At 40.7% G+C, this 549,584-nt stretch overlaps 6 protein-coding genes, 2 long non-coding RNA genes, 1 other non-coding gene and 1 pseudogene across 50 annotated transcripts; 3 read left to right on the top strand and 7 right to left on the bottom strand.

Annotated features, from left to right (window-relative positions):
* Positions 1-17,890: 17,890 nt before the first annotated feature.
* On the bottom strand, positions 17,891-101,549 carry PCM1 (pericentriolar material 1). 29 transcript variants are annotated; one of them, XM_020896211.2, is made up of 44 exons: positions 101,167-101,526; positions 99,479-99,549; positions 93,080-93,139; positions 91,603-91,720; positions 88,977-89,222; positions 87,686-87,955; positions 86,603-86,773; positions 86,298-86,414; positions 84,628-84,816; positions 80,181-80,358; positions 79,923-80,012; positions 77,143-77,243; positions 75,256-75,472; positions 72,737-72,935; positions 71,452-71,625; positions 70,765-70,922; positions 70,409-70,647; positions 66,142-66,278; positions 65,884-66,013; positions 64,776-64,916; positions 63,873-64,063; positions 63,065-63,268; positions 60,850-61,069; positions 60,601-60,746; positions 59,481-59,671; positions 57,056-57,227; positions 54,118-54,476; positions 46,005-46,169; positions 43,714-43,770; positions 41,180-41,352; positions 40,700-40,831; positions 35,879-35,990; positions 34,016-34,177; positions 33,636-33,772; positions 29,846-29,980; positions 28,984-29,181; positions 27,240-27,302; positions 26,843-26,978; positions 26,388-26,548; positions 23,694-23,769; positions 23,098-23,372; positions 21,448-21,540; positions 21,242-21,356; positions 17,891-19,880 (listed from the first exon to the last, which is right to left on the bottom strand). In XM_020896211.2, exons 4-44 carry the CDS (start codon positions 91,696-91,698, stop codon positions 19,855-19,857), a joined length of 6,552 nt encoding a protein of 2,183 aa, XP_020751870.2. In that variant the 5' UTR covers positions 91,699-91,720; positions 93,080-93,139; positions 99,479-99,549; positions 101,167-101,526; the 3' UTR covers positions 17,891-19,854. The 29 variants fall into 29 exon arrangements, with proteins under 29 accessions (XP_020751870.2, XP_020751932.2, XP_020751861.2 ...); XM_020896273.2 differs by lacking the exon at positions 93,080-93,139 and having other exon boundaries at positions 87,686-87,856; positions 101,167-101,527; XM_020896202.2 differs by lacking the exon at positions 93,080-93,139.
* A 26,333-nt stretch (positions 101,550-127,882) lies between these two features.
* On the top strand, positions 127,883-154,588 carry FGL1 (fibrinogen like 1). The gene is made up of 8 exons (XM_020896320.2): positions 127,883-127,989; positions 134,168-134,247; positions 137,027-137,207; positions 142,767-142,926; positions 143,157-143,254; positions 148,984-149,072; positions 149,341-149,528; positions 154,234-154,588. Exons 2-8 carry the CDS (start codon positions 134,176-134,178, stop codon positions 154,391-154,393), a joined length of 948 nt encoding a protein of 315 aa, XP_020751979.2. The 5' UTR covers positions 127,883-127,989; positions 134,168-134,175; the 3' UTR covers positions 154,394-154,588.
* LOC110138887 (large ribosomal subunit protein eL21-like) lies at positions 151,052-151,605 on the bottom strand. Its single transcript, XM_070460004.1, has one exon. It carries the CDS (start codon positions 151,577-151,579, stop codon positions 151,097-151,099), a length of 483 nt encoding a protein of 160 aa, XP_070316105.1. The 5' UTR covers positions 151,580-151,605; the 3' UTR covers positions 151,052-151,096.
* Positions 154,589-171,505: 16,917 nt separating the features above from the next.
* Positions 171,506-375,077, top strand: MTUS1 (microtubule associated scaffold protein 1). 9 transcript variants are annotated; one of them, XM_070459996.1, is made up of 15 exons: positions 171,506-175,438; positions 253,923-256,132; positions 262,004-262,199; positions 287,454-287,615; positions 296,508-296,642; positions 300,142-300,180; positions 335,019-335,233; positions 346,455-346,521; positions 364,737-364,951; positions 366,502-366,607; positions 368,337-368,410; positions 368,555-368,650; positions 370,395-370,511; positions 373,854-373,951; positions 374,514-375,077. In XM_070459996.1, the coding sequence occupies exons 2-15, from the start codon at positions 254,039-254,041 to the stop codon at positions 374,812-374,814; spliced, it is 3,915 nt and encodes a 1,304-aa protein (XP_070316097.1). In that variant the 5' UTR covers positions 171,506-175,438; positions 253,923-254,038; the 3' UTR covers positions 374,815-375,077. The 9 variants fall into 9 exon arrangements, with proteins under 9 accessions (XP_070316097.1, XP_070316098.1, XP_070316096.1 ...); XM_070459997.1 differs by lacking the exon at positions 171,506-175,438 and adding an exon at positions 190,960-191,047; XM_070459995.1 differs by lacking the exon at positions 171,506-175,438 and adding an exon at positions 190,974-191,058.
* Positions 308,680-308,798, top strand: LOC139032656 (5S ribosomal RNA; annotated as a pseudogene).
* LOC139032687 (U6atac minor spliceosomal RNA) lies at positions 325,162-325,288 on the bottom strand. The gene has a single exon (XR_011485263.1). It is a non-coding gene; the product is annotated as a U6atac minor spliceosomal RNA (small nuclear RNA).
* Positions 356,835-364,782, bottom strand: LOC139032598 (uncharacterized). The gene is made up of 2 exons (XR_011485146.1): positions 361,864-364,782; positions 356,835-357,326 (listed from the first exon to the last, which is right to left on the bottom strand). It is a non-coding gene; the product is annotated as an uncharacterized lncRNA (long non-coding RNA).
* LOC139032599 (uncharacterized) lies at positions 370,406-374,573 on the bottom strand. Its single transcript, XR_011485147.1, has 2 exons — positions 374,485-374,573; positions 370,406-372,966 (listed from the first exon to the last, which is right to left on the bottom strand). It is a non-coding gene; the product is annotated as an uncharacterized lncRNA (long non-coding RNA).
* Positions 375,078-378,774: 3,697 nt separating the features above from the next.
* Positions 378,775-457,410, bottom strand: PDGFRL (platelet derived growth factor receptor like). Of its 3 annotated transcripts, none has more exons than XM_070460000.1 (6): positions 456,266-457,410; positions 435,334-435,631; positions 396,475-396,626; positions 386,406-386,699; positions 380,961-381,100; positions 378,775-379,507 (listed from the first exon to the last, which is right to left on the bottom strand). In XM_070460000.1, the coding sequence occupies exons 1-6, from the start codon at positions 456,318-456,320 to the stop codon at positions 379,319-379,321; spliced, it is 1,128 nt and encodes a 375-aa protein (XP_070316101.1). In that variant the 5' UTR covers positions 456,321-457,410; the 3' UTR covers positions 378,775-379,318. The 3 variants fall into 3 exon arrangements, with proteins under 3 accessions (XP_070316101.1, XP_070316102.1, XP_070316103.1); XM_070460001.1 differs by lacking the exon at positions 456,266-457,410 and adding an exon at positions 447,683-448,208; XM_070460002.1 differs by lacking the exon at positions 456,266-457,410 and adding an exon at positions 439,946-441,170.
* Positions 457,411-461,607: 4,197 nt separating this feature from the next.
* On the bottom strand, positions 461,608-533,278 carry SLC7A2 (solute carrier family 7 member 2). 4 transcript variants are annotated; one of them, XM_020916899.2, is made up of 14 exons: positions 533,154-533,278; positions 532,436-532,580; positions 530,041-530,084; positions 491,412-491,802; positions 490,813-490,968; positions 486,228-486,393; positions 484,934-485,067; positions 481,338-481,560; positions 479,440-479,579; positions 475,295-475,397; positions 473,048-473,253; positions 471,697-471,863; positions 470,639-470,747; positions 461,608-466,794 (listed from the first exon to the last, which is right to left on the bottom strand). In XM_020916899.2, the coding sequence occupies exons 4-14, from the start codon at positions 491,785-491,787 to the stop codon at positions 466,598-466,600; spliced, it is 1,977 nt and encodes a 658-aa protein (XP_020772558.2). In that variant the 5' UTR covers positions 491,788-491,802; positions 530,041-530,084; positions 532,436-532,580; positions 533,154-533,278; the 3' UTR covers positions 461,608-466,597. The 4 variants fall into 4 exon arrangements, with proteins under 4 accessions (XP_020772558.2, XP_020772567.2, XP_020772575.2 ...); XM_020916908.2 differs by lacking the exon at positions 530,041-530,084; XM_020916916.2 differs by lacking the exons at positions 530,041-530,084; positions 532,436-532,580.
* Between the last annotated feature and the right edge of the window lie 16,306 nt (positions 533,279-549,584).

The raw sequence follows: 549,584 nt of genomic DNA, 5'->3' as shown, positions 1-549,584 counted from the left end.
CTGGAGAATCCCATGGACAGAGGAGCCTGGCAGGTTATGGTCCATAGGGTCACAAAGAGAGACACAACTGAAAAGACTTACTTATTTAGCATGCACAAGTAGTACCTTTTGGGGTTCTTGAAGTAACCAGTATGCAAGGCAGGCTTTTATACTCAGAATTGAGGTGTTTCCTTTTTCATAATTAGCCTCCAGCTAACCCCAGGAAGTTATTAAATTTCAAAAACAGTCCTAGCTTCTGTAAATCAATAGTAAATAACAGGTCAAAGACAAATGGAAAATAGGAGATGAACCATTACTTAACTCTTCGTAAGTATCACTGAATACGTTTTTTTAGTTTGTCCTTGTGCTCAGTATGTATTTTTAAATGTAAATTACTAAAAATGTTTTACAGAAATCAGTCTATTTTTAAGTGCCAATAGAACTTGTTAACCTTTCATATTTTCACAGTCAAGTTTGAAATGTATGCCAGCGGGGCAAGACTGTAGCCACTTCATTTCTGCATAATGCAGCTGTCTTTGTGACATTCAGCAGTCACTGGAAGAAGTGTCCATCAGCAGTTATGTATGCTGATTGATGAGTGTATATGTATGTGTTGGTTTGAGGGTGGTGGCTATGGAGAAATGCAAGCTATATTTGAATTAATATTACAGGGTTATGTAAGTGGGTTATTGAACTTATGACTAAGTGATCACAGTCTTAACATGACTCATTGTAATTCACTGGTTATCAACCTAGCGTGTAGGTGTCCAAAGGCAGCTTCTCGCCCGACACAAGAGATGCTTCCACTAAACTGCAGTGATGCTAGTATTACCTTAGTGAAACAAGGATAATTACAAGAGGTTGTGTGTTAAAAATAGGATTTTTTAAAAATTTTCTGTAATTTACACATTTCATAATTTTTTAATAGAGAATGTCATGAATCTTTCATGAAGTCCCATGTCCCCTGCAGTTTACCTCAGCGTGTCTTAAGACCATGTCATTTTCTCTGTGTGCCACGACATGAGAAAAGGGGAGAGCAGCATCACAGAGCTCTGGATGAAACCCGGAGGCCGGGCTTTGACTCTTGATCACCCAGTGGCGCACCCTGGGACAAGCCACCCCGCCTTTCTGCCCCCTCGGGCCTGCCTTTGTCAGGTGAGGGTTTAAACCCAGTTTTCCCCCAAGGTTTCTTCTAGCTTTATGAATCCAGACTTAAAACTGCATCTCATGTTCGCAGGCAGTTAGGGATATCCAGGTGCTGCTGGGGATGTCAGAACTGTTGTAGTTTGCTTTATTCACAGACATTAAGTGGATGAATCTAATCAAACATTTTCTTAATATTTCAAAATAATGATGACAATTTGCAGGAAGCAAAATAACGTGCATTGTTAAAAGCAATTATGGCAGTAGCTCAAATGCCTCCAAACAGCCTGTCAGTTGCAAATAGTTGTTATACACAGATAACACCGGGATACACAGGCTATAAATATGTTTTGAAAACATGTAACTCCTAAGTTCAATACCAACACTATATCAATCTCAGGAAAACAGTTAATTCAAGTTACGCCCTACAGTAGCCTACTGGGCTAAATAATTTCAGCTCCCACATATAGACAAGATATGAAACAGGGTTGATAGCATTATTTCAAAGTATAATTATAAGAGATAGGAATTCTAACAAGTCAAGTGCAAGACCATGTATGCCCAGGTGTTTGTGGGTTAAGTGCAACCTCATTACTTGCAGGACCAATGACCAAGAGAAAACCTTGATGCTAATAACAGTTTTTTTCATGTACTCAAGCTACAACGGACTATATCACCAAATGGAATAAGTAAGACTTTTCATTTTAGTTACTAAGTATTTCATTGTGTAACTAACACTTAATCACTGGCTCGCCCTGATATTATCAGTAGAGAATTAAGTTTATTGTCTGAACTATAGAAAATAGATGATATATATTTTTTCCTGTTAATTTACAGTTGCTAGATGGAATGAGTAAAATTTTCACTACTGTTTGCCTTTAAGGATACTGAGTTATTATATATGTAATAGTTTCAATATTGAAACGATTGCCAATGAGAGTTGGCAATAACTCTCATTGCCAGTGAGCGATTATGTTACATAGGGGAAGGGGCATCCCTGGGCATTACGAGACTCGGGTTCTAGTCTTCGCTCCGCCACTTACTTTCCCTCTATTTAAAATAGGAAGAAATCAAGGCCCAATGGAAGATGTTTGATATTTGCCAAATTTTTAGGGCAACCACAGACCAAGGAATGAGGCTTGGCTGTTTTATAACCAAAAGAATAAGGGAATCTAACAAATCAATAAGTACTGAACAGGACTGTTGTCTTGGAAACCAGTAGAAATTTTTATTTTTCAAATCATTTCCATGTAGAAAATCTGCCATGGCCAAAGCAATCTGACATAGAATATATTTTTCTATCATCTCCTTAAAGCTTTCAATATGCCAGGATTTTTTTTAATCGTAGGTGATTATTTAAGAGATTACAGCTCCTATTTTCTTCTTTTAAATCATAGAATTGATAGACTATCCAGCTAGATCCTAGATTTCAAGGGTTGAATAGAAGTGCTTTTAATTTTTTTTAACTCAGCTACTTAGTGATAAATTTGCCATTAAAAACAGAAGAGCTAATAAAATTTTCAGGTCATTTATAAGAATTTTAACCAAAGCAATTATCCTTTGTTGTATTATTCTGTGTAAAATACCATGAAATAAAATTTTTTAAAAAACCAACTGCAGCTTTGCTAAGGTAGTTAGAAAACAGAAGTGTATGTTTTACTGAAGTATTTTTTATAATTTTACTTTTGACAGTTCCATTAGTTTATAGGTAGAGTTACTTTTTCCCTTCTAAAATTAAAAAACATTTAAAACTTGTAACACTGTGAACAACAGTATTTTACAGAGTTAATATTTTAAGAGTTCAGCTTAAAAAAATTAGGTGCCATTTTTTATCATGACATTAACAGCAAATTTATTTAGAAAGGATGTTTTCTCTTTTCATGTTCTGCTTTAGATATGGCCACAAGATTTAATAATAATTTAATATTTTTATTAGTAAGGTTATGTAACCCAGATGTAGTAAAATAAAAGATTTGTCTGTGTGCAGATACCACATCAAGTTTCTGTCAGACCTACTTTTTTCAGTTACACTGCTGAACTACTTGATGGCTCCTATAACCACTGGGTTATGTTATCTTACTATTTTTATAAATACAAACAATATAGTAATTTATTCCTTTTGGTAAAGTTTATTTTCTTTAGTGAAACAAAAGAAACAAAAATCTCTTTATTTCACTCTAATTCTGCTTCTCTCCCAGGAGGTAACCCCTCACACAACCTCTGCTGTGTCTATGTCCTATGCTCGTTTTAGTGTTTCTTTAGCAGTATGAAATTTCTTTCCATGTCACTATCAATTTTCATCATATTTTAAAATTCTTTGTAGGATTCTAAAATACAATTTGTGGACATTTATTTTCATGGCTTTGCAATTATTTTGTATGACACTACTGAAGTCCCTTCCAGAATGTCTGAATCTTTATGCACTTCCATCAGCAGTGGGGAGAATGGCTTTTCCTGAGACATGCAAACAGTAATTGTAGTTAAGTGACATCAGTGAACACATTTGTAAGGGTGAGGCTACAATTCCTCTATTTCTACTACCAGATTCATTTTCAGAGAATCCCTGGCACATTCTGCAAAGACATCCCTGGGGACATGGGGTCAAGTGGCCTACCACTCCCCAACTTGGCGAGGGGTCCACTATGAGTACTGGTAACAGGTGCCTGTGTTGGGGCAACTGAAAAGGAGAGGGAAGACCCAACAGAAGACCTCTAAACCTAAAAAATCTGAAACGGCGGGAAGAAATCAAGAATTATGACTCCTGGCTGTAGCCCAATGTGCCAGAACAGTATTTTCCACCTAGACAGAATAAACAGCTTGTGACCAACTAATTTCACATTATAAGTCAACAAGTTCAACACTGAGTGATGGATCCAGGGTGCTGTAATTATCATTTCATAAGTCATTTTGGAAATACCAACTACCTAATTCAACCATTTTGGGTATCGAGTCATTGAATTCCAGATCACTCAAGAAAGCTTGTTTGCTTAGCAACAAAACCATGCTACAGAAGCAGGGGACATACCCCCAAACAATAAAACAATTGTGGCATGAGTCCCACGTCCCTGCCCAGGGAGCTCAGTAAGTGCCCAGGGTAACTCCTCTGTGCACACTAAAAAATATAAGGAAAAGGCTACATTGTTTTAAAACCTGGTATGATTTAGCATTTTTAGCACGTTACTGCCCTTTTGCGCATTTCCACTGCTCCATGACAGTCGCAACTTGACCAGGCATGGCCAAGAAAAGTCCACTGGAGAACCAGCGCTCCTTGAAGCACCCCCAAACGCCACCTCGTGGTTTTAGTTTGTCCATACAATGTAACATTCAGCAGTTCAAAGGTATGAACTATTGATACATGCTACAGGAATCTCAGTATCAATAACCTCAGATACGCAGATGGCACCACCTTAATGGCAGAAAGTGAAGAGGAACTGAAGAGCCTTCTGATGAGGGGAAGAGGAGAGTGAAAAAGCTAGCTTAAAACTCAACATTCAAAAACCTTAAAGATTATGGCATATAGCCCCATCACTTCATGGGTAAATAGATGGTGAAAAAAATGAAAGTGACAAACTTTATTTTCTTGGGCTCCAAAATCACCACAGATGGTGACTGAAGCCAGGAAATTAAAAGATGCTTACTCCTTGGAAAAAAGCTGTGACAAACCTAGACAGTGTATTAAAAAACAGACATCACTTTGCTGACAAAGGTCCATATAATCAAAGCTATGGTTTTTCCAGTAATCATGTAGGGAGATCAAACCTGTCAATTCTAAAGGAAATCAGTCCTGAATGTTCATTGAAGGACTGATGCTGAAGCTGAAGCTCCGATACTTTGGCCACCTGATGCCAAGAGCCAACTCTTTGGAAAACACCCTGATGCTGGGAAAGATTGAGGGCAGGGGGAGAAGGGGCCAAAAGAGGATGAGATAGTTGGATGGCATCACCAACTCAATGGACAGGAGTTTGAGCAAGCAAAGAACAGGGAAACCTGGTGTGCTGCAGTCCATGGGGTCACAAAGAGTTGGACACAACTGAGCGACTGAACAACATGAATCTAATACCCTGAGTGAAGAAAGCCAGACAAACTTATATACTGTAGAGTTGAATTTATGTAAGTTTCTGGAAAATGCAAGTTAATCAACAGTGTCAGCAAATCAATGGTTGCCTGGAGGTGAGGCGAAGTGGGGCAGAGGCTAGACGGAAGGATTCCCAAGAGGCCTCAGGAAACTTTGGGGGACAATAGATATGTTTATTATCTTGAGTGTGTAAGGGTCTTACAGGTGTACACCTATGTAAAAACTTAGAAAGTTGCACAGAGTTCACAATAATCCCTCAAGATTAAAAATATACTTGGGAGCACATTCAACAACATGGGTGGTCTGCTAGGAATTGTGGATACCATGTTGAGCAAAAAAGAAAAGGCAAGGTCTTGTAGATCTGAAGACATGAAGAATCCTCTGTCCCGTTTTCTCCCTCAGCTCCTGCTCCCTGCTGCACACTCCCTCGGTGCCTACAGTGTCACAGGAGGAAGTTGGCATCAAAGAGGATTTACTGGGTCACTGCTTCAGGCAAGGGCTGCTACAGTTAGTCATCCTAGGGCCTGAAGCTAGACTTGGCTGCTACTTGGAACTGGATAGAATTCTCTGGCCTCTGTTTGTAGAGACAGTGACATCTATTCTTGTGCTATTAGGAAAGCTGTCTAGCTGTCCTTAGAAGAGCCAGCACTGGGTTAAAATCGTGGGCTCAGAAATAAACCCACACACCTATAATCAATTAATTTTCCTCAAAGGAGGCAAGAACATACAATGGAGAAAAGACAGTCTCTTCAGCAAGCAATGCTGGAAAAGTGGGACAGCTTCATGTATACCAATGAAATTATACTCCCTCACACTCCTTGAGTTATCTAAAAATAACTCAAGATGATTTAAAGACCTAAATATAAAACATAACACCATAAAACTCTTAAAACATAGGCAAAACATCCCCTGACGTGAATAGTAGTAGTATTTTCTTAAATCAGTCTCCCAAGCTAAAAAAGTAAACCCCAAAATAAACAAATGGGACCTAATCAAACATAAAAGTTTTTTACATAGCAAAGGAAACCATAAACAAAATGAAAAGATAAGATATGGACTGGGAGAAAATATGTGCAAATGATGTGAGCAACAAGGGCTTAACTTCCAAAATATACAACAGTCCATACAACTCAGTATCAAAAAAAATTTTTTTTAAATGACTAGAAAACCCTAAAAAGACATTTCTCCAAAAAAGACATACAGATAGCCAATAAGCACGTGAAAAGATGCTCCACAATGCTAATTATTAGAAATGCAAGTCAAAACTCCAATGAGGTACCATCTCACTCTGGTCAGAATGACCATTATCAAAAAGCCCACAAATAATAAATGCTGAAGAGGATGTGGAGAAAAATGAACCCTCCTGGTGTGTCAAGTGGTTATGTAACTTGGCGCAACCACTACAGAAAACAGTATGGAGTTTCCTTGAAAAACTAAAAATAGAGCTACCATATGATCCAGCAATGCCACTCTTAGGCATATATCCAGAAAAAATGAAAACTAATTTGAAAGCTACATGCACCCAATGTTCATCGCAGCACACTTTATAATAGCCAAGACATGGAAACAACCCAGATGCCCATCAACAGATGACTGGGTTAGCGTGTATGTGTACACACACACACACACACACACGGAGTACTGGCCATAAAAAATACTACCATTTGCAGCAACATGGATGGACCTAGAGAATACCACAGTAAGTGAAGTAAGTCAGACAAAGATAAATATTGTATCACTTACATGTAGAATCTAAAAAAATAATAGAAATGCATCTATATATTAAACAGCCTCACAGACAGAAAGCAACTTATGGTCACAAAAAGGAAAACAGCGGGAGGGATAAATTAGGAGTATAGGATTAACAAACTACTATATATAAAATAAATGAGTAACAAAGACTTACTGTATAGAACAGGGAGCTATAATACCTTGTAATAACTAGAGAAAATAATCTAAAATATATATGAAAGTGAAAGTTGCTCAGTTGCGTCCGACTCTTTGTGACATGGACTCTGCAGTGCATGGAATTCTCCAGGCCAGAACAGTGGAGTGGGTAATCTTTCCCTCTCCAGGGGATCTTCCCAACCCAGGGATCAAACCCAGGTCTCCTACATTGCAGGTGGATTCTTTACCAGCTGAGCCACAAGGGAAGCCCAAAATATATATATATGTGTATATATATATATATATTATATATATAAACTATAAAAATATACATATACAAATAAAAAAGTCACTTTGCTGTATACCTGAAACTAACACAATATTGTAAATGAATTATATTTCAGTTTTAAAAGTTTTTTTAACAATGAAGTATACACGTTTTGAACAATATCCACACATATGCTTTGTTTTCTTCATCCTTTCCTTTGAATTGCAGTTAAAGTGTGAGGAAAGGGTAATGATAAGGGCAGGGAAATAAACTTGACCTAACATTCTGCAGTGACAGATGTAGATTTTAAAACATATCAGTGAAAAACAACTTGTCAAATATGCTGGCATCCACTGTAATACTAAACACCATCAGTAATTGTATATAAGAACAGAAAGACTTCAAGTTAATCTCCTCTACCCAAAATTATCTATATAATTTTCCTTGATGGATCTGATGCTTTGCTGAATTCATGGTGTTTTTAATATAAAAAATATCCCTACTCAGCAGAAATGGCCTTCAGAGGGCCTGACCAATCACTGATGTCTCATTTAAACCTTGCTGTCAAGATCCTCTATGACCCACCTCCCAGAATATTGGAAATAAAAGCAAAAATAAACAAATGGGACCTAATGAAACCTAAAAGCTTTTGCACAACAAAGGAAACTATAAGCAAGGTGAAAAGACAGCCTTCAGAATGGGAGAAAATAACAGCAAATGAAGAAACAGACAAAGGATTAATCTCAAAAATATACAAGCAACTCCTGCAGCTCAATTCCAGAAAAATAAATGACCCAATCAAAAAATGGGCCAAAGAACTAAACAGACATTTCTCCAAAGAAGACATACAGATGGCTAACAAACACATGAAAAGATGCTCAACATCACTCATTACCAGAGAAATGCAAATCAAAACCACAATGAGGTACTATTACACACCAGTCAGAATGGCTGCTAAAGCAATAAATGCTGAAGAGGGTGTGGAGAAAAGGGAACCCTCTTACACTGTTGGTGGGAATGCAAACTAGTAGCCACTATGGAGAAGAGTGTGGAGATTTCTTAAAAAACTGGAAATAGAACTGCCATATGACCCAGCAATCCCACTCCTGGGCATACACAGAGGAAACCAGATCTGAAAGAGACACGTGTACCCCAGTGTTCATCGCAACACTGTTTATAATTGCCAGGACATGGAAGCAACCTAGATGCCCATCAGTAGATGAATGGATAAGGAAGATGTGGTACATATACACTATGGAATATTACTCAGCCATTAAAAAGAATTCATTTGAATCAGTTCTAATGAGATGGATGAAACTAGAGTCCATTATACAAAGGGAAGTAAGCCAGAAAGATAAAGACCAATACAATATACTAACGCATATATATGGAATTTAAAAGATGGTAATGATAACCCTATATGCAAAACAGAAAAAGAGACACAGATGTACAGAACACTTTTAGACTGTGGGAGAAGGCGAGAGTGGGATGTTCAGAGAGAACAGCATTGAAACAAGTATACTATCCAGGGTGAAACAGATCGCCAGCCCAGGTTGGATGCATGAGACAAGTGCTCAGGGCTGGTGCACTGGGAAGGCCCAGAGGGATGGGATGGAGAGGGAGGCGGGAGGGGGGATCGGGATGGGGAACACATGTAAATCCATGGCTGATTCATGTCAATGTATGGCAAAAACCACTACAATTAATAATAATAATAAAATTAAAAAAAAAAAAACCTTGCTGTCAACATACACAATGTCACAAGAGAGGTGGTGCAAAATTAATATATAACTATACACCCCATGGTATTCCACCCCACCACCCCCCTCCCCCAAAAAATGTGAAGAAATGAATTCTCTGCAAAATACCAAGTAGGAAATGGCCTTGTTTTTGCTGACAGACTGTACAGGATGTTTGTGGTTTAGTAGTGAGAACTTCCAGATGTTCAAGCTGGTTTTAGAAAAGGCAGAGGAACCAGAGATCAAATTGCCAATATCTGCTGGATCATCGAAAAAGCAAGAGTTCCAGAAAAAAAAAACATCTATTTCTGCTTTATTGACTATGCCAAAGCCTTCGACTATGTGGATCACAATAAACTGTGGAAAATTCTGAAAGAGATGGGAATACCAGACCACCTGACCTGCCTCTTGAGAAACCTGTATGCAGGTCAGGAAGCAACAGTTAGAAGTGGACATGGAACAACAGACTGGTTCCAAATAGGAAAAGGAGTACGTCAAGGCTGTAAACTGTCACCCTGCTTATTTAACTTATATACAGAGTATATCATGAGAAACACTGGGCTGGATGAAGCACAAGTTGGAATCAAGATTGAAGGGAGAAATATCACTAACCTCATATATGCAGATGACAACACCCTTATGGAAGGAAGTCAAGAAGAACTAAAAAGCTTCTTGATGAAAGTGAAAGAGGAGAGTGAAAATGTTGGCTTAAAGCTTAACATTCAGAAAACTAAGATCATGACATCTGGTCCCATCACTTCATGACAAATAGATGGGGAAACAGTGGACTCAGTGTCAGACTTTATTTTTTTGGGCTCCAAAATCACTGCAGATGGTGACTGCAGTCATGAAATTAAAAGACGCTTACTCCTTGGAAGGAAAGTTATGACCAACCTAGATAGCATATTAAAAAGCAGAGACATTAATTTGCCAACAAAGGTCCGTCTGGTCAAAGCTATGGTTTTTCCAGTGGTCATGTATGGATGTGAGAGTTGGACTGTGAAGAAAGCTGAGCACAGAAAAATTGATACTTTTGAACTGTGGTGTTGGAGAAGACTCTTGAGAGTCCCTTGGACTGCAAGGAGATCCAACCAGCCCATCCTAAAGGAGATCAGTCCTGGGTGTTCATTGGAACGACTGATGCTGAAGCTGAAATTCCAGTACCTTGGCCACCTCATGTGAAGAGCTGACTCGTTTGAAAAGACCCTGATGCTGGGAGGGATTGGGGACAGGAGGAGAAGGGGACGACACAGGATGAGATGGCTGGATGGCATCACTGACTCGATGGGCATGAGATTGAGTAAACTCCAGGAGTTGGTGATGGACAGGGAGGCCTGGTGTGCTGCGATTCATGAGGTTGCAAAGAGTCGGGCACAACTGAGCAACTGAACTGAACTGAAGTGAGTATGATTACACTGTCCTGCTCTCCGACCTCCTATATGACCAGCACATTACTGTAGGCGGGAGAGGCCCACACTTGTACTGCTCCTCCTCTTCTGCCTACTTGGCCACTCTCGGCAATAACAGGAAGATGACAAGGCAAGCAAGGTTCCATTTGCCTTTAAGGTTAGAAACGATTGATAAGGTTGGCCCTGCCCTTTTTTCTTCCCACATCTTGTATCCTCATAACCGTCTTTACTGAACACTTGGGATGTTTGGCCTTCTATTTATAGAGAGGTAGACAGAATGGAATCCATTTGCTTTGAAGAGTTAACATTAAGTTGTTCTTGTTTCCCACATGGGGGTTAACTTAGCCACCAAGCAGTAAACTGTCGTGGTGATTTAACAATAATTACCTCTGTTCGTGAAACAGTTTCTTTCAAAAGTCTACCTAACCACTGCCCTTTTCACAAACTGGTGACACTGAAATCAGCAATGCCACAATTCTGTAAGCAGCCAAAGTCCAGCAAATAATAGGTCAGTTAAGTTATTACCTAAGTAGTGCCTGTTACTCAAGTTGACAAATACAATCAAACTAAAATTCTGTATGGAGCCAAAAGAAAACCTAAACGACTGGAAAGCTACAGTGTTCATGGAATGGAAAACAGTATCATTTACATTCTTAACTTTCTCAAATTGGTCTATTTATTCAATGCAATTCCAATTAAAATCCCGGCCTGTTTTTTATGAAAACCAAGACAGTTCTACAGTTGGAAATGCAAGATTACGGACATAGAATAGCCACAAGTTCTTGAGAAAAAAAAGAACACACTTAGAAGACTTACATTGCCTACTCTTAAAGTTTTCTAAAAAACTACAATAGTGACATGGATATATCCAGTAAGACTAGATATATGAGTGGGACAGAGATTCCACACACAGATCCACACATGGCCAACCGATTTCCATAAAGGTGCTAAAGATAGTTCATGAGAGAGGGACAGTCTTGTCAACAAATGGTGTTTGCTCCCATATATCTTTATATGGGAGGAAAATAAATCTGATCATATAAAAAATTACTCAAAATGGACAATACACCTACATGTAAAAGCTAAAACTGTAGAACCTTTAGCAGTAGGAAAAAAAGATTCAATGACTTTGGCACAGGCAAATAAATATTCCTTAGGATACAAAGTACCAAACATTTAAAAAAAAAAAAAAAATCATAATTAACTACAAGCCGCCGACTGGGAGGAAATAATTTAAACAAATATATGAGACAAAGGACTATTATCTAGAATATAAAAAGAATTCTTACAAGTTATCTTCAGGATACACTTTTAGAAACTGAATTGCTCTGTCAAAGGATATAAATAAATATGTAAAAACCTTAGTGCATATTGCCAAACTTACAGGTGGTACCAAATGGGTAAGGCGGGGAGGGGGGGGAGCTGTCTCTCTCAGTCCCTTCCCAGAAACCCTTAGTAGATATTCTTAAATCTGAATAAAAACCTGGTTTTTTGAATGGCTTTCCAATGACTGGTTTAAAATCTACTGTCGTATCACTGAATTAACTTCATTTTATAAATGATTCCATATTCATTTTGATCATATCTGTCAAGGCATATGACCTACTAGCAAATTTGAAAAATAATAGCTAGGAATATATTTGTACTTTCCTCAGCTGGAACTGAGGAAATACACTATTTTATAGTGTATTTCAGTCTGAAATATACTATTACAGGACTATTACACTGTTCTTTTCAAATCTGCCATAATTAAATGAGATAGCCAATCCTACTTAGTAAAATGTAACAACTTGAACCTCTCTTTGAAACACTAACAGAATTTAATCATTTATTCACAGACAGTAAACACTTTCTATATGCCAAGATCTGCTCTAAAAATTAGTTATACTGCGACAGAAGCAGCAGAGAAAAAGTTCTGCCCTTTCTCCTTAATTACAGGGTAAAGAGAAAACAGAAAATAAGTAAAAAAGCATTAGTTGGTAAGTAATAGACAGTGGCAAGGGAGAGTCATCTGTTTGAGTTCTAAGTTTAAGTTGGATACACACATATCTCACTAAATGTGTGCCATTAAAATTGCTGAGAAAAGCATTCTAGGTTGAGAGAACAGCAAATGCAAAGGACCAGGAGTGGAAGGAGGTCCGCAGCACATGTTTGAGAAACAGCAAAAAGTCTGTGACTCAAGTTGAATGAATAATGGGGAAACTGAGAAGTCAGGTAGAGGTTGAGAACTGGTTCTGTAGGGCCTTGGAAAGACTGTTTTGCTCTTATTTGAAATGAAACAGAAAAAGCTACCAACATCTGAACAGAACCACTCTTGCTACTGTGATGAGACTAGGTTACAGAAAGCCAAGGAAGGAAGGGGGTAGGGCCCACTGAGAAACAACCATAATAATCCAGTCAAGAGATAAGGGTGTCTTAAATACAGATGGTAGTAGAAGAGGTACCGAGAACTGGTTAGATTCTAGTTGTATCTTAAAGATAGCACTGATTAGCTGGATCTGGGCATAGAGCTACAGATAATTTCAGGATATTTCAGGGATTTTTTCTTGAGAAAGTAAGATGAAATGCCATTTAATTACTGGGAAAACCACAGAAAAATCAGATTTGGAGAAATCAAAAGCTCAGTTTTGGACACATCAAGTTCAAAGAACTGACCAGAAAGTCAAAAGAAGAACCTAGAGTTTGAGACGTTGAGGGAGGTTGTACTGACATATAAACTTAGAAGCAGGCAGATTACGAATGAAAACTTCAAGTTATGAGGATAGATGCGATCACCCAGGTTACAAAATGTAACTGAGAAATCTAAATATTAGGTCTCAGGGAGTTCCAACAACATTTGTTGTATGAACTTCTACGTACTTTCTTTCATATGCATTTCATAAGTCTCACCATACAGAAATTCTAGAATGCCAAAGTCAGAAGACTAAAAATTTAAAACATCATTTGGTTGTTTGCATTTAAGGTGCAGGATAAGATTATATACCATCTGACTTTCCTTTTACAAAGCCTAAAGGGAGTAGTCAGAAAAATTGTTATTCTGTAGTAGCACCTTTCTCCCATACCCTGCAGTTTGTCTTGGAGAACATGCCCAGAAAGGCCTCTATTAAGTAACAACAAAAATGGATACTTTCTTTTCAGGTTGTCACCATGCCAATGGAAGGGGCAGAGTCTCACAGATGATGAAATGACTGAAAAAATTTAAGGTCACATGGATCCTTGTAACATAATCCCAATTTTGTTATACAACAAAAAGAGATTACAGGTTTTCAACACTTTCCTGTTCACTGTGACAAATGGTTATTAATTTACATTTTTAATTCTTCTCATAAATCTTCCTTTGAAAGGTGTAAACAGTTACCATTTGACCTAATGTAATTACTAAGAGCATCCTTGGATCCAGGATAATTCTTTCATTTTGCAGATAGGAAAAAGGAATAGAAGGGGCTATAACAGTATGTTTTTATGCATTGTATGTTTCCAAACGTCAGTCATACTATCTCTTTATTACTTGGTTAGAATAGTTGTCCAAATACTGTCTATAAAAAGAATATAAAGGCTCTAATATATTTAAATAGCTGCTAATACTGATAGAAGAAAAAAAGTTAAAGCACACAATGTTATATGAAGCTGAGCTTTTAAATCCCGACAATTCCTTGAAAGGTACAGAAATTTTCTAGATGAAGATTTAAGACTGACCACCAACACTATCAAATAATAAATTTCAGAATCACATGAAACAAGAAATAGAAGACATTTCTTTGGTTAGAAAACATTTACATCTTGAAATACACCTTATTTTTCCAGCTATTATCAGAAATTATACTGAAATACAATAGAATTAAATAATGGATAACAAAAAAGGGTTATTAAAAATTAATCTACTAGACACCTGTATAACAGTGGTAGAATATAAAGGCAGATAGGGAGACGAAAAAGAAAAGCGCAATCACATGTGACATAACCCAAATAAAACTGAAAATTTTATAATTCTGTAAATTTTCTAATTTTGTAATCCAAAAACCTAATCCTATTTGAAACAGCCAAAGCGATCTTAAGAGAAAGAACAGAGCTGGAGGAACCACACTCCCTGACTTCAGAGCACACAGTAAAGCCACAGGAACCAAAAGCACACGGTACTGCCACAAAGACAAGACACATCAGCTCAGTGCAAACAAAGAGTCCAGAAATAAACCCACACGCATAAGGTCAATCAATCTATGACAAAGGAGACAAGAATACATAATGGGGGAAAGGCAGGCTCTTCAATAACTGGTGCTGGGAAAACCAGAAAGCTACACATAAAAGAATGAAATTAGAACATTTTCTTACACAATATACAAAAATAAAATGGACCTAAATGTAAGACCACAAACCATAAAACTCCTAGAAGCAAGCAGGTAGTATACTCTTTGACATCAGTCCCCCCCAGACATTCTTTTAGATTTGTCTTCTCAAGTAAAGGAAACAAAAGCAGAAATAAACAAATGGAACCAGATCAAACTAAAAAGTTTCTGCACAGCAAAGGAAACTCCACACAAAGGGAAAAGGCCGCCTGCGGAATGGGAGATGATACTTGCAAATGATTTATCTGATAAAGGGTTAGTATTCAAAACATACAATGAACTCATACAACTCACCACAGAAAAACAAACTACCCAATTAAAAAACAGGCAGATAATCTGAATAAACATTTTTCCAAAGACATACAGATGGCCAGCAGGCACATGAAAAGATGCTCAACATCATTAACCATCAGGGAAATGCAAATCTAAACCACAACAAGTTGTCACCTCACACCTGTCAGAATGCCTACCATCAAAAAGAACAACAAATAACAGGTGTTGTTGATGATGTGGAGCAAACACCATGTATACTGTTGGTTGGAATGCACATTTGCAGCCACTATGGAAAACAGTATGGAAATTTTTCAAAAACACTAAAAACAACCTGCCATATGACCAACAATTTCACTTCTGGGTACATACCCAAAGAAAACAAAAACACTAATTTGAAAAGATACACGCACATCAATGTTCACTGCAGCATTATTTACAACTGCCAAGATACGGAAGCAACCCGAATGCTCATCAATAAATGAATGGGTAAAGAAAACGTGGTACACACATGCACACAATGGAATATTACACACAGCCATAAAAAAGAATGGAATTTCGCCATTTGCAACAACACAGATGACCTGGAGGGTATTATGCCTAGTAGAATAAGTCAGAGAAAGACAAATCCTATATCTTATCAGTTATATGTGAAATCTAAAATACATAAGAAATGAGTATAACAAAACAGAAAGAGACTCACAGAGAACAAACTAGTGGTTACCAGTACAGAGAAGAAAAGGGGGAGGTGCAAGCCAGGGGTAGGGAATAAAGAGGTACAAACTACTATGTATAAAATAAATAAGCTGCAAGAACATACTGTACAGCACAGGGCAGACAGCCAGTATTTTATAAAACCTTTAAATGGAGTATGATCTATAAAAATAATGAATCACCATGTTGCACACTTGAAACTAATACTATAAATTAACTACACTTCAGTAAAGAACAAACACAAAAACCAAAAAGCTATCTGAAATACTAATTTTGTAGTACAAACTCCATTACTCTTCCTGTGTCTTCAACATTTTGGGCGATTTGGGGATAGTAAGAGTCAGGGAATAGAAAGAAGAGTAAATAAAATGTAGTAGAAGGAAGATAACTTGGTGAAAGTGACACTGGGAAAACTCCACATCTAAAATCCATTATAATGAAGGCTCTTTAGACTTTGCCTCTTTACCTAAAGAGGGAAAAATTACTTAAGAGTATATAACCAGAACATGTCAGAAAAGGCTCTGGTAAGTACTTTTAAAAACTCTGTTTTGGAAAAAGATATTAAATTATGTCAGTTAGCACACCGAAAAGGAAGCAAAAACCTATTGGGCTGTATAAGCTTGAGGAAAATCTTAGCCCTTATTTTTCTGGATCTTTCTTTTCTCCAACATGAATACATACATGATACCTGACATTTATATGGCACTTGTCATCAAAGAATCTCCACAAGCACTACTTTATCTGTCAGAGTAAGCTATGCCTATACGTACTGTGAGGCAACAGGTGAAAGGGCAATGAAAATGGAAAAAAAACCTGAAATGTATATATATAGACACAGTCTAACAAAGAGTGAGGTTTAACAGCAATGTTGAATGCTACCACTATGGGCTGATATAGCACTTTATAATTTTCCATCTTTTCATGATATCATTTGATTAACAAAATGGCCTTAAACATGCAACTATACTCTGGGACATTCAGCTCACTAAAGGTGAAGATTTCTAATTAATATTTCTGGTTAATATTCTTAATATTTATAACTATACTATTTATATTAATTACATGTGATCTGCCAGACATGTACACTGGGGATAACTACACATAGGAAAAGTCATAATGCAAGAAATATATTAAGTATGTGAGAGAACAGAACTCTGTTATGCTGAACATGCTGTGATTAGTTTTCAAAATAAATCAATAGCTTTCTATAAACTGCTGGCCTGAAGGATATTCTGTTGTGGATATTTCTGAGTCTGGGCAGATGAAATGAACTCATAAGATAATTAAAACTCTGTTCATATATGAATCAGTCATTTGTAGGCAAAGGATTTCCCTGTGTTCCTTTCCACTAAAGGAAAAAGTGAGTCAGCCAGAGAGACTAGTTAATATGAGGAAAAAACTCGACATGTAAAGACAGTGAACATTAAAGGAAAAAGTAGAGTTGTGCAGAAAGAACAAGAAATGCTGGCTCCTCCAGGCAAGGCAACTGAGCAACTGTACTTCTACAATGAAATAAGTGAAACCCAGAGCCAATTATTTGACAGATTTTTAAAAATGAGTTTTTTATATTAAAAAAAGTTGAACAAGAAACATACCAATCTAATTTTGAGTACACATGAGAGTTTTCTGTACACAGTATGTAAGACAGATGTAACTAAAAAATAGAAGAGCACAGCTGTACTGTTAAGAAAAATGTTTCTACTTTAATAAAATCTCTCTGGCTGGTGGATATGTCATTATCTTTCATGTCTTTTTTTTTTTCTTTTAATTGAAGCATAGTTGATTTACAATGTAGTGTTAGAGCGTGGTATTCATACATCAAGGTGATTCGGTTATACGTATACACATATTCTTTTCACATTCTTTCCCATTACAGTTTATTAGGGGATACTGAATAGTTTCCTGTGCTACACAGTAGGACCTTATTGTTTTCTATTTTATATATAATAGTTTGTATTGAGTTTTTTTAAAAAACACACAAAATTGTCAAATAAGCCAAAATTCTGGAATAAATTCTAAAGCATAAATGAGTATGTCAATGTAAATGAAAATGCAATTCAGGGTTGTATGCAGGATACACATTTATTAACAGTGAAAAAGCATTTACCAAAGTGAATGTTAAAAATACAAGACTACCTGCTGCACAGTCTGGTGAGCTCAATCTTGTAGGCATTATTTCAACCTGCCTAGGTTTCTCTCTCATTTATTTTGACCTTTTCTTCCTCTTTTACCTTTAACCAAATTTTTAACTTAAAATTAAGACAAACAGTACATATTGAATGCCTAAGCCTTTAGCAACAGTTACCAGGGAAAAACATATTAAGCAAGTTATCTGCTCTCAAGCACTTAAAACTAAATTATCTACTGTAATAGAAAACAAAAGACCAGATTACAACAGCTGTAAGTCAAGTAAGCAAATTTGATAAGGTTCACAGATACTACAATAATAACTTAAGATGTAAGTACAACAATTCCACAAATTAATCCATCTTTAATTTGCATGCAGAGAGAGAGACAGTCTTAATATTTAATGTGTAAGGCTTGGCTTGAGTGTATCAAAATGAAGTTTCTGTAGAGTCTAGAAAACAAATATGGAACTTAAGTATACATCAATATATATGTATACATACTATGCTTCAATTTCCCTGAAGTCAAGCCAATTGAATAATTCCTGCTTCTGGAATGATAGTGTTCTGAGTAAGTTTAATAAAGTTGGAGATATATGCTTCACATAATTTAAATTACAGAACAATATAGTCAATGTCTTCAGAGGGAACTCCTCATTTAATATTCCCTAACTGGACATTATAGTTTTACACTGAGGTACCAGTCAAGAATTTCAAAGGAATATCAACCAAATTCTTTTTTTATGGGGTATTTCGGTAAACTGCTGACAAATTTGGAATATTTTATTCAAGGAACAGTCTGTAAAGTTGACTTGTTAACTGACTCTGTGAAGCCTTTAACTCGATATACGGCAAGATGGGATCTAAAAGTACACCACCTTTGAAAAGCTGATTTGCTTAGTGATGAAGAGGTCACGTAGATTCTCATTACTCCATACAGTACTTCATCTGCAAACCTGCTTCTCTCTCACTACACACAGACAGAACTGCTACGCTTTGGCCTAAATTATCATCTCAAAAAGCAAGGTTGTCCAAAGGCAAATAGAAACTTAGTGCTCTGGTACATAAATTTAGTTCTATTAATCCCTACTTTAAAGAGCTTGGTTTTCCTTTTAAAAGTAATCACAATGTTACTTTCCTTGTTTAAGCGGAAATATTCTCTAATTATAGAAAATGTTCTCTCTTTTAACATTTAAACTGAGGCAACACGGATATGAATTGCAATTCTAGAAAATATTTATCTAATAGATAATTATGTAAGTTCTAGGTACTAAGGACAAGTATTCTAAACTTATTATCCAATTTGAATATTTATATTCTATAATAACCTCTCTGAAATCCTGGATACCTTTATAACCTGCCCTATTCTTGCAAAGGAATAAGGCAAGCAGGTATCTAAAAGAATATTAGACTCAATAGCAGCAACACTGGCATTATCTGGAAGCCTGGCCTGAAGGCTGGGCTTTATAATAAATAGTATATTTCTCTAACTCTTGACCGTTGCTCTTCTCTGAACAGCCTAATTATATAGAACAGTGACTTGCTGTATAGAATTCAACATAATTTTCAAAAAAGATAGTTTACAGATAAGTCCAAACTTTATTTAAAACTACATTTTAAATTTTACGTTACTAAACATTACAATGGGGAAAAAAATCAGGCCCAAAAAAATGAAAGAAAGAAAAAGGAAAAAACCCCACAGTGTATCAAGGCTTGAATCTGTCCAGAATTCAGTTTTTGATGTTTTAAACTGCCATGGGCAGAAATTAGCACACCTACCAAAAATGCAGTGTCAAACTGATTTACATTTTATATAGTTTAAAACAGATGTTTATTTAGTGCCATTTTCATATACGTATTGATTATGTCAAGAAAGAGTTAGATCAGCCTCTGGAGACATCTCATGTACTTTGGGCTCCCACTGTTTCTGAAAAACAGAATCATGGTTAATGCCTTATAAATTATTTACTGAGTTAATATGACCTTATAGAATTTATTTAATATTGCTTTCCTCTTCCATTTAAAACTTTCATTTTTAATATAAAGTTATTAGAAAAGAAACTTACTTTGCTACAATAATTCCCTGATGATACCACCAACAGTTTAAAAGACATAGGTAAGGGTTTCCATCTTAAGATGGCAGGCTGAGCAGATACTTGCTCTCAAAAAAGAATAAACCAAAAAACCCATTGGGGGAAAAAAAAAGTATAAAAATGAATAAATTCAGACCAACAAAAGAAGGGTGGTTGTGAGAGAACCAGAGGACAGGAGATAAAAACAAATTCCCAGAATGCTGAGAGCAGATTGGAGGCACAGGGCGGGGTGGAGGAAGCTGCAGCCCAGACACGCGAGGACAGGCAGTAGGAGAGAGGGTGCCAATTGAAGCCCTAACGGCAGGAATGGGCTGAAAACTGGGAGATTAACTGATGCTTTGATATTTGGTTTCTCTTCTCGTCACCCTATTTCTTAAAAAAACAAAAAATCTTGAGTTTAATCAACTGATGAACAAACAGAAAATCCTTGACGTTGATGCAAGAAATGTTTTCCTCTGAGTGGCCCTTGGGCTGTGCTATTAAACCCAAAAAGAAGGAAATCTTCTCAGATTTCCTGGGACTATCACTTGGCTCTGCAATGAATCATAAAATCATCTTCAGGAAAGTATAAAAGATTTCATTCTTATAGTTACAAAAACAGAATATAAGTGTGTTTAATAAGGTCAATAAAGTATGAAATGAGTAAACCGAACAGAGACGGAAAAGCGGAGGAACAAGCAGTCAGGTAATGATCAAAACTGACAGAACTAGAAAATGCGTACATTTGTAAGAACAAAGGTAACAGAAAAACCAAAAACAACATAAACACTGAAAGAAGAGGTAGGTTTAAATAAGTTTCTATTGGGGAGATAAGAAACACTATCTAATTTTTAAAATTCAGGAAAATTATAAGAATAGTATATAGAGACATAAAAGGCCTCCTCCAAAAGAACTGAAAACCAGTGAATAAAAGAAATGGGCTCTTGCCAATCATCACTAACTCCTCTATACCTTTCTTTCTTAAGCCATCTGCATCTATTACACTGTTAAAACTAAAAACAGAAAAAATTATCTGACAGTACTATTTTATAAATTGGGCAGTGGAACTAAAATTTTTATAGAATTATGCTTCCTTTCTAATGTTTGGCTTCTATCTTCCAGGTACTAGTAGCACATTTTAAAAACTAAAACAAGATGATGGTATCAAGATTCAGTAACTTTTCAGTGTGATATGATTAAAACTGCTAACTCTTACCAGGTTCTTTTAGTGTCTGAGAATTCCCAGCTAATTCTTCAGTCTGCATTTCACATATTTCACCAGCTAAGTGGTTTTTCTGTTCTTCTTCTGCCATTTTCTTCCTTAGATCTGCCTGTAGAATGAAAATTAAAAATACAAAATCACTTTTCATCTTAACAATATCTGCTATATAATGACAACTGTAATTAAAGAGAGCAAAATACCTCTGAATATATTGTCAGTTTAAGGGGTAAATCTTCAACTTTCACAAAGTCTTCTTCATCAGATTTTTGACTTATGTTACCAGATTCTGCTTCCTGTAAGATTAACAAATTATATTTAATGAAGGCAATCCACTCTATCTCTGGATCTAAACATCTAAACCAAAGTCATCCATGCCAAGAGATAAAGTGGATTCTCACATGTGTATAGATGTCAGTAACTCTGCCATATTGGCTTTTCTTCCATATTTAGCTCAATGAATAGAACAGAAATCTAGAGTAAAGCATGAAGGGTTGCACACTTGTAACTGTGGGCACACAGTGAGGCTTCTGTGCGCCCGTTTTACAAAACAAAGAGCCCGTTCATACAGGCTAAAGGAAGAAACAGCAGTACTTATACTGAGGGCTAAAGTAATTAGAACAACCCTCATTTCTTGATATGTTAACAGAATGCATCAGAGCTCTATTCAGAAGAATATAAGTAAACATAGAGTTTCGATATCAACTGGAAGCTCAAACAGAAAGATGAGGTGTGAATTTAGTAATTCACAAAAGTTATTAAAAATCACCTCACACTGTTTTTCTGAAACCTGAAGCATTTTCTCCTAGTTCTTTGGTTTTTAATAGTATCATCATTCTACCAATTACCCAAGTGGAAACCTTAAGTTTTTCTTTTTTCTGAAACATTTCTCACCCATTCCTCTCTCACTCAGCTCAATTTGTATTTATATGATAATGGAGACTCTCAACTTTGATTCCTTGACAACATTTCTTATACAGTCATCGAATTCATCTTCAAAATCTGTGACTTTGACCATTTCACTTTCTTGCGCAAAGACCTTTAATAGTGTTCCCTGCCTGAAATACAACTGCAGGACCTTCTATGATCTAACGTCAAGTAAATTTTGAGCAAATGCCTTCTGTAGCAATTCTATGCGCTCATCAAATAATAACAATAAGAAACCTAATAAGTAACTTTTACAGTTTTCAATGGAAAATTTTACTATTAGTGAAGCAAATAAAACAATTAAGATAGTTACTCTTTCTACTGTTTCTGAAATACTATAAGTCCCCTTTTGCTGAAAAGCTTTGAAATTATAAACATATCTTTGGGAAGAAAACTGATGTTGATTAAATAATATGTGAAACATGTTCTTTAGACCTAAAGGTACATTATTACAAATCTCTTCATTTTTACCCAAAAGAGAAAGTATATAAATCATACACAACCCAAGGATCCAAAAAAAACAACCTATTGGCTATAAAATTAAATCAAAACAAATGTCCAGAGAAAAACTAAACTTACCTACTTACATTATAAATGCAAATTATAAGTATAAATGCTAGCTTACTTTTTCATCATTCACTACAGACAGGGACTCTACTGCTGTCAAATGAACTCTCTCAAGGTTACCACATACAGTTCATCTCTCTGGTTCTCAAAACTATGCAAAGTAGAATTGTAGGTTTTGAAATGGTCATCTTTGTTCACTATCACTCTTCTGTTTGAGTTTAAAGTAAGTCTGAATGAGAAATAAAAATACTCCAACAGTTTCTAAACCCAAACACAAAGTGGAGTTGTATTTATAAACTAGAAATGTTAACCTGCAAATGAAGAAAGGGGCACAGAAATGAAATGCAGATGATACCTACATAGTCATTCACTAACACTGGAGATTCAGTATCAGGACTTCCAGCCAAAGAGCTTTCAGGAGTCTCCTGAGCAGATTTCACTTCTTTGACTCTAGGCACCAAGGTTTCAATTTCAGTTAAAGGTAAAGGCAAAGGGTTAGGCTGACTGGACGAGTCGATGGTAGTGAGTGTGTCCTTCTGGACAGTGCTATTTAAAGGTTGCTCATTTTCCACGATACTGAGGTAACAGGGCTTCACAGGAGTGCTATTCTGGTCACCTGTCATCAAAAGAAAGTCTTAACATTAGTGTAATGCAACTGTCATTAAGTTTTACTATTGCGCCAAATAAAGACTAAAATGTATAAATGTATAATCAGACTACCTTCCTTACAAAATTTGTCTCTGTGTTTAGATATTTGTCAACTTTCTTTTAATAGCTGTTTGCAGAAACAAGGCCCTAGCATTTTCTACAAAGGATTTAGAGAGAGAAAAAAGACACGTATCAGATCCAAAATACCTCTGAACTTCCATTAGCTAAGAATTTAGATTTCTTTGTTTTTAAACACATAGAGGACACTGCAGATAATTTTAACATGGAAATTTTAAACTTTTCTTACCTTTACTAGTAGTGGGTTCTTGTTCTGATGGGACATTTTTGCTTTCTGATGATTTTTCAAAATCATGCTGTGGAACCTAGAAGGAAAAAATAATGTCTTAATAGTGGGACCTAAACATACAGGAGATGGATGGTATTTCCAACCTGAGACCTTCATACAAGGAAATTTTAAAATAATCTTCTAGAAGTGTTTCAAGAAGGCTGTGGTTGCAATTTCAAGATGGCTAAGTTTAAAAAGTTTACTTTTCTTAACTTCAGAATAACACAAAGAACTGGAGTATTATAGATTTTACTTTTTTTTTTTAGGCCTGACTCTATATTAAATGAAACTAAAAGATACTTGCTTATTTGTAGATTTAACTGAAGGAAAGGAGAGAAGGATGAACAAGCTAACTGCTTTCTGTAGGAGGAGAGAAAACTGAAGATTCACCTCATAATTGGATGCCCCAGATTCTAGGAAGGAAGGAATACAGTGGTGGGGTGAGAGTCTTCACCTGCTATAACAAAATTCAAAAGTAATGTCTAACACAGAAATGAATAAATAAACGCACACACATATTATTCAGATAGAGGGTAAACAACAGAAGAAATCATACAAAATTTTGCCTCTGGGGCAGGATGAGGTGAGGATAGGAAGGGGAATGATTATATTTTGTTACACTTAAGATTCCCTCCCCAGGCTCAACAGAAAATGTGAGATTCTATTTTGGAGGAAATGAGCTAGTCTCAGGCCTGGGGGCCACCGTGGAAGGGGCAGGCTGTGGAAAGCATGAATGACAGGATAAAGTGTCAAAATGAAACGGAAGATCTAGGGCAAGTCTGTATAATGGTGGTCCCCTCAGCCCTAACCTTACATCCAAGTTCAGAACACCAATAGACAAGGAAAGGGACCTCCTACCAGGTAGAAGGAGATGGGCGGACCCTCCCTACTTTGGAGAAATTAAACTATTCCAATAGGAATTGACATTTAGGATTTTCTATCAGAGTTATCTACTTGGCTGCCCCACAGTAATTTCAACTGGCTTTCTGGTGTATTATTCTTTAATGTAAGCACCAAAGGTAGAGTGGATATTTGGAGAAAGCCTCTATGTGTGGGTAAGAGAAAATACTGCTCCCATGAAGTAAGAGGGTGCTATAAAGAAGTAACCATCAGAAAAAAGTACTTAGAAATTAAAATTATGACAGTTGAACTAAAGATACTATCATATAGTTAAGGTCAAATAAATCTCCCAGAAAGTAATAAAACAGAAAGATCAATGGGTCAAAAAATGAAAAGAAGAAAATAGGGCTAATTAACACCTGGTAACATTTATTTCAGAAGAAAAGAAGAGAAAATAGTGAGGAAGAAATAAAGGAAATTAAAGAAAATTTACCAAACCTGAAAAACATGCTACAGATTAAAAAGACAACTGAGTCCACCTAGTGTAGTGAATAAAAAGACGTGCAACACTGTATATTATCACTGTGAAATTTGAGAACTCCAGGTGGAAAAACTTCTAGAGTTAGAAAGAAAAAAGGACATATATGAAAATCAGAACTAAGAAGCCTTTCAAAGACCTGAGCGGAAATGATTTTCAACACAGAAACACTGAGTTTTCTTAGACAATATAAAATGGCAACTAGAGAAGGGAAAGGCTACCTACTCTAGTATTCCTGCCTCGAGAATTCCATGGACAGAGGAGGCTGGTGGGCTATATAGTCCATGGGGTCTCAAAGAGTCAGACATGACTGAGCAGGGGGGGAAAAAATGTCAAGATATGTTTTGCACTCTTTCTTAGAGAGTGACTGCAAGATGTGTTCCACCAAATTAAGTGATAAACCAAGGAAGAGAAAGGCAAGATTTGATTCCAGAAACTGAGCCCTAAAAGTACAAAAGACTGGGTTCCCTAGCTGGTAGCTATCTATAGGGCTAAAGAAGAGCCAGACCCAGATGGAGCAGGAATGAAGCAAGCTCCGGAAAGGACAAAACCGACAGACTGGTTCATGAAGAAAATTCTACTGAGAGATTTACTGAGCTACTGCTGGGCAGAGCAAGCACTTGGGTATGTGATCAAAGAAAATAAATTAAAAATGAGACAATTATTAAATTCAGGTGAAAAAAATGTACAAGACTAAGCAATAAACACTATCTGCTTAGCTCAACAGCTAGTAATATTTGCATGGTTCATTTAAATCTAAATATTTGATTAAATAGGGATTTAATCAAAAGACGATTAAATGAGGAACATATGTGACCTGAGAGTCTTCACCCGCTCTAACAGAATTCAAAAGGTAATGTCTAACACATAAATGAATAAATAAATGCAGACACATATTATTCAGATAGAGGGTAAACAGCAGAAGAAATCATACAAAGTTTTGCCTCTGGGGCAGGATGAGGTGAGGATAGGAAGGGGAATGATTTTATTTTGTTACATACTACTTCCATGTATAACTAGAAAAATCAAAAGTTAAAAATCTAAAGTCATCACATAGTTTTCAGGACTTGTTATTAAAATATTTTAACTGCTTTAAATGTAAAAACATTGCTAAATAAAAAAATAATGTGTATTAGATTTCGATAAGGATATTAAAGAAGTCTGTACTCAGGAAAATGAGAATGGGGAAGCTGTTGATTTTAACATGTTTAAAAGGAACGTGCTTTTAGGTGTCATAGGAAGACTGGTGGAGAGTGAGTGAGTCTGCACTGGAATACCTGATCATCGTGTTCATTTTCTTCTGTAGTTTCAGTGTTAGCCTGAAGTGACGTCTGGACATCTACAGGTCCCTCTTCAAATTCTTCTATTTCTTCATCTTCATTCTCATCTTCTCCACTTCCATAATTAGTCAAAGCCTGAGTTTCAGCTTTGGACAAATCTAAGTTGATTAACACACAATTTTTGGTAAAAATTTTAACACTTACTTCACAACAGCTCCCATTTATTGCATGCCTGCATTGTGTAAGTGCTTCACATACAGTATCTGAAACCTTCAAAACCGTTAAGTACTAGAAAACTGGTGTTGAAAGGACTGGTAATTTAGTCAGGGTCACACTGAAATTCAGAGTTGTCTGACATCTAATTCTATATTCATTCCACTCCAACAAACTGTTTCATTAAGTGATCTGTAAAGAACTAACGCATAAACCTAGTCTAGAGCCTTCAGACTTACTAATAGACACTGGACATTCTTCACTTTCTTCATCTTCCTCTTGATCAGAAACATCAGATCTCACATTTTTGGGGCCGTCACCATCATAAACCTCAGACGTTTGAGTCTGCTTAACTGTTTCCGTCTCATCCTTGTCCTAGCCACAAATAAATTAGAGTAATTAATTCCTTAAAGTACATTTTTTAAAGGTATACAGTAAGTCTATCATAAAAATTAGTAAGTCATTATCTAATTTAAAAATATAAAGAATGATTTTAAATTTAGTTGTTTTTAAAAGAAAATAAAACTCTGTCAGAAGAAAGGACATTTTATGATCTACTTTGCTCTCTACCATTAAGGTAAAAGTTACTAAAATTATTTAATCTTTTGTTTCAAAAGCCACTAAATTAGCACATACTTTGTCTTCATCATCAATTTCTCCAGCAGGTGAACTGTGATCTCCTTCAAGAATCCTTTTGGCCTATAAGCAAATCGGTTAGGCAGAATTCAGGGGTGATCATTCATTATCACACTTAAGTACTCAGTAAAGTTTAACAAACCCTGCATTTTTTAAACCACCATCCAAAGAGATTAGTGTTTTCTTAGAAATATAAATTCAACTCTTATTAAATAAATCTTTTAAATGAAGAAAAACAAAAAGCAACACAGTCTACCTGACATCTCCTTGGATATCTAAGGGACATCACAAACTTACTAAATCCGAAACAAGAATCTTGATTTCTTTCCTTCTAAAACCCCCGTCTCTCTTCAGTCTTCCCAATCTCAGTAAATTGCCCTTCATTCACCCAAATGCACAAGTCAGAATCAGCCTGTACCTTATGTTTATTACCCACATCTGAACTACTAGACTGCATTTGACTCAATCATCCTAATGTATCTGCTGTTACACACTCAGAGCTAGACACTTCTTACCCATTTCTTACACACTCAGAGCTGAGACAGTTCTTACGTGGACAACTGCAACAATCTACCAAGCAGTCTCTCTGCTTCTCTCTCTACTCACCTACAATTCCTACTCAATAACGAAGCCTGACAAATCTTAAACTGAGATTATGATACTCCTCTCTCTCAAACTTTCCTATGAGTTTCCATTATGCTTAGAATAAAATAAAATATAAGGTCCCTACAACAGTTTTTAAGATTTCACAAATTTGTCCTATTTACCGTGACTTCATCTCCTACAGGCTCACCTCATTTTAAGTGTTCCTGCCTCGCTAGTTTCTGTTCCCCAAAACACTCAATCCTGCTTTAAAGTCTTTATACCTAATGGTTCTCTCTGTCTGGCACTGTCACACTTAACAGTTCTCTCCTCTCATCTTCATTATAAACTCCTCTTGTCTTTCCATAGCTTAGTTCACATTTCATCCCCTGAAGGGACCTCTTGACCCTGCCATCTAAAGCAGTCCTATCATTTTTATCATATCATCCTGTTCTATTTTCTTCAAGCTCTAAGTAATGGCTGAAATGATCTGAAACTTATGTCTAGAAGAAAAACATTATGAAAAGCTTGAAAAAGATGGCCTGATTTTATCTACTTTAGATTTCGGCAAGAAGGGTTATGTCTTTCTATTTTGGGTCTTGACCTGTTTTTCCTCTCATGATTAGAGAGTCAAGAAAAGAGTGCTGGTGTCTAGAGGAAAAGCCTCCTGATATGCCTCAGTTGAGGGGAAAAAACATCCAATTTCGTATGTGATCAAGACTAATTCAACAGGGCGTAAGGAGCTACAGGGATGTGCAACCAAGGTCTGACTAATAACAAGCACGTGTGCTGGCTGGGCTGCTAATGCTCCTGGGGCATCTACTGTGACTGACAACGGCCACGGCAGGCAGCTGGCCAACAGCCAGATCCCAGTCCTCCTCTCTTTTCTGGGTAAGCAGCCATAACGTGAAGTAGATACTTTCCAATCCCCTGCCACCTGTTCCTGTCTGCATCCCTGATGTTGAGCCACTGCTGCTACTCCTGAGATTCAGTTAAGTGGCTGGTGTATGTATTGACTTATAATCTGATTAACTCATATTATGAAAAAAAAAAAAAAAAAAACCTACTTTGGTGAGGTCAAGTATGATTTACTCATAAAGATCAAAACAGACATTTATACACCAATCACAACTATTTCTATATCAAAATGAATGTCATTTACCTCTTTTGCGTAAGACTGTATCACTCCAGTGGCTTCTATTTTCCTTTTGCATCTCTGTTTAACAGTTATACTATTATTATCCAAATCTTGCATGAGCTTAAAGAAAGCCAATTCATTAAATAACACTTCAGATATCTCTACAAGAAGATCTTCTCCACAATCCTTCAGTTTTCTGCCAGCAAATTTTGCCAGTGAATCCTATTCAAAGATAAACCAAATCACTTTAAGATTATAGCAAACTTTTACTGTGGGTAGAGAAATATAGATGATTAGCAAATTTGAATTATAATATTCATGAAGGGAAAAACAATTTTATTACTTTTTAGTACTGAAAAACTTCAAACTAATGTGTAAGATAGGCTAAAAAACAATAGGTTAATATTCTAAGAATATTACTAAGTAGGACTCTTGCTAGTCCTGCCACCAGTCACAAACCACTACCATTACATAATTTAGTTACTGTTACAGCCCAAGAAGTCTCTACTATCAATAGTTTCCAGCTTCCACAATTTCCCAGATTGGTAAAAAAAAAAGAAAAAAAAATTATTTTAGAAAATACCAAGGAATACTTTCTAAACATTTCAAACTTGAAATGTTGTTCTTAGGTAGGGGAAAAATCAAAACAAAATTTTGTGAGAGTTGGGACAAGACTTAGAGATGGTAAAGTTAAATGAAGACATAGGGCCTAATATAGTATTTTTAAATTAAGTAAGGAATAACCTAAAAAGTATTACAGCATCATCCCAAATGGATGCTAGAATGAACATCTACTTGAATAAATTGTGTAATGCCAGAAAATAGGGGGGGAAAAGTCCTAACCACATGGTACATACTGGTAAGTCATACAAGTACAAACTCTTACCTGTAATATACTTCCAAGCTGCTTATGAAAGAACTTTACAAACTCTTTGCTCTCATTGTTTTGCTGAGTAAGGACCAAAACCATGCGTCTTACTGAGGTCAGAAGTTGAGAAGAACATACTTCATCCATGTGCTCCTGAGAAAAATTCTAGTTGGTTAAGATATAACTTATCTATTGTGTAAAAAGTGTCAATCCACATGATATATGAGATTGTATTGCTCTTGCATAAGCTCCTCAGCTTTTAGATGCACATTTGGAGACTCTGTTCATAAGAACAGCCAACTCCCCAATACATACACGTTAAAAGGTTTGCAAATTTTGATTCACCGTACCAGATACTAGCCAATAAAAGAAACTGGCTGATTCAACATTTTCCACTACTTCCTGTCTGTACTTTAAGGAACTATTCCTGCCTTAGTTTCCGTACCACCTGTATGCCTGCCTATTTGCAGTTCAGTTCAACTACTTGCACAACTGTACTTCACCTTCCACCAAATTTCCTGTGTTATCTGCTAACTTTCCTCAGTCTTGGCACTGCCGACATCCTGTGGGTTGGAAGATGTTGAGCAGCCCTCTGAAGTCTACCCCAAAAAATCAAGATTTGAAGTGAAATGAGACATAATAAAATAGTTGAAATCAGATCATTAGTTCTCATTTTGTTGGCCTCAGAAATTGTCTTAAGTAATAAATTTAGCAAGGGAAGCCTCATGAAGAATAGAATCAGACACAAAATTGCAAATGCAACAAAAATCTCTGAGATGGTTTCATTCCCTACACATGAAGGTAAGTTATTTATATTTAACATTTAGAAAATAATTATATATATCAAATAAATATCACTACCAATATACCTACTTTAACAAAAAAGACACATTCAAAAGTATTTACTGCATTACATGAACACAAAAATGGAAAAGAAAAAAGGCAATACTGTTTATGGCTAAGATGGAAGTAAGCAATAACCTAAATAGAGTAAAACAGTACATATTCTTATAATTTATAGGAATATAAATATTTGAGCAGGTGAAAACATATTTTAATAAAGGCACAAAAATAATTGGTGAAATTGATGTATTTGTTTAATCTCCTCAAATTCTCTTTATCTAGTCTCTGAAGCCCTTCTTGAGTATTAAGTACTAAGAAATTGAGACAGATCTTGTTTTACTGGCAGGGTACAGGGCAGAAAATTGTGATACTTTGTCATAAGTGCTCTAATAAAGACAGGTACCAAGTTTCCCAAAAACAGGGAAAAGAAGGAGAAATTCTGCCAGCAAATACATACACAACTATTTCAGCTGAATCCTGAAGGATAAGACCAACAGAAGAAGGATACAGGGCGTCTGGGCAAAGGAAGTAACACACACAATGTGCACTTCTGCAGTATGTCAAGCAGGATACAGTGCATGTGGAAGGGACAGTTAAGAGGCTGGGATCAGGCTGCAGAAGTTTTATGAGCAATGCTCAATCTGATCTGGATCCTGTAGGCCAACAGTTTCAAGCTATATACTTGACTAGTTTAAAAACCACAGTCAAGGTTTGGTAGATCAATTCACTTACTAACATTCAGTAACTATTTACTGAGTACCTACTACGTGCATGTATTATTCCTGGCACTGGTAAGACAGTGACCGAAACAGATTAACATCTCTGATGTAAATCTTCATGACTTCACGGAATTTACATGTAACAAGGGAAACAGACAAAATCAATAAGCAAATATTAAATAGGTTATAAGGTGAAAAGCACTATGAAGATAAAGAAAAGCAGGTAAGGAAAGGGGAGATCTGTTCACCAAAAAAATAACATTTGACTAAAGCCTTCAGGGTTCAAAGGAAAAAGCCATGCAGGCATGTGAAGAAACAGCATTCTAGACAGAAGCATTAGCAAGTGTCAAAGCCTTCAAAGCACTAGTAATGCTAGCAGGAGAGTTGAAAGATTAGAAAAGGAAGCAGAGACAGAACCATCTGGAGCTGCTGCGGGTGCTCAGGAAGAGACTAAGGTTTTCAGTTTCTACATGCAATAATTTGGGCGTTAAGACAGATGGATCCTCTTTCCTCTCTTGGCTATCAAGTCTCTTTGGAGAAAACAGTTCTTAGAATTGCTTTGTCTCTCTTCTCTCAAAATATTCCAAAGAAAGCAATTACTTCCACCGAGGGAAGAAATATAAGTGTACGGACACAAAAATTTTTGCTGTCAGCATCTAACACATTGGCAAGTACAAGCAGGTTGTAAGAAATGAATCTGATGACAACATATCTTGTAGTTTCCCAACTCTGAATGAAAAGATTGTCTTTTCACCTCTTTTTTTTTTAATTTCCATTTTAAATGAGAAAAAAGAGTCCCATCTCAGAAAACAGTCCTGGCTTTGCATGTTTCCTTCTCTCCCCTCTTCCTTGTTATTAAACAAAAAATGTTACTGGCTTTACTTGTCTCATAGTCTCACTGTTGCTAGGAATATAAATTGTTAACCTTTCTGAGGGATAATGGAGCATAATGTCTCAAAAGCCTTAAATATATTCATACCCTTAAAGCTACCAATTCTATATCTAAGAATTATTTCAAAGGAAATAAAAATGGGATGCATATTTAAATTTAGCTAAATCATTTAAGCATTTTTCATAATAGTGAAAAAGAAACCAGAAGAGAATAAACACAAACATTTAACAACAGGAACTAATAAAATAATTAACAGGAAATCTGTTCTATGAATACTCAACCCCCAAAGTAGCAGTCATATAACTTACTACTGGCAGTCCTACTTAGGCAACTCTGGCTCGTCTGCTTTTGCACAACTTCTGTATATTTGATCACCTGATCCTGGGCCCTAGTTCTAGGCTCCCTTCTCTTATCTAGTGCTATGCTTTAGGTGACCTCATCTACTATTAGCAGGATCTGCTGATTTTCAAAATATATCCCAATTGCCTACTGTGCCCCATCTTTAGTACCACACCCTTGTCTAAGTCATGATTATTTCTCACCTGCCTCACTGTTATTCTGACCCCTATACTCAATTCTCCAGAAACATCAGATTTTGTTTCTCTTACTTAAAATCTCCTAAGAGCTCCCATTCGAACTTCCAAAAAAATTCAAGCTTTGACCCATGCCTATGACAGTCTGTGTAACTGGCCCTTCCTCCTATTCCAACATCATCTCACACAAATTTCTTACAGCCATACAGTCGTTCTTCCACATGGCAAGCAAGCTGCTACCTCAAGGCCTTTCTCTGTCTGGAATGATCTTGGCTTAAGCTAGCTTCTTATTCACACCTCTGCGTAAATGTTCCCTCTTCAAGACTCACCTGATCATCCAGTCAAAAACACACCATCACATCACCTTATTTTACTTCTCTGCATGGACTACCTGACATACATCTACTTATATATTTACTTACTTTTTAAAATTCAAATTCTCATCCTAGCAACTTCATGAGAGCAAAGGCCTTGACTTGTTCATTATTATGTCTCAACACCTGGCATAAAGTAGGTATTCCACAAAAATTTTTGAATGAATAATGAATCAACGTATAACCATTAAAAAATATGCAATAGAAAAATAGTGATCTAGAAATATGTTTATGGTATCATTAATATTTGAAAAAAGCAGAATGCACATATATGTGGGCAAAATATTACAGAAAGGTTGACAAAATATTGACAGGTGCTATCTCTGGGTAACAAAATTATGAGTGATTTTAGATTTTTATCTATTTTCTTAATTTACTATGAGCCTTTGGCATGAATTTTAAAATATAAAACAGAACATTTATTTATTTTTAAAAATTATTACTTACCTTCAAAAAAGGAATGACTTCTTTCATAATTGCTTTAATTTGCCGGTCCAGCTGCTGAGTATCAATTCTAGGACACGGGACGGTAGAAACTTCACTCACAGGTTGCTGTGAACTATGATTTTCAATAACAGGAGTTTCTATTTTAAAAAAGAAAATGCTACAGTAGCAAATGAAATCTATGATGTGAAATGTATACATTTATGCAAAATTCTAAATAATATTGAATTCTGATGATTTTATACTAAAGTAACACGAAAGAACATCCATGGAGTTCTAGTACCACTGATAATTAAAAGAAAAGTGGTCAAAAAATTCCTATTATACATAGGCGAGGTTCATAGGTCTTTATATATGGATTTTTAGTCAATTCAAGAACACACCTTCTAAATTATTGTTAACTGTGGTTGTGGCAGCAGCACCATCGTCATCCTCAATGATCCTGCAGGTACACCGGACATCTGCACTACTTTCAGCCTCCATCTTCATATGCGTATAGTCTCTCATCCTGGCTAATGCCTGATCTAAGTGAATCACAGTGTCACCTGTGTACAGAACAGAAATATTTCTAGAAGACATAAAAGTAAACTTTTTTCATGTATCCTATAAAATTTACTAATAAAAATATAATGTCTGAATATAGGGAAGAAAAACTAACTTAACAAGTTTCAGATACCGTACTATTTGGGTACTTGGCATGTATTACCAGATGCATTTAATCCTTAAAATAACCCTATATAGTAGATGATAGTACCCTCCATTTTCACAGAACTTAAGCAACTGCCCAAGGCTTCACAGCCAGTTAAATACAGAATCAAGAATTGGAACCCAGGTCTCTTAGACTCTCAAGTCCATATGTTATTCCACATAAACAGTACAACAAAAAATAATTTCAAAATATCATGCAAATTCTGATGTAAATAATCCAACCTAATACAAGCATTAAGGTAAAGACAAGACCTAAGAATGAGATTTCCCAATTCTTTTTTGCTCACTTCAGACAAAGCTAATGTTGAAGGACTGTGAATAAACAATCAGCTAATGAAACTAAACAGGTACAATTTAAAATCGCTTGAGAACTCAGAAATAGGTACAATTGAGGGAGAAGGTTGGCTACAGAGTGCCTTTTCTCTATAATGACATGAGCTCAGTACAGTCTTGATAGGTACTAATACTTAATAGATGGAGCTCCTAGAGAGAGCTAGGGTTGAGAGTCCTTGTATTAATACTTAGTAAGGCAAAAGGAAAACTTACTACTTACTAAAAGATAGGTACCTAACAATACAGCAAGGCTTGACCCTTTTCTTTTGTTGTGGAAAAGACTCTTTTAAAATCATCTAAATCTTGCTCTCATCATATAAACAAAAACTAGAATTACAGGACATTATTCTATCAACTAAGTGTCCTGGAAATCTGAATGAGTAAATACTTGTGGACATTTTGATATGCTACAGCCTGGAAAAAGAATCAGGTACATAGACACCTTTCTTTTCTCTAATTTTCTTTATAAATTTAGGACTAGGGGCTTTTTACTCTCTGATCTATGAGACCCTCTAAGCTTTTGTTTTACTACTGATGGAAAAAATGCAATGTGCCATGCCTTAGAGTTGCCTGGGTTTCTAACGATGATTATATATGCTAAGAAATTTCAGTTTTTACTGCAAATTACAAAGTTCACATTTTTATTAAAGATGTGACTGGATGAGGCAATGCTACCTCTAAATTTTTCTTACTGATTAACTAGAAGATCTTAGAAGATGACCTTTTTTTTTTAATTAGATGAATTTTATTTTGAAACTCAACATTTAGTAAAAAAAAATGATTTCATTCACTTATTAAGCATTAATTGCCTAATATATGTGGCATGTCGTTGTTCTGGCAACTGAGCATTCAGAGTCTCTTCTCACAGAACTGACAAGGGATGACTTTTTCTTTAAGGTAAATGAACCTTCTCTGAACTTCTACTATGCATGCTAGAAAACTGCATATTTTTCACAAGAACAGAGCATGGTAAATAAGACCCCATTTCCTAAGTGTATGCAGAAAGTCAGAAAGGTGAGATGACTGGCCCAAAGTCAAAGAGTTAACAGTCAAGAGATGGCTGAATTTAGACTGATGGATGGATAGTGTTTTAAGTTCACATTCTTTCTACCACACCTTCCCTTACTAAACTTTTGTTTCCTTATCAATGCAATTCAAAGACTTTATTAAAGCCATGTTCTAAGATTACAAAAAAATCTGCTTACCCAGAACATCTGTTGCAAAAGGTTCACAAGTTGAAGATATACTAGCATTATCAGCATCATTTTGCTCACTTATTTTATGTGTTTCTCTCTCAAAGTTCTTCTCAAAAGTTTCCTAAGTTGTAGTTTAAAAAAACAAATAAAAGTCACTAGTATTGCTTTAAAAATTTTGATTAATATTAAAAATTTAACATAGAAACTATTTGCATAAAACACTTAAAACTGTGATATAATGAAAGTTATATGGCTGAATACAGAGTCATAGAGAATATCAAAATATTAAGTAACTTTGCAGAACACTTCGTCATTATGGAGATGAAAATACATAGTACCAGCTACTAATGAAATTCTAATTTGGAAAAGGTAACATTACTTCTACACCCTCGGGGAAATTCTATCTTCAAACTCTAACAATATCTAATACTTTACTATGATATTTGGTTGTCTCATATCAGAAGAAAAACACTGACAGCATCATTTATATTTTTTAAAATTTTTATTGAAATATAATTTACATACAACAATGCACCCATTAAGTGTACAGTCTGATGAGTTTTGAAAAATATATGCACTGAGGCAACCATCTTTCCTAAAGATAAGACCACTTCCATCAGCCCAGAGAGTTCCTTTGTGTCCTCTACTCCCCACTCACATGATTTCTATCACCAGAGATTAGTTTTGCTGTTTCTAGAACCTTATATAAGTGGAATCACTCAGTATATACTCTTCGGTGTCTTGCTTCTTTCAGTCAGTATGTTTCTGAAATTAATCCATGTTGCTGTGTTTCAGAAGTTCATTATTTTTTTAATGGCTGAAATAGTATTCCATTGTATGGATATACCACTGTTTGTTTATCCATTTATCTGTTGATGTTTCCAGTTTGAGGCTACCATGACTAAAGATGCTATTAACATTAGTGTACAAGTATTTGTGGACATGTTTTCATTTCTCTTGGATGAACACCTAGAAGAGAAATTGCTGGGTCACATGCCAAGTTTATGTTTAACTTTACAAGAACTGCCCAACTGCCTTCCAAAGTGGTTGTTACAATTTTTACAATCCTACAAGCAGTATGAAAGTTCCAACTGTTTCTCAAGTTCACATCAACACTTCTTATTGTCCATCTTTTAGATTTCAGCTTTTCTAGCAGGTGTGAGGTAGAATCTTATGTGGTTTTAATTTGCACACTGGCCATTTATATATCTTCTTTTGTGAAGCACATGTTCAAATCTCTTGCCCATTTTTATGAGTTGATTTTTTTTTTTTTCTGGACGCACCCCATGGCATATGGAATCCTTGTTCCAATCAAACCAGGGATTGAACCCAGGCCTCCTGTACTGGAAGCATGAAGCCTTAACCACTGGACTGCCAGGGAGTCCCTTGAGTCGATTTCTTACAATTAAGTCTTAGAAGTCCTTTATATAGTCAGGCTTTTTATATAGTCATTCGCCAGATATATGTACTAAGGCTATTTTCTCCTAATGGTATCTTTTGAAAAGCAGAAGGATTTTATTTTGATGAAGTCCAATGTATTAATTTTTTTCCTTTCACATTTAGTGCTGTGTCCTACAAAATCTCTCATGTCAAAATCATAGTTTTCTTTTCTTTTGTAAGTTTTATAGTTTTAACTTTTCCAGTGCTGTTATTGTTGTTTAGTGACTAAGTTGTGTCTGACTCTTTTGAGACCCCATGGACTGTAGTCTGTCAGGCTCCTCTGTCCATGGAATTTCCCAAGCAAGAATACTGGAGTGGGTTGCTATTTCCTCCTCCAGGGAATCTTCCTGACCCAGCAATAGAACCTGTGTCTCTGGCATTGGAAGGTGGATTCTTTACCACTGAGCCACCAGAGAAGTTCCTTCTAGTACTATAAAGTAGTTTCAAATTTATTTTTGTGTACAGTGTGAGTAGGAGGTAGTCTCAATTATATTTTGACTGCAACTCATTTCACAACTATCTTCTTTCCTAGTTACTGATCTTTTAAAGTTTCTCTTTTAAATTATGAAATGAAAGGTCTGTCCCTGATGATAAAGGAAATTCTGGCATGAGGGAACATGTTTTAAGAAATGGAAACATTCTATTACACCTTCAAGCAAGACCCAAAGGTCGATGTGCCTTTGCCATTTTACAGCACCTGGAGTAGATGATGGAAACTGTTTCTTCCTCTTCCTAAACCTCAATTCCTCGTCCTCCTTAACTTATAATCTCCAGATGATCACTTCAGTTCTCTCTTTCATGGCATGGAAATGTTTACATGCCCTAAAAGGTATGTGAAAACCTCCATAAATGGAACTCCAAGGACCCTGGCTTAGTAACATGGAGAATGAGACTCTATAACCACCTAATATGGTAACCACTAGCCATGCAGCTAGTTAAACAACATTTAAAATTTAGTTCCTCAATCCCATTAGCCACATTAGTGCTTGAAAGCCACGTGTGCTAATAGATACTATACTAGACAATGCAGATTCTAAGACATTTCCATCACTGGAGAACGTTCTAGTGGCTAGCACTGCTCTGGATCTGTGGATACGAACACTGGACATTGTGCTAGCACTGCTGCTGACTTAATGACATTAATATAGGGAAGATGATGACATAAATGAAGAATTTAAGTTTTAGATGGAAAATTAAAGAACTGATTTAGTTATTTAAAAGTAATTCTAAGTATAGTTATTTGTGCCAAGTCTCTATGGTAATGGAATGAATTTTTGTGTCCCCCACAAAATTTATATACTGAAGTTTAACTCCCAATGTGGAGATATTAGGAGGTAGGGCGTCTGAGAGGTAATCAGATTTAAATGAAGTTACGAGGGTAGAGTCCCCTTGATGACCCTTTAAAGACAAGGAAGAAACATCAGAGCTTTCTCTCACTGCACAAGGATACAGGGAGAAGGTGGCCATCTGCAAGCCAGGAAGAGGGTCCTTACCAAGAACCGAGTCTGTTGGTACAACAGTCTTAGGACTTCCTAGCCTCCAGAATCATGAGAAATAAATCTCTGTCGTTTAAACCATCCAGTCTACAGTATTTTAGTGAACCAGCCTAAGCTAAGACACCTACTTACAAAGTATTACTGCATCTTTAAATCTTATTTAACTTTAAAAGCTTGTCAGGTTAATTATATCATAAGTTGTAGCTCAATTTTCCAAATTTACTGTTGATGGTGCAAAACAATGGGCTCAAATCCTTTAAAATAATTGAAAGTAATGCTGCTACATGAAATTTGGACAAAAAGAAAGGCACTAGAGTTAAGGATATAAAATTACTAAAAAAGATTTTTTAAAAAAGACATTCTTCATGCTCTCTCAGTCATTTCAAGGTTAATAAATTTAATATAAGCTAGTACCTCCTATGTTTTATGGAACACTTCATTTCCCACCAAAAAAGAGCCCACAGTTTTCAATTGGTTATAATAACAATTAATCCCAAGTACCAATCTGTTAGAGTAACTTATATTTGGTAATAAAGTCAACCAAAATCATGTACTTTTTGTACACAGGTTTATGTTCATAGTAGTTTAAGGGCTGGAGACTAGTGAAGAAAATTTTAAGCAGAAAAGATGACTTGTGGAAGTACCATTTTAAACACAAGAGCAAAAATAGAACAAAAATTTGGAAGTCCTCAATAACTGTAAGGAAATTACTATACATGAAGAAAAGAAGATGATCTCTGGAAAAAACACCATCTTTTCAGAAAAAAAGTTTATGTTATCATATTAACCATGAAAAGAAACACAATAATATGCTTCCAACTCCATAATCATAGCAGATATTTGCTAATCAATTATGGTATTCTGATCCATGACTATTCAGATGCTAAAGGTGGTATAAAAAAGAACATACTTGCTATCCCAGGACCACACACATATAATCTTTTAAAATAGAATCAGGGTCTGAACCTTTAAGCAGATGATTTCCAAATACTGAGCTCATCACCTCCTCAGTCTCCTAGCAGTTGGCATACATTCAATCCACTATGTGCAAAGTAGGTGCTATTTGAAGAACATAGTTTATTGAAAATATATACTTCCCTCATCACTATTCCATTTCCAGGCCCTTTTTACTTTACTCAAAATTTTCTTCAACAGTTTTAATACATTAAATTACATTTTCTTCTAGGCTTTCTTTTGTCTACCTTCTCTTCTAACCCCAAAACACAATTTATCTTGTATTTACTCAAGGGTTCTGTGATCTAATTGCTGTATGATTTACTCAAATGTCTGGAATGAACACAAAAATTTTTACTAAATGTGTGATTGAGTGAAAGTTGCTTAGTCGTGTCTGACTCTTTTTGTGACCCCATGGACTATAGTGCATGAAATTCTCTAGGCCAGAATACGGGAGTGGGCAGCCTTTCCCTTCTCCAGGGGATCTTCCCAACCCAGGGATTGAACCCAGGTCTCTCGCATCTCAGGCGGATTCTTTACCAGTTGAGCCACAAGGGAAGCCCAAGAATATTGGAGTGGGTAGTCTATCCCTTCTCCAGCAAATCTTCCTGACTCAGGAATCAAACCAGGGTCTCCTACATTGCAGGCAGATTCTTTACCAACTGAGCTATTATGACTCAACTCCTATGTTAGACAAAGGAGATATAAATATGGTTATTTTAGACCTTACAAGCTATCATTTCTATATAACTTTCGGTGTTTGCTATCCTATCTTGACTGAATTTTATACCTCACCTCAAAATTAAGCAATACATTACACTTAGCTTTCTAAAAAAGCTAAAAACTAAATATAGGGTATAATCACAATTTATTAACAAACTACTTAACTTGTTAGCTGCATACTGAAATTAGGTCTACATTTCATTAATCATTAGCTTACATCATCAGTAGTAGCAAGGCTTTCACTGGGAGTAAGTTCTGAGTTGGATGCTATCCAAGTACCAGAATTCACGGACTTCATATTTTCTCCTCCTTCTTCATGGTTCTCAGAAATATGCCTGGATACTATGTCCTAATATAAGGAGAGAAGACAGCTATTTATGAAAACCATCTGTGTTTAATCACAAAATTAAAAGTAGAAGCAGAGAGTAGAACAAAGGAAATCCTCCCAACCTCAAAAATTAACTATGAGGAAGATATAACAGGACAATACAATGAAAAACTGTCAGAAAAAGACTTTTATCTAAAGCCACTTAAGCTATATAAGATGATTATTAAAACAGCATGGAAATACATAAAGAAACAGACTGAAATACTTATGGAACAAGGACATACTTCAATCTAAGAAAGTAAACAGATAGAACTGGGAAAACTGGCAGTACCAGAAAGCAGAGGCAACAGAATGTTAGGTACAAGATACCTGCAATGCATATAAAGCCCTCTGTCTCAAATAGTCTGTATTAAGTAGCTGAAGCTCATGGAAGAGTTCAATAAGAAAATGTGGACGAGATTCATTTTGAGAAATCAACGTAGCTACTTCAGAATAAATGGTATCCCGCAAAGCTTCGAACATGGAAAAATCACTCCCGGTTTCTGGAAGATATTAAAGATCAGAAAGTTAATATTGGTGAAATACATTCCTGACTATTTCTATTAACTTGCATCATTACTCTTAACTTTAAATTACTTAAAAATCAGAACACAATTCTATCTCAGAGCTTTTAAAGTAAAAAGAGAATCTTAATAATTACCAGGATAAAAATAATTCTAAAAATCTCAAGATACATACTACTTTCTAGAGAAATAACAGTATCTAGCATTACTTAGACCAAAGTTATTTCTCAGTGAAAAATATCTGGAAAACTTTACATGTTTCATAGGAATAATCAGTGGAAGTCTTTCAGCAGTTGAATAAAATAAGTGAATAGCAAATTATTTTCTTTTTTTGCTACTAAGAACTTTTTTACAGAAAAGAAAATTTATTTTGCTAATGTTGAGAACAAACTAAATGCTGCCAAGGAGACCTACTACTGTAAGGTTTAACTAGTTAGGTCTGATTCTCAAATCTCCACTATCCTGCTGTACTGAGGAAAAACTGAATTTGTAAATGTAACAAAATAGGTACAATTTTTACTACAATGTCTGACACACTCAGTGTAAGCTGAAGCAAGCAGTGACCCAAATGAACTTTTGAATTTCACAGAATCTAGGTATCATTCTATTTAGCAACATTACTGTTGCATGTATTTATTTATAACAAAGAGTTATCACCTTTAAAGATACACAGTCATACCGTTACTTTTAAAAACATAAATTAGGAACTGTTCCCAATTTTTTTGGGACAGTTCCCAACTGTTTTGAGTTCTCTACGAAAAAAATTTCCAAGTGTTCTTCAAGCTATCAAACTCTATAAACTTTCCAGAGTAATAGTAGAACCACAAATAGACAAACACTTAAGTTTAAGTTCATTTTTAAGTTCACAAAAAGTACTGCTAAATTTTCAAGACAGGGAATTTGAAATGTTAAGTGTTTTTTTAATACATTGTGCTTTCAAATAAATATTGAAAGATCATTAAGATTTAATTCACTTTTTCCAAGAGAGAAATTTTTAAAACACAAAGCAAATGTGGTTTAATGAAAAAACTCCATTAACTTGCTAAACAAATTAACATCCTCAGGCCTCAATTTCCACAAGCATAAAATAATAAGGATAATAAATATACAATGTCCCTACTGTGCCTCAGACATTTATGAGTATAAAATGAAATGATATACTATGATGCACTGTTACTATAAAAATATTTATTATGAGCAGGTACTGGAACTATCTCTGTAGGAAATTTCTACTTATAGGAAAAATCCAGATAAGATGTGACATCATACAAACTTTCCCAATTCATACACTATATTGTAGTTTGATCAGTTGTTTTAAAAAATGATTTTTATCTTAAAGATATAAGAACAAAGCATATTTAATAACATCTTTCATACCTCTGTATGTGAAAAAATGATCACTCTAAATTATATATCACTAAAGACTAAATTATTTCCAAATAATGAATTATAGCAAACACATGCTTCATATCTACAGTAGAGAAGTGGAACGTTTTTACCATTCTCTTTCTGGACTGAGGTGCACTAGTTTAACCTAAAAGAATCTTTGCCCTCAGCCAAATGTCTATGTCTCCATCTTGTTTTTATCCTACTTTCTTCAGAGTTCTTTTCTTTAGGAAGTGACACTGATATATTTAACTTCATCTGTGATAGATCCTTGTGTTTGTTTTTCTTGAAATTCCCCTAAAGGTTCATAACAGGCTTTTCTTTTTCACTCATGTGTAGCAGAGGAGGCATTAAAGAATATTTACAATTCTAAATCATACATGTCTAATGAATATTCATAGTTTAAAGATAAAAATAACATTCTACAATTTTCCATGGCCTTTATTAATCATGGTCTTTGCATGTCACAGTTGTTCTGTTCAATGGTTTATTTTTTTTACACGTGTGGACTGGTAAGAAAAAAATAAGAACTACAACAAAAATCATACACAATACTTAACACTGTAAATCAGAGCTAAGAATAAAAACAACTATATTTTTGTTTCCAAAAACATTAATGCTCATAAGCATTTAAAGAAGACAAAATAAATGACTTCAAATAAAACATTAAATTATAAAAAAGTTCTCTATTACCCACATGAATGTGTTGGTTATGTTACACACACTAACAGAAAATGAACGTAGGAGAAGAGCAGGCCAATTTTACCAACCAAAAATTATAAATGAAAAGCTTCAGAATTTAATGAGTATGAATTCTCTTTCACTTTTACCAGCCAAATTACATATACACACCAAACTAAATCTAAAAAATTAATTAGAACAATAAAACTAAGGATTTTTAGGACCAATGGTAAAATTTAACAGAGCGGACACCAGAACTAAGCAGATTGTTACCTGGCGCTTCATTGCATGCATTTCTGTTAGACTGCTGTAGTATTCTCCTAGCATGTGCTGTAGGAAAGGGCAGACATAAGGATGAACATAAAATGTGTATGAATAGTAAAGACAGGGTCTATAATATGAATAAATGAATGAAAAAAAAAAGAAGTAAGCAAATTTCTTTAACATCATTTGCCTGAACTGAAATGCTATCACAAGGTATGGTTTATGCTCTATTTAAAAATAATCTCTTTGGGGAAAATATCAAATGATCTGCTATAAACTTGTGTTGATATGACCGATATGACCCTCATACAGTAAACTTTCACCATTCACTCTCAGAAGCATACACATCAAGGGGAACTTTCCACAATCCTCGAGGGACAAGAGGACTGTACTGAACTGTATACAGTTCAATACTAGCGGCCTTAGATGTTACAATCAAATGATCATGTAACGAAAACTACTATTACATGCTATAAAGAACTTTAGGGTAACGGTTAATACTAAAATTAAGTCTTCTGCAAAAAAGGAATATTTATATTATTCCAACATTTTTTAGTTCATCAAAATTTGATGGTTATGTTTCTAAGTGACAATAAATAAGATCTGAAGTACTATGATCAACTATCAACTATTTAGGTAATGATAACCAATTTATTAAGCCTATCAATTTAGTGCCCTTCCCCAACCTTCACCTAACTGTTTACTGTTTGACAACATCACTATTTGATAAAGATAGTGAAAGGAGATGGAAACTACAGAATTTCAATAAAATGCTGGGGTCAGAACAACAGAATTGATGTATTTGACAAAAGGATCCTGGACTTAAGAGGAGACTAGGATTGAAACTTCAGCTCTACCATTTGCTAGCAATATGACCGTGAAGAAGTCATTTCAAAATATGAAAAACAAATACTCATTATAAGTTTTAGAAAATATAGAGGAGTTTAAAGATAATAGAACCATTATTAATACTCTGATGTTCATACACTTTTTAATCCAGATTTTTGTTTAATATAGTTGGAATCAAAATGTTTAGTCAACACCTAAATCCCAGTTTCTTCTTTCACTTTTGTTTCCTTTACGATGCATGCCTACAAGTACAATTACTGAGTTAAAGGCATGACTTTCCCCCCCCAAGAACCAGTTAAACCAGACCAGTTTATATTACTGGTCTTTTATGAGCACTGAGAAAAAATAGGTACCCCCTGTGATTTTCCTCATCTACAAAATGAAAATAAATTCATAGGATTATGAAGTTCAAATGAGATGAGTAATTTATTTAATTTGTAAACAGTAAAGCATAATATAAATAGCAGTTACGATTATCATTTTCACGAAGGGTCTTATGGACAACTGAAAATTTAGAGTCCATATTTACTGACTCTTTCTCCACACTTCTTTGAGATGTACTTATTCTTTATAAATCAGGAAAGTACCAGTACATACTTAAACTAAAACGGTGGCAAATACATGACTCCATTCATACGATAAACACTGAGTGCCTACCATGAGTCAGGTACCACACTAACATTTAAGATACAAATATGAAAAAAGATTATCTATTGCCAAGGGACTCAAAACAGCAATACAGACACTAAACAGGTGAACGCTGTATAATGTGATACAGGCACCAGAAGAGGGTCGCACAGGCTCTGACAGGAAAGCAAAAGGAGAAGGGGACACATCCCTGCTTGGACTTGGGTATACCTGCGGAATTAAGGTTTTATTTAAGAGCCAGCAGAGAAAAGGCTTACAGAGAAAAGGACCTGAGGCAAAAAAGGCAACTGTCGAGGTGAGACAACTCTTGCGGTGGCTGTGAAAAATGTCATTTCAGTGCCACTGAGAGTCAAGTTCAAGGCAGAGGGTGTGAGAAAGGAGTCTGGAGAGGCAGGCAGGAAGGAATCAAATCTCTGCTGGCCAGATGTGTTGCATTAAGGCAACAGGACATTCTCCTGTAGGCATGGTGAAAGCCAAAGATCTTAAGCAGGGGAATGGTTAAGATTTTATATGGAATTCTTATTCAGATAATATCATCAGAATTTCAAATTAGGAGAACCAAATTAATGTCAACTAGTTTGCTATCAAAATGCATCAAAAGACAGTATCACAGTAATAATAAAATATATTAATATTTCCAGTTTACATTTTTGGTATCAAGAATTGTGTACTTAAATTCTACTATAAAACCTGACACGTGATAGGAAAAGTGTGATAGATCAATTTTCAGCTAGTTTTAATATAGCTTTTCAAATCTAGGATGAGTAAGTCCTTAAATTAAAACAAACTAAAACAGAACATACCTGAAGATATTTCTGTAGACCTACTATATCTTATTACTTTTTCCAGCTGCTCATGATTCTTTCTGCTGAGTACTTTTGCTTGAACAGGTTCTTCAGTCTGGGCTGAATGTCTGTTTCTACTTTTGCAAGGTTCACATGTACTAGACATACTGGCACTTTCATACCCTTGAGTAAAAAAATTGATAACTGTTATCAGTTGCAACTAACTCAAACTGAAAGGGAAATTAACTTCCATAGTGAAACAGTACGAGTAACTCAATTTATAACGTTGTGAGGGCCTTGTTTAAGAAGAAATAAAAAAAAAAGAGAAATCAAAACAGTAAAGAATATGTCTTAGAAATACCTTTGTAATAGTCTTTGGAGGCATGGGGTAACAGTAATAAATTCTAACACTTCACTGTCCTTTGATATTCACCTCAGTGATATATATACATCCCCAACTCAAACTACATGGTAGACTTCACATAACCCAAATTCTCTACTAGACTCCAAGTTAACAATTTTACAATATTAGTAAATATAAGAATATCTAGTCTATATATGTCCCTAATAGACAGAAGAATAAGGGGTATTAAATAATCAAATGTCTGCTTTTATATGCCTTTTGTAAATAACATGACTTGACCTAAAAATTCTTTCGCAACCATGATGGTGGTCCCATCGTTGCAGCTTGTGATCCCATGGACTGCAGCTTGACAGGCTCCTCTGTCCATGGGGTTCTCCAGGCGAGAATATTGGAGTGGGTTGCCATTTCCTTCTCCAGAGGATCTTCCCAACCCAGGGATTAAACCTGGGTCTCTCTCATTGCAGGCAGATTCTTTACCGACTGAGCTATGAGGGAAGTGCTACCCCAACCATAGGTTATATATATATATTCTATTAAAATTTCTATTAAAATTTCCAAGTTTTGTTGTTAATTTTTTTTACATTTGCTTTTTGGTATCTAGCACAACATAGAAATTCAACTTAATTTTGTTCCACATGAATAGCTGGTTATACCTACAATTTTTCCACTGAATTAAAATGCAAGTTTGGTTGATACATTAAGTCTCCTTATTTGTTGGGTTTTATTTCTGGACATTCCATCTGTTTAACTTATTTATTCCAGTGCCACAGAAGTTTTACAGTATGTTTAAACATCTGGTAAGGCAAGTCCTATCTAACTTCTTTTCTTAGCTAATTTTGGACATCTCTCCTTCCATGTAAGCTTTGAAATCTTTTGCCCCGTTTAAAAAACAATCCATGGAGATTGAAAATGGAATCTCACTTGAGGTATTTATTAATTTGCAGAGAACTGACATTAACTAATTTTATACATTCTAACTTAAGAACACAATTATGTTTTTATATTCGCTCAATCTTATTTCATGTTCTTCAAAGTTTTTCTATAGATCTAGTACATTTCTTGCTAAATTTATTCTTTAGGATTTTTTGTCCCAGTAGCTCTGGATACTACTATGAAGAAAATACTCTCCACCACTTCCATTTCTCCTGGGTATTATTAATATTATGATAAAGAAAAATATTACATACTTATTTCATAACCTTATTTCATAATTACTTAGTTAACTTAGGAAGCTATTTTCCAGTGTCCCTTGGGCTAGCTAAGAAAAAAATAAAAATATGCTTCCCACCTTTTCAAACATTTATTCCAATCATTTAATCTAGCCAAGATACTTTACAAACAATGCTTAATTATGATGGTGGCAGAGAGGGAATCCCAGTTAATTTCTATCTCTGGAGTATTTTCACTACAACAGTGCCTGTAACTGGCATCAGCTAACAGCTTTTATTATAGTTAAATAACTGCCTCCTTTTTTAGGTGCATTTTCATTAGGAATGACATAAAATTCTATCTAATCTACCTCTATGACTACATGATTTGTCCTGTAATGTATTTGATACAATAAACTATGCTGACAGACTTCCTGATAATAAATCATGATTACATTTCAACATTCTAATATTCTTTTGAGAGACTGGCAGATTAAATTTGCTCATATTTTACTTCTGAATTTATATTAATAATTGAGATTAAACTACTGCTTTCTTCACTGAACTGTTACCTCTCCTTTTCACCTTCCACTATATACAGGTCTCTATCTCATTCATACATTGTTTCTATAAAGATAGGACACGCCAACATTTTCTTTTCATCTTGACAGGTGAAGATGAGCACTTTGTCAGAGAAGAGAACTCTTGAGGGTGTGTACATTCTCTCTGTGTCTCCTGGCTAGACAACGGTCAACTATTTTGATCTGCAGTCTTGAGTTTTTCTTCATTAAAGATACTCTTTTATTATTTAGTAATTGCCTTCCCACCTATTTTTTTCCTTCTCTAGAACTCCTTGTGTTATCAGCTCCCAAGATTTGTCTTTATGCCTATAATCATTTCCCTCTTTCTTTTATTTCTTAGTACTTTCTGGCTTCTCTGGTGGCCCCAATGGTAATGAATCCACCTGCAATGCAGGAGACGTGGGTTCAATCCCTGGGTTGGGAAGGAAATCATGCAACCCACTTCAGTATTCTCGCCTGGATAAACCCCATGGACAGAGGAGCCTGACAGGCTACAGTCCATGAGATCGCAAAGAGTCAGACACGACTGAGCAACTAAACACGGCACAGCACTTTCTGCTCTGTGCAATGACACAGTTCTTCCCTTTAATTTTCTAGGCCAGTAATTTGGAACTTAATAGCATTCATCCTCTTTTTCAAATAATCTAGACATTAAATGTGAAAATAATTTTTTCTAGTTCTAAAGAATTTATAACTCAACCTGCTTTTTAAAAATAATTCTATCTGCTTAAGTATTCTTATTTCAATCAAGTGAGTATTTCCTTCAATGATTCTGTTTTTACTAGACTTTACCTGTTCCAGTGGTCAGCTTCTATGTCTTCTCTCTGAGTGGTGGTCCCTTCCACGTGCACTGTTACATTCACTGGGTAAGTCATGACTCTCGTCTACCCTTAAGGCTGGACCCAACTGCTGGGGAGCTTTAATGGCAGCACACTGATAGTACCTGGAAGTCTCATGACTACAGTGAAGCAATGTTCTGGCTAGTAAGTTGTCAGCCTCCCATCAAGACAATAAAAGGAAGCCTCTCGATTCCTCAGTCTCATCAGCTGCAAAGGTATATGCTCTACCATGTTCAGGGTAGGCAGGACGCCACCTCCTTTTCCAATGACACCCTTCCCCATGAGTACCTTGAAAGTGGGAAACGACTGCTACTCTCGGAAGGGAACGAGGTGCCCTTCTCACAGAAGAAGGGGTTGCATGGATTTCCTCCGACCAAGTTTTCTCGGAGAACCACAGAGCTCTGACTTTTGCTCCAGACACTCTCCGCAAGAGCCAGCAGATCCTAAAGCCTTGCTGCTTCTATCTCCAAATCACAATAGCTACTGTTAGTAATAAATATGTTCCCAAGATACTGTCAGTTTCTTTTCTGTGATATCCTATCTGGATTCAACTTCCCTTTCTTTCTCTAAAGCCATCATTCAAGTTAGGACTTGATCATCTCATACACAGGTTCCTGATTTATTTGTTGGTCTCCCAGATTCTCAAGCCACCCTAATTCATTTTGCATGAAGCTTATTAGAAAAAGAGCTCTCTTAGTTACTGTGGACTATCACACAAAACAGCAATAAAAGGTATGCTTGCCAAAAGTAACAGTAAAATGATATGAATGGTAGTACTATTGCTCATTTAATTAACAGCAAACATAGATCAAAGAAAATGAAGTATGTTGTTCTAGTAAGAAAAGCTTTCCTGGTGGTGCAATGGTAAAGAATCCACCTACCAATGCAGGAGACATGGGTTTGATCCCTGGGTCAGGAACATCACCTGGAGCAGGGCATGGCAACCCACTCCAGTATTCTTGCCTGGAGAATCCCATAGACAAGAGGAGCCTCGTGGGCTATGGTCCATAGGGTCACAAAGAGTCAGACATGACTGACCAAGCATGCGTTCTAATAAGAATATTTATATAAATGAAATTAAGTTTCTGACTGCTGTTACTGAATCATGTGAAAAGTGCTGAATGAATTCTAATCAAAATTAAAATATGTATTATGTAGCATACACAAAATTCTCTTCAGGGAGCAGTTAAAAAAAAAAATTCAGTCATCCTCCAAAAGAGCTGAAATTATTCAGAGAAACATGCTATAATTTTTAAGATGCTACCAAAGAAAGGGGGGGGGGGAACCATGGTTTTACATGAGTCTCAGATTTAAAATATCAAGGGCTAGATTTCCAAAATTAGGGTACTACTGTTGATTAGTTTCTCTTTGGAGCACTTTAATAGTAATTCTCCAGGAAAGCAGGAGATTTAATTAAAGTTAGTAATACTTCAGAGTAACACTCACCAGGCCAGCTGATATAACAGCAATAACTGTGATGTTCCTTATTCATATAAGGGGGTTATTTCCTGTCTCACTTCATCATTCCTTCCCTTACCTCCATTCTCTTTTCCTCAGCAAAAGTGGCTGACACAGCCAGCTGAATCACCATTATAGGGAAAGAGCTCAGCCACGACCTCCTGGAGACCTTCCATGTATCCACACAGAGAAGGACTGAATCATCAGTGAATCTAAATCTGGAGAAGGCCTTACCGTCTCCCTGTAACATGGAACACAGGAGCCTCCCTCTCTCTCCCCTGAAAGGTTTCATGAAAGAATTCCTCACGTCCTCCTGGGCTCTGATAAAATATGAGACCAAGTTTGCCTCACCCCATGGAGGGCACATGTCCATTCTGTGCTGCAGCTTGGCTATAGCCCAGCACTGGCCCCCAAGCCACAGGCTGTCCCACCACTCATGATGTGACTGTCGACTCGGGGTCACCCTTCTGGTGGAATAAGGGACACAGGGAGTGGGCACTTTTGGCTACCCTTCCTTTCTCTGACTTTGTGAGTAATAAACTCTCTGGATCTAAAGAGGGCCATATCCGTCACGACTCGTCTTGCCTGATGCTGGACATTTATTTAACCTCAGTCTTCATTAGCAAGCACAAAGAGCGGGGGAAGGAAAAAATGGAAAGATTCAGGGCTGGGTAGAACCCCAAAGTCATTACACAAACAGTCCCAACCAATTTCCCAAAAGAACAAGGACCATCTCAACTATGTGCTTCTACTACTCTAATAACATCAAGAGGAAACAGGCCTGGTAGAGTAGAGCCAAATTATGGGTCTGCAAACCAAGTTATATGTCTGATAACTCAAGTACCCATCTAGTAATGCCAAGAAATTATGCTAAACTCATAAAATCTGAATTTGAACTGAAGTTTGAAAAATGATTAGCACACAACTTGTAAAATCTTACTTTGCATGCAATAATACATATCTTCAAATATAAAGACCTTCTAAAGATGATCACCATTGGTACACTACCATCATGGGAAACAAAGTTAAACGAAGATTTAGCATACTAACTCTGAAAGACTGTCAACATGTGCAAAAAAACAGATTAACAGTTCATGCGAGACAGTATATATGTCTATGCTTTATCTCGCAAAATAGCAACTTAACTCCCACTGTACTGGTCTATTTGCCATATCCTATTTCTTTCCACAGTTCTCTCAAACTCTCTTCTTGCTTCATCCTGACTCTATACTACTTTTCTTAATGTTACTACAATTTGGAATGCTTTTCAATCTTCCCTCTATTGACCTCCATCCCAACTTCCTTTAAGACAAAGTAAACATGCTCTTTTCTAAGAAGTCATGGCTGCTCCTACACCACAGAGAAAAGAAGCATAAACGAGCGGTCTGGCTCAGCACCTCAGTCTCTAATATGCACATGCGCATATTAAAACACCTGGAATCTTGCTAACACGTGTACTAAAAAGCCATGCTGGTGTAAGGTGGGGCGGGCCCAAGAGTCTCCAATTCTAATAAGCCCCCAGATGATACAAATTATGCCTGTCCATGGTTCACATTTTAAACAGCAAGGATTTAGGTCATTTGATTTTGCTACATATTATTTTGACTCTGCATATATTAATTTGGTTCTCCTACTAGGTCTTTTATCTTTGTGTGCAAGCCTCAATTTTTTATACTTAAATGTGACAGCAAATAGATTAGAATGTCCACCTTTGCCTAAAGGTAAAAAAAAAAGTTGACTTGTATATCTGGAACCATAATTCTTCAAAATAAACAAATTTCAAAAATACAAATACACCAGGATTTCTAGGTTAAGGTAGCCATGGCCAAATGTTGGTTCAGAGTCTCTAAGACCCTGTTACTGAAACTGTAGTCCACAGACTACAACGTCAATGCTGTCAACAATCCTGGGGAGCTTGTTAGAAATGAAGACTGTCAGGTCCCTCCTGTGACTGACTGAATCAGACTCTTGACACTAAACAAGATTCCCAAGGAGATCTGTATGAAATGTTAACGTTTAAGAAGCACTGTCCTAGTACACACAAATTAATTAATTGAAAGAGAGAATGCTGGGATAACAAATGTTAAGTTTCCCTTCCTTTTATTCAAGACAAAAAAGCATTTTGTAGGGGCAGGTATTAGACTTTAATATGATGTTCAGAGTTACCCACTCTCTCACTAAGTGATCACTATCTACTCAAATGTTCTCTAGTGTCACCAAGAGTGACCATGGAGAAGGCACAAATGTATTTTCATTCATTTGAATGGTTTCAGATCACTAACTAATCTGCTAAGTAACCAGCTCCTCTCAAAACCTACACAACTGAAAAATTATTTCAAGGATGATAATGTCTAAGCTAAGAAAAATTTTGCCCCTGTTCAAATCCATTTGTTTAACCATCAAATCATACTCTCTACATGGGAGTAGCGGTAAGAGTCCAGGACTTTAGGATACATGAAGTATTGTAATGGGGGAAAAAAATGTACATGTATTCTTTTTCATGTTCATAGTTTTCATCAGATTTTTCAAGGGTTCCATTACCCAAAAATGCTTGAGATAAATGCTGCCAAAGTTCACAAGTGGATTTTTAACTGCAGAGTGCCCTAGGACCCTTCAGTTCAGTTTAGTTCAGTCACATAGTCGTGTCCGACTCTTTGTGACCCCATGAACCACAGCACGCCAGGCCTCCCTGTCTATCACCAACTCCCGGAGTTCACCCAAACCGATGTTCGTTGAGTCGGTGATGTCATCCAACTATCTCATCCTCTGTTGTCCCTTTCTCCTCCTGCCCTCAATCTTTCCCAGCATCAGGGTCTTTTCAAATGTGTCAGCTCTTCACATCAGGTTGCCAAAGTATTGGAATGCTTCAGCATCAGTCCTTCCAATGAATATTCAGGACTGATTTCCTTTAAGATGGACTGGTTGGATCTCCTACTACACTTATAAGTATCGTAGCTTCCAAGAGAGGGAGTCAGTGGGTGCAGTCAGTTTTCAAACTTTTCTGATTATAAGCCTAGAATATTTTGTTCTCAAGCACCAAATACTATATCCTTGAACACAGAACAGCCTTTCAAGGCCACAGTCAAAAAGTGTCCCTTGCAAACTGGAAGGAGCATCGTTTAGCTATAATATTTCAGATTTTGGCTAATAAATGTATTTTTAACCTAGCAGTGGACTTCAGTAAATTCTTCAAAAATCATAAGTAGTGGCATGCAGTGAACACTATAAAGAGAACCTCAATGTGATATTCAACGACAAGCTTCAATAAAATACAAGTTAACGCTTTATCGTAATAGCTAATGTTCAGTTCCTGAAGGATTAAGAGCAAACTTATTCCAAAAGTGATTTCATCTACATGATATTCAAAGACTGCAATGTAGTTAGAGGGCCACATTTCTTTAAATGAATCCACCACAGATCTAGCCAGAAATCATGAATAAAGTGTTACATGTAAAATTAAACTATAGAATATTAAAAGCTTCCAAGCTCACAGGAACCACCACAGGAAACATAAGAAGTTTTAAGAAGGCACTAAAAAGAATGTCATGTTTTAAAATATCTACAACATTAAATCGTACTTGATACATTTTGTTTAAAATGTTCAAAGGTAACTAAAAACTGACTTTGTTCAAGTGGGTCTAAACAGCACCTACACATCTAGCCACACTGCAATTATTTACAACAGAGAGTAAGGTTACCAATAGTTATGCTTATCAACAGTCAACAAATTTCAGTACTTACCAATATTTTTCACTCTGCTTTTCGGTTGAGTAGAATGCCTCTTCTTACTCTTTGATTTGGGAGTTTTATCTTTAGATGCCAGGCTGGCCTGTGCAGATGATTTTCTTGACTTGAATGTTTTAGTTACTGTTGTTGGATCTACTGGGTCAGGCATACTGTTAAAGCTTTCTAAGGACACTTCATCAAACTGGCGTCTTCTCCTACTGGTATCTAGTTGACTTTTGCAATTACTATTTGTTGTTTTCTCTACAGACACTGCAAATCCAGTCTTGAGAAGTGGCTTTTCTCCTTCACCTTCTTGGTCATAAAACCATGGTGTCCTACTGTTCTCCACCTCCTCTTCAGGCTGTTTTTGATTCCTTACCAATGAAAATAAGTTTTTATATATTACAATAATATATTTCTATGTCTATGGAAAACTCCAGATATACTTAATTTATAGTCTACTAGTAGAGTCAGATAAATAAAAATGGTCAACAGGCTATAAAAACATTCCCACCAAATACACAGTAAATATGAAAATAGTACACAGACTAATTTACTAAATTACTTTAAAACTTAATTTTGGACCTTTCTCACTAAACCATTTTCACTAGTGAAAGTTCCAAACTAAAGATCCAACATTCACGATGGAAAAGAGTGGGAAAGAAAAATCAAGGGAGGATGGGACATAAAAGGAAAAAACAAAACACAAAACAACTGAAAAAGAACCATAGCTGGAAACATACATGGATCTGTGTCACCTACAGCAGTCCAAATATAACCAGAATTTGGTGAAGACAATTGGCCATGTAACTAGTAACTTATTTCTCTGCACATTAAACCTTGTTTAGCTCTATTAGTCTAGTGTCACTTTCCAAATTTTATCTACTAAACATCCTGTAATATGTTAATAGGAATTCACTGGTTATCTAAGTGTGGGGGGGGAAATGGGCAAAACAAAGTTAAACAGGCACTTCTCAGAACTTTTAATATGCCAATGTCCTTTTATAAATGTCTTAGAAGGGAACACAGTGAACAGCATGTACAAAACTTTTTATTACAGAACCTGACATGGACAACTGTTCCTAAGAATATAATTTGGGAGACACTGATCTACAGGGAGTAACTCAAGATAAAGATTAGCAGACCTACAGTTTACATGCCAAATTCAGCTTGCTGTTTTTGTATGGCCTGAGAGCTAAGAATGATCTTTATATTCTTAAAAGGTTGGGGGAAAAAAAGAGAAAAATAGCTTGTGACACATGAAAATCATATAAAATTCAAATTTCACTGATCATAGATCAAATGTTATTGGAACACAGCAATTCATATGTTTATATAACTGTTTATGTTTATGAATGCTTCTGTGCAAAAATGGCATAGACAAATGGCTATCTCTATAGTCTGCAATATTTACTAGCCAGGCCTCTACAGGAAAAGTTTTCTGATCCCAGCTCAAGACCACAATGTTTCATTTGACCTTTGTTATCTCCAGCCATTTAATTCAGAGAACCTATAACAACTAAAATTTTAGAAAGAGATGAGGTCTAATCTGAAGTAGTCAAATATTTAAAACAGTAACATTCAGATCCATCCTTTATTTTTTAACTACCAATTACATATAAAATATAGTTAATACTGAAGTAGGGACCTTTCAACAGGAAGGCTAAAGCTTTGAATAAATGTCTACTGCTTGAATCATTTTTGAATGGCAACTGAGCACTAAACACTGTCTCAGGCTCTGACAATACGATACTTTCACAGAATAAAATGAGACTTAATAAGAAAAAGTGGTTAGTACAGCTAAGAAAAGGCATCAACAAGTTCAGGGCTGTTTATCACAGGATTCCTCAAGACAAACATGAAGTTGAATTCTAAGAATTTGTTGTTAATTATGTTAAAAAAAAAAGTTTATGATAAAAACTATCAAAATGCTAAGCGCTTGAGACATGCCCTAACACATAACCAAAAGGAAAGTAATGTGACATTTATTTATAAAGGAACAGGAAAGACAAAATCATATAGATACTTCTGACAGAACAAGTATTAGGCTCAACGAGTCTCTAATTTTTCATCCTTTTAAAGTTTTTCTGAAGGAAATAACAATTAAAAAATTATAATATTTTTACAAGCTGGCTATCAAAATCATTTTCTGGATTAAAACAATCACTAAAAATATTTTTTACTGAGCCATAAAAATGCTTAGAGAATGATTAACCTGGGCCAATAAGTCTTTCACACTACTTGAGTCAAAATTATAACTGGGAAGAATATCATACTGAAAAATAGTAAATGTGTGAGAAACAAAGAAAATCCTGACTATGACTGATAGCATGTATCACTAAAACTTTCTTGCAAAATTTGTTTTTACAATCTAATAGTACTCAACACTACATTTGGATGTGCTCTGGGCACATACTCTAATCAGGGGTTATGAATCAAACAACAAGTCATCACTTGATAAAAACCATCCCCTAGTAGTTAATGTTAGTTTCCAGTTCTAAACCAATGAACAGTGAACTGTTTATAATGTTAAAGAAAGATACAAAATCAAGGCCAAAGACACTCTATAGGTTAGGTCTTACACTTTCTTTTTTTTTTTTCTTCCCCAATTATTTTTATTAGTTGGAGGCTAATTACTTTACAATATTGTAGTGTTTTTTGCCATACACTGACATGAATCAACCATGGATTTACATGTGTTCCCCATCAGTCTTACACTTTCAAACTGAATCTCATAGGACACTGATCAAAACTCTGAACTGTTCCTGAACCAGCATTAGCAGCAGGTGTATGCCTGAGAGATCTCTGGTAAGAAGTCAAAGCTTCATTCTCAACACTCTCAAGCCAAACAATCACAAACATCCTCCCTAATTACATTTTCAAATGACATGTAATACATATAATCACCAAGTGACGCTTAAGCAAATAATGGATTATGTTTACAATAAAGTACCTTTGTTTTTCTGCTCCAATAGAAGAACTACTTTCAAAAGGTTTTGGAAAAGCCATGTATTCTGTTTTCCCTGAAGGATTCTGGGCTAATGTTTGCTGCTGTTCAGTGGGTGTAGAAATATTTTGAGAAAAGTCTCCAAAATTAGAAGGAAATAAAGGGCTGAAATTCATACCTAGTAAATAAAAACAATGGGTAAGATACAGAAGCACCTTTGGCCTTAAAACAAAACTGAAAGATAGTTTTAATTAAATGTGCCATTCCAATCCACCAAAACAAAAAACTAACTAAAATAAACTAACAGCATGGTTCAGTGGTAAAGAATCCACCTGCAATGCAGGAGATAAAGGTTTGATCCCTGGGTCAGGAAGATCCCCTAGAGAAGGACATGGCAGCCAACTGCAGTGTTCTTGCCTGGTAAATCCCATGGACAGAGGAGCATGGTGGGCTACAATCCATGGGGTTGCAAAAGAGTTGGACACGATTTAGCAACTAAACAACATCACTCATTTATTTAATAACTGTTTTACAGCTCAGTCCTACTATGTTTTCAGCATTGGTGATTCAAAGATAAATATCGATCCCCACCTCCTTAAGAGTTAAAAGTTAGAAAAAATAATACGTGATATTTATCCAAGTAAGCATGACTCTACTGCAGGTGCATTAGACTCTACCGTAGGTGCGTTCTGTGTTACTTCTTTCAATGCTCAACACAATGCTGTGAAATAGGTACTGTATTTATTGTACTAGTGAGAAAAAAGGCTTAGAGATCAAATGCCTAGTAAATGAAAGCGAAGGTTAGATCTCAGGTCTGCATGACTCCAAAGCTCAGGTTCTTTCCACTCTAACTGGGAAGTAAAATATAATCACATACTTTAATATACAGTGCTGCGTCAGAGGTATTTGCAAAAGGGCCACTAACAACTTGGGGGAGAAGGGAAACAAGGTTTCAGGAAACTGAACTAGCTGATGAAGAATGAACAGTGTCTAAACAGAGCTGCCATAGGTAGAAGGCATATTATGACAAAAAGAAACAGTATGTGTAATTGCCTATATTATTTGTTAAACAGCCTAGTCAAAAAATGTTTACTGCCCATATTAACCCACACTCAAGAACTAAAAACCTTGTTAAACTGTTTAACACCATTACTTTTACAATCCCATTAAGAAAATACACTGTGATATATGGATATTTATATTTACAAAACCCTCCCAACCCTTTTTCTTTTTGTATATTCTCTGGCAAACACCTTCAACTCCTCTCTCTTCATGACTCACCTAACTGATCACTCTCTCTCCAGAACATCTAAAATTACTCCTTTTTCTTTACCACTACTGTCAATGCCTTAGGTCAAGCGACTGTCCCCTTCCTGCTATTACTGCAATAGCCTTTTGTTCACCATCTATACTCTCACCTCTGTCCCTCCAATCTCAATCAACACAATGACTAGTGTCATCATTCTAAAATACAAATTTCATGCGTTCCTCTGCCCAAAGTCCGCCAGTGGCCCCTCTGGTGAGCAACGGAAAGTCCAAGCTTCTTTGCCCAGCACAAGGGCCTCTGCTGTGTTCCAGCACATGGACTACTCTGCCCCTGCCATGGCCTGAAACACTTAGCCACACTTTATGACCTCTAAATTCTCAACATGATACACTTGTTCCCCTGCTTTGCAACTCTTAAGTGGTTCCATTGATCAGAAAGCCCTTTCCCTTCTAATCTCCCTGGAAAAAAGTTCTATTGGTTCTTTAGCTTTACTATCCCTTTCTGTAGGAAAAAATAGATTTGCCGACAATCCTGTCCCCACAAAAAGCAGGCTATTCAATCTCACCTGCACCACTCCTACAGCACCCATGACAAAGCACCAAGCATATATTGACACTTTTAGCTTCTCCACTAGACTCTTAAAATCCTTAAAGCATCAGCTTTACTCATCTTTGAATCCCAGCCATTTATATACTGTATGGCACATGATAGGTGGAGAAAATCTGAATAAAAGTCTGAACTAAATAAAAGTAAATATGAGCTTGAACCAAATAGTCACCCTTAGTCTAGAGGTGTATCTCCCTACAAAGACATGAAACTCCTCTAGAAGGGTACTGTCTCATGCACCTCTCCTCTCCTAATATCTTACAGAGTGTCTGATGTACAGCAGTCAGTAGACAGGTTAATTTCTTTCTCCTTAATAAACAGTTGTGGAATAATTCAAAGGTGTAAGACTAAGCAAACATTTCATAACTTATTTGATTTCATTAGCAACCATATTCAGTTTAAACATTCACTATAAAGAATTAAAGTAGAATTTATATTTTTCTTTGCAAACATTTCCTACTATTCCAAAAGTGACTGATAAAAATCCATGTATTAGACAAATGTTAGTCTCAAGGACTCTGCATTTACTTATTTTTCTTTAAGTTTTTGGCCACTTACTTGGTGCAAATGACGAAAAATTAGTAAACCCCGGTAGGTTAAACAGATTTACAGGCTGAGCTGGAAAGTTGAAAGGACAAAATAAACTGGGAGAAGGAGGGTGTGATGCACCACTGCCTCCTTCCTTGCTTGCAGGTTTTTCTGGATGCTGATTTTGTTGGCGCATGAGTTCACTGAGCATTTGTTTCAACCTATAAAAATTGAAGGAGTCAGTAATTTAAAGATTAGTTATATTACCATCTATGTCAAGTACATCCAGAAAGTGTGTGTGTATATATATATGTATGTGTGTGTGTGTGTGTGTGTGTGTGTGTGTGTGTATATATATATAAAAATGGTTCAACAGTATGTGGAACACAGGGTTCTCTGGTGGCTCAGGGGTAAAGAATCCGCCTACCAATGCAGGAGACATGAGTTCAATCCCTAGTCTGCGAAGATCCCACATGCCACAGAGTTACTAAGCCCATGTGCCACAACTCCTGAGCCTGTGCTCGAGAGCCTGAGAACCGCAGCTACTGAAGCCTGCGTGCCCTAGAGCCCATGCTCCGCAACAGGAGAAGCCACTGCAGTAACAAGCCTGTGCCAGCTACAGAGTAGCCCACGTTCACTGCAACTAGAGAAAAAACCCACACAGCAATGAAGACCCAACCCAGCCAAAATAAAAAAATCAAATAAAACAAAGAGTTCACAATGTTAAATAACAGTTAATTAAAAACAAAGCAAACTCCAGTATGTGGAACACACTGGCTGCTCTGATGTTTACTGCCACAGATACTTGCCTGTGCTGCAGTTAGTAACTTAGCCTTTGGAACAAGAACTACACTTAGCACTTCTATCAGAGATAGGCATAATGACAACACATACTTTCACCTAAGGTAAGTGTAAAGTTGAAAACCATAGTTATTTTAAGTCAGATCCACAAAATTAAAAGGAAATATTAGGCAAAATCACTGCTTATAAAATTCTCAGGAATCAGAGAAGATTCAAAAAGGCAATTTGGTTCAGCCTTTCTCTCTCAGAAGGTAACCTAAAACCCTTGCTTTTACACTGTAAAACCAGTGCTACAACTGAGTTTTAGCACCTGAGTATACATCCTCACTACTTCTAAGCATCAAATTACCTCTGCACATTATTCTGTTGCCACGTTAGCTGGGTATAGCACTGGTTCAACTGGTGCATTATAAGGTGCACTTGAGGGGATGCAACACTGCTGGGCATAACACTGTAAGGACTCGTGAGAAGAGTTTGTAGCAGACAAGACAGAGTCTGTGGAAAGAAAAAATTTTCCATAACAGTTACCAATGACTTGAGAAAAATGTACTGCTTCAAAAATAAGATTAAAAAAATTTACTTGCAGAGTAAACTTTACCTGCTGGTCTTGCATTAAAGTCTGACAAATATTGACACTGAAATCAAGTTGTTTCTTTAGCTGATTAATTTGTTCTTGCCATTGTTCTTTCTCTTCTACGTAAGAGAGTTCGGACACCCAGCGAAGGTTTTCCTGACGCTGCATGCTGATATTCTGTTGTCTTGTCTTGGCTAAAGGACGATAATTTCCATCTGCTGAAAAAGGGCGACTGTTCTTCCACCTAACACAAGATTTAAAGCATCAGGTCATTTTATGTAAATATGTAATTTTAATTACATAATTTAAATTTAATTTATTTATGTATTTATTTAAATTAAATTTAAATTACATAATTTAAAATTATGTAATTTAAAATCTGGCCAAAAACCGTGATACCCTGCTTGTTCCATATGCCTGAAGTCCATCTTTAAGTTCACTGGACTTAAAATGTATGTAAAATAGAGTGAGAAAAATTCTGGATTTCTAGTCTTGTACAGTATCACTTTGCAATCCTTTTCAGTCTTTTTTCACTTATGTTTTACAGAGAAAAGTCCATATAATTCTGTGTTCTTCAAAATGAAAAGTTATTATGGATACTGTATCACAAGCATTTTTCCACTCTTCATGTCTTTAAAGCTTAGCCACATAACACCCCATCAAGTGCAACTACTTAACCATCTTTTTATACATGAAATGTTTTTCAGTTATAAATAACAATGCAGTAGATATCTTTGTTGACACATCTTTTTTACTATTTATGATTTTTATTTTTGCTTAATTCCCCAAAACAAGAGTGAAGATCAAAGATAATCAACACTCCTCCTATCGAGCTAGAATCGACCTTGACAACAGTACTCTTGTGATAAAGTAAATACTCTACGTGGGGGAGGTGGGAGGGGGGACTGGGATGGGGAATACATGTAAATCCATGGCTAATTCGTATCAATGTATAACAAAAACTACTGTAATGATGTAAAGTAATTAGCCTCCAACTAATAAAAATTAAAAAAAAAAAATACTCTACGTGGTCTTTGTCCCACGGTCCCAGCACACAGCTCCTAACTCCTGACCAGCTCCTGAGTGATGACTGCCTTCTGTTATTTACAATGCGCTCCTTTTGGCAAACCCTAGTTAGCTTCATGATGAGGAATGGTCACCAGAAAAACTAACCAGATGTTGGGCTGGAACTTTCAGCCTCATTCCCCAAACTTTTAGGGAGGGAGACTGAGCTTAATCGCCAATGACTCAATCAATTCTGCCTATGTAAAGAAATCACCATAAAAATTCCTAAACAGCATGGTGAAGACAGCTTCTGGGTTGAACACAGTGAAGTCCAAGGAGGCTGATGTGCCCAGATAAGGCATAAAAGCTCTTTGCTCCTCCCCAACCCACCCATGCTTTACACGTTTCTTTCTCTGAGTAATATCTTTCATAAGTCAGTAAATGGAAGTGTTTTCCAGACCTCTATGAGCTGTTGTATCAAATTATGGAACATGAAAGAGGCTATTGCTGCTGTTGTTCAGTTACTAAGTCATGTCCTAACTGCACACACCAGACTTCTCTGTCCATCACTATCTCCCTGAGTTTGCTCAAACTCATGTCCATTAAGTCAGTGAAGCCATCCAACCATCTCATCCTCTGTCACCCACTTCTCCTCCCACCTTCAATCTTTTCCAGCATCAGGGTCTTTTCCAAGGAGTCACGTCCTAGCATCAGATGGCCAAAGTATTGGAGCTTCAGCATCAGTCCTTCCAATGAATATTCAGGGTTGATTTCCTTTAGGATGGACTGATTTGATCTCCTTCCTGTGCAAGGGACTCTCAAGAGTCTTCCCAGCACCACAGTTCAAAAGCGTCAGTTCTTTGGCGCTCAGCCTTCTTTATGGTCCAACTCTCACATCCATACATGACTACTGGAAAAACCATAGCTTTGACTATACGGACCTTTGTCAGCAAAGCAAAAGGAGCTATGGAAACCCCCAAATCTGCAGCCAAGTAGACAGAAGTGTGGGTGCTCTGAAGACTCAAGACTTTAAAGTGGCATCTGAAGTGAGGGCACTCTTCTTGGGACTGAGCCTTCCAACCTGTGGAGTCTGGCCAACTCCAGGTAGTTAGTGTTGGAATTGAATTATATTGTGGAACATGCACTTGGTTCAGATAACTGAAGAACTGCTTGGTGTCAGAAAGACGGGAGACTCTTTAAAAATCAAGCAAAAAATTAAAACACTGAAACTAACCTATTTTTAGTTTCCTTTACATTGTAAGAGTTACGATTTGCACTGTTTGGAGGATACATATGAAAGTTATCATTGGAACTGGCATCTTGCTCCTCCTCTTCCTCCTCTTCATCTGTCCGAACAATTCCTTCAGAAAGGTAACCATCTTCATCTCCTTCTTCATCTAGGGCACACTGGGTAGAACCTCCCCAAGTTGCCATTGTTCTGGAGATTAAGAGACAAAATACAGATCATTCTGGAGATGAGCTACTTCACCTCCTACTATGAAACAAACTCTGTACCCCCTGCCAAAAAAAATTTTATATATATATATATATATATATATATCTCTACATGTATATGCATACATGGGTGTATATATAAAACTTTATTTAGGCATAATTAACTATGTGATGGCTGTTACTCTCCAACTGCTGTAATATAAAATGTTTACTCTGCCTTCCACAAAACAATTCTTCAAATAAATTAAACTCGTAATCATATCCCCTAGGACTCATTCCTAAAGTAAACCTCCCTCAACTTTTTAACTTTGAGTGACAGTTTTCTAGATCAAAACCCTCAAGAAAATCTCTATCAGTTTGGTCAAGTATCTTAGTAATTTTTTTTTTAATTTAAAAAGAGAGAAAGGTGATGCTATGAGAAGTTAACAACAGTGAGTAGCTGGATTGAGTCACAAAGGTTATGCTTAACACCCAAGCCTTACTGCAATAGCAGACTTGTACTATGATGCAAAGGGCAAATGAGGCTGCCTATCCTACAAGTGTTAAATATGTGGTATTTTTTAAACTGATTTAAACACCTCTCTTACTTTTCTGTTCTGCTTTGCTGAGGTGTACAAAGGTTCTCAGATCCATCACTTCTCAATGAAACAGCCACTGGAGATGCAGTTTCAGCCAGACCTTGCCTCCTCTGATGTTCAGCCATCAGAGCTTCCAGCTGCTTTCTTCTCTGTCGTAGCTCCTCCCTTAACATTTCATGTCTTCGCATATCTGACCATACCTGTTATTTCAAAACTTACAGTCAAGTTACTGTAAGTACTGGATTTGTTTCAGCCTTAAAGAAAAACAGGTTAATACTATTGCTAATACCAACAAAAATTTCTATCCTCACTCTATCCTTTTTACACTGAGACACCCATGAAGGTCAAAACGCTATTTTAGTAATAAATTAGAAAAAATTAGGCAACCATTAATTCTTAATGAATACAGTCAGGAGACATGAAAGACAAGGGTTCCATCTCTGGGTCAGGAATATCCCCTGGAGGAGGAAATGGCAACACACTCCAGCATTCATGTCTGGGAAAGCCCATGAACAGAGGAGCCTGGGTCACAGTCATGAGGCTGCAAGATTCAGACATGACTGAGCGACTGAACACGCACATATTAACTTCATCAACTACTGAGAGAAAACTGTTATGTTTTCCATAAATCACATATAAATAAAATGCCAAAGGAAAAGTTTTTCTAATTGAAATGAATACTACTTACTCTAACTATTCCTTATAGACAATTCTGCCAAATATTTGTTAATAAAGGGCAAGACTAAAGATACTCAGAAGTATCTCAACTTAATTACTTTTTGGAAAAAATAATTTCTTCCCACAACTTAAAGGCACATAATAGGCTACATTTAAAAACATGTTTCACAGATACTCAGTTTTCTTCCTTAAGACATGACTTAAGACCCAGGAACAAGGTGCAGTATACAATACCTCATTATCTACCACTGAAGAATCATGAGGCTCAAAACCAGATTTGCTTGTACTGGCTTCATTTTCATTAACGGTTGGGGATGAAGTAACAGCTGGCTTATGTGTTTTTGTGGGACAATTACCCACACTAGCAGCTGACAGCTAAAAAAGAATTAATAAAAACTATTATGAAGAATTAAACTAATTATGTTAATTTCATAAAAGCAATTATTTCACCACTTCTCTAGGGCTTTGGTACCACATTTAGTTTGTTATTGCCACACCTCAATTGCCATCATGATCCAAAGAAAACCTAACATAAGAAAACAAGATGAAAATGCAGGGTAAAGATTAGTATTACCAACCCTCCAGAACAACAGGACATGAGGGATAAAACATTACTGTGCAAAATGTCATATACTCAACCCAACTCTGGCATATATTCCTCTGGTATTTAGATTGGGAACAAGAAAAAAGAATTAGACAAAGAATGAAAGATAAACATCTAGAAAACAGTTATATTAGAAATATCACTTGATACATTTCCTTTTCTTTGAAAACAAAACCTGACTCATAAATAAAGCTATTAAAGAACAGATAGTTCCCTCCCATGTTAACCCTACTCCTGATTATGTGACATGGACAAAGACTGTACGCTCTCTGCTCAATCTCAAACACCCATGCGTGGGGTACTATTTAATAAGCATATATACATATAATATTCAAACTACAAATAAAATATTTTAATTTCCAAAAAAACTGATGGTAGCTTAACAGCTCTACCATGTAATTTTAGACCAGGAAGAAATGGAAATGCTTCTCCCTTAACTGCAAAGTTCAAACCAAAGTATCTTAATATAATAAATAGTTATGAACACACATGTTCTGAATCAATAGCCAGGCAGCCCAACAAGTGAAAGAATGTAGATAATCAGAGTTAATTCCTACATGCTATATTTCACAGTATAAAGGTACATCCCTAACCCATTTCATTTGTCCATCCATTTCTTTAATCATAAAAGACTTATAAATCTATCATATTAGTATTAGAAAAGACAGGGAGTACTTTCAACTGACATTAAGGTTTTAAACATCTTTCTTCAGACAAACAAAGAAATTTCCTAATTACCTGTAGGTTAGGACATGCCTTTTGCAATTCTTGAATTTTCTCTTGAATCTCAATCAGTTTCTTTCTTTCTTCCTGCAACTGTTTGAGTTCTCTCTGTTGCTGCTGTAGTTTAGCCTCATAAAATTTCTCTCTATAATTAAATTGACATTATATTTGTGGACTCCAGTAAATCTGATAACAGCATTAAACACGATGTAGTAGAGTACCTATGGAGACTTTCTAAAATTTTATGACATGAAAGTCAGAAGCTTAACATACCTTGCCTTTTCATTTACTCCAGCATCTTTCTGTGTTTTATTGGTATTTCCTCTAGTGTTATTTGCATTTTGTTTGGTGTCTTCTGCTGGGAAGAAATCCTCCACAGAGGTTACTCCTTGATTGGCTGCATCATCATCCTAAAATAGCATCATTATATTAAAATGATCTTGCTATGTAAAGACATTATCCAATTCATACCTTAGTAAATATGACTTGGTTGTAAAATTCACATAAAATTGAAAGCAGTAGGGAAAGCATATGATTTTTAGAGAATAATGAAGTTCATCTTCTACCAGTGACAGGAAATAAAGTACTAAAACTAAAACAGTACATTAATAATTTGAGCTGCCAATTACCCAGTAATGGCAAATACTAGTTTGCCTTTTCCTTCCTTGACCAGATTATGAACTATCAAAAAACAGCTTATATGAAAAAGATAAAAACTGTATCACTGAAGCTGGGACAAAATCTCTTGATATGAGATTTTTCTTCAAATGTAACTTTTATATCAACAATTTAATAATTTATGTCTAGTATCACTTGTTCAGTTAGTTTTCCATTTCCTCACGTTGGTATTTAGTTTGTGAAACAAGTACCAATGGCTCCCAATAGAAAAGCTAATGAGAATGTACCAACTCAAATGTGTCACTGGAAAGACAAAAACAACAACAAATTACTTATTTCCTAACAGTGGGTCCATATCGTCTGTTAAAATCAATGTACTTATTACACTGTTAAGACTGGAGGTCATCTGTCACATTTTCTTAAAAATATTTAATACTGTACACTTTATACACGCTTTCTCTGCAGATATCAACTGAAACTTTTAATTGCTGGATATAGAATTCTAGTAAAATCTTAAAGAGTTGAAGCTGACTAGATTGCAAACCTGTCTAATCCATTTTAAGTTTCTAGACATGGTGTTACTCTGGTCTTCTCATAGATCTAAAAGCTAAGCTAATATATTACTAAAATGGTAAGCTTAAAAAGAAACTGAGTTGCAACCCAAAGATACCAAAGATGGACCATGAGGCATTTTCACACAATAAGAAGTGGAAAAACCAAAGTATGACAAAAAAAATACCCTTAAGTTTCAGATTGTTATATGAAGGTGTCTGAACACTTGATATAAACTCCAACACTAAAAGTAACTGACTACAGAATTACTGATGTAACACATGTTGTATTACAAGAGACTGGTTCAAGATGGCAGTGCAGAAGGACGAGTGCTCATCTTCTCCTGAGAGAGCACCAGAATCGCAACTAGCTGTTGAACCACCATTGACAGGTGGCCACTGGAACCCACCAAAAAGATACTCCACATACAAGGACAAAGGAGAAGCAGCAATGAGATAGCAGGAGGGTTGCAATCATAATAAAATCCAATCCTATACCCAGCGGGTAGGTGACCCACAAATTGGAGAACAATAATAACAAAGAAGTTCTCGCACTATTGTCAAGGTTCTAGGCCGCCCATCAGTCTCCCCAGCCTGGGGATCTGGCAAAGGGACTGGGAATCCTCAGGGAATCTGACTTTGAAGGCCAGTAGGGTTTAATTATAGAACTTCCACAGGACAGGAAACAGAGACTCTACTCTTGCAGGGCACTAACACATTGTTTTACAGACTAAGATACATCAGATGGACATATGGAGACTTAAAAGACATTATAAGGTTTTACAGAGCATATAAGTTGTTTCACTTAATCTAATCAGGAATAATGATAGTTTTATACAATCATGATAACTATATAACTGTTTAGAACTTCTCCTGAGTCCCTTGGGAAAAAAGGATACAAGTAAAGGCACAAGCAAAAGAAAACTACCCATAATAAAATAAATAAAACTTATCAATCTTAAACACATAAAAACTTGGGGAGTTTTGGATCAATTTTTAAAAAGCTCTCGGGAGAAGGCCCCTTAATCCTCTGGGGTTGCAGTGTTCTTTTTTTCCATACATGTCAAAGGAGCTCCATTCAACATAAACCTGAAGTTAAGCTGACTCATCTATATAAGCCACCAAGTTATTCATCATTTCTCATCTATTATTCCCAAGCTGGAATCAGGACTGCTTGGAGAAATAACACGCTAAGATATGCAGATGATACCACTCTAATGGCAGAAAGTGAAGATACACTGAAGAGCCTCTTGATAAGAATGAAAGAGCAGAGTGAAAAATCAGGCTTGAAACTCAACATTAAAAAAACTAAGATCATGGCATCTGGTCTCATCACTTCATGGTGAATGGAAGGGGAAAAAGTGGAAACAGTGACAGATTTTGTCTTCTTGGGCTCCAAAATCACTGCAGATGGTGACTGCAGCCACAAAATTAAAAGATGCTTGCTCCTTGGAAGGAAAGATATGACAAACTTAGCATATTAAAAAGCAGAGACATCACTTTGCCAACAAAGGTCCATATAGTCAAAGCTATTGTTTTTCCATTAGTCATGTACGCATGTGAGAGTTGGACCATAAAGAAGGCTGAGCACTGAAGAATTGATGACTTCAAACTGCGGTGCTGGAGAAGACTCTTGACAGTCCTTTGGCCTGCAATAAGATCCAATCAGTCAATCCTAAAGGAAATCAACCTTGAATATTCACTGGAAGGACTGATGCTGAAGCTGAAACTCCAATGCTTTGGTCACCTGATGCAAAGACCTGGCTCACTGGAAATGATCCTTATGTTGAGAAAGACTGAAGGTTAAAAAAGAAGGCAGCTGCAGAGGATGAGATGGTTAGACAGAATCACCAACTCAATGGACAGGAACTTGAACAAACTTCAGGAGATAGTAAAGGATAGGGGAGTCTGGTGCGCTGCAGTACATGGGATTGCAAAGTCAGACACAACTTAGCAACAGAACAACAACGTATATGTATATATAAACATATAAGGTATTATTTATACTTCATTATTTATTTATGTAATCATATAGAGAGGTATATATACACTGATATGTAGTCGAAGAAACCTGGCATGCTACAGCTCATGGGGTCACAAAGATTTGGACATGATTAGCAACTGAAAAACAACACATTGATATGAAGAAATCTCTGACATGTGTAGTAGGAAAAAAAGCAAGCTGTAAAATAATACAATCAATATAAACACAAAGAAATAAAAAACAAAACTTTTATGTAATTTTTGTTACAACTGCAAACTGACTTAAATGTACAGCAATCTATGTGAAGAATGGGATTATCGAAGTTCAGAGGGAGTTTACAAGTAATGTTTCCTTTATTTTAAAATAAAGTACACAGTCACCTTTCACCTGAATAATTCAAAATAAGCATTTCAAAAGAGGTTGTAAATAATACTTGAATTTTTTTATTCGCCAAAAAAAATTTTTTTTATACATTTATTAGTGTGGTTATATACACTTCATTTTTTTGACGTAACATAAGCTAAGCAAACCTAAATGAAAACAAATCACTAATTTTACCAGAAGATTTCTGGATTTCAAAAATCATATAAATTTGAATACTTTAGAAACACTCTTAAGGATATTTCTATACAGTGATTACGTTGCTGAGAAAACAATAGAACTATATATGTAACAGATGAAAAGGATTGATTTTAAAAAGTTCAGTCATTTTCAAAAAGGTTTATAGCTAGTCATAACTTTGGACCACAACAGTCAATAAATACACTGTCTAGAAGTGTATTAATAATTATGTAATTTTATGTTCATATATACAAATGGCTTTTTTAAAATTTACAACTAAAAGGTCCAACTTTTACTTATTTGGCCTTACTGAATAAAATTCAGACAACATATGGTTTTTCTACATCAAGTGAGTTAAGATCTCAGCCAGAAGTCTCAACTCTGGCTCTGACAATAGTACAACTGTGGTCAATTAACATTTTTAATCTGTATGTATACCCACCTAACTGACATGTTACTGAGTTCTACATGATACAGAACTAGAATCTCTGGCAGGAAGACAAACTTATTTTTGTAATAAAGTTATACTGGTACACAGCCATGCTCATTTGTTTACTGTCTCTTGCTGCTTTTGTGCTGGGTATTGTGACAGAAACTGTTTGGCCCCCAAAGCCTAAAATATTTACTAATTCACCCTTAGGAAAAGTTTGCTGATCTCTGGTAATATGGCATGTAAAGTGCTAAGCATATAAACCACTATATAGTTAGAATTCAATAAACATATACTAGTAAACTTATACCCACATAATTATCAAACATATACACACATTTTACCTTACAAGACTACTTTTTTTAACAGATTTCTTTTAAAAAAGGCAGTATTTACCTGCACCATGGCAACAAGGTTCTGTAAGTGTCTGAGTTTCAGCTTTGCAGCCATAAGCTTCTGGATCTTATGTTCAAATTCAGCATCTTCAGGAGTCTCAATGACCAGGCTGCTGCTGCGACTAGACAGTGAAGCTCCACTGAGGGCCTCCTCTTCTGCTTCCTCCTCCTCCTCCTCCTCCTCTTGACCTTGTGCGACAGGCATCTCCTGTTCTCCTTCTCTATTGTATTGACAATCTGCTGAAAATATGCATCACTGAAATCAGTAACTTAATGAACTGAATTAAGAGCTCTAAAGAAAGAAAATCCACTTCCCAAGAATATGGTACAAGTGTCTATGAATAGAGTCAATCATACCTGCAGGAGGAGGCATGTTTAGAGCCCTTATGTTGGCAGCAGACCTGTTGTTAATTTCACAGTTAGAATTAACAGCTCGCCCATCTCTATTGTTAGAAACACACTGTGCATTAGAATTACTATTTACTTCATTCCAGGTGGCAGCTACTTGTGGATTTCTGAAAGGAAGGAAAACAACCTCAAGTTACTTAAGGGAAAAAAATACATGTAATATTAAAATATCAAAGTTTTAGAACTACTAATAAAATAATTCCAAACTATGAACGTCATTGGCTATTTCCCCATTTAATTTCATCTTTTAAATAAATGGCTCCTGCATTTCACTAGCTTTAGCTATCCAGAAATTTAAGAAGAAAAATATCTTAAAAAAATAAAAATTACAACAAAAAAATTAAAATCACACCAAAAAATAAAGACGCAGGAAAATGAGAAGTTATATACTTCTTATAATTAACTTATATTTGATATAACAAACAGCAAATTTACTAACCTTCTGTACTCAATACATCCCTACTCGCTTTTATTTACAGGACAAGCTAAGATTACCCTGACCAAACAGCAGACTTACAGGAGAAAAGCTGAAGTAAAACGCAAAGAGTAAGTACTCTACTGAAGGTTTTCTGTTCCATATTAAAAGTACTGTTAGAATGAATATGTTAGAAAAACAAACTTAAAAAAAGTTCTTACCGAATGTTAGTAACAGGTTCAGAGTTTTCATGCTCGGAATCATATTCTGACTCTTCAGTATCTTCTTCTTTTGTGTTTTCATTCACAGCATCTGTCATCATATCTGATGTTTGCTCATAATAATGAACTAATTCTCTTAGTTCATTCAACCTCTTTCGAACTTCATTTAACTTCCTGATAAACAAATATATACAAATTAACACCCATTTTAGTAAAATAAAGTATAAACTATTTCCATACAGTAGCAGCCAACACATACAAATGTTAAACTCAGTCAAATACCCAGGGTATACTACAATGAATTTAATTTCAAGTACAGGTTATTCAAAATCTCATCACCTTATATCTGAACAGACAAAAATGTACAGACAAAAATGAAAGAAATTCTCCTTAAAGTGCTCACTTTAAACAGGTACAAACGTTAACGGCTTAAATCTTAATGTCAAAGATATTCCTAGGTTTCTTAGTAAGTATCAATAATGTGAAGTACTAAATATTTCATTTAAATAGTACCTCTCAGGCAAATCCGATATACAGGGATTACTGAGCATTTACGGAAGATTCTCAATTTGTCTACAATATATAAAGATCTATAAAGTATGTCACATTTAATAATAATTAGGTTGTTGAGTTCTTACTGAATTCCAGGAATAATGCCAATAGTTTTTATACTTAAAACGCCTTTATGATCAAATATATTATGCCAGACAAAGAGAAAAAGGCTTAGTGAGGGTGCTATTTGTCCACAGTCACACAGCCTTGTGAAATACAACTTCAAGGCTATCTGACTCTATAGTCTGGGCTAAAATACACAGCTCTTTTAACTGCAGTCCCTTTACTTGTAAAATAGGAAATATATTATGTACTGCTGTGCTCGCTCACTCAGTCTTGTCTGACTCTTTGTGACACTACGGACTATAGCCCATCAGGCTCCTCTGCCCATGGAATTTTCCAAGCAAGAATACTGGAGGTTGCCATGCCCTCTTTCAGGAGATCTTCCCAACCCAGGGATCAAACCCACATCTCTTGTCTCTCCTGCACTGGCAGGTTGATCCTCTACCACTGAGAAGACCCCAGGAATACATTAGCTCACAGAAATTACATTTCTCTAGGATAACTCAAAAACGCATGTATAATATACACACACACTTACTCTTCCACTATATCACTTAAGAATGTTTATCACATTAAATTCAGTTTTTCCAGAATTTTCAACAAAATCCCCAAATTTGACCCTATGATTCAACTATAATCTATGTAAATAATGTGCGTAGAAATTATTTACTGGAGTTTTTCAGTTGGATTTAGGTGGCCTTCATTTTCATTCTGATTCTGAGAAACTAAAGAAGCAGCAGGATAAGGAACAGATGGCATGAGGTTATTGGATTCTCCATTGACCACTGGTGTTAAGACTACAGGAGCAGAGGGAGCTGTGGTTGTACTTCTCTGATCCACACTCCTTTGTGGAGAGGCTGAAGGCACAACTACCAAAAAAGAAAAAAAAAAAAAAAAGCCAGGTAACATACATAAATATAGCATCAAACAACACATTCACACTTTGCTTGGATAAAGAAAAATGAAAACTAAAAGTCATTAACATCTTAAATTCTGCAGCTTTAAAATGTGAAACTTAAGCATATAACATCCAGGCTACTTGTTTATTAACAAGTCCCTCAACCAACCAGAGTTAAAACAGAAAGGAAAGAAGAGCAGGAAGACAAGATGGAAATCAACAAGGACTATGATATTCTACCTTGAAAAGGTAACACGAGTGCTTCTCAGATCAGTCTGGTTCTAGGTTAAGCCAGCACAGCCACCGTGTACGATGCGCAGCCCACCAGCTACAAGTTTAGGGGGCAGCCCTGGCTGATCAGGTCCCTGAGAATGTTCCACTCCAGAGGGATTCTATCTGGTCTCCAAGATGGAACCCTTCTTGTTCCAAATCATAAACCAAAATTGCTAAAGTGACTGTGGTACATTACACCATGAAATGTAATAAGATTTTCTAATTGGTTGATGGCTAATCCTCTTCAGCTCTTGAACTATATTTTAATTACTCTTCTGTCCACACAGATCAGACAAAGATATCTTATACTTTCAAGTACAATGAATGAAGACTAAGAATCTTCATGCTTCTCTCTCTCCTACCACTCTAAGCTATTATCATTTATCTTTCTCACAATGACAACCATCATTTGTTGCTCACATTATCACCTGCTACAGCTGGTTTCCAATAGTCTTTTCTTTCTATTCCTTGACTGTTCTACCTTTTGCTGCTGCTTTCATGCTTTTTCCCAGAGAAAAATATCATTTTTTAGTCTCAGTAGATAGAGTGCTCCTTTCTTTATATATATAAAACTGACCACAAGACAAGAGTACAACTTCTGAAAAATTTAAAGACGTTTTTCTTGGTTATGATCATCAGTTTAGGAAGAGTAAGCATTGGGACTGGATTACACTCTGGAGGAGGGGGAGGAGTAGCTGAAGTCGGAGGAAAGAGAAGAGTGTGTTTCAGGGAGGAAATAGTACACTTCTTCGAGGGTGGCAGAGAATTAGGTTAAAGAACAAGGAACAGGGATCCAGAGATGGTTTCCTATCCCTTGTTTTTTCTTTAACACAGCGGCTGAAATGCTAGAGAATAATGACCAGTGGGGTTGACCCTGCCAATTCTGATTTCCAATGTACAGCTCCTACTATCAACTGAGGAAGAAGCAGTGACCAAACTTGGAGAAGGATGAGGTTAAATGAGGACAAGAAATTAGATCTCAATTAGACAAAGGCAAGTAAAACATCTGAGGTCGGAAAAGACAGTTTCTACAGTATAACTGAGATGACCATTGGTTTTCTTATATAACTAACTAGTTATAAATCAATATAAATAACTAGTATAATCAGCCCTCCGTATCCAAGAGATCTGCAGCAATTTAACAAAAAGCAGACAGGAAATATTCAGGAAAAAAAAAATGTGAATCTGCAGCATGCTGGTTGACTGTTTACACAGCACTGACATTGTATTACGTATTGTAAGTAACCCAGAGATGATTTCAAGTGTACTGGAGGAGGTGCTTAGATTATATGTAAATTCTATGCCATTTTAGATAAGGGACTTAAGCACCCTCACATTTTGTTATCTGTAGAGGGTGTGGGTGGGAGTACTGGCACCAATCCCCCATGGATACTAAGAGATGGTTGTGTAATTATTTAACCTAGTATATTAAGCTATATAATATAGCTTATAGCTGTATAAGCTATATAATATAGTTATACAGTAAGTATAACTAGGCTGACTGTATGCCTTTTCTATTCCCACCTAAGATGACTATTTCTATATTTCAAAAACTGTGGTGTTTGGAACTTTCTGCACTAAGTAAGTTTTTCATATCTCAGTTTTTTTCATATAAATACTTCCTAAATCTGTTTCACAATTTTAAAATAAATGTAGTAATCTGGCTTAGTTTTTCTTTAAGGAAAAATTTTGGATATGCTAAGAAGTGCAGCATTACTATGTCCAAGTATCTAAGAGCTTTGATATTTTTCCCTTTCTAAAATGCTACCAATTTTTCAAGCCCAAATTCATCTTTTATTCTGAATTTTATAGAACATATCTACCATCTATTTGGCTCTACATTACATTGCTTCATTATTCAAAAATGTTTCACATGCAAGTCCTATTTCACCACCAAAATTATAATTTTCTTGAGTAACTATGCATTCATTCTTCATCAAATATTTACAAAGTAATTACTACACGTTGACAGATATACTTATGTGTCCTCTACTCACTGCTGAGCCAGATTTACTTACATGATGAATTGTTCAAATGCTGATCTCGAAGTGTATGAAGTTCTCCAAGCAGTTTGTCCATTTTTTGTTTTTTTTCTTGTAACACTCTCATCTTGCTAAAAAGTTGGACTTTCTCATCAGGTAAATGCTCTGAAACTGATGGATTTCTGCTCTGAGAAATCTCCCTAGTTAATGAAAGACTTTCTGCTTGTCTTCTATTGTCTGGAACAGCTGGAGGCTTATTAAAAAAAAAAAAAGAAGAAGAAGAAAAATAAAGGCAATTCAAGGCTGCATTCCCATTTTAAAGATGCATAAATATTCTTTATAAAAAGAGATAAACATCTGTGCAGGTTGTGCTGCTGGGTAAGCATATGTCTTTCCTTTTCCCCAATTACATACAGTTTCCTGATGTGCCACTATATATACTGTGATATATACTGTTTTATAGACACAAATAACTACACGGTGGCTATTTACTAGATGTTATTACCTGGATCTAAATTAAGTGCTAGAAATGCCACATTTTATACAGAATAAACCTTCAGAAATCTCATCCTCTCTCTTGCCATCTTTTTAGAATCACCATCATGAACTCCTTTACCTATCAGTTTTTCCTAATACTTCTTTCCTATTAAAAAAAATTAATGAAATATTTATGAAACATAAATCCACAAAGGATTAGGGAATCATATAATGAATAACCATCACTGACTTTAGTCCAATTTCAATATTTAATATTAAGATATTACAGGAAAAACCCCAACAAACTTTTTGGCTCACTCAATACTTTGCCACATTCACATCAATTCTTTAAGAAAAATATTATGGATATAATATTAAAGCTAAAGCTTTATATGTACAAAATCTCAACTAATTACTTTCTCAAGAGATAACCACAATCTGGAATTTGACACCTACCATTCTCATACATGTTTTTATTTTGTAATACCTATGTATGTATCCATAAAAAATATACACTCATGACACATTTTAAAAGATAAGCTAAGTGATATCCTTCTTAAACTTTCATTTTCATTCATTAGCTTTGGTTCATTTACTGTAACTGGTCATGGGATTTCATTCTGTGTATATCATAATTTATTAACCCATTTTCCTGTTCATGGACATTTAGATTGTTTCTGCTTTGCTATTAATACAATGCTGCCATGAACATTCTTGTATGTATCTCCTTTTGAACATCTGAGTTTCTCCAAGGTGGGCCACTGCAGGGTCACCAGAGAAAATGTACTAGATACTGCTAAATAACTCTCCAAAGTAGTTGAAACTTCCCAAAGTAGCTGGGTCATTTTAAGCCGGTCAGCAGACAGGAGATAATGCACTGTCAACCATACTCATTTCCAGTGGAGAGAGATTAATTCACCCTTTAATATTCAAGGGCCACAGACTGAAAATTTTCATTTATATCATTATTTACAAAGGTCATCAAATTATAACTTATTAACTCTGAAATTAAACTTTAGAACTTCCTTGTTAGTAAAAACACTGCAAAAACACAGATTCACAATAACAGTTGTGACTACACAATCTTTAAGGTAAAATAAGAATGTGTCATCTAGAAGCATACAAAGGGGAAGTTTCACTCATCACTACATTTAAAGGAGGTATTTCCTCTAATTTAGTGTTTCCCAAAGTATAGTCCCAAGATGTCCAGCAGTGGAATAGCACAGCAGGATGCCCATCTCAAATGTGCGAATCAAAACAATTTTCAAAGTGGAGGTTCCCACTGACCAGAAATCTACAATTTCTAACAATCATGCTGAGTGACATCTATGCTTGGTAAAGTTTGAGAAGCACTGCTTTCATTAATGTGATTTTAAATCCAGTACACCAAAATAATGAAGTGCCGCCATGAGAATCACGGCATACAGAATCACGGCAATCAGATACCTGAGAATCACGAAGCTGATTATGAAAATGCTGAATTAAATCATTCAATTCTTCATTTAGTTCAGAGGTGATACTGACTCCAGATAGGCTACCTGTAGTTTCTGTTACAATTAGAAAGAAAATGAACAACTATTCATTAAAGCAAATAAGTGAAAACAACACTTTTACTTCTGAGAAGCTAAAAATAAATTGGAAGGGGGTGTGCTTAGTCACTCAGTCGTGTCTGACTCTTTGTGACTCCATGGAATGTACCACGCCAGGCTCCTCTGTTCATGGGATTTCCCAGGCAAGAATACTAGAGTGGGCTGCCATTTCCTTCTCCAGGGGGATCTTCCTGACCCAGGGATCAAACCCACATCTCCTGCACTGCAGGCACTCCTCACCATCTAAACAACCTGTGAAGCCCAAATTAAGGAGTAGGGGTGGGGGCTTAAAAATGTCACTTAATGTAAGTTGAAACTAGTTAACTTTTATCTGCCAACTAATCATTTTATGTTTCCATCTAACCTGAAATAAAGGAAAACTCACAAAACTCTAGTATTGTGGCTCAACTCTTTCTGTCCCAACAGTCAAGAAGGGAAACTGCTACATTTCAATTAAGAAAAAGGACTCAACACAGTTCTAATGAGGTGGATGAACCTATAGCCTATTATACAGAGTGAAGTAAGTCAGAAAGAGAAAAACAAATATCATATATTAACACATACATATGGAATCTAGAAAGATGGTACTGATCAATCTATTTGCAGGGCAGCAATGGAGACAGACATAGAGAAGACTTATGCACAAGGGCGGGAGGGGAGGGGAAGGAAGGAGAGGATGAGGTGAATGGAAGGAGTACCATGGAAACACATACACCACATGTCAAACAGACAGCCAACGGAAATTTGTTGTACGCCTCAGGGAACTCCAACTGGGGCTCTGTAACAACCTAGAGGGCTGGGAAAAGGTGGGAGGTGGAAAGGAGGTTCTTGAGGGAGGGGACATATGTACACCTATAGCTAATTCATGTTGATGTATGGCAGAAATCAAACCAATGCTGTAAAGCACTCTATCCTTCAATTAAAAATAATTTTTTTTTAAAGGGGAAAAATAATAGGGACTCTTAACAGAGTCGGGGTGCAAGCAGGTCTACCAAATTGGGCTGGAAAAGTGGCAGGGAAAGTGGTGAGTCTGAAAAAGCCCAGCTGATTCTCACCAGCCTCAATCCCTACCTCACCCCCAACAAAATCAATGCTCTATACAGTGGTTGGCAAACTTTTCTTAACGATTCAGATAGTAAATACGTTAGGCTCTGTGGAAATACATTACTTGTTTCAACTACCCAATTCTGCCTTTGCAGGGCAAAAGCAACTATATATAATACATAAACAGATGAACATGGCTGTTTTCCATGAAACTTTATTTCAGGCCAGTTTGCTGACTTCTACAATAGAACAGGTAATTTATTGAAGCACTTGCTTGTCATACAAGTTATACTAAAACACCACAGTTTTTATCTTTGTTAGGCAGTATTCCCAAGGCAGTATTCTGATGACAATTTTGAGAACAGTTACTGCTCTACTACTCATTCAACCATGGTTATTTTTCCAGCTCTAAAAGATACTATAAACTATTTCTGTTTTGAAGGAAACTATTAGCTTTTTCAATGAGAAATTAGAATTTCACGGCAGGATAATATCCCATGTATCTAGTCCAAACTATTTGAAAAAAATAAATTAGAGTCTAGGATAACATACAAGCTAGTTAACTGATGAAAGGGAAACTCCTTCCCATGAAAATCATGTTGCCTCTCTCCTAGACCAGAGGATTAATTATTGTAAGTTTGTTTTTCCATCAGTATTCTCCTGCAAAATCTCGTAAGTGCAAGAGTAAAACTGTCTTCAATCATTAACCTAAAATTCTTTTTGAACTAGTACAAAAAATAAATTCAAATTTAAATTCCTGTCCCTTCTCTTGGTCCCAGACTCATAATAGTACAGTAAAAAAAAAGAAAAAAAAAATTACCTGCTTACTACAAGGGAAAAATAGGGATGAAGAGTTGCATAATTATAATTGTATACTATACCATATATATATACAACTATATATATATGGTATATTCTATACTATATATAATAACTATGAAAGAGTAAGTTAACTTACAAGTCATAAAAATTTCCTATGAAAATGGAAAATTAAATTATGAACAACAGTGATCAGAAGGTTGAGCCAATGGGCTCGGTGTAGACAGCATGATAAACTGAATAACAACAGCATAACTACAGTAAGAACCTAAAATGGAGAGCTCACAGGAGATAAATTATTATTAGACTGGGACGACACACTACTACAAATTAGACCTAGTTTTCCTGAGTTCTAAAAAGTAACAATTTGTTTTTGACTTACTGAGAAATTAAACACTTAGGTTTGAAAGTAATGAGAAGAACTATAAGGTTAGATTCAACACCAAAGAACTCAATACTATTTCCATCTAAGTGATACAGGACTGAAGGAAGAAGGAAGAAAGGAAAGAACCTTTCTGAGTCTCAGGGAGACTGGATAGGATACAAATTTAGTTCAAAGGAACTAGTGCATACAATTGGGTACCTTACAGAAACAATAGTGAAGCTAAAGAAGCTTACATTTATCCACTGCCTCACTTAAAGTTTTAACCTTTCCTTGGCAGGCAAGCAAAGTATAGCAATCCTAGCCGAATTAAGTACAAAACACAAAAATAAAAGCAACAAGAACCCTATCAATCTGAGGTGCAAAAACAGAAGGACAGCCCGTCCCTTTACCTCTTATGGGTACTCTCTGATGCAGAGGTGAACGAGCCGGCTGTCTGCCTGGTACAGTATGATGGCCAGGAGCTGTCTCTGCAACCTTTTCTGCATAACCGGAGAAAAGCACAGGACAGAGTAAGCCTTACATGTAGGTTTCTAAACTAGGCAACAATCCTATATCTGATTATGTAACAACCAGCATCTAACCTTGCAATCCTATCATTCCTTACTGGGCCTTACTTATAAAAACAACACCCTAAGACAGTAGCATACCAGAATCATCCATCACAGCTATAGCTTGCTCGGCTTTATGCTGCAGGGCAAGGAGAGCAGCTTGTCGTCCCTGCAGAGCTCTCAGCTGCTCCTGCTGCTGTAACATCCTTTTTAATAAATCATGTTGTTTCTTCAAATTTTCTATCTCTTCCATAGGCTCCTGCTGAGGATCTCTGGCCTGGAAAATAAGACCGACAACACTTATATCTATTAAAATCTATGCTCATGAGTCAACTATCAACGGTAAAATACAAACATAGATAATAAACTTGTACTACATATACAAGCTTAGATACAGACTTGAAAGGAAAAAAAGAAAATGATGACACAGAGACAGCCTGCCATGTTAAGAATTAGGTAATTAAGTAATTTCAAGGTAAAAGACCATATGCATAGACTTAGCATGAAGAATTAACAAAAGGAAAATAAAGAGGCTTACAAAAAGAAAAAAAAGGAGCTACACACAGACACATGCACATGTGCGCGCGCGCACACACACACACACACACAGACACACAAGAATGAGATCCAAGTCTTATAGAAAAGAAGAAGCACATTATACCAGGTTAATGCCCCAAAAGTAGCCCTGAAAAAGTCCAGACCAAAAAAATGTTCTGCCCCATTCCTAAAAGGGATGTTTAAACCGCAAAAAAACCAATAGATGAAAATTTGTTAAATTTTTATTTGATTTTTAAAATGCATTTTTACTTGATTTTCTGATGTGAAAGGTCTTAATTCACTTCATATAAGCATACAATAAAGAAAAATGTTTTTTTCTTTTAAAAGATGCTCCTTTAGATGAGTCTCAGAACACAAATTACTTTGAAATTCCCCCTAAAAGACAGCATTTTGCCTAAGAGAGGAACAGACTGAATAAGTGTCAATTATAAAGAACTATAAAATTTTAAATATTAATCTTCAATCCATTCAAATGTAACTCAACCAGAAATATTATGGTCAATTAATCAGAGACAAATTTAAGTGCAACTTGGAAACAATAAAATTTTAAGTCAAATTATGCATGAAATTATACCATAATGGTATTTTTCATCATTGATTTGCCTTTTAAAATTTTTATATCTTAAAAGTGTAATGATTTTACCTAATATTTACACAAAGTAATTCTATCAGCTTAGAAACAGTCAATTTTAAATTTGTATTGCTATCAAATTTTTGTTGGGGTTATTTATAGACTTTAAATGAATGACCTCCCTTGGCCCTGACTGAAGTTACCAAGAAGTTCAATGATCTCTCTTGAAAATAAAAATGCACTGATCTGTTTTCCCTATGTACATTTAATTCCAGGAGAAATTAAGGAGAACACAAATGGCTCTAGAGAAGTTTCCTTCTGGGTGACATTCTTTACCAATACTTTGCAAAAACTTCTTCTCTTTACTTCCCCAAGGAGAACTCATCGGTAATCTGAGTTAGAATGAGTAACCATGTAACTTGGCAAGCAATAAAAGTACATGGCTCAGAATTAAGAACTCAAAGAAATGAAGATCAAATAATAAGTAGAAGACTGCAGTCAGAATTTTTGATGAATCTATCAGAGAAGCCAGGTCAGTGCTCTATCTATCATGAACATGGAAGAGAAATAACACATCTTGGTTAAGCTACTATTTCCTGGAGAATTCCCAGTAAACTGAACCCATTTTTAAATCAACAATTTACTCAGTTCTCTCCCCTCCAACACAAGTGGAGTTACTCTGTTAACATTACATTCATTCCTATAAAAAAGTCATCTTCTTAGTTGCTCAATTCAAGATTGAGATAGCAAGTCATCTCAGATTTGATCCAAATTAATTTCATCGAAAAGTCAAAGTGAAAGTCGTTCAGTCATGTCCGACGCTTTGCAACCCCATGGTCTATACAGTCCATGGAATTCTCCAGGCCAGAATACTGGAGTGGGTAGCCTTTGCCTTCTCCAGGGGATCTTCCCAACTCAGGGATCAAACCCAGATCTCAAACCCAGGTCTCCCGTATTGCAGGTGGATTCTTTACCAGCTGAGCCACAAGGGAAGCAATTTCATCAAAGTCACTGGTAAAATATAAACCAGATGCAATTAAGTACGGATTTAAATTGGAAAGACTCAGAGAAATATCTCCAGATTGACATTAATCAAATAGTCCAACAAAGCATCAATGGTAAATAACTAAGAAAAGAAACATTACATATATTAAGACAAAAATTCATCTAGGAAAAAAAAAAAATCAAGAATCCACTATCTCCATCTAATTCATAATTTTCTCATCTCTTAAAATTAGATTAATTTTAAAGAATTTACTGAACAATATTAAGGTTTCTTACCCAAATTACATCCTTGGCTTATGTCTTAAGTACTGAGAACTATCTCTGAACAAACATAATCTGGCTTGGGAGACAAATCTAGCCCACATGAAATAATCAGAAATGATAAAAAAAAATAATAGCAAAAAATGGGTAGATGGCATTTTGAAAAGCTTATGAATTCTCTAAGAAGTGAGATTTAAGTGTGGGGGGAAGATGAGTGTGGGAAAACAATGAAGGCATTCTGGGAAGGCTTTTTAAAAAATTATGCAATGATATCATGTCTATAAAATATTTCAAGAAATAGACTCTGCCCTTGTAGGCAACTCAAGAATATCAATTATTTCCTATTAAGCTGCAACTCACAAGGTTGCTTTAAGCTTGGAACCTCTGTTAAGACACCAACTTTTTCCCCTAATCTTGTAACAGAATACTACATTTTGAAAGATGTTAAAGAGGGAATGAAGGAAGGTGGGGGGTGAACAGGTTCTGCATAGCAGAGAAAGGATAAAGACAGTCAGTGGGAATTAGGATTTTTTTTTAAAGAAACTGAAATCACTTTAAGAACAGAGTACTGACAGAACTACCATAGGATGGCCCTAAGAATCAAAAGATTAAAAAGAAGTAAATTAAAATAAACTCCAAAAAAGAAGTTCAAGAGAAAATCATATTCATTTATAAGGTCATTATTCAAAGAAACTTAAAAACAGAACGATAGCTTTTAAAAGCAAACATAATGCCTTAAGGAAAAGAGCTAGCAGATACTATGCTATAATAATTGTCAACTCAAGTTCTGCTTGTTGCTATTCAAAGACTTCAGAAGAAAGGAACATTAAGTTCTAAATGATATCTATTTTCCCCCATTCACCTTTTCTTCTCCAATGCTACCAGTTTTAAAAATAATCAGCTACTTTACTCTTCTGTTGAACATTTTATAGTAAGATCACTATGTTGCTGCTGTTTAGTGGCTAAGTCGCGTCCAACTCTTTTGCGACTCCTTGGACTGTAGTCCGCCAGGCTCCTCTGTCTATGGGATTCTCCAAGCAAGAATACCAGAGTGGGTTGCCATTTCCTTCTCCAGAGGATCTTCCAGATTCAGGGATCAAACCTCTGTCGCCTGCACTGGCAGGCACATTCTCTACTTCTGAGCTACCAGGGAAGCTCAGCTGGTTTGAAACCATATCTTCAAAACCTTGGAGGAGGTGGGGTGGGACACCAAAATAACTAGAGGTTAAGTTCAGTCATTTTAATTTTTTTTTAGTCACTTTTAAACAGCCACAAAAAATATAAAATATGTACATAACAGATAAAGACTAATCCTAGGTAATAAGCTAGTAAGAAAACATATGAAATTGGTCTTATCTATACTCAATTATTAAAATAGTACTGTACTCTGTCAAATGGATAGGAGCACTTTTACAAATGCTATTTTTTATTCAAACTGTTTTAAGTGGAGCTACACAAATAGTTGTCTTTAAACCCTTCCTGAATGTCTTGATGCAAATCATGGAAAATTTCTAAAGAAAGAACATTTAGAGCAAACACTGGAGAAAAAAGGAGCAAAAACATTAGGAAACAAGCACTGACTAATAAAATATCTTCCTTAAAAAAAAAAGGGAAGGGATTTCCAACGGGAAGAAAAATATAAACCAAAAACCCCATAAAAATATTTCATTCTTAAAAAAAAACAAAGAAAACAGGAAAGTTAACAGCTTGGTCCATTTTTTCTCTCTTTAATAAATGACTAAGGAAATAAGAAAGGATTTTAAAGTACCATTTTAATCCACAGACACAAATATTAGAAACAAAAGGCAACTAATGATCAGTGTTTAAGAATGTGTTATATTTTGAGCTTTTTCTCAATAGCAAAAACAAAAAGGAAAATGGATTAAGTTTCAAGTCCTTTGTTAATGCAAATTAAAAACAGCTACCAAACATAGTCCACGGAGAGGAGACTAAGAAAGCAGAAAAGAAGAAAAACAGTAAGGGATTTTTACCAATGCATTTTACTAATGCAAATTACTATACAACTAACCATATTAATAACATACAAATTTAAAAGTTACGGCAACAACAGAAAAGCAAATAAGGAAGAGGAAATACGAACAAAAGAGGTGCTCATTTAGAGGGTTCCCAAGTTAATATTGTAAAGTATACCTTTGAGGGAAATCCACGTTTTCGGCTACATTTCCTATTAGGCCTCAGCTCCCTGTCATTCTGAGGAGGTCTGTCACCTTCCCTTTTTGGACTTGTAGTAACGTCAATGTCTGAAACCTGTTCTTGTGTAGCTGAATTCCCTAGTTTGTCCTCAATGCACGGCCGAATTCTCAGACTAAAAGATGCCTCCTTTATTAAATAGTGTAGCATATTAATTTCTTAATACAAACTCCTGTTTTAACATACAAGCCAGCCTTGTAAATAAATATAAAAATTTACCAGTCCATGATTTAGAAAATTAATCCACCCTCTCCCCAAGTGGCAATAAAACTTTACACTTTTAAATTCCCATAGACTAGACTATTGGCTTATTCTAAGTAAATATCATTTCTTAGGCAATTTCCAAGCTATACAACAATCACTGAAGTATATTTTAACATTTACTGTATGTTACTGATTTTCAAAATGTCCTGATTTTATGCTATGAAAGAAAGTCTCATCTTGGTGAACACTATATACACTAGCATATACAGATAAATTATAATCAATTATATCACTTCCCACTCTTCTCAAACACAATTCCTTTATGCACATGCCCCGACCCTTCCATTTCTGCTAGAATGAAATGTGAGAAAGAAATTATTCCCCACACCACTGTAAACAGAAAAACAATTTTCCCACAGTAGACTGCATTCTTCAACAACCGTTTGGATCAAGCCCTCTGAGCACCTCCTGGTGAAAATAATGGAGAGAAAAAAAAATTCAAGTTTCCTCTTCGAATCAGGAAGGCCAAGGATGAGAAAGGAGGCAGATAAGAAACTATGCAGGGCAATGCTGAAAGGAAACAAACCCTCAAATTCCTAATGCTGGCTAGAAATTGGGAACATACCTCAGAAACAAACGATACACATGGTCTATCCTTTCACAAGAAAAGCATTGCTGACTACAGGGTTTCAAGTTTACTAATGCATTGTTATAGGTGCAGTTGCTAAAATTAAAATGTTTACAAGTATACTAGTTTCATACTACCTTTCATGAAGTGCATTTTACAAATCTTGCCTCAAAGTTCTGAAAATTTCTGATTATTTTCCCAAAAGACAGTATTTTGATACATCTCATTTTGCAAAGTTAAAATTTATATACTTTCCTCACTAAATAAATCCCAAAGTAAATGCTAACCTGTCCCATTTTCAGCTCAGTTTATCAGCCGCCTGGTTTGGCTTCAGTGCTACACTAGCCTGACAAGTGTAAATCCTAACAGCCTTCAAACGGGTCCTCAGTGTCAGAGAAACTTGGGAGGCTTTGCCAAAAGACGACATGCCAAGCAATGACACTATCCTCATGACTAGTACATCTACAATGAATTTTAACTCTCCAATGCCTCTTAAAATGAGCAAAGCTGTGCTTAACGATACAAATGAGGAAACCCAGGTTTTTGCAAGCTGAAGACCAGAAACTATTAATCAACCATTAAAACTACTTTTATGTTAATAAAGAAAACTTTTAAATTTCCACGTTCAAAAAGAATATATACAGCATTAACAATCTGAGGGTTTCTTCCCCGAGACAAATTTTTCATTAAGGAATGCCTACAAAAGTATTATTGTGAAGAATAAGGGGAAAGTTTGTATCTTCATTTCCAGCACTTTAATTACTAAAAAGCTGCTTACCGTGGCATCTGAAGCCTCAGACCGCACATCTATGTTTAGCGATGTGCTCTCAGCTACAGAACCAGATCCCACAGCTGAATCTATAGTCCGAACATCCTCCTCCTCATTTTCTCTAGCCTGAAATATTTTAGTGGTATAAATCATACAACTATTAAAAAGGGCAATAAAATGTTACAAGGGATGGCACGATTTTTTTAAAATATATTAATTCCTCTGGGGTGGCAATCACAATGTCATTACCACAGGTACACACTGATGTACTACAAAAATCACTCAGTACATTATGTAAAAGGTTCAAAACTTACAAGAATTTTCTGGAGAAATTTCATATATGACTTTTCTTGTTCTTTAAGGTGATCTATTAGATGAGTGAGGCGCTCAACATTAGCAGATCTTTCATTTTTCTCTACAAGGTCTTCCCTCATGGAACTAGCTTTAGTAATATAATCACGAATCTGAACAAGCCTGCTTACAATCTGCAGGGGAGATATTGGGGGGGGGGGACATGAAAATAAACAATGTTAAAATGAGCATAATTTATTGAACAGCAACAACTTTATAGATTTTAATTTCAAATAACCAAAGATACTTCTAGGTTTATTGTATGAATTCATACATGCAAAAGATCTGAACCAAATTTACAATTTAATCAAAACTTAATAGGCAATACTAACAACTCCTATTTCTATTAATTTCAAAATTAGTTTTAATTTACATTACTTGAAAACTTCACTTTATAAAACTGCATATTAAACTATTATATAAATTCTTCTAGTGTTTCTTTATAAATTTTAAAAATTAAAATACTTTTAAAACAGAATATCTTTTCAAATGAATTATATAACCATTTAAAGAAATTTCTACAACAATCTATTAATCACATTACTCCAACTTCTCTTTACTAAAAATTAACAATACAGCATTTCACAGGTGAACAGAAAGTCTTAATTCACCTGACTATGCCACTTCTACAATCATTTTTGTAAAAAGAAATTTACACAGTTTTGAATAAACCTGACAGGATTAATGAGCAAAAGTTAAGGAAGTACTTTGCATGCAAGGTAAGTTGCTTCAGTTGTCCAACTCTTTGCAACCCTATGGCCTGCAGCCCGCCAGGCTCCTCTTGTCTAAGGCATTCTACAGGCGAGAACACTGGATGGGCTGCCATGCCCTCTTCCAGGCGACCTTTCCAACCCAACAGCAAACCCTTGTCTTGCATGACTCCTGCACTGGCAAGTGGATTCGCCACCACTAGTGCCACATGGGAAACCTGGGAAGTACCTTAATTCCACCTAACTGAAATTCCTAAGTGTGTAAGTATTTTTGAAAATCTTCACGCTTCTACTCTGAGGTTTATGAAAGCAAAGAGTAAAAGAAATTATTATCACCTGGCTGCTCTCCATTGCAGGCTCTCCTCTTCCATCTTCTTCAGAGACTCGACAGTTTTGCAAAAAGTCATTACTTAAAGCAGAAGCAAACAACTCTTTACACTGCGCTGATCCAATCATTTCTCTCTTTTGAGGACTTGCAGTGGCATCTTTGCTCTTGTTAGTATTAATCTGCATAGGCAAAAAGTTGAAGGGCTTTCGGTTCTCACTAAGCTGACGTTTGTTGTTAGCAGCTGTTGCTCTACCTTGAGAATCACTTCCAATGCTTCTCTATACATGAAAGAAAAACCAAATCCCACAAACATTAATCTTTCAAAATTAAAAAAAAAAAATCCAAAGTTCTTAGTCAGCTTCACCATCAGATAATGATTCAGGAGGTATATATAAAAGATCTGTCATAAGACTCACGAGCAGCTTCAGACCTACAAAATTCTTTTAGAAAACACCAAATTCAATTATCACGTCCTATTTCTCACTCTGTCAGAGACAACTGAAATGATGGCTATGAGCAAGACTATTCTAAATAAAGTAGTAGGATTATGAACCATATTTATAACTCAGATTGCTAATCATAGTTGATCACAGAATAAAACATAGGCTTTGTACCTAATGAATCAATGTTGATTAATACAGTATTAAACATCAACATAAAGATGTGTCAACGTGAAGCACTGTCTGTCTGATAAATCATTCAACTTAGTGCCTGGCATACAGTAACTGTTCAATAATTGATACAAAGGTGACTAAATGATATATGATCATCACCGTCATCATACCAGACCGGAATCTATCTTTATGCATATTTAGAGAAACTTTATCAAGTACAGATCAGACAAAATGTGAAGAGTTCATTTTCACTTCTACTTGCTTTTAGTTCTAAACTTGGCTTCGGTGATTATAAATACAAATAACGGTTTTATTCTAAACTTGAGATAACAGCACATTCCACACTTAGCCAATGATAAATTATTCTAAACTGGATCTTCTCTTTTGCTTAACAGCTATCTTAACCGGTTAGCAGCATGCAAATTTTAGTTTCAAAATGAAATCATTTAAGCTAGCCAAACACTGTAATAATAAAGTTCTGAAAAACCTGTCCTCAGCAAGTTTAGAAATAAGGACTTTGTTGCCTTCCAAAGAACACAGTACCATCACCACTGATTAACATTCTTTCCATATGCACAGAAATTAAGAAAAAGGAATAAACAGTTCGATTTCATTAAGACAAATGATTTATCTATAGCAAGTACTTTCCATAGTCATAACTTGATTTGTAAAATAATTTACAAACCTGATCTAAATCACTGAAGTTTATCCGCTGTTTGAGTTTTTCTAGTTCTGCCTGCTCGGGAACAGACATCTGAGTCACGTATCTACTATGTGGAAACGTCAGTGAAGTCTTTGTTCTTCGTCTTCCAACGCCTGGCGATGACTCCGGAGAAATATCATTAGTTACCCTTTTATCACTTTCTACACCAAATTTTCTCTTATTCTTTTCTGATGACCTATTTGCCTTCTTCTGTTGGCCGCCCCAATCCTTTAAAAAAGTAAAGGCAAATGTTAATCTGGCCTCTATCAAATCAGGAAAATATTTTGGTACGCATTAAAATTTTTGGTCTTAAAAGTTAGAAATGACAAAACATTTTTCACATAAATACATCGTCTTAGAGACAATTACTTACCTGCATTAGCCCATTTTCCCTCTACTACATGTAGTCTAAATTTTATTAAACTGTGCTGAAGTTATTTTAATTATTCAGAAAATAACTACTTCCCTATCATGAATCATTAACAAATACCCAACCTCTAACCCTAGCATCAGTCTAAATATTTTCAAAAGCATTTTTAAAAAATGGTTCCTTACTATTTATAAATTGATTAGTGAAATAAAATTATAGATGCCTTCACTGGTCTCCTTTAAAATCAACATGTATAGGTAGACAGATCAGGAATCAACCTGTGTTCTAAAGCAATTACTGTTACCTGAAGAAATGCTCCACTGTGTGATCCTAGGCAATTTATTTAACTTTCATAAATCTGTTTCCTAATCTCTAAAATAGTGTCACCTTTAAAACACAATTTAAAATAACATATATAAAACATCCAGCACAGTGCCTAGAATGTAGTAAGCAATAGATGTTAACTATCATTATTTTCTATAGGGAATAATAATGTACTGTATGATAAGGTCTGATATGAAATGATAAAAAATATGGCAGAAAGCAAAGAAGAACTAAAGAGCCTCTTAATTAAAGTGAAAGATGAGAGTGAAAAAAGTTGGGTTAAAGTTCAACATTCAGAAAACTAAGATCATGGCATCTGGTCCCATCACTTCATGGCAAATAGTGCAAACAGTGGGGAAGACTGGGGAAACAGTGCAAACAGTAACAAACTTTATTTTTTGGGGCTCCAAAATCACTGTAGATGGTGACTGCCAACCATGAAATTAAAAGATGCCTACTTCTTGGAAGAAAAAGTTATGACCAACCTAGACAGCATATTAAAAAGCAGAGACATTACTTTGCCAACAAACGTCCGTCTAGTCAAGGCTATGATTATCCAGTAATCATGTATGGATGTGAGAGTTGGACTATAAAGAAAGCCGAGCACCAAAGAATTGATGCTTTTGAACAGTGGTGTTGGAGAAGACTCTTGAGAGTCCCTTGGACTGCAAGAAGATCCAACCAGTCCATCCTAAATGAAATCAGTCCTGAATATTCATTGGAAGGACTGGTGCTAAAGCTGAAGCTCCAATACTTTGGCACCTGATGGGAAGAGCTGACTCATTTGAAAAGACCCTGATGCTGGGAAAGATTGAAGGCAGGAGGAGAAGGGGATGACAGAGGATGAGATGGTTGGATGGCATCACCAACTCAGTGGACATGAGTTTGAGTAAACTCCGGGAGTTGGTGATGGACAGGGAGGCCTGGCATGCTGCAGTCCATCGGGTCGCAAAAAGTCTGACACAACTAAGCGACTAAACTGAACGTTTTACCAGAAAATATGTTTATTTACTTAGCTATATTCACATAACACATTCAAAAGTTCTGTAAATTCCCACCTTATCCATACTGGAAGAATGTTTTAGTTTTACTTTACTAACACCTTTTGGGGTATTTTTCTCTTTTGTAACAAAACTCCCTTCTCTGCACACCGTCCCTCCAGCCCAATTCACGTGTGGGCGTTCCTGCCAAGCTCCCGCTGCTGCTGCTGCCAAGTCGCTTCAGGCGTGCCCGACTCTGTGCGGCCCCACAGACGGCTCCTCTCTCCATGGGATTCTCCAGGCAAGAGCACTGCAGTGGGTTGCCATATCCTTCTCCAATCCTGTCCTACTTACCCCACCCAATCTTGGCCACAGGTGACTGGAAAAGAGATGCATGCCTAATACAAGTTAGGATAATCATACTTTAAAATTTCAAATTGTAACTAACAGATAACTAGTCAGTCTACAACAGCAGCATAACTGAAAACTTCAGAAGGAAGGGGCAGCCACAGTATATCACGTGGACCAGATGAGAGAGAAAACTGGTCTGTGAAAATAAAGTTGGGTTAAGTAGAGACACTCAGAAGCAAAGAGTTAGCAAAGTGAAAAAATAATTCTTGACAACTTTCTGATTGCTTTTTCTAGTCCCTTCCTAAAACCCAGCTATATTCCTTTAACTTATTTTCCATAAAACATCTTTATATTCTTATAACAAATCTCCTTTTCAGTTTAAGCTAACTCAAGTTGATATGTTACGTGCAAACAAAAATGTCTTCAACTAATACACCAAATAGCCCAGGGTCATTTAATATACTGGCCAGCAAGAAAAACTGTGTCTACATAGTTTCAATGAGGATGACTTGGCTAAGTCAGAGGAAAGTTGCATTTTAACATCAGTAGCCAACAACACACCATCAATAATAAGATAACTTACCATATTGTTCAGTCGGTCATCAACACTCTCATTGCTCCAGTTTGGTAAATCCTGATCATTCACACCTTCTTCAAAAGGACCCCCTCCTGTGGCCATACTGGCTTTTACAATTAATCTTCTGCAAAACAAGTCAAGACTAACTTTTTAACACATAAAAACAAACTGTAATATTGAAATCATTCCATGAAGCTTAGCAATAGAAACAAGTATCAGAAAAGCTGATTTTATGAAATAAAAGAGGCACCATCAACCACACACAAAATGATTTAGCTGCCACAGGCATAGTTTGTTCAGCATGCATTAAGTAGCTGAAGTGATAGGGAGAGGAAGGAAAAAAAACCTTGGAATATCCACTCTTTCTGCAGGCTTGCATCCTTTAAGGTTACTCAATTTAATTTATTTGACACAATCCAAAAAGGTAAAGAGGTAGGAAAAAGTTATGGATGGAAATGACATCACTTATAATAGCAATAAAAAGTAAAATTATCTAGGAATAATATAATTTTGCCCTATGTAAAGACACATTATTTTTAAATTGAAGTACAGTTGACTTACAATGCTGTGCTTATTTCTGCTATACAGCAAAGTGATTCAGTTAAACACATACAAGAAGCACTATTAAACTCTACCAAAAAATTCGAGAGAAAATGTGAATAAGTGGAAAAACATACTATCTCCCTTGATGAGAAGACTAAACATTTTTTCTGAATTTTAGACTTAATTAAATACCCACTGGGATTCTTGGAATTTGACAGAACAATTCTAAAAACCATCTGGAAGAACAAACAAGTTAGAAAAAAATTTACCTGAAAAATAAAAGCAAGAGTTGCTATAGTGGTCAAGAGAGGAGAAAACTAAACCCAAGATATTCAACCACATTAAGTATCTATCTGGTTCAATCAGCACCACTCAAAAAGAAAATCCTCAAATACACCCAATTCAAAAAATTTAGTGACAAAAATTAACTATAGCTAACATCAATTTTGTTCACTATGTGCCAAGTGCTAATGCTAAACATTTTATGTGTTTATCATTTAACCTTTGCAATAACTGAGTGGTGAAAAATTATTCAATTGATGGGACACTTTGTTAACAATGTTGAAAAAAGTTTATTTAAAGCTTTAACAGACTTCCTAAACTAAGATTCATCATCTTAAACACAAAACACAGAAAAATGATTTCAGTGACTATTTTCTTAATTCTCCGAAGGATGGTACATACCCAGTACCATTCCAGACACACAGAAGAATTAATTTATAGTAAACAACAGATGCCTTAGAGCATTAGAACTTAATACCCCCTCAGATGAAAAAGACTGCCTTACACCATAAACCAAGATACTATCCAGTAGATTAAAAGTAGATGAATAAGAGTAAAGAGTCAAAAGACAATATAAAAGAATGAGCTTTAAAAATAGAGATTTTACTAATTTGGAATGTGGAAACAAAAAGGAATATGTTCAACCAGTTTTACTCACGCACAAGTGAATCCTATGTATACTGAGAATAAATAGTAAATGACAAGCTGGGAAAAAAATCTGAAAGAAATATGAAGTATATAATTAATATCTTTACTATATTAAAAAATGCTTGCATGAAAGCAGCTGTTGGTTACAGGGTAGGAATGTGATTTTTGCTCTTTACCTTATATATTTTCAGCAATATTTTACAACATTTTTTACACTAGAAATCTATTTAAGAACTTTGCAAACTAACTGATACTCATAAAGAGGTATGTCCAGTGAACTGACTCATTTAAATGAAACATATTACAACTACCTTTTTCTAAGATGCACTGATATAATTTGTAATATTAAAGAACAGGAACTCAAAAAAATACATAAGCAATAGAGATGAAAACAATACCTAACATTACAAAAAGTAATTTATCTTAAAGTGGCGATTAGACATTACTAAAATATTTAAGTAAAAACTCTTACCAATTTTTTGGTAAAATACAGTATGTTGCATTTTCTATCAGTAGAGTAATAATAAAGTAAGTTTACTTTAAGATAAATTAAAAATATATTCAAAGAAATGTTTTGCACTCATTTTTTTATTATGATGAATTCCTCCTAAAATGAGCTTTTCCTAAGGATCTAGTGATAAGCTAATGACTTTGAACACAAGTTTCTAAAACAATTTGAAACATACATTAAAATTAGTCTGGGGAAAATATATCAACTATTTCTTAAAAATCATTTTTAAAGACCATTTACTAAATAAAGTCTACGAAGTTTATACACAACTTTGTCTATTTGTGATTGACGTAAGATGATATTGAGTATTTATAACTCAGTAATAATGATACCAAATGGTTGAGAAGGCATACTCCTACAGAAGTAAAATTATCAGCGTGAAGCTAATGAAGTTACTGCCTGTGGATCCATTCTCAGTGTATTCAGCTGATTTCTCTACGGGAGCAGCTATCTCACCCTATAACAGGTAGAAAACAAAGGCAAGTCATTTCTTTCTTATGTTAACCTCTTTAACCTCTTCAAAGTCACCTTGAAAACTACTGGTATCTACCCTCTAAATTTTATTCTGTAAACACATTAATATATATAGTTTTTGATTATGTCATGATTATTATTATAAACTATTATTTGTATAGAAAGACTTTTAATAATCAAAACACTAGGTGTGTAAGAGAAGAGGACCAATGCAAGGAAGATTTTTATGGCGGAATCAATATGGCTTAGCAACTATAATGAAGTGGGAGATGATGCAGGGAGAAAGGAGTTGAAGGATGACCCCTGGGTTTCTAGCTTGAAAACAGGGTATATGATGATACATTCAAAGTAATTTGAAAAGAAACACTTTTCCGTTAATGAGAGAAAAAGATGAGCTCAGTTTTAGAGACACGGGAGATATCTATTGTATACCCAATTAAATTTGTCCAGTGGGCAAACAGCCATCTCTCAGAAGTGAAATCTAGGCTACAAATCATCAATTCATAAAAGAATGTAAAGTGGAACAGAAGGCTCATGGAGAAGATAAAGAGTAAGAGAAGACTAAACCTTGAAGGACATAGATATTTAAAAAAGGAAAAGAACACTTAGAAGGTACAGAAAGACAATAGGGAAACCAAAACCAGAAGAATGTGCCAACAAGGGGGAGAAGTGTGTAAAGAAGGAGGGTATGATAAGAATGCCAAGTATTACTTTATCATATAAACAAACTAGTGAGAAGTGTCCATCTGGATTTAGCAACAAGGCGGTTACTGACAACCTTGGTAAAAATCAATTCCATAACTGAAATGCATTTATTGATGGGGAAGAGAAAAAATTAAAGAAAGTCATTAGGTGATTTTTTTCAAAACACCATTCTGTGAAGGAAAGCAGGCAGAGAAGGTCAAGTAGAAAGATTCCTTAAAATGGAGGTATGGTAATGTACATGTTTCAATGCTACTCTCTCAAATCATTCAACCCTCTCCCTTCCCCCACTGTATCCAAAAGTCTGTTTCCTTTGGGGCCCTGCAAATAGGATCATCAGTATTATCTTTCTAGATTCCATATACTCTCATTAAGATATGTCTTTCTCTTTCTGTCTTACTTCACTCTGTATAATAGACTCTAGGTTTGTCCACCTCAGTAGAACTGACTAAAACGCGTTCAGTATGATGCAGGGAACCCAAAGATGACGCTCTGTGACAACCTAGAGGGGTGGGAGGAGACATATGTATACCAATGGCTGATTCATACTGATGTATGGCAGAAACCAACCCAATATTGTAATTATCCTTGCAATTAAAAATAAAATTAAAAAAAATACTAATAAAACTGATATATATATATATAACCGGGGGGAAAGAGAGAGGTATCTTGAGTACATTTAAAATTTGCCAGGATAGCACTCAGAGAAGGAGACAAAGATGCAAACTGTGTGTGGTCTCTGAAAAACTGGGAACGACTGGGATCTAGGGTTTAAGAAACATGATTAGCATTAGATAGGCAAAAGAACACCTCTTTCACTGAAATGAAAGAAAGAAAGGACAGAATTGGATACAGGCTAGTTAGCAGATTTGGGGGTAGGAAGTTGAAAGAGTCTGTTAATTGCCGTGAAGTAAAACGGACCGCTCGGTAAATATGTGAGGGTGAGAGGTCTGAGCGGCTGGGGAAGTGTGATGAGCGGCACTGAGGGCTCCGACGAGAGCAGACAACATTCACTGTGAGCACTAACACAACACTCATCTGCAGTTTCCATTTTTTTCCCCAGAAGTGCTCATGAGCCTTGATATAAAGCAGTGGATTCCACAGAATCCATCCAAGGTTGGGGTTTTGCCAGGCAGGTTTGATAGAAAAACAATGAGATGGAAAAGCTGAAGCCACTGGAAAATAATTAGCACAAGTGATGGATGATCGTGTGTGAAGCAGAATGGAGATAAAACTCTTTTACTTCAAACAAGCACTTTCATCCACCCTATGACCTACTAAAGTAAGTTGAAACTATTATTTCTAAGTTTCATTTTGCTATTTTTGACAGTCTTATATGGTTTCCTCATCTTACAAGGATATGAAATGCAAAAATACCATGGCAATTTACAAGCTACTTTCAGTGACTCATCTTTCTGAAGAAAATCCTGTTGTAAGTATTACAGATATCTAAGCAGAATATCACAGTATTAATTACCATGAAAATACCCATGACTGATTAAAGTTACCTTTGAAATAAAAATACAAATTAATCAAGAAAAGAAAAAATTATTTTTCCTAAAATCTTTAAAATTCAGATATTATTTCTCAAATGGTATTAAATGACTCCTAAGTGTCTTTGGAAATATCTTACATCTCAACTGACATTTGTAAACCAAGCTTTTAGAAATTCTCATCAAAATAAAGGATTTCCCTGGTGGCTCAGGGGGGTAAAGAATTCACCTGCCAATGCAAGAGATGCAGATTTGATCCCTGGGTTGGGAAGATACCCTGGAGGAGAAAATGGCAACCCACTCCAACATCCTTGCTTAGAGAATCCCATGGATGGAAGAGCCTGGCAGGCTACAATCCATGTGGTAGAAAAGAACCGTACGCAACTAAGCATATCCAAATAAAATATCGTAGAATGTATATATATATATATATATATATATATATATTTTAATATTTGCTTAGAGTCACAAAATAACCTGGGCTGGTATCTCATATTACCTGCACAAGTTTTCTAACGGTCGAATTAGCTGGGCTATTTCTTTTACTAATTATATAAAGGAAATATCCAGTATACTCTATTGAAAGCCTTAACATAGTACACAACCATCCTAGGCACTTTTAATGGAAACTGAGAAGAAAACGCAAGTTTCTGGCATTATGTGTTGTTTAGTTTCATTTGAGGAATTTCTCAATTTCTTCTCTGTACCTAAAAACCATACAGATCTTTTTCCATAGTTCTTTGAGTTTGACACTTACTAAAAATTTCAGTAATTCTTTTAGAACTTAAGGTATTTCTATATAATTACTCTCTTTTTAGTATATGTGCTGCCTAAGCGAGCACATAATGAAAAAAACAAAAGCTCTTTAGGTATTAGGGGGAAAACGATGAACAGACTGCAATACAACACTCACTCTACAGTTTATATTTGAAATCTGTCACTTCCTAGTCATTGATTACATATACCTCCCTAGGCAAAACTATACATCCTGCTATAACCAATCCTAAACTTCAATGCCATTCCATCCCATACTCTCTACTGGTAACAGCTCTTCATGTGATTCCTTTCCACTGGACCATTACAAACTCACTCCATATACATCCTCTATCTATTCCAAAACATTCCTCCTACTTCTTTGCTTCAATAAAATCCCAAACCACTCTGAAAGCACTATTTCCTTAGAAATCCTTTCTAAAAGACGTTACTCTTCCTAGTCTCTTAGATTCATGAGGAAAGAATATCACTTACAGACTATTCTTATTTAACAATGCTTGACCTTCCTCTTTTAAACACGTTAACCATCAAAAGCACCACTCTCTCTATCTTGGGTACCATTTCCTACTGCTCACCCCAAGACAGTCTTACACTTTTAACTGGCTTGTGGTTTTCACTCTCCATGTCACTCTCTGCTTCCATGACCTGAACATTTGTGATGATTTTTCTAAGACTCTGACCTCAGTTACAACATCCATTTCGTCTGCTCTATCCCAATACTATTTCTACTCTGGACAGATAATTCGTTCAACATCCTAAACTTATGAAATACCTCTTTCTGAACCTAAGTCCTTGCATTCTGTTTTGCCTCACCTGCACATTCCTGCTGAACTAACCCCTTGGCCCTGCTGAATACCTCCTGTCCCTTGATCATTTCTCTTCCCAAGAATCCATTCACCCCTCACTTTCTTACTTAACCCAAGCTACTTCCAAAAATGCCTTGTTAACATCCTTAGCCTCCTCATCAATTTGCCTATTTTATCAGCTCAATTTTGCATAAACCTCATTACTCATTCTGTTTGTTCTCTCAAATAGTTCTGTCAAATAGTTATAAAATGGCATTAACTGTGTCCACTATTAAGGCTTACTACACACTGACACTTTAAAATAGGTTTACTCCTTGAGGTAAGGCACTTTATCTGTTTTGCTCACTGTTCTATCTCTAGTACTTTGTAGCCATGAACTCACACATTGTACACACTCAGTTAAATTTGTAAGATGAGTGTACTGCTTTGTTACCGTGTTACCCTTTTCTGGCTTCTTAATAAATTCCCTAGTGTGATGCCAAACACTTTCTATTTTTTCCAAATCTCACATACATTTACCTCTTTTCCAACAAATGGCCAAATCTCCTATTGAGAAAACCAAGCTCTTTTAAAGCGAGTTTAACTCAACTGCTTTGTATTTTTATTCTATTTTATCCATCTTCGCTGAAGTGTTAAAAGGAGAATTATTTGTGACTGATTTTATAACTTTTTATTTTACCAAATACTCCACTGTTAAAAAGACTCTAAAATACAGACGTATATCTGACATTTCCTCTGAGTTCTATTCTTCTTGTCTTATTCTGTTATAGTCTTTCAACTAACAGAAAAAGATACCAAGAAGTACAATTAAGATAGCAATCAATGGCCAATCTATATTCTTATGACAACCTATTACATAAGTGTGTTGAAGATTTGTCTGTTTTCCTAGAAAGCAAGGATATAGTCATCATATTTTGAGAATTAAGCTGTCTTTAAAATTTTAACAGGAGAACTAAATTTTCTGAAATCTTTAAAAAAGAGAGCAATTATTGCTAAAATGGTTCTAACAAAAATTTCTTCTAATCCTCAAGGTGAGGATTAATTTCTAGATTGTCCGTAACAAACAATTTCTTAACTTTCCCTCAGTGAACTTACATTGACTTCTTCCTGCTGGTCAGAGAGTATCTTTACGTAACCAGCATTTGTGTATAGAAATGCCGTGTGTATAGAAACTAAAGTTTAAAGTAAGTTTAGACAACTGAAACTAACAAACTTCAATCAACAGTATACATAATAAGCTCAAAAAGTAGAGGAGTTTGGGAATAAAAAATAAAAACAGCCGATTATTAGAAAAGTTGTGCCAGATGACTTAAGAGTCAATGAATTTGGAACAAGAGGCTATCCAAATAGTTGCTACAGGAAACATTCAAACTCAAATGAGCAGATGAAGAAACTCTGTGAAGACAAAGACATTTTAAGAAGTATTACATAAACTATCATAGCATCTAATAATTACGAATGACATAGCTCTTTTCAAACAGAGTTATGAAGACAGACCAAAGTGGCACTCCAAAAAGCAGGGCAAACAGGGCAGCAAACCTAGACCATTCGTTTACTACAGGCACTAGTATTTTATAACAGTATTCAGCATCAAGTCATCTTCAAATATAATACAAAAGCCAATAACATACACAATGATGTCAAATTACCTGTTTAAAATCTAGCTTTCGTAGCTCAGAAACGGCTCCCTTCCTGCTTCACAGTTCAAAGCTGTTGTGTGCTTATGATTTAAAAAAAAGAAAAAAAATCATTTTAGCCCATTTCACTGTGATGTACAGAATACCAAGTAGTATTTATAACCTAAAGTGTGCTCAGAAAATCAACGGAAAAGGAAAAATTCAATTAATCAATATTTTAAATTCAACATACTTTCAACCTTTAGGAAAACAAGGCGATAAACAGGTTTAAATTCTCCAAACCTGGTAAGAGTCTACCAAACAGCACTGCGATACCTTAATATCCACTTGGGAATACAATGAAATGATAATGTAAAAACACTATAATGCAATCATCATATAGATTTCTCCATCAATGTTAAAATCCACGTCAAAGATTACTCTTCAGTTTGACCAAGTCATTAACTTCCTGTCACGCAAAACTATTCCAGAACTTTGCATCCCCGTTGATGAGAACATCTTTATTTAAAAGTTAGCTACTTCATTAAAAAATAACCCTGTCACTACAGAAACGCAAGCTTTACATTTCAGTTCAAAAACTCAGAATTCTAATGGTTTCCAGCGGCTCTATCTGGGAAGGTGTTAGGGAAAGAAAGGAGCAGGTGCTCCCGCAGCTTTACACCACCACCCACTCCAGTAACCAGAGAATAGCACAAGGCGGAGTCTGGAAGGCAGTTAAGGGACGGGGGTGGAAGGGGTGCCCAGAAACCCCGCTTCTTCCAGCGTCAAAACACGATCCGTCACCCGTAGAGCCCCCGCCACAGACCTCGAATTGGTCCAGAAAAAAAAAAAGAAATATTATTTTTCAGATAGGATGAGCTCTAGAGCAATGAGCCGCGGGGCTTAAAAGTTTGGAGGCCCCGCCTCCCCAGCGGGGCCTACGACCTAATCCCCAAACACTCGTTTCTGCAGAGCAAGCAACGTTCCTCGAATCCATTTGGCATTTAGTATTTCCCCCACCCGGGGCCCAACCAAACTGGACCTGCAGTAAGGGATGGCGAAGGGGCGCCGCGGGAGGGCGGAGGGAAGCGCGGTAAAATTAGCATTCGCCTCGCCAGTAGGAACCCCAAAGTCAGGAACGCCTCCCCCAGCCCTTCAGCTCTAAAAACCCCGGGACGGCGTAAGTCCTGCTGCTCACGGCCCAACCCCAAAGTAGCATCGGTCCTCACCCGCTCTTCTCCACTCCAAATTCTCGAGCTCGAAAGCCCCACTGAACGGAATTTGGCGAGTAGGGTAGAAGAGGCGCAGATTATGACCCACTAAGGCCCCTTGCTATGGAAAACGAGACACCCCCCCAAAAACAAACCGTAGCCCCCACTCCACTACCTCCACTCGCGAGGGACATTCCTGGAGCGCCCGAGTCCCCACGGCGGTCTCCTCCCCGGGGCCAGCAAAAGGGGCGGGGAGGCAAGCAGGGGGTCCTGCAGTCGACGACGCGTCCCTGGATGCTCACCCCGAGATCAGCATCGCTCGGCCAGGGGGAAGGGGCAATCGGCCCGCCCAGGGGACAGAAAGCAAGCAGCAAGGAGCCCCAGAAGCCCCACCAGAGGCGTGGGCCCGAGGCCAGGCTCTCCAGGGTCAAGTGTCCCAGGGCCGTTGCTCTCCCGCCCCGGCGCCGCGCTGCCCTCGGTTGCCAAGGGCTGGGAACGCGCAGGCATTACCTGTAAACGAAGCAGCCGCTCCTGCCAAGGGCGGAGTAGCGGTCAGCCCCACCACGACCCGCCACCGGCAGCGGGCGGCCCTTAGAGACCGCAGCAGGGAGAAGCCCCAAGTTCCCTGGCTGCTTAAGGGCCCAATGGCCGCCGCCTCTACCTCAGCTCCTCAGCGCCAACCGCCGCAACCACCGCCATCTTAGGATCTCATTGTGGTGGGAGAAGAGGGGCGGGGGGACTGCAGAGGGGGCAACGCGCCGGGAGACATGCGCCGTCTCCTCGGCAACGGCCGCGCGGGGGCGAAACTCGCCCTGGCGGGAGCCGCAGTGCGATCCGCGCGCTAGACCGGAGTCATGTGACCCGCTGGAGTCGGTGGTGTCACCTCTCTCTCCGGAGTCCCGTGTCGAGTCCACAAACGAACCACCAGAAACTACATATCCCAGAATGCCAGCTCGCTCTCGGGTTACACGAGCCCGCTTGTTCGCCCCGAGGGATGTGACTACGAATCCCAGTATGCTCTGCGCTTCCGGCTCCTCCACGAGGAGGCGAGGCCTCTGAGGAAGTGGTTGGAGACCCGCCTTGGCAGATGGGAAAAAAGCGGAGGGGCGTTCCGGTTTTCCTTGCGGGGAGAGTGCCAGCTCCTGGAAGTGCCGGAAGAAGGAGAGAGACCGGAAACTGGGTTCGCTCTCCACCCGTACGTGGGTCCGGAAGGGATGGAACCCAAAGGGTCTATACAGTCTGGGCCTAATTTTACACCTGAGGAGATAAACCCACCCAAGTTTATTAGCCGAAATCGTCCAGTTGGTCAGTGGGAGCATCATCAGTCAGTAATTAATGCCAGCTTGAATTCATGCCTTGCTGGACTTAAAAGAGCCAGATGATTTTCATCAAAATTGAATCTCAAGAAATGTTATCTGAAACTATAGTCTCTGAATTCCCTGTGTATATATACTCTCTTCTCTCATCAGCGACCCTGTTAAGGTTAGTAATATATTGACAGATTCTCTCGTAAACCCCCCAAATGCGGTAAAGTAATAATTAAGGTCTTTGATGTGGCTAACTGAAAGCTTTAAACACTGCTCAACTTTTCTTGCGTGCGAGAGCATTTTATTTTTCGACAGTTTGCAGTTGCGGGATAGTTTTGTTTTAAGCAAAATAAGCGTAGGAGGAATGAAGAATACGCATCTGAGTTCCAAGAGCAAATTGTTCTCAGTCACCAATAAAAATTGTCCGCAAAACCGCTGAGTAGAACTGCGTGTCAATACATAATTCAGATAAATAAAGCCCTTCCTGCTACTGTAATTTGCAACTGAATCTAGATTCAGTTTCAGTGCAGTGATCCTTGACACTTCGTCATACATTTTTAAGTACTTCTTTTACTATTTAGGTAACAAAAACTTAGTCGCGGCCCTTTGAGAGGTATTTTATTGAATGATGCAGAAATAAGGTATGATGTAAATAAATTCTTTTTTATAAGAAAACAAAGTGCTATGGGAACTCACACCACCGATGGGATAATGGATTAGGTATTTACTCTGGCCCACTAAGACCTTGGGCAAGTTAACCTTTCTGAGCTTCAGTTGCCCCATCCATGAAATGAGGGACAAGAGTTAGTGACGTTGCCTACCTTGGAAGGCTTTTTTTATTTTCTCACCTTAAGGTAATGTTAATTCTGTACTGGATTTCATCTGTTGTAATTTTAATTCTCACAACTGTCATGAAGATAACTGGTTCTGCATCAGCTCCATTTTACTAATGAGAGGTTAAATAAATCGTCAAAGTTCTGACGGCACCAAGTAGGAGAGCACAAGTTTAAACTGAGGTCTGCTGACCCCTTGAAATAATTTTTTAATTAAGAAAATGCATGCCTGGAGAAGGAAATGGCAACCCACTCCAGTACTCTTGCCTGGAAAACCCCATGGATGGAGGAGCCTGGTAAGCTATAGTCCGTGGGACCGCAAAGAGTCGGACATGACTGAGTGACTTCACTTTCATTCTATACAAAATAAAAACATTAAAAATTATTAAAAAAAAAAAAAGAAAATGCATGGGAAAAAGAAATAAGCCGTCATTATCACCATTTTGTTTTATGCCTATAACAACATACATGCATAAAACAAAATGGTGATAGAAGCTACTGGCATTGAAACAATTCAAATGGATTCAAAAGCACTACTGAAATCATTTTGGTCATTTTTTTTTTTTTAATTTATGAACCCTAAAAAAGTGCTAATGCTCATGTCTGGTGGTGGGAGGAGCCTGAGAAATGTTTATATTAAAATGGGGGCCTCAAAATAAGTATGGGCAGTGGACAGAGGAAAGAACCCCAAAATGATGAAATTATCCCCAGTGTCTAAAAATTTCACATCTGATTTAGAAAACAACAATGCAAATAAACCAGTTTAGCATCAGTAGTGTTAGTGTATGAATACAGCAAATAAATGATACAGTAAGTGCTTAAGGAATGCAGAGAAAGAGTATGTTCTATTGAATGTGCTCAGCCATTCAGTCGTGTCTGACTCTGCAACCCTCTGGGCTGGTGGTAGCCCGCCAGGCTTCTCTGTCCATGGGATTTTCCAAGTAAGAATACTGGAGTGGGTTGCCATTTCCTCATCCAGGGGATCTTCCGTACCCAGGCATTGAACTCGCGTCTTCTGCATCTCCTACCTTGTATAAAAGATGCTTTATCACTGGGAAGCTCTGTTGAATTAAGTGTTACATTGCCTCAAAGATGGTGATAGTTCTATGATATCTGTGTAGGGTGAAATTAGGGGCAACACCCTGGTGGAAATGTAAGTAAGGAATGAGTGGCCTCTAAGAGATACAGGTTGAGACTACATCTCAGTTTTCCACATTTAAGAAAAACTGAACATATATTAAAGATGGGTGAGAAGGCCTAAATGGAAGAATGATGTTCAAGGGAAAAGAGCTATAAGATAGTATGTCCAAAATAAGCAGTAGATAATGCAGAAGACAGACAGGGTCAAATAGAGAATTCATGTGGTGGGGAATGGGGAAACAGGAGAAGAAGGCAAGATGGATGAACAGGTCAGGGCCAAACTGTTAAAAAAAAAATCTTAAATGTTGATCTGAAAGGTTTGGGCTTTGTTCGATAGATAGTGTGGAACCAGATAAGAGTTTGGAAGAGGCAATGATATAATGAAGTAGTCATTTTAAGGCTTAAATCTAGTGGCAATGTTTAGATGGAGAAGGAAATGGCAACCCACTCCAGTGTTCTTGCCTGGAGAATCCCAGGGATGGCGGAGCCTGGTGGGCTGCCGTCTATGGGGTCGCACAGAGTTGGACACGACTGATGCGACTCAGCAGCAGCAGCAGCAGCGGCAGCAGTGAGAGGACGGGAGAAACAAAGAACAGGTGGTAACTGACATGAAGTAATTAAAGCCTGGCCTAAGGTGGTCGCAGAATGAATCAAGTCAAGGGGTTGGAATCTGATGGTTAACTAAATCAGTTGTCATGCTGTGTAAAATATCAAAGTGTATTATCGAGATTTACTGTGACACTGACCAGGGGGACACTTAAAATATAATGTTTTGTGCTGTATTGTTTATCTCTTTAATGTGTTCTGTAAGTTCTTTATCCATAGATAGATTTTAAGTGTGGCTTGAGAAGAAGCCCTGCCTTTATGCTTCTTTATATCCAAATGCCTTGTGAAGTTCATTTGTTTTCATGTTCATTAATTTTGATGTTCAGTTCAGTCGCTCAGTCATGTCCGACTCTGCGACCGACCCCATGAATCGCAGCACGCCAGGCCTCCCTGTCCATCACCAACTTCCGGAGTTTACTCAAACTCATACCCATTGAGTCGGTGATGCTATCCAGCCATCTCATCCTCTGTCGTCCCCTTCTCCTCCTGCCCCCAATCCCTCCCAGCATCGGGGTCTTTTCCAATGAGTCAGCTCTTCGCATGAGTATTGGAGTTTCAGCTTCAGCATCAGTCCTTCCAATGAACACCCAGGATTGATCTCCTTTAGGATGGACTGGTTGGATCTCCTTGCAGTCCAAGGGACTCTTGAGAGTCTTCTCTAACACCATAGTTCAAAAGCATCAATTTTTCAGCGCTGAGCTTTCCTTACAGTCCAACTCTCACATCCATGAATTTTGATGTTCATTGAAGACAATTTTCGCAGTACTTAGTTTTATCCTGCAGGTGGCAATAGAACTTAAAGGAAAACCCTTCAGTGACCACTGTTTAGTTCAGTCGCTCAGTTGTGTCCGAATCTTTGCAACTCCATGAACCGCAGCACACCAGGCCTCCCTGTCCATCACCAACTCCCAGAGTTTACCCAAACTCATGTCCATTGAGTCGGTGATGCCATCCAACCATCTCATCCTCTGTCATCCCCTTCTCCCGCCCTCAATCTTTCCCAGCATCAGGGTCTTTTCAAATGAGTCAGCTTTTCGCATCAGGTGGCCAGAGTATACTACTACTATAACTGAATTGAAGATTGTTTTTATGTGATTTTTGAAACACCCAAGGAAATTATTAAGTACAATAAGAAAAGAAACACTGAAGAACCCACTTACTAACATAAAACGTAGAATATAATCTGTGTGTTTAAGGATTCCTTTGCCTTCCACCAAGCTTGTTCCTCTTCTTTGCAGACATAAATACTATCTTGAATGATATTGGTGTTATAATTTCTTCATTTTCCTTGTGTAACTATTTTATATATCCATAAATAGTATATTTTTTAGTTCTGTTTGTTTTCAACCATATGCATGATATCATGCTGATTATTTTCTTGCTCGATTATTTCTTGCTCTTAACTCATTGTTAACATTTCTGAGATTCATCCATGTCGATGGTTAGAAACACAAGATCTATTAAGAGCAGAATGTAAAATTAATTTTTTAGTATTTCTTCAATTGAATATAACTGATTTTGTCTTTACTATTTATCTTAGCTTTGTGAGTAAGATAGCTTTTTGATGAAAAAAAGATTGATCATGTCACACAGGACACTAGTTGGAGACCTCTGGCCTAGTTTTTTCACCTTTTGGTTAAATCTGAGCATTTTACTGCTCTGCCTTAAGTAAGCCCAGAGTTTCTCAACCTTGACGTGATCGACATTCGGGGCTGGATGTTCTTTGCTGTGGGGGGGCTGTCCTGTGCATGGCAGGGTCCCTGGCCTCTTCCCATGAGATGCCTGTAGCACCCTGTCTCCCCAGCTGTGACAGTCAAAAATGTCTCCTGACGTAGCTAAATACCCTCCAGAGTCAGGGTGGGGTGGGGGAGTGAGGGCCAAATCACTCCCAGTTGAGAAACACTGTCTAGTGTTTTCAATGAGAAACCACTGTGTTAATTATAATTTTTATGTACCTCTTTTGCCCAAAAAGCCTGAACGAAATAATTACATTATCTATAATTAATATAAATAATTAAGTCAATTAATTACCATATAATTATATCACCTAATTATACCAAATCCACCTGCATAAGTAATGTTTCAAGGCTCTTCTTACCATCCTCTGTTTACCCCATATCTAATTGCCATGACATCTCTCATTACTGTTTAACTCAGACTTTTTATTACTAGATGCCAAAATACCTAATCACCCCTTTCAACATATAATAATAACATTTACATCAGTCCAAACTGTTCTTTTCCTTCCTAACCAATTTATGGTCTTTTTCTTTCAAAATTCACTCATTCAATATATGCAATCCTTGTGATTCCAGCAATCCCATACATATTTACAGGTGATCAGCCTTTACGTGTCTTTCCAACTGTACAGTTATAATTACCATACCCTTCTTCATCTATGTTGCTTGTATATATTCTTGGGAGTCTGTATGTTTGTACCCCTCCCTCTCTATTCACTGTAAACCTGATCAGAGCTGCAGTCATGCACTCCTGTGTACAATGCTTGCTTCCCAGGAAAAATCAAGTTAGAGGGGTTTAAAAAAGGCTTCTGGTGGTCCAGTGGTTAGGAGTCTACACTTCCACTGGAAGGATGTGGGTTCAATCCCTAATCCAGAAACTAAGATCCCACATGCCGAGTAGCATGGCCAAAAAAGGGGTGGGGGGAAGAGGGGGAAACTAAAGCCCAGAGAAGTTAAGTCATTTGCCCAAGGTCACACAGGATGCTTCTATGCATCCTCCATGCTCTTGACCAAAAAATGAAAAAAAAAAAAAAAAAAAAATTCTGAGTAGTAATAAAAAACTGGAAAGAAAATAATCTATATTTTTTATGAGCTTCCCACCAACCCTAAAACAGAAAAATAGTAAATATAATTAGATGTAGGTTGTTAATAATTAAATCATGTAATTAAGTGGTAATTATGGAAAATTGTGAAAAAGTGAAAAGTGAAAGTGTTAGTCACTCAGTTGTGTCTGACTCTTTGAGACCCCTTGGACTGTAGCCCACCAGCCTCCTCTGTCCATGGAATTTGCCAGGCAAGAATAGTGGAGTGGGGTGCCATTCCTTTCTCTAGGGAATCTTCCCAACCCAGGGATCAAACCCAGGTCTCCCACATCGCAGCAAATTCTTTATCATTTGAGCTACCCGGGAAAGCCCTTATGGAAAGAAATACAGGCTAATAGAGATTTTGTGCCCTAACTCATATGAAAAATATTAGAAAGTTATGGAAAGTAATCTTCAGCTTTTACTTTTCAAAACCTGTCATTAAAACTAAAATTATATGAAATAAGAACTCAACAATTGCCATGGGTATAGAGGAGTAATCTGGAGTAACTCGGTAAAAGATGAACTCTGGGTGCTTTTTTCCCCAATAAATAAGGAGATTGTAGGTGACAACTAGATTTGGTATATGTATGAAACTAAGGGTGGGATAATGTATCCAACATGATTGGGGTTACATTGAGTCATTTTCAATTCACTCCATTATTTAGGGAGACTCTATCTGTATTTGCTGTGATTTCTGCTCTTTTACCATAAAAATACTTCCCATACCACATTCCTCCTTCCATAAGAAGACTCTTAGGTCAGGGAGAATTGGCAAAACGTGTGAACTGAGATTAATCAGGTAAGAGAAGTCAGAATGTTTTTTCTTTAGCAGGAGAGTACCAAATTTCCAGAGTTAAAAAGTGGAAGATACTGAATGATGGACACTCCAATCTAGAGAAAGAAAAAATAAAACCCTGACAGTAGGGGCAACAGAATGATGTAGGGCAGGGATTGACAAGCTTTTTCTGTAAAAGGCTAGATGTTAAATATTTTTGGTACTGTGGACCATACAATCCCACTACTTAATAATTGTGCAGTGAAAGCAGTCAGACAATATGTAATAAATGAGCATGGCTGTGTTCCTACATAACTATTTTGGAAATACACTGTTTTTATATAAAATATAAAAAAACACTGAAATTTAAATTTTATATAATCTTCACAAGTCATGAAATATTAATCATCAGCTAATTTTTTCCAACCACTTAAAAATATTAAAATAGGCAGTGGGCCTGATTCAACCCAGGTGCCATAGTTTGCTGACCCCTGATATAGAGTACTGAACTTTTAAAGTTTTTAGATAATTAATGATAGATCAAAGGAGAAGTTAGCAATAGAAAAAAAGTACAGTTTCACTACTTTGCAGGGTGCTCATTTTGTGAGGAATCTTTTGAACTAATAAGGAAAGGGAGAATATCAAGCAAACGCAACAAAACAGTATTTGTAGGTGTTAGTTTGTTTCATTTTATATATTTTCTTTTCCCCCATTCGGGATAGTTATAGGTATGCATTGTCTCCATGAAGGGTGGTCACAGTCAGAGACAAAAGAAAAAATTTTCAGAAAAAAAAAATTAAGATCAGAGCAGTTTCTACCCCTTAGAATTTGTGGAAAGAAGAAGAACTGATGGGAAGTCAGAGTTTGATGCTGTCCCTTGCATCTCTGAAAAGGAAGGGGGGGAGATTAGCAGCAGTCTGTGTGGACTGGTGACTGAGGAGAAGTCAGGGGGCAGGATCTGCAACAGGAATAGATGGTTCTCATTGCCCAGTGCAGACCTCACCTACCATAAGCCCCAGAAATCAATGCGAGTGAGACTGGGTTTCTTCAAGTCCATAGAATATAGTCTTGAAATCCAATTGGAAAAATAAGAATTACAGTTATCTTTCTCATGTAAGTTTGTGGCATAAGAAATACACCCACTTTACTCACACAGTTCAGATGTCAGCTATCTGAATGATCCCAAGCACCTGAGGCTGCTGGGGTAATCACATCGCCATCACAGACAGCAGGAAACCTAGTCTCATTTGCTAACATCTTCTGGAATCCTTGGAGCTTATGTTTTTCTATTATTTTTTGCTTCTGCTGAATTCTCAAGTCTAACCTCTTTTGGCTATTCTTTTTCTTCATCCCACATCATTCCCAAGGCAAACACAGCCTCTTCCTCTTTATTTTCTGAAAATACCATGGACACAAGGCACCTCTGTCTGGTAGCTTTTCACTGAAGAAAAGCTAGCAGTACAAGAGGGTGAAGAGAAAGAAGACCTCGTGCTTCAGCAAACATCTTAAAAATGGATATCAACACCCCTTTCTATAAAGATCTTGGGCCATAGCTGGAATTTCTCACTGGCTGCTGCTCATGAACTTTGTCATCTTGACGAATTCTTTACATTCTACTCCCCATTCTTATCTCACTCACTCCTCATTTTTCACCCTCTTCCTCTTGGGTTCCCCATGGAAACTACAAATTCTTCAGTAATTCCTTGTTATCAGAACTGTGTTTTTCCCTTGGTCTTGCTTCTAGCCTGTCCCAGCTAGACCTACCATTAAAATAAACAATGTTCTTCTGCTACGAAAATTAATGTGACCCATTTCCTCAGCGTGGAGTTCTAAGAAAGTTGTGTCTTCTTTGAATGCTGAAATTAACTGCATAAGACTTAACTACCCTGATTAGCAGAGACTGTAAGAGGAAACATGTCCCTCCACTTCCATCTGGTCAAGGCCATGGTTTTTCCAGTGGTCATGTATGGATGTGAGAGTTGGACTATAAAGAAAGCTGAGCACCAAAGAACTGATGCTTTTGAACTGTGGTGTTGGAGAAGACTTTGGAGAGTCCCTTGGACTGCAAGGAGATCTAACCAGTCCATCCTAAAGGAGATCAATCCTGAATATTCATAGGAAGGACTGATGTTGAAGCTGAAACTCCAATACTTTGGCCACCTGATGTGAAGAACTGACTCACTGGAAAAGACCCTGATGCTGGGAAAGATTGAAGGCAGGAGGAGAAGGGGACGACAGAGGATGAGGTGGTTGGATGGCATCACCGACTCAGTGGACGTGAGTCTGAGTAGGCTCTGGGAGTTGGTGATGGACAGGGAGGCCTGGCATGCTGTAGTCCATGGGGTCGCAACACGACTGAGCGACTGAACAGAACTGAACCACTTCCTTGACATCTCCTCCCTTGATACTGAAGAATGGAGTGGGGGATGCTTAACTCGGTTCTTAGGAGTCAGTCTAGTCCAAACCCATAGTGGAGAGAGAAGGGCAGACTATGCCTGATTTTCAAGACGGGTCCCACATTTTGTTCTTTGTTCTACTGCTCTCATCTTGTCATCTTTAAAAACATCCCGGTATGATCTGTGGCCACCATTATCCCCTGCAGCAGTGATTCCACTTCTGGGCTCTCAGAAGCTTTTCATGGAGTGTTGGCCAGGGGAAGGTTGGGGGCACTGGGAAGATGTGGAGACAAGGATTCTCCTTAGAATGTTATGCTCCAGGTTTAGGTTGCCCTCAGCTGCCCTTGACTCAGGCTCCCACACTTTGCCTCTGATTAGCATAGATCCCTGGACAGGCTGTAATGATGTTCGAAGGCTGGGTGACCCCACTGCCTTTGTGCAGAGCTAGCAGGGCACCTCAGCAAGTGGATGAGAACATGCTTCTGGGGCCAGAATATTTCAGGTCAGACTCTAGTATTTGTGACCACCTTCAGCAAGTTTTTTGGCCTTTTTTTATGTCTCAGTTACCTCACTGGCAAAATGGGAGAAAAATAAGAAATACATATCTCAAGGAGCTGTTATAAGGATTAAATGAATTAATACACAGAAAATGTCACCCACCTCACAGATAAAAAATGTTTACCCTTATTAAGCTTGCGAAGAAGGCTCTGTGCCAATACTGACTTGGGCCTCAAGTTTTCAAGATCCATTCCTACAGCACATTTTAGCAGAGGTTTCAAAGCATTCATACTATACCAGTTTGGCTGAGTCACAGATGGCTTTAACTGTAGGGACTACTTGACTCCCAGTGGGTACTGACACCAAGACAAGATCACCACATAAAAGAAACTGGATTTTACCTTTTTGATTATGGAGGGCCACTTGAGTCTTATTAACAGAGGAGTGATGTGTTCACATTTGTTTTTATACAGATAAGTTTTTTTTTTTAACTGCATAGGAAATATTCACCATGGGAAGGAAACTAGAAGTAGATTGACCAAAGAGGAGGGACTAACAGATTATGGGCTTCTCTGGCAGCTCAGCTGGTGAAGAATCCACCTGCAATGCAGGAGACCCCGGTTTGATTCTTGAGTTGGGAAGATCCCCTGGAGAAAGGAACAGCTGCCAACAGATTATGCTAAGCTAAGGTGTTGAGGATATAATTTGAGATTGCGGTGGCGATGAGGTTGTAACCAAGGGGGCTGATGCTGAGAATTCAGATTTAGGAGGTAGATTCAGTAAGACTTGCTAAGGAAATGACAGATGAGGGAGAGGGGTGATGTCTGATAACGCCAAGATTTTTGAACTGAATAAGTGAATAAGTAGGAGTTTTACCAACTTACTGTGTTCTCCCAAAGGCAAGCCTTTTCTTCTAGGGGAACAGAAGAGAACGAGGCTATGAGTTGACTGTTGGTCAAACACTTCTAGAGTTACAGATAGAAGTGAAAGCTGGAGTTAGAAATTTGGGAGTTGGTAAACACTGACTTTTGGTGGACTAGCAGAGGAAGAGTAAGGGACCCGTAAGAGTCTTCTCCAACACCACAGTTCAAAAGCATCAATTCTTTGGCGCTCAGCTTTCTTTATAGTCCAACTCTCACATCCATACATGACCACTGGAAAAACCATAGCCTTAACTAGACAACCTTTGTTGGCAAAGTAATGTCTCTGCTTTATAATATGCTATCTAGGTTGGTCATAACTTCCCTTCCAAAGAGTAAGCATCTTTTAATTTCATACCTGCAGTCACCATCTGCAGTGATTTTGAAGCCAAAAAAATAGTCTTTTCACTGTTTCCTCTGTTTCCTCATCTATTTGCCATGAAGTGATGGGACCAGATGCCATGATCTTAGTTTTCTGAATGTTGAGCTTTAAGCCAACTTTTTCACTCTCCTCTTTCGCTTTCATCAAGAGGCTCTTTAGTTGCTCTTCGCTTTCTGCCATAAGGGTGATGTCATCTGCATATCTGAGGTTAGTGATATTTCTCCCGGCAATCTTGATTCCAGCTTGTGCTTCATCCAGCCCAACATTTCTCTTGATGTACTCTACATATAAGTTAAATAAGCAGGATGACAATATACAGCTTGGACGTACTCCTTTCCCAATTTGGAACCAGTCCATTGTTCCATATCCGGTTCTAAGTGTTGTTTCTTGACCTGCATACAGACTTCTCAGGAGGCACGTAAAGTGGTCTGATATTCCTGTCGCTTTAAGAATTTTCCACAGTTTGTTGTGATCCACACAGTCAAAGGCTTTGGCATAGTCAATATAAAGCAGAAGTAGATGTTTTTCTGGAACTCTTTTGCTTTTTCGATGATCCAATGGATGTTGGCAATCTGATCTCAGGTTCCTCTGCCTTTTCTAAATCCACCTTGAACATCTGGAGGTTCACGGTTCATGTACTGTTGAAGCCTGGCTTGGAGAATTTTGAGCATTAGTTTGCTAGCCTGTGAGATGAGTGAAATTGCACAGTAGTTCAAATGTTCTTTGGCATTGCCTTTCTTTGGGATTGGAAAGAAAGGTGAACTTTTCCAGTCCTGTGGCCCCTGCTGAGTTTTCCAAATTTGCTGCCATAGTGAGTGCAACACTTACACAGTATCATCTTTTAGGATTTGAAATAGCTCAGCTGGAATTCCATCACTTTTACTAGCTTTGTTCATAGTGATGCTTCCTAAGCCCCACTTAACTTTGCATTCCAGGATGTCTGGCTCTAGGTGAGTGATCACACCATCGGGGTTATCTGGGTCATGAAGATCTTTTTTGTATAGTTCTTCTGTGTATTCTTGCCACCTCTCCTTAATATCTGTTAGGTCCATACCATTTCTGTCCTTTATTGTGCCCATCTCTGCATGAAATATTCCCTTGGTATTGCCAATTTTCTTGAAGAGATCTCTAGTCTTTCCCATTCTATTGTTTTTCTCTACTTTGCATTGGTCACTGAGGAAGGCTTTCTTATCTCTCCTTGCTATTCTTTGGAACTCTGCATTCAAGTGGGTATATGTTTTCTTTTCTCCTTTGCCTTTAGCATCTCTTCTTAGCTATTTGTAAGGCCTCCTCAGACAGCCATTTTGCCTTTTTGCATTTCTTTTTCTTCATGATCTTGGTCACTGCCTCCTGTGCAGTGTCACAAACCTCCGTCCATAGTTCATCAGGCACTCTGTTTATCAGATCTAATCCCTTAAATCTATTTGTCACTTCCACTGTATAATCATAAGGGATTTTATTTAGGTCATATCTGAATGGTCTAGTGGTTTTCCCTACTTTCTTCAATTTAAGTCTGAATTTGGCAATAAGGAGTTCATGATCTGAGCCACAGTCAGCTCCCAGTCTTGTTTTTGCTGACTTTATAGAGCTTCTCCATCTTTTGCTGCAAAGGTTGTAATCAATCTGATATATATAATGCATGCATATATATATGCATATATATACAGGCCAGAGCAGAACAGAAATTCAAGAGATGAGTAGGAGTAAGAAAATAGTAATGTATCAGTTCCTATTTATGACTGGCTACTTTAAGCAATTTTATTGAAATTTACTGGAAACTGTGGGGCTCATATAATCAAAAGGCACCTGGGACCATCAGAATTCAGGATGAACAGGAATTAAGGGAGCTCTGGAAAGCCAAGAAGTGGGAAGCAGAGGCCAGAACACCTGTGTCATAGCCTAGACCATCTGGCCAGCATTTGCCTCCTCTGCTCTCCTGGGATGCACAACCTCCTCGTGTCTCTCCTTAAACAGGCAAATTCTGGAGAAAGCATTTAGCGCCCTCAGCCCATTGTCCTCTGGCTCCTGCAGTGGAAGCACAGAATTAGTGCCCCAAAAAGTTATGGAGAAGCCCCAGACAGAAATAGAGATGCTATTAGAGAGGAGGAATAGAAGCTGAGAGGCAAAAGGACTGCAGATAACCACACTGTTCAGTTAACCAGACAGGGCTGTTGTCTGGGGCTGCCTGTTGACTGTGGATGATGCAGTACTGGTCACTGATAAGTGAATAACCATATGGTGGTTCTAGTGGTAAAGAATCCACTTGCCAACGCAGGAGACTTAAAAGACTTTGGTTTGATCCCTGGGTCAGGAAGATTCCCTGGAGGAGGAAATGGCAATCCACTCCAGTATTTTTGCCTGGAAAATTCCATGGACAGAAGAGCCTGTGGGCTACGGTCCATGAGGTCACAAAGAGTCAAACATGACTAAGCATCTGATCACAGCACATAAGAACCTTATGATCTAGAATGTACGACATTCCTTGGCTGTAATATGTATAATGTAATATTTAAAGGACAGACAAAAAAAGGGGGGAGGGGAATAAATCGAAATAGGCATTAGCAATGTAATGAAAAGATGCTAAGTGAAATTGCCTCAGAATAGGAAAATAATTATTAGCATTTTGCTCTGTTCTGACCTGCAGGTCAGAGTTGACTATCAGAGGTCCTTGGGAAAAGTTTTCTGCAGGCTTAATGAACAGCATGGGCAAAGGTACAGAAACAGAAAGTACAACTTGCATTTGGGAAACGGCACATATCCAGTTTGGCTGGGGTGGAGGAAACATGAGTTTGTTCAGATCTTTCCTGGACTTTTTATTCTTTTGAAAGCTGAACAGTCCTTTTTAAGACACTTACCTGTTTTGCAAACCTACCTTAAGTTCTCATATAGTTTGAATGATCTAAAACTCAAAATCTGACACTGAATCTTACCAGTTGAAGTTCATAGTTCATATTTTGGCCTCTTGTTCTCTTTTATGCTTTATCAGTCATGGAGAGATTAAAAAGCAACTGCCATATTGTATACCAATGTTCATAGTAGCATTATTTCCAGTAGCCAAGAGGTAGAAAGGACCCAAATATCCATCAACAGATGGATAGATAAATAAGATGTGGTTATATACAATGGAATATTGTTGTTGTTCAGTCACAAGTCATGTCTGACTCTTTGAGACCCATGGACTGCAGTACATCAAACTTTTCTGTCCATCACCAACTCCTGGAGCTTGCTCAAACTCATATCCATTGAGACGGTGATGTAATCCAACCATTTCATCCTGTTGTCCCCTTCTCCTCCTGCATTCAATCTTCCCCAGCATCAGGGTCTTTTCCAGTGAGTCAGTTCTTCCCATCAGGTAGTCAAAGTATTGGGGTTTCAGCTTCAGCATCGGTACTTCCAATGAATATTCAGGACTGATTTCCTTTAGAATTGACTGGTTTGATCTCCTTGCAGTCCAAGGGACTCTCCAAAGTCTTCTCCAACACCACAGTTCAAAAGCATCAATTCTTCAGCACTCAGCTTTCTTTATAGTCCAACTCTCATATCCATGCATGACTACTGGAAAAACCGTAGCTTTGACTAGGTGTACCTTTGTCTGCAAAGTAATGTCTCTGCTTTTTAATATGCTGTCTAGGTTGGTCATAGCTTTTCTTCCAAGGAGCAAGCGTCTTTTAAGTTTCATGGCTGCAGTCACCATCTGCAGTGATTTTGGAGCCCCCCAAAATAAAGTTGCTGTTTCCATTGTTTCCCCATCTATTTGCTGTGAAGTGATGGGACCAGATGCCATGATCTAAGTTTTCTGAATATTGAGCTTTAAGCCAACTTTTTCACTCTCATCTTTCTCACTTTCATCAAGAGGCTCTTTAGTTCTTCTTCACTTTCTGCCATAAGGGTGGTGTCATCTGCATATCTGAGATTATTGATATTTCTCCCGGGAGTCTTGATTCCAGCTTGTGCTTCCTCCAGCCGGGAATTTTGCATAATGTACTCTGCATATAAGTTAAATAAGCAGGGTAACAAAATACAGCCTTGACGTTACTCCTTTCCTAATTTTGAACCAGTCTGTTGTTCCATGTCCAGTTCTAACTGTTGCTTCTTGTCCTGCATACAGGTTTCTCAGGAGGCAGGTAAGGTGGTCTGGTAGTCTCATCTCTTTAAGAATGTTCCACATTTTGTTGTGATCCACACAGTCAAAGACTTTAGCATATTTAATGAAGCAGCAGCTGCTGCTGCTAAGTCGCTTCAGTCTTGTCTGACTGTGCGACCCCATAGACGGCAGCCCACCAGGCTCCCCCGTCCCTGGGATTCTCCAGGCAAGAACACTGGAGTGGGTTGCCATTTCCTTCTCCAGTGCATGAAAGTGGAAGTAGATGTTTTTTTGGAATTCCCTTGTTTTTTCTATGATCCAGCCTATGTTGGCAGTTTAATCTCTGGTTCCTCCTCCTTTTCTAAATCCAGCTTGTACATCTGGAAGTTCTCAGTTCATGTACTGCTAAAGCCTCGCTTGAAGGATTTTGAGTATATTATTTCTGGCATGTGAAATGAGTGCAATTGTATGGTAATTTGAACATTATTTGGCATTGCCTTTCTTTGGGATTGAAATAAAAACTGACCTTTTCCAGTCTGCTGAGTTTCCCATATTTGCTGGCCTAGTGAGTACAGCACTTTAACATCATCATCTTTAGGATTTGAAATAACTAGAATTCCATCACCTCCACTAGCTTTGTTTGCAGTAATGCTTCCTATGGCCCACTGGACTTCACACTCCAAGATGTCTGGCTCTAGGTGAGTGACCACACCATCATGGTTATCTGGGTCATAAAGAACTTTTTTGTATAGTTCTTCTGTGTGTTGAGTACCTATTAGTAGACTCTGCTCTCTTCTACCAAGTGAATGAATAATTCCTGCGACCATATCCACAGGTGTATTCGAAATGGTGATGCATCACCTCCAGATGACCACTTCAAGGGAGAATTTGTTGCCCTGTTGCTAGGTGTGCTGTCAGCCCCTTAAAGGGTTCCCTCAGTATAGAGAGCCACCTCTGGCCAAAGTCTCTCGCCTCCCTGGGCAGCCCACATGTCATGTCCCATCAAGCAGGGAGTAAAGTCCAGCTGTTTTGGCCCAAAAGAGTATAACCTGATGTGCCATATTAATTCAAAACTCTGCATAACCTTGGATGAAGGTTCTCCGTTTATCCAAACCTGCTCCCTTCCACAGGGGTGGATCACAAGCCACTCCCTCATGAATATCCGAAGAACAAAACAATTAGCTTCCTGGAGAATATAATCTGAATAGACAGACTTAGTTCCTTTAAAACCAGCAGGAGGAGAAAAACAAATGTTACCTAGGGAGAAACAAGGATACTAGAGCATTTCTTGTTGAAATGATGCAAGTGAGAAGACAGTGGAATACTCGGAATGCTACATGCAGCAAAATACCTTTCAGAAACTAAGGCAAAAATATTTTCAGACATAAAATAGTGGAAAAATCAATCACCAGCATGTCTACACTACAGAAAAAGTAGTTTGAGAAAGTTCACTGAACTATATGCTAATGATTTGTACACTTTTCCTATGTGTATTTTTTGCTTTCGTCAACTGTTTACCCTTTTTAAAAAAACAAGAATAATTTACATTTATCGTATTACGACTGTGGGCAGCTTTCTTCTCTTTACAGTCTGGCCCCTTAAGCCCTGACTGCCTTAGTGGCTTGCTGATGCTTTCACACAGATAGTCTTTTTTATTTTCCTAAGTGTTCAAGTTTTTCTTGGTAACGATATTGTTCTGCTACAAGCACTTCCATTATAGATCAAAGCAGAAGCTTCTGTTACCTTTCTTTATTGGAATATAAAATTCTCATTCTGCTCGCTGTGTGAGTTTGGCATTGTTAGAAAATGATTTTAGGAGCAGGATTTTGTCTCCAGATTCACCTCTTCCCCATCTCGCAAATAATTCTAATTATTAAAAATCACTTTCTTCCTTCTCCATCTAAATTAGCAATATATATGAAACTATTAGGGCTTCCTCAGTTGCTCAGCAGTAAAAAATCCGAATGCAGGAGCTGTAGGAGATAGGAGTTTGATCTCTGGGTCAGGAAAATCTCTTGGAAGAGGGCATGGCAACCCACTCCAGTATTCTTGCCTGAAGAATCTCATGGTCAGAGGAGCCTGGCGGGCTACAGTCCATGAGGTCACAAAGAGTCAGACATGACTGAAGTGACTTAGCTCATGAAACTTTTAGTTATCTGTGTGTACATATTGCTTCCTCACTCTCTTTAAATTAAATTCAACAGGCTTGTTCTTGTTTCAAGACAATAAGAAACTAAAATTTATGTCATCTGTGTATTAGGTCCAGTTGTGAGTACTTCATTTAAGTTATCAAGTTTGAATCTTTTATTATATACAATTACACATGGGGGTTTTATTGTTCCATGAACAATAAATATTTTTGAGCCTCTATTGTATGATATGTATATACTAGATGCTATGGATAGAGAAGCAAGAAAAAAGTCCATGATCACTCTTTAATGACAAGAGAAATTCTAGTACACGATATAGTGACGTGTGATATAAGAGAGTAAATACATAGGAAGACATCTAACCTATGTGGAGGGTCTCAGTGGAAGGGCAGGTGGCCAGGGAAGTCTCATTTCACTCACAGAGGATACAGAGGGATTATTGGAATATTAGAATAGGCAAATCAAGGAAAAGAAACTGGGATATATTATTTATACATATATAGGTGATGCTAGTGGTAAAGAATCTGCCTGCCAATACAGGAGTTGCAAGAGACTTGGATTCGATCCCTGGGTAGGGAAGATCTCCTGGAGAAGGAAATGGCAACCCACTCCAGTATTCTTGCCTGGGAAATCCCAGGGACAGAGGAGGCTGGCAGGTTACGGTCCATGGGGTCCCAAAGAGTGGAACACAACTTAGCAACTAGACAACAACAGTGCAGGGTGCACACAATAGAATCAATCCCATCATACCTCCTGCTAAGAGCTTTGGTGCAGTACACATTCTGCCTTTCTCGGCACTTTTTGTGGCAGCATGCTGTGGATTCTGTTACTTACCTTAGTATCCCTCCAATAAATTCAATTGTTTTTTTTACTCACAATGACTAGATAAATTTATTTTTCTAGCTTACAAGCAAAACCAAAACAAAAACCAGTGTAAATGAATTACTCTGAGATTGGGCTTTAATATTTCATAATCTTTGATTACTAGAGGTAGGGACAAAAGTTCTAGTCTAAAAGTTCTAGAATTTTCCTTCAGTATCTCTAAGGAGGACACAAGAAAACACTTTAGTCTTAGAGAATCTCTTCAGTGTATACTCTTGGTTATGCACATGTGTGGGCACCTGTCCTTTATTTTTGAATTAGTCTTAATTGTTGGTAAAGTCATTCACATGCAAATGTAAAATATTAAAATGTGGAGTTTAATACACCAGGTTCTGATCTTAAATGCACATGCAGAAAAATTAATTCCTTGTAATGAGCCATTTGTGGGCTAACCAATGAATCAGAATATGTGTGTAATTGTGCACAATAAAACCTTTTCTAGATTATGTAGCTATTTTGAAGTGAAACTTAAGAATGGTATCTCAGAGCATTATATTTAGACTCAATTTTTTCTAAGAAATAAAAATCATTAAAAGCTGAATGAAAAATAAGGGCAACTTTTCAATTCAAATGTGCAAATACACTTTTGACAATTGCAAAAAAAAAATTTTTTTTTTTTAATTTTAAATTTTCTGCTCGTGTCCAGAAATTTTGTCAGGATAGCTAATAATTCTGGGAATTCTACTTTTAGACACGGTCATAAATGTATGAGTCATCATGTGTTTTCCAATTAGTTTGGTGATGTTTTAGGAGAGATAATATTTTGAGAATCTAAAAACTGGAGAAAAAAAGCACACATAGAAAACAGATTTAGATACCTGAATGAAAAAGATTTATAGCAAATTTATCAAAGAAAGCAGAGAAGTTGTACTGAGGAGTGGGTGAAAGCAGACACTTGTGTTACCGCCCATCTTCCTTTGGTATAAAATCATATTTTAAAATGTGGTTTTACTTAATATGAGCTCTTGTTTTCTTTTTTCTGCATGTATTTTTTACACAATATGGCTGAATTTCTTCTTCATGTATTAATGTAAAAAATATGTTTTAAAATATGTTATAATTTAATATTTATTTGGTTACAGTTTTTTTTGTAAATGACATGATCTTATGGGAAGCTTCCTCTTTGAGGAAAGATGTTCTTGTTCAGAAGCATAAAATATATGCAATTTTGAATTCCTTGCGTACACATCGAAAGAAAAACATTCCTTGGCCAGAGCTTTTTTTATTCTTTGCTGGGAAAATAAATTGAATTAAGAAAACATCTTTTGCACTTTGCCATGTTAAGCAACAAATTTTGAGTTGGTTTGATACCAGAGGGAAAAAATTTCAGATAGGTGAGCAACCTCTGGAAAGAAGAGTAGTGAATAAGCATTTCATTTTGTATCTTAACAGGGAAGCAGGAGAGGATAAAGGTTTTGTGGGACCTGAAGCTATACATTTGGGGACATCTGTCAAACGTCTATTAAGATAACTTTTCACATGCTTCATGTCGCAGACCAAGAGGGCCAGCAGTCCAGATTTGAGCAGAACTGAGGGCTCTGGCCGGGAGTCCTCCAGCAAACAACAATGGAAAATTCCTTCTCTGGCATTTGGTCTTTCTGTTTCAGATCCTGTACATAACAGAGTTCACTCAGAGAAGCAGAGCCTCTAGGATATATAAGAGATGAACGTAGGCTACTGTGGATCTCACAAAGGCCCTTTTCTTGACATAAGATGGTGGATGAGTTCGAAGGATGCAGGGTAAATTGAGAAGGGTAGATGGCTCTCCCGGAAGCAGGAGCGGGAACCCATGAGGACGGACTGAAAGCTGTGTCAGGTCTAGTTGCCTCTGACCTTGGTGTTGTGGGTGTCCTGGAGAAACTGATCCCTCTGTCACGTGCTGAAGGAAGATCCAGGGGAAGCCAGGGCAGCTGCAGCTCTGGCAGGGATCTTATGCCGATGAGATGAGCCAACAGACAGGCAACAGTAGGAGACAGCTACAAATCCTGCCATGCAAGCCTCTCAACAGGAATCTCAACTGTGGCGAAGGATAGGGATTTCTGGGAAATGGAGTTTAGTCTAGATAGTAGTGTTAGTTGAGTCCAACTCTTTGGGATCCCAGGGACTGTAGCCTGCCAGGATTCTGTCCATGGGATTCTCCAGGCAAGAGTACTGGAGTGGATTGCCATTCCCTTCTCCAGAGGATCTTCCCGACCCAGGTATGGAACCTGGGTCTCTGGCATTGCAGGCAGATTCTTTACCATTTGAGCTACAAGGAAGACCTTAGTCTAGATAAGTTGACACCAACCCACCCCCACCCCCTCCTCCTGCCCCAACCCTTTCTCTTGATTCCTTTTCCTTGTCTTTCTCTTTATCAATCTTCGTTCGCCCTTTTTTCTGGATCATATTTGTCAGACTTTCCCAGAAAGGCTATGTTAAGGCAGTTTATTTATTTGTTATTGCGTGTTTTTTTATTTGTTGCACATCTGAAATGGCTTTATTCATGTGTCACACGTGACTGCTAGCTTGGCAGTGGAGAGGCCCAATTTGGACAATATAAATTCCCTCAGAATTTTTAAGGCAGTCTTTCTGTGGAGAAGCAAGATGTCATTCTGAGTCTCCATACTTTTTTATGTACTTTCACTTCCTCTGAAAGCATTTTGCAATTTTTCACGAACACTGCTATTCAGAATTTTATCATGATTTTCCCAAGAGGTGGGTGTTTTTTGTCTTGTTTTTTAAATTTTTTGTTCTTGTTGTTTAGTCTCTAAGTCCTGTCTGACTCTTTGGGACCCCATGGACTATAGCCCCCCAGGCTCCTCTGTCCGTGGGATTTCCCAGGCAAGAATACTGTAGTGAGGACTTCCCTGGTGGCAGAGTGGATAAGAATCCACCTCCAATGCAGGGGACATATGTTTGATCCCTGGTCCAGGAAGGTTCCACATGCTTCAGAGGAACTAATCCTGTGTGCCTCAACTAGTGAAGCTCGAGAGCTTAGAGCCTGTGCTTCACAGGAGAAACCACTGATATTATGAGAAGCCCAAACACCACGACAAAGAGTGGCTGCTGCTAGCTGCAGCCAGAGAAAACCCATGCAAAAGCAGCGAAGACCCAGTGTAGCCAATGCTTTAAAAAAAAAAAAAGAATACTGGAGTGGTTTGCCACTTCCTTCTCCAGGGGATCTTACCAGACAGGGATCAAACCCACATCTCCTGCACTGGCAGGCAGGTTCTTACCACTGAGCCACCAGGAAGGCCTTGTGCTGGCAAGTAAATAGGCTCGTCTTCATCTCCTTCACTGAGCCTTCCCTGGTGGCTCAGTGGCAAACGATCGCCCTGTCGTGCGGGAGACTCCAGCTGGGTCTCTGGGTTGGGAAGATCACCTGGAGGAGGAAAGGGCAACCTACTCCTCTGCTCTTGCCTGGGAAATCCAATGCACAGAGGAGCCTGATGGGTTCCTCTCCTTCAGTCCTGGGAATTATTTTTGTATTGTTTCTTTGATAATTCACTCTCCACTGGGTCCTGTCACCTCTTTGAAAGTTCTATTAGGTACCTGATTGACTTCCTAAACTATACCTTTAATTTTCTTTTCTCTTCTATTTGACTTCCCTTGTATTTTTATTCTGCCTTTTGGGAGGATTCCTTGACTATATATTCTAATCCACTCAGTGAAGTTTGATTTTGACTATTTAATTTATTTAAGCTTTTTCTGCTTTGTGCTAATAGAGGTGCCTGGTTGTATTTTTTCTATACATACTTTAACTTCTCTGTTTGTAGCTCCTGCCTTTCAATGTTCTTGCTACTCCCAAATGAAAATAAGTTCCAAATCAAATTCTTTTAGGAGTAAAAAAATGGGCAAGTGGTAGGTAGTATATGAATAAAGAGGTTAGGAGTTACATGGGGTGGGGAAGAGGCAATCAGGTCCAACTACACTTTATATATTATTTCACCAATCTGCTTATTTTTAGCCTTAACAGCCATTCTCAAATTTTGTGTTTCATCTAAAATCTCTTCCAGTAAGTTGTTGTAATCTCTTATTCCTTCACATGTCATTCCTGTTTGCTTTGACATTGTTGTTGTTGTTTAGTCACTGGGTCATGTCCGACTCTGCGACCCTGTGGACTGTAGCCCACCAGACTTCTCTGTCCATGGGCTTTCCCAGGCAAGGATACTGGAGTGAGTTGTCATTTCCTTCTACAAAGGATCTTCCTGACCCAGGGAATGAACTGGTGTCTCCTACATTGGCAGGCGGATGCTTTACCACTGAGCCACCAGGGCAGCCCTCTTTGACATTGTAGGTTTATACCTTTTTATTTCATTGCCGTCATTTTAAAGAGATTTGAGGAGAAAGCACATATTAAAATATGTAATCAATCCACCATATTTAACAGGATTTTGGTAGCAATTTTTTGTTTAGCTAGAAACAGAGCTGTACTTATCTTTGGAGAAAGTTTTTCTTTTTCTTGGTAAGTGATACTTTAATAAGCTTTTATTATACAAAAATACAGTGCAGACTATATTCTGAAATGGAAACTTTGTGGGGAAAAAGCAAAATTTTTCTGTATCATCTGTAAATTTGTCTTAATAGTAGGTAAAGTATCCTTAGTGGTTAGTACTTTATTGGCTGGGGAGATAGAAGTTTCTTCCCCTCTTAATAAACCAAGAGAGGAATTAAGGGTAGGATATGATCAAGGACGTTCTCTGCATGGGGGGTTATGTAATTCCTTCAACATGTCAGTAGTGTGGGTCCATGGATAAAGGGGAGAGGTGGCCCAAGGGGCCCTCTATTTTCTATGGAGAAGAGAATAGTCATAGCTAATATTTCTGCTTAACATTTTCCTTCTCTGCATTGTAATTTCCTTCCATTATCCCCAGAGTTTCAGAAGTTTTGCAAAAATCACAGCCTATTAAATGCTTTTGATGGGGTTTCAGGGAAGAGGCTTGTGTCCGAGTCTAGATTAGGTTAGGGAAGGAGAAAGTGACTTTTTCCTACCACCATTACTTACATTTTGAAATCTGGTGGTAATATCAGCATTTCAAGACCACCATGGCTCTTTCAACACCACTCCAGGAGTTGGCCAGGAACAGAGCAAAACAACCAGACTTTTTAAAGATAACATGGGTTTCCCAACTGGATAATTCAGCAGTTTTTCGATTTTCTTCTTTGAATCCCAGAGGAGCTATGAAGGAGATTCCTAATTCCATGGGACTATGTACCCAAAGTCTCAGTTCCAACCTAGTTGACTCATCCATTGCACATACTTACTAGTGTTGCCTCACTACCCATAAACTTTCTTAACTTTCAATACTTTGGCCACCTCATGTGAAGAACTGACTCATTTGAAAAGACCCTGATGCTGGGAAAGATTGAGGCAGGAGGAAAAGAGGACGACAGAGGATGAGATGGTTGGATGGCATCACTGACTCAATGGACGTGGGTTTGAGTGAACTCTTGGAGTTGGTGATGGACAGAGAGGCCTGGTGTGCTGCGTTTCATGGGGTCGCAAAGAGTCAGACATGACTGAGCGACTGAACTAACTGAACTGAATATCTGTCCACATGAGGAAATCTTCTCTGTAAATTCCTAAACAGGTTATCTTACCAAGCAATTCTCTTTTCTAATTTAATATGGTTACTTTTCTGTTTTATTTATCCTTTGAGAAACTGTTATCCATGAGTCCATTTTCCAGAAAATAATTGTTCAGGGTAAATGTGTAAAATGCAACTTCTAGACAAGCTGATTGAAGGTGTAAGCCTAATGAACTCACTGTTATGCTCAGTAAAGTCCCTTTAAGAAGCTGTGCCCTGTATGCTAAGTGAAAAAAGACAGAGAAAGACAAATACTGTATGATATGGGGAATCTAAAAAATACACAGACTAGTGAATATAACAAGAGAGAAGCAGACCCGCAGATAACAGCGAATAAATTAAGTGGTTACCAGTGAGGAGAGAGAAGCGGGGCAGGGGACGAGAGGGGTTGGGGCGTAGGAGGTATAAACTATTACATGTAAAATAAACTAAAAGGACTTGTTGTACAACGTGGGGGAATATAGCCAATAGTTTATTTTTTTATTGGAGTCTCGTTGCTTTACCATGTTGTGCTAGTTTCTGCTGTATAGCAAAGTAAATGAGCTTTGCCTAAACATAAATCTCCTCTTTTTGGGATTTCCTTCCAGTTTGGGTCACCACAGCATTGAGGAGAGTTCCCTGTGCCGTACAGTAGGTTCTCATTAGTTATCTATACGTAGTGCCAATAGTATGTGTGTTATCAATCCCATCCTCCCAATTCATCCCACTCCTCCCTTCCCCCTTGGTGACTATAAGTTTGTTCTCTACTTATGTGACTGTGTGTAGCCAATATTTTATAATAACAATCACTGGAGCATAACCTTTAAAAATGGCAAATCACTGTATGTACACCTGTGTTATATAATACTGTACAGCAACTATACTTCAGTGTTTAACAAAGGAAGAAAGAAGCGGGGGAGGATGCAGCTGTGCTGTAGAGTACGCATCCCAACCACTCTGTTCCTGGCCCATCTCCTCAAAAACTGGATCCCACTGGCTACTCTTTATCATTGTTTTCTCACACTTCTGTCAGCCAGTGAGCTCAGGTCTCATTCTCAGCTCATCGCTTTGGTAGAGTTGTGCAAGGTCACAAATCTGACCTTTCCTGATGACCGTTCCTCCACTATGCTATGACAATGCATCCATGAACTACAGCGATAGTATTCCTCCCAGCAAGTTCAGGTTCTGGCATGCCTTCACAAGACATTCGCCCTAAATTCCACCCTTGGGGACTTCCCTGGTGGCTCAGATGGTAAATAATCTGCCTGCAGCGCAGGAGACCCAGGTTCAATCCCTGGGTCCGAAAGATCCACTGGAGGTGGGAATGGCAACCCACTCCAGTATTCTCGCCTGGAGAATTCCATGGACAGAGGAGCCTGGAGGACTAGAGTCCATAGGGTTGTAAGAGTCAGACACAACTGAGTGACTTTCACTTTTACTTTTTTTTTCTGTCCCTGTGTCTGATTTGCTTTTTCCAAGTTTCTCTTGAGGCATAGGGCTGGAGAGATCCTTGACAGACAGCACTGACCATCTTTAATGGTAAAGGGCACAGATTCTGAGCCAGTCTTCCTTTGAATCCTAGCTCTGCCTCTTGCTAATGTGTGACCTTGGGCTAGTTCTTTAAACCTCTGTGCCTCAGTTTCGTCATCTGTGAAATGAAGATAGCAATTCCTGATGACAGGGTTGTTGGATCTGAATGAGTTCATTTTTCACCATGTCTGGTACATAATTGTGCCACACATGATAGCTGTTGTTACCGCAATGATTGTCCCTCCTCTGAGGAAGTAGGCACAGGGCTCATTAAATGCTTGAACAGGGAAGAGACAAAAGGGATACAAGGATAAAAAAACACATTTTTACTTCAAAATGTTGCATTTTACCAGAGGTAATTATCAAATCAGCCAAATAATCCCATACCTTTGTTTTTTAAATTTAACTGCAGCAGCTTGAATTTGTTATTATGAATGTATAATCTCCACTTCTCCTGTGGGTGTAAATCATTCCAACCTAACTGACTTTTTCTTTCCAATAAATCAGCAGGATTACCTTTTCCTTAATAAGCTGGAAAACTTCTCAGGGAATAATGTGAAAATGCTTAACGGGAAGGCTGAACACCAGTAATACTTGAGTTCAGAAAACAACAAAGGACAGCAAGGAAACAACTTTTTACTGGAATCTGAGTTAATAAATAGTGATCAAAGAACAAATGTCAAAGGACTGTGTGAGTTACAACAGAATGAAAACAGAAATGAACCTGGGTTTCCAGTCTGAAACTATTATGCAATATGATCATTGAGGCTAACATCTTACACATTCAAAACTCCTCTACAATTTAAAACAAAGGGAACAGCTTGTTCGGAGGATAACTGATACTCACAGATAAATTTCACAATTTTGCCCCTCAGGGAATATTTTTGTGTATTTTAAAGATCAAATAAACTGTTTCATCTTGGCAAATATTGCCACTTTTTTCTATAACTAAGACAAATCTGGCTTCTCTCCATATAGTAATTGAAATGACAATCCATATCTTTATAGGTAAAATTTTATTATCATTAGTACAATAAAGCAAAGCTTCCACTGCACTTTGGTTTTACTTAATCTTAAGGTGAGCATTACTGAAATTAGTCAAAGTACAAAAATTTTCTGAATGAGCACAATAGTAAAAGGTTAAAAAATCAGAGATATATTTTTATAAAGATATATTATTGGATCTTTCATAAAAATTCATACAAATAGTAGGGGAAAAAAGAAAAATATCAGAGTATTAGAATTTGTCCTTGAATATCCTTTTTTAGTTTTCCTTCCAGTTAAACTGATTTCCTCATCTATTTATTTCTGGACTAAAGCCAGAATCAACATTGTCCGTTTTTCTAATCAAATAGCGGAGAAGCAATTACAAACTCTAAATGCAGATAGAGGAGCCTGGAAGGCAGAACGGCTGGACCTCGCCTGAGCGTGTCTCTGACTCATTTCTGACTTTAGGCAAGGTATTTAACTTCTCTGTACTTTGACATAATTGTAATAATGCTAGTTTGTTTCATAGGTAAGATATTAAAACACAACTCAAGAAACAACTGTTGGCTGTTGAGAAAGATGTTGATTAAATAGATGTCCACTTCTGAGGCTTGGAAAAGAAATTTAAAATTACATCTTTTTTCCATTCCTGACACATTTTGAATGAACTGGATGAGAATTTGATGTAAATAAAAAGATTTGCAACTTTAATATACAAAATAGAAAACGAAATGGACCATGTTATAATTTTTACCTCAGAAGTAAAAACTCCAGATATGTTGTTCTTTATTTCTGTCTTTTGGAAGTCAAACTTACTTGACTTTTTAAGGCTTTCATTGAGTATACATTCTTGAGATAAATAACAAAAATACTGTTATATTCCATTACCAGAAAAAAGAGGGGGAAAAAATTAGAGGAAAATAACCCAAAGGGAGTCTCTTAAGTCTATGCTAATGGGTAATTGTTTAACTGTTTTACATTAATATGAGACACATTAATATGTGTGAGCACTGCCATCTGAGAATGCTGACTGATTAGATATGCTTCCTTCAGTAACTTTTTATTCTTTTTAACTTCTATTTAGTATCCTTTCATAATAGCTCACTTAAAACATACCATTTTTGAGATTTTACATGCTAGTAATGTATTTTCGTTTGGTGATTGTGTTTTTAAAACTTACATGTTGGCTATAAAACTTTATAGCCCTAAAGTTAATATTTTGCCTTTAATTTTAAATTAATTAATTAACTTAAAAATTTTTATTGGGGAGAAATTAGACTTAACACTTTGAACAATTTATATCAAATAATACAGTGCATCAAAGGACCGCCATTTGAAACTATTTCAATTTTACAATAATTAAAACTTTTGAGACAGCCCAAAGCAAAAGCATTGTAAAATAAATACAACTAATTGTATAATGAGGAGTGAATAATCTGATAGCTTCACCACAAGCCAGATTTGCAAAACAATAATGGTTATTATAATGAATGATGGAGATGAGAATTTCAAAGCAAGTTTCTTATACCTAAATATTTCGTCAATATTGTAGAAGATGGGTGGGGTTACTCATGGATGCACTAGGGAATTTTAGAGGTCTTAAGATAGTCTCAGGAATTATTCTAAAGATGATCAAAGTAATGTAGTGACTGTTGAAATATATATAGCATTTTGAAATGCCTTATTGTTTAAAGATCTGCCAGGCTAGGGGCTGCCTCCTTTCTCTGGGAAAGATCAGATTTGATTATTTTAATGGCAATGAGTTGGAAATTTCAGGAGACCAAGAGAAATCTGCCAAAGCTTTTCACCAGCCCTTTATTTTCTACAAAATCTAATACATTGCAATCTGCATATATATTAAATAATTTCCCAGTATCTCCCAGAGCACTTTTAACACACACTTTCACTTGCACAACAGCCAGATTCAGATATAGATTTAAGATCATAATCTTTTTATTAAAGTATAGTTAATGGTACCTTCAAGTGTATAGCAAAGTGATATGGTTCCCAGTGACTTCCAAAAAGCGGTTCAGTGATAAAGAATTCACCTGCCAATGCAGGAGACACTTGAGGCATGGGTTCAATCCCTGAGTCTGAAAGATATCCTGGAGAAGGAAATGGCAACCCACTCCCAATATTCTTGCCTGGGAAATTCCATGGACAGAGGAGCCTGGAGGGCTAGAGTCCATGAGGTCGCAGAGTCAGACACAACTTGGTGATTAAACAGCAACAACATAGTTCCTTGTGCTATATATTAGGTACTTGTTGAGCTATTTTTTATATATTGCAGTGTGTATATGTTAATCCCTAGCTCCTAATGTCCCTGCCCCCTTCCCCTTTGGGAACCATAAGTGTTCTATGTCTGTGAGTCTGTTTCTGTTTGGTAAATAAATTCATTTGTGTCATTTTTTTTTAGATTCCACAAATAAGGGATATCATATGTTTCTCTCTGTCTGATTCATCTGTCCATGGACATTTAGGCTGCTTTCTAACTATACTTAAATTTTTTGGAAAAAAAAACAATTTTTAAAGCTCTCTTCTCAACCTGATTTATTCACTTCTGAAATAAAATACTTGGTCCCACAAATATATAAGGGAATTTGATGAACCAAACAAAAATATAATAATTTCAACAGATAATATTAAAGTGAGGATGCCAAAGTTTTCATAACTTAGTTCCTGACTCCTGAATATTGTATCTCATAACTGCTGGAAGTTAATTAAAGTAATGAAGATCTGGTTGCCATTATATAAGAAAAATGAGATTACTTTTCCTACTGGAAAGAAAAAGGAGAAACCCAATCAATGATCCATTCACTATATTATCTCTTTTCAGTCAGAAAAACAGTGTGACTCATATTCACAAATGGTAGTACATTTTTATACTAAACTTCTAAGTTAATGTGAATCTCCTTAGTAAAAGTCTGTTTTATTTCTTTAGGCAAATTATTTCCCCTCTCTGAGCCTTGTTTCCTCAAATGTTGATGACATTTGACCGGATGATCTCACTTCCTTTAATTATATTTTGACCGTGTGTTCTAGCCTCATGGGATAATACTTTTAACTTCTAAAATCTCTTTTATGTGTTCTAAAAGAACATTTTCTATTTTTTGTCTTTATTTTCTTTTGCTTGCTTATACTAAAGCAATTATTCTTGCTTTTTTTTTTTGTATGATTATGTGTAGAAGACTATTACACGTTAAGAAACCTCCATTATATGGAGGGTTTTTTTAGTTTGTTTTGGTTTTACTTTCTGCTACTTAAACTTCATGGTAAGTTTTAAAATTAAATAGTAAATGACCATGAGAGTACAAATGAGATTTTTAAAAAATAGCAGCATAATTGTTGTAATTTTACTCAAGAAATATGTTTATTACCAACTGAAAATAAGAGTCAAACTAATCATTTATCATGATAATGACTTTAGCCCCATTGGTGAAGTGCAAGTTACTCAGTCGTGTCTGACTCTTTGTGACCGCATTGACTATCCAGTCCATCAAATTCTCCAGGCCAGAATATAGGAGTGGGTAGCCTTTCCCTTCTCCAGGGAATCTTCCCAAACCAGAGATCGAACCCAGGCCTCCCACATTGCAGGTGAATTCTTTACCAGCTGAGCTGCCCATTAAGAGCCAAATTTTTAATATTTTAGGTATTAAGTTTTCCATTTTTTTTCCTTTGGTGATTTTATAAATCCAAATATCTCTTCTTAAAATAATTCTTTTTTAGCAGCTTTGTGAACTCTGCCATGTGCTTTTTGTCCTGTTGTTGACATTGCATGCAAAGTGTTTTCTCCTCTCTCTTTCTCCTCCACCTTGTCAATCCCTGTCTTTCCCATTTTTCTTTACTCCTTTCCTACTGGGGTTTTGTGAGAAAAAAAAAAACTTGTATGTTCAATCCAACCCAAAGTCCCTAACTCCTCCTTAACACATATTTTCAAAACTATAGTTAGCTCGTTGTTTCCCCCTGACAAAGGTAAGCACAGGGGAAGAAGTATGTCACCGTGGACAGACCAGTTTTATGCCGAGGAAATCACATTTTTCCCCTCTGAGGAAGATTTTCCCTCTTGGGAAACTCTAAACTTATATTGGAGTCACCACAATTTGAGTTAGATGCTAGGATACAACAGTTACCAAGATGTGGCCTTTGCCTTCAAAAACCCTATCCTAAGCAAAATATCATGGACAAAGGGAAGCAGTTGGAGAGATGTGAAAAGCCAGCCGGATGATAATTCCACCACCTGGCACAGTGCCTGGACCATAGCACGCAAGCGCACACTGTTCCCTAAGTGAATGAATGCTTTATTGGTCTGTAAACATGTGTGAGATCACAGTGGAGGAAGTAATTAATTTTGTCTTGAGAGTTCATCTGGAAAAATTTAGTTTTTATGTTTAACTACGTATGGTTTCATGTATACTAAATTTCTGTTGTCTTTCTTTCCATTTTAATATTTATTTTCATTTCTTCCCCCAAATATTGCCTTGATGAGGCAGCTATAGTTTATCTTCCCACAGTATGTGACCCAGTGCTGAGCAGGTAGCTGATGATCAGTTAGCGCTTGCTGGCCCCGCCATTCCCTAGGACTGCTTCTGTTTACTGCAGCTGTCTCCTCTCCTCCCAGGCTGACCTAATGTTCCTTCACAGGAGCTGAAGGCTTCCTACCTGAAGGGCCCATGACCCTGAACCTGTATTCTGCATGGTCTTCCTTTCTATATATGTGTATGCCTGTTACACAAAGGGATGCAAGATGCACAGAGGTATAGAGGCCCTGCTCCTTGACCTTCTCCAGTGAAGATCACCCTCACTTCTAAGCACGACTATGACTTATCCGTTCCTAGGTCCTGTGCTTCGTGAAGGAACATTAAGTATTCAGTGACTTGACATCTCTGATCTATCCATTTGTAGGATGAGGATAATAGTACTTGCCTTAGAGAATTATTTGAGGATGAAGTAAGATGCTTAGAAAATGCACAGCCCAATATTGAAAATGGATAACCAACAAAAACCTACTGTATAGCACATGGAACTCTGCTCAATGTTATGTGCCAGCCTGGATGGGAGGGGAGTTTATGGGAGAATGGATACATGTTTATGTGTGGCTGAGTCCCCTCACTGTTCACCTGAAACTGTCACAACACTGTTAACTGGTTTTACCCCAATGCAAAATGTTTTTGGTGTTAAAAAATAAATAAATAAAATTAGAAGAAAAAAAAGTCCTTGGGTCAAATATAAATAAAATAAAATGCATAACACAATTCTAGATATGTAATAAAAATATATATCAGCCAGAAGTAAAATTGTGTTAAGTAAAATTTAATGGTTTATCTAGGAGACTCTTTATTACTCTCTGTAATGTGAAAATTTCACATTTTCCAAAAATTTACATTATATATAGTAATGCTTCCCAAGATGCTTATGCATGCTATTTGCCCCTGAATTTAAGTAATTCCCCTCTCATATTGTAGCTGTTTTTTGTTGTTGTTTTGTATGGCCCCACAAGGATTGAGAACTACCTATTTTGTTAAAATAGACTGAAAAAAATGTGTATGTTAAATCCCTAAATCGTTGCTTCCCAAACTTTGCTGACCATTGGGAAAAGCTGGCAGTATTTTAGAAATTCTAAGGTCTGACTGCCACCTTTAGACATTTGATTCAATTCCTGGACATGGAAATGTTTTTAAAGCTCCTCAATTGATCCCAATGGGCAACAAAGTTTAGGACACACTTTTTAACTTACATAGAAACTCAGAAAGAGATACATGGAAGGGACCTGTGGTCATAGGTTTTTGTAAGAATAAAAATAGGCTGACAAATAAATAATTCAGTTGATTTCAGTTATTTTTTTAGCAGCAACCATAGGTATAAAATTTCTTTGAATATTATGCAGATATTTCTGTCCTCCTAGGCTTCTGAGCTTCTAAAATTTATGAGAATTCACAACTGGTGGCATAGAGAAGTTATTTTGAGGATGAGCAAAATTTTTCATCAAGACTCATGATTTCATGATTGATTTTAAGAATATCTCAAGAAGTGGTAAAATTAATTTTCCTCTACAACTTTAAAAAGAACTTCAGGTTTTATTTTATCTCAGTAGCTGCCTACACATTAAAACATTATGAAAAGCAATTCATATTACCTCCTATTTGTTGTAACTTTTTTCTTCCTTTTTCTCAAAATAAAAACAGGCTTTCATGTACAAAATGAGTAACTAATCATTTAGCACTTATCATATGCCAAGGTATATGGAAAAATTAATATCAAAATGGCCACAATCCTACAAAGTAAGAATTATGATGTCCATTTTACAGATCAGGAGCATTTTATAGTAAGCTGTGTGAGATCACACCACTAGGAACTGACCAGCTAAAATATGGAACCAGGTCTTTGTGCTTAAAGAATCTGTGCCTTTTCCACAATCCAGAGAACCATAGTCCTGCCTCTATATTTGCAAACTGCTTCAATTCTATACAAGGTAACAGTGAGCATCCTTCTGTGGGGAGAAGCCTGGGAAAATCCAAGAGAATTTCCTTGGCAACTCTCAGATTAGACTTGACCTGGAGCTGTGTCTGACCTCCTGAATCACATTGAGTCAAGCCAGCCAGCACTGGTCTCATAAAAAATTCACAATAAGTTAAATTCTTTTTGTTCTTGCAGTTCTTCCAATGGGAAAAATGGTGAAGATGTTTAGTTTCATCCTTGTCACCACTGCTCTGGTGATGGGCAGGGGAAGCTGGGTAAGTTTATTACAAAAACTATTATATTTTTAATTCCTGCTTTGATCTGAATTTTCTTTTGTAAAAAAGTCTATAGTAACTTATCACTGAAAAAACTAAGGAGGAAAAATGAAAAAGATTTGTGGAAGCACCCGCCACATAATAGGCACTTATTAAGTGCTTTAAAAATTTTTTTAGAGTAAAAATCAGTATTCACACTAAGTCTTTTTGATTTACTGAGGTTATTTGGGTGGTTACATGATAATAAGAATTTAAAAGTTCTTTCAGATTTACCTTGAGCTTTGTAATATTGGACACTGTCCATGTAAACTAAACAGATTATTTGAAAGTAATTGCAATGAACTTATGCCTCCCTCCATGAATAAAAATAAGAAAACACTCATTTACTCAAAGCTGTAAGAGAAAGAAAACCCCTAACTTTTTCTTCTTTGATGTGGGCCATTTTTAAAGTCTTCATTGAATTTGTTACAACATTACTTCTGTTTTATGTTTTGGCTTTTTTGGCCACCAGGCATGTAGGATCTTAGCTTCCTGACCAGGGATCAAACCTGCAATCCCTGCACTGGAAGGTGAGATCCCAGCCACTGTACTCAGGGAAGCACCCCCCCCCCACTAAGTTTTAAACAAGTTTACTAACACTGTATATATAGTCATATAAAAATTGAACATTCTTGCCCTGTAATCCTTTAATCACTTTAAATTTTTATAGTTCACTGTATTTAACAGTATCACAACCAATCTCCCACTGTTAGAAAGCAAGGCAGAATTCCAGATGCCATAAAATGACTTTGCTGTTCATTTTTTAGATAGGTGTGACTCAGGGGGCTAAGTAAATAATTGGTTCAGAGAGAATGAATCAAAGAGTGGTGAGGCAAAAGTTACAAAAATACGAAATAGTCCTAGAGATGAACTTTTTTGGTGGTCCAGTGGTCGGGAATCTGCCTGCCCAAACAGGAGACATGATTTCGATCCCTGATCCGGGAAGATACCACATGCTGGGGAGCAACCGAGCCCATGTGCCAGGTCCTGAGCCTGTGCTCTAGAGCCCCGGAATCGCCACAACTGAAAGCTGCATGCTCTAGGGCCGGTGCTCTGCAACAAGAGAAGCCGCCGGGAGAAGCCTCCACACCACAACTGGAGAGTAGCCCCTGCTTGCCACGACTGAAGAAAGCCCCCACTCACCAACCGGCAAAGACCTAGCACAGCCAGAAATAAATAAGGAAGTGAAAATTTTTAAGAGAGAGAAATAGTCCTAGAGACACAGCCAGGAGAGAGTGGGTGGTTTGGGCCTGGAGATGGGAGAGAGGGGGCCTCTCGTCATTCTCGCTCACTCGCTGTAAGACTTTCTGCTTTGAGGTTGAATTTCTGTTTTTACATTATAGTCCTTCATAGTGAAAAAAACATACCTCTTTCTTTTTTCCCAAATAGGATATCTACTGTTCAAACTGCCTAACAGAGTGCCCAGACACAATAGGTCCTCCTGTTTATGGAAGAAATATATATAAGGTGCTTCCCTGGTAGCTCAGCTGATAAAGAATCTGCCTGCAAAGCAGGAGATCTGGGTTGGGTTGATCCCTGGGTTGGGAAGATCCCCTGGAGGATTATGGAAGGAATATATATATAAGGTAGCAGATAAAGATAGGAACAGGAAGTTATGTGAATATAAATTGAGGAATATATCTGACTCTAACTAAATGCCTATAAAAGGAAATAATATAAAAGTAGTGTAAAGCACTTACATGTTAAAAATTGTAATTTCTCAGCAAACATTTGCATTTATCACAGGAGATCATGACATGAACTGCAAACAGATGTCAAAGTAAAAATGGGAAAGTGGCAAAAATTTGTGTTTTGTCCTTTTTTCTCGTGGTCCCCAAGTAACTCTTCCAGTGTTGAATACTTAAGAGCCCTTATTACAGCTTCTTGGTCTCAGTAGCTCTTCCCAGGAGATCCACCTCTGCAACTCCCCTTCCCAACTCACCACATTCACTTTATTTCTGGAGTAATCTGCTCAGATGCCACTTTAGAAAGGAACTGATAAACTCGTTCATGTGCAGCATTCTTGGGTTATTTGCCTTTGTTAGAGAAAGTAGCTGGTTCAACTGAAAAACTCAGGCTTCTCCATCCCTTTTTTGAAGTCATTGAGGGAAAAACACCATACATAAAGTTAAGGTGACTTCAGTCGTCTTTCCAGCAACAGGTAAATGGGTAAGATCCTCAGGGATAGGAGAAACTGAAGTAGCATCCTTTATAAAGATGGCCATGTGTCATCAGATTATACGCATTCAAATATATTTTTAAATATGTTAATACCAAAAGATCATTCAAAAGCCTCATTTATTTTAGGAAGTGCAACACTAGTCATGCATAAAGCACTTTCCTGTTAAGAAAGCACTCAGGAGAAGACACTGAGATTGTGAGCAGGGACCTTGAACTGGATATGAATCTGGACTCCTTGCCTGCTGAGAATTTTCGAGCAAGTTTACTCAAAGATGCGCTCATTCCTACCTCATGGAATTGTTATGAGGATCAAATGAAGCAGCGACTCTTAAAGCTCTTAGCATGGTCATTCAGATTATAGCATTTTTTAATTCAAAACTTTCTTATTCTGGTAAGCCATAATTTCTTTTTCTTCAAATACATGGTTTTAGAACCTCTAAACACTTCCTGGTTAGGATACTATTCTGAAATGGGAACTGGGGACAAAATTGAACCATACATTTAGCATCCCATTCCGGGGGGTTATTTTCTGTAAGACGAGATGCACATTACTTTGCAGGCTCTGGAGAACTGCCTCCAGGAGCAGTCGCGGCTCAGAGCCCAAGTGTACCTGCTGGAGACCCGGGTCAAGCAGCAACAAGTCAAGATCTCACAGCTTTTGCATGAGCAGGAAGTCCAACTCCTTGATAAAGGAGAGGAGAATAGTGTCATTGACCTTGGAGGCAAGAGGCAATACGCAGGTCAGAATTTATTTTTATTTCTTCTTCCTTAATTAATTTTTTATTGGGGTATAGTTCATTTACCTAATCTAATTTTCTTAAATGTTTCAATAACTTAACATTGGGACTTCCCTGGTGGTCCAGTGGTTAAGACTCCACCCTTCCAATGCAAGGGGCATGGGTCCCGTCCCTGGTCAGGGAAATAAAATTCCACATGCTGTGCAGCCTGGCCAAAAAAAAATTTTTAAGCCAAAGTTTATTAAAAATGATAATAATAAAGATTTTTAATAAAAATAAAATTATGACACATTTAATGATAATATAGAGAATAAAAAGTGAAAGTTGCTCAGTCGTGTCCAACTCTTCATGGAATTCTCCAGGCCAGAATACTGGAGTAGGTAGCCTTTCCCTTCTCCAGGGGATCTTCCCAACCCAGGGATCGAACCCAGGTCTCCCACATTGCAGGCAGATTCTTTACCAACTGAGCTATGAGGGAAGCTTCTAAGATAGATAATAGACATCCTATGCGACAATTTGGGGTATAACAGCTAAAAAAATTCCAGAAGTCAGTAGATCGGTATTTAATATTCTTCACAGATGTTGTAAGCATGAAGGAGGAGAAGTAGGAATAAACTATGAAATATAAATCCAGTTCAATTTTACTTTATTTTTCAGCATAGAGGAAAACTACTGGAGAATCTATCAAGAGCAAAAAAAAAAAACCCACTCAATAAACAGAATACATAATAACACATAAATTCTAAGAAAATACTTAATATATTTAGCATAATATATAATGTATAAAATGTAAAAATTTGCTTACACCAAAGGGTATGTTTTTGGTCTCCTTAAATTTAAAAAATGATTAAATATTTATGTATATGATCCATAGAAATAAATTTCTTTTTTCTTATTTATAAGTTACTGTATTATTACTAAATCAATTATTTTCTGAATCCGAATTCATCTCAGAGTAGAAAACACCTAATTACATACAACTTGGCAATTTTTAAAAACAATGCACAAATTACATGATTTTTATAAAACATATAGTTAAATGTATTTTTTAAGCTTTTGGGTGTGATTGGATTATGTGCCTTTATTAAAAGATTACTCTACCAAATTCACACTAATTGTTGACAGTCACAACCGCCTTTTAGCATCATCTGTTCGGCCAACACAACCACTAGTTTAACCATGTCCCCTTGTGCAGGAGCCCCCAGTATTTATGAGATACTATCTCAAAAGGCACTATGTGTAGTGTTTAAAGTAGAGACCAAAGCCTGGGTTCAAAGTCCAGTTGCCCATGTTGCTAGAAGTGGCCTTTGAGCAAATTACTTGACCTCTTTGTGCCTCTTATTCCTCACCTATAAAATGGGAGTGATACACCAAGGAAACCAGATCTGAAAGAGACACGTGCACCCCAATGTTCATCGCAGCACTGTTTATAATAGCCAGGACATGGAAGCAACCCAGATGCCCATCAGCAGACGAATGGATGAGGAAGCTGTGGTACATATACACCATGGAATATTACTCAGCCATTAAAAAGAATTCATTTGAATCACTTCTAATGAGATGGATGAAACTGGAGCTCATTATACAGAGCGAAGTAAGCCAGAAAGATAAAGACCATTACAGTATACTAACACATATATATGGACTTTAGAAAGATGGTAACGATAACCCTATATGCAAAACAGAAAAAGAGACTCAGATGTATAGAACAGACTTGTGGACTCTGGGAGAAGGCGAGGGTGGGATGTTTCAAGAGAACAGCATTGAAACATGTATATTATCTAGGGTGAAACAGATAACCAGCCCAGGTTGGGTACATGAGACAAGTGCTCAGGGCATGGTGCACTGGGAAGACCCAGAGGGATCGGGTGGAGAGGGAGGTGGGAGGGGGGACTGGGATGGGGAATGCATGTAAATCCATGGCTAATTCATTTCAATGTATAACAAAAACTACTGTAATGATGTAAAGTAATTAGCCTCCAACTAATTAAAAAAAAAAGATTAAAAAAAAAGAAAAAAAAATGGGAATGATAAGGATACCTGTTTCTTTGGTGTGAAGATCAAATAAGTTAATAGATCTAATGAAATGCTTACAAAAGCATTTCTCCTTTAGCTCAGTGAATGCCAGCTCTCTACCTACATTATTATATCTTCTCTCCTTTACTTTCAGAGCAAAGAGCCCACCAATCCTCCCCAGCAATATTGCAACTTCCTCTCTCTCCTCTAAGTGTCATCTTCTGTTGCCAGGGGCAGAAGATGGCATTCCTGGCATTTCCCAGCATGCTCTGTGGCATGTGGCTGAGCTCAGGCTGGCCTTCCTTGGAGTTTAGAATGGGGAGGTACTTTGCCTTTGGTTCTCAGTCACCATTCTGGGACAAGGAGGAAAAGTTCATTTGGCTGGCTGGCATGTCCCTTTGTGAAGCTTCAACATTTATCCTTCCAGCACAGTTTGCTTTCTGCCTGAGCAGAGAGTATTCACCTCACCCAGTTTAACACAGTGTTTGTCAAACAGGGCAGGAAGCCTTGGCCTCATTCTAACATTATGTAAGTATCCAAAAATTCTTTTTTAAACTCCCATGAACACCAAGCTCTCTAACCCTACCCCTCTTCTCCCTCTTCTCTGGGGTGGTTGAGTGAGTCAAAGCATTTTGAAAATCATAGTTTAAAATATCTATTTAATATTTTAAACCCTCCATTTCTTGAATTTTCTATCAGAGTAAAAGCCACATTTTCCCAAGGCAGGCTCCTTAACCTATTTGCTGTAAGAAATTGAGCTAGTGGTACTTTTCTTTGGGTTTTGTTTTGTTGTTGTTGTTGTTGTTTTCAGTGGAAATCTTTCCTCTGAATTTTAAGTTGTGTTTGGCATTTTCCTCTGGGAAGATCAAAAAATTTTTAAAAACTTAAACTCGAAGTTGGCATAAAATAAGAACAAATAGAAAATGTTGGCTGAAAACTCCATATTCACAGAGTTTTCCAGAGGCAAATGTTACAGCTAATTATTTCCATACTTGCTTGGGAAATAGTCTGAACCTTGTGAGTCTTTACTATTCAGCTCTTTGGAAGGGGGTTAAATGTAAGCAAAGAGCTCTTTTCCTAATGAGCTTACACAGACTGAAGTAAGAAAGAGAAAAATAAATATTGCATATTAACACATATATATGGAATCTAGAATAGTGATACTTATTAACCTATTTGCAGGGCAGGAATAGAGATGCAGACATGGCGGACAGACTTGCGGACACAGCAGGGGAAAGAGAGGGTGGGACTAATTGAGAAAGAAGCATTGATATATACACTGCTGCTGCTGCTAAGTCACTTCAGTCGTGTCCGACTCTGTGTGACCCCATAGATGGCAGCCCACCAGGCTCCCCCGTCCCGGGGATTCTCCAGGCAAGAGCACTGGAGTGGGTTGCCATTTCCTTCTCCAATGCATGAAAGCCAAAAGTGAAAGTGAAGTCGCTCAGTCCTGTCCGACTCTTAGCGACCCCATGGACTGCAGCCTACCAGGCTGCTCCGTCCATGGGATTTTCCAGGCGAGAGTACTGGGGTGGGGTGCCATTGCCTACTGCCATGTGTAAAATAGCCAGTGGGAGGCTACAGGGTACTCTGTGACAGCCTGGGGGTGTGGGGCGGGGTGGAAGGGACGCTCAGGAGCGAGGGAATATATATGTACTTATGGTTGATTCGCATTGTTGTACAGCAGAAACCAACACAACATTGTAAAGCAATTATCCTCCAATTTAAAAAAAAGTAAATGGAAAAAAAATCTGCTTACTTTAATGAAAAATGCTGTGCAATGTACTTGACCACAGATGTAAGCTTTTGAACAACCTTGAACTAATTTTAGATAATCATTTTCACATTGTTTAAAACAGGATTTTAAAAAAATAATCCAGGATGTGGAAAGAACACATGGGCTTCTGAATCTCAAAGATAAATACATGATTAAGGCATAACTCATTAGAAAAATGGACATCTCACCAAAGCAGTAGTATATATGATGGGTCTCAACCTGATGATGGTTTTAGAAAGAGACTAAGGTTTTTTATTTTTATTTCTCCTCTGATTCCTATTGCCTGTTCAATCTGTTTAATGTGGGATATATTTTATTTGTAACAAAATTATAGACAATTTGGCATCAGAACAATGAAAACAAAGAAAGAACTTAATATGCTAAAAGAATGGAATTGTCAATCAGGGCAAGAAATTTTTTATTAGGTACAACTGAACATAAAACATTATACTAGTTTCTGGTATATAATATAATGATATGATGTTTGTATATATTGTGAAATGATCACTACACTAAGTCCAGTTAACACCCGTCACCATTTATAGTTACAGAATTGTAGAAAATTTTTTTTTAAAAAGGAGGAAATGAACAAAATGATAAGGGTAAAATTTGAAAGTTAGTGATGTTAAATTATAGTATTTGTATTCAAAAGTCTGTTATTGGGTATCCTTGAAACTATCTCTTTACAGTGACCATTAATTCAACTACCCTAAAACATAGCTGCCTGGGCATCTAAACAATAGCGAGTTCATATCTGCTGAATGGGCTTCTGCAGTGGCTCAGTGGTAAAGAATCCACCTGCAGTGCAGGAGGGTTGTGGTAAACAATCCATCTGCAATGCACATTACAGTTCGATCCCTGGGTTGGGAAGATCCCCTGGAAGAGGGCATGGCAACCCACTCCAATATTCTTGCCTGAAGAATCCCATGGACAGGGGAGCCTGGTGGGCAACAGTCCATAGGATTCCACAGAGTTGGACATGACTGAAGTGACCTAGGACACACATATCAGCCATGTTCTCTAATTCAGCACAGATCAGCCTAGATGAGACCAATGGTTATTTATTTATCCCACCCTCATGTGATTTAAGAAACAGATATTACTTTTTGGTGACAAATTGGTAGCTTCAGTGGTCAAAGAAATACCAGCACAGAGAAGACTACAGGGACGAAATAATAGAAACTTGCAGTTTTTATCAAAACATCTAAGAATGCATGGACTCTTAGAAATTTCAGTGGGTGAGTAAAAACTCTGGTGAGACTGGGAGGTTATAAGAATCTAACAAGATTACTATTTTGAGTTCATTTCCAGATGTCCAGAATAATTTATAATGCTGTAAATCAAGATAATCCATTTTAAATTATTTGTTTGGTGTTAAATATTTCTACTTTCATTTTAGTGCCATGAGAGAAAAAGGTTCCTCTGTCCTGTCTGATAAAGATATAGCTTTCACTTAAATATACTGTAATTAACTAAAACATAATTTCAGACTCTTCTAAAAAATCAGAAATGTGAAACCATATACCTATTTCACCATTTTATTTTTTCCATGATCATATCAAGAAGTCAGATGATAATTGTATCATCTAGGAAAAAAAGAACATCCTAGTACCCACTGGAAGATGTACAAGATGCAGTTTTAAACAGCTGATTATCTACATCATGTAATTATCTGTCTCCATTAGTACTGAGTAATCTCATTCAGAGGCTCCCTTTAAAAAAAAAAAAAGACACATGACAAATATTACATTACTTTGTTTTCCAAACAGATTGTTCAGAGATTTTCAATGACGGGTACAAGCAGAGTGGATTTTACAAAATCAAACCTCTCCAGAGCCCAGCAGAATTCTCTGTTTATTGTGATATGTCTGATGGAGGAGGATGGACTGTAATTCAGAGACGATCTGATGGCAGTGAAAACTTTAACAGGTGTGCTAATTATGACATAAGGATTTATTTGGAGTAGGAAATATGAGGTTTACAAAAGTTAAGCCTCTTTATTATATCCCAAAGTGTTTTAGAACTTCATTCTTTCTAAATAAATAAAGTGCATTAGCTAATCAAGAAGATATTGTGGGTAGGGGTAGAAGTGTGCACCTTGGGTACTGCAAAGGTCCATTTGGATTTTGCTAAAATCAGCTTTCACTTTCATTTTTTAGAGGCTGGAGTGACTATGAAAATGGCTTTGGAAATTTTGTTCAAAAAAATGGTGAATATTGGTTGGGTAACAGAAATCTTCACTTATTGACCACACAAGGTAAGGTTTACCTGATACCAAATTCACTGGAAATACAACAAAGGGAACACAACTGTTTTTCACTAAATTCTAGACAATAGAACTAATTCGATAACTACTATGATTTGCAGATGGCCAATAATCCCTTTTGGGAAATAATCTCCTTTGTAAAAGGTGGCTGCTTAGACCTGGGTTGTGGGAGAAATATTTCTCACATATATTTTTTCTGTTTCTGGGAAGGAAATCTACTGTCATAATCATTCTTTTAAATGATTTGTATGACTCAAAACATCTATTTTGTATCACTTATCTATTGGCACGGTAATACTGTATAACAAGCCACTTACGAATTTAGTGACTTAAAACAACTCTTTATTATGTCTCACAAATATACAGGGCAGCTGGGTGGTTTTGCTCATTAGGACTGGGCTCTACTGATCTTGCTGGGCTTACTCATGAGCTGGTGATCAACTTCCTCATCAGTGGGAGGCTGGCTGTTCAGCTCACTCCACATGGTCCGTCATCTTCCAGCTGGCTAGCCTGTACTTGTTCTTGAAGCAGAAGCAGAGTTCCAAGAAAGAGAATGAAAGCACACAACTTCCTTGAGACCTAGATTCGGCAATGGCACACAGTCACTTACACTGCCTTCTGTTGGTGAAAGCAAGTCACAGGAACGGCTCAGATGTAAGGAGAAAGGAAATAGGCTTAATGGAAGGACTTAACAGAGTCCCATTGCAAAGGGAAAGCTGAAGAATTGAGGAATCATGGCTGGTTTTGGAATCACATACCACAGAATATAAATGTTCTTGTTCCCATCGCCCTCCAAATAAATCTTAATTTGAAAAGCTTCCAAGGTACAACAAAACTGGAAGACATTTCAACCTATCACCTAGATTTTACATTAACATTTTAATCCTGTAACTTTCCATCTATCCATCCATCAATCCACTTTTTTTGACATTTCCAAGTAAATTGCAGACGTCTGTGTCATTCCCTCTATCTGCTTTTGCATGGATGTCTTTAACTAGAGTTTGACATTTGTTTAAAGTATCACTAGTTTAATAATATATTTTCCAAGCTTCTCTTTTCCATGTTCTTTTGCTCCAATCCTTTATCTTCTTTACCTCACTTTCTACCTGAGATTGTAGTCAATTCCACTCAAATCTGATTCTTAAGGTTTCATAAAAGGCAATTGTATTGCCCAAGAAAACATGCTAAATCATACTGGCAATGCACTAAGCATAAGAGCAAGGTTTATTCATTCTAAACAAGTTAAGGAAAGTGATTTGTGTATCTACATTCATAATAGTATCATTGTAATTATAGAGATCTTAGAAACACCACAGAATAGTAACTTAGAGAAGATGGATAATCCTAGAAGTCTAAAGCTTTCTGTGTACAGTCTTCTTATGATCAGTGTTTTTTAAATTTCAAAGTATTTCTTATCCTACTTGTGTTTTATGATAGATACATAATATTCATCATACCAATTTCTGTTTCTTTCACATATTAATATGCATCTGATTTTTCACTGAAACTGTGAAAACCCCAAGAAGTAACCCTTGGATCCTTCTAAACATACTGAATTAAAACTTATTAATTAATAATAGTGAAGGACAGGGAAGCCTGGTGTGCTGCAGTCCATGGGGTGGCAAAGAGTAAGACATGACTGAGCAACTAAAAAACAACAGATATTATTAATTAAATATTTTAAAAATAAATTTTTTTTTCAAATTACTATTAGGTATTTATTTGTCCAGATGCACTTTGACAACATATCTGCTTCACATTTTCATTGGTGATTCAGGCTGGCTACTCTCATGGTAGCAAAAATGTATTTATCAGTTCCAGGTGTCACAACTGCATAGAACATCATCCCAAGGAAAAAGAGTGACTTTCTTCCTATGTTTCTTTTCTTCCCCCCCTTTTTTTTTTTTTTCTAAATAATCTGGCTGTGCATGCGACATGGAGGACCTTAGTTCCCAGACCAGGGATAGAACTCATGCCCTGTTCAGTGAAAGCTCAGAGTCTTAACCACTAGACTGCCAGAGAAGTCCCCCTGCATTTCTTAATTATGAGAGCATTTAAAGCTAAGGAAGTCAAGAAACACCTGGGATAACAGGCAAATTTGGCCTTGGAGTACAGAATGAAACAGGGCAAAAGCTAATAAAGTTTTGCCAAGAGAACACACTGGTTATAGCAAACACACTCTTCCAACAACACAAGAGACTACTCTACACATGGACATCACCAGATGGTCAATACTGAAAGCTAGTTCGTCAGAGTGCCTGATGAACTAAGGACGGAGGTTCGTGACATTATAAGGAGACAGGGATCAAAACCATCCCCAAGAAAAAGAAATGCAAAAAAGCAAAATGGCTGTCTGAGGAGGACTTACAAATAGCTGTGAAAAGAAGAGAAGCAAAAAGCAAAGGAGAAAAGGGAAGATATACGCATTTGAATGCAGAGTTCCAAAGAATAGCAAGGAGAGATAAGAAAGCTTTCCTCAGTGATCAATGCAAAGAAATAGAGGAAAACAATAGAATGGGAAAGACTAGAGATCTCTTCAAGAAAACTAGAGATACCAAGGGAACATTTCATGCAAAGATGGGCTCAATAAAAGACAGAAATGGTATGGCCCTAACAGAAGCAGAAGATGTTAAGAAGAGGTGGCAAGAATACACAGAAGAACTGTACAAAAAAGATCTTCATGACCCAGAAAATCATGGTGTGATCACTCACCTAGAGCCAGACATACGGGAATGTGACGTCGAGTGGGCCTTAGGAAGCATCATTACGAACAAAGCCAGTGAAGGTGATGGAATTCCACTTGAGCTATTTCAAATCCTAAAAGATGATGCTGTGAAAGTGCTGCACTGAGTATGCCAGCAAATTTGGCCACTCAGTAGTGGCCACAGGACTGGAAAAGGTCAGTTTTCATTCCAATCCCAAAGAAAGGCAATGCCAAAAAATGCTCAAACGACTGCACATTTGCACTCATCTCACACGCTAGTAAAGTAATGCTCAAAATTTTCCAAGCCAGGCTTTAACAATACGTGAACTGTGAACTTCCAGATGTTCAAGCTGGTTTTAGAAAAGGCAGAGGAACCAGAGATCAAATTGCCAACGTCCGCTGGATCATCGAAAAAGCAAGAGAGTTTCAGAAAAACATCTATTTCTGCTCTATTGACTATGCCAAAGCCTTTGTGTGGATCACAATAAATTGTGGAAAATTCTGAAAGAGATGGGAATACCAGACCACCTGACCTGCCTCTTGAGAAACCTGTATGCAGGTCAGGAAGCAACAGTTAGAACTGGACATTGAACAACAGACTGGTTCCAAATAGGAAAAGGAGTCCATCAAGGCTGTATATTGTCACCCTGCTTATTTAACTTATATGCAGAGTACATCATACAAAATTCTGGGCTGGATGAAGCACAAGCTGGAATCAAGATTGCTGGAAGAAATATCAGTAACCTCAGATATGCAGATGACACCACCCTTATGGCAGAAAGTGAAGAGGAACTAAAGAGCCTCTTGATGAAAGTGAAAGAGGAGAGTGAAAAAGATGACTTAAAACTCAACATTCAGAAAATTAAGATCATGACATCTGGTCCCATCACTTCATGGCAAATAGATAGGGAAACAGTGGAAACAGTGTCAGACTTTATTTTTGGGGTCCCCAAAATCCCTGTAGATGGTGACTGCAGCCATGAAATTAAAAGACGCTTACTCCTTGGAAGGAAAGTTATGGCCAACCTAGACAGCATATTAAAAAGCAGAGACATTACTTTGCCAACAAAGGTCTGTCTTGTTAAGGCTATGGTTTTTCCCAGTAGTCATGTATGGTTGTGAGAGTTAGACTATAAATAAAGCTAAGCACTGCAGAATTGATGCTTTTGAACTGTGGTGTTGGAGAAGACTCTTGAGAGTCCCTTGGACTGCAAGGAGATCCAACCAATCAATCCTAAAGGAGATCAGTCCTGGGTGTTCATTGGAAGGACTGATGCTGAAGCTGAAGCTCCTGTACTTTGGCCACCTGATGGGAAGAGCTGACTCCCTGATGCTTGGAAAGATTGAGGGCAGGAGGAGAAGGGGACAACAGAGGATGAGATGGTTGGATGGCATCACCAACTCAATGGGCATGAATTTGAATAAGCTCCGGGAGTTGGTGATGGGCAGGGAGACCTGGCATGCTGCAGTCCATGGGATCGCAAAGAGTTGGACACAACTGAGCAACTGAACTAAACTAAAAGCTAAGGAGTTGCCTCTTTAAAATAGCTTTATCCCCATTATATAAATTTTGGCTGGAAGTGTTTGTAATAAAGCTAATTTAGAAATGATCCAAAATTGAATTTTCATTTACTAATTGACCAAAAAGATATTTAGATGGTTACCTAAAAGCCTAAACCTCTTCTATAATGCAAAGTACTTTTTAGGAGCATTGATTTAGCCTGTATTTCTGCTCTTGTCCACTTCACAGTCTTAACTCACATAACATTTACTACCTATTGATCAGATTAAAGTGGCCTCTTCCTTGAAATCCCACTTGAGAGAGCTCCATGAGTCAAGGAATCTGTGGGGTCAGAGAGTCTCCTAGACTCACTCCGGCAATAGAGTCCAGCATTCTCTACTGAAGAAGCCTTGATTTTGCCTCCAGGACCTATTCATGCCTCTTCTTCATCTGTCCCCCTATAGGAAAATTGTACATCTGGTGTGTACACCCCTAAGGCTGAGGGGAAGTGAAGAAACAGCTTTTATTTTGGATGTCAACAGAGCTTGGTGTACAGTCTGGAATGTCCATAAGTGTGGGCGAGGCCCTTTGCTCTGTGTGATGGAGATTGGGGTAGGGCAAGAGAGCAGGCCGACCAGGGGCCAGATCTGCATGACCTGCTGCTATGTTCCAGCTTAGACCTGGGAGGAGGCTAAGACTCTAAATTCAAACCGGATCTTACTGGTCATTGTGAAATTTTATTTATCAAAGTAGAAGGATTGAATACAAATATATTTTCTGATTGTCAGTTTGATTTATAACTTTTTGTTCCTGACAATAGTTCTGTTTCTGAAAGAGTAGTCTTTGCTATTTGCAAATGATGGGACAATGAAGAAAAGCTGATTACTTGATGGTATTAACTATTTCAGTCATTATTTAATGTTGAAGATCAACATCCTTACCAAAAGTAAGAAAAACAGTCAACTTTTAAAATTCTTAAAACTTCTGTTTATTCAGTTAGATTTCTTTTTTTTAGTTAATTAATTAATTTTAATTGGAGGCTAATTACAATATTGTAGTGGTTTTTGGCTGTACATTAACCTGAATCATCCATGGGTGTACATGTGTTCCCCATCCTGAACCCCCCTCCCACCTCCCTCCCCACCCCATCCCTCCGGGTCATCCCAGTACATCAGCCTTGAGCATTTTTTAATCTATGTACTGAAAAATGACTTGCTTACTGTTGTTTTTGCCAAGTGAATTATACTGGCTCTTATCTATGATAGATCTAGTAGAAATGTTCTACTTTTAATATTACATTCCTAACTTTTTCCAAGTAAAATACAGAATAAAACATACATGTTGTAAATACAATGGAGTCACTGTTTATTCTTCAAAAACTGACTCATGGTAGAAGGAAATGGTCTAAGTAAAATAGAGCCACAAACTGTTTTTAAGCCTCAGTAAGTAAATGTCATCTCATACTTTAAAAAAAAAAAAAAAAAACCTACAATTTCTTTTTTTTCCCCTTCCTAGGAGACTACACGTTAAAAATCAACCTTGCAGATTTTGAGAAAAACAGCCGTTATGCTCAATATAAAAATTTCAAAGTTGGAGATGAAAAGGTACTAACATTTTCAAATAAATATCACCACAAATTAATGTGTAAAACATACAGTGTAAAACCCAAAGTCAGGGGAAACAAAAATCTGCAATAGAACCTGATCTTTTGTTTATTAAATAAGCCTGTTTTTTTAAATAGTAATAGAGAAACCCCAGGCGGGCTACAGTCCATGGGGTCACAAGGAGTCGGACACTACTGAGTGACTGAACACACACACATACATACACAACAGTAACAACTGATCATGGAAATCACCTCTTTTTCTTTAGAATTCCTATGATTTACATATTGGGGAATATTCTGGAACTGCTGGAGACTCCCTTACTGGAAATTTTCATCCTGAAGTGCAATGGTGGGCCAGTCACCAAAGAATGAAATTCAGCACGTGGGACAGAGATAACGACAACTACGAAGGGAATTGTGCGAAAGAGGATCAGTCTGGCTGGTGGTTTAACAGGTTTGATGTTTCATAAACACGGTTGCAATGGCATTGATGATATCTGACTGGTGGGCATTAATTATAACGTATGCAGGAGTGTTGGTCTGCTTTGTAATACTGGTATTATTAAGTAATCATCCTTATTAGAATCTTTCAGTAATAAAGTAGCTTTAAGGATGTGTTCACTGTGTACCTTAGTCAAGCTTGAAAGAGAGAAAAATAGAGAAAAATCAAATTACTGCTTTTATAAAGATGGTTTGCAAACGGAGTTATGAGTGAGTTATCAAATATAGAGCATTTTCGACATTCTAATAACCAGGTAGCTCTTCACCTTCTCCTTTCATGTTATTGTAAAATTTTCTGTGTAATACTATTTTACATTTACTGTGGCTTTTTTAAAATTATTCAACCCAAGTTCCTCTCAATGCATAAATTTCCTCTAACATTCCTGAAACCTAATTCTACCTTCTGGTTGAATACTCCAATGTTACTTTGTCGGCAGATTCATCCAATTTTTGATTGTACTAAATCAGTTTTTCTTTTTTTAATCTTTTTTTGTGTATTAAAAAAATATTGGGGGTGCTGCACTGTGGGGCCTGTAGGATCTTAGTTCCCTGACCAGGGATTGAACCCTGGCCCCCAGCATTGGAAGCACAGAGTTTTATAAAACCATTGGACCACCAGGGAAGTCTGCTATATCAACTTTTCTTCATTTTCTCTTATTAACCTGAAATCTCTCTTCTTATTACTGTGTCAGTTTTTTCCCTCAGTAGTTACAGAGTAACTGTATTCTTTTTCAACATAACTGTTTGGGTGCTGGGTAAGAAAATATTTACTGTGCTCCTCGACATTTTCTCTTCTTTAGGCTAGGTATTCCTCATTCCTTTCACTATTCTTCACCCAAGATGATTTCCAAACAGTACCCTTTTTTGTCATCACAAAGTTAAGGTGGGAATGGAAAAATTCAGTCTTCCTTAAAAATAACCTGATACTCAATGACTTAGCAGCAGCAGCAAGCCTACTGTGTCTGCACAGCAGTTGTGCTCAACTGTTAGGCTGTACATGGGCTGTTTTTTTTTCTTTAGTACATGGCCTATGAACATCTCCTTTTGTCTTTAGAAGACAGGGGTCACCTCAAAATATCTGGACACTTAAACATTCCATTACAGAATCCTTTGTGAGTATGTCTGGAGTGCTAAGTTTTCCATGTAACTAATCATTTAAATTCCACAATCCAAATTTTAATATTTTTTCATTACGTAAATACTTTTTAAGACATAAAGAATCCTCTGTCTTATTAAGTGGAGGTATACCAGACATAGGTCTATTTTCCATAAAATCATGAGAATTCTCCTTATGAACATCTTTATTTATTAAGATGTGCTGATTTTATTTTATTTTTTTTTACTTTATAAATAATGTCAATTTATTAAAAAACAGAGCATACTGAACAACAAACTATCTTACATCTTTAAGGAAGAAAAAACACTAAATTTGAAAAGACATCACCCACTGAATTTGGACACAACACCTCTACTCAATTAAGAGAAACATTTGTACAGTCCAGGTCTTTATTTTTACACCCTTCAGGCCATGAATTCATAGGGAATGGGTTCCAACAGTTCAGGTTCCTTTCCATTGGTCCTCACAAAGTGTGCTTCTCTGGGTGGAGCAGGCTGGCGCTTCAGCTGAACCCAAGTCTCTTTCTCTTTGGCTTCCTTCTTTTTCTGATCATTTTCCTTCACACGTTTTAGGAAGCTATCTCGGCTCTTAGAGTGCTTAATATGCTCGATACGCACATTAATTCTCTTGGCAAGTATCTTGCCCTTAACTTGTTTGTTTACAATGATGCCAACAGCATGCTGGGTAACATTGTAGACTCTCCCAGTTTTGCCATGGTAACATTTGTGGGGCATTCCTTTTTGAACAGTACCCATTCCCTTGATATCTACAATATCTCCCTTCTTGTAGATTCGCATGTATGTGGCCAAAGGAACAACTCCATGTTTTCTAAAAGGCCTAGAGAACATGTAGTGGGTGCCCCTTCTCTTTCCCTTTGTGTTGGTCATTTTGGCGAATTACTGGAAGATGGCGGTTCCGGCCGAAAAGCAAGATGTGCTGATTTTAGAGTCATAGATTCTATGGAGGTACAATTAGCTGTATATAGTGTGGAATATCAAGTTGAATCTAAGTAGTTGTATAAACACTATTTTATCTGGATTTTGCTTTTTTCAAAGTCTGAGTCCATTTAAATTTTGGTCATTTGTAAAGGAAGTGGAACATACACAGCAGTGAGAGGGGGAAGAAAACCAAATTTATCTTTCCTACTTAACAAATCGAAGGTGGTGATGATCTTTTTCCCTTGTGGTTTTCTTGTTCTCTTTAAAACCATATTTATCACCTTCTCTTTATCCTCCTTTTTCGTCCCCTTTCCCTCTAAGTTAGCATATGTAGGAATTATCAACATTATATAAAACTTGTCTATAATTCACAAAGTCTCAAGCACCCCTTAATATAGCAGAATTCCATACATGGAAATAACAACCACTTTGGTTAATATCAGCAGGAGATCAAAACCAAGTACCTACCCATTTAAATGATAAGTGGCACACAGTTCGATGTGGAATAATAAATGATTGACTTGACTTTAAAGATAGGAGTTCAGGGAAGACAAAGAAAGGCAATTCAGTTGCTGGAGCCACCCAAGGAAACTCCATTATCCTTGGAGTCAGAGGTGATTGTGCAGGTATAAAGTCAGAAAAGCTGAAGAGAAAGTCAATTGTTCCAGCAGTTCAGTGCTACTTCTTCCATGCCTGCTTCTGCTGTGGTTTAACTCCATCATCCTCTTCCTCCTTATTCTTGTTTTGTTCTTATTTTTTTTTATTGTCCCATAGTTCTTTCAATTTACATAAAATCTTGGCATTTCTAAGTTTTACCCACCTATTAGGCATTCCTTCTCATCATAGCAAAGCAATCATTGAGTGTCGATGTCTTCTCTTCTTTACCAGTGTAGCATCTCATGTGTGTGCACAAGGCTACTTCTTCACCAAGGGAGCCCCAACCATCTCCCAACCTAGCCTCAAGTTCAGGCTGTTCTGGAACCTGAAAGATGCTGGGGAAAGTGGTCTTAGCATTGCTAAGGTTTGCTATGTTGACCAGAGTCAGCTTTTAACAGGATTCAAATCACAGACTAAATAGAAAAATAATATATGTAGTGGATATCTCTAGGAAGGAAGATAGAATATGTCAAAATATGTATTTGGGAGGCTCAATCTAGAATATTTTCTCTTTTGCTGTTATTTCCATGCAGTTTTAAAAGTATAAAAGGCTCTTAACACTTGCAGATTTAGCATACATGGTTTTGATTAGGTACATCAATTTAAATTAGGAGGACTGTGGGGACAGTTCGCAGGAAAGAATTAGGAGGGCTGGTAAGTGAGGCAGGTCAACCACTCAACAATGATGGGTAAATTATATGCTTACTTTGATTCAGTAATTCAGGCACTTTCCATAGATTTTCAGAAGTATTCTTTTGAATGTTGCTCTATGTCCCAGTGTCTGAAATCTTTTCATTGGTTGTAGCAATAAAGAAATATGTAATAACTAATTTAATAATAGTACCCAGAAAATTATCACCTACTCTTCGTTTAGCCATATTAGGAGCAAAATTTACAGATCCCAAAGAGGAAGGGGGACATTTTAAAATTCATGATAACCTAACCAGTGTATCTCGGTTGGAACAATATAGGTAAAAATAATAAACTCAGCAATTAAGACAGATGATCATTAGTTGATGACTGGAAAACTTTAAATCATGGTTTTGGTTTTGTTTCTTTACCCCTTTGAGGTTAAAATAATTGATATACTGGTAACTCGAGAGGGAGGAAGGGAATTGGAATTATGAAAGCAAATTCTTGGCAGCAGATGGATGAACATTTTAAGTGTAAATTATACAGGGAAGCTGGCAAATGGAGCAGCACACCACACCCATACCACTCTTGCTAAGGCTCAGGCTTACCAGGTCATGCTTTTTTGTTTGCTTGTTTTTCTTTCTTCCTTCCTTCTTGCCTCTCTCCCCCTCTCTCCCCCTCTCTCATTTCCTTCCTTTCTTTCTCATTTAAAGTCTATTAAGAACAGAGCTACTTTTTTTTTTTTTAAACAACATAAGTGGGACTTCCCTGGTGGTCCAGAGGCTAAAACTTCGGGCTCCCAATGCAGGGGGCCCTGGGTTCGGTCTCTGGTCAGGGAACTAGATCCCACATGCTGCAACTAAGAGTTTGCATTGCTGCAATGAAAATTAAAGATTCTGCATGTTGCAACTAAGATTAGGTGCAGCCAAATATAAATGAATGAATACTCTATAAGTGGCCTGGGTTTTATCCTGAGAGTTGTTATGGTACTAAAACCCACCAGTTTAAAAAACTCATGTTGTAGAAATCTCTTGGCTTTTGGAAACTGCTAAATATTCTCTTATCCGAAAACGGCAGAGGGAACTCCCTGGCGGTCCAGTGGTTAGGACTGTGCAATCACTCCCAAGGGCGTGGGTTCAGTCCCTGGTTGGGGAATTAAAACCCCATAAGCCACAAGTGATAGCCAAAAAAAGAAAAAGAAAAAATGGCCAAATTCATAGTTAAAATGTTTTCAGCCATTTCCTCACAAAAGAAGGGTTTCAAAGGATATTTTTCTAGTCTGATTGCTTTGTGTTTATTTTTCCTCCCACTAGGTGTCACTCTGCAAACCTGAATGGTTTATACCACAAGGGTCCCTACACCGCTAAAACAGACAATGGGATTGTCTGGCACACCTGGCATGGATGGTGGTATTCCTTGAAATCTGTGGTTATGAAAATTAGGCCAAATGATTTCATTCCAAATATTGTTTAATTGTCCCTGCTGGGGTTTCATTTCTGAAGTTTATCTTGGTTTAAGTGATTTGAAAAATGTAGCAGATCTGAACATTCACATGTATGATGACAGTAATTATTATGTGCACTACTTTTCATTCTTACTTTTCTTACTTAAGGTACTTTCCGTACAACAAATATGTGATACTCACCAAATAAATGTAGATTATATTAATATCTGTTGAATTTCTATGTGCAAAGGGCTCTGATAAGAGATAATGAACAAAATATAATATCATACAGTATATACACGACTTAGATACATAATAAATTACATATGAATGCAGTTTAAAAAATACATGAAAAAAAATTTAGCAAATGATGGATGGCAAAATCAGCTGTCTGGATGGTAAATATTATGAGTTAGCAAATTAACTCAGGTGTCTGACTGCACATTAGAACTTTAAATACAACCCAGAATCTTAATCACTATGGAGCAAATACTCTCTCATATTTTTCGGATGTTTATGTAGACTATACACTTCTTTCAAAATCCTCATTTTAATTCTTTTATCAATCTTGTAAGGCATTATTGTTTTTGTTGTTTACTTGCTAAGTCATATCCAACTCTTTTGTGACCCTATGGGCTGTAGCCCACCAGGCTCCTCTGTCCATAGGGTTACCCAGGCAAGAATACTGGAGTGGGTTGCCATTCCCTTCTACAAGGGATCTTCCCAACCCAGGGCTCAAGCCCATATCTCTTGTACTGGCAGGCAGACCACTGAGCCACCAGGGAAGCCCAGGCGTTATTATCCCCACTTAACAGAGCTGAGAATTTATGGATCTAAGATGGTTTGACTGCTTAACATTTAGAAAACTAATAAGTAGAGGAACAAGAACTCAAATCCAAGTCTTCTGATATAAAATCAAATACTTTGCATCCAGGCTACAGCTTCTGCCGGCCTATGGCAGACACAGAGGACACACTTCAAGTCCACATGAAGCTCAGTTTTTTAGCTAAAGATACACACTAACCATAGATCTTCCCTGTACCTCAGATGGTAAAGAAGCTGCCTGCAATGCAGGAGACCTGAGTTCGATCCCTAGGTCAGGAAGATCCTCTGGAGAAGGGAATGGCGATCCACTCCAGTATTCTTGCCTGGAGAATCCCATGGACAGAGGAGTTTGGCGGGCTATAGTTCGTGGGGTCACAAAGAGTTGGACACGACTGAGCGACGAACACTGCTACTGCTATACACTAACCATACAATCACAGAAATGTAAATCATTCCAAAAGCTGATAAGTAAGAAGGAAAAACTTGTGCCTGGGAGATGTATAGTAGGGAACCTGACCTGGTTTGGAGGAGAGGGGCCCGAGAAGTTTCCTGGAGGAATGAACTTTTTAAACTGAGAGCTTTTTTGGTTTTTTTAATATGTACTCATTTCTTTGACTGTGTCAGGTCTTCGCTGCGGCATGAGGGATCCCCACTGTGGCATGGGCTCTAGAGCGCAGGCTCAGTAGTTGCAGTGCATGGGCCTTGTCGCCCCTTGCCATGCGGAGTCTTCGTTCCTCAATTAGGGATCAAATCTGAGTCTCCTGCATTAAAAGGCAGATTCTTAACCACTGGACCATCAGGGAAGTCCCTGAGATCTTTTCACTAGGTGTGTGTGTGGGAGATCACTGTAGGAAGAAAGAAATCCTTGTGTAAAGTACACAAGGCAAGAAAGTACATGGAAACATGGAGAGTATATTTGGTGATCCTTAATTCCTTAAACCAAGGATTCTGCCGCCTAATATCTGTGTGACCTTGGATAGGCTACTTAACTTCTCTGAGCCTCAATAATCTCATCTATAAAATGAAGATTATAACAGTGCCTGCCTCTTTGGATTGGGTTGAGGATTACATAAGTACTTAGAATAGTGCCTTGCACAAAGCAGTCAGAAAGAAATAGGTGTGATTATTAATGAAATAGGCATTCGGGGACAATAACAATAGATGTCTTGAAATAATGAGTCACATAAAGATGTTAAATTTAGTCATACTTTCACCTCTAAACGGTGTTCCCCAAAGCAGTGCTTCTCAAACTTTAATGTCATACCAGCCACCTGGGCATCTTGTTAAAGTGATTCTGGGGTGGGGCCTACGATGTGAATTTAACAAGTTTCCAGGTGATGAATATTGAGGAATCTGGTCTAGGGATCACACTTTTTGAACCATAAGGGTGTACAGAACCATGGGCTTCCCTGGTGGCTCAGTGGCAAAAAATCTGCCTGCCAATGCAGGAGATTCGGGTTCAATTCCTGAGTTGGAAAGATCCCCTGAAGTAGGAAATGGCAACCCACTCCAGTATTCTTGCCTTGGAAATCCCGTGGACAGAGGAGCCAAGAGGGCTACAGTCCATGGGGCCGCAAGAGAGTTGGACACGACTTAGCAGCTAAACAACAAAACAGGGAACTATAGTTCTGTGGGATAGTAATAGTTAATATAAGAAGAAAAGGGCTCTATCAGATGTATTTAGGAGATGATAGTAAACAAAATTCAATGGATTTCTTCTCTTGAGTATTTCTCGGGTCCTGTAACCCTCTTAGGTGCATGCTGAAGTTCCAACAGGAACATATAGTTGTCCTCCTCTTACCTGTGGTTTCCCTTTCCAAGGTTTCAGTTACCCACAGTCAATCATGGTATGAAAATTTTAAACATAAAATTTCAGAAGTAAGCTGTGTGTTATTGATAAATTATACAACTTCTGAGTAACGTGATGAAATCTCGCGCCAATCTGCTCTGTCCCTTGCAGGACGTAAATCTTCCCTTTGTCTGGAGTCTCTTACCTGTTACTTAGTAGCCACCTCAGTATCAGATCAACTGGTATCGCGATGTTTTTGTTCAAGCAACCCTTCCTTTACTTCATAATGACACCCTAAGTGCAAGGGTAGTGATGCTTGCAATTCGGATTTGCCAAAGAGGAGTTGTAAAGTGCTTCCTTTAACTGAAAGGTGAAAATTCTCAATGAGAAAAGAAAAGAAGTCCTAGGCTAGAGTTGCTAAAGTCTACGGTAAGACCCCATCTCCTGTCTGTGAAACTGTGAACAAGGAAAAAGAAATTTATGCTAGTTTTGCTATTGCACCTCAAACTACAAAAGTCACAGCCACAGAGTGTGGTAGGTGCTTAGTTAAAATGAAAAAGGCACTAAATTTATACAGTCAGATAGTTGCAGGGAGAGGGAGAAAAAAGAAACCATGCTCACATAGCATTTATTAGTGTATTATTATTTTATTGTTTGTTGTTGATGTTTAGTCACTCATATATGACACTTTGCGACACCCCATGGATTGAAGGACACCAGGCTTCCCTGTCTTTCACTATCTCCCAGAGTTTGCTTAAACTCATGTTCATTAAATCAGTGATCCTCTACAACCATCTCAACCTCTGTCATCCCTTTCTCCTCCTACCCTCAATCTTTCCCAACATCAGGGTCTTTTCCAATGAGTCGACTCTTTGCATCAAGTGGCCGAACTATTGGAGCTTCAGCTTCAGTGACAATCCTTCCAATAAATATTTAGGGTTGATTTCCTTTAGAATTGACTGGTTTGATCTCCTTGCAGTCCAAGGGACTCTTCAAGAGTCTTCTCCAGCACCACAACTTGAAGGTGTCAATTCTATGGTGCTCAGCCTTCTCTATGGTCCAACTCTCACATCTGTACATGACTACTGGAAAAACCATAGCTGTGATCTATACTGATCTTTGTCAGCAAAGTGATATCTGCTTTTTAATACTCTCTCTAGATTTGTCGTAGCTTTCCTGCCAAGGAGCAAATGTCTTAATTTCATGGTTGCAGTCACCATCTGCAGTGATTTTGGAGCCCAAGAAAGTAAAATCTGTCACTGTTTCCATTTTTTTCCCTTCTGTTTGCCATGAAGCGATGGGACTGGTTGCCATGATCTTAATTTTTGAATGTTGAACTTTAAGCCAGCTTTTTCACTCACCTCTTTGACCCTCATCAAGAGGCTCTTTAGTTCCTCTTTGTTTTCTGCCATTAGAGTGGTATCATCTGTATATCTGAGGTTGTTGATATTTCTCCTGACAATCTTGATTCCAGCCTGTGATTCATCCAGCCTGGCATTGTGCATGATGTATTCTCCTCAGAAGTTAAATAAGCAGGGTGACAATATACAGCTTTGATGTACCCCTTTCCCAATTTGGAACCAATTCGTGTTCCATGTCTGGTTTTAACTATTGCTTCTTGACCTGCATACAAGTTTCTCAGGAGACAGGTAAGGTGGTCTGGTATTCCCATCTCTTTAAGAATTTTCCACAGTTTGTTGTGATCCATACATAGGTTTTAGCATAGTCAACTTGGCAGAAGTAGATGTTTTTCTGGAATTCCCTTGCTTTCTCTATGATCTCTATGATCCAACGAATGTTGTTATTAATTTCCTATTATTCCTCATTTATAAATTAAACTTAGTCATTGATATGTATGTATGGGAAAAAACATACATAGAGTTCAGTATTATCCACAGTTTTAGGCATCTACAAGGGTCTTTGAATGTATTCCCTGCACATAAGCAGGAGAAACCACTTTTGCATTTTTAGATCTAGTTAGGAGTGTGTTCTGGAGAAGGCAATGGCACCCCACTCCAGTACTCTTGTCTGGGAAATCCCATGGATGGAGGAGCCTGGTAGGCTGCAGTCCATGGGGTCTCTAAGGGTCGGACATGACTGAGCAACTTCACTTTCCCTTTTCACTTTCATGCATTGGAGAAGGAAATGGCAACCCACTCCAGTGTTCTTGCCTGGAGAATCCCAGGGACGGTGGAGCCTGGTGGGCTGCCGTCTATGGGGTTGCACAGAGTCGGACACGACTGAAGCGACTTAGCAGCAGCAGCAGCAGGAGTGTGTTCAGCTACAAGATGTTAATCGCTTGATTATGGAAGTCCAGACAAACGGGACGTGTCCCTCTTATGTAACAAGAACTCAGGAGGTAGGAGGTTGCTGGCCTTGGTTCAGTGCTCTGCAGTATGGAAGCTGATATCTCTGTCTCTCACTTTGCCCTTCCTTCAGAACCTCAGGTTTTCTACTGCAGTTTCTGCTTTGAGTCCCTGTTAAAAGCAGGAAGAAGGGAGGATTTATTTATCTTCTTATTTGGCTTAACAAAGCATAAATAGACATCAATTTATGCCTTATTGGCCAGAACTGTGTCATGTAATTATTCTATCTGGAAGTAAGATCATGAGGGAGATTGTTTAATTTTAGAGTTGCTAGAATGTACAGGCAAGAGAAGTATCTGCAATGGTTCCTGAACTTTTAAAAACTTATTTTATTATAGTTGATTTACAATGTTGAGTTAATTTCTGCCTTGCAGCAAAGTGATTAAAAGTTATGCATATAGATACATTCTTTTTCATATTCTTTTCCATGATGGTTTATCAAAGAGTATTGAATATAGTTTCCTGTACTATATAGTAGGACCTTGTTGTTTATCCATTCTATGTATGAGTTTGCATCTTCTAATCCTGAACTCCCACATCCTTCCCCCATCCCACCCTTCCCTTTGGCAACCACAAGTCTGTTCTTTTTGTGAGTCTATTCAATCAATTACTGAACTTTTTTTTTTTTAATGCAGTCTTGAGGGAACAGTGTTCCATAGATCATACTTTGAGAAAGTATAAATAATGAGGCACCAGTGGCAATTTTAAATATGGATATTATTTGCTCAAGTAATAGCATGAAGACCACATGCAATTAGAAGATCAAAAGAAGAAAAGCTTTTAAAGAAGAGAAAAATGATTTTACAGACAAGTGGGAGGGGAGCTAAACAAGTATCATGTTACATAAATCTCAGTGTAATAATTTTTCAATGCAGAGGGAATGAAAAACAATTTTAATGCCATAAAAAGATGGAAGAGAAAGAGTTCTAATGAAAAACCTTTGGATTTAGTGATAATGTTATTTAAACTTAAGTGTCCTTAAGCCCATTTCAATGGACTAGTCTGGGAGACTAGCCAGAGGGTGGAAATAAAAGCAGTTAGAAAAGATAGGTCATTTGAGTTTAGATGTGAGAGAGGGAAATTGGACTAGTTTACCTGAAGTCAGACGGTAAAAATGCCTGCCTACAGTGTGGGAGACCTGGGTTTGAGCCCTGGGTTGGGAAGATCCCCTGGAGAAGGAAATGGCAACCCACTCCAGTATTCTTGCCTGGAAAATCCCATGAAGAGAGGAGCCTGTTAGGCTACAGTCCATGGGGTCGCAAAGAGTTGGACATGACTAAGCAACTTCACTACTGCTACTACCTGAAGTGAAAACCCAAGAAATACCCCAGTCTAAAACCAATTCCTCAAAAAATTTACCATTAGAGAGTTATTTGCTAGACTTTACCACTTTTTTAAAATTTTATTAATTTTTTTATTGAAGGATAATTGCTTTACAGAATTTTGTTGTTTTCTGTCAAACCTTAACATGAATCAGCCATAGGTATAGATATATCCCCTCCCTTTTGAATCTCCCTCCTATCTCCCTCTCCATCCTAAAATTGAAAATATCTTTTAATTTATATCAAGTGATTGCATTATGGCCAAGAGTTGTTTTGTTTTTTAAATAAAGCAAAGTATAAATAAAATGCAAGAATACTAAATACCTACATCATTGTAAATGAGTTTTCCACCAGAAGACGAATGGTACTTTTAAGAAAAAGAGGATAGGGAGGTGTTCCTGAAAGTACCAACTTTACAAGTTTGCCCAAGATCTATAGTTTCAACAAGGATGTAAATCATAAAATTAAGATCCCTCCATACAGCCCATAATCTATGGTTCAGCCAGCATGAAATTAATCGGGAAGAAAGACAAGTCAACACACAGGCAGTTAGTCTACTCCAAGTGATAATCAAGATGGTTTAATGTTAAGCTATGTCCCAAAAGATTGCAATGTGACTGTCTGGAGTTTAAATTTTGTCTTTGCTTTTTTCTATGACAAATTACATCTCTGTGCTGAGTGTTCTCGTCTCTAAAGTATTAATAACAGTATAGCTACCCTATAGTAGTGTTGTGAGGATTAAATGAGGTAATCTATGCTGGGCACATACTAAGTGCTCCATAAATATTTACTATGGTAACAGTGGTGATGCTAGTGAAGAAGAGGAAGATAAAAAAGGAATGTGGAAATTTCCCTGGCTGTCTAGTGGTTAATACTCTGCACTCCCAATGCAGAAGACACAGACCTGATCCCTGGTCAGGGAACTAAGATCCTACATGCTCCACTGCATGGCCAAAAATAAAAAAACAGATAATATATTTTTTAAAAGATAGTTGGCAAAATAATCAAAATTAAAAAAAAAAAAAAAAAGGAATGTGGTAATGGTGAACTAGAGTCTTGTGTGACCTTCACCTAGAGTTGAAGGTGTGAGTAGATAGAGGTTCTCCAGACAGGGTGTAGATAAAATGAGTTATGTCTCTGGGTAAGTTGTAGCTTCTTTAAAGGCTCCGCAGTCCAGGTTCTTAATATTAATAGAATTTAAAATACTAAAAAGTGAGAGAATGAAACCTGGTTTACAGATTATCTGATCCAGTGGGCTCTACAGAGGGCTGGGGTGGGGGAGGGTCTTTGATTTTTACAATGTCCCTTGGGGTCACTTCAGGGAACAGGAAGTTTTCGTCTTTCATTTTTCATTCAACACAGCTGGGTTTTTTTTGTTTTTTGTTTTTTTTAATCTAGTCTCTGTATTTGGGTTCCACATAACACTTGGCTGTATTTTATGTGGTTTTGTTTGTTTGGAAAAGAAAGAAAGCTTATCTTCTCTCAAACAAGGTTTAGATCTGTTCCTTTTTTCAGATTCAGATGAAGAAGTTTACTGCATTTTGTAGAGGACAGGTCTTTCTGGGGAAGGACTTTGTTACTCCCTGGATTCAGATGAATTAACAAATATTGTAATCCCAAGACTGTACCTTGTGTTCTAATGAATATCAGCGCTTCCTTTAGAACACTGCTTTCTAAAGCCTGTGCACTCAGTAAAAACTACACTCTGTGGTGGGCAAGTTCATGACAAGCTGCCACCTTTTCAAGAGGATAAAAGAGCAAATTAGGCATTCAGTCACGCCAACTTGGTCTCAGGGAGAAAATGACACCGGGTATTGTCTTTTTAGCTTCCCTCCTTGGGTGCTGGCACCGTTTGCAGTTTATAGGCCTTTCTAATTATAGATGTGCTTCATAACATTGTCCCCACCTGCACCTCTAACAACAATATTCAGCACTTTAACATTATCAAAGATCATTCCAGCTTGAACTAATTAATTCATATAATCCAACCATCTGGGACAGATAGTACTATTATCCAGGTTTTATAGACACAGAAAACTTCAAAAGAGGTTTCTGCAAGGTCGTATAGTAACTGGAATGAGGCCAGGAGTATATGTGAAAAGAACTAGTTTTCTAGTTCATTGGAAGACGACCTTACACAGTTTAGATTTAGGGGTAGTGTGATTTTTTTTTTTCTCTCTCTCTTCAGGGTGCTGAACAGATACTCCTTTGTTGGATACTAGCTCACTCTCTGGTTTCTGCTGTGGCTTCTCTCCCAGAAGGAATGATTAAGCCCTTAGGGATGGTCACGTACGTCATGATTCTTTGGAATGCCAGGTAGTCGGGGAGCTCTTAAAGGTGGCTAACACGTGCCAGCCGTTTCATCTCTCTTGCTCTCCTCCTTGAATTACACCCACTCTGTCTCTTCAGCTGAGGGACACTGAAACTTGCGGCTCTTGCAGTGTAAAATGAAACCTCAGAAAAGTCAGCTAGTTACGAAGGCTTCTCTCTCCTTTTCTGGTGACCAGCTAACTAACTGAGATCCTTAGGAATCTTACACTCTTCAAAGAAGGCCCTCAAGAGATAATACCATCTTTTTAATCACGAGTTTTTAAAAAAAAGATGAAAAATAACTTACATTTTCCTAGTTACAAGAAAGTTAACTCTGAAACAATACTAAGTAGCTCGCTGGTGGAAAATGATCATTCTCTTGCAACTTTTATCTGATTCTAGTAGCTATGGTTTGAAAGAGTATTATATCCTCATGTATTCACTCATGTTGAAGAGGCAGGAAAAATATACTTAAAAGAAAAAACAGAAAAAAGTCTGTTAGCTTTTGGCTGAAAAGTCAAAAGCTGATGGACTTCTATCTAGGCAATGATTATGCAAAATAATGTCAAATTAAAATAGAGTCCTACATGGAGTTCCATGTTGCCTCAGAGACCTGTAGGACCAGAAAAAGGATTATTCCACAAACTTTCAGAATATGTAAGGAATTTGGTGAATATGATGAAGAGCTTTTTCTCAATAAGGATCTTTGAAAGGTGGGTTCAGAGAACATCTGCATACTGTTTGTATGTGAGTCACCAAGTAGCAGGATGCGTAACTCAGAGGAACTAGGAGTTTGGAAGGACCATGTGTCTTATTTTCAAAGCTGTTTTTAAATATCAAACTGTCATCCAGGGCCACTTACTTTTGAACAAGTTGCTTAAACAAATCTGATTCACCCTTAAGGGTCAATTTAAAGATCCTTGGAGCCTCTCTACACTCTTCTCATTAAGAGAAGTTGAACTGTCTGACATCTTAGTCTTAGTTCAAGGATAGTCTTCCAGGATGAACCTGAATGCGATAAACTTCGCCTGGAGAAAAGGAAAGGAATAATAGTTTATGTGAAAACCAGGTCTGTCATCTAGAACGGTTTTATGTACAGTGCAAGAAGGAAACCCCTCGGTGATGGTTACAGCGTGCTGATGGCTCTCAGGTATACTCTCCCAATCCTCAGGGACCACTTAAGGATCGGATGCCCCAAAGGAGGATGCTTAGACGGCTGGAGAGCACTCGCATTCATTGCTTCAGTCAATAAGCCAAGGCCGGCCAAGGGGGCATGCATGCCAGCTGGCTCTCATCGTTTCATAATCTAATGAAAGACTGGTCCCCGAAGTCTGTTGGTCACTCTAGGTTTTGAATAAGACAGTATTCATCAAATCAAAGTTAGGGTGCCACAGTCTTCTCTTTATACCACCCTTCACCATCACCCACAACTTCCTAAGAGAGTCTATTTAGAGATGTTTTTAAAACTCTTCCACGCTGGATGCAAGCCCAGAGCAATTTCTTTTCTTTTTTTTTTTTTTTTGGTTAAGTGTGGGGGCAGTCTATTTGACCAGTTTCAGTGACTCGTTTTTTCCTATGTCCATAAATAAAACCTGCCAAAACACAGCCTTCCATTCTAAGATGCAACAAGTCCTCAGGACAGAATACTTTCTGAGCCAGAGAGTGCTTTAAAATGTAAAAATTTAAATGTTTTATAATAAATACTTGTGTATGTTACCTGAAAAGTATTTTGTTCAAATTTCCCGAAGCAACAGAAAGAAAATGTAGGAGGGAATTTTGTGCAATAGTTTATCAAAAGATAAAAAAGGTCCAGCAGTGGTGGGACATGAACACACTCTTGTTAGCTTTTTCTAGCTTTGCTGTTTATGAGTTTGACGGGAAACGTGTGAAACAGACAGACCCGAGGCCCTTCATTGGGTGTGACCTGAATTCTGTCCTTTGGTGAGACACCGTGGCCACTGTCTGAAGAATTGGCTGCACTGTAGGCCAGGCCTCCCTGCCCACACCATGTGGGCTCTGACAGAGTGACTGCCTCTGTCTGATTGCTCACAGGCCGCTTTGTGGGTCTGCTCCTGCTACTTCCCAGGTGGAATTGTACTGTGGATTCAGAACATGGCTTGCTCACCCTACAAAGTGACAGTGGCAAAGGATGCCACCCAGCGACAACTTTCTTTGCAGATCAATTCCTAGGTGAAGCCAGGCTTTCCCCTCTCCTGTCTTTAGGCCTCCCTCCCTAAGGAACTGGCCCAGTGGGCTCCCTAGACATCAGCCGAGGCCTTCACGCCTCACCACTGCTTGGCATTCTCTGCCTCGGGCTCCTCAGGGTCTTCAGAGAGGCTCTGTGCACGGGCCTGGGAACAAACAGTCACTGGGAATTGATTGTCCTTCGGGTGTGTTCTTGCTTGTATCTTCTCAGGTGTCGCTTCACCAATGCCTCCTAAGATGCTAATAAGGAAGGGCTAGAATATCTTCCCTTCTTCTCAAGTAATGGGAATACCTTCAGTCATCAAGCAACAGCTTTATTTATTTGGGTTTTAACTTTTCTGTTGGGAATTTCTAGACAGAAAGGAAAGGAAGAGTAACTGGATGCAGCCTGAGTCACATCAAAGACAGGGACATCCACTTTTTCAGTGCCCCACATCGCCCCAGTGCACACAGGACCTCACTGTCAGGAGAACTGACCTCATCATTTTCTACTAATTGTCACTTGGAAGCATTGCTATCAATGCTAATCAGGAAATTGTACATCAAGTTTGCAAAATCCAGTAGAATTTAAGGTCTCGAGGTAGCTGTTCCTCTGTGTGTAGTATAGCAGCTGTTACCAAAGAAACTACATTAACCAAAGGGCAGATGAGAAAGGGTATGAAGGACATATAAAAACCCAAACAGCAGAAATAGAACCATAGTCTTCCAGGCTCCCATGTTTAGTTTAAGGTCAGTCATTGCAATCTCCTGAAAGGCATGCTGTTCTCTAAGTTTTCTTGGTCCAGATCGTGGGATGTCACGTAACTGCCGACACCACAGAATTCACTGGAAGTTTCCAGCATCAGGATTCCTTGGAACAGGTTTGCTCATGGTGTTGGATTTCTAAAACTGGTAACTTTGCCATGGTGGGTGCTGACTCTGCATGGTAATCCATTCATATCTCACATGATGTTTCCAATGATTATACAATTGGAGGCATGCAAAGGGCATACACTTGGTTAAGCTACTAGGTTTAATAATCCCTTATCTTGATATTCAGTAGACTCAGGTTATACAACTCTTTATCTAGATGCTTTGGAATGCAAGCTTCTAGAAAAGGAGATGGGTTTTTCCATCTCTGTGGCCCTCTTCTATCAACATTTTCATGTGACTTTATGGTACAATGATCTTTGTTAACTACAATGACCTTTAAAAAGCACTATAATGATTAATACAACATTTATTGAACAGACATGTTTGTGTAGTAGATAAGTTGTTAGTCACTACAGCAAATGAAGAGAAATTCACCTAGGTAGAGTTCATAGTCAAATGCAAAAACACAATAAAATAATTAGAAATTAGAATAAAAACACAATAAAATAGTTAAAATACCTTTGCACTTTGATAATAGCAGCCTATATACAAAATGCCATGGAACCTCTAAAGAATGAGCTGCTAATTAGACCTGTGTGGGGACAGTCGCTTGGACAGAATTAATACAATATTATTCACAAAGATGGTGTAGCTACCCAAAATAAGTTAGTTTGATCTTGGGATCTATTGGTAGAAGTATAACATCTAGAATATAGAACAGTAAATATCAGTAGTAACTACTTTGGACTTTACCAGTTAGATATAGAATACGGGGTTCAATTTGGACCAAAATTAAAAGGATATTAAGAAACTGTAAGTTCTCTGAGGAAAGACTGTCTACAATGGACAAAATTAGCAATACTTAGCTCAACTGGGGTACCCAGAGAAACTCATGGAGAAATATGGACAGTCAGCGAATGTCTGAAGTGTTTCTGTGGAAAGATGTTTTATTTATTCCCCCAAACTCAAGAGTAAAATAAGTAAATTAAATGCATGATGGATGTAAACTTCAAGTATGCTAATGTTGATTAAGTTAGAAGGAATCTCCTAAGAATTAAAGCTACCTAAAGATAATATAAGCTACCTCTTGTGTTGATAAAATTATCATCACAGGATTTAACCAAAGCTGGAATTTTGGTAGAGAATATGGCTGTATATTGTCACCCTGCTTATTTAACTTATATGCAGAGTACATCATGAGAAACACTGGGCTAGGTGAAGCACAATCTGGTATCAAGATTGCCAGGAGAAATATCAGTAACCTCAGATATGCAGATGACACCACCCTTATGGCAGAAAGTGAAGAAGAACTAAAGAGCCTCTTGATAAAAGTGAAAGAGGAGAGTGAAAAAGTTGGCTTAAAGCTCAACATTCAGAAAACTAAGATCATGGCATCTGGTCCCATCACTTCATGGGAAATAGATGGGGAAATAGTGGAAACAGTGAAAGACTTTTTTTTGGGGGAGGGGGCTTCAAAATCACTGCAGATGGTGACTGCAGCCTTGAAATTAAAAGACACTTACTCCTTGGAAGGAAAATTATGACCAAACTAGGCAGCATATTAAAAAGCAGAGACATTACTTTGCCAACAAAGGTCCATCTAGTCAAGGCTATGGTTTTTCCAGTAGTCATTTATGGATGTGAGAGTTGGACTATAAAGAAAGCTGAGGGCTGAAGAATTGGTGCTTTTGAACTGTGGCGTTGGAGAAGACTCTTGAGGGTCCCTTGGACTGCAAGGAGATCCATCTTAAAGGAGATCAGTCCTGGGTGTTCGTTGGAAGGACTGATGTTGAAGATGAAGCTCCAATATTTTGGCCACCTGATGCAAAGAACTGACTCATTTGAAAAGACCCTGATGCTGGGAAAGATTGAAGGCAGGAGGAGAAGAGGACAACAGAGGATGAGATGGTTGGATGTTATCACTGACTCAATGGACGTGAGTTTGGGTAAACTCTGAGAGTTGGTGATAGACAGGGAGGCCTGGCGTGCTGCGGTTCATGGGGTCGCAAAGAGTCAGACACCACTGAGTGACTGAACTGAACTGAACTAAACTGTAAATACACACAAGCATCAGCTGAGTAGTAAGCGGAGTGATCTTTTTGGTTTCTCCCAAATGTTAGGTTTTATGATTTTGAGTTGTGGTTTTAATGTTACACATTATTTCCAAAAGATAACTTGATCCTCCTGACCTGGGGATCAAACCCTCAGCTCTTATGTCTCCTGCATTGGCAGGCAGGTTCTTTTTTTTTTTTTTTTTTTAAGTTTACACTGAGGGCCTCTTTATTTTTGACCATATCTTTAGAAACATCCAACCACGGGTAGCTTCATATGTGTCAAAAGCTCCAAGTCCACCTAATAGCAGGCAGGTTCTTTATCACAGTGCCACCTGGGATGCCCATGCCTAACCATAGTGGGTAATAAATGAATCACTTAGCAAGTGACAGTCTTTATATCAAAGTCTTGATGGTTAATAATAAAAGTCATTCTCTACCACCGGGGGAATCTTATGATTCAAAACCACTGGAAAAAATCTACACCAAGAAACAAACAAATGAAGTCAGCATGTTAATGTATTAATAGAGTGAATGTTCGAGGCAAGACTAGGAGAGAAGCAACATCAAGAAGAGACAAATCATGTGGCAAAAGGTACAAGAGAGCCTTTCAGCAAGAATAGGAATAAAGTTGACACTGTGGTGTTTAACTAAGTGCCAGACATTATTCTTGATGCTTCATCTCTGCTTATCGATCCTCCCAACAAACCTATAAGCTGCTGCTGCTGCTGCTAAGTCGCTTCAGTTGTGTCCGACTCTGTGCGACCCCGTAGACGGCAGCCCACCAGGGTCCCCCGCCCCTGGGATTCTCCAGGCAAAAAACTGGAGTGGATTGCCATTTCCTTCTCCAATGCATGAAAGTGAAAAGCGAAAGTGAAGTCTCTCAGTCGTGTCCGACTCTTAGCGACCCCATGGACCGCAGCCTACCAGGCTTCTCCATCCATGGGATTTTCTAGGCAAGAGTACTGGAGTGGGATGCCATTGCCTTCTCCCACCCTATAAGCTAGATTTTACAAAAGGCACTTCCTTTTGATGAGTGAAGGAACATAGGCACAGAAATCGCACAGCTAGTAGGCAGGGACTGGGATTTGAATGCAAGCATTGTGCTTCCCTGGTGGCTCAGTGGTAAATAATCCGCCTGCCAATGCAGGAGACCTGGGTTCAATCCCTGAGTCGGGAAGATCCCCTGGAGAAGGAAATGGCAACCCACTCCAGTATTCTTGCCTGGAGAATCCCTGTGGACAGAGGAGCCTGGCGGGCTACAGTCCATACAGTCACAAAGAGGAGGACACAACTTAATGACTAAACAACAACAACCCTGGCTCTAGAATTCACACTCTAAACACCTGTGTGAAACCTATGTCTCTAAGCTCAGAAGAAATGAGTTATAGAGGAGAGAAGTAAGGGTTTAAAGAAAACAGCTAAGGAAAAATGAACTAGCAATTTTGGTTCTACTTTTTAAAAACAGGGTAAGTAACCATTAGATGTGAATTTTTAATTTAAAATCAGGAAAAATGGAAATATTTTCTTAGTATAGTTCTAATTCTCCTTATTAGAAATCATTTTACCAAATTGACTTCTGAATGTCTTTTAACTATGTGGCATTTGTTGCCTATGGATCTGACCTAACCCCCAGTGATAAATGCCAGAAGGGATCATCTTTGCAATCATCTACAGGGACAAAGGGAAGAAAGCATCTTTTTTTAATCGTTATCTCTGTAACAAAGCCCAAACTCAGGCGCGATGACTGAGGACTCAGGCATCCTCAGACTCGGTAGTTAGAAAATACTGAGTTTTTCATCTGTCTTCCCTGGTGGCTGAGACGGGAAAGAATCCGCCTACAGTGCAGGAGACCCGGGTTCAATCTCTGGATTGGGAAGATCCCCTGATGGCAACCCACTCCAGTATTCTTGCCTGGAGAACCCCCACGAACAGAGCAGCCTGTTGCGTTGCAGGGGGCGGTGGGGGGGGGGGCTACAGTCCATGGGGTCACAAAGAGTCGGACACGACTGAGTGACTAAGCACACAGCACGCATGTTTTTCATCTGGTTGATGGAGGTAAGTAGTGGAAGAATATTTATATACAATCTCAAAATTATGTTCCACCACAGAAGCCTTCTTCTGCCCCTGATGCTAGAGGCCAAGATCTCTAATGTTCAGTCCTTTCTCTGGATTCTAGAAATTTCTCCCTAATTTGGTACAATCAGAGTTGAGTGGGGGAAGATCTTACTAATATTCATGTACATATATAATTTTATTTATTAAAATTTTTACTATGCTGTGTCTTCATTGCTTGTGCTGGCTTTCTCTAGTCGTGGCGGGCGGGAGTTACTCCTGAGTCCCAGTGCGCGGACTTCTCATCGTTCTGGCTGCTCTTATTTCAGAGTACAGGCTCTAGGGAGCGCAGGCTGCAACGGTTGAAGTTCCTGGGCTTTAGAGCACAGGCTCAGTAATTGTGGTGCACAGTATTAGTTTCTACACGCATGTGGAGTCTTCTCAGATCGGGGATTGAACCCGTGTCTCCAGTATTGACAGGTGGATTCTTTACCACTGAGCCACCAGGGAGGTCCAGTAACATTCTTTATTACGTTGTTGTTGTTCAGTTGCTAAGGCGTGTCTGACTCTTTGCGACCCCATGGACTGCAGCACGCCAGGCTTCCCTGTCGTTCACCATCTCCCAGAGTTTGCTCAAACTCATGTCCATCGAGTCGGTGATGCCATCCCACCATCTTGTCCTCTCTTGCCCCCTTCTTCTCCTGCCCTCAATCTTTCCCAGCATCAGGGCCTTTTCCAGCGAGTTGGCTATTAATACCTTATTCCCCGCTGCTCCATGGAAACTTCTGCTTCTCCTTTCTGCCTACTTGGTAGGATGTATCCTTGAACCGTAGGGTAGGAGCTGACTGAATGAACCCTACCTTTACCAGTTGTCTGTGCTACACTGCAGGTTAGTTTTACAGAATGAAGCACATGATACACCAGCATATTGTCAATATTCACAGAGACATCACAAAAATTTTCTCTTTGATAGATGGGAACTTTCCAAAAATTGTTAAAAGTGGGTTCATTAAAACCCTATGTGCCCTAATCAAACCCCAGCCAGGGCCACTGCAGCAATAGGCAAGTGAAAGTCCAGGGCTGAAACCCAATTATTGCTGGCTAATTTCAGTCCAAATACCCAATCTGTGTTACATTATGGAGGAAGGTGGAGAACTAGCCCACAGGGAATCTCAAAAACATCTAAAGGCATCTGTGGGCCTGAAGCATGTGTCATTTATTTATACAACTTGTATTTTAGAATGTGGAAAACCATAAAATCTGACAGAAAACCCCTAATAAGAGTCAAAGCCAGGAATCTATGGTCAGTAATGGGCACCATGTGGGAGAACAGGGGTTGAGGGGGTGGGAGGGGAAGGGGAGGATTCCACTCCCTCCTCCTCCAGATTCTGACGCACGAATTCAAAACAATCAGAGGCAAACCCTACTCAACAAAAGGCATATTCATTGCATATTAGTTTTTTCATTATTCTCCCCCAAAATGTTTCACTGTTGCACTGCACACAATTCGGTGGGTAAAGTGTAATATTACCATGTCAATTCCATATTTAGCCAAGGTATTCTTTTTTTTTTTCCATTTATTTTTATTAGTTGGAGGCTACTTACTTTACATCATTGCAGTGTTTTTTGTCATACATTGAAATGAATTAGCCATGGATTTATATGTATTCCCCATCCCGGTCCCCCCTCCCACCTCCCTCTCCACCCGATCCCTCTGGGTCTTCCCAGTGCACCAGGCCCAAGCGCTTGTCTCATGCATCCAACCTTAGCCAAGGTATTCTAATGGATGCTAAAGTTTGAGGGAAACATGCTTCAGAAGGGTTACTCTTATCTGTCTGACTATAGGATGTAAGATGTTCCACTTATTAATTCACTGAACATCAAATCTTCAGAAACCGTGTCAAAGATACCTGTCTTCTTTGCAGGCACTTGATTTGTCTGTTTTTTTATTGGACTACATAATGAACAGAAGTCAGATTTTAAAGATATAAATGGGTACCACAGGAGTAGAGATGCAGATGTAGAGAATGGACTTGTGGACCCAGGGAGAGGGTGGGACAAACTGAGAAAGTAGCTTTGATATATATACCACCATGTGTGAAATAGACAGCTAGTGGGAAGCTGCTGCGTAGGGAGCCGAGCTCAGCACTCTGTTAGGAACTAGACGGGTGGGGCTGGAGTTGGAGGAAGGCTCAGAGAGAGGAGATATATGTATACTTATGGCTGATTCATCCTGTTGTCAGGCAGAAACTCACACCACATTGTAAAACAATTATACTCCAATTAAAAAAATAAAAAATACAAAAGGGCACACAAAGAAAGTTCTCTCCTTTGTTCCTGTGTCCTGGAGGTGAAGCAAGATGAATAGCTTGTTTTGTATCCTTCCAGGCTTATTTTATGCATACACCAGCAAATAGGTGTATTCTTTTTTCTATACAAAATGTGGTGCACCCTATTCACTGTTCAAATGTGCTCAATGTATATGATGCCAACATTAAGTTCTATGGTGTTTTCTAATTTTGCAAAAGAAGCTGTGCTTTATAGAAACTACTTCAAATAGGGATTTGTTTTGCACTTACATGCTTCCATTAAACACAAATTCTATGCTGTGTTCTAACAATGCCTTTTCTTTTTATTTGATTTTCAGATATCCCATTTAAATGATCAGATAGAGTTATCATCACCACCAGGTACCATTTCCCCTAAAAACTTTCATGCCCCCAAAGCTCATCCTTCTACAGATGTCAAGGTTTCATCACATATAACTGATGGAGTTTTCAGATTAAGATTTGAACCATGTGTTAGGCATTCAACAGTGCTGAAATGTATTCCAAACTATTCTGGAGACCATTTGCTTCTAGCCTCCCATCAAGACTTATATTGAAACTCCTTTTTGAATTTACTTCTATTTTGTTCTCTCTCACTTGGCATAATGCCAACTCACTTTTGGCTAGAAAACACAACCATATTCTCCTTCTTTATTCTTTTAGCCATATTGCAATCCTGACACTTGATCTCTGCAAACAATTATCTGGTTTCTTCAATTCTCCTTTTATATTCTTTAAAGGAATTGAAACATTTTAAATAGTTCTTTGGTCTGTGTGAAAACATTCCCAGCTGTCTCAAAATATAGACCAAATTATTCCAAGGGGCTTATCTTTTCAAAATAAAGTTTACAGGAGTGATTCTAAACTCCCTCACTTAGAATTCACGGCCAGCAATATTCTGCTTGGTTCAGACATATCTTCCTTAATTGAGCTTTCAGCTCAATAAAGATTATGTTACTTTTAGTTTCCAGTGCCTTTGTGATGTATTTCTCCTTCCATGTCCTCATGAAGACCATTACCCATGCTCGCCTTTCCACTTGTCTGCAACCCGTACGTCAAGTTTCCACCATGCTACAGAACGCCCTGATCTCTTAATGATGTTATTTTTTTTACTTGTAAGTGGGCATATTTTACCTTCTCGAACTTTACAACCACCCTCTGAGATAAAAGGTGTGAGCATCATTATCCCGTGTTACAAATGAGGAAATGGTGGCTTAGAGGGCTTAATTCTTCTTCTGCACTGTTCTGTGCTAAGATTCTTCAGTCACTTGGCACTCAGTCTGCACTACCTTGTAATACTACCTTTTTTATGTATTTATGACTTGTCCTGACATCTCAACCTTCTTAAAAGCAGATGGTTTGTCTGTTTCTCGTATTCTCCCCCTGTGAGTTGAACAGGAAAGGAACTCGGTAAATATTAGTTGTTTGACTAGTTATAATTAAAGAATCATAAAACTCTGAGCGAAAAGGGACCCTTATAGATCACTTAATGAGTACTTGTGTTTCTCACAAGTTTTGAGGTTTGTATAGCCTAGCTGGTAGTAGGTACAATGTCATTCATTTTCATTAGAAGAATTGAGATTAAAAATTAGTTTTAAATAAATGCTGATATATAGTGGTGTAAAATTTAAGCACATTTTAAAGTGAAACATGAAACAGGTTTTGAAGATGAAACACGAGGGACTTCCCTGGTAGTCTGATGGTTAAGACTCCACACTTCCAATGCAGGGGGCATGGGTTCGATCCCTGTTTAGGGAACAAAGATCCTATATGCCATGTGGCCAAAAGAAGCTGAAATCTGAAACTGTTACCAAACAAGGGTTCGCTTGCCGGCCGCACAGCAAAACCAATCTACGGACACCAGATTGCGGTAAAGGAAAGTACAGCAGTTATTTGCAAGCCACCAAGCCTTTTCTTGGGGCGGGGGGCATGTAGGGGATGCACCACATGACATGTGGAGCCCTAATTCCTGGACCAGGGCTCAAATCTGTGCCACCTGCAGTGGAAGTTCAGAATCTCGATCATTGGATGGCCGGGGAAGCCACTCAATGAATTTTAGGGAAGGGTTTTAAAAGGCGAATGTTTGGGGTGAGTGTTGCCACACACGGACTTTCTTCTGTTTGGTTGCTGGTGAGATAAGGTGGGGTTTCAGGAACCTTCCTCAACCTTTTGGTTCCAACCTGTCTGGGGTCTACATGCTTGTTGTCCACGTGTAGTCATCATCCTCAGCCTGGGCAGGGGTCTTAGTTTTTTCCAGAAAACTCAAAGATATGTGTCAGATTGTTATGTATTATTTCTTGAGGAGGAACTATTAATAGAACTCTGTTTTAGCTGCTGATTGTTGTTTAAGCTATCATTACTTTTCTTGCTTAACTTCTTTTCCTCTATTTCTGCATCCACTCACTTTCCTAATTTGTAACTGTTGAGTCTATTCTTTGGACTCAACTAAGGCCTATTTCTACAACAAGAAATGGGGACATGGAAGGGCTTTTGTACTTGGGAGGGGCCCTCAGGGTCCTGCTTGATTTCAAAACTTGAAAGAAACTCCAGAGAAATATCAGAACTGTAATGGGATGCTTCAGGCAACTCTAGACTTCTAGGGGTAATTTTTTTTTTCTCTCTTCTGAAGCTGGTCTGTCTATTGAAAATTTGAGAAATATGAAGTTGCAATACTAGTTAAGGCCTGGAGAGGCTAAGCAAATTGCCTCAAATTACACATTAATTCAACCAATATTGATTCAGCATCTGCTACTAATTGTGCAAACACTAGAGCTAAAACAATGAGCAAAACACACAAGGCCACTGACCTTATAAAGTTTGTATGCAAGTAGGGGTGAGAGGTGGGGAGTCATTAAGTTAATATTCAATATGTGTAACCCATATAAACCAGCCACCCTCGGTTAGTCCAGCAGAACATATTAAATAAAAGCAACTTGAATCTTTATTGCAGGCTCTGCAGAAAATACCCGAGGGTGAGTCCATTCTTATTGCACAATAAAATATCTTTTATTTCCTTTATCTTAAATTCTCAATATGGCACCCAGCCAGTAGTAAGCTGATTAAACTGATTTTCCCGAAGTTCTTCCTGACTCTCAGCCTGAAGAACTCCTACCTCCTTGACCTCCCACCCTCTCTCTTTTTTCATCTAGTCTAGCCTCAATACAAATGAAGTTAGCTTCTGGCAAGAAATTTCTGTGCTAATAGTAGAAAAAAAATGTAGAATCTTATTAATAGGTTTTTGTACCTGTTTGTTTTTTTTTTCCGCAGTGTGGTAAATGTAAAAGTGCAGAGTACTTGATCTAGGCTGGGGATTAAGGAAGATTTCTCTGAGAAAGGGAAATATTAAGCTGAGATCCAACTGTTAAATAAGTGTTAACCAAGAAAAGAAGGTCTGACTGAAAAAAAAAGCACAACCTAAAAGTTCAGAATTATATTTTTATTCAAAGACATTGCTGAGGACTGTAGCCTGGGAAGGCAGCCTCTCATACAGATCTGAGGGTCTAATCAAAGGAATAAGGGAAGAGCTAGGGTATGTGGGAGCTTTCACTTAAAGAAAAAAAAACAACAGAGAGCAAACAAACAAAAAAACCCCAAACTCCACAGCACATGTAACTGAATATCAGAAGATTACTTCTAATCACAAAAATCCAGACATCTCAAGTTAATGAGTCGCGGCTTGTTGAAATTATTTCTTTAATATGTGTCTTAACTATCTAGGACCAATAATCTGTTTTTCTTCACCCTGGATTCCCCGCAGGGCATACTGTGCAAAGATTTGGTTTTTGGTTTTCTAGTGCATAGAAAAGTTACACCTACACTAAAGCTCAGCTGGTAAAGAAACTACCTGCAATGCAGGAGACCTGGGTTCGATTCTTGGGTTGGGGAGATACCCTGGAGAAGAAAATGGCAACCCACTCCAGGATTCTTGCCTGGAGAATCCCATGGACAGAGGAGCCTAGCAGGCTACAGTCCACGGGGTCACAAAGAGTTGGACAAGACTGAGTGACTAACTACATACATACACACACACACACAGATCTGAGAGATTTAGACAGAACTTCTTAGTAGACGTCTATTGAACTGAGATAGGGTCAGAGGAGACAGAGAGAAGAATGAAAATTCAGAAGCTATTTGGTAAGAAATGGTCAGAACTTAGTGTTTTCTTGGATGTGGGTGCTGAAGGAAAGTGAGGTCAAGGATAAGGCCCAAGTTTCTGGCTTAAGCAACTGAGTGGATGAGAATGATAGACTGTGAGACAGGAAATAGAAGAAGATGGCCAGATTTTGTGGAGGAATTTTGAAGGTTAAAATGGCTTAAAAATGAGACTGGGGGGCGGGGGGAAGAATAGTGATTTTGACCCATTTATTAGTGAGCATCTGGGTTATTTTCAGTTTTTGATGCCTGTGAATGTTCTCATTCATGCATTTTGGTGGATGTATGTTTTCTTTCCTCTTTGGTAAATGTTCATGAATAAAATTTCTGAGTCATAAGGTAGATGTATGTTTCTAAGGAATTGCAAAATAAATATGGTTGGTTGCTGTCGTTGCGTCGCTAAGTTGTGTCTAATTCTTTGCGACCCCATGAACTGCAGCATGCGAGGCTTCCCTGTCCTTCACCATCTCCTGGAGCTTGCTCAAACTCATGTGCATTAAGTCAGTGATGCCATCCTACCATTTCATCCTCTGTTGTCCCCTTCTCTTGCCCTCAATCTCTCCCAGCATCAGGGTCTTTTCCAATGAGTCTGCTTTTCAGATTAGGTGGCCAAAGCATTGGAGTTTCTTCAGCTTCAGTATCAGTCCTTCCAATGAATATTCAGGGTTGATTTCCTTTTGGATTGGATTAACTGGTTTGATCTCCTTGCTGTCCAAGGGATTCTCAAGAGGGCATGTGGTTGTACTCTTTTGCATCTCATCAGTAATGTGTGGGAGTTTCACTTCTTCCACCTCTTGGCCTATATTTGGTATTTTCAGTGTATTTAATTTTAGCCATTCTAGTTGAGGTGAGTATGGAGTAATATCTCATCATGTTTGTATTTTTTTTGCTAGTTTGTTTTTTAGCCCTACCTTGTGAGATATTAGTTCCCTGACCAGGGGTCAAACCTGAGCCCACAGCAGTGAAAATTCTGAGTCCTGAGTCCTAACCACTGGCCTGAAGGGAATTCTCCCAGTGTAGTTTTAATTTGTGTTTCCCTGATTATTAACAATACTGAGTTCTTTATTGTGTACTTATTAGATGTTCATAAAGCTTCTGTTGCCATGTGTCTCAAAGCTTTTTTTTAATTCTCCTTTTCTTTTGGGATTGGGCTCTTTTATTATTGAGATACAGCAATTATTTTTCTGTTCTGAACACAAGTTCATCTTCCAGTCTGTGGCTTCCTATTCACTCTCTTAAATGACTTTTAAAAAGAAGATTTTTTAATTTTGAGAAAGTTTAATTTGCTAATTTTTTTTCTTCTATGATTGACTTTTCCTAGGTTGTACCAATATACTGATGTTTTTCCTTTAAACTCTCTATAGCTGTATCCTTTACATTTAGGTCTATGATTTATCTTGAATTAAAGAGGTAGAGGTCATAGTTCTTTTGTTTCCATGTGAATATCCAGTTTTCCAGCATAATTTATTAAAGACTTTCTTTCCTCATTGAATTGCTTTGGTACCTTTGTTACCTTTTTTTGAAATCTGGAACTGAGATAACTCCAGCTTTGTTGTTTTATCTTAGGATTGCTTTTTTTTTCCCAGGTCTTTTCTGGTTCCACAGAAATTTTAAGATTGTTGCTTCTGTTTCTGTGAGTCGGCATCTTTACCCAAAATGAAATATACATATAGGTGCTGGCCTATTTCTGCTCTTCATTCTGTTCCTCTGATCTATGTGTCTTTTCTTTTGCCAATATTACACATCTTGATTACTATAACTTTATATTTTAGGTCAGGAATGACATTGTACACTTTTTTTATACTCTATACAGTGGATCTTTTAGAGTAGCTGCACATGGTAAAGCATATAGATAACATAGCATCAATTTAGTAAATATCTTTGGATTAGCTATAATAAACAGCAAATGACACACCTTGAACTTGTACAGTGTTTTATATCAATTATATCTCAATAAAGCTGGGGAAGAAAAAAAATGACTATTAATACATACATCCATGTATTTTTTTCCATTATAACTGACCTCTCAAATATTTACCACAGAAAATATGGAATAACATAAAATAAAACTATTTTATTTAAATCCACTTTGTGGAAAATAACACATCATACACTCAAACCAAAGAGGGGTCTCATAAGAACCTGGATAATATGTGATAAGTGTCTTATAAAAAAGCACTGATGCTTCATGAAAGGATTCTATAAACACGAGTTCAAGGTTAAGCCAGTTGTAAGTAAGCCTTGATAAAGGGCCTTCTTAATTAAATAAAACTATTGAGTTCTTCCCCATAGAAGTAAGAAATGTACCTGAAGCCCGTAACTTCAGCCTTCTAAAGGCTCTTTTCTTCACTGTACAACTTCCTTTGAAAACAGTTGAAATCATGTCTGGAAGCATGCAAAGTGACCCTGTTTCCTCTAATACTCTCATAAGCAGATAGAGTTCATGTACAGTTCAGTACCATTTAAGGTCTTCACTGATAATGAGAGTACAGACTAGATGGAAAAAATAAAGATCTAAGTTCTAAGATTCCGTTTTCGAAGTAAGAAGAAAGAAATATATTTGCCAATCATGGAGTAAACCTAAATATATTTCAAAACTATTGAATCTACTGAAACTGCTTCCTAAAGACAACCCAGGCAGGAATCAATATAAAGCAGTAAAGTGACTGCTTTGTCTGCCTTCCAAAAAGCATGGCAGAAAATGAATATTTAATGATAGACAAGCCAATATGCTGAATGGAAGGAATAATGGCTTGGACAGAAGGATATTGTTACACTGGAGGATCAAGTGAATTACAATTAGTCTAATGATGAAATTTTTAAGTCTTTGCTTTATGGCTTTTGTTTTCAAATACCAGTCATAGGTCTGTTTTAAATCCTACTTTCATGGGCCACAGAGCTTTCCCACATTCATGCAGATAATTCATCCTTATAATTACCCACAAAAGGTCCTTGAAACTAAAATTGAATTTACCTACTTCTTTTCCTTGGCTTAGCATTTCTACCTGGGGTACAAAACAGAAGACGTATCAACAGTCTAGTGTTTTTTAAAAACCTTTTCAAAGATCTCCCAGTTTCCAGTTCACCTTGGTCTCTGAAATATAAAGAATAATTCTATCAAGCAGTGACAAAGAAGTCTTAACAGGTCAGGCTTACCTGGGAAGAGTCAACCTACAAGAAAGTTTGAAATCAAACTAGATGCGATGATTTCCTCCTTTGAAAGTGATGAATTTGCCGTGGTTATTGACTTATATAGTAATTGATTTCCTCATATATTTTGGGGAGAAATCTATAATCAGATTATTGAGTTTTATATTTTGTTGCATGAAAATTAAAAGTTTTAAAAGCATATTCAATTACTCTATTTTATTCCTGATAACAACCTTCATTTCTCCAGGGATTAGAAGAACATGTTCTCTCCACATCTGGGATAAATAAGCTATTCTTCAGTTTTTAAAACATTCTTTTACTTTTTGATACAGCTGGAATTTATTGTAGTGTTTGGTTCTCCTGTGTTTATCTAAGTTGATTCTTTCCAAGTCATTAGCTAACTATTTGAAAGACAATGAATTAAGTGGTTGCCCCTTGCCGTATATTTGTTTTGTGTCTATTATAGGTCAGGCTCATATTTCAAACTCCAATAACTCAATACCGTATGATTTTGATCATTGTCACAGTGAGTTTAGTTTTCCAAATGTGCTAGGCTGAATCTACCCTTACTGCCTATGAAAATGTTTTGATGTTGTTCATTTATTTTTCACCACTAGTTCTTACAGGAATTTTACTTGTACTGCAATAAATCTATATATTAAAATTAAAAAATATTGATGTCTTTCGCTTCTCTGAATAAACATGCCCAATTCTTTAGTTATGTTATTTTTTCCCCCTTAGGATTTAATCATAAAAAACATGTTTTAATTAAATTTATTTCCAGATACTGAATGCATTTGTTGATATGAGGAATTCTACTTTCTAGTTGTCTATAACAACTAATTCTTATTTGACTCCATTGAAATTTTCAGCATGCAACCAGGTAATATGCAAATGTAAATTTGTTTACACTCTCTATATTTAGTGATGTGGTAACAAAATTACCTCATTATGTTTCTGTAAGTAAACTGACTACTGTGTGATCTGAATCTAGTGTTTCTCACTAAGAGGTCCTTAACAACAGATTATACACTTGTTCCTGATTCTTTTCATTTAAAACTTACCTTCAGTTTTAATGCAATGTATTATTTTTGAGCTATACATCTGGTGTTGGAACATAACAGTAAATCTAATGAAGAATTATGAAGAGTTTGGTGCTTGGAGGTCAAACTGACCTGGGTTTCCATCCTATGTCCTGTTAATTATTAGCTCTATGACACTAGGCAGTATTTCTAGCCAGACTGGGTTTCAATTTTTAATTTATAAAATGGATAAAATAATACCTACTTAATAGGGTTGCTATGAGTAATTAAACAATACATGTAAAATATAATATGCTTATACTAGTGCATGGCACACATCAAGGTTTGATATTATTATTTTTGTAATCATAATTAATTTTAATGACAGAATTTTAACCAAAAAACTCTTTAATCTATGCTCCCTATCAAGCTGCGTGCTGCTATTTAACTTTTCAAGGGTATGTTTCTGTATTTTCTTTTTACATTTTTTTATTGAAGTATATTTGATTTACAGTGTTGTGCCAATGTTTCTGTATTTTCTGAATTGCCTGCTTTGATAGGAGGATCTCTGTTATTAAATTCACTCCTTTTACATCTTAGAAAGATATTTTCCTGTGCTTTTTAGCTATGTCATCTTTTGCGTTTAAAAGATTTTCATAACCTTACTTTAAGATTCCAACCAAGTTTGACTAAAACAAAAGGACCTTACAAGGTTCTGTAATGCTGAGGCCAGCTATCTGTACTGTCTCATTTTAATCGATTTCTATTCCTTCAGAGAGATTAAATTTCTCATAATTACAAGTGAAGTGAGCATAGGGCTTATGCAGACCAGGGTTTAAATTCTATTTCAGAAAATTGTGGTGATGATTAGATTAATGCAAATGGAAATAACAGATATGGAAACTCCTAGCAAAATATTGAGCACATAGTCGACTTCAAGTAAAAGTTGAAGTTGCCTTCTGCTGTGTTCTTTTTTTTTCCCTCTATGGATCTCTTTAGGCATCCACAGGAGACTTCTATCAACCTGTGTGAACATTTCATTCTCTGTGCTGTCAAGAAGTGCCCACCAAATAGGTTTTGTGGTGACCAAAATTTTCCATCTGATAGTCACTGTGTCTGGAAGATGGAGGGTCACCAATGTCTCCATAAAAACAGAGGATCACAGCACTGTATTACACAAATCATGAAATGATTGTCACAATAAGTTAGTGAACATCTCACATAAATACAAAAGAAAAAAAATATTTTTTCTTGAAATGAGAACTCAGGATTTACCTTTCATATATAACATGTAGCAGTGTTAATTAAATCTATCATGTTGGCCGCCCTTGTTGTTATTCAGTAGTTAAATCGTGTCTGACTCTGTGCCACTCCATGGACTGCAGCACACCAAGCTTCCCTGTCCCTCATTATCTCCCGGAGTTTGTACTTTTGATCATCTTCATCCAGTTCCTACTCCCCTTCTACTTCTTAAGTGAAGCAGTGGCTTTAAAGGATGTTTATTTTATAAAATTTATTAGGTTACAAATTTGTTTCATGAAGTTTTGTGTCTGTTATGTTTTAAAATTAGACTGTGGTGTAACAAAAAATGTATTAGGTCTTTGCCCCAGTAAAAGGCACAAAGATCCTAAAACCCTTGGAATTTCTCCAATGATAGGTATATCTTTCCTCATTGGTGGCTCCCCTGGTGACTCAGACGGTAAAGCGTCTGTCTGCCATGCAGGAGACCCGGGTTCGATCCCTGGGTCGGGAAGATCCCCTGGAGAAGGAAATGGCAACCCACTCCAGCACTCTTGCCTGGAAAATCCCATGGATTGGTAGGCTACCTGGTAGGCTACTGGTAGACTACCGACCATGGGGTCACAAAGAGGTGGACACGACTGAGCGATTTCACTTCACTTTACTTCCTCATTCATGAGAAGCTGCTTCTGAGCACACTTGAGTTTATGCTTCCCTGAGTTGGGGCTTCTCTGGTGGCTCAGATGATAAAGAATCTGCCAACAATGCAGGAGACCTGGGTTTGATCCCTGGGTTGGGAAGATCCCCTGGAAAAGGGAATGGCAACCCTCTCCAGTATTCTTGCCTGGGGAATTCCATGGACAGAGGCGCCTGGTGGGCAGTCCATGGGGTCACAAAGAGTTGGACATGACTGAGCAACTAACACATCACTTGACTTAGGGTGAGATTCCTACATAGCCTCAGGATGGGGTTGGTCATCAGAAAGACCTGGTGTTTAGAGGGTTGGAACTTTCAGCCCCGCCCACTGACCTCTGGAAGGGAAAAGGATGCAAGGGTGCTTCAGATTGAGTTCTATAAAAATTCTTGAATAAGCTTTGATGAGCTTTGAGGTCGGTGAATGCATCCAGGCACTGGAAAGGCAGAGCACCCACTTCTATGGGGGCAGAAGCTCAGGTGCTCTGGGCCCTTCTACATCTCACTCCTTATACCTCTTTATCTGTCTGTCCTTTTAATAATGTCCTTTATAATAAACTGATAAATATGAATAAACATTTCTCTGAGTTCTGTGAACCTCTCTAGCAAATTAATTGAACCCAAGAAGAGAGTCATGGGAACCTCCAATTTATAGCCAGTTGGGCAGAAACACTGCTTCTCAAGTGGTACGTTGGTAAAGAATCCGCCTGTCAATGTAGGAGATGCAGGAGACCTGGTTTGATCCCTGGGTCTGGAAGGGAGGAGGAAATGGCAACCCACTCCAACATTCTTGTCTGGGAAATTCCATGGACAGAGGAGCCTGGTGGGCTACAGTCCATAGCATAGCAAAGAGTGGGACACAACTGAACATGAACACACATAGACACACACAGGGTCAGAAGCTCAGGTAACAACCTGGACTTGGGTGTGTCATCTGCAGTGGAGAGGTCTTGTGAGACTGAGTCCTTATCCTGTGGGATTTGATGCTATCAAAGAAGTGAGTTAAATTTGTAAGGCAACCTGTCGTGTTCTCTGAGAATTGATTTGTGTGTGTTGGAAAAAAACACATTGGAGAAGTTTAAAAAATTCACCCATCTCTTTCTGGATAGAAGATAATTAAATTTATAGATATAAGTTAAATTAATATTTAAAGGGTTGCATCCAGGTACATTCATTTTAATGGAAACCTGTTGGAGTTTACCTAGAATGCTGAATTGTTAAAAGAGGCAACTTTGGGTATTTACATTAAAAGTGGCACTTACTTTTGCCTTTTAACTTGTCACCAGTGGAAAAGTCTTCTTCATTAAAGACTGCTTAGGGAATTCCCTGGCAGTCAAGTGGTTAGGACTCTGTGGTTTCACTGCTGAGGGCCTGAGTTCAATCCCTGGTTGGGGAAGATCCCACAAGCTGTGCAGCATGATGAAAAAAAATTTTAATAAATAAATAAAGGCTCTTAAGAGGAATGAAATTGTTTCTTGTCACCAGAGGGTATATGGTGGGGTGTAGGAAGAGAATATGAGAACTTTAATCTAGTTATCTATTTTTAAATTTGATCCGTTTCTATTTTTGTGTGTAGTTTATTGTGTTCATATCAGCATTCTGATGCTATATACAGTGTATAAATAAACAAATGTTGGCATGCACACTTAATTTTTTTTTATAGATAGGGTGTATGGGAGAATGGTTTGGAGATCCCTGGTCTGCTCACTTGAACAGTTCAGGTGTGAAATGAAAGGCAAAGTGAGGAGGAGGAATGTGGCAGGCCTCGGTAGACTGAAGGGGATGGTGTTGGGGAAGGTAAGCCTTTCCTTAGCTCAAGTTCACAGACCAGTGGGAAGGGGAATGAGTGATATCAGTAATTCCAAACATACTTTGTCCTCACAAAACCCCCATGAGATCTGAAGAAGTAATTTTATAGAAGAGACCCTAAGATCTAAACTGGTCAAATCAGTTAAAACATATCTATTAATAGTTATCAAAACTAAGTCTTATTTGTGTCCTTGATTTTGGAGTGATAATGTTTTACGGGATTTTTTTTGGTCTTGTGTTCTTTGTTTGGTCGAACTGCACAGCCTGTGGGATCTTAGTTCCCTAACCAGGGATTGAACCCACGTCCCCTGCAGTGAAAGCAGAGCCTGAACCACTGGACCACCAGGGAAGTCCCAATCGTATCTTTTTGCTGGTTGTAGTGGATTTATTCTCCTATTTAAAATTTGCACATAATAAAATTTTTTTCCTGGATTAGATAACAAATATATATATATACATATGTACATATACACATATGTATGTAGGTATATGGTAATTGTGTTGTAAATTATGAAAAACTAACCATAATTTTGCAGATACTCAAAAAGAGATCAAAAGTAGCCTTATCCAAAGCAGATAAATCTTTGGTAGTGTTAAATTGCTATCCTGGATTATCATTCTGACTTAATGTTCTAGAAACCCAGAGTTAAGATGGCCCTGCTTTCTGGTAACTAACCAGGCACGCCGACTTGCTAGCATTGTCACAGAGCAGTGTGCAATTTAGGCCCTTAGTGCGGGTCCCATTCACTGTGTGAAGAGAATAATGAGGGAGCATTTCCAGTGGCTCTTTCCTGAATTGCCAGTCTATGTTTAGAAGAGCGGGTCTATTTTGAGGAACGCTTATGAAACAGCATGAGAGCCTGTTGTTGTTGATTTAGTCTAGGGCTCTTCCTACATCATTATAATTTTGAAGCATTTGTTAGAAGTTGGAACACTAGGCCTGCTAGACTGCATATCCTATGCAAGGCCAGAGGATCTCCAGGTCAAGTATGGATCAGGAACTCTGATCCCAAACCCAAAGCTGTAAAAGTTCAGTTCAGTTCAGTTGCTCAGTTGTGTCTGGCTCTTTGCAACCCCATGGACTGCAGCACATCAGGCCTCCCTGTCCATCACCATCTTCCGGACCCTACTCAAACTCATGTCCATCGTGTCGGTGATACCATCCAACATCTCATCCTCCATCGTCCCCTTCTTCTCCCACCTTCAATCTTTCCCAGCATCAGGATCTATTCCAATGAGTTGGTTCTTCGCATCAGGTGGCCAAAGTATTGAACCAAAAATCAATCAGTAGGTGAGGCCTGGACACAGGGTATGGGTCACCGTGCAGCAACACTGAACCCATTGAACTCCATGGTTTCACTCTTTTTTTAGGAGATCACTGATCAATTATCAAGGCCTGAGGGAAATGGAGGCTAGTTGGAAGGCATCACCCAGCCCTTTCAGGGCTTGCATTTGGCCAGGAGCATAAGGCCAGAGGCATAAATTAAAAGTGTATTCAAAAAGTCTAAGTGGAGACTATGATAGTTTCAAAGATATGGGATTTCAGAGTCACAAACTTGTTATTATATTATTCAGGAAGCAATGAATAGTTTGCAATTGAAAAGACATCCACTTTTTAAGGCAAGGCTGTCAGATCAGAGCAAAGGCTAACCAAGTCCAAGTGTGACACAGTTATGATTCACTGTCAAGAGTGGATTACACACAACAGTAGTTTCTTTAGTCATGACATTTAAAAGAGTCCAAGTAAACATTTTCAAAGTGATTTCATAACAAAGTGGTAGTGCTATATATTTTTTAATTTTTTCTTAATATGAAGTGGTCAAAAGCACAATTACAGAACAACTTGTTTGTGCGTGAGCTAAAATAATTTTGGCATCATGCTATAAGAATGATTCCTTCTACTGAGTCTATAAATGGCATAAAAGGACTGTTGAAGATGCCTTCCATTTTATGAGAGGATGGAGAAGTTTCTTAGATGTTCTCAAGTCATTTTGCTAAGAGAAAGCTATATTTCCTTATAACTTCTACGGCTCTGAACTCACAAGAAACTCTTTTCTTTCTTGAGATACTTTACTTACTAATCTGCAGACTTCTACACTAGAACATCCCTAATTTGATCTCACCTTTCTGGAACACAGAGAGGGGAGACCACTTGAGTCTCCAAGCCCACTGAGAAGAAGAATGGATAATTAGGAAACTAAGAATTATTTGTAAATAAATCAAGACCATTCACTGCTGCGATGATGTTTTCTTGCTCTGCAGTCATAGCTACAGTTGGTCAGTGTGAACATTTGACTTTGCAAGTCTCATGATCTTGGGATACAAGTAACAAAAGTCATATGGCAATTTGTAATGTACATCTTTCTATTAACAAAAATAGGGGAAAAGTCATCTACAGTATTACAAAATTCCAGCATTCTGGGTCTCTGTCACATCTAAGGGCTTCCCAGGTGGAGCTAGTGGTAAAGAATCCACCTGCAATGTAGGAGACTCAAGAGATGAAGGTTCAATCCTTGGGTCAGGAAGATCCCCTGGAGAAGGAAATGGCAACCTACTCCAGTATTACTGCCTGGAGAATTCCATGGACAGAGGAACCTGGCAGGCTACAGTCCACAGGGTCAGACATGACTAAAGCAACTGAGTATCACTTCTAATAATTATCAGATGACTGGCTGACTAGAAAATTTCTGGAATGTTGTATAAAGAAACATCTATCTCTAAGGTGAAGGATGTGTGGAGACATTAAAAATCTGACTGTGAGTATGTTTGATTTTCTGAAGAATATAGTAAGGAACTGCAGTCCAGTCACATCTGTTTCCAGTCAATCCTTGTTCATACTAGGTTTGATTGACACTGACCTGGTACCCAATTGGATGAATACCTTTGTTGAGTTTCATTATAATACTTTGAGTTTTATTTAAAGTGACTACAAAAACAACTACATAAAAGGTTCTTACAGTATAATCAACAATATATTATTGTTTTCCATTCAGTAGTCTTGACTGGAAATGTGAGTGAAAAAATATTTTTCTTTGAATTCAGTGCTAGGAAACTCAGTGCTTCCACTGAGGAACTATCAGCCCCTTTTGAAAAATGGCTGTTATGTAACTGGTTGGGACACTTGGCTACCAAGAAGCACACTGGTTTAATTTGTTACTCAGGGATATGTTTACTCTTAGCTGTTTGCTTTTCCTTGGATTCTATTTTATATTTGTAAATATTTATTTTAAAATTTTACTGTGCCTGCCTTTATGAGTTGTTTGAATCCCTTGTTCAGTGAAGTGATGGTATGGTGTGTATATTAGTTGCTCAGTCATATCCAACTCTTTGCGACCCCATGGACTATAGCCCACCAGGCTTCTTTGTCCATGGAATTCTCCAGGCAAGATACACTGGGATGGGTTGCATTTCCTCCTACAAAGTGATGGTATACGTTGTCACTAGTCGTGTCTGACTGTTTGCAACCCTATGGACTGTATAGCACACTAGGCTCCTCTGTCCTCCACTATCTTCTAGAGTTTGCTCAAATTCATGTCCACTGAATTGATAATGCTATCTAACCATCTCTTCCTCTGCCACCACCTTCTCCTTTCAATCTTTCCCAGCATCAGGATCTTTTCCAAATTAAAAAAAAAAAAAGATATAAAACTTGAGAGTAAAATAAATGACTCCATGGAATTCCCACAGAATTACTGCCTCTGCACTCAAATCAATGGTACTAGAGTATCTCTTGGGAACTAGCCTGAATGCCTTCTTTCATTTCTGATTGAATGTGACTTTGGGAAAATTAGCTGGAAGCTCTGCCCCAGGGAGATGTCACTGTTAATAAAATTCTGAGGAATTTTCTAGCTCATCATCTTCACCATAATCACAGCATGTTAGAATTTTATGTACTAAAGCCTTCCTCTTTAGATAAACTAGAGAACAAATAATTTGAAAGCATCTATGGAGAATTTTGCTGTTGCCCCATTAATGCATGAGAAATTTGATCATTTATTTTATATGTAAGCTAAATTAGTAAGGAGGGAATCTGAGCCATTCCTGATGGCAAAACTTCAAGTGGTGAAAAATTTTAAGTTTTGGAATGGGTACTATTATTTACATCATTCAAAATTCAAAAAGTACAAAATTATATCTAGTGCAGCTTATCTTCAAATTTCCTTCAAATCCTGCCCTCCAGCCACCCAGCTATTCTTCCCAAAAAACAACCAATTTTACCAGTTTCTGGTATATCTTTTCAGAGACATATTATGCTTCTAAAAACAAACAACTTTGTTACAATGTTCCCCTTTTTAATAGAAAATACACTATTACATAATTGTTTTGAATTTAAAAATTTGTGCACATAATGAATCTTGGAGATCAATTCATAGAAGTTTAAAGAGCTCTCTTATTCTTTTTTTTTTTAAGCTTTCATAGTGTGTTAGCCACTCAGTTGTGTCTGACTCTTTGCTATCCCATGGACTGTAGACCACCAAGCTCCTCTGTCCCTGAAATTCTCCAGGCAAGAATACTGGAGTGGGTTGCCATTTCTTTCTCCAGGGGATCTTCCCGACTCAGGGATCAAACTTGGGTCTCTCGCATTGCAGGCAGATTCTTTTTACCATGTGAACCACCAGGGAAGCCCCCAGATGTCATTTTATGGCTGTATCAGTAATTTACCAGTCTTATTAATCAATGTACTTTAAAAATCTTTTGTTATAAAAAATGCTGAAATGGACAAGCTTATATACACCTGCCATTTCTCACATGTGTTGTAAGATGAATTCTTATAAGTAGACTTACATGCTCAAAGGTTATGTGCTTTTATAATTTTGTTAGGTATTGTGAATGGCCCTTGATGGAGATCATTCTAATTTACATTGATAATCTGCACTGTGACTGTTTCTCCACATTTCTGCCAACACACAGAAGTTATCAAACTTTCCAATCTTTGTCAGTGTCAATCTGATAAGTGAAAAGTGATTTCTCAGTGTAGTTTTAATTTGCACCTTTCTAATGGAGAAAAATATGCTAATCTTTTTAAGGACAAAGGACTACAAAGTCATGTGGTATTATTATCACCCTTTGTATTGTTCCTGGAGTCTATAGCAGATTAACATTAGAGTTCAGAGATCAAGACCATGGCACCATGCCCAGAACCAAGAAGGAAAGAAAAGGCAGCAGGCCCCATTTCAAGCATGTTTGCCTTGACAGAGTCCCAGATGATGTCCCTAGAAGGTAACTTCTGTTTTTATGTGAATGCAATGAGAAGCTAAGTTTCAGATTCCCCAATGGCCATAAAAGTTGCTTCTAAATACTTAGGAGGTTTAGTTTTGTTTTTTCCCTTCAATCTATACCATGGAAAAATGAAGTAAAACAGGTTCTATATTTATAGATATAACTAACCCACACAATAGAACTGTAGGAGGTTGGACCAAGTCATCTGGGTCACATGAGGGTTATAAAGATTAAATAATATGTTTAACACTAGGAATAGTCTGCTTAGGCAGGAGGCATGTTGCTAATTAGCATATTTGCCTCATGACCTGCAGAAACAATGTTAGTGCTTTGTTTTAATTTGTGTTGTTTTTTTGGTGCTTTTGCATAAGGAAGAACTATTCAATGGTGTTTAATGCTGTATCTCTTTAAAAATAATCTCAAAGAACCGTCCTCCAGGTAATGGAATAAAAAGATTAGGAGTTAGGTCAGCTTAGTTTGTGCTAGCCCCTCACTAGCTGTGTGACCTTGAGCAAATCGCTTGACTTTTCTGAGCTTCCATTTCCTCACTTGAAAAATGGAGGTAATAATCTGACCTATTTATCACTGGATCTTGTTGAAGAACTAATGGAATACTGTACAATGAAAACGCTTTACAATAGTAAATGGCAATATATCTATTAGTTGATCTGATACTGACAGTATAGAAAATTTTGTCACAGTATCATCAGCTTAATTTTCAAGAAAAAAACCAAACCCAAACAAAAAACTCACTTCTCTTGAAAAGTTTTTGGAAAATCCAAACTAGGTAATTTAACATTTCAAAGAAATTTGGAGTCAAGTTGTCTGACATTTAATAATTCAATAACGTTATTAATACATCTCTCATAGGTGGACTAGCCTCTTTGGAAAAGCTTTATATTTAAAATACGCAGATAAAGAAAATATTCCACGGGTCTAATAGCTATGGATGACATTTGTTCAGTTTAGTAAAAGGGACTTAATTTGTGTTTTGAGAAAAGTGGGTTGGGCTTCGTCTCCGCCCCCCCCCCGCCCCCACCCGCGGGTCTTCAGCAACTCTTTTGGGTTTAACCTGTACTACGTGTTCGCTAGTTAACCGCTTAGAAGCGCAGAGATAATACCTATCTGGAGTCGGGACACTCTGAAAACAAAATCACTGCTGGTTGCTCGCACACCTCCGCTCAGACAATTCTGTCCCCTTGCCTCTCCCACCCGCAGCCCGTCCCGCCCCCGCGGCCCTGCCCCAGGGCTAGCGGGAAGCCCGCGAGCTCGCACGGAAAACTCAGGTGACTGGAGGTGAGTAGGAGGTAAGATCCCTTCGACAGCCGGCCAGGTTTGGGGGCGCGGCCGACCTCGGGCCGCCCGCCGCTGACGGCTGTGGTCCCGGACCCGCGGTTCCGCCAGGTGCGTGGGCAGCAGCCGCGGGGCCCGCGTCGCACGTGGCAACAGGTGCATCTCGGCTGGAGCGGTCGCCGCGGGCGCGGGGTGGATGGGTACTCAGCCCGGGAGCGAGAGCCGGAAGCCAGCCCGTCCGCTGAGCCGAGCGCCTGGAGCCTGCGGGGCCGGCGTCTTGAGGTTCGGCCTCGGGCGTCTTTCAGGTTTCTTGGGGAGGTGGGGGGCCTAGCCCCCTCGGCGGCCGCCCTGCCTTTGTCTCCTTCAGGGAGGCGCAGGCTGGGGGCCGCCGGGAGGGGGCGGCGGGCGGGCGAGGGGGGCACAGGCGGCCGCGCTCGCCTATTTACAAGTTTCCCCAACTCCCCGCCCTGGCTCCACCCCCGGCGGCCCGGGAGGAGGCGGGGAAGCTGGGGGCTCCCCGGACTCGGGGTTCCCGCCTGGCAGCTGCAGCGGCGGACGGCGTGCGGTCGGGGGCAGGGGTGGGGGACGAGCCCCGGGGTGCCCAGGTGCACGCCCGGCCCTGAGTGCACGCGAGCCTCGCGGGTGGGCCTGGCGCGCCTCCGCCGGGGGTCCGAGGGGCGCCTGGGCTCGGCGTCTGGGTTGCGCAGCGCGGGGTCGGCTCGGCGGCGCTGTGGGTGAGTTCGGGGTTGGTGCCGGTGCTCGGGGGGCGCGGAGGGGATCTGGGCCGGGCGGTGGGGGGCGTCCTGGGACCTCGGGTGCAGGAGTTGGGGGAGAGCTGCGGAGGCTGCGGACGGCTGGTCTCACGTGGGGGCAGCGCGGCACCGAGGGAAGAACGGATGCGGATCTCCTAGCTGTCACCTTGAAAGTGACCGAAGGAGCTCCCAGGGTTGTCAGTTTCGCAGACTGACAAGTCCTCCGCCGGAAGCCGCCCACCGGACACTTGACCCTACTGGGCCGCCGGTCTCAGCCGTCCCGCTCGGCGTTTCGCTGGGGCCCATTCTCAGTTCTGTCGACCCGGGCTGGAAATAGGGCATTCTTGGGGTTGCGGCAGTTCTCAAGGCCCTTCACCTGGGTCTGGTTACTTCCTGAGGTTCGCATGTGCTTTCCTAGCTATTTAGAAAAATCCAACTCTCAACTAAGGTCACCTGATTAACTCGAGTTATTGGTGGACTTAGGTGTTTACCTACCTTAAAGAAACCTTTCCCCTCTTCTTTTTCAGACTTGCTCCTTTATACTAAGTTATTTATTGATTTTTGGCTTGGACTCATTTATTTTGGAGTAGGAATGAAGAGATTAATTCTTCACTTAGCCTGCATAAAGTTTCACACATTCTATTAACTACTGTTTGTTTTAAGGACTCGGTGTACTAGGAAATCTGGTGTGTGTGGTTTTTTGTTTTTTTTTCCCTTTGTTTGAATCAAGTCTTAGGCAAAACGGGAGACGAAAGCATTTGTGTTTGGCCAGGTGATAGGAATTCAATCATTGTCACGTTAAACCTCGGGCCCTTGGGCTGAAGGGTGAGCGTGGCCGTGTTAGGCATGGAGGGAAGATGGGAGGGGAAGCTAAGAGGCAGGAAAATTTTAAAAATGAAGCTCTCCTTCCTGGGAACCTTTGACCTTCTTAAGGAGTGTAGATACTCTCAGATAAGAGTGTGTGGTTAACCCTGAAAGGAATTACATAGCTCAAATTGCTATTCTGTAGACAAACTTCTTCAGGGATAATTAGGGCAGGAAATGATAGGCAATTTAAATTGAAACAATGATGCCCTGTTTGTACAGTGCTTTACAATGTATAAAATGTTTTGGTTTTTTCCCTCAAGTACAGTATTCCATAAGTTATGCAAAGAAATGATTAGATAGATGTACTTTTAAAAAATACTTAAGAATGGTATTTTGTTTATATAATATTTAACATGCATCAACTTCTCTACCTATTTTTAGCATTATATACATGGACAAATAATGCTGTAGAAGATCTGCATCTTTTAATTATGTATCAGTAATTCAGTGGATTATACAGTGCTGGAGTTCTTTCAGTATTTCTTGGAAGTGAAGCTGCAGTTATTAGCCTTGAACATTTAAAAAGTATGTCACTTAATAGCCCTGTTCTGTTGGCCTGGTTTGCTATGATTTCCTAGTAATGCATGCTTGCAGTATAAAAGTGGTAGATTCAGGAAAAGGGTAAGGATTAAATAATTCCAGCATCCAAAGATAATTACAGTATTTTCTTTATACTTGTTAATGTGTAACAGATTTATTATATTTTTATAGTTTATACAAAACTGTGTAACTGTAGTTAATAATTGTTGCATGATTTTTTCTCTGCTTAACATGTGACAAGATTTCCATGTCAAACTGAAACTCCAGTACTTTGGCCACCTCATGCAAAGAGTTGACTCATTGGAAAAGACCCTGATGCTGGGAGGGATTGGGGGCAGGAGGAGAAGGGGACTATGGAAGATGAGATGGCTGGATGGCATCACCGACTCGATGGGCATGAGTTTGAGTGAACTCCGGGAGTTGGTGATGGACAGGGAGGCCTGGTGTGCTGCGATTTTGGGGCGCAAAGAGTCTGACAGGACTGAGCAACTGAACTGAACAGTTCTATATATTATTACTGGCTACATAATGTTACATTGTATAGATATAACAATTTGTGTAACCATTTCCTTATAGTTGAACTTTTCATTTATTTCTTTCCTATGATTAAATATATACTGATGCAACAAATTATGTGTACTCAGTCACGTCAGACTCTCTGCCACCCCATGGATTATAGCCAGTCAGTCTCCTCTGTCCATGGAATTTTCCAGGCAAGAATACTGGAGTGAGTTGCCGTTTCCTCCTCCTCCAGGGGATCTTTCTGACCCAGGGATGGATCTCTTGCACTGGCAGGCAGATTCTTTACCACTGTGCCACCTGGGAAGCCTAGTGCAACAAATAACTTTTGTAAAACTTTGTATGTATCTCCTGTGTTTCCTTAGAATAGAGTCATCTGGAAGATAGTTGATGGCCCAAAGATCTATCAATACAGAGTGACCATTACTTTCCAAAAAAAATGTTTTACCAAAGTTTGTTCCCACCAGTTCCCACTCTGTGAGAGTACCTCTGTTACTGTATTTTTGTTCATGCGGAAACTTATCCTGCAAAGGAAAAATAATTCTTGCTAGTCTTATAGGTGAACAGTGCTATCTCAGTAAATTTCATTTTTTTGTTTCCAAATGATGTTGAATATAAAAAAAATCTAATTGTTTTCCTTTTTTATTCCCTTTAAATTGAATGTAGTGCCAAATTTTTCTCCTGGAGATACTAGTATTTTTCTATGAATTCATAAGAGCCTTTTATAGATTGATAGTAAACTTTTGCCTTTCTTAGTGCAAATATCTCTCCCCCCGTTTTGTCTTTGTCTTATAAAGACAAACAGCACACGTGTATAGAGTTTCTGACTTATAGTTCTTTCTGTACTTTATTATAGGCAAGCCAGTTGACTTACTCAAAACAAAAAACGTTTAACACTTCTGAATCATAGGCTAAGCATTATGTATGACACTGGCACAAGACGACCCTTAAGAGAATTCTCCAGAATTTTCAAATGTATTAGAATCTCCATGTCTTGGAGTAGAGACTGTTGCAGAACCGAGTGGACTGTTGATGAGGGAGAGTTGTGCATGGTATGTAACATTCAGGACAGCATCCTTTGAAATCAGAGAGGAAAGTTTTAAATTGCAGGGAATGAGCCTTTCAGATCTGTTCTATGATTATGTAAACTAGGCTCACAACCATTTATCTTCAGTAATCCATTGATCAGTTCAGTTCAGTCGCTCAGTTGTGTCCGACTCTTTGTGACCCCATGAATTGCAGCACGCGGTAGTATTATTTTACCAGAATTCTGCTTTTCATATCCATTTTGTTTTTGCATACTGAGTTATTGATTTGTGTCATTTCTTGATGTCTGATAAGATGTATATGTAATTTGAAAAATTTTCCAAGTAAATTTTTTTTCCAAGTTAATTTTTAACACCACTCACAGATTAAACTATTTATTCGAAGGGGGGGGACCCTTCTGATTTCCAAAACTTGAGTTATCTTTCCCTATTATAGAAGCTTTAATATGCCCGGAGGGTGTTACAAGGCCTCACTCAGACTGCTGTCCCTAAAAGCCTGAGCTTCTGCCTTTCACTTCCCATCTTTTCCAACCTAATGATAAGCCATAGGGCCATATATGAGTATGAGGGTGAGATTGGTATATGGTGTGTGTGATTGGAGACACTTGGAAATGGGCCTGGACCTGGAGGTACGTGAGTCAGGAAGGAAGTGACCACTGCCCCTTAGCTGGCAGGTACTTGGGCAGCGGAGGCTTGTGGACTCCACAGGAGATAAAGAGGGACCGAGGATGAGTGATCTTGCCTTGAAGGCAGAGAAGGATTGAATGGTTTGGTGTGACATTAGCCAACCTGAAGTGTGGTTCAGAAAAGCCTGCTTTGATTGGGCTCCTCCAGAGTTGGCTTAGGATATCCAGTGTAACCAGGAACTCAGTTTGACTGGCAACCTCTAAAAATGTATTTCTAAGCAAGTTTTATGGAAGATTGCCCTCATGGTAGTTTCTTTTTTTAAATGACTTCAGTATTCTTTGAAATCAGCAGGTACTGCTCTTTTATGTGGGTAGTTATTCATGATCTTTTTTTTTTTTTTAATCTATTTTACATATGTGAAGTCAGTCAGTCCTGTCCGACTCTCTGACCCCATGGATGGTAGCCTGCACCAGGCTCCTCCGTCCATGGGATTTTCCAAGCAAGAGTATTGGAGTGGGTTGCCATTTCCTTCTCCAATATTCATGATCTTAATGCATAACTTTTTCATGTTCATTTGGCTCAAGATGAAAAAGACTTTTCCATTTTGGGGATGACAGATTTGGGAACTACTCTTGACTATGTACAATGAAGCTTCATTTTCATATACCATAAGTAATTTTGCAACTTGTGACTGCCCTGATGTCTAACTTTTATACAATCAAGGGGAAAAAAAGGGTTTGCTCCCCAACCTCACAGTGTAAACAAGGTTGAAACTAGTGGTATTTTGCTTAAGTAAATAGCATTCAAGCGTTGTAGAAGTACATATTTGCATATAAATCTTTGATTCCAAAGTAACTTTGTTCATTAAAACTAGTAGGTTTTCCTTAGCCTTCAGTTTAAGTCCCACATCGAAGAGAAGTAAAAGTGTATTTACTTAAAGATAAACTGCATTTGGGCCTTTCCAGTAGGCCCAGATCTAAATTAATAAATGTTCTTGTGTACACATGACTTACATGAGTAAAAGAAAAATCATACATCCTACCTTTAGTTTAACCTAAAAAAGTTTATTTCACTTTGAAGTTATTAAACTATGTACAGGTAGTTTTAAAGGCAGTTAAAGTTTCTTTTAAGGAGACGTTGACGTCTTCAGGATTAATTTGATTCTTTGTGAGCAGAGAAGGAAGATGGAGAGTGAGTCCTGAGTTTCTCAAGTGGGATAGGGTAGACGGTCACGAAAAATTTTGGAGTTGGCCAAAATGTTCGCTTGGCTTCTTCCATACTACCTTACAGAAAAACCTGAGTGAACATTTCAGCCGACCCAATGCTTCCAGATGGTGTCATTTTGTCTGAAACTGTACAGGTTTTGTGTTTCAGTGAGAACTGCTGAGCGGAAGGTCAGGCCTGGCCAGCTCTGTCACTTTGTACACACAGTGCAAGGGAGAGCCAGGACTGGGAACAAAACTGCGGGGAATGGGTCAGCCCTCGATTTAAGGAGTCCCGTTTTTTTGTTTTTAACAATCACTTATTTTTGACAGCATGGGTCTTTGTTGCGCTGAGCAGGGGCTTTCTCTAGTTGCAGAGTACAGGCGCTAGGTGTACAAGCTTTAGTAGTTGTGGTACATGGGCTCAGTTGCTCTAAGGCATGGGGAATCTTCCTGGACCAGGGATCGAACCCATGTCCCCTGCATTGGCAAGCGGACTCCTAACCACTGGAGTACCAGGCAAAGTCCCGGGGAGAGGATTTTTAAAGCCATTAAATTAACTTATCATTCTTTTAAATTGTGCCTTGTCAATTTATATTTAAATTAAATGCCAAGAAAAACATGAGTGTTGAGTTTGAGGGTCAGTCATTCATAATTACCTGAATCTTCTGCAAGGAACCAAAATACTTTAGGGCATTTTGTGTCCTCATTTGGCATTGAGAAAGGAACCCCTCTAGGAGAGAGTCATTTATCAAAAGAGGAAGGAGAGGTGAAAAAATATATATTCTTGTGTAAACTAACCTATAGCTTAACTAATGTTTATGGCAATGTTCATGGTTGGCTGTTGGTTGTTAGCTTGTCTTCCATGCTTTTTCTGCACTGCCAACTTGCTAATATTTAACTCAGACATTATTTATATACATCACAATTCTGAAGGAAAAACCAATATTTCTTCATCTTATTTCTGATAAGCACGTCATACGATGTGTTTCTCATTGTTCAGTGACAAATGAGAAATTCTCTTTTATGTTTGTCTCATAGATTTTCTTGATAGTTGGCAACAATTGATGATATCAAGTTGAAACTGCATCTTTTAAAAACATAGTTCTCTCAGCTAACTTCATGGAACAAAAATAGAAGCCGATACAGATACAAGCAATCTAAGAGGCAATGTTCACACGTGGACTCACCCTCCCTTTCCCAACCTGTCAAGTTGATTGAGTTATTTACCAGAATAACTACCAGTTAAACCTCCCTGTGCTATGAAAGGTCTGTTTTTTCTTGTACAGTAGACTGCTTCATTCCTAGGTAGACTACTGATTTGAACCATATTTGTACATTTCTCCTAACCTAACTAAATTGTCCATAATTCAGATGAGAACTTCAGACATCTTCCTTGGTGGTAAGAAATCAAGAAAAGATGGGAGAGGGACTTCTCTGGCAGTTTAGGACTCAGAACTCCCAATTCAGGGCTTGAGAGTTTGATCCCTAGTCAGAGAACTGAGATCCCACATGGGGCTAGGCATGGTTAAAATTTAAAAAAAAAAAAAAATGAGAGAGGGACTTCCCTGGTGGTATAGTGGGTGGGAGTCCACCTGCCAGGGCAGGAGATGCAGGTTCGATTTCTGGTCCAGGAGGATTCCATGTGCCAAGCAACTAAGTCCCTGTGTCACAGCTACTGATCCTGGGCTCTAGAGACTGCTCCGCAACAAGAGAAGTCACCGCAATCAGAAGCCCCCACACCACAACAGAGACCCAGCGCAACCCCAAATCAATAGTAAGTTTCAAAAAATGGGAGAAATGGGTTACAAAGGGTAAATTTTTCTGTTTACCAAGAAAAAAGCACCTGTTTTATTGGCTCCTCTGGTTAGACCCTATATAGAATCAGGCCATCTATATATAGTGTATCATTAGGATTATATTTCGATTTGTTAAGTGGTGGAAAAAGACATGAGTAACAATCCTTCCTGTTGGAATCTTACGTTTGATTTTCTTCTGCCTTAAACCATGTATTGAGAACTTTCTATGGGCCAAACATTGTACAGGGTAGATATGGAAAAAAACAAAACTGGCCACAGTTCTCATAGGAGTCAGTTCAAGAAAGCTTCCACCACTGTGAAAAGGGCTGTTTTGGAAATGTTAGTAAGTGTTCAGGTTCCCAGACGTGTTCTCTTGGGTCATTACCGTTGTGCCATATGTGGGAAATTCTGCTTACTACCTTGACCAAATTTTGGTACACATAAAGCTTCTTTGACATTTTTAGTTATCTAACGACTCCTGATCCTTACTCACTCTTATTCTTTTCCTTCTGACCAAAAGATGCTTAGCACTACAGTCTGTGGTTTCACTCGCTTCCTCTGGATAATCTTTTTAGTGACCTTTTCCTGTATCTTTTTTTACATCTTGTGAGCTTCTTGAGGATAGGGGCTAAAACCTTATGATGCTGGGTAGAATTGTATTTTTAATAATTATCTGTATCAGATGTAGCCTGGAATAAATCATCCAGAGCTCTGAACTCTGATGGCATGGGAGTTTGAAATTCTTTCTTCAGTTAGTCATAGCTCCGAGAGGATCTTTTAAGCCCAAGACATTAATGTCCTCACCGCTTTTCTTGACTTTCCTCCTTGTCTTCTCCTGGTGCTCCGTCCCCTCAATTCACTGTGATACACTCAGCCCAGCTCAACCTGTGGCTTCGTGTCCCTCTGGAAGACTGTACCGTTAGATTGTTGTCGTTCAGTCACTGTGTCTGTGACTCTTTGCAACCCCATAGACTGCAGCACGCCAGGTCCCCTGTCCTTCACTATCCTGTATCCCCTGTCTTCCGCTGTCTCCTGGAGTTTGCTCGGATTCATAGCCATTGGGTCAGTGATGCGATCTGACCATCTCATCTGCTGCTGCCGCCGCCGCCTCTCGCCCTCAGTCGTTTCCCGTCTTTTCGAATGAGTCGGCTCTTCGCATCAGGTTGCCAAAGTATTAGAGCTTCAGCATCAGTCCTTCCAATGAATATTCAGGGTTGATGGGTAAAATAGAGCAGAAGGTGTGTGGCTCCTGTTCCCTTGGAGTTATAATTCTGTCTTATTATGAGGTGCTTTTCTCAGAACATCTGGCATATGCCACGTGCAAATACTTGCACAGAGTTAATGCCTCCTGTGATCCTTTTTATTCCATTCTCCATTTGGGCAGACAGCCTCAAGTTGACAGTTTCTCATGAATAGAGACTTGGACTGTTTCTTGTCTGGGGAAATATGTATTTACATTATGAAGAGGGATTTAGATGAATTTTCAGTCTGGGATTGTTTCTCTTACTACATTTAATAAGATTTGTTGCAGAGTAGTTTTGCATTTCTGTGGAACTTTTTGATCATTTACTAGAATTGCTGCTTATTGAATTTAATCCTCTCAACTATTTAATTTTTTAATGCTTACTGTCTGATGTTACTTTATGGAGATACTAAATATGACAACTATGCAGAAGGATTCACTAATTTGTTTTGATTACAGTATGAGAAGAGTGGGTCTAGTCAATGAAAAGGGAATGGAGATAGGAAAAATCCTGCGTTTCTCTTTTTATGAAACACTTTAAGTGATGTTATATTGAAGATGTGATTACTGTGTTAGAAAATGTTGGTTATATCTTGTTACACTGACTATTTAAAGTTTATAACTTTATAGGTATATAATCAGGTGAAAATTATTTTCTATTTGTAGAAGCCTCCAGGCCAGAGTACTGCTTTTCTCTGCTTCCTCATGTTTTTTATTAAAATTGGGAAAATAAAACAAATAGAAGCATTTCAACCTTGAGCTACATTTTGTTCACCCTGATATCCTTTATGAAACCTTGGGGGCATACTTTGTTATAGAACTGGAAAAAATGTTACTGATACCCAGAACATTTGGTACAGGGATGTAGTAGAGAGGTGGCAGACTTGACCAAGTAGGGTTTGCGCCTGAGCTGCGAGGCTCCGGGTAAGTTATTCAGTCACCTTTCCACCCTGGCCACCTCCTCAGGATGGTGGGGATAATACTCACCACAGGGCCTGATACATGGAAGGTGTAAAGAAATGCTAACAATCTTCCTTTGCTTCTTATTTTAAACCTCTTCTAATTCATGACTAGGAAGTTTCATTCGTTTTTTTTCCACTCAGCTTTGGGGGTGTTGCTTGCATCCTCTGGGGCTCTCTGTAGAGAATTAAATTCCAGGAACAGGAGCCTGAGATGACTTTCCCTCTTCTTTAAGACAAATCAGTTTGTACCAGTACCAGCTGAGACAACTTTTCCTTCAACTCCACCTTTGTCACCTCTTGGTTTTCTTGGAAGTTTGCATTGAGTCGAGTTGCTAATTTTTTTTTAAAATTATTTGAGATGCATTTTAAAAAATTATATACTTTGATCTTTGCAAAATCTGTTCATAATGTTGCCAGTTTTTTGTCAGCACATTCTAAAAGCACTCAGAATTGAGTCATCACTTTGAACCAGAAAAAACTACTTGTGGATTTTAAAGTACTGCCACCCTCTGATCTAATTTTTAACCTGTTACTTAGTCCAAAAACAGTCATGTTTAAGGGTTTTGGTTTTAAAATGTTAGCAATCATATATAATTACTGAGGCAATGCTCAATTTTCATCTTTCAGAAAAGTGAAATAAAACACCATATGTTTTTGGAAAGTAACTTGTAGGCATGATATTAAAGATATTTTCATTCAGTTATCACATCCACCCTGTGAGGTGGACAAGGCATGTGATTGGAGCTCTGTTTTATACCTGAGGAAATCAAGAAGCGGAACTCTTCGCATAAATGTTTTGTATTATGATGAATAAGCTATGGAACCAGGACTGGGAACTGGTCTTCCCTCCTGGCGCATTCCCCGCTCCGCATATGATACTGCTACTTGACTCCTGCTAATACTGTAAGGAGTAACACATTACTGTTGCTAGCATTTTCTTCACACTGCTGCTGAAATGGGATCAAAGGCACATGGTAGTTTGCATATGTAAAATTTTAGATGACATAGCTTAGAATTACGATTTGTTCTTCCATTTTCTAGCTACAGAACATAAAACAGAATGTTAAGTCTTGTAAGCCATTCTGATTAGGAGCACAAATGGAAAATTTACAGTTGCAGATTATTACCACAATAGATCACATGTCTATAAGAATTTATAGTTTTCAGGCTGCTTTTTTAAAAAAGAACCTAATTAGATTCCTTTGAACGATCATCTGAATCATTTGACTGTATAACAATACATTGTAAAGTATACCCATTTTATAGATGGTAATGCAAGTTCATGCATGTTGAATAGGGACTAATTTTTTTTTAAGTCATTATTGAGTTTGTTACAGTATTTCTTCTGTTTTTATTTTATTTTTTGGTCTCAAGGCATGAGGGATCTTAGCTCCCCAGCCAGGAACCTGCAACCCCTGCATTGAAAGGCGAAATCTTCATCACTGGGCCACCAGGAATGTCCAATATTTGTTTTTCTGAAATGTTTTTTTTCCCCCATGGAAATTTTGAATCTTATTTCCTTATTTTAAGCTATTTGGAGGCAAGTAATTCTTGGGCAGGTGGAATTAATCCCAGATAGAAATTTAACTAGGAGGTAAGGCCTGTCGTCATTCAGAACCGGGAAGAGAATGTCCCATAAAACCACAGTTTCACCCTGGGTATCAGCCAGGGTTTCTAGCCCTAAAGGTCAACAGTTCTTATTACCAAAGTGACTTCTAAAGAATTCCTGGTGTTAGGACTTGGAGAGTAGGCTCCTTCAGGGAGGTTGGCTCATCCCTGGCCGCCCCTGTGAGTTAGTGGTGTACATACAGGACGTTCTGTTTAAACACTCTTATTTGCTAGTGGAAAGCTCACCACACATTATCATTCTCCAGTAAAGGCTACAGGAAGCTTATATTTAATGTAGGTTGGAAGATACCAACTTGTAAGGTGCCGAGTTGCGTAACTGCACACATAATGGCATTTTTCAATTGGTCTTGGCATGATTCATATGGAAAATTATTTCCTTTTTGCCAAGTGAACTTTGAAGAGATATGGCAAGTGTCTGAAAAATTCTAAACAAGTCCCTCTTCATGGTCATTTGATACTTAGTTTTTATTTTTTTGCCTCCTTGGCATGTGGGCTCTTAGTTCCCTGACCAGGGATTGAACCTGTGCCCACTGCAGTGGGAGCACGGCTTCCTAGCCACTGGACTGCCAGGGAAGTATCATTTTTAAAATTAGTTAATTTTTTTTTGCTGCACTGCATTGTACATGGGATCTTAGTTAAAAGAATCGAACCTGTGTCCCTTGCATTGAAAGTGTGGAGTCTTAACCACTGGACCATCAGGAAAGTCCCTCATCTAACACTTTCAGGAAAAGATAATTATTTTAGTTTTGAACTTTGCCCTGTGCACCTGGTCTATCCTTATTTTCCTGAAACAACCTGTGCTATTTTCTGGTGGTAATTTCTTTAATTAGCTATACATAATTTAAAAACAGAATGCAAAGTTTTTACATCAAATTATTTCTCTAGCCCAATTGTACAAACCTTGCCAGTGGCCCTTGATAGGTACTGTGGGAAAGTGGTGGTTTGGTTTTAGTTACTTGAGTAGGAACAGGCCTTTGTGTGCTGGCTCATTGCTCCTGTGAAATTGACTTATTGCTCTGACTCGTTTTACTGATTTTGATGAAAAGGCTAACTTTTTGATGGGATTCTGAAAGTTATCTCCACTATAATGAAATAGCCACAAACCAAGAATTTAATTTCATTTCCTTCCCTTATCAGGAATACTTAGAAGAGTGCCTTATGTTTAGTTGACCCTCCCAGAATGTTGAAGAAATGCTGACTTAGACTGAGAGTTGATATTTTAGATTCTTGGGGACCTGTTTATCTGGGTTGTAGGCACCTAGTACAGGGGCCTGACTTGCATTTTTAAGGTGACTGTTGAGGTCTAGACCTGTAAGGCCCTGCAGGGTCATTGCTAGAGACCTCTCCTCTAGGAAGTCTATGTAATATGGAGGGAAGTTAACAGTAAAATGTGAATGTCTGAATAAGTACAGAGCAGATTTGATGTCCATGAAATCAGACCAAAAGGGTAGGGGGTGTCATCAGCATTAATTTTTTCCCCACTTTTTCATTTTTTAAATTATGAAAGTATGTTAACATATTTATAGGAGACTTAGAAAATGCCAAGCAAAGCCACATGTAGTTCCACTGTATATTACAATTATTTTGTAAAGTAAATAAATTAAGATATTTAGTGGAGTTTCAATATCAAATTCAAAAATTAATAGAATGAATATGCAGAAAAATAGAAGGATATATTAGACCTGAAAAGCACTATACACCAATTCAGCATAATTAAGATTTATACAGTTTACATGCAACAGTAGGATACAAATTCTATTCAAGTAGCATTTAAGTTTTCAGTTGAATAGGAAGGATTAATTGGAGAGTGGATTATAGAACAAGGACCAGGAAAAGCATCATTTTTCCCCCCATGGAAAGGCATTTTATTTTAAATACAGCAGTGTATACATGTCGATCCAAACTCCCTGTCTATCCATCCCCCTATCCTTCCTCCTCTGCTAACCTTAAGTTTGTTTTCTGAGTTTGTGTCTGTTTTGTAAGTAAGTTTATTTGTATCTTTTTTTTTCTTTTTTAAGATTCTGCAAATATGTGATATTGTATGATATTTGCTTTTTACTGACTGACTTCACACAGTATGATAATTTCCAGAGCCATCCATATTGCTACAAATGGCATCATTCTATTCTTTTTAAGGGCCAAGTAATATTCCATTGCATATAGGTACCACATCTTTATTCATTCACCTGTTGATGAGCATTTAGGTTGCTTCTATGTCTTGGCTACTGTAAATAGTGCTGCAGTGAAAACTGGGGTGCGTGCATCCTTTTTAAACCATGTTTTTCTCTGGATATATGCTCAAGAGTGAGATTGCTCTATTTTCAGTTTTTTTAAGGAACCTCCATACTGTTCTCCATAGTGGCTGTACCTTATATTCCCACCAACAGTGAAGGAGGGTGGAGAAAAGGAATAAATAAACAGCATTTATTGTTTGCAGACTTTTTGATGATGGCCTTTCTAACTGGTGTGAGGTGATAATCTCATTGTAGTTTTGACTGCATTTCTCTAATAATTAGCAATGTTGAGCATCTTTTCATGTGCCTTTCGGCCATCTGTATGTCTTCTTTGGAGAAATGTCTATTTAGGTCTTCTGTCCATTTTTTTTTTTTAACTGGCTTTTTTTTTTTTTTAATGAGCTACATGAGATGTTTGTAAATTTTGGAGCCTAATCCCTTGTCGGTCATATTGTTTCTCTCTCTTTCTGTGAGTTGTCTTTTCATTTTGTTTATGGTTCCCTTTGTTGTGCAAAAGATTTTGAGTATAATTAGGTCTCATTTGTTTGTTTTGGGTTTTATTTGCATTACTCTAGGAGGTAGATCAGCAATACGGCTACAATTTATGTCAGTGTTCTGCCTGTTTTTCTCTAAGAGTTTTATTGTATTACATGTAGATCTTTAATCCATTTTGAGTTTATTTTTGTGTATGGTGTCAAAGAATGTTCTAATTCCTTTCTTTTTCATGTAGCTGCATAAGTAGAGCAGGTTTGATGTCCCGAGATCAGACGAAATGGCTGTGGGTATAGTCAGCATTCAGGTTTTCAACTGGGTAGGAAGGATTAGTCAGAAAGTGGATTATAGAATAAGAACCAGGAGAACATCTCTGTTCCAACCTGAACGAATGGATGTGTTCTGGAATACTTACTGCTGTTTGTTGGCCATGTGATCTGTGAAAAAATTTTTAATTGAAATAAAATTAAGTACCCTGAAATGCATTTAGCTTCAGTGTACAGTTATGAGTTTTGACAGGTACACGCTTGTGTAGCCAATAGTAATCAAGGTAGAAAACGTGTCCATCACTCCCAGAAAGTTCTTTCAACTATGTGAACAAGTTGCTAAACTTTGGTCACTAGTAAAGTGAGGATTATAATCATGCTTGTTTTACAGGGCTGTTGACATTATAACAATAGCAGCTAACAATTGTGTGTGAGTTAGAAAGTTTCTAAAACTTTCACAGAATTCTTTCAACAATCCTGTGGGATGGAATATTATTGTTGTATCAGTTTTTACAGATGAGGAAAATGTGGCCAAGATTATTTTTGGCTTGCTCAAGGTAGGTAACCCAGTTGCTGAGTAAATGTGGGAGCTCTCCATGAATAACGCCTGCCTTCTGTGTCTAGGCAGCTATGGGTCTGTAGCTGTATTTGTTCATTGTTGTTCAGTCACTCAGTTGTGTCTGACTCTTTGCGACCTCAAGGACTTCAGCACACCAGGCTTCCCTGTCCTTCACCATCTCCTGGAGTTTGCTCAAACTCATGTCCCTTGAGTCGATGCCATCCAGCCATCTCATCCTCTGCCACCCCTTCTTCTCCTGCCTTCAGTCTTTCCTAGCATCAGGGTCTCTTCCAGTGAGTCAGCTCTTCGTAACAGGTGACCAAAGTACAGGAGCTTCAGCATCAGTCCTTCCAATGAATATTGAGGATTGATTTCCTTTAGGGGTTGATTGGTTTGATCTCTCGTCCAAGGAACTCTCAAGGGCCTTCTCCAGCACCACAGTTCCAAAGTATCAGTTCTTCGGCGTTCAGCCTTCTTTATGGTCCAACTCGCACATCCATAAATGTTAGTTGATTTTATTACTGTGAAAAGGAGAGTTTGGAAAGAGATTGAGGACACATTTGGACTGGCTTTAATATCCACTGCTATTTATTAACTTTGTTTCTTGGGCCAGGTACTGGATGACTGGAAGCATCAGATTTAACATCTGAAAAGGCTCGGGGTGGGAAGGAGGTGACTCTCATGGACCTGTCTGACCCACGGGGCTATCAGCTGGGCAGATGACTGTGAGAACACGTTGAGGGCTTTCAAGTGCCGTGCACCGGTGTGTTATCTTGAACCACGGAAGAGGTAGCCGCCTCCCCCCAGCTTGGCCGCACACACTGGCTGACTGTGGGCGGACGAGAAGGACTTGACAGCGTGTCAGGGAGAAGCAGTCCCCGCTTGTCAGTTTCTCGGTGTGCTGAATACTGTGTTTACACAACCTTTTCTGTCTCACGTCTTCTGACATTCAAAAGCCTCCGTTTTTCAGCTGTTAGGTCAGCCTCACTCCACAATGCTTGTCATTTTCTTTGAAGAGAGTCTTTAAAACAGTTCTATTTTGATTTTCTTTCTGAGACCTGCACCCCTGATACAAAACAGTCTGCGCTGGCTTGAGGTGGGCAAGTCCCTGAGTAATCCTAACTGCGGGATGTGTACTGGCCTGAATGGGATTCTCTTGTGTGTGCTTCCCATGTTCCCTAAGATGAGCCATTCCCATCGTTAGCGTAGATGCCAGTGATGAAATGTAGCCCTAACTTCAGGATTTAAGTTTGGTCAGGGCAGGCATTTTCTCCAGGGCTGCTTTCTCTAGGGTCGTTTTCCTCCCTCCCCCATACACCCACTTCTGGGATGGTTCCTGGTCCTGGAGGAGCGGTACAGCATCATGTCGTCATAGCGACAGGGGAGGCTGTCTGGTCCAGGTCTTCCTGCCAAGCTCTTGGTCTCTGCAGAAGCAGCTCACCATGGACAGTCTTGAAGACGCCTCTGTCTTCGTGGAGCTCACGGGGCTTTTGTGTGTGTGCCGGCTTCTTGGTCTCTGTATGGGCTTCCAGTGGAGGGCTGGGGCATACACTGACCCTTCTTTGAGGGCTCCCAGGCCTTTCTGATCCACTGGCTGTCTCAGCAGTTTCTTTTGTGTGAGTCTGTCTCTTGTCCTCCTCTTCAGTTTTCTTGGAGAGTGGGCATCGGCTGACTGTGGCCCAGCAGACACCCTCCCTCTTCTTCCTCGCTGCCTTTTTTACTGGGCTCAGAGGTGCCAAGTGAGGATTTATGAACCAGGTGTGCCTGGGGACAAAATGTCTACTATGAAATGATGAAGTGGAAAAAAAATGGGACATACTAAGATTTTCTTAAAGCTAATTCATATAGTCTAAACTAAAAGAATGTTCTACAATTATGTATGCCCTTCATTTTGGTGTTAAAATGTCCTTTTATACAATCTCTTGATGAAAGTGAAAGAGGAGAGTGAGCTTTAAGAGTGTTGAGCTTAAAGCTCAACACTCAGAAGACTAAGATCATGGCATCCGGTCCCATCACTTCATGGCAAATAGATGGGGAAACAGTGGAGACGGTGCTGAGTTTATTTTTCTGGGCTCCAAAATCACTGAAGATGGTGATTGCAGCATTGAAATTAAAAGACACTTACTCCTTGGAAGGAAAGTTATGACCAACCTAGACAACATTAAAAAGCAGAGACATTACTTTGCCAACAAAGGTCCATCTAGTCAAGGCTATGGTTTTTCCAGTGGTCATGTATGGATGTGAGAGTTGGACTATGAAGAAAGCTGAGCACTGAAGAATTGATGCTTTTGAATTGTGGTGTTGGAGAAGACTCTTGAGAGTCCCTTGGACTGCAAGGAGATCCAACCAGTCCATCCTAAAGGAGATCAGTCCTTCCTCCATTGGAAGGACTGATGTTGAAGCTTCAACTCCAATACTTTGGCCACCTGATGCGAAGAGCTGACTCATTGGTAAAGACCCTGCTGCTGGGAGGGATTGAGGGCAGGAGAAGGGGACGACAGAGGATGAGATGGTTGTGTGGCATCACCGACTCGATGGACGTGGGTTTGGGTGGACTCCAGGAGTTGGTGATGGACAGGGAGGCCTGGCGTGCTGTGGTTCATGGGTTCGCAAAGAGTCGGACACGGCTGAGAGACTGAACTGAATGTGTTGGTAGTCGTAAAAAGTTACTTTGTCTGAAGTGTCTTTAGGGGCAAAATTTAAAGCTGGCTTCCCCACGTTGTCTCTCCAGATCTTCAGAGAGGAAATTTTCACTTGTCCATGAAATCTGAAAGGTCAACAACTCTTGCTGACCTGTTCCTTATCTTCAGCTCAAGCATCCTCTTCTCCACAGAGCTACACTTAACCATGCCCTCCAGGTCTGCAGCAGTGAAGCTCATCCTTCAGGTTCCCTCAGGCTGTGTCATTTTGCAGTTTTTAGAAAATGGTTTTACTGTTTGGCCAAGCCATTGAACCCATGCCCCTTGCAGTAGAAGCTCAGAGTCTTAACCACTGGACCATCAGGGAAAGGAAAAGTGAAGTTGCTCAGTCATGTCCGACTCTTTGTGACCCCTGGACTATAGCCTACCAGGCTCCTCCATCCAAGGAATTTTCCAAGCAAGAGTACTGGAGTGGGTTGCCATTTCCTTCTCCAGAGGATCTTCCCAACCCAGGGATCGACCCCAGGTCTCCTGCATAGCAGGCAGACACTTTACTGTCTGAGGCACCAGGGAAGCCCTAGACCATCAGGGAAGTCCCCTGCAATTTTTGTAATTATTTATTTGTCCTGCTTCTAGAACAGGGACTGTCTTCACCATCGTGTCCCTAGCAGAGCAGCTGGTGCACGGTAAGCGAGTAATGCGTTTTGTTGAATGAACGACAGCTCTTTTAGTAAAAGGTCACTTAATAGCTGGGACGAGGAAACTGGCAGGATGGTACGTGAAGTAACTGACCCTCACTTAGTACTTAGGACTGTTCTAGTACCCTTGTATGGGTTCTTTTATTTTTTTGGTAGCTAGTTGGAGGCTTTTTGAATATAATAAAAATCACATAAGAAATATTTCATGCTTGAAAGTCTCTAATAGTAAGAAAATAGTTGTAAGGAAATTGGTTAAGGTTTAGATTGGTAACTAAAATATGTTATGTTTATATAATTGTGGGGGACAGAATTACAGAATTAGTCTCAACTGTAAATGTGGATTAAGTTCAACTACACTGACCTCTAATAGCTAAAGTAGGAGGTTAGTATCCTAAAAGAGTGGTGTTATTTTATGTAATTCTGATTAAAATGTTTTATACAGAGGCTTACAGTCACTTGGAGAAAGGCATGAGTGGATACTGGAATTCTTCACTTAAATTGGAATGTTGAATTTCACAAATACTCTTTTGTGGAGCAGTCCTCTCCTATTTTTTTTTTTCTTCCTTAACCACGGACTTCATTGTTTGCACATTTGCACCTATTAGTCTATAAACAAATTTTAATTTCTTACAAAACTCTATATTCCATATTGCTAGGTCACTGTGCTCTCCATTTGATGCCACATTTCCATCAAGAACTATTTCCCCAAATCACAGTCTGCCTGATTGTGTGTTGTTGTTCAATTACTAAGTTGTGTCCCCAGCTCTTTGTGATGCCATGGACTGTAGCCTGCCAGGTTCCTCTGTCCGTGGGATTTTCCCAGGCAAGACTACTGAAGTGGGTTGCTATTTCCATCTCTAGGAATCCTCTCCTATCTTTAAGTGCAAATCTTCATTACCTCCATCTCTGCCTTTTCAACTCCAAGCCAGCCTGTTTTGCCATCATGGATCTGTGTAAAGGGAAGCAGTGGTTTTGGCCTCAGTCAGTTTATAGCATGTTGGCCACAACTGAGTTTCAGGTTGCCATTGACGCTGGAGTTATATTAGTGAGTTATATCTGCTGTGAATTGATTGCTGAGGATACTTACTGAGGGGTTTCTGTCTCAATTGACTCTCAGGTACTGATGATTTTAAAGGTTATCACGATCACTCAGGCTATCATTCAGTTGGGAGCTGAATTTGGACCATTTTCATGGAGCTGAAGACTTGGTATTAAACAGTTCGCTTTAGAAATATAAAGCTAAACAGCCAGTACTTCTATAGGACAACAGTTTGTTGTTGTTAAGTCGCTAAGTTGTGTCCGGTACTATTGTGAGCCTGTGAACTGTAACCTCCCAGGCTCCTCTGTCCATGGGATTCTCCAGGCAAGAATACTGGAGTGGGTTGCCATTTCCTACTCCAGAGGATCTTCCTGATCCAGGGATCAAACTCATCTCTCTCACATCTCCTGCATTGGCAGGTGGATTCTTTACCTCTGAGGCACTTGGGAAGCCTTTAGCACAACAATATGCATATTCAATGTCTTTTTTTTTTTTTCAATTACACTGTTTATTTTTCCAAGTTTCTGAAGGACAGAGTCTAAGAATAGGCTCCCTCTATACTCCTATCTGAGAAATGCCAAAAGTAGTCAATTGTGGTCCTCTTAAGAAACCTGTATGCAGGTCAGGAATCAACAGTTAGAACTGGACATGGAACAACAGACTGGTTCCAAATAGGGAAAAGGAGTATGTGAAGGCTGTATATTGTCACCCTGCTTGTTTAACTTATATGCAGAGTACATCATGAGAAATGCTGGGCTGGAAGAAACACAAGCTGGAATCAATATTGCTGGGAGAAATATCAATAACCTCAGATATACAGATGATACCACCCTTATGGCAGAAAGTGAAGAAGAACTAAAAAGCCTCTTAATGAAAGTGAAAGAGGAGAGTGAAAAAGTTGGCTTAAAGCTCAACATTCAGAAGACTAAGATCATGGCATCCGGTCCCATCACTTCATGGCAAATAGATGGGGAAACAGTGGAGACGGTGGCTGACTTTATTTTTCTGGGCTCCAAAATCCCTGCAGATGGTGATTGCAGTCATGAAATTAAAAGACGCTTACTCCTTGGAAGGAAAGTTATGACCAACCTAGACAGCATTAAAAAGCAGAGACATTACTTTGCCAACAAAGGTCCGTCTAGTTAAGGCTACGGTTTTTCCAAGGGTCATTTATGGATGTGAGAGTTGGACTGTGAAGAAAGCTGAGTGCCAAAAAATTGATGCTTTTGAATTGTGGTGTTGGAGAAGACTCTTGAGAGTCCCTTGGACTGCAAGGAGATCCAACCAGTCCGTCCTAAAGGAGATCACTCCTGGGTATTCATTGGAAGGACTGATGCTGAAGCTGCAACTCCAATACTTTGGCCACCTGATGCGAAGAGCTGACCCATTGGAAAAGACCCTGATGCTGGGAGGGATTGGGGGCAGTAGGAGAAGGGGACAACAGAGGATGAGATGGCTGGATGGCATCACCGACTCGATGGACTGAGTAAACTCCGGCAGTTGGTGATGGACAGGGAGGCCTGGCGTGCTGTGATTCATGGGGTCGCAAAGAGTCGGACACGACTGAGCAACTGAACTGAACTGAACTGAAGGTTTTGTTTTGCTTATGAGGGTAAAGGAGGGGACCTGGCTGGGTTTCTCACGTCCTGAGGTCCACGTTGTATTTCTTTGTTCTCCTGGTCAATTCCAGCATTCAGCTGTCCTGGGACTGCAGGAGGGGAGGATGCTCCCCTGCAGGGCTGGAGACCCCCAGTAAGTGATGCTAAGTGCCATGGCCAGGACCCCCGACTGACTCTTCTTTCTTCCCTGGATCTGCAGCACAGTGTCAGGCTGCCCTGTTGTCTTCTTAAATACTAGAGCCTAACATGTTATTCTTGACATATTCATGAGGTCTTCATTTAATATTAGCAGCAGAAATTTGAAGAGCAAATATTTAACACTGTGGGTTCAGAAAATATTCGCATTTCTTTAGAACATCCAAGTTGGGGGTGAATGAAAGAGATGAATTTTGATGAGGGCTGGTGTCCTTGCAGGAGAGGTAAAAGGTAAAACACAGAAATGTGTTTTCCCCTGTATTTTTTGTATGGGTTCTCCCTTGAAATTTCAGTTGTTAAAACCTTCAAGTCTAGTTTGAGGTTTTTAATGCTTTATTTTAGTAGTGAGGTGGAAAAACCAACCAACCACTTAGCTTGAAACTCATGTTACCGTAGCTATCTTTTATGGAGGTGTAGTAGTAAATGGTGCAGTCTTTTATCATCAGATATATTTAGTGTTTCTGGTAGCTGTGTTCCAATTACAGAAGTTATAGTATATAGTTATTTTTATAAATAGTGCAAAGGGATATTTAACTTACTCTGCTGTCTTGGTATAATATTCTTTTTTTGAAAGGTGACTAAAACTTTCTTAGAATATTTTTATCAATACCTTCCTGTTCCCAAGGCTGTTACACAAATCTAAAATCTCCAGCTTGCTGGATGTGATTATTTCAGGAAAAAAAAAAATAATTGTCACTGAGTTTAAAATTTCCTGGCACAGGGACTTGGCTGGTGGTCCAGTGGTTAAGACACCATGCTTCCACTGCAGAAGGTGAAGGTTCAATCCCTGGTCAGGAAACTAAGATCCCACTTACTTCATGGCATGGCCAAAAGATGTAAAAAAAAAAAAAAATTTTTTTTCCTGGCACATGTGTTAAAATTCTCATAAGAGTAGGAGATCTTTCAGCCTTTCCTCTTCTTTTTCTTTTTAACCTGATGAAATAGTGGGCATTATGGATAGCACACTTGGAAAAGGAGCCCAGCTTTGGTCAGGCCAACTGGAGGCAGTGCTGGGGAGGGTTGGACTGTAAAGGTCATGACCTCACTATGCGTGGAGGGCATTCTCCTTTGCAGGGCCCTCGGATTCTTGCTGCGTTAGCAGAGGAGTGTCGCTAATCCTCCTGAGACTTGCCTGGCTTCTGCAGGGTTTCTCTCTAAGGACTTGGCCTCCTGATGATCCAGGGCCAAGTCCAGAATCAGAGAGGGGCTGCTGCCCTAAAAATAGTCCCAATATAAAAAAGGAGAGAGTCAATGGCACAGAGCCACTGCCGCCTTCCTGCTGCCAGGAGAAGATCCCGAAAGGAGCAGTCCTGGGGGGCAGGGTGTGTGTCTGAAGACAGGTGTGAAAAGTGTAGGGAGGGCGAGTGTTCTGCTGACTCGCGTGGGGGGAGGTAACAGTGTTAGTGATTGACTGCTTAAAAATCCTAGAAAAAGGGAAATATTCGAGGCTATCTTTTTATGAGGCTGGGCTTAGTGAGATGTATTTCTTGATGTTTCTCATTTGCAAGAAAATACTTTGTTTTTAATGTTAGTCACAGTAGTTTAGAGGAATGGAAACAGTAACGTGCCTTGTTTCCTGCCCCGGGAACACAAAGCGGAGCATTGTCTGAAAACTTGCAGACAACAGATCACTGAGACAAAGACCTGTACATTTTAAATGGAAGTTTCTGGGAGGATTATTTAACACACTTACTCATAACTCTTTGGTGCGTGTTTTATGTTGAAATCACGTGAGCTTGAAGAAACTTCAGTCTCAAAGTGAGACACAGAAGAATCTTTTCAAAAAGGTAGCTAGTTTGTGTTTGGGTATGAAGTATAAAAAACTTGATAGTTATTTTAGAGACTTCTGTTTTTAATTTAAGGTGAAACCGTATCACTTGACAGTCAGTCAGTCATTAAAAGGCCAAGAACACCTTTATCCTCCCAGCCTTCAGGTAGTTGTCGAGAACGGAACGGTGAAGGGGCTTCCCTGGTGGTTCAGCAGTGAACCCCAGGAGATGAAACTTTGATTCCTGAGTCAGGAAGATCCCCTGGAGGAAGAAATGGCAACCCCCTCCAGTATTCTTTGCCTGGGAAATCCATGGGGTCATAAAGAGTTGGACATGACTTAGTGACTAAACAATAACAATGGGAAGAGATGGAGAATATTTTGTTTGAAGACATACTTATTGATTTAGGTTTTATTTAATTTCTTTTTAAATAATGCCACACGGCTTGGGGATCCTGGTTCTCTGACCAGGGATTGAACCTGGGCCCTTGGCAGTGAAAGGTGACAAGTTGTAGCCACGGCCTCACCAGGGAGTTCCCCATACTAAATTTAGGAATGGGTGGTCATTTATTTTCAAGGATTCTTCCACTCTGTCTCAGAGTTGACTTTTTATCACTCAGTTATGGCTGACACTTTGTGACCCTATTATTTATAACCCTCCAGGCTCCTCTGTCCATGGAATTCTCCAGGCAAGAACACTGGAGTGGGTTGCCATTTCCTTCTCCAGGGGATCTTCCCGACCCAGGGATGGAACTCACGTCTCCTGCGTCTTCCTGAATTGGCGGGCGGGTTCTTCATCGCCGAGCCACCAGAGAAGCCCAAGTTGACTGTTAAGTTTAGACCGTATCACCTTTTGGGGGGGCCACAGTGAGAGCTCCCTTGCCTTTTGAAGACACTTCTCACGTTTAGCACAAAGGCTAACCTGTTGCTAATTGTTGTTCTAGATCAGTGGGTCTGTGTTTCCTCCTAAGTGTGATGAGAGGCCATAGAGAACTTTGGGAGAGGATTTGCACGAGGTGACACATTCAGAAGGATCATTTTGGTCACTTTGTGGAGAATGTATTGAAAGGAGGCAAGAGGCTAATTTGATTTGCTCATTTGGTTCAGCAGAGAGACAGTAGTGACTTGGACCTGGGGTAATAGTGAAGGTGAGAAGTGGCTGCGTTTGGGATGTACTGAATATTTCGAAGGTAGCCTCTTTCCTCTTTAGGAGTGGCTATTGTGGTGGTAAGGGGGATGAAGAATAACAACTGGGTTTTGGTGTAATTAGTGGGGTTGCATTGTAGTGTCTTTACAGAGACTGGGGCAAGAAAGAAGCTGGGGGCGGGGGGGGGAGGTCTACAAGCCCAGAGTTGTCTTGTAGATGTAGGAAGTCTGAGATGCCTATTAGATAAGCAAATATAGGTGTTGACTTGACACCTGGATATTAAAATCTGAAGCTTTAGAGAAAGATCAGGGCTAGAGATATATGCTTGTGGGAGTTGTTATCCAACAGAAAGTATTTACTAAATAATAAGACCATGAGTTGGGAAGAGAAGGGGTTACGGGGCTGAGTCCTGCCTTACTCCCAGTATGGGGGTGGGGTGGGGAGTTGGTCAGAGAAGAATCCAGCAGAGGCATTTGCCAAGAAGCAGCCTGTGAGTTTCAGAGGATGCAGACAGCAATGCGTCTGAGGTCATGTGAAGGAGGTGTCTTGAATTTGAACCCTAGGGTGGGTGAAGAGTTGTGTTTACCGGAGAGAGAACACTTTTGTTCACTTTTTGGTAAGTTGTGTGTTTGTGTGTGTGTAGTTGTCGTTTAGAATCTTTGATAAGCTTTAGCAAACCATGGTCAAATTCAGCCAAAAGTAAGAATAAATACAACAAATTACTTTAAAGCACCAGAATACGTGGAATCTAGAAAAATGATACTGCTGAACCTATTTCCAGGGTAGGAATGTCAGAGAGGCAGACGTAGAGAGCAAACCTGTGGACACAGTGGGGGCGGGCGAGGGTGGGAGACTTGGGAGAGGAGCGTTGACATGCATATCCTCTCGTGTAGAATGGATCGCTAGTGGGAGGCTGCCTATAGCACAGGGGGCTCGGCGAGCTGATGTCTGACAACCTCGAGGGGTGGGATGGGGGGGTGCGTGTGAGGGAGGCTCAACAGAGAAGGGATATAGGTGTAAGCTGACTCAGGATGTTGTACAGCAGAAGCTAACCCAACGTTGTAAGAAATTATACTCCAAATAAAAATCAATTAAAAAAAAAAAACACTACCAGAATCTGAGATTTAGTTAGGCAGCCTCATTTCAGAGAAATGTATGCATTCTGTTAATCATTTTTGGAGTGTTGACAATGGGTGGAGGCACCGCAATTCTCTTTGAGGGCCCCTAAGTCCCCAAACACTTCTTTATATTGACCACTGCCCTTAGTGCTGTTTTAAGACCTTCCTTTGCCTGGCCTCTTAGTTCAGAGGCCCCATTCTGCATCACACTGAAATATAACCACACTCTATATTTAAACAGTTGAGTTGCTGTTGACTGCTGATAAGACACTACATTTAAGACTTTCCTGGGGACTTCCCTGGTGGTCCAGTGGCTAAGACTCGGCCGTCCCAGTGCAAGGGGCCCGGGTTTGATCCCTGGTCAGGGAACTAGATCCCACATGCCACAACTAAAGATCCCAAGTGCCACAGCTGAGCCCCTGTGCAACTAAATAAATCAATATTTAAATTATATATATACATATATAAATATAAAGATCCTTTTTGTCCTTTGCTTCCTTAGCTGCTACTAACTTTTCAGGTCTCACCTACACATGTGACTTGCTCGGAGACCCCCTACTCCTGTAATAGCAACCAGAATATCAGTGTCTTTCCTCATTGACCGCAATTTCTGAATAGTTGTGTAATTTTTTGTGTGTGTCTATTTTGTTCACCCTTTTGTCTATTTGGTTCACACACCTAGCAGCATGTTTGGCATATGATGGGCACTTGACAAATCGGATGAATGAATGTCTAGAAAAGAGCTCTCTTAGAGGTGCGCCCATAGCTTTGGTCTCCAAGCTCAGTACTGTATTTACTTTAAAGTTAGATTTACTGAGGTATGATTTATTTATAGCTTGCTCCTGTCTGACTCTTTGTGACCCTGTGGACTGTAGCCCACCAGGCTCCTCTGTCTATCGGGTTTCCCAGACAAGAATACTGGAGTGGGTTGCCATTTCCTTCTCCAGGGGACTCTTCCCAATCCAGGGATCAAACCCAGGTCTGCCTTGGCAGGCGGGTTCTTTACTATATGAGCCACCAGGAAGCCATACCTTTTATTGCTGAGTGTGGTTTCATTATATGGATGTACTGCAGATATTTTATTCATCTATCAACATTTGTGTTTACTTCTAATTTGGGGAAATTATTAAATTTTTCCTTCTGGTCTTAATAATAACACAGACAGGATATTAAAACAGCATCAGTAGCCCATAGCCCTGTACCCACCCCACCCCCACTCACATCTAACATATTCATCTTCTCATGTTCTTTTACTATATATTTTAAATGACTGTAATCATAAAATGCACATTTTCCCTAGTTGCTTGTACACTGCATAGGTAAAAATGGTTGCATTTCATTGAGTTACTCTACTGTAATTTTCTCATCAGTCCCTTGTTCACATTTAGGTTTCTTCTAAGTCAGTTGTAGAAAATACACTAAAAATCCTCTGGCCTCCCCTATGACAAATTCTTGGCAACAGTTTACTTAAGACTCTTAATTGGAAGTAATAGAAATCAATCCAGGTGAACCGAGACAAAAACCAGATAGGCTTCATAAGGGTGTGGGGAGTTGCTCACAACTCACGTGTCTAGGCAGCTGTTGGGAACTAAGTCAGGTCCGTTCCCTCATTGCTTTCATTTCTGCTTCTCTTGGGACAAAGCTGCTTTTTTCTGCAGACACTCGCTTCCTTTGCTTCTGGGTGCAGGGAGGAAGGGGGCTAACTCTGCAGAAGCTTGGCTTGATCGGCTTCTCAGTTCTAGGGAATTCCATGGACCCACTCTGCTGGACTCTTAAATCCGCGTGCAGGTTTGGAAGACAGAATCTGGCCCTGTTTGAGGGTTGGTGTCTTAACCAGGACCAGTTCGTAGAGTGGGGCCACTTTAGGGAGTCACGGGGGCTGTTGTCGGACAAAGGGGGTTGTTGTGACCTGATCCCACCCTCGAAGTTTTATATTTCAAGTAAGATTACATAAAAGCCATTTTTATCACTGTTGGAGTTGAATTCCAAAGGGAACTCTGCTCGGTGTGATGTGGCAGCCTGGATGGGAGGGGAGTTTCAGGGAGAATGGGTACATGAATATGTATGGCTGAGTCCCTTTGCAGTCCATCTGAAATTATCACAGCATTGTTAATCAGCTGTACTCCAATATAAAATAGAAAGTTTTAAAATAATCCAAAAAAGTTACTTGAAAAAAAATGAGGAGGCTGGCAGAGAGTTATTATATGTACCTGTTTTTTGTATTTGTGTTTGCGTGATTAGTTGCTCAGTGGTGTCCAACTCTTTGCAACTCTATGAACTGTAACCCGCCAGGCTCTTTTGTCCATGGGATTCTTCATGCAAGAATACTGAAGTGGGTTGCCATTTCCTCCTCCAGGGAATCTTCCCAACCCAGGGATCAAACTCGCGTCTCCTGCATTGGCAGGTGAATTCTTTACCACTGAGCCACCTGGGTTTAAATATTAAAAATAGTTGTTTACCATTTCTTAGCTTTGATCCGTCACCTCTGAGGGATATGTAATGGATAGCTGAGAAAGTCTCATTTACAGCCAACATTTATTGAATGCTTACTTTATATAAGCATTGTACCCGAGACATGTGTAAAATACAGGTGGTTTATTCAAAGCACTTATTCTCTCAGCCATGCAGTCAAGCTGAGATTTGTTTAACCCTGAAGGAGTTTCTTTTGAAGTGGACCTTGAGTGGGAGTGTTCCATGTAGAGATAGTTGCATCAGCTTTGATCTGGAAATAATTCAGGAGTGGTGCTGGGACTTCCCTGGTGGTCCAGTGGTTAAAAATTGCGCTTTCACCGCCATGCTCCTGGGTTCAATCCCTGGTTGGGGAATTAAGATCCCACAAGCTTTGTGATGTGGCAGAAACAAAACCAAAAAAGCCAGACAGTGATGCTGAAAGGTTTGGAGGCTCGGTAGGAAGCTAAGCACCTCCTTTTATGGATGCCTGCCTAGAAGCCTGTTCCTAAGCTCTGTGACCACTTGGGTTGTGTGTCTGGTGCTGTCTTTGAGCTTTAGGCCCTGGCTGGAGTCTTTTAGGCTGATCAGGCCGCTTGTCCGGAATCCCTGCCTGATTCCTCCGGGGACTTGCCCAGTTGACTGGCTGTGGGTCTAGATGCTCCTCTGGCTTCTTCCTCCTCAATCTCAGACAACCACATCTGAACGTCTTTGTCAGCAACACGCCCTGGTTACTGTCATGATTTTACTCTTCTCTGAAATCATGTTATCTCTTTGATGACTGACGTTGATAGAGTGAGGATTTAAAAGATTATGACAACAAAACTTGCACACTTAAGGGTATTTGTTCATATGTACAAATGGTTTCTTTCTATGTGACTGTCTAGCCCAGAAGAACTTCTGCCTCACAGGTATGGTGCCACAGTTGTCCGTGTGGGGCCATTGTGGATTGAACATTTGAGATCTCAAATAGTCTTTCGTTGTTCAGTCGCCAAGTTGTGTCCGACTCTTTGTGATCCCATGGACTGCAGCACGCCAGGCTCCTCTTTCCTCCACTGTCTCCTGGAGTTTGGTCAAATTCATGCTCATTGAGTTGCCGATGCCATCCTACTGTCTCGTCCTCTGTTACCCCCTCCTCCTCCTGCCCTCAATATTTCCCAGCATCAGGGTCTTTTCCAGTGAGTCTGCTCTTCGCATCAGGTGGCCAAAGTATTGGAGCTTCAGCATCAGTCCTTCTAATGCATGCTCAGGGTTCATTTCCTTTGAGATTGACTGGTTTGATCTCCTTGCAGCCCAAGGGACTCTCAAGAGTCTTCTCCAGTGCCACAGTTTGAAAGCATCAGTTCTTCAGTGTTCACCCTTTTTTATGGTCGATTTCCCACATCTGTACATGATTACTGGAAAAATCATAGCTTTGACTATATGGACCTTGGCATCCCAAAGTTCTAAGACACATGATATAGACTTTTTCACCTGTTTGTAGATTGGGAAAGTTGAGATAGCAGTGAAATTAAGCTGTCAGTTTGTGGTGTTATCGTTTGTTTTTAATTGTGGTAAAATACACATAACAATTCATCATTTTAACCATTCTTTTTTTCTTTTAACTTTTTATTTTATATTGGGGTATAGCTGATTAGCAATGGTGAACAGCAAAGGGACTCAGCCACACATATACATGTATCCATTCTCCCCCAAACTCCCCTTCCATCCAGGCTGCCATATAACATTGAGCAGAGTTCTGTGTGCTGTAGAGAAGGTCCTTGTTGGCTGTCCATTTTATTTATTTTGATTTTTTTAAAAAAATTTATTTGTTTTTAGTTGAAGAATAATTGTTTTACAGTATTGTGTTGGTTTCTGCCAAGCATCAGCATGCATCAGCCATAAGTATACCTATTTTCCCTCCGTCTTGAACCTCCCTCCCACCTCCCTCCCCATCCCACCCTATAGGTTGTTATAGAGCCCCAGTCTGAGTTTCCTGAGTCACACAGCGCATTCCCACTGGCTATCTATTTTACATGTGGTAATGTGTGTTTCCATGTTACTCTCTCTGTACATCCCACTTAACCGTTCTTGAGTAAACAGTTCAGCGGCGTTAAGCACCTTCACAGTATTGTATAAGCATCACCCTGTCTAGTTTCAGGATTCTTCATCATCCCAAACAGAAACTTTGAAATCACTAAGGAATAATTCCTCGTTCAGTTCTCTCACTAGCTCCTGGTAACCTCTCTTCTACCTTCTGCCTCTATGAATTTGGCTGTTCTAGGCACCTCATGCGGAGAAGGCAATGGCACCCCACTCCAGTCCTCTTGCCTGGAAAATCCCATGGACGGAGGAGCCTCATGGGTTTCAGTCCATGGGGTCGCTAAGAGTCGGACTCGACTGAGCGACTTCACTTTCCCTTTTCACTTTCATTCATTGGAGAAGGAAATGGCAACCACTCCATTGTTCTTGCCTGGAGAATCCCAGGGACGGCGGAGCCTGGTGGGCTGCTGTCTATGGGGTCACATAGAGTCGGACACGGCTGAAGTGACTTAGCAGCAGCAGGTACCTCATGTAAGAGGAATCATACCGTGTTTGTTGTTTTCTGTCCTTTTCATTTAGAATGTTTCCAAGGTCCATCTGTTTGTAGCATTATTAAAATTTCATTTCTTTCTATGGCCAGATAATATTCCATTGTATTTATCTACAACATTTAGTTTATTCTTTTACCTATGTATCCTTGGGTTGCTTCCACCTTTTGGTTATTATACATAATGCTGATGTTAACTTGGGTGTACAGAGATCTGTTCAAATCCCTGCACTGGGTCCTTTTCAGTGTACACCTTGGAGTGGAATGCAAGATTGTATGGTGATTCTATGTTTAACTTTTGAAGAACCACCAAACTGTTTCCCACAACCACTGCAGCATTTTACCTACCCACTATCAATGCAGGAGGGTTCCAGTTTCTTCACATCCTTGCTGACATTTTCATCATGGCCATGCCAGTGAGTATGATGTGTTAACAGCAAAGTAAATCAGCTGTACATATACACGCATGTGTGCGTCGATAAGTTGTGTCTGACTCTTTGCAGCCCTACGAGGGTAGCCTGCCAGGCTCCTCTGTCTGTGGGGTTCTTCAGGCAAGAATAACTGGAGTGGGTTGCCATTTCCTCCCCGAAGAAATCTTCCCAACCCAAGGGTGGAACCTGAGTCTGTGGTTCCACCAAACAGTTTGGTGGTTCTTCAAAAGTTAAACATAGAATCACCATACAATCTTGCATTCCACTCCCAAGTTTCCTGCATTTCAGGCAGGCTCTTTCCTACTAACAGCCATCAGGGAAGTTCATACATATACATATATTCCCTGATTTTTTGGATTTCCTTCCCATTTAGGTCACCACAGAGCCTTAAATAGAACTCCCTGTACTATGCAGCAGGTTCTCATTAGTTAATATATTTTATACATAGTAGTATGTATATGTCAATCCCAGTCTCCCAATTCATCCCATCTTCCTTCCCCCGCTTGGTGTCCATACATTGTTCTTTATGTCTGTGACTCTATTTCTGCTTTGCAAATTGGTGCCACTTTTCTAGATTCCACATATATGGTGATATACAATTTTCTTTTCTTTCTTACTTTACTCTGTATGACAGCCTCTAGGTCTATCCGCATCTCGGCAAATGGCACAACTTCATTCCTTTTTTATGATTGAGTAATATTCCATTGTCTATGTGTGCCACATCTTTATCCATTCCTCTGTTGATGGACATCTCATGGTTGTGATTTGTATCTCCCTAAAGACTAATAATGTTAAACATGTTTTCAAGGGTCATTTGCATATCATCCTTGGAGAAATGCCTCCTTTCTTTGAATGAAATTTCCCGATCCTTGGCTTCAGTGTTTCATAGTCCTATATTTTAGCTCTCTTGCACGTCTGTGTGTATATATGTATTCTTAAGATTGGATTGAAAGTGGGAAGGTTTTCTCTGTTTTAGTGGAAGATGTTGAAATATTACAGGTTTATCCTTTGAAGTAAAAATTTGCTCTTGGGGTCTTCAAGTGGGTTATGCACTCCCACACATGCAGAGCAGGTAGGCCACTCCACCTGTCTGATTGGAGCAAGAAAGGCTTGAGGATTTTAGTCCCATTTAGGGTTGTAAAAGGAGGAAGAGGAGGCAGGATGGAAAATGAGGTTGCCTCCCCTTTTGTTTCTTTGTGTTTTAGAAGGGAGAAAACTTTCTCCCATTTTTGTTTTCCCAGCCCCTACATCTTCAGACTCTTGAGATGAAGATGGTGATAGCCAGGGTCAAGTAACTTCTTTGATTATCTTTTTTGACCTGGAATGCATTTTTTCCCCATTGAAACAACACCCTAGCTTGTGCTCAGCTTCTTGGTCTTCGCACATGTGTTAAGGGCTAGATCTATCTGACCTAATGGGACTTATATTATAAATTAAATTTGTTTCATTTGGGGGCCAGGCTAGAATCCACTTCCTCATGAAGAGCATCACTCTAGGAAAATTAGTTTTGAGTTAAAATAAATTTTCAAATAAACTGTAGGAGGTGACCTGCTTATAAACTGGGGACTGCCTATACCAGCAGGGTATCTGAAGATTGTGTGATGAGCTGAGTGGTGTTGTGGAGGAAGTATGTGTACAGAGGCCTCAGAGAGGGGAATAGCACCGTCTTGGTGCATCTGCATCCCACCTACTTGGCTCGTGCTCTGGAGCCCAGTTTCTACCTCGGAAATGCCAGTTGTTGATACACATGTGCCTGGGGGTAACGTCTGTGTGCTGATTGGCAAATACAGAAATATCGAGAGAGACAGAAGAGTTTTTTTGGGAGAGGGGGAGGACAATGAGATCTGAAGTCCTTCTCCTGACTGGAGTTTCCCCGGCTTCACAGTCACTGCACCTGCTGGGTTTTGATGCTTCATCAAAGTGTAGCCTCTTACCTACCCCAAGTCTGCCTTTGTGTACTGAGGCAGCCCTAGACTTTTTTTGGGGGGGTCTTTGTTGCCTTTCATATGGACATTTAAAACTGTGTCTATTCCTTGAATTCTTTTTTTCTTTTGCTCTTTTTTTTTTTAATATTGACACCCTGGACTTTCCGAATGACTTCCAGCAACCCAGCTTCCCTGGTTCCTCAGCAATAAGGAACCTGACTGCCAATGCAGGAGATGAGTTCAATCAGTGGGTGGGGAAGATCCCCTGGAGTAGGAAATGGCTACCCACTCCAGTATTCCTTCATGGGGAATCCCATGGACAGAGAAGCCTGGTAGGCTACAGTCCATGGAGTTCCAGAGTCTCAGACATGGCTGAGTATGAAGGCTCCAGCAACTTCAGAGCATCTCTGTCTCTGCTGATCGTGGGCTAGCACGGCTCTTCCAGACTCTTTCCCCCATGGCCCCATTTGAGTTTGGTCTGAAGCATCAACAGTAACCCGTTTTAAAAGTTTGGCTCAGAGATACTGACTTCCAGTGATGTGTAATTGATTATTTTTTTTCCCTTGGGATCTGGTTTCTAATCTTTCTATATAATTTTACAAGGAGGAATAAATTTTCCTCTACCCTTCTAGGTTCTTCTGGCTGGTCTCAGAAGTAAACTGACATGAGACAGACTAGCAGGAGAAAATCACACAGAGGTTTAGTAACATGTATACATGGGAGGGACCCAGGAAAACGGAGCAGCTCATCAAAATAGCCGAAATCCTCACCTTAAACACCATTTCAGCTAACGAATAAAAAGGATGTTGGGGACAATGGTTTGGGACCTCAGAAGGGAGGAAGGCAGTTGACATGAAGGTGGAAAAGCAAATGTTAGGTAAATAAATGTTTGCTGGGTCAGCAGAGACAATGGGACACAGAGAATTTTAACAAACAGACTGCTAGATTCCCCGTGTGCATACCTGGTTCGTAGCAGATTGCCTGTGACAATGGCTCCCTTCCTGGAACAAGTCCTCTGTCTACATTCTTTAGATAGTCCACGTGCGTGTGTGCTCACTCATGTCTGACTCTTTATGACCCATGGACTGTAGCCTGCCAGGCTTCTTTGTCCATGGGATTTCCCATGGCAGGAATACTGGAGTGGGTTGCTGTTTCCTTCTCCAGGAGGTCTTCCTGACCAAGGGATTGAACCTGTGTCTCTTGCATTGGCAGGCAGATTCTTTACTACTTAGCCACCAGGAAAGCCCAGACGAGTCAATGGGGGAAGGTCAGCATTTCTTTCTGAGTCTTTTGGGCTTGTTTCCAGCTTGAAATAATCTTCATGCCAAAGAGAGATTTTAGGGTAGCAAATTTTGTTTCCCTACAGCTATATACCTTTATTCCTCTTGGAGCCTTACTGGTGTCTTAGAGAATGAAGAGAAATAGTTCTCAGCCCAAGTTAACTTTTCAAATCAAGTAGGGGAAAGGAGGGAATATTGTGACATGTTTGTTGCACCTGCTTGGAACCTGACAGGATGCTTTGGTTTCTAGGAGGTAGTTTCTGTTTCTTAGGAACATATCTTTGGAGGTTTAATCTCTTGTAGATTGATTCTTTTATATGGATTAAATAGCTTCCTTATATAATCTTCAACAAGTTCCTAAGCTGCTACTTTTAAAAAAATTTATTTATTTTAAATTGTAGGATAATTGCTTTACAATATTGTGTTGGTTTCTGCCATATATCAACATGAATCAGCCATACATATACACATCTCCCCTCCCTCTTGAACCCCCCACCCCCACCCCACCCCTTCCTCACCCCCACCCCATCCAACCCCTCTCGGTCATCACAGAGCACCAGGCTGACCTCCCTGCGTTACACAGCAGCTTCCCATTAGCTATCTATTTTACACATGATAGTGTAGAAGTTTCAATGCTACTCTCTCAATTTGTCCCACCCTTTCCTTCCCCCAGTGTGTCCACAAGTCTATTCTCTTTGTCTAAGTCTCCATTCCTACCCTGCAAATAGGTTAATTAGTACCATTTTTCTAGATTCCATATATGTGTGTGTGTGTGTGTGTTAATATATGATATTTGTTTTTCTCTTTCTGACTTACACTTCACTCTGCATAATAGGCTCTAGGTTCATTCATCTCATTAGAACTGACTCAAATTTGTTCCTTTTTATGCTAAGCTGCTACTTTTTTCATAGGCTTGTGTCCGTTTTATTTCCCCCACCTCTTCTCCCTCTGTTTCTTTGTGAAGTATCATGGGTGGTTGTGCAGTTTCAGAAACTGGAAGAACGACTTTGGTTATTCAGTGAACAATCTGAGCTTTTTCTACTTAGTGCCTGGATCTTCTTTATCATTGAGTGACACTGGGTTACAAAAAAGATTGAACATATGGTATTTAGTTTGGGGCCTAGCTTCCCTTTGTAGAAAAACATAATCTTGTTTCGAGACCAGTACTGAATGTACTGGTTTTCTTATCTTAATTGGCATTGGCGACTGTAGCCAAACTGCTTCCTTGGTATGACATCAAAAGATGAAGCTGGCCTCTTGTTCTAGGAAGCAGGTCCAGATAATTTTGTTTTAGCAGATGTGCCTGACAGTTGTAATAAGTAAGAGTCCCTTTATTTATCTCCTCTTTGGTGTAGTCACTGGGAGATTGAGAACAATAGGGACTCAGGTTTGGATAATGCAAGTGAAATATTTACCCTTGCTCATTTGTAGTTTTGAGACACAGACTGTTTATTTAATACGTTACATTGGTGTAGACAGTCTTTAATATTTTTTTTTTAATTGTTGTATTCTTTAAGCTTGTATCTAGTTTCTGCAGGCTTGGTTTCTTTTCTTTGAAGTTATGTTTGATCTTCTTAAGGCAGGGTTACTTGTGCTATTTCACCTAAGGTGGTTAAACGCATATTGTTAAAGAGGATAAAAATTTAGGATAGGGCTTCATTCTAAATGTACCATTAAATCATACTTTTATGAGGCAAGATGGTGGTGACTGGAAGGGGCTAGGGGCAAGAGTATTTAATCTTGGTTCTGTCTCCGCATAGTTGTATGAACTTGGAAGTCACCAGAGCTGCTAACTTGCATGATTCTTGGGGCACCATTACCAGCATCTTTAATGTAACTCTACTGTTAGTGGTTCTTTTCCACAGAATATGTGTGAATGGTGACTCCTAAAATTGTGTAATTGAAAGCAGCACTAAAAGCCATAACTTATTTTCTCTAGACCACAATTTTCTTACATACAGAATAAGCAGATTGTAAAGAATCTGCCTGCGTTGAGGGAGCCGTGGGTTCAATTGATGGGTCTAGAAGATTCCCTGGAGAAGGGAATGGCTACCCACTCCAGTGTTCTTGTCTGGAGATTCCCATGGACAGAGGATCCTGGTGGGCTACAGTCCATGGGGTCACATAGAATTGGACATGATTGAGCAACCAAAGCTTTTGTTTTCAGTTTGGATTCCATGAACCTGGACACTTGAGCCAATCATAAGTGTTCACCAACCTCTCTTCCATGAGTGGGCCCTGTTTACAGGAATATAGTAAAATTACCTTTGTTCATAAGAGTAGTCTTGTTTCAAGAGAAGTTCATTTGTTGTAGTCTTTGGATTCTTGAACAGACCCTGTGCTACAAGCCTTCTTGGAATGTACTTCAGGTGCCTGAATTGAATGGTTCTATTGTTGGAATTTGAAAGACATTTATTTAGGGACTACATGGACTGTTTTGTAAAGTCCGAATGTTCCTTGACTTACAGTGGTTCGATTTTATGGTGCAAAATAGTGTTAATGCTTTCAGTAGAAGCTATATTTTGAATCTGGAGCTTTTTCTGGGCTAGGATCCTCTCTCCTGATGCTGGGCAGTGTCAGGCACCATCAGCCACGTGATCATGTGGGTAAACAACTGATACACTCACCTTTCTTTACGCAGACAGCCATTCTATTTTTCACTTTCAGTGCAGTATTCAATCATCTACATGAGATAGTACATTATTACAAGTTTTGTGTTAGATGGTTTTGTCCAACTGTAGGCTCATGGAAGTGTTCTGAGCAGTTTAAGGTAAGCTAGGTAAACTGTGATGTTTGGTGGGTTAGGTGTACCAAATGCATTTTCAACTTACACTGTTTTCAACTTCCAGTGGGTCTATTAGCATGTAACTCCATCATAAGTTGAGGAAGATCTATAACAGCTTTGACATTAGTTAGTCATGTTTTGAAGAGCAGATATGTTGACCTAACATTCTGAATAAAGTGAAAGTGAAGTCGCTCAGTCATGTCTGACTCTTTGCGGCCCCATGGACTGTAGCCTACCAGTCTTCACCGTCCATGGGATTTTCCAGGCAAAAGTACTGGAGTGGGTTGCCATTTCCTTCTCCAAAAAAAACAAAAACCCAAAAGAACCTATATAAAGATGTACAAAAAAATTGAACAGACACTTTACCAAAGAGGATCTATAGACAGCAAACAGTACTTGGAAAGATATCCAGTATCACTAGCCATTAATATCAATATCAATATTAATATCAATATCACTACCCCATGGACTGTAGCCCACCAGACTCCTCTGTCGGTGGGATTTTCCAGACAACAATACTGGAGTGAGTTGCCATTTCCTTCTCCAAAGATTCTGAATAAATGACCTCCAAATCTTTTAATTTCCGTTTTTATGGAAAAAAAAATGGTGATCAAAGAAGTAAATTTGTAAAGAATGTATTTTATTCCATTGGGATATAGATGTATCTTTAATATCTTGGTATTTAAATAAGATTCCAAAAGTAATTATAAATAGTTAATGAAATGTGTAACACAGATGTATAATGTGGCAGTCTCTTTAACATTCCTGCTCCAACCTAAGGGGATGGTGGTAAACTCTTGAAATGATATGGTTCTTATCCTTCTAGAACTTTCTCTTACACAAATGTTAAGTTGAAAATTTCTGAGTATTCACCTTAAGTTTAAAGGATATGAAATACCTAAGAATTTATTAGTATAGGAAATGAGAAGTGAAATTGTAGGTAAATCAATGAAGATTTACCTTAAATCTGAGTTATCTATTTTGATATAGATGCTTACATACCATCTTTTCTTCAGATATTTTGTTTGTTTGTTTCCAAGTCACTGGAATATTCTGGTTTCTTTAATCCAGAAGCAGTCACCCAGCAATGGTGAGTGCTGATTTAATCTGACAAGTGAAAGTAACTCCTGTTTCAGACCTGGTCTGGATAGGCCAGGAAGTTGCTTACTTCACAGAACACTTTTTGCTTTGAGTTTTACTGTAAGTGATGTGTACAGTATAGCCAAGATACATACACGTTTTCTCTCTGTAAGGCTTAAAAAAATCTGTGATGTTTTGTTGGCAGAGAGTCCAAGGGAAATTCTTTACTTTGGAAAAAAAAGTAGTCATTATACCCAGCCGTATTAATGCTGCAAGGCCGAGCTGGTCTTGGAATAACCATGGTCCCTGGAGAGGATTCACTCTATGATCTGCCGTGCACGTCCTTCAGTGTGGTGGTCGTTTCTGCATTGCGGCGCAAACAAGGCAGTCCCTACGGTGCAGCCAAGTGTGTTTTTTTTTAAACTTGAATAAGACATCACTTGCTTATATTGATAGCTGTTGATTTTGATTTCTGAGAAATATAGGTAAGTTACCTTGACATGGTTGATTTGGGGCATTTAAATTAAGCAAAAATGCTAGAGTTAAAATGTTTTAGAAGTCGTACTTTTAAAAAAATGCTTTTTAAGTCAGATACCCTTTTTCATCTTCTTCTATTTGTGATATTTATGTTATTAAAGTACCACTATTTCAGGATAAAGTCTAGAATGTGTGAAAGCCAAAGATTATTGTGAACAAATGATCATATCAAAATGATTACTTTTTTAGACAGGAAGAGAGTTCAGCCCCTGTGATACTGTGTGCCTTTCAGAGTTCACATGTTATCTAGTCAGGTTTTTAATATATAATTTTATATATTGTAAATTTTCTATATTGTCACAACATGGTCATTTTTTGTTTTGTTTTGACACCTACAGTAGCAAAGACTATAGTAGGAGATATACTTGAGTTACTCTGTTATCTGCAGTGCCTAGATCCTTGGTTATTTGGTCAGCTTTGCATTGTGATTCTGGTTATAACTCTGAGTCCATGTGTGTGTGAGAGAGAGAACAGAAGAGGGTGGGAGGAAGGGAGGGAGGTGTGGAAGAAAGCTAGAACTACTGAAATATGATTTAAAATGCTCTGAGCATGTTTAACCTGACCATTTGACTTCCATGCTATCTTAGCAACAAGATAAGAGAATTATGGAAACACAGCTTGGTTGTTTATGCTGTTTGATATGTTTAAAGAATATAGAATGTCCCGAAACATAGATATTTGTAAAAGGAAAACATTAAAACATTCTATTTAGGAGAATTTCTGACTAAGCTTTCAGGAATGCGGTTTTAAGAGTCTTTGAGTGTGGGGGGTCTTCCACATGCTGGTTTGAGGTTTAAGGAAATTCTTCAGCCAGAAAGTCTTGGAATAAAAGTACATTTTTGGAATAAAGTCCAGAGATCCGAATTCTTAAAGCTCAGGAGGCTGTTAGCGGGCTTTGTGTTGACTCTTCTAGCAGATTCTCCTTCAGTGGCGGCGTCCTTATCCTGATCAGCCAGGGCTTCACTCTCTCTGCCCCTCTTGCAGGTGGTGGTGTTCAGTTGTTGCCTTGTGGCCAACTCTTTTCTACCCCATGGACTGTGGCCACCAGCTCCTCTGTCCATTGGATTTCCTGCAAGTGTGCATTTGTCTAAAAAAGACTAACTGTCCCATAGTCCCTCCATATCTGTGGAGGATTGGTTTCAGGGCCTGAAGACAGCAAAATCTGTGGATGCTCCAGTCCCTTGTATAAAATGGGGTAGTATTTGCATATAACCTATGCCCATGCTCTCATATATTTCATATCATCTCCAGATTATTTATAATATCTAAAGTAATGTAAATGCTGTGCAAATAGCTGTAAATAGAATATTAATGCATGTAAATATTATAGAAATAGAATATTAATGCTATGTAAGAAATTGCCAGTGGCTGCCAGTTTTGCTTTTTTGAAACTTTCTGGAATTTTTTCCAATATTTATCTGCTGTTGATTGAATCCATGCATTTAGATCCCACAGATATGGAGGGCCAGCTGTATTGTGTAGTAATAAGTATAGAATAGTCTGTTTTCAGATATCATTCTCATTAAGATGTAACCATAGATTTAAACTTATTTAACCACAGGCTCAAACAGACAATCAGTTAATTGTTTAATCTTTATTTATTAGTGTAAAAATGTCCCCCCCCGCCCCTTGGGATACTTTTATTTTTCTGGTGTGTTTTATGTCCATTTTGAGAGTCATCTGTTTACTCTGTTACCTGCTGAGAGTCTTATTACTGGGGCTATTTGAGGATCTTCTGTTAGGACACTTGGGAATACTATTAATAGATCCTTCCTATAAACATGTTCTAATCAATGAAATAGAAGGTCTCAAAGATATTTTAAATGCAAATGTCATATGCTTTTGGGCATGGATGGGGGATGAGGTGATATATTTTTGTTGAAGTAGTTTTGTTTTATCATGGCAATGAAGTAGTTTTATCACAGCATAAACAAAGTTTCACTGGTAACTTTTACTGTTGAGTAGTATTTTCACTTACAAATTCTAAAGTTGAGTTGTTTAGAAAGAAATGAATTAATTTTACTTGAGTGATTAAGCAATATGTCCCTGTGCCCAATACCTTATTCATTTTAACTGAGATCTTTTATTCATTCTGTGAATCTCTCCTTTATTTGTTGCTGGGAATGGTTAAAAAGCCTTATTGCAGTTAGTGCTGCCAGAATCAATATCCTAAACTCATGTCAGCTTGTTTAAAGAAAAATAGAAAGGATATTATAAAATACTTAGAAAACTTATACTGAAGGCTGAAATCTTTTTTTGCATCTACCCAGTTTTATTTGTGGAGTTTTTCAATATATTTGCTGTGGCTTCCATCTTGAAAATCTTAGCACAAATCAAGTAGTCTTTTAAACTCATGTATATGTCTGCAGTCACATAATCAGGTGCTTACTGTGAGCCAGGCTCTCTGCTGCAGAAAGCGCAGAGGTGAACCTTTTTAAGCTTCATCTGTTTTTTTGTCTCCTTTTCATCTCTACACTGCTGTGCTAGTTCAGGTCCCTCCCAATATATCCTGCTGTCGCTCTTTGCTCCCTGGGACATCTTCCTCTCTCCAGCCAAACCAAAGTGTTAGTGTCTTCTTAACAGCTTTGGCAGACTCGCACCATTCCCAGAATAGAATTCAAACTGTGGAACATTCCCAGCGGCTGTTCTTTGCCCTGTCCATCTGCAGCCACTTTGAGCTCTGTAGTCTCCCAGTCTTTCCAGCCCTTTCATACTTTAGAGCCAGTTGGATTCCTTCTGCTGCATTGCCTGTCTTTCCATTTATACTTGATAGTTTCCCCCAGCTTCACTAGGCAAACAGATCTCTCAGCTGTGGTCTGTTCATCCTTCTGTTGTATTGGTCTGTTGATCTTTTCTCTAGGAGGGCACTCATCTCCTAGTTGTTACATCTCATGTCCCAGACAAACACCCACAGTCAAGTCTACAGCAGCCCCGGAACCTGACTGCCCAGCACATGGGAGACAGGAAAGGCATATTTCAAATAATAACCCTAATTGTATTCATCTTGTGATTTTAGTGGTCTTCAACTTTGTATTGCATACAAATTTTAGTCCAGGATCCAAAAGTACAACTGCCATGAATCACACTTCAAGTGGACCATTCAAGGAGTTTGATTCACCGAAAAGCAAAACCAGACTGAAAGTAAGCTTGATAGACCATCTTTCAGAAAACAAATTAAAATTTTCAGTTACATCAGGGTAGTTCATAGTGGTCTGCAGACTTCAAGTCTACAAGCCCACCTCGATAGTTGTCAGAGCGATCACATCTATGTCGTAACACAGATGCTTCCCTGGTGGCTCAGACTGTAAAGCGTCTGCCTGAAGTGTGGGAGATCTGAGTTTGATCCCTGGGTCGGGAAGATCCCCTGGAGAAGGAAATGGCAACCCACTCCAGTACTCTTGCCTAGAAAATTCCATGGACTGCGGAGCCTGGTAGGTAGGCTACAGTCCCTGGGGTCGCAAAGAGTCAGACATGATTGAGCAATTTCACTTTCACCTTCATGTCGTAACAGTGAAGATCTCCCTACGAAATCTTCTCCCCAGAGTCTAGCAAGGTACTCAGAAAGGATCTGAGATTGAGACCTCCTGGCTTCTGGAAAACCTGATCGTCTAAATACAGATCTAGTCCCTTGGTAGTGAAAAGTAGTACTCTGTGGAGTAGAGCGTTGGGTCTGTGGTTAAACGTGACACAGGTGGCTGTTTGTCCGTCACTCTCCACTTCTCCCCATCTTTTGTTTAAAGGATTTTTAACCAGGTGTAGGTACCCTGTATTGGTGTCCATGCCTCAGCCTGCCTTATGGGCAGGTGTGGCCAGACGGTCAGGTTTTGGCCACTGGCTTCAGTGTGCTGTGTTATCTGGACTTTCAGGTTTATTGCCTCTGCCCTTTTGTCCTAGTCAAGAAAACACAGATAATGCCATTTGGGGCCGTACCTTGAGGTCATGCACAGAAGAGGAACGAGAAAGGTGGATCCCTGGTCCCTAACAGGTGGGTCTCTTGACCCCGGACAACCTATGTAGACTTTTGTCTGAGACAGAAATAAACTTGTCTTTTGCTACTTATTTGAGTTTTTCTGTCTGCTATGGCTGGACTTTGAATCCTAAATCCTATTGTATACTTTATGAGTCTGGGCAGGGAGTGTTTAGACAGGGGAAGTAGGAACTGCCAGGAACCATTGTACATTCTCTGGAGGGGCAGAGATTTGGTTGATTACAGCTTAAGAGGATTTAAATGTCAGATTAGTGTTAAGATTGCACAGGTCATTTTTAAGGTCTCTTCTAACCCTGAGAGTCAGTGACTTTGAAGTGTTGAGCTTTGCTTTAATAAATTATGGTATTCGTTCATTTCTAAGACATATGTTTTTGCATTTTAATGTTTCTGATGCAAGGATGTGTTTTATAAGAGGGACTCAGCCTTTTTTTAAAAAAAAAAACACTTTATTTATTTATTTGACTGCACTGGGTCTGCATTTCTGAGTGCAGCCTTTCTCTGGATGTGGTGAGCAGGGTCTCCTCTAGTTGTGGTGGCTTCTCTTGTTGCAGAGCGTGGGCTGTAGGCACTCGGGCCTCAGGACTCAGAGCACATGGGCTCAGGAGTTGTGGCGCACAGGCTTTAGCTGCCCTCGGTACGTGAAATCTTCCTAGACCAAGGATCGGACCCGTGTGCCCTGCCTTTGCAGGTGGGTTCTTCACCACTGTAGGGGGGCCTACAGCATGTCTGGGACTGTAGGGAAGTCTGAGGGACTCTTGACTTTGAAATATAGTTAGAACAGAATTTGACATTTGACCTTGATGGTCTATAGGCGTCCTTAAGAGTGGCTGAGTTAGCAGGACAATGTTGAAGCTTGACTGCCGGCTTAAGGTGAGCAGAGACACTATCGGGATAGTGCAGCAGCTGAAGAAGTCACTAGTTTTAGGTTCAGGAAGAGGGCCCTTGCAGCTCAAGGGCTTTCTTCTTGGAGTCCTGTCTGTAATCTCACTGGCTTCTCCCGAGGCTCACCTGCAGAAAAGCCAAGCTCTTGGGGGTTTTGACCTCCCTGGTGGCTCAGAGGTTAAAGCGTCTGCCTGCAATGCGGGAGACTTGGGTTCGATCCCTGGGTTGGGAAGATCCCCTGGAGAAGGAAATGGCAACCCATCCAGTATTCCTTCCTGGAGAACCCCATGGACGGAGGAGCCTGGTGGGCTACAGTCCATGGGGTCGCGAAGAGTAGGACACGACTGAGTGATTTCACTGCACTTCACTTCAAGACAGCAGCCTTGTTTGATAAGAGGCTTCTTACAAATCCTGAAAGATGACTCTGTGAAAGCGCTGCACTCAATATGCCAGCAAATTTGGAAAACTCAGCAGCGGCCAGTTTTCCAAACTGGAAAAGGGACTGGAAAAGGTCAGTTTTCATTCCAATCCCAAAGAAAGGCAATGCCAAAAATGCTCAAACTACAGCATAATTGCACTCATCTCACACGCTAGTAAAGTATTGCTCAAAATTCTCCAAGCCGGGCTTCAGCAATACGTGAACTGTGAACTTCCAGATGTTTTTCCCGAGGACATCCTTGTCAGACTGCTGACTTCCTGCTGCCCTCCAGGTGGAGGACACAGCCATCACTTGGGCTTTTCCAGGGAGTCCTTCCTTTTTTCTCCTATTGGACCGTCTGTTTCCTCCATGATACCTCTCTTTGGTTTAATTCCTCACACTGGCAGCATTCAGCCTCTTGTAGATTCCTGAGAAAACATGTAGGAGAGAGAAGTGTGAGGCTTTGTGTGCCTTTATTCACACTCAAGTTGGATACATGGCTTGGCAGGATTGGGATTCCTATTTGAACATTTCTCTCAGAGCTTTGAAGATATCACTTCATTTGTCTTCTAGCTTTCAGTATTAATGTGATAAAGTCTGCTATTCTGATACCTGGTCTTCTGTAAGTCCTTTTTTGTTTTTTCAATTATTTATTTTAATTGGAGAATAATTACTTTACAATATTGTGATAGTTTTTGCCATACATCAATATGAATCAGCATGGTTTTTGCCATACATCAGTATGCATCAGCCATAAGGATATATTTGTCCCCTCCATCCTATACCTTCCCACCTCCCTCCCCATCCCATCCCTCTAGGTTGTCACAGAGCACCAGCTTTGGTTGCCCTGGGTCATACATCAAACTCCCACTGGCTGTTTTGCATACGGTATTGTATAGGTGTCAATGCTATTCTCTCTCTTTTTTCTTTTTCCATTTATTTTTATTAGTTGGAGGCTAATTACTTTACAATATTGTAGTGGTTTTTGTCATACATTGACATGAATCAACCATGGATTTACATATATCCCCATCCCGATCCCCCCTCCCACCTCGCTCTCCACCCAGTTCCTCTGGGTCTTCCCAGTGCACCAGGTCTGAGCACTTGTCTCATGAATCCAGCCTGGGCTGGTGATCTGTTTCACCCTAGATAATATACATGTTTCAATGCTGTTCTCGTGAAACATCCCACCCTTGCCTTCTCCCACAGAGTCCAAAATTCTGTTCTGTACATCACACAGATGTGTCTCTTTTTCTGTTTTGCATATAGGGTTATTGTTACCGTCTTTCTAAATTCCATATACATGCGTTAGTATACTGTATTGGTCTTTATCTTTCTGGCTTACTTCACTCTGTATAATGGGCTCCAGTTTCATCCATCTCATTAGAACTGATTCCAATGAATTCTTTTTAATGGCTGAGTAATATTCCATACAAAAATAAACTCAAAATGGATTAAAGATCTAAATGTAAGACCAGAAACTATAAAACTCCTAGAGGAGAACATAGGCAAAACACCCTCCGACATAAATCACAGCAGGATCCTCTATGACCCACCTCCCAGAATATTGGAAATAAAAACAAAAATAAACAAATGGGACCTAATTAAACTTAAAAACTTTTTCACAACAAAGGAAACTATAAGCAAGGTGAAAAGACAGCCCTCAGATTGGGAGAAAATAATCGCAAATGAAGCAACAGACAAAGGATTAATCTCAAAAATGCTATTCTCTTGAATCATCCCACCTCTTCCTTCTCCCACAGAGTCCAAAAGTCTGTTCTGTGTGTTTGCGTCTCCTTTGCTGCCCTGCACTTAGAGTCATCGATAATCATCTTTTTAGACTCCATATATATGTGTTAATATACAATATTTGTCTTTCTCTTTCTGACTTACTTCACTCTGTATAATAGGCTCTAGGTTCATCCACCTCATTAGCACTGACTCAAATTGTTCTGTAAGTCCTTTTTATAGCATAGGAGTGAAACCACAGGCATGGCCCCAGACTGTCTCTAGGGTTGCCTCCTTCTAACTACACGACTACAGCAAGTTATGTAGCTCTCCGTGCCTCAGTTTCCTCATGTGTGAAGTGAGGATAATAGTACCTGATGCCTCTGAAAGCTTGTTTGTGGATTATACAAGAAGTATGTATGGTGCTTGGAACTGCTGTTTGTGTGTAAGAGTTGTATAGTGGCTGCTATTTGTCACTAAAATCTAACTTTTCTGAAACATCAGTGACATGCAGTGATCAAATCTTGTTCATTTATTGTGTAGAACAAACAATGCACCTCTTCAGTCTGGAGGCTCTCGTTCATCAGCTCTAGGAAGACTTTGTATCATTTCTTTGATTATATTTTGCTACAAAATTTTCCTTTTCCCTCTTATAATACTGAGTTGAATGCTGGATCACTTGGATGAATCTTTAATTTAAAAAAAAATCCTTTTTCATTTTTGTGAAAATTTCTGAGTTAGTTTACATTTGTGACCTAGTTTGTTAGATTATATCTTCTGAAATTTTTCATTATGACTTTCACATTGATTTCTGAGCATTCTTATATCCTTATGTTTTTAAAAATAATCACAGTTTTAGCATGGATATATATTTCAGGCTATTAATTACAGATTTTCTAATTTTTCTTCTCTTGCCAGCATGGCCTCTATTTCCTCTGAGAATTTTTATTGTTTGTTTTTCTTTTATATCAGAATGTCCTCAAATATTGACTTGATGCTTGGGTTCCTTTTTAAGGTTGATCATCTAAAAAAGCTCAGAAAACTGTCTTAGGGAAAGGGTTTACCCTGGGAGGCATGATAATGCGAAACCTTTGGTGTCAGTATCTGTAGGTCTTTTTCTCTGTTCTTTCCAAGCATTGTTCTCTTGCAAAGAACAATCTTATCCTTTGCCTGGGCTGTTTAAGCCTGACGATGATAAGCTTTTTATGGAGCTGTGGAGAGGAAGTGCGTTGGTACTCCTACCATTTTATAGGAAAAATTTCACTAAATTTCCCTGTTTGCACCTACCATGCTGTATCCTCACCCTCTTCTGGGTCTGGTGGCTCTAAATGGGGTTGTCTCACTTGTTTCTTCTAAGATCATATGGTTGTTGCCAGAGTCAGGACAGTTGTCTAAATGTACAGGGTAGAGGTGGGGTCCTGGCGGAGGAGGTGTTTAGTGTGGCTCAGTGGGTAAAGCATCTGCCTACAATGGGGGAGACCCGGGTTCAATCCCTGGGTCGGGAAGCTCTCCTGGAGAAGGAAATGGCAACCCACTCCAGTATTCTTGCCTGGAAAATCCCATGGATGGAGGAACATGGTAGGCTACAGTCCATGGGGTCGCAAAGAGTCGGACACAACTGAGTGACTTCACTTCACTTCACAGAGAATTATAATTCCTTATAGCTCACTCATTGGAAAAGATCCTGATGATGGGAAAGATTGAAGGCAAAAGGAGAAGGCGGCGGCAGAGGATAAGATGGTTAGATAGCACCACCGACTCAATGGACACGAATGTGAGCAAACTCTGGAAGAGTGAAGGACAGGGAAGCCTGGTGTACCGTGGTCCATGGGGTCACAAAGAGTCGGGCATGACTTAGTGATTGAACAACAGAGAATTGCAGATAGTCTCCCTATCATGAGCACCGCCTGACCACCTTCTGTTGTTTGCGTGTCTAATTCCTGGGTCCCTCTGGGTTTCTGTAGCCTATCTGCCTTGCACCCTGCGGTATGTTCTTTGCAAACTTGTTTGACTTCTGTGTACTCTGGTAAGTCGTTTCTGCCCTCAGATATTGAGGTTTGTGCTTAACGTGTCACATAATAGTGGATTTTTTGTTATTCTTATTTTTTCCTTTGCAAGTAAACAAATATTTTAAAAATTGATTATAATGATTTCAGACTAGGAAAAGAGTAAGCATGCTGTATCAAAGTCACATGTCTTCATGTGTGGAAGGGTGACTTTGTATTTTAGGGAGAACAGGGGAAGGTACTACTTGTGTTCATTTTTACTTACACAAGGAAACATTCTTGGCAGTGTTGCTTTGTTCATTGGCACTTTCACCATAACTTTCTGTGTCACTTTTGTGTGATGGTGTGTGTGCATTGCTTTTGTTACCATCATCCTCAAGGATGATCCTTAATTTTGGCATTTGACTGTTTTATATCTGCTTGTGAGTTTCAGATGAAAATACTTTGAAGCTTTGAGCTTAAATAGGAGTCTGTTCTTTTGATTTTTTATTGTTAAATTTATATGCATTGAAATTCTAAACTGAGGTATTAACCATCATATTTATAATAAAGGTAAAATCTCTTTCCACTGTTGCTGGAATTGTTAGTTGAATTGTTAGTTGCTACCTGGGTTAACTTTCCCAAAGGTAAAGATAGTTTTGGATTAAAACCAAGATCTTTACCTCAAATCATTTCTCTTCACTGCTACTCATCCTTGAAGTGAAGGACAGTTTAAACTTTTGCTGCCTTTACAAGCAGGGAGAGAAACATCTGGCGGAGCTATATAATCTTTCGTGTCACTGGCTGTGCACCTGGGGTGCAGGTGTGTGTGGAAGGGAGCAGCAAGGATAGAGACCTTGCCACCATCTGGGCAGCAGGGACACTTTGAGTGGATGGTGAAGAGTCGTCATTTTGCCCATTAGAGAGAAAAGGTGTACGTACCTGGAGGCTGTGGCTGTGGCAGAGGGTTTGTGTTGCTGGCATGGGCTTGAGACGGTGGCCCAGACGGCTCGATCTCTGTGTTGGGAAGATCCCCTGGAGAAGGGAATAGCAACCCTCTCTAGTATTCTTGCCTGGAGAATCCCATGAACAGCAGAGCCTGGTGGGCTACAGCCCCTGGGGTTGCAAAGAGTTGGACACGATTTAGGGCCCCATATGCAATGCTTGCTGAATTTCCCATAATTCTGGAAGAAATAGCAGTACTATTGGGCAATGCTTATGCTCTAGGAAGGGTTAAAATGTCATCCCTAGGCTGCCTGGGAACCCAATCATCATTCATGTGAGTGTGTGTTTAAAATAATGGAAACTGTGTTCTGAATTCCATACAACCCAACCTGTAAAAGGACTTCAGTGATGCACTGTTTTTCTAGAACAGAGTTGTACTAGTTTGTAACAAAGCAACACAAACTGGTTGGCTTAAATTAATAGAAACCTATTCCTAGAACTCTGAAGGCCAGAAATTAAATGTCAAGGTGTCAGCAGGACTGCCCACCTGAAGCTTTTGGGGGAGGGTGCTTCCTTGCCTCTTCTAGCTCTGGGTAGCCCCGCTTGCTCACAGGCTTGTCAATGTAAATCTGTAGTCTCTGCTTGCATCTTCATGCGGCCGTCTTCCACCCGTGTCTCTGTGCCTTTATATGGCATTTCTGTCTCTCTGCATGCTCCTTCTCTTATGCGGACACTAGTCTGATGTTGAATTAGGGCCCACACTAATGACTTTAATGTTAACTTGATTGGATTCGTAAAGACCCTATTTCCAAATAATGCCCATTCATAAGTCTCTTTTTGAGATGCGCAATGCAACCTGTAACAGCAGTTTAATAACAGGAGTTGATGTTGGGCCTGCTCCAACAGATTAAGTCAATCAAGCTTCCCAGAGAAAAGGAAAATATTTTCCTAAAACATGTGATCTTAAAGAGTGGGCTAAACAACCATAATATCAAAAAGACCAATTGAAAAATGGGCAAAGGACTTAAATAGACATTTCTCTAAAGAAAATAAACAAATGATCAGTGTGCATGTGAAAAGATGCTCCAAATCATGAGTCATTAGGCAGATACAGTTGAGAGTCACGATGATATATCACTTCATACCCAATAGGATGGCCGTTTTATCTTAAAAAATAAAAAGAACAAAGGAATACGTTTTGGTGAAAACGTAAGTAAAGTGGTACTGTGCATTGCTGGTGAGAATGAAAAATGGTACAGATGTTCTGGAAAACAGTTCTGATTCCTCAAAAAATTAAATGTAGGATTACCATGTGAGCCAGCAGTTCCACTTGGTATATATACCCAACAGAACTGCAGACAGGGTCTCAAAGGAAGAGATCATCTGTACGTCATGTTCATGGCAATATTGTCCACAGTGGTCAAAGGGTGGAGGCAACCCAAGTGTCCATCCGTGGATACCTGGATAAATAAAATGTGGCTTATCAGTACAGTGGTATATTATCCAGCCTTAAAAAAGAGAAGGAAAATTTGACACATTCTGCAACAGTGTTGAACCTTGAAGACAGTGTGCTAAGTGACTCAAGCTGGTCACAAAATGACAAGTATAGTGTGATTCCTCTTCTATAAGGTACCTAGAGTAGTCAGATTCATAGACAATAGAACGCTGGTCACCAGCGGTGGGTGGTGTGGGGAGAGGAGAACGGGTAGTGAGTGTTCAGTGGGCACAGAGTCTCAGTTGGGAAAGATGAAAACATCCTGGAGCGGGGTGGTGGTGACGGTTGCACAGTGTTGTGAGTACACTTAATGCTGTGTGTCCATGTAGGCTCCCAGGCTCCTCTGTCCATGGGATTCTCCAGGCAAGAATACAGGAGTGGGTTGCCATTTCCTTCTCCAGGGGATCTTCCCAACCCAGGGATTGAACTCACATCCCTCCCATCTCCTGCATTGGCTGGCAGGTTCTTTACCACTGAGCCACCAGTGAAGCCCACTTAATGCTATATAACTGTACAAGAATGAAAAATTTTGTGCATATTGTACCACTGTTTTAAAAAGTGGACCTTGTAGGAGTCACAGATTTAAGCTAGGAACTAAAAGAAAAATAAAACTAGGTAACAATTCACTGAATTGTCCAGTAAGGAGCACCTCTATTCTTGATCTGGGTTCTGAACCAATGAAGAAGTATGGCAGAGTAAGGTCAACTGGCCTTTAAACTATCAAATCACCCTTGTTAAAGGCTATCAGGGGGCCAAGTTCCCGCATGAGTTAAGTGAGTGAAGGTCGCTCAGTCGTGTCTGACTCTGTGACGCCATGGACTGTAGCCTGCCAGGCTCCTCTGTCCTTGGAATTCTCCAGGCGAGAATACTGGAATGGGTTGCCATTCCCTTCTCCAGGGTGTCTTCCCGACCCAGGGATCGAACCTGGGTCTCCCACGTGGCAGGCGGATTCTTGACCATCTGAGCCACCAGGGAAACCTGAACAGGATTTCTCACAGCCTGCCCCGGAATTCGGTTCTCCTGGTCCCCATTGGGCTGCCCTGGAGTGGGGGTCCTGTGCTCCCCACAGGCCAGCTCACTCCCAGAAGACAGTGAGCAAAGCTCAGCCAAGCCTGCCCCATCTACTTGTCCCCATTTCTCCAGGCAGATACAGTACTGTCCATCCTCAGGGCAGGATGAAGGTAGAGGTCAGATTGACATGAGGACAGACTGAGCTCCCATGTGAAGGGAACAGATTCTCCTCCAGCGTCCCTGCTTCTGGGTCTTTTCACACATTGTACTTAGAATCGAACCCATGGTTAGCCAGGGCCTTGCTCATACCTTCAAGGGGCTGCTCCGCAGTGAAACCTCTGTCCCTCTGGGTACTTTTCTATCTGGGCAGAGAGTTTGGAGGCTCTGATGGGTGCATTAATTACATCGACTATGGCCACTCTGTGGCTTAATTTTACTTTCCTCTTTCTAATCTCAGATGATATAAAGCCATTAGTCCCACAAAGTACAGTGAGTTCCCATGACAAAGTTAAATTACCAATAACATTGTGTGTGTGTGTGTGTGTGTGTGTGTGTGTGTGCGCGCATGCGCTTAGTCATGTCTGACTCTTTGTGACCCCATGGACTATAGCCCACTAGGCTCCCCTGTCCATGGGATCTCTCAGGCAGGAATATTAGAGTGGGTTGTCATGCCCTCCTCCAGGGGATCTTCCTGACCCAGAGATTGAACTCACATCTCTTGTGTCTCCTGCATGGCAGGCAGATTATTTACCACTGGGCCACCTGGGAAGGCTGCCAATAATATAGTGACGATGCCTAAATTTTATTATAAACCTCTACCACTGTCATGATTCTAGGGGAAAGTTAATTGTAGAATTGCTTAACTTTACAAGTTAAAGTCCAAATATGTTACAGAAGTGAAAGTTCAAAGTCAGATTTTCCTGGCCCTTTCTTATATTCATTAACTCAACAGTTTGTTTATTGAAAATCCACTGTGTACTCTTCCAGGTGTTGGGAATATTTTGGTGAATAAACCAGACCCAAGGGAGAAGAAATCCTGTCCTTCTGGACCTTACTTTCTGAAGACTTGGGGTTAAAAGACCAGAATTCAGTTTCCGTAACTATCCTTACCAGTATCTGGGGCTTCCTAGGTGGCGCTAGTGGTCAAGAACCTGCCTGCCAATGCAGGAGACACAGGTTCAGTCCCTGGGTCAGGAAGATCCCCTGGAGGAGGGCATGGCAACCCATTCCAGTGTTCTTTCCTGGAGAATCCCATGGACAGAGGAGCCTGGTGGGCTACAGTCCACGGGGTCACAAAGAGTCAGACACGACTGAAGCAACTTAGCACACCAGTATCTTACTCAGGTTCTTTCAGGCTGAAGTCGTCTCAGAATCTAGATGGACTTCATGTTCTTCCAGGACACAGTTCGGGTCCTTCATAGGAAGGGCTGTCATTACTGCCAAGTTATTAGCAGCCAGAGTGTGAAGGGCACACGAGTGACCCCAGTACCATCTTGTCTCCTTCCCCCCTTCCCAAACTACCACATTTTGAAAACAACCCAATCGCCTAACCCTGAAATAGTAATACGGGGAAAGTTTATCTGAGCTGTAGTTTCTAAAATGGTTTTCAGTGTTTCTGAAGATCACGGTTCTGCACTAGGAAAGCCCCCGCCTAGGACAAGCCTTACCCTCTCTTTTAAGCAGACATTTTCATGTTTGTGCTGCTAACAGCTTATTGCTTATGCCTCTTTTCTGGATTTACTTAAATATAAGAAACCTGAGTCTTAGGGAGGATTTATTCCTAATATTTAATTATCCAATCAAGGAGGAATTGGGAACACTTTGGGGTGTGTATGTGTGTTGGGGGGCTGGTGTTGTGATTCTTGAAGCTTCTGAAAACCCACATGCATTCCTGTTCACCAAAGCCCATCCACATTCCCACATTGTCTCTGGATGTGTTTGTTGTTCAGTGGCTAAATCATGTCCGACTCTATGTGACCCCAAGGACTGAAGCACTCCAGGCTCCCCTGTTCTTCACCATCTCCTTGTGATTGTTCAAACTCATGTCCATCGAGTCGGTGATGCCATCCAACCATCTTGCCCACTGTCGTTCCCTTCTCCTCCTGTCCTCCATGTTTCCCGGCGTCAGGGTCTTTCCCAGTGAGCCGGCTGTTTGAGTCAGGTGGTCAAAGTATCGGAGCTTCATCATCAGTCTTTCCAGTGAATATTCAGGGTTGATTTCCTTCAGAATTGACTGGTTAGAGTGAAACTGGGGGTGACTTGTCTAGTGCCACCTACCAGATCTGTTGCTAACAGTTGAAAGCTGGAAACATTCTCGTTTTCCATGGGGCACACAGGAATCTTCTGCTTTGCTGTCACAAGCGAGGCATGTATTCTGTAGACCACCGATGTCTGAAAGGGCCCGTCACAGTCTCTTCCCTGCAGGTGTAGTTGAGCCTCCCCCGAGCTCCCCACCAGCTCTCTACTGGGTCTGCTGGAGCCTCCGCTTTCGCCCATGTCTGCCAGGCCCGGGTCGAGGTCCAGCTGGGTGCCCCGCACGGGGGGTGGCCTCCACCCAAGTGGCCGGGGGTCCCTGGCCCCGTACTCTTCAAGTTGCAGACGTGTGCAGCCTCCTTCCCTGGAGACAGCCACTCTCCCACCGACCCAGCTGCCGGGAGCTGGAACTGCCCACTCAGGTCAGAAGAATGTACAGTTTTAGGCTTAAAGCCTCTCGCCCAGTCTGTGTTATTTGAAACCAACCTTCCAGCTGAAAAAGTGAGCTGGATTACAAGATCGCTGTTGTGCTAGTCGCTCAGTCCTGTCCAGCTCGTGAACTGTAGCCCACCAGGCTCCTTTGTCCATGGAGTTTTCCAGATAATAATGCTGGAGTGGGTTGCCGTTGGATTACAGGATAGAGGCTGCAACTGCCAGTGTGATGAAACCTCTGGCAGTGCCTTGAGCCTAAGCATCTTCCACTCTGGCCCGGGCAGGAACCCCAGTTTCCCCACATGGGTTTTGCTCCCGCACCCCCTTCTTAATTCCTGATGGTTTGCTGCCTAGTGTGACATAGTCACAGTTTTGAGAGGGCTCAGTAAATAATACCTTGTTTTTGAGACAGCTATTCAGGCTGGCTGAGCTGACGGTTACAGTACAGATGCTCTCCTGCAGTGGTCTGTGAAAACGCGCAGTCCAAAGCCCCACGGGCTTCCTTGGGTTGCTGCAGCCAGTGCAGCCCTTCCTGGGGGACTCTGTCATTGCCCCCTCACCCCAACCTCCCACCACCCCATCCAGCAACTGAGGGCTCGCGGGGGCCCGGCTTCCTGGGCTCCGCTCCACAGCATGGCCAGGACATGGTCAGGGTTAGCTGCTGCTTCTTGCATACTCTCCTCCTTCCTCTCTCTGGTTATGAACCATCTGAGAAATAGGAAACAGAGTAAGGTGGCTAGATGATTACAGGTGAATTGCAGTTTTAGGTGTCCCTTCACTGTAGGGACAGAGGAACAGAATAGAGCTCGTGTTCTCTATGGGCAATGGGGCTGAGACTAGGGTGAAGAGCGTGAGGCCGGAAAAACCTCAGTGATCACGATAAACATTTAATGTACTATTTTAAAAAAATCAGAACGTTAAGAAAAAAGCTTAAACAAAATCTCAAATTTAAAATGAAGATAAGGTCAGCATTACTGACTTTTTCCTTGCCTCAGGCTCCGGTGGGGGCTGTTACTGAGTCTGTCTTAAATTTAGTGCCCGAGGCAAGTGCCACCCTCATCATAACTAGTCCTCACCCAGCTGGTTCTTCTGAATTTGTGGAATCCAGTCACATTCCTGCTTCTGGATGGAATGAGTAAAAGCACAGAAGAGGGGCAGGAATGTTACATTAACTGAACTCCCTCCATGTGGAAGGAATAAACTCAAGTAGGAATTAGAAGCAACATAAACTCTGTGACTATAAAAAAATTTTCCAGTTATTTTCTATAGAGGGTGCATTAGCTGTCTGAGCTGCGAGTTCATTTCAGTAGTGTCTGGCTCTTTGCGACCCCATGGACTGTAGTCCCCCCCAGACTCCTCTGTCCATGTGATTTTCCAGGCAAGAATACTGGAGTGGGTTGCCATTCACTCCTCCAGTGGATCTTCCCAACCCAGGGATCGAACACGCGTCTCCTGCATCGGCAGGCAGGTTCTTTCCCACTGGTGCCATCTGGGAAGCTGAGAGGAAAGAGCAAAAGCATAAATCAAGGGTTCAAAAGTAGGAAACATCTGTTTTAGAAAACAAACTATAAAGTCGGATGTGAGGGTAAGTGCTTCTGACCGACGAGTTACTGTATTGATCTGATTGACTCGGTGGGCAGTCTTTGCTCAGAGCACTCTGCTACATCCCTGCTACTCCAAGGATGGTCCATGGCCCAGAAGTTTCAGCATCACTAGGGAGATGAATACAGAATGCAGGCTCTCAGGCCCCACCAGTGATCTACTGACTCAGTCTGCTTTTTTTCACAAGCAGCCCAGTTGATTTATATCTCTTTTCTAAGTTACTGAAAGTTCAGTTCTGTTGTGGATCATCTGTTGTTTTCATTTTTTAAAAACCTTTTTCTTTTTCACTGGAGTATAGCTGATTAGCAAACAATGTTGTGATAGCTGCAAGTGATCAGTCCCATGAAGGGACTCAGTCGCACATGTGCCTGTATCCATTCTCCCCCAAGAGCTTCCCAGGCAGTGGTGAAGAATTTGCCTGCGATGCAGGAGAAACCGGAGAAGCAGATTCGATCCTTGGGTGGGGAAGATCCCCTGGAGGAGGAAATGGCAACCTACTCCAGTATTCTTGCCTGGAGAATCCCATGGACAGAGGAGCCTGGTGGGCTATAGTCCACGGGGTCACTCAGTCAAACACGACTGAGTGCGTGTGCGCACACACTTTCTCCCACAAACTCCCCTCCCATCCAGGCTGCCACATAACATTGAGCAGAGTTCCCTGTGCTATACAGTAGGTCCTTGTTGGTTATCCATTTTAAATATAACAATGTGTATGTGTCTATCCCAAACTCCCTAACTAACCCTGGCAACCATAAGTTCATTAAGTCTGTAAGTCTCTGTTTTGTAAGTAAGGTCATTTGTATCTTTCACGTATAAGGGATGTCATCCGATCTTTCACCTTCTCTGTCTGATTGACTTCACTCAGTATGATACTCTCTAGGCCCATCCACATTGCTGCAAATGGCATTATTTCATTATTTTTAATCATAGCTTTCATTTTTAAATTTACTAAACCAACTCTAGATTCCTTCTGGAGAAGGAAGAAAAGCATTCCTTTAAATGGCTTCACTGAAAACTGTCATGCTCTTAGAAAACCGGCAAATAGGTATGCTGGTCCTTGGTTCCTAGATATAAAGATGTTCTTTACTAAACTCAGGGCTTGAGTGTCTTCTTTTTCTTTCTTTCTTTCTTTCTTTTTCTTTTTTTTTTTTTTTACCATAAGTTGAACATTAGATAATACTTTGGGTTTTAAAGCCCAGAGAATGAACTACAGTTGTAATTAGTTGAATTTTTTAAAAGTTGACTGACATAATTTTATGATTTAAAGCTGTAAATTATAGCCATATTTGTATTAAACAACTGGTATGCTGTGTCTTAACATAAATAAGTAAAGTTAAAGTTCTTTATGGCTACAAAGCACTGTGACTTGTGGAAACAAAGTATTTCATAGTTATATGGGATTCAAGTTTAGCTGTATTTAGTTCAAACTGTTGGGTTCGACATTGCAGGTCATTGGAAAATGTGGAAGATACCTACTGATGCATTAGTCACTTTTGGCTTTATAGTTCAGTTGACAAATAAAACACATAACTATTGTGTAATCTAATGGTAAACTGCCATTAGTAACTAATTTGGTCCAGCCATGTAGTTTATTTTTTAGAAGCGGTTTTGTCATTTGTAAAATGAGGAAATTTGAATTGAACCTCTAAAATATCCTCTGCAGTATTAATGATAATAAATTCAACTATATGGTAATGGATTTTTATCTTTGGGGAACTAGTAGCCTTTCTTCTTAAGCTAAGATTTAGAGAGCAACCTTATTTTTTCCTAAAGATGCTGAAATAGCTCACATTTTGTACCAGTAGTGCTTTTCATTGACCTTTTCTTTTACTATGTATCTATCAATATTTGACCTTACAGATAATTATAGAAATTAGTATTTTGCTAATCTTTTTTTTCAAGAGGAGCTCGTCTATCATATTCCCAGATCTTAATAAGTAGAGAAGTTGTTCTCATTCAGATTGTTCTTGGAAAAAGATCTTATTTTCCCAGATGGCTCTCTTAGAAAGGAGAGCAAAGTTAATCATTCTACTTTGTTCTGCTAGATAATGCTACTGAAAGACAGCTTGAGAAATCAACCCTTTGGGTAAGAATGATTTAGTCCAACCTTTTCTTTCTCTCTTTTTCAAGTGTCTTTAATTTTGCTTTAGTTAAAAAAAAAAAGTTCCCAAGGTAGTAACTTTAAAGCCTTTACAAATCACATTGTAATCATAGAAACATAAAGACATTTCTTCATGCATCAGGAGAGATTAAGGCAAAGAACATGAGATTAGGTCAGAGAATGGGTTCTATGTGATAGAAATTTAGGTACTATTTTTTTTTTTAAGATTTATTTTTGTTTATTTTATTTTTGGCTGTGCTGGGTCTTCATCGCTATGCATGGGCTTTCTCTAGTTGCAGCGAGTGGGGCTCCTCTCTTGCTGCGGAGCACAAGTTCTAGGCTGTGCCGGCTTCCTCAGCTGTGGCGCCTGGACTCTAGAGCCTGGGCTCTAGGGTTGCGATGCTGGGGCTTAGCTGCCTCGAGGCATGTGGAGTCTTCCCAGACCAGGGGTTGAACCTGTGTCCCCTACATTGACAGGTGATTCTTTAACCACTGGACCATGCAGTCCTATCCTTTTTGAAACTGGAGTATAATTGTTTTCCAATGTTGTGTTTCTGCTGCACAACAAACTGGATCAGATACAAGTTTAAGTATATCCCCGCCCTCTTTTTTTTTTTTTTAAGTCTCCCTCTGTACATGGCTTTTATTATTTACATAATACAATATAGCATCAATGCTGAATAGCATGATTATGTGCAATACATAAATATGGACTATCTGTACACATCTGCAGATCTAACTTTAGAACTAAGGTACATAAACTTGAAAGCGAAACTGAATGCTTTAAGAATAAAAGTAAAAACTAAGACTGAACACTGCAATAAATCAGAAGTAGTGCCTCGTGTACATACTTAACTATTTACAGATGAAAACAGGCATTACCACGACACTAATCTAACTGTACTCATTTATATATAAAAAACACAAATTTCATACATCACAGAAAACCTTCCATTATAACACAGAAGTGATATTACCAGACAAGCATCAGTGAAGTATACTGCCTCTTCTAGTTGTTATTGTACAATGCTGTAGATAATGCAGCCCGTGCAATACACCCAAGAACACTAGAGTCCTACACCCAAGTACAATTAATATAAAGCAGCCCTCTGCAAGTGGTGCTGGATACCACTAAGAAGTCTACTGCAGCCATGTTGGTTATGATTTTCCATGCAGAAGGGTACAGTTACATTAAGAACTGAAGTCTTTAAAAAAGCTTTAAACATTCTTTCTTGAACCAAAACATTCAACAAAATATGCACATGAAAAATTAACTATTCAGATACCTTTGCAACTTAAAATTCAGATGCATGTTACTCCATAGAGCTGCTGTATGTGAAAACCAAACGTAGAGTTTTAATTTCTTCTTGTAAATAAATTAATCCTAGTGCAGTTCTGTGCTACACAACATTTTTAGCAATGATAGAGTAATGCAGACGTTGTCTGGTGCAGGCCAGCATAATAAGCTTCAAAGATAGCTCAAGACCCTGTTGGCTTGATGCGTTTTACTCTTTAGCCAGTTAAACAATGTGTACCTTTCACAGGATGTCTTATTTGACAGTTTTTAGAACACCAATTAACCAGGCTTACATATGGCACCAATCCCCGCCCTCTTGACCCTCTCTCCTACCCACCCCCCTAACCCCATCCGACCCCTCTAGGTCATCACAGAGCTGAGCTCCATAGCAGCCTCCCGCCAGCTGTCCGTCTCACGCATGGTAGTGTGCATGTCGGTGCTGCTCTTCTTAAGGCAGGAAGGGGATGAAACTGGCCACAATACAACAAGGCGAACTTTTACGTTTTTTTTTTTTTTTTAACAAAATTCCTGAGGAAAAGCTGGTCAACTCTCTCCTGCCCAGGACTATAGCTCTGTAGTGATAATGCCTTGAAGCTGTTTTTTTCTTTAGTGAATGTTGAGGTTAATCTTCCAGCTAATCCTGAAGCTGATAAGATTACTGCAGAATTCACATCTCTGTACCTCTAATTCTTTACTCTTATCTACTCTTATCTAGGAAATTGATTTCATACCAAAATTTTCCTAAAGTATTTCTTCTGAATCCATTTCTTTGTGGCTTCTTTTTTAGGGAGGTGGGGTGGGTTTTTTTTTTTTTTTTGCCTCGAAGGATCTTAGTTCCTCCACCAGGAATTGAACCCAGAACCATAGCAGTCCTAACCACTGTATGGCCAGGGAACTCCCTGTGGTATTTATGTGTTTATTTTTTGATAGCTTTGTTCACTGAGTTTGAGATTTTTTTTTCTTGTATCTGTGAATTCAAGCAATCATCAACCAGGTGTGCTGAACAGTCATGTGAGAATTGATGGGTTCTTTATTTTCCTAATAGTCTTGGTAATCTACTGACTTAATCTAAAAAATTTAATCTTACCTTTAGTGGAATTTCACAACTGTTAGAAATATTTTCGTATCACAGTAACACGAGAAAATTTTTGGGAGACAATGCTGAGCAAAACGCACAAGCTTTAAAAGAAACCTCAGGTTATATATGCATATTAATATGTATGTTATTAATAATCTGCCTTTTTTTTTAAATTAATGATTTGACAGACTATATCAAGAGCCTTAAAAAGTTTTATCGTTTGACTCAGTGATGCTGTTGTTTTCAGGAAGTTTTTCCAAAGGAAGCCATAACAGGTAGTCAAAGATTACAAAAATAGTTCAGTTCAGTCTCTCAGTTGTGTCTGGCTCTTTGCAACCCCATGGACTGCAGCACACCCAGCCTCTCTGTCCATCACCTACTCCCGGAGTTTACTCAAATTCACGTCCATTGAGTCATGATGCCATCCAAACTCATGTTCATTGAGATGGTGATGCCTTCCAACCATCTCATCTTCTGTCATCCCCTTCTCCTGTCTTCAGTCTTTCCTAGCATCAGGGTCTTTTCAAGTGAGTCAGCTCTTCGCATCAGGTGGCCAAAGTATTGGAGTTTCAGCTTCAACATTCAGTCCTTCCAATGAACACCCAGGACTGATCTCCTTTAGGATGGACTGGTTAGATCTCCTTGCAGTCCAAGGGACTCTCAAGAGTCTTCTCCAACACTACAGTTCAAAAGCATCAATTCTTCGGTGCTCAGCTTTCTTCACAGTCCAACTCTCACATCCATACATGACCACTGGAAAAACCATAGCCTTGACTAGTCAGACCTTTGCTGACAGAGTAATGTCTCTGCTTTTTAATAAGCTATCTAGATTGGTCATAAAAACTTTTCTTCCAGGGATCATGCGTCTTTTAATTTCATGGCTGCAATCACCATCTGCAGTGATTTTGGAGCCCAGAAAAATAAAGTCAGCCACTGTTTCCACTGTTTCTCATCAATTCATGGCAAACAGATGGGGAAACAGTGACAAACAGTGGAAACAGCAAAAATATTTAGTCCAGTGCTATTTATAAGTAAATAATATTTAATAATAAAACTAGAAACAACCTAAACAGACAATGACATGTAACTCGTGTTGTCAATTAGGGCTTCCCTGGTGGCTCAGTGGTGAAGAATCTGCCTGCCAGTGCAGGAGATGCAGGTTCAGTCCCTGGATCTGGAAGATCCCCTGGAGAAGGAAGCGGCTACCCACGCCAGTATTCTCGCCTAGGAAATCCCATGGAAAGAGAAACCCGCCGGGGCTACAGTCCATGGGGTCGGACACGACTTAGTGACCAAACAACAACGACGTGGTGTAAATTATCCTTTGTACATTTATTTTAGAAATAATTTGAGATGTTTTGACATGCAAACTATTTTCTTTATTCTTTTGCAATTTTTAAATCATATTTTATATACTTTGGAAGAGGGAGCTCAGGAAGTAAAAGCTCCATCAGAACTTTACACAACCAATATTACTATTAAAACACTACTACTAACAATCTCTTTCCTATGAATCTAGTTGACTTTAATGAATTTGTTTATACAGACAAATAGCATCTATGATTTGTGTTCAATTCTTCTGTTAGTAGCACTCCCATCTGCTTATACCAGGGTTTCTTAAATGAGTATTTGCCTTCATGGAAGCATAAAAGTGTACCTTATTTAGTGCTTTGTGAAATCACTGCCCCCCCCTTCCCCCCCCACAGCTAAAATATGAATACACGGACTTCCCTTTTCATTTAGCTTGAACCTGTTTTATACTTGAGGATTAAAAATGTTAATTTGTGTTTCATAAAATCTTTTATTAGGGTGCTGCCCCCAAATCTATTATTTCAGTAATTTCTAACTAAGGAGCTACAGTGGGAAAAAAAAGACATTTATGTTTTTCATTAGTATATAAAATTCTATTTTCTATAGAATTCTATTTCTATTTCTGTTAGTATATGAGTTATATAGCACTTATTTTGAGATCAGAGTCTCTTGGTTGCATGTGTTGGTATGCATGCACATGCGTGCTATTGAGATAAACATTGAGGCCTTTCTTCGTGCCCCCAGTAAAGGCCGGTTTCAGCATTCATGGCTGGAAACACAGAGCACTGTTAGTGAAGATACTGTCGTTTCAGTTCTTCCCTTGTTCCTATTGTCCTGGTTGTATTTAGGTCACTGAAGTATGTTTGAATACAGAGGAAAGATTGAAAGTTAGAAAAATGAGATCTACTCTTAATTTATAATTTTCTAGGTTACAGAATGTCATTGTTTTCCCCTGATGGATATTTTATTTCTTCAGAACAGCACCATGATATCCAATTGACAGTACCTAGATGAGCAAGTCAGTTCAAACAAATGTATATCTGTGTGACTTATTTGTAGTCTTAGCTTAAATATTTGGGCCTTTCTTAAGCACTTCAGTTTAACCAAAAGCGTGATAAGGTTTTAGTTATTTACAAAATCCTTGAATTTGAAAGCTTTCCTGGGTCATTTTTAATAATTTTTTTAAGTGTACAATTGAATTGTTTTAGTGTATTTAGAGCCCTTTGTGGGCATCACCACAGTCTTAATGTTTGTAGCATTTTCATTACTTTCAAAAAGAAACAGGCCAGTTAGCAGCCACTCCTCATTCTCTTCCCTCCTGCCCCTTCTTAGCCCTAGAAAACCACTCATCTGCTTTCTATAGATTTGCCTATTCCGGACATGTCATGGAAATAGGGTCACATCATATGTAGTCTTTTATGACTGGCTTCTTATACTTTGTAATTTTTGCTTATACTATTATTTTTAATATTTTAAGTCAACGTTGATTCCATGTTGTAGCATGTACCAATCAATACTCCATTCCTTTCTCTTGCTGAAAAATATATTTCTTTGCCTGGATATATAACATTTTGTTATCTGTTTACCAGTTAGTAGACCTGTGGCTTGCTTTCACTTTAGGGCTATTGTGAATAATGTTTCTATTACAAATCATGTTCTTTTGTGTATAAATTTTTGGACATAAGTTTTTCTTTTTAATGGATATGCCAGAGTAGATTTGCTATGACATACAGTAAACTCAGTTTAACATTTTTTGGTACTTCCAATAGAGTACCACTTTAAGTATGAAGAGTAATGGCTTTTGTTTTCAATTTTGAAGTGCAGTATGTTTGAGATACACAGTGAAAACAGGGGGAAAGAAAATGCTGACGCCATCAGTCTTCATCTATATTCAGCTTTTTTTTTGCTGTGCCTGCCTAGTCTATCTGGTAATCACCCTCCAAGGAGACAGTAGGGGACCCTTCTGAAAGTGAAAAGGGCATTCTTTCTAATTATGTTGGGACAATAAGCATAAATTGGTACCATCCTAGGCAAATTAGAACCAGTGGGCAACTCTGTCAACCAAAAAGAAAGAATACCTGTTGTCAGATTTGGCATCCTTCTCTACTGCGATGAGTTAGGGAGGGCACAGTTTTAACAGCATCTTGCTGTTTTGCCCATTTCCTCAAATGAAAAAGTGTGTTTGAAAAGAGGTTGAGTCTGTAGCTAATATCTTAATTACCTATGTCCTTAGTTGTAGGTTCTAATTGTAAAAATAAGGCAGTTGAAATTAATCAAGTAATGACTTGTTGATTTTTCTAATGTTCACTTGAGTGTGAAACATTTTATTTCTTCCAGGAAACAACAAACCATTTCAACTGTGCTGAAAAACCGAAGACAAATTTTCCTTCCCTCTCATTTGAAAGGAGTTAAAAAAGAAAGAAAACGGCAGAGGTTTAAAGTTAATACTCAGGATGAATGATGATAATTCAGATGGCAAGACAGAAGATGAACTGCAATCCTTATTTATCTGTGATAAAAATGGAAACACATATGCATGCAACCAAAAATCACCATCTACCCAAAACGCTTCAACCAATAATGTGAGTTGGCATTTGGCCAGCCCAGATGGCATGGTGGTTGATTATGAAACTGGCTCTGATGTGGACATTGGCGAAAAAATTTCTTTAACCCCTCAGTGTGTTGAAGTACATGATCACCAAACATCTTCAAGTAATTTAATCAGGCAGGAGGCGTTAGAGGTGCACATGGATTCCACGTGTCCATCTTTTGCACATGTTGTAAATACAGCAGAACCTAAACATTTGCATAGTAGTTGTCATTCCCTAGGATCATTGAACCAGAGTGTTGAGACATCTCTAACTTTTGTATGGAAAACTAACAATGATGATTTGAACTGTACAGACAATCCTACTGCCTTGCTGCTCAACCAGACTTTTGACATAAAAGTGGATAATGTTAACTGTACCTTCTTAACACATGATACCACTGGAAAAAGTCAGTCTTTGCCTACCACTGCAAGCCTGCAGTCAACCAACACGAGAAGTATAAATACATCTTTATCCTGTTCCATTCTTCCACCTCCCCATTCTGATAAGATACATGTGAGAGAAACAAGTTGTGATCGAGAGAGCTTTGAAAATTCTCAAGCTGTGGCATCACAGGCCCAGGACACAGCTTACACAGTGTTTTCTGACATGGTGATGCAAATTGATGTTGTTGTTCCAGAGACTGAAAATCAGTGTCACCATTCTTCGGAAAAGGATGCCAGTGAGTACCCAGATGGAGCACAGCGGAGACGAGGCAGAGAAAAGGAGACACAAGCTCTAACACAAGTTTCTGATGGCATGGATGTTCCCAGTGGGTCTGTGTTACAAGAGTTCTTTTGTTCATCTAAAGATGAACCAAATAGGGAGACACATTCACAGAGCTCATATGGGCAAAAGGAAATGGGCCAAAACGTTAGAGAAACAGTGTCCAATTGTCCTATAGATGATGAATGCCTTTTACTGGTGCCAGCTGTTAGTAAAAGCAAAACCCAAGTGCTGGGCCCAAAACACCAAGTCACTGTGACTAAAGACACACCAACTGCCTCCAATGAAAAGCATTTGGGAACCCAAAATTGTACCATAGAACTGATACCAAATAGCCCGCCAGGACAAAAGGAAGCATCACTACTTGAGCTGACTTGGAATGCAGATGATATGGTCATCAGTACAAATAACAGAATTTGCATGTCCACGCCAATCCTTGAACCGATGAACACAACGTTTTCTGTCTCACCTGTTGAAGGCGTGGAGAAATGTAGCAAATTGCAGACAAGTAATCGAGAGCTCCAATGTTTACCAAATCTGAAGGCGGCACCAATGATTGTGTCAAAACTTAACCTAGGAAAATCAACAACCAAAGCAAATAACCCCCTAGGCAGCAAAGTTAGAAAAACCAAAATTATAAGTTACCCAAGACCAAACTTCAAGAACGTTAAAGCAAAAGTTGTATCCAGACCCGTGTTGCAGCCAAAGGACCCTGCTCTATCAAAGGCTGCACCCAGACCTCAGTTAACTGGTGCCTCATCTCCCTCGTCAGTGTCTTCCTCAAGACAGTCAACAGGTTTAAGCAAAACAGCAACATATGACTTGAATGCAGACCCCAAAGCAGAAATTCCAATTAACAAGACGCATAAGCAGCAATTTAATAAACTCATTACGAGCCAGGCTGTGCATGTTACAACTCATTCTAAAAATGCTTCACACAAGAAGCATCCAAGAACAACATCTGCCATGAAATCGAATCAGGAAGATGTTGACAAAGCAAGTTCTTCCAATCCAGCATGTGAGACTGGATCCGTGGCTGCGGTTTTTCAGATCAAAGATGAGCTCCCTGTGAAAATGGAAAGCACAGAACGCTTGGAAGTGCCCTATACTTCCAACATCGATAGGATTAGCCCTGAAAAGAAGGGTGAAGAAGAAAGTGGGACATCAGTGGCAAAACAGGAGCTAAAAAAGGAAATCCTGAACGAGACCTCTGACTTTGGTTCTCTGTTTTTGGTAAGTGAAATTTCTGCCTGCTTCAGGAAATGGTGGTTAAAACAGCGGGATGGATTAGCAATTATTTCCCCTTTAATAGTGAATAATATTGCTGAACTCTGCGTGCAGATTTGCTTTCAGGTATTGCAGTATTATTCATTAATTCTTAGTACATTTTAGGGTATTCATTGGTTATATGCATATTGGAAAAAAATCTCAATTTCAGTACTTTATATTGAGCATCAATATTCCTTTTAATAGTAAGCTGAAAGGACAAGTTACTTTAATGTTTTCGTGTAATTAGTTGTTTGAAGTTAGATATCTGATTGCATTTTACATTTATTAAAAAAAAAAACAAAACATTTTTTATGAACTTTGAGCTGTATCGGACCATAGTTGAGAAATGTCTCAGCAGTGCTGGTAAACAGTGTTAAGATGAAAATAGTTCCTAGGTTCCTCTGAGGAAGCCACTCCGGGCAGGGAGCCCCCTCTGGTGAACAGGAGGATTCCGGATGCTGCCTCTGATCAGCTAATGTGACTTGGGCCGAGCAGTATTTTGAGACACAGAGATGAAAGGATTGGGCTAGTAGCTGTCCGAGGTCTCCTGCTGTCCTAACATATTGGTCCCTGGTACTAAAATAAAACCCACTGTATTTCATATGGTGAAAAGGCAACATTTTTTTTACGGTACTTGGCAGATATTTGGGTGTTCCATTTAAACAGGAATTCACATGCAGTTCAAGGATTATTTTTCATTAAGCATGTGTATATATATTTATTTTAAACTTTTAATTTTTTATTGGAGTATAGCTGGTTAACAATGTTGTGATAGTTTCAGGTGGACAGCAAAGGGAATCAGCCATAGACATTAATCTTGTATGTAATTTTTGCCTAGGGCATGAAGAAACTTTCTGAGTTTTAGAAACATTTCACAGGCTAGTCTTGGGCTCTGTGTGTTTGTCCTCAGTCCTGTTTTTGGAAATGGGGACTGGCATGCGTTTTCAGCCCTTGTAGGGCTTTTCTCGGGCTTCTGTCCTATGGGTCAAGAGTGGACGTGGGTGCCAGGTGCCAGGGAAGGAAGGCAGCTGTGAGTCATCTGTGTGAAGGACTCCCGTCTGAAGGAATGAAACATGTATGGTTTGAAGTTTTGAAAGGCTGTTGTAAGTGTTTTCAGGGCTCCCCTACTGGCTCAGATGGAAAAGCATCCGCATGCCAACACAGGAGGCCACAGGTTTGATCCCTGGGTCGGGAGGATCCCCTGGAGGAGGGTACTGCAACCCACTCCAGTGTTCTTGCCTGGAGAATCCCATGGACAGAGAAGCCTGGTGTGCTGCAGTCCATGGGGTCACAAAGAATCAGACACAACTGACAATTTCACTTTTCAGGGTACATCAGGAATTCTTAGGTCCTGTTGGAGATAGTCTTGAGGTAGGTCAGCTTAGAGATGCTTTAACTTTTATAATAAATCTTTTCAGAAAGAATGGCACACCACAGTGATGCCTGAACTACTGAGATTGTCCATGATTTCAAAACTCAGGTGTTTATTTTTAACTTCTTTTGAAGTCAAACTTGGGAAACTCATTGTATACAATTTTTAATTTGATACTTTGTTAAATTAAATGATAAGCTGTGTTTATGCTAAGAAACATTCTTAGTTTGGTATTTCTAGATACATATACATGAAAACAATAGAATTATTCCTCCTTGATTTACGGGGGACTTTTTAATTGTGCATTGATCACCAACTGCCTCCCAAATCCTAGCATAAAGTTTCTTTAAATAACACTTGCTTTGACTATAAGTTGGTTGTGTAATTTTGAAATGAAAAGCCTTTCTGATCTGTGCATCATGTAAGTCAGCATTTTATTTCCCACGTGCAGAATGAAATCCTGTTTTTCAGGCTGATGATGTGATATAGAAATAAGGTGATTAAAAAAAAAAGGTGATAGAATCATCAGGTTCAAATGGATCCCAATGTATCTTGGAGAAGAAGCACTTTTCATCTTAGAAATCTTGCTGTAGGATTTCATTATTTTTAGCACTGACACTTTTACTGACAAATATTCCAAACTCATTTTCCCCCGCATGGTAATGTGTTATGAGCAGTTCTCTCCAATATCCCTACTCACTGCTTACACGTATCCGTGTGTCACAGGGCAAGGGCTTGCCAAACGGCCACTGACCACAGCTTTGTACTTACTATAGAGCTGACTGAACGAGCCTTTGCTTCTTGTTGTAGGCAAACCCCTGTGTTTCTTGGTCACTTCAGCAGTACTCAAAGATTTTGGATCTGCCCTGGGTTCCTGCTGAGACACTGCTGGAGGGATATGCGTTTTCTCTGAGCTCTGTTGGTCTTGAGTGGAGTTAGTCCTTGAGTTTACCGAATCCTTAGGTTGCCTACAACTTCACAGCTGTTTGAGTGAGTGTCAGTCACTCAGTCATGTCTGACTCTGTGACCCCACGGGCTGTAGCCCACCAGGCTTCTCTGTCCATGGGATTCTCCAGGCAAGAATACCAGAGTGGGTAGTCATTCCCTTCTCCAGGAGATCTTCCCGACCCAGGGATTGGACCTGGTACTCTTGCCTTGCAGGCGTATTCTTTACCATCTCAGCCACAAGGGAAGCTGGTCAGGGCTTATCTGAAACTTCAGAAAAGTTCTGTGTCAGTAGGAACTTGATTTTAATTTGATGCATTTGAGTGTAGTTATGCATTACAGAGGTTTTGTGTTGGTGATACTGTGTTTGATGAAAGGAATGAGGAATTACCTAAAAGCAAGGAAACAGATGTTTCTTCAGTGACTGCTCTGGGCGAAACCCTCTGCTGTAGGCTCTTACATAAATTATGTCTTTTAATTTTCCAGAATGTTCAGGTGCTTTATACATTATCATTTACTCTTTCCAGTAACAACAGGCAAGTTCATAGCTACAGTTGAAAGATTCATAGCTGCTGCTAAGTCGCGTCAGTCGTGTCCGACTCTGTGCTGTGCGACCCCATAGACGGCAGCCCACCAGGCTCCACCTTCCCTGGGATTCTCCAGGCAAGAACACTGGAGTGGGTTGCCATTTCCTTCTCCAATGCATGAAAGTCAAAAGTGAAAGTGAAGTCGCTGGGTCGTGTCCGACTCTTCGCGACCCCATGGACTGCAGCCTACCAGGCTCCTCCGTCCATGGGATTTTCCAGGCAAGAGTACTGGAGTGGGGTGCCAGTGCTTTCTCTGAAAGATTCATAGAGGTTACTTAAAACACACACACAGCTGGTAAGTTGTAAAACCTGAGATTCAAACTCAGGTCTCCTGACCTGAATCCTGGTCTTTTCTGCTCCACACACTGGGCTTTCAAAATTTCAAGGAATGTTGGCTCTAAAAGGCAGAGCAAATCTGATTTGTTAAAGATTTACTTACAAAGTAAGTAAATTAGATTAGATGTTTGATTTGTAAATTTGATTAGAAGTTTGGGTTACTTTTTTAACGTTTTTCTCTGGGGGTTGCCTTACCAGTTTCACAATGGTGGGAGAAGATTTTTTGTCCTTTGCTCGCTTTTCTTGGCTAATTTTACATTGCTTTCCAGTGTTCTCTTAGTGTATTGCCCTATTTAAGTTAGTTTTTAATTCACATAGTGGATGTTATCAGCATGGGCTTTATATCTCTCTGTGGGAAATTATCTACTTCTGACTTAGTAAGCAAAGAAAGAAGGGTCCTGCTGGGGAGAAGGCAGTGCAGAGGTTCAGAGCACCAATTTTGGACATAGACATGGTTTTGCATGGTAGTTCCATCCAGTCATTGGCAAAGTGGCATCAGGCATGTTACTTAGTCTCTGTGAGGCTCAATTTTTCTTTATGTAATGGGAGAATATAAACCATGGCTTACAATGTTGAAATTTGTTCTTGGAAACCTCAGGCTCTCACTTCCTACATGTAGAGTGAGAACATTTATTGGGTGCCCACTGTGTGCTTTAGGGGGCTTCCCAAGTGACTCAGTGGTAAAAGAATCTGCCTGCCAGTGCAGGAGACATGGGTTTGATCCCTGGGTTGGGAAGATCCCTGGAGAAGGGAATGGCAACCCACTCCAGCATTCTTGCTGGGAAAATCTTATGGACAGAGGAGCCTGGTGGGCTACAGTGGTTGCAACGAGTTGGACATAACTGAGTGGCCAACACACACTGTGTGCTGTTTATGGTGGTGATTGTTGGGATAGAGAGATGGGAAGACCCAGCCCCTGGCCAAGCCTAGAGTCTAGTGCAGCGGGTAGTAGAATGTAAACAAAAATGGGCTGTCAGGTCCTCAGTTGGGGGTGTGTATGGACTGCTGTGTTGGTGGCGGTGATGGGGAGAGAGATCCAGGAAGGAAGGCTTCTAGTGGGGAGAGCACATGGATCACCAGCTGAAACTTAAAGATTGAGGATGAGTTGGAAGGGTGGAAGGAGTAACATGTACAAAGATGAAGGCGCATTGTCACGCGGGGTTTGCAGGGTAATGAGGATGTCTGGAGCTGGGAATGCAGAACCATGGGCAGTAAGGGACCAGTGAAGAGGAGGGCAGGAACGCCACAACCCAGAGGCCGTTTTCAGAAGAGCTGACTTTATCTAGGAGACGGAGGGAAGCCTCCTGGCCCAGTTTTGACTTTAGAAGAGATGGCCTGAGCAGTGGAGTGGGAGACGATTTGGAGGCGGGGGAGACCAGAACTTGGTTCCAGGCATCCCAGAAATGGGGAGCCTATGCTTAGGCAGACTGACAGGGGCTACATCTGTCAGCATTATGGCATTTAACATCAAAACTAAGATGTTTCCAGAATATATATTCATTTGAAATAAAGATAAATCCGTTGCATGTTAATACAACATTTTAAAAACTAGCCACATTTTCCAAAACAAAAATACTGAATAAGGAGACTGTCACTGTTCTATATTTTTGTAAATTTAATGTCTGACTTAAATGAAGGTGGTTGGGTTATGCCTCTGTCTGCTGTGTTCTGTGTGTGTGGTTGGACCAGTGATACAGAAACATACAGAAGTTAAGAAAAGAGACTTCTAGAGATAGCTTTCACTGTGTAAGTCGGGTATCTGGGCACGTGGTGGTGAATATGAGAAGAGCTAAGTTTTGAGATGGGTGGGTAAAATTCACCTGATTTTTAGAAACTGCTTCATGTTCTTTGACTGTGAAATGGAGTATGGTGAAGGCATCCCTGAAGGGTTATTAGGATCATGAATTGATATGTACATTTTGAACTTACTTTTCATTTTAAAAGGGCTGTATGTTGATTAGTAAAAACAACAATAATATAATTATTGTCAACATTACTGGGTCAAGGCACCTGAAGTATGCTAAGTGAGGCAGATGAAGAAAGAAATTAAAAATGTGGGGAACTTGGGAGAGAGTGCTGACTTGGACATGAGGACTTGGTGGTGATTGAAAGAGTGGGCCAGGTCATCTGGGGAGAGTATATGGTGAGAAAGGTTCCAGGGCCAAGTTTAGGGCCCTTGTGATGACCAGCATTTAAAGGCAGAGAAGAACAGAACCCAGAGAAGGAATAACCAGACGGACAGAAGGGAAACCAGGAAAGAGCTCTGTGGGAGAAACCAATGAAAGTGGCATCATGGGTGTTGGAGACCGCAGAGAGGAAATCTAGGAAAAGGACTGAAAGCTGCAGCTTGAATTTAACCTGTGGCACCAGTCACCTTGGGCACAGTTTCCCTGAAGGGACCCAAGGCAGATCATGCTGAGTCAAAGAGTGAACTATCAAGAGTTGAAATGTCTTCACAGTAAAAATGAAAAATATCCATCAGGCATATCTGTTTAGACAGAAATTGTTTCTTTCCCATACCTACCGCCACAGGAAGTGGTGGTGTGGAAGTGGAAGTCATGACCTGGACTGACGTCTTCCCTCGTCTTCCCACAGGATTCCGCTTCCAAACCTGCAGGCGTCTCAGGTGGGAAGCCAGCTACACCCAGCTCCTCCATTCTGAGGAAAACTCCTGGTCTGAAAGCCAAAGTGGGGCCTTCTGTTTCCTGTTTGTGGCGGAATAGCGACAGCAGAAATCTTGCCTCTGATCGGGCCGTGTCTCCCCAGAGGATCAGGCGTGTGTCCAGTTCTGGTAAGAGTCAAATAATTCAGCTGTGCTTTAGAGCAGCTCATAAATTATTCAAATTTAAATTGGTCCCATCAGGAAGCAGAGACAGGTTTTGGTTCTAGAACTCTAGTGCATTGTGTCACTAAACCATTTAGTCTTTTGTGGTCCAGCATCTTGCACAGGGAAGGTAGAAAAAAGTAGTCCAAGACACAGCTCTGATCTTTGAGCAACACTGAAGGCTGGTTGGGGAGAGAGATATGTATAAACCGACATAAAAGCTGTCCAGAAGCAGGCATGTCTCCATAAACAAGCAGGCCCTGGTCATACAGGAATCATTTCACTTTCAGATGTTTTACAGATAGTTAAGTGCTTAATAATACTTGTGTGATATACTCCTTTCATCATGTGCCCTCATCAAAAGTGAAGAGACTAGTGTTTTTCTTGAATTTTACTGAAAGGTGTATTATAAAATTTTTAAGGAGGAATGTCCCTGGTGGTCCAGTGGCTGAGACTTCACGCTCCCAATGCAGGGGGCCGGGGTTTGATCCCTGGTCAGGGAACTAGATTCCACATGCCACAACTAAGACCCGATGCAGTCAAATAAATATGTTAAAAATCTTCAGGGATATGAAGGTGACTACAGAGTTACATTTTTCTAATACAAATGTTTGTGTTGGTTTGCATATTAGAAGTAGTGAAGGCAGATTTATAAAATTTGAGAGCTTCCAGAGTAGCTCTTAAATGTCTTCCTAGTTTGGCTGAGGTTAGCATTTCTCTGTGTTACAAAATCAGAACAGGAAGTGGGGAAGGCAGCCCCTTTCACAGGGACTAAGACAAGAAGCCTGCTGGCCATTCCAGTTGACTGAGAGCACTCTGCAGGAGCCACCGCTCATTTTAGCAGGTACAGCACTGAGCAAATGAAAGGCATGTCAGATAGATTTAGAAATGAGTTCCCTTATAAAAATAGTGACTGCTGTTGAATGGTCTAGGGGAGAAGGTGCCTCAAAGTTTCTGTGTCCTCAGACATGAGAACATTCTGCAGAAACTTAACAAAACCAGTGAAATCCCCAGGGATCGCTTTACCTGTCTACACCTTAATATTTTGAGGTTTTATTTTCCAATCCTATTATGAAGCTGTTATGTGAGAAGCTTATATAACATGCAGACAGGTTGTAAGGGTGATTTATTTCGGTCCAGGCCCAAATAAATCAGGGCTTGTGCATCCAGATCTTGAGGGTTGTTGTGAGGAGCAAACCCAGGAGGGGGAGGAAGGGGGTTTTGCATGCATTTCCATTTCTATCCCCAGGGGAACTCTGGGAGAACAACAGTAAGAGGTGCTGAAGATGTTGGGAGAAGCAATAAACCTTACTCTGGACGTTACCACAGTCTGGGGAGTCGGGCAGAAGTGAGATCAAAGCTTTGGTCCTTACTGCTGCTGCCGTCCAAGGCGCACGGATTTGAAGATGGGAAGCCCCTTTCCTGCTCAGGCATCAGGGGCCCCTGTGGCCTGGCGGCCGGGCCTGTTGCGGGGAGCGCTACCTTACGGCAAGGCCGTGGCTCCAGGGAGCTGCCTGAGCTAGTCTTGTACCTTCCCCCGGCTTCTGTGAAGTGAGAGGCTGCGAGACTGTCAGGCTTTTGCAGTCCTCATCTTTCTAGGGACAGTTTGGAGCTCACCTGATTTTCTGAGCAGTGGCTGTTCATAGTGTAATTCTAGCACATGGTGCTTAAATCCCAGAAAACCTGAAGCACACGCATTTCTACAAATTAGGCCAGTACCTAGAATATATTGTAAAAGATGAGATTCTTTTATATAGGTGATCCCACCACGGAGTGACATATTTTTGAAGTCCCTTTACTGTATGCTACAGAGTGCCATGCCTTAAAGAGAGAAAAGTAGGTCTGCCTAGTCTTCATGAAAAGACAGGAAATTTCTTGAGCTTTTATTAACCTGTGTACATAAGCTTAATAACTAAGTTATGCATTCAGAGTTTTCAATCCAAGTTAAAAACTCAATTAGGCAAAAACTGAATCTCTTACTTGGTAATTTTCCATATATAAATGCGAAAAAAAAAAAATGACTGTAGTCAGAAATTTTGTGGGTTTGCATTTGAGTTGAACAGTTGGAAGATTAACTTGGTGATGCTATGTTTAAAATGTGTTTATTTTTTAATAAAATTAATAGCAACTATAACTTGTTTGCACGCTCACAGTAAATTGAGAGTTGTTTGTCGTGGAGAACAGGAAACTTAATCATCACAGAGTTAGAACAGAAAATCAAGACGCAAAAACAATATGCCTTTGGATCATTGAGAGCATGTTGCCATTTACTGTACAATGAAGTGTTTGTGTCTTCGAAAATTGAAACCAAATGGACATCCTCTGTGCTCATACAAAGTTACTCTCCTGAAAGGTAACCAGCAAGAGTGTTCCAGCCCACTTGGGGTTTTCAATAAATCCTTTCAGAGAACTAAGTAGAAAACCAGACCTGGAGCTGTGAAATAGCTATTTTCTTGAAGCTATAAAATGAGTATGAGGAAGACTTGTGATTAAACCCAGTGGAACTTTTCCATTTCGCTTGTCAAAACTTGGGAATTGTAACATAGAGCATGAGAACTGCAGTTAACTCTGCTATGTATTAATATATAGAAAAGTTGTTAAGAGAATAAATCCTGAGAGTAAATCTCCTAACAAGGAAAAAAGTTTTTTAATTGTATCTATATGAGATGATGTTAACTAAACTTATTGCGGTAATCACAATCCATGTAAGTCAGACTATTATGCTGCATACCTTAGACTTATACGGTGGTGTGTGTCAATAATATCTCATTAAAACTAGAAATAAAAGAGTAACTTAAATCTGAAAGTTTATGTGAAACAAGATTAGTGATTATAACAAACCATATGCAAGTTATCTTTGCTTCTTTGGAGTATTTATGTGTTTTAACCACTCAAATAAGATGACATAAGCAAGGAAAAATATTTCTAATAATAATCATAATGCCAATAGTAGCAGCTCACACTTGTTAACATGCTTAGCAGGTTCCAGGTTTTGTCTTTATCGTCTCACCTATAAATTCCTTTACTCCTCACAATAGGTCTGCGAGGCTTATCTGTATTTTACAGAAGAAACCATCCCACTGAGGTTGAATCATTTGTCCAGGTTGTGCAGCTAGAAAGTCACACTGACCAGTAACAGGGCTCAGAGTCCTTGCTCTTCACCTTCACGTTATCAATCTAAAGAAGCACTTTCAAATTAACCGTGAGTTTTGGAAAAATTCTTAGGCTCAGCTGAATACATTAGAAACTGGCATGTCTCTTGTCTTCACAGTCTGTACCAATTTACTGTGATGTAAATGGTTTTATGTGGGCATTGCAGATTAATGCTGTTGAATAAAACAACTGCTTAGGAAATACCTCGAGATTCTGAGTGCCTTCAGAAACTGCCTGCTACCCTCTTTCAGAGGTAATACCAATTCTTGCCAGGTTTTAGATTATAAATGTGTGTGTTCCTTCATACCCACTTGTAATTGCCCTGCAGGGGTCAGCCTGAGGTAGGCAGGATGACAGAAATAAAGCAGGGTATGCCCCTGCCGTGGGGCGCCTTTAAAACTGCCCGGCGAGGGTGAGAGCGTGCTCCTACAGCAACCGCAGAACAACTCAAAGGGATCTGTAAGCGGTGGGCGGTGTGCAGAAGGCCCTGAAGTGCTTTAGGATCTGGAGGATAAGACGGATGTTCAGGGACCCGTCTGATCATACCAGAGTCTGCAGAAAGGCCTCGTGAAGGAAGTGGTTCTCTTTCTCCAGAAGAAAACTAAAGACCATTTCAAAAGGGGTAAACCCTTGTGTTCGTTCATCTAATGTGCGTTAGTAAAATAAATTCCTTTCAGACCCGGAGTACATCCCAAACCTGTCGTGACTTGCCTACCCTTCTCGGTTTCCTTTCTTTCCCACTCAGCTGTTTTTGTAAACTGGCTTCTTGTTGATTTAGTGCTAGAGTGATTTTTAAAATTGTTTCAGTTTACTTCTGTACTGTTGCGGCCTTTTCAAGGCAACAGTTTGAGAGAGATAGCAATCAAAATTACGAGGAAAGTAGTCACGCTTGCAGAAGTACTAAAAGCCAGAAAAGATCATCTCATAACCATTCTAAAAGCAAACTTGAATATGTTGCTTATAGAGATGTTGTTTATCTGTATGTAGTTAAACCACTCACTCGCTCACATTTTAAAGAATGTATCTCAAGGTTTTTCTCCATAAAAAAATAATAATAGTGGTTTTTCTCCATAAAGAAATAATAATAGTAGTTGTTCTCCATAAAAAAAAAAATAATAGTAGTAGTAAGGTGTTTTGAGTGCTAACTGTTCTAAGCTTTTAAATGTATAATTTAGATTATAATTTCTAAATGTGTAATTTAATTTTCACAACTCATGATGTATACATCCTATGATTATTCCCATCCTGCAAATAAGGATTTTGAGATTTGGAAAGTTTAAGCCGTTTGCCTGAATTGACATGGCTAATAATTGGTGGAGACAGGAAACAGGCCTGGGAGTCCCCAGGTCCGTGCTCCTGCCCCTGGTACACATAGGCATTCAATAAGCCTCTGAGTGCCTGCTTGTGCTGGAAACTCCTCTAAGCATCGGGCATGAAGAGGTGCACGGAAGAGGCAAATCTTTGCCTTTGTGGAGCTTAAATTCTAGTCAGAAAGCCAAGCAGTGGATAAAATGTTGTGTGTGTAAAATGATAACGGCTAAGGAGGGAATCAGAGCAGGTTAGGGAGTCAGGTCTTTAAATAAGGTGACATATTTGAGCAGACACCTGGGGGAGGAGGAGGGAAATATCTGGTTATCAGCTGGAGACAACACAAGTGAGAAGATCAAGGCAGTGGGGGTCGGGTCTGAGAACCAGGCGGCTGTCCTGGGGTGTGTGTGTGTGTGTGTGTGTGTGTGTGTGTGTGTGTGTGAGTGTGTGAGTGTGTGAGTGAGTGTGAGTATGAGGAACTGGAGATGAGGCCAGCCAAGGAGGGCCTTGCAGACACCTCAGAGACAGTGTCTTCTCTCTTCTTTAGTCACATCATCACTGTGAATTCTTGATCTTTCCACACCATTCTCACTTGGCAAGTAATTCTGGGGATGATTGCTTCACGCAGTGACTCACACACCATGCAGTCTGTCTTATTTGTCCATTCAAGAAATGTTTGGCATGCCTGCTCTGTGCTGGGCAGTCTGCTAGATTTGGAGCATATAAACATGACTTATGTGCCCTATTGATGAACTCCCTAGTTGGAGGGTGAGGTGGGAAGGGGTTATGGAAAATTGTTTGAATGCCACCTCTTCCTTCTTCACACCCCAGCTGAACTGCCCTGGTTTCTGTGATAACCTGCATTTATTGCACTGGGCTATAATTATTTTCTTCCATCTCTGTGTCACCCATAAGGATACAGTCCAGATTCTAGTTATTTTTATCCTTTCCAGCCCACAGCACAGTGCACCTATTGCACAACAGGTGTTCAAATGTTATCTGGCTTGACCTGCGTGGAAACTTGTATGAGGTACCATGTGTCCACCACTGATTTAGCCAGAGGGAAGACTGGAGAAGGGTGGTGACATTGAGCTGGCCTTGGAATGTGCCCCTGGGCTGGTTTCCAGGCATGGGAGGCTGCCGGCATTCCCAGGGGTGCAAATGTAGCTTTATGAGAGACTTGGGGTGTTTGGGGAACATAAAAGACAGGGGTTAGCCTGCTTTGAGCAGGCCGTGTGTTGGGGTAAGTGATGAGTGAGCCCCAAGAAAGGTCAAGGCAGATCAGTCCTAATAGTTCAGGCAGACTTGTAAGAATCACCCTGGTATTTGGGAGTAGAGAGCAGAGTGAAAATAATAAAAATGTTTTTGCAGGAAGAGGGTCTGGTAAGCCCCACTGGCGGTGAATGATCCAAGTGTCTGCCCAGCTTTCTTGTCTGTGGCCTTGGGGTGAAATAGGGACTAGAGCAGCCAGAAGAGGCTGTCAGAAAGGACATGACAGGAGACTTTCCTGGTGGTCTGGGGGTTGAGATTCCATGCTTCCACTGGAGGGCTGCAGGTTCGATCCCTGGCTGTGGTATGGCCAGAAAAAAGAGAGAGAATAATGGGTTAGTTTGGAGGCATGTTGAACTTGAAGAGGCTAAAGACTGAGAAGGCACCTGGAAGGGCTGTGTGTGTGTGTGTGTGTGTTTGAGGTTTAAGACATTAAAAAATGTAAGGAGGGTGGAGAAGCTGTAGGGAAAGAGCTGCTACAGAGATGAAGGACAGGATGAGTGGCAGCCGGGCAGGGGGAGCATCGTGTGTCCAGGGCACAGGCAGGTTCGTCTCTGAAACAGAGCCGGAGATGCAGGATGTGCAGATACAGATCCACTTAGAGAGTAAAAGGTCGAGGGGTTAAGAGTGGACATTCAGAGCCCTAGCTGTGGAGAATGGGTAGCTTCGTCTTTCAGATTTTCTGTCCCATTTTTGTGAGGGCAGGTGATTTCTTTCAGGGGAGCTTGTGCAGATTTTATTGATTGGTTTATTTTTGTAGGCTTAGAAAGGGTAGCAGATTGAGAGAGTGTTCCGTTCTGAGTCCCTGTGACCTCAGTGTTGAAAGTATAGCTCTGCTTGCGGACCTTGGTTTTCAATGAGCCAGGAGGCTCCCTACTGTGGCCTCGGCTCTAATTAGGAATTCTCTTGTGAGTAATGGTGAGATCACTCATGACCAGGGCAGTACATTTGCTGATGAACACGTGAAGACCCTTGTTCATCTTTGTGGTGCCTGGAAAGCCACACAACATTTCCATGCCTTTGACTTACTACACCCTTAGTTATGGGGCGTGTGTTCCAGGCCCGTGACTCAGGAAGTTATTTTGGTTTAATCTCCACCTGAAGCAGCAGGCATCTTGTGAACATACTTGCAGGAACAGGTACTGACAGTATCACCATAAACACTATGCTTCTGTGTAATTGGAGTCATCATGAGAACCTTGTTTGTGGGATGTTTTTTTTTCTCTGTCAAACCACTGCCCTCTTAAGACTTGCTGTTTTGGTTGTGACTTACGTGTACTTCCTTGACTTTATCTTTTGAGCTTACTCTTAGTTAAGTTGCTCAGTTGTGTCCGACTCTGCAACCCCATAGACTGCAGCATGCCAGGCTTCCCTGTTCATCACCAACTCCAGGAGCTTGCACAAACTCATGGCCATAGAGTAGGTGATGACATCCAACCATCTCATCCTTTGTTGTCCCCTCCTCCTCCTGCCTTCAATTTTTCCCAGCATCAGGGTCTTTTCCAATGAGTCAGTTTTTCCTATCAGGTGGCCAAAGTATTGGAGCTTCAGCTTCAGCATCAGTCCTTCCAATGAATATTCAGGACTGATTTCCTTTAGGATTGACTGGTTTGATCTCCTTGCAGCCCAAGGGACTCTCAAGAGTCTTCTCCAACACCACAGTTCAAAAGCATCAATTCTTCAGCCCTCAGCTTTCTTTATAGTCCAACGCTCACATCCATACATGACTACTGGAAAAACCATAGCTTTGACTAGACAGACCTTTGTAGGCAAAGTAATGTCTCTACTTTTTAATATGCTAAGTTTGTCATAGCTTTTCTTCCAAGGAGCAAGTGTCTTTTACTTTCATGGCTGCAGTCCCCATCTGCAGTGATTTTGCAGCCCAAGAAAATAGTCTGTCCCTCTTTCCATTGTTTCCTCATCTATTTGGCATGAAGTGATGGGACTGGATGCCATGATCTTTGTTTTTTGAAAGTTGAGTTTTAAGCCAACTTTTTCACTTTCATCAAGAGGTTTTTTAGTTCTTCTTCTCTTTCTACCATAAGGATGGTGTTTCCTGCATATATGAGGTTATTGATATTTCTTCTGGCTATCTTGATCCCAGCTTGTGCTTCATCCAGTCCAGCAGTTCACATGATATACTCTGCATTTAAGTTAAATAATAGGCTGACAATATACAGCCTTGACATACTCCTTTCCCAATTTGGAACCAGTCCATTGTTTCATGTCTGGTTCTAACTGTTGCTTCTTGACCTTGATACAGATTTCTCAGGAGGCAGGTCAGGTGGTCTGGTATTCCCATCTCTTTAAGAATTTTCTAGTTTGTTGTGATCCGCACAGTCAAAGGCTTTGGCATAGTCAATAAAGCAGAAATAGATGTTTTTCTGGAACTCTCTTGCTTTTTCGATGATCCAGCAGATGTTGGCAATTTGATCTCTGGTTCCACTGCCTTTTGTAACTCCAGCTTGAACTTCTGGAAGTTCTCAGTTCAGGTACTGTTGAAGCCTAGCTTGGAGAACTTTGAGCATTACTTTGCTAGCATGTAAGATGAGTGCAATTGTGTGGGTAGTTTGAGCATTCTTTGGCATTGCCTTTCTTTGGGATTGGAATGAAAACTGACCTTTTCCAGTCCTGTGGCCCCTGCTGAGTTTTCCAAATTTGTTGCAATATTGAGTGCAGCACTTATACAGTATCATCTTTCAGGATTTGAAATAGTTCAGATGGAATTCCATCACCTCCACTAGCTTTGTTTGTAGTGATGCTTCCCAAGGCCCACTTGACTTCGTATTCCAGGATGTCTGGCTCTAGATGAATGATCAAACCATCGTGGTTGTCTGGGTCATGATCTTTTTTGTACAGTTCTTCTGTGTATTCTTGCCACCTCTTCTTAATATCTTCTGCTTCTATTAGGTCCATACCATTTCTGTCTTTTATTGTGCCCATCTTTGCACAAAATGTTCCTTTGGTATCTCTTATTTTCTTGAAGAGATCTCTAGTCTCTCTCATTCTATTGTTTTCCTCTATCTCTTTGCATTGATCACTTAGAAAGGCTTTCTTATTATCTCTCCTTGCTATTCTTTGGATTGCTGCATTCAGATGGATATATCTTTCTTTTTCTCGTTTGCCTTTTGCTTCTCTTCTTTTCCCAGCTATTTGTAAGGCCTCCTCAGACAGCTATTTTGCCTTTTTGCATTTCTTTTTTGGGGGTATGGTTTTGATCACATCCTCCTGTACAGTGTCACGAAGCTCTGTCCATAGTCCTTCAGGCACTCTGTCTATCAGATCTAATCCCTTGAATCTATTTGTCACTTCCACTGTATAATCATAAGGGATTCAATTTAGGTCATACCTGAATGGTCTACTCTTGAATTAAAGTAAATAGGGGTGGTTGTACAGAGGACAGTTTCTTTTACCCTACTAGTATAATATTGCCTTAGCTAATTCAAGAATGTGGAATACTAAAGTCATATTTTACAATATATAAATGTAGAATGCTTCTGAAATTCTGGATTTTGGTAGGCAGTTTGTGGCTTAGATGGTAAAGAATCTGCCTGCAATACAGGAGACCCAGGTTCGATCCCTGGGTTCGGAAGATCCCCTGTAGAAGGAAATGGCTACCCACTCCAGTATGCTTGCCTGGAGAATTCCATGGACAGAGAAGCCTGACAGTCTACAGTCCATGGGGTCACAAATACTCAGACAGACTGAATGACTCACACTTGCACTTTACTTGTTCCCTTGGCAGAGAGTTTGAAAGTATACACTGTGCAATTCCTCCATGAGGAATCGTGGAATGGGTAAGACGTGATTCTTGGGCTCAAGGTATCAGGATGGGGCAATGGCGATTCACCCTTCATCACATCTATCCTTATAGTACTATTAAAAAAAGAGAGAGAGCTCTAGGGATTTCAGAAGGGTATAACTTTACAAATACCAAGTGTGTTGAAATTCTTTCTTGGAGTAATAATATAGGTAATTCTCTAATATAATGGAGGTATACTTTTACATACATAAGAGTCTTGGGTTAGTGTTGAGGCTCTCTGCTTTTTAGTTTTTGCCACTGAAATCCCAGAATTAAAAATAAGAAGGATGTATTTGAATTCAAGCATTTTTTTACTACTTGGCTGGTATACTAGGAAGTATAAATAAATGGGAAGCTAGGGTTCAGAGTATCGAATGTAAAGGTTGTGGGCAGTCAGTACAGAATGTGTGGACCAATTGAGAAGGGCAGGTAAGTAATTAGAGTGCAGTGCATTGGTGTTTAGTGAAAGTCGCTCAGTCTGACTTTTTGCGATCCCATGGACTATACAGTCCTTGGAATTCTCCAAGCCAGGATACTGGAGTGGGTAGCCTTTCCCTTCTGCCCCTTCTCCAGGAGATCTTCCCAACCCAAGAATCGAACCCAGGTCTCCCGCATTGCGGGTGGATTCTTTACCAGCTGAGCCACAGGGGAAGCCCAAGAATACTGGAGTGGGTAGCCTATCCCTTCTCCAGCGGATCTTCCTGACCCAGGAATCGAACCCGGGGCTCCTGCGTTACAGGAGGATTCTTTACCAACTGAGCTATCAGGGAAGCATTGGTGTTTAAGCAGTCAGCAAAGATAAGGGGTTTGGACAGAGCCCAGGTCTGTCAAGGTCAAGAAAGGAACGTGGCGGGCATTGTCCCAAGCAAGGTAAACCTTACTCTGCCCCAGTGTGTCATGAATTTGACCAGTTATTAATGCTTTGAATATCACATCGGGTTTCCAGTGCCCGCTTCCCAGCAGGCTATTTAAGAAGTACATAGCCCTTTAGAAGTGGGAAGGAAGTGTACGTGTTGGTTGCTTGGTCGTGTTCCATTCTTTGTGACCGTGTGGACTGTAGTCCACCAGTCACCTCTCTCCATGGAATTCTCCAGGCAAGAATACTGAAGTGGGTTGCCGTTTCCTTCTCCAGGGCATCTTCCCTACAGAGGAATTGAACCCGGGTCTCTTGCATGGCAGGCAGATTCTTTAATGTCCGAACCACCAGGGAAAGTGGGTAATAGCCCCCAAACCTAACAGTCAGTAGGCACTTACTTGATTGAAATTCTTTTTCATTTTAAAAGGTGTGGTGCCTATTTTGGTGGACTTTTGAAGTTTTTATATATTCTGTTTAAGAAATGACTTTAAATGACTGTGTTGTAGCCTAAATGTGTTGTGATTTGTTTCTTCAGACTTCTTTGAACCTCACATTGTTTCCAGTGTTTTTCAGTAGGTTAAACAACTCTACACTAAAGGCCTTTGTATATTAGTGCTTAAGCTGGTCAGATAAATTACTTAGATACATTCCTTTAGGTGGAATCAGAGGGTGTGGGCATTTGTAAGACTTTTGATACAGGTTGCAAGTTGCCTTTTAGAAACAACATGCATGTCTGTGCTCCTACTCTGACTATGTAAGGGTTTATCCCAGCACCCTAGCCAATATATGTTTTTAAATTTTCTTTAATTGAAGTATAGTTGCTATACAATATTATGTAAGTTACAGGTGTATAATGATTCATAATTCTTAAAGGTTATACTCCATTTATAGTTATTACAAAATATTGGCTATATTCCCCTCATTGACAATCTTGCCAGATGTTGACTCTTTAGGAAAGTAAAATATCTTATTTTAATTGGCATATGCTTGGCACTCAAATATTTGTCATATGAATGTAGATACAAGGGGCAAAGTGCTCAGAAATTGAAGTAAATACAAGGTCGAAATGCACCCTCTGTGAAGTTACATTCTGGTAGGAGAGACAGGGCCTTCATAAGTAAAATATAAAGGATGTTTGACAACGTCCAGTACTAAAGAGAGGACAAATACTAATGTGGAATAGGGGGAATGTGAAATGTTGGGGTTTGTGGGGCTGGGAGAGAGAGGGACAGAGAGCGTGGGTGGGGGATGGAGCCGTGGCTTTTATGTGACGGCCTGGGGACCCAGGTAGGTGAACATCTGGAAGAAAAGCATACCCTAAAATTTTAGATCCTTGATCCACCTCAGAACCAGTCAGTCTTGTCAGGCAATAGCACACTTTGAGTGCTTTAGATCCATCAGACCTTCCCAGACTGCACAGTTCAATTCAGTTCAGTTGCTCAGTCATGTCTGATACTTCGTGACACCATGGACTGCAGCAGGCCAGGCTACCCTGTCCATCACCAACTCCCAGGGCTTACCTGTGAGAGGAAACAGCCAGTGGGGAGGCCCTGAGGCGGTGTTTAACAGTTCCAGGAGTAGCAAGGAATGAGATAAGGAAGCGAGCTAGGAGATGAAGTTTGACAGGTGGTAGAGAGCCAGATCACATAGTCTTGAAAATCATGAGGACTTCGGCTTTTAACCTCAGTGACTGTGATTTTTTAAAATTTCATTTTATATTGGAGTGTAGCTGATTAACAATGTTGTGATAGCTTCAGGTGGACCACAAGGAGACACAGCCACACATACACGGGTATGCATTCTCCCCCAAACTCCCCCCGGTCCAGGCTGCCACACCACGCTGAGCAGCGTTCCCTGTGCTCTACGGCAGGTCCTTGTTTACCCATTTTAAATACCAGAGTGTGTGCATGTCCATCTCGAAGTCCCTAACTATCCCTTTTGCCCATCCTTCCAAAGTGACTTTAATTTTAACGGGATCACTGTGACAGCTGTGTAGAGAATGACTGAATGAGTGAGGGCCACATCAGAAAGCTCACTGTGGCGGTTTCCCTGTAATCATGGCAGGAGACTGTGGCTTACACAGGGTGTGAGGGGTTGGATAGGGTTTTAGAGGCATCCAGATTCTAGATATATGTGTTAAAAATAAAGCCAGTGGGATTTACTGATGGAACGAGGGGCAAGAGCAAAAGAGAGGAGTCAGAGATGACTCTCAGTATTCTGGTATGTGCAGTGGCAGGATGCTGAGATGGGAAAGCAGGAAGGAGACACAGATGCTGGGAGGTGAGTATCAGGATCTCAGTTGTACAGACATCACGTTGAGTTGAATATTAGATATGTAAGTGAAGGTGCAGGGTAGAAAGGCGGACTGATGTCTAGAGCATGAAGACGTCTGGCCAAGGGAGATTCGTTTTGAGATTCACCAACAGGTAGATGGTGTTTAAAGCCACCAAACTGGATAAGAGCACAAGAACAGGTCAAGGGCCCTCTCGGGAGCTCCGTGGAGTATGTGCAAAGTGCCTCTGGGGTCCTCCTGGCTTTAAAGGGCTGGAGAGAGGAGAAGGAATCACAATAACAAGCAGGAAGGAACAGCCAGGAGGGGAGGAGGGAGGTCAGTGCAAAGTGGTGTTCTGGAGGCCAGGTTAAAAAAAGCCTTTCAAGGAGAAAGGAATCAACTGCACCAAATGCTGTTGACAGGAAGGAGCATGTGGTAGTTAAGACAAAAATTGTTTTAAACCAGCAGTGTTGTGTGTTTATTTAACAGGAAGCCAGAGGCAGGCAGTTCCTGGATTGGTGATGGGGTATTGTCACCTCCTCTGTCCTTCCACTCGTCCCGCCTCCGCACGTTGCTTTTGTCAGGGACTTTTCAGTTAAAGTATGGTCGCTAAGGGTTCCAAGGGTGAGTCCTGCTGGGGCTGGGCAGAGGCTGGGAGCGGTGGGCTGAGCGGAGGCCGGCCTTTCTCCTGACATGCCTGCTTACCTGTATCAGGAAGGAAAAGTCCTACTGAGCACCTTGCCCCCTGGCACTCTTACCTTTAAGTCTTATTGGCACCAACCGGATCACATGGTTACCCGTAACGTGAAGAAAGGTCAGGAGCACAAGTATCTGGCTTTTCGAAGCTTTCCATAAGATGAGCAATGGAAATGGAGATTAGGAGTGCCAGTTGGGGAGACAGAGATGTTAAACGCGATAAGGTTAAGTTGAAAAAAAGAAAACAAGAGTTGTCCTATTTTAATTTATTCCTGTTTAGATCTTTTGCTATCTTGTACTGTTTTGGGGCATATGATGCTTTGTTACTGACTTAATATTGTCTTTCCTTTGGCTTGTGTTTCGCTGTATGACTTTATTTTGCATACAACAATTTAGAAAAATTTCCTTTTTTAATAGTCACATACATCTTGTAATTTTTCGTGTTTTTATGGTTCACAACTGAAAGATCTGTAATTATTATGGTTAATTTGTATGGTTTTAGTTTCCTTTTTAATCCAATTTTATAAATATTTGTGGTGTATGATGAGAGCTAGTAGCTGATATTTATATGCCACATTTATATGTCAGTTGCTTTTCTAAGCCCTTAAAATATAAACTCATCTAAATGTCCCAAGCACCCATGAAATGCGTCCACTATAATCACCCACATTCTTTTATGTGTGAGGACACGGCACGGAGAAGTTAAGGAGGCTGCCCTCAGCACATGTGTGGCAGAGCTGGGTTTAAACCTAGGCAGGGAAACATTGAGGGCAAAAGGAGAAGAGAGTGTCCAAGGATGAGATGTTTACATAGCTTCACCAACTCATGGACATAAATTTGAGCAGACTGTGGGAGATAATGGAGGACAACAGAGCCTGGCGTGCCACAGTCCATGGGCTCGCAAAATTGAACACAACATAACTACTGAACAAGTCTGACTGCAGACTGTTGACTTTTAACTGCTACACCATGCAGCTTCTCCCGTTTTAATTATTTTTTAATTCAGATATATTAATACCACAAATAGGTGTCTTCACTGATGTGAAATGTCTCCACTATCTTATTCTAAATTTTTGTATTTCTGAGATTGACGCACCAGTTTATTAATCTGTCAATATGTTTTTGTCATTACTAGACTGTTTTTACTATTTGATACTGTAATGAACTAGTAACAAATTCCTTCTAAGATTTTAAACTTGAAAACATGGTAGTAAAACAAATACTATGGAAAATTTACCATTTTAACAACTTCAGTGTACAGCTTGGTGGTAGGAAGTCCATTCCCAATGTTGTCCAGTCCCCACCACCATCCCGTCTCCAGAACTTTTCCTCTTCTGCACCTGAAACTCTGTCCAGTAAACACCAACTCCCCATCCTCCCCTTCCCTCAGCCCCAGCAACCCTCACTGTGTTTTCTCTCTGAATTTGACTGCTCTATGCACCTCGTATAAGACGAGTCATGCAATATTTGTCCTTTTAGAACTAGCTTATTTCACTTAGCGTAAGGTCTTTAGGTCCATCCATGTTGTAGCCTGTGTCATAATTTCCTCCCTGTTTAAAGGCTGAATAAATATTTCATGGTGATTATGTACATGCCATATTTTCTTTATCTGAGCATCCACTGATGGACACTTGAATTGCTTCCACCTTTTGGCTTTTGTGAATAATGTTACCATGAACCTGGTGTACTGGTATCTATTGAAGGTCCTGGTTTCAGTTCTTTTGGGTGAATACCCAGAAGCTGAATTGCTGAATCATGAAGTAGTTCTATTTTTGATTTTTTTGAGAAACCCCAAATCCCATTTTCAACAGCAGCTATACAATTTTACTGTCCTAGCACCAGTGCATAGAGTTCTAATTTCCTCACATTTTTACTGACAATTATTTTCAGTCTTGTTTTTATCATAGCCATACGAATAGATGTGAAGGGGTATCTTATTGTAGTTTTGATTTGCATTTCCCTAATGACTAATGATGGTGAGCAATTTCTCATGTGCTTCTTGGCCACTGTATATCTTCTTTGGAGCAAGTTCTATTCAAGTTCTTTGCCCATTTTTAAATCAGTTTTGTTGTTGTTGTTGCTGTTGAGTTACAATCCTCATTTTTATCTTCTAAAAATTTTTGATTATTCTTCCTTATTCTAGTTAAATTGTTCTTTAAAAAATTCTCCCAGTTTCCTCTTTAAAAATAATCACATATGATTTACCTAGGAATAACAGTCAATACATCAATTCAGAGAAGAATTAATGTGTATGTCCCACTTATTCAGATCTTTGATGCCGCTCATTTTTGTAATTTTTCATCATACTAACACTGTTTGACATGTTTCTTCATAGGAATAGTATGTGTGTACATGTCTGTGTGTGTAATTGCTTTTTATTGCTAAAGCAAAGAATCTTTTCCTTTTTTCCTCTGGTACATCAGAAAGCTGTTGATTGCTGTACATTATTTTGTAAGCAGCTTATCAGATCTATTTAAATAATTTTTAGACAATACCATCAAAGCAAAAGTTTTAAATATATGCATTAGTGTCAATGAGAGAATTTGGTCATTCTGGGTTGAGAGTGAGTCTGTGGCCACAGTTTGACATATGTATGATTTTTCCCCCATAACTGATGGTTAATTCTTTATTCCTTTGGGTAGCCTTACTTTAGTTTCATGATAATAATTCCTAGTAATAGAGAATTACTCCAAAGCTCACTTCCTCTTTATAGTAGTATTTAAAGAGCCCAAGTTACAATTATAGCCGTAAATACATTCTCTCTTTTTTTTGTATTTTAATTATCTACGTTGTATATTTGGCGTTTTCTCTTCCTGGCTCTAGTAGTTAATGGCCCTTGCATTCCTCAATAATAATTATACTTTCTATAGTAATTTATATTTTAAATTGCACTTATTAATATGTGGTATATATATCCAGACTGACCTCAGTGATCTTCTTTTCATTGTCTAGTTAAAATCCGCATTGCCTCTAGCCCTGGCAAGTGCACTAGCTTCCTAAGTGTTCCCCTGATTTTAAACTCTTCCCTTCCGTCAGCTCTTCACAGGGCTGCCCCGGGATCAAGTTCTGATGAAAGAGCTCAGAAAGCTGCAGAGTCCCCCCTCCCCCCGCTTCACGCCCCACCCCCCCATAATTAAGGTCTAAAGTTCTTAGCCTGTCATTAATGCCATCTTAAACTTTAAGCTACTTAATGCCAACTGTAAACTGCCCACCACTCCAACCTTGTTCTGTTTTTCTTCCCCATGAAGCCTGTGTTCTTGCTTAGCAAAGGAAATCACAGAACCAAACATTTTCATGAGATGGGATGAAATGAGATGGAAATGAGATGAATGAATGAGATGGAATGTATTCTCCAAAAGTTAATCATTTTTCCTGAGAACGCTTGGTAGTGATTTCTCTAGAAAGATGTCTCCAGCACCTTCTCCATCTGCAGTTACCTTCCCTTGTGTAAGCAAGTACTAAATAGCTGTGTAACACAACCCCTTGTGTGAATCAACTGTCTAAATTTTTGTTAAGATTATCTGTGTCTTCTAATATAGGGACTACAGTAGCCAAGTTTTTTTTTGTCATCTGATTTGGCTAACATCTTCAAAACCCGTAAATTTCACCAAATGTAAAGAACAGCAAGTCTTTTTTTCAGTGTGGAACAGTCTTGTGAGAAATATATTAAAGCTGAATTTATTCTTGTCTCGTTGACCATTCAGAGGTGAGAACATGCTTCAACTGGCAGATGTTTCTGTGGCTTTGGAAACTGCTCTCGTTACTTTGAAGGTGTTTTGTGAGCTGCGTGGGACCCAGATTTTCTCCCAGGCTTTTCCTGAAAGAAGGGAGGAGGTCGGGTTGGAGCTGAGAGATGACACTCCATTCTGTGAAGTCTCTGGGAGCTCCTATTGGAGGATGCGTCATTTAATATGAGTGTCAGAACAGAGCGGTGCCATTCAGGATTTCCTTCTTTGGCTTTACTTTCCAGTCCAAAGGAAACATAGCATTATGGTTTTGTGAAGATTTTTCAGGAGTAAAGTGGCTTTTCATCTTGACCACATAAAAGTATCAATTAAGGCATTGACTTTTTTGTACTAAAATTTTAAGAATTAAAGAGTACCTAATGCTTATAGATTTATAGGAAAAAAAGATTATTAGAACTTACTTACTTTAATTATTGGTCCAGTTTATCCATTTTTAGTTGTTAATCTGTTTTGTCTTGAGTATCTCTTTCTGTTTAAATGTTTGAGCCCATCGACTTTAATAATATTCTTTAGTTTATATTATAAAAATAGACTTATGGTAAGAAAAAATTCACATGGAGTGACATGTAAGTATATAAAGTATGAAGGGAAAATTCCCTGTTTCTGTTACTTTCCCTCTCTTTTCCCCTATGTCCCTACCCCTTAAGAAGTCCATAAAAATTTTCTACATCCTTCTGGAATTTTTCAACATTTAGATAAATACAAACTTAAGGAAACTGGGTAATATTAACACAGTCCTATTTTTCACTTAATAAATGTGTTTCAGATTTTCAGTTTTATAAGGTGTTTCTTAATGATTTTTTTGTTGTTGAAAGGCAGTACAATTAATCAGATTTTCCAAGGTAGTTTTCCAGGTAAATTGCTTATTTGATGAAGGTATGTTTCAAAACCAGCAGAATCTGTGTGACTCTCTAAGGCAAAGTGAAGGTGTTATTCTTTCCAGGTTTTCTTGGACAAAAGATGGTTATCATTATAGAATCAGAACGAATCTGTTGTCTCTATGTAGGCTGATGCTAACAGCATGAGCTTAAAATAAACCACTAAGATGCATATGATATCTCTGCAGGAAGGTCTTAAACCTTTATGGTTCATAGCTGGGATAGGTCACACAGCGTGACATAAACGGAGGAGCAGTCCTGTCTTGATTTCATCATTGAGGACTTTGGTGTTTAGCTTCGTCAGAGATGCTCAGCCCGACGTTGCCTTGTATTACTTGTAATATTGCTCATGATGTGTATGTTTTACTGCTTCTTTATCCAAGTCCAGTTACAGGTCTTGTCAGTCAACTTTGTATTAAGTTAAACGTTGGGACCGAGGGTGGAGCAGTTAGGTACCTTTGCTGGCCCTGCTGCTTTTAGCATTCTTGCAGGCTCGCTGCCTTCTGAGCAAGGGGAGGGGCTCTGGCTGGCCTCCGGGTCCAGAAGAGGCAGCAGCAGCGGGTGGTGGAATGGCCTGCGGTCGGTCCCTTTCTGTTGCTGGTCATAGGTGTGGGACCCCAGTAAGCCATTTAGCACGTAAGTAGGTTGCTGATCTAGAAACTGGAGGTGGCAATGGTAGCGCACTGTCAGGATGCATCTTGGTTTCTGTGGGGTAATCCTTTGGTGAAGTGGGCATCGTCCCACGTCCTCAGTGCCCGCTGGTCCATGGTGATGGTGGAAGGGGGAAGACTTAGGCCAGGACTGTAAATTGCCATTAGATGGAAAGGGTGGGGTTGGATGACAGAGAGACTTGTGAAAATGGGAAGGGCCAGTTCTCTGGAATAAGAATCGGGCTTTTGGGGGTAAGCTTGCTTCTGTGCCAGGCTGTGTTGAAATCAGAGGGGACAGGTGTGTAGTAATTCTGAGACACATGGAGAAGTGTGTATAAACCTTTGATGCTTTCAGAAACAATGATGTGGGACAAACTGTTCTAAAAAAAAAAAATAGAAAAGTTTAATTTTCTAAACCTTCTGAGCCTTGACTGTGTTGTGACGGTGGCCCAGAAATTTTTGCATTGTCAGGCAGATTCTTTACCACTGAGCCACCAGAGAAGCCACTACCCAGAAATTTTTATCTGTCACTTACCCAGCCTTGTTCATTGTTTCCCATAATAATGGCTCATTAGAATGAATTTGCTGAAGGAGCAGCAATTTGGTAAATTTATATTGTAAAATCTGTTTATCCCTCCTAAGAGCAAGTAAAACCAGTGGCCAAATATACATTAAAAAGTCAAATGGCTACTTGAATATTCATTTTCTGCTAATCATTATAAGGAATGTAAAAAAAAAATCCCCCTTTAATTGATAGAGTGACGAGTCTATTAACGAAGGACAACTAAGCTTATAAAAATTGGTTAACTGTTGGATGCTTCAGTGTAGATGGTGAGAGAAGAGATTATTAAAATTTGTCTGTCACTCTTGGCCTTCAAAACATTTTTATTTTTTTAATTTTTTGCCACACCATGTGGGTTGTGGGATCTTAGTTCCCTCAACAGGGATTGAACCCAGGCCTTTGGCAATGAGAGCATGGAGTCCAAACCACTGAACTGCCAGGGAATGCCCCCTTAAAATTTTTTTAAAACTACCTCTATTACTGTTATCATTAAAATTCTACATATATTTTATGGCCTCATTGAGATATAATGTCTAAGATATTTGATTTATATACATACACATTGTGAAAGGATTGCTACCATCTAGTTAAACCTCATTCCCTCATGTGTTTACCATGAGTGTATGAACAGGTTCATTCTATTCTCATAGCAATTTCACTACAGTGATACCACTATATATCAACTCTAGTCACCATGTCTAATGTTATTCTTCAGCCTTGTGCATCTAAGGGCTGACAGTTTGTGTTCTTCCCAACTTCTTCCTATCCCCCCCCACCCCGACTCCCTATTTCCCCATTATTGGCCTCAAAAGAAAAATTAATTCATTCAGCAAGCATTAAGACTCACTCCACGCTAGATGCTTAGCTATGTCCTCAGTGGAATTGAATTCAGTTCTCTTCCTGGTCTCAGGGGCCGTAGAGACTAGTCTGAGAGGCACATTGAAACAGATGTTGTAACAGAAGGAAGTGTGGATCTGAGTAGGAAGGTGTGGTCCTTTGCCCTCAGTCAGAAGTGCCCAGGAAGTTCAGTTCAGTCCCTCAGGCGTGTCCAACTCTTTGCAACCCCATGGACTGCAGCACACCAGGTTTCCCTGTCCATCACCAATTTCCGGACCTTGTTTAAACTCATGACCGTCAAATCGGTAATGCCATCCAATCGTCTCACCCTCTGTCATCCCTTCTCCTCCTGCCTTCAGTCTTGCCCAGCATCAGGGTCTTTTCCAATGAGTCAGTTCTTCCCATCACATGGTCAAAGTAATGGAGCTTCAGCGTCAGCATCAGTCCTTCCAGTGAATATTCAGGACTGATTTCCTTTAGGGTTGACTGGCTTGATCTCCTTGCAGCCCAAGGGACTCTCAAGAGTCTTCTCCAGCAGTACAAAGACATCAATTCTTCGGTGCTCAGCTTTCTTAATTTCCAATTCTCATATCCATACATTACTACTGGAAAAACCATAGCTTTGACTAGACAGACCTTTGTTGGCAAAGTAATGTTCTGCTTTTTAATATGCTGTCTAGGTTGGTCATAGCTTTTCTTCCAAGTAGCAAGTGTCTTTTAATTTTATGGCTGCAGTCCCCATCTGCAGTGATTTTGGAGCCCAAGAAAATAAAGTCTGTCCCTGTTTCCATTGTTTCCTCATCTATTTGCCATGAAGTGATGAGACTGGAGGTCATGATCTTCTTTTTTTGAATGTTGAGTTTTAAGCCAACTTTTTCACTCTCTTCTCTCACTTTCATTAAGAGGCTCTTTAGTTCCTCTTCACTTTCTGCCATAAGGGTGGTGTCATCTGCATATCTGAGGTTATTGATATTTCTCCCAGCAATCTTGATTCCAGCTTGTGCTTCATCCAGCCCAGCATTTCGCATGATATACTCTGCGTATAAGTTAATTAATAGGCTGACAGTATACAGCCTTGATGTACTCCTTTCCCAATTTGGAACCAGTTCATGTTCCATGTCCGATTCTAACTGTTGCTTCTTGATTTGCATACAGGTTTTTCAGGAGACAGGTAAGATGGTATGATATTCCCATCTCTTTAAGAATTTTCTACAGTTTGTTGTGATCCACACAGTCAAAGGCTATAGCGTAGTCAATGAAGCAGAAGTCGATGTCTTTCTGGAATTCTCTTGCTTTTTCTGTGATCCAACGGATGTTGGCAATTTGATCTCTGGTTCCGCTGCCTTTTCTAAATCCACCTTGAACTTCTGGAAATTCTCGGTTCAGGTACCGTTGAAGCCTAGCTTGGAGAATTTTGAGTATTACTTTGCTAGCATGTGAGATGAATGCAATTGTGTGGTAGTTTGAAGATTCTTTGGCATTGCCTTTCTTTGGAATTGGAATGAAAACTGACCTTTTCCAGTCCTGTGTCCCCTGCTGAGTTTTCCAAATTTGCTGCCATAGTGAGTACATTGATCACTTAGCAAGCAGAGATGAGAAAGCCTTTCTATTCTTTGGAACTCTGCATTCAGATGGACATATCTTTCTTTTTCTACTTTGCCTTTTGCTTCTCTTCTTTTTTCAGCTATTTGTAAGGCCTCCTCAGACAACCATTTTGCCTTTTTGTGTTTCTGTTTTTGGGGTATGGTTTTGATCACAGCTTCCTGTACAGTGTCATGAGCCTCCATCCATAATTCTTCAGGCACTCTATTAGATCTAGTCCCTTGAATCTCTTTGTCACTTCCACTGTATAATCATAAGGGATTTGATTTAGGTCATACCTGAATGATCTAGTGATTTTCCCCACTTTCTTCAATTTAAGTCTGAATTTTGCAATAAGGAGTTCATGATCTGAGCCACAGTCAGTTCCTAGTGTTGTTTTTGCTGGCTGTATAGAACTTCTCTTTCACTGCAAAGAATATAATCCATCTGATTTCAGCATTGACCATCTGGTGATGTCCATATATAGAGTCATCTCTTGTGTTGTTGGAAGATGGTATTTGCTATGACCAGGAAGGAAAGTCTTCACTAAGAGGTGGTGATTCTCAAACTTAATATAGGGAGAGGTGATTCTGTAGACCCCCAGGTGGGACAGCAAGGATTTATTTATTTTTTCCATTTATTTTTATTAGTTGGAGGTTAATTACTTTACAATATTGTAGTGGTTTTTGCCATACATTGACATGAATCAGCCATGGATTTACATGTGCTCCCCATCCCAATCCCCCCTCCTGCCTCCCTCTCCATCCCATCCCTCTGGGTCTTCCCAGTGCACCAGCCCTGAGCACTTGTCTCATGCATTACATGCCAGTCAGAATGGCTGCTATCCAAAAGTCTACAAGCAGTAAATGCTGGAGAGGGTGTGGAGAAAAGGGAACCCTCTTACACTGTTGGTGGGAATGCAAACTGGTACAGCCACTATGGAGAACAGTGTGGAGATTCCTTAAAAAACTGGCAGCAAGGATTTAAAAGAGAATCGTCAACTCACTTTGTAAGTCACTAGGCAAGAGTTTGGGAACTGACGGGAAAGAAGCCCATTGTATTCACAGAAATGGACAGAAGAGAAGAATAGACTAAAAAGTCCTGGAAAAATAAAAAGATGTGTCTGTGGGTGTGTGTGTGGAGAGGCAAACGCATGTGAAGTACTCAGGGAAGAGTTGGTTAGGAATCCAGCCTAGAACTGCCTGTTATGTCTTTAAATTTAAATATTAATTAAGGGGATTAAAAATAACGTTGGTCTTCAGATACTGGTGCTAACACGGGGTGGTGCCAAGTTGTGTGAGTCGTGTCCAACTCTTTGTGACTCCATGGACCATAGCCCGCCAGGTTCCTCTGTCCTTGGGATTCCCATCCTGGGATGGGTTGCCATTCCCTTCTCCAGGAGATCTTCCTGACCCAGGGACCAAACCCATTTCTCTCATGTCTCCTGTATTGGCAGGCAGGTTCTTTACCACTAGCGCCACTGCTATAGGTTGCGGATAATGGAGAATCACAGATTATAGGCTGGGTTCTGATCTTAGTTTTCACATTCAGAAGATCAACACAATGGAGCTGGAAAGGGTAGAAGGACAGAACTTTAAGGTCTAAAACAGTTATTTAGGCAACATTTAAGGGAGTAGGGAAGGATTTGTAGCATTTAGATTGAGAGGAGGAGACCTTTTTGAGAAGAAATTATGTGCCTTGTGGATTGGAATAGCACACCCTGGTGTCAGAGAAAGAACCAGGATGACTGGAGCAGGGCTCACACTGATATATGAGGTCAGCCCAGGGTTGAGGCTGTGAACAGGAGAACTTGAGATGCCAGGCCTCAAATACTTCAGCACTTTCTTCTCTGTTACGGTGAGATTTTTGTAAGTGAATTATTTGGGACAAAGCAGTGAGCATTACTTTTTGGAAAACCTACTTTCCTCCCTTATTACCACATTGGTAATATGTGACTGGATAATTTGCAGCTAAGGTCTTTTTCAGCTCTATAGACATTCTTCAGCTGTCATTGAGAGTCAGTGTTAGATGATATGAGAATCTGATGGAGAAAAAAAAAGGTGATTACAATGTTTGGGGGCTGGGGAAAAGGAAATTTTAGTTAAGATTAGCATTAGTAGGTAGGAGGTTGTCTCATTGCCTCAGTTGCAATGTTAAAGAAAAAGAAAATGTGAGTGGCATTGAGGTTCAGGAAGACAGAGCTGCAGGTGAGAATTTGGGGTTCATCAAGATAGGGCAGTGGTTAAAGTAGATAAATAGACTCTCCTGGAGAGGTGAATATGTAAAAAGTTGGAGCCAAGGCATGGATTTAGGAAATGCCCTAATGTTCAGGTGGAAGCATCAGGATGGTGTGGTTTCAGGGATGCCACAGAACGGGGTGTCCGTACATATCTTATAGAAAAGTGGATGTACTTGCTACAAACAATAGCTAGGAGTTTGAGTGAGAACCATTTAAGTTTGGCAAATAAAGAGTAAAGATGAAAGTGAAAGTCACTCAGTCATGTCTGACTCTCTGCAACCCCGTGGACTATCCATGGAATTCTCCAGGTCAGAATACTGTAGTGGGTAGCCTTTCCTTTCTCCAGGGGATCTTCCCAACCCAGAGATCGAACCCAGGTCTCCCGCATTGTGCGCAGAGCTTTACCAGCTGAGCCACAACGGAAGCCCAAGAATACTGGAGTGGGTAGCCCATCCCTTCTCCAGAGGGTCTGCTCGACCCAGGAATTGAACCAGGGTCTCCTGCATTGCAGGCAGATTCTTTACCAACTGAGCTATCAGGGAAGCCCAAGGATGAAAAGGGCAGATGAAAAAAGAGTGCTAATAATATAGCACCACCTGCTGTTAGGCATTAGGTATTTTTGAATTGTTTTTCTCAAATGGATTTCTTCCTTCCTATCTTGGTTGTTTTTTAGTTTTCACCAATTTTTTATCTCGTAGCCTAGTGTGTGAACACAATAATTTGCTTACTTTTAAATCAACAGTGTTGGGAGAAGTCATATCAATTTGTTTATCCCTTGATTTCAAGGTTGCCAAAAGTTTCTGTCTCAAATGACTCTGTGTCACAGAAACATGTATGTTAGTTGCTTAGTCATGTCTGACTCCTTGCAGCCCCATGGCCTACTGTAGCTCATCAGGCTCCTCTGTCTATGGAATTCTCCAGGCAAGAATACTGGAGTGGGTAGCCATTCCTTTCTTCAGGAGATCTTCCCAACCCAGGGATAGAACCCAGGTCTCCTGAGTCTCCTGCATTGCAGGTAGATTCTTTACTATCTGAGCCACAAGGGAATCCCATGTCTCAGAAGACCTGAGGTAATTCCTTCACAGTTACAGGGTTGCAGGAATCCTTCCTGTGTAAGTCTTAATATTTATTTTATATCTTGACTCACTTGTTCATCCCTGGAGAAGGAAATGGCAACCCACTCCAGTATTCTTGCCTGGAAAATTGCATGGATGGAGGAGCCTGGCAGGCTACTATCCACGGGGTCACAAAGAGTTGGACACGACCGAATGGCTTCACTTTCACTTGTTCATGTAGGAGCTCGGGTTTACAAGCTTAGAGCTTTTGGAATGAATAGCCGTGGAAACTTTTTGTCTTTTTTTCAACCCCCAAGGAAAACCTGCATCCTTGAAAACTGCGCAGCCGTCTCGAGTGCATCTGCCCAGATTGCTTCCTAGGCCCAAAGCGTCTGTGAAGAACCCTGCGCTTCGGAGGACAGAAAGCACCTCCTCTGTGGCCAGCATCCACAGTGAGCTGAGTGCTTACAGCAATAACTGTAAGTCAGTCTTGCGTCAGACTTTGGGGCATGTCGAAACTGTAGTTGTGAGTGAAATCTAATGAGCTGCCAATTATCAGGATTTCTGATTCTGTAATTTAGGGGAAAATACGCATCCCGCTTCTCCCTTGGAATTGCTCAAAGAAAGTTTGGCAGGAGAAGAAAGTTGTCTCAACAACATTCTCTTTTGATGAATGTGCTAGGAAACACTGACATACTTATCTTTTGAAGGCTTGTGGGTTTTTTTTTTTTTTTTTCACGAATTCTAAAGTGTACCATTTGAAGATGCTGGGTTATTGTTGTTTGGTTTTTGTTTGTTTGTTTGTTTGTTTAAGGAAAGAAAGTGATCTAGGAACTATTGGAACCCAGCTGGAAATCAGAAAAAAAGATAACTTCAGTTTCATTTGCTTTGTAAACAGCTACATTTTATAGAATCATTTGTTTTTTTGGTTTTTTTTTTCCTAATCTTAAACTTTGGATTTTAGATTCAGTGTATTACGAGTGAATATTATAACTTCAAGCTTAGTTTTAAATAATTTAACCTGAGAATATTTGGGAGATTTTCAATTAGTATGAATTTTGTTTTCTGTGTAGAAGCTATTTTCTTAAATGGTAAGTTGAGTTGTCCCTTTCATTCAAAAGATGTGTTTGGTCTTAGTGTTTATTTGCTCATTTCCTTTTTAATTTCTTTCAACAATAGCTCATGGATTAACGAATGTGAAGAATTTTGGAGTGCCTGCTGTGTACAGGCAGCGCTATAGACGCTGGGAAGGATATGAGATATCAAAGAAATGGTCCCTGTGTGAAAGATAGTTGAGGATAAAGAAGATGTTTATATGGATAACTAGAATATCAGATAAAACAAGGAATAAGGGAGTGGTGGCGGGGAGGGGAGTTCTCTCTGTCTTAGAGGGGATCAGTTTCTTCTTTCTGTGAGGGGACAAGGTCAGACAAGGTCAGATTGGAGTCGTTCTTGAACCTTCTGGGTGTGGAGCACCGTGGAGGGTTACCATACATTCTTTCTCTGTTTTTTTTCTCAAGTAACTTCCGTTACCCTGATTTTACATGCAAGGTAATTGCGGCTCAGAGAGGTTGTCGCTGGTCCAAGGGCACTCAGCCAGCATGTGACAGAACTGAGAAAGTTTGTGGCTAAGACTTGGAATTACTGACTGAATGAATAGCACATTTCCAAGAGGGTACTTAGCAGCAGCAGCTGGTGTCCTATGAGAGTAAGTAGCTGCATATGGGAACTTTAGGGACCCTGGAATGTGCTACTTGCAGTGACACGGGGCTGTTATCCACTTGCTACTTGAAGTTTGAAGTCGTGGCAGGAGATCAGAGGGTTTGCATGTATCTGTTGATTCTTGATTTGAAAAGGCCATTGACGCGTGTATTCCCTTAAGGTCACTGCACTTGCAGCATTCTCTGTTTTTAACAGGAAATTTTAAAAACAAAACTGCTAGGACAGAAGCACCCAGGTGCTCTCGGGGGCGGGGGGGCGCTGGAGGGTTGTGTAGTGTTGGCGCTTGTGCCCCTAGCAGGAGGCGCGTCCGTGGAGCCACTGCCCAGCGTCCCCGTGGACAGCCACGTTGCCATGGCCCCGCTCAGGACCGCGTCCGACACTCCCAACGAGGGCGTCAAAATGCTTCTGTCCGTTCCTTTTTGTCTTTTAACAAAGGGGCTTCCCGTAGACCCACAGAGCCTGTCTACTGGCTGTGTGTCCCTGTCTCAGATGAAGCGTTCAAATCAATGAGTCTCTTTCTTAGATGGAACCGCTAGCCTGTTCAGCCTGTTTAATCTGTTCTGTGTAGTGCCTCAGAGCTTAGATTTTTTTTTTTTCCCCCCTGCTCCATTCTAATTTACTAAGAGCAAGCATGAAGAATAGGAGCATGAACATGGCTGCAGTTTTCCTCGCTTGAGCTTGCTGAGATCCTTTTAAATGACTATACCAGGAGGATTTCGCAGCTGTACAGACACGGATGCGTCTTCGAAAATATTTATCAATTCTACACTCACCCCACCGGCCAGCTCAGAGAGGCACTACGATGCTACCTTATTGACACTGCTGGTTCTGGGATCCTACAGCCTTTGTATAGTTCCTTTGTTAGCCACGTTTACTGGCAAAAGAAGTAGGTCGACGATTTCTGGTTTGATTCTTTCTTTGTAAGCATGCTTAAATTTCCTTCAATAAATTGACTTAGTATCTCTCGATTGCTATCTTTATAACTCGTAATTTGTTAATTGTGGTATTTCTCAGGCATGTTTGTATTGAAGTTGTGAATAATTCTGCATGGAACCAATTTTTATTGTGTATTTTATGTGTTTGGGAACTCAGGTTAAACATAATTCAGCAATGTTGTCAATGTTCTTGGCACATGAAATTATTTTATAAAAGACTAGTTAATGGTCTCATTTGTGATGAAACAACTGGTAGTTTTTGTGTGTGTTTAGCCAATCGTTGTGCAAGTATAGGAAAAATACTTTCCTAGAATTAGAATGAAATCATCACATTTTAATGCTTTTACTCATATTCTATCTAAAAATATTTAAAATGTGTGCTTTTTCAGAATTACCTTCAAACATGAAAAAAATCATTTTGAGCTGCAGTGTTTCTGATTTCTGATAATGATGGGTCATGTTAGGAAATAACCTTTCGATCTGTGTTTTAAATTCTTCTGGGGTGAAGCCTTTGGATGCTTTTAAAGAATGTTTTCTTGCTTTGTTTGCTCCTCTCTTTGTGATGTGATGCTGTCAGTGCAGTCGCTTCTGAGGTGGCAAGATGCTCTTAGAAAATTCTGGTTTGCCGTGCTTAAGGATGCTATAGAAATAACATGACCAAATTCTAAAGCAACTGAATCAAAATGTATAAGACAATAAATCTTTCTTTTGTGGGGGTTCCAGCAGGTGCTTTGTGTGTGTTCTTTTCAGCATAGAAAATTTTTAAAGTTACAGTGTTGATTTTTTTAATATATGTATTAGTACAAAATTTAATCTGGTAGTTTCTGTATCAAATATGCTCATTTTTAGAGGTTAAATGTTGTAAACTCTTCCAGACTCAGAGAGCTAAGGTCCAGTTTTTAAGATCATTGGATAAAAATATGTTATATAGTGTAGGTCTTGTAAAGAGGGGAAGGTTTGAGGGACCTTTGTGTGAGTGTAGAAGGAGGTCTCAGGGGAGTCCAGAATTTTGCCATATTAACAGTCCAAGAGCTTCTTACACCTCCCAGTTTGGCTGGAAAAGCATGATAAGCACATTTATTTTTGAGAGACAGATGGCAAGGGGAAATGAAAGGTTGCACACCCGAGCTGTCTGCACTGCCTGGGAGACGGAATGGGCAGAGGTAAACTAAAAAAATGGAGCTTTCTCTTTCCTCACCTTCACAGCCAGCCCCAGTGCACTTGGATGATACAGTAGAAAACAGCATCCAAGGTGGACTCCTGCAAGCTTTCTTACTAACTCATGAGACTAACATAGTCTCACACTCTCTTAGCCTCAGTGTTCTCACCTGATGAATGGGCGGGGAGACCCAGATCGTCCTAAATCCTTGCAGCGGCAAAGGCTTCTGACTACCTTTAGTTTTCTTCATGATGATAAGATGGTACCTAACAGCTTGGAAGGAGGGTGTTTGGAGTAGGGGTCAAGATAATGGAGGGAAAGATCAGTCTCACTCGCCTTCAGTCCCGTCCTCATTGCTGAATGGCAAATGGGGTATTGTGTCACCTGCCAATACTGGTCAGTTGGTGAGAATCACCTGGACAGCAGTGAAAGTTTTCCCAGCCACTTCCAGGTTCAGAGCAAACCCAGCGTGGGTTTGACCATTGGCCTGCCTGAGGTGAGGAAGGGGGAAAGGCAGGTGGTACCTACGTTGGCCCCGTGTTATGGCACATGCCCAGTACTTAAGCACATCCGAATGGACGAATGAATAAGAAAATACTATCATCCAGACTGGTGTTTTGTCTTCATGCTTTTCTGGATTATGTCTGAGACCTTCCTGTTAGTTCAGGGTTGGGGACTTTGTGTTTGGAACTTCAGAGCTTGGACGTAAGTTGTGATTTGATTCAAAGCCAGGTGGGCAGAGGATCTGGCGCAGTGGGAAGTGTTAAGCTGATTCATCGAAAGTTCGGAAAACAAGCAGAAGTTTGGCTCCATGTGTATATACATGTTTTTTAAACAAAAACAAAAACTAATGTGGAGCAGGCGCTAGAGCGTGGTGTGAAGTGTTAGTTTGCAAATAACAGTTTGGAACAGTGGAAGCCTTTCTCTAGCAGGGAAATCTTTTTCCCTTGTGCTCGGACTTCTCTGAGAATCTCTTCATTTTCTCGGTAGACTCGGTCATCTCTGTCATTTCACTTGAACCACATTCTTCGTGTGGGGAAATGAAGGATTCACGAGCCTCTGTTACTTTGGCATAATCAGGGCAGCTAAGACCAGGGCAGACCACAGCATGGGGCAGTTCTAAAACGGCGTGTATTAGACCTGGCTGAGGCGTGGGTGACCACTTGGGGGACCTCACACATTGAGTCTACAAATCAGCCGTCATGGAGCAGCCATGCCTCCCGGAGCACCATGTTTGGGAGAATTCCCAGTGGGTGTTCGGCCTCAGACGGACCCTGCGCCCGTTAGTGGGGGTCCCGAGACACCGTTTGCACTGTCTGCACACTAGGGGTTCAGACCCTCTCTTGTGCAGACAGGTGACACGATTCAGCACAGCTGGGCAGTGGCCCGGTCAGGACCACAACTCCGATGGTCCCGGCTCCATTCTAGTCCTCGACACTAAGGTGCTTCCGTCATTCTTTTGGAACTTGTGCCGCTGAAGGGTTTATCATTGGGATATAATAATTCTAGACGAGAGGAAATGCAGACATTCTCAGCATACCCAGCTGGCTGCCCAGCTGAAATAGAAGGCGGGAGAAATATTCTCAAGGCATCGTGCCTTGTAATAAACGTCGTCCTTCCAGTTGGGGTTTACTGGAAAGCGACAGGCCAGCTTAGAGGAGAGCCTTAGAGAACTGAGGGATGTGTTAGTGTTGGTCACAAGGTCAGCACGTTAGTAAGAGGGCGTGTGTAGTAGGTGACCAGAGAGAGAGAGAGTGTGTGTTTGTGTGTTTATGTGAGTGGGTGCATATGTGTATGTGTATTTATCTATGTCACATAAAAATGGAAGTATGTGTTTATGTGTGTGCATGTGTGTGTGTGTTTATATATGTCACATCAAAATGGAAGTGTGTGTTTTATGTGTGTGTGCATGTGTGTGTATGTGTGTGTGTGTGTATATGTTACATATAAATGGAAGTGCGCGTGTGTGTGTTTGTACCCCAAGTCAAGCTCATTTTTATCCTTGTCATATGGAATGTTGACCCTTGCGTGTTAACACTGATGCGATCGCGTGCCAGCAGGACTGAGCCTCCAGGGCGGCGGTGAGACAGCTGGCCCCCAGTGCCTCCTGTTCTGCGCATGACCGAGACAGGAATATTGTCCCTTGTGAGAAGAGTCTTTTGCTTTTGTGACAAATCCTTTTACCAAGTCCTTTGGAAACCAAAAAGTCTTTATGTTCAAAGCTTAGAAATGTGTGGATTTACTATCATATGAATTTATAATAGGTCTGTAAATTAAATTCAGTTTTTCAAAATCTGAATAGGCAACTTATTTGCTGCTGAATATAGTTTCAAAAAGTGTCAAGAAAAGGCAGACTCGAATCCAGATTGTTGTAATACACGGTTGATACCAATAACATTATTCATTTCCCTTCATAGGTTTTGATTTAGCGTAGGTGGAAACGTTGATTGAAACCCAATATCCATTTTATATGAAATTCTAAAAGACATGCTCTATGACACTTTGGTTCTGTTTCTTTAAGAATATGAAGTCACTCCCCATCGGTTCTTTTTTTTTTTTTTTTTTATTAGTTGGAGGCTAATTACTTTACATCATTACAGTAGTTTTTGTTATACATTGAAATGAATTAGCCATGGATTTACATGTACTCCCCATCCCAGTCCCCCCTCCCACCTCCCTCTCCCCATCGGTTCTTTAAAAAGTTATGTTGAATTTTGTAGTAGTCATATTTTTAGTGTTTAACATTTACGTTAGCTCCATGTCAGCTTTGGAAAACTCAAATCTCCACGTTCTAGGGGAGAAGGGAGTTAGAAAGCACGACAGGAAATTGACAGACACTTGTCAGCAGGAGGGAAGACTGTAGATTTCGCCTGGTATTAAGCGTTACCTGGGCAAGGAAGAACAGATGGCTCCCTGTAGGGGGGACTTGACGTTAATCAGGGCAGCGTGATGGCAAGCCTTCACCAGGCTCAAGTGTGACATCCTTCAGTACTGTTGTAGGAGCTGGGACAGTTTAGCCTAGGGGAAAATTTCTGTCTTCAAATTTATAAATATTAGTAAATAGGGTTGACATCTCATCCCTTTGCAGAAGTGTGAAGTGAAGAAAGGGATCAAGATTGGTGATAAAGACCTTTGTGATCGTAAGCGTTAATAATTAGAATGGAATTGGATGGTTAGAATTGGGTGTTGAAAATTATTTTGAAACAAATGATTAAAAAGTCCAGTCTGGGTTGGCAGAGGGGGATATTAAGCCTGGAAACCAGGTTGGGAATGATCAAACCTCCAGCCCAGTAAGTATATGGTGACATGAACATGCAAACGGTTTGTATGGTTACCAAGGGGAGATAGATAAAATGGTTAACTTTTATGGGAATTGAAAAAAAACTATAAAACTTTCTAAGTATTTTTCTTTTGATTTTTCCCCCCTCCTGAGCTGTGGAGAGAAAAGGGCAAAGTGCTGTGTTTACGCTCTTGAGCATTATGTATAACATGGTAACCTCTCAGCAAGAGCCAAGCAGTGCTATTAAAATTCCTTGTAGGAGCCGAGCTCCTGGACAGTGAACTTTTTCAAAGATGATTCAGTTCTGGAGAACTAAAAGGAAAATTTCAGAATGATAAGGACATACTGATGCCCTCCCCCTCTTAATTAGGTCACCGCTGCTGCTCTTCTCTCTGTTTTTATTGCCACTTACTAAAATTGGAAACAGCCTTTTGGACATATGTAATTTTATGTGTTATTTTTGGCTGCATTGGGTCTTCGTCACCGCAGGGGATTTCTCTAGTCGGGGTGAGTGGGGTCCATGTTCAGTTTTGGCCTCGGAGGCGTCTCAGTGCAGTGGCGTCTCTGGCTAGGAGCACAGGCTTCGGGAGTCGTGGCTCCCAGGCTCTGGGGCACAGGCTCAGTAGGGGTGATGCTCGGACTTAGTTACTCTGCAGCGTGTGGGAGCTTCCTGGACCAGAGGTCGAACCTGTGACTCCTGCCTTGCCAGGTGGAATTTTACCACTGAGCCACCCAGGCAAGTCTCTGAAACAGCTTTTTGTGTTACCTTTACATGCCGGTACTATTGTTTCCAAACCTTTCCTTAAAGGTTTTTGACACTTAACGCAATTCTACAATGTAGATAACACTCAGCCAGAAACAGTGCAGTTAAGTGATGGGGGTGCTGGTTGTGTTCCTAAAGTTTCCATAGTCCTCTCAACTGTACCAGAGCCGGGAACACTGTTTCATAGGACCTCATTATGGGCCCAGCACACCTTTACCAAAATGCAGTGTGAAAATGCTTGCTTTCTTTGAATTCAGAGCACAGGAAACAGATCCTGCTCCTTTGTTTCACTTGCCTCTTCCCCTGCTCCTTACAAATCTTAAGGATACAATAGAAGATTTGGGTTATTTTTTTCAATCCAGTGGGAAAGTATAAGTGTGAAGAGAAATATCTCATTGAGGGAGAACCTACATAAACATACAGTCTACACAGTTGTCTTACGTAACTGAGAGATACTCAGGTTTTCACTGTCCAGGGCTCCCGTCATTACTGTGCAAAAGAAGAAATATAAGTAAACAAGGCATCTGTTGAAGGCTTTATCTACAGGTTTCTCCGTGGTTTCAGATTGTCATTCTGGTAGACAATCAATGAGTTACAAATTGTTTATTTTTTTAAAGCTGTGTTCTTTATTTCCTTGTATCACTGTCTTTTGATAATGCCAAGATTGCCTTTAGGGTCCCAGAGAGGACAGAGAAGCAAAATCAGAGACTAGCAAAATAGCAGATATCCTTTCTAGGACCCGTTGACATATTAGCCCTAGAACAGAGTATTTGGTTACCTTCACTCTGACCTCTTCCTGGGAAATAATGTAGGTCTGCTTCTGCGGGAGCCCCCTTTTGCTAGTTAACTGTCATGGACTCAGAATTACAGCACAGTCTAAGCACAGGTGGCTAGTCTCAGATTTGCTCCAAAAGTCCTTTATTCAGTTCCTTTAGTGCCTGGAAATGTCCCCATGCCCCCAACCCCAAGTTAATTCCTGTGTGAGTGAGAGAGGAAAGGTTTGCCTGGACTACAGGAGATGCTTTTATTATTTAGGTGGAATTACATTTTCTGTTTCAACTCTGAGGCTTAGGCACCTTTGTCTAGGGCAGATGTTGGAGTTTTAGCTTCTTGCTGCAGCAGAGAAGGGTCAGAACCTGATCTTACCTTCACAGCTACAGATGAGCTTGTGGATAATACTCATCCCTCGGTACAATGGGGGATTGGTTCCAGAACCCCCGAGGATCCCAAAACATCTCCCAGATTTGAGGGAGGAAAGCTGCCCTGGACCTGAGGCGTGAACCTGGGCCTGATCACACAAATCAGGATGTGTGATCACCCTGGTTACCCCCTTACCCTGTATCCCTGCGGGCAGGAACTACCTATTGTCGTCTTTGTATCCCCAGGCTCCAGTAACGACTGGCAAGTGGTGTGGGTGCTTAGTGAGCACTTGCTAATTCAAGGGGGACAGATAGGTCATGGAAGATTCGTACTGTGGTTGTCAGTAAACTAAAATGCACTTTTCTGTTCTAGCTGGCAATGCCGCTGTCATCAAATATGAGGAAAAACCTCCAAAACCAGCATTTCAAAATGGCTCCTCAGCACCCTTATATCTGAAGCCCTTGGTACCCAGAGGTCACACGCACTTCCTGAAAACTCCTCCAAAAGGTATGGGACCTCCCGCTGAAGAGAAGAGGAAGATGGGGCTTTTCAAATCCTTGGCTCATAGGAGGTTAAAAATGTTGACAGGTTCATGGTATTTTTATTTACAAAAAGTCTGAGAAATAAAGACATAACAGATTTTACACTGAGGGAGCTCTTCTTGTTCTGAGAGTCTGCTGGTTCTGTAGCTAAAACTTGATACACAGAAATCAGCAGATAGAGCAAAGGTATACGGAGATAAGAAATAAACCTTCCAGAGTTAAACTATGTGCAAGTGGCAATCTATAGTAATGGATTAGAAATGCATGGCTTACTTCATACTTTGGGTCCAACCATGTTATCCTGACCCCCACCCCTGACCCCTTTCTTTATCTCTTCTCTAAATTACTTACTTTGTAATTGCTGCAGCTATGAAGGTTAATCTTCAGGTTTACAACATAAGAGGTATATACTTCTGGGGTGTATACCTCTGGAATCTGGATGCCTGATGATCTGAGGTGGAACTGATGTAATAATAATAGAAATAAAGTGACAATAAATGTAACGTACTTGAATCATCCCCAAACTATCCCCTCCCCCCAACAACCCTCCACCCTGCCCCCAGGTCAATGGAAAAATTGTCGTCCTTGAAACCAGTCCCTGGTGCCAGAAATGATGGGGGACCGCTGCTTATATGGAATGTTCTCTTGCAGCTTTATCACAGTGGATCTGGAGCACATTAGCATTTATTGTTCAGTGAACCGAAAGATTGTTTAGCTGGAAGAATACTTGTGAATCCGAAGCCTGAGCTATCATATGTGAGGCATATTTATATTAGAGAGATTAAAAAACACAAAGTTACACAGTTCTCCTTTATCCCATCAACCACGGATAACTGTTTCATTTCCTCCTATTCGTTCCTTTTGCATGTGTCATCATTTTCCTTTTGTTTCAAGAAAACTCAGAGCATAGTATATACGCTGTCTTGTGCCGTGCTGCTTTTTATTAATTTAGTAGTATGTCATGAGAGCATCTTCATTTTAAATGACTATGAAATTGTCTCCTGTCTTCTAATTCTGTGGTTCCTGGACGCGATTTCTGACTTTCACTATGGCACCTTATACTGGGATGAACATCTTTGAAGGTGAACATTGTTCATTGCTTCAGATTCTAGTTACATCCATGGGGTTTTCCTACAAGAGGAATCACTGAGTTAAACTGTATGAATCTTTGGGAACTTGTTATTATGTCATTAAATAACTTTCCAGAAAGGTGTTAGTCTCTCAAAGCAGTGTGTCTGTTGCTTTGCTTCCTTCTCAATGTGTGTGTGTGTGTGTGTGTGTGTGAGTGATAGAGAGAGATGTATGTAGTGAAGTTTCCTGTGGTAACTTGAGGATGATTACCTATTAGTATTTACCAACACTTTCCTTTTCTACTGAATTCAAGAGAGAATAGGTACAGATACTGGCAGAAAGATTCTTCCAAGTGCCAGCAGGTCCTCATCTGTCCAAGGTCTTAAATAAACTTCTGAGGCATCAAATGACCCCTTGTTGGGATGACATCAGTTTATGAATCTGTGGTTTTCACTGGTGGATGATAAAGCCCCGTGATCTGCACACACACTAGTACCTGGAAAGAAAGTGTCTGGCTTTGAGACTAAGGTCACTTGCAGAGTTAGAGCAGCTTGATTCCTCGGATACCTTTACAGAACAGAGAACCTCAGTATTCTAAAATGCCCTTTCATTGAATTTATGAGCTTTTGTATCACAGAGGTTTTACTTGAGTGGAAATCAATGCTTTCCATTTACAACAGCCACATATTTTAAGAGATTATCGTCTCTGTAAAATTCCATGGATAGAATGTGGCAACTGTTCTGACTGATTTGCTGGTGCTTTGCCCTAGAAACGACTCTATCATGTCAGGAAGACGTGCTCATGATCTCCTCGTGACTGACTTTCGTAGCTCTGTGCCTGTCACCACTCCTGGTTGTATTTGTTTTTCAGCTTTATGGGTGTATAATTGACAATGAAAATTATAATAAATTTGATTTAATGCATATATACATTGTGAAAGAATTCCCCTGCTTACAATTTTATATCATATCTGTTTGAAAGGAAAGCATAAATATATTTTTTCCTTCTTAGCTGAATAGCTATACAACTGGATTTATTTATTTATTTATTTATTTTTGGTTGAAAAATTCTTTTTTTATTTTTTTTTATTTTTTTTATTTTTATTAGTTGGAGGCTAATTACTTTACATCATTACAGTAGTTTTTGTTATACATTGAAATGAATTAGCCATGGATTTACATGTATTCCCCATCCCAGTCCCCCCTCCCACCTCCCTCTCCACCCGATCCCTCTGGGTCTTCCCAGTGCACCAGGCCCGAGCACTTGTCTCATGTACCCAACCTGAGCTGGTGATCTGTTTCACCCTAGATAATATACATGTTTCAATGCTGTTCTTTTGAAACATCCCACCCTCGCCTTCTCCCAGAGTCCACAAGTCTGTTCTATACATCTGAGTCTCTTTTTCTGTTTTGCATATAGGGTTATTGTTATCATCTTTCTAAAGTCCATATATATGTGTTAGTATACTGTAATGGTCTTTATCTTTCTGGCTTACTTCGCTCTGTATAATGGGCTCCAGTTTCATCCATCTCATTAGAACTGATTCAAATGAATTCTTTTTAATGGCTGAGTAATATTCCATGGTGTATATGTACCACAGCTTCCTCATCCATTCGTCTGCTGATGGGCATCTGGGTTGCTTCCATGTCCTGGCTATTATAAACAGTGCTGCGATGAACATTGGGGTGCATGTGTCTCTTTCAGATCTGGTTTCCTTGGTGTGTATGCCCAGAAGTGGGATTGCTGGGTCATATGGCAGTTCTATTTCCAGCTTTTTAAGAAATCTCCACACTGTTTTCCATAGTGGCTGTACTAATTTGCATTCCCACCAACAGTGTAAGAGGGTTCCCTTTTCTCCACACCCTCTCCAGCATTTATTGCTTGTAGACTTTTGGATAGCAGCCATCCTGACTGGCGTGTAATGGTACCTCATTGTGGTTTTGATTTGCATTTCTCTGATAATGAGTGATGTTGAGCATCTTTTCATGTGTTTGTTAGCCATCTGTATGTCTTCCTTGGAGAAATGTCTGTTGATATACAACTGGATTTAATACTTGGCAGTTTTAGAAATCACACCCTTTCTTTCATAAAGCCTGGCCCTTTATCTGCTCTGTAAGTGGTGGAATAGCATAAAGTGTGTAAGACACGTGTAAATTCAGTACTGTTAAATTTTAATTTCAGCAGTTCTTGAATTGAAAAAAACTGTGGTTTGTCCTAACATATTTAATTGGTGACAATGAATAATATCATCATTAAACCATTAAACTACCAGTTTGATCTTATTTGGAATGTCTTTTTATGCTTGGGAGGGGGAACTTTATTTGTAAAATGGTTTATTGTGTGATATTTCCTGTAAAATGTGTATCTTACAAATATTTCTCTTATATTTTAGATCCTTCAAGAAAAAGTCTATTTACAGCCTTGAATACAGGTAAGTGACCACTTTAAATAGAGGAAAAGAATCATTTTGTAAAGTTACATTATCAAGTATTTAAGTGTATTCACAGTGATTTTTCACTAGTTGCTTATAAATATACTTTCAATTTTGTGGCATAAACATAACTGCTTGTGATGTTGGCTGTCATAGGGTTGAAACTTGGTGAACATGGTTGCTAAGCCATCTGATGCAGAAGGATGTTTTATTATTCACAGATAATTTGCTTTTTTAAGTAATGATTTTTTTTTCAGATGTGGAGCATATTTATTATCCAGCATGTAGAGATGTGGAGAATATACTTTTTCCAAGAAATATGCTATTATAAAATGGATAGTCTTTAATTGTTAAATAATCTTGTGATCAGGTTTAGTAGTTCAAGCACTTAACATTTTTCTTTTCCTTCTCACACTTCTATTGAACAAACTCACACTTATCTCTAAGACTGTCTCTGAACCTTTGAACATCAACTGGGAATTTAAAAACTTGGTTTCTTGAAGGCAGAGAAGATTTTATAAACTGTACTCACTACAGTTTCTATGTTTTATCTATTGCTGATTAGGTGCCTATCCACTACTTAAATTCTCCTCCTTAATATGTGGTTATAAGACAGTTTTATGACTTCTGAGTCCATTGAGGGTTACAACAGCAAATCACATGGCAGAGGCAGAAGGGTATTACTGTGATACACTGATTACAGATTTTCATGTTTCATGATAGCACTGGGAGCTAAGGCTATAAAGGTGAGCCCCAAATGAGTAAGGGCTTTGTCTTCAGGAAGGTTCCAGGAAAGTTGAAGGATTGCATAAATAAATATACAATCACAATTGCAATAAATTTTAGGAGGGAGCATTGCTGGTTCCTAGTTAAAGGCTATGATGTAGTGAAGAAAGCCTGGATAGGAGGTATAAATTTGTGGACACCCCTCACCCCAACCGCCTGTATACAGGTAGTATATTAAAGAAAATGGGATGGATAACCTTACATATGGAATAACCTGATGCTCCTGAGGCGTGCTAGGTTTCCTTAGCTTAGTCAGGCAGGCAAGTTACAGGCTTACCTGTTATAGGTTCTCACTTACTATAGAGCTAGAGAGGACCCAGCCATGCAGAGCAGTTTAAATTCTAAAGGCTTCCAAGAGCCCGAGTGTGAACATACATGTCTACCAAACTAATTTTTAAAGGCCAAAGGAAACTCTTCTGCACACAATGAGATTTTTATTTTCTTTCACTTTAAATTTCCAGCACATGCTAGTATTTAGGAGATAAAATATTGCAGGTGGATTCTTTACCACCTGAGCCACCAGGGAAGCCCAGCACGCTGCAGAATGACTACATGTTAAATCAGGTAGCTTTTATCTGAAAGCTAGGTGATAATCCTGGGTTTAACCGGGAAACTTCCCGAGTGTCTTCCAAAGTGGCTGCACTGTTTTGCATTTCCATGAGCTTCTCCACGTCTTTGTCCACACTTGCTTTTGTTTGTTTCTGACTCATTTTTATCGGACTGCAGTTACTCACAATGCTGTGTTTTCTGCTATATGGCAAAGTGACTCAGTTACACATATATCCACTGTTTTAGCTTCTGTTTTTTGTTATAGCTAGTGGGTCTAGTCTAGATCTAGTGTTAGTTGCTCAGTTGTATCCGACCATTTGCGACCCCATGGACTGTAGCCCCCCAGGATCCTGCCCATGGGATTCTCCAGATAAGAGTACTGAAGTGGGTTGCCATTTCCTTCTCCAGGGGATCTTCCCAACCCAGGGATTGAACCCAGGTCTCCTGCATTGCAGGCAGATTCTTTACCATCTGAGACACCAGGGAAGCCCTATTCTAGTGGGTGTGAACTGGTATCTCATTGTGGTTTCAATTTGCATCTCTGTGATGGCTACTCAGATGTTGAGCATCTTTCAGAAGCTTATGGGCCATTCATATATCTTCTTTGGGGAAACACTTATTCAAGTCCTTTGCCCACTTAAAATTATTTGTGTTATTATTATTGAGGTGTAGGAGTTCTTTGTATATTCTGAATATTAAGCTCTTATCAGATAGATGATTTGCAATAATTTTCTCCCATTCTGTAGGTTGTGTCTTCATTTTCTTTCTTTCTTTCTTTCTTTCTTAATATTTATTTGGCTGTGCCAGGACTTAGCTATGACGTGTGGGAACTAGTTTTCTGTCTAGGAATTAAACCTGGACCCCTTGTGTTGGGAGTATGGAGTCTTAACCACTGTACCACCAGCATATCCCTGTTGTTTCATTTTCTTGATAATACCCTTTGAGGCACATTTTTAGATTTCATGAGATCCAGTTTACCTATTTTTCTTCTTATGTTACTTATTCATTTGGCATTATGTCTAAGAAGCCATTGCTTGTACAAGGTCATGAAGACCTATGCCCATGTTTTCTTCTAAGAGTTTTACACTTTCAGCTCTTATATTTAGGTCTTTGATGCATTTTTGAGCTAATTTCTGTATATGATATGATATGAAGTAGGGGGATCCAAATTAATTATTTGGCATGTAGGTTTCCAGCTGTCCCAGCACCATTTGTGGAAAACACTCTTCTTTCCTCCACTGAACTATCGTTCACAGTTGGCTGTGAACACGAGAATTTGTTTCTGGGCCCTCTAAGCTATCCTGGAGGCTCCCCTGGTGGCCCAGATGGTAAAGAATCTGCCTGCAATGCTGGAGACCCAGGTTCGATCCCTGGGCTGGGAAGATCCCTTGGAGGAGGGCATGGCAACCCACTCCAGTATTCTTGCCTGGAGAATCCCCATGGACAGAGGAGCCTGACAGGCTACAGTCCATGGGGTTGCACATGGATCTACGTGTCGATCCTCATCAGTACCACGTTGTCTTGATTACTGTGGTGTGGTGAGTTCTGAAATCAGAAAGTGCACATCCTTTAACTTGTCCTTTTTTCAAGATCATATTGACTGTTCTGAGTCTCTTGAATTTCCATGTGAACATTAGTGTCAGCCTATCAATTTCAGTAAAGAAGTTGGTTAGGATTTCGACAGAGATTGCATTGAATCTGCAGATGCACTTCTGGAGCATTGGCCATCTTTATAATATTCAGCATTTTGATTCATGAATATGGGGTGCCCCCCCCCCTTTAGTTAGGTCTCCATTCGTTTCTTTCAACAACTTTTTGATAGTTTTCAAAATACAAGTTTTGCAATTCTTTTGGGAAGTATTTGTTGTGTGACATCTCTGTGCTTTGGGAGCTGCTATTGATACTGGTCACGGTGAACGAACTAGTTAAACAAGTCTAATATGCCTGCTCTGTGCAGCTTGGATGGGCAGTCTTAATTTCCGTCTCAAGTCAGAGATTACGTAAAGTATTGTAGGGCTTCCCTGGTGGCTCAGTGGTTACAGAATCTGCCTGTCAGTGCAGGAGACACGGGTTCGATCCTGTGGTCGGAAAGATCCCACATGCCACAGAGCAGCTAAGCCTGCGTGCCACAACCATTGAGCCTGTGCTCCGGGAGCTGCAACTACTGAGCTCGTGCACCACCAGTACTGAAGCCCGCACACCTAGTGCCCGCGCTCCACGGGAGAAGGCGCTGCAGTGAGGAGCCCGCACACCACAGCTAGAGAAAAGCCCTCACAGTAACGAAGACCCAGCACAGCCAAAAATAAATAAAGATATAAAGTATTGTAAAGAATATTTGTTTTCATAGGCATAGCAGTAAAAAAAAAAAGCAACAACAAAAAAACCCTCCAATATACATCTCCTTTCTATGTGCGGAAAAAAATTAGCGTTAGGCATTTTCCCTTGTCACATTGTGGGACTACTGTGATGTCTTGTTTCCAAAGCCTAACACTGACACTTAATGTAACAGTGACCCTTGATAGGAAAGGTTATCACAATGGCAAATTAACAAGTGACTGAGAGAAGAAATGGACAGTATAAATCACGCCGTGGTTTTGTCTGGCAAAGCCTCTAAACTGTGGATTAGAAATAGGGCATAGGACAGAGTTTGAGAATGCCTGCCTTCAGTTAACCCTGCTCTAATAATTGCAGTGGGAGAAGCTGTATTTTAAGGGGTCAACACTGTGATTTAATCTAGACTTCGAGTATGAACACGTATTTTCCAAAAGTCATAAACTTGGCTTTTCCAGGCTTCTCTGTTGATGGTTAGTGATTATCATTATTTAAAACTGACCGAGTATTATGGTGAGCCTGCTCAGGAAAAGGCACAGTGTGTTGGCTTTTGGAGGAGCAGCTTAGAAGCTGAGAAAGTGAAGTGTTAGTTGCTCAGTCACGTCCGACTCTTTGCAACCCCATGGACTGTAGCCTGCCAGGCTCCTCTGTCCATGGAATTCTCCAGGCAGGAATACTGGAGTGGGTAGCCTTTCCCTTTTCCAGAGGATCTTCCTGACCCAGGAATTGAACCCAGGTCTCCCACATTGCAGGCAGATTCTTTACCATCTAAGCCACCAGGGAAGCCCAGATGCTCAGAAGTAGTGTCCAAACAGCAGTGACTTTTTGGGTGGATCATGTAACCTCTTAATATTAGTTTTCTTTTCTGTGTAATTGAAATGACTGACCACTAAGGCATCTCCCTGCTCTCTAAGCCGGTGATGGCCGAGCACATTGTCTTTCTATTCTACTTGCAGTGTCATCTTTAGATTGTACAGAAGACATTGCCTCCGCATACAAACCTGTTCCTCTGAGCATTAAATCTTATGGCTCTCAGATAGTTTTCTTTTTTTAAAGCAACAAACTGTGGTGGAGATTAAAACTGAGCAACTTCATATCTTTTCATTTGTGTACAATAATCATTTGAATTATAGCAGTTTGCTAAGTTCTAAAATGTTTAGCCAGTAAAGGTTTAGAAATCACCCTTTAGTATCTTTAAATTTGTGATTTGAAATTAAAATGTAGATAACTTTATATCCTGCTGTCACCTAACACGAGAAACTACTTATAATGACTATTACATTTAACATATGCAGCAGCATTTCACTACTCCTCTTGTGTATTTACGGTACTTCTGTATCACATTCACAAATGATCCTGTGATGAATCTCTACAACGAATACCTTCAAAGTTTAGAGGAGTTTTTGTGATCGATTCTTGTCTTTAATTAATTAGTTATTGGCTGTGCTGGGTCTTCGTCGCTGCATGTGGGCTCTCTTTAGCGGCAGTGAGCGGGGCTGCTCTCTGGCTGTGGTGCACGGGTTTCTAGCTGCACTGGCTTCTCATTGCGGAGCACGAGCTCTAGAGAGTGCAGCCTCAGTGGTTGTGACATGTGAGATTGCCCCATGGCGTGTGGGATCTTAGTTCCTGGGCCAGGGATCGAACCCGTGTCCCCTGCATTGGTAGGCAGAGTCTCAACCACTGGGCCACCAGGGAAGTCCCCTGTGATAGATTCTTATAAGTAGCATAAACAAATCAAAACATATGCATATTTGTCACCACTTCACTCAGCAAATTGTTTTCCAAAAGCTTCATATCCCTTTATAGCATGACTGACAATATAAAAGAGTGCTGGCTTCACCATTTTTTTGTTTTAATTTGAATAGTTTAGTAGTTAAAAATTTTGTGTCACTGTTTTTAGTGTCAGCCTTTCATCAGTTACATCAAAGACAGTTCCGTTACCTCGTAGGAAAATGAAGAGGAGCAGAAAGAAAATGAACTTTGCCGGCATTGACTGTTGGTGGACACCTTGGGTTTGCTGCATTCCACTTGTGTCCTGATCTTGGGTTCATTGCTAAGCCTCTCCAAAGTCTCAGATTTCTCACTTGGGGCCACGAGAATATTTTGGGAGGACTAGTACAGAAGTAGTTTATGTAGAGTTGTTATATAAAAAGCTCTCAAATGATAGCTGCTAGAAGACAGTGACGAGGATAATCCTTTTCATTGTTCTTATGATTCTAGTGGCTTACTTTTAGAGTTCTTTTCCAGGAGAATGAATTATTTTAATTCCCTTAAGTAAGCAGGGAAAACCACTGAAAGTCAAGTACCACCCTCATGGGGTCTAGCTGTTGTCATTTATTTAAAGATGATGATGCTGTAAGATTCTCACCAACACTGACTCTAAATAAAACTTGGTTTGCTGTTTATAAGGATGATGCCACGCATACCAGGTACTATTATTATGTGGTTCTACCCCACATTAAAGCTGTTAGGGATACCAGAGCACCAGAGTTGTATTTATCCTGCTCTCTGATTATTTTACACAAGATCATCACTTTCAGGTGCCGTGGAGTCTGCCCTGGGAAGTAGAAAATGCATACTCCTTATACCTCCCCCCTCACTAAATCCAGCTCAGGAGGATCGGGTTGCTCTCTGTACCCCCTCTTCCAAGTGTAGAGAGATGGTTGAGAATCGCACACCTCCTCAGATGAGGTAACACCAGCGTGACCAATGTTTCTTTCAGTGAGAGTAGGGGTGAGGCTGTCCTTCTCTGTGGTGTTATGATTATAACTGTTCTCTCCCACTTAAAAGGCAGATGGTGTTTGAGCAACGTGTGAAGTTTGGTATTCAATTCAGGGAAAGCATAGGCTGTTGGAACAAGGACCATCTGTTTATCAGGGGCTAGATTCTTAATTCACACACCACATACAAATATATTCCAGTTTTAAACATCAGAATGGGAGCATGAAAAGTACAGACTTTACAGAAAAGAGCTTTCCAGGAATGTCACTATGAAAGAAAGGATTACTAATTATGACAGCAAAAGGTTTAGACCCTTTTGTCAAAAAAATTTTTCTAGGCATGGAGATGGATGTTAGCTGTAACTGGACTTGTGACTGTCTCACAATATTGACAAGTAACAGGCATACATCAGCAGTACTGCAGGTTCAGTTTCAGACCACCCCAGTGAAGTAATTCTTGTTAATTTTTGGTTTTCCAGTGCATAAATGTTTACACTAAAGCTCAGCTGGTAAAGAATCCACCTGCAATGCAGGAGACCCCAGTTCGATTCCTGGGTCAGGAAGGTCCCCTGAAGAAGGGATAGCTATCTACTCCAGTATTCATGGGGTTTCCTGGTGGTTCAGTTGGTAAAGAATCCACCTGCAGTGTGGGAGACCTGGGTTCGATCCCTGGGTTGGGAAGATCCCCTGGAGAAGGGCAAGGCAACACACTGCAGTATTCTTGCCTGGAGAATCCTGGATAGAGGAGCCTGGTGGGCTACAGTCCATGGGGCTGCAGAGAGTCGAACGCAACTGAGTGACTATGCACACATAGTCTATTAAATGTGATAATAGCATTATGTCTAAATAAAGGTACATATCTTAATTTAAAAATACAAAACAAAAAAAACAGTTACCATAGTAACACCAGAGATCACTGATCACAACTCACCATAATAAATATAATCATAATGAAAAAGTGTGAAATTTTGCAAAAAGTATCACACGGTGACACAGACACATAAAATGCGCAAATGCTGTGGGGAAAAACAATGTCGATAGCATTGCTCAACACGAAAGTGAAAGTGAAGTCGCTCAGTCGTGTCCGACTCTTGGTGACCCCGTGGACTGTAGCCTACCAGGCTCCTCTGTCCATGGAATTCTGCAAGCTAGAATACTGGAGTGGGTTGCCATTTCCTTCTCCAGGGGATCTTCCCGACCCAGGGATCGAACCTGGGTCTCCCTCATTGCAGGCAGATGTTTTAACCTCTGAACCACCAGGGAAGCACCAAAAAGAAACAAAAGTAAAGACTAATAAAACTAAAGCTTGTTCTTTGAGAGGATAAACAAAATTGACAAACTTCAGCCAGAAACTTGAGCCATGTTGCTCAGCGTGGGATTGCCACAAGCCTTCAGTTTGTTTTTTAAAGAAATACCCCCACAGTATTTATGAAGAGCAAAAAACAGGGTTATGCTGATACTGCATCATTCCATTGTGCACCTAAAACTAATGTCTGTTAAATCTCAGCCAAAAGCCATCGTCAACAGTAGTAGCCATCACACCACAAATTGGGACAACATCAGCAACCTGTTTACTCCATTTCAGGCCATTTCACATCAGGGTAAAGGCAACTGCACAGCAGGAAAGTTAACGGATCATCAGGGAAACGCAAGTCAAAACCTCAGTGAGATACCACCTCGCACCTGTCGGAACGGCCATCCTCAAAAAGACCACAAATAGTAAACGGTGGTGAAGATGTAAAGAAAAGGGAACCCTGGTGTGCTGTCAGTGGGGATGTAAATTGGTGTAGCCGCTATGAATATGGAGTATGTTTTAAAAATAGAACTATATGATTCAGCAGCCCCACTCCTAGATATTTAGCCAAAGATAATGACAACACCGATTTGAAAAGATATGTGTGCCCCAATGTTCATAGCAATACCATATACAATTGCCAAGATATAGAAGCAGCCAAAGTGTCCATCAGCGGATGAATGGATAAAGAAGATGTTTGTGTGTGTGTGTGTAATATTACTTAGCCATAAAAAATGAAAAAATTTCCAACAACATGGGTGGACCAGGAGAATGCTATGTTTAGTGACGTAAGTCAGATAAAAAAAGACATACTATGGTATCTATGGCCATACCATCCTGATCGCGTCCTGTCTTGTCTGATCTCGGAAGCTAAGTAGGGTCAGGCCTGGTTAGCACTTGGATGGGAGACCTCCTGGGAATACCAGGTGCTGTATTTTTGTCTTCCCTGGTGGCTCAGATGGTAAAGTGTCTGCCCGCAGTGTGGGAGACCCAGGTTCAATCCCTGGGTCGGGAAGATCCCCTGGAGGAGGAAATGGCAACCCACTCCAGTATGCTTGCCTGGAAAATACCATGAACGGAGGAGCCTGGCAGGCTACAATCCATGGGGTTGCAAAGAGTCAGACACAACTGAGCGACTTCACTGTCACTATGGTATCTAAAAAATAAAATTAATGAACATCACAAAACAAACAGACTCACAGATACAGAGAACAAACTAGTGGTTACCAGTGAGGAGAGGATATGGAAGAGGGGTAATATTGGGGAAGGGGCTTAAGAGGTGCAAACAGTATAAAGTAAGGTACCAGGATGTAATGTATAGCACAGGGAATATAGCCAATATTTTATAATAGTTTTAATTGGAGTTTATAAAAATGTGAAATCACTATGTTGTACACTTGAAACTAACATAACACTGCAAATCAACTATACTTCACTAAAAAATGGTAAAAGAATTAGACACAAAAGAGGAAATACAAAGGGCTAAGAAATACTGAAAAAGCTTACAAACATACTTTTTTAACTTTTTGTTTTATATTGGAGTATAGCCAATTAACAGTGTTGTGATAGTTTCAGGTGGAGAGCAAAGGGACTCAGCCACACATGCAGTGTATCCATTCTCCCCCAAACTGCCTGAACCCTACATCCAGGCTGCCACTTCACACTGAGCCGAGTTCCCTGTGCTATACAGTAGGTCCTTGTTGGCTGTGCATTGTAAATATAGCAGTGACAAGTATTATATTTCCAAGAGTGCTGGTGAAATGCGTGGGGACTAATTGTCTCATACGTATCACTGTGCGGGTGGGGGGGAGGTGATATATGTCACTGCAGCCTTTCCTGGATGGAGGCATTTTGGCGACATGTAACAAAAGCCTTCTACCTCAGCATTCCATTTATCAGAGCTGATTCTAAGAAAATGATTGACTTATTTATTGCTTTTCAGAATTGTTTAAAAGGGGGAAAAATTGGAAACAGTCTGAATGATTTAAACAGCAGGTATTGTTTATGTGCACTGGCATTTCAAAAACATTTAAAAAGCCATTAAAATAGTAATATAGAGGATTATTTAATTATCACTGACATTATCATTTTCACATGATAATTTTAAGTTTGATATTTTAAGGTTTAAAGCATTTTAAGTTTTAAGTGAAAATTTTAAGTTTAAAAATAACTGACTACAGAGCACTATGATGTACAGATAATTTGATTTTTTTTAAAATTCTGCATTGAGCACACTTTCCCTTCGCTTTTAAAACCACACATTGTACGTGGATAAAATATTGTTGCTCTTATTTTGGGCGACCAGAACTAAAAGGTAATGCCACTGATCTTGGAGAACTTATAATCTTATGGGTTGGGTGGAGATTGAGTTTTTTTCTAATTTTTTTTTTTTCTTTCACAGTTTCATTTACTTACCTATTTCTGGCTGTGCTGGGTCTTTGTTACTGAGCGAGCTTTTCTCTAGCTGCAGCAATCGGCTACTCTCTGGTTGTGGTGGCGGACTTCTCATCGTGGAAGCTCCTCTGGCTGCGGAGCAGCGGCTCTGGGGCGTGGGGGCCTCCGGAGCTCTGACGCGTGGGCTTAGGAGGTGCGACGTCTAGGCTGTAGAGCGCGTGCTCAGTAGCTGTGGCGCGGGCTTAGTTGTGGGATCTTCCTGATCAGAGGTCGACCCCATGTCTCCAGCATTGAGAGGCAGATTCCTTACCACCGAGGCACCAGGGAAGCCCTTCCTAATCGTTTCATGTGAATTTTCTGGCAGTTACTCACAGCATGCCCTATAGACCTTCTTCTTCCTACTAAGCAAGAAGACATTATGGAAAAATCGGACTCCGAGTTGAAACTTTCTACAATTGGAATAGAGGATTGAACTTAAAAAGTGAGATATATAAAAATAAAGAAAATCTGGCAATTAGGGCTGTGTTAGGGAAATGAAGGAAATATAATAAATGTTAAGATTGATGCTCGTACTGGAGTTCTTGGCAAGATTGGTTGAATAGAGATGCTTGAATCCCTGGTTAAGCATTAATCTCCAGATTCTTAATGATCATTCAGTTCAGTTCAGTCGCTTAGTCGTGTCCGACTCTTTGAGACCCCATGAATCGCAGCACACCAGGCCTCCCGGTCCATTACCAACTCCCGGAGTTTACTCAAACCCATGTCCATCGAGTTGGTGATGCCAGCCAACCATCTCATCCTCTGTCGTCCCCTTCTCCTCCTGCCCCCAATCCCTCCCAGCATCAGGGTCTTTTCCAGTGAGTCGACTCTTTGCATGAGGGGGCCTAAGTACTGGAGTTTCAGCTTCAGCATCAGTCCTTCCAATGAACACCCAGGACTGATCTCCTGTAGGATGGACTGGTTGGATCTCTTTGCAGTCCAAGGGACTCTCAAGAGTCTTCTCCAACACCACAGTTCAAAAGCATCAATTTTTTGGCGCTCAGCTTTCTTCACAGTCCAACTCTCACATCCATACATGACTACTGGAAAAATCATAGCCTTGACTAGACTGACCTTTGTTGGCAAAGTAATGGCTCTGGTTTTTAATATGCTATCTAGGTTGGTCATAACTTTCCTTCTAAGGAGTAAGCATCTTTTAATTTCATGGCTGCAGTCACCATCTGCAGTGAATTTGGAGCCCCCCAAAATAAAGTCTTTCACTGTTTCCCCATCTATTTGCCAGGAAGTGATGGGACCAGATGCCATGATCTTAGTCTTCTGAATGTTGAGCTTTAAGCCAACTTTTTCACTCTCCTTTTTCACTTTCATCAAGAGGCTTTTTAGTTCCTCTTCACTTCTGCCATAAGGGTGGCGTCATTTGCATATCTGAGGTTATTGATATTTCTCCCGGCAATCTTGATTCAGCTTGTGCTTCTTCCAGCCCAGCATTTCTCATGATGTACTCTGCATATAAGTTAAATAAGCAGGGTGACAATATACAGCCTTGACATACTCCTTTTCCTATTTGGAACAAGTCTTTTGTTCCATGTCCAGTTCTAACTGTTGCTTCCTAACCTGCATATAGGTTTCTCAAGAGGCAGGTCAGGTGGTCTGGTATTCCCATCTCTTTCAGAATTTTCCACAGTTTATTGTGATCCACACAGTCAAAGACTTCAGCATAGTCAATAAAGCAGAAATAGATATTTTTCTGGAACTCTCTTGCTTTTTCGATGATCCATCGGATGTTGGCAATTTGATCTCTGGTTCCTCTGCCTTTTCTAAAACCAGCTTGAATATCTGGAGGTTCACGGTTCATGTATTGCTGAAGCCTGGCTTGGAGAACTTTTAGCATTACTTTGCTAGTGTGTGAGATGAGTGCAATTGTGCAGTAGTTTGAGCATTCTTTGGCATTGCCTTTCTTTGGGATTGGAATGAAAACTGACCTTTTCCAGTCCTCTGGCCACTGCTGGTCATTAACAATAAATAAATCTGTCCAAGTTGGATGTATTTCATAGCATCTGAGCAACCCTGCACAGCCTATGCTGGAGTCATAGCATCATTGTTTTCTAATGTCAAGTCACTAATGAAACACACACACTTCTATTCAGACTACAGTGGGATCTGTGATTCTTACTGTTTGAATCTACTGTGACAGTATAACACATTGACTGCCAAACACTTTTATCATTCATAACATACCTTCTTTAGTTTTTAAAGCCTTACTCTGTACAATTATTTATTCATTATTTTCCTTTATTTGTGTCATTAATAGAAACTTAGTTCATATCATGGGCTTTTTATGAAGCTGTTCTACCACTTAAACTTTTTTTTTAAAAAAACTTCCTTTTAATGAGTCTGTGATCTTATTCTTAATTTTTATAACTAATTACATTTTTCTATTTTAAGTACTAAAAGTTCCTTAATTTTTTCCTTACTGTCCTTGGTGATCCTTACGTCCTCTTAAATCAAATTAAGACTTTGTATACTAAAGATGAACACTTTCTTATCTTTGTACTGTATTTGGTATAAATTCAGAAATGACAGTGTGTGCACAAGTAACTGATCAAATAAGTAATCAACTTATTTGAACTTTCTGAGCCAGTTTTAAAATCTGTGCTTCCCCAACCCCCCAGAAGTGTGTGTGTGTCTATCTACCTATCTATCTATCTATATAAAGTAAAAACTGTTGTAACCCTGCAATTATTGATGATTGATTATTTAAAAGCCACTTCTACATTAATGAGTTGAACTTAAAATGGTACTTTAATAAATTCTGGCTTAGGCTTCGCTTGAAATGGGCAATACTTAAGTTATCTTCCATTCATTGAAATGGATTAAAATGAAATCTTTCTGTTTAAGGGCATTAATCTCCAGGATTTTATGACCACAGTCAGTTCATCCTATCCGTTCGTCTTTGAGACTGATTGCAGCACCCAGGCTTGCCTTCCATCACACTCCGGATTATCAAACCCAGTGCCTCGAGTTGGATGAAACCACTATCCGTCGTGCCCGTGTCTCTTCGACCCTCAGATCTTGGTGTTTCCAGAGTGGGACTTTGCTGGGTAATATGGAGTTTAGTTCAGCATCTTTAATGAAATCCCAACTGATCTCCGAAATAGTGGCCTTTGCATCAAGGGACTCTCATTCCCAACCAACAGTTCAAAGGCTCAATTTCCTCTTTCTTCCACACCAACTCTCACATCCATATTTGCTTGTAAACTTTGGATAGACGACCTCTGATTGGCAAATAATGTCTCTGTGTTTTATTGCATTTCTATCTATGGTGGTATAATCTTTCCTTCTAAGGGTAAGCATCTATAATTTCCCATGTGAGAAATTGCTGTGAATTTTGGCCCCATTTTTTGTTGGATCATGTTTATTTTTGGAGTTGGCTAGATGCAGATTTGTTGTGAATGTTGAGTTAAGCCAACTGTTTGTCTCGTCTTCTTTTTTCCTTCAATCAAGGGCTTTTAGTTCCTTTCACCTGCATATAGGTTGCTCATTTGTATTGAAAAGTTTTGATATTATCCCTTGTTTATTTTGATTCATTTCTTACTTCTGGCCCAGGTGTCTCAGGATGTCTCTGCATGTGATTTATGTCGGGTGACAATATCGCCTATGATACTCCTCAAATTTGAAAAAGTCTTTTGGGTTCCTTACATTTAATGTTTTCCCATACCTGCATATGTTTTGAGCAGTGTTAGAAGTGTCTATTCATTCTTTACAGAGCGTTTAGGCGTGTGCCTGGCACATAGCATATTGTATGAGTTGGCTGTTTATCAGTTGTCAAGGCTGCCTTTTTGCTTTGGTGCACTTGTGCTCAACTGCCGCCAGGAGGCAGACTTGTGTTTGGGAAAGTTGGAAACCCAGCTTGAGCTGTTCTTAGTCTTTCCGTGTGTGTGTGTGTGTGTGTGTGTGTGTTTTTCCTTATATTAGTGTCTTTTTTGGGTTTCATTTTGGCTTTTGAGAAGCGTAACCCAAACTTTTTAAAAACCCAAGCGTATCCTATTCTAATTTTATACACATCACATTTTGAGTGTGTGTGTGTGTGTGTGTGTGTGTGTGTGTGTGTGTTGCTGTAGAAACGGGAACTACTCCTTCTGACTTTTGACTTTTCCTTTTGACTGGCATCACTTCTCTTTATTCTTATAGCTCCTAGCTGTGCTGTTTTTTGGTTTTGGGCTTTTTGCCTTTGGAGGAAGAGCTCCCCAGAGGATGGGAAACACCGCAAGCCTCCCAGGGCCACAGGGCATCACTCACAGGGAGGAGCAGAGAGCCGGGAACACTCTAGAGAATTTCTGAAAGAGTAACTGTGCCCTGCACATTCTCATAACATCTAGTAGTTATTTACGGTCAACAGCCACATTCGTTTCTGTTGCCAAGTCTTAAAAATCTAGGACACATGCATAGGTCATTTTTTTTTAACATATTTTTTTCTTATACTTTTTAAAATTAAAATCTACCAAGAGTTTGGGCTCTTCCTGGTTTAATAATATTAGCTTCAGCTAAGTAAGCATTTTGCAGGTGCAATTCTCTTTTATGTCCATGCCTTTCTCCTGCAACTTCTTTTAGTTTTTGTCATCATATTTTAATGTACCTTTTACAAAGGACTCTACTCAAGTAAACATTTGCTAGATCTCAATTCTTGCTGATACACAGTAATCACACCTTTCTGGTGTTCCTAATCTCAAAACACTACTATTCTTGAGAGGTCGCCTGATATTCTGTAAGTGCCATGAGTCAAGCAGTAAGTGGAGTCTTTAGATACTGCTTGTCAGTATTCTAATTTTTTATTCCTCTGGGACTATTACATTACATCTGATAGAGGTATTGCATTAACCTTTTATTGTTGGTTATTAGTGAGGTCTCCAGAATATGAGTGGTAAACTTGAACTTTAAACTTTTCTCAGTCTCTCATTAATACGGTAAAAAGATTTTTTTTAGAAATATAACTGACCTACAGTGCTACCTTAGTTTCAGATGTTATAGTAGGCATCTTATTTAAAACTGTAACTGGGAACACTTTTGTCTAAGGTATTAGGTTTCTATATAGGTTTGTGTAAAATATCTGAAAAGCCCATTGTTACTACTAGTGTGTGTGTATATAATTACAGTTTAAATTATAGATCTAATTACAATTTAAAAAATCAGAACACAGACTACTTTAATGAAGTCTTAATTCTTTATAATTGCTAAGTAAGTACTAGGCACGCCTCGAAGTAGTTGTTTCCCCTTAAGAATCCTCCAAGCCATCACCAAACCGGTGACATTACTGGCTGTTATGTAAAGCGCCTAAGACCACCCACTTTCTCCTCCCCTTCACCATCTCTGATGAAAACCGTAACAGCCCCACGGCCTGTTCAGCGTGACGTCATTCAGAGGCTGCTGACTGCTGGGGCCGCTCGGAGGAGTTGCTTCAGAGGAAAAGCATTGTTTCAGCAACATCTGGCAGTGGAAGCCGAAGCCAGAAGCACTTGGATAGCTCCGGGGCTTTTCTTTCTTGCGGGCACGGTGAGCAGCGTCTGGCATGTAGGCATGTTTTCTCTCGCTCTGCGTCTTGGCCTGGAAGAAGAGTGCAGGGTTGGAAAAGACAGCATGTGAGAGCGCGTGTGGGGAGCCGGTTCTCCTGTGAAATTTCCTTCCCACCTGCTCTGAAGACATGTTGTTGTCTCCCAAGTTCTCCTTGTCCACCATTCACGTCCGACTGACTGCCAAAGGGTTGCTGCGGAATCTGCGACTTCCCTCAGGGTTTCGGAAAAGCGCTGTCATTTTCCACACAGGTTTGTCTCGCACACCTCTCTGCGTATGTTACCCTGGGTGGGGGGGCCAGCTCGGTTACCTGGCAGGTGCTTATCAGAAATTTCCTCAGGGGGCAGATTATCGAGGAGAGAAGGCTCTAATGGGAGAACCAGGCATAATTTGTCAAAACAAGCAGCTTTCTCTTGTGCTTCAACACATGTGCCTAGTACTTCTCCTGTCTGTAAGCTGCTGTCTGCTTGGTTTGTTCGTTGAAAGCTGAACTGTTGCCTGGCTGCTCCCAGCTCTTTGCTCTGACACCAGCCAGATCCGGAAAACAATCAGCACCTGTTTGGTTACATTTTCCTTCACACGATTTCGGAAATGGGAGCCAGGTAAATCAAGACAACTAGTTCTCTTTGCTTTAAAGAAGGCGATGAAAAGAGAGGGTTCCAGAGTTTTTCGTTCTGTAGTTCCTCACTGAGGTCGTGACAGGCTGGTTTGGTATACTAAACAATCGCTATGTTCTCGACATTGCTGAAGTAAGGCATCATAATGGCTGTGGACAGGTAGGAAATAAACCACAAATTAAGTTTTCCAAGCTTCATGGCGAAAATGTTTGCAAATCACAAAAGACAGCCTCTGATCTTCATGCTTGTATCTGCTTTTTATTTTCTGTGCCTAGAGATGGAAATGAATGCAGGGTATATTTTAGGCACATGTCACCTGCCTGCCCACTTTTAGAGGATCCATTTGCCTCCTGTCGCTGCCTGTTGTTTGGATATAATTGCAACTATGGTCAATTAAGTTGATTTCATGCTATAAACACAGGAGTGCTGATCTTTTGAATCTGGGCTGGTTAGTGGTAACCGTGCTTTATCCTCTGAGTGTGTAAATACCGAGTAGATGTTCTGTTCCCCATGAATGCCGGCCCTTCTGGGCCTGGTTTTCCGTCTCTGTCCCCAGTGACTCTTCTCAGCGGACTGCTTTTAGTTTTCCCAGGGGCATCTCCCTGCTCCGTGGGATAATTCCCGTTTTTCTCCAGCACCTCTTCCTCGTGTTTCATAACTCCCCTTGACCTGTCACAGGAATTTGCCAGCATTTCCCTCTCGGTCTGAGCTGACAGCTGAGGGTGAATGGAATGAGTTCCAAGGGAAACAGTGGCTGTGTCTCTCCTAGCCTATATGCCACTCTCACTTTTTCTCAATGTTAAAGAGTAGAAAGGTGAAAAATAAAGATAAAAGGGTACCCTGTATTTGTAACAATCTGCAATCTAAAATAGCTCCCAAGGGGCTTGTAATTTTAACTTAAAATCAATCCACATTCCAAGTTAAAAAGAAAATCAGACAGTGCAGAAGGTTGTACAGTTCCAGGTGAGTATATTTCTTACCCAGGCCCCGTGCCCTCTCCACAGATGCAGCCACGCTCGTGGGGGCTTGTTTATCCTTCCAGAAATTTTTCTAGTCATGTGTAAGCCCATGTAAGCTTTTTTTACCCCTTTTTGTTTTACAGAAATGGAAGCATAATATATACTCTTTTATCGCTTATTTTTAAGCATGAACGTATCTTAGATTTGCATGTTAACGCATTTATCTACCACGTGCGTTTTAGCAGTCATGTAACATCCCGTTGCTGACTGAGCCATGATTTAAACCAATCTTTCATTAGCAAACATTTTAGGTTGTTTCTACTATTTTTATGAAGCAGATAGCTTTACAGGGCAGCTTAAAGCTTTTATTACCAGAGTTTGACTAACAGTGACCCTTGGGGCACGTTTTATTTTTTTAATTTACATAAAAATATTTTGAAACAGTCATTTGATGGCCATCGTAGTTTCTGGAGCTAGAGTGTACTTAGAGGTGGTCTAGTTTACCCGATTTTACACCAGGAAGTCAGAGGCCCAGAGAGGTGAGTTAACTTGCCCAAGGACATACAGCCACTGGCAGAGATAGGACTAAAACCTGGGACCTCTTGGTTTTGGTTTTTGTTTTTTTAGATTTTTCCAGCTGTGAATCTTGCTGTAATTCTATTAGGTCTAGTGAATAGCCACGATGGAAAAAAGTTTTGCATGTAGGAAGCATTTTATAATTATGTAAAGAATATAATTCTACTTACCCGAGTAAGAACCTTTTGTGAGCTTATCCATTTTACATAACTAGAGGGTCTGAGAAATCTTCCAATAAAAAATAGATCGAAGTAGTTGCAGTTCTTCTTATCCACATGGGTGGTAAGCGGTAGAAAAAGAGGTGGCGTTGCTGTTGGTTGCTGCACTGACTGTGGTATTGGCCTGGATTCCAAGAGCTCAGCATTGTAGCCTTGGTTCTGCTGCTAACCAAGTCAGTGACCTTGATCACTTAGCCAAACAGGGATACAGAATAAAGGAATCAGACGAGATGATTTCCATGTTCCCTTCAGCCTCAAATTCTGTGAATTTTCTGGGTCCAGATTTAAAAGTCCTTGATGTGTTGCTGACACCTGAAAATTATTCTTATCTCAACGAGTTCTCTGCTTATCTCCCAAACTCAGTGAATACTCCTGATTTCTTTCTCTTCACACCACCATTGCTTGCCCCTTAGTATGTCCTCAAAGCCCCCACTGTTCTTTCTCACTGAACCACAATTCATAGGTTGCAAGAATCTAAGACTCTCTCTTGTAAAATCGCTGTTGTTTCTACCCTCTCTCACTCTGCGGGCATGCTCAAGTCACTCCAGGTGTCTGACTCTTTGTGACCCCAGGGACTGTAGCCCGCCAGGCTCCTCTGTCCACGGGAATTCTCCAGGCAAGCATACTGGAGTGGGTAGCCATGCCCTCCTCCACTGGAACTTCCTGACCCATGAATCGAACCGGGGTCTCCTGCATTGCAGGCAGATTCTTTACCAACTGAGCTACCAAGGAAACCCAGTAATATTGGAGTGGGTTGCCATGCCCTCCTCCAGGGGAACTTCCCGACCCATGAATCGAACCGGGGTCTCCTGCATTGCAGGCAGATTCTTTACCAACTGAGCCACCAAGGAAGCCCAGTAATATTGGAGTGGGTAGCCATGCCCTCCTCCAGGGATCTTCCCTGAGTTTCTGGTGGCTCCTCCATTGGCAGGTGGGTTCTTTACCACTGTACCACCTGGGAAGCCTTCTGCCTACTCTAGTTCAGGCTTTATTATTAGGCTGAAGCATTTGAAATTGCGCTTCTTAGAGGTAAAACAACAGTCAAGTATCAACAGTTTTGTTATCACTCAGTCTAATATTTTGGAGCTCTTTGAAGGATCTTATAGGTTTGGTCTTTGCCACCAACCAGCCTTTCCCCTGCTTCCAAACTATCTTTTCACATTGCAGGGTCAAGTCATTCATTTCATAAACAAGTATTTGTTAGACATGTCCTCTGTGGCAGGTACAATGCCAGATGCTGATATTGTAGCCAGGACTAAATCACACATAGCCCCCTGCCTTCCCATAGCCCACGGTTTACCACGGAGTCAGACAAAGAACATCAGACAGTCATGGTACAATACGAACTAGGTGTCCAGGCAGCTCCCGGCAGGCGAGGCTGACTCCCCAGGTCTTCCATGAGAAGAGCCACGTCAGCTGGGACCCCAGGATAGGAGGAATTAGCCAAGAAACAGAGGGTGTTCCAGGGAGAGAAAATACCATGTGAAAGCCTGGAGGTGAGGGAAACCTTGAAGGTGAGCTCCTTCAAGAAAATGAAAGAATTTTAACACACTGGAGCATGGACTGTGGAGGGGGAACTGCCAGCAATAAGGTGGTGGTTATAGGGCTCCAGATGGAATGGGCCCTTTCAGCAACCCTTGTGCAGGGCGCTGTATGCTGTAGTATTAATAACTTGATTGGCAAAGTGTGTTGTCCAGTCCAGGATATAGTTTCCTCTGTTAAATAGATGCGAGGAATGAGTGTGAATGTGTCAGTTTTGGGTGATGTTGCAGGATGTCCAGAGTAGGTGAAGATGGTAGCATCCCAGGAGGGCCCACACCTGCTAAGAGGTCCAAAAGTGGTTTCACTGACTTCACCAAGCACCCAGTTCAGTGTAGCTCAGAATTTTGCCTCAACATATTCATTTCCATCTTATGAGTCAGCAGAGGGAAAGGAATTGTCTCTGTAGAAATGTTCCTTACCTCCAGTTCTGTTGGAATCTGGGTTTTCTGTGCAGCTGGAGATTGGATACTTGTACTCATCATTATGAAAAGTGCCAGTTTGAACCTCAGAGTCGATATTCTCATTGACCCAAGTGAAGGCAATTCACTGCACCAAGAAAATTCTTTCTGCTGAGCTATTAAGAGTAAAAGCCATTACTCTAAGCAAAGAGGGGAGGTGTGTATTTACACATACTCTGAGGAAAGGCGGGAGGAGTATTATTAATAACACAAGATATTTTCATTTACCTGAAGCCACACTAAAGAGAACCATTTTGCCTAGGCATTTGGTAAGAGTGAGGCGGAACAGGATTAAGTGTTTAATTAGAATGAAAGTCATTGTAATGTTCTTATGTTTGGTGTTCATTTTTCAGACTGTCCAACAAAAATGCTTTTAAAATAGTTTTCTTTCTTTCTTTCTTTTTGGCTGTGTGTGGTCTCTGTTGCTGCAAAGGCTTCTCATTGCTGAGGCTTCTCTTGTTGCAGATCACAAGCCCTTGGGCGCTCTGGCTTCAGGACTTGTGGACTCTGAAGATGAGCTCAATAGTTGTGGCGCACAGGGCTTAGTTGCCCTGCAGGATGTGGGATCTTCGTGGATCAGGGATCGAACCTGTGTTTACCACTGAGCCACCAGGGAAGCCCCAGAAATGCTTTTAGATGCAGTTTGTTAAGACAGCTTGACTTAGAAGGAGTTTATTTGTCTCACCTAGCAAGAAGCAGCTCTTACCTTGTTCAGAGGCTCAGCAATGTCAGGATTAACCACCTATGCTATTTTCTTAGCCTTTTTCTCATGAATGTTGCCTCGTGATCTCACAATGGCTGCTGCAGGCAGTAAAAACAAGACCCAGGGAAGGGGCGGTGCCGTATCACTCATGCTTACATCTCATTGGCTAAATCTCAGTCACATGGCTGTTTCTTCCTGCAAAGGAAGCTGGGAAATTGTGTTTGACTTCTCCAGTCTCTATGGTGCATGCAGGTAAAGAGAGATTAGAGCCCTATTATAGCAATTGCCACAGAAAAGGCAAAGCTAATTTCTCAAAAGCTAATACTCTTGGCTTGTAAATAAGGGCAGTATATCATCTAACAAGTTGAATCTTGCAACACACCTCATTGTTTCTTCTCTTTTAGGATATGAATTTTTTTTTGGTAATGATCACTTAGTTTGTAGCTATGTTAATTGGACATTTTCAAGTTATTTTGTTGTTTGGACATAGAGGTTAATATTTGATTTTTCTCTCTTAAATGAATTAATTTTCAGTTATAATACACTGAGAAAAAAAATGTTCTCAACCTTAAATGTGGTTTTATGTATTTAAAATGTGTTAATAAAAGATATATTTTACTAGGAACATAAATGGTGGGGCTCCTAGTCATGCATTAAGGTGATGCTAAATATTAATTTCTCTGTGTTTCCCTCACACATTACAAAATATAGAAGCCAGTGAAAGCATTTTGGACAGCTTCCATAAAATAACTATATATATTTACAATTTTTTGTAAGAAATTAAAATATTCAGTCATTTGTAGAATGCAAAAAGACATCAAAAGGACCAAATTCAAGAACAATAGAGGAGAGATACGGCCTTCTACCACCCCATTTTTATCGCTTCTGTGAATCCACAATTTTCTTTTCAGTTTCCTGGAAGGCAGCTTTGAAAGTTACCCTGGCCTCATGCCACATCGATAAGCATTTACTGAGAACTGGTTTTGTGAATGGCATTATGTTAAAAAATGTCTTGGCATATATTGATACTGAACTCTTACGTATGGCAGTCTTATAGCTTCAGCTTTGCTATGACATTAAAATGTGCCCTTTCATAGTTTTTGCAGTCTATTTAAGAGAGCAGTGATATGTTAAATGAATTTTTACTCATAATAGGTAATATTTTGATAAGTCTTTAAAAGTTAGATGTTGAAAGAAAAAGGTAGTTTTACCATGCCAAATTGTGCTTTAATGTGGTATCTGTTTTCACATAAACATAGAAAATAAACCATACAGTATAGTTTGAAGTTGGATTTAGAATGGGAAGTATAGCAGTGTTTTTCACCTGGAAAAAATGGAAGAATGTGGCAAGGGAAACATATATAGTAAATGCTTATTAGAAACATTGAAATATTTAGGTTGAGTTTTAGATAGTAGAGAATCAGCATATACATGAAATAATACAGATTATGGTACTTTTTATTAGCTCTAAAGCATGTTTCACAGCTAGTGATAGTATTTTATTAATAGCATGCACATTACTGTTTTCTTAGGTAAAAAGACAACAGGTGTGGTTTTAAATGTATCCAAAATTGGACATTATTTTTTTATTTAGCTTAGGTGATACTTTGGGCTATTTTGGTACCTGAGAAAGAAAGAAAGAGTTAGTTGTTCAGTCCTGTCTGACTGTCCTGAGATCCCATGGACTGTAGCCCACCAGGCTCCTCTGTCCATGGGATTCTCCAGGCAAGAATACTGGAGTGGGTAGCCCCTCCCTTCTCCAGGGGAATCTTCTCGACCCTAGACTCAGACCCAGGGCTCCTGCACCGTGGGTGATATTTTACCATCTGAACCACTGGGGAAGCCCTAGCACATGAGAGTCCTTTGTAAGAGGCATCAGTTATGTAGCTCCGGGTAACGTTAATACCAATAAAGCTTCTTTTTGCGTGGCAGACTGGGCTGTTTCCTATTGTTCCTTGTTACCTGAGTTTTAGACATCTCATGCTCAAATTGTTTTTCCATAACTGGTTAATATTTTGGGAACAACATTCTCTTTTTATTTATTATTTATAGTATCTGTGCAGTGCTGTGCTGAGTCGCTCAGTCGTGTCGGACTCTTTGCAACCCCATGGACTGTAGTCCACCAGGCTCCTCTGTCCATGGGATTCTCCAGGCTAGAATACTGGAGTGGGTTGCCATGCCCTCCTCCAGAGGATCTTCCCAACCCAGGGATCAAATGCAGGTCTCCCGCCTTGGCGTGTTGCTTACTCTCTGAGCCACCAGGAGGCCATCTGTATTGTAGAAGTTCCTAATGTGGAATGTTTTAATGGGCTATTCCAACTTTTGTTTCTACTGTCTGTTAAAGGTAGTCTATGGTCTTTCATTCACAGTAAGCAGATTTTTGGTCCACTTTGGAGATCTATTTTCCCCACGCAGATCTTTCGTCTGCAGGTGCCTTGCTTCAGCCCTGCTGCTCTGCTGGGGGCCCTGCTTGATGAAGAACACGTGATTGCTCATGGCCGCGATGTTAGGGCCACCGTCTGTGGTTGTGGAGCCCTGACCCACGGGGCCTGGCCTCACTGGCACAATGGTGACCTCACCTAAGCTGGCTAGCTCCAAGTGGAAAAGTCCAGAAAAGACAGTTTTTAAAGATCTAACAAGGTACATGTGCTTGCAGTGGATACAGCAAAAAGGGCCATGTAGAGTTTTGTTTGTTCTTGTTTTTGGAAATGGTTCCTTGTGACAAGAGTGTTATTCCTGGTACCGTGTTCATCCATGTGGTAAATTTAAAGGGACATCTTGGCGCACGCCGTCATCGCTGAAATCAACAGCACAGCTCGGCTTTGTGATGCCAGGCATCTTCTTAGGTTCCTATTACGATTCTTCAGACAAAATGATCCTTCAGACAAAAACAAAATGAAAGTTCATATGATGGCTTGCATTTAATATTTTGGGTCATTTGCTTAGTAACAAAGAGAAAGAGCCAGTCCCAGGGCTCCCATCCTGTGAAGTGACACCTCAGTCACATCTTTATCTTCCTCCTTGTGCTCTGAGGAAAGTGAAAGTGAAGGTTGCTCAGTTGTGTCCGACTTCTCTGCAGGCCCGTGTCCATGGAATTCTCCAGGCCAGGATACTGGCGTGGGTAGCCTTTCCCTTCTCCCGGGGGATCTTCCTAACCCAGGGATTAAACCCAGGTCTCCCACATTGCAGGTAGATTTTTTACCAGCTGAACCACCAGGGAAGCCCAAGAGTACTGGAGTGGGTAGCCTAGCCCTTCTCCAGTGGATCTGCCCGACCCAGGAATCAAACTGGGGTCTCCTGCATTGCAGGTGGATTCTTTACCAACTGAGCTACCAGGGAAAGACTTCTCCAGTTTGTTCATATACATTGTAAACAAGTATAACAAGAGACGCTTGTTCCTTATTTTAAGTTAAGATAAAAATTCAGATTTTCTTCCCCTACTATAAAATTCATGTTTCAGATGAAATTTATACTTGTTAGATGATTTAAAATATTTTCATTTGGCATCTTTGGAATTTTTAATGTTACAGGCATGAAATTTTATTACTTGCAGGTATTTTCAGTATGCTCTTCTAGTCCTGAAACAAATCCAGAAATTTAACATATTAAGGTGCACTTCTATTATTTAGAAACAAATTGATGGAAAATTAGTCAACAAATCGACAGAACTGATACTTTCTTAAAAGTATTTCTGAAAAAAAAAAACTTTCAAATGTAATAAATTTCTGTTAACTTGTATTTACAGTTAGTAGTCCATTTTAAGAACATGAGAAGTGTGCTTTTCTTTCCCTGCCAGCCACATGAAAAATGTTTAAGATCAAGTTTGGTTGGTTTTGCAGGAAAAGTTGTCTAAGCAATAATTATCCTGAAATAAGAGTATTTAATAGGAACATGCCTTCTATCCTGTAATATACTTTTGAAATTAAAAAGTAAAACCATTTTACATATGATACACGGCACTGCAGCCTGTCCAACAATCTAGTATTATAAAATTTTAATAGGTATCTTAAGGCACTTCTCCCTATCTGCCTCCAAAAGAACTACCTTGGGTAATTTTAAAAGTCTAAACACTGTGCTTTGTTGAGCTTGAAATGTTCCACAGTAAGCAAATGCCATACCTACCTAGAAATAGAAAAATGCTACGTGGGGCTTCTAAATTATGATTACTAAGAGCTCTTCTAGAGCAAACTCATAGTGAAAGGAATATTGAAAAGGTTTGTATATAAATTTAAGCTAATGACACTAATTTGTTTCTTAGCTTGCTTATTTAAATAGTGGTTAGATGCCACGAAGCAAGTGTCAGCGCCTTAACTATAACATGCATGTTGTTAGGCTTGAGGGCTTCTTCCACTCTCGTCAAGGCAGATGCTAACTTCCTCCTTTCGTACAACACTGAGTAATGATTTCTTATAAAATCTTGGTAAGACCGTCTAGATTTCTGTGGATATACAGTTCATCCAGCTGGGAAAGTGTGTGTTCATAGGCTTGTACTGTGTGTACTGGGTTTAGTCGTGTCCAGCTCTTTGTGACCCCATGGACTGTGGCCCACCAGGCTCCTCTGTCCATGGGGATTCTCCAGGCAAGAATATTGGAGTGGGGTTGGTGTGCCCTCTTCCAGGGGATCTTCCCAACCCAAGGATCGAACCCAGGTTTCCCGCATTGCAGGCAGATTCCATCTCAGCTACCAGGGAAGTCCTGGCTTATATTAGGGGCAGCATTTGGGACAAGGGGAAATAAAGAACTGATTTGTTCCTGGGGAAAACACCCCAGCTGACAAGTCCACTTGGAGAGTCTTATGGGGCTGGTGAGACGAGAATAGCATCTTTTTGGAGAATGAGGAGCAGAGTATTAGAGTGTCAGGATGCTGCCCACTGGGTCCCTCTGCCCTCCCTCTGATTCTCAGATGCTAATCTGCTCCTCTGTGTGTTACTTCCGAGCTGGAAACTGTGACTTACCCGGCATTCCTCTTGATCCAGCTGGTCGCTAAGGTGTCCTGCTCTGCCTCGTAAACACATTCGTCATTTCCTGCCGGTTCTCACTGCCCTGGCCACGAGTCCCACCTTTGCTCACCCCCCCAGATGCTGTGTCTCCAGACCCTTGCTCAGCACTGCTCTGGGTCTCCTACCAGAGTGAACGTTGCATGGCACTCCTGTCTTGCCCCTGTTTATGCTTCCAGCCACATCATCTTACTTTTTTTGCTTTGCTGTCAGCACTGAATGTCAGGACCTCCAGGGCTCCCATACTTCTCTGCCTTGGTGTTTTCTGCTCTCATATCTGTCTGCCAGACGTGCAAATGTCTATCCACACTGTGTCTCCAGCACCCTTTCTTGCTGGTCGCAGGTCTGGGTGTTTCTCCCCCTGTCCTCTCACTGCGCTGTGTACATAATTCTCTTTCCTGACTATCACATGGCCATCAGTAGTGGCCTGTTTCTGTCTTTGTGGCAGAAAAGTCCTTTAAGGACAAGGACCAACTTGCTAGAAGCACATCCAGCAGACATTTGCTGAATGCACAGGGGTCATGTGGGTCATCGTTTCAGAACTGGATGCTCCCTCTTATCAGAGCACATATTTCTAGGTAGTTCACATTTAAGACCTCGTTGTCATAGAATTTCCCCCTCAGCATAAACTGCCATCCTCAACTGCTGAGCAAACACTGACAGAATTAGATGAGGAGGTTCAGATTAAGGTAGAAAGACGGGAACCAGTTGTCTGTCCAAGCTGCTGGCCAAGCCTGTTAGCTCACTGCTTATGTTTTATTAACCCACAAGCCTTAGTTTTCAAGGCAGTAATGTTGTGGAAGGCACATCTCAGCCAGTGACTATCACCTTCAGAGATAGCTGTGTGTGTGAGTTAAATAGGAAGAGCTGAATATCAGAAACAAGGTGTCTTCATGTATCTTTGTAGGGCACCGCCCTCATACCTGCTTTCACCACCCCCAAGATACCAGGCAGGTCCACCTGCCCACAGCAAAGCCACACAGTAGATTTTGATAAATGTTTGGTGAGTAAATGAATAAGAAATCAATAGGTATATGAAACAAATGTTAGTTACTGAAGGCTACGTGTAGTTTTTCATTCGAGTCAAGGCAACCTCTCCTTGTACGTCTTGTCTCTTGCTTGATTTTAATATTCAGAAAGCCAGCAGATTCTGTAAGTGGCTTGTTTTTGCCTTAGGATGGTTGTATCCTCAGCAGCTTAGGTTAGTCCCTGTCTGAATCGTTAAGTCTTTCTCTCAGAAATAAGTGTTTTGCCTTGAGGGTGGGGGTCTGTATGCCTGAGTGACTGAGCCTAAAACATGGGCCTGTTCTTCTTCCTTCAACTATTTTCTTTAAGAGGCTGATAAATAAGTTCTTTAGGCTGGTTTGAAATTTTATTAAACTGAGATTTCTGAGTAGAAAGAACAAAGAGAGTAAACAGTGTTATCCAGCTATTTTTCAAATGAGCAAATGTTCTGGACTCAGGACTTTGGTTTTCCTGATGGAGGTTTCAGTTTCATTGGAATGAAGTCCAGGAAGGTCTGATCAGACACACAGTGGTAATTATCTTGCCAACATGCATCTGAATCTATGTGAAAGTTAACATTTAGTTTTAAGATTTCTGAGTAAATTGATTCTTTGCAATTAGATAGCCTGTTAATGGAGATAATAAATGAGATTTTTTTTTTTAGTTTTAAATAGTTGTATTATCAAAATGGTAACATGTTAATAAAGGGAACACAAGGGCAAAGTTTGGTTCATATTAAGCTGACTTGCTATAATAATGAATCCAGTAGGATTTAAGGGAAACTCTTGTTTTTTGGCATTATGAGGTACTCTGTTTGTGAGCACTGGGGCTTTGAGCATCATTGGAGATTTTTGCATCATCTCTGATATTCCAGTGGTCCAGGAGTGAGGAGAGAGGGAAGGATGCTCAAACTGGGTCATCAGCTATCATGTGGTACAGCTGTGTCCTCAGGGAGCACAGTATATGGAGCGGAAGATTGAGGTCACAGCTTGCTTTTCCAGCTCTAGGTAGAGGGCAGTCTGTATGCTTATTTGCTCTTAGGTTAAAACTTGAAGATATGTAAATCTCTTCTGAGAATTCACGTTCAATAGAAGCTGCATTATTTAGATTTCTGCCCAGATTCCCCATGGAAAAAACATGGATTGACTATGTTGGCTTGATGGTTAAGAGTTAAAGATTGAAGTTCAGAAGTCATTTTAACCACCTTTAAAAAATACTACATTTTAATTTTGAGTAGTAATATATTTGTTGTAGTTGTTTTAGTCACTAAGTCATGTTTGACTCTTTTTGTGACCCCATGGACTGTAGCCCAACCTCCTCTGTCCATGGGATTTTCCAGACAGGAACACTGGAGTGGGTTGCCATTTTCTCCTCCACAGGATCTTCCCAACCTAGGGATGGACCCTGAGTCTCCCACATTGTGGGCAGATTGGTTCAGTTCAGTTGCTCAGTCATTTCAGACTCTTTGCAGCCCTATGAACTGCAGCACGTCAGACTTCCTCTCCATCACCAACTACCGGAGCTTGCTCAAACTCATGTCCATCAAGTCAGTGATGCCATCCAATCATCCCATCCTCTGTCGTCCCCTTCTCTTCCCTCCTTCAATCTTTCCCAGTATCAGGGTCTTTTCCAATGAGTTAGTTCTTCACATCAGGTGGCCAAACTATTGGAGCTTCAGCTTCAACATCAGTCCTTCCAATGAATATTCAGGACTGTTTTCCCTTAGGATTGACTGGTTTGATCTCCTTGCAGTATAAAGGACTTTCAAGAGTCTTCTCCAGCACCACAGTTCAAAAGCATCAATTCTTTGGTGCTCAGCTTTCTTTATAGTCCAACTCTCATATCCATACATCTACTACTGGAAAAACCATAGTTTTGACTAGATAGACATTTGTAGGCAAAGTAATGTCTCTACTTTTTAATATGCTGTCCAGGTTGGTCATAGCTTTCCTACCAAGGAGAAAGAGTCTTTTGATTTCATGACTGCAGTCACCATCTGCAGTGATTTTGGAGCCCAGAAAAATAAAGTCTTTCACTGTTTCCATTGTTTCCCCATCTATTTGCCATGAAGTGATGGGACCAGCTGCCATGACCTTAGTTTTTGGAATGTTGAGTTTTAAGCCAACTTTTTCACTGTCTTCTTTCACTTTCATCAAGAGGCTTTTTAGTTCCTCTTCACTTTCTGCCATAAGGGTAGTGTCATCTGTGTATCTGAGGTTATTGATATTTCTCCTGGCAGTCTTGATTTCAGCTTGTGCTTCATCTAACCTGGCATTTCGCATGATGTAGTCTGCATATAAGTTCAGTAAGCACGGTGACAATATACAGTCTTGATGTACTCCTTTCCCGATTTGGAACCAGTCTGTTGTTCCATGTCCACTTCTAACAGATTTCTCAGAAGGCCGGTTGGGTGGTCTGGTATTCCCATCTCTTGAAGAATTTTACACAGTTTGTTGTGATCCACACAGTCAAGGCTTTGGCATAATCAATAAAGCAGAAATAGATGTTTTTCTGGAACTCTCTTGCTTTTTCTGTGATTCAACGGATGTTGGCAATTTGATCTTTGGTTCCTCTTCCTTATTTAAATCCAGTTTGAACATCTGGAAGTTCACGGTTCACGTATTATTGAAATCTGGGTTGGAGAATTTTGAGCATTACTTTCTGGCATGTGAGATGAGTGCAATCGTGTGGTAGTTTGAGCATTCTTTGGCAGATTCTTTACCACTGTGCTATTAGGGAAGCCTGCAATGTATTTACCTTGTGGTTTAAAAGTATTTAAAAATGCACTAGAACACCTTTATATCTATCTAGTTCCTATTGTCTTCTCTGAAAAGGTAAACATCGTTAGTCCTTTCATATATATTATATGAAAGCTTTGTTATGAATTTATAAGCAAAAAAGTACATACCTCTTGATACAATGAAACACATCATCTACATTGCACTTGACCATGTTTTTTTGGTTTAACAGAGAGCTTCCTATTTGTTACAGCTGTGATGTTCCATTGTATAAATGTACCATTCATTTATTTAAGCACACCTCTACTTATGGACAGTCTTCACTGGTGGCTCAGACGGTAAAGAGTCCACCTGCAATGTAGGAGACCTGGGCTCGATCCCTGGGCTGGGAAGATCCCCTGGAGGAGGGCATGGCTACCAACTCCAGAATTCTTGCCTGGAGAATTCCATGGACTATATAGTCCATGGGTTCGCGAAGAGTCGGACACGACTGAGCAGCCGAGCACAGCTCAGCATGGCAGGTTTCGCTTTATCGGGGCTTCCTTGGTAGCTCAGCGGGGAAAAAATCAGCCTGCATTGTGGGAGACCTGGGTTCAATCCCTGGGTAGGGAAGATCCCCTGGAGAAGGGAGCGGCCACCCACTCCAGTATTGTGGCCTGGAGAAGTCCATGGACTGTATAGTGCATGGAGTCACAAAGAGTCAGACACGACTGAGCGACTTTGACTTCACTTCAATCCTTATGGACATTGGGGCTGTTTTTTTTCATCTTTTCTCTGCAAGCAAGTTTGCATTAAGACCCCTTATTAGGTGTCATTTTAACCCCGTGTAGGATTCATAAGAGAATATATTCTTCCCTACTAGCTGTGAATCCAACAGTTTGTGCCAGGATGTGTTAGAGAACCCTTATCAGCAGGTTTTATGTTCTTAAACATCCCTCTGGGTAATGACACTATGCAGGCAGACATCATCAGAGTCATTTTAAATGTCTGAGTGAGATTTTCCATGGTAGCATTGAAAACTGCATCATGACGTCCATGATAATTTCCAATGATTTCTATTACTTTCTGGGGCAGAGTGGTGTTTGAATTTTACGTGTGGTGTTTGGGGTTTTCATGGCTGGACATTTAGGAACCGTTGTTGGTATGTGAGGTTTCCTACTTTGAAATTTCGGTTCTATGGCCACTAAGAAAGCCTGAGAGAAAAAGAAGCTGGTACCTGGAGAACTTGAGTTTTCCTGAAGCAGCGGCTTGCCTGCCACCCCCCGCCCACCCCGTCCCCGCCCCAGCTCTCTAGTGAGAAGGCGTTCACACCCTGAACCTGAACTGCGGCTGAAGGTGAAAGAGTAACCAGGCAAAGCACAAATGAGGAGCAGCTAAGAACCAGAGAGTGCATGATTGGGATGCAGACTTGGACAGTTGATGTTTTCCAGGGTTGTTCAGTCGCCAAGGCTTCCAGGCTTCCCTGCCTTTCGCTGTCTCTTGGAGTTTGCGCAGACTCATGTTCATTGAGTTGGTGATTCCATCCAGCCATCTCATCCTATGTCACCCCTGTCTCCTCCTGCCTTCAATTTTCCCCAGCATCAGGATCTTTTCCAGGGTGTACCTCAGTAAAAACTACATAAGTTCATTTAGAGTGATTTTAGCAGTGTTCCAAATATAGTGTCAGGTCCTAAATTTTCTAAAATTTCAAAAAACAGATATGCCTTGACACAACTAACAGTTACAAAATGCAACAAATAGGATTTTCATAAGCACAAATGTCATTATTGTGTGTGTGTTCATTTCTGCTGTGCAGCAAAGTGACTGAGTTATATATACATATATATGTATGTTCTTTTTCATAACAAATGCCATTTTTTACCAAAAGCTAAAGCAACTGAAATATAATAAAGGAAATATATAGATACCAACTCACTTGTGGATCTAAGCCATCTGAATTCAGCCACAAACTCAAGAGTGGCTTACACTGTTGCATGGCCAGATCTGGGAGAGAAAAAAAAAAAAAAAACTATTACTAAGTGTTGGTCAGGCCCGGGGAAAGGGGTTCAAAAGGTACAAACTTGGAGCTATAAAATAAGTATGTTGTGGAGATGTACAGAATGGAGACTAAAGTTGAAAACACTGTATTGCTTTTTTAAAAGTTGCTAAGAGAGTATATCTTAAAAGTTCTCATCACAAGAAATTTTATGTATGGTGACAGATGTTAACTAGATTTATTGTGGTGATAGTTTTGCAATATATAGAAATATATTGAGATATATATGGTGAACCATGAGACTAATATAATGTTATATGTCAGTTATATGGGAAAAAATGTCAAATTAGATTTCAGATGGTAAAAAAAAATATTTGTCTTGGTAATTTGAAGCCTTTAACAAAATTTAGCAAGGTAAAATACAAAAAACATTTTAATGGCTTCAGAAGCTTAATTCAACTCTTATTTTTAAACACTTTTTCAAAATATTGACAGATGCTTAACACAATGTAAATATATTATTCCAAAATCTATGTCCATTGAGAAACACTAAAGTTAATCTCTTTGGACCAAGAAAAGATAAGTTGATCTCCCTATGTTTGACAGTGTTAGAAATGGAATTAACCATTCAATGAGAAAAACAGATAAATATAAAAGAAAGTATATACATATAACAAGGAATTTAGCCAAACAATGATACTAAGAAAATAATTTCTGTAGATTTGTAAATTGAAAGTGTTGATAATCCAGTTAAAAATTTTTAGCTTCTCAATGAACCAAACATAAATATTAATACTTAGCTGCTGCCCAACTTTGGCATAAGAGATAATTTGAAGAACAAAAATTTTGATGCTATGAAAAGAGTACCTGTATTTTCATCCTGAGTATAAAAAACAGTGCTTGATAAATTAATTTACATTTCATATTTTTCCTTAGAAATAACTTATCAGCACAGGACTAGTTAATACTAAAATTCCCCCTAGAAACTAACTAGGCAAGCTAACTTAATGTTTTCTCCAAAAATGTTAATAAAAAAGCTCCATTTCTTGATTTTATAAATAACCATAACTTAATGGTTTAAGAACTGATATTATATTACATAATAAAATTGATTATCATAGAAATCCTAGAAAGAGAATGAAATGTTAAGGACTCAAGAAATGGTAACTTCAGAGCAGTAAATGATAAATGAATACATATTTCAGTAAGTACTGGGAAGACATATGCTATGATATCAGTCAGGAAAGTGAACCTATATCTACATACATTGCAGTGGAAGTTCTGGATGGTCAAGGATTAAAAGAAGTTTTTTGTTCTTCTGTTTGTTTGTATAAAAGTGTATCAAACAGGATATAAAAGGTAGGTATTTACCAGTATGTAGGTTTATTGAAATGAAGAGTTAGCAGATAATGGGCTTGGGTGAATTAAGTAACATTTTGTTAAGATTCCTGCATAAATGTTTATTTTTAGTTATGTAACAATATTACATCTCCACCCCATCTCCACTTTACAGAATGGGTGGGAACAGAAGCCTAGGTTCTTGTCTGCCCTATGGACGCTGCCTTCGTCCAGGTTAGGCCTTTCACATCCATGAACTTTGCCTTGCTATGGAGGGCCACTGAGAGGATTTATTAACTGTCTGGCTGCGCTGGGTCTTAGTTGCAGCCTGTGGGATCTTAAGTTCCCTGCCCAGGGATGGAACCTGGGTCCCTCTCATTGGGAACCTGGAGTCTTAGCTACTAGACCACCTGGGATTCTAAGTATTTTTATAACACAGTATTTTAGTCATTTTAGAAGTAGAATTATCAAGTATTAATACAAATATGAGTTGTTTAACCATGGAAAGCTACCATAGAAAAAGAGAGCCCTTTTCCTGTTTGTTTGGGGTTTTTTTAACTTAAAGAATATTGAACGTATTTTCCCACTGGTTTTTGGGACATGAATACTGAGGTTTCTTTATTTTCCTTCTAGAAATCACTGTTTTCTTCTAAAAAAATTAGAGAAAGTAGTCACCATCTATAAAATGGTCTCAGGTTTGTTACCACAGAATGTAGACACTGTAGGGAATGCCTGTGAGAATAAAGAAATATTTATTTTTTTTAGTTTCTTATGACTTTATTTTTTCAGATTTACATTTGATTATTTAGACTACTCATTTTAAGAAGTTAAGCAGCTTGCTTTCCTCTTTTTCCAATTCTGTTTGATATTTAAAGTGGCTGAGACATTTGGAATGGTTCCAAGATGGAACAGTTTTTCTGTATAAAATAGAGTGATTCCCAGGGCACTCTGACAGAAAGTGAGCAGTCACTTAGCCTCATAGATGGATTTGGAGTATTATCATGTGCTTCTTAAAAAACAATTTTTTAAAACCATATTATTGCTTGAAGGGGAAAAAGAAACAACAAAGCTTGTATTTGATAGAAAGCAGAATAGTATAGTCAAGAGTGTTATACTCGGGGCTCCCTGGTGGCTGAGTGGTAAAGAATCCGCCTGGCCAGTGAAGGAGACACAGGTTCAATCCCTGGTCCGGGAAGCTCCCACATGCCACGAAGCAGCTAAGCCCAGACACCACAACCCCAGAGCCAGGGCTCTGCAACAAAAGAAGCCACCAAAATGAGAAGCCTGCACAGCAACAAAGACCCAACATAGCCAAAAATAAAAATAAATAAAAGTTTTTTATGAAGAGTATAAAACTCTCGTTGAATCATTTTGCTATACACCTGAAACTAACACAACATTGTAAATCAACTATAGTTCAAAATAAAGTAGAAAAAATTTTTCTTTTTTTCAAGTATAGTACTCTTAGCAGTGCATTTAAAGATCAGGGGTTAAATGTGAGTAGATTTTCACTGTATATGTGGTGATTTATCAGGGATTAGGAAATGACTCATGTACAGTGTAAATCTTGGTAATGCACCAGGCCGTCAGCAGGGAGAGGAGAGGAAGCTGATAGGAAATACATAGGAAGAGGGAAAGGCATTAGCAGTTGGGTCATTTGTGTGTGTGTGTGTGTGTATGTTTTCAGCCAGCCTGAATCAGAGCCTCCAGTCAGGGTACTTTGTCACAGCAGGTTTCTGTACCACTTTACCTGGAAAATTAGAAACCATGAAGTCAGCATTATTTTTCACACAGTTTTCATGTTTCTGGATTGGTCAGTCCATCTGCTTTATACCCCTCATTCTCTGCCCCGTATACATCCTTTTAAGTCAGAACTAAAGCCATCATCTGTGGTTCTAGTTCCAGACATACAGATATCCGATGAATCCCCGTTCTCATCCATATGCTTTTCTTTATAAACATAGCCGAAACACTCTTCTGTGGCTTCCCTAGTGTTTAGGGAACCCAGATGGTGTTGGTTGGGAAAATGAAGGTCACGTGTTTTCCTACCTCTATCCATTCCTTTTGCAGTTGAAAAGGGCAGACAGAAGAGTCCCCGAAGTCTGTGCATCCAGACCCAGACGTCCCCAGATGTGCTGTCCTCGGAAAAAGCACTTGAGTTGGCTCAGTATAAAAGCAAATGTGCGAAGCAAAGTGGAATTATCCTGCAGCTCAAGCAGCTTCTTTCCCTGGGCAACACCAAGTTTGAGGCATTGACGGTTGTGGCTCAGCACGTGCTGTCTGAGGTAAGGACACAGACGCTCTAAACAGCCTTCTCACTAAGGTGGGGGCGGGGGAGGGGAGGGTGGACAGGATGTGCAATGCCCATGCTCCTATCTTGTGAGTATCTTTAAGTGAATGATCAGTAAGATTGGGGCTTCCCAGGTGGCGCTAGTGAAGAACCTGCCTATTTGCAGGAGACATAAAGAGACCGGGGTTCAATCCCAGGGTCAGGAAGACCCCCTGGAGAAGGGCATAGCAACCTACTCCAGTATTCTTGCCTGGAGAATCCCATGGACAGAGGAGCCTGGCAGGAAACAGTCCACGGGGTCACAAAGAGTTGGAGATGACTGAAGCAACTTAGTATGCACCCAATTATGCTTTTGTCAACTCACCTGATACTAGAGTCATTGTACAGTCTAGATTTCTAGAAATCTGGGCTTGAAACATTTCTGAGCTCTTCTCTTTCTCCTCTGGAGTCTCTTAGAGCCACAACAGTGAAAACATAATTGCCTGTTCAACTACTATACACCTCTAGGCTATATTAGCACTGCTGATAAAAAATTCATCATCTGATCTAAGAAAGAAACAAAATTTTATTTGAGCCAAACTGAGGATTTTAACCTGGGAAGAACATCTTGGAAAGCTCCGAGGACTGTTCCACCCCCTTGGAAGTCCTGTGCATGGTTTTTGAGACACGCTTGACAGTTTACACAATCCAGGTCTGCAAGAACAAAGTGGTAGGTCATGTGAGCCCTCACAGGCTCTCAGGGAATGTTATCTTTGAGGAGTTGTCTTGCTGAAGCTAGAATGTGCTCTTCATAAAGGCTGAGCAGGTATTTCTGCTGATGGGGGAGGTCTGGCCGATGCATAATGCAGATACGCAGCGCACAGTGGAGGGAGAAGGAAGGCCAAAGGACCAAGAACATTTTATGTTTAAACTTTTCTTGCCTTGCCATACAATAGGACTTTTATTTCCCAGCATTAACTTTTTCTTTTCACTTCATGTTTTATCGAACTATGTGTAGCTTTCTATATCACACAGTGAGCTTAATAGTTTGAAAATGAGAATGATTATAGGTCAACTTTTTGAGATAACTCTCAGTGTTGGTGAAAGGATTCTTCAGAATTTTCATCCATTCCTAAGATAGTGTGTGGTACAACAAACATGAAACAGATTTTCTTTGCTTACTGACTCTTCCCCTGATACAAGGATGTCAGTTCAGGAACTAGTTAAAATTCATTGAGAAAACCAAGTTTCTATGAACATATGTTACTGGCATAGCATCAGAAAGTTAATTATTTAAGGGGAAATACTGGGATGAGAATGTAACTTGAGTTCTCTGGGTATTTTTAAATCACTGTTTTAAAGACAAGGATACAGGACATTTCAGGAGGAAAACTGTTCAGTTTGCCTGTTCTGTAGTTCAGTTCAATCCAACAAACCTACACTCATTTCTTAGGCTACTCTGATGTGATCGTCTGTCTGGGGTAGGGGAGACAGAGGTGAATGAGACTTATTCTGTGCCTTTGACAAGCTTCCAGCCTAGTAGACAGTTTAGGTCAGTATTTGGTAAACATTTTACAGCTTTGTTCATATATATATATATATATATATATATATATATATATATATATATTTAAGGACTTCCGTGGTGGTCCAGTGGTTAAGACACTGCTTCCAATGCAGGGGGCATGGGTTCGATCCCTTGTTAGGGAACTAAGATCCCACAGTGCAGCCTATATATATGTGCTGCACTCTATCTATATATATACACACACACATACTCTCTCTATATATGTATATATACACACAAATATATATATATATACACACACATGCATACATTATATATTTATACATAATATATGTGTCTCTATATATACTCTATGTGTCTGCATATATATATATATACACACACATCTTTCACTGAAGAACACATCTTCAGTTCTAAGAATTAAATAAGCTGTTCAAAATTTGTATCCATTGTAACCAGCGATGGGAGAGCATGAATTCTGATTTCTGGTTCTATGCACTTTTTACTTACCACTCTTTTTTTGAGATGGAGATGTAGACATTTATCTAGTTTTAGATTACAGTGTGTGTGTGTGTATATATATATACATCTTTTTTTGAGATGGAGATGTAGACATTTATCTAGTTTTAGATTACAGTGTGTGTGTGTGTGTGTGTGTGTGTGTGTATACATCTTTTTTTGAGATGGAGATGTAGACATTTAGCTAGTTTTAAATCACAGTAGCATACAGTATTTTTATGGTTTTTGGTGTCTGTGTCTGAACATTTATTTGCACAACTCTTCCCCATCAGAGCTGTCCTTAGGAACGTTACGCCGCTGGTTTGAACAGTAAAGCGTTGCACAAGTAGAGTAAGGAGCATGGACCCGCTAAAATGTAGTGAGCAATAGGGAATTGCCTTTGTGGTAAATATGGGATGATTAGACACTCAGAACATATCTACATGTTTCATTTCTAAGTGTCCTGTAAAAAAATTTAAAACAGCACTTTCAGGTATTTCATAAATACTCTTTTTAAAAAAACAGCTTAGGCTTAGATTCTATATGTCTCTCTATCAGTTGTCTTCCTGTGAGCTCAAAAGGGTAGATATTTTAGTCATTATTATAAGATTTGGGAACAGCTAAATTCTTTCTCAAGGCAACTTAGCAAATCAGTAAGAGGCACACACTAGAAAAAAAAATCATATTGTTTCCCTTCTATGATACCCATGGCATTCAGCTACTATAGTACTTGACATATTTCTTATCATGCTGACAGAACCATTGTGGTATAATCAAGACATATGATAGTTTTCTCTTCTTAGCGGGTGAAGAAACAGTTCTAAGAATTAAATAAACTGTTCAAAATTTGTATTCACTGTAACCAGCGATGGGAGAGCATGAATTCTGATTTCTGGTTCCATGCACTTTTTACTTTACTACTCAATATTGTATGCTATTAGACAAAAATTTTAAAATGTATAGGTTAAATTCTGTTTCATCTAATGGAAATCTGTTATTGTTTTTAGAATCTTGACTTAACAGTACCCCATGGTTTTGAGTTAAAACTCCTTCATCTTCAGTATTTTTGTTTTTCTTTATTATGTAAGAAGGGAATTCGAGAGTTGGTTTATATAACCAAGTAAGCTAAATTGGAAAGTACATAATTATTAAATGTAGGGAACAATTTGTCTGTTTAGAGATAAGTCAGTTATTTACTATATCCAGCCTAACAACCCCACATTCAACTCTTCTGGCTCCTTTGTCTCCCACATGAAGGCAGTCAAGTCTGATGCCTTAGTTCTCATCCCACTGTTTCTCCCTTTCCTTCATCCTCTCTTTTCCATTTCTCCTGATGCCAACCTTGTTCAAGCCCTGGATAAACTATCTGCTAGATTGTGATAGTAACTTGTTAACCAGTCTTCAGGCTTGCACTCCTTCCCCTATAATGCATCTCAAACAATGCTGGTAGATTGATTTTTCCAAAGCACTCCTTCAGTGCTTCTCCACTGTCTATATGGTTGACCTGCCCAATATGGTAGCCACTAGCTTGAAGACACCATTGAGCATTTAAAGCATGTTATTGTTCAGTCGCTAAATCATGTCTGACTCTTTGCAACCCCAGGGACTGCACCACACCAGTCCTCTCTGTCCTCCACTATCTCCCAGAGTTTGCTCAAATTCATGTCCATTGAGTCAGTGATGCCATCCAACCATCTCATCCTCTGTCGCCCCCCTCTCCTCCTGCCCTCAATGTTTTCCCAGCATCAGGGTCTTTTCCAAGGAGTCAGCTCTTTGCATCAGGTGGCCAAAGTATTGGAGCTTCAGCATCAGCCCTTCCAGTGAATACTCAGGGGTGATTTCTTTTAGGATTGACTGGTTTGGTCTTGTTTGATTTGAAGTGTAGCCTGGCTGAATTGAGATATACAGTCAGTGTAAAATACACCTGGATTTTGAAGACCATATGAAATATCTCATTAATAATTTTTCTATAGACTGTATGTTGAATTGCTAATTTGGATATACTGGGTTAAATAAAATATATTGTCAAATTTTAGTTTAACTTTTAAACTTAAAAAATGTGGCTACTAGGAAACTAAAACTACCTCCATGGCTCACATACTGGTTTTGAATGACTCCAGTATGTAACAGGGAATATAAAATTCTCTCTATAATTTGGCAGAAGCTGCCCATCGCAATCCTCCCTCCCTGCCTGTGTGCTCCAGCTGTTTAATCAGGAAGGTAAAGGAGAAACAGGAAGGGATTAACATTTGTTGAGTATTTACTAAGAACCATTCTCACTTATTAATAAGATCCTCTCCAAAAACACAAGTTGGAGTTTATAAGTAAGAAAATTGAGCCATAGAGCTGTTAAGTAACTTGACTATCATCAGAGAGCTGATAAGAGAGGGACCAGGACTTGAACCAAAGACTAGGTCACTTTGAACTCAAAATCCCCTACAGGGATTTCCCTGGTGGTCCTGTGGCTAAGACTCTGAGCTACAATGCAGGGGGACTGGTATACTGAAGCTGAAGTTCCAATACTTTGGCCACCTGATGCAAATGGTCAGGGAACTAGATCCTGTGTGCCACAACTAAGACCCAGCACAGCCAAAAGAATAAGTAGTTGTTTGCTTTTTTTTTTTAAAGAAAAGAGAGAAAGCCATGTCCATCACCTTGTTCAAATCCTCTACAAACTTCCTACCCTTTTTCATCCTTTGTTTAACACCATTAGTCGGTTACCACCCTTCTCCCTAATACCTGTGTGTTCAGATCTTTCTTGCAGTAGCATCCCATTGCTACCTGGATTTACTTTACATGGATTCGTTATACAAATTGCCAAAATTAAAAATGCAAATTCAGTAACGAGGCAGTCCTGCTTTCTGCGCCCCTCAGTGAGCAAAGGCACAGGAGTCTCCCTCCACCTGTGTTCTCAGTCCCTCTGTACCCCACGTGGCATGCCCCTGCCGCGCTCCATGTGGTCCTGGCGTTTTAAGATACTTTCCTCCCACATGACTTGGCCCCTAAACACAAGCCAAACATTCTCTCAGTTGCTCAGCTGTAGAAGGATTAGATCCAGTAACAGAGAAAACATTTCACTGGGTCAAGCACCCTGAGAGATGCTTTCATCCACAGCAGCGCAGACCCAGTGAGCTTCATGGCTTCCTGTACTGTCCGTAAATTTCATCTGACATCCAATTTGTAAGGTCCTAATGCCCATATATTGTGACTCCATTGAATTTTTTAAAATTCAGCTCAAAGACACTCTTTTATGAAGACTTTCCTGGTCCTTCTAGTTCTGGGGTTTTTTTGTTATTTGTTTTTTAATTAAAAAATTTTTTAATTGAACTATGATTGCTTTACAATGTTGTGTTAGTTCTGCTCTACACTGTGAATCAGCTGTATGTATACATGTACGCCTTTCCTCTTGAGCCTGCCCCCACTCCAGCCCTCATCCCACCCCTCTAGGTCATCACAGAGCACCATAGCTCTGTTTTACCTACTCTCTGGATTCTAGGAGCGCGTACATTTCCCTGGCACACTCTACTTATTCTTGTTGTTCAGCTGCAAAGTCATGTCTTGACTCTTTTCGACCCCATGGACTGCATCACACCAGGCCTCCCTCTCCCTCACTATCTCCTGAAGTTCACCCAAGTTCATGTCCATTGACTCGGTGATACAATCCAACCATCTCAGCCTCTGCTGTCCTCTTCTTTTACCTTCAACCTTTCCCAGCAACAGAGTCTTTTCCAATGAGTCGGCTGTTTACATTCACCATTTTGCAGCTGTTTTTACAGTAAAGCATCTGCCTACAGTGCAGGAGAGCTGGGTTCGATCCCTGGGTTGGGAAGATCCTCTGGAGAAGGAAATGGTACCCCACTCCAGTACTCTTGCCTGGAAAATCCCATGGATGGAGGAGCGTGGTAGGCTACAGCCCATGGGGTTGCAAAGAGTCGGACACGACTGAGCGACTTCACTTTACTTTTTAAGATAGGCAGCTCACTGAGAGCAGAATTTGTGTCTGCTGCTTTCTTAGGGAACCACCCAGCTGCCATGGCAGTGCCTGATGCATAATAGACACGGTGGTGCTACTGATAAAGAACCCGCCTGCCAATGCAGGAGACACGGGTTTGATCCCTGGGTTGGGAAGATGCCCTGGAGGAGGAAATAGCAACCCAATTCACTATTTCTGCCTGAGGAATCCCATGGACAGAGGAACCTGGCAGGCTACAGTCCATAGGGTCACACAGAGTGGAACACAACTGAAGGGGCTTAGCAGACAGGCATGTGTATCTGAATGAACAAATAGGGCAATAAAGAGGGTGGAATCCCAGGTGTAAGGTGAACTTATAAAGTCTTTACACAAATGTTCTTTGCCCTTTTCTAGCTCTTTATAATCAATCAGCAAATATTTACTGATTGCCTAATGTGTGCAGGGCACTGTTAAAAATATAGTTGGGAAGGAAAGATACAACAAAGGGGGAAATTAAGCATTTTTCCCCCCAAATTCTTACTTAACCCTTTGGTTCTCTTATGCCCATTTTAGAAGTATTGCTAAGTTTTTCTAAATAGTTTCAGAGCATTGAATTATATGTAAAAGTGGTTGGAAGCCTAAAACTATCACTTATCCATTTGTTGCAAGTCTATTTAATGACTATGATTTTACCACTTTGGTAGTAGACATCATTCATTAGATATCATCATCATTTCCCCTGGAGGAGGGCATGGTAACCCACTCCAGTATTCTTGCCTAGAAAACCCCACGGACAAGGAGCCTGGCGGGCCCCAGTCCTTGCGGTCCCAGAGTCAGACACAACTTAGCAACTAAACAACTGCAGCAATCATTTGTTACAGAGTAGAAGTTCTAATGCTTGTCTCATGAATCTGGTAACCAATACCACACTTTCTGTTTCTCAGAGGACACACTGTTGTTAGTTTTAGTTTGGTCTGACTCTTGGTTTATCCTTGCATAGCTGTTAAGCGTTCTGTGCATGCAGGCCAAGTGAATGACAGTGTTGATGGCAGTAATCCCAATTTCTCCATAGAAGTTTCCAGGTACCCACCCCCCGCCCACCCCCAAACATCTGACCAGTTAGGCAGTGTGCCTCCAGTATTTTTGAAAGTGGAATCTAACGCAAAATGGCACCTAAACAAAGAGGAATTTTGAATGACACTAGCACTCTAAAAGTAAAAGTGTCTCAGACCCAGAAAAGGGGACACAATTCATTGCGTAGTAGTGGGGATGGAGGAGGTCAGAGAGTGCCTACATCTGAGCCATCAGACCTGACTCTTTGCTGCAAAGTCCCTTGTGCTGTTGACTGCTCCCAAGCTAGTAAATCAAAGCTCACCGATGGGACGACAGCCAGAGACTAAGTGCCTGTGTCCCGGGGACTCCTAATTAAATTATGGTGAGTTCATGTTTTTTCTCCCCCTTGGAGCACTTCATATCTTTAATGCATGAGCATAAAAGCATTTTTTTCCAACCAGATTCCCACTTCCCTCTCCACCCCCCCCCCCCCACCACATTGTGTGAAATTCTGCATGTTACAATACAAAGAGAATTAAATAATCTTGTTATCTGGACCATAAAGGTCTAAGACAGAAACACTGATATAGGAGCAGCTAAACAAAAAGAAACAGGCAATCAATATCTAAGTGACAAAATGCATTTTGTCATCTACAAAGGGTAAATGTCTTAAAGGGCAAGCTCCCAGGGGAGTCAGATAGAAACTAACACTGAACATATGCTTATCATGATACGGATGCTGGGGTCAGCGTTTCACATTGGATCAAAAGCCCTTGGTTTTTCCATTATCCAGTACTGCAGTCCCCTGTATGAGGTCATCTGCCTTGAATTACAGAGCCTGGATGTTTTAGTTCTACATAGGCCCCAATCTTCTTTCAGACATTGTTCCCATGTCTTCAATTTTTTCCCTTATTTTCCCCAGCATCTGGAATGGTACTTGGTTAATTGGCACTGAGTAATAACTTGTCAACCAATTCAGAAGGATGAATGTCCTGTCTAGGCATGTGGGGGAAGGGAGTGGTATCTGTGATTGACTGTTAGTCTTCTGTAAAGGCTTATAAAATGGGTCGATTACAGAAGACCAGGCATTCCAGCTTGTGGAGATGGGACGTGCATGGCAAACCTGACTTAGAGGAGGAGTGGGTCGTCTAAACAGGAGCTGGGTGACTGAGGTTCATGGAAGGTTTTTTTTCCTTTTTTTTTTTAGTGAAACAACTAAAGTGTTTACTAGGAAGAGTACCTTTGGATAGACACATGGGCGGACTCAGAAAGAGAGCGGCCTGTGGAAGTTTATTCTTTATGCACTCAATGGAGGACTCTCATTGAGCAAGGACACTCATACGCCCCAAGAATATGGGATGAAAATCTACTAATCCTCTGGAAAACAGTGTGGAGGAAGGCTTTCCGTAGTTCAGGATGGGATTGGCAAGGATCAGGATTAGAACGAAGGCAGTATTAATAGAAAAAGTGCAGTGGATTCAAGACACATTGGGAAGAAGGAACGGACTGACTTTGGTGCAGCCCGTTAAAGAAGAGTCCAAAATGACTTTATGAATTTTCCTGTTACTATCACTGGGATTGCCAGAGGTTGGAAGATACCGATGACTTCTGGGCATTGTTTTCTTAATGTGGACCATTTTTAAAGTCTTTATTGAATGTGTTACAATATTGTTTCTGTTTTATGTTTTGGTGTTTTGGCTGAGAGGCATCTGGGATCTTAGCTTCCCAACCAGGGATCAAACTTGTACCCCCTACAGTGGAAGGCAAAGTCTTAAACCACTGGACCACCAGGGAGATCCCAGCTTCTGGGCATTGAGCCAGGTTGAGTGCATTAGAGTTGGGGGAATATCCGTATGGGTACAGTCAGTCCTTGGTATCTGCGGGGTTGGTTCCCGGACAGTCCTCCCCCCCAAACACCCCCAACAATAGATGCCAGAATCCATGGACACCCAGGTCCCTCATATAAAATGATGCAGTACAACTGGTCGTCGGTACTCACAGGTTCCACATCAAGGATCCAACCAACCTCGAATTTCAACTGTACTGAAATTACTTGTCCCCAAGGCCCCTTTAATAAGCAAAAAGATTGCCTGGTAGATACTTGTGATAGGATGTGAAAATTTTCACAAAATTATTCCTTGAAATTTTATACCAACTTACTTTTGTAGTATAGATATTTTTATTCACGCTTCTCCCCACTTCATCCAGCTTGATTTCCCTCAAACTTTAATTTCTACATCAGGAAACTCATTACTTGTTCACGAAAAAACCTTGGACTCCCTAAATTGTGTTTTCAGAACAACCTAATACTGCATTTTAAAAATCAAGCATTTAGAATACCATTAAGGCCAAAATGTACTCATTTGTGCTTAAATTCCAGTCACCGTTAAATGTCCATAACAGTGCTAGTGTATCATTAACTTCCCAAGCTTTTTAGTGAGAAACTACTACACAGTAAAGGGAAAAAAAATCATAAAATAGATCTGATCGCCAACTCTCAAATCAGCAGGTCACACTTCTTAAAATGCCAGTGGACCATGCTGTAAGCATTCAAGCTAATTTTTTCTGGGAAAAAGCATTCATTTTACAATGTCATGTTAAATTCTAAGTCACAACACTCCATTCATCCCCTCTTTCATAACTCACTTAGCACAAAGGTTTTGAAGAACAAATTTCCTTTTTCTATTAGCAAGAATAATCATCTAATGACCTCAGTTAGAGAGGGGAATAAAAAAGGCATACACATCTAAAAATAACTCCATTATCCACTGCAGAGGAGCTTGGTATTTCTTTTCACTGATATTTAAGTAAGTGGCAATCGATGAGCCTAAGGTCTGGCTCTGGTTTCTCATAAATGAAGGGCTGTGGCTTTAAGTAATCGCGGGCTGCCGGTGCCAAAGGCAGAAGCTGCAGCATCAGCTCCTGGGAGGAGAGGCGTCCGGAGCCCACACGCCAACCTGCAGGACGTGAGTAAGGCCGGGCAGGACCAATGGCGCTCCTCCTGGCGGAGCTTTGAATGTAGACGGACCGGCCGGGTGGGTGGCGTGGCCACCTGTGCGCTTCGGCGGCGCTGGGGGGTGGGGGGAGTTGGAGACAGAAGCTGGAAAATGGGCTGCTCCGGCAGCAAAATGTGCCTGTATCCTCCATGTGCGGCAACAAGGGTAATTCGGATTTGTTTCTAGCGGTTTTCTGGAAGAATGTCAGGGAGTCAGGCAAAGGTTGTCTGATCTTAGCAGGGGGAAATGCTCTGAATGACAAGCAACTCTGCCCCTGCAAAGGCTGGTCCCGTGATCTCGGTCCGCAGCGAGGACATCTAGCCTGGCAAGGCGGCAGGGAGCTGGGTCCTGGGCGGCCCCAGCGGGGGCATTTCCAGAGAGCTGTGAATTCTGCCTTCTCCTTCCTTAAGGCGCTAGTGGGAGAAACTGTATCTCATTGCCGTATTCGTACAAGGATGTGTGTCTGTGTGCTTGCTATGAGTTGCTGGTAACTTGGAAATTGTTCTCTTTTGCAAGACTGATCATTGCTTTTTTTTTTTTTTTGGATTCTGAAAGAGCAGCCTGGTTTTCCTTGACACGTTTCTCTAACATGTTAGAGAGTGGATCGGATATAGCATCATCCTTAGAAAATAATGTGGAGCAGAGTAAAATTAATTTCATTGTGTGTTTAAAGGGTTATTGTTGTTATTATTTTGACCAGGGGTTTACAACAGATTTGTGTGTCTTACTTTTAGAAGTAAAGGAGTGTCCTCGTCCTAAGGAAAGTTTTGTGTTTGCAAACATAGGACAAAGTGCATGGAAGTACATATGTTTAGAACATTAAATATTTATCTTTCACTGATGAGGCCTTCATCGCCCTTGGAGGAGGAGAGTGCATTATGTCTGAAGTACAGTATGCATCAGCAGAAAGGTTCTGGGATTGCCAATGAAGCGTGGCTCAAAGTCAATATTTTTAAAATGGGCCATTCAGTGCCTCCAATGCAAGTTTCGCCAGGAACCTGAGAAAATAACAGACTTTTTGCAACGTGAATTTCCTTAACAACTAAGGGACATCTGTGTTTTTTTAACAACACAAACTGTTTAGCCTAAATGATTCATATCTTGGCTTCTCAATTCTGAGTCTTGTTTTCCTGGTGATAACGAGCGTGTGTGCTTTACTGAAAAGGGACCCTCTTAAAAACATTAGTAACTTGATGTGTGTTTTCCACAGAGAGAGGAAGCCCTGAAACAAAACAAAACCCTATCTCAAGAACTTGTCAACCTCCGGGGAGAGCTAGGTAAGAGCTTTTTTTTTTTCTTTGAAGTTCCAGGGTTGAGGGGGAAATTGGCCAAGCTGGTTTTCCTCTCTGCGGGGTGCCTAGCTGTGTTAGCCCCTCACTCTGGTGTCTGTGCAAACACTTCCTATCGACGTTTCTGTTGAATCTTGGCAGCTCGACCTCAAGTTCACCGAATTCCGGGCACTGATCTGACTATGCCGAGCAGAGTTTCTGATGACCAAACCATTTCTCTTCCTGAAAAGAGGGGCAGGCCGGCTTTTGCAATTGTGTGAATTCCTGTTAAATAATTCCATCAGGTTTTGTTTATTTATATTTTTTTTCCTGAACCATTTTTCATGTTAAAGAGTGGTGAGACAGTATCACACTTCCTTGAGGGTGGTCTGTGAGGAGAGAGCATGATCTTGTGAGAAGGTACATCCTGGGCTAATCTTCCCATCCGACTGGCGGTAAGGACCCAGTTCCACCAGGCGCCAGGTGCCTCTCAGGTCTGTGGCCCTCGCCATCCCCCTAGATTCCCCCAGTCCCCAGGCCGAACTGTCTTGTAGTTCTTTCCTGGAGGAGTCCTAGGTTCACGAGACAGAGGCAGTACTGCCTCTCCTTCCCGAGCCCGCGTGCTGGAGTGGGCTGACTGCCGTGCGAGCCCCGTCCCCTGCAGCTCTAGACAGTCTGCTGGCTGCAGCCACTTCAGACTTGGCTGGAATCGTTCACTGAAAGACTGCATTCCTGGCCCTTTGCGGTTTTCCGTGTGTGTGTGTGTGTAGGTACGTGTATAAATAATGCAAAGGTAACAGCCAGCGATGAAAACGGCATTCAGTCTAGTTCCGGGAGAGATGGCTCCTTTTTCTGTGGACAGCGTCAGAGTTTAAACAGTGTCAATATAATTTGCTGGCACTTGAACATGCTTAAGTTCGTCCCCACCCTGCCTTCCCACCACACCCGGTCAAAGATCAAGGAGCCGTGAACATGGGGTGAAGCCTTGCCTCTGTATTCCTCTTCTTTTTTCACCTCCCGATACAGAGTGGCGCCAGACCCCTGGCTCACCCTGATGCCCAGCCCGCAGCATCATTTTCTCCTGACCTTAAGAAGGGAGGACTGTTTATGGAAGAGTAATTGTAAGACAGATGGGACTTCAAGACCCTAAAGACTTGAGAGTTCTAGGAAAACAGTTCGAGGAAACCACAGATAAGAAACAACCCAGCTCCCAGAGACGCTTGAGGCTCTCTGCCAGGTCAATGAATGTGACTGCTGCCCTTTTGATTATCGAGGCGACCAACTTAACTTGCTTTTGTCTGTGCCTTAAATCATGTAATGGATATAGGGTCAGCAGATCAGGAAAGAGGCCTTTTGTGTACATTTCAGGGTTCGCTCTAACCCAGCAGAGGTGGAGAGGAGCCTCCTAGGGGGTTCACGTTTCAGCCTCCCCCTTCTAGACGAGGGACTCACGCCAAGGGAACACTGTTCTCATTCAGTCAGTTTGAATGGGGGAGTCCTCTTTTCACCTTTCAGTGGGTGGCACGATTCCGTGCTCCCAGTGGACCCAGGTACTCAGCACCTCCAGTCACTTGGCCCGGCAGGAAGTAGCTGTGGCCGTTGGCACCCATTGTCCGTCTGTGATAAGGACCCAGTGCCCTCGTGTGGCTTTCCTGCTGCTCTTGGAGTGTCGGGAGGCATGGTTGGCAGGTCTGTATTATCCGGTCACCCAAGGCTACCCTCTCAGGAAGTGTGGCAATACTGCTGGTGAATCAGATCGAACTGCTCAAGTACCAGCGCGGAGCATCTGGGGGAGGGTTTTGGTTCCATGAGGGGAGTGGAGAGAAGCCTGTAAATCTTTCTTCTGATGAAACAGTCCAGGAAGAATGCGCTTGAAGCTGCCAGTTTAACTGAGGGTAGCATGAGCTGCAAGAGAAAGAAGTTAACATAGCAAAGATTACCGCTCAGTTTTAACATGTCAGTTCGGTTCAATTCAGTGGCTCAGTCATGTCCGACTCTTTGCGACCCCATGAACCACAGCACGCCAGGCCTCCCTGTCCATCACCAACTGCTGGAGTCTACCCAAACCTATGTCCATTGAGTTGGTGATGCCATCCAACCATCTCATCCTCTGTCGTCCCCTTCTCCTCCTGCCCTCAATCTGTCCCAACATCAGGGTCTTTTCAAATGGGTCAGCTCTTTGCATGAGGTGGCCAAAGTATTGAAGTTTCAGCTTCAACATCAGTCCTTACAATGAACACCCAGGACTGATTTCCTGGTTAGATCTCTTTGCAGTGCAAGGGACTCTCAAGAGTCTTCTCCAAAACCGTAGTTCAAAAGCATCAATTCTTTGGCATTCAGCTTCCCTTATAGTCCAACTCTCACATCCATACATAACTACTGGGAAAACCATAGCCTTGACTAGATGGACCTTTGTTGACAAAGTAATGTCTCTGCTTTTTAATATGCTGTCTAGTTTGGTCATAACTTTCCTTCCAAGGAGTAAGTGTCTTTTAATTTTATGGCTGCAGTCACCATCTACAGTGATTTTGGAGCCCCCAAAATTAAAGTCAGCCACTGTTTCCCCATCTATTTGCCATGAAGTGATGGGACCAGATGCCATGATCTTAGTTTTCTGAATGTTGAGCTTTAAGCCAACTTTTTCACTCTCCTCTTTCACGTTCATCAGGACGCTCTTCAGTTCCTCTTCACTTTGTGCCATAAGCGCGGTGTCATCTGCATATCTGAGGTTATTGACATTTCTCCCAGCAATCTTGATTCCAGCTTGTGCTTCATCCAGCCCAGCATTTCTCATGATGTACTCTGCATATAAGTTAAATAAGCAGGGTGACAATATATAACCTTGACGTACTCCTTTTCCTATTTGGAACCAGTCTGTTGTTCCATGTCCAGTTCTAACTGTTGATTCCTGACCTGCATACAGGTTTCTCAAGAGCCAGATCAGGTGGTCTGGTATTCCCATCTCCTTCAGAATTTTTCACAGTTTATTCTGATCCACACAGTCAAAGGCTTTGGCATAGTCAGTAAAGCAGAAATAGATCTGGAACTCTCTTGCTTTTTCAGTGATCCATCGGATGTTGGCAATTTGACCTATGGTTCCTCTGCCTTTTCTAAAACCAGCTTGAACATCTGGAAGTTCATGGTTCACATATTGCTAAAGCCTGGCTTGGAGAATTTTGAGCATTAACATGTCAGGTAGTGGTATAAAGTGGCTAGACTGTGTGGTCATACTCTCCACGTTCAGATCTTTGGTAGTTGGATGACCTCAGGTGGGGGAGACATAGCACACGTCCTCTGTCCCAATTTCTTTCCCTGTAAAATGGCAGTAACCTTTGTCAGCCTTTTTAAGGGCAGCCACGAGGACTGCATGAGGTAACTTGTTGCAGAGTGACTACCATCAAGTGTTATGGAAAAATCTGAATGAACTTCTTGGCCAGCCCAATACATAGTAAGATGTGTGCAGTTGATAGCTGTGTAGTAACCGATTAGCTGTTTTATAAGAGACTATACTGCAGACTAACCCATATAACCCCATGGACTGCAGCCCGATAGGCTCCTCTGTCCATGGGGATTCTCCAGGCAAGAATACTGGAGTGAGTTTCCATGTCCTCCTCCAGGGGATCTTCCCAACCCTGGGATCGAACCTATATCTCCTGCTTTGCAGGCAGATTATTTACCCACTGAGCCACATGGGAAGCCCATACTGCAGAAGAGAGTAGTAATTCAGCTAAATATTATTAGAAATCCCTTAGGACAGGCTATTTTTTTCTCTTGACTTTCAAATGGAAAAACAAGATGTGATGGATCCCTTCCCAATACATTACAAGTGCTTGGTATACACTTTGCCATTTTGCCTCCTGGTCTTCATATGCTCATGTTTAATGACAATGGATCTTCTAAGTGAACAGAGCCTAATTTCATTCACCCCTTAAATAATACCTTTTAAGGCTGTTATGGTCAGCTGTTTTCCTATCCATTCCCATGGTTTCAACTACAACCTGTAGGGTGATGACTCGGATTTATTTTTCTAGTCTTCTCCTTCCCAAGCTGCAGATAACATTTTTCCCAGTGAAGAGCTGCCTCTAGAAAAAAAGTCAGTCTAGTGTAATCAGACTTCCTGACTCCCAGCCTCACTTTGTGAATATTCTGTAGTGTCTCCTTCTTCAAACCTCGGTCTGTTCATCACCTTCTTCAGTGGGCTGTTATTCACTTACCACCCAAGCTACCAACTAAGGTCATGATCCTCTTTCTCCATCCTCTACACAATACCCATCTGTGTTCTAAATGTTCAGACTGGCTGTTCCTGACTGTCCTGATTTAAGCCCCATAATTTCTCACCTGCAGTGTATCCCAGTGGTCACCCAGCAGATCACCTTGCCTCCAGGCCTGCTTCTCTCTTCTCCAAATGCTACCGGGACTAGACTTGTAATAAGTCTCGTATGTGTCGTCTAGCAGACACTTTTAGCAAACATAAGTAGACCCCCATTTTAGTTTGGGGATGAAGTCCAAACATACTAAAGCCAACATGTGTGATGTGACTGTACATTTCTGGTGCAGCTTCATGGTGTCTGACCCTCATTCCCCTCTGCACACCTCCTTTTCTCTCCCTGGGTCCCAGCCACAGGCTCATTCACACCTCTTTTGTGCTTTTTTGCATGCATGCCAAGTCACTTCAGTCGTGTCCGACTCTTTGCGACCCTATGGACTGTAGCCCACCAGGCTCCTCTGTACAAGGGATTCTCCAGGCAAGAATACCGGAGTGGGGTGTCTTGCCTTTCTCAAAGGGTTCTTCCCGACCCAGGGAAAGAACACATCTCTTCACATCTCCGGCATTGGCAGGCGGGTTCTTTACCACAGGTGCCACCTGGGAAGCCCTGGTGCTTCTTGGGCACAAACCATCCTCTCTGAAAGGCTCTCTTCTATCTTCCCACTATCCTTCTGTGTCCCCAGTCTCCTCCTTCTCATTACTTTTTAAGGTCCCAGCTAAAATATTTTGTCTTCAATTGAGTTTCACCCAACTCTTTCAAACACGTGAATTGCATCTCCTACTATACTCTTCAAGGTACCTCTTAAGGGTATTTATTTATAGACCGCATAGTCCAGAGCTGTGAGCACCTCAAGGGCAAGGTAAGTCTGTCCTTCATCTGTGTGGCTCTACCAGCTAGTATCTTGTGCCTGGCACTTAGTACTTCTGATGCTTAGTACATTGACTCAGAGAATGAATGAATGACTTCATTGCTGAGGATGAGAGCTAAGAAAAGTGGGTTTTATCCTTATCATATGCTAATACTTAATGGTTTCTGTACACAGATCTCTTCCTATAAACTGTTAAAAATAAGTAATAATGTAAGCTGTAATTCTCTTGGAAACATTTTACATTATGCCTGACAATCCCAGTTAATCAGGTCATTTTGAAAATGTCAGCCCTTGAAATAAATTACAGTTCAATTTAATGGTCTACATAATCCACAGCAAACATTTGGCCTCTGAGATAGGGAATAAATGTGTCATTCTGATTCTTTCCAGGGTCATGTTGGTGTAATGGGGAGCCATAATTATGATCCTCTGCGGTTCCTATTGTTTTATTAACCTTAATGAATGGAATCACATTTTTAATCTAAATCAGTAAAGGTTAGTTTGTATTTCACAATTATTCTTTAGCCATCAGAAATAATAGCTAACTCACATCTTGCCCTAATTGTTTTTATGTCATGATACAAATGAAATTTTAACCCTTTTATTCAGCAAAGATTCCTGGCTTCTTATAATAATGGCATAAAAGATAGTTGACTTTGCCTTCTGCATGTAAAAATGGTAGGTTTGGCAACAGCATTTATTGAGTGCCTGCTCTTTCCTAACATCAGTGTTCATCTCTAAGTCTACTGGTTTGCATTTTATAGAAAGAAAAAAAGGGAGATAGGAAGAAATTGAGGTTTAACAGTTATGTAACTTTCTTAAGGTCAGTATTAAAAAGCAAAGCCCCTGGATAAAAACCCAGGATGACTAGACCACCAAACACCTGTTGATCACAAAAAAGAAACCATGGTGCAACCAAATATTTGAAAGATTGAGAAATCATTGGCTATGAACCACCAGTTTGCATTGATCATTACTTTTGGAATTTTTTATTCAAGTCAAAAGTTCAAGAAGTATTATTAGATGAAAAAATCTTTTTATGTACTAGAGAAAAGTGACTTGGCTCTGCCTAAAGCACTGTACACGTTGTCTAATCAACACTTAACTGTGCCTGTGAACTTGAATATCCCTCACACCTTTATGGAATGTGTTAATTCTTTCACTGGTTTTGTCTACAGTTCAGTTCAGTCACTCAGTTGTATCTGACTCTTTGTGACCCTGTGGACTGCAGCACACCAGGCCTCCCTGTTCATCACCAGCTCCCAGAGTTTACCGAAATCCATGTCCATTGAGTCAGTGATGCCATCCAACCATCTCATCCTCTGTCGTCCCCTTCTCCTCCTGCCTTCAATCTTTCCCAGCGTCAGGGTTTTTTCCAATGAGTCAGCTCTTTGCTGACACGGTTTTGTGTACAGTCATGGTTTAACAAGGTTGTATATTTAGAATAATTTTAAAACTCTTCGACAGTTAAGTCACTTTAGAGTTGCAGAATTCCAGAAGTAATTTTTGAAGTGGGCTTTAATGAAAAATCTATTAATATATACAGTGAAAACCAACTGTATGCCAAAACAGAATTCTTTTTTAAAAATTTATTTAATTGAAGGATAATTACCATATTGTGCTGGTTTCTGTCATACATCAACATGGATCAGCCTTGAGTATACATATGTCTCCTCTCTCATGAGCCTCCCTCCCACCTTCCGCCCCATCCCACTCCTTTAGATGGTTACAGGGCCCCAGTTTGAGTTCCCTGGGTCATACTGCAAATTCCCACTGGCTCTCTATTTTACATATGTTAGTGTATGGTGCCATGCTACTCTCCATTCGTCCCATCCTCTCCTTCCTACACGCCTCCCTGTGTCCATAAATCTGTTCCCTGTGTCTGCATCTCCATTGCTGCCCTGCAAATAGTTTCATCAGTACCATCTTTCTAGATTCTGTATATATGCATTAATATATGATATTTGTTTTTCTCTTTCTGACTTACTTCATTCTGTATAATAGGCTCTAGGTTCCTCCACCTCATTAGCATTGACTCAAATGCATTCCTTTTTATGGCTGAGTATTACTCCACTGTGTATATGTACCACAGCTTCTTTATCCACGCATCTGTCAGTGGACATCTAAGTTGCTTCCATGTCCTAGCTATTGTATATAGTGCTGCAGTGAACATTGGGGTACATGTGTCTTTTTAAATTTTGGTTTCCTGAGGGTATATGCCCAGTAGTGGGATTGTTGCATCATATGGTGGTTTTATTCCTTGTTTTTTAAGGAATCTCCATACTGTCTTCCATAATGGCTATAGCAATTTTCATTCCTACCAACAGTGCACGAGGGTTCCCTTTTCTCCACATCCTCTCCAGAATTTATTGTTTGTGAATTTTTTTTGTGTGTGGATTTTTTTGATGGTGGCCATTCTGACAGATGGGAGGTGATACCTCATTGTAGTTTTGATTTGCATTTCTCTAAGAATAAGAGATCCAAAACAGAAATATTTATCTCACTGAGTTGGTTGAAGATGGAGTGGATTCTGTCTCATACTTGGCTTGCTTTTTTTCTATCCACATCTGTCTGTCCTAAACTTAGACTTGGCTGGCTGTCTCAGTAAATGAAACGTTATGTCCTTTCACCTGTAACAATGCACAATATTTACTAAGCATGTCTGTTCTGAAAGCCTCTTGAGTCTTCTTCTTTGTCCCGATCTTTTTCCTCACTTGTCCTTGTTTAATTCTGATATGTTTGGTTTTCCCTGATTTAAATCATTTGTCTGGAACAGTGGTTCTCACACTTCACTGTGTAATAAAATAGGCCAGGTTAAAAAGCAGAGTCCCAGTTCTGACTTGGGTGACTTAGGATGGAGGAGTCTGTGATGATCATCCCAGTGACTTGATGCAAGTGCTCCCTGGACCACACTCTGACAGTGCTCTAGCTTCCAGGATGTTGTTTATTTAGTGTAAAATATATGTAAGACTTAAGTGAGCACAGTAAGAGAGTAATACCAGAGAGCTCCAACTGAACTGAGTTCATTCTCATACTTAAGCTTCCAAATAATTTGTGGATCAGTAACTTTGACCTGCCTCTTTGAACTTTGACCCCTGAAAATGAATCATCAGGGAGGACAGGCAGAATAGTATCGGACTCACCTTTTTATTGACATTTATGTTAACTTGTTCTTTTATTAGAATAAAAGAACCTTTATTCTTTTGATTGAAGTGTGACTTCCTTAAAGTCTTAACTCACTTGCCTCGGGCCTGAAGCTTGGAACATTTATGCTGGTTATATTCAGCCAGACTTTTGACTCAGATCCACTTTTCAAGTCTAAAATGTTTTGATTGGTGCATGGAATGTTTGCTAGTTTGATGATGAGAGCATCTGTTTTGCAGCGTGTTGTTGGCCAGTGAGTCAGTTGAAAAACAGCAGAGCCTTTTCAAACGTTTATTGGCAGGGAGAGCCTCAGGCTCCATGGAGGCCCAGTTGGCACCTCTCTAAGATCTATGACTAGGCCAGACCTTCATCCTGCATGCAAATCAGATTTCGTCAGGACTAATCCGTGTGTGTGTGAGGGGGGGGGGAATATTGTTTTTTGTGTTTTTTTTTATCTACCCTACCTTGCAGACCCTCTTGCTTCCACTAGAGAATTAAGCCTTTTTCCTCTGCGACACCTCCTCTGAGGTGTCCATTGTGTGAATGAATGAACTTCTCTTTTAATGCATTTCAAGTTGAGAAAATTGCCACTGTAATCAGGTTCCGTGTTCTGTGCTGCAGGACCTGCACTGAAAAGGGCTGAGTGGATTGAGTTCTAGAGCCAGTCTTGCCACGTCCATTCCCTCTCTGGTCTAGCAGAGTGAGATTTCAGATAATGTCTGTATTATTAACTCAAGACATGATTATATTACCTGAAATAACTGAGTTTTAAGGGGAAGGTGGTATTATGTATGGGAGAATGGATTTGATGGTGCAGGCAGTTTGTGAAAGGACATTCGTAGTAAGTTGTGTGTGATTCATGGAAGCCTTTTGAAATCAGTTCTTGTCAATTCATATCATTCCAAGAGCAATCTGAAAGCTCTTTCTTAACTAATTTTGAAATTTAGAGACAGACCTTTGTCTCTCCCACATAGCTACCAGATTTCTTGGTCTTGTGAAAAAGCAGTGCCTTTGGAGAGCAAAACCTGGGGCTTTCATGAATAGATGATCTTTCTGCAGACAGTCTGTGAAGACTCACTCTACACAATAGAGCACCCTTTCACTCTGTCCTCACCTGACTCTAAGGTTAGCAGAGCAGGGGGTGTTGAGTACTGCCTGGCACATCAGGGAACCGATCTGCGGAAAACTGGACATGCTAGTTGTTGATGGGGTAGGCCCCTGGCCTTCTGCAGTTTTGTGGGCACCAGCCTCCCACTAAGTAGCATATTACTTTTTAAAAAGGGCTACTTGGTAATCTCCAATTTTAAGCAGATTAAACCCTAGTTTCAGAGAGTTACCATCATTGTCACTTGTCCTAGAAGGGTATCATGAGCAGATTTCCCTTCAAAGAATAATGCAATGAATTAATCGTGCTACTATGACAGAAGGCTGTGTCCCCATTGATGGTTCTGGGGCTGGGGTACAGGGAAGTAGGCTAACATAAATGTTTCCCTTCTTTTTATACTCACGTGGCAGTGTATTATACATTCTGTTCTACACCTTGTTTTCTGCTTTGCATTTCTTAAAGATCAGTACACAACAAACTTCTCAGTCCTTTTTTAAACAGCAGTGAAATTATTTTACTTTTTGAGAATAGTCCATTATATTATAATGGAATAATTAATTCAACCAATTTCTTCATGGTGGTCATTCGGTTATTTGTCATGTTTTGCTCTTATTAAAAAAATGCTCTAGTAAAGAGCCTCGTATGTCCCTCATTTTGTAGGTGTGGGAGTATGTCAATAAAATAAATTCTTATTACTGAAATTTCTGGGTCAGAGGGATATGTAGAAAAAAATGTCAGACAAGCCCAAACTGAGGGACATTCTGTAAAATGCCTGACTCTTCAAACTTGTCAAGGTGATGAAAGGCAGGGAAAGACACATTCACAGACTGGAGAAGATGAAGGAGATGTGATGGGTAAATGCAGTGTGGTGTCTGGGGTTGGAGCTGTTATAGCCATGCTTTCCGGGAAACAAACTCACTCAGAAGGACAATACAGATAGTGGAATGCAGTTTATTATACCGGCGGGCCCAAGGCAGAGTCTCCTCTTAGCCAAGGACCCCGACCAGCATTTGTGAAAATCTTTTTATACCCAGTGTGTACGTGTCCAAACCCACCACCCCAAATCCCTTGAGGCTTACAAAGGAAGGGTAAATACAATCACAATAACCCCATCATTCACGTGTTATGTGTTCAAATAAGCCTGCGGTTACATTCCAACCAGTTAATAACCGATAAGCCTGTGGTTACATTCCGATAGATACTGTCCGGAGGCAGGGGTGATTAGAGTATGTTTTCTCTTAGGCGATGAGTAACCTGGATACGATCTTCAAGGTTCCCCTGTCCGGAGGGGGTCTTATCCTTCCATTGTCGTTCCCACAGGCGCTAAGCAGAGAGTTCAGAGTCCACTGGAGAGGCGGCCAGCTCGATCAGGATCAGCACGGACAGGCCTGAGATGGAGTCCAGGCCCTGTGAATTCCTTCTTCAGAGCCTGGAACAGAAAAAAAGGACACAGCTTGGAGTTTAGTTAATAATCCTGTGCCAGTATTGGTTTCTTATGTTAGTCACTCAGTCCTGTCTGACTCTTGGGACCCCACGGACTGTAGTCTGCCAGGCTCCTCTGTCCCTGGAATTCTCCAGGCAAGAATACTGGAGTGGGTTGCCCTTTCCTTCTCCAGGGGATCTTCCCAATCCAGGGGTGGAACCTGGGTCCCTGCACTGCAGACAGATTTTTTACCATCTGAGCTACCAGGTTGGTTTTGACCAATGTCCTGTCATAATATGTGACATCAGCCTTAGGGGAAGTGAGGAGAGAGGTCTCTGGGAACTAGTCTATCTTTGCAGGTTCTCTGAACATCTGAAATTATTACACAAGTGGTCATTCTTAAAAATGGGGGTGTTAGTGGAAAAACCGGTAACATCAGAATAAAGTCTGTAGCAGAGTTAACAGTAATTGCTCCAGTGTTAAAACCTCACAGTTGAGGAATGTCCCATATTTAATGAGATGGTAACATCTGGGGAAGTGAGGTGAGGGGTATACAGGAACTCTTGGTACTGTTTGTACCTTTTGTATCAATCTAAAATTATTCCACAGTTATAAGTTGTTTTTTTAAAAAATCATGTCTGTCCTGAGAAGTGTGTGCTGTTCAAGAGAGAAGTAGAAGGTGCCAGAAATAAAAGCAGGTGAGGTGGCCAGAGAGAGATCTGGAGAAGGCAGGAAAGGCTGGACCAAGCATCTCCTGTCCCTGCTGGGTGGGGCAGAGAGGGGAACTTGGCTCAGGGAAGGGGCGGCTGCCACAGCAGGCCTGCTGGAAGCATGTACAGATGGTGCGGGCACACGGCCGGAGGGTGACATCATCTCGCTTTCCTGTTTGTTCTTTCTGTCATGGTATCTAGAGGGCATCGTGAAACTGTGCGATCTTCCAAGTGACCTTACCTCTGCCCCAGTTTTCTTTTCCCTTTTTCTCTTTCATATTTTATGCCCAATTTAGATAAAATTACCTAAAAGTTGGGGAAATTCTATGGCATATAATGTCAAGAACAATCATGTAAGAAAGTGAACTTCCAAAGTGGGTGTGCACCCTATCCGTGGGGGTGTGGGGAGATGTGTTTCAGTCTATCTTCTTTGAATACTAGACAAGCAACGCTACTTTGTAACAATCACATTCTGTCAAAGATCCCCCAAGAGTGTCTGTCTTTGAGGACTCTTCAAACCCATTTGAATTGGTGGACTTTTGCAACAGGCTAGTAATAGTAACATTTGTTGCATGCTTACTCTAGTTAGGCACCTGGCCAGGCACTCCCACATATGTTTTATTTAATTGTGCAGGGAACACATGAATATTATCTCCATCTTAAAAATAAGGAAACTCAGGCTTAGAAAGCTCAAGTGTTTTGCTCATATCACACAGCAGCTAAGTGCTGTGGCTGAGATAAGTATTTTATTGTCATCTGTTAACACATCTTATTTGTGTTCCTGAGAATTAAAATATTTCCAGTTGTCTCAAGATGAAGCCTGCTGCTCAGATACAGAAACTAAGAAAACCTCTGTACCATTTCGAAAGAATACAAACAATTTAGGGCCATGGTTGTGTAATGTTTTTCTTTGTAAACAGTACATTCATTAGTCACCAAAGGGCAATTGGCCTCCATGAGATGGAAATAATACAAGCCTGACCTCTTCCTCTTAGATAAGGCCTCCAGGACCAATTAGGTAACAGCTGGACTTCACCCCTCCGGGTAAACGGCTAAAGGGCCATGATGAAACCAGCTCTGTTGTCAAAGGTATTTCTGGCATTGTGCCTTCTCTAGATGGCATCCAGATAATTGAAAAGGAAAGATTTCAAGCTTTTCACCATTTCTGAAATATTTTTCCCTTGCCCAATTTTCCACGTTTTAAGCTGTCAGGGGAGTGTGTCTCTGTTTTTCCTGTCCTGTCATTGCCCTTGGGTTCTTCTCTGGCCTGGTTCATCTCAGGTTGAAAATGTCAACCTGTCAAATGTAATGTGGTGATATGTTCTAGGGCCCGTCTTGTAAATGAGTCCATTTCTGTGTTTCTTGATTCTGAAGAATTTGTTTCTTGTTTTAATGGGTAGATTGCTTCAGGGGCGCTCTCATTTTACCAGCATGTGCATGATTTCTGTACAGGCAGTGGTCTCGTTGGTGCCCCATCATAGACATGCTTTTAAAACTCACCTAATAGAATAATTACAACAGCAAGGACAAAGTGTTAGTCACTCACTTGTGTCCGACTCTTTGTGACCCCATGGACTATATAACCCACCAGGCTCCTGTGTCCATGGAATTCTCTAGACAGGAATACTGCAGTGGGTTGCTGTTCCCTTCTCCATTGGATCTTCCAGACCGAGGGATCAAACCCGGGTCTCCTGCATTGCAGGCAGATTCTTTACCATCTGAGCCACCAGGGAAGGAGAGAGGGACCACTTTGTACTGTGTAGATGTTCTGTCTGTGCAGTAACTTCATGAAGACAGTATTGCCTGAATCTGTGCAAAAACTCCTTGCTTAGTCCCGATTCTGAGATTTATGTTTGGTTTGGCTGTGTTGGTGATTAATTGACTTACCATGAAAGGAAACCTGGAGAATGAGCAGGGAAGGGACAGACGGAGAACAGGAGAAAGAGCCAGCGGGCCTAGGAATTGCTCCCAGCCTAAGTATGAGGATAATTACAGGCCGGAAGCTGGAGAACCCCACACCGCCCCCCCCCCCAAGTGTGGGGCGCCTAGAGGGGTCCCGAGAACCCTTGATGAAGTGTTGACATGCGTGTCCTTCAGAAAAGAAGTATCCCATGAGTCTTTATGCCAAATAAATGCTTCCCCAGGAGCCCCAGCCAGTTCGCTCAATGCAGAGCCCTTCATGTGAGAGATGGCTTTATGAACCAGCTGTTCCCCACAGCTGCAGGCTGACATCACCACCTGGGGCCCGGCCTGCCCTAACCCCGCTCCCCCAGCTGTTTTCTTCCACTTTCCCCTTCCTTCCCTCCTGTCCTCTTTCAGCTCACACACACAGGCCAACAAAGTCAAACACTATTTAAGTTTTTTTTTAAAAAAAAACAGGAAACACCCTGTTCAGCCACCAATGTGAGAAGATTTCCATCTATTTTATTTTCAAGTCAAACATGCAGACTGTCGTTTGATGACAAGCAGATGTGTTGAAATCCAGCAGGTGTTACTGTTAACTTCCCCACAGAAGCTCTTCTAGTTTTTGGTCCATATAGACATTTTATCTCAGATACAAGCATTCAGATGAGCTAGAATTTTTGTTTTTTGTTTTCTTTTGTATTTTGCTGACACGTGAAATCCCAAGGGAATTAAGTCAAAAGGTTGTGTGAAATCAAGAGCTCTCTGCCTAGAAAAGCTATTCTTGATGCCTTTGCTGACAGCTTGCAGTATAGTTTTCTATCTCCTACTTTCACGTGAAGAATGTGGAATTCACCCAAGGAGGCTTGTGGCCCTATAATTTCATTTGTATGATTTTGGAAAGGCAGCAGAAGTGAATATTGGGTTGGCCAGAAAGTTTGTGTTGGTTTTTCCCTAAGATCTTACCAAAAACCCAAATGAACTTTTTGGCCAACTCAGCTTTCACTTCTTTGGCTGACATTTGTCTCCCTGAATCACTTCTTTGTCCTTTGATGATTAGTGATCTGAGGAGGGTGTTTTGTAGCAATCAGCATGACTGTTATCTTTTAGTAAATTCTTTTAAAGACAAAGAACAACTCCCCAAATTTAGTCCTGAGGCTGGAGCTATCAGTGAAGCCAATGGTCTATATCATCTGATCGCCACCTGCCTTTCGGACTCTTCTCTCCAACTGTTCTGCCTCGAGACGTTCTAGTTCCCACGGGGCACTGTGCGGCCTCTCATCATTGCTTGTGGTGGAATACGTGTTCTCCCTTAATATCAGTTAGTAGTTCTCACCTTGTTTTTGTAGTCCTGTTAGTTCCTTTCCCCTTCAGTAAGTATTTGTGGGCTTACTTGAATTTTAAGGGTTCTCCTTAGCAGACAGTTTGCTTTTCATTGAAAGGTTCCCTAGTGGCCCATTGGTAAAGAACCCACCTGCCAATGCAGGAGATGCAAGAGACATGGGTTTGATCTCTGAGTCGGGAAGATTCCCAGGAGGAAATGACAACCCACTCCACTATTCTTGCCTGGAAAATTCCATGGACAGAGGAACCTGGTGAGCTACAGTCCATGGGGTTGCAAAGGGTCAGACGGGACTGAGAACACACACACGCATGTCATGATTTCAGTATGACTTATTTTACCTCTGGAGGAATACTGACGTGGGACAAGGGCTGGAATTCCTACTGCCATGTGGCATATTCCCTAGAAAACAAGTCTACATGATTGTCCAAAATTCATCCCAGGAGCCAGCCAATTTCCCTTTACTTAGGTAGCATAATCATTTATGTAAATCTCCTTTTCTCTGTGAAATAATCCTTTTCCTTCCACTACTCCAGAAATACATATTCCTTACCAAAATAGGGTAAGGATTACTTTATAACAGACTTACCTGTACGCATTTTGCATGAATCCATGGGCACTCTAGGGTGTGGAGAATGTACGTCCTCCTTACAGGTACGGCAGCACACCTTTCCCCTAGTAGGTGAAGGAAGGCTGGACAAGTGCAAAGTCACACTTCCCGCGAAATGATTCTTTTCACTTTTTATTGGAGTAGAGTTGACTTACAACGTCGCGTTCGTTTCCGCTGTACGGCAAAGTGTATCGGTGATACACATATCCGTGCTTTCTTAGATTCATGGCCCATACAAGTCATTGTGTTGAGTAGAGTTGACTTAGAACGTTGCGTTCGTTTCCGCTGTATGGAAAAGTGTTTCGGTGATACACATATCCGTGCTTTCTTAGATTCATGGCCCGTACAAGTCATTGTGTTGAGTAGAGTTGACTTACAACGTTGTGTTCGTTTCCGCTGTACGGCAAAGTGTTTCGGTGATACACATATCCGTGCTTTCTTAGATTCATGGCCCATACAAGTCATTGTGTTGAGTAGAGTTGACTTACAACGTTGCGTTTGTTTCCGCTGTACGGCCAAGTGTTTCGGTGATACACATATCCATGCTTTCTTAGATTCATGGCCCATACAAGTCATTGTGTTGAATAGAGTCCCTGTGCTATACAGTAGGTTCTCACTAGTTACCCGTTGACACAGTAGTGTATATGTGTTAATCCCAATCTCCAAATGTATCTCCTTTCCTCCAAGTAATCAAAAATTTGTTTTCTATATCTATGTCTCTACTTCTAGTTTGTAAATATTTGTACCCCTCCTTTTTTTTAGATTCCACATATAAGTGATATTACATGATATTTGTCTTTCTGTGTCTGACTTCACTCAGTATGACAATGTCTAGGTCCATCCATGTTGCTGCAAATGGTTTTGTTCGTTTTAACTGCTGAGTAATATTCCATTGTATATATGTACCACATCTTCTTTATCCACTCCTCTGTCAGAGGATACTTAGGCTGCTTCTACATGTTGGATACTGTAAATAGTGCTGCTATGAACGCTGGGGTGCATGTATCTTTTTGAATTATGGTTTTCCCTGGGTATATTTTGGGTCATATGGTAGTAATATTTTTAGGTTCTTTTGTTTATTTTCTTAAGAAATGTCCATGCTGTTCTCTATGGTGGTTGTACCATTTTATATTCTCACCAACAGCGTAAGAGGTTCCCTTTTCTCTACACCCTCTCTAGCATTTACTGTCTGCAGATTTTTTTGATGATGGCCATTCTGACTGGTGTGAGGTGATACCTCATGGAAAACTAAGATCATGGTATCTGGTCCCATCACTTCATGGCAAATAGATGGGGAAACAATGGAAACAGTGAGAGATTTTATTTTGGGGGGGGGCTCCAAAATCACTGCAGATGATGACTGCAGCCATAAAATTAAAAGACGATTGCTCCTTGGAGGAAAAGCTTTGACCAACCTAGACAGCATATTAAAAGCAGAGACGTTACTTTTCCAACAAAGGTCCATCTAGTCAAAGCTATGGTTTTTCCAGTAGTCATGAATGGATGTGAGAGTTGGACTATGAAGAAAGCTGAGTGCCGAAAAATTGATGCTTTTGAACTGTGGTGTTGGAGAAGAATCTTGAGAGTCTCTTGGACTGTAAGAAGATCCAACCAGTCCATCCTAAAGGAGATCAGTCCTGGGTGTTCATTGGAAGGACTGATGCTGAAAATGAAACTCCAATACTTTGGAGTTTCACCTGATGTGAAGTGGTGACTCATTTGAAAAGACCCTGATTCTGGGAGGGGTTGGGGGCAGGAGGAGAAGGGGACGACAGAGGATGAGATGGTTGGATGGCATCACTCACTCAATGGACATGAGTTTGAGTAAGTTCCAGGAGTTGGTGATGGACAGGGAAGCCTGGTGTGCTACAGTCGATGGGGTCTCAAAGAGTTGGACATGACTGAGCGACTGAACTGAACTGAATAGTGATGTTGAGCATCTTTTCATGTGTTTGTTGGCCATCTGTATGTTTTCTTTGGAGAAATGTCTATTTGACTCTTCTGCCTATGTTTTGATTGGGTTCATCTGATATTGAACTGCATGAGCTGTTTGTATATTTTTGAGATTAATCCCTTATTATTGCTTTGTTTGCAAGTGTTTTCTCCCCTTTCAGGATTTATTATAGCATGTGTGGGGGTATTTATTCATGTGCAAGTTCTGCAAGGTATTGTTAATAGTTCTGTTCTGGGTAGTGGTAGTGAAATGTTAGGCTGGTCTGATTTTAAATTACATTTATCAAATTTCTTTGCCTTTTTACAATGTTAACCTTTCAATTTATTCACATTGTAGTGTAGCTTTTCAGTGTGTTTTCCCTAAAGTTTTTATGTTCCGGTGGTTCGGGTTCCATATAATCTATTATTCTGTTTTTCTTACTGTATTTTTGAAGTCATGAGCCTACATTGACTCCAATCACATGCAAGCTTAAAGTCGGTTTCTCCTTTGTGGTCTTGCCTTCTCCATCCCTTCTCTCTCTCAGCTGCCCCCCCCCCCCCCAGGGGCTGGCCTGCCTCAGACACCTCAGCCAATCAGAGCCTCTCCTCCTGGAGGCCCCTGCACTGATTGGTCAGCACATGGGAGGTGCCCCACACTTGGAACCCGGCTCTGCCCCAGGACTTCTCCTACTGCTTGATGGACAGCTGGCCCTTTGCTGCCAGAGACCGCGTCCTCTCCTTCCCTTTTACCCTTCTAACCTTCTCCTGCACGTTATGGTTGAGAATCCGGTCCCGAGAGAATGAGCACTGGGAGCCCCGTGTTTATGCCCTGCGAGTCACAGCTGTGTGTGAGTGTTACGGATGTAGCCAGCTAGCAGGCTGAGTGTCATCTTCTCTTTCCTTTTTCCATCTCTTTTCAGTCACTGTCTCAACCACCTGTGAGAAGTTAGAAAAAGCCAGGAATGAGTTGCAAATAGCTTATGAAGGATTTGTCCAGAAGCTAAACCAGCAGCACCAGACTGATCTAACGGAGCTGGAGAATCGGCTTAAAGAATTTTACACCGGGGAATGTGAAAAGCTTCAGAATATCTACATCGAAGAAGCAGAGAAATACAAAACTCAATTGCAGGAGCAGGTCTGTACTTTTAGAACCTGAGCATGTGCTTGGCCATTGCTGTTAATTTCAATTCTAACTGTTGTCTGATGAGGGTCTTCCTACGATGACCTTCTCTTTGTTGGATGTCCCTTGATGAATTTCATTTTAATTTAAATAAATGAAACAATTTTTAAAGTAAATTTTTATGATCAAAGCAATGTATGTATGTTGAGTGAAAGATTGAAAGAAAAAAGATAAAATTTAAACAACCCTTTAAAAATTTTTTTAACTGAAATACAGCTGTATAAGATTATATAAGTTACAGGATTACAATATAGTGATTCACAATTTTTAAAGGTTGAAAGTAAAAGTTAGTCACTTAGTCATGTTTGACTCTTTGTGACCCCATGGACTGTAGCCCACCAGGCTCCTCTATCCATGGGGTTCTCCAGGCAAGAATACTGGAGTGGACAGCGATTCCCTTCTCCAGACGATTCTCCTGACCCAGGGCTTGAACCCAGATCTCCTGCATTGCAAGCGGATTCTTTACCACATGAGCTACAAGGAAGTCCATACTCCTGTTACAGTTATTATAAAATACTGGCTATACAGAAAGAGTCACGAAAGTAGACGACAAACTTCCTGTTACCAAGAGGGGTGGGAGAAGGAGGGTTGGATGAATTGGAAGATTGGGATTCACAATTTTTAAAGATTATAACTGTATTTATAGTTATTATAAAACAGTGACTGCATTCCCCATGTTGTATAATATATCCTTGTAGCTTATCTTATACCTAATAGTTTGTACCTCTTATTTCCCTGCTCCTATATTACCTTTCTCCCTCCCCTCTCCCCACTGGTTACCACTAGTTTGTTTTCCATATCTGTGAGTCTGTTTCTTTTTTGTTAAAGTCCCTAGTTTACTGTAATTTTTAGATTCCACATATAAGTGGTATATATAGTATTTGTCTTTATTTCACTTAGAATAACACCTTCCAAGGCCATCCATGTTGCTGCAAATGAAAAATTTCATTCTTTAATGCCTCCATGGTATTGCATTGTTTGTGGGTATATATACACACACACATGTACATATACATACATACATATATATATACACACCCCACGTCTTCTTGATCTATTCATCTGTTGATGGACATTTTGGTTGCTCTCATACCTTCGCATTTATAAATAATGCTGCTATGAACATTGGGGTGCATGTATCTTTTCAAATTAATGTTTTTGGGGCTTTTTTCAGATATATTTAAAAAAATAAAACATCCCTTTATCCTACTACACAGAAAGAATCCCTTTGTAAGCATTCTGGTACTGCTAAAACATTGGTTTGCATTTCTTCTTTTCTTGTTTAATAACTTGTGTTTTTCACTTCATAGTACATCCTAAACCTCTCTTTAATTTGCTTGCTTCCTTTTAAAATCAAGTTTTCATTTCAGCTTTACATGTGCCTGGTAGCCCTTTAGACTTGAATGCAAGTTAATGTATCACATCTCCTAATGCTGCCGCCTATTATTCATTCATCTTAGGACTTGATTTTATTGGTAAACTGTTGTTTTGGTTTTTTCTTACAGTTTGACAACTTAAATGCTACCCACGAAACCTCTAAGTTGAAAATCGAAGCAAGCCACTCCGAGAAAATAGAATTGCTAAAGAAGGCCTATGAAACCTCCCTTTCAGGCAAGAATACTTTTTCTCTATTGAAATTGAATAAGAGCTCATGGAACAGCGTGATGTGTTTCCACACAGAAATGATTCATAACTTCCCCTCCAGAGAATGCACCGTGCTGTTCAGTTTTGGAGGGTTTCTTGGTTTCCTTTTGCATTGTTTATTGGGAGTGGTACATGCCCTTTCCCCTAAGGAGGCAGATAAGAGTTTTTTGTTTTTGTTTTCGTTTTTTATAAATGCCACTCTTTTAGGAAAGAGAGTGAACTTTTAAGGAACTTTATGGCCTTTTTGGTAGTAGCTGTGCTTAAACACTTCAGATCCTAGGAAGGATCTGTGAGTTTGCATCCTGCCCGCAGTGAAGGGCCCACACCAGGCACTTCTGCATGCCAGGACTGTTGGGAAAGGTAGATGGCACTTGTTGGGATAAAAAAATCATTTATTTCATCATGATTAGAAGAGGCGAAGTAAAAGGAAAAATATACACACCGAGGAAACCAGAACTGAAAGAGACACGTGCACCCCAATGTTCATCGCAGCACTGTTTATAATAGCCAGGACATGGAAGCAACCTAGATGTCCATCAGCAGATGAATGGATAAGAAACCTGTGGTACATATACACAATGGAATATTACTCAGCCATTAAAAAGAATACATTTGAATCAGTTCTAATGAGGTGGATAAAACTGGGGCCTATTATACAGAGTGAAGTAAGCCAGAAAGAAAAACACCAATACAGTATACTAACGCATACATATGGAATTTAGAAAGATGGTAACGATGACCCTATATGCGAGACAGCAAAAGAGACACAGATGTATATAGGACAGTCTTTTAGACTCTGTGGGAGAAGGCGAGGGTGGGATGATCTGAGAGAATAGCATTGAAACATGTATATTATCATATGTGAAACAGATCGCCACTCCAGGTTCAATGCATGAGACAGGGTGCTCAGGGCCGCTGCACTGGGATGATGCAGAGGGACAGGATGGGGAGGGAGGTGGGTGGGAGAGTCAGGATGGGGGAAACACATGTACACCCATGGCTGATATTCATGTCAATGTATGGTAAAACCACTATAACATTATAAAGTAATTAGCCTCCAATTAAATGTATTAAAAAAGAAATTATCAAAACTAAAAAAAGAAAAGAATAAGAAGCCATTTTTTTTTATAGAACATTAAGTGCCCATGTAGCTGAAGCTCTTGCACTGAACCTGTTGCATCTACAGAGAAACATCTGGACATGTGGTGAGAACTGGCCCTATGAGCTTTGTCAGGGCTTTCTCACCAGAAAAACAGATGTGTTGTGTGAGGTCAGCGATGAGAACATGTGGAGTGACTGGCCCAGGGTAGATATTAGTGAACACTGGTTTTCTTCCTTTCTGTTGGAGATGGGTTTACTTTGAGGCTTCTGTTTGGTTCGTGAAGAGCAACTAGAACAGAGCACAGAGACTCAGCCCAGGAATCTGAGGGCATGCTCTATGTTCCCTGAGCTCTTCTGGCCTCTCTGAGCCTCTATGTTCTCATCCATAAAATGGGAATTAGCTGCCCTACTCACCTCATGGGCTAATTTGAGACCAAATAGCTTAATTTATTTAAAAAGTACCATACAAATGTAACATACAAATGTAAAGTAAATGTAAAGCCTCATAGTCAACTCTTATATCCATGTGCTTTAATGAATGTAGACTACAGTGATCTCATAGGGTGTTATTGACTCAAAACTCACTTCTTTCCAGAAATCAAGAAAAGCCATGAAATGGAAAAGAAATCCCTCGAGGACCTGCTTTACGAGAAGCAAGAGTCACTAGAGGTAGGTAAATCTCGATCTCTAGCACACACACCCGATCATCATCCTTGAGGCCTGTGTGGTTTTGGTATGTTTCTGTGTACATTTGCCGTGTTTCTGGTGCCAGCCTGTTAACTCATGTTCCACATTTCATTGCTTGTGTTTCAGAAACAAATCAGTGATCTAAAGAGTGAAAATGATGCTTTAAATGAAAAGCTGAAATCAGAAGAACAGAAAAGAATATCAAGAGAGAAAGCAAATTTAGTAAGTCGTGTATGCTCTCCCATCACTGTTGAATTTTCCTTCTGTTCAATTGTCTCTTAGAATCAAATAAGTATTCAGCAGCTAGAGAAACAGTATGGGTTTGGAGTCCTTTTCATAGCCTGCAGTATGCTTTTTCAACTGTATATAGTGGCTTCTTTGGTTACTAGTGGTTTTTTTTTTTTAATTGTAAAAACTGACATGACAGATGAAATACGATATATTGCTAATGATCTATGCTAATACCTACAGGAAGATAGGAAAAGCCTCAATTAGGGTCAGAGTTTTTTATGTGAAGACTTCACTTTTTAAAAAAATTAACTTGCTATATTGGGATATAATTTATATACCACAATAGTCATTCTTTAAAAAAAAAAAAAAAAGATCAGCAGTTTACAAGTTGTCCCATGGTCACAGGATCTAATTCCATTTTTATCAACCCCCCAAAAAAAAGAAACCCTGCAGCTATTAAGTCCTCCTCCTCCCCCAACCTGCCCCCCCAAAAAACAACAAACAAACAAACAAACCCAAACTCCCCAGCCCTCCAGTATCACCAGTCTCCTTTCCGTCTCTATGGATGAGCCTACTCTGGATATTTCACTGAAATGGAATCATGCTACATGTGGCTTTCTGTATCTGGCCTCTTTTCCTCGGCTTTTGTTTTCAAGGTCCGTGCACAGTGTAACAGAAATTTCATTCCTTTTGATGGCTGAACAATATTTCACTGTATGGATAATCCTCACTTTTGAAAAACATGAATTTCTCTGGTAAACTTAACTTTCTCTTCCAACTTGTATCCTTACTTCTTTGCATCCCCCAACTTTTTTGGGGTCCCTCAGTGAGCTCTGTGAAGTGGTCCCCACGGGCACCTTCCCTGATTCCCCAAAGGGTTGCCCCAGAGCGTTAACTACTGTCCAGAAGGAAAGTTTTGATGATCAACACACCATCACCATGGACTCTTGTCTGAGGAATTCCCTCACTGAACATCTGATCAAAGGCCTGTGCGCTGTTAACTTGTATCATAGGTTAACTTGTATTCAAGGTTCACTTAAATTTCCATAATTAAGGCCAAGGAGTCAGGGAATCCACCCTGGTGGTATGCTCTCACAGGCTGTTCTTCCTTATGTAGGGTTTATCTTGGATGGAATTTTCACAGTGCATGTATCCTTTGCCATGTAGGTGCTGGGGTGTCATTCACTGATGGGGCATTATTCTGCCCTAGAAGGACAGCCAGGTCAACACATGCCCATCGTGGCAAACATCTGAAAGACTCAGGACATGATTGCCATTTCTGTTGTTTGCCAGAGAGCCCTATGAACACACTGCCTACGTATTCCCCCTCAGTCACTGACTTAGGTTAGAGCCAACGATCGTTCCCTGTTCTCCCTCCAAACATACTCTGCAGTCAAGAGTTCTGTTTTATATTGTAAGCTGTGGGTTTCCTGTTACTTTCATAAAATATTTGATGCTACCAATTTTTTTAACATATTACGTTACTGATGAGTGAGTGAGAATGTTTTCAAATGTGGAATGCGTTATATCGTTTTTAAGACCGAAGACTTTGAGATGGAAGCCATCTTAACCCTTCTTTTCAGCTCTTTCTTTGAACCTGTAAGAGAAGGTCAATGTCTCTTGCCACTTGTTTAAATTTCTAAATCTAATCAAAGCCATCTTTGTATTAAGAACGTGAACCATGCGGTTGTGTTCAGTGATCAGTCAGAGCCATGTCCTGCTGCGTCTTTTCCAGAAAAACCCTCAGATCATGTATCTAGAGCAAGAGTTAGAAAGCCTGAAAGCCGTGCTGGAGATCAAGAATGAGAAACTGCACCAACAGGACGTCAAGTTAATGAAGATGGAGAAGCTGGTAAGTTTCATTCAGAGCCTCACGGAGCGGGGTAATACCTGAGGCCTCTGAACTAGATCTGTGGGGTTGCCTTCGTGGCTAGAGATGTTTGGAAACATAGGAAAGGAAAAAGAGGTTACGTTTTCTCTTCTATGTTAGCTTAAGGCTTATTCGTTGCTGCCTTCTGCAACAGTTTTTTGGGTTTCGCCCCCACTCCCCACCAAGGAACACACAGAGGAGCATTCAGTGTTTCGAAAAATAACAACAAAGGTCATTCATATCCATGGTCTGGGGATAGCCACCTGCATAAAAAGAATGTTTAAATAATGTAGAAGTGGTTATTTAATATACTACCAGCTCTAGGGCTTTCTTGATGCTCTAATCAGTTGGGTGCTTAATCCCCTCAGAGCAATTCAATCTTGCTAAATATCTCAATTCTTCATCTTGCTTCATGGGAATTAGACTGCGATAAAAGAATTGCATGTTTATAAAATTAACCTGGTTGGACAAGTAGACAGTGCTATGAAAAACAAGAATAAAGTTTAGTTTGTGGCCTCCAGGACAGACAACTGACGTCAGCATGTGGGGAGTCCATCCAGGGCTTTGTGGGAGGTTGTCCCTTCTCCCTGTAACTGTAGGTGACTCAGTGTTGAGGAGGTGCCTCCGTCAAACCCAAACCAGCCCTGGATGGTAGGAAGCATGGAAGTCACTCATCATTCATCGTTTTGTTTGTTTGTTTTTGCTGTTTGGTTTCATTACCTATCGAGGAGGTAAGAGCTAACCCCTCTGTGGACACATGGATGCTCTGAATGACCAGGAAAGTTTGCTTTTGTAGAGGAAGGAGAGAGCTCATGGTCTCTAATGGCCCCAACCTGGTATTCACCAGCTTCTGCCAGAGGGACAGACCTTCCCTGTTCTATCAGGCCTCGTGCCTGCCGCTGTGGCCATCAGTCCTGACTCAGATAATCCTGTCAATAACCGGTTGTTCCCTATGCTGCCACTCACACATCATAACTTTTCAAGCCATTATGTGCAGTAAGAACAGACTCTGCTGTAAAGTTACTCATCCATCTTAATTTCCGTTGATCCACAAGTATTTCTGTCCCTTGCCATGCCCAGGAAGTACTGGTTGGCTTGGCATGGTGTATATGCAGAAGGAGGGGTTGATATGATGACAGATAAGCCCACTGTTACCTTGTTTATTTGTAACCTCCATGCCTTTTGTCAAAAATAAGACACTTAGAAAGCAAAGAGGCCTTCTCCATTAAAAAAAAGAAAAAAACTATCCCTGCTGATCATTAGCTCTGAGAGCTGTTTTCCAGGGCCACTTTCCTCTCCAGTAAAATGAGGAATTGGAAGAGATACTATTTTAAGGCCAATCACTACCCAGTATTTAATTCCAGATTTTCCCACCTCATATTTTCATCGTGCATTCCTTTATACTTGATGGAAATTCCAAGGCTCCCTGTTTTACATGCTAGTCACATTTTGGGATATTTCACCTGGTTGGCTTGTCCTAAGTTTTTTCTGGATAATAAGATGTTGGTGGTGGGAATGTAAATTGGTACAGTCACTGTGGAGAACAGTATGGAGGTTCCTTAAAAAACTAAAACTACCATATGACCTAGCAATCCCACTCCTGGGCGTATACCCTGAGAAAACCACAATGCAAAAAGACATGTACCCAGGGCTCATGGCAGCATTATTTACAACAGCAACCTAAATGTCCATCACCAGATGAATGGATAAAGAAGATGTGGTACGTATATACAATGGAATAGTACCTCAACCATAGAAAGGAATGAAACTGGGTCATTTGTAGAGATGTGGATGGACCTAGATACTGTCATACAGAGTGAAGTAGGTCAGAAAGAGAAAAATAAAGATTGTGTATTAATGCATATATGTAGAATCTAGAAAAATGGTAATGAACTTACCTGCAGGGCAGGAATAGAGAGGCAGACGGAGAGAATGGACCTGTGGACCCGGGAGGGGAGGGTGGGACGAGTTGAGAGAGTAACACTGACATAGATACACTACCATGTGTAAAATAAATCGCTGATGGGAATGCTGAGCACAGGGAGCTCAGCATGGTCCCGGTGATGACCCAGAGAGCTGGAAACTGGAGGTGGGCTCAGAGGGAGGGGATGCACATATACATGGAGCTGACTGACACTGTTGTGCAGCAGAAACTAATGACACTGGAAAGCAATTATACTCCAGTTAAAATACACACACACCAGCACTGCAGAGTTGAAATGAGAGTAGCTTAGTCACAGGCAGCAGTGACAAGGGCTTAGCACGAAATTGGACAGAGCTGTGATGTCCCCTCCAAGAGGGTAATGAACTCTTACCTTCAGAAAGTGAGCAGGGGTGTAATCAACTCTTCATCATTAGCTGATTCAGTGTCTTCTGGGCTTTTCTCCTTTAATCTCGCAGATCAGTTTTGCTTGCCTCTTGTCCTTCCCAGGCTAAGCTTTCAAGGAAAACAAACATGTCTTTAGTTCAGCTAAGAAGGGGCGCCTTTTGTCATGCACTTCTTTGTTTGGAGGCTCTACGGAGCTCTGTGGATTGCACGGAGCGGCCACTCTGACAGACACGCTGACGAGTCACCGTGATTAAGGTCGTGTTAAACACTGCCACGAACTGAGTTTTCATCAAATGTGGGCTTTTTTTTTTTTCTTCCCAAATTGACCATAAGAAACTGCAGTGTCTCTGATACATGCTGGCTGCCTGGCTGCGGTTTTCTTTATCACCATGAAACTGAAAGAGGCAGAGCCTCCAAGGGCAGGGCGCCAATTCTTGGGAATTCTAAACCAGCGTGACCTTGGACACATCAGTAACCCGTGTGTGTGTGTGTGTGTGTGTGTGTTCACATGCCCTGGCATACGTTTGAAAAGTAATACTCGTGTGCTCTGTTTTGCTGCAGTAGATTCTTTTTTGCAGTGCATCAGTGTAGAGACATTCAACATACTATTCAGAGTAGCCGTTGACCTATATACGTTACCGTGTGTAAAACAGCCAGTGGGAAGCTGCTTTATATAGCACAGGGAGCTGAGGTCAGCACTCTGCGATGACCTAGAGGAGTGGGATGGGGGATGCAGGGGGAGCAGATATGTGTATACATACAGCCGATTGACTTCATTGTGCAGCAGACACCAATACAACATTGTAAGGCAATTACACTCCAATAGTAAGTCTTTTAAATAAAAATACTGTTAACCTTGAAAAGAATTTAAAAAAAAAAAACTTTTCTAAATTAAATCTCTGTAGTATGCACTGGTATCAGGAAGGTACCTCACGGAATAAGGGGCCTTATGTAATTTTTAATGTATGAATGTTGGCACTCTCGTTTATGCCAAGGTGGACAATAACACAGCACTGGTGGACAAACTGAAGCGATTCCAGCAGGAGAATGAAGAACTAAAAGCTCGGATGGACAAGCACATGGCAATTTCGAGGTAAAAATGCCACTGTCCTGTTTGCCCCAAGTTCCTCCCTGCCTCAGACATGAACACTGAGTGTTCCTTTCTTAGCACCACTCCTGTCCCTCCTGGACTGAAGTGAGTGGCTAAAGAGGTTCTGATTTCTGCCTGGGAAATGACTGCAGCCCGTGGCGCCTTCAGTCACCCAAGGGGCCTAGATCAAAGGCCGAGTCCTCAGCGGGCACGCCTTCCCTTCCCAGGGAAACCTGGCTGATGAAGTGGAGAATGCCCTCAGAGAAGGGTCATCACAGCAGCAAACAGCCCCCCGGCCCCCACCACCTCCGAGGATGCTAAGACACACAGCCTGCCTGTGGGTGCGTTACTAGGTCTACTATGAAACTGCCTCACAGTATAGCTTTTCCTTCGGCTCCAGCTCACACTTCCCGCGTTCCTCTGCCAGCCCAGCACCCGTATACAGCAGTTCCTTTCATTCCAGAGATCATCTGGGGGCTCTCAAATTTAAAACAGTAAGAATTCTTTTTCAGCCTCTTAAAAAGAAAAAGGCTCACATGGTTTCTGGCTCCCTTCTGTCTGCCAGGCAACTTTCCACGGAGCAGGCGGTCCTGCAGGAGTCGCTGGAGAAGGAGTCCAAGGTCAACAAGCGCCTCTCCATGGAGAACGAGGAGCTACTCTGGAAGCTCCACAACGGAAACCTGTGCAGCCCCAAGAGGTCCCCCACGGCCCCCGCCACGCCCTTCCAGTCGCCTCGCCACTCCGGCTCCTTCCCCAGCCCCAGCCCCAGCCCGTCCTACCCAGATGACCTTCCCGGGAGCCACAGACAGACTGACGGCCTCTCTGCAGGACTGACCCCGCCCGCAACTGCGCACCACCCGCCCTAGAAGCCGGAAGCCCCGGCCAGAACCGGCTCCTCCCACGTGAGACCGGCCTCCGGAGGAAGGCGTCCGACCCGGTCCAAAGATGCTATGGGAACGGATCTACACGGACACTGTCGCACAAAGCACTTACAGGACGGGAAAGCCTTGGTCATTGCCTTTTTCACCTATGGGTAAAGGGGAAAACTCTCAGGGGCCTGTTAAGATAAAGATTTATATAACCTTTGTAACCTTATATAACCTTTGTAATTTATATAACCTGCACCACAGACACCTTCTTGTGGTTCTTCTTTTGGTCTGACTGGGGCTGTGTGGATGGAGCGGATGGACCCGGGTGTCGTGTGTGTCGACGGCTGCCTCCCTTGCTGTGTGTTGAGCTGAGCATCTCTGGAGGCATGCTCATCGAGCAGTCCTCAGTGTAGACATCTCCGCAGAAGCCGTAGAAGGAAGAGCAACAGTTGCTGGAGTCAGGCTCCTTCCCTGCCGGCCTGCTCGGCCCTCTGCCCTGGGAGGAAGAGGGGCCACAGAAGCAGCTCTGACTTCCCCGGGGATGTACCTTCTCTGCATCCTTTTGGGGTAACTTGTTGGCAGCCTTTCAGTGTTCAGCTGTGTCAGTTGAAACGAGCTAGATTTTTTTTTTAACTTACCCATGTGAACGTGAAATACTACAATCCATTTTCTCAGGCTATGAGCAAATGCAGAACCCTAATTTTGCTTGAAAAGAAAAGAAAGAAATCTGTATAAAGAAAGGGCAGTACCCATGGATTGCTCTCTGCCTTATTTTTAGCTTGATCTGAGCTATTCTCAGTGATTTCAACCGGCTTCTCTCCCATTCCCATCCCCCTGCCCCTCTCTACCCCATCGAGAGCCACAAAAGCAAACCTTCCACCTCCTTCCTGCTTTTTTCTGGGACAAGGAATATGCTTTGCCAAAGCCAGCTCATCTTCAAGGTGCTGACCACTTTTCCAAACAAACCAGGGCCTGGTTCCATTTGATCTTAGCCAAAAGGCCAAGAAGCACAGGGCCTGGTTCCAAAAGTACAAATTTGGGGACATCCTAGAGATATTAAAGAACGAGAAAGAGTCAATACCTGACAGAACTGGGAAAGATAGGATTCAGTGCTTTTGGGTGACTAAGAGCACCTTACTAATAGAGCAGGCTGGGGCGATAATGCTAAATTTCCACGTACCTTTGAGGAATCGTCCTGTCCTGGGGAAGACAGCAGAATGGCCAGTCGGTGAGAGGAAAATGCGGCTTGTCCAGCTCTTCTCTAGGTTGCATTTCAGTCTCTCTTCGAAACATCACTTACTATCTCCCCCAGTTCTAATATGTTGGGGGAAGTAGAAGGAAAAACTGTGGCTTTTTTCTCCCTGCGCATGTCAAGCTTGTGCTGTCCGTATTTACTAATCAGCATAGCTGACATTCAGTGGCTTTACAAATAACCCCTATAATAAGAACAGGTTCAGGCCACTAGAGGTGGATCTTTGAGTTGTCACTTACACTACAAAGCAATGCTCAAATTTCACCAAGCTAGGCTTCAACAGTACGTGAACCAAGAATTTCCAGATGTTCAAGCTGGATTTAGAAAAGGCAGAGGAACCAGAGATCAAATTGCCAACATCTGTTGGATCATAGAAAAAGCAAGAGAATTCCAGAAAAACATCTGCTTCATTGACTACGCTAAAGCCTTCACCTGTGTGGATCACAACAAACTATGGAAAATTGTTAAAAAGATGGGAATACCTGACCACCTTACTTGCCTCCTGAGAAATCTGTATGCAGGTCAAGAAGCAACAGTTAGAACTGGACATCAAACACAGACTGGTTCCAAATCAGGAAAAGAGTATGTAAAGGCTGTATATTGTTACTCTGCTTATTTAACTTATATGCAGAGTACATCATGTGAAGTGCCAGGCTGGATGAAGCACAAGCTGGAATCAAGATTGCCAGGAGAAATATTAATAACCTCAGATATGCAGATGACACCACTCTTGTGGCAGAAAGCAAAGATGAACTAAAGAGCCTCTTGATGAAAGTGAAAGAGGAGAGTGAAAAAGTTGGCTTAAAACTCAACACTCAAAAAGATCATGGCATCTGGTCCCATCACTTCATGGCAAATAGATGAGGAAACAATGGAAACGATGACAGACTTTACTTTTGGGGGCTCCAAAATCACTTCAGATGGTGACTGCAATCGTGAAATTAAAAGATGCTTGCTCCTTGAAAGGAAAGCTATGACCAACCTAGACATATTAAAAAGCAGAGCCATTACTTTGCTTACAAAGGTCAGTCTAGTCAAAGCTATGGTTTTTCCAGTAGTCATGTATGGATGTGAGAGTTGTACCATAAAGAAAGCTGAGTGCCGAAGAATTGATGCTTTTGAACTGTAGTGTTGGAAAAGACTCTTGAGAGTCCCTTGGACTGCAAGGAGATCCAACTAGTCCATCCTAAAGGAAATCAGTCTGGAATATTCATTGGAAGGGCTGATGCTGAAGCTGAAACTCCAATACTTTGGCCTCCTGATGCGAAGAACTGACTCATTGGAAAAGACCCTGATGCTGGGAAACATTGAAGGCAGGAGGAGAAGGGGACGACAGAAGATAAGATGGTTGGATGGCATCACCGACTCGATGGGCATGAGTCTGAGCAAGCTCTGGGAGTTGGTGATGGACAGGGAAGCCTGGCATGCTGCAGTCCATGGGGTCACAAAGAGTCAGACATGACTGAGCAACTGAACTGACACAGTGCACTGATATTCATGATGCATTGTTTGTTTTACTAGTGATTGTTTCTAAAGTCTTTAACCTCTGACACTTGATTACGTATGTAACCTTTCATGTTCATTTCTGATAAACGGGAACGTAGGTTCACTGCCACCTCCTGGAATCTCTCTCTGCTCACTTTCCAATCTGTCCTCAACGTCATTAGCCAAAGTGGGGTTTGTCATTCCATTCCCTGCACATGGTAAATCTTGTGCTGTTCCCTGTGTCCTCCATGCCATTTAAGTGTCTGGGGTAATCATTCTGACACAGTTAATACAAAACATCTTCAGAGAATGGGAGATGATGATGAGAGGAAATAAAACAGAACTTTAAAATTATTTTGAAACCAACTGTTACCACTTAGGATGCAAAATGTTGGCACATCATAAAAACATGAGTGTGTAAACAACCATAGTTGTGCTCAGTTTGGAGTGATGGAAAGTATTTTAATCAAATAAATAATGCTGGAATATTCTATATAAGGGTTGCATCCTCTGACATAGTTCACTCTCCAAAGTGTTATCTAGTTTACACCATAGGAATTATCTCCTCTTAACCTATTTCCTAGGAATTTCCAATGCAACCACAAAATTGGACATGAGCTGAAATTTACCTCTCAGAGCTAAGACTTCAAGATTTTCTAAATTCAGAGCTACGGGTATTTGAGAAATAATAAACTTTTACTGGTTTTAATGATAGTTTCTGCTGTATAAGATAAGAAAATTGGAACAGCTACAGTCTACATATTTTGAAGATGGTAAAAATAAGCCTAAACAAAATGGAATCTTCCTTAACCTGTGCATCTATTTTATATTGAAAGTTAAACATTTAAAAACACATACTGGGCTTCCTTGGTGGTCCAGTAGTTAAGAAGCCACCTTGCAATGCCAGGGACACTGTTTCGATACCTGTTTGGGGCAGATCCCACATGCCGCAGAGCAGCTGGGCCAGTGCTCTAGAGCCTGCGAGCTGCGACTATTGAAGCCCACGCGCCTAGAGCCTGTGCTCCGCAACGAGAGGCGAGAAACCACTGCAACGAGAAGTCAGTGCCAGGCAGTGAACAACAGCCCCTGCTCCCCGCAGCTAGAGAAGGCCCACGTGCAGCAACGAAGACCCAGGACAACCTGATGATCTTTAAAAAAAAAAAAATGCTGCTGTTCTTACTAAATGTCTAATCTAGAACTAGTAATTCTGAGTGCAGCAGTTTAAAAAAAAAGTTTATATGGTATTTTTTGATTTTTCATATCATACAATAGTTCATGTATAGTTGAACTATACATACAAAATCACTACATTTTTAGATTCTCTCATAGTGTGGTTATGATACCCAAGGCAATATTAGGTATTGACTCAAGCATTTCTGCCAACGAGTGCTTCTGGATGTACTTCTGGATGCTTCTGGGTGTACTTCAAGCAGACTTAAACAACAAGCACTTAGCCCCTTTTTTTTTTTAACTTTTTACAAAAACTTGCTTCTTTAATAGAAATGATTATATAAGTTGTTTACATATATGCCTTCTGAGTAGAAGCACTAGAAATGCATATACGTAGGTCAGCAGTCAGAATACATGTTTTCTGCTAGGACAGTTAACACTTAATTAGACCGGATGACTTCCTTTTAGTTTGGAGGTCTGGGTCTGACTCAAGGCAGAGCCTGGGGTTTGGCCCTGGCAAAGACAAAGAACCCCGGAGCTGGCTGCGGACACCAGTGGGCTTTCCGTCAGTTCATTTATACTTCATCTTCCAAGTCAGGAAGACTCCACAGTGGTGGCTACTGTGGTCTGTCCCTGGAGATTCTGAGCAGTGCAAATGTAATAACCTGCGTCAATGGTCTCAAAGTCTTCAATGCTCAGGACACTCTGGGAGATCCGTGTGGTGTGCCCAAGTCCTCTGTGGATCAGCCGCCAGGAGTCCTGAATCGTCACGGGCCTTTCATCCTGTTGAACGACACCCACGGGGGCTGGAGCACAAACCACGCGCCGCTCTCAACAGCTCCCATTCATGTGCCACTGCTGAGTATCCCTTTCAAAGTGCAAAACACATGCTCCTACAGGACTATTTGGTATGCGCAGCTCATGGGAGCTCTGACACTGTCTAGTCAGTTTAGGCTGCATTTTTTCTTTTCCAAGCAGAATCTTGAATTTCATTATGCTGTTTGGCTCTCTCTTCCTGCCCTTTTCTTCAAGTTTCTACTTAATATAAATTTTACTCTTTTGGAACTTCAAGAATGTGGGGCTGGTATTAGGCATAAAGATACAGATAAATTTTTCCACTGCTCTGCTGTTGACACTGCTCATGTTCACCCCTTGGCGCAGTGGTTCTTACAGAACTTAGAAGCCCAAAGCTCTCACCTTGTAAATGAATATGAGCTCTCAATTACTCAGATTTGGGGGAGGGAGACACGATTAGTCAAATGTGCCCTAGGACTGCAGTGGGCGAAAAGCTGTGCCCGGGCTGGATAAAATTATACCCGAGGTGACTTCACTCCCTATTTCTAGAAAGTGAGATGGTCACTTCTGAGATGCTTCCTCCAACTTCGGTGATATGTAGTGTATTCTGAATTAGTTTAACACAATTGTAATATTTATAGTATTACTGAATTAATACCCTTTCTGCTAATAATTAGCAATGTAAAGAAACCAAAAAACCTCTCATGCAAGCCATTAATGTCTTCTAAATGGGACAACACTTCAGAAACAAGTACTTAGCACTGGGAAAGCACCATTCTCCAGGAGAGTTATTTTCCCCCAATCTCAGCCCTTCGACCAGAAGCGTATTGGCTGCCAAGCACATCTTAGGATGCCAGATCCAGATCTCTTCTGGCAACAAGGGGATTGTTCCATGTTGGTAGTGAGGCTGTCTATTTTAGTGAGCAGAACAGGCCCATGGCTGCATGTGCTGGAGCTGCGTTTTTGGCAAGTCTATTTTAAGATAATCTCAGCCTCACGGCACCTTTTCCAAGACCTGGGTTTACATGCCAACTTGGTGGGTGTCTGCTAAGAGCTCTTTGCCCCAGGACCCAGCTTTTACATGGAGAAGGCTAAAGGACTCCAGAAGGAAGACAGATTAGCCTCCAACTGACCCAAAATTAAGACTGCAAATTGAGATTGGGGTTGAAGAAAGGAGATCCTCTTTCCTGTTCTTGCCCATGTCCCCTTCCTTTGGGGTCATGAAGAAAGCTAATACAAAAGAGGGTACATTAACTAAATTACCTAATGCAACCCAGTCACTTTTTTTTTCCTATTCTAAAAAAAATAAAAAGCCATTTATTGGATTGGCCACAAAGTTCCTTTGGGTTTTTCTATAACAGGGAAAAACCTGAATGAACTTTTTGGACAACAGAATATAAACATACTGAAACATCTTAGGAGCACACCAGTGCATGCTTACCTTCTGCCCTGGGTAGGTCCACTTGAATTCCACCTCCACATCTGGCTCCCCCAGGACTGTGCAGAGGACACTCACATCATCTCCCCCCTGCACTTTGTTCGCAGAGGCCAAGATGGTCGTTGATGGAGGGCCACTGGGAACTGGAAGTGAGCAGGGGACAGCGGCGTGAGAGGACATCCATGGGCAAGGGTAGCAGACACAAACCAACAGGCGTGTTCTCTTCTCTGGGCAGATATGGGACATCCCTGCCTTTCTTCAGCTGCCCAACTAGCATCAGGCCTGCTCTGTCCACTACCTGGAGTTTTATGATGCCTCTTCTCTACCTTGGTGGTCTGGAATGGGGTGGACATCCAGAGGCCCCCAGACATTCCATTTGTAATGAGAAGAGCCCAGAAGATCTGCGAGGAGCTCGTGTGAGTCAAAAGGTGGAGAGAGAAGAAGGGGCTTGGGAGCAGAACAAGGGGAAGGAAGAGAAGGTGGTCTGGAGGGAGGACCACTGACAGAGGAAGAGGGACAGACAGGCAAATGGCTCGGCAGCCTCAGGAGGAAGAGGAGCGAGTCAGAATCCACCAACGGGACAGACGCTTGCAGGACGGGCGTGTGGGATCTCTCCTTCGCGGCACTGCAGAGACAACATTCTTCATCAGGCTCAGTCTACTAGAGTAGCTTCAAGCGTGGCATGGATCCAGGAATGTGCTGGGAGAGGAGGGTAAGGCAGGGAACCAACCAGACATGGCCTCTGAGCCCCGGGGCCTCCATTCCAGCGGAGGAGGTGCACCCTCAAAAGGTCACTGTGTGGCGGGTTTAGAACCTGAGCTGTGGGAAGAACCGAAGGAGAAGCCCAGGGTGCCGTGGAAGTTCAGGATGGTCTGAGAAGCATGAAAGGTTTCCTTAAGGGATGTTTGGACTAAAATCTGAAGGCTTGCAGGGAAAAAGGGAGGGACCAGCAGACAGGCTCCGAGGGGAGTAGAGGGGAACTCTGGGGAGGGCAGAGGCCAGCCCTGCAAGAACTTTCAAGCCATATGGAAGATTTTTACTTTGGTTCTAGGAAAAGTTCATTAGTTCAGAGGTTCATTGGTTCAGTGGTTTATTTAGCCCACAGAATGGTTTTAACTGGACTAATAATCAGTTACTGGGTGGAAGATGGAGAAAGCGTGGGCATGGAAGGGACCAATTGGAAAGGTACTCATGTTAGACTAAGGAAGAAGTGATGATAGTTGAACTCTTTTTGCAGTAGGATGGACAGCAGAATTCAGGGGCTTTGATGGAATGAGTCAGGACTGGGAGGAGCTGGGAGTGTTTTGGGTTCCTGCACCCCGGAACTGCAGCGCCATCACTGGGATGAGGGCAACTGAAGAACCAGGCCTGGAAGGAAGGCCCAGAGCTCAGGAAAGGGCCTGTGAAGCAGCTCAGTGCAGATGTTAGAGAGACAGTTGGGTACAGGAAGCTGTCGCATCCAGATCCAGGCCACATCCATTCCCCTGGGAGTGATTAGTAAACAAACATGCAGCAGAGTGTGCCTATGGTTGAGACCACCCAGGACAAAGAAAGTGCCTGGGGGAACTCCAAATTTAAAAGCTAGGAGAGGCAGCTCATTCTATGAGGCCTCCATCACCCTGATACCAAAACCAGATAAAGATGTCACAAAAAAGGAAAATGACAGGCTGATATTACTGATGAACATAGACATAAAAATCCTCAACAAAATACTTGCAAGCCAAATCCAACAACACATTAAAAGGATCATACACTATGATCAAGTGGGATTTATCCCAGGGATTCAAGGATTCTTCAATGTACACGAATTAATGTGACACATCATATTAACAAACTAAATAAAAACCATATGATCATCTCAATAGATGCAGAAAAAGCTTTTGACAAAATTCAATGCCCATTTATGATAAAAACTGTCCATTAAGTGGGCACAGGTAATTATTATATTACCTCAACATAATAAAGGCCACATATGACAAACCCACAACTGACATCTTTCTCAGTGGTGAAAAACTGAAAGCAGTTCCAATAAGGACAGGAACCAAGACAAGGGTATTTACTCTCACCACTATTCTTCAGCATAGATTTGGAAGTCCTAGCCACAGCAGAGAATAAAAAGAAATGAAATGAATCTAAACTGAAAGGAAGAAGTAAAACTATCACTGTTTGCAGATGACATGATACTAAACATCAAAATCCTAAAGATACTGCCAGAAAACTACTAGAGCTCATCAATGAATTTGGTAAATTTGCAGGATATAAAAAAATACACAGAAATCTATTGCTTTCCCATATACTAATAATAATGAGAGATCAGAAAGAGAAATTAAGGAAACAATCCCATTTACCATCACACCAAAAAGAATAAAATACCTAGGAATAAACTTACCTAAAGAGGCAAAAGACCTGTATTCAGAAAACTATAAGTTGCTGGAAAGTGTGAAAGTGATATCAGTCATGTCCAACTCTTTGCGATCCTATGAACTGTGGCCTGCCAGGCTCTTCTGAACTTGGGATTCTCCAGGCAAGAATACTGGAGTGGGTTGCCATCCCCCTTCTCCAGGGGATCTTCCCGACCCAGGGATCGAACCCAGGTCTCCTGCACTGCAGGCAGATTCTTTACCATCTGAGCTATCAGGGAAGCCCCATAAGATGCTAATGAAAGAAATAAAAAATGACACATATCAAAGGAGAGAGATACCATGTCATTGTCAAAATGACTGTACTACCCAAAGTAATCTACGGATATAAATGCAATTTCTATCAAATTACCAAAGGCATTTTTCACAGAATTAGAACAAAAACCTTTTAAATTTATATGGAAACACAAAAGACCCTGAATAGTCAAAGCAATTTTGAGGGAAAATGGAACTGGAGGAATCAGCCTCCCTGACTTCAGACTTTACTACAAAGCCACAGTAATCAAAATATGATTCTGGCACAAAAACAGAAATATAGATCAATGGAATAGGACAGAAACTCCAGAGATAAACCCAAGCACCTATGGTCACCTAATCCATGACAAAAGAGGCAAGACTATACAATGGAGACGAGACTATCTCTTCAATAAGTAGTGAGGGAAAATTGGATTGCTACATTTAAAGAATGAAATTAGAACACCTCCTAACACCATACACAAAAATAAACTCAAAATGCATTAAAGACCTAAATGTAAGTCTGGATACTATAAAACTCTTAGAGGAAAACACAGGCAGAACACTCTCTGACATAAATTACAGCAAGATCTTTTTTGATCCACCTCCTAGAGTCACAAAAATAAAAACAAATATAAATAAATAGGGCCTAATTAAACCTAAAAACTTTCACAGAGCAAAGGAAGCCATAAACACAATGAAAAAACCCACAAAATGGGACAAAATTTTGTAAACAAAGTGATTGACAAAGGATTAATCTCCAAAACATACAATCTGCTCATGTAACGCCTTATCAAAATAACAACCCAATCAAAAATGGGTAGAAGATCTAAATAAGCATGTCTCCAAGAAGACATATAGATGGCCAAAAATCACATGAAAAGATATTCAACGTCACTGTTTGCTAGAGAAATGCAAATAAAACTACAACGAGGTATCACTTCACACCAATCAGGATGGCCATCATCAAAAAATCTACAAACAAGAAATGCTGGATAGGGTGTGGAGAAGGAACCCTCCCATCCTGTTGACGGGACTGTAAATTGTTACAACAGTATGGAGAACAGTATGGCTGTTTCTTTAAAAAATTAAATAAAGAACTACCAAATGATACAGCAATCCTACTTCTGGGCACATATCCAGAGAAAACCATAATTCAAAAGGATAGATGTACCCAGTTATTCATTGCAGTACTATTTACAATAGTCAAGACATGAAAGCAACCTAAGTGTCATTGACAGAGGAATGGATAAAGAAGATGTGGAACATCTATACACAGTGGAATATTACTTAGCAGTAAAAAAGAATAATGCCATTTGCAGCAAAATGGATGGACCTAGAGATTGTCATACTGAGTAAAGTCAGACAGAGAAAGCCAAATATCATATGATATCACTTATATGTGGAATCTAGAAAAACGTTACAAATGAACTTATTTACAAAACAGAAATAGAGTCACAGACATAAAAAAAAAAATCTATGGTTACTAGGGGGAAAAAGCAGGGGAGGGATAAATTGGGAGATTGGAATTGACATATACACAGCACTAAATATAAAATAGATAACTAATAAGGACCTACTGTATAGCACAGGGAACTCTATTCAATACTCTGCAGTGTCCTATATGGGAAAAGAATCTATCTAAAAAGAGTGGATATATGTATATGCATAACTGATTCACTTTGCTATACACCTGAAACTAGCACAAGATTGTAAATCAACTATGAAAGTGAAAGTGAAGTTGCTCAGTTGTGTCCGACTCTTTGCGACCCCGTGGACTGTAGCCCACCAGGCTCCTCCGTCCATGGGATTCTCCAGGCAAGACTACTATAGTCCAATAAAAATTAACAAAAGAAAAAACCTGCAAGAGGCAAAGAGCTGGCAAAGATAATAATAATGCTGTGACTAAAGCAGCAGGAGCAATGGGACCAGGGAAGAGGGGCTTTTTTGTAGGCGAGGTAAAACCTAGAAGGACGAGGACAGGAAGCTGTCTGCTGAACTTAATGGCCTAGGAGGCCCTCTAGCCAAGGCTGCCTTGGTGGAGCTAGGGGAGAAGACCGAGGAGCCGGGTGGGAGGGAAGCACCCCGACGGGGGCCGGGGAGGGCTCTTTAAGGGAGCCTGGCTGTGACGGAGGAGAGAGATGGCTGCAGCCCAGGGTGGCGAAAGGAGGCTTGAGAGAGTTATTTGACAGCAGAGTGTTGGAAGCTGTGGCCTCATGAATAAGCCCCAGGGCTGAGACCCAGGGTCCTGAAGGAGCCCAAATTCCCTTCTCGGAGAGCAGTCAGCTCTGGGGCCACCCATCCGATCGCAGAAATGCCTGGGCAGGAACACGGCTGCAGATCACTCTGCCTCACACGATGACCATCAACCGGGCTCATGTCAGAGTGCTCCGAGTGAAAACAGGAAGAGAGACCCTCCTCTCCTCCCTCGCAGGGCTGGCCAGGGAGCCTTTGGTCCTGGAGGTCGGGGGAGGCGCCTCCCACCCCCCGCCCCTGGCGCCAGCAGCCAGGATGGAGAGCGCGGGAGGATGCCGCGGGGATGTGGCCTGCTGCTGATCACACACGGAGCCTGGACCAGAGAGCACGCTGGAAGGAGCTGAAGAAAAGGGAGTTGGGGTGGGGGGTGGGGGGGGGTCATAGGAAAGAATGTAGAACATTCTAGAAATGACAGCGCTGCAGAGGAGCCTTTAAGAACAGCCATCTGTGCCTCCTACTCTCCCGCCATCACTGGGGACAGCGGTACCCCACAATGACCAGCCGGAAGGGGCTCGCACCTCGCTCCGGAAGGGCTTACCCTGCGCGTAGAGCAGCTGGTACTTGACGGAGATCTGAGACTTGCCCCCCGCCTCCGCCTTGCAGTAGACCACCCCCTGGTGGCCGGAGTGAGGCTGCAGATACACAAAGCCTCTCTTCAGGTCGTAAACGATGTCCGTTCCGTTGGCCGGGATCTCCTTGGCCGGGAACTCCCTGTGGAGGGTGACCTTGGCCGACAGGACGGTCACTCGGCAAGGAACCACAGCCTGCCTGTCCGGGTTCAGGTAGACGACATCAAAGTGACTGGGCGAAGGTACGAAGAGTTCGCCTTTCTCTGCGAAGGGAAAGATACGGGCTCATTTAGCATGGAGAAACAGGGTGAGAACACTTAAAGGGATGCTTATATTCAGGGCAGGAGGATGAGAGGCGATTGGCAGTGTACTCCAAACATGGAGTCCTTAGGAATTGAAAAGGCTATTTTAACATATTAAGGGCTTTCCTGGTAGCTCAGAAGGTAAAGAATCTGCCTGCAATTCAGGAGAACTGGGTTCCATCCCTGGGTGGGGAATCTCCCCTGGAGAAGGGAATGGCAACCCACTCCAGTATTCTCGCCTGGAGAATCCCATGGACAGAGGAGCCTGGTGGGCTACCGTCCGTGGGGTAGCAAAGAGTCGGACAGGGCTGAGCAACTAACACTTTATTTCACTTTCATTTTAATACATTCCTGACCAGGGGATTTTTGCAGAAACTAATGCCTGTGGCCATCAGCGTGGGTAACAAAAGACTTATTAATATGTCTCTGGTCAGTAAGTTGTTAAAAAATGAGTTTCCTTTTTTGGATAAAGGATATTACTTCCTATCTTCTTGAAACAAAATCAGTATTACTTCAAGCCCAAATCAGGCCCACTGGTTTACCCCACTGAGGAAGCAGTGAAGGGGACCGGTTTCCCTGTGCTCAGAGCAGTTTTAACACCTAGGAACCCTCTGCCGTGTCTCTAGAGAGGTCAGCCCCACAGCCCTCGCTCAGTAACTGGGAGGGACTTCCCCGCCCAGCGAGCCTCTCTGAGCCAGGCCCGATGTGGTGCCGGTGTCCTCACAGCCCAGGGGACCTCATTTCTGCCCGAGGTGAATGGAAAGAGAATTAAGCAGGGACACACGAGGAGCCAGCTCTCAGGTTCTGAGCTCTATTTTGGCGGCCACTGGGCTGCGGACCTTCAGCCTGTTTCTTACACTTTACCTGTTCCCTGAGAATTCACCCTGCATGTTCTTTAAGCTCTTGATGGTGGCTTTTTTTTTTTCCAGTTAAGGCCTATGGGATCTAGTGCCCTGAGCAGGGATTGAACCCAGGCCTGCTGCACTGGGAGTGCAAAGTCTTAGCCACTGGACCACCAGAGAAGTTCTGGTGATGGCATTTTTATCACACAGAAATGAGAACTGGTTTCCCTGTACTTTGCTCAGCACGGTCAAGGGACTCTGGATTGTGGGGGGTGTTTTTTTGTTTGGGGCATGAAACATTAAATATTTTGTTTTCTGGATCATTCCATGAGAGATTATAGTGATTGCTAAATCATTGAACTGAATCACACCCCAACCTTTGTTCAATTGTCTTCTATGTTTTCCAACCATATTTCTGAAACAGTTATTCTTGGCTTGCTTCACTAGCCTTTGTGCCCTAGTTGTATGACTGTTTTTTACATTGAGTACAGAATTCCTGGACACAATAGCAAATGCCTTCACGGGCCAAGAGTTCTTTGCCTATAAGTATTATAATATTTTTAATAATACCAGCATCTCTAACATGGACTCATGGCTCAGGAAATCTCCACCTTTTGTAAGACCTTCCATCAGGCCAGGCAATTTGCGCCACTTTACAATATGTTACCTTTCAGGCTTAGGCAAGGCTACCTTGGTCAATATCTTACCTAACACCCCTGTGTTCAAATGGAGTAAGTCCATGTGGCCTTGAATCTGTCACTTCATCTCTCTGTGCTTCAGTATCCCTGTTTCTAAAGAGGAGAATCTGGAGCATTTGTATTAAAGATCTCTTTGTCAGTCAGTTCAGTTCAGTCGCTCAGTCATGTCCGACTCTTTGAGACCTCACTGCCTGCAGCATTCCAGGCTTCCCTGTCCATCACCAACTCCTGGAGCTTGCTCAGACTCACGTTCATTGAGTCCACTGATGCCATCCAACCATCTCATCCTCTGTCATCCCCCTCTCCTCCTGCCTTCAGTCTTTCCCAGCATCAGGGTCTTTTCCAATGTGTCAGTTCTTTGCATCAGGTGGCCAAAGTATTGGAGCTTCAGCCTCAGTATCAGTCCTTCCAATGAATATTAAGAGTTGATTTCCTTTAGGATTGACTGGTTTGATCTCCTTGCAATCCAAGGGGCTCTCAAGAGTCTTCTTCACCACCACAGTTCAAAAACATCAATTCTTCAGCACTCAGCTTTCTTTATAGTCCAACTCTCACATTCATACATGACTACTGGAAAAACCATAGCTTTGACTATACAGTCCTTTAAAGGCAAAGTAACATCTCTCCTTTTTTAATATGCTATCTAGGTTGCTCATAACTTTTCTTCCTAGGAGTAATTGTCTTTTAATTTCATGGCTGCAGTCACCATCGGCAGTGATTTTGGAGCCCAAGAAAGTAAAGATATCTTTTTAGAAAATATTTAAGGAAGGTGTGATTGTTAGATTCAGAAATAACTTTTGTTTTAAGGTTTTGCACAGGAATCTGACCCCTTCATGGATCGCAGCCTTGTCTTGCAAAGGGGATTGTGTAACTCAATGAAGCTATAAGCCATGCCATGTAGGGCCACCCAAAATGGACAGGTCATGGTGGAGAGTTCTGACAAAATGTGGTCCACTGGAGCAGGGAATGGTAAATCACTCCAGTACACTTGCAGTGAGAATCCCATGAACTGTATAAAAAGGCAAAAAGATATGACACTGAAAGGTGAGCCCTCCCAGGTCAGAAGGTGTCCAGTAGGCTACTGGGAAGAGTGAAGGGCAATTACTAATAGCTCCACGAAGAATGAAGCATCTGGGCCAAAGCAGAAACAACACTAAGTTGCGTGTGTGTCTGGTGATGAAAGTAAAATCTGATGCTGTAAGAACAGTATTACCTAGGAACCTGGAATGTTAGGACCATGAATCCAGGTAAATCGGACATGGTCAAGCTGGAGATGGCAAGAGTGAACATCGACATCTTAGAAATCAGGGAACTAAAATGGACAGGAATGGGTGAATTTAATTCAGATGACCATTATATCTACTACTGTGGACAAGAATCCCTCAGGAGAAATGGAGCAGCCCTCACAATCAATAAAAGAGTTCAAAATGTAGTAGTTAGGTTCATCCTCAAAAAACAACAGAATGATCTCAGTTCATTTCCAAGGCAAACCATTCAACATCACAGTAATCCAAGTCTATGCCCCAATCACTGATGCTGAAGAAGCTGAAGTTGATCAGTTCTGTGAAGACCTAGAAGACCTTCTAGAACTAACACCAAAAAAAGAGATGTCCTGTTCATCATAGGAGACTGGAATGCAAAAGTAGGAAGTCAAGAGATATCTGGAATAACAGGCAAGTTTGGCTTTGGAGTACAAAATGAAGCAGGGCAAAGGCTAACAGAATTCTGCCAAGAGAATGCACTTGTCATAGCAAACACCCTTTTTCAACAACACAGAAAACAACTTTACACATGGACATCACCAAATAGTCAATCCCAAAATCAGATTGATTACATTCTTTGCCGCCAAAGATGGAAAAGCTCTATACAGTCAGCAAAAACAAGACCGGGAGCTGACTGTGACTCAGATCATCAGCTCCTCATAGCAAAATTCAGGCTTAAACTAAAGAAAATGAGGAAAACCACTAGGCCAGTTGGGTATGACTTAAATCCCCTATGAATATACAGTGGTGGTGATGAATAGATTCAAGGGATTAGATCAGTAAACAGAGTGCCTGAAGAACTATGAATAGAGGTTTGGAATATTGTACAGGAGGCAGCGAACAAAACCATCCCAAAGAAAAAGAAATGCAAGAAGGCAAAGTGGTTGTCTGAGGAAGCTTTATAAATAGTTGAGGAAAGAAGAGAAGTAAAAAGCAAGGGAGGAAGGGAAAGGTATACCCAACTAAGTGCAGAGTTCCAGAGGGTAGCAAGAAGAGACAAGATGGCCTTCTTCAATAAACAGTGCAGAGAAATAGAGGAAAACAGCATAAGGGGAAAGGCTAGAGATCTCTTCAAGAAAACTGGTAATATCAAAGGAGTATTTCATCTAAAGATGGGCACAATAAAGGACAGAAACGGTAAAGACCTAATAGAAGCAGAAGAGATCAAGAAGAAATGTCAAGAATCCCCAGAAGAACTACACAAAAAAGATCTTAATGACCCAGTTAACCATGATGGTGTGGTCACTTACCCAGAGCCAGACATTGTGGAGTGTGAAGTTAAGCAGGCCTTAGGAAGCACTGCTGCCAATAAAGTTAGTGGAGGTGATGGAATTCCAGCAGAGCTATTTAAAATCCTACAAGACGGTGCTTTTAAAATGCTGCACTCAATCTGTCAGCAAATTTAGAAAACCAGCAGTGGCCACAGGACTGGAAAAGGTCAATCCTCATCCCAATTTCCAAGAAAGGGCAGTACTAAAGAATGTTCAAACCACAAGACAATTGCACTCATCTCCCATGCTAGTAAGGATATGCCCAAAATCCTTCAAGCTAGACTTCAGCATTATGTGAACAGAGAACTTCCAGATGTTCAAGCTGGTTTTGGAAAAGGCAGAGAAACCAGAGATCAAACTGCCAACATCAGTTGGCTCATAGAGAAAGCAAGGGAATTGCAGAAAAACATCTACCTCTGTTTCACTGACTACGTTAACATCTTTGACTGTGTGGATCACAACAAACTGTGGAAAATTCTTAAAGACATGGGAATATCAGAGCACCTTACCTGCCTCCTGAGAAACCTACATGCAAGTCAAAAAGCATCAGTTAGAACCAGACATGGAACAATGGACTGGTTCCAAATTGGGAAAGGAGTATGTCAAGGCTGTATATTGTCACCCTGCTTATTTAACTTATATGCAGAGTACATCATGTGAAATGCCAGACTAGATGAAGCACAAGCTGGAATCAAGATTATGGGGAGAAATATCAATAACCTCATATACACCGAAGACACCACCCTTAGGGCAGAAAGCGAAGAGGAACTAAAGGGCCTCTTGATGAGGGTGAAGGAAGAGAATGAAAAATCTGTCTTAAAACTCAATATTAAAATAACTAAGATCATGGCACCCGAAGGAGAAAAGGTGGAAGCAGTGACAGATTTCCTCTTCTTGGGCTCTAAAACCACTGAGGATGGTGACTGCAGCCATGAAATTAAAAGACAACTGCTTTCTGGCAAGAAAGCTATGACAAACCTAGACAGTGTGTTAAAAAGAAAAGACATCGCTTTCCTGACAAATGTCAACGCTATGGTTTTTCTAGTGGTCATGTATGGATGTGAGAGCTGGACCATAAAGAAAGCTGAGCACCAAAGAATTGATGCTTTTGAACTGTGGTGCTGGAAAAGACTCTTGAGAGTCCCTTGGACTGCAAGGAGATCCAGCCAGTCAATCCTAAAGGAAATCAGTCCTGAATATTCATTGGAAGGACTGATGCTGAAGCTTAAACTCCAATACTTTGGCCACCTGATACAAAGAACTGACTCATTGGAAAAGACCCTGATGCTGGGAAAGATTGAAGGCAGGAGGAGAAGGGGACGACACAGGATGAGATGGTTGGATGGCATCACCAAATCAATGGACATGAACTTGGTCAAACTGCAGGAGATGACGAGGGATAGGGAAGCCTGGAATGCTGCAGGCAGTGGGGTCTCAAGGAGTCTGGCAAGACTTGGCAACTGAACAACAACAGGAATCTGAACCAATGTGCGTGCAAAGCCAGTAGAATAAGTGAACAATTTGAATTTCAGAACACAAAAATGAGGCCTTATTTCCTATACTCTAATCCATGTTTTGAAAGAAGGGACCACACCAGTTGCCTTAACCAACAGAAAAATAAAATGTATTTGCCAAGTGAATGAAGTAAGCAAGGCTGCAGAAAGAATATTTGAATGAGTAAGCAAATTACTATCTATAAATTAAATCTGTCCAATTTTCATTTATTCATTCCTGGACATTTATTGAGCATATACATATTTTTATTAATTCAGTTGAATTGTTGTAACTTGATAAATTGTGAAAACTGAATTTCTTTTAAAGTAAAAAAATTCTGCCATCAGTAGAATCCATCTACCAAAAAAAAAAAATGTGTTCAAGTTTATATTTAAAATTATAGATCACAAATGCCTCTACAAATATGCTTGGTATCTACTCAAGTGGATGACAAACATTGCTTTAAAAAACAAAACACACAGAAATGTAAGATTTCAAAAACATTAGAGTTAATAGGCTATAAACTAAAATCCAAGTTATAACAAACTCCATACTTGGTAAAGTGCTGGTTCATATGGTTTACCACACGTGTAAACTGGAGCCCATGCCTCTTACTATGAGGAAGCCCTGCTGCTGGTAACGTTTCCCCGCACCCCACCCCCTGGTCTTGATCTGGGAGGTGGTTACATGATCTGGGAGGTGGTTAACTTGAGGATCATTCACTAAGCTGCAGAGTTGTGATTTATGTATTTCCCTTAGTATAAGTCATACTTCAATACAAAGTTAGAGCAGAGGAGGGAAAAAACCCTCTGAGAACCTCCTGGATGAAGATTGAATATAAATATAACTTGTAGCAGTTGCTTAATCAAAAATTGAACAAATTAACAGTCAAAAGAAGCTTCACAGTGTTTACAATCAAACTCTAGGAAACACACACACATAATGGATGCCAGACGTTTTTCTGTGTGGGTGGTGGGGAAGCACATGTTCTGAGAGACTCCAGAGCCAACAGCCTCCATAACAGCCCATCTTGGTTCTCTAATGCCTGAAAAGACAAAGCGCTAAACCCTATCCTGAAAATTCAACTGGACTCTCAGTGTTGAGGAATAAGAAAACAATACAATCCATTAAGTCACATCTCTCATGCAGGTTTTTTTGAAAGTTGAAATGTTTATTTTTCAGCCTTCCTGTGATACACAAAAGGGCTTCCATAAATTAAGAAAGAGGATCTGCCTCCAGAACTCAGAGAACCTATTACCCAAGGAGACTTTCTGCTCAAAGTTAGGTCTTCAATAATCTCAGTTTTAATAACCATTATTTGGGGAAGACACAACAGTGCTAATCACAGCAAAGAATTTTCATTCTGCAACTTGAAACATGGCATCAGTCCTTGTCCAGAATAACAGATCCTGTGAGTCTTAATTAATCTTTCCACTGCTGCTTCCTAGTGTGGTACCATTCTATGGGCACATGGGAACTTGTGGGTGGCACAATCCAGAATGAGGCTCAGAAGCAATGGCCCATGAACACCTGTTAGCAATCCTGACGATGCCAGTATGCTAGCTTATGTGTGTCTGTCAATCTTTCCAGACACACATAACCTAATTTCTAACCTATTTAAAAAATAGGTTAAGGGACTTCCCTGGTGGTCCAGTGGCTAGGACTCCATGGTCCTAATGCAGGGGGCCCAGGTTCGATCCCTGGTCAGGGAACTAGATCCCACATGTTGCAACTAACAATTTACTTCCTGCAAGTAAGACCCAGCACAGTAGTCAATCAGTCAACAAGTCAGTTGATCAATCAATCAATCAATCAGTGGGTTAAGGCAGGAAGAACACTGGATCCTGGACCAGAAAAAAAGGGATCTGACTCTTCACTCCGCTGCTTGAAGTGAAGGAATGTGGAACAAGTCACCTTGCCCTGTTTTATCTTAGCATCAGCATTATTATTTCTAGTGTGCAGAGTCGCTCAGTTATGTCCAACTCTTTGCAACCCCATGGACTGTAGCCCACCAGGCGCCTCTGTCCATGGGATTTCCAGGCAAGAACACTAGGGTGGGTTGCCATTCCCTGCTCCAGAGGATCTTCCCAACCCAGGGATCGAACCTACATCTCCTGTGTCTCCTGTATCGCAGGCAGATTCTTAACCCACTAAGCTATCAGGGAAGCTTCCCTGATTATTTCTAAAAAAGAGATAATTAGGTAGCTTCTTCTAATTTCCTCCAAGCATTGTGGAAATTAAATGAGATGCATGTGTCTCCGGAATCACAGAGCACTCTGCTGATGTATCTGCTTGCCAGAGAGGAGCTCTTTGGGCAGGATGGGAGAACGTATGAGATTTTGCTGAAGTGTTCATTAAAGGTTAGAGCCTACAGTCATCTGAGCTGTAGATCTGAGTCACGGGAAATCTACAGGTACAACAGATAGATTCAGGATGTAGACAAACCTCATGACAGAGCCTGCCCAGACACTAAGGCGGCCTCCTGGACCCACCTGAAACGCCTCAGACACCAGCAGCACTGGGGCATTTGAAAGATTCTGGAAAGCTGTCCCTGACCTCTGAGCCTTGCTGGAGAACACCTTCCCCAAACCTTAGAACATAGAGAGCTCAGCAGTGGAAAAGGCTGGCAAGCCACCCTGCAGCGCCTGCTTCTCCAAGCAAGTTCCAACTGGCAAACCTGGCCCTGGCCCTGCAGGGGAGGAGAGGCCCCTGGCCTGCAGTGTCAAGGCCTCGGTGTGCCAGGATTGACCAAGGACCGACACTTGGGCGCAGGTGTCAGGGTTGGAGCCGCTCCAGCCTGTGGAACGCTGTCCCAAACCTCAGCTCGTGGTACTCACAAGGACAAACTCAAGGAGACCGTCAGCCAGGCATTCTCTGACAACGGCAGCTCCAGAAAGGAGGTCACCAGAGATTGTGAGAGCGCAGTGACTGGATGTCTACAGCCAGGCCATGCTCGAGCCCTCTGTGCTGATGGCTGTTCTGAATCCACTGTCCAGGAGGGTAGAGACTGGCCACAGGTGCCAATGAAGCACTTGAAACATGGCAAGGGTCACTGGGATACTGAATTTTTAGCTTTGTTTAATTTAAAAGAATTTAAAAAAATATTTGTATAGCCTTGGCATGGTAGAGAACATTTTTTTTTCTTTTGGCTGTGCCTCATGGCATGTGAGATCTTAGTTCCCTGACCAGGGGTTGAACCTGCATTGGAAGCACAGAGTCTTAACTACTGGGCTGCCAGAGAAGTCTTGACCTTATTTAATTTTAACTAATCCCCAATGACATTTGAATAGTCACACACACCTCAACTTCAAATCCATAGTCTCAAATCCACGCCCATACCATCTTCTTTCCCTTGACATCAGTCAGTCAGTTCAGTCACTCAGTCATGCCCGACTCTTTGCAACCCCATGGACTGCAGCATGCCAGGCTTCCATGTCCATCACCAACTCCTGCAGCCTGCTCAAACTCATGTCCATTGAGGTGGTGATGCCACCCAACCATCTCATCCTCTGGCGTCCCCTTCTCCTCCTGCCTTCAGTCCTTCCCCTGACACAGCAGATCGGTTATTAAGTCTTATGTGTGTGCTTAGTCACTCAGTCCGTCTGACTGTCTGTGACGCCACGGACTGTTACCTGCCAAGCTCCTCTGTCCATAGGGATTCTCCAGGCAAGTATCCTGGAGTGAGTTGCAATTTCCTTCTCCAGGGGATCTTCCCAATCCAGGGGTAGAGCCTGCATCTCTTAAACCTCCTGAATTGGCAGGCAGAGTCTTTACCGCTAGTGCCACCACACGTCTGCTGGCTGCCATATTGGACAATGCAAGTACAGACTCTGGGACCAGACAGTTCTGGGTGCAAATGCTGGTCCAGCCACTTCCTGCCATCTGACTGAAGGACTTACTTATCTCCCTCAACCTCAACTTTCTCATTGAAAAAAAAAGTACATATATATATATATATATATATATACACACACATACACACACACTTACCCTGAAGAGTTATTGCAAGACTTACATGAAATAATAGATGTAAAGCCTGAGCTTTTCAGAGTCTGGGAAACAGGGAGTGTTCTCATTGTCCTTATCTGATAACCGGCAGACAGAGGGAACCTTTAATATGGGCAAGTCCAGAAGTCTGGAGAGTTCTGCCAATGCAGCCAGCCTCTTACCTGTGAAGAAGATGTAGGTGGAGCCTGTCTTGGCCTCGTCCCTCCTGCAGACGTAGCCGGTGCAGAGCTGTCCCCAGCAGCTGAACTCGCCCGTGTCGGCTGCGGTGGAGTTGACCAGGGTCAGCTGGCCGTAGCGTTCATGCTGCTTCACACTGTCAACAAGAGCAAAGCTGGTCACCGGGGCCGGGACCCAGCACCCATGTCTCTCTGCTCCATCACCCTCACACGTGAAGCCCCAAGGCTCCGGGCAGAGGGCCCTTCTCAGATGGCACTGATGAATAAAAGGGTGTACTGGGGGAAAAGTGTGTTGGGGGTAGGTGAGGAGGCAGAAGGGAAAGCCTCTCTTAGCAGTAGGCTGAGACAGTGACATTTGACATCAATGACAATGACATTTTCTCAAGAGAAGACATTCTCTTCGACCTCAGAACTGGGGTTTCCTTAAGTAAAATCACTGGTGTGTTGCAATGCAGTCACACACATTCAGCCACAAAGCCTTGGGTGGGCATTTTGCCTTCAGTTTTGGTTTCTAATGAGTTTACTTAACAGCAGTCAAAGTGAATGAAAGCATACAGCCATATCCAGGATGCAAAACCTCTTTAATCAGTAAGAATAAGTCTCTGAACACAAGCTTGGAATCTTTGAGATGCTGAATTACTATATTTCAGATAAGAACTTCCCCTTAAGGAGATCAAACCAGTCAATCCTGAAGGAAATCAACCCTGAATATTCATTGGAAGGACTGATGCTGAAGCTCCAATACTTTGGCCACCTGATGTGAAGAACCAACTCACTAGAAAAGCCCCTGATGCTGGGAAAGATTGAGAGCAGGAGGAGAAGCGGGGACAACAGAGGGTGAGATGGTTGGATGGCATCACTGACTCAATGGACATGAGTTTGGGCAAACTCTGGGAGATAGTGAAGACAAGGAAGCCTAGCATGTTGCAGTCCATGGTGTCACAAAGAGTTGGACACAACTTAGCAACTGAACAACGAGGAAAAAATGCATGATTGCTAAGATGTGGAGCTCCAATCATGTGCCCACCTTTGGTCAAGTATTTAGAGCTTTGGACTGCTTCTCATCTGGCCTCAAACTATTATTTCTACCTTTATTTCCTCATTTTTTATCTCTTATATTTTTATCATGTTGCATGTGAATATACTTGCCAACCCCTTCAGGTCCTCATTGAAATGAGGACAGAAAGAAACATGTGTTATTATCATCTCTGGGATTAGCCAATTGTCATGGTAATTCCCTGTATTATATTATGTTAAGAACCCAAATGTATCATCCTTGGTTTGACCCCCACCCCCCACCCCCCGCCCACCCTCTATGGCCTCAGCCTGTGAGGATGCCAAAATAAATGATCCTAACCGAGGGTGCATCTCCAATATGCACATGCCTCACCCCTCTGGGATCCACATACTTTTCTGACACAGTCGAGATTCTTCCATTGTAGGTGGCTATAACACAGGTTCAGTCACCACTTTAAATTTAGCACACAGGACCACGTCGGGCTGGTTGGTCTTCAACACAGCCTGTCCTGGCCTCTGTGGAATCGCTGCTCAGCCCACCAGTTCTGCCAGGAGGTGCCTCTGTACTCCCACTGCACCAGTCAACTGCACGGAAATCTCTCCTCCTTCAGGAAGCTTCTAATTAGAACCAACTCAGGAATCGCCCTATTTCTCCCAGTGATGTAACCGGCTCCCTCCCCCTCACCCATCCAATACCTCTGGCTTCCTGTTACTACAATGCACGGGGACAACTTTGAGGGCAGGGATACCGCCCTATTTGCCTTATATTCTCTGAGCAACAAATCTGCGCACAGCACAAAGCAAAAGTTCTCTAGAAACGAGGGGACTGACATGAAGTTGCATAGCAGTTTTGGAACTGGAAAGAACCTTAAAAAGCAGGAATCCAGCTCCCAATTTTGTGAATGAGGAGACCGGGTCTCAGAGAGCAAACAGGACTTTCCTGAGACCCACAACTGGAGAACAACTGAACAAGACTGTCTTCCTTAAATCAATTACGTGTGTGCCCACTACCCACTCATTAGATGACAAATGCATCTACAGCACTTGCTGCCACGCCTGGTTCATTGTGCTATCCTAACTGTATCTTAATTACATACACGGGTAGATTAGTAGTAGTCACTATGAATAATACAACAGATAGGCACATCCAACATTGTGGATGGCCCTCGGCCCAAATAAAAGTGGCCATCGAGGATATTACAACCCAGCTGAGGAGCTAAAACTAATAGTCATGAGGACATCAGAGAGTAGCTAAAGTGATGCCCACAGCAAGAGCAATAGGAATCCAGAGAAGGGATTCCTCACTGTGGGTGGGAAGGTTGAGGGCAGCTTTGAGGAGGAGGTGGGACAGGCTGGACAGGCTGGGAAGGTGGGGTGGGGGGCCGGCAGGGGGCTGAAGGCTGAACTTGCTGGGGCTGGGAGGGACCTGCTCTGTTCAGATCACTGCCGTCTCCCTGGTGCGTAGTGGGTAGCAGGCACTTGATGACTTGGGGATTTAATCCACTAATCACAGAAGGAGATGGAAGGAGGGGGTGGCAGTCACGGGGCTCGTGGTTGAGAACACTGGGAGGGATATACATTGTGCTCAGCAGGGAGCAGGGACCACCCTCAGGTTTGGAGGTGGGGAGTGAGGGCCCCCCTTAGCCACTCCTAGAAAGTGGGGAGAACGGGCCAGGGAGAGGAGGAGAGGAGGGGGGGGAGGGAGGAGGAGGGAGGAGGAGGGAGGAGGAGGGGGAGGAGGGAGGAGGAGGGGGAGGAGGGAGGAGGAGGGAGGGGGAGGGAGAGGCTCTTACTGGGATGAACAGCCAGTGCTGGGGCCAGGCTGGGTGTCAGCAGTGGAACAGACTCGAAAACAAGACTTGTTTTCTTGAGGAAGATTCGTGACAGACTGGGTATACAAGATGGAAGAAAGACACATGGATAATAACCTCTCAGTTTGTATTTCCACATGATGGAAAGAGTGGGGTTTTAACTAAAATGGCATAGCTAAGAAGAGAAAGGAGATGGGGGTGAGCAAGTAATACATTCACGGTTGGATATTCTGAATTTACAGTCAGGTAAGTGTGGATGTTTTGTGAATCACTGGAAATCCAGGCCAGGCACAGAGGAGTAAAAACAGCTCTAGATTTATATTTAGGGGTACCATCTACAGGGGCTATGAGCAGGAACTAAAGAATGAGTGAACTCAGTGAGGAAGAGTGTGGACAGAAAAGGGAAGGCTGAGGACAAACTCTAGAGACAAACCAGGAGACCAGCAGGAAAAAAAGAGGTGGAGGGAGGGAAGAAGTAGAATCAGGAAAAGGGATCATCAAGGAGAAACAGTCAAGAAATTGATGGTTAAACCCATCAGATGCTTTTCATTCTGATCCATGTCCTCCCCACCTCCACACACACGCACACACACACACTTCATCTGGCAGAATGAAAATCTTTGGCAACCAGAAGAGTAATTTCAGTTGTGAGGATGGAGTTTGATTTCAGCAGATAAAAGATGAAAAGGTGGAGACAAAACGGAAGTGAAAGTTCCCAGGTAAACCATAATATCAGGCCACGGAGCCAATACTTTGGCCACCTGATGTGAAGAGCCGACTCACTGGAAAGGTCCCTCATGCTGGGAAAGATTGAAGGCAGGAGGAGAAGGGGACAACAGAAGGTGAGATGGTTGGATGGCATCACCGACTCAATGGACAAGAGTTTGAGCAAACTCCAGGAGCTGGTGAAGGACAAGGAAGCCTGGTGTGCTGCAGTCCATGGGGTCACAAAGAGTCAGGCAGGACTTAGTGACTGAACAACAACATTCCTCACCATAGAGCTGTGCCCTGGGGTACAAAGTCAGTAAGAGATCAATAAGTGTACTGAGCACTTTCTGTGCACCCAGCAGGTACTGGTACAGTAGTTATAGAAATTATAAGATGCCATTTCTACCAGGAGAGAACCTGGCCACATAAAAATGCAGTTCTTGGGACTAACCCCAGCACCATGCTGTATCTTTAGCAGGACTGGGGGTGGAAGGAAGGAAATGCACTGGAAAACATTTCTGGATTTTTCCACCCCCTCTTCTGTATCAACAATATAAAACAGGAAACAAATTATTTAGCAGGATTACAGTTTAAATGCCTGGGTTTAGAATGTCCATTTTTACTAGTGGGATCACATAGTCCATGTGGCAGGACATCTAAGAGGTTAGGATGTGACCTCAGGCCTCTGGGGACAGAGTCTGCACTGAGTCCCAAAAAGCCCACTCCAAAGAGGCTTCAATCGCAGACCCTTGCCCCTCCTCCTATAACCACTTCACAACGCCCCCCCCCCCCCAAATGGAAGAGGTACAAGATGTGAAGTTTGAGTGGAGCTTTTTCTTTTTTTTTAAAAAGGGTGCTGCAACAAAACAGACTCACAGACATAGAGAATAGATGTGGTTGCCAAGGGCATGGGGCTGGGGTAAGGGAGGGAAGCACTGGGAGTTGGAGGTTGGTAGATACAAACTATTACACACAGGATGGATAAACAACAAGGTCCTACTGTAGAACATGGGGAACTATATTCAATATCCTGTAATAAACCATAATGGACAAGAATATGAAAAAGAATATACAGGTATAACTGAGTCACTTTGCTGTACAGAAGAAATGAACACAAGATCATAAATCAGTTATACTTCAATAAAATTTTTCTTAATTAAAAAATAATCACTCTGAAAAATAAAAGAAGTGCTACCCTATGGTCACCTAATCTATGACAAAGGAGGCAAGAATACCCAATAGAGAAAAGACAGCCTCTTCAATAAATGGTGCTGGGAAAATTGGACAGCTACATGTAAAAGAATGCAATTAGAACACCCTCCTATGGAGAAGGAAATGGCATCCCACTCCAGTATTCTTGCCTGGAAAAGTCCATGGACAGAAGAGCCTGGCAGGCTCATGAACCCCAGTTTATGGGGTTACATGACTGAGTATGCACGCATGAGGAGGGTGGAGGGAAATGGGTTGGTAGCAATAAACTGGTAGAACTGAAAAAAAAAAAAAAAAGGCCTAATACCATACACAAAAATAACTAAAATGGATTAAAGACCTAAATGTAAAGCCAGACACTATAAAACTCTTCGAGAAAAACATAGGCAAAACATTCTTTGACATAAATCACAGCAAGATGTTTTCTTGACCTACTTTCTAGAGTGTTGAAAGTAAAAATAAATAAATGGGACCTAATTAAATGTAAAAGATTTTGCACAGCAAAGGAAACCATAAAAAGACAAAAAGACAAACTTCAGAATGGGAGGAAATATTTGCAAATGAAGCAACAAGGGATTAGTCTCCAAAATATACAAACAGCTCATGCCGCTCAATATAAAAAAATAAATAACCCACTCAAAAAAATGGGTAGAAGAACTAAACAGACATTTCTTCAGAGAGCTCATAGAGATAGCCAAGAAACACACAAAAAGATACTCAACATCACTAATTATTAGAGAAATGCAAATCAAAACTACAATGAGGGTCACCCCACACAAGTCAGAATTGTCATCATCAAAAAATCCACAAAGAGATGAAAGGGAAGAATCTACAACCAAGAATACCCAGCAAGACTCTCATTCAGATCTGATGGAGAAATCAAAAGGTTTCCAGACAAGCAAAAGTTGAGAGAATTCAACACCACCAAATCAGCTTTACAACAAATGCTAAAGGAACTTCTCTAGGGAGGAAGCACAAGAAGGAAAAAGACCTACACAAAACAAACCCAAAACCTCTAAGAAAATGGTAATAGTGAAATGAAAGTAAAAGTGAAAGTCGTTCAGTCATGTCCAAATCTTTGTGACCCTGTGGACTGTAGCCCACCAGGCTCCTCCATCCAGGGGGATTCTCCAAGCAAGAATACTGGAGTGAGTCTCCATTTCCTTCTTCAGGGGATCCTCCCCATCCAGGGGTCAAACCCAGGTCTCCCACATTGTAGGCAGACCCTTTACCGACTGAGCCACCAGGGAAGCCACTAATAGGATCATACATATCGATAATTACTTTAACTGTAAATGAGTTAAATGCGCCAGCTGAACAAAGGACAGACTGGCTGAGCAGATGAGACTACGTGCATGTATGCACTTCCACTTACCCTGTCATTCTACTTAACCCCAGAACTGTATGTAATTATTTTACATTGTTAGTTTAATCCTCTTTCCATTATTGCTTGCAAATGTAATTATCTTTTATTTTTTGTCTGGCTATTGATTGTGAAAACTGATAAACATCTTTTACTATTGTGATCATGTAACTATTATTCACTTAATCCCATCATATCATGATTGGTCAACAGAAAATAATAGAATTCTGTATCATTAATACTACCATAATAGAAAAAAGAGCATACTTATGGTAAAATATAGTAAAATAATTAGAAAAAAATCGGTCAGGATATAAAGGCCCAGCTGCTTAATGAATGGGCCTGGAAGGAAGATGGACAGATGTACTGAGTAGAATGAACACCCACTGAAGTCAAGGCAGAGGAGAAGAAGACGTTGGATGTAGTTTCAGGACAACTCCAACCTCTCAGGCATGATCTAATGGTGATGGATGTCTCCCCTTGCACCTTTAGAGAAAGCAAGAGTCACCCAGTAGGATTTCTCTGACAGATGACAAGCTGACAGAGATAAGAAGGGGGCTGGACAGCAGAGTGGGAACAGGGTAGCAAAACTTTGCAGGAGTCAGCCTTGTTGTTTCTTTTCTGCAGGACTTGAGAACTTTCCTGGGCCATTTGCTGGATCACAAAATTCTCCCCCTATGCCATGCCCAGAGCATAAAAAAATAATCGAATACAAAGAAGGATGCACACCATAAAAAAAAAAAAAATCCACAAACAATAAATGCTGGAAAGGATGTGGAGATAAAGGAAGCCTCCTATACTGTTGGTGGGAATGTAAATGGTTACAGCCACTATGGAGAACAGTAGAGAGTTTCCTTAAAAAACTAAAAATAGAGCTACCATATGACCCAATAACTACACTCCTGGGCATATGCCTGGAAAAAAACATAGTTTGAAAAGATACATGCACTCAATGTTTATTGCAGCACTATTTCTAATAACCAGGGTGTGGAAGCAACCTAAATGTCCATTGACATATGAATGGATAAATAAAATGTGGTACATGTACACAATGGAAGATTACTCAGGCATCAAAAGGAACAAAAATGTGCCATTTGCAGAGATGTGGATGGAGTTATAGACTACCATACAATGTGACGTAAGTCAGAAAAAGAGAACCTAATATCATGTATTAACACATATATGTGGAACCTAGAAAAATGAAGCAAAGCAGAAATTATTTGCAAATAATTACTATTTGCATGTTCTATTATTTATTTATTCATTATTATATGAATGTTCTATTATTTGCAAAGCAGAAATAGACATAGAGACAAAACTATAGAGACAGAGGGGTAGGGTAACACTGTGATGACCTAAATGGTAAGGAAATCCAAAAAAGAGGGGATATCTGTATGTGGAGAGCTGATTCACTTTGATGTACAGAAGAAAATAACAACATTGTAAAGCAGCTACTTTGTAAAGTCACAGGACAGGAAAAGGTCAGTTTTCATTCCAATCCCAAAGAAAGGCAATGCCAAAGAATATTCAAACTACCTACAATTGTGCTCATTTCACAGGCTCATTTCACATTTAGCAAGGTACTGCTCAAAATCCTTCAAGCTAGACTTCAACAGTATGTGAACCAAGAATTTCAAGACATACAAACTGGATTTAGAAAAGGCAGAGGAACCAGAGATCAAATTGCCAACATCCATTAGATCATAGAAAAAGCAAGGTAATTCCAGAGAAACATCTCCTGCTTCATTGACTATGCTAAAGCCTTTGACTGTGTAGATCACAACAAACTGTGGAAAATTCTTAAAGAGATGGGAATACCAGACCACTTTACCTGACCCCTGAGAAACCTGTATGCAGTCAGTAAGCAACAGTTAGAACCAGACATGGAACAATGGACTGGTTCGGAATTTGGAAAGGAGTACATCAAGGCTGTATATTTTCACCTTATTTAATTTCTATGCAGAGTACATATGCGAAATGCTGGGCTGGATGAATCAAGGGGGGAATCAAGACTGCAGGGAGAAATATCAACAGCCTCAGATATGCAGGTGATATCACTCTAATGGCAGAAAGCAAAGAGGAACTGAAGAACCTCTTGATGAGGATGTAAGAGGAGAGTGAAAAAGCTGGCTTAAAACTCAATATTTAAAAACCTAAGATTATGGCATGTGATCCCATAACTTCATGGCAAATAAATGGGGAAAAAGTGGAAGCAATGGCAGATTTTATTTTCTTGGGCTCCAAAATCACTGCAGACAGTGACTGCAGCCACAAAATTAAAAGATGTTTGCTCCTTGGAAGAAAAGCTATGATGAACCTAGACATTGTATTAAAAAGCAGAGATATCACTTTGCCGACAAAGGTCCTATAGTCAAAGCTATGGTTTTTTCAGTAGTCATGTATAGACATGAGAGTTGGATCATAAGGCTGAATGCCGAAGAACTGATGCTTTCAAACTGTGGTGCTGCAGAAGACTCTTGAGAGCCCCTTGGACAGCAAGGAAATCAAATCAGTCATCCTAAAGGAATCATCTCTTAATTTTCACTGGAAAAATGGATACTGAATCTGAAGCGCTAATACTTTGGCCACCTGATGTGAAGAGCTGACTCATTTGAAAAGACTGATGCTGGGAAAGATTGAGGGCAGGAGAAGAAGGGGATGACAGAGAATGAGATGGTTGGATGGCATCACCAACTCAATGGATGTAAGTGAGTAAGCTCTGGGAGTCGGTGATGGACAGGGAGGCCTGGCATGCTGCAGTCCAGGGGGTCGCAAAAAGTCAGATACAACTGAGTGACTGAACTGAACTGAACTGAACTGAACTGAATAATTAGTGATGTTGAGCATTTTTTCATGCGTTTGTTGGCCATCTGTATGTTTTCTTTGGAGAAATGTCTATTTGACTTTTCTGCCTATGTTTTGATTGGGTTCATCTGATATTGAACTGCATGAACTGTTTGTGTATTTTGGAGATTAATCCCTTATTATAAGTTGCTTCGTTTGCAAGTGTTTTCTCCCCTTTCTTTCTGGATTTATTATAGCGTGTGTGGGTATTTATTCATGTGCAAGTTCTGCAAGGTATTGTTAATAGTTCTGTTCTGGGTAGTGGTAGTGAAAGGTTAGGATGGTCTGATTTTAAATTACGTTTATCAAATTTCTTTGCCTTTTTACAATGTTAACCTTTCAATTTATTCACATTGTAGTGTAGCTTTTCAGTGTGTTTTCCCTAAAGTTTTTATGTTCCGGTGGTTCATGTTCCATATAATCTAATATTCTGTTTTTCTTACTGTACTTTTGAAGTCATGAGCCTACATTGGCTCCAATCACGTGCAAGCTTAAAGTCGGTTTCTCCTTTGTGGTCTTGCCTTCTCCATCCCTTCTCTCTCTCAGCTGCCCCCCCCCCCCCCCAGGGGCTGGCCTGCCTCAGACACCTCAGCCAATCAGAGCCTCTCCTCCTGGAGGCCCCTGCACTGATTGGTCAGCACATGGGCGGTGCCCCGCACTTGGAACCCGGCTCTGCCCCAGGACTTCTCCTACTGCTTGATGGACAGCTGGCCCTTTGCTGCCAGAGACCGCGTCCTCTCCTTCCCTTTCACCCTTCTCTCCTGCACGTTATGGTTGAGAATCCGGTCCCGAGAGAATGAGCACTGGGAGCCCCGTGTTTATGCCCTGCGAGTCACAGCTGTGTGTGAGTGTTACGGATGTAGCCAGTTAGCAGGCTGAGTGTCATCTTCTCTTTCCTTTTTCCATCTCTTTCCAGTCACTGTCTCAACCACCTGTGAGAAGTTAGAAAAAGCCAGGAATGAGTTGCAAATAGCTTATGAAGGATTTGTCCAGAAGCTAAACCAGCAGCACCAGACTGATCTAACGGAGCTGGAGAATCGGCTTAAAGAATTTTACACCGGGGAATGTGAAAAGCTTCAGAACATCTACATCGAAGAAGCAGAGAAATACAAAACTCAATTGCAGGAGCAGGTCTGTACTTTTAGAACCTGAGCATGTGCTTGGCCATTGCTGTTAATTTCAATTCTAACTGTTGTCTGATGAGGGTCTTCCTACGATGACCTTCTCTTTGTTGGCTGTCCCTTGATGAATTTCATTTTAATTTAAATAAATGAAACAATTTTTAAAGTAAATTTTTATGGTCAAAGCAATGTATGTATGTCGAGTGAAAGACCAAAATAAAAAAGATAAAATTTAAACAATCTTTAAAAAATTTTTAATTGAAGTATAGCTGTATAAGATTATATAAATTACAGGATTACAATATAGTGATTCACAATTTGTAACATTTATACTCCAGTTATAGTTATTATTAAATACTGGCTATACAGAAATAGTCACATAAGTAGAAAACAAACTTAACAGTTATGAAAAGGGGGAAGGAACATTGGATGAATTGGAAGATTGGAATTCACAATTTTTAAATATCATAACTGTATAAAATACATAAATATTGACTATTACAAAATATTGACTGTATTACCCATGTTGTATAATATATCCTTATAGCTTCTTTTATATCTAATAGTTTGTATCTCTTATTCCCCTGCTCCTATATTACTTCTCCCCCTTCCGTCTGCCCACTGGTAACCACTGGTTTGTTCTCCAAATCTGTGAGTCTGCTTTTTTGTTAAAGCCACTAGTTTACTATAATTTTTGGATTCCACAGATAAGTGATATTATAGTCTTTTTCTTTGATTTATTTCACTTAGCATAATACCTTCCAAGGCCATCCATGTTGCTGCAAATGAAAAATTTCATTCTTTTTTTAATGCTTCAGTGGTATTCTGTTGTGTCTGTGCATATATATACTTCATTAGAGGCCTAATGACAATGTCTGTGGGTTTAAAGTGTGACATGGATGAACACAGGGCAAAGCACACATGGTAAACTCCTTCATAGCAGGTTTGCTTTTTAACTCAGTCCAGACCATCTTAAGTTGGCTTAAAACTCAGCATTCAAAAATCAAAGATCATGGCATCTGGTCCCATCGCTTCATGGAAAACAGAAGGGGAAAAAGTGGAAGCAATGACAGATTTTATTTTCTTGGACTCCAAAATCACTGAAGACAGTGACTGCAGCCAAGAAATTAAAAGACACTTGCTCCTAGGAGGAAAAGCTCTGATGAACCTAGACAGCATATTTAAAAGCAGAGACATCACTTTGCTGACAAAGATCTGTATAGTCACAGCTATGGTTTTTCCAGTAGTCATGTACAGATGTAAGAGTTGGACCATAAAGAAGGCTGAGCACCAAAGAATCGATGCTTTTGAATTATGGTGCTGGAGAAGACTCTTGAGAGTTCCTTGGACAGCAAAGAGATCAAACCAGTCAATCCTAAAGGAATCAATCCTGAACATTCTTTGGAAAGATTGATTTTGAAGCTCCAATACTTTGGCCACCTGATACAAAGAGCCGACTCATAGGAAAAGACTCTGATCCTGGGAAAGATTGAGGGCAAAAGGAGAAGGAAGGTACAGAGCATGAGATGGTTGGATGGCATCACTGACTCAATGGACATGAGGTTAAGAAAACTTTGGGAGATGGTGAAGGACAGGGAAGCTTGACATGCTGCAGTCCATAGGGTAACAAAGAGTTGGACATGACTTAGTGACTGAACAACAACAGAAGCAACTATACTCCTAATAAAGCTTAATTTAAAAAATAATTGGGTAGAAAAAAAAAGGTGCTGCAACAAATCACATGCTGCCCAAAAAGTATATAGTTAAGCAAAATTTACATTAATTGGAGCAGCTCTGAATATCCCAGCACATTGGCACACCCCAGATCTTTTTATTCTGAACCAGGACTTTCAGGGGCTTCCCTGGTAGCTCTTATGGTAAAGAATCTGCCTGCAACACGGAGACCTGGGTTCGATCCTTGGGTTGGGAAGATCCCCTGGAGGAGGGCATGACAACCCACTCCAGTATTTTTACCTGGAAAATTCCATGGACAGAGGAACCTGGCAGGCTGCAGTCCATGGGGTCACAAAGAGCCTGATACAGACTGAGTGACTAGGCACAGGACTTTCAGACCTGACACAAGGTGAACTCTGATGGACCAGTCCAGGTTTCAAAGAGTGTCCAAAATTAGGACTGTATGTGTGTATCTGTGTGTATGTGTGTCTTCCAATGGGTCCCCTGGCTTTACATATACAGACCCTGTGTGTTTGGGTGGAGGCTGGAAGCTTCGTGTATGGTCACCTCCTACTCCCTTCTGGAGGGGACCATGTCACGGGATGGCACAGAGGAGGAGGCTGACAGGGCCAGAGTCAGGGCCCATGTGCATCTCGGTGACAAAGGTGGGGTCCTCCATGCTCCTGTCCTTCCTCCAGATTCTAGAAGACAGGCGTGAGAGGTGAGCCCTGGGTTCCAAGATTATCAATTCATTGGTCATAAATACTCAAGTAGTGTATATCAAGCGGGAGACTTGGGAGTGGAGAGGCAGGGACACAGTGAGGTCTGAAGAGTCCCCTGCTCTCAAGCTCCCCTGTGCAGGGTGCCCTGGGGATTCCCAGGAAGGTGAGCAGGACAGGCTTCAAGACTGACAGAGTCTTGTGCGTGTGTACTAAATCACTTCAGCAGTGTCCAGCTCTTTGTGACCCCATGGACTGTAGCCCACCAGGCTCCTCTGTCCATGGGATTCTCCAGGCAAGAATACTGGAGTGGGTTGCCATGCCTCCACCAGGGGATCTTCCCAACCCAGGATAGAACCCACGTCTCTTATGTCTCCTGCATTGGCAGGCAGGTTCTTAAATAAAGGGTGTGTATTCCCCAGGGAGGTGATCCCTGAAAGGTGCCGAAGGGCAAGTTGGGTGCATAACAGAGAGCTGGACTGGAACGCAGCTGGCCAGAGGGCTGCAGTGAGAGGTGGCAGTCACTCAAGGCGTGCAATCACGGACTTTGGAGCCACACTGATAGGATTCGAATCCCACCTCCACCATGACCTTCAGATGCCTTAGCTCAAGCTTACGCCTTCCAATCTGGCTACATCCACCTCTTCAGACTCCAAGTAACAAGAACAGCCATACCTCATGCTTACAGAGGGCTGGGCATCATACTAAGCTCTTCAAGTAAGTTCAAGACTTGCAGCGGAATATTTAAAATGGATAACCAACAAGGACCTACTGTATAGCAATATGGAACCCAGCTCAAAATTATGTGGCAGCTGGGATGGGAGGGGAGTCTGGGGAAGAATGGATACATGTATATGTATGACTAAGTCCCTTCACAGTTCATCGCAAACTATCACAACATTGTTAATTGGCTATACCCCAATACAAAATGTTTTTGGTGTTTAATAATAATAATAATCTCTTTTAAAAGTAAAATGCAGGAAACGTATATAATTTTCTCTCATTTTTATAAAACAATTATACATATTTTAAAAAAAGAACAGAACCTGGCACAGAGTCAGCGCTCCTTTGACACTGTCACTATGATGGGTTTCACAAGCACATTGGAAGGAGGCCGTTTTCCCCCTTTACCAGAGGAAGACACTGAAATTTACAAGAGTACTTGATTCAGTCTCCCAACTTTGATCGATAGAGTTTCTAATCTAGTATCATTATACACTTAGGTCGCTGATTTTTTTTTTTATGTGTACCTTTTTTTTTTAATGTCTTTATTGACATTAAAGTCTTTATTGAATTTCTTACAGTACTGCTTCTGTTTTATGTCTCTTTTTTTGGCCCCAGACATGTGGGAACTTAGCTCTCTGACCAGGGATGGAACCCCCACCCCTTGTATTAGAAGGTGAAGTCTTAATCACAGGGCCACCAGGGAAGCCCCAGGTCATGAACATTTATAATTGAAACGGGCACAGATTTCCATCCTACCAAAGTGAATGAATGGAAGGAATTTTGACTGAGAAATGGTGCCCCTGGTGAGCCTGTAAATCTTGTTAAATATGGTCAGACACCCACACTACACTCCCCCTGCCCCCCCAAAAAAAACCCAAACTTGGAAGATCTGATTAAATTATCTCATTATTACTCATAATTCTTCAGTTTTGATTCAAATGGACAACTAGCCATTCAGCAAGTGACTGAAGGAATCAAAGGCAACAAAACAACCAATCATTACAATTATAACTGAAAGCACCAGAGGTACACATTACTCTTTCTCAGTCCCATAAGATGGTGATGATGAAACTACTACTCATAATTAAAATTAAGTGGTACTTAACATATGGCAAGTACTGTTTTAAGCCCTTTGCACATTTGGACTGATTTCATCCTCATAACAATCCTGAGAGGTAGGCACTACTATTATTATTATTTTGATTAAGATATTTATTTATTTGGCTGCATCAGGGTAGCACATGGGATCTTTAGTTGCAGCATGTGGGGTCTAGTTCCCTGACCAAGGATCAAACCCAGGCCCCCTGGATTGGGAACACGGAGTTCCAGCCACTGAACCCCCAGGGAAGTCTCAAGGTGCTATTATTATACCCATGTTGTAGCTGAGCAAACTGAGGTTAGGCAACTTTTCCAAGTCAGTGTTGGAGCTGCAGAAGTAGTTGAAGGTCAGTTTAAATAATTTTCCCAGGGCCACCTAGCTATAGGATCCCAGACAGTCTGCCTTGCAGACTCTGTAATGATTTCATTGCATAAAACAGAAAGGCAAGGGAAGAAGGTGACAACATGTCATCTAATATCCTTGCTATGCAACATGCATTTCACATTCATGAATTATTTAGCTTTACCACATACAAAGAATAGTGCAAGGCATCAAGGGAGATAAAGATTAGTGAGTATTTGCTTCAAGTACTTCAAGTGTGTGCACAGGCCTGTGTTTACTCTAAGCTTCCTTTTAAGAAGGTGTCAGAAAAGAATTGCTCCAGCATATGCTGGGAATGGAGCCATATCGACAGAGTACAAATCCTGGGTAAGACATATCAAAGCTCAACAGTTTGTGACTTTAAAAAGATGAAAAGAAATATGGATGAGGATCTAGTACAGAGCCAAATATGCAAACTGAGGAACTTCAAAGTGAATCTTGTTCCAATATCAGAAATTAAGCAATCTTCTGTCTGTCTGTCTCTCTCTCTCTCTCTGTTTGAATACTATCCAAGGATCTATCCAAGCCATGAAATTAAAAGACTCTTGCTCCTTGGAAGAAAAGTTATGACCAACCTATTTAATATGACAGCATATTAAAAAGCAGAGACATTACTTTTCCAACAAAAGTCCATCTATGGTTTTTATAGTAGTCACGCATGGATGTGAGGGTTGGACTATAAAGAAAGCTGAGCACTGAAGAATTGATGCTTTTGAACTGTAGTGTTGGAAAAGACTCTTGAGAGTCCCTTGGACTGCAAGGAGATCCAACCAGTCAATCCTAAAGGAAATCAGTCCTGAATATTCATTTGGAGGACTGATGCTGAAGCTGAAACTCCAATACTTTGGCCACCTGATGTGAAGAGCTGACTCATTGGGACCCTGATCCTGATGCTGGGAAAGACTGAAGGCAGGAGGAGAAGGAGACGACAGAGGGTAAGATGGTTGGATGGTATCACTGACTCAATGGACATGGGTTTGGGTGGACTCCGGGAGTTGGTGATGGACAGGGAGGCCTGGCGTGCTGTGGTTCATGGGGTCCCAAAGAGTCGGACACGACTGAGCAACTGAACTGAACTGAACTGAACTGAACAAGGATCTATGCAAAACCCTTGCAATATAACTACAATATTTCAATCCCAAGAGTGGTTTATGTGAAGGGATGTACCATGTGACTTGGGTCTTTTCTACTACATTGACTTATGTCAGATTTTTCTGTATTATTTATAAGGAAGTCAGGGACTTCTCTAAACATCTGCAGTGGGGTGGGGTGGGGAGGTGCAGATTCAGTCCCTGCTCAGGAAACTATGATCCGGAGAGCTGCATGGTGTGGCCAAAGAATAAATAAAATTTTTAAATAGACTTTTAAAATAAATAACTACGAAGAAGTCATGGTTGGCATTTCGCAGCTCGTTCACAGGAGTGCACACGTGACGCCCCCCAAGCCCTGCCAGCCTCTCTCTTTCCCCAGTGTCCTGTGCTGGACACTGACTCCACTCTGATCGCTGTGCTGGAATGTTCCCTCTCTCTTCTCATCCCCTTCTCTCCTAGTCTGCTAGTGGCGTCTCTTCTTTTTGTCTTGCTTGCCAAGCCATCTAGCTTCTTTACAAAGGAAAGCTCCCCTCCTGCCCTCAGAAAACAAGGCACAGATATCCCTTTTACCAGAAGCCCAAATGAGGCCTAACATGCCTGAGATGGACCATACAGAAAACCTCGTCAGGCCACCTAGAATAACGTGCGTGCAGAGCCACATGCTTAAAAGATAATGCAGGGCTTCCCTGGTGGCTCAGTGTTGAAGAATCCATCTGCCAATGCAGGAGACACAGGTTCAATCCCTGGCCTGGGAAGATCTCACATGCCACAGAGCAGCCAAGCCTGTGTGCCACAATTGTCGAGCCTGTGCTTTAGAGTCCAGGGGCCACAACTAGTGAGCCCAAGTGCCTAAGAGCCCATACCCAACAACAAGAGAAGCCACTGCAATGAGAAACCAGTGCACTGCACAGCCAAAAACAAATAAAATTATATATATATATATATATATATATGGCAACACAATATAAAACTCACCTCCAGACTTTTAAAGTACAAACCCTAACCCATGCCTGAGTACACTTTTACAGAACATCCATTCTGCAGTTTTTTAAAGTAGTTTAACTCATTTTCTTTTTCTTACAGTTTTTCTCATGACAAAATAATACATGCTCATTTAATTTAGAAAGTTAGGAGCCCTATGGATCAATGAAAAAAAAAGGAAGAGGTCATTGAAAATCCCAAGATACACAGTCAACTCTGTACTGGGGAGTCTTCCAGTTCTATAAATCAATCCATCTAGAAGAGTGTTTCAGATGCTCTACTAAAAACCATCAAAAGTACTTTCCTGGGACTTCCCTGGTGGTCCAGTGGCTAAGACTCTAAACACCCAATTCAGGGGACCTAGGGTTCAATCCCTGGTCAGGGAACTAGATCCCACATGCCACAACTAAGATTCCGAGTAGAAAATAAACAAATTTTAAAAGTACTTTGCCAAGGACCGCCCAGCTTTATAGCATGAGCAGCTCCCAGCATGCACAGAAGTGAACGCTGCCATCTTGGAACCCATAGCGCCTACGTTCTCCCAACCCCTCCATCAGGGACCATCCTCTCCACCCACCTCAAGTCTTCACCAGCCCAGACACATCAGCTTGTTTCCACCCCAGCCCTCCAGCCACCTCTTTGCCTGTGAAAGTTTCTCTTCTTTTTCTGACTGACCTAAACCGGGTTATTCTTTCATGCTCTATTCTTGGGAAGACCTTTCATGGTTGGTGGTATTTGTAAAACGGCGGTTAAGAGCATGCATGCAGTCAGATTTCCTTGGTTCAATTCTGCCTCTGCCACTTACTGACTCTGTGACCATGAATAAGTGACTTAATTTTGCTGTGCTCAGTTTCCTCATCTGAGACAGGGAGATAACAGTTCTTACCTCCTAGGTGAGAACTTAATTTATGAGAATTAGTTAATAAATGTACACGATCCTGGAAGGATGCTGGCACAGAATAAGTGCTCAACACATGTTAGGGGTTATTGGGGTGCCCTAGTACACCCTGATCTAAACTTCTCATGCTCAGTACCTAATACCTTTATCACTATACGCGTGCATATGTAGACACATGGTGGGCTTCCCCTGTGGCTCAGGGGTAAGGAATCCACCTGTAATGCAGGAGACGTAGGTTCGATCCCTGGGTCAGGAAGATCCCCTGGAGAAGGAAATGGCAACTTACTGCAGTATTCTTCCCTGAACCTGGCAGGCTATACAGTCCATGGGGTTTTCATAAAAGAGTCAGACACACACACACACAAAAAAAATAAATAAATAAATAAATAAATAAATAAATAAATAAATAAAAGAGTCAGACACAACTGAGCAACTGAGCATGCATGCATGTAGACACACACACACACACACACACATGCTACTTTGTAGTATGTAACCTTTTCAACCTCCTATTATATTTCTCTAGTGAAATGATCCCTTCCTAGGCAGGAGGCAGGAACATGTCTCGCACTTGTCTGCGTCACCCACAACCTTCTACATGGCATAATGTGAGGCAGAGTGCAGTTACAGGTGACTGTGTGCAGAATAGAATTCAGCGAGTGAAACTGAGGTGAGTCCCTTGCCCAGGGTTCTAACTCCTTGGCCTCCATGTCATATACCGTGGATTAGGCACAGGTTCCCAGGGTCATTTTGGAGCCAGCAGGGACCTTATGGATTATCGGTTGGATGGAATGGAATCCCCGGGCAGTCCTGGAAAAGCATCTGCCACGCTTTCCACTGCACACCGAAAGGAAGCATGTGTCTATTGCTTCGAATACACACCCAAATTCTGACCAAGGGAACGACGCAAAGCAAGGGTGTTGGTGATGGCAAGAGAGAATGCAGCCGATGTGCACTCACCATGTAGAAAAAACTCATAGAAATTAACAAGTGAATTGCTGCTGTCGTGTAATTTTGACAAGGTCATCTTTTAAATGTGGCCACCATATGCTTCTGATGTGTGAAGTGAAGTGAAGTCGCTCAGTCGTGTCCGCCTCTTTGCGACCCCATGGACTGTAGCTTACCAGGCTCCTCAGTCCATGGGATTTTCCAGGCAAGAATACTGGAGTGGGTTGCCATTTCCTTCTCCAGGGGATCTTCCCAACCCAGGGATCGAACCCGGGTCTCCCACATTGTAGGCAGATGCTTTACCGTCTGAGCTACCAGGGAAGCCTGTGTAGGGCTTCTGATGTGTAGGGGTTATTTATGTTAACAACTCCCATGATTCCATCTCTGGCCATTCTAACTTCAGTGAAGAATAAGCTCATCGGCACTTCTTTGGGGTACAGGTGGTGGGCCCAGGGTAAAACCATCTCCCAGCCCCACTGAGCTGAATGCTCATGGCCACGTCTTCAGGGAAGAATAGGCGGGGGGAGGAGGAGTGACAGGAGACGATGGAGCAAGCCTCCACCAGCCTGCTCAGGAAAACAAGCTGTGGCTTACTAATGGGCTGGCACTCAGCCACAATGAGTGTGTTGTGGCCAAGTCATAATAGTGAATGCAGAGGCCCCGTTCGTACCTGGCACCATGAACTCACAGCTCAGAGAGTCCAGTCTCCCACGCTGTCAGCATATTCAGGGTGCCCACTCATGCTAGGGCCACTTGGGTGGCTTATCTTCTGAGCAAACATCAGAAACTTAATAAGAGACAGCTTTCGGGGGTGCAGAGATTAGAGGGGTATTGGGAACTAATCTATTTTCACTAAAAGCTTTGCAAATTTGAGAAAGCCCCTTAGCCTCTGGGGCGGGGGGTAGTCTAACCTAATCCCTCATAAAATGTAGGGTCCACGTCAAATCAGTGGTCCCCAAGTTAGCCGTATGGCACAGCCCCTCCGGGGGGCCTCTACTCTGCTCCTGGCTCTTCTTTCAGCATCTCCCCACCTGATGGCCAAGGCCTGGCCCGTAGTCAGGTAACCAATCATGCAGTGACCCAACCTGCCCCTCCAGCCAGTGCTGCCAGCTGCCTTCTCCCTACCGTGGGCAACCACCCTCCCCAACACTCACACCTGACCACAAGCTGTAACTGTATGTGGTGTGTATGGCATTCATTCTGCTAGCTCATAAGCCCTGGTGGGCAGGGCCACATCTAGTTTTCTTTCACACCCACCTTTTGACACAGTGAACAGTTTTCCTGTATAAATTAGGCCGACAATAATTTCACCTGTCAATCCCAAGCTTCCTGCAGTTGCCCCTTCTGCTTTCCTATGCTCAGTTCCTGTTCTCTGCCTCTCCCTCCACGATTAGCCCTCCAGCTGATGCCGCATCACAAGTCAGCCTGTGAGCCACCTCCCTAAACAGAATGCACGAGAGCATGTTCTCTTGTGTCATCTTCGGTTGGCAGCCAGGATTCAACATCCTTGCCTCGTCCTGGTGACTAAGGCAAGTTCCTAACGAAGAACAGGGTTGTTACAGGGAAGAGGGAGCTTGCCCAGGGTGATCTCCCTTCGTGGCAGGTGCGGTCCCGAGTGGAACCGGAGCACTAGGTGGGTGGGGTTGTGAGCAGGGCTTCAGGCTGTAAACAGCACGTGCTCTGAAAGGCAGAATCAGGGGCAAAGTCTGGACAGAGGATCTGATTGGTAACCAAACAAAGGGACCTATCAGGATCCTGAGGCCCCAGGGCAGAGTGAACAGGCTGGAAATGTCAGGTAGGAGTCCACACCCCATGTCAGGGCGGATTCCCGAGGGCAGTGACCTCGCACCTGCCCAGATGGGTGGTTATCACTGTCAAGGGAGCCAAGCCCAGAAACTGGAGGCAAAACTCTGACATCATAGTTTTGCTTCCCTCCCCACCCCCCTCCACCAGAATGTGCCATTCTCTACAGCTACATGTTAGGGGACATCAAGTTTCCCATTTTGTATCTTATACATTAATCCTCTTTTCCTGCTCCCTCCTCTGACACACCTTCCAAAATGATTTTATTTACATTTCGCCTATTTAAATACTTGGTGGGAAATTAGCATGCTACAGCAACACCTATTTTCATTTTTGCACATTAAATCTCAGACCTTACTCCCATCCATATGCATTTTTTTAAGGCAGAGTTTCACTCATAAAATACATGCAATCCCTTCATGTTATACTGTAAACAATGTTCCTTTTTGCAAGTTTCCAGAATTATCATATATGGAAGTGAGAGTTGGACTATAAGGAAAGCTAAGCACCAAAGAATTGATGCTTTTGAACTGTGATGTTGGAGAAGACTCTTGAGAGTCCCTTGGACTCCAAGGAGATCCAACCAGTCCATCCTAAAGGAGATCAGTCCTGAATATTCATTGGAAGGCCTGATGTTGAAGCTGAAACTCCAATACTTTGTCTACTTGAGGCGAAGAACTGACTCATTTGAAAAGACCCTGATGCTGGGAAAGATTGAAGGCAGGATGGGAAGGGGAAGACAGAGGATGAGGTGGTTGGATGACATCACCAACTCAATGGACATGAATTTGAGTAAACGCCAGGAGTTGGTGATGGACAGGGAGGCTGGTGTGCTGCAGCCCATAGGGTCACAAAGACTTGGACACGACTGAGTGACTGAACTGAACTGAAGAATTACCATCAAATATAGTTTAATGACATTCCTGCAGTGTTTTTGGTTTGATGCATTGATGTTGTTATCATCATCTTACTCTATTTTAATGTTGTGAAGCACATCTGGGAAAATCAAACCTGGACGTAACCAGAATGTTCAAGAAAATGGAATGTTTCAGTTCTCTTAAAATGAGATCAGAGACTTCGCTGGCAGTCTACTCGAGTAGCTAAGACTCCACACTGCCAAAGCAGGGGCACAGGTTCAATCTCTGGTCAGGGAACTTAGATCTTGCATGCCACAAGCCCCGGTCAAAAAAAAAAAAAAGATTAGGGTAAGATCAGAAAACATTTCCCACCTCCTCAAACTGAATAATGTACTTCAACCCATTTCTCCACCGTGATGACCAAGAGACTGAGGACAGCTGCAGTACCACGAGAATCCAGGCCTGAGTACCAACTCCACATCATCATGGATGTCGAGAGTGTGTATGAGACAGAAGCACATGCCTGAAACAATTTTTAAAAACAAGCTTCCTGAAAACCTGGCTGTTTTCTTCTGATCTACCTCCTTCGGGTACAGTCTTGGGAATAAAATAGCTCCTCCTTACTGAGATATGCCCCTGCTTCACTTGTGTGACCTCATTCTATCCTGACAACATCGAGGCTGGTTCTATCAGTGCTCACTTCTTCCCCCGCCCCTACTCACACCCTGAATGGAACAGGCCATGTTTTCCTGCAGCCTGAACGCTGTTGGAACAAGGAGTATACCCGGGGAAGTCTTGCATCCCGTCCCACCCCACTGATACGTCTCTGGGGAGATGCTGGCAGGCCTGGGGCTGGAGCCATCAAGTCTGAGAACAGAGGGCTCTACCTCTAGGACAGGATAAGTCATTTGTTCTGAACCCAGCGGTTTCCTGGAGGTAGAAATTCATCTGACGGTAAATATCAGAGCTTGGCTGAAACACAGACTTTGGATCCCTCCACAGCAGACTGGACCCAAAGGGTGCTTCCAGACAAGCACAAAAGCAAAGTGGGGGGATGGGCACCAAGATTTTCACGAAGCCTCATAATATGAGAGAAAATGAGCACTGAAGGAATGTGAGTTTGAACTGAAAAGACTCGTGTAAGCGTGTCAAACAGATAACTGATGGGGATCCGCTGTGCAGACTACTCAGTGCTGGGTGGTGCCCTGGATGGGACGGAAGTCCAGCAAGGAAGGGATGTATGTAAACACACCGCTGATTCGCTTTGCTGCACGGTGGGAACTAACACAGCATTGTAAAGCAACTACCTTCCAATCAAAACATTTTTAAGAGCGACACCTGCATGACAATATGCATGCGTTCACTCCCATGGGACTGCATATGCAAAAATGGTTCAAGGGGTAGATTTTGTGTTTACCAAATATAAATGTCAAATTGTTTGGCAAACATAGAATAATAAAATAAAATAAATTGAAGGGAAAAAAAATCAAACCAAAATAAACTGAAGGGGAAAAACCAAAGACCTCCTCCTCAGCGCAGGCCCAGAGTCAAAAGACAACATTTTGTCTTTTTGTCTGTTTGTGCAGATTCTTTCTTGACAGGGGGCTGCTTCGGTTTCTGAACACGTTTTAACATCTTTCTCTTTTGAAATGCCCCCAGACCACTCCTCCAGGCTGCTGGGAGCAGGATTAGACTGGCCGGGAGCCCACAGTCTGCTTCCCCGGTCCACCCTCCCTTTGTGTCTGTGGGTGGATAAACCACTGCTGGCTCGGGCCAAGCCAACACCCAAATGCCTGCCCTTCTCTCCAGAAGCTATTTATTGTTTTCAGAGGAACCAGCCATCAAAGAGATCTCCTGTGCTCCACCCACTCCTCCGAACTTACAGTCCTTGACTGAAAAATGCTAACATCCGACCAGACACCAGAGACATCCTGAAAGATGATGCCGGGACCTGATTTTCCAGACAGCAGCCTCAGCTTTCTTTATGAGCACCCCAGTCAGCCTGTCTTCACTGCTGTGACCTTGCTCACTGTCTAGCCTAAATCTCCAGTGTCTCCCCGCTCCTACCTGGCATGGACTGGTATTCCAGCCATCCTCCAGGTCACTTATCCTAAGCTGCTTCTTATTTTCTTCCTTGGCTCAGTATTGTGCCAAGAATTCCCCAGCTCTAAATTCAGGGAGTGTGTTTTGACAAGACTGAAGAAATGTTTCCAGAGAAGATGGAAATGGATGGGCTTGATCGCTCAACCAGAGGTTTCATCACATAGTCCAGGACATTCTTCTGTTAATGTTCTTTATATTATCAACAAAATGGAAGCAGAAATCAAATATATATTATATAGTTAATACATATGTGCTGCACTGTGCTTAGTCATTCAGTCGAGTCTGACTCTCTGCGACCCCGTGGACTGCGGCCCGCCCGCTCCTCTGTCCATGGGATTCTCCAGGCAGGAGTACTGGAGTGGGTGGCCATGCCCTCCTCCAGGGGATCTTCCCAACCCAGGGATCAAGCCCAGGTCTCCTGCATCGCAGGCAGATTCTTTACTGTCTGAGCCACCGGGGAAGCCCATATATATAACAAATACACGTGAGTTCCAAGGGCCTGTCTCTAGACCCCAGTTGTCAGAAGACAGGTACAGGGTGCCTGCACGGAGGATGGGTCTGCCTGAGCCTGGCAAGTGATGCTGTCTTCTCCTAGGAGGCCATGAGAAGGAAGTGCCCACACCCGTGCTGCATGCCCTTCTGTGCTTTCTAAGTGTGTCTGTTTTACAAAGGCTTTAAGTTAATGGCTCACAACTGCCCTTCGACATCACACTAAATTCCTCAGCGCATCTGACCAAGCACTCCCTGGTCTGACCTCGGCTCACCTGGCAGCATCCTCTCTCCTTGCTCACCTCCTTTCTCCTCCCCTGGCCAGGGTCCCCCCACCTGCACACCCCCGTTCAGTGCTCCCGGGGCCGCACGCTTTCTCAGCTAGAGGAAGCACCTCGTGCTGCTCCCTCGTTCTGGAACTTTCTGATATTCCTCTTCTATCCCCGTCGTTACCTGATGAACTCTCAGCCTTCACATGTGAGCGCCAGTTTTCTCCTCCTGGATCCTGTTCTTCTTCAGGCCAGGCATTCACACAGCTGTATGTTAAACTTGCTTTTTAAGTTTGAGATTAGCAGATACAAACTATTATGTATAGAACAGATAAACAGCAAGGTCCTATTGAATAGTACAAAGGACTATATTCAATATCCTGTGATAAACCATCATGGAAAATATAAGAAAAGGATGTGTGTATGTATACATATCTGAATCACTTTGCTTTATAGCAGAAATAGAACATTGTAAATCAACTATACTTCAATTAAAAAAAGACTGAATGCAAAAAAAGTAAAATTGCTTTTTTAACAGTCTGTCTGCTTAGAAGGCTAAAGGCTGTGTGGGTATAGAGGTTGTCTATCTTGCTCACCATCATACCTCCAGTGTCTGCCCAGCACGGGACCTTAAACACCATAGATGCAAAAAAAAAAAAAAAAAAAAATCCTTGTTGGAAGGGAGGAACAGAATTAATTAAGAAAGGGAGAGGTGGGAGGATGGCTGGAAAGAGGAGAGCTGGAAAGGGGTAGGGACGAGGAATCAGGAAACAGAGCAAAATGGTAGCAACTATTGTCAAAAAATATCTTTGCTGCTTCTGATCGCAAAAGAAGAGCGGAGATCTGAGCGATTGGGATGGACTGAGTCAGAAACTCAAGTCTGAATCGGCTTCAGCACCTGGACATACAGACCCTTCAGCACATTCCTCAAACTCAGAAGGACTCAGAACCATCAATGAACTTATCCTGCTGTGAATTACATACTTACAAATGCCCACCCCTTTTTGTTTGTTGGAAAATTGAATTCTTTACTGGTTAACATAGAACTTGAAACTGTGACTGCTGAATCACCTGAAAGGATGACAGAACTCGTGTGAAGGCAGAAAGAGTACAATTATTTCACCGAATCCCTCATTAGATCATGGCATTCGGTTCCATCACTTCATGGCATATGGATGGGGAAACGATGGAAACAGTGAAAGACTTTATTTTCTTAGACTCCAAAATCACTGCAGTGACTGCAGCCGTAAAATCAAAAGACACTTGCTCCTTGCAATAGAAGCTATGACAAACCTAGACAGCGTTTAAAAAGCAGAAACACTACTTTGACGACAAAAGTCCATTGAGTCAAAGCTACGGTTTTTCCAGTAGTCATGTATGGATATGAGTTGGACCGTTAAAGAAGGCTGAGCGCTGAAGAACTGCTTTTAAACTGTGATGTTGGAGAAGACTCTTGAGAGTCCCTTGGACTGCAGGGAGATCCAACCAGTCTATCCTAAAGGAAGTCAGTCCTAAATATTCATTGGAAGGACTGATGCTGAAGCTCCAATCCTTTGGCCCCCTGATGCGAAGAGCTGACTCATTGGGAAAGACCCTGATGCTGGGAAAGATTGAAGGCGGGAGAAGGGGATGACAGAGGATTAAATGGTTGGACGGCATCACCAACTCAATAGACATGAGTCTGAGCAAGCTCTGGGAGTCGGTGGCGGACAGGGAGGCCCGGCGTGCCGCAGTCGCAAAGAGGACTGAGTGAGTGAACGACAAATCCCTCATTAGAAAGGTCTCTTTTACTGGGAAAGGAAGATAGTTGCCGCACAGCTCAATGCTTCCATCTAGTGGCCATTCCTATGACTTGCGTTTGCCCATCTGAAGGAAGCCTCTCAGGAGAGATGCTTGACTCCATCCTCTGGGATGGTCAAAGGCCACCTTTTAGGAGGAGACATCATTTATGGTCCCCTGAGTTCTCCTCCTAAACAGCCCAGGGTAATGCTTTAACTTTCTGATATCCAAGGAGTTATCCTAAATCAGTGTGACATTTCAACTACACTCAATTTGAAGCTATCCCGGCAACACTCTGGAAAAGTATATCCTTTTCACTTCTGTTTTGAATCTTAACTTTATTTATCCAAATAGATTTTTCTTTTTTAAAAAGAGACAGGTGGGGGAGAGAGGGAGGAAAAGAAAAGTAGACAACAAATGTATGTTCTCTGAAGCTACAACTTCATTAAGTCAAGAGTGACCCTTGGTCCAGATGCCTCCCACCCGGCGCCCTTGAGCGCAGCGGCAACTCTATGCTGAGAACCAAGATGCCAGGGTTTAGACTCAGGCTGCCACCCACCATCTTGTCCCTGGACCAGCTGTTATCAACTCAGATGGACAGTTTCCTCGTGTGTAACAAATAGAGGTTCAAGCATGATCACCACTGAGGTCGCTTCTGGCTCTACAGTTCAGTGGACTTGTTCCCAGAGTCACAAGTCTCATGACCATGGGGACCTGACTTTACACCCACCCTGGGCTCAGCACCCCTGATCCATTCTCTCACTGAAATGCTCTTGGATGAACTACAGGGCACCAGGCCCTGAAGTGGGTGCAGGGGAAGCACCAGCGAGTGATCAGTGGTCAGACACCATCTCCGCGGAGCTTACAGCCTCGCGAGGGATGCACACAGCACATGATCGTGCAAGCAGTAATAGCGTCGCCGGTGGAAAGGGCTCCGGGGAGGATGTGTACCTGGGGCCTCGTTGACGGTGGGGGCTGAGAGCAAGGAGGGCTCCCTGGGGAAGCGGCCCGCCTGGATCTGTAGGACAGTGAGCAGCTGCTTCTGTGTGTGCCGTACATGCAGGAGGACCCAAGTGGACCAAGGCCTCGGGCACATCTGGGGATCAGAAACGGCCCATGGAGCCTGGTGTGTGGGTAACAAGAGAGTGAAGAGAAAGGGGAGGGACGCAGAACGGATTGCAGGGGCCAGAGGAGGCTTGTGCGCGTGTTAGCAGCTTCAACGTGATTCCAAGAGCAACGTAACTGCCCTCCTGAAGGGCTTGAAGCAGGAAGGCAACGTGGCCAGATGTGCTTCTGTGGAAGACCTGCTCGGGGTCAATACTGGGGCCACAGAGGTCAGTTGTGTGATGACCGCTCTAAGTGAGAGACTTCGGGGCCCTGCCGCTGGGGTGGGAGGATGCGGGGAGATTCCGAAGATAAGGAGACAGGAGCATCATTAGGACACGGGAGTTGACTGGATGTGAAAGTACAAGGGAGGAGCTCAGGGTCATTCCCAGGCCCCTGGTCAAGGGCAGCCCGGGTGGAATTAATGCCATTCACTGAACCGAAGGGGCACAGGAGGATGACCTGGGATGGAGCAAGATCATGAGCTCAGTGTTTAGATGGTTATGTTTCAGAAAGGCTCAGGGAAGATGTAGGCAGGTGAGCAGGCAGCTGGGGACCCAGAACTGAGAAGAACCATTTAATCTAATATATGATAAAGGGGGGGGGGGAGGCAACTGGCCGCAGGTGGTGAAGAGAGGTGCAGGACCAACATCAGATGTCTGGGTGTATAGAGGATGCAGAGATGGAGAAGGAAACCGCAGAAGGGGGTCCTCAAGGTGAAACCAAATGGGCAGAATATGATGCTGAGAAAGCCAAGAGGAGTGTGTTCAGATGATAACGATAACCCTATATGCAAAACAGAAAAAGAGACTCAGATGTATAGAACAGACTTGTGGACTCTGGGAGAAGGCGAGGGTGGGATGTTTCAAGAGAACAGCATTGAAACATGTATATTATCTAGGGTGAAACAGATAACCTGCCCAGGTTGGGTACATGAGACAAGTGCTCGGGCCTGGTGCACTGGGAAGACCCAGAGGGATCGGGTGGAGAGGGAGGTGGGAGGGGGGACTGGGATGGGGAATACATGTAAATCCATGGCTAATTCATTTCAATGTATAACAAAAACTATTGTAATGATGTAAAGTAATTAGCCTCCAACTAATAAAAATAAAAAAATAAAATTAAAAAAAAAAAAAAAAAAAAAAGAGGAGTGTGTTCTCCTCTGCTGACTGGGGGTGGGAAGCCAGATACATGGAGACTGAACAAGAGAGAGGATGCAATTCAGTAACAAAAAAAGCAAACAACCTAATCAAAAAACGGGGGAAGACCTAAATAGACAGTTCTCCAAAGGAGACATACCAATGATCAAAAAGCACATGAAAAGATGCTCAAAATCATCAGTTATTAGAGAAATGCAAGTCCAAACTACAATGAGGTATCAACTCAAAGCAGTCAGAATGGCCATCATAAAAAAAAATCTACAAACAAATGCTGGAGAGGAGGTGGAGAAAAGGGAGCCCTCCTAAACTGCTGGTGGGAATGTAAATTGGTACAGCTGCTATGGAAAACAGTATGGAGGGAAGTTCCTTAAAAAACTAAAAAAAAAAAAAAAAAAAAAATAGAGCTACCATATAATCCAACAGTCCCATTCCTGGGCATATGCTCAGAGAAAACCATAATTCAAAAAGATACATATACTCCAATGTCCATAGCAGCACTATTTACAATATCCAAGACATTAAATATTAAGTGCCCATCAACAGAGAAATGGATAAAGATGTAGAATTATTAAATATATATACACACACACATATATACACAGTAATGGAATATTAGCAAAAAAAAGGACAAAAAAATTACCATTTGTAGCAACATGAATGGATCTAGAGAATGTCATACTGAGTGAAGTAAGTCAGACACAGGCAGCTATCATATTTTATCACTTATACATGGAATCTAAAAAAGGGAGTACAAATGAACTTATTAACAAAATAGAAAAAGAGTCACAAATGTAGAAAATGATCTTGTGGTTACCTAGGCGGTGGGGGGAAGGGAAGAAATGATAAGTTGGGAGATTGGGATTGAAATATATACACTACCATATTTAAAATAGATAACTAACAAAAGCCTACGGCATAGCACAGAGACCTCAGTTCAATACTCTGTAATGAACTATATGGGAAAAGAATCTAAAAAAGAGTAGATATATGAAATAGTATAATTGACTCACTTTGCTGTACATCAGAAACTAATACAACACTGTAAATCAATTATACTTCAATAAAAAAATTTTTATAAAAGAAAGAAAAAGAACAAGATAGAAAACCCAGAGATAAACTCACACACCTATGGGTACTTTATTTTTGACAAAGGAAGCAAGAATATACAATGGGGCAAAGATAGCTTCTTTAATAAGCAGTGCTGGGGAAACTGGACAGCTACATGTAAAAGAATGAAATTAGAACACTTCCTAACACCATATACAAGGATCAACTCAAAATGGGTTAAAAACCTAAATGTAAAACTGTAAAACTCTTAGAGGAAAACGTAGGCAGAACACTCTATGACATACATCACAGCAAGATCCTCTATCACCCACCTCCTAGAGTAAGGGAAATAAAAACAAAAATAAACAAGTGGGGCCTAATTAAACTTAAAAGTTTTTGCACAGCAAAGGAAACTATAAGCAACGTGAAAAGACAACCCTCAGAGTGAGAGAAAATAATAGCAAATGAAAAAACTGACAAAGGATTAATTTCCAAAATATAGAAGTAGCTCATACAAGTCAATACCAACAACAAACAACCCAATCACAAAATGGGAAAAAGACCTAAACAGACATTTCTCCAAAGAAGACATACAGATGGCTAATAAACACATGAAAAGATGCTCAACATCACTCGTTATTAGAGAAATGCAAATGAAAAGTACAATGAGATATCACCTCACACAGGTCAGAGTGCCCATCATCAAAGAGTTTACAAACGATAAATACTAGAGAGGGTATGGAGAAAAGGGAATCCTTTGCACTGTTGGTGGAAATGTAAATTGATACAGCCACTATGGAAGATGATATAGAGATTCCTTAAAAAACTAGGACTAAAACCACCATCTGACCCAGCAATCCCAGTCCTAGGCATATACCCTGAGGAAATCAAAATCGAAAAAGACACATACTGCAGCACTATTTACAACAGCTAGAACATGGAAGCAACCTAGAAGTCCGTCAAAGGATGGATAGATTAAGAAGCTGTGGTACATATATAATGGACTACTTCTCAGCCATAAAACGGAATGCATTTGAGTCAGTTCTAATGAGGTGGATGAACCCAGAGCCTTTTATACAGAGTGAACTCAGAAAGAGAAAAACAGATATCATATACTAACACATATATATGGAATCTACAAAGATGCTACTGAAGAAATTATTTGCAGGGCAGAAATGGAGAAACAAACATAGAGAACAGATTTATGGACGAGGTGGTTGGTGGGTAGGAGAGGGTGTGATATGTGCAGACAGTAACATGGAAACACATTACCATATGTAAAAAAGACAGCCAATGGGAATTTACTGTATGGCTCAGGGAGCCCAACCCCGCTAGACTCCGCACCAACCTTGAGGGGCGGGATGGGGAGGGAGGTGGGAGGAGGCGACATCTGCCTACCTGGGACTGATTCATGCTGATGTTTGGCAGAAACCAACACAATGCTACAAAGCAATTATCCTTCAACTAAAAATTTAAAAAGAAAGAAAAAGATAGAGGGGGTTGGCCAGAGGGTATGTAAGGGCCAAAGGAGGGCTACTTCATATGGAAACTTACAGAAAGGACCTCTTCTAGGAGTGCAGGGCAGGGTGGGGGGGTGTTGAAGACTCAGAACAGAAGGCAGTAACTGTCCTAATGCTCCTGAGAAGGTCCGTAAGGGTGAGATCCAGGTCTCAGGGGGAGCTTCAGCCTTTGTCAAGAGGAGAGATCCTCCCTCCACTATAGTGGTGGGAGCAGGGAAGGGGGACGTGTGATGAGCAGAGGAAGGCAAGCCTAGGGCTCCAGTTTCTCAGGGACTTGGGTGAGAGCTGCACTAGCGGACAGTGAGAGAGATGGAGAAGATCAGAGGTTTAAGAAGAGAGAAATCGTGAGCTCTCTAGAGAAGCAGGCACAGCCTTGTCGGGAGTGGGGACGTGACCGCACCCGTGGGGCCAGCTGGGCGGTTTCCCCCAGCTGTGCTCAGGGTTCATGGGCTGACAAGGGGAGGGAGGTGAACAAGTTCATCTGGGGTCAGAAATTTCTGAGTGGGGATGAAAGAAAAACAGAGGGCGGAATAACTTACTAGGGATGCGCTCAAGCATTTAGTAGAAATGACAGGCTCTGGCGCTTAAGATGAAGAGAGAAGCGAAGACAGAGGGGCAGGGTGGATAAAGAGCAGGCAGTTAGGCCAGGTCACCTGACTCATGGCTCCTGGGGTCACGGTGCTGGATCCCAGTGGCTCAGCCTCCTTGACATAAAATAATGTTTACACCTTGTCGTTCCCTCCCCAGGAAGGTAGAGAGCACACATTGGCACCAAATGTAACGATCTTAAAATGTTCAGTGAATGCATGATTGAAAACTAACTTCTGACATGACCACTAAACCCCCAGGGAGCCCAAACACTGTTTCCTGACTTCTGGTTTATGTCAGGCACTCTTCAAGGTGCTGGGAATCTGAGGATGAACCTATCAGATGTAGGATTTACCCTCAGCGGGCTTAGGATTTCACAGGGGAAGAGGGACACAAGCTCAGATTTCAAAGAGTTGCTCAATTAAATCAAAGTGGGAAAGGCATGTGGAACCGTACCTGGATCCTCTGTATCAGAAGCCACATCAGCGGTGCACAGTTCCCTGACTTGTGCTAGTCCTGGTCAGAACGAACTGTTCCAAAAGATCACTTGCATTATTGTACGTGAGAAATATGCATTGCCTAGTAACAATTAGGTACAACTTATTGAACATTTACCACTGGGCTAGGCAGTATTTGGATTTTGCAGGTGATGCTAGTAGTAAAGAACACACCTGCCAAGGAAGGAGACACAAGAGACACAGGTTCGATCCGTGGGTTGGGAAGATCCCCTGGAGGATGGCACGGCAACCCACTCCAGTATTCTGGCCTGGAGAATCCCATGGACAGAGTGCCGGGTGGGCTATGGTCACAGGGTTGCAAAGAGTTGGACACTACTGAGTGCACACACACACACACACAATATTATTTCCACATTCCAAATGAGGAAACTGAGTTCTAGGGAAATTGTTGATCAAAGATCATTTTGCAAGTTAGTGGGGAAGGTGGGATTCCAATTCAGCTGTGCCTCAGCCTGATCTGTTTTCATAACAAGCTCCCTCTTCCAGTTAGAAGATTAAATGAGGGCAAACGTGGTAGCCTGCAAGCCACCCAAATTGGTTAAAATGACCAGGCTTTCACAAAGCCATAAAGAGCTCACTCCACAGCGAAAGAAAACACAGGTTGAATACCCCTCTATCTGAAGGCACCGTGTCCCGGGAAAGATGTCAAGAGCTGATTAGATGAATCTCTGGTGTCAAATAAATCGTGATTTTGTTGTTGTTTGATACAGAGTTCTGACTCAATGTTTTTCACATTTTTCACATTTTTCCATAAAGTCCTTGGGGGCCCACATCTGTCTTTACTTTCTCATAAAGCCCTAACTGTGCTTTGAATAAATCCTATTTAATGAGAAGTCAAACTTAGTTTTTTCAGTTCCAGCTTCTCTTTGATTCAGATTCATATTTACTTCACTTTGAGTCCTTAAAATATTTTCAAACACATTTTGGCTAATATGACTTTGAAAATACTCTTAGAAAACATGAAATATTCAAGGGCTAAATCATTGAGGTTTAGGATAGTTTGTGTAAGTCAAAGGCTAACTGTTCAGAAAATTTAAAATCAGCTCAATTCTGGTTTTTTAAAAAAGTGTGTTAAGTTTGACTTTGGTAAATTAAGTCATTTAAAAGGTATATGGTAGTAAATCTTGGCTTCCCAGGTGGTGCAGTGGTAAAGAATCCACCTGTCGATTCCTGGGTTGGGAAAATCCCCTGAAGAAAGAAATGGCAACCCACTCCAGTATTCTTACCCGGAAAATCCCATGTACAGAGGAGCCTGGCAGGCTACAGTCCATGGGGTTGCAAAGACTCAGACACAACTGAGTGATTGAACACATACATACACACAGTAAATCTTGCTAAATCTGTTCCAAGCCACACGCACACACACACACACACACACATGTCAATTGTGGAAATGAAAATGAGAAAAACTGTCTCATTCTCTCACCCTCACCCTTGTCTAAACCAATAATCTTTCAGAAAAACACTCTACATGGTCACACCACATGAAGCCAGAAGAGTATCTTCAGAATAAAATGTGAAAGATGACTTAGTCCAAGCAGTTAGACAGATGGAGAGATATTTCTTATACATATACATTATTTATTCTCCAAGGAATGTGTGTGGAAAAAAGGGAAAGATTGTCATTCAGTTATTCAATAGATAAAGCTAAACGCCAAGCATGCAGCTAAGTCCCAGTGAAAAGCACAGATTAAAAAAAAAAAAAAAACAGATAAAAGTGTGAAGAGTATTCAAAAAAAAGGACGCATCAGGGGCCATGAGGATGCAAACCCAGGGAGGCCTGACATGAACTTCCCGTAGGAAATCAGCCAGGTGAAGAGGGGCCATGAGTGGTCCAGATCATGAAAGCAGCAAGTTTTAAGCCTCTAAGAGATTGGTGCATCTGACTATGTCACAGGAACTTGGACCAATGAAAACAAAGAGACTAATCTAGACACAGGGGTGGGGTGGGGTGGATCAGGGAGGGTCTCAGAGTCCTGTGAGGATGTTGAACTTCCTCCCCAATGGAGGCCCACTGAGTGTTAAGCAGGGGACTGTCACAATTAGACATGCATTTTTTTTAAGCATCACTATAGGTGCAGTGAGGAGGATGGCAGAGGACCAGCCTGGGTGTGGATAATGCAGGACTGGTGATGATGAAGACTAACGTGCTTGGGACTGGGGTAGTGACACCAGAGATGGCAAGGGGACAAATTTATGACTTCTAAGAAAGTGGAAGCATTCCAAGCATCTCCTCTGACCACAACAGCATGGAAGGAGAAATCAACCACAGGAAAGGAAATTAGAAAAAATGATCACATGGAGACTAACCAACCTGCTACTACAAAACCAATAAGGAAATTAAAAAGGAAATTAAAAAAATACCCTGAGACAAACAACAATGAAGACACACCACACAAAATCTACGGATGCAATAAAAGGAGTTCTTAGAGGGAAGTTCATAGTGACATAGGTCTTCACAAGAGAACTCTCCAACAACCAAACCTGCCACTGAAAAGGGCTAGAAAAAGAAAAACAAGCAAAACCTAAAGTCAACAGAAGGAAAGAAATAATAGAGATCAGGGAGGAAATAAATAAAACAGAGATTAAAAAACAGTAGAAAAAAAATCAATTAAACCAAGAGCTGGTTCTTTGAGAGGGTAAACACAACTGACAGACCTGTGATCCGACTCACCAAGGAGAAAAGAGAGAGACCCAAATAAGCAAAATGAAAATGAAGAAATCTCAACTAATAGTGCAGAAATAGAAAAAACCATAAGAACATACTGTGAACAAATTTGACAACCTAGAAGAAGTTGAAAAAACTTTCTAGAAACATATAGTCCATCAAAATTAAATCAAGAAGAAATAAATCATTTGAACAGGTCAATCACTAGAAGTAAAATGGTATTTGTAATTTTTTTTTTAACTCCATATAAAAAAAGTCCAGGAACAGATGGCTTCACAGGTGAATTCTACCAGGGATACAAAGAAGAACTTACACTGATTCTTCTCAAACTCTTCTAAAAGACTGAAGAGGAAGGAACACTCCCAAAAACATTCTATGAAGCCACTATCACCCTGATTAAGATACCACCAAAAAAGAAAATTATGGTCAATACTTTTGATGAATATAGTTGCAGAAATTCTCAACAAAATATCAGCAAACCAAGTTCCGCAAGATATAAAAATATCATACATAAAAATATCATAAGGTGAGTGCAGAGACAAAGAGAACGAGCTGGGCGGTCAGGCAAGAAAAGAAAACTTCTTAGAGGGAAAACAAGAGGGTGACTGGCCCTTGAGAAGAGCCAGTGTCCTCCCTTTCTGACGGGTCTTTCTTAAACCCCGCCAGTGAAAAATTCTCTGAAGGGATGGTTAATTTTTAGCCTGTAGTTGAGTCCTGCGGTCACGTAGCTGGAGGTCTAGAATCTGGTGGTCACATAGCCTTGAGAAGGTAGGCATCAGCGGGAAAATAGAATGTCATTTCGGCAGTTTGGTCAGTTGCAAGGGTCGCTGTGACTTTATTCAACATAATGAGCCATTTCAACTATGAGCCCCCATGTAGGTCCTATCAATGAGCAGGTGGGATTCATCCCAAGTTCACAAGCATGGTTCAACACATGCAAATTAATCAATGTAACATACCACATTAACAAAAGAAAAGTAAAAAAACCCCACATGATCATCTCGATAGATGCAGAAAAAACCTGACAAATTTCAACATCCATTCATGACAAAAATCCCTACCAAAGTGGGTATAGAAGGGACATATCTCAACATAGTAACAGCCATTTAGGACACACTCACAACCAATATAATACTCTTTGGTGCAAAGCTGAAAGCCTTCTGGCTAAAATCTGGACCAAGACAAGGATGCCCATTCTCACCAGTTCTATTCAACACAGCATTGGAAGTCACAGCCACAGCAATCAGACCAAAAAAAGAAAAGAAATAAAAGGTATCCAAATTGGAAGGGAAAGAGGTAACGTTGTCAGTATATTCAGATGACGTGATACTAAGTAGAGAAAACCCTAAGGACTCCACACAAAAACTGCCAGATCTAATAAATGAATTCAGCAAAGCAGCAGGATACAAGATTACCATTCAGAATCCACTGCGTTTCTTTATACTAACAATGAAATATCAGAAAGGGAATGTAAAAAAAAAAACCCTTTAAAAATCATACCAGGGCTTCCCTGATGTCCAGTGGTTAAAAAGCTGCCTGCCAGTGCAGTAGACTTGGGTTTGATCCCTCGTCTGGGAAGAGTTCCCATGCTGCAGGGCGATGAAGACTGTGCACCACCACTAGAGTCTGCATGCTGCAAGTGCTGAAACCCACGTGCCTGGAGCCCGAGCTCCGCAACAAGAGAAGCGACTGCAACGAGAATCCCGCACATCGAAACTAGACAGTAGCCCCACCAGCCAAAGCCAGAGAAAGCCTGCATGCAGCAACGAAGACCCAGCACAGCCCCAAATAAATAATTTTCAAATAATCATACCAAAAACTAAAATAAAATATCCAAGAATAAATCCGACCAAGGAGGTGAATGACTTGTACACAGAGAACTCTAAAACACTAGTGAAGGAAGTTAAAGAGGATTCAAAGAGATGGAAAGATATCCCACGGTCTTGGCTTGGAAGAATAGTGTTAAAATGGCAATACTACCCAAATCAATCCATAGATTTAATGCAATCCCTACCAAATTACCCAAGAAATTTTTCACAGAACTAGAATAAATAATCCCCAAATTTATATGGAACCATAAAAGACCCAGAATTGCCAAAGCAATCCTAAAAAAAAAGCAGGAGGCATACCTCTCCCAGACTTCAGACAATACTACAAAGTTAGAGTAATCAAAACAGTGCGCTAACTCAAAAAGACACATGTACCCCAGTGTTCATTCCAGCACTATTTACAATAGCCAGGACATGGAAATAACCTAGATGTCCCTCAACAGATGAATGAATGAATAAAGACGATGTGGTTCATACACACAATAGAATGTTATTCAGCTATAAAAAGGAAAGAAATTGAGTCAGTTGGAGTGATAGAGATAAATCTAGAGCCTATCACACAGAGTGAAGTCAGCAGGAAAAAAACAAATATCATATGCTAATGCATATTTGTGGAATCTAGAAAATGGTACTGAGGAAGCCATGTTCAGGGCAGTAACAGGTGCAGACAAGAGAACAGACCTGTGGACATGAGCGGAGGGGGAGGAGAGGGTGGGAAGATGTGAAGGAGTAGCAGTGACAGATGCGTGTAGAAGAAGTAGCCAGCGGGAAGCTGCTGCTTGGTGCAGGGGCCTCAGCCCAGGGCCGTGTGATGACCTAGACGGCGGGATGGGGGTGGGGGTGGGAGGCTCGAGAGGGAGGGCATGTATGTATACATATGGCTCATTCACATTTTACAGCAGGAACTAACACATTAATGTAATTACATTCCAATTTAAAAAAATTTTAAATAAAAACCACCATATGATATTGATACAAAAACAGACATATGCATAAAAGAAACAACAGGGAGCCCAGAAATAAATCCACACACCAAGCTGAATTAATTTTGACAAAGGAGGCAAGAATATAAAATTGGAGGGAAAAAAACCCCAGTCTCTTCAGGTGGTACTGGGAATGTTGAACAGCTGCATGTACATCAATGAAGTTACAACACACACTCATACCATGCACAAAAATAAACTCAAAATGCCTTAAAGACTTAAACATAAGACATGACACCATAAAACTTCTGGATGAGAGCATAGATAAAACATTCTCTGACATAAATCATACCAATGTTTACTTAGGCCAGTCTCCCAAAGCAATAGATATAAAAACAAAAATAAATAAATAAGACTTAATCAAACTTGCAAACTCTTTCACAGCAAAGAAAATCATTAAAAAAGGAAAACACAACCTAAGGAATGGAAGAAAATATTTGCAAATTATATACCCAACAAAGGCTTTTTCTCCAAAATATACAAACAACTCATACAACTCAACAACAAAAAGCAAACAACCCAATCGAAAACTGGACAGAAGATCTTAATAGACATTTCTCCAAGAAGACATACAGATGGCCAATAGGCACATGAAAAGATGCCCAACATCACTAATTATTAGAGAATACCAATCAAAACTACAATGAGGTACCACCTCACACTGGTCAGAATGGCCATCATTAAAATGTCTACAAATAACATGTGATGTATGACAGCAAATCACAAAATTCTGTAAGGCAATTACCCTTCAGTTAAAAAAATAAAGTGGCAAAAAAAGTCTACAAATAAACGCTGGGTGTGGAGAAAAGGGAACCCTCCTACATCGTTGGTGGAAATGTTAAGTTCAAAAGCAGTTCATCTCTGGTCAAATTGCTCATAGCAATCTCCCATTAATCAGGTTTCATCATAATTACTTTAACAATAACATGAAGCATTGAGTCCATTATTTTTTACAATATAAATTCTTAAATGTCTACCTCTATACATCACAGTTTCAGTTATCTGTCACATGGCTTCCTATAACAGTTCACTGTTAACCAGTGTTGGTAGGATTTGCAATAATTTTAATGGGGTAAAGAAATAAAATCAGTGGTTTTTGCTCACTGAGCTTCTGTTTTTATAATCTACCAACATGAAATGGTAGATGTCAGACACAATGTGATATTAAACAAGAGTAGTAAGCCAAATCCCTGACCCAACACAAGTTGAAAAAATAAAAAGGCCAGCTTCCCTGGTGGTCCAGTAGTTAAGAATTCACCTGCCAATGCAGGAGACACAGGTTCGATCCCTGGTCCGGGAGGATCCCACAGGCTGTGGGGCAACTGACCCCAAGAAACACAACTACTGAAGACCAAGCACCCCAGAACACGTGCTCTGCAACAAGAGAAGCCACTGCAAGAATCCTGAACACAACTAGAGAGTAACCGCTACTTGAGGCAGCTAGAGACGGCCCGCACACAGCAGCGAAGACCCAACGCAGCCAAAGATAAACAAACACATGTATGTTTTAACTACTGCTAAAAAAACTAAAGCTTACCTGAGGCGGGTGTCCTTAAAGGTGTCGAGGTATGCAGGATAGCTCCATACGATTTTATTCCCTTTACATCGAAGCTCCAGAGTTTGCCCTGCCGTCAGGCTCAGGGTAGCAGCGGGTTTCTGGAAGCGACCTTTATCCATCATTTGCGTCATTATAGACTGTGTCTTTGGCGTTGGATCAGCAGAGTCCCTGTCCTTTATCTTAGGAATTTTGGGCTTCACCTTTTTGTTGGTAGGCTTGATTCGGTTCTCTCCGGGCTCCTTTGGACGCTTGTTCTTGGCAGGATGTTGGCCAGTAACTGGTACAAACATGAGGAAAGAACAAATGGGCATTGGTGGCCAACATACCGAGAGTCTTCAACCCTGCAGACAGATCACTTTTAATACCTCTCTCCTGTTATGTTAAAGTTACTTGGGGGGAATAATCATTATTTTCTTGGTTCATCCTTTAGATTTAAATCAAATAGTAAAAATAGACTTCAGCCTCAAAGATTTCGTTCAAATTCAGCAAAATATTTCCTATATGAATGAAGACTCATACTTCCCAACAAAACAGCTTTCCCCTGTAGTTCACACTCAATCTTGCCACCTCCAAGGTGCTGTCCAGAAGGGCAGACCCAAAGCCTCTCAAGGTCTGTTTCTGGTCCTTGCCATCCCAGTGCTGTCACTGTTCATTTTGAACCCACTGTTTAAACTCAGGAATATATCATCTCCAGGGAGCAGAGACACAGACTGCACTCCAAGTGGACTCAGAAAATTTCGAACCATCACGAACTTTCTTCCAAATGAATTCACACAGGGGCATCTGTAGGATGGTATCCATGTAGGATACAAGGCTTAGTAAGAAATACATACTAACCCTATGCTCTTTTAAAGCATACATATACATTATTAAAACTCAAAGGGAATTGCAGCCATGGTTTAGAACTTAGCCAACAAAACATATTAGGGGGAAGAGTATTTTATCACCCACATTGTTGAGAATTGCTGGCAAACAGTGGTAAATAAGAACTGACCGCCTTTGAGTCATTTTCTTTTTTAACTTATTTGTATTGGTGTATGTGATTAACAATGTTGTGATAGTTTCTGGTGGACAGCAAAGGGACTCAGCCGCAGATATCCATATCCACACACCTCCCCCAAACTCCTCTCCCATCCAGGCTGCCACATAACATTAGGCAAAGTTCCCTGTGCTATACAGTAAGTCCTTGTTGGTTATCCACTTTAAATATAACAGTGTGTCTTGAGTCCATCTTCTTACTGCTGCTTTCCTCTACTCTACAAACAATCCTGCCTGCCCTTAGAATGACGCTGGGTTTCAGAAATCTCATCTGTCCACCCAGCCCACCTGGCCATGGGCTGTGTCCACCCAGCAAGGACGATGGGACTAGGCAATTCGTTTGCCCCACTGTCTGCATCAGCTCCAAGGTAACCTCGCTGTAAGTCCACAGAATTATAAAATGTCCAAACTTATAGGATCCTGAGAGATCATTTAAGGTTCTTATGTTACAGATTTTTTAAAAATAATAAAGGAGACCTTAAAAGTTACACACATCACACAAGGCTGGTTAGTGGCAGAACATGAGCATAAAACCCAGGTCTCCTGACTCCCATTTCACTACCTATAGATAAAGTCTGTAGATATTTTGAACAGACAACTACAGAAATCTTGGGCAACTGAGGGTATTACAGGGCATTTTTATAAAATGGGGAAATGTGATAAATCAGGAGAAAAAATGTTTGCCTTCTTTGATGTACGTATTTATTTATCTACTACTACCTTGGTGTACAAAGGGCTTGGGTGGTCAAGAGTACAGAGAGTCAAACTGGGATCAAGAGGTGGAAAAAGGCGAGGGTTACAAGCTCTTACACCAGAGGGCCAGGTGTAAAAAAACAGGTGAGGGGTGGGACCTGCTGAGACCACGTCCTCCTGAAGGGGTAGCTGCCAGGGAGCAAGTCAGGGTCACAGGCCATGGTTTCTCAAAGGATGGAAGAAATGCAGGTGGCCTGACTTATAAATATCAGAAACTAGGTTCTTTAGACACTTCATGTCTCTATCTCTGAGGTGGGCAGTCAGCTGGTGGTCTTCCTTGGAGGGATGGGGGTGACCAGGAGGGGCCAGGAGAAGGACTGCTGGGACCGCTCTGTCTGGATCCGGGCTGCTCACGTGGGTGTGTGCAGTCAGTGAGTGTTGCATGGAGCCATGCACTTATGAAAGGGTTCAAAGTGCTAGTCGCTCAGTTGGATCTAACTCTGCAACCCCATGGAATGTAGCCCTCCAGGCTCCTCTGCCCATGGAATTCTCCAGGCAAGAATACTGGAGTGGGTTGCCATGCCCTCCTCCAGGGGAAATTCCTGACCCAGGGATCAAACCTAGGTCTCCTGCATTGCAGGTGGATTCTTTACCGTCTGAGACTACGGGGATGATTTGCACCAAAAACTCAGCTGACGTGGACTCAACTGTGCGATGATGAACGTGGCTTCTTGGGTGTGCTGCCCTTTGTAACAGGAGCCCTTTGACCTCCACTCCTGGTTCAGCTCAGCCCAGACTCTGGAACCAACCCCACTGAGAGTCTGGGATCAACATCAGCTCCTCGGCTGCCTTCCTTGGGGCTCAGCTGCCTCACTCCTGAATTCCACTATCTCGTCCATGACTCCAGGTTCACTTGCGACCTCTCCTTACCCCAGATCCGAGTTTCTTCTTATTCCCCATCCTTCCTCTACTCTCGTTCCTCTGGATCATGGACCCTGCTGCTCTTTCTCCGTCTTTCAGGGAGCAGAGCTGTGCCCTTAAGCCTTCGTCTCCAAGGCACACCCCAATACCAGCTGTTGAACCTGCTGTTTGTTAAGACTTCTCCAGACCCTTCACATTTGTTTAACCTGGGATTCTCATGACAGATAGGGGTGGGCAGGGATGCCCATGTACACATCTCCACAACCTCCCAGAAGGAAAAGTGTAATCGTTGGAAACATATTAGACCCACAGAAATACACTAATGAAGCAACATCAGTTGTGAAGCATAAGCCTCAGTGTTGCAATAGGTGAAAGTCACTGTCTTTTGCTTAAGGCAGAAAATAAAAGCTTATCATTATGCCGCCCAAGCCATCTGTGCCTGGCAGGTGTTGCCACACTATGCCTCTGAGAGTCAGGGACCTCTGTATTGATGTCTGATTTGGGGTGTTTTCTTTATCACGTACCAGGAAGGCAAGGTATTAGAAATAACAACTGTGTGTAAATTCTAGAGAATTTAGGCAGCCCATGGAATCTGTCTGATTCTAAGCCTCTCAGATCCTGTGTGGTGATGCTATTCAGGAACATCTGATCAGTGTATTATTAGTACACCTTCAAATATGTGCTATCATCCCTGAAAAATCATTTGACCTCTTGACCAAAGAGCCCCATCCACCTGTCCAGCTGTCTATGGAATCAGTCCATGGTTGGACAGCAACGATTCTAAGGTCAAGGAGACTAGTGGCCCACGGAGAAGCCCTAGGACTGTGACTACCAGACTCCATGTCGAGCTTCTTTAAAGACTGTGACTCTTCAGGATGACTACGTAAATATTTTCTAAAGGCCGAAAAAAATAAGAATTTACACTGTAGACATGAGACAGGCTGTAACGTTTGCCCCTACACACCTCCCCTCAAGCAACCCAACACGGAGACTGTGTGCCTGGGCAGCCGGGACAGGCTCTGGACGAAAGACACATAGAGCAAAAGAGGGCCTTTGAGGAGCCTGGAGCCAAAGCAGGTAGTGCGCATGCCCCCTGCGCACACCGCCACCTAACGGGGGCAAGACACCTAAGCTGCCCCTCCAGCCCCACCCCTGGGTGCACCCCTACCTCACGCCGTACAAGGAACACGCTCACCCATCCAGCTCCACCGGGAGCGAGGGGGCCTGCTGCTGTTCTCGCCGCCGTCTGCTGCAGCAGGGCCCACTGAAGCCTTGCCTGAATTTCTTGTCTGGTCTCTAGTCCATTTCTATCAACTGGGGAAGACCAAGAACCCTGGCTGGTAACAGACTTCGTGGCACTCCACACAGGGCACTTGCGCCCTTCTGGGAGGGGCTCTGGGCACCTCCGGGACCACCGAACACAGCTTCTCTGTCTTCTTCCCTAAGTCCTCACCCCTGCACTCCCGTCCCCTTCATCCTACAAACTTCTAGTTTGTGTCTTTAAGTTTTGTGATTGGCATCTTTGTTTGTGATGTCAATTCCAACTTCTCCTGGAATTCTCTGCCAACATTGTATTTCGAGGCTGAAGTTCTCCACTGTGCCCACAAACAGCCCACACTGCTGGAGACTCCAGCCTTAGGTGACTTGGTGGGATTTTTAAAGAACAAAAAGAAAAGACAGGAGCTTGCAATTTCTCCTCCTCTGCCAATTTCCCCTCCTCTGCTTTTGCCACTACTCCTGCCTGAGCTCTCAGGAACTACCTGAGTAGTAGTTCCCCCTCGCCCAGACTGAGGGGGAAAAAAGGCGCGGGTTGTAGGGGGTGGTGCATTTTCAATTCAAGCAAGAAAACAATGAGATCTCTGGTTCTGTCTTTATATAAAAATTAACTTGCAAATGAGCTGCATTTAATTGGCGTCAAGGAAACTGAGCACTTAAATACCTTCTCAGAAACATAGAAGAGGCTCACCAGAAGAATTTTGGGTTCAGGTGGTCTGGAAAATAGTCAATATTTAATTAATATCTGGTATTAAAGCTAGCTTAAGCTTGTGGATTTCATTAATACACTCTCATGACTTTAGAGTGATCAACATTAACTATAATACTTTTATTGTACCTAGGACTAGCGGAAGTCAATAAGTACATATTGCTTTTGTTATGAAATCTGTCAACAGGGAAGTCAACCTGATATGATTAAATTTTTAAGTAAATGTAACTGGGATAAGAACTCTTTAGCAAACTCTATAGCAATAATTATATTTTGGAAACATCTCTCCAAATTTTGGTAAGTTGAAACTAACAAGTTAAATGATAGCAATTCATTGAATATCCAGGCCATTTGAACTAAGATAAAATATTAGGAACATTATTGCTGAACAGGTCTAAATTTCCCCCCCTCTGTCTTCTTGTGAGAGAGAAACTAAAGATGTTTGGTGTCACCTTGAAGTGTCCTTCACCAACCTATAGAATGCTAATGTAGAAGACAGTTCATGGCTGCTTAAGGAAAATAGGATGTGTGTTTTCTGAAAAGAAGGTATGAGGAATGGAATATTTTGTTGAAAGAAAAGAGGATGATTTGCTGGCTATTTCTGAACGGGGAGGGCTTCCCCAATAGCTTAGTTGTTAAAGAATCTGCCTGCAGTCGGATAAAACCGAGCAACTTTCACTTTTCATTTTTCTGAATGGGGAAAGAATAAGGAACAAAGTATGACTACAGAAGTGGCAGGAGGTTTGCAGAAGAGGGACGCTGAGAAAAGAATTTTGTATGTAGTCAGTCTTCTAAGGCTGGATTAAATTTAATTAGGTAAACGGATTTTTCTAAGAGTAGGCTTATGCAGGACTGGATGTGGCTTCTCTTTCTCATGAGAGAACGTTTTCCCGGCATACTCCTTTTGATATCAGACAGTGAGTTTCTGTGCCATTAAGTGATCTGTATTTACTTTTTAAAATCTTTTTTCCCCCACCTTAGCTCATGGAATAAGCATTGTTTCACAGATACCTATGATCCTATCTGATTGGGTGCTTTAAAACTTTTAAAAATTTCTGACAGACTATCCCAAGGTCAAATACAAAGTTCTTCTGACCTCCAACTAACTGTGGGGTGCTTCGAAGGGCTCCTGGAACTTCCCAAATAGATCCTAAACTAACCGGGTTATTCTGTAAGGAGAGGTTCGCCAGGTTCCCAGAGAGCCCGGACAAGCTTAGGACGGAGCTGCCAGGCCGCGGTGGGCACCCGCCCTCGCCTGGCAGGCTGCTGCTGCTCAGACACTGACTCGTGTCCGACCCTATGCGACCCCACGGCCCTGCCAGGCCCCTCTGTCCACGGGATTCTCCAGCAAGGATCCTGGAGTGGGTTGCCATGCCCTCCTCCAGGCGATCTTCCTGACCCAGGGATTGAACGCACATCTCCTGCTTGGCAGGCGGGTTCTTTACCACTGCACCCCACCTGGGAAGCTCCCACCTGGCAGGACATCACGGTTATTCTGGCCCACTGCTGTACCTTGGATAAAAAGGAGCATTTACTGAGAAAGGCCAGGGAACACGCAGCTGGCCTCCTGGCCCCCAATCCACACTGGTCACCAAATCCATCAGGCGGGTGGCGATGCCATCCCAGAGCACGGTCCACACCGGGACTGTGCAGATCGTGCAGGCCGCAACTAGGATGAGACACGATACTACCTGTCTATCAGAAGGAATGAAAAGGTGTATGGTAAAACCTGCAGATTATGATAAGGTCCAAGAGGCTGCACAGGAAAAAGGCGAAACCCAGCAGTCTTCCTGAGCCAGGAGACAAAGGCATTCAGGAAGGACACCCACACAGACCCTCAGTCCACAGAGGGGAGGACACCACTGGCCATGCGTTTTATCACCCAAGCTCTATGCCTGACACCTGGAGGGAATTACAGAGCTTGAGGCTGGGCCCCAAGCCCCGCTGTCGACCTTGGCAGAGGAGGCCTTCGAGGTCTGCACCAAGGGAGACTTAAGGAAGGAGGCCAGGAAGGGCAGGAGGCTAAGAAAGGAAACTTGGCTTCTGGCCGCTCTGATTCACCAACCACCTCCAGGAGACCCTGGAGGGCCGAGAAGGCTGGAGAGACCACCAAGAAGCCACCTGGGCCCAAACCAGGGCGCCTTTTGTCAGCGCCCTGGAGCGGGGAAGGTCCTGAGAGCCCCCAGGGGGTGCCGGAGGGCCACCCCGACTGGCCCAGCTCCAATCTCTTGGACGAGAACTCCCTGCACACCGGCCAATGGGGCTGGAGCGCCTGGCGCGCTCCAGACCCTACTTGATCCATCCTCATCACTCTAGCAGAGCCTCGGGTGTTGGCAGGCAGGAGAACTGAATTTCCTGCAGACGCTGCTCTCTTCTGACTTGGCCAGCTGGCTTCCTCTCCAGCCATGACAGGGGCTGACGGATGGCCTAAGGGAAGGTGTTTTATATCACCCCTTGCCTGTGGGATCAGGTCTATCATTACTAGTTGCAGTTCAGTACACACAAAATTGTGTCCGACTCTGCGATCCCATGGACTGTAGCCCACCAGGTTCCTCTGTCCATGGAATTCTCCAGGCAAGGATACTGGAGTGGGTTGCCATTCCCTTCTCCAAGGGATCTTCCCGATTTGGGGACTGGACCCAGGTCTCCTACTTTGGAGGTGGGCTTCTTTACCATCCGAGCCACCAGGGGAGCCCTTTCACACACAGGCAAAAGAGCCACAGTGGGCTGCTAAAATCTTTAAAATCATTTTTCCATCTCTTTTAATGCAAGATATAAACAAATTTCCTATCTTACATCTCTTTTCTGTTGAAAGAAATCTGATAGATTTTTCCATCAAAAACCATTATTCGGTCTTAAGATGATTGTTCAAGCTGATGGCCTCCCCATTTAGTATAAAAGTGATTTGTTTAGACAAAAAATAAAGTTAAAGTGGCTATGAGCTCAGATGTCAGATATACAGTTGTTTACCTAGCTCTCTTAAAGCATATTTTAAACTGTTATACATAGTATGACAGGTTATAGACTGCTCTGGTTATCATTTCTTGAGTAAATTTCTAAGTCCTTTTTATGAGGCACTATTACAGTAACTTGGAAGGACTGATGCTGAAGCTGAAACTCCAATACTTTGGCCACCTCATGCAAGGAGTTGACTCACTGGAAAAGACCCTGATGCTGGGAGGGATTGGGGGCAGGAGGAGAAGGGGACGACAGAGGATGAGATGGCTGGATGGCATCACCGACTCTATGGGCATGTGTTTGAGTTAACTCCCAGAGTTGGTGATGGACAGGGAGGCCTGGCATTCTGCGACTCATGGGGTCGCAAAGAGTCAGACACCACTGAGCGACTGAACTGAACTGAACTGATTACAGTAACTGGTGGATTATACAAAGGGAATAACAATCATACAGAACAAAGGAGCAGAACGGAAGTGTTTTAAAACCCCACATAAGAATTATAGCCCTTACTTTACCAGTCAGTAGCTGAGAAAGGTTTAGGTCCTATGTAACCATCTGTGAGCTTATCTGAATAAGTCTGTAATCTAGACATATGGGCAATAGAAGAAAGGAGGGCTAGTCCTGTTACAGTATAGTGTTCAACCTAAACTCCAGGACAACACGATTATTAGTACTCCTTATATATGCCAGAATGCCCTGTCCCCCTCCTTGGGAGAGATCTGCTGAATAAGTTAGGAGCTAGTATGTTTTTTAGGACAGGGTGAAGTCCAAGGAGGTAAAGAATCCAAGCAGAGAATGCATCTATCAGTTGCCCTAGAAGACCCACCCGTTGGGCAAGACGGCAAGACATGAGAGAACAGATGGATCCTGCAGTCTGGGATACCTCAGTGCCAGGAAGGGCAAAATGTGACCCCCCCCCCCAACAATAATATAAGGTTAAGGCCTTGGGAAAATACCTCTGGAAGCGACACTATCCCTTAAAGTTCAAGGGGCCCCGAGGGGAAGCCAACTGCTGCTCAGCAAATTCCTAAAACACGGGCTCATCAGCCCCTGCCAACCCCCTGCAACACCTTGATCCTCCCTGTTCACAAGCCTAAGGGGAGTGTCGGTTTGTGCAAGACGTACAAGCAGTGAGTGAAGCCATCATCCCTACTCACCCACTGGTGCCAGATTGCACACCTTCCTCCCCAGGGGCCAGGGAGCGCCCAGTATTTCTGGTCTGGACCTCAAAGCTGCATTTTTAAAAATATTCTCTTCATCCAGACTCTCAATACTGTTGTGCCTTTGAATGGAGAGACCCTGACTCCCTGCAGGCTACCCAATCTATCTGGACGGTGCTTCTACAGGGTTTTCAGGACAGCCCCCATCTTTCTGGAAGTGCTTTAGCAAGGGAAGTGAGGGAACTGAGCTTTGAGAAGGGAACTCTGCTCCAATAGGTTGATGATTTATTGATAAGCATTGAGACCAAACAAGATTCAGATCACAGTATTGTTAAGGTCCTAAATATTCTGGAAAAAATAGGATATAAAGTCTCTCCAACCAAGGCTCAGATCTCTCAGCAAAGGGGAAAGATATCTCTCAGTATTTAGGATTTGTTTTTACCCCAGAGGCAGAGTCCTGGCCAAAGACCAAAAACCAGCAATTAGTGCATTACCATCTCCAACCACAAGGAGGCAACTCTGGCTTTCTGGGCATGGCTGGGTTCTACAGTATCTGGATTCCACATTGTGGCCTTATAGCAAAACCCCTCTCTGAGGCTCTAGAGGGAGGAGAAAGGGAACACTTCTATGGAATACGGACCACCAGCGGGCCTTTAAGACTCTGAAGACTGAGTTCAGAAGAGCAAACACAGCGGCTTCTCAATTTGGACGAGCCCTTTATCATGTTCATGAGCGGTCAGGAATAGCACCGTGGGACCACACTTAGATGTGTTAACCCCTCATCAGGCACAATCTATGCTGGAGGTCAAAGGACACAGTGGTTAACTGGAGGAGGGTTAACAAGATACCAGGCCCTGCCAATGGACACCTCCCATATTACCTTAAAGACGTGAAAGTGAAAGTCGCTCAGTCGTGTCTGACTCTTTGCAACCCCATGGACTATACAGTCCATGGAATTCTGCAGGCCAGAATACTGGAGTGGGTAGTCTTTCCCTTCTCCAGGGGATCTTCCCAACCCAGGAATCGAACCCAGGTCTCCCACACTGCAGGTGGATTCTTTACCAGCTGAGCCACCAGGGAAGTCCAAGAATATTGGAGTGGGAAGCCTGTCCCTTCTCCAGGGGATCTGCCTGCCCCAGGAATCCAACTGGGGTCTCCAGCATTGCAGGCAGATTCTTGACCAACTGCGCTATCAGGGAAGCCCACCTTAAAGATATGTGAGACCTTAAACCCAGAAACTCCCAGTGGAGAGTAGAGACTTAGCACATCAGTGTATAGAGACCGTAGGACAAACTTACTCCAGTAGGTCTGATCTAGATGAAACTCCTCACAGCCCTGAGGTCAGATGGCTTACTGATGGCAGCAGTTTTGTAGAAATAGGAACCCAAAAGGCCACATACGCCACAGTTAGTCTAGATGAATAGAAGCCAAAGTCCTGCCACCCCACACATCAGCTCAGAAGGCTGAACTAATTGCATTAATGAGAGCTTTGCAATTAGGGAAGGATAAAGAATTAAATATGTTTACTGACTCCAAATATGGGTTCCACGTGCTACATGCTCATGCTGCCATTTGGAAAGAAAAAGAAATGTTAATTGCTAAAAATTTCACCATAAAAGGCTTCCGTGGTGGCTCAGATGGTAAAGAATCTACCTGCAATGTGACAGACTTCGGTTTGATCCCTAAGTTTGGAAGGTCCCCTGGAGAAGGGAATGGCTACCACTCCAGTATTCTTGCCTGGAGAATCCCAAGGACAGAGGAGCCTGGCAGGCTGCAGTCCATCGGATCACAAAGAGTTGGACATGACTTTGACTAACACACACATACACGCGTGTTTGCCATCCCCCCCCCCCCCCCACCACACAGAACTTCCGACCCAGGGAATAGTAACCTACTGTGGGGGCCATCAGAGGGAGGGATCTTTGGGGGGCAACGGTAAGGCAGAGCTGTTCAATTGCAAAATAGGCCACTCACCTACAGGAACTTGAACAAGTTTTGGCTGTAATGATTGGCCCCCTGAACTCCCTAGCCTCCCCCAGTATCCCCCACAGGAAAAGGAACATGCTGAGAAATGGGCCTATGAGAAGGGAAGTGCAGGCTGTATAAAAAGGAGGATAAGGTTCTAATCCCCGAGGCCCAACTAGGGAAACTCACCAAGAACTTACCTGGCGCCACCCCCACGGGAGGGATGCACTACAGGCCTTGATGGAAAAGACTTTTTCAGGGAAAGAGCTTAAAAGAACAGTATAACAAGTAACACTTGCCTGTGATTTATGTGCCGCCAAGAACCCACACACCCATCCAATCCCTGCTTCGTTACTCAGGCCAACTCAACACCAAGAGACATTTCCAGGGAGAAGAATGGCAATTAGATTTCACCCAAATGCCCCATGATCAGGATGTAAGTATCTTCAGGGTGTTTGCTGATAATTTCACAGGATGGGCTGAAGCCTTCCCCATTGGATCTGAATAGGCTATGGTAGTCTGTAAGTTTCTTCTGAAAGAAATAATTACTCAGTTTGGACTTCCAAGGTCCCTCCAGAGTGATAACGGACCCTCTTTTATAGCCCAAATCAGAAGGGCTCACAATAGCTTTAGGGACAGACTACAAGCTACATACCTCTTGGCACCCCCAGTCTTCAGGGAAGGTAGAGAGAAGGAACCCTACTTTAAAGAAATCCTTAGCAAAGCTCTGCCAAGAAGCTCATGAACCCTGGACCAACTTGCTTCCGCTTGCACTCCTCATGGTCCGCATAGCACCCAGGAATGGTCTGAGATTTAGCCCATGTGAAATCACCTCTGGGAGGCCCTTTCTTACTGCAGACATTCTACTGGGTGAGGGCCTGAATCAGGCCCTGAGATAGACTATTAATCGAGGACGAGTTCAGGAGGCGATCCAGGGCTACATCCACAAGTCACTGCCAGCTCCCACTAAGACTAGAGAGGAAACAGCAGCCCTCAGAAATTAACCTCGGGGGCTAAGTTGTTCTCAAAACCTGGAAAGACAGGTCCCCTGAAGATCAACTATTGTCAGAATGGAAGGGTCCTTATAAAGTAATTATAGCCACCCCACTGTTGTCGAACTGCAAGGGATATCAAGTTGGGTACACTTGTCCAGACTAAAGGTTTTACCTCCAGAAACCCCGCAGGTCACAACAGAAGAGCAATACATCTGTGAAACAGTGGGAGATCTGAGACACCTACTCAGAAGAGAGGCACCATCAACAGATGAGTAAATGAGGCCAAGGGTGGGCTCCTAAGAGAAGCCTCAGCGGGGCTTGGGACCTCTTGTTTCCTTAGCTGATATAGTTCTTGACAATCAGCTGGGCCTCAAGTAACTTCTGGCAGAAGAAGGTAGAGTTAACGTGATAACTAGTACTTCCTGCTGCACTTGGATCAGCGCAACAGGACAGGTAAAAGTTAACATTAAGGAAAGAGATGCCCAGGCAGATTGGCTCCATAATTTTGGCAGGGGTGATCCTGCCTTCCTTGTCTGGTCAACGGTTAAGGCAGCCCAAAGTTAACTTGGTTCCTTCCCTTTTTAGGCCTTTCAACAGCTATTGTTGTTGTTCACCTTTTAGCCCGTTTGTTCAACATTCTGGTTAAACTTGTTTCTTCCAGGCTGTAACGGTTTGAAATTCAGCTCACGATGGCTCCAGGAATTCAGCCCATTCCAGCGGAGGGTGGCCCGTGGACCTAGGGGTCACTGAACTGGCAGTGAGGAACTTCTACACCTTAGGGCAGGCTAGGGTCTGTGGCCCCATCCAGCAGGAAGCAGTTTCAAACAAGCCCCTCAGCCCCTTACTCCTTAAGAATAAGGGTGTAAAGTCCCTTGTGGAGGCAGCGGGGATGAGATAGACTGGAACCTGGGACCCTTTGTGCAGTGATACGCTGCTTGTACCTGAACACACCTCTTGTCTCCTTGAGAAACAAAATACAAAGAAACTATATGGGACTTAAAATAATGCACGCATGCCCAGATGGGACAAATTCTGGACAGAAGATACGAAGAGACCAAAGAGACCCAAATGCCACTTTTGAAGAGCAAAAGCGGAGTGCTGTGCATGCCCCCTGCACAAACACCACCAAGGGGTGGGCAAAACACCGCAGTCACCTCTCTGGGCCAGCCCCCGGACACAGCCCTGCCCTCAGCCCATGTGATAAGCGAGCTTAACGCCCTCCCCCACCACCCCCACCCCTTCTCAGGGAGCCAGAAGACCAAGAACCCTGTTTGGTAACAGATACATAAAAGTGAAAGTTCATTACCACTGTATTTTTGAGATCACGGTATAATCTGTAGAGAAATGAATGATAAAAATTTTTAAAAACCATTAAATATCATTATAGACTTCATGTCCTAAAGTCATTATTGACTTACTGTGTGACATTAGGAAGTGATACTCCTGATTTCCTCACCTGCAAATTGAGAATTCTGTGGTAATAACGACTATCTCAGGGATTGTTTGGGGGCATTAAATGTTTAAACTTAATTTTTTTTTTATATTTTCCCAGTTTTATTGAGATTTAATTAACATATGCTGCTGCTAAGTCACTTCAGTTGTGTCCGACTCTGTGCGACCCCATAGACGGCAGCCCACCAGGCTCCCCCGTCCCTGGGATTCTCCAGGCAAGAACACTGGAGTGGGTTGCCATTTCTTTCTCCAATGCATGAAAGTGAAGTCTCTCAGTCGTGTCCAACTGAGCGACCCCATAGACAGCAGCCCACCAGGCTTCTCCATCCATGGGATTTTCCAGGCAAGAGTACTGGAGTGGATTGCCATTGCCTTCTCCATAAACTTAATTTTAAATGTTTAAAATGCTGAGAGACTTAGTGTCTGACCCAGAGTAACGAAGGGCCAGTGAGCTGCTGCCTGTTGTTCGGTAGTTGTCCTGTAATGTCTCAGGGTGAACTCCATGATAAGCTTGTGATAGAGGCAGAGCAGCTCACTATTTCCCCTAATTTACAGGTGAAAAAAATGGAGATCACCGATGCCAAGTGGCTCACCACAGATTACTATGAAGGCGGTGAAAAACCAGGTCTCCCGTCTTCTCTGGTTCCTGTTGTTGCTTCAGTTCACTGGAGATTTGCTTTTCGCTTTATTTGCATGAAGCGCACGCACAGCACCACTAAGCGGCTTCTTTGTTTGTTAGGCCCTGGGCTTTGACAAGCAGTTCCAAGTCAAACAGAACCTGATGCCCGGGATAAGGGCACAACCCTTCTGGAAGGGCTGGAGATGCTTTTGCAAGGCATACATTTCAATCCCCGAGTGAGGAGACGCTGGTCAACACAGTCTCCAAAATGAATAAGTGTTGCGCAGCCAGAGGTGTGCAGGACAAAGGACCATAGCTCATCAGTATCCGCTGAGGACTGATTGCCATCAAGTCTTATTCAGTAAAGGTGACCTGACTATTAACCTCTCTAACTCGATCAGATTGCGTGAGAGGAGAAAATAAATTCTTTAGAAGAATCCGTGAGGCGGACTCCTGTAAACACAGCCATTCATATCTAAGTCCTGTCGCTGTTTGCTCCTCCCTCCCCACGGCCAGGAAGATCTGACCCAAGAGCAGTACCCAAACCTCCACACAATAAATCTGCTGGGAAGCTCAGGGGCTCCCCCAACCAGCTGCATCAACTGAGCACCCCACTCTCATTCTGCCATTCCCCGTGAAACACCCTATAGGCACACATATACTTTTCCAAGATCAAATCTGAGCAGCTGAGAAGGCAATGACAGTAGGGAGATGAAAATGCAGAACCATGAGAGCCTCTTTTCCTTCCCCTGTCTGGAATCTCACTCCAAAATACCCTCCGGATCATCGCTTAAAGTACCGCTTTCTTAAAAGAGCAACTTCTAAGAATTAGATACTTCTATTTCAGGATAAAAAACCTTAGATCAAAACATTTTTTTCTTCAGAGCATCCATTAGGACACAGTTTATCACACTTTTAAAAAGTGAGATGTAATTGACAGCTCAGTTGAGATATTAGTTTGAGGTGGTGGTTTAGTCACTAAGGCGTGTCTGACTCTTGTGACCCAGTGGACTGTAGCCCACCAGGCTCCTCTGTCCATGGATTTCCCAGGCAAGAATACTGGAGTGGGTTGCCATTTCCTTCTCCAGGGGATCTTCCTGGCCCAGGGATTGAACCCGGGTCTCCTGCACTGCAGGTGAATTCTTTACCAACTGGGCCACCACAGAAACCCCGTTAGTTTTCGGTATACAACATAATGATCCTATATTTGTATGTAATGCAAAATGACCATTCTCTCTTGAAACACTTTATTTGCTGGGCTCCCAGGACATGGCACTGTCTTGGTTCTCTGTCTGGTAACAGACATTAGATGGTGGAAACGTGGACAAGTAGAAGAATGTCCTGGCTTCTAGGAGACACATGCTGAAATATTTAGGAGAGAAGTGCCAAGTTGCCTGTAACTTAACTGCAAACGTTTCAGGAACAGCAGGTACGTGAGAGAGGTGAACACACATTCTTAAACAAAGAACATCTTCCTTTTCTGCCTGATCTGAGTCTAAAGGGCTGAACCCTCACAACTCCTCCCCGTCTCCAATGACACTCCATCTCTAAGCAGCCTCACCCGGTCCCCTTGGCACTGAAAGCATTCCTATGCTGAGAGCTCCCTTGTTCCTGTCCTCACTTCACCTCTAGACCCAGATCTGAATATTCCACCACTTACTCCGCACTACCACCAGGAAGGCTAGCAGGTGTCTCAAACTGGACGTGTCCATGCTGACCTCCAGATGCCATTTCAAATTGGCTCCTCCCCCAGCGTCCCCTTATCAGTAAGTGGCAACTCTATTCACCCAGTGGCTCAGGGTGGAAACCTCTGAGTCAAACATGATTCTCTTCTTTCTGTCCGAAGCCACCCCCAGTCCAGCAGTGAATCCCCTGGGCTTTGCCCTCAGGATAGACCCTGAATCCAGTCTCCTCCCTGCATCCATGGCAACCGCCCAGGTTCAAGTCACTTTCACCTAGACTATTAAAACAGCCCCCTATGGAGGCTCCTGATTTCTACCTAAACACACCAACCAAATCAGACCATAAATCCTCCACTGGAGACCCTCCAGTGACTTTCATCTAATTTAGAATAAAGCCCTACAAGGCGGCTCACACCTCACATCCTTCAGCCACACTGGCCACCGGGACACCCACTCCCCCTGCCCGTGGCTTCAGGGCTCTCCTTTCAGACGTGCAGCCCCTGCTCCCGCCCTCTCAGCCGGCCTCTGACCCTCCTACCCGCACTGCCCTCCGCAGCCCTCCCCATCCTCTTCCCGCATCTTACAGGTGAACTGTGTCCCCAGAAAGATAAAACTAAGTCCTAACCCCCGGGATCAGTGAATGTGACCTTATTAGGCTGCAGGATCTTTGCAGACATCATCAATTAGGATGAGACCATTAGAACCAAAAATCTAATCCAAAATGTCAGTGTCCTTAGAAGAAGAGGCCCACACACAGAGGAAGATGCCAGACGAAGACACAGAGCGACAGGATGGCCATGTGCAGCGATTAGGTGATTAGCAGAGATTGGGGTGACGTGGCTGCAAGCCAAGGAACGCTACGGATCACCGGCCACACCCAAAGCTCAGCAGGGGCGAGGAAGGCTTTGACCCAGGGTCTCGGGGGCGGCGTGGCCCTGCTGGCGCCCTGATTTCAGACATCCATCAGAAATGGAAATGAAATCATCATCCATCAGAAATGAAATCAGACATCTCTGATTTCAGAGAATCGGGTGAGGATGAACTTGGAGTATCTTGGTTCATGCTCTGATACAGCAATTCTAGGAAACTAAAACACCCCGATCGCAGATTCTTCGCATCCACCGTTGGCTCCTGAAATGTCACCTTTTCTTGATGGCCCGTCCTCTCCATTAGACAATGAGCCCCTCTAGGTGAAGCTTTCACAGCCTTGCCCAGGGACAGCCAGCCGTCCCCGAGCGCCCCCTGCGGCTCCGGCCAGCACACCGCGCGGTCTCTCTGTTGCCTCCAAACTTCGCTCTTTGTCCCCCCTGACCTCAACGAGTTTATTCCATCAGAGAAACAGATCCATAAATAAACACCCAAAAGAATGATTTTAATAGAAAGGTGTACATCACACTGCCATATTTACAATGGATAACCAACGAGGTCCTACCGCGCAGCACAGGGAACGCTGCTCAACGTTATGTGGCAGCCTGGCTGGGAGGGGCGTTCGGGGGCGAATGGATACGTGGATGTGTATGGCTGAGTTCCTTTGCTGTCCGCCTGAAACTATCACAACATTGCTAATCGACTATACCCTAATACAAAATAAAAAGTTTTTTTTTTTTAAAGAAAGGTGTACAAAGTGTGAGGAATGTCTATTCACTTAAGAGTCATGATGAAGAAAATTAAACTTATCTCTTTTTTATCTCTAAGTATCAGAGATGATTTTGGATGTTGAACTTGTAGGCTAAGATCCTAAATGCTTCGAAACATTCATTATTTGCACTCATAAACAATGAGAGCTTTTATGATTCTTTTTTCATTACAAGGCTTTTTGAACTAGATTTTACTCTTTTCCCAAGGAATAAACTGAGTCACAAAAGTGATAGAGTCCTGGTTAGATAATCATTGTCCATGTTGGTCCCCTAACTTTCTTAGAGATCTGGCTGTACTGCCCTCACATTATAAAGAATCTCTTTAGTTTTCCCAGAAAGAGGATCTTCACAGGACCAAAAATAAACCCACATTAGACTGAAGATCTAATTAGAATTGATCAAGGGTCTGGCATGAGATTGACAAAACTGCATATTTTTTTATAATATTTATACTTCATTATTTTCTCCCAACATTGGATAAGATATGCAGATACCAAAAGTTGCTAAGTACCTGTGATTCTGTACTCTTTAATGTAAAAATAACAGCACCATATCAATAAACACCATGGCACATACTCCATACAAATACTGAAAATTGGGTGCCATGAACCACATCTAGCTCTCAGTAAAATCCCAGGGCTGTCATCTAACTGTTTCATGCTTCACGCTCGATGTTACAAAAGGCACATGCCCTTCCAGCTCCTAGTCTTCATGAGAAGAAATAACATTACTTCTAAAAACTTGAAGTGTTTAAAAAGTTCATAATTATTTTTTAAGGTCTATTGGGTTAGTTACAATATTGCTGCTGTTTTATGCTCTGGCTATTCTTTTGGCCCTGAGGCATGTGGGATCTCGGCTCCCTGACCAGGGATAGAACCCTCACCCCCTGCATTGGAAGGGGAGTCGCAAGCACTGGACCACCAGGGAAGTCCCTAAAGCATTTTAGAATTAGGCCAGGCCAGCCTAGCTGGGTTAGAGCAGATGTACACCCACTAAACGCTTACAGGGAATCCTTTTACTACTGGAAAGCCTCTCCTAGAAGCGATCAGCCAGACTGAAAGGCAGTGGGAGAAGCTGGGTCAAGGGCCTGTGCCTGCAGCTTGTGCTTTGGGGTGACCCAGTAATGCACCATACCCCGAGTCAATCAGAGGCTGGCACCAGAAGGACTGCCCACCCAGGCCACTCTCACTGACCTTTCCCTGGTCCCAGCCAGCCTCACGATAACTCAAACTTGCGAAAACGTAAAGGTTTAGAGAAACTTATATACTTTACAGAAGCAGACTTACTTTTCTAATTATGTGTTCAAAATTAAAGGACCAACGCAGGAGACCTGGGTTCAATCCCTGGGTCAGGAAGATCCCCTGGAGGAGGAAATGGCAACCCACTCTCGTATTCTTGCCTGGGAAATCCCATGGACAGAGGAGGCTGGTGCGCTACACTCCATGGGATCACAAAAGTCAGACACGACTTAGTGACTAAACAACAACAAGGTAAATATGCATTAAAATAGGGAAAAAAAGCCAAAAAAAGAGAAATGATGCATTTTTCTCTTTTGTGTACCTCTATGCTTTCCAGATTTTTATGATTAGCAAAAATTACTCATTAACATAGAAATCATTACATTGAAATATTTACTGACTTGTATTTAATTTTCAAGAAATGAAACAACACATTAAGATTTTTCACAGTCCTATTTTCAGGAATTTGGTCAGTTTTTCCCTTGAGCCAAAACTAATGACATATCTATGGCATGACAAATACTAGTACTTTAAAACAGGGATAGCTAGACACTCCAGTCTAGAAACAGGTGAAATTCATTCAGTTCTCATGACCAAAAAGATGGAAAACAAAGACACCAAACAGAAGTGAAATCCTAAGATTAAAAACTACTGTACATTTCCTCTTTGTATACATATATGCCTTCGTATTAGATATGTGAAAATAAATCTTTCCCTGGACTCCCTAAAAATAATGTGTTCAACATTTTATTCATAAATAGTTTATACTAAATTTACTTTTAAAAACAAAGCCACCGTGCTATCATCACACCTAAAACCTATCAGTTATTTCTTATAAAATATTCAGTCTGTGTTCCATTTTTTTCTGATTGTCTCATAAATCTATATTGTTTGTATGACTTACATTTGATTTAAATGGATGCTAACAGATTCAAGCAGCTATTTGTAATCATGGTCTGGGCACATACTGGCCAGGGCAGATTCAGGAACCAGTGGCTGACCCAGCCTCCCGAGCCTCATCTTGGGTGAACTTGTACCCCAGTGAATGGGCCATTTGAAATTATTTTGTCTGACCAACTCCTGCCCTATTCAAAAAGTGATACCAAATACTGCATTCCCATCGCTTCAGTGATCACAGGCAAGGACCTGGCAGGGGCAATTTAATATTACATTTTACTCAAGCCAACTGATTTGTAGGCAAAGAGGACTTGTTCCCGCACCGCTGCCCCACCCCAGCAGAGAATCTCTGCCTACTCTTTATCTAGTCAGGCTTTAGGCTTAAGGAGCTTCACATTCAACTTCAAGTCCACACCCATTTTAGACTTTGCAAACCAAAGTGTGGTATTTTCTGGCAAAGGTTTCTACAGTCACAGGGAAAGAAAGGAATTGGTCTGGACTGAGTAGTGCATAAAATGTGAGCTAGGGTGAGCTGGCTCCAGCCGAAGGTTGCATAACGGAAAAGCTGCTTTTCAACCCAAACTAGCAAAAACAGTGACTGCAGAGCAGAATTCCAAGGGCAATTTCAGGACACCAGGATGTACCGATGCAAAATATACTGTATAACTCCAATCAAAAAACAATGGTGCTTCCAAAACAATTAAATGCCAGTAGAACCATAGACAACAGATGGAGAAACATAACGATCAGTTCAGTAGTCCAGTCCCTCAGTGGTGTGTCTGACTCTGTGACCCCAGGGACTGCAGCATGCCAGGCTTCCCTGTTCATCACCAACTCCTGGAACTTGCTCAAACTCATGTCCATCTAGTCGGTGATGCCATCCAACCATCTCATCCTCTGTCCTCTGCTCTCCTCCTGCCTTCAATCTTTCCCAGCAATGCACACACACGAAGTCTGGCCCTGTAGTTGTGGGTCTACACAACAGCGTGGGCTCAGAACAGGCACACATTCAAAAAAGCGCAGCAGCACAAGGACCCCCATGTGCTGTCCAAAAACCCATTTGCTTCATCTCCTCCCCTCCAATCAGATCAAAAGCATAACAGTTGCGGGTTTTTGAGACGTTTGGAAAACGTTTGATACCCAGAAATATCCGTTGTAAAACTTAGGCACGTCTTGCAGGATTTAAGCTCACGTTGGTATAGGAAACGCATCTAGGACTGCAGATGGGCGAGGAGGACCCTTCGATTTTTGCAAAAGGCTCAGCTTGGGTGGCACCCCGCCTCTCCAGCAGAAAATCCCGGGCGAACGCTGCGCGCGCGCGCGTTGAAAGCAATCAGCCGCCCTGCGCCACCTCCCAGACCGACACGTTGACATGGGGGCTGGACCAGGCGCTGCCCGGGGATGTTCGGTTTGCCCGCTGCCCGGGGCTTTTCAGCAGCGCTGGAGCCGTTCTGGTGGGGATTCTAAGGGGTCGGGCCAGCTGCCACTGTTCCAGGGGCTCCGAGGTGGGTGGAGAGAGGAAGATAAGGGGACCCTCCTAGGAGGGGGGCAGGTGCACGGGGCAGGGAGTGACTCCAGAGCCGGAAGGAAGACCTGCAGGATGACGGGGGCTGGGGGACCCGGGGTAAAGTCGGGACACAAATCGGGATGCCGCCCACCCAGAGCCACTCACCATCCTCTAGGGCTTCATGCATCAGCAGAAGAACCAGCAGCAACCAAATCTTCATCTTCTGGGCGAGGGGTCGGGGCCAAGGCGCTGGAGACCGCGGGTCGGAGGCGCGCGGACAGCGCAGGACGAGGGCAGGGGCGCCAGGGGAGGCGGCGGGCGAGGGGCGGGCGCCTGGGACGCCGCAGCTGGAGGATTCGGTTTCAGGAGGAAGAACACAGATTTTAGGGAAAAGTTTGGGGATTTTTTTTTTTTTTTAATTCTCTATCTGTGTAATGTGACCTCTCCTGCCCCCTGGTGGAGCCGTGAAGCGCTGCGCTTTTTCCTCGAGGCTGAGAGCGAAATGTCAATTACAACAGTCTTTCAGAGATTTCGCGCTCCCAGCGCGTTTTACCAAGTTTACCAGCTTCGAGAAGGCTCGGCGTAATTCTGCGGGGTCTCATCTAACCAGAATTGTCCAGATGTCACCAGAGCTCTCCCACCAGCTCGTACGGCCGTGAGGCTCTGTAAAAAGTGCCCCCTGCATTTATTTCTTCATTCCCAGCAGGTCTCTCACCTGCGCTCACCAAGACCATCGCCCTTGTTAGTCCCAACTCCGCACCCAGCCCTGTACCTGCTGGACACGAGCCTCCCTTTGCAGCTGAGACCTTGCAGCCCCCTGGGGCTCCCAGGGGGGGAGGCTGCTCTGCCTTCAGAGGGTCCCACGGCAGGCCAGCTGCTTCCCTGGGGTTCTGTTGGAGGGTTTGGAGAAACTTCTTCTTCCTCTCTTAGGCAGCAGAAGCCCCACTGCCCTACAGAAGACTCAACTAGGTGTTCAGGAGGAACTGTGCCAGAAAAGAGATCCAAGTAACAGCACCAGGGCCTCCGTCGGGACTCGGAGAAGTCAACCACTGGGTTATCACTCTGGGCTGAAGCCTGGGGTTCCGGGTACACCTCCCTCCCTCACTCCAAATGCCCTGCCAGGCCCTGCTTCATCACCCTACTGACTGCATCAAGGCTGCCCCTCTTGGCCATCATCCCTCCTTCTCTGCTCCGGCTCAGAGAGTTACCATCTGTCACCAGCAAGTGGCCACAGCCTCCTAGCTGGTCTCCCTGCCTCTCTGTCTTGCCCCTCAGTCCATACTTTCTCTAGCTATTAGACTGATCTCCAAACACAATTCTAAAAAAAAAAACACTAACCTAACTAAACCCCTCCGAAGGCTCTCCAGACCTCTCATGCCCGGTCAGGCCTCTCCAGTTTCCTCTCTTGGCACCCACAGTTCCCTGGCCTGCTTGCCACGCAAACAGCGCGCTCCCAGCGCCCTCGGGCCAGCCGGCACGGTGGGGTGGGAGGGGGGCACCAAGGCTTCTGCTGCCCCCTCGGCCCCCCAAAGCCGCCTTCCTTGTTCCACCACCTGCCAGCCTCTCACCACTCATCCTACAAGGCTCAGCTCAGACCCTACCTGCTCCTGGCTGGGCCAAGCACGTCCCCAGTGTGAATCCTTTGTGATATCATAGCAGCCAAGACAAAAAGCACAACTGAGCTGTGAATCCGGCTTCACCTCTTTCATCTGCTTTTGCCTGAGTTCAAGGGCAGGAAATATGTCTTACTGAATTTTGTACTCCACCATCAGTTTATGGAAAATCATATTTATTAGGAGCGTACCACACTCCACACAGAGCATAAAACCCTCACCACACATTTCTTGTTGCTCGTATCAACAACAACCCAACCAGGGAGGCTGCATGGTTAGTATCAGCCCCATTTTACAGACAAGGCAGCCCAAAGTCAAACTTGAACCTGCACTCTACCAGTTAGTTACAATGTACAGTTGAAATCACTACCTGTGAAAGCTTTCCAGCAGGGCTGGCCCGCCCCCAAGGTCTCCCCTCTCAAGCTCGGAAAATTGGAGGCAAGAACTCTGTGACTTCCCTGATAGGCTTGTTAACAGACAGCTAAGGTGATGGGGAGGCAACAGATAAGACAGAATTGCAACCCATTCCATGAAGAGAGGGAAAACCCGGTCTGTTGGTCTGTTGTGATCCACACAGTCAAGGGCTTTGGTGTAGTTGATGAAGCAGAAGTAGATGCTTTTTCTGGAATTCTCTTGCTTTTTCTATGATCCAATGGATGTTGACAATTTGATCTCTGGGTCCTCTGCCTTTTCTAAATCCAGCTTGAACATCTGTAAGTTCTTGGTTCGGTTCATGTACTGTTGAAGACTAGCTTGGAGAATTTTCAGCACTACTTTGCTAGCATGTGAAATGAGTGCAACTCTGCGGTAGTTTGAACATTCTTTGACATTGCCTTTCCTTGGGATTGGAATGAAAACTGACCATTTCTAATCCTGTGGCCACTGCTGAGTTTTCCAAACTTCCTGGCAACATATCTTCTGCTTATCTTAGGTCCATACCGTTTCTGTCCTTTATTGTACCCGTCTTTGCATGAAATGTTCCCTTGGTATCTCTAATTTTCTTGAAGAGATCTCTAGTCTTTCCCATTCTATCGTTTTCCTCTATTTCTTTGCATTGATCACTGAGGAAGGCTTTCTTATCTCTCCTTGCTAGTCTTTGGAACTCTGCATTCAGATGGGTATATCTTTCCTCTTCTTCTCTGCCTTTCACTTCTCTCCCTTCTCAGCTATTTGTAAGGCCTCCTCAGACAACCATTTTGCCTTGTTGCATTTCTTTTTCTTGGGGATAGTTTTGATCACTGCCTCCTGTACAATGTCATGAACCTCTGTCCATAGTTCTTCAGGCACTCTAACAGATCTAATCCCTTGAATCTATTTCTCACTTCCACTGTATAATCATAAGGGGTTTGATTTAGGTCATACCTGAATGGTCTAGTGGTTTTCCATACTTTCTTCAGTTTAAGTCTAAACCTGGCAATAAGGAGATCATGATCTGAGCTGCAGTCAGCTCCCGGTCTTGTTTTTGCTGACTGTATAGAGCTTCTCCATCTTTGGCTGCAAAGAATATAATCAATCTGATTTCTGAATTGACCATCTGGTGATGTCCACGTGTAGAGTTTTCTCTTGTGTCGTTGGAAAAGGGTGTTTGCTATGACCAGTGCGTTCTCTTGGCAAAACTCTGTTAGCCTTTGCCCTGCTTCATTCTGTACTCCAAGGCCAAACTTGCTTGTTATTCCAGATATCTCTTGACTTCCTACTTTTGTATTCCAACCCCCTATGATGAAAAGGACATCTTTTTTTGGTGTTAGTTCTAGGTCTTATAGGTCCTCATAGAACCATTCAAGTTGAGCTTCTTCGGCATTAGCAGTTGGGGCATAGACCTGGATTCCTGTGATATTGAATGGTTTGCCTTGGAAATGAACAGAGATCATTCTGTCATTTTTGAGATTGCACGCAAATACTGCATTTTGGACTCTTTTGTTGACTATGAGGGCTACCCCATTTCTTCTAAGGGATTCTTGTCCACAGTAGTAGATATAATGGCCATCTGAGTTAAATTCACCATTCCAGTTCATTTTAAAATGTCAGTGTTCACTCTTGCCATCTCCTTTTTGACCAGGTCCAATTTACCTTGATTCACAGACCTAACATTTCAGGTTCCAATGCAGTATTGTTCTTTACAGCATTGGACTTATCTTCCATCAACAGTCACATCCACAACTGGGCATTGTTTTTGGTTTGGCTCCATCTCTTTATTCTTTCTGGAGTTATTTCTCCACTCTTCTCCAGTAGCATATTGGGCACCTACCAACCTGGGGAGTTCATCTCTGTGTCCTATCTTTTTGGCTTTTCATACTGTTCATGGGGTTCTCAAGGCAAGAATATTCAAGTGGTTTGCCATTCCCTTCTCCAGTGGACCACATTTTGTCAGACCTCTCCACCATGACCCATCTTGGATGGCCCTACACGGCAGGGCTAACAGTTTCATTGAGTTAGACAAGGCTGTGATCCATGTGATCAGTTTGGCTAGTTTTCTGTGATTGTGGTTTTCATTCTGTCTGTCCTCTGATGGATGAGGATAAGAGGCTTGTGGAAGCTTCCTGATTGATTTATAGTATATTTTGTTATTTGTCTGGGCAAGGGATGCCCCCATCATTGATTTCATGTTAACTATGATTGTATATTTTCTCTTCCAGATGAAGTTTCAAATCACCTTGTCAACTTCCATAAAAACTTTGTGTTGTGAGCATGACTATATAGAGTTTTTATTTGGAAGAAGAATGCTCATATTTACAATATTAAATCATCCTATCCCAGAATGTGTCATAATGTTAACTATCATTCCATTTGCTCAAGTCTATTTTTATGTTCCCATTATATAATTGTTTAATGGTGGTATTAGGACAACAATTTTGGAACTCTGTAATCCCAAGCCTAAACCAACATCACTGGTATTCTTTTTTGTAAGAAGTGGAAACTTGGACATAGACACAGTGGCATTCTAATTTATAAGCAGCAGAAACTTGGACATAGACACAGACACATATACACACAGAGGGATGATCACGTGAAGAATCAGCGAGAAGACGGCCATCTACAAGCTGAGGGTCTGGACCTCAGAAGACGCCAACCCTGCTGACCTTCCCTTCACACAATTCCACTGTGCCAGCACAGAAGTGGGGGGCCTCAAAACCTACTTACCAATGCTAATCAAGACAACAATAAATAACAGATAAATTAGGTTTTAGGCTTCTATTTGGAAAATACTTTGCTGTTTTAGCTCGGTTTTTAATGCAGGCTAAATTCATACTCAAGTTTAATTTAACATGGGGGTGTTCCCTTCCATTTATGAAAAAAAGAAAAAAAAAACCCAACAGGAATTAAGTCTATACACAATGGCATCTCAAAATTAAAGAAGATAATTTAGGAGATTTTCAATTTTAACTAACTTGGAACCATGTCAGAAAACTGACTCCTCCCTCCCCATCAAAGGGTAAAGAGGGCTGCAGTTGATAAATGTTTATTCACTATACAGTACAAAATTTCCGTTAGTTATAGATCACTGATCACCAGTTCCTGAAAGCTATGATTTGGTCAGGAACATAACAAGGAGCTTCTTGCCAACAAAAGCAATGGCAAAGACACTGGTCCATTAAATAAATGGCAGTTGGATTGGCAGGACCTCAGATGTGTGGTCCTGGGGTGGCATGCTTCAGGAGCAACTGGTATGGGGGCTGTGTCACGGAGACTGAGTATGGTGAAGGACATCTCTCACAGGACTTGGACGTCGTACAGTACTAGGCTGCCAGGTGAGTATTAACAATATAATGGTTTCCATTTAGATTGTACTACACTTCTGAGCTCTAAAGTGGCCTAAATAAAAAAAGTTTAAATTTGATAAGTGTGAAATGTAAGCTTTTGGTAGGTATGATACATATGCATACAACACTATGATAAGTCATATTGAAATTTATTTTAAAAATACATGGTTAGAAAGCACATATTACAGTGGCGAAGCAGCAGTAGTTTTTATTTATTACAAATTCTAAAAAATAATCCAATGTTGTAAGCAAAAAGGAACGCTGATTATCATCAAAAACGTGTAAATTTAAAATTATCTACAATCCTACACACAGAAAAAAAATCTCTGTATTTGAGTAAGACCAAAGTATCTGTTGGTTTTTACAGACACAGAATTTCAGTAGAGTTTTAGGCCCTATCAACGGTTTCTATTAAGTACAATGGTAACAAAAGAAAGCAATGAAACACATGGATACCAAAGATGAAGAGCCTGATAACCAGGCATGGGCCAGAGAAACCAGCCATGCTGGCAATACAAGGTTCTTTACCAACGGAGCCGCGGCCCGTGCGCTTCCGCTGCCAAGGCTGTTCGCGCTGGTGCAGAAAACGCAGGGGCCAGGACCTATGGTGCAGTTCCAGGGAGCAGCCATCCCTCCCATGAGTCGGAGGGGGTCCTTGGTCCTCATCATTTACCTTGTACTCACGGGATATTTGGAGCTGAAACGAAGGACCCCAACTACCTTGGTTTTTCACTTCATATCCTGTCCCGACATCCCAAGACTCCCCAACAAAGGTAGCTACAGGCTACCTCACACTTTGCAGCCTGCCTGCCCCATGGTCCTGGTTGTGACCCCCACGGAGCTGCTGTCAGGGGTCACTGAAGGCCCTTGAAAGCCAGAGACAGTGGCGGTGGCCTCAGCTGAGGTGCATAAAAGCTAAAATAGTACTCCCAGGGCTGCTGATTGGGTTGAGTCATAACAAAATGCATTTGAAATGAACAAGACTAAACTGTGTACATAAAAACAATAACGAACCACTAAACCAACAACCACAACAACAGTAGATCAGGCCTCTCAAAATTCAGAAACCAGAAAGCCATTGAAAATGTTTAAATATAATTATACAAGGAGATAAAAAAGAAACTCGGCTAACAACGAAGTCAGACAATGTTATTTTCACACATCTATGTGTCTGAAAATCAATGACCTGTGCTGGCATTAGTTCCTACGTGAACTTTGGTACTTCTTCCCTTGATATTTTAGAACAAGCTAGAAAATGTTAGGTAGAAAATGTACAGAGAAGGCACTATTTTGGCACTAGTCCAAAATCAAAAACAAGCCAAAAAACCAAGCTAATAACACCCCCACGAGACATTCACACGAAGCGCGTGTATATTAATATTCCATGATGCACACTCTAAACCCAATCCTTTAAAATTAGGTGGGACATTGTATTCGTATTTTTGGTTTGAGTTCTACTGTCGCTTGAAGCATATCAGCAGATACCTAGGCAGAGAACATCATGGGCAACATCACAGGGAAGGAAGAGTTGGCATCTTGGCACAATTGTGTCATGTGGTTTATAGTCTCAGAATATGCTGATCTAAGAGGAAAAAGAGCTCAGACTAATCTAGTCCCTCCAGCATTATCAGCATTGGCAGGCGATTACTATTCCTTTTTTCCCCTTGCTAAACAGTTAAATACATTTAGAAAATCACTTGGTAAATATAATTTCTAATTCAAAAGATTGTAACATGCCCAGGACTTAGAAAATATTTTAAATTTATTATTTAAAATTTTAAAGTTTAAAAAATCCTTTATTCAGAAAAATTAAAAGAAGACAGGGTCTTGTCTTTTAAAGGAAACAGATAATTCTGAAACAGATATTTTCTATCAAGTGTGGCAATAGAAGGTTTTATAGATACAACATTAGTTTTTCATTAATATATATATTCCAAATGATGTTTTGGTCTTACTTTTCTAGATATCCGTCTCTGGGGAAAATGGCATTAATTAAGCAATAATCTGTATTTCAGTATATATCAAAAGTTCTAATATAAGTAGTTTAAATAGTTTTTAAATTTGGACTTGCATAGCTACCTTGTTAAATGTAGGGTCAGTATGGCCTTTGTATTGTTATTCACAAATCATAAGAGTATAAAATAAAAGTGCTATTATAAGAAGTTTCTCACTGAAAATGTTCAGAGAGCAGATTTTCTAGTGCAAAAAAAGAAAAGTAATTTAAGCTGTTTTTACTCAATCACAATTAAGAGAATGCATATGTATTTTTTTTAATTTCTGGAAAGAAGTTTATATGTGTGTCTCATTACTAGTAAAATCCACAAAGAACATTTTGGCAATCCTAAGAAAGCAAAACCAACATTTTGTTCAACAGGTTGTGAATTCAAATGTAGGAACAGAGAGAGAGAGTAAAAGACCTGGTAGCACTGACTTTTCCTAAAAAAGCACAAACCAAGACAGAAACGTCAGAAAAGGTACAGCAGAAAAAGTAAATGGAAATTTCCTAATGCCCCCACCCCACTGCATTTCAGATCATGAAGCACTTAATGTACTAGACTTCAGTGATTTCATATTAGACACATTATAAATATATCTTTCTGAAAGAATCTATCTATAGAAAATATTATACATATAAAATTGCCATATATTTCAAAATAGTTTAAAACCTAAACATTTTGCATAAGCATAGCTACCTATCAATACAAAACATTTTGTCAGTTGGGTTTTTAAAACCTAGACAACAGGATTATTTCCAAAGCCCATCATAAACCCAGCTGACTTAAACACCAACATTTGAAACACACAAACACACATATATATACATGTGTATATATTAACATATACACTCATACATACATATAAAGATATTTGAGTTTTCACAGAAAAAAAGGATAGTCATGAACAAAGCATCTTTCATAGACATTTGTGTTTGTAGTGTTTCAAGGTGGAAAAATTATTTTTAAGTCAATTCTGCTCCTAATTGAACACAGTGGGCATAATAGTTTTAGCTGCCTGTCACGTTCTAGATAAATTTCTTGATTGTGCTATAGTAAAAGGTTTAATATCCACACGTGAAATTTTCATATTCCCATGTGCAGGGCCTGATTACCGAATCAAAGTGCTTCTCAGAATGCTGAGTAACAGCAAGGATCTAGGATTAGGCCCACAGTAATGGTTACAGAAATGCTTTGCCTCTTGCACAGCCAACTCTTCCTCTCCAGTAAAACATGCAATACTGGGCCTCAGATTTTACCATGTGCACCCTGGAAATTGTGGAATGTTAGTTCTGAGTTCTAGATCCGAGATGCTACAACACTAGCACCCAGACTTTCCTGTTCACTGGATTTTTCATCACAATAAACTCCTAAACAATCAAAACTTGCTTTTTAATGACAAAAATAAAATGGCTGATCTCTTGGAAGAGCTGTCAGAAAATAAGTGTTTTCCTTGCCTTTGTCTTAAGCTGGTCACCTGGGCTTGATAATGTGCTAGTCTCATTTCGTGAACCATGTAATTATTTGTAAGAAAAGTAATTCATGAGAAGCGAAACACACGGAAGATAAGCAGTCCACTTATTAAATAACCCTATAAAATGGAATACAGTAATTTGAGAATCATACATTTAAAAACAAATTACTCGTATAAAGGTTAGTGTGTTTCTATGGCTTTAATTCAATTAGGTTAAGTTTTTGGCTTGATGTTTTAAATAATCATGTATTTAACTAAAATATTCTATTCCTCAACCACTGATGGGTTTTTCTAGAATACTGGAACTTGCATCAGTAGTTTTAGTGTGGTCATTTAAAAATAAATGAAATAAAAAGTGCTGAACAATTTATGGGATGGGGAAGAAAAATATCCCTAAATGTTTCCAAAAGAAACATCAGAAGCAAATTAGATCCAAACCCCTCATATTGGGCCAAATGCCCTTTAATAACTGAACGGGGACTTTAAAATCAGAACAGGGGAATTTGCTTGTATTCCTTCATTTTTTCCCCCCTTTTTTGCATGTAGTAAAGATAGAATTTACTACTGGCTTAGGAAAAAAAAAAACCCTAAATAAATTGTGAACTATGATTATTTATTAACTAAGGGAAAAAGGTATAAATCATTCCACCAATTATGTGATCTGGGAGGTTCTACTGGCTTATTTTAAGTGACTTTTAAAACAGGGGTGTTTGGGGTCTTATCCAAGCACCTAACTACTCTGATCTTCAAATGCATCCTCCTCTCTGCCACTTACACGCGCTTCCTGCCCACGGGGACCACCTTCACTTTCTAGCACAAAGGATCCCTAGGAGCTCGCACTACCACTCTCCAGCCCCTGACTGGACTGGGGCGGGGCCGGGGGGTGGGGAAGATATCATCCACACAAGGTGAAGGCCTCACATTCAAGGACCACTGTCTCAAAGAAGACCGCCATTCGAAGGGGTGCCTGCCACCTGCTGACACAGAAGGCCGCTCCTGCCCTGCGGGCTACTACAGACACCAGCAATCCGACTGGCTGAACTTTCAGCAAACTGTCATACCTCCCAGAAGAAAACTCTGTACTAAACCCACTGCCGACATCTATAAGCTACAGAAAAGGCTCATTTCCTATCCCCTCCCCTTACTCCAGACCAATGACAGGTACAATGATGGGTAAATGCAATTTTAGGATGTTCTAACTTGACATAAAGTCCAACAAGGAAAAGCAACAGTTATTTCCCCAACCACACCCAGCACATTCAAGATAATTTTCTATTCAGTGATCACCTCCATTTTAGTGTGGGCAATAGAGGCTACCGATGAATGACAACACTGGAAAAAGGCAATGCGATAAGAGTAAGACACCAACAACTTTTAACATTGATATTCCCCAACATATACAAACATATGCACACACACGCCCACATTCCCACTCTCTGGGGGATATTTATCATGGAGGAGCGAGCTCAGAGTGGTTTCCCTAGATGTGTGAGTCACCATCAGAGGAGGTGCTGTTCAGGTGAGTGAGTATAAATTAGGGTGAACTATGTCTGCAGCAAATCCATGACAACCTGGTGTGGTGATGACATCGTCATGGTTCCCTCCATGCAGACTATGTACGTGAAGACTCTGGACCAGTTCTGTCCCAGCAGGCACTAGCATTCGCTCGTCTTTTCGTGGAAAATGAAAGGTAAGCTCAGGTTTCTTTGGTGATGGTCACCATCTTGCATGGCAGATTTTTCTTCTGTTGCTGCGTTAATGTTGTCTGAATACATATCTTCATCATCATCTTCATCCCTCGGATTACCCTCCAGGCTGTGTCTAATGCCATAAGCGAAGTAAATCAGGAAACCTTTCAGGGGAAAAAGAAATCAGCTTTTGGTGTGACATAAAATGACTGTACAAGTAAAATTTTCTTTTCTTTTTTTTTTTTTTACTGGTGGACAATTGCTCTGCAATGTTGTGCTGGCCTCTGCCACACACTGACATCAATCAGCCACTGGTATGTGTGTGTGTGTGTATATGCCCCCTCCTATATGTGGAAAATTTAATATAGAACATAATAGGATATTTTGTGCCTTCTCTTTCTGTGCTATTTTAGAAGGGCAGAATGCAAGTACAGCATATTCCATGCAAGGTCGCTGACAGACGTCTTCCCAGTACAAAGTGCTTCTTCACTTTTAACGTGCAATCTGTATATGCAATATTGCAATCCTGGAATAAGAAGTCAAGTGGGCCTTAGGAACCATCACTATGAACAAAGCTAGTGGAGGTGACGGAATTCCAGTTGAGCTATTTCAAATCCTAAAAGATGATGCTATGAAAGTGCTGCACTCAATATGCCAGCAAATTTGGAAAACTCAGCAGTGGCCACAGGACTGGAAAAGGTCAGTTTTCATTCTAATTCCAAAGAAAGGCAATGCCAAAGAATGTTCAAACTACTGCACAATTGCACTCATCTCACACGCTAGTAAAGTAATGCTCAAAATTCTCCAAGCCAGGCTTCAGCAATACGTGAACCGTGAACTTCCAGATGCTCAAGCTGGTTTTAGAAAAGGCAGAGGAACCAGAGATCAAATTGCTAACATCCGCCGGATCATCAAAAAAGCAAGAGAGTTCCAGAAAAACATCTATTTGTGCTTTATTGACTCTGCCAAAGCCTCTGACTGTGTGGATCACAATAAACTGTGGAAAATTCTGAAAGAGATGGGAATACCAGACCACCTGACCTGCCTCTTGAGAAACCTATATGCAGGTCAGGAAGCAACAGTTAGAACTGGACATGGAACAACAGATTGGTTCCAAATAGGAAAAGGAGTACATCAAGGCTATACATTGCTATATGCTTATTTAATTTATATGCAGAGTACATCATGAGAAACACTGGGCTGGATGAAGCACAGGTTGGAATCAAGATTGCTGGGAGAAATATCAATAACCTCAGACAGGCAGATGACACCACCCTTATGGCAGAAAGTGAAGAACTAGAGAGCCTCTTGATGAAAGTGAAAAAGGAAGTGAAAAAGTTGGCTTAAAGGTCAACATTCAGAAAACTAAGATCATGGCATCTGGTCCCATCACTTCATGGCAAATAGATGGGGAAACAATGGCTGACTTTATTTTTGGGGGCTTCAAACTCACTACAGATGGTGATTGCAGCCATGAAATTAAAAGATGCTTACTCCTTGGAAGGAAAGCTATGACCAAACTAGATAGGATATTAAAAAGCAGAGACATCACTTTGTCAACAAAGGTCCATCTAGTCAAGGCTATGGTTTTTCCAAGTGGTAATGTATGGATGTGAGAGTTGGACTATAAAGCTGAGTGCTGAAGAATTGATGCTTTTGAACTATGGTGTTGGAGAAGACTCTTGAGAGGTCCTTGGACTGCAAGGAGTCCAACCAGTCCATCCTAAAGGAGATCAGTCCTGGGTGTTCATTGGTAGGACTGATTTTCAAGCTGAAACTCCAATACTTTGGCCACCTGATGTGAAGAGCTAACTCATTTGAAAAGACCCTGATACTGGGAAATATTGAGGGCAGGAGGAGAAGGGGACGACAGAGGATGAGATGGTTGGACGGCATGACCAACTCAATGGACATGAGTCTGAGTAAACTCCAGGAGTTGGTGATGGGACAGGGAGGCCTGGCGTGCTGCAGTTCATGGGATCGTAAAGAGTTGGACACAACTGAGCAACTGAACTGAACTGTACATGCATGTTTTTCTCAATAAACATTTTTGAAATATTTATGTAAAAAACTATTTACCTCCTCAAAAGTTAACACTATACTTTAAACAAAAGGATATATGGGGAAAAGTCTCAAATACTTCCCAAATACAAGTGCTGGATTATTGGAGACAGAGCCAGATAGTTTGGAAAACATGTCCTGTGTGAATGGGCTTCCCAGGTGTCTTAGTGGGTTAAGAATCTGGCTGCGATGCCAGAGACCTGGGTTTGAATCCTGGGTTGGGAAGATCCCCTGGAGGAGCGCATGGCAACCCACTCCAGTATTCTCGCCTAGAGAAGCCTATGGGCAGAGGTGCTATAGGCCACAGGGTTGCAAAGAGTCAGACATAACCAACATGACAACACATACACCCCGTGTGAGCAAGGAACAGGGGTGTGCCTTACAAACGTTACTGTCACCAGGAGAGGATGAATAACTACGTGCAAAGCAACCGTTTATTAACAACCACACTGACTGAGGATCAGAGGGGAAAGGTTTTAAGTATTCTCACAGGATATGTAGGCATTTTTGCTGTGTTTTAGCTGTAATTTTAAAAATTGACTGAGAGTTTTGGGTTGATATGAAATGCCTTATAATTTTCCTAGGTAAACTAATGGGAAGCAGGCCACCAATGCGTATTTTGGCATGTGCAGTTGTGAGAACTGATTCTGTTTCCTCTCATGTCCTTAGAGGTTTGGTGCTCTAGCCTTCCTGTCCTCAAATAAAGGTAGCAATGCCACCATTTTACAAAGAAACAGAGGCACGTGAACCAGGCGACACGGCTAAAAAGCAGCAGGGGAGGACTGAAACACGGGGCGTCTGGTCCTGCAGTTCCCGCCCTTCTGCAAGGTCAGGCACATGGCTGAGCTTCACGGAGCTACCACCAGAGGAGAGAGGCAGTGGTCCGCGGAGAGGCAGGAGCGTGGGGAAGCTCTCCGCCAGAGTTCAGTGTCTTCTGGGCTCCGAGAAAGGGAGGGAGTTCCGCTTCCTGTGCCCCGGGGGAGGTGGGGAGACCCGGAAGGAATGACTGGTTCATCCCGGAGGGCACAGCTGAGTCACAGGGGGCTCCCATCAGGATCCTGGCCCTGATGCGACAGAGCTGCCGACCGGGAGCGGCCGCAGTGACAGAATGCCCCAGTGCAACCTGTGTGGACGGTAACTTTTGATCCACCCAAATTCCCTGGCACTGTGTCAGATCCCCCCAAATGGGCAAACCTAGGGTAGCTGTTGGGGGAGGGGAAAAACAACTAGGTTAAACCTCCCATTGGCTCAAGCAGGTTGGTGGCCTGAGACCGAAATGAAGTTAATTTATAGCCAAAGCAAATACACACACACACACAAAAGTGAATGAGACTCATTATGCCAAAACCGTCAAAGAGCACAAACTCTCAAACTCCTCAGGCCACCAGTTATGATAAAGTTAAAGTCTGAATTTCCAAGTCAGCTTTCACACAGGACACTGAAGAAATCATGATGAAAACCGATGCAGTATAGATGTAAATAAGCTCATTCACAGTATGTAAGGTCAAACTCCACCCCATGGGTCTAACAGAAAGACATTTGGGTATCAGAAAAGAAATTTCTTGCAATTAGCTCATTCAAAATGTTGCCAGAAATTCAATGGTGCTCTGGAAGGAAATGGCTCTGCAATCAGACTCCAGGGGTGCTATTTGCAAACTAGATCCCTTGACTTTTGATGGTGGAAGCTTAATTTTTCTCACTCAAGAAGTTAGAAAAAATAGGATCTACAGAGTTTTACAGGGTTACTGCAGCAACTGAATTATAAAAAGGTATTTGGAAAACATCTGGAAAAGTAGGCACTCAGGTATTCTAAAACTTGGGAAAGGAGGAAACCAAAAAAAAAGCTCTTGTTTCTAGGAAGGGGGTGGGGTGCATTTCTCTGAAATGGCACATGACATGGGAAAGAGAGAGCCCACATTCAGAAAGTGAAAACAGGAGAAGACCTACCAAGCGCCATCCAGATGCTAAATCTGATCCAGGTGTCTGTACTCAACTGGACCATCAGGTAAATGTTCACCAGGATGCTGAAGGCTGGCAGGAACGGTAAGAATGGAACCTAAGGAGGGAAAACATCTCAGATATACTCAAATTTTAAAACACATTCCTCAACTTGTTTTGACATGGTGGCAACTAATTTGACATACACAGATACTGTCACAGTGTGTAAGATTATATTCTCACAAAAAGGACTACTTGAACAAAAACCACTCATCTAGAGAATGGGCTTCGCAGATGGCTCAATGGTAAAGAATCCACCTGTAATGCGGGAGACCTGGGTTCGATCCTGGGTTGGGAAGATCCCCTGGAAAAGGGAATGGCAACCCACTCCAGGATTTTTGCCTGGAGAATTCCATGGACAGAGGAGCCCAGCGGGCTACAGTCCATGGGGCTGCAAAAGAGTCAGACACGACTTAGTGACTAAAAAACAACATCCAGAGGATACTAAAAGGAGCCCCGTATTTCCCACCGTTGACTGCAGCAAAGCTACAGAGGGTTATCCAGCCGCTAACACCGGCATTATCACCAAGATGCAGCAGGTCTCAGGGTCTAGCTCAGGGTTTACTGGCTTCATTCCGATATTAAGAGGGCATGCCACTGGAACTCTGACTACTCTTGAGATCTCAGGGGGCTTCTTCCAAGAAACCCTCTTCAAGCTAAATTCTGCTCTTAGTTCAAATGGGACAGACTATAACTTCACTTCACAGTGGAAGGGCTTTGGGTGTGGACTTCCTTGAATTTGTAAAATATTCTAGTTATTTTTCTGATGCTTTAGAGTATTGAACAAGAAATTTGTTTACTATTATATAGAATAATGTACTAGGAGCACACTCAAGTTTTTGAAAAGAATACTTAAGACAAAAAGGAGCATCCCAAACGACCGTGTCGCCCTTGTTCACTGGTTAACATCATCAGAGTGCTTTTTTTTCTTTCTTAAAGTCACAAAAACTAACGTACAAGAGAAAACATGCATGATATTTAAGATCACGAATCCTCATGACACATACCATAAAGGCGACTTTCTGCTGATTCTGGGGCTGCCTCCAGATGATGAGCACGACGGCAGCACAGAGAACGAGAAACAGCACCAGGAGAGCCAGACTCCACGCTTCCCGTCTGGCGATGGCGTGGACGCTGTGCGTGGTCAGAACACTCAGGCCCAGGATGAGGAATGCTGCGGAGATGACATGTTCGTGAAACAAAACCAGCACGTGACCTTCACTCAGACCCCTGCATTCAAAGTCTATTCTGATATCAAGTTCTTTATGTATCTACTCTGCCAAACACTAAGATTCTTCATTTCTATTTTGGAAAGACATGCCTGATCTCCGTGACTTAAGAATCCCGCTTCGCTCCCTCATGACTGTCGCCTCCTTAGAAGGCAGCCTCCCCTCTAGCCTCTACCATCCCGCCTTTCTGCCAGTCTCCGATGGCATCACTTGGATTGATGGAACACTGTCCAGGGTGGCTAGTTCCCTTTTTTCCAATGGGGAAAGCAAGTCTGTTCGTGTTCAGCTGTTGTAGACACTGTTCATATAAACAGATAATACATGATCTGCACCTTTTCTTCCTGTTTCAGAGCGGCATCACTGCCTACCCAGATGATCTCTGATCATCGAGTCTGAATTAGGGGTCCCTCTCATGCGCTCTCAGATAAAGTTGTACTGCCCTTAGCTCACCACCAATGCGGCTGCTCTGTAAAGTCCAATGAGAGCAAGAACCATCTTTCCTGACATCCCAAGTGCCCAGGGGGGTTCCTGGCACATCAATAAATGTTGCTGAAAATACGCTTGATTACGTAACTGTGGGTGAGCAAGCAGGATCTGCAGCACAGCCTCCCACGCTCCCCGGGTCCCAGTTCAGCTACGGGCAGGGGTGCTTCGCTTCCCACAGGAAGAACCCCCATGGCTCACGAAATGGACCAATTCTGTACTTCTGCCACCCTCACCTCAGGGCAGCAGTTCCCAACCTTTCTGGCATCAGAGACCAGTTTCATGGAAGACAATTTTTCCATGGACGCTAGGGGATGGTTTGCAGATGATTCAAGTGTGTTACGGTTACTGTGCACTTTATCTCTATTATTATTACATCAGCCCCCACCTCGGATCATCAGGCATTAGATCCCAGGGGCGGGGACCCCTGCCTTAGGGAATTTCTTCCTTTCTTCTTCAATTACCAATATACCATCAACTTAACCTGCTAACATAAGGAAGGTCTCAATGACCAGTGACCCCTTAGGTGAACATTTCAGGACTGAGAGCAGTGCTAACATATTCTTTCATCCTGTATCACATCATACCTGTTCCACCCACACACACACACTGGGTCTTTATAATGTATACAGTGAAGGGAACTTACCCAGGAACCCTACCAGAAAGCTGACGAGAGAAGCAGACTGTTTCGTGGGCAGAAGCGAGGGGTTGAAGAGGGTTCGCAGGCTGAAGCCCTGTCCTGGCAGCATGGTGACCTGAGACTCACTTTTGGGGGTTCTGTTGGCACACGATCCCAGAGCTTCTTTCTCAGAATAATGCTTGGGTTGCTCGTAAGATAAGCCGGGCTGGTACCTATTCCAAGTAAAAGTGTGTGTCTTTATTCTCAAACAGACACTTGGTCCAAATGAAACAAGTACCTAAAACTCTAACGGAGATATTTCCATTCACAGCTGGTGCAGTAAATGCACAAGTCTTGTGGCTGCAGCCTCAGGGTTACTGAGGCAGGTCATACACGTGCTCAGCAAAATACCTGCAGCAACTCCGAATTTCCTGATAGCCACTTGATTAGAATGTTATATATATTAGATGCTGAAGAGAGTTACATTTTAACGTGAGGCACCTGTGACGGTAAGTGATTACTCTGGTTACCTATGTTGAAGGGAGATGCCGTTCATGAACACAGCAACCCTGTCAACAGAAACCCCAATTAAATATCAGCTACAGGGTAACAGGGGCCTCCCCCGTGGCTCAGCAGTAAAGAGTGCCTGCAATGTAGGAGTCGCAGAAGCCGCAGGTTCAGTCCCTGGGTCAGGAAGATCCCCTGGAGGAGGGCATGGCAATCCACTCCAGTATGCTTGCCTGCAGAATCCCATGGACAGAGGAGCCTGGCGGGCTACAGTCCACGGGGTCGCACAGAGTCAGACACGACTGAAGCGACTTGGCACACACGCATGCACAGGGGAATATAATATGCAGCCTTCAGTTTGGGAGTGGAAGGTCTCACTGCAGCTTGCCTCCAGTCTTATCTCCCTCATCAGCCACCTCCCGCCCATTCTCCTTTGTTACTGATCCCCTTCCTCTTTGGCTGGTGTCAAGATATCAGCCTGCTTTAGCTCCCAACATCTGCCCTGGTCTCCCCAGTGCGATCTTCTGAGAAGCTTTTGCTTAAATTTAAAAGTATTATTTGTTTCCCATCTGAAGAAATATGCTCACTGTGGAAAAAATACATAAAAGCATGCAGAAGAAAATTAAACCATCCATAACATTCAGTGTGAATCACTGTTAGCATTTTATTACAATTTCAGCCAGTTAAAAATGCAAATATGTATATATATTTGCAAAAATCATTTTTTGTGTGTAAACGTATGTTAGTTAAATAAATTCAGATACTACATATAGCTTTGCATCCAGAAACTGATATATCTCTCCATATAATTAAATATCATTTTATTTGCTGTAGAACAGTATACTGAATAAATGTACTCTTCTGTAACTATTCTATTTTTTTAACTGAAGTATAGTTGATTTATAATGCTGTGTTAGTTTCTGGTATACAGCAAAGTGTTTCAGTTCATATATGTCCTTTTTCATATGCTTTTCCATTATGGTTTATTATGGGATACTGTTTATTATGTTTATTATTATGTTTATTATGTTTATTATTGTCTATTATGTTTATTATGGGATATTGTTTATTACGTTTATTATTATGTTTATTATGTTTATTATGGGATACTGTGCTACAGTCAGTTCAGTTCAGTCGCTCAGTCGTGTCCGACACTTTGTGACCCCATGAATACAGCAGGAACTTACTGTTTGTTTATTGATTATTATACTATGACAGGGAAGCCTGGCGTGCTGCAGTCCACGGGGTTGCACAGAGTCGGTCACGACTGAGAGGCTGAGCGCCAGCCCAGCCAGTCAACCCCGTTCCGAGAGTTTCAGGCCAACAGCAAACGGACGCAGCCATACATACAAAGATTAAAGCTTTAGCCTGAGAGCTTAGCAGCTGCATCACCAGGACTAAAAATACAGTGTTCTAAAGTGTTTTTATGCATTATGAGAATCTGTTGTTCACATAGATTAGGCCAACCTATTGATAATTAACAACGGTATTTATTTGCTTAAGGACCAAGTATGCTAAATAGGCTTCGCATTCACGTTTGTATGCCCATGGCCTCTCACTTCTGTGAGACAGCTGCCGCTGCTGCTAAGTCGCTTCAGTCGTGTCCGACTCTGTGCGATCCCATAGACGGCAGCCCACCAGGCACCTCTCTCTCTGGGATTCTCCTAACTCCATGCAAACAAGGCCAGTGAGCCCTAACTGTCTTTATTTCCTGGGTGCCAACTGACACACACGCTTCAGAACCATCTGGCAAGCAGGACAGCCCACCTGAGGATGAGGACACAGGCTGCGACCAGAGAGTAGGCCAGAAGTGTCCCAATGGACATCATGTCCACGAGGGCCTTCAGGTCGAACAGGAACGCCATCACAGCTGTTGGGGAAAAGAAAGAAGGGGAAAGAAGAGTGCCTGTGAGAAAATTCCACACAGCTGATGCCAAGTCAGAGACAAGGGATGGGAAATTTTTTGTTTTAGTGCCGATGATAAGTCAAGTAAAGCATAGAAAGTATATTTCTCACAGTTAATAAGATGTTCCTTAGGTCATAAACACTGCTAATAAAACTTCAAAACCCCTCAGCGATCTATCAAGTACAAAATACATCTACTTTGATTACTTAAAAAATATTGCCCTGACAAAGAGTGAAAATACTGTACAAGAGAATATTCGCTTTTGATGTTTCAGAAGAAAAAACACTGCCAGGAAATACTGGCAGGCTCCTTTTAAATAAGTAAATAAATAAATAAAAGAATTCAAATGGAAGAGCTTTCATTATAGATGTTATATAACCATTTTAATTTCCATCTGCATTCTGAGTTATATCTTGGACAGGATAAGGTCCAATTAAATTATGCTTCAGATAGAATATAAATCCTATCCTGATTAAAACCACACACTCTGATTAAATTTAAACCATTTGGGTCTACCTCCAAGCCCTAATAATGTTAAGAGGCAAAGTATACTTCACATAGTTGAATAGTTAACTTGCAGCCTACAATTTTTTTCTCCAATGAAGCATCAAACTAGTGACAATATTAACTGGAATTTACCAAATAGTTGTCCTTATCATAATAAGTAGACAACATCACACCCCACTCATGTGGCACTCCAGACATCTCAGCAGTGCTTTCTATCTTTATGATCTCAATTTATCTTCAATTCAATAGTCCTATGAGATGGGGGCAATCATTTAGGTTCAGCTTTATAGATCAGCATTTGACTGTTTTTGAATAAACCCCAGCAATTTCACATGGTTTAACCTAATAGGATCATTACTCTTAATAGACGGGTTAACTTAGCAAGGTTACAACTACTGGGTAGAAGTGGTGTGTGTGCGTGTAAGTCACTCAGTCATGTCTGACTCTTTGGACCCCATGGACTGTAGCCCAACAGGCTCCTCTGTCCATGGGATTCTCCAGTCAAGAATACTGGAGTGGGTTGCCATGCCCTTCTCCAGGGATCTGCAACCCAGAGATTGAACCCAGGTCTCCTGCACTGCAGGTAGAAGAAGGCTTCAGCTAAACCAATATGCCTGCCGGTGGCCCTTCTAAAATAGCACATAATTTTTTCCTTTTTTTTTAGATTTTATGTAGACCATTTAAAAAGTCTTTATTGAATGTGTTACAATATTGCTTCCACTTTATATTTTGGTGTTTCAGCCCTGAGGTATGTGGGATCTCAGCTCTCTGACCGGGGATCAAGCCCATACCCCCTGGATTGGAAGATGAAGTCTGAACCACTGGGAAGTCCCACATTGTTTCCTTAAATACATCCCATGCCTTATTTTGAAAAATTTCCATTGCTAGTATAGCTATACATTAGATTACAATTTTAATATGTCTTGTAAGAATCACAGATAACCTGTTTTAGGAAGCCAAAACAGAAGAAAGCAATAAATTACCCATACAAGCTCTCTGATCTAAGTTAAAAACAAGCAAGAGGTGAGACTACAAAATAGCAAAAATGTAATATTCAGAAAACTAAGATCATAGCATCTGGTACCATCACTTCATGGCAAATAGATGGGGAAACAGTGGAGACAGTGTCAGACTTTTTTCTCCAAAATCACTGCAGATGGTGACTGCAGCCACGAAATTAAAAGATGCTTACTCCTTGGAAGGAAAATTATGACCAACCTAGATAGCATATTAAAAAGCAGATGCGTTACTTTTCCAACAAAGGTCCGTCTAGTCAAGGCTATGGTTTTTCCAGTAGTCATGTATGGATGTGAGAGTTGGACTGTAAAGAAAGCTGAGCGCCGATGAATTGATGCTTTTGAACTGTGGTGTTGGAGAAGACTCTTGAGAGTCCCTTGGACTGCAAGGAGATCCAACCAGTCCATCCTAAAGGAGATCAGTCCTGGGTGTTTACTGGAAGGACTGATGCTGAAGCTGAAACTCCAATACTCTGGCCACCTCATGCAAAGGGCTGACTTATTGGAAAAAACCCTGATGCTGGGAGGGATTGGGGGCAGGAGGAGAAGGGGACGACAGAAGATGAGATGACTGGATGCTATCACTGACTCGATGGACATGAGTTTGGGTAATCTCCGGGATTTGGGGATGGACAGGGAGGCCTGGCGTGCTCAATTCATGGGGTCGCAAAGAGTCAGACAGGACTGAGCGACTGAAGTGAATTGAATGTTTCAGTGCACTAAAAATGTTAAAATTATCTTCTTTTAATTATTAATTTCTATATCTTATTACGCTGTCAAATTAAATTCTTTCTAGAGGAAGAAGGGTAAATTTTTTAAAATTCTGAATACATAATAGAGAATTAATGGGCACGATTTTACAGGAAAAAACAAAAGCTTTTATGGAGTAAATAAAATATGTTGTCTTTTGTCAAGATTTATGAACTTTCATTAATATCGTAATGTACTGTTTAATCATAAAGCGGGCCTTACATCGTCTAGTGAAAACTTCATTTTATGGGGGCAGACATCTTAAGCAGTAAGAAAATAAGTAATTTGACCTCCCAACATACATCTTAATAAAGGGCCAAGTTTATTAGAAGACATTTTATAAAGGGCAGTTGTTTAGGAAAATACTTAAGATTCTAAAAGAATCTTATTTCATACATAATTAAATATTAGTATTCTGTAATATAATTTTCCAACAATTCAGAGCCTCGATAAAATTATCATCTTTGGTCTGAATTTATACTACTAAGAGTGTTTACCGTTTTTTCTCTAAAGTTTGCTAAAGTCCTCTCTTGCTCCATAACAGCACCACTAAGGTCATTCACTCAATCTGCAAAATCTGAAAATTTTCATGTGGAATAAGAATCTGGACAAAAGCATTTTGATGGATATTATGACATGCCAAAAGGGAAGCATCCGGAGTTTTTTTTTTTTTTTTAAACATGACAATATCAAAGCTCTTGAAAGGAAAAATAGATTCCTAATGGGGTTTATGATAATATAGGTATTAGTAACTCTTAAAGAACTATGATGGGCCCAGGAAATGGGGTTAGCCACCATACTGAGGGCAGTGATAACAATGGCCAAGTATAAATTATCTTTGATATTTCTTATATTTAATTAAGAATGGGTAAACTTTAGCTTTTCAAAAATCCTATGACCATTTAGCAATATTCAACTTATATCCTGGATAATAAACAAAATATTGAATCATTATTTTTAATTAACAATTCAAGGATTAAGTAATCATTCTTTAATTAACATTTTGTGTGTGATAATACAATTTTACAGGCTCGTTTCATTGATCTGAAAAGCAGTGAATACTTGATACACGATAAGGAACCACTGGAACCCTTTGCACATTTGTTAGAAGCAGAAAGGTTAAGGTAACAAAATGGTAACAAATCTCAAAGGGTCAGTTACAAATTTCAGTAGACCACCGCCACCACCATTTGCAGATGTGATCCCAATGTTCATACCCTGATTTATCAGTGATTTTGTTTTCAACTTACATGCACAGCAAGCAGACCCGCTTTATAAGTCCATGCATGCACATAAAATGCTCGAGTCTAATGCTGAAGAATCCTATGTTTGTAAAGCTTACCAGAAATGACCCCTGCGGTCAGTGTGGCAGCTACTGGTGACTGCCTCTTACTCACTCTGGCAAGAAATCTAAACAGTAAACCATCCCGGGCCATGGCAAACAGAATTCGGGGTAAAGGAAACATGGAACCCAGAAGACTAGAACAAAAAAATCCATAATCCACAAGTGAGTTATTACAAGTATTAGTCTAGACGAGTCTATACAGGTAAAGACTGGACACACTAGAGTACAGAACCTATACCAAAAAAATGTTCAAAACAGGAAACATTCAGAGAAGTTATTGATATTTATATATGTCAAAACAGAAAACCACCTAATTTTCCATTGTCTTCCCAGAATCCTTGGTGAAAAAAGATCCCCCTTTACTTAATAAAAGTCAACTCTCTCTCACCTGCCACTGCACCCGACGATAAAGTAGCAATTATTGGTGTCTTCGTTTTGGAATTGATTTGAGCTAGACATTTGAAAAGCAACCCATCCTCCGCCATAGCATAGATTACACGAGGCATTGGGAAAATGGATCCAAGAAGACTGAATAAAAAGCAAACACATGCAGTATGGCAAACACATTCATGCAAGATTACATCACAGAGCTGCAATTAAGTCATTGTATAAAACTCAGCATCACAGCTATTTGTTATTTTTTAAATGTAATATGATTGGGTATTTAAAAATATTAACCATGGTGCAATTTATTATACTCTCAGAGATAATCTGCTCAGCACAATTATCAGGCTAAAAACAATGCTGCAAAGAATTTGTGCAGGCCCATGATTACTACTGAATTAAAACTAAGTAATTAGATTTAAAAAAATTTTTAACTTAGAAAATTTATAAATTAATATGTAATTATAGAAAAGACAGTAATTTAATTTTATAGTATCTAGTCACTTCATTTATTCAATAATTACACATTTTTACATATATTTTACCATGATTTTTTGATCAAATTTGAAATAATTCTCAGCATAAGATAATCAAGATAGAAAAAGGAAAAAAGATGAACTCGCTGTAAATTCAGTATATAGAAGCAGCCTGAATTAAATATTAGCAAGAGTGAAATTTAAGAAAATGATTTTTGCTTTAGCTGTTTTTAATTACTTGTGTGTTTACTGACTACATCATTCCATACACGATTAAGTTGTAAAAAAACTTACAATTTAAGAGAAAATAAGTAAGATACACTTTTTAAACTCCATCTCCTTTATCTTTTAATAAAACGTGGTTGAGCTTAGCCACAGATAAATCTTTGTCTGTCTCTCTTCTAAAATTATGGTACAAAGTATCTTTACAGTTCAGATTTTTGAAACTATTCAGAACAAACCTTAGTATTATCAGATGGCTAAGGATCCAAGAGAGGTTAATTTGTGATTGCTGCTTAATACTATCCTGAATACAAAAAAACAAAAAGGATTTTGAGGGGGAGATAAAAGATCTAGGCTGATGAATTACACAAAAAGATTTATTTTTTAAATTTCAGACTTTTAGAAAAATTTCACTTCAAAAAATTAGTAATCAAGCAGAGATTAATTTTCCCTTTGTAACAGTGTTCTACAGTACGGCACTCAAGTGGAACATGATCACATGTTAAGTTAAAATATGAGCAGCTCAGGAAACTTGAGAAATGAATTATAAAATATTAAAATAAGCAGCTACTGAAAATCTGAATGCCTGAGATTCAGCTATCCTTATCACACAGATGTATACAAATCTCCACCATTAACTTGAGAACAGTAATTTCTATTTCTAGACCAAGTTCACTCTGATCAGTGCTAAGACAAAAAGTTTCAATGTTTCATGATAAAAAGTACTTTACACTTAAAAATGCCACAGCATATAGTTGTCACTCACACAGACTTGATATTATTTTAAAAAAAACAGCAGAAAATGTCAAGTCTGCACATGAGGTCTCAGTTGTCTGTAGCACTATAAGTAACACCAAAGACAGTAGGGTAACATACTAGTATACGTACTGTCAAGTTTTACAATAAGTTTTACAATACATACATATACAAATATATATGAAATATATAAATGTGCATAAATGCCATACATATCCTTGGAAGCCTGGACTATCACTATCTTCTAACTTTTAACAGCTCAGGGGGAAAAGATTTTATCACTTAAGATTTCGATACAGCAATTCTGGGTGAACAATTCAGAGAATATAGTTGTACGATATGTTTCTCCTATTAGGATTGTTTTTAAAACATACAAAAGCAATTCCGTGGATACCAACTACCTCTGCAGTTACCCACGCAGTCCTGCCCCAGAGACAATGCGATGTACCTTGTTGACAAAGCGCAGAGGGAGCCTGCTGCAACGACGTATTTGGCTGGCCCCCATCCAACGTACTCGAAGGCCACAGGAAGCGGGCTTTTCTCATCCAGCAGGTAGTACGGCATCATCAGCGTTAAAGCTGCCGAGACCCCAAAATAGGCCATAAAGCAAACGAGCAGAGAAGTCACAATTCCAATAGGAATAGCTTTCTGAGGATTCCGGACTTCCTCACCTAAGGAGACATAAATAGAAGACTGCATATTTAATAAAACACAACTAGTTTATTGCAGCGCTGTTTACAATAGCCAAGACACGGAAGCAACCTAAATGTCCACCAACAGAGGAATGGGTAAAATGCTGTGATATACATATACAATGGAATATTACTTAGTATTAAAAACAACGACATAATGCCACTTGTAGTAACATGGATGGACCTAGAGATTTAATTCATACTGAGTGAAGTAAATCAGACAGAGGAGGAGAAATAGCATATGACATCCCTTATATACAGACTCTATAAAGAAATGTTACAAATGATCTGTTTCACCCTTGATAATATACATGCTTCGATGCTGTTCTCTCAAAATATCCCACCCTCGCCTTCTCCCACAGAGTCCAAAAGTCTGTTCTGTACATCTGTGTCTCTTTTTCTGTTTTGCATATAGGGTTATCGTTACCATGTTTCTAAATTCCATATATATGAGTTAGTATACTGTATTGGTCTTTATCTTTCTGGCTTACTTCACTCTGTATAATGGGCTCCAGTTTCACCCATCTCATTAGAACTGATTCAAATGAATTCTTTTTAATGGCTGAGTAATACTCCATGGTGCATATGTACCACAGCTTCCTTATCCACTCGTCTGCTGATGGGCATCTAGGTTGCTTCCATGTCTTGGCTATTATAAACAGTGCTGTGATTAACATTGGGGTGCACATGTCTCTTTCAGATCTGGTTTCCTCGGTGTGTATGCCCAGAAGTGGGATTGCTGGGTCATATGGCAGTTCTATTTCCAGTTTTTTAAGAAATCTCCACATTGTTCTCCATAGCAATTGTACTAGTTTGCATTCCCACCAACAATGTAAGAGGGTTCCCTTTTCTCCACACCCTCTCTAGCATTTATTGCTTGTAGACTTTTGGATAGCAGCCATCCTGACTGGCATGTAATGGTATCTCATTGTGGTTTTGATTTGCATTTCTCTGATAATGAGTGATGTTGAGCATCTTTTCATGTGTTTGTTAGCAATCTGGATGTCTTCTTTGGAGAAATGTCTGTTTAGTTCTTTGGCCCATTTTTTGATTGGGTCATTTACTTTTCTGGAATTGAGCTTCAGGAGTTGCTTGTATATTTTTGAGATGAATCCTTTGTCTGTTGCTTCATTTGCTATTATTTTCTCCCATTCTGAAGGCTGTCTTTTCACCGTGCTTATAGTTTCCTTTGTTGTGCAAAAGCTTTTAAGTTTCATTAGGTCCCATTTGTTTATTTTTGCTTTTATTTCCAATATTCTGGGAGGTGGGTCATAGAGGATCCTGCTGTGATTTATGTTGGAGACTGTTTTGCCTATGTTGGATGCATGAGACAAGTGCTCGGGGCTGCTGCACTGGGAAGACCCAGAGGGATGGGGTGGGGAGGGAGGCGGGAGCGGAGATCGGGATGGGGAGCACATGTAAATCCATGGCTGATTCATGTCAGTGTACGGCAAAAACCACTACAATATTGTAAAGTAATTAGCCTCCAACTAATAAAAATAAATGGAAAAAAGAAAAAAGAAATGTTACAAATGAACTTATTTATTTACAAAACTGAAAACAGACTTAGAGAAAAAACATGGTTGCCGTGGGGGAAGGGTCGAGGGAAGGGATAGTTAGGGAGTTTGGGATGGACATGTACACACTGCTATATATAAAACAGATAACTAACAGGGACACAGTGCATAGCACAGAGAACTCTGCTCGATGTTATATGGCAGCCTGAATGGGAGGAGGGTGTGGGGAGAATGAATATGTGGATATGTATGGCTAAGTCCCTTTGCTGGGCACCTGAAATTATCACAATGTTGTTTTTTTATCACAACTTTATTAATCAGCTATACTTCAATACAAAATAAAGATTTTTTTAAAAACAAAACATGAATAGGTAAAACATGAATTCTTCTTCTGCTTCATAGTAATTCTCCTCAGCTTCTGTCTTTTCTGTTTTCTCAGCTTGCTCCATCTATGCTACATGAAGTTCTCTCTCTTCTTGAGGGCCCTATGCTGTCATAAAAAGATCAAAGCCCAGAGGCAAGAAGAGAAAGCAAGATATCCTGCAAGTCAGTTTCTTGCTTCCAGAAAGAAAAAACATGCTATTCCAGCACCACAAAATGTTTAAAGATAGAAAAGCAGTCTTAATCCATTTGGAAAATGATTCATCCATGGAGATTAAACATGGCATTCTACAGGCCCTTAATTATGAAGGCTCCCAAATATATGGAGACAAACTTCTACTCAGTGCATTGATTTATATTAAATTTTAGTTTCAAAAAAAAATAGTACTTTGGAGATCTTTCTAACAAGAGTTGGCATTTGAAATACCCAAAATACGGCCAATTATAAGGCCCTGCAATACTGTGAACCCAGAGGAAGCACTAGGGAGTGACTATAACATGATTACTTTTTGTACTGGATAAAGAGAAAAGAAGGATCACAATATATTTTGTCCTATTAAAGAAGAAACAATTTAAGAGCATGATCATCATTTGTTACTCACTGTGATAGCACTCGGAGAAGGCAATGGCACCCCACTCCAGTACTCTTGCCTGGAGAATCCCATGGATGGAGGAGCCTGGCAGGGTACAGTCCATGGGGTCGCTAAGAGTCGGACATGACTAAGCAACTTCACTTTCACTTTTCACTTTCATGCATTGGAGAAGGAAATGGCAACCCACTCCAGTATTTTTGCCTGGAGAATCCCAGGGATGGGGGAGCCTGGTGGGCTGCCGTCTTTGGGGTCGCACAGAGTTGGACACGACCGACGTGACTTGGCAGCAGCAGCAGTGATAGCACTTCCAGACCAAAGATTAAAGGCAGTGATTACAACCAACATTTATAAAGTAGCTGACAGCTCGCACAGTATTTTTTATAATGTATTTTGTTGTTGTTGTTTAGTCAGTCAGGTGTGTCTGAATCTTGGGGACCCTATGGACTATAGTCCACCAGGCTCTTCTGTCCATGAGATTTCCCAGGCAAGAATATTGGAGTGGGTTGCCAGTTCCTTCTCCAAGGGATCTTACTGATCCAGGGATCAAACCCATGTCTCCTGCTTGGCAGGTGGATTCTTTACCACTGAGCCACTTGGGACACCCGTACTGTATCTTAGATAACCTTCATAACATCTGAGGGGCAGATTCTGCTCTCTTGATTTTACTAACATGGGAACCAAAGCTCGGAGAGTTTCATTAAGTTTCTTTTCATACAGCAGGGGCCACTTTTGGGTCTGGAACAAGCCCTTATTACCCCAAGTTCCACTCTCTTCCCTTGACCTTCTGTTGTCACCCATGGGTACTCATGTGGTTCAAGGAACACTCTTGCCTTCTACACAGAGCCAAGACTCTGCTCTTACCAGTTGTTGCAATGCAGTCAAATCCCACAAAGGCATAAAAGCAGGTTGCAGCCCCAGCCAAAGTTCCTGCAAAGCCATAAGGCATAAAGCCACCAGCCCCATAGACGCTTGTTCCATTTTCAGAAGGTGGGTCCCTGAGGAGGAGAAGAAGCACATCGGAATGTCATTTTCCCAGAAAACTGCTTATTCAAGAGATTTGTCTCAAACTCCATTCTTGGAAGGTTACTCTGTTCATCATCTCTTGGAAACTAATACGTACAAAACTAAAAGTAAACCCTGATTTTTTTTCACCCAGTCCGAGAGGATGTGATGGTTTTCCCAACAATGGCTCCCTCACCAGTTGCCAGCTCTCAACTGGAGGCTGATCAATAGCATGAGCAGGAGGCTCAGATCCACTTTGGCTGGAACTTACAGCCAGGCAGGATTTTGAGAACAGAGATCCCACCTATGTATGGGCCATGATCTGAAATAAAGACCAGAGACTTTCTCATCACAGACAGCAGAGCAGACTGAGCATTTGAAAAGTTTACTATAAGACATGTGACAAAGTGAAATAAAATCCTCTAATCTTGATAAATAATACTGAAGTTTTATTACATGTTAAAAATTGTATAAAACCAGAATATACTAAATTTTTGCTTCATTAGAATGGCTACAAACAACATAGGTAAATAAAAACATATATATCACTTCATGTAATAGATACTTCTGTAATCTTATTTACACATAGGAATATTATACTTAAATCTCAGGATAAAAACTTTCATTTGAAAATTCATTTTTGAGATCAAGTTTAAAGTATAATGTATAGACAATTCTGCTTATGCAATCAATAACATCCTCAAGAAAAAAAAATCAGGCATGAAAATTACTACAAGGTTGAAAGGATGCAGTGGAATCAAATGGTGTCTCTAAAGGGAAAAACAAAAGGATGCATGATCCAAAAATGTTCATTGTTATTTAGAAGTGGCAAACATTTGGGGGAAAAAACATTCTTCCAATGGTTGAGATCTCTCATTTCTTCCCTTAAACCCACAGCCAAACCTGAAGTTAAGAATCAGCAGCTTCACAAGCTTGAAACAGCTGCTCAGTGGTGAACATACCTACACGCTTGTGCTTTGGGGAAAACCTGGGAAAAACAGTCTTGAAATAGAATAGACCTTCACAAAGTTCTCTGAACTAAAAAATTTGAGAACTGTTGTTCTAGAGGAAAATGTAACATAAGACAAAAGCAGGCAAATTAAAAAAAAAAAAAACCACTCAAAATAGGAGGGAAAAAACCCAAATATTTTACCTGGCACTTGCAGATATATTTTTGAGAAAGTCTTCACTAATCTTCCAGTTTGCCACATTTCCTTTCACAAACCCAGCAACCATAACAAAGAGAAGCACTAGGATATTGACAGCTGTGAAGATTTTATTCACCCAAGCAGACTCTTTCACTCCAAAAGATAAAAGACCTATGGAAAAATAAAGGGTGCTTCAATTTTTACCTCACCTTTAGGAAAAGGCTACAGCAGTTTGAGACAGTTACAGGTTTTAGGATATTATTTCACAGGATTCATATATTTAACTGACACTATCCCTGTCTATGGAGAGTTTTCACTCAGTCACCTAAGTGTATACAGAACTAAAGACTTCAGAATGCAGACTGTGCTCATAGCCGGGAGATTTCACACTCTCCAATTAATGAATACATTTAGGAACTGGGTATTATTATCAATGGGTGGGTAGAGGAGCATGCTAAGTCACCTCACTCATATTTGATTCTTTGTGACCCTCGGACTGTAGCCCGCGGCCTCCTTTGTCCATGGGATTCCCCAGGCAAGACTACTGGAGCGGGTTGCCATGCCCTTCTCCAGGACAGCTTCCTGACCCAGGGACCAAACCCACCCCTCCTGTCTCCTGTACTGACAGGTGGGTTCTTTACCACTAGTGCCACCAGGGAAGCCCTAGCATTTCAGGCAGGCGGATGTGCTAGTAACATCAGGAATCATTCACAGGTGGGCAGGGCCAGGTAGAGGCAAAGTAACTTAATTTTAATGAAATGCTATTCTTAAAAAGCAATTTCAAGGTTAATGGCTACAAAATTTTGAAAGAAAATTTTCTTTCTCTTTTCTTTCAATCATATTTTCTGCTTCCTACTTACTAAATACATTAAACAAAGTAATTCTTCAACTGTCACTCCAAAGATTTTATTGAATCAATTCTCACTTTAATAGCTTTATTTTTATATTTTGATTGTAAAGGCGATCAATTTCCTACTCAAATAACTTGAAAATACAAAAAAAAAGAAAGAAAATAAAAGATCAAGAGTAATCTCTTCAGAATTTTGCGTGCACACACACACACACATATTTCCATGTCAACAAATATATAATTTTATTTTTAACAGCCACATACTCTTCTACTCTATGGATACACTATACTTTACTCCTATATCTACAAACAGGTCATTGTTAGTTCCTTACGACTATAAATAATACTGACCTAATCATCCTTTTACAAATATCTTTTAACACCTTCTAATCATTTCTTTACAATAATTTTCTACAAGGTAGCATCATATCAGTGATATACACTTCATATAAGACTTTTGGTTCATACTGTCAGAACAGTTTCTAGAAAGTTTTGCCAGTTGAAATTGTCCATTTTTTCCTGTTAGGTTATTCTTATTCGTACTAATTTATAAAGCTTATTTATACAATAAAGCTATAAGCTCTCTGATTGTACATGTATACAGCATGTTTTTCCCAATTTATCATGTACTTTTTTGAGGAAAGAAGACCATTATAATATTGCCATTTATTATCTAGATTCAAGCATGCTAGGGGCAAACACATGGGCAGTTCCTGCATTGAAGAGGAAATCAACAGGCCGGGCTGGCTCCGCAATTACAAAGCCAAGTGATGTGGAGTAGATTATAACCTGATGGACTCCACTTACCACATTAATTAAGTGAATTATGCACTTAAATAATTTTTAAGTTCCCTTCTAGTTCTAAATTTCTACAATTTTGTATCTCCCAAATTACAAATATTAAAACAATGTGGTTAATTTGAAATATGGGCTAGCCTATTTCTCCAATAAAAGAATGACAAAGGTTTTGCTGAGTTTTATTTTACTCTGTTAACAAGAAGATTCAGTTTTTATGGCAGACACTGCTTGTGGTCTACCTAATTATCATGTACTAATTTTAATTTTAACCTTAGTGTTGATAACACATGTAAGAAAGTTTTATAGTATAATTTTTTCCTCTAGTTTCTACCTCTAGGAAGATTAATGTTAACCTCAAAACATTCACCGTTATTTCCTTCCAGTCCTTTCATGATTGTATCTATCTTATTAATACTTTAATCCATCCTGTATAAGGTATGAATTATGGATCAAACAAAGTTTACTTTCTACTGTTGGGGGAATAAGTGTGATAAAAGGCTTATAATCACATATTTACTTATATGTATACCACCCATGTCAAATCAGCAAAATTATACAAGTTGGGAGGAGAATGCTGAATTTCATCCCCAGAATTATACAAGGACACAACTGTAGTAGCAACATAAAGGCAGACTGTATGGTCAGTTTAATTATTGACTCTCAGCACAGTGACTGACTCTGCAACTGTCTGTCAGATCAGGAAACACTATACAACTTACACCTTGGAAATACACACAGTATTGCTATAAGACTTCAGAAAATAACAAAGCCACCTCCACGGTTTGTTTCCCAATACCCCAAGTGTGCTCTCATTCTGAAAGCCCCAGCTCCCGCCAGTAGACTAGTTACCTCTTGAAATTCTGCCTATGCTTCCCTTGTATCATTAATAAAAACAACAGCCTCAGTTGATAAGACAATTGACATTGCAATATGAATAAAGATTATAGCAGGAGGTTTTGGTCTTCAAAGTTTCTAAGAACAAAGTTAGCCTGTAATCTTGGCCTGTCCTGAAAGAAAGGCATGATGCTCGATGAACTCGGGACGTAAGACAAGCCAAGGCCTGAGTCTTGCCACGGAATTTAATGACGGGAACTGTGTCACAGCTACATGCTTCTCATCATTTAGAGATTAAAGCTGAATATTTAAGGTCACTGAAACCATCCCTAAATAAAGTGTGGTGTAAGTAATTTAATGTTACTAGGCTGTTGAGAAACCAAAACAAACAAACAAAGCCTAACACCTGTGGAAAAACCACTGATGCAATTTTTTCTGACATTAGGAAGAAAATATCAAATAATTAGGACCTATAAATTTTGTTCATGTCACTAACCCTGTCCCTACATAAAACATCAAATTAACGGCTAACACTCTAAGGGGCAAAGCTATTTTTAATTATATAATTTTTAAAATATGTTTTGATACAAACCATTTAAAAAAAAATCTTCATTGAATTTGCTACAATGTTGCTTCTGTTTTATGTTTTGTTTTTTTGGCCATGAGGCATGTCAGATCTTAGCTTCCCTGACCAGAGATCGACCCTCAACCCCTGCACTGGAAGGCTAAGTCTTAACCACTGGACTTCCAGGGAAGTTCCTTAATTATATAATTTTTTAAGGAAAAATTATAGAAAGAGAGGGAGAAAGTAGCTCGAGATAAGGTTGGACAGGAATGCAAGAGTATATCAAGCAGAAAGTACAAACAGACATGAACTTTATTCTTAGTGCAATGCTTGATGGGTTTAGCAGGAGTACAAGGTAGAATGACAATCAAAATTGAAAATGTTCAAATAATTAAAATAAATATCAGGCAGGGATGAGCTGTGTCTACAAAATGAAACTGCCTGCCATCTAAGTGCTTACTATGCATCGAGCAAGAAGCTTGCACAAGATAAACACTGACATCCTTACTTTATGGATGAACAAACTAAGTCATGGAAAGATTAAGTCATCCAATGTTCCACAGATAGGAAGCGGCAGAGTAGAACTGAAAACCTGGTCACTCTTGATCCTAAATTCTCTGCTTTTCTAAACCACTATGCTACACAACTGATGAAAATGGGAAAATTCTAGCAACAAGTATGTTTGTTTACATAATGTCTGCATCAGAAAAATGACAGGTGGTCTGAATATGCTCCCTTTTCAACCAGATGTCTACATTCTATAGGCATAAATAGAAAGACTGAATTTCTTCTAGAAACAGTATGCTTGCAAACATCTTTAGTTGTAACTGACAAGATGAAATAATGCCCCGAATTTTACATTCTTCCTTATTTTGAAACTTTGTAGCCATTTCCACAAATCTCCAATTCGTATTATAAAATTGATGTACCTTATCTGATTATTTAGTGCCTTCCGGATATCATTTATTTCGGAAGTACCAATACTATTTCTATAGTTCTGTATAATTTAGATTTCTTTATACATACACAACATTTTATTTATTTATTGGCTGTGCTGGGTCTCTGTCACTGAGTTGTGATGAGTGATGAGTGTTGTGATGCATGTGGGCTACTTTCCAGTTGCAGCGTGCCAGCTTCTCACTGCGGTGGCGTCTCTTGTTGCTCAAGAGCATGAGGGCTCGGGAGCTCTGGCTCCCAGGCTCTAGAGCACAAGTTTAGAAGTTGCGGCAAACGGGCTTAGTTGTTCTATGGCATATGGGATCTTCCCAGACCAGGGATCAAACCCACGTCTCCTTCATTGGTAGGTGGATTCTTTACCACTGAGACACCTGGGAGGCCCTAGATTTATTTTTGAAACACGCCTATCACATAAGACAAAATGTGATTATAGGTAGTGACGAGGCCCACAGATCTCCAACAGTAACTTCCGTGTGTAAATATCTAGCCTAGCCCTGGCACTTCGGTCCAAAATTCAGCGGTAACCTATTTTCCTGGGACAACAAATCTGGCTCACCTTAGGGAGAAGTATAACTGGTTTTCTTACCTGCAAGAAGTAATATAAGGCACACAGCAAAAAAGTCTGGATACTCTGCAAGGCCAGTATAATTCATTTTGAAGTATGTCCGGAAAAACTGACCAATCTTCTTGCTAAGAAGTTCATCAAAAGTGCCACTCCATGCCCTTGCAACACTTGATGTTCCTTCCAAACCACAGAATATACAAGGTCAGTGGGAGAAAATTAATACCATCTTGTACGCCTCTATTCTAGGACAAACATGAGTTAGTTCAGACAGAATTGAACATTTTCAACACATATAACATTATCTCACAATAGCAAGCAAATGCTCAAGTCCGTAACTGTGGAATCCGGTAACTTTACTTGCATTAAAGAACTGTTGTTTTTTAAGAAACAGATTTTCAAGCTCACTAAGGGACATATTCAGGGAAAAAAGCAGAATCACTGAATTTTGTGATTAGGAGTCACTGAGAGACCAGAAAAATGAGACACACAGGGAGTAAGTGATATATTCAGATTGCCGAGGCGCTAGTTAAAGCAGACCCTACACAGAACCCTAAGGCCGCTGACTCAGGAGTGCTATTTCTACCATCCTAACCAATTAGGTTGAGTTTTTGGAAACATACCTATCACATAAGATAAAATGAGATTCCAGCCAGTGATGAAGGCCCACAGCTCTCCAACAGTAACGTAAGTGTACAAGTAGGCAGACCCCGTCTTGGGAACTCGGGCCCCAAATTCCGCGTAGCAAAGACCTGCCATCACGGACGCCAGGGCAGCAATGAGAAAGGAGACCACGATGCTGGGGCCAGAGTCCGCTTTGGCCACCTCCCCGGCCAGCACGTAGACCCCAGCGCCCAGCGTGCTGCCAACCCCCAGGGCGATGAGGTCCACGGTGGACAGGCAGCGACACAGTTTGGTATCTTCTAAACTGTCCAGAGTGACGACTTTCCTCCGGACCAGACATCGGGCAAAAGACAGCGCTGCCCTGCAGGGAATCATTTTGAAGACGGCAACCTGAGGAAGAGAAGGGACGGCGTTAAAAGCTGGTCTGGAACCCTCTCTGCAGTTCCCTGCCCAGCTTTCCGGCAGCTGTGGCACCTGACTGCTTTTAACCTGATGCTGGAGGTGTGGCCCCGGAGCAGTCAGGAGGGTTAAATACGCTGCGTTAAGTCACTTCAGTCATGTCTGACTCTCTGCGACCTCATGCCAGGCTCCTCTGTCCATGGGATTATCCAGGCAAGAATTCTGGAGGGGGCTGACATTTCTTTCTCCAGGGCATCTTTCCAACCCAGGGAATCCTGAATCTCTGAGGAGATTCTCCAGGGAATCCCCATCTCTGAAGGGATAGAATCCGAATCTCCAGCATTGGCAGGCTGGTGGTTCTTTACCACTAGTTCCCCCTGGGAAGCAATAAGCCCAAGCTGTGATTTTCTGAGTGCACTTTCACGTGGCCTTTTAGAAGGGACTGCCACAAGCGGCTTATTTGGGGAGCAAAGGAATTGGAACCATGGGCAATTAAAAGGATTTGCCATTTTTGTTTGCTATTGCAATTTTTTAATAGATAATTTTATTTGAAAATTTAGTTAAAGCATGTTGGGACAGAAACTTTGACACAGCTTTTTGTTTGTTTTTGTGTCTTTTCTTTGTTTTGCTTTCTGGCTGTTTGACATGTGGGATGCTAGTTCCCCAACTAGGATTTGAACCCACGTTTCCTGCATTAGAAGCATGGATTCCTAACCACTGGAGGGCCAGGGAAGCCCCTGTTGTTGTAATTTTTAAAGCTATGTCAATAGAAATAAATTCCGAGAGATATCTCATTTACCCCTGAAACAAGCAAAGGGGTAAATCACCTCATCTTTTTGTTTCTCTCTGTCTTGTCTTCAATCATTTCTTGAACTCACATTTTTTAGGCCTTATTACACCCCAGGGATTGTAGTCTAGACTACACTCCTAAGATTGTCTCTAGAATGGTGTGGAACACAGGAACAGCCCCTAGCTTTATAGGACTTAGAGTCTAGTTAAAGCCTAAAAGCAGGTAAAAACATCATCATTATGTGGTCTACAGCTTTGGCAATTACTTGTGAGCTCTGCTTTCATTTCATTCTGTTCATTTAAATGTAGAGCCACTTGAACCTTTTAGAATTAAAAAATTTCCCCCCAAACATCTTGTGTGCTATGCTGTGCTTAGTCGCTCAGTCATGTCGGACTCTTTGCAACCCACAGACTGTAGCCAACCAGGCTCCTCTGGCCATGGGATTCTCCAGGCAAGAATTCTGTAGCGGGTTGCCATGCCCTCCTCCAGGGGACCTTCCCAACCCAGGGATCGAACCCAGGTCTCCCGCATCGTGGGCAGATTCTTTACCAACTGAGCCACAAGGGAAGCCCAAAACATGCTCAGAGATTTTTAAATGAAACTACTATTCAGTTATGCCTAAAGTGTGAATTTGTAATAAAACACACATTTATTTATATTTACTTACAATTTCTAAGTAAATAAATAAAGCCAAAGTCCATGTCTAGTATGATATGTTCTTTTTTAAATGGAATGAATGAGGTAGATAGAAAGTCTTACTCCCCATACCTTACAGGCCCCAATAATCTAACATTGAAGAACAAAGTATGGATTGAGTAAGGGGAAAAATACACATATTACATAAAAAGTCTGAAGCACAATATACCAAAATATTAACAGTAATGATCTTTGGGTGGAAGGCTAATTTTTACTTCTATGTATTTCATATAATATATATTATATTGCTATCATGTGTTTCTAAATTTATCTCCAATGAATATGTGCAACTTATGTGAAAAAGAAACATAAAAATTAAAAGGCCATACATGGCCTTGTCTATGAAGACATAACTCAGCCGACTAGGAAATAACTGAAGAATAGGGAATATAATAGTATATGTAGCTTCTCAGTCAATAAAATTAAATGTACTTAACTTTTAGAAGTTCAGAGTCATGTTTACCAGTTCTACTGCACAATGATCTACAGAGATTATTAACTTTCAATCTCATTATAACCATTGTCGATAACCTAAACTCACAAGCTCACAGCTTGATAACTCCTCTGAGGAACTTGGGAGTTTTCTATCCTAAGAAATAAACTCTGGAAGTCTCCTCAACTTAATCTCCATAAAAGAAAACGATTATCAAAATGTATTTCATTAAAAAATACTAAAAATAATAAAATACATTTCCTATTCATGCTTGCTAAATCACTTCAGTCGTGTCCAACTCATTGTGACCCCATGGACCGTAGCCCGCCAGGCTCCTCTGTCCATGGGATTTTCCAGGCAAGAATACTGGAGTGGGTTGCCAGGCCATCCTCCAGGGGGTCTTCCTGATCCAAGGATCACACCCACACCTCTCACGTTTCTTGCACTGGCAGGAGGGTTCTTTACCATTTGTGCCACCTGGGAGGCCCCATGTTTTCTATACTGAATCTCAACGACTTGTGCTCGTAAGAGAACAAATTTCTGGGATGTGAATAGTCCGGTTTCATGCTAACTCTAGTATAAAAAGCTAACTCACCCAACATTATTCATTCATGAATATAAATGCAAGTCCTTGATGTTGATAGTGACTGATTCAAAGGATATAGAGAAAAAAATCAAAGAGAAAAACAAAAATGAGTGAAAAGTTCCTTGATGGTACAAATAAAGTTTCACACATCAGCATCTCCCAAACCACCTGAAGGAGCGCCAAGAAGGGCACTTCACAAATAGTTGCTGAAAAATTCACAAATAGAGATGATATCTCCAATTTGCCAATATTTGTGCTTCCGAAGTCAAAATCTATCAAACTTCCGTAAGTCAAATGTGTATCAGTTTCTACCCGTAGGTAGTCCTTAAATAGTTATTTCTATTATAACACATCTAGAAGATAAGGGAGAGAAATGTCTTGCTTAAAGAAAAACCAAGTAAAAAGCTGAAGTTGTACAAAGGCCAACTGAGGTACGAGGAGAACTGAAGCTATTTACTAAATGCTGACCTTCAATGCCATTTAAATGCTTTTACACAAGAGATGTGCAAAGATCAAGAATTTGGAATAACTGCCAACTAAAAGGTACTCAGAAACGAAGACCCACTGGTGAATTTTAGTAATGATTTAAGATAATGTGAAAATTGGACAATTCATACACAACTTTAGGAAACAGCTGATACACAGAATGAGGCATAACTATTAGTCATTAACTAAATAAAACACAGGGCTTCCCAAGTAGCTCAAACAGTATCCTTACTGCAATGTGGGAGGCCTGGGTTCAATCCCTGGGTTGGGAAGATCCCCTGGAGAAGGGAATGGCAACCCACTGCAGTATTCTTGCCTGGAGAATCCCATGGACAAAGGAGCCTGGTGGGCTACAGTCCATGGGGTCGCAAAGAGTTGGACATCACTGAGAGACTCATACACACACAAATAAAACAGTCTCTTAATAAAGTGATTAATTAATATCCAATATTATGAATAAAAGACAAATTTTAAATCTACTGCAATGGAATCTGGAAGGAAGCAAAGAAAACTAAAAACAAAAGGATAGGATTGTAGGTGAGCTTTTATTTATTTTTAATCCCTTCTTTGGTAGTATGGTCACCATGTTGTTTTTGAAACTTCTATTAAACACAAAATAACATAAAAATAAAAAAGAATAAGCAAGTCAACCAATAAACAAACCTTCTTTGAAATGCTAAAAACAGGGAAAACTTTTTTTCTGTAAGTTGCCCAAAATGAATAAGTGAATAATCCTCGTCTTGTCAGTATAAAACTGAACTTAATTCAATCCAGATTACACAGGAAGCAGAACTGTTTACAAAGACATAAAGCTTTAATCAGTGAAGATCTGACTGCTACTGCCTCTCTCCTATTTCATGTTCAGTTTTCCTATGCTGCCCTGAGGGAATAAAACAGAGCTGCCACATGTCAAGTATTCATTTGCTTTTCAGTAACAGAAATGCAGACGTCAGAAACTCTTCTCTGAGTTGACAGATTATGCAATGGTCTTTGCAAACAGTCTTAACTACGCACGACTGATAAAATACTGATTGCAAAAGCTAACTCAAAACCAACTTTGCATAAATATAACAAGGTGGAAAGAAACCAATGTAAGACCATACTGGGTCAATTTAATGAATCATTATTAAACAAACATTTATTAACTCCTAGCAGGTGTATAATATACTGCTTAGTCAATAAAGAAAAAAAGAATGCCATTATTTTGTAAAATCTGTTTTTGTGGAGACAGGCTGATATAGAAAGTGGAGTGGCAACAGAAGAATGAGAAAAAATAAGATACTTGCATCTAACGTAATATAATTTGATGCTTACTTTTGAAAATTTAATACCTTCCCCTTAAAACATTTTAAAAGATACGTCCCTGTTTTTAAATGGTTATGATAACCTTACTCTCATTTCTAGAAGGTTTTTTCACTGATGAAAAAATCCACTCATATTTGTTCTTTGACACATGTCTGCACTTACCATCCTCGCCTGGGCTCCGGTATGTTGTCTCATCAGCAAACAGATATGCAGGGAAAATATGCAGGGATTTTGAAGGTGATCCTATTTGGTCTGGAGGACACACACTTTTTCCAAGAGCAGACAATGATCCAAACCAACATATCCACTGTCAGCTATTGCTATTAATACCAGGCTTGGTACTGAGTATGAAACCTACATAAAATATAGTAGAGGACAAGGATCCTAGACTTTGGGAAGAGGGCCATATGACACTCATAGCCATGACCTGAACCTTAGAACACAGAAGTCCTAATCAACATTTCTATGAGATCACAAATGATTCTGGTGACACTAGAAACAGATATGTATTTTTCTACAACAATTGCTTATTTTACTAACTTCTAAGACAGTGGCCTCTCTGTTGTTGTTCAGTTGCCAAGTCCAACTCTTTGTGGCCCCACAGACTGCAGCACGCCAAGCTTCCCTGTCTTTTATTATCGCCTGGAGTTTGCTCAAACTCATGTCCACTGAGTCAGTAATACCATCCATCTATCTCATCCTCTGCTGCCCCTTCTCCTCCTGCCCTCAATCTTTTCCAGCATTGGGGTCTTTTCTAAAGAGTCAGTTCTTCGCATCAGGTGGCCAAAGTATTACAGCTTCAGCAACAGTCCTTCCAAATTCAGAGTTGATTTCCTTTCGTACTGACTGGTTTGATCTCCTTGCAGTCCAAGGGACCCTCAAGAGTCTTCTCCAACATCACAGTTCAAAAGCATCAATTCTTTGGTGCTCAGCTTTCTTTCTTTCTTTTTTTTTTTTTTTTTTGTGCTCAGCCTTCTTTATGGTCCAACTCTCACATCCATACATGATGTGAGGCCTCAGAAGTGGCCTCTCTACTGAGGAATAAAATATGCACATACTAGCTGAGATCTGAAAACTTAACTAGCCAGTGGAAAGGCTTGGAGGGCTCTGCAACAGCTTAGGCAGCAGTAATGTCTCTGGATTTAATGAGCCTGAGGATACAAGTCAGACCTTCCTGAGTCCCTACCCCCATCTCCAACCCTAAGCTTAACGATTTTGAGGCATCTAACTCCCTGGTGGAGTCCCTATGAATTCTTGCCATAAAGCTAAATTCCTTCCTCAGTAACTTGGAATTATTTATGTGCTTCTCAAACTTCTTCCATCCAGGTTGTAAACTTGACCATGTAGAATTTTAGGTCAAGTAAATTCCCTACCCTGATAATACCACAATGCCATAGAGCAGACCTCATTTCAACTAACGACAGAAATCCTTCAAAAAAGTGCTAATTACAGTCAAAAGTCGATCTTGGATTTTCACTTTGGTCCAAAAGTTTGATGTAGCACTGAGCTGCACAGAAGTGAACCTTTGCTTTCCTCCTCTACATAAAGGCTAAAAATTCAAAGTTAATCCTTGGTATCAGTATTACACGCCCCGACAATAAATCTTACAGGAGAAAGTAGCTGTGGCAAGCTGGCAGGGCAGGCATTCCAGCAAATCCTCAACAAATTAGCTCATCCGAATTAGAACCAAATTCCCCTTCCTCATTTGAGTTGCTAGTTTTTTGGTGAGATATCAGTACTTTCTATTTTTGGCCTGATAGTGAAAAAGCAATTAAACCATGTAAGCCCGGGAACTTCGCCCCACTGTGTGTGCGAGTGCTGTCTCTGAACTAGAGCTTTCAGGTTTGCCATCCCCAAATGCAACATCAATTACATTTTTATAACTTTAAAGTGCAAAGAATATTTTCAAATTTTACTGTAGGTTAAATAATTTAGTTAAAGAGAGGAAAAAAGATATGGACATAATACCATGGAATTACTGATTTTTCTCTCATTTCTCTTACTTTTAAGAGATTAATTTCTCATAAAGATAAGCCAAAAGTACAAAGCAGGATAAAAGATAATCAGACTTCCCTGGGCATCCAGTGAGTGGTTAAGAATCCACCTTTCATACATATACACAATGGAATATTACTCAGTCATTAAAAAGAATACATTTGAATCAGTTCTGATGAGATGGATAAAACTGGAGCCCATTATACAGAGTGAAGTAAGCCAGAAAGAAAAACCCCAATACAGTATACTAACACATATATATGGAATTTAGAAAGATGGTAATGATAACCCTATAAGACAGACAGAAAAAGAGACACAGAGGTACAGAACAGATGTTTGAACTCTATGGGAGAAGGCGAGGGTGGGATGATCTGAGAGAACAGCATCGAAACATGTATATTATCAAGGGTGAAACAGATCACCAGCCCAGGTTGGATGCATGAGACAAGTGCTCAGGGCTGGTGCACTGGGAAGACCCAGAGGGATGGGGTGGGGAGGGAGGTGGGAGGGGGTTCAGGATGGGGAATACATGTAAATCCATGGCTGATTCATGTCAATGTATGGCAAAAACCACTACAATATTGTAAAGTGATTAGCCTCTAACTAATAAAAATAAATGGAAAAAAAAAAAAAAAAGAATCCAACTTTCAATGCAGGAGTATTGAGTTTGATTCCTGGTTGGAGAATTAAGATCCCACATCCCACAGGGTAACTAAGCCTGAGTGCTACAACTAGACAGAAGCTGCAACAAAAGATTCCCCATGCCACAACTAAGATCTAATTCAGTCAAATAAACAAACATTAAAAAATAAAGATAATCAGAAATGGTAACTGTTCACTCTAGTAGGTAAAAAACAAACAACAACAAACTTTTGCATTCAAATCGAAAACCTTTATTTTTCTGGAAAATGAAAACACGCTTTCACTTATATTAGGTGCAGAACTTAGCTTTTCTCCAAATAAAAATTTCTAAACAGTATCTTCCTCCAAGTTTTCTCCAGATAGGTTGTTGCTGTCCTGTTGCTCAGTCGTGTCAGATTCTTTGCGACCCCAAAGACTACAGCACACCAGGCTCCCTGTCCTTCACCATCTCCCAGAGCTTGCTCAAACTCATGTCCATTGAACTGGTGATGCCATCCAAACATCTTGTCCTCTGTCATTCCCTTCTCCTCCTGCCTTCAATCTTTCCCAGCATCAGGGTCTTTTCTAATGAGTTGGCTCTTCACATCTGGTGGCCTACATATTGGAGTTTCAGCATCAGTCCTTCCAATGAATATTCAGAACTGATTTCTTTGAGGATGGACTGGTTGGATCTCCTTGCAGTCTAAGGGACTCTCAAGAGTCTTTTTCAACACCACAGTTCAAAACATCCATTTTTCACTGCTCAGCCTTCTTTATGGTCCAACTCTCACATCCTCACGTGACTATTGGAAAAACCATAGATTTGACTATACGGACCTTTGTCAGCAAAGTAATGTCTCTGCTTTTTAATATACTGTCAGGTTTGTCATAGCTTTTCTTCCAAGGAGCAAGTGTCTTTTAATTTCATGGCTGCAGTCACCATCCACAGTGATTTTGGAGTCCAAGAAAATAAAATCTGTCACTGTTTCCATTGTTTCTCCATCTATTTGCCATGAAGTGATGGGAATGGATGCCAGGATCTTAGTTTTTTTGAACGTTGACCTTTAAGCCAGATATTCACTTTCCTCTTTCACCCTGATCAAGAGGCTCTTTAGTTCCTCTTTGCTTTCTGTCATAAGGGTGGTGTCATCTGTTATCTGAGGTTATTGATATTTTTCCAGAAATCTTGATTCAGCTTGTGATTCATCCAGCCTGGCTTTTCGCATGATGTATTCTGCACAGAAGTTAAATAAGCAGGGTGACAATACACAGCCTTAATGTACTCCTTTCCCAACTGTGAACCAGCCCATTGTTCCACGTCTGGTTCTAACTGTTGCTTCTTGACCTACATACAGATTTCTAAGGAGGCGGGGTAAGGTGGTCTGGTATTCCCAACTCTTTAAAAATTTTCCACAGTTTGCTGTGATCCACACAGTCAAGTGCTTCAGTGTCATCAATGAAGCAGAAGTAGATGTTTCTCTGGAATTAAAATTACTGTGCTTTTTCTATGTTCCAATGGATGTTGGCAATTTGACCTCTAGTTCCTCTGCCTTTTTTAAATCCAGCTTGTACATCTGGAAGTTCTCAGTTCACATACTGTTAAAGTCTAGCTTGAAAGATTTTGAGCATTACCTGCTAGCATGTGAAATGAGTACAACTGTGTGGTAGTTTGAACATTCTTTGGAATTGCCTTCTTTGGGATTGGAATGAAAACTGACCTTTTTCAGTCCTGTGGCCACTGCTGAGTTTTCCAAATTTGCTGACATATTGAGTGCAGCTGTTTAACAGCATTATCTTTTGGATATTAAATAGCTCACCTAGAATTCCATCACTTCTACTAGCTTTGTTAGATATAGGTGCACACAAGTAAATGGAGAAGGCAATGGCACCCCACTCCAGTACTCTTGCCTGGAAAATCCCATGGACAGAGGAGCCTGGTGGGCTGCAGTCCATGAGGTCGCTAAGAGTCGGACACAACCAAGTGACTTCACTTTCACTTTTGACTTTCATGCATTGGAGAAAGAAATGGCAACCCACTCCAGTGTTCTTGCCTGGAGAATCCCAGGGACGGGGGAGCCTGGTGGGCTGCTGTCTATGGGGTCGCACAGAGTCGGACACGACTGAAGTGACTTATCAGCAGCAGTAGCACACAAGTAAAAGACAAGTGAGACCACTACAAAGTCACAACCACTACAGTAAGAACATTTATGTTTTCCCCCCTTTTACATCAAATCGGTAATACCCAAAAGTTAAACTGCTTCAAAATTTCTGACACAGAATCCAGATACAGACAAGCATCTTGCTAAGGACATCCAAGATGCAAACAGCTGATGGGGAATTCTAGTCTGTAAAGGCAGCTGTTGCTTTAAAACATGTCAATCCATTTAGCTTTATTAAACACCAAACTACATGAATGCGGCTTACCTAGCTGTCTCATTGACATAAGCACAGAACAATTTAAAGAACTATGACCAAATTTGTCTTTAGGGTCAGAGAGGAGGGGAAGTTTTTTGAAAAAGGAAAAGAGGGAACAGAACCTTCAGCAGCTCAATAAACAGAGTATTGTCCAGTCAACACCCGGCTCACAGTCAAGGATCTTGGTGGCTCGCTGCAGCCCCAGGCACATGCTAGGTCCCATCAAGGCTGAGCAGTCTCAGGCTAATAAATCACTCCAGATGCCAGCGGGTACCACCTGTTCCCACTCTCCAAGCAGCCAGTGAAGGAGTGTCCTCGACTAGGATCAGCCACCCTAGACATGCCAGTGCAAAGATGGAGAGACTCCCTCCCAAAGCTTTTTCTCACCCATCACTACTCTAGGAAGTCTTATGCTGATAAAAATAGCCAATGTGTGTTGAAGAAAGTAGACAAAATCACTACTAAGCCATTCAGGTATGATCTCAATCAAATCTTCTATGAATATACAGTAGAGGTGATGAACAGATTCAAAGGATTAGATCTGGTAAGCAGAGTGCCTGAAGAACTACTAGACAGACATTCCCATCAGTGAAAAGGCGGCAGTGACCAAAACCTCCCAAAGAAAAAGAAATGCAAGGAAGCAGACTGGCTGTCTGAGGAGGCTTTAAAAATATCTGAGGGAAGAAGAGAAGTGAAAAGCAAGGGTAAAGGAAAAAGATATTCCCAACTGAATGCAGAGTTCCAAAGAATAACATGGAGAGAGAAGAAGCCCTTTGTAAATGAACAATGTAAAGAAATAGAGGAAAACAACAGAACTGGAAAGACTTGAGATCTCTTCAACAAAACTGGAGGTATCAAGGTATCAATAAAACTGGAGGTATCATATAAGGATTGGCATGAGAAATGATAGAAACAGCAAGGATCTAACAGAAGCAGAAGAAATTAAGAAAAGGTGACAAGAATATACAGAACAACTATACAAAAAAAGATCTTAATGATCCAGAGAATCACAATGGTGTGGTCACTCACTTAAAGCCACACGTTGTGGAGTGTGAAGTCAAGTGGGCCTTAGGAGGCATTACCATGAGCAAAGCTAGTGGAGTTGTTAGAATTCCAGCTGAGCTATTTAAAATCCTAAAAATGATGCTGTTAAAGTGTTGCACTCAATATGTCAGGAAATTTGGAAAACTCAGTAGTGGCCATAGGACTAGAAAAGGTCAGTTTTCATTCCAATCCTAAGGAAGGGCAATGCCAAAGAATGTTGAAACTACCACAATTGGGTTCACTTCACATGCTAGTAAGGTTATACTCAAAAGCCTTAAAGCTAAGCTTCAGCAGTTCATGAACTGAAAACGTCCAGATGTACAAGCTGGGTTTCGAAGAGACAGAAGAATCAGAGATCAAATTGCCAACATCCACTGGATCATGAAGAAAGCAAGGGAGTTCCAGAAAAACATCTGCTTCACTGACTACATGAAAGCTTTGACTGTGGATCACAACAAACTGTGGAAAATTCCTCAAGAGATGGGAATACCAGACCACCTAACCTGTCTCTTGAGAAATCTGTATGCGGGTCAAGAAGCAACAGAACCAGACATAGAACAACAGACTGGTTCAAAATTGGGAAAGAAGTAGAACAAGGTTGTACATTGTCACCCTGCTTATTTAACTTCTATGCAGAATACATCATGTGAAATGCCAGGCTGGATGAATCACAAGCTAGAATCAAGATTGCTGTAAGAAATATCAACAACCACCGATATGCAGATGATACCATCTAATCGCAGAAAGCAAAGAGGAACTGAAAAGCCTCTTGATAAGGGTGAAGGAGAGTAAAAAAGCTAGCTTGAAATGCGACATTCAAAAAGCTTAAGATCATGGCATCCAGTCCCAACACTTCCTGGCAAATATAAGGGGAAAAAGTGGAAACAGTGACAGATATCATTTTCTTGGGCTCCAAAATCACTGTTGGTCGTGACTGCAGCCATGAAATTAAAAGATACTTGCTCCTTGGAAGGAAGGCTATGGCCAACCTAGACAGCATATTAAAAAGCAGAGACATCACTTTGCTGACAGAGGTCTGCAACTGATGAAGGTCAAGGTGGTATCATCAGCTGGGCTGACTCTACCAACTCTACTCCCAATTTCATGTCTTCAAAATTACTACCTCCTGCCATTTCCCGTGGGTTTCCTATAATCCCTCTTCTTTCCCAGAGCTGGTGTCCTGATGGAATAACTTCAATTTGTTGAGATATTTCTCCAATAAGGTGCTCATAGAATTTAATGTGTGTGAGGCCCGTTCTTTATGCATACCCACAGACATATACACCCTCTGCCTGAAAGAGGTGACTTTCTATAAGGCACAGTCTATTCTCAGACATACATCCAACCCGGGTTCCTGTCACCACTATTCCTCCAGAGCCCACTTCTAAGGGAGAAGCATCCTCCACCTTGTCTGCCACAGAAACAGCAAACAAGGGCTCTATAGCACTTACCGAAGACGTTTAAAACATTCTGATCACCAACAACTTGTAGCAGTAAACCAGAAGTAGAGCAATTATTCACCTAATGAAGGAAGAATGACGGAAGCACCAGAAATATTTTCTCATACGCAAGAGGGTTTTAGAGTTTCCTGCATCACAGAAGAGAAGTCTCCCAAGCTCTCTTGGTCTTAAGACCTTAATGCTCTTGTGTTATTCAATCCCTCAGTTGTGTCCAACTCTTTGCGACCCCACGGACTGCAGCATGCCAGGCTCCTCTGTCCTTCACCAACTCCCAGAGCTTGCTCAAACTCAAGTCCATCAAGTCAGTGATGACATCCAACCATCTCATCCTCTGTCATCCCCTTCTCCTCCTGCCTTCAATCTTTCCCAGCATCAGGGTCTTTTCCAACGAGTTGGCTCTTCTCATTAGGTGGCCAAAATAATGGAGCTTCAGCGTCAGCATCAGTCTTTCCCCTGAATATTCAGGACTGATTTCCTTCAGGACTGACTGGTTTGATCTCCTTGCAGTTCAAGGGACTCTCAAGTTTTCTTCCACACCACAATGCAAAAGCATCAATTCCTCAGAGCGCAGCCTTCTTTACGGCCCAACTGTCACATCCATACATGACCAGTGGAAAAACCACAGCTTTGACTAGACAGACCTTTGATGGCAAAGTAATGTCTCTGTTTTTTAATACACTGTCTAGGTTTGTCATAGCTCTTCTTCCAAGGAGCAAGTGTCTTTTAATTTCATGGCTGCAGTCACAGTCCACAGTGATTTTGGAGCCCAAGAAAATAAAATCTGTCACTGCTTCCATTGTTTCCTCATCTATTTACCATGAAGTATTTACCATGAAGTGATGGGACCAGATGCCATGATCTGAGTTTTTTGAATGCTGAGTTTTAAGCCAGCTCTTTCTCCTCAATGTTGATGTTATGGGGTTATTTTTTTGTTTAAAAAATGCGAATTTCCTAAAAGCACTTCTGCTACCTTATTAGTTCCGCAAATACTTCAGTGCACACCGCTAGGTGTGAAACCACCTGGACAGGCTGCCGCAGCTCCTCCCCTCACGGCACTCACAGTGGAGTGGGCGGCGCAGACAGTGGCCAGGTCAACAGCATGAAGCAGAGGCTTCTGCTCAACGGGAGGGGGGCCACGGAGGGGGTGGATTCAGGTGGGCACAGGTGCTTTCCTGGAGGGAGCTGTGTCTACTCTGAGACCTCTGAAAGGATGAAATGGATGGAGCCATCTGAAGATGTGGTGGGAAGGAGGTTGGGGGGGGAGTAGGGGCAATGATGAGCACTCTGAGCAGAGGGAACAGAAAATTCAGAGGCACAGAGAATGGTTGTACACACACACAGCTCAGGGCCTGGGGGAAGCTAGACGGGAGGAGGCGTCCCCAGGCCACGCAGGGAGCTTGGACTTGACCACAAGAGCACTGAAGAACTTTAAGTCAGATACACAACTTGACAACTAGTGCTCTGATTGCGTTATAGGGGAGGGATGAGCAAGACCAAAACTGGAGTTGAGGGGAAGGGCAAACGGGCCGCTGGGATGATCTAGCAAGGGGGTCTGTGACGGGCTCCAGGGTAAAGGTGGCATCATGAAGAGAAATGGACGGACTACGGAGCCACTGAGGAGGTGGAGGATGAAGGAGCTGGGGACGATGTGGATCTGTGACCCAGAGCTGCTGGACGGTTTATGTGTCCTTCATCTAAATGAGGAATAAGCACAGAAGGAGGCGCTTTCTGACCACTGTGATTTTAAGGAATGTGTGGAATTGCCGTACAGTCTCAGCAAAGCTCAGCAGAGCCCAGAAGACAGGAGATCTGAGAAGGATCAGCATAGAGATGATAATTAAATTGACAGTATCACCCAGGGAGAGATAATACAGGAGAGGGAAGGGAGTGAAACACCAAAGACGCACACATTTAAGGAATGGGTGGGGGTGGGGGAGGGACGAGGGGAAAGGGAAGAAAAAGAACCACCACCATCACTGCTCATGAGGAACTAGGCAGGAGTGGCTGAAGAAACCAGAGAAGATCCGACCCAAAAGAGGAGTGGGCTTTCAAGAAGGAAGGAGTGGTCATCAGTGTCAGTGCCTGAAATGAATGAAAGAATATGATCTTGATAAAGAAGTCTTTGGCTACCTTGACAGGTGAGGGTTCTGTGGGCCATGGGGTGTAAGCCAGGTTGCAGGGGCTGCAAAATGATAAGCAGTGAGGAGCTGAAAGCGATAAGGTCAGCAAGGATTCCTGTTTTTCAAGCAAATGGCCAGAGGGGTCCATGGGATCAAGGGAGAGCCTCATAAAGAAGAAATTTAATCTGTTCAGATGCTGATGGGAAAGAGCCAGAAGAGAAAGAGAGCTTGAAATACAGAGAGCGGAGAATGGATAAGGCAAATTTCTTGAGAGGTGGAAAACTGAGAGTAGTGTTGGGTTGAAAGGCTGCAATTAGGAGAAAAGGCATCTTCATCTCAAGCATCAAGGAGAATGGGAAGCGACAGGGCAGATAAGTTTCTAGGTTAGGCGACTAACCTTTGAGCTCTTATTTGCAAGCTCCAAAATCCAAACCTTATATGGCACATAGTTTAAAGATAACACAAAAAGGGATGAACAATAATGCCAGAATGATTTCGGTATAACTTTATACATGGACAGTTTTTTGTTTTCACCATTTAAAACTCACACTGCCATTCTAAATCCAAAAAAAACAAAAACAAAAACAAAACAGAGTACCTTTAAATATATGCGTCTACAATGTATTTCCATGGCAATCTCTTTGAACTGACAGAAAACTAAACACAGGAATTCTGGGTGTGACGTTTTAACGGAACAAGGTATTCGAGATGAATGTGCTCTCCAGACTGCTGACGTTTAAGCCTGTAAATCTTTGACTATCGATCAAATTCTGCCACGATTCAGTGACCCTCCTAAACGCTACTGAAGTTTTATGGGGGCTGTCAGCTTTAGTACCAGGCATCCCAGCTGCTCACCTTTACAGGAACGTGGTTCATTCAGCATTACTTCTCAAAAACAACCCTTTAATAAACACAAACAAAATGCTTTGCAAAGAAATAAATGCTCCCAATTACCTTAATTCCAATTTTAATCCACTGTCCACACAAATTAGAATCAACTCAAGGATGCCAAGCATATCCAGATGACCTGGACAAACCCACACTTCTGCCGACTAAGAGCCATTGTTCAACAAGTTTATTTTGACTTATTTCTGGATTTGTAGCTGAATTTCAGATTAAAAATGCTAGAAGCATATTCATGGGCTAGGAGGTGTGTTAAAAGTACAAGAAAGCTCTTTTTGTTTGAAGGCAAAGGACTGAGAAGCCCTTTAGAACGCTCTGATTTCTTCTAATTGGTCTCTTTCCAAACAGCCACAGAATTCCTCTCAATTCACTTACCCCTCATCCTCCTCAAAAAAAGCCTAATTTAGTTGTTAGAACTCAGCTACTTTTGTTTCAATACTACCCCAAATTCCTTCCATCAAACTGTGGCAGAAAAGGAATTCAACCGGAATTCACATTCGTTTTTAATTCAAGTTCAAGAAATTTCGATGGATACCATGTTGAGTGTACTCATCGTTTATGGTTCTGTTCTTAAGTCATTCTTGAAAAATAGTCGTTTTTGAAACTATATTTTTAACTTAGAAAAGCATGTTTTGATTTTGTACTCTTTAAAATACAGAAACAATGTATCACCAGAGATTTTTATCCTTAGCATCTTGGCAGATGGTTGAAATACTGTTATTGGCTGAGAGGTTTGGGAGTTCATGTTGGCTTCAAATAAATCTGAATAAAACACTTCTATTATGTGCTCAGAGAAAGTAATTACAACAGTGCCAGCCCTTCATCATCAGGATTCAAAGCCTCTAAGACTTAAGTTTAGAGTACACAAACGAAGAAGAATTTTAAGAAGGAAAATAACTTGAAAATGGCTCTGTACCACAATTTGGCAATGGTGCCCTTGAAGTATTAAAATAAGAAGAATGCAACAAGGAGAAAGAGAAACAACACACTTCACCTCACACTCCTGCTGCTTCTTTGCAAAGAGCTGTTTCATCTGACCTTCAGAGTATTCAGCACCAAGATGCAAAGAGAAATAGCTGATATGGGGCTCTGATTCCTGCTGTGTCTGAGACTACTTCAAAAATATTTCAGAAACAACATAACACTGTTATTTCCCAATCTTGACTTTAAATGAAACCATGCCTTGCAGAGACTTGTAGATGAATTATTTTGGTCAAAGAGAGTTTAGTGTCCGTAATTTTAAAATGTGCTTGGAAACGTTTATAAGTATCAGTGGACTCCTAAGTAACAAGAGAATTATGAAATATGAAGAATGAACTGAATATTTTTAAATTTATTTATTTTAATTGGAGGATAATTACTTTCCAATATTATGATGGCTTTTTGCCATACATCAACATGAATCAGCCACAGCTATACACGTGTCCCCCCCATCTTGAACCTCCCCCTCCCCTCCCACCTCCCTCCCTACCCTATCCCTCTGGGTCGAAATGAGCTGAATTTTAATGCTTTGAATCTGCTGTATCTAATCTATCGTCTCAGCCTCCTGCCAACTTCTCCAACTCATATGCTCTAGCCTGGGTTTCAAAATCACCCCTCGGTCCTCTGCTCTCAGCCTACCTTCCTCCGTCTTAGCCTCATCCAGCCTCCACACTAATACTGTAAGCCAATTTGTCCCGACTGCCCCTAGAACACTGCCCTCTCGTCCACACATAGGGGACAAGATTTATTTCTGGTCGCTCCCTTGTCCCCTGGGGAGGGTTCCGTTCCTGGGCCTTCTGAGCTTTGCACAGGCCACAGGAAGGGTCTTTTTTGCCTCATCTGCCTGCTCCTGAGCTTTCCTTTTGACCCAAGGAAGGAAAAAATCCACCATACACTTGGCAAATTTAAAGCTAAGAAGCAGGCTGATCTATGTTATAAAGGGCTGGGGGGTAAGGGAAGAGCCTACAGCCTGGAGAAAATCCACCTGGCAGAAGGGAAAAATGGGGAGGAAAGGAAAGAGAGATTGTGAGAAGTGCTGATGTGGAACGTGAGTTGGATGTCCTTCAAGAGATACAAGTGAAAGTGGAAATTCCTGTTAAATATACTTTTGTAGACAGGACATGGAAGCAACCTAGATGTCCATCAGCAGACAAATGGATAAGAAAGTTGTGGTACATATACACAATGGAATATTACTCAGCTATAAAAAGGAACACATCTGAAGGATAACTGTTGCAATAATAGCAGAGGGTCGGGAAAGGCAAATGCATCTAAACAATTCTGCCAATTTTTCTTTGAGATATAACTGATACACACACACACACATAAAATTGGAAAAGATCTTGATGCTGGAAAAGACTGAGCACAAAAGGAGAAGAGGGAGGCAGAGGATGAGATGGTTAGATATCATCACTGACTCAATGGACATGAATTTGAACAAACTCCAGGAGATAGTGCAGGACAGAGGAGCTGCAGTGTGATGCAGTCCACGGAGTCAAAAAGAGTTGGACATGACTTTATGAGTGAACAACAAATAACTGATATATAATACTGTCTTACAAAGATATTTTAAATGAATTCAGTTATTTAATAATCTCCCAGTAACATTTAATTTTAAAGCCCTTTTAATGCTCTTAAAATTTTAATTATAAAGTACAAGGAAATATACTTTAGAAATCTGAACATCACATTTGAACCCCTAGTAGATACTTCACTGGGTTTCCTTCTATCCCCAGATAAGGCTGGCTTCCTGCAGAGAGAACCTTAGAGGAAAACAGCCTCCTCCTCACCTTCGCTGCAGCATCCCTTGTGTCTCGGCCATCCTCCTCGGGCAAATAATTCTCAAGGCTCCTGCTCTCAACCTGTGTGGCTCCCACTGCTGGAAGACCTCCCTTTCACGGAGCCCTCCTGAAACTCCTACCCACTGGTCTAACTCTGCCCGAAGAATAAAGGCAGGAAGTATTTTGGTTCAACTAATTCCAAATGGCTATCATCCCAGGGATTTTGTCTATGTGAATAAATACATTAATTCAAAGCACAACATTCACACTGATAAACACTTACTTAAAATACGGCCCTCCAAACAAGACAAAGCAGTCCGCATTCGGTCAAGCAAGCCCAGAGTCTCATTTACTATCTCCCTCCACTCTATGTACTTATTCTTCTTGTTTAAATAGTTACCTCCACCATGCCAACACAATGCACAGAGCTCCTCTGGGCCTGGCCCCTCGGTGTCTCTCAGCACATCTCCCACTCCCTCCTTACACCCTTGCTCTGCACTGAGTTTTAATTTCCCCAGAACTCTGTGCCTCTTACTGCTCCAGGCTTTCTGCATTGCTGTCTCTTCTTTCCGTGAACTTATTTTTTCTCCTCTTTACCCAGAGAGCTCCCACTTCTCCCTGACATCCTCCCCCAAGCTAAATTAGGTCACCCTATCGCCTGTGCTCACAGCACTCTGTATCTTTTGCGGCACTTTTTCTTCCTCACAATTCTATGCAACTGCTTGGATGGATATGTTTTACTCCTTGTGATGGGCTGAACTGTGCTTAATCTATTAAAAAGAGAAGAAAAAAAAAGATACATTGAAGTCCTAAACCCTGGTACCTTATTTGGTGACTTTATTTGAAAACAAGGTCTTCGCTAATGTTATCAGATTCAGGTGAAGTCATTACGGTGAGTCTTAACCCAATATCAGAGGTGTCCTTATAAGAAAAAAATGCTGTGTGAAGACACAAATACACGGGAAGAATGCCATGTGATCACAGAGGCAGAAACTGGAGTGATGGAGCTGCAAGCCTAGACACACCAAAGACTGACAGCCATCACCAAAAGCCACATGCGGCGAAGAGGGATTCTTCCCTCCAGGTTTTAGAGAAGCATGGCCCTGCTGCCACCTTGAATTGGGCTTTCAGTTTCCAGAAATCTGAGCCAATACATTTTTTGTTATTTCTTGTTTTGTGTTTTAACTTGGCTGTGCTGGGTCTTAGTTGCAGCATGCAGGATCTAGTTCCCTGACCAGGGATCGAACCCAGGTCCCCTGCACTGGAATCGCTGAGCCTTAACCACTGGACCATCAGGGAAATCCCCATTTTTTTGGTTATTTTAAGCCACCTAGTTTGTGGTACTTTTTAACAGCAACCCTCAGAAACCAACACATTCCTTTACACTAGGTTTCTGGAAAGCAAGGTCTGTATTTTATCCATTTGCTGCATTCCCAGTGTACTCCCAGTGAGAAACAGAGGACAGCTGTCAGTACACACATGTTCACTGAATGAATGACTCATCCTTTGTTTGCAGTCAGCTAAAAGCTTCAGGTCTTTTTTTCTCAGACATCTACATAGACTGTCTTCATGATTCCATTTTGTTTCACTGATTATTTTCAAACCTCAGTTCAGAACTTTAAGTTTCATATTATTTGGGATTCTATCTAACACAAATCTATCCATCAGAGAATCAAGCATCTTACCTATCTTCATGTCACTGCAAATTTAACCAGCATGACTCCTATCCTAATCCAAGTAAATGATAAAAATGTGAGAGGGCGAAGGACAGAGTACCATGGCACGCCACCACCAATGTCCCTCCAAGCCATTATCGATCCATTCATCAACAATTCCAGTATATTGTGCAAACAACTAGAGACCCACATTTCCCTCCAGCTTAGCCCAAGGTTATCACAACACATGATATTAAATGCTTTGCCAAAATGCGAATTATCATGCTTAAACTTTTTAAATCAACCATTCTCGTAACAGGTTAAAAAGTGGGTATGGAGTCTGTTAGGCATAACTGTTCTTGGTGAACTCATGATGCCTTTTGGGAAGTGGTCACTTTTTTCCCAAGGATGCACCACACAGTCCTAGAATTTCACTGATGAACTGTATCCAGCTCCCTGATTTGTGGTTTCTAGGATCTGCACTGGTCTCTGTTTTGAAGACAAGGGTCACTGCTTCTTTCCTTTCTGTGCTCCCTTTCGTGTAGTACAGGGCGCCTCTAAGATGACAGATGATCACTCCAGACTCATATCCACAAATTATTTTAATATCGCAAGATGTACTTCATCCAGGTCTGAAACTGTGAGCTACTTTTTGTTGTTGCTGTTTTGTGAGCTAGTTTAAAGCAGCTGCATTCTTTCTTACCCATTTGGGCCTCAGCCTCCCTTTTGGGTATCTGTTCTATCTTCTTTTCTTCTCAGAGAGCCAACTTTCTCCTAAACACAAAAGCACCTCTGCCTTCCCTCGGTCATCTACTGCTACCACTCCAAGGTCTGCTTATCTTCTCCTTCTTGATTAAATACTTCATAAAGATTCAGCTCAAGTGTTCCCGCGCTCTTTTTCACAGATTCATACATTGTTCCCCCATCTTTGAAGCCTGAGCCCCTCGAATTCTGGTGACAATCACTGTGAGCCTTCCTGGTGCCTGCCATTCTTGGTCCTCATGCTGAGTACTCATTGTCTGACTAGGATTCTGATTGTACAGTTGTCCACAGGTATCCCCAGGGGACTGGCTCCACGGCCAGCCACAGCTACCCAAATCCACAGATACACGAGTCCCATAACTCACCCTGCATATTCACAGGGTCCCGGTTCTTGGGTTCAGCATCTATAAGTGTGGAGGGCCAACTCTATTTGCATTGTCTTCTTGCTAAACAGGATTACCTGTTAGGGTTACATACAGCCCATGGGACACCCCAAGTGGCTCAGAGGTAAAGAACCTACCTGCCAATGCAGGAGACATAGGTTCGATCCCTGGGTCAGGAAGATCACCTGGAGAAAGAAACAGCAACCCACTCCAGTATTCTTACTTGGAAAATCCCATGGACAGAGGAGCCTGGCAGGCTACAGTCCAGGGGGGTCACAAAGAATCAGACATGTCTGATCAATTGAGCAGCACAGTCCATGAGATTATTTTCATATTTTCTCAAGTATTTTTAAATACATAGACTGAGTCTGCTAGATGGTCATTAGGAAACATTCTAAGGTTTAAGCAAATTATTTCCATGTCACCAAAGACACACATTTTATGAATATTACCAAAAAGCAGAGCGTGTGCAAATTCTCGAATTCCCTAAACTCTTACTACTCAGCTTCTCTATTTTATTTATCTAAAGTCAACAAAGACTAAGTTTGTTTAAGAATCTTTCACAGGAAGGTTTCAACGAATCCTGCTTGCGGGAAGGCCGCTGTTTGCAACCAGCGAAATGTTTCATCATCTTCAGCCCTCACACCAACCAATTGCTTAATGTCCTCTGAACGCGAGCTCACATGCACTCAGTCCCTCCCAGAGCGCGCAGAACACAGGATTCTACCATGATCATCAGAAGGTAAGCAGTTCATTGACGAGTCCAATCTGGCAAACAAATCCTTCTGGATTAGCACTTGCGCCTTCCTCTGGACTTGCCACACGCCTACAGTTCTCCAAACTCATATCTGTGTAGTGTCCTTTTTCTAGGACAGCTTTCTGTGGGTGTAAAAATAATTTACTGAGGCATCTGAAACAAAAATGCAACAAATACTAATAACTATAATCACAATTTTTGGCCACTTTCTTTTTTCATATTCTAGAGCCTGTTTATTTGGCTTTTAAAAAGACTTCTAAACATCTCCTTTTTCCTCAAATAGAGAAATGCTTCTAACCAAAATATTATTTTTAATGGGGCAGACCAAGGGCCTAGCACATTGAAAGCACTCAGTGAAGGATACTATTCAGCTTGAAAAATTAAAGCGAACTTCTCTGGTGGACTGAAAGGATAACAACATAAATGGAGCAAAAATGCAGGGGCGGGGAGTACACAGAAACATAGTTCCATGCTGGGTTACAACTTTATCTAGGTGCAGGGAGAGTCTACTTTTGGGTCATCTTTGGTCCTTGCCCCAATCAATAATTTTTGGTAATTTTTCCACTTCCAATAAAGTGCTACCGCTGTACACAGCCAAGTAAGCGCAGGACGACTTAACACGTACGCTAAGACCTTGTTCTGGTCGCACACTGGGCTCTGCGAGGCTGAGAACCCAGGCTTTATCTCAGGAGTCCGTGTGTGTGCCCATCACATGCGCCCAGGTGACCACAGGAGGTGTGAAGACAAACACCTGGGAAAATACGGTGGGACAGAGGAAGGATCCCGTCCCTCCTGACCAGCTCCCAGGGTGGCAAAGCAGCGCAGACGGCACTCAGGCCCAGCACACGGCCCAGCCCTGCTTCTCTGCGGCCAGCAAGGCTTCTACCTCTCGGGGCCCCGGCAGACCCTGGACCCCTTGCATCCCCTTGCCTAAGAGGTTGTGTTGCTAACACCACAGCAGTCTTCAGGGCACAGTCTCTGGTATTCTGTGGCTTCCGTTAAAAGGAATCCCAAACGCAATTTCCCTGAGCATGGCCACTGGGTCCTATCTCCTGAAAGAAGGCCCCAGCAGAAAGGGGGCAAATGAAAGCACTGAGAAACGCACCCTCACATGTGGCTTTCATTTTGTCCTTTCTTAACTGGCTACCAATTAGCCCCTGCACCATTCTGGGCAGGGACACAAAGTAGAAAGGCTAGGCTTTCTTCAAGGCTTCTCCTCGAGCCTTCCTCCTCAGCCAAGCGTCTCCCCGCACCCTCCGGAAACGACAGCCACGCTGCCGGAGAGACCCCCTCGTCCCACTGGCGTCACCTCTGGGCTGTGTCCTCAGCGAGCAGGTCCGGCCCAGGGTCCTGGGGCCCCTAGATGGGCGGCGATTCTGTGGGGGTCCGACAGCAGAAACCCCTCCGTGTGAGTCCTTAACCAAGAAGCTGACAAGCTAACAGGAGGGAAACAGTGTGCTAGAGTGAAACATCGAGAAACGATCTGCATCCTGCCAAATTAATCTGGTGTGAATTATTTCCAGCCCTACACGGCCCCTTTCCCATCAATCACAGAGAACAAACACAGGCCAGCCGCAAGCTCTTCTGTGTGTGGGGAGCAACAGAAAGCAAGTCAGATCTTGCCTAAATTCTATAAGGACTTCTCTGCATTTTTTCTGAAGTGTAAATATGTTTTTGACCTCCCTCTCATCAAAATGATACAATTTCATATTTGGAGTATGTTTTTCCTAGAAGGGAAGGACTGTAAAAAGCTCAAGGAGTAGAAAAAAGATAAAGGGGGGAAAATATAGTTATCTGGCATATATTAGCCTAATCAATAATGTCAACAAACTAGTAAGAGTAAATACCATCATGGTAGTATGTGTTTTCTTTCAAACTCAAATTGTATCTAAAAAATGTTAAGCCTGAAATAGGCTTACAGCGGGTCATTTCGGTAACATGCATTTTGACTCCAGGTTAAAAATTTAAGTAACCTTAAAACAGGTAACAGAATTGATTTGCTTTTAAGATATTTTAAATTTTTATATAGCATTTCTGTGGTCACAAATCAACCATGGAGTATAAAATAAACATAATACTCTACCAAATATATATCCTCTTTTTTCAAAGACCTGGAATTTACAGATAAGAAAACACTAACACTACTGCCTATGGCGACTTCATTTCTTTTTGTAGTGGGGGACTTCTAACACGCTTGGTTACCTCAGTTAAAAACTTCTGTGAACACCCTTCTTATTGCTATAACCTCAGTTCATTCATAGTTCTCACTTCACAGGAGCTCAATTATTCCTTCCTGCTATTCAGACACCTCACTTCCAACCAAATTCAGTTCAGTTCAGTCGCTCAGTCGTGTCCGACTCTTTGCGACCCCATGAGTCACAGCATGCCAAGCCTCCCTGTCCATCACAAACTCCCGGAGTTTACTCAAACTCATGCCCATTGAGTTGGTGATGCCATCCAACCATCTCGTCCTCTGTCATCCCTTTCTCTTCCTGCCCCCAATCCCTCCCAGCATCAAGGTCTTTTCCAATGAGTCAACTCTTTGCATGAGGTGGCCAAAGTACTGGAGTTTCAGCTTCAGCATCAGTCCTTCCAATGAACACTCAGGACTGATCTCCTTTAGGATGGATTGGTTGAATCTCCTTGCAGTCCAAGGGACTCTTAAGAGTCTTCTCCAACACCACAGTTCAAAAGCATCAATTCTTTGGCACTCAGCTTTCTTCACAGTCCAACTCTCACATCCATATATGACCACTGGAAAAACCATAGCCTTGAGTAGACCAACCAAATTACAAACTCTTTATCTCATCATCCACAGTCCAAACTACGACCCAATCTGTGTTTCCATCCTTCTCTTCTTTAGGATTAAATCAGTTAAGGCAAGTAAAGTGCTTAAAACAGTGCCTGACACATAGTAGGTGCTCAATAAATGTGAGCTATTACTATTATTCCTCTTCTGTTTCCCTTCCTGCCCCCCTCCCATTCCCTTACATTCTATCTTACTTTGGTCAAAGAGAAGGGTGTGCTTTTTTGCCAAGAGATCTCCCACTTTCCAGAGTTCTTTGCTCACTTTGTTTCCCCATCAAGAATGCCTTTCAAGCCTCAATCTCTGTTTGCATCGGGTTGGTTAAAAAGTCTGTTTGGATTTTTCTGTAACATCTTATGAAAATCTTGAATGAACATTTTTCGCCAACCCAATACATATCCCTTTACTCCTTTCTCAAGATCCTTTTCAAATCCTGCCTTCCTCATAAAACTTCCTCATGATCCCCTCAAGCAGAAGAGACCCCTCTTTCAAAAGCCCATTATGGTCTGTTGACACATCCATGTCTCTGGACTGCATTCATCATCTGTGCCCTGATTGGCGCATTACATGTATTTGGCTTATCACCCCATTCCCCAACACATATGCATGTGATAAGCCTGCAAGGCAGAAACTTTGTTCTGTGTTTCATCACATAACCCCTTTGGGAATTACCACACATGCCTGAACTGAAGAAGATGCTAAAATATGTTTAATTTTCTGAGGTGAAAGTCATTTCTGTTGAGAAAACCAAAGTTAACAGAGGTGAAATATCAGCTAGCATGTAACAAAGTCAGGCCACAAAATCAAGCCTGACTCTCCACAGTAAGATATACTATAGGCATGAGCCTTTCAGAAGCAAAGGAATAAAGTCTCACAATGTTTCTGTTTTGTTACTGCTGCTGAAGTTTTGGCGGCTCTGTGCCATCTAAGGAGACAAGTGTGAAGCGTGTCTTTCTGTCGGAGCTCAGAGTTCCCATGCTCTCTGTCTCCTAGACTGAGGAGGCAGTGCTTGGACGAGCAAAGAGCTCACCAACATGTCCTGCTAGTGAAGCCCCGGCAGTTCCCTGCCAATAAATAGTCCAGTTATGAAGTACACATTCTAAACTGAGATGAAATACTATCTAGAGCATGCCTTAAGGAAAGAAACTTGTCGCCACGGCTTGGTTAAAAGCCAAGGTTAGCTAACAATTACATCATGCAGCTCAAGATAGCTTGCTGAAGAGAACCTCAGAATCGACAGAGCTATGGGATATTGCTCCTTTAGTTTAGTTTTCCCCTTGCAGGGGAAAAAGAAAAAAAAAGGAGTAAACACTCGAGACTATTCTCTGGAGAGAAAAAAAAACCCATTGAATGAGAACTTCATTTATAAGCAAGGCCATTTACCACAGGCTCTGGGAAATGAAAATAAAAAGTAATCACTGGGGTCATTCATTGCTCTATTATGTTCCGGGCACTTGACATACATTATTTAATCCTCACGACCACCTCAGAGGAAACGCTGTCCCATTCGCAGGTGGTGAGACTGAGGCTCAGAGGTGTTAAGGAACTTGCTCAAAATCACAGAGCTAGATATGAGGCCAAGTTCTGCACAGCTCCAAAGCTCATGTCCTTTTATTTCTCTGCCACATAACCACTTCTATATGAAGAAATGCAAGATTTCAGCTGCTCCCAGGATCCTGGCAGACCATCTAAGACCCAGCCCATGATGAAGGGCATCACCCAGATATCAAAACTGTATCTGGCAGGCTTTGGAATTTTAAAACCTCATCTCATCTCCAGTAGTGTTTAACCTTCCAAATTCATGAACCACTAGTACCTTAAGATTGAAAGTGTAATAGTTATTAAAATTTAAGCACTGGGGACATTTTGCAAGGACCATTGAACCAGAGATGTATCATAACTTTTGTCTGTATTTAAATTCTAACATATATTAAAACTCATTACTTCTAGCTACAAAAATTTCCAACAATCTCATAAAAGAAGGCTTCCTGCAAAGTTTACGATTTTTCTAAGAACACGCAACATTTTCTGAAACATTGTATTCATTTTGCAATTTATCTAGTTCATTCCTTATCCATCTCTTGGGTTCTCAAATATCTCAGATCCTTAGTTCTTCTCATATGTCTGAATTCAAAACATATCCCAGAACAAATAAAGTCTTAGGCCCTGCAAATCACATCTTTCATGTTTTCATTTTCCTTAGATTTTATTTCAAATGGCTTCTGATAATATCAGAGACCTTTCTCTCCTATTACCAGAAGTTTTTCTGTGGTCTCATTTTGTGCCTAGAAATAAATTAGTATAATTCGGTAGAAACCAACATTATTTTCTCAGTCCACAGAAGGAATCTGTTTGAAGGCATGGAAAGGGAGAAACAAGCAGAGATACTATAATTCTTATTTAATACATCATTTTAAGTTTTCATATAGGTTTTTCCAGTAGTCATGTACAGATGTTTGAGAGTTGGACCATAAAGAAGGTGCCTAAGCTTTCAAACTGTGGTGCTGGAGAAGACTCTTGAGAGTCCTATGGACAGCAAGGAGATCAAACAAGTCAATTCTAAAGGAAATCAACCCTGAATATTTGTTGGAAGGACTGATGCTAAAGCTGAAGCTCCAACCACTTTGGCCACCTGAAAGGAAGAGCCAACTCACTGGAAAAGACCCTGATGCTGCAAAGACTGAAGACAAGAGGAGAAGGGGGAGACAGAGGATGAGATGGCTGAACAGCATCATCAACTCAACAGACATGAGTTTCAGTGAACTCCACCAGGAGACGGTGACAGACAGGGAAGCCTAGCATGCTACAGGCCATGGGGTCACAAGGAGTCAGTCATGACTGAGCAACTAAACAGCAACAGTAAAAAGAGTAAGACACCACCCAATTCCAGGCAGCACACCCTACCTAACAGTGTTACAACACATCAGCAGCTGCCTTCCAAGAAAGGTGTCAGGTTACTGTCATTTTAAACAGAGGACACATGATTCAGAATGATTCAGAAATGTGGGGAATCAGGTTTAGTTAAAAGGGTGTTAGCTAAATTACTTGGTCTGCCAACTCAGGTTCTATTATTTAAAGATATAATTTCTTTTTTTTATGACTAAGTTTCTCATAATTTTCTGCATAGGTATAAACCAATAGTCAGATGTTAGGTAGTTATTTTATACCAAAGTCCACCTTGCCACAAACCTCCCATGCCTCACCTTCCAAAAAAGTGATAATCATGAAAGTTCACAGTGACTAGGGAAAAAACCCACAAAGTATATCCTCATGACATAGATGGGGTGTTACAGCCTTGTTGTTCAGTTGCTCAGTCATGTCTGACTCATTGCGACCCCACGGACTGCAGCACGCCAGCTTCCCTGTCCTTCACCGTCTCCTGGAGTTTACTCAAACTCATGTTCATTGAGCCAGTGATGCCATCCAACCATCTCATCCTCTGTCATCCCCTTCTCCTCCTGCCTTCAACATTTCCCAGAAACAGGGTATTTTACAATGAGTCCAATTACAGCATTACATATCCATTATTCAGATCAAATAACTATTGATTTGGTAAACTCTTAAATTTAAAGGTTTACTGTGTACAACAAATCTATTTTTGCATTAACAACTGCTATTCCTCTTTCTCTCCCCTTCCCCTTGTACTCCTATATGGAACATTTAATTCTGAGTAGCAGGTAATACAATGTCAACCAATGTAACTACCTATCATATATAAGACAATCTTCCACAAAACCAGAAGAGCTCTATCATTCACCCACTTTGCCCAGAAAATCACAATATTAAATGCTGGGAATATTCAGATCACACACAAACAGAAGATTTTTTTTCTTTCTCATGCCAGCAAAATTTATCAGTCTCCACTATCTTTATCCTCATTACTGTTATGCTCCCAAGATTTAAGGAAGCTGTGATTCATAATTTAAAAAAATATCAATAGAACCTGTTTGGAGATGAGAATTTAGTTAATAGTTTCCAGCTGAATATTTTTGGCTGAATGAAAGGATAGTGAAGCAAGCCTAAGAGATGAATATGAGATCCAAGAAACAGGGAGCCCTTTTCATTCAACCCTTGAGTTTTGCTTCCACTCCGAGTATCTTCAAGAGAATAGGGAAATCTGGAAAACCTGAAAATGTAGGTCATTCCAGAATCAGATAGTTGCATGGAATAAAGTCCCATCAATAGCTGCTATATGAGTATTTCCCAACCTCTTTCTATGTGTCTTTTTAAGAAAGGAAAATACATTTGGAATTGCTATACATGCCAAGGTTCTGACATATTTAAAGAGATCTAGAATACAAATACGGATTTACTGGGCTGCAGTCTCATTCCACAATGCAACATTCTCACAATGTCAGCAACTCTGCTCAGTTCTTTTTGCCTCTTGACTTTTTAAAAATAATTTTTATTGGAGTCTAGTTGATTTACAGTGTTGTGTTAATTTCTGCTGTAGTAGAGCAATCAGTTATACATACACATGTATCCACTTTTTTTCAGATTCTTTTCCCATACAGGTCATTAGAGTTGCCTGTGCTATACAGTAGGTCCTCATTTTATACATAGTGTAGTATATGTGTGTATATATGTCAATCCCAAACTCCCAATTTATTCCTCCCCACCCTCCTCCTGTGGTGACCATGCTTGTTTTCTACATCTGTGATGCTATTTCTGTTTTGTAAGCCAGTTCATCTGTACCATTTTTTTTTAGATTTCACATATAAGTGATATTATATGACATTTGTCCTTCTGACTTGCTTCACTCAGTACTAGGCAATCTCTAGGTCCATCCATGTTGCTGCAAATGTCATTATTTTGTTCTTTTTTATGGCTGAGTAATATTCCATTGTACATATGACCACATCTTCCCTATCCATTCCTCTGTTGCTTGGTTCTTTTTGTTTTATCAGTCACTCTTCCCAGCTCCCAATGCATGTTTTTGGGTATGTAATGTTTTCAAAGTTGATTGCTCTCTAGCTCACCACAGTTCTCAACCATTCCTTACTATGTTGCACTAACCTGTTTTAGTCATTTGTATTACATGCTTGGACCTGGGGAATTGGGACCCAATCAACGGGAGACCCTGTGAGGTCAAGGGTGCCTCACGGATGTGCACAGCTGCTCTGCTCCCAAGCAGTTCTACAAGGACAGCTCACATACTCTTGCAGGGAAAACCAAGACGAGTATGTGTCTTTGATATTTACATGCTCTCTGTGAGTTGAGATAAGCTTGGGATTTTCCTTTCTGAACTACGCTGTTATACAGATGTATTGGGGATTAAGTTGTTAATGACAAAATGCTGACTGTTTTCTCCACTTATGGTCTCAATATTTTGCCTTTAAATATGAATATTTGTCATTTATGATGCCACTTAGGAAATTTTTATTTTCTTGCAGCGATGTCTGCACATGCATAATCTCCAGCTCACTCTTACACACACACCTGTGTGGAATGGTTAGGCATGGTTCTGCTTGAAATGAAATGTGTAGGCTTCTTCTGAGCTAGAATCTCATGGCTTATTAAAACCAGCAATGCTGTATATTATGCCTCTAAAGACACCATGGAAAATCCAACTCAGGAAATAACTGCAGTAGATGTTCTGTTGGATAGAATACTAGAGAAAAATGATTCTTCTCTGCCTTAAAACATTATTCTACCCACATCATTTTGGGGAGTGCAAAAAAGTAAGATTTTTGCACTCATTTCACTCAACAGAAATTATACTTAGTTCAATAAAATGAGCACTCTTCTTCGAATTCTTGCAAATATGCTGAATTCTGATTCATGCATACAAAGTTAGAAGTGATATTACATAGCTCAAACTTCACTGATTTCTCTGGTCTGATATGTAATCAATTAAAATCATATGTGATGAAATAAAGGCCCAATCCTAAAACAGAAGACTCTTGAACTTTCAATTACTGTTGGTACCAACTACTACAGATGTTCCTGGTACCCCTCACTAGACAAGTTACCTCCACTTCACTAATACCTGCCTTAAGTCTCCATTACCTCCACTTTCCCACCACACAGAGGCATCAACTCCCAATGATGAATAGGGCTGGTGATGATAAATCAACAGAAAGTCAGATATAAGACTGCAACTGTTTAAATTCATAAAAATTAATCTACTACTATGTCTACTAGTTCAACGAGATAAATAGTGCCTTATGCTTTCAAAGTCACTGGAACAATTCTTTTGGGAAGCAGAGCATTCAACACAGAGTTAGCAATGCAGTAAGTACAGAAAAATAATTTACAGGAATAACTTTTAAAATGGTAATGGTAGGCTGTTTGTCTTTCGCACTTCTTTTGCACTCAGTAGCAAAAAAGACCGGAATAATGTAAATATGCTATTCATTATTCAGAAAGTTCATATGATCTGTTTCAATGAGATAAAGTGCATTGTCAACAGAAATTTTATGCATAGTCTGTTCTTTTTCTGTTTGGTTCACTGAACTAAGTGCAAACCATCTGTTAGTTATGATCAGAAAAAGTAAAAATCCAAACAGGTTTTTTTTTTTTTTTTTTAAATACAGCAGGACAGCACTCCAAACAGAACTTGTTTAAAAAGCACCATTTACAAGGCATAAATCCTAATGATGAGATGGTTGAAAACCCCTGTGTAGTCTTTTTAGTTTTAGGTTAAGATTACATTTGGGAGCTAAAATACGCTACTTAACAAAGCTGTTCACATCATAAACTGATCACTACTACTAAAATGTCTTATCAAATATGTTCATTTCCAAGAAATTTTAACATATAAAAACTTTTAAGCTAAAATTGCATTTTGATCCCCATTTCTAAAATGCCTACGACCTTAGTGTATTATAGTAATTATATTATGACTTGCTTTTATGAAAGCAGGATGCCCTGATAGAAAATCAGTGCTTCTGTTAAGTCAAGACACTCGAAATCAAGTCTTGACTCTGCCCCTAGCAGTTCTGACCTCAGATAAGTTACAACTCTTAAGATCTCAGTTTCTTAAACTATTAAAAGAAGAGTTCTAAAGTGTCATTCTCAGGAGCTTACTACCCTTCTGAATCTGCCTAGCACCGTGCTTGGCACATACAGAGAGCAAGGAACTCAGTAACTGTCCATGACCAGGAGAATGGGAGATGAAACCAAATGAAACCAAGCTTTCCTTCCAAAGCTTCGGAAATTGCCCACAAGACAGCTTTCAGTGTATTGTTAAGTTTAGAGTATGGAATACAAAACTCACTATCACAAGTTTCTCACCATCTTCACAGTGGTAGAACCAAACTTCCAGGATGCTGTGCCTTAATGGTGTATGATCATCTAAAGAAAAACTAATTTTTTTTTAAAGGTGAAATTCTAAGTTATTACAGAGTTTACAACAGGCTCCAGCCCAGGACGTGTTCCCAAAGCTTAGTACTACAAATTCTATCAACACCCACCACATTGTTTCTCCACAGCCTGGAAATGCACTTTGTGCTATTTTCTTGATGAATACTGCACACAAATCCTGCTCCGCCTACACAACCACTGTGTCACAAGTGTAATGCATTTAAAAGAGGGATTTTAGCAACAAAACATTAAAGACCTGAACTACTTACAAAGCAAGTTTTGCAAAAGATAAGCATTTCTATACAGAAACCAACTTAAAAATTCTTTACACTGCTTTGCTACTATATTGTGTGTGTGTGTGTGTGTGTGTGTGTGTGTGTATGCGCGCGCACACAATTGCTCAGTTGTGTCTGACTCTTTTGTGACCCCATGGACTGTAGCCTGCCAGATTCCTCTGTCCATGGGATTCCCCAGCCAAGAATACTGGAGTGGGTTGCCATTTCCTTCTCCAGGGGATCTTCCCCACCCAGGGATCGAATCTGCATCTCCTGCACTAGCAGGCAGATTCTTTACCACTGAGTTACCTGGGAAACCCATAGGCACCTTATTAAACAAATATAACAAGTAAAAGTTTTCAGTTAGTTATTTTATACTTTGAAAACTAACAAGGCTCTACAGTGATATGTCTTTATTATGACCTCTTTAGTTCTATTAAACTATAACTTTATTAAATTCCAGATGTTTCCACAAGAAGATCCATGTCAGAATGATATTGAGCCATATGGTTGGATTTTAAATGTCATGCTAAAGGTGTTACAATTTTAGATAAAAAAAGAGGGCACTGATTGTTCTTGTTGCTGTTGTTCAGATGATAAGTCATGTCCAATTCTGCGACCCCATGGACTGTAGCATGCCAGGCTCCATGGGGTTCTCCAGGCAAGAATACCGGAGTGGGTTGCCATTTCCTTCTCCAGGGAATCTTCCCAGACCAGGGATCAAACCTGTGTTCCCTGCTTTAGCAGGCAGATTCTTTACCACTGAGTCACCAGGGAAATGCAATTATCCATTCTTTTTCCTTCCCATTTGTGATTATAACTCATCAATGATCTGAGCTAAACTTAGAATCAAATTTATTTCCTGGTTCATAGGTCCTGGTCCACAGAAATCTGTGTATTTGAGAACTGGAGAGAAGAATTCTGAAAATTCTGGAGGAATTTGATGCTGTTGACAATTCAAGTCCCAAGCATGCCTTCAAGTTCAGGGAACTGCTTCCACCATGGCACACGTGGGAATGGTCATCACTGCGTTGTTGTCCAAGCTCTTTAACCCAGAGCTCCCTGCGGTCACCCTGACCTTGAAGCCCTTTCTCAGTGGCCACAAGCAATGTTAAATCATTAAGTGGAAAATGTATGCCCGAGAATGCCCCATCATGCCCAAAGGCTCTCTCCTAAGATAGTTTTCCCAGGGGCTGAAATGGCTTCTGAATTTCAGGGATCTTGGTCTGGATTGTAGGAACCCTAGGTGTCCACTTGGTGAAACTCAGGGAGTCTTCAACTCTCATGGGGTAGGGGCATTTTATATGCATGTGTGTGGTTTCTTCTTTCTTCTATGGAAGTATAAACATTATCAGAATTGAAAGAATATTAAAGGAAGAGTACCTTCTCCATGTGTCAAAGAACTGTAAGTAGTTCAAATACAGTTCATGAAAATTGTATGAAACTTGTCAGGAAGGCTTTCATTAGAAAAGACAGTAAGTTAATGTAATCTTTGCTTTTTCAACCTGAACCGCTTTAGTTCTCCCACGATTCACCTGTCCAGTCCTTCAGGAGGTGCACAGTTATATTTCAGAGTCTGCTTAGAAACAGCAGGAACTTCACATCATAAACATTAATGTGATTCTATAAAAAAGAGTATGGCCTTAGATTTCTCCTCCAAATATGTCTATGTAACCTTGTAATACAGAGTAAAAAGCCAAAGAGAGGAAAGCAGTAACTGTGAACACCATAAGCTCCACAGAGACTAAAGTAGGAGCCCTGCCCGCCTCTCATTCGCCTCTTCAGACGCATCCGCACACAACACGCAGTTCATGCTCAGTGCTTACTCCAAGGGCTGAGACTCACTAAAAAACTCAGCAGGGCCATTTAACTTCAAAGGGAGAAAAAACTCTCAGGAGGTTTTAGACTTGGATGAAGGCTGTTACTCCTTGTATCAACTCCTTCCTAAAAGTCTAGATCAATGTAAAATATCAAAAATTAAAAATTGAAACAGCAATCTCACTTTGCCAGATAAATTATAGCAACTTACCTTTGTTTTCTAGCATAGGCTGCCTTGGACAAAGGTAATTCCTAATGTCCCCCAAACACTCTAGAATGCTGATGAGCCCTTAGGATGGAATATCAAAGCTTACTCCAGCCTCACGAAAAAAACATCTTCCAGACAATTGCTCAAATCACAACAGAATTAAAGAGGCCACTTAAAACTTGGCATAAGGAAATACAAGTATAAAATTATGTTGTTTAATATGATCATTAGAGTAGATAAAAAATCTATACAGCATAGTCTAAAATTTTTGGATACAGGCTTTTCCCAGAGAACATCATATCAGGAAGTTTTCATGTGGACTTTTATCAGGATAAGCACCTAAGTAAATTGCCAATATTCTGTGAACTATAAGCCCCCTGCAAAAATAATAAGTTCTCTTTGCTTCAAAAGATGTGGAACATTATGAGAGTGAATATAAAGGAATTTTAGGAAGAAAAAAAACCCACCATCTAAAGAAAGATGTCTTTCTGAATGAAAAGAAAATTTCATTCAGTACATATGTACTCCACTTGAAGGAAAAACACAAAGGACACATTTGTGAAAACTTCATTTACTAATTTATTTAGGGGAAATTTAAAATTGTATTTATTCATATATTGTTTTAAAATCATAATACAGTGAGATTCCACCCATCACCCAACCCAACAATCTTTAGATGGGTAATGTTTACTAGACATACATGAGCCTATAAAGGCAGGACCAAGTGTATTGTAAACAAAGAATTATGATTAAAGGAATTCAGAGCACTTGAGGTCCATTAAACAAAAACTCTGCGAAGTGATTTTTACCGAGGAGAAATAAATTCACTCCAAGATTCCTTTAAATAAAGACTTGCCTATTAGACTGAGAATGTAAGTCAACTGCCTGCCCCCCACACACACCCACGGCCACTCAAGAACAATTATCAGATGTTTTTTTTAAAAAGGTGCATTCACAAGAGTCTGAAACTCAGAAGGTAAAACAGTGGTACCTGGCTCCACATCTTCATAGAAATTCTCCCTGTACAGTACGAGAGCTATGCTAAAGATGACCATAAATATATTTTCTGTTATATGACTTCTTTTAGAACATTCTTTCTTCTTCTGGGTCAAAGATAGGAACTGAACTGAATGTATTTCCTTTTAACAAAAGAACTCTTCCCTCTCTAACATGGAACTGAAAAGTATCTCTTCAGCTACCAGCATTTGTCATCAGTCCTCCGTCCAGTCTAAGCTGAAAGCCCAGACTGGCACCAACACCAAACTGCACACAAGGACTGTTTTCTGGACTTCAGAGGGACTCCGTCAGGAGAAGCAAAGCAGGAGCGATGGCTGAAGGCCTCGTGTGATCTTTGTATTCCTGACAAGGCCCCTTACGGGTTTTCAACTCATTAAGCTTGTCATAAATGCACCAAGCTTAACCAACAGAACAACTCAACTGTCAAAGGGAGAAGTTAGGATAATCTCATGTTCTTAATTTGACGGCTCTTTTGGAATGATTTTAGTCTTCACGTTTTCCACCTAAAACATAATCTTCTTATGTGTTTTAATTTTCCTCTAAGATCCCTCAGAATAGTTTGAATTTTTAGTTAAACATCACAACTTTCTTGAGTGTCAGGGTAAAAAAATGACAGGCGATTCTGTCAAATGATTTCACTTCCATTCAGTTCAGTCGCTCAGTAATGTCCGACTCTTTGCGACCCCATGAATTGCAGCACACCAGGCCTCTCTGTCCATCAGCAACTCCCAGAGTTTACTCAAACTCATGTCCATTGAGTCGGTAATGCCATTCAGCCATTTCATCCTCCGTCGTCCCCTTCTCCTCCCACCACCAATCCCTCCCAGCATCAGGGTCTTTTCCAATGAGTCAACTCTTTGCATGAGGTGGCCAAAGTACTGGAGTTTCAGCTTCAGCATCAGTCCTTCCAATGAACACCCAGGACTGATCTCCTTCAGGATGGACTGGTTGGATCTCCTTGCAGTCCAAGGGACTCTCAAGAGTCTTCTCCAACACCATAGTTCAAAACCATCATTTCTAGGTGCTCAGCTTTTTTCACAGTCCAACTCTCACATCCATACATGACCACTGGAAAAACCACAGCCTTGGCTAGACAGACCTTTGTTGGCAAAGTAATGTGTCTGCTTTTTAATATGCTACTTAGGTTGGTCATAACTTTCCTTCCAAGGAGGAAGTGTCTTTTAATTTCATGGCTACAATCACCACCTGCAGTGATTTGGGAGCCCCCCAAAATAAATCTGACACTGTTTCCACTGTTTCCCCATCTATTTCTCATGAAGTAATGGGACTGGATGTCATGATCTTAGTTTTCTGGATGTTGAGCTTTAAGCCAACTTTTTCACTCTCCTCTCTCACTTTCATCAAGAGGCTTTTTAGTTCCTCTTCACTTTCTGCCATAAGGGTGGTGTCATCTGCATATCTGAGGTTATTGATATTTCTCCTGGCAATTTTGATACCAGCTTGTGCTTCTTCCAGCCCAGCTTTTTCAAGATGTACTTTGCATATAAGTCAAATAAGCAGGGTGACAATATACAGCCTTGACGTACTCCTTTTCCTATTTGGAACCAGTCTTTTGTTCCATGTTCAGTTCTAACTGTTGCTTCCTGACCTGCATACAGGTTTCTCAAGAGGCAGGTCAGGTGGTCTGATATTTCCATCTCTTTCAGAATTTTCCACAGTTTATTGTGATAGTCAAATGATTTAGTTAAGTATTACTGCCTTTTCCCTCAAGCAAATTTTGGTGAATAAATCCTCAACCAGAACTCAAGGCTAAGTGACCCACATTTCACCAAGGAGTAACTGGAGGAAGAGTGATAGTGGTTTTAACAACAATAATAGTAACTAATGGTGAAGACAATAGTACCTATGGTCACGAAGCATTCAGTCTGTTAGGATCACAACACATACTGTTAAAAAGAGAAGTTTAGAAAAGACCTCTCCACCTGTTACCTTCAGCTCTGTATATGGCTCACTCTTTTCCCACTGTGTGTGTACTTATTAACCCCTCAGTGGTGGTCAAAGCCCACGGAACAGGGACCAAGTCACTGATTTATTCTTTGCTTCTCTACAGATTCTTGATCTGGGCCATACGTATTTATAACACAAACTCACCCAAAATGGATTAGCTAACTTCTGATTGGGGAAGACTCCAAATGGATTATCTTCTAGGATAGTCTCAGAATCAAAGTCATATTTCCCATTCCAAGGGACTCCTTATGCATCAAACCAATATTCAGTAATTTGGTTGCACATACAATTGCTAAAAAGTATAAATTTTGCATGATAGTTTCACAAAAATAAATCCCCATTAAGTGGATAATTTTTTTTTTTTTAAGAAACCAGACAGGACGAATGAGGACTGTGTGGAGAACAATTCAAAGGCTATACATACTGTGGAAAAAAAAAAAATCTTTGCATGTGATACAGAGATAATATGCCACTCCCAATGCTGAAATATATTTCCAATTCTAGGGATTTTAGTGTTATTTTTTAAAGTAGAAATTGAAGAGCATTCTGAAAATCTGCTCCAAGTTCACATTGAGGGAGTAAATAAATAAAGCTGAACATGCAAAGAGAACCCATTCCTTCCTTATGGTTCAATATGTAGTAACTATTCATTCCACTAGTGACTATCATCATTATTATCATTTGCCAGATGACAGCTAGGTATCAGAGTCAAGTCAAGAAAAGATCCTAACCAGTCAGCTTTTATCTTTTAATTAAGATCAAGTTACAAATCCCACATAGCATCTTTTTGCCCACAAAGGAGTAGAATGAACAAAAAGTGAGCTTGAAGGTTTATGTCATATTTGATTTCTTAAAGAGATAAGCATATGTTTTTAAATGGAAAGACCCAGTAAAATCTGGGGGAAAAAAGATGGGCAACAGTTTAAGTGTGGGAGCATCTTAACTACAGTATTATTCAGCATCCCTGGAGACATCAAGGTCTATCCACTGTGATCACTAGGTCTCCACTGCAAGGAAGTGGGCTTGGACAGGGTAAACAGCATTGTACTAGGTATGACTGTATGAAGATTTAGGGAGCCTTGGTGAAGCCAGAGTGGGCTAAGGAAAGAAAAGAATTTCCCCCACAACTGAGGGAAAAACTAGCAAGAATCAACAAGGAGCATAAAAATTCTTTGTTGTGTATTATTCACAAACTATTCCAAAAATGAATATAACACAGGGCTCTTTTTTTCCCCCCAAGCTCCTGGAAGAAAGGTTATAAAATGTTCTTATCTCATCCACCTCACTGCCGAATCCCAGATAATACTCAAGTTCTGAACAGAGGTGCCAGTTTGCAGCACAAGAATAGGTGTGGGCATGTAGGCTTTATTTATTTATTTTTGTAGTGGGATAGGGAGATGGCTTAAAATTAAATACATGACATTTGCAGCACTAAGTCATCACATAAACCTTAGGTGTAAGAAACTTCGAGATTTTTCAACAAAGTATTCATATTCATACACACTCAGAGAAACAAGAGAACCAGACTTTTCTGAGGCAAGATAACCAAAGCAAAATTCTAAACAGGAACAGAAGAGATGTGACCCACATGTTCAAATCCAGACTTGTAAACAAAAAACACATTAACTCAAAGCTTAAGTCAATACTGGTTATACTCACCAATGAGGTTAACTTAATGGCAGCAGAAGCTGTTCTCAGAATCACTGAAAGTTTAAAAGAGCCCATTAGCACGTGAAAAAGCATGCTGCTTGCTTCCACAGATTAATATAAAATAGCTGTTACTAAATTGGACAGAAAAATTAAAAGGTAAATCATGTTCTGATTAAGTCAGTTAGTTAGAGCCTGATCAACTAGGTACAGCCTGGTGAAGCTGAACTCCCAACTGTTGCTTTGGTTTTATCCGCAGCATCTACAACATTTCCACAGATACCAGATTTTATAAAATAGCCAGAAAGGCAATGAAAGGAAAATATAAGAGAAGTCAGAACAAATTTGTTACTACCAGTCAAACAAAATCACCAAAGCACATGTACTTTTGATGACAGAATAGTAAGAAGTATCATCTTCATATTTTAGAGAATGTGTTCCTCGCTTGCTTTCTGGTGTAGAGAGTACTGAATTCATGTTTATAGGTGTTGTTACTTTATATAAAAATGACAAAATTAAAAATTACTCTTAAAGTCCATCAATGGTGAATTTCCGGAATGTAAAATGATTGTAGTATCCCTCCAAAATTGGAGCTACACGTTACTTTTGGATGTCTAAGGCTTGGTACAGGGTAGGGACTCAGTACTTTCCTTTGAAGACTGATGTACCACCGTTTCTTAAAGTACTGAACTCAGGGGCTTTCATTCTACAAGAAGAAGCACATGCTATGGGCCAGGCTGTAAAATGAAAAGCTATTACCACAGAAAACAATGGACAGAACAATCTCATTGGTCTCTTTTTCTTATCCAGGCCATGTCTACATGATTTTGAATATTCAGATAAAGGTGTAGGAATGAGTTGACTACTTAAGTTTTCAAATCATTTAGACAAGTGGCATCATGTCACTGAAATCTGAGTTAACTGAGCTTTTCAGAATTTAGTTGGGTGGCAACATAGCCAAATGCACACATAGTACTAAGTATGTGAATATGCAGAAATATATTCAACTGAAAATGTTGCTTTTGATCTAAATGTATGATTTGCAATAAGTAGTCTACAAGAAGCCAGTCCATGAAATCAATGTATTCATATCCTGTTTGAGGAAATAATAAAACAAACAGCTACCTACAAGGTGTTTTCAAGGTTTTGTTCTGAAAGCTGGTCACTGAAGGGCATCAGAATAAAACCAGCAGATGGCTCTGAACACTTTAAAAATACACACATGTATAGAGAGATAGATATGGATATACAGAGCAGTAAGCAAATACAACAGAAGTGAAGAAAGAAACTAGGCTCAATAGAGAAGTCACCAAAGGAAAATTAAGAGGCAGGGTCCATCTGAAAAATTAAGGCTAAAAAAAGAGAAATGCCACAGAAAGGCTCCATGTCTGGTCAGAAGAAACAATGATAAATGACCCAAGGCAGACAGAGAAAAGAATGAAGTGGACACTCTAGAAAGGAGATCAGACACCCCCTGCTCCAAGAAGGTGAGTAGGTTTGCAGTGGGAAGCAAGAAACATGAACTTCAAAATCCTTCAGACATATATGTCCCAATGATAAAAACATATGAGCATACAAGACCAAAAACTCCAGAGTATTTTCAGACTTTCAGAACTCCAATAGCTACCATCTCTTCCCTTCCAGCCTCTAAGTCCAGGGGTAATGATTAGAAACCTTGGGCTTTACTGACAAGCTAAGTTAACTGAGGCCAAGGATTCTGCAAACTCAATCTCTGGAGACACCATGGTCTCCAAGGTCATGTCACACACCCCAAAAGATTAAAGTGCCTTAACGTAATGAAGTTCTCCTACCTAAGGCATAGAACAGAAAACAAATGAGGAGCAAGGGAGGAAATGCAAAACCCTAATAAATAATGTGGCTTGCACAGTCATCAGGGGAGCCAAATAGCAACTTTTCAGGGGAGAAATTAAAAAATGCTTATGTTCTTCTGCACTGAGAAATCATTTCATATTCAGCTTTAGTGCGATTTAAAAAAAAGGATTTAATATTACAAAAAGGGAAAACATCTATTAACATAAAATTAGCATATTCTTATCCTGTACATCCTCTAGAAGAAGATCACAGGCACCAATGATGGTAATTTCCTGACAAAATAATTACTCATGCGGGGGGGGGGGGGGGGCGGGAAGAAGTGACAGAAGTTTTAAAGACTGCCTGGAGCAAGAATTAAAAATATTAAGGTATAGGCCACAGACACACTAAGTTCGTATCTCAAGTCCCCGCCAGGATTCCGACATCTCTGCTTAAATAAAATCTGACGATAGCCCCCAGTTAAAAGGATGAATGTTTCTGAGAAACGACTAGATAAACCTTATCACCAGTCGTAAACGAGTCACCTAAACGGTTTTGAAGGCAGTTCTACATAAATATTTGAGAATTTGGATACCTGAAAACTTTTACTCCTGAAATCTGGGTAGTTTCCACCTCAAACGACTGACGTAACTCTGAGAGCGGATTTCTTGTAAATATCGTTAAGATGCAGTCTCTGAAAAGTTGCAAAGTTCTCGGGTACTCGGAGGCTGAGTGAGTGCCTAAGAAGTCAAGAATGGTATTTGGAGTTCAAGGCTAAAGACCGCATGAACTAGGTTTGAGCCTAGCCCATCTCAAAAGGGTTTAAAACTGCACCCATATACTTAAAACTCCCTCAAACGGATACCACGACGGGCCATTACCTGTCCCACCAGTCCCGGGCAGCTCGGGGTGTGAACGGACTTGCAGAGCTCCGAGCGGGGTCCTGTCGGTAACCCGAGAGCCACCCAGGGGACCCGTCAGCATGTAGAGCCGGCGAGGCCTCGCTGTCCCACCTTGGGGTGGGGGTGCCCAGGGACCCCCGAGACCCGAGCGGCCACCGGGACCCGCGGCATCGCCACGTTAGGCCACCCCCCCGGCTTCCCCAGCACCTGGGACCGCGCGAGTCTAGGCGCAGCCCGGAGCGCTGCGCTGGGACTCCCCATCTCCAAGACGCCGGAGCGCGGCCTCCCAGCAGCTGCGCGCAGCTGGACGCGGCCCGGGACGCCCCCGTCTCGGCTCTTCCCCTCAGGCCCCGGTACCCAGGCCGCCCCTGCCGGCGGCCCCTCGGTGCCGCCGGACACTTGGCAACTTACTGGGCAGTGCGAGGTCCGCGCCGAGGGGGCGGTGGCGGGCGAGCGGCTGGAGCGAACTCGGGGAACTGAAGAAGCGGCTGCCGCCTCGCTCTGTCCGCGCAGAGGAAAGCGCCGGGGCTGCGGCGCCGCGGAAAGCGGGCTGGGCACGTGGGCGCCGCGGGTGTAGCCGCGCGGGGGCGGTGCCTGGCGCTCGGGGGCGGTGCCTGGCCCGCTGGCACCGCCCCCTACCCTCCCCGCCCAGGCGCCCGCCGACCCCCGCCGGAGCCCTCCTCCCGCGCGCGCACCGTCCCAGCCCATGCGGGCCAATCCGCGAGGTGGGCGGGTCCGCCCCCAGCGCCGCCGGGTCTCTCCACCGCCGCGAGTGCTGGCACGTGGGCGAGTGCTCTGCCCCCGGCTCAGGCGGTGGGCGCGTGCGAGCGGGGCACGCTGAGCTCTGCCAGGTAGTGAATCCCTGCTTTCCTCGGAAGGCCCAGCCTCAGGGGCATCTCCGAGGCTACTTGTAAGCAGAGTTCCGCTGATGTGTGATTTTTGTCCCGGATTTACTTTTTATGCTGAGAAGAATTTGCAGATAAGAAAATAATGATAATGACGTAAAACAATGTACTACAGAGCACCCAGATGAGCATGCTGTGTCAGTTAGTACTGCCTCGCCAGTAAAGACCGTAAACTGTTTATGACAGTGTTTAGTCGCTCTTTTGAGAATCCCAGTGAACAGATAGTCAGGATGATTTCGGGGTGGGCTAAAAAGAAAGCGATACTTGTTTCCAAGAGCGTAAGGGTTACACAGCCAAGGTTTCTCACACTGCGCTATTGTTTACTTTCGGAGTCTCTGATAAGATTAAAGACACAGTGTGAAACTATTTTAATCCAAAAAGAGGAAACACTGGGATTGAATTGAACAGTGGGTGTATGTTATTATCAGTTTGATGGAAAGATCCATCATATTTTGCTTAATATCATGGTAAACATCTTTATTCATCTATCAGTAATGTTCACTTTGACGAAGTGCCAGATTCACATTGATGCGTTGTTGTTGTTGAGTCGCTGAGTCGTGTCCGACTCTGTGCGACATGTAATTGGTGCATTACATGTACATTTTTCATGTGATACTCTAAACCATAATTAATTTCTTAATTAATTTTTTTAAGACGCGTGTTCCCAAGATTACCTGATTAAAGGTTTAGGGCTTCAATGCAGAAACTGATCCATGTAGAAAACCTCAATGAAAACGCGTGCACCTCATAAAGCTGTTAAGAACTCCATTAAAGAACTGGAAATCTAAACAGCAACATGGCTACAAGCGTAATCTGTTCTAGTAAATGTCCTAAGCAGTAGGGACTCTGTTAATATAAACTTTTTATGGTATAACACAGATTCCTTATGCAAATAATGATTAATGACTTTGAGGAAAATGATACCCATTGCCTCTGGCACCAAATTCATTCAATCCCACAGAGGCTAGGAGGCATTGTGCACAGAGAGGAAGCCTCAAGACTCAGGAGAAGTTGTCTAATTTCTAAAGGGGAGGAACCCCATCTAAAGTTTTGTATCTTTTTTTAAATGGAGGTTGCTATTTTTTAACTAATGAGATTATTCCCGCATATATTTTTATTTAAACACCATAAAGGGACAGTCTGTAATTAGGTTGCAGAACAATGAATGGGGATAAACTAATCTTTTCAACATTTAGAAACTTCAGATTTAGTCAGAATAGCAATCTTTGGGTTTACCTAGTCATCCTGCCCATCAGATTTTGATACTGGAACAGTACATGTGTCCATGTGTGTGAATAATAAAAGCTATTTCCTCTTTAAGCAAAAACAAACAAGTCTTTTCTAACAAGCATAATGTTTGATGAATATCTTAACACACTAGAAGTTTTGACTTAACATATTCCTTTTTCTCTTTGAAATTATTTAACTGTAAACCCTGCATCTCATCTTTGGTTATTTCTCAGCTGTTACCATGTATTCAGATGTAAAAAGAATAGAAGATCCACAGATCTAGTATGAGTTTGTAAGACTGGGAGACACAGGAAATTAGGATAGAACATTTAGTAACAAAACATTCCTCACAGACAAAGCTCTTTTGACATTTTCATTTGCATTTCCTTTGGCACTACTCTATTCCTGCTACAGAGAACTGTCATCTTCTTCCTAGTTGAGTAATTCTTTTACGCACCTTGTACCTCACCCCATGAGGAGTACTGTAAACACTTAACACTTTCACCCGTCAAGCTTCCTCTTTAGGAATGAAAATCCAGCTTAGTCATTTTCAGCAGAAAGAGTAATCGAGATTGTTGTCTTCCAAAGGTTTGTGCATGTCTGAACTCCTAAGGTTTTATGAAATTGCTGGGAATTTCAAGGGACTTTTCTAGGTGAATAAATTCCACACCCTGTACTCTTATAGTTGCCAAATACAACTCAAGAGTCCGCATGTCCACAAATAAGGGATTTACTTTAACTATCAAGACTGAATGAATTGATTCTTATTAGTTCTAATTTTGACTCCATTATCCCCAAGCTATTTCAGCAAAGAAAAAGCTAAAATCCCCCAATTTTTTCTCAAATGGTTGTATCCTAGCTAGTGAAGCTTGTGCTATAATTGAATAAATAGACTTGAAGGAGAAGAAAGTATTGGGTCAGCATTCAGGTCACTGTTATTCTCTATTTCCCTTTCAAAAGCGTGTGAAAAATTAAAGGCAACGTTCCACAGAACACATTCCATGTTTACCCATCCCTTAAGGTAAGCAATAAAATATTGAAGAAAAATACAATCAGCCCTTATAAGACAAATGATTTGTGTTTCTCTGCTTGTCTTTTAACAAAGACCAAATAATGGTTTCACAATGACTTCTAGCCCTGCACTGCTCTCCCTATGAATTTGCCTACATCCTGCCACTTGACTTGTTTCTGGGTTTTCTTTACATTGGCCATTAATCAAGAATCACCCAGAGTTCCACCCATTGTCTCTGTTCCCTTCAGCCAGGATTCCTGGTGGGACTGTGGCTGCTGGAAAAAAATCAAACTTCTTAACCCAGACATCTTCAGTCATTTTGTCGCTCAGAGGATTGAAAACCAGGCAGTCAGAAGAGAGTTCACTTGATGTAAATCCTTCTCCAGCCTGGCCAAAGGGTCTCGTTTGCTCCAGGGATGGCTTCTTAACCTTGTCCAGGGAACTGTTCTCAGTTTTCAACTCCCTCAAGTTCTTTCCTGCTTTCTATCCTTCTCTGTGTTGATATTGTTTTTCCCCTTGACTTTCACGACCTCATTTTCTTCCTACATCTACATTTTATCTTCACCCACTGTCATGATCTCAGTTGTTATACATTTTTAAGGCTCACTTGATGACATAGCTCCCAAAATCTACTTTGCAAGACCTTGTTTTTCATCTTTGCTCCAAACTCTCTGGGAAGATGAACTTACAAGCACTCGAAATTATATGGTTGAAGAAAAACCCATCTCTTCCTTAGACTGATCTCTCTCTCCAAGTTCCTTCTTACTATTCTCCTGGTCCTCTTTAAGTTATGTATTGTCCTGGTAATAACCTTAAATTTTTATTGACTCCTCTCTTCTTTACTTTTTTTATGTTTTGTCAGTCACAAAGATTTACTACTCTTCCTCCATCAGTTCTGTATTACAGAAACAATCCTCTCTCTTGATCTCTTATCTCCATTTCCCTAATCTCTATCCTTATCATGTTAAGACAAGTCTTTTCAGCAACTCATGGTATCTTATCATTCTTTATAGAATCAGGTTAAACTCCTGTGTCGTAAAGACTCCATCAGAATATCTCAACTTACCATGTAGACCCGTGCTGTCCACTTGCCACATGTGCACTTGGGCACTTGAATAATGGTTAGTCTAAACTGAGATGTAAATTGAGAAGAGTAAAATATACACTGAATTTCGAAGACAGTAAAATCAAAATCATGTAAAAATGACTCATTCATAGTTTTCCTCAAATTGATTACATGTTGAAATTGACTACATGCACTGGTCATAGCAAACACCCTCTTCCAACAACACAAGAGAAGACTCCACACATGGACATCATTAGATGGTCACTACTGAAATCAAGTTGATTATATTCTTTGCAGCCAAAGATGGAGAAGCTCTATACAGTCAGCAAAAACAAGACCAGGAGCTGACTGTGGCTCAGATCATGAACTCCTTACTGCCAAATTCAGACTTAAATTGAAGAAAGTAGGGAAAACCACTAGACCATTCAGGTATGACCTAAGTCAAATCCCTTACATTTATACAGTGGAAGTGACAAATAGATTCAAGGGATTAGATATGATAGAGTACCCAAAGAACTATGGTCAGAGGTTCTTGACATTGTACAGGAGGCAGGGATCAAGACCATCCCCAAGAAAAAGAAATGCAAAAGGGCAAAACAGCTCTCTGAGGAGAGCTTACAAATAGTTGTGAAAAGAAGAGAAGCTAAAGGCAAAAGAGAAAGGAAAGATACACCCATCTGAATGCAGAGTTCCAAAGACTAGCAAGGAGAGATAAGAAAGCCTTCCTCAGTGATCAATGCAAAGAAATAGAGGAAAACAATAGAACGTGAAAGAGTAGAGATCTCTTCAAGAAAATTAAAGATACCAAGGAAACATTTCATGCAAAGATGGGCACAATAAAGGAAAATTGTATTGACCTAACAGAAGCAGAAGATACTAAGAAGAGGTGGCAAGAAAACACAGAAGAACTGTATAAAAAAGATATTCATGACCCAGATGATCACGATGGTGTTATCATTCACCTAGAGTCAGACATCCTGGAATGCGAAGTCAAGTGGGCCTTAGGAAGCATCACTACAAACAAAGCTAGTGGAGGTGATGGAATTCCAGTTGAGCTATTTCAAATCCTAAAAGATGATGCTGTGAAAGTGCTGCACTCAATATGCCAGCAAATTTGGAAAACTCATCTGTGGCCACAGGACTGGAAAAGGTCAGTTTTCCTTCCAATCCCAAAGAAAGGCAATGCCAAAGAATGTTCAGACTACCACACAACTGCACTCAAAATTCTCCAAGCCAGGCTTCAACAGTACATGAACCGTGAACTTCCAGATGTTCAAGCAGGATTTAGAAAAGGCAGAGATCAAATTGCCAACAACCATTGGATCATAGAAAAAGCAAGAGAGTTCCAGGAAAACATCTATTCTGCTTTATTGACTATGCCAAAGTCTTTGACTGTGTGGATCACAACAAGTTGTGGAAAATTCTTCAAGAGATGGGAATACCAGACCACCTGACCTGCCTCCTGAGAAACGAAGATCAAGAAGCAACAGTTAGAACTGGACATGGAACAACAGACTGGTTCCAAATGGGAAAGGAGTACGTCAAGGCTGTATATTGTCACCCTGCTTATTTAACTCACATGCAGAGTACGTCATGAGAAATTATGGGCTGAATGAAGCACAGCTGGAATCAAGATTGCCAGGAGAAATATCAATAACCTCAGATATGCAGATGACACCACCCTTATGGCAGAAAGTGAAGGAGAACTAAAGAGCCTCTTGATGAAAGTGAAAGAGGAGAGTGAAAAAATTGGCTTAAAACTCAAAGTTCAGAAAACTAAGATCATGGCATCCAGTCCCATCATTTCATGCCAGATAGATGGGGAAACAGTGGAAACAGTGACAGGCTTTATTTTGGGGGGCTCCAAAATCACTGCAGATGGTGACTGCAGCCATGAAATCAAAAGACGCTTGCTCCTTGCAAGAAAAGTTATGACCAACCTAGAAAGCATATTAAAAAGCAGAGACATTACTTGGCCAACAAAGGCAAAGCTATGGCTTTTCCAGTAGTCATGTATGGATGTGAGAGTTGCACTATAAAGAAAGCTGAGCACTGAAGAATTGATGCTTTTGAACAGTGGAGTTGGAGAAGACTCTTAAGAGTCCCTTGGACAGCAAGGAGATCCAACCAGTCCATCCTAAAGGAAATCAACCCTGAATATTCTTTGGAAGGACTGATGCTGCAGCTGAAACTCCAATACTTTGGCCACCTGATATGAAGAGCCCACTCATTGGAAAAGATTGAATGCAGGAGGAGAAGGGGATGACAGAGGATGAGATGGTTGGATGGCATCTCCAGTCAATGGACGTGAGTTTGAGTAAACTCTGGGAGCTGATGATGGACAAGGAAGCCTGGCATGCTGCAGTCCATGGGGTTGCAGAGTCAGACACGACTGAGCAACTGAACTGAACTGAACATGTTGAAATCTTGTTTGGTGTATATTGATTGGGCTGGATACTATACATCATTAGAGTTATTTTCACCTGTTTCTTTTGATGTCTTTCCCATGTGACTGCTAGAAAATGCTAAATTACAAGTGCAGCTCACATTACATTTTACTGGACAGCACAGCTTCAGACAATTGACAAGCCTATTCTGGGCTAAGCAAAATGCAACAGATTTTTTAAAAAATAACAAAAGAAAAGAATAATCCACCCTTTCACAAGCCAGGTAGGGGGATAAGACATTGAAAATCAGTTATCAACACAACCAGTGGGCTAACACCAAATGACTGAAGAGGAAAATTAGCCCTGTGGACACTTAAAGTAGAGAAGCAGCCAGGAGTACCTTTTCTGAAGAAGCAGAATTTCAAAAGATGCTTGAAGGATGGAGGGATTACTTTTCTGCATTCTGGGACAGAGGAGGTGGGGAAGCACTGAGTATGCCTGGGGTAAATGTGTAGACCACTGGGACTTCCCTTGGTGGTCCAGTGGTTAAGACTTTGCTTTTCAATGCAGAGCAAATGTGTTCGATCCCTGGTGGGGGAGCTAGGATCCCATGTTCTTCATGGCCAAAACACCAAAACAGAAAGTAGAAGCAATATTGTAACAAATTCGAAAAAAAGTCTTTAAATGGTTCATGTTAAAAAAAAAAAAAAGAAAGAAAAAAGCAGACGTTATCTGGGGTGAGTGCCATGCGCTCAATCACCTCTAGAAAGACTTCTTGCCCGCTTTTCATCAATCTCTGTCCCACTGCTTTCTTCCAGGTTTTAACATATTCAGGACCTGAAGCTTAAAAAAAAAAAAAGTACGTGCGTGTTGCCAGCCAGATTTGCTCTGCCTTTCCTTTTTTCAGACAGCATGTTGCAAGTGTACGCATGGGACAGTGCTGTAGCATGGTGTTTTTGCTGAGGAAACATTCTCCTGAACCAGAGAAAACTTTGAAAGAAGAGCCTGGGCCAAGTAAAGAACAGAACTCTGTGTTTATTTAAACTGTCACCTGACCAGGTTGGCCAGCCATTCTGATTTGCCCAGGAGTATTTCAGTTTCAGGGCTCCCCTGGTGGCCCAGTGGTAAAGAATCTACCTGCAATGCAGGAGACATGGGTTCAGTTCCTGGGTTGGAAAGATCTTATAGAGAAGGAAATGGCAGCCCATTCCAGTATTCTTGCCTGGGAAATCCCATGAACAGAGGAGCTACTGTAGAATCACCCACTCCCAAAAGTTCCTGCACAAGTCTGAAAAAATACCTCAATTCCAATTTCCACTCAGCAACAACTGTTGGATTACAGTCTTTGGGGTCACAAAGAGTGACACAGGGCTGAGCCGCTAAACCACCACCATTTCAGTTTTAGCACAAAAGTACCACGTCCCAGGAAACCCTTCAGTCCCAGGAAGACTGGGATGGTTGGTGCATTTTACTTACTCTGCCATCTTCCAGGCTCTGACTTTGTTTTTCTTTTTGGTCACTAGTCATTTTCTCTGACAAAATGACAGAGATGGTGCAATGGTGTTGAAAAGGAATGTGGTTGCTTTCTGTGGTCACAGCAGTGTTTCTTAGCCTTAGTTTTGTGATGTCCTAGGAGGTTCTTTATGTTAAATTCATTCAACTTTCATTTTTAAAATATGTCACTGGATACACCCAATCAAACAGTGGAAGGATACTTCAATTCCAAAAGTTGGCAGTAGAAGAAATCTTGCTTGCAGGCAGCCTTGCTTCCTCATTGGAGCCTACTCATCTGAGTCAGTTCTCTGGCTCTTCCTCCTGAGTCCCTTCCAGGGCTGTTGGAAGTCCCATTCTTGTTCTCAAGGCCTGATAGCTAAGGGGCATCATCAATATGAAGGAGAAACACCTAGATGAGAAGTTCAAGTAGCAGATTCAGTTCCAACTTCTGGCAGTAAAAGGGCTGGTTACATGTTTAAGAAGCCTTCTGGTTCCAAAAGAATGAAGCCACAGTGGTGAATGGGTAGGTGATAGGTTTCAACTTTGAAAATATTGACCTGAAACCTTTCATGTCAAACCCTCTACACCATGTATTCATCAAGCTTAGCTACTATGGAATCACCTATCCCCAAAAGTTCTTGCGCAAGTCTGAAAAAATATCTCATTTCCAACTTCCACTCAGCAACAACTTCTTGCAGAGTGCTGTGAATTCCAAGTTGCAAAATTTGGGTCTTAAAATACTCATGTGGAAAATGTTACTGTCTAGCACCTTGCAGGGCTTCTGTGTAGCCTCATTAAAAAATTAAAAACTGGAACTTCCTTGGAGGTCCAGTGGTTAAGATTTCACCTTCAGGGGAGGCAGGTTTGATCCCACATGCCTTGTGGGCAATAAAACAAAACTAAAAACAGAAGCAGTGAAAATGAAAATGTTAATCGCTCAGTTGTGTCCAACTCTTTGCGACCGTATGAACTGTAGCCCACCAGGCTCCTCTGTCCATGGGAATCTCCAAGCAAGAATACTGGAGTGGGTTGCCATTTCCTACTCCAGGGGATCTTCCCACAGGAATCAAACCTGAGGCTCCTGCATTGCAGGCAGATTCTTTACCGTCTGAAGCAATGTTGTAACAAATTCAATAAAGACTTTAAAAATAGTCCACATCAAAAAAAAATTAAATACTTTGAGATCAAACAATGAAAAGCAAATTAACCTCTGGTGGTGGGAGGGAAGGGAGAGAAACAGTTGGTTCCTTGCTTAGCATGACTTTGATGTCTTACTACTTGGCTTGGGCTCTATCCCTTAAAAGACCCATCCCTTCAAAAAACTCTATGAATTGGTCCTAAAGACCTCAGGGGAGGAGAACTTCAGAGAGGATAGTTTTAAATCTCCCAACTGTTTTACTTTTATATTTGGATTGGCACGAACTGACATCTCTCAGCAAATTAAGCAGTCTTTTTTTTTTTTTTACCTCTTGTGTCCTAGACAGAGAGGTGGAGTCTGTTTTAATGATGAGCAGTCTGATGCGGCCAGATTTCCTCCTAACAAGTCAACGCTGGCTTCCTCTGTCCCAGGAGGAGCACCTGGCTTCTTCCTCAGGTCAGAGTGGATGGTTCCCTAGTCTTACCGTCAGATCTGACCACACCAGGCCGAACAACTGTGCCTTTTGTTCAGAAACTTCAGAAGAAATTGCCAGTTTGTGCTTTGGGATCTGGAGAGAGCGTGTTTATAGCCAGGCTAAACCTGAGTAGGATCCTGGCTTAATCTGGAAGACACTTCAATTCTGCCTGGGTTTTCATCCTTCCCAGACTGTAATGCTGGGGAAGCAATCATGAGCGGAGAAGAAACAATTGCATACAGATGTGCTGTTAAAAAACACAGACTAATCCTACTGGTTGCTAAGGTAGCTAAATGTATGATTTCGAGCAAAAAGTTCTCAATTGCATTTTTTAACTTTCTTTTTCCTGTAAAATAATATAATATATTCTCCAAAAGGTTGTGAGGAGATATGCACGTAAGCAAAAACACTGTGAATAAGTTTAGTCACTCATTAAAGTTCTGCATGGTTCATACCCCTATCAGTCTAAAATTCAGTTCCAAAAACAATTTAAAGTTTAAACTCGAACTCTTATTTCTTGGGTTACACATATAAACAAAGTAATGTAGCATTATCTTTAATATTACACTGAAGCAAATAAAGTTTTAAATAACTGATGCTTTTAAGCCAAATATCTGTCCACACAGTCTTTCAACAATAGTTCTATCTTTGATGCTATCTTCCCTGTGTCAGCAGCGCTGATGGCCAGACTGTGACCCATTCATTGGCTGAAAGGACCTCAGCTTGGTGTTTATGCAGCTTTCCCTTCTGTTGGCCTCTGTGTCAACCTTCTTTCTCGTCTTCCTACAGTTCAGGGGAACTCGGTGCAAAAAATAACTAGCAGAAAAAAAATAGGAGAGATGGAGAAAATCTTGAAATCACAACACTTTCAAATTCTCAATGTCACAGTCTATGAAAGTAAGTGATAATGCTTAAAAGGATAAGAAAATATATTCCCATTTGCTATTAAACACATCCCAGGATGGGTCTTAGGAAAATCTACTGGGTCTCCATGTCTAAAGCTGCGATCTCAGCCCGCCAGCAAGGCCAGGCAGGTGAAATCAAACTTTAAATCTAGTTGGGCATCAGACAATAGTAAGGTGGGGGGAGGGAGGCTATAGAACTGAGAAAACATTCAAGTACAAAAATTTAAACACTGGGGACTTTGCTGGTGGTTCAGTGGTGAAGACTCCATGCTTCCAGTGCAGAGAGTGCAGGTTCTATCCCTGACTGGGAAACTAAAATTTCACACCTGAGCGGGTTGGCATAAAAATATACATACATACATATATAGCAATAATCATTAAAAATCATAAAAGAAAATTTTTTTTAAAAATTTACACTCTGAGCCAGATAGGCAACGCACAAATACAGGCTCAGTTAGTCCCCAGGTAGGACTGCCAATTTTCAACATCTGTTCGAAAGGTTACTTATATAACAGGGCAGTCAACTGAAATTATTTATTAAAATTATTTTCTAAACCCCATTCACTATAGGCATAGTGAATATTTAATTTTCTGTACTATTCCAAGATGGTATTCCCTTTAAGGTACTGTTGCACATTCGTTGTCTTTTAAACAGATACAAAGTTCAGTGTAAATTTCTTTCAAAAAGTTACATAAGCATATTTCCCATGAGAAACTCCACTTGTTCTTGTGGGAAACTATACAGAAGAGTTTATTAGCAATAAGATTGTGCACGGTCATCAGAATAGCAAAGGAATCTTTTTTAACTGAGTGCATATTCTAATCCTCCTGTATGAATTAAAGTGAATAAAATCTTTGAAGTATTGTTGAGGAGGTAATCTTGGCTAAATTGAACTTGACAGTGCCCCTTTATCTGGTTCCAACGTGATTAGACTGTGAGGCGCATATAGAATCATAGAGGATACTCATGTAGAATATGATTCAAGAAGTACATTCCAGCATTAGCTAAAGCGACTCAGGACAATGAACACTGCATTGAATAAAAATAACATCAACATCCACAATGTAACATTTCTTTTTAAGGGGTTGGGGTTCAATTTGATAGGCTGTTTCACATCACTTTATTTTTAAGAAAGTTTGGCAGTCATCTCCATGGGGGTAAACATTCATTTCACAATTGTATGTTGCATATCCATGAAGTCTGGCCAGTCGTGGCCTGCACTACCCCAAGAGGTACCATTCTGGTGAACAACAATGTAACAAGCATCCTTGGGATTCAGGCAAAGCACAATGTACACAGCCTTAAAACAGCCTCACTGAGGACTCAAGGGATACACAAGCTGTTCTGCATAGGTATGATTCTCAAAGAGCAGATCTTTGTCCACTTAAGTACCCAAATTTAAAGTGTCCATGTATGTGTATATAACTGTAACTAAGTATTAAAAAAATTTTTTTTAATTGGTGTACAACTTGCTACATCCTTAAAGGGACAATGCAGAGGAAATTTTCTTACACCTTTGGGTCACAATTAACGAACATGCAAATAATGAGAACGTTATTTGTAATGCGTGTTACCTCCGTGCACATGGCCGTAGACTATCTTGATGGTATTTTTTAAAAGTTATGAATATGTCTCTAAAGAAAAAATAGTTTTCGAAGACTCTACCCGAGTTTGGATTTTCCCAGAAACCAACATGAGACAAGGACTTGACTGCAAGGAATTTATTTGGGAGGAATAAGGTAATAGGGAATTGACACAGGGGAGGGAAGGAAGCTAATTAAAGGTGTTATCAATCTTTCTGGCTTACTTCACTCTGTATAATGGGCTCCATTTTCATCCATCTCATTAGAACTGATTCAAATGAATTCTTTTTAATGGCTGAGTAATATTCCATAAACCAATACAGTATACTAATGCATATATATGGAATTTAAAAAGATGGTAACAATAACCCTATATGCAAAACAGAAAAAGAGATAGATGTACAGAAAAGACTTTTAGACTCTGTGGGAGAAGGCGAGGGTGGGATGTTTAGAGAGAACAGCATTGAAACAAGTATACTATCAAGCGTGAAACAGATCACCAGCCCAGGTTGGATGCATGAGATGGGTGCTCGGGGCTGGTGCACTGGGAAGACCCAGAGGGATGGGATGGAGAGGGAGGCGGGAGGGGGGGATCAGGATGGGGAACACATATAAATCCATGGCTGATTCATGTCAATGTATGGCAAAAACCACTACAATATTGTAAAGTAATTAGCCTCCAACGAATAAAAATAAATGGGAAAAAAAAGGTGTTATCAAAAGCACCAAGATGACAAGTGGCGCTTAGCCCTTTGGGAGACAGTATAGATAATGTGTCACACAATTCTCTTGCTGGGGGAGAGGGAAGTGGGATGTTTAACATCAATTCCATCAGCTTGGATGCAGGGCTTTTCCTGGGGGCTATTAACGCTCCCAGAACACAGGCAAACAGGCTACATGCCCGCACAAAAGCACACGCAGGACCTCGTCATCTCAGTCCTCATGATGTCGTAGCGACCCTGGATGCTCATATTGATCCGCATTTCTTTCTTCGCTTATTGGTCATCTGGAATAAGAAACTGCACATGACAAGGGAGAGGATGTTCCTCAAGGTCCAGGGGAACCTCGCTCTGTCCCCTTGTAGAAGGAGCCCTCTCCTTCCAGAGGCTGGGCCCCGGCACAGGCAAAGCGAACAGGAAGCACAAATTCCCAGGTCATCACCAGAATTTGTTTATTTTAAACATGGACACTGTTGCAGGCTAACTTCTTTCAGTTAAAATGGGAGGCGGGGGACTTCCATGGTAGCCTAGTGCCTAAAATTCCTCTCTTCCACTGCAAGAGGGGTGCGTTCCCATCCCTGGTCAGGGAACTAAGATCCCACATGCTGTGCAGTGAGGCCAAAAAATAATAAATAAATACAAGGGTTTTAAAAATTATTATTATTTAAATGGAGTTATAACGGGGCTCACAGTCCCTGCACCTACCAAGACATGACATTGCTCTTGATTTCTTTTCATGGCCAGTAGAGACATTTTTCAGACCTCCCCTTGGATTTTCTTAACAGATGGTTTGCTCTGCAGACTGAAGAACGCATGTGAGCTGAGGTTCTGCGAGCTCTAAGCGTAGTCATTTTGATGACGTCCTGGGGCTACACAGACATTTCTACTTGGGTGTCCCAAAGAGGGACTGGATTTCCTGTGAGGTGGACTTGGCCCAGGACTCCAGACTTCATTTATCATCTAGCCTCTGAGTAGCCCTACTCTAAAAGAGGGCCATGATGTTGACTGAAGTCCACGGGCAGGAGTGTTGTGCATCTTAATTCATGAGTGTCCTGGAATTTAATTCTGCTGAGTAAATGTAGTACATAGTCCACTTCCATCTGTTCTTCTACTCCATATGCTTATGCCCCCAATTAAGCATGAGACAGGAGCTATGATTCTGTTTGTTATTCCTTGGCCGCTCTCAGATCCCACGTATCTGTCATTCTACTGCACCAAGTAGGACTTTGCGGCTTGAAGGTACATATACTTTGTATGACATGGTCTCTAAATGCAATCCAGTAACTCATCCAATGCCAACCAAAGCAGAGATCTGTTCCAGTGTTGGAGGAAAATGGATCTTGAAATAGGTAAGAGATTGTCTCCTACGTGGTGACTCTTGGTGTCCCAATACCACCATCCAGAGAAATTTCCGAGGAGAATGTTTTCCCTTTGCCTGCATTTTACCCTATTGAGCTTAACCCTTGACTATGATACAGTGCCTTGGTTAATATTTGCCTTCCACTGGTGTCATTTAGTAAAGAGATTTGGGGAGGAGCTAATTCTGTTTTCTCCCAGAGCATAAGATTTGCCTTCAATTTTGTAGCTGGTTTTCTAGGCTTGTTGATGTATCTGTGAGGCTTGCCTGTTTTTCTGTCCAAAAGTCCAACTTTTAGTATCTTTTAGTGTGTTCTCCATCTTAGCAATAAAACAAATCAATTTTATACTAGAAGGTAGTATTTTGTGCTTGTTCTGGAAATAGCTTCACCAGAGGTGTCATTGAAAAAAAAGGTTTTTTTATTGTATGAGAGCTTCCATGGCTTTCTGTTACTCTTGGACAATGTTTTATGATAAACAGTGTCCTAGGGACTAGTGGTGATGCGATCACTAGTCTAATAAAAACATTTTGAGATATTCTTTAGTTATCTTTCTTATTCACTTCTCTTTTGTAGCTGCTTATACAAAATTACTTTTCAGATTCCTTTGTCCCAACACATACTGGTTGATATTCTGTATTCATGCTGGTGTATTGTCTTCTTTTTCTATACATATGACTTGGAATTATACGTTTACATTATTTTTAAATAAACCATTCTTGGGCAGCCCATCCATTTTTAGGGTTTATTGTAAGAAGAAATATAATCATCAAAGAAGAAGAACCTGTAAAAACATTTTTTCTCTGACCCATCCTCTCCCATTGAACTTCACTGGTGACAAAACAAATGAAATCTGCAACATTTTCAACAGATTTGCAAGTATGTGCCTATGTGAGAAGGTCTTCCTCAGTGACTCAATGGTAAATAATCCCCCTGCAATGCAGGAGACACAGGAGACTCAGGTTTGATCCCTGGGTCAAGAAGATCCCCTGGAGAAGGAAATGGAAACCCACTCCAGTATTCTTGCCTGGAGAATCCCATGGACAGCGAGCCTGGTGGGCTACAGTCCATGGGGTCCCAAAGAGTCAGACACAACTGAAGTAACTTAGCACATACGCACGCAAGCCTATGTGAGAAGGTAAGTGAATATTCCCAAACATGAGTTAGATAACTTCCTAAGATCATTTTTATGCTTTTGCTCCACTATTGCCTCTGAGGAAAGAAAGCAAATGGCAACTCAGTGCATCACAGGACAGTAGGGAAACTGGGATTTTTATTTTTGTTGTTAAGAAATATTTCAGGTATTCAGTATTCTTTCTGTCCACTGGTAAACTCTGCTGTTCTCATAGAACCATTGAAAGCTAGAGTTGAGGTGGGCTTCTGGCATGACCCAGCACAGCTATTTCATTCTTCACAAAGGGAAATGGGGACCTAGGTAATTTAAATGTCTTTCCCTAAAGCCATAACCTTATTAGTGGTAGAGTTGGGGATGGGGGGGATACCCCATCTGAATGTTATAATTTTTTCACTGTAATTTTGCTTCTCAAAACAAATCCCATGACTGTGCCTATATGTAATATAAGAAGAGTTCTCTGGAATTTCCCCAGTCCAGCAGATGTCTCCACTTCAGGGAAGAATATGTCAGGAGAGTTCCACCACTAATGCATCACTGGTCTCATGAAGGGGGCAGGTGTCCGTGGGTCAAGGCTGAAGCAGTTGGCAGGAGAGCAGTCCTTGACTCAAACATGCTTCACCACTAGATAAATACAGGATTTCAATGCTTCGGACAACTTGTCCTATAACCTTGTTATTTCAAACAGAGATGTGAGTGGATGTGGAGAGACAGCAAGACAATGACTTGGTGTTTGTCAAAACCACTTGTCAACTAGGTGAAATGTGTCACAAGCCTGTACAAATACAAAAGATAAAGTATCAGGCTGGCCAAAAAAGTTCATTTGGGTTTTTCCATAATCGCCCTGTTGTTCCCGACTGTTTGCACCGCTGTGGACTATAGCCCACTGACAGCCTTCTGTCCATGGAATTTTCCAGGCAAGAATACTGGAGGTGGGTTGCCATTGCCTACCACAGAGGATCTTCCCAACCCAGGGATCGAACCCACATCACTTGCGTCTCCTGCACTGGCAGGTTGTTTCTTTACCATTGGCACCACCACCATAATGGAAAAACTCAAATGAACTTTTTGGCCAACACAGTACAAGGGGTACATTATTTGGAAAAAGACAGTTTTTGGACATTGCTTTATCCATCTCCAATATACTACTTAATTTCTCTCTAAGGGACTGAAAATCTTCTCATTGGTTAGGAGAGGTTAGGTTATCTCTCTATGGTTAGGTGAGGTTAATAGAGAGTAGTATACAAAAGGCAAAAGCTTTGGATCAAACTTTGGGGGAAATCAAAGCAAGGTTAAACTGTTGGATCGCCCGTCTCATCTGGCCGCCCTATTTGCAGGGCAGAAACAGAAACGCAGACCTAGAGAACAGACTTGTGGACACAGAGGAGGTAAGGAGAGGGTGGGATGCATTGAGACAGTACCACCAACAAGTGTACACTT

This window comes from Odocoileus virginianus, chromosome 32 (genome assembly GCF_023699985.2).
Source record: "Odocoileus virginianus isolate 20LAN1187 ecotype Illinois chromosome 32, Ovbor_1.2, whole genome shotgun sequence".
Lineage (NCBI taxonomy): Eukaryota > Metazoa > Chordata > Mammalia > Artiodactyla > Cervidae > Odocoileus > Odocoileus virginianus.
This window is presented reverse-complemented; position numbering and strand designations above follow the sequence as displayed.

What these genes read in the sequence shown, in the direction of transcription:
- PCM1 (XM_020896211.2), bottom strand. Translation starts at nt 91,698, where the DNA reads ATGGCCACAGGAGGGGGTCCTTTTGAAGAAGGTGTGAATGATCAGGAT. An exon ending in ATCAGCTTCGTGATTCTCAG is followed by an intron (nt 75,473 to 77,142) that starts GTATCTGATTGC and finishes TTTTTTAATAAG; the next exon opens with CCTCCAGCTGTTCCAGACAA. An exon ending in AGTTAACAATAATTTAGAAG is followed by an intron (nt 33,773 to 34,015) that starts GTGTGTTCTTGA and finishes TTTTTAAAATAG; the next exon opens with AAACTCCTGTTATTGAAAAT.
- LOC110138887 (XM_070460004.1), bottom strand. Translation starts at nt 151,579, where the DNA reads ATGACCAACACAAAGGGAAAGAGAAGGGGCACCCACTACATGTTCTCT.
- MTUS1 (XM_070459996.1), top strand. Translation starts at nt 254,039, where the DNA reads ATGAATGATGATAATTCAGATGGCAAGACAGAAGATGAACTGCAATCC. An exon ending in ATTTACAGCCTTGAATACAG is followed by an intron (nt 300,181 to 335,018) that starts GTAAGTGACCAC and finishes TTCCTTTTGCAG; the next exon opens with TTGAAAAGGGCAGACAGAAG. An exon ending in AGAAGCAAGAGTCACTAGAG is followed by an intron (nt 368,411 to 368,554) that starts GTAGGTAAATCT and finishes CTTGTGTTTCAG; the next exon opens with AAACAAATCAGTGATCTAAA.
- FGL1 (XM_020896320.2), top strand. Translation starts at nt 134,176, where the DNA reads ATGGGAAAAATGGTGAAGATGTTTAGTTTCATCCTTGTCACCACTGCT. An exon ending in AGGCAAGAGGCAATACGCAG is followed by an intron (nt 137,208 to 142,766) that starts GTCAGAATTTAT and finishes TTTTCCAAACAG; the next exon opens with ATTGTTCAGAGATTTTCAAT. An exon ending in GGCAGTGAAAACTTTAACAG is followed by an intron (nt 142,927 to 143,156) that starts GTGTGCTAATTA and finishes TTCATTTTTTAG; the next exon opens with AGGCTGGAGTGACTATGAAA.
- SLC7A2 (XM_020916899.2), bottom strand. Translation starts at nt 491,787, where the DNA reads ATGATTCCCTGCAGGGCAGCGCTGTCTTTTGCCCGATGTCTGGTCCGG. An exon ending in AGCAGAAAGTCGCCTTTATG is followed by an intron (nt 470,748 to 471,696) that starts GTATGTGTCATG and finishes TTCCCTCCTTAG; the next exon opens with GTTCCATTCTTACCGTTCCT. An exon ending in TAGCATCTGGATGGCGCTTG is followed by an intron (nt 466,795 to 470,638) that starts GTAGGTCTTCTC and finishes TTCCCCTGAAAG; the next exon opens with GTTTCCTGATTTACTTCGCT.
- PDGFRL (XM_070460000.1), bottom strand. Translation starts at nt 456,320, where the DNA reads ATGAAGATTTGGTTGCTGCTGGTTCTTCTGCTGATGCATGAAGCCCTA. An exon ending in CCAGCTGCTCTACGCGCAGG is followed by an intron (nt 381,101 to 386,405) that starts GTAAGCCCTTCC and finishes GCTCACTTCCAG; the next exon opens with TTCCCAGTGGCCCTCCATCA. An exon ending in GGACCTACCCAGGGCAGAAG is followed by an intron (nt 379,508 to 380,960) that starts GTAAGCATGCAC and finishes GTCGTTCAACAG; the next exon opens with GATGAAAGGCCCGTGACGAT.